Source organism: Myotis daubentonii, chromosome 2, assembly GCF_963259705.1.
Source record: "Myotis daubentonii chromosome 2, mMyoDau2.1, whole genome shotgun sequence".
NCBI classification, from domain to species: domain Eukaryota; kingdom Metazoa; phylum Chordata; class Mammalia; order Chiroptera; family Vespertilionidae; genus Myotis; species Myotis daubentonii.
Window position 1 is genome coordinate 178,452,306 of NC_081841.1, and position 487,587 is coordinate 178,939,892.

The following is a 487,587-nucleotide window of genomic DNA, read 5'->3' on the forward strand; positions in this document are numbered from 1 at the left end:
GGACTCAAGGGTCTGGGTTTGATTCCGGTCAAGGGCCCATGCCCGGGTTGTGGGCTCAATCCCCAGTAGGGGGCGTGCAGGAGGCAGCCAATCAATCAATGATTTTTTCTCATCATTGGTGTTTCTCTCTCTCTCCCCCTCCCTTCCTCTCTGAAATTAATATATATAAAACAAAAAAACAAGAAAGAGAAGTGGTGCTGTGCCAGGCATGACTCATGAACTTTCTTGTCCTTCCTCTTCTTCATAACAAATAAATCATTAAGCTGATAACCTGAAACTTTGCCCCTCAAGCAACTTCCCATTCTCTTTAATAAGATTAATCAGTGTGGCATGTTGACCGGGGAGAGGGGAGCAAAACCCAGCCTTCAGCAATTTGGGGTTTCTCCTGGGGAACGAGAACCTCATCTTGGCAATATTTTCTCCAGCAGTGTTGTTGACAGTGTTGCTGACAGATGGGGAGAGAGAAGGGGAAAAAGAGAGAGAGAGAGAGAGAGAGAGAGAGAGAGAGAGAGAGAGAGAGAGAGAGATACATTTCAGGGGCTTTATGAACTGGCTATGGATAAATCAGTTTGATGGATTAGGCTTTCATTTCCCTTTTATACAAAATGAGAATTAATAGAGATAACTGAGTTTAAGTCTTCGGTGTACATCAAGTCTCACTGGTGGTTCCCATCAACAAATACAATATAGTCTTGAGTTTCTACCATGTTCTAGGCCCCCAGTGAGAACTGTGTGCTTAGTGAGTTCAGGGTGCTGTGCTTGGTGCTGAACGGTATCATTCCATTTATTTCCTATCAAAAGATCTATCCATGCCTGGCTGGCGTGGCTCAGTGGTTGAGCGTAGACCAGGAAGTCATGGTTTGATTCCTGGTCAGGGCACATGCCCGGTTGTAGGCTGGATCTCCAGTGTGAGGCATGCAGGATCAATGATTCTCTTTCATCATTGATGTTTCTATCTCTCTCTTTTTTTCCGTTCCTCTCTGAAATAATAATTAAAAAAAAAAACAACCCTACCCTGAGCAAGTCCTCTTACTTCCTCTAAATAGGAAAGCTAAAGAGTATAGGGCTGGGAAGGAGGTAGAGCTGGGACTGGAAAGTAAGCTATTCAACCCCGAAGTCTATGTTCTTAACCACTACTCTACATGACCTCTCTGTTCTCAGCCTTTACTCACTTCCTTGGATTCATCATCATGTTCACCTTCCTTCTCAGAGTCACCACCCCTCCACCTGACCTACCTGCAGCCAACACAAGTTTGCAGACCAGCCTGTCTCTGAGGCAGCCACAGTGTCTTACGGGTGCAGGGTGCCATCTCGTGGCCAAATTAGGCATTGGTAGGGGTAACATGACATTTGGGACACACCAGTGCTTTATGTTGGATGACAACAGAGCTCTCTTGTTTTGTTTGGTTTGCTTTTGTTTAAACAGAGTAACATTCATTCACATCTGCTTAAATAAGTTCATGTTTCTATTTTAACTGACTAGTGGCAGGAACAAGACGTGCACAAGTCAATGTCAATAGAAATAGAAAAGGGAAGGATCGCAGGAACAGGAAGGAATTGCGAGGAGAATTTTATTTATTCATTTTTTAAAAATATTTTTATTGATTTTAGAGAGGAAGGGAGAGGGAGAGATATAGAAACATCAGTGATGAGGGAGGATCATTGATTGGCTGCCTTTTGCACACCGACGCTCAACCACTGAGCCACACTGGCTGGGCACAAGGAGCATATATTATTAATGTAGCACAGATGTCTCTTTTTCAGTATTATTCAAGACACAGAAGTACAACCATGCGTGAATGAAGTATTGTGATTGCAGCACTTTTCAGAAGTATATAGCATTATGAAAACAGACCTCCTGATTTAATTGATTTAATTCAATCAATAAATGTCAAATGTAATGTCAAAACCTACTTACATATTGCTCATCCTTACTTGCACATCTGATAGTGTTCCGTGACTCCTCAGTGGTAGTTATGATTGACACTCCTGCCTGGGATGAATTCAGGACAATACGAAGGCCCTTTTTTCTCCCCAAACCTCTGCTGCCTGATTGTGAATGCTGGGAATTTCTTTGATGGAGACCAAAGCCTGCCTGTCGAGTATTATAATGCATGCTTGCTGCATCATTTGGCAATAGTCAATTTTGCTAAGAAGACAAGAAAAACAAGCAGGATGCATGCGACTCATAAGTGCTCTCGTGTGCTCTGCCCAAGGAAAGGGAGAGAAAGCACAGAGTTGCTCAGCAGGCTCCTGGCAAGCTGCAGCTGTGACCAGGTGTTCATGACCCTGTGTCTCACTGATAGAACAGGTGGTGTGCTTGCCTGTTGTTGGTTCCCCCTCGCTTGAATTGCAACACTGGTCCATACATCGTGCTGCCAGGAGGCTGATAAGGGAGAGAGACAGAGAACTTCTCATGATTCAGGCAGTGTGGTCCTTCTATTCTCCTTACACCCTGTCCTATGTCTGTGTACCTTTTGGATCTTGAGTCTTCATGTTCCACAGCCCCTAGGGTCTCTTGCCTCAGCGATGCTCTTAGAGGCTAACAGCACACCCTATTTTTTACACAAGTACCTAAGGCTAAGTTATTGGGGCACCAGAATTTCTATGTAGGATGGACTAAGAGACAATTTGTTGGAAAAGATGCTAGGGGGCTATCTTGAAGCTGCATTTACTTAGCAAAACACTTTTAAGTGATGGAGGTAAGTGGGCTGCAGCTTTAAACCTGTAGTCCCTGAGCTGAAAAACATTCATCCCTGAGAGGTGCACGCACAGACCTAAATCCTACTAACCTGCAGATGAGAGCAGCCCCCTCTTGGGCTTGGGGGGAAGGAGAGAAGGGAGTTGGGGAGGAGCCACCTACAGGAAGAAAAGGGTAAGGAAAAGGCCATAGTTAGGTTGCAAACCCAGAAAAGTAAAAAATCACAACCTAGCCTGGCTGGTGTGGCTCAGTGGTGGAGAGTCGACCTGTGAACCAGGAGGTTATGGTTCCATTCCTGGTCAGGGCACATGCCCGGTTTTCAGGCTCGATCCCCAGTGTGGAGCATGCAGGAAGCAGCCAATCAATGATGCTGTCTCATCATTGATGTCTTTATCTCTCTCTCCCTCTTCCTTCCTCTCTGAAATCAATTAAAAAAATCACAGCCTGGGCTTATATGGGTCCTGCTTCTCATCTGGCAAGTTTTATAAAAGAAAAATGTTCTGGGCTTCCGAGGTAGCAGTTTAATATATATTTTATTGATTTTTTACAGAGAGGAAGGGAGAGAGATAGAGAGTTAGAAACATCGATGAGAGAGAAACCGATCAGCCGCCTCCTGCACACCTCCTACTGGGGATGTGCCTGAAACCAAAGTACATGCCCTTGACCAGAATCGAACCTGGGACCCTTCGGTCCACAGGCCGATGCTCTATCCACTGAGCCAAACCGGTTATGACCCGAGGTAGCAGTTTAAAAATCACAATGTCTCCCAGGCCGTAATAGACATCCTACCCAGTTGTTGGCGGGCAGCACCTGTTCCCCTGGTACATTTCACAGTTCCTGGGGGTGCCTGCAGCGCTCACCCTGGACTCGCTGTGTGCCAGGTGCCCAGCCAACACAGGAGCCTCACCAGTTAAATATCCAGCGCTTCTCGGCTCAGCCATCCGTGTGGGGAGTCCAGAAAGCTGTTAGGTGGTTTTTGAAAGAGAGCGGTTGAGCTTTCTATCACTACAAAGTAATTTTTAAAAAGGCAGTTCCAGCACCAAAGGATGACATGGTTACGAAATTATCATCAAAAATCCCGTCTAGTATTTACTGAAATCCATATTAATACAGAAAGATATGTGGAGAGAGGATGAGGTTTCTGACAAGTAATCCAGAGATAGGCTTCCTTTCAGTAGGAGCTGTTGAGTGTGGTATGAAATATTGAACTCGCGTAAACATGTGCTTTGAAAGATCTGTAATCTTCCTAAAGAAGTCAGCCAGTTTCTCAAGGAAAACAAGGGTGGTTATCTGTGAGCTGTCAACCTGACACCAATGTGCACCATAACTCACATCGTCTCTCCACCTGCACAGGTAGATGTAGACACCACATATGGTTCTGGAGTCATCTCTCTAGGCTTCTGTCCTATTGGGGTGAGTTGGGGAGTCGGCCTGAAAGAAATAAGGTCCAATGATGTGCTAACCAATGAGAGTAAAGAAGGAAAAAGGTCTGAAGTGTGCTTGAAAAAAAAGTTGATCCCACGCCCATATAGAGAATCAAGGAGGCAGACACCTGGGCCAGATAACGGATGTCCATGAAAAAGGACAATTTGGAAATAGACTTGGAGTTAGGAGGCAAATGCTAAATACAAATGGTCAGGCCATTAACGAGGTTTAGAGCAAAGTAGTTCTGTGAGGACAGCCGGCGTTCCCTCGTAAGCATGTTCCCCACTCACAGTTCTGTGGTATGTTATGCTTTAGGCACCCTCCTGTGTGTGCTGTATTTCACAATAAGAAGGAACCGTGCATGGCATGAGCACAAGGACCAGGTTGGAGTGTTTATGGTTGTTTTATGTACTCCTCCCCGCTGTGTTTGATCCTGTCCGTGTGGCAGCTCAGTTAGGAGCTGAAGATGAGGCTGGTTGCTGTGTAAGGGTCTGCCTCCCCTGCAGTTGAGGGTGATTATGTTAATGCTCCAGGTTGGGGATGGAAGTCTGAAGTGTCAGCTTAGCTCCAGACTCCCATCCACCCTCCTGGGGATGCTTGGGAGGAGTGTACTCCAAGGGTCTCTGTACTGAGTTTCAGGGCAGATTTGGGCAACATCAAACATCAAGAGAACCAGCACAGCTCACACTTACCTGGACCTAATGAAGGCTCTTGCCTGACTTTATGGCAAACTCCTAATTTTGTTTGCTCATAAGTGGAAAGACATGAATCTTCCATTCTGGGTAAAAGTCAAATCAAGCAATTTGATTCACTACTCATGGTGGCAACTGGCCAATTTCAAAGTAGGTGTAAGAACTGGGTGTACACAATGGCTTTCTGGAAAATCCAGTCCAAATCATAAATCTGAACTTTTTCTATGTGCGTAGTATCATGCATCATATTATTTGTTGAATAAGTGACAAGTAAGCCAACAGCATTTTTTAAAAATCCCACTACAATCCTGGATTGGGTTGCTTTGTTAATTTTTCCCAGCACTGATTGCTTTAGGAGACCTCTATTCAATTTACTGCCTATAACGAGTTCATTATATTTGCTTTGAAAGCCACTTTAAAATGAGTGTGCCAAAGTGAAAACACATTTGGCAAGGCAATCCATTTTATAATTTCCTGCAGTAAAACTGTAATCATGGCTGTAGTTACATTAGTATAATATCAGAGAAATAGACGTGGGATAGCAATACCTCCTCCTGTGTTTAGATAACTTTCCGTGACACTGAATAAGTAATATCGTATCATTAATGCCTATTTTCCCTAAGGGAGTTGTAGGAACATGGAAAATACCTCTTTACCCGCCTCATTTATCCAGTGTCAACAACTCACTGTTCTCAGTCAGACTTTGCGTGGGGTGATGGGCGCAGATGCAGCGTGCAGGTGTTTTATCGAGTTGTACACTTGAAAGCTGTATGGTTTTGTGAACCAATGTTACCCAATAAATTCAATTAAAAAAGAATATTTGATGTCTGTGATTCCTTACCAAAAAGGGTTTAAGAGATTAATTTTTACCTAAGTCTGATTATAATCAAGAGAATAATTTAAAAATATTTTTATTGATTGCAGAAAGGAAGGGAGAGGGAGAGAGAGATAGAAACATCAATGATGAGAGAGAATCATTGATCAGCTGCCTCCTGTACGCCCCCTACTGGGGATGGAGCCGGCAACCCAGGCATGTGCCCTTGACTGGAATCAAACCCAGGACCCTTCAGTCCGTAGGCTGAATCTCTATCCACTGAGCCAAACCAGCTAGGGCAAGAGAATAATTTTTAAAGGTAATTCAAGACTTATAAATGAAAGCCTATGTCTAGAGATTTACTTTCTTTCCATTTGCATAGTCTCCTTTCTTTATCTCATGGATGCCTAAAAACACTAAAATTTTATTATACTATGATGTGAAGAATTGATAAACTTACTCTAAAACAAGCATGTCAAACTCAAAGGTTAACACGGGCCAAATGAACAAGATTGGAATGTATGTGGGCCACAAAAAGACAAAAGCTTCAATTTTCATAGAAACGTAGGTTTATTTCGATAGAGACATGCTGAATACAAAGGGCTGAAATAAGTAATTGTTAACATAAAATAATAGGACATTTTAATAAAAATTAATATTTTTTCTCGAACATTAATGTACCAGACACTAAATAACTGCACAAATTAATAAGCATAACACAAATAAACCTATTTTTCTTGTATTCCAAAAGTGAAATATTTCCTGTTGTGCACACCAAACAAGTCAGTCCAAGACTAATGATGTGGCACTCGGCTGCTAAAATATTCACTGCTAGTATTAGTGGAGAGAAATGGTGTGCCTTTGTGTAAGGTGTTTAAGGTAAATGAATGCAACATGATTATAGTAATCAGTCATTAGTGAACGTTGTAGTTCGTTATTAATAACTAGAGGCCCGGTGCATGAATTCGTGTATGGGTGAGGTCCCTCAGCCTGGCCAGTGATCGGGGCTGATTGGGGCTGATCTGGTCCAGCTAGCTCGGGGGAGGGACCGCAGGAGGTTGGCCGGCTGCAGGAGGTTGGTTGTGGAAGCGCACTGATGGACCAGGGGGCAGATCCTGCATTGAGCATCTGCCCACTGGTGGTCAGTGCATTGTCATAGCAACCGGTTGTCTGGTCGTTTGGTCGACTGGTCATAATGGTTGCTTACGCTTTTATATATGTAGATTATGTATAACAGAATATTGTAAAAATTAGCTTATGAAATTTTTATTAAAACACTTCTTACCTACCATTATATTGGCTGGGCTGCAAAAATATTCGTTGTGGGCTACATGTGGCCCACAGGCTGCGAGTTTGACATGCTTATTCTAAAATGTATGTAGGGAAATAAAGGTCCATTCAAGGTTGAGTCAAACTTTATACAGATTTAAAGGCTTTCTTGGAGAAATTAAAAAATTGGTGTGAAAGTAACTATTTATTTAAAATGAGAAAAGAAATCACAACAAAATAGAGATCGGGGTCCTTCCTTGTGAGATCTCTTTATGCAGTTTACCAGATGTGCTACTTAGAAATGCTAGCTGACGGCAGCCTGCCTTTCTTTCCCTGACTCAAACATGCTGGGACTCCTGGCTGGCAATCCTCAGGAACCCGCGAGTGTGTGCAAATGCAAGGCTTTGATGCTTAAGCTTCTTGTGCCTCATGACAAATCCACCTCTGGTCCACGAATAGCAAAATCAACTTTTTAAAAGGAGGACAGGGACATTTGGGCCACCAAGGAGCACTGTGGGGATATTGAACTTGAGGTTCTTCACTGTGACGATTACTGGCTTTCACAATTGTGGAAAGGGATTACGAATTGTAAAAAAAATAAAATCATGTATATATATATATATATATATATATATATATATATATATATATATATATATATATATAGACACCTTGGTGTTCCTACAGTAATGAAAGATTTCTTAAACAGAACTTGAAAAGCACAGAACATTGGGGGATTTGATTACATTAAAATTAAATATGTTGGTTTCACAAAGAACACCCTAAACAAACCAACAGATGCCAGGTTGGGAGAAGATATTTGAAATGCCTAAAACTGACAAGGGGCTAATATCTAGAATATGCAAGGAATGCCTGAAAATCAATAAGGAATTCCAAATGAAAAATGAGCAAATTTATTTATTGTTTAATTGAACTTATTGGAATGTCATTAGTTAATAAAATTATAGTTTTCAGTATACAATTCTACAATACATCATCTGTATACTGTATTGTGTGTTTGCCACCCCAAGTCAAATCTCCTTCCATCGCCAAAAAATGGCCTAAGTTAGAAGAAGAAAAACTAAAAGGTTAAAAAGCATGTGAAGAGATGCTCCAATTCAAAATCTCAGATAAATACAAATTAAAGCAATGATATGACTTTACACTTATTAGTCTGCTGAAGATTTGGAAGTTGCGTGATGCTCAGTGTTGGCAGGGCTGCCAGGATGGGTAGAAATCCCTGTGCTGGGTTGGGGGAGCATAGGTCAGTGCTGCCACTGTCAGGAGCAATATGGCAGCACTTTGGCAAACTGAGCACTGGGCGTGCGGAACCTATGACCCAGTAACTCTTTTCCTGGGTGTGCACGCAAAGGAATTCTCACAAGTCCATATGACAGCAAACACTGGCTATTCATGGAGTGTTGCTGGGCTGGGGGAGTGGGAGGCACACCCACCCACGGACATTGTAGTGGCTGCTCACCATGAGCTGCTCTGTGACTGCTAGAAGCAATGAATTAGAATTATTAGATGTGCCCTGAGCAACACAGAAGAGTCTTAAAAATGTAGCGTCGTCCAGCTGGCATAGCTCAAGAGGTCACAGTTTGATTCCGGTCAGGGCACATGCCCGGGTTGCAGCCTCAGTCCCTGGGGGGCGTGCAGGAGGCAGCCGATCAATGATTCTCTCTCATCACTGATGTTTCTATCCCTCTCTCCCTCTCCCTTCCTCTCTGAAAAAAATAAAAATATATTTTAAAAAGCGTAAGGTCAAGAAAAAGCAGCAGTGAGATGTATTACCAGGACAATCTATATTATACATAATTTTTATAACCTGCACAGCAAATGAACACGTACAGTTTTTAAAAGAATACAGAACAAAAGAAGGCACCACTGTGTTTGTTTATGGAAGAGAGGAAAACATAAATGGAGAATAGGGGTAAAAAAATAAATTAAACAGGAGAGCAGCTTCACACAGTGCAAAGAGGATGTTACATCATGAACTGAAGTGTATAATTAACCCAACCTGCACCTAAAATCAGAAATGGAAGCAAGAAAAGGACAGGGAGGTAAAGATGGAAGGGAGGAAAGAGACAGAAAGAGAGAGGGAGGCAGTGAGAAGAAAAGGGACACACACATCTTAGCTTGAAAGAGCAATGTCTAAAGCTTCAAGGGAGGCAGAAACTAAGTGGCTCAGGGGAGGGAAATTTGCATACAGACTGTGAGCAGGGTGACTTGGAGTGTGCCCTCTGCTGGTAACTGCTGAGTGGTGCAGAAACACCAAGTGCAAATCATGCCAGACCCAGCCCTCTTCAGGGCAATGTGCACACTTGTCTCCAGTGTGCAGGCAGGTGGGAGGATGAGGGGAAGTTAGGGTAGAAACAGGAAACTTGCTGGGCCTGTGACAGGAGATTATCGTTTGATTATGAAAAGTAGGAATCCAGCCACTTTTCTCTACCATCCCCCATGCAACAAAAGCTAAAAACTTGGAATATTTTTTTTCCCTGTGGTGAGGGAATTCACAGGAGCAGGGCATTTAATGTTAAAACCTAGACAATTGGGGTAAACCAAAAGGACTGGTCACCCTAATGCCAGATCTGCATTTTTCTAGGAATAATAATAATAGCAATATTTGAAAAAAGTATTTTTGGCTTTCAATTGAATTTCTTGGGGTGACATTGTTTTATAAAATTATATAGGTTTTTTTTTTGTTAAAATTATATAGGTTTGAGGCATACAACTCACCCAATGTCCATTGCAGAATTATTTACAACTAGTAGCCCATCGCACGCAGTAGGTCGCCTACTGCTTCCGCAGGAGCTGCCGGGAGCCGCGCTGCTTCCATGGGAGCTGTGCAGCTTCTGTGGAATGTGGAAGCGAGCCACCGGAGCCCACGGGAGCCGGGAAGGACGGGTGCCGATTCCGTGGGAGGCGGGAGGGAGCCGTGCTGCTTCCACGGGAGAAGGGCCCACGGTCTCCTCTCCGGGCTTGTGCTCGGCCAAGGAGGCTGTGGGCCGGCCCCCTTGTCCCTGTCCCTGTTCGTCTCCGCTTGGGGCCTCACCTGTGTGTGCAACCTCCTCCTGTAGTCATGACCCATTAAGGCGTCCAGGCCTAATTTGCATATTTCCTCTTTATATAGATAGATAGATAGCCAAGATTTGGAAGCAGCCCAAGTGCCCATTAATAGATGAGTAAATAAAAAAGCTGTGGTACATTTATTTACACAATGGAATACTACTTAGCTGTAAAAAAGAAGGAAATCTTACTTTTTGTGACAGCCTGGATGGACCTGGAGAGCATTATGCTAAGTGATATAAGCCAATCAGAGGAAGACAAGTACCATATGATTTCACTTACATGTGGAATCTAATGAACAAAATAAACAAAGTGGAGACAGACTCATGGATACAGAGAACAGACTGACAGCTGCCAGAGGGGAGGGAGTTGGGGGCTGGGTGAGAAGGGTGAAGGGATTACCAAAGAAAAACTGGAAAAAAAAATTTAAGTGTATACCCAAGCTGGTAAGAAAGTAAAGAAATCTTTTGAGGCTCAAAAGGAGAAAGCACAAGCATAGAACGGTAAGCCAGCTCGGATGCCAGTGACGCCCTGAAGGATCCCGGGTCATGTAGAGTTTAATTCTCAGTGGGCCATGGGCAGATTTTAGGCTGGATCACAGAATCATGCAAAAAAGTAGTTGCCATCTCAAATCAACGATTGCCCTGGGAAAAATTAAAAAGTGCTGCTTCACCACCTCCACCATCATCACTATGCTCCTGGGTAATGGTAAAGACATGTTTCGTCCTAACCTTGGGTTTTAGTAGAAGGACAAAAGGAAGTCACTGAGAATTCCTAATCTCAAACTGACATCGATTCAGGTGTAGGGGCAGAATTCATATGAACTGTATGTCTAGAAAAGGCTGAGAGTTTAGTTTAAACATTTCCTGGGTTGATAGCTCTCTTAAACAACAGGCAGAAGCAAATATAAACTCAACCCAGGCCACAAAACATTTTCACAAAGAAAGTTTCAAGGAACATGAGCGCGTAACCACGTTTTAACAACCCTCCCCCCTCCCCCCCGAGTGAAAGTCAGTGGGGAAAAAAAGAACAATCCAACCTGCAAATGCTACAGATCAGAGAATAATGAGATACAGAACACAAAACTAAACAAACAAAAACAAAACAACAACAACAACAAAAAACCTTAAATAAAACAGGCTGCCCTGGCAGGTGTGGTTCAGTTGGTTGAGTGTTCATGAACCAGGAGATCAGGTTTGATTCCCTGTCAAGGGCACATGCCTGGGTTGCTGGCTCGATCCCCAGTAGGGGGCATGGAGGAGACAGCCGATTAATGATTCTCTCTCATCATTGATGTAGCTCTCTATTCTCTCTCCCTTCCTCTCTGAAATCAGTAAAAACATATTAAAAAAAAATAAAATGGGCATTTGAGTTATGCCTAATGAACAAAAGATTAGAAAAAAAGAAGAAAGCAGATTTGAAAAGAATAAAATGTCACCTATAGAAATTAAAAAGGATAGTAATAGAAATAGGAAACTCTGGATGGGTTAACAGCAGACTGCACATAACTGGGGAGAAAATTAATAAATGTAGCCTACAGCTGAAAAAATTCCAACAATGCAGCACGGAGAGATTAAGAGATAAAAAATAGTAAGGAGAGATTGAGACATAGGACCAACTAAAAATTGATCTCATCAGAGTTACAGGAGATAAAGAAAGGATAGGGACAGAGGTAATATATGGAAAGGAGGGAACTAATAAGTTTCTTGAAAGTGATGATAGCTATGAATCATCCATTTTAAGAACTCTAGTAAATAAAAAAAAAAAGTAAAAATAAATACAAAAATACACATTTAGAAAAGCACAGTGAAATTGCCAAACCAGGGACAAAAAAGAATCTTAAAACCAGCCAAAGAGAAAACACAGATTAATCTAAAAAGAAATGGCAAATCAGACTCTTGATTTCTCAGTGGCAACGAAGGAAGTCAGATGAAAATTAAATTATACAGGAAAAGTAATTGTTTACTTATAACTGTATACCTACCAAAATTATCCACCAAAAGCAAGCACAGAATAAATATATTATCTGAAAAACAAAAATGAAGAGAGATAACTACCATCAGTCCCTCACTTAAGAAACTTCTGGCCCTCACCGATTTGGCTCAGTGGATAGAGCATCGGCCTGCGGACTGAAGGGTCCCAGGTTCGATTCCAGTCAAGGGTATGTACCTTAGTTTCGGGCACATCCCCAGTAGGGGGTGTGCAGGAGGCAGCTGATTGATGTGTCTCTCTCATCGATGTTTCTAACTCTCTATCCCTCTCCCTTTCTCTCCGTAAAAAATCAATAAAATAAAAAAATTTATAAACAAGAAACTTCTGTATCTGGCTGGGTGGCTCAGTTGGTTGAGTATCATCCAGTATACCAAAAGGTACCGGGTTCAATTTCCGGTCAGGGCATAAACCTATGTTTTGGGTTGGACCCTGGGTCAGGGCACATACAGGTAACCAACTGATATTTCTTTCACACATTGATGTTTCTCTCTCTCCCCCCTCCCTTTCTCTCTCTCTCAAATCAATAAAAATGTCATTGGGTGAGGATTTTTTTGTAAAAGAAACTTTTCAAGGATAGATTTTAAGAAGAAAAAATACTCACAAGGAAGGCTTGAGACACAAAATGGAAAAGCAAAACAAAAAAAGTAAACAATTACATTGTAGAGTAATAATAATAAGTGTGGGGCTAACATTTGTGGAGCTAAAAATCCAATTTGTGGGCTAAAAAAATCAAACAACAGAAATAACATAATAACATAGAAGAAGAGTTATTAATGTTAAAATGCCTTAAGGTTCTTGTATTATTTAGGGGAGTAAAGACAATGATTAATTTATGTAAGTCAAATATACATTAAAAATTTTAGAACAACCATTAAGCAATACAAATAATGTATAACTTCCAATTTAACAGAGTGAAAAATTGGAATGTGAAAAATACTCAACTCAGAGAAATTTAAGAATAGAAAAACTACATATAAGAAAAATGAGGGAAATGATATGTTAGATAAAATAGATGTTAGAATAAGTCTTCTATTTAAGAATAAATCTAACAAAAATGTAACAAGACCGTTATGTATTAAAGTATATAACTTTAGTGGAAAACATTAAAAATTGTTAAATAATGAAGAGATATATGATTCTCATGAACAAGAAGACTTAATTTTATAGTTATTCACTTTCCCCAAATTGATCACTAGATACAATTCCAACATCCCAATAAATATGCTTGTGTGTAACTTGATAAGCTTATCCTATATAATAAAAGCCTAATATGCTAAGTGTCCGACCTTTTGTTCAACCATTTGACCAGTCACTATTATGCACACTGACCAACAGGGGGCAGATGCTCCAACCAGTAGGTTAGCTTGTTTTTGGGGTCTGGCTGATCAGAACTGGGCAAGATAGGCCGGACATTTCCTGGAGCCCTCTCCTGTCCCTCCTTGGCCCCGATGGTGCACCGGTTGGGTACCTCAGCCTGGCCTGCGGGTATTGAGCCAAAACTGACTCTCCAACATCCCCTGAGGAGTCCTGGATTGCGAGAGGGTGCAGGCCAGGCCGAGGGACCCCACCACTGTACGATCCATGCACCGGGACTCTAGTTCTAAAATACATAAAGAGCAGCAAATAGCTTTAAGAAATTTTCCAGACACTTTTGAAAAAAAAAAAAGAACATGGTAAGAGACACCAACAAGATCTCAAGATATATTTATAAAATTAGAGTAATTAAGAAGTTTGTATTGGCGTGAGAACAGAGAAGCAGGTAGATAGAGCAGAGGATAGAATCCAAAAACAGACCATGCAAATATTTATACCTGATATGACAGAGGTAACATTGCAGATTAATAGGGAGACAAGGGATACTCAGTAATGATTTTAAAAATTGGGTTTCCATATTAAAAAATGAAATAGATACCAAATCATAAAACACACAAAAAATAATCCTGGATGATTTATAACTTAAGCTAAAACTTTGAAATAGGAGTAAAGGGCAATCTATTTTCTTTTTAAGAGTTATTTCCACCTTTTTTTTTTTTTGCAATGTATTTTTTATATCTGAGGGAGAATTTCTTAATCTAGATCCCAAAAGCACAAATTATGTAGTAAAAGCTTGATAAATTTGACTACATTAAAACTAAGACACTTTATCAAATGGCTACATAAAGACAAACCACAAGCTAGGGGAAAATGTTTGCAACACATATAATCAACAAATGATTACTCTCAAGAATGCATAGATGACTCATCAACACTAATAAAAGAGAAAAATGGTAATTGGCGTACGACGATACCCTTTTCATTGGCTAATCAGGGCTATATGCAAATTAACTGCCAACTAAGATTGGCAGTTAACTGCCAACAAGATGGCGGTTAATTTGCATATGTAGGCACAATGCAGGGAGGCGAAAGGGAAAGCAGGAAGAAGCCCCCTGCCACTGACAGTGATCGGAAACCCAGGGGGGAGCTAAGAGCTGGGGGGCAGGGCAAAGGCGCCTTTGCCCTGCCCCCCAGCCATGATTAGAGAATCAGGTGCCTTTTCCGCCCTGGCCAGTGATAGCAGGAAGTAGGGGTGGAGCCAGCGATGGGAGCTGGACACGGTCGAAGCTGGCAGTCCCGGGAGCTAGGGGTCCCTTGCCTGGGCCTAAAGTGGAGCCCACGATCGCGGGGCCGCTGCAGCTGGGGGTCCCCTGCCCAGGCCTGACACCTCTGCCGGAGGCCTCAGGCCTGGTCAAGGGGCCGATCCGGTGATTGGTGATCGGAGGGTGATGAGGGTCAACTCCTCTGGCCTGGGCCAGAGGCATCAGGCCTGGGTGGGGGGTGGAGCCGGGGATTGGGGGGATATGATGGTCCCCTTGCCCAGGCCTGAAGCAAGGGACTGATCAGGCGATCGGTGGGTGATGGGGGTCTACGCCTCTGGCCGAGGCATCAGGCCTGGGCAAGGGGCAGAGCCAGCAATTGTAGGAGTCTGGGGGTCCCCTGCCCAGGCCTGACGCCTGAGCCAGAGACATCAGGCCTGGGCTGGGGGCAGAACCAGTGATGGGGGGAAATGAGGGTCCCCTGCCCAGGCCTGACGCCTCTGTCAGAGGCGTCAGGCCTGGGCAAGGGGCCGATCCTGAGATTGGAGGATGATGGGGGTCAACGCCTGAGGGCTCCCAGCATGTGAGAGGGGGCAGGCTGGGCTGAGGGACACTCTCCCCCCCCTCCCACGCACACCCAGTGCACGAATTTCGTGCACCAGGCCCCTAGTCTAATCTAATAAAAGACAAAAAGGGTAATTGACCGTACCTTCGCTTCCCATTGGCTAATCAGGGTGATATGCAAATTAACTGCCAAGAAAGATGGCGGTTAATTTGCATATGTAGGCACAATGATTGGAGGCGAAAGGGGAAGGACAGTGATTAGAAACCCAGGCTGCAGGCAAGCGCTGGGAGGGAGGGCAAAGGCGGTCCTGCCCCCCGGCCCTGGATCGGTGAACCGGGCTGCCTTTGATTGGTGATCAGAGAAGCCACAAGGACCCCACAGCAGGCAAGGGCGGCCTGTAGCCAACCCCCGTGTGCGCCTGCCCCTGGGTTGCCTCGGCGATCCCACAGCAGGAAAGGGTGGCCCCACCCTGGCCACAGCTCAAGGGAGAGTACAACATGCAGTGGAGGCCAGGAGCCTGAGAGATCAACAGAGAGGGACTCCTGCTCCAAGCTTCCACGGTGTGGCTGGGGGCAGGCCCCCAGCAGTCACACACACACACACACACACACACACACACACACACACACAGCAACTGCTCTGAGCCTATGTGGCATGGCTGGGGACAGGCCCCAGCAGACACATACACACACACACACACACACACACACACACACACACACACGGGATGCCTGCTCCGAGCCTCTGCTGACAGACTGTGGCCGTCAGTAGGACACCCACTGAGGGCTCCTGGACTGAGGGGCAGGCTGGGCTGAGGGAACCCCACCCCCCAGTGCACAAATTTCGTGCACCAGGCCTCTAGTTCAAATTATAAAAAGTAAAGCAACTCAATGGATAAAATGAGCAAACGCTTCAAATGTCTTTGTAGGCAAAAACACAATGAGCCAATAAACACATGAAAAAATGCTCAACCTCATTAATCATCAGAAAAATACAAATCAATAATCATATGAGATACTTTTATGATAAGAGTGGACAAAAGAAAAAAAAATTCTGATGACACCACAGCACCAAGTACTATGGCATAGGGAAATGAGGACTCACCCACTGATAGTGGGAGGTAAACTCCTATGACTACTTAGTAAATCAGTTTAGGATGATCTATAAAGTTGAAGGTATTTCTTACATCCTAGCAATTCTGTTTCTAGGACATACCTTAGAGGAACTCTTGTACATATACACAAGGAGAAACTTATGAGAATGTTTATAGCTGTATCAATTGCTGGGGGGGGGGGGCGCAACATAAAGGTTCATCTCCAGGAAAATGGATAAATTGTAATAGATTCACTTAGTAAGATACTATATGCGGCTATTATACTAGTATTTAATGACCAATAGTTATATTCCCAAACAGAGATAAGTCGCACAAACATGATATTGTATGGAAAAGATAGGTTCCAGGAGCATACCCACAATGATTCCATTTACATAAAGATTCAGAAGCATATAAGACTACAGCAGTTGGTCAAAAAAGGCTTAACTGTTACTGTATAATTTGTACTTTGTAATATCTGGTAGTTGCATGGTTCGTTAAGCTTCAGGATAACAGAAAATTAAGCATTAACTATGGTGCCAGGAAATAAAAATCTGTGAAATCAAAACCTTTAAAATCTATCTACAAAATCTTAGTAAAATATCCATGTAGCAAATTAGAAAGATCATCTTAAGGCTATCTTTAAAGTGCCATCAGTACATCAGACTTTATCCTAAATTCTGGTACTTGCTCGGGCCACCCAAGTATGACATACGGTGGTAGGTTTCTGTTACTAACTTGCTGTAACACTTGTCGCAGTGCTTTCTGTCTGCTGCATGCCTAGACCACCAGCGTTCTGTCTGGACAGTGTCACCGGAGAAGCCTGAGCGACATGTTCAGGGCACAGATCTCGGCTCTGGTATGTGGTGTTGGTGGGTTTGGAGCTCTCGTTGCTGCCACCACGTCCAATGAGTGGAGAGTAACCACCCGAGCATCATCGGTGATAACCGCCACTTGGGTTTACCAGGGGCTGTGGATGAACTGCGCAGGTAACGCGTTGGGTTCTTTCCAGTGCCGGCCGCACTTTACTATCTTCCAAGTACAAGGTAAATATAATAACGTTGTCTGCGGTTGAAGTACGATGTCACTTTTCTCTTCACTATACTGAACTAGCTGTGTACAGTCAGCTGTTAACTCTGTACAGACTGAGGGCTTCATTAAAGTGACATGATTTGCCCAAGACGGATGGGGTATATGAATGCTGGCTGAAAGAATTAAATCATGCATTGTATATGGCAAAGAAAAGTTAAGAATGACTTTCTGGATCTTTTAGAAATACCTAGTGCAAAGGATAAACTCATAGGAAAGGGTGAAGTGACTGGCTTGTTTTAAAAGCTAGTTTCAATGTGTCTTGTGGAGGAATCATTCATATAATAAATCGTATTTATCCTATGCTTTCTCGGGCCACCTGAACATGAAAATACATACATACGTATGTATATGCACATATATATTCAACATGATAGAAGCATATGACAAGACTAACAGTGTGAAGTGAGTAAGGAATTGTTTTCAGAGGGTTTTCCACGTTTAGTGATAAAATAGCAGAACAAGAAGAATTTAAAAGTAGCTAAGTGAAGGACAAGGCCCATGAGCTTTATCTTTTTGTTACTTGGTTTTATTTTTAAAATATGTAGGCAAGTTTTCATGGCTATGCATATTAGAAACTCTAATACAAGTGTATGTATTTTAAAGAGGGAACTTAAAAAAAAAAGCACTTTATATCTCAGGGAAACAGCTATTTGCTTTTATGTCATTATAAGAACTATTACCTTCCTCTGTTTTCTGCCCATTTGATAACGTTTACAAATCTCCCACAAGTTGTGGGTGTATTATTATGTTAAAAATTGCCCCTGATATTTTATAAAATATAGACTTTTCACAACCCAATGTCAAAACTGTACCTTGGCCCCAGCAGATAAAATGAAATAAAAATTTAACTAGGAAGTTACTAGAGCATAATGTTTTATGGGGATTTTTGTGTCAAGTATTCAGGTCATTAGTCCACAGTATGTGCCAAAGGATACAGAGAGAAGCTTAGTGAAAGCCAGGAGATTTCTGGTGACAGTCAATGAAAATGTTCGAGCTTGGACACCAGTTAAGCTGTCAAAACACATGGACTTTCCTAAGCACCCATTTTAGGATTCAATGATGTCTCTCTTGTCCCAATGTCTAAACTTACTTTGGGATATTTCACAATCGGTACAAGGGTAATTTTAAAAGGAGAACAGTGTGTGGAGACACTGTTGTCATTCTGTAAACCTCCTGTGATGGCTCTTTCTCCATGGTCCCCTCATGGCTCATTCCCACCCTGGCCAGCGGGTCAAACATATGTTATGTGGGTAAGCTTTTATCTTTGTTCTTTACTGGGTTCACCTTTTTAAAAAAAGAAAGAAAGTGTTTTGCCTTATTACCCTTCATTTTTATTCCCTATCAAAAACCAGGTATTGTGAAAAATAGACATCCAACCTTAGCTCCAAAGTGGGCTAAAGGACATGGTAGATTTCTGTGTCACTTCAACAGCTACTTCCCCAAATACATGTTAGAAAACATGGAGTTAGAAATTTTGTTACTATGTAGTGGTCCACATAATCTTCCGCTCTTAAAATTTTATCCCCCTAATTTTGCTTCTTGATAGTAAAAATAACGTATTCTATACCTGCTGTGTACCCTGCACGTAAGAGATAAATTGAAAAATCTCATCCACTGACAAAGCTTTGATTAGAATATGCTAAATTTTACTTGACATAATCTCTCCACTATCTTCACCCTGGATTGAAATCTTTATAAAAGATAGTTACTACAGAAATCTATTTTCAGCATCAGGAACACTGAATCATATTTCCAAAGGAAATGGGAACTCACAAATTTGGATTTCCTATTCACAGAGAATCATTGCTGACAGGGCTGGTTGGTTGCATTTCCTTTATTCCTATTTGAAAACATAGCAATGGGGGTGTTGGGAAAACTTTTTATGCCAACAGGCTGTCAAACATCATAATGATTCCAAATTGAGAAAAGATCTCAGAAGCCAATGAGGCATGCAAACAGTTCTATCACCTCATAAAATAATGAGCGATTTAATCCTCCTTTGTCAATTTGAGATGAACCTTCTTAAACTTAGGTCAGATTAAGTCTCCTCTAAACTGCTAGGTTTATGGAGTGGTGTGTGTGTGTGTGTGTGTGTGTGTGTGTGTGTGTGTGTGTGTGTGTGTTTTTCCTTTGGTGGTTACATAAATTCATTACCAGCTTCATATCTTCTTTTTGCTAAACCTCTTAGGTACCCTGTTATAACCACAGTTTTTTAGGGACTCATTTAGGTTAATATTGACTACACCCTTTAAACTTTAAAGATTTGATGTAAGCCAGCACCTCTTTGGACAAGGGGCATTCACAGTAATTGCGAAAAACACAGGCCCCCTCCAACTGCAGTTCTGTGGAATCAAATTCAGGAAAGCACTGTAGGGAGACTTGAAATTCAGTCCTCACTGCAGCTAGGAAGCTTCTCTTTTTTGCGGGTGGGGGTGGGGGGGTGGGGGGGATGGAGCTTCTTGACTCAATTTCAAAAGCACTTCACTCTCTTTAGATGCAATATCCATTCTAGGCTGTGTTAAAGAACAAAATTCAATTGAGGAAATTTGAAGATGTAATTGACTATACTGAGTGGGTCATGAATCAGGTAGCATCCCATCCAGCAAGTAAAGAGCCCTGAAAATTTGTACAATATGGAAAGTTTTTATAGGCAGAAACTGGGCGAGACAAAATAGTTATTAGCAAAAGAAAAGCAAGGATTATTTCAGGCAAGGTTACCTTTTTTTGAGGTGGGATCTTGTCAGGCAGACTGCCTCAGTTTCTTTTGGAAGGGATAGAGAGGCTCCATGTGATGGATTGCTTCATTGGTACTGACCATAGAATTCCAGACTGAACCATTAATACCGCATTCCTGGAGAAGGTTATGCAATTAGTTAGGTATTAAGTCTAGGTTTGCTGTCATGGGCTTTGGCAGAAGTGACTCCATTTTGGGCCTGTGGTTTTCTCTTTAACAGCTGCATCTCTCATTTTGTTGTGTGTGTGTGTGTGTGTGTGTTTAAATCCTCGCCTGAGGATATTTTTCCATTGATTTAGAGCAGTGGTTCTCAACCTTCCTAATGCCACGACCCTTTCATACAGTTCCTCATGTTGTGGTGACCCCCAATTTCATTGTTACAAATTGAACACAATTAAAGCATAGTGATTAATCACAAAAACAATATGTAATTATATATGTGTTTTCTGATGGTCTTAGGCGACCCCTGTGAAAGGGTCATTCGACCCTCAAAGGGGTCGTGGCCCACAGGTTGAGAACCGCTGATTTAGAAAGTGGAAGGAAGAGGGAGGGACAGAGAGAGAGAAACATTGATCTGAGAGAAACACATCCATTGGTTGCCTTCTGCAGGTGCCCTAACTAGGGTCAGAGATTGAGCCTGCAACTGAGGTACATCTCTTAACCAGAATCGAACCCAGGACCCTTCAGTCCCAGGGCCGATGCTCTATCCACTGAGCCAAACCGGCTAGGGCTTGTTGTGTTTTTTCTCTCATGTCATTGTTAATAGGCATGTTTTCATGGACATGAGAGTAAAGCATTTCTCATAGGGAGAGAAGCAGTGATTTCTGGCAGGGAACGCTGGATCCAGAAGGCATTGCTATAATTAGAAATTAAAGCTCAGTTGTGGTCACCTGGAGGACAGGGGCCTGGTCTGTTGTGCTCTCCTTGTGCTCCTGGCGCATAGAGCTCTGGATTATATTTGAAACATTACTAAGAGAACAAAATCAGGAGTCAGACAGATAGTTCATCATGAGGGCAAAATTGCGTTCCTGGAGGAAGGCTGGAGTGTCATGAATTGAGGAGTAATTTAGGACATGTATTCAGGCGACAAAAAGGAAGATCACTGGGGTGCAATTCAGCAGGTGGCGCTTCAGGTTCTGACTCTTTCATTTAACTAGCTGTGAGACCTTGACTCTGGCAATGAAACTCTCTGCATCTCATTCATAAATTTCCTCCTCCATAAATTGAGAGAGCTGGACTCCAAGAGTTCCTTAAAGTATCTTTCAACCTAAAGTTCAATTCAAGAGCATCACAGTGCCTCACCACCTGGCAGTAGAAGTTCACCAAAGAATTATAGCTCTAAAAGGCTCTTCTAAGGTAATTGCTCATAAGATTAGTCTCTTTTCTCCCCTTATCTATTATCTTGGCTGGCTGGCTTCCTGTGTTCCCGACTGTTTAGAATCTTACCCGTATCTGGGTGGAGATAGGTTTAAATGACCTTAAATGACTCTATGACCCAAGTAAAGGTGCCAGGATTTCAGTGGAATGAAACCAAATGCTATTCTGGAAGCGGACATTCAAATGATGCTGGCTGCCTATAGGATAAACCTTCTCTCCTGGCCTGGCAACTCTTTCACCTCTCCCCATCCCCTTATCCGTCATGCCATAAGAATGGGGTTAAAAAGAATGGCATTTGCTAGAGAAAAGGGGGTTCTCTGTGGGTATTTATTGACATACAGGGAATGGCTAGGAGCCATCTGATACCATGATTTCAGATTTCTTGCTAGTTGAAATGTGTGCCTTAGTTCATGATTAACTAACAGTCATAAATTTCAAACAACAGTAATGAATAAATGAAAACGATGGTGTCAATGAGGGAAATTACCTTTAGTAATTTGGTAGCTTCAAAAATATTTCAAAACTAATACCTTTAATACATCGCTACATCTTTGGAAGACATTTACCTTTAATCTCAGGAGAGGCTTCTATTTGCTAAGATTCTGACTCTGCTTTCTGAAACTTGATTTCAATAACTAAGCCTAAAATGAATTTTAATTTTAGATTTATTCTCCTGTTGTGTTCCAGATGCATGCAGTTATTTAAAAGCATGTAGAGAAAAGAAAAGAAAAAAAATAAAATAAAAGCATGTAGAAAACCTCAAGTTTGCCTTTGGCATTATCACCCCAAAAATGAGCCTAAGGAACATCAACATGTTCTTGTCCCAACCAAAAACGGCATAGTTTTATATGTTTACTGACACACTCAATGACGCAGTAGAATCTGGACAGGGTGAGCCTTTAAAATAGTCTTTGTGCCAAGGGATTGGCATGCACAATGCTGAAATGTGCCCATGCCTTGTGGCGGTGACGGTGGTGCTGGAACCAAAACTGCCTGTGAGTGGACTTGGAATCCTGTCAGTGTGCTGCACGGAGGTTCTTTTGTGGAAGATCAGAGATATTCAGGACAGCTTGGCTCCATTAACAGCTCCCTCTTAAAGACCAGGACCTCATCTATCCTGTATCCTTGGGACCCACCACTGTGGCAGACTCCTAGTAGGCACTCAATAAAGGCTTCTGGATTGAACAAAAGGAAGAAGAAATTGTTCACTGAGTTACATCATAGTATTTTTTATATATATAGTAATCCCTTCTCTCTCCCCCCCCCCCCGCACCCCCCCCCCCCCTTACACACACACTTACCTGCGGAAGTTGCAGTTACCTCTGGTCAACTGTGTTCAAAAAATATTAACTGGGAAATTCCAGAAATAAACTCATAAGTTTTAAATCGCACGTCCTTCTGGGTAACATGATGAAATCTCACGAGTACACTCTCTCCAGCCCAGACGTGCATCATGCCTCTGTCCAGCGTCTCCAAGCTGTAGACGCTCTGCGCCTGTTAGTCACTTAGTCGCCCTCTTGGTTACCAGACGGACTGTCAAGGTATCATAGTGCTTGAGTTCAAGTGACCCTTATTCTACTTACTAATGACCCCAAAGTGCAAGAGTAGTGATGCTGGCAATTCAGATATGCCAAAGAGGAGCTGTAAAGTGCTTTCTTTAAGGGAAAAGGTGAAAGTTCTCCACTTAATAAGGACAGGAAAAAAAAAATCCCGTGGTGAGGTTGCTAAGATCTACAGTACCAACAAATCTACCTGTGAAATTGTGAAGAAGGATAAAGAAATTCGTGCTAGTTTTGATTCTCCTTCTGACATACTGTCCGGTCAGTAGTAGCCTAAGACTATGTCATTCACATTTCATTTCACGTCAGCATTGTATCATCTCACATCATCACAAGAAAAAGATATTTTGAGAGAGACCACATTCACATAACTTTATTACAGTATAATGTTATAATTATTCTATTTTATTATTAGTTATTGTTGTTCATCTCATACTGTGTCTAATTTGTAACTTAAACTTTATCATAGGTATGTATGTATAGGAAAAACACAGTTTGGTTCTATCTGCAGCTTTAGGCATCCACTTGGAATTGATCCCCAGCCATAAGGGGAACACTGTACATTTGGTGTTTAGTCCTGGTCTTCTTGGGCATGGATTCCATCTTTGTGGGTCTCTAGCATCAAACTGGATAAACCCAGGACCAGGAACTACTGCAGAGAAAAGCATGGGCAAGATACTTTATTGTGCTTTTCATGGGAAGGAATGAGAAAGGCAGGGTTACCAGCCTAAGCAGGTTTGGATTGGCTACTTTGTTTTTGGGTGGGTTTTTTGTTTTGTTTTTTGTTTTTAATGTATATTTTTATTGATTTCAGAGAGGAAGGGAGAGGGAGAGATAGAAACATCAATGACGAGAGAGAATCATTGATCAGCTGCCTCCTGCATGTCCCCTACTGGGGATTGAGCCTGCCCTTGACTGGAATTGAACCCGGGACCCTTCAGTCCACAGGCTGGCACTCTATCCACTGATCCAAACTGGCTGCGGTGGGATTGGCTACTTTGAATAATGTCAGCAGGCTCTGGGTGCAGGAGCTGTGTCAAGTTGTCTAGTACCTAGGCCTGGTCTGAGTAGGGCAGAGGAATATTGAAGATGCATGAAAGCTTGACAAAAGAAGTAGCTGGGGGTGTGGGCTTTGAATTTGTTGCTTTGCTCATGAAAAGTGCACTTTTTTGTTATCTCTAAGAATTGGCTCCCCTTGGCAGGGCAGTTTTCCCTCCTGTCATCATGGAGGTCCTAGATGCCAGAGCACTGAGGATGCAGAAAATAAGAAAGTATGTTTGTCCAGTGTGGGTACTAGATCCTTTAGTGTTGTTGGCATTGGTGGGTCAGCAGGGCAGGCACTTCGCTATTGCCCCTTCTCTTCAGGGTTCCACGTGCTTCTCTGATCTTCAGTATTTGCTTCCTCCTGGTGAACATTTTGTGGGGAAAAGGTTCTGATTTTCCCCACAGGGTTCAGTGCTTCTCTCTCTGCGTGTTGCCCATCTGACCGCATATGCAACAAGCAGGCTTCACCGACTCTCCTCTGCACAGATTCCATTACTCACTCTTAGACTAACTCCCAACCTAAAGCAGCTAGAAACTCAAAGGACATCTTCTGACCAAACAGAATGTTGGGGTTAGCAATTTAAAAAGTCCTGCCCCTGTGCGTCTTTAGATAATTAGAGAGCACTTCAGAAAGCTATACTGCTCTTCAGTGAACTCGAGATAATTGAGCTGATATTTAGGAGATGGCTGGTCTACAGTTTCGCTTTGGCCAGATTTCAGTATGCATTGCAGGGAAAATTGATTATTTGGAAATTTGCTCTAATGCCATATTATAACTGCCAAGGAAATCTGTAAGTAGTTTATTCCCTTATTCACTAATGAGTCCCTTCATCAAAGCATTCATTAGATTCCTGGCACACAATATAGGTTCTGGGGTGAGGAGCGGGACCGTGCCTACCCTCAGTGGATGTGCTGCTTGGAGGAAGACAATCAGTTAGCTAATAACTAGCCCAGAATGAGAAGTGCTTTCTGCTGGCTAAGTTCAATGGGTAGGCAGACTTCCCAGAGGAACTAGTGCTGGAAGCGTCTTGAAAGATGGGTAGAAGTTTGCCAAGGAGAAAGGGAGGGCGTTTCAGGCTATGAGACTCATCCAGCTGTACAACTTATTAACTCATGACTGTGGGCAAAATGTTTAATATATGAGCCCCCTACCCCCATAAATGGGAATAATATTATCTATTTCAGAGGGTGGTGGTGAGGATTAAGTTAATCAATTTGTGTAGAGCATTTAGAGCGATGTCTGGCCTACAAGCAATGGCCTCAAAGCAGAAGGGAGCCAAGTGGATCAGGGAACCGCAACATATTAAAATAACTGAAACATAAAATGTATAGGAGGGTGTTAAAAATCGAGCTGCATGCCCTGGCTGGGTGGCTCAGTTGGTTGGGATGTCATCCCTTACACCAAAAGGTTGCGGGTTTGACTCCCAGTCAGGGCACATAACTAAGTTATGGGTTTGATTCCCAGTTGGGGTGTGTACAGGAGGCAACCAATTTCTCTCTCTCTCTCTCTCTCTCTCTCTCTCTCTCTCTCTCTCTCTGTCAAATTAATTTAAAAAAATATATCCTCAGATGAGGCTAAAAAAACATTTTAAAAAAATTGAGCCATAGATAATATAGAAAAAGGGAACTTGCAAGGAGACCATTAAGCTCTATCGAGGGGACCTGCTGGTTGAAAAGCAGGTCCCAACAGAAGTTCCAGTCCCTCCTCCTAGTACAATATTTTCCAATAGATATCACAATTTCAGGTGATCGGATTCTAAACTTAATGTTTGACTTAAAAAAAAATCAGCTATATAGAGTGAGAGGGCATGGTTTGATTGAATTTACTTTTTAAATAAATGTGCTTTTTAGATGTTTAATAAAAGCCAAGGGAAAATGTAGCAGTTATAAAGATTATTAATGCAATCTTAAGTGCCATTAATAGTGTTAGAACATCAGAATTAGAGGATAATAGCCACCCCTGTCCTTGCCACACTCTGTAGTCAGATTGCATAGTGCTAGTGTTGGGTGCCTCATTTTAAGGGACAGGGACATAGACCACATCTACTGATTCTAGAAGTGGATAACTAGAAGGATTTGAAATAACTTCACATGGGAAATTGTTTCACCTGGAAAAGAGGAGAAAAATATGGTGGCAGGGACAGGGGCAGAGGAAAGAAGACAAGTAGGAACACTGGTAAATGTTACTAGGCAATCAGATTTAGAGGCGCTGTGAATAAGAAATTTCTATTAGCGTTGCCCAACAATGGAACAGACTGTCTCACAAAGACCTGGCTAGAAGCACCCAGAGGAGGCTGATGACCCTGCTAAAAGGTGGTAGAAATTAGTCCTGCGTTGGCTGGGAAGACAGACTAGCTAATCTCTAAAGCCACTTCCAATTTGAGAGATCTGAGATTCTGTGAACATGTGAAAACAAAGAGAAATATTTAAAAATTGAAACTCCTGATTTGAATATTGGCTTAAATATTTTTAAAATATATTTTAATTTATTTCAGAGATGAAGGGGGAAGGAGAGAAAGATAGAAACATCAATGATGAGAGAATCATTGATTGGCTACCTCTTGCAGGCCCCTTACTGGGATCCAGTCCCCAACCTGGGCATGTGCCCTTGACCAGAATCTAACCTGGGACTCTTCAGTCCTCAGGCCAACGCCCTATCCACTGAGCCAAACCAGCTAGGGCATCTTAAATATTTTTGACAACTGCTAGGCACTTGGGAACATGGCAACAAAAGACCTGTCTCTGCCCTGGAGATGTGCACAGCTCAGAAGGAAACATGAGTTTAGGTAGTAAATGTTATAATACATGTGTTATATTAGTGCTATTTTATTTAAAACAATATTTTACCATATGTTAGAATTTATATAATAAATATATAATTCTCAATCTGATATTTCAAAGGGTCCTAAGCAAACCCAAGGGGTCTGACACCTAACCCTTGCTGGGGGAAGGAATGATTCTTTCTAAATCCAAGCTCAGAGCTGAGTGATGGGGGCTAGGGGCATACAAGAAGACAAGTCCTGTCTTTAACGGAATTTCTTTGGATCAATGTTTTTATTTATATGCACCAATATAGTGCATGCATAATAATCAGACCAGTCATCCTATTGGAACACTGATTTTCTCTGGAACACAAACTGTGGACTTTGGGCAAGGTGGGCAGGGGGAAGTGGAGAGCTATTTTCTCCCTATCTTACTACAGCCAAAGGTTCTCATTTACTTTCATCGGCTTCCTCTGGAGATTTGAACCGGTTATATCTGGGGATTTCGTCTAATCCATAAGACTCCTGGAAATGTCCCCACTAGACTGATTCTCTCTGTGGTAGCGGTTGAGATCCTTCTTGGGCCTGTGCACGGCGCTGTGCTCTTCCCACAGTGTTCAGCCTCCCACTTCCTGGAGATCAGCTGATGCCTGCTCTCCTGGACCTCAGACCTGTCACTTTGTTCTGGCAACTGATGTCTGGGTTCCAGGCAGTCGCTCTGCTTTATGACTGGCCTACCACCTAATCCCAGCCTGCCTGGCTGCTCAGTCCTGACCCAATTGCCCGTTTTGACTCTCAGCTTGGCTAAGCCATTTCCTCTGCCTCCCTAGCTCTCTCCCTCACCAGAACAGGCTCTTCTCCCACCCTGGGCCTTGGGAAGAGCTGTTGGGGCATGTCTCCAAGCTGTGACAATTTGGAGGGGAAAAAAAGGGGGGTGGGAAGGGTGAAGCAGAAATCACATCCACTGCCTAGTTGACAAATAGAAATGAAGTCAGTCATGGGCCTGGTTAGGAGATGGAGCTACACAGATTGAGCCAGTAGATACTATTATAGAATGATCTGAAATCCATTTGTATCATCTGGGAAAATACCCATGTTATCCTAATTACTCTCTAGCCCAGATTCAAGTCAGTACTGGGCTGGTTTTGGGAGGGAGAGAAGATAGACCCTGCGGGAAGGAACTTCCTATTCCAGCTGCAGCACCAACGCTGTCTTGTAGGGGGCCCTCGCGGGTCCTGGGGGGATGCAATACTACAGCCTCTCCTTTGTCAAACTCTTTATGCTTCTGCTTCCTGGGCTTTCAGTAATCCTTATTGGGAGCGATGGAGGTAGCCTACCTTTTTCCAGGGTGGTGAGCCATTCAGATTTTTCTCTAATTCCATCTAGAATTATAAAACAAATTTACACTAGAGTGCTCATACCACATGGGCACACACACACACACAAACACACACATGACTCAAATTCACCGTGCAGGCTGCACATATACATACATACAACCACTTGCCAAACAACCACACATACATACACACACATACACAGAAGCAGACTCACATTTGTCATATAGGCACCACATACATTGACACCCAAAGACCCATCCATACACAACCATGTAGGCTCCAAACCTAAACACACACACACTTACCATGCAGACACCTTACACATATCACACACGATAGTTATTAGAGTCCAAAGACAGACTTAGAGACCAAGGCTTTCACAGACAGAATTGTAGAATCACTGAACAGAAACAGTTAAAGATTGTTGCTCGCCAGAACCATAGTAAGAAGTAACTCAACCGGGGCAAGGGTCAGCAAAGAAATTTTAGCTTCTGGATTCATCCTCAAATGCCTCTTATAGGCCGTGGAGTGCCTAGAAATAACCTTCCATTACCCCATCATCTTTTCCTACTAAGACACACTTTAAATCATCTTACCTCCGTCCAGATCTTCCAGCTTCCAAAGTATTTCCTTGGGTGAATCTGTCACATTGTGTATATGCTATGATGATCAGTTGCCTTCTCTCATCCATCCCACCCCTCTCCCTCCCTCTTTTCCTTTCTTCCTTCTTTCGAGAGCACAGACCTTGAAGCCCCACTTCCTATTTAAATCCCACGTTTACAATTACTAGCTGTGTGACCTTGGTATAGTTACTTAAACTCTCTGTGTTTCAGTTTCCTCATCTGTAAAATGAGAATAATAATAGTATCTTCCTTATAGAAAATGTTAAATGAGTTAATATATGAGTAAGCTATTATTGTGGTTGTTTGCTCCAACCCACAATTCTAACTTTTCAAGACTGCTGTGAATCCTGACATGGCCATCTTTGTATAGCTAATCTCCTAGTTTAGCATCATCTAAACTTCAGCATATGCCCTGGGGCATCTGTGGAATTCTTCCTAGAGAGGTGAAGACATCCCCTACCCAGGCCCACACTTGCTCCCAGATTCCCAAGTCTAGGAGGATGTCAGCACATATTTCTCCTCCTTGCTTTTTCCACACTGCTGACCCCACACCTGGTCTACTTCCAAATCCTGTAGCATCTGCCTGCCCCACTTTCCCATCCTCCTTGCCAGGAAGTTTGCATTGTTTCTGGCTCAGCCTCCAGGCTCTTCCTGCTGATCTAAGTTGGGGTCAAATATTAGAAAGAGATTTTCTGCACTTTGACTTGTTCTAATCGAGGCTATCCAACACTGCTAGATAAAACTTGCAAAGGCAAAGCTTCACCCAGTTTAACTCTGGGCTTTACTTAGCGGCATTTAGAGAGCATTTACTCTGTGCCAGTTCCCACTTGACATTGTCTCATTTAACCTACAGAGTGACCCTCTGAGGTACGCACTACAATCATGCCCATTTCAGATTATAGTTGCTTAGGCAACTAGAACTTGGAGAAGTCCACAACACGCCCAATTTCATGGCTAAAGTGGTGGCCATGGCAAGACTCTGGGACTCTTGAACCAAACGCACGATCACCTGCTCATCAAGGACTCCCCCTGGCTAATCCTCAGCAAGAGGAATATGTCACAACAGTCCTGACTTTCCTTTCTAGTCTCCCTGCTTCAATCAAACTGGACTAGGTGCTTAACCTTTTCTCTAGTCTGTGCCCCTGCTCAGGCCATTCGGGGCAAATGTCTTTCTTCATCATTTCCATCTCTCTCTTCCTTCAAACTCTACCTCAAATGCCATCTCCCATGCGAAGCCTCTTAACTTCTAACTGGAAGAAACCTTTATCTTCATCTATCCTGTATGGCACTTGGTGCTTTTCTAATTGTGATTTTGTCGCTCTGGCTTGTGTTGCGGTTATTTGTGTATTTGTCCTTTCCCACGAGTAGATGAGAAGCCCCTTGATGACAGGGTTTGAGCAATTTCTTTCTATTCCTTGCCAAGAAGAGTGCCCTGCCTAAAATCTATGCTCTATCGTTGTATGTTGAGCCTGTGAATGTTGAATTGAATGAATAGGAGGCAGGACAGGACCACAGGACATGGGCACCTTTTACAGGTTTACCATCCTTGGTGCCATTACTGAGTCTATCCAGATGGTTGCCAGGCTCATGTTTCTCTCTCTCCTGGCTAACAGCATAGTGTAATAGAAATTGAAAAGCATCCTAGTAAACTCATCAAAAGAGAAAGTGTGTGAGGTGGCATTTCTTGCTCTTAGTGGATCGTGCTGGCTCTTATCGTGAGCTTCTTTCTTTACGATGAGCTCTAAAACCATCTCTTTAATGATCTAATCTAGAATTTACCAGGGGTCTGCTACCAAGCTTACCAATGGCGAGTTCTGAAATGAACCCTTTTGAAATTTGAGACATTCCCGTGACCTTTTTCCAGGTCTTGTCTGTCTTCATTCCAAGATCACATCTGATCTGTTCATTCAGATGTTAACATTATGAAAAGTCTCAAGCATCATTCACAACATTCCCTTTGGGTCGTAGGAGACAGCCTGTATTTAAAAGGAGCAGCGGAGAAGTCAGGATGTAATAAAAGTGGCCCTGATTGTTCTGATTGTCCAAACAGACTCGCTCTCTGTGGATTTTTTCCTCTGAGTGGTTCTGTGCCAAGTCCTTCTCTTGGTAGTTAATGACTCTGAGATATGGCTGTGGCTGTTGGTCTTGTCCATAAATCATCCAGCCATGCATGACCACAGTCAGCAGAAAAACCAACCCCTCAGCTCCTCATCTGCTGGATTCTGAAAAGTGGCTGGACTACGTGGCCACGTCTGTGAGGAAGCAAGTTTCTGCATGTTATGAGCAACTCGGCAAAAAGTGCAAGGTAAACACAAAGTACCATTCACTGAAAGCCGACTAAATTACGAACCATCACCTTCTCGAGATAGCCTGCTCCCGTTGGGGTTATCTATATTACAAAACATGTCTGAGGGTGCTGGCTTTGGAAATAGTTGTTCTTTCATGCTTCTTACTTTATTTTAACTCAAATGGTTGAGATAAGGAGTGGAAGTCATTTTCTAACAATAAGTTATTTCCTTCTTAAATTTTTTCCCTGTCAGGATTTTCTCATTGTCACCCTATTCCCTGACCACACAGACCCCACAACTCAACTGTACTTTCTTAGCTTCTTAAAGTATTTGTATTTACCTCTTATTATGAACATAATTGGCAGGTCTTCGCTTCCTGTTCATAAATCTTGATTCTTCCCTTAATCAACATATTTTTTAGCCCCTCGTATATCTCATACTTTTTTATTTTTTTTCCATGTGTAAAAATTATGCTTTACCCTACACCAGCCGATGAGAACAAATGCTTGCTTTTAAAAATATATATATACATATTTATTGATTTCAGAGAGGAAGAAAGAGGGAGAGAGAGATAGAAACATCAACGATGAGAGAATCATTGATTGGCTGCCTTCTGCACGCCCCCTCCTGGGGATCGAGCCCACAACCCAGCATGTGCCCTTGACTGGAATGGAACCTGGGATTCTTCAGTCCACAGGCCGATGCTCTATCCCCTGAGCCAAACCAGCAGGGGCAACAAATGCTTTTATCTTTACATTTATGGCACAATTTAAAGAGAGTACAGGCAGGACTTGAGACTTTTCTTGGGCCCCTGCCCTAAATATCTCTGAATTTCTAATGATCTCTTACCTACTATTATCTTCAGGGGAAACTCAGACTCTTCTCTACAGGGCTATGTATTGGCTCAAGTCCCACCACCAGCACCACTCCACCTTCAAACTCCATCAGCCTTCCCTCTAAATAAACAAACAAGAAGAGTAAAACTATGTTTTCTATGCAAATATAGCTTCTAAAAAAGGCAGGCATAGCTCTCCCAACAGTATTGCTATGCCTAAGTTCTTCCTACTTAGAATTGTCATCCCCAATAAATTTAATTTAAAAAAGGGAAAACAAAAAGAACTTCAGTGCCATCATTTCTCCCTCAAGGTCATATTCCACCATTGGACACCCCTGGCCTCTGACATCCTGCATCCACCCTGTCTCCTCCTCTCCCTCCCTCCCTATGTTAACTGCAGATGGACTTGTTCCAAGGGTCCCTAGAATTTTAATTCATCTATGGTAGATGCTTTCCTCAAAATATACCAGGATATCCAAGTCAGGATGCATATAAAGTTGATGTCACATTGATCCAGGGTTAGAGAAGGGAAATACTGAGGCTAGGTTGCAAAATCAATCCTTTTATGGGAGAGGGAGAGAGAGATAGAAACATCAATGATGAGAGAGAAGCATTGCTCAGCTGCCTTCTGCACGCCCCCTCCTGGGGATCGAGCCCACAACCCGGCATGTGCCCTTGACTGGAATGGAACCTGGGACTCTTCAGTCCACAGGCCGACGCTCTATTCCCTGAGCCAAACCAGCTAGGGCAACAAATGCTTTTATCTTTACATTTATGCCACAATTTAAAGAAAATACAGGCAGGACATGTATTTTATGGGATTGATTTCAGGGTGGGAAGGAAAGTGTTGTCCTTTCTACACTTTGACCTCATCTTAGAGGTTCAGTGGAGATGGTACTAGACAGGGGTGGCATGTGAGTACATGAGGTTAAAGAAAGAAGTGTGGGGGGTGTTGTCAGAGTCCTAGTTGCTTTCAGAAAACTTGACTCCTATGAAAATTTGTGAATCTTCAAAATATGAGCACAAAGGTGCTGTCCAGCTCCATATGCAATGTGTGATTTTTAAATGCCAAAGTTATTTTGGGGCCTGATTCTATTTCCCATTCCCAAGCCAGCAAGTTCAGTTAAAAAAAAAAAAGTGTTCTTTTACAGAAGTCCCTGACTAGTTGACTTTTTATGCTAGTGCGACTTTCCCGTTCTCTCTATAGTTTGCTCTACACTGCCTAGAGAGGGAGCCTCAGAAGTTGAATATTCCTGTTTCTAGAAGCTTTGGTGAGTCCTGAGCTCATTCCATCTCCTTACACATCCTTTTGTGGTTCTCAGAGCTTGTGTCCCATTTTGGTTTCCAGGAAATGGACCACAGTGACAGCCTCAGGCGGGCAGTGTCCTCCTTGTTAGGAAGGCACCTCCCTTCTCCTCCCAGGGATGAGTTGGATGGCAATGTGAAAGGCCTCCAAGGAAATGGGTACCTTGATTTCTTCTGCCTCCACTGGTTCTCATCTCCTCTGTCAAGCATATGGTAGCTCTCCCCACTTCCTAGGGAACCTGCTTTCATAACCCCATGCAACTCTCTTATGGCATTTATTACTTTCCATCCTGTTTTTTAGTTTTGGATAGTGATGTATTGGTGAAATCTAACAACTAGTGCCTTAAAAGAATTGTGTGTATAAATATAAAGATAGAGATACATATATATATATATATATATATATATATATATATATATATATATATATATATATATTAGAGGCCCGGTGCACAGGATTCATGCACTAGTGGGGGCGTGGCCTGTGGTGATCAGTCCGCTGTGGGAGCGCCACTCATCCTGTCAGCCGAGCAGCACTCCTACTATGGGAGCGCACTGACCACCAAGGGGTAGCTCCTGTGTTGAGTGTCTGCCCCCTGGTGGTAAGTGCATGTCATAGTGACTGGTCAACCAGTTGTTCTGGTCATTCCACTGTTCGGTCCGTGGGCTTTTATTATATAGGACAGGACCGTAGTTGGCAAACTGCGGCTCGTGAGCCACATGCGGCTCTTTGGCCCCTTGAGTGTGGCTCTTCATAAGCTTTAGGAGTACCCTAATTAAGTTAATAACAATGTACCTACCTATATAGTTTAAGTTTAAAAAATTTGGCTCTCAAAAGAAATTTTAATCGTTGTATTGTTGATATTTGGCTCTTAACTAATGAGTTTGCCGACCACTAGGATAGGATATGTATACACATGTAAATACATTTATAATAAATTTTACTGAATAAAGACTTCATAGCACATAATTTACAAATAATAATAAAATGTACAATATTCCTTATAAATTTCATGTAATCAATTGATTCTCACAGAATGTTTTTTATTAACTTTTGCTGAATTTTTGCATCCCTAGCCAACCACTAGTTGCAATTAGTCAACAAGTGTAATTCCCACATGATTGTTAAATATATAACTATATTTGATATATTGCAAGTCATGTGAAAGCATGTTGGTATATCACTTGGTAGTAAAAAACATGAGTAACTTCTTGCTGTATTGGAGAATTGTTTTGAATATTGGAGGGATATTTTCTCAATATTTTTTTTTTTTTGCTACCTACAATGTAATGGCTTCAGACATGACACACTTTTAGGTTTAATCTGCATTTTTAACATTTATACATAATTTTCTTAAATGTAGGAAATAAAAAGCAACAACTATGTCTTTATTTGTAGCATTTGCACATTTCTGTGGTATAAATGTTGTAAATACTTCAACCGTGGCAATTTCAAGCAACCAACATGATGTCACTGATGAGCATTTAAGAAGCTAAACAAGTACATAGCACACAATTATACAGATGTAGTAGACCTAAAAACCTCAAGAGCATAGGAAGTAAGTAGGAAGTGATGAGTTTGCGTACTTATTACCTTTGTTTTCAATATAATTTATTTCAATTGTCAATTTACATACTTTTTTACAAACTGACTTGCAGAATTCCTGAAAATTAAGCAATGGGCTCTTGAGAGTTGGTATGAGCCAGGCCAAGTCAGCCTCAGCACACCACTGGTTATGGATGACTATGGTCTATCTCCCCTGCTACACCATAGGTCTCGGAGGACAGACTCCAACCCCTATTGCCTTTGTTTTCCCCATAGCATCTTATACATATAAGATATGATATGACAAAGTGGAAGGGAGAGAAAACATGTGTCTTCCTTTGCATACACTTCATAGGTTATCAGACTTTTTTTTTTATGGCTCCTTCCTCACACTATTTTGTGTCTTACTGTCACCTACACATTTTTTTCATCTTCCCTGTTACATATTAGCATCTTATAGCTTCGACCTCAGTCTTACTCATGGTCCTGGACTCCTGGAAGTGAGGGTATGTAATTAGACCTCTGTATTTTTCTGTGACATACAGTTTACCTGTGTTCAGTCACAATTAACCTAACTTACTATTGTTTTCCATAATTCCTCTCTATCCAGAACCCATGCTAGTTCTATTTTTCACATTTGGGATGCATCAGTTCCTTTCTCTTCTTACCTCAGAATCCTCTTAGAACTAAGATTGCATGCTCTTTATGAGCTCATTCCTTATCTTTTCCATCTTTATAATTCCAATATGTAGCAGAGTACCAGGAAAACACAAGTTTCTGGATGGATGGATGGATGGATTAATGGATGGAGTATATTACAGGAAAGTCAGGTATTACAAGAATCACTGATGATGCAAGGAAGTTCTCTTTCTTTGGTCTTTAGCAGTGGATTCAACATTTCCTTTATACAGTGCAGGAGAAGCATTCATTTATTAATTTTTTTGTTCTACGGATTATAATGGAGCCCCTACTATATATTGTTCATTTTAGGCACTGGAGACACAGCAGAAAACAAGGAAAACAAAGTCCTCATGGAGCTTGGGTTCTAGAGGGAACAGGAGGAAATGAGGGGGAGTATGATGGACTGAATGTTTGTGTCCCTCCCCAAATTTATATGTTGAAACCCTAAGCTCCAATGTGATGGCATTAGAGGTGGGGCCTTTGGGAGGTGATGAGTGTCTTTATAAAAGAAACCCCAGCCCTAGCCAGTTTGGCTCAGTGGATAGAGTGTTGGCCTGTGGACTGAAGGGTCCAGGGTTCAATTCTGGTCAAGGGCACATACTGGTTGCAGGTTTGATTCCCCAGCCCTGGTCAGGGCGCATGCAGGACACAACCAATCAATGTGTCTCTTTCATATCAATGTTTCTCTCTATCTCTCCCCCTCCTTTCCATTCTCTTAAAAAAAATCAATGGAAAAATATTGGTATAGATTAACAATAACAACAACAACAAAAAAAGGAAGGAAGGAAGGAAGGAAGGAAGGAAGGAAGGAAGGAAGGAAGGAAGGAAGGAAGGAAGGAAGAAGGAAGGAAGGAAGGAAAAAAAAGAAACCCCAGAGAGCTCCCAGAGAGCTCTCTTGCTCTCTCCACTGTGTGGGGATACAATGAGAAGTCTGCAACCCAGAAGAGGGTCCTCACCAGAACCCGACCATGCTGGCACCCTGATCTCAGTCTTCAGCATTCAGAACTGTAAGAAACACATTTCTGTTGTTTATAAGCCACCCAGTCTGTGGTACCTTGTAATAGCAGTCCAAACTAAGACACAGGAGCAGGGGGGAACAGCCCTCAAATGCTATATGTGTAATAACCATCCTTTCTGTTCATCTTCCTCATCTTCATAATCTTTTTAGTAGCACTCCATCATGGCATTTCTGACTCTTTCCATACTCTGTTTCATTGAAGAATGAAGAACTACAGTTTGACAAACAAAGGAGCCAAGGTTGGGGTATAGATGGATTAAATGAAAATTTTCTCAGTATGTTTCAGAGCTAGTCAACACTTGGTTCTACTTGACAAATTGTTTTTGCTAAAGAGAATTTCCTCTAAAGCTACATAGGATCATGACAATGCTCAGAGAAACAAAGTCAACCTGATATATTGTACCCGGGATTATTTCCTTCAGCCCCTAATGGAAAAATATGTTTTAAAATTTCTCTTCCTGTAGCCTGCTGGCCAGTGGCCACGGGATTCAACCCAACCAAAACAAGCATATCCTATCCAGTGGAGCAGTGGGGTCTGGTTAGGCTTTTTCCGCACAGAATGTTCAACATCTTTTTAAAGATGCAAGGAAATATTTCATGGTCATTTGTTTGCGAAGTTTTTTTTTTTATTAAAGTGCCAATATAATTTAATTTCATTTGTCCAGCAGTGACTTTTTAATAAAAAAGTAAAATTCTAAACTTCTGGAGAACAGAAGCAGCGGCTTACTTACAATTTTCTCCATATTGCACAGTACTTACCTAGCTCAGTGCATGCTACAAACAAGGACTCTGTAAGTTCATTTGTTGGATGAATGCACTTATTTATTCATGAATAAATTCTTTATTCATGAATGAACTTATTTATTCACTCATTACCTTTCTTCCTTTCCTTGCATTTTATCTGCAATTTTCTTTATTCTTTTGACTCAGTAATACTTTTCATATTATTTTTAATATAAGCGTTGAATAAATGCATATTGACCTGAATTGAAAAGAGAAATGGAAACGGACAGAAAATCTTTAGAAAAGTGGACCAAAAATCTCCCAGTAAGTTGCAAATTAACCCAGTGAAATGTTCCGGATGTTTTGGATGAGGGAATTCTATTCCAGACTGTCACACTCTCTTACTGACCTCGGATATGGTTGAAGGAAGATTCCTCTAATCCAAAACATCCTGTGATTTTAATTTAATTACAAAACAGCATGTCGTGCAAGTCAAGTTAGACTTCAGGATGACTTAGCAAAAGTCTCTGAATGGTAACGAAAGCAAATGCTATCTCACACAAGAAAAATAACTACATTAGGCCAATAGAGACAAGTACACACAAACTGGAAGAGACTTTCACTTAATGTGAAGTCAGGAGCAATAAAATTGCATGTCACTTGGGGTTAAACTTTAATTTCATATCCTTTAAATGTAAAACTACATTTGCTATCTGTACACCAAGTAGATCATCTAGCCATCTCAACCCTCATTCCTTGCTTTCCAAAATGCAACTTATTTTTAGCTTCTGCCAGTTCTTCTTTCTTATCTTTTATATGTCTGTTTGTTGTCTCCACAAATCTTGCAACCCATTTCCAATCTCTGCTCTTCTATACTTTGCTCTAAGGAATTCCAAGAAGCAAAGGTAAAATCTCTGCTCAAAGGCATTTGATTATGCATCCACCCACCATCCACCCATCCATCCATCCATCCATCCATCCATCCATCCATCCATCCATCCATCTATCCATCCATCCATCCATCCATCCATCCAACACATATTCATTGAGTATCTTCTATGTGTAAGATATTGTTAAGAAATATTTGTTGAGTTAAATTAAATCCTTACAGGTTCACAAACCTATAAAATCTTCTTCTAATTAAACAACCATCTTCTACATTGCAGGGTTAGGTTTAGATAAAAATGGAGCCTCTTTGTTTAAGAAGTCAGGTGTGTAGCTCAGGAAAACCAAAACAAAGGCTCCTGGGCTCTGTGCTAGGCACATTCTTGATAACTGGCAGGAGTCTTGGTTTTCTGTTTGACTTTTACTTGGTGAATCACATACTGGTATAGGGGGATTTCCTACAATGGATCTGTTTGTTCCATTCTATTTCTAAAATTTTTTTAAAATTGATTTCAGAGAGGAAGGGAGAGGTAAAGATAGAAACATTAGTGATGAGAGAGAATCACTGATTTGCTGCCTCTTGCAGCCCACACTGGGGATCGAGCCTGCAACCCGGGCATGTGCCCCTGACCAGGAATGGAACCGAGACCTCCTGGTTCGTAGGTCAATGCTCAACCACTGAGCCACACTCCGGACTGTTTGTTCCTTTCTTTAGTCCTCCACAGTAGTTTCAAATACTCTGCAGGTAGATATTACCTTGGTTCTTCCCTGTTATCAGACATAAGTTTTAGTCCTCAGTTTCCTTGGGGATGCCACTAGGGTAGTATTTGAATGGCTAACGAATAAGAATTCCTTCCAAACAGAAAGGCAACTCAGATTTGTGGTTATGGTCTCTGACCCTTTTTTTCTCCTAGTGACCCCGTAGAAAGCTTAAACTCCAAACCAGAATCAGCTGTTAAGCAGGGGTATCCACAGAGATCTCTCATCTCAGAAGTGTCTGATGAAAATGGATTGGCATATGAGTTAGCCATTGTCAGAAAAATTGCTGTGTAACAATAACTTCATTTCTCACACCCATGAAGCTTAGCCAATCTAGTCTGGGTTAAGTTGGGTAGCTCTGCTGATCTCAGCTAGGGATCTCTCTGATGCATCTGGGGATCTAATGGGAGTTGGCTCAGCTCAGGTGGGATTGGCTAGAATAATTCTTCTCTACCTGCTCACCTCTTCAAATCCATAGGCTAGCATAGACATATTATTTTCATGGCAGAAATAGAGCCAAACAAACCTAATCACATCTTTTGACATTCCTTTGGCCAAAGTAAGTCATTCATATGGCTGGACTCAGTGTCATGGGATAGGGAAATACATTCCTCATTTTGATGGGAGGAACTGCAAAGTCAGGTGGCAAAGGGATTTTTAAAATTAATCTTTATTGTTGAAAGTATTACATATGCAAAGGGATTTTTTATAAGAAGTAAATAATTGGGGCTATCAAAACAATATATCATCGTTAGAACACTTACGCAGTGGCCTCCATTCAATTATACTCTCCTTTCTTGATATTTTGCATTCTCTTCTCTTTTCAAGTAACAATATGACCTTGAGTGAAGAAATTCAGTTAAAAAACTCTAGTATGTCTATTTCTCACCATTCCACAAGTCTGTGATTTCTATCCCTCATAATGGACTTATAGGAAGGACAGACAGACACTTCTCAAAGCCTTGATTTATGCTAAAAATCACTTTATTTTTTACTTCATTATTGATCCCATTTACTTTCATCCCCAAATTATTTTATTTCTATTGTTTTATGGTCAGATCTCCAGAATTCTACCTCACTCAATGTTCTTTCCACTCTCCTACACTGTCATTATCATTAGTAGTCTATTTCCCTGGACTGTTAATGGCTCGTGAAGCCCAGAGTTACCTTGGAGATCTAAATTATTCCAGGGGGGGAAAAGGAACTTGAAAATAAAACAGCTTCAGTTTCCCAAACCAAATTCTTGAAGATTAATCTGCTTTTTAAATAAAAAATAACCATCCCTGCCACAATGCAAATGCTTGAATTCAGTGTGCTTCTGTGAGATTCAGAACCCATACTTATAAGACACTTTACAAGCAGTAATTAAACTCTATTACTAAGTTGGGCCTTTTTTCTTCACATCTTTGTTAAATGGTTACAAGCTTTCCAACATTTTCACATAGTCCATAACATATATGGGAAACATTTACCCAAGCCTAGGGTTTCTTGTGATTTGAGGGAAGAAGCAAGGGATAGGGATTGAGATGAGATGGAGAGACATTAATAAAATGATTACAACTGATGGGATAAGTCTTTTCTCTTGTGAAAGCTGCTGAAAGGTCAAAAGAGTTCACAGAATATTTTTTTAGTGCAATGCTGATTATGACCCTTTGCTGGATTGTTTTATCCAATAGAGGTGAACACCTTTGTCTCTCATTAGGTATTTTACAAGTCTGTTAAGGTGGAAGTTAACTTGTAGAAAACTGATAGGGGTACAAGTGATTCCTGTTCATAGCAGTGAAAATGATTCCTGCTCATGGCAATGGAGAAGAATTTTATAGTCTCAGGGGAAAAATATAAAAACCAGTTTTACTATCTTACTGATGCCATCATGAATTAATAATAATAACAATAAATAAATAAATAAATAAGCATATCATATGAATTAAGGATGGTAATTTTATATTTGTACTAGAGGCCTGGTGCACAAAATTCATGCACTGGGGGGGGGGGTGTCGCTCAACCCAGCCTGCACCCTCTCCAATCTGGGACCCCTTGGGGGGATGTCCGACTGCTGGTTTAGGCCCGATCCCTGTGGGCCTACTCACAATCTGAGACTGCTGGCTCCTAACAATTCACCTGCCTGCCTGCCTGATCACCCCCCTGCCAGCCTGATTGACGCCTAACTGCTCCCCTGCCGCCCTGATCGCTCCCAACTGCCCTCCCCTGCCAACCAGATCGCCCCCAACTGCCTTCCCCTGCCAGCCCAATTGCTCCCAACTGCCCTCCCCTGTGGCCCAATGGCCCCCAACTGCCCTCCCCTGCTGGCCTGGTCACCCCCAACTGCCCTCCCCTGAAGTCTTGGTCCCCATAACTGCCCTCTTCTGCAGGCCTGGTACCTCCCCTTCTGCCCTCCCCTGCTGGCCTGATCGCCCACAACTGCCCTACCCTGCCGGCTATCTTGTGGTAGCCATCTTGTGATGACATGGGGAGGCCATCTTGTGATGACGTGGGGGTGGCCATCTTGTGATGACGTGAGGGTGCAAGGGCCCAAGGGCCACTGAGGCTTTTATTAGTATAGATAAGAGCATGATTTTACCTTTCTTAAAATGACTGTGTAATACTACATGACTGAGTTATTTTCAGATTACAATCTCTATACTTACACTCGTTTTGTTCTTTCATCCTGTAAATACATTTACATTTATTAACACCATAATTGATTTTCTTTGATTATTCTCTAGATATTTTTTAGAAGTAAATAACTTTCATAAAGGCAAAGGCTTTTCTTTCAGAGGAAACAAAGAGGTCCAGAATGAGCATACCAGTAGCACCAAGGGCCGGACATGGTTCTATCATACCCGCCCCTTTGCAGAGGTGGTTGGGAGCCACTCGGAAGATGGAAACAAGGTGTGGGGGTAGGGGGCGGGGAGGGAGGATCAGGGCCTGGTGATTGTTTGGCAGAGGACTCAGCTTTTAAGCCAGAACACACCAAAGTGTTTGAAGCATTAAATGCTCAGAAATAAAGAAAAAAAAATGGTGGTCAAAAACTATTTTATTCTAAATAGTAGTTGAGTTTTAGAAGAGAGAGAGAGAGAGAGAGAGAGAGAGAGAGAGAGAGAGAGAGAGAGAAGAAATTGTCAAGATCTGGAAGCAACCAGAAATGGGGAACAGATAAGCAACTCTAAATATTCTGTGAGGTTGCGCTTCAAAGCTTTTAGTAGTTTAGTTCCTGCAAGGTATTTTTCTGATTGGAAGGAAAAAGACAGTCTCAATCTACGGGTTCAGGGATACAAAGGAGGAATACCTAATTTATGCTTGTTTCATTAATCGGAGATAGTAAGCTGCTTTCTAGGACTGAGGCCTTTGCCACCTTTCTGTTTGGCTAGTTAGTGCTTCCGAAACATTTTGAATGTAAATGCTTTTTGACAGGGCATGCTCCAATGACAGGCCCCCTTCTCTCTGTAATAACCCATGTGGACTTCTCCCTCAGTTGTTTTGCCTGCGAAAGCTTTTGTGTTTGTACACTTGACTCATAATTATATCTTTAAGTAGTTTTTGAAGTCATTGACACAGATTTAATGATATGCCATTAGTTATAGCAGTTAGCCAGAACTGAAGTAAGTTCAAACACTGCCCCTATATGAACACAATCACCCTTTGGCCATGACCCCAAAATACAGCACAATGACTTGCCCTGCAAAACCCTCTTTTTTGGTAACATCCAGCCAATGCTGTCTCTTTTTTTCTTAATCCTCATACGAGGATATTTTTCCCTTTGATTTTTAGAGAGATGGAAGGGAGAGAAGAGAGGGGGGGGCGGAACACATCAACTTGAGAGAGACACGTTGATTGGTTGCCTCCCACACCCTGACTGGATCAAACCTGCAACTGAGGTACCTGCCTTTGACTGGGAATTGAACCTACAACCCTTTGGTCCAAGGGTCAATGCTCTCACCACTGAGAAAACTGGTCAGGGCAACAGTGCTGTCTTTTCTTTGTGCCACTTCTGTGTTTACTTTAAATGCACAATTGCTGAAGTTGTCTGAATTAAATTTTCATTCTCTGACCAAATTTTTCTTCAGTATTCAAGGTTATTAAAGCAACCATTCTAGTCCTTAAACAAGAATATTGTTTTACTTGGTATGGTGAAGTCCTATAGCCTAACATCTGTCTAACTTAGTGACAAACATAATAGTCCCAATACAGACCCATGTGTGACAGTCTTGCATGGTGTTCATGATGATGAATACTTCCATGGCCCAGGCATTGAATTATCTTTTAAAATTCTCATCTTATGGTGTTGAAATCTTTATTTTAGAGATAAAACAAAACAAACAAAAGTAAATGTTAAATAATTTGTCTATGATCATGCCACTAATGTAAGTCTAAGTCTAGAGCACTTGCCCTAAACCTCCAAGACATTCAAAGGCTTTTTAATTATAGTACAAAAATACTTATTGACCACTTAGCAGATGAAAAATTATACCTTGTAGCAAAGAAGAAATACACACACTTCTGAATCCTTAAGATTTTGCACTCTATACTCCTCTTAGATCTTGGATAAGTTATTGATGCTGCCATTGTTCATGATCAAGGGAAATTCAAGACTATTTTTCCCAGTAGATACAAGAAAACATTTTTTTCCAGCGCCAATCCCTGAGATCCATCCATCATCTAGTTGTAGGCTCTTTCTTCTTTATTGTTTGTCATCTCCTTATGTGGAGCGATACTTTAGAACCGGCATTCTTAATCTGAGGTCTATGAGCTTGGGTTGTTGTCAAATGCTTTTTTTGCATCTACTGAGATGATCATGTGATTTTTGTTTTCATTCTATTGATCTAATATATTACATTAATTTATTTACCAATGCTAAACCAACCTTACATCCCTGAGATAAATCCCACTTGGTCATGATATATAATTCTTTTCATTTATTTATTTTAATAGTATTTTTATTGTGGTAACAATAGATATCACATAAGATTGGCCATTTTAACTATTTTTTTATTGTCTAAAATTTTATATATGTCTCCTTTTTCTCCTAATTGACCCCACCCCCACCCCAGCCATTCCCACCCTGGGCAAGCCCCCACCGCCCCAGTGTCTGTGTCCATTGGTTATGCTAATGTGCATGCATACAAGTCCCTTTGGTTACTCTTTACTCCCCTCCCCCACATCCCCTGCCATTTGTCTCTGGATCTATTTTTGTTCATCAGTTTATGTTGATCATTATATCCCACATATGAGTGAGATCATGTAATATTTGTCTTTCTCCAACTGGCTACTTCACTTAGCATAATGCTCTCCAGTTCCACCCATGCTGTTGCAAATCATAAAAGTTCCTTCTTTTTTATAGTGGCGTAGTATTCCATTGTGTGGATGTACCACAGATTTTTAATCCACTCATCTGCTGATGGGCACTTATGTTGTTTCCAAATCTTAGCTATTGTGGATTGTGCTGCTATGAACATAGGGGTGTATATGTCCATTCTGATTGGTGTTTCTGGTTTCTTGGGATATATTCCTAGAAGTGGGATTACTGGGTCAATGGGAGTTCCATTTTTAACTTTTTGAGGAAACTCCATATTGTCTTCCATAGTGGCTGCACCAATCTGCATTCCCACCAGCAGTGCATGAGTGTTCCTTTTTCTCCACATCCTCACCAGCATCTATCATTTGTTGATTTGTTGATAGCCATTCTGACAGGTGTGACATGGTATCTCATTATTGTTTTGATTTGCATCTCTCGAATGATTAGTGACTTTGAGCATCAACACTAATAAAAGAGAAAAATGGTAATTGGCGTACGAGCTACCCTTTTCATTGGCTAATCAGGGCTATATGCAAATTAACTGCCAACTAAGATTGGCAGTTAACTGCCAACAAGATGGTGGTTAATTTGCATATGTAGGCACAATGCAGGGAGGCGAAAGGGAAAGCAGGAAGAAGCCCCCTGCCACTGACAGTGATCGGAAACCCAGGGGGGAGCTAAGAGCTGGGGGGCAGGGCAAAGCCATGATCGGAGAATCAGGTGCCTTTTCCTCCCTGGCCAGTGATAGCAGGAAGTAGGGGTGGAGCCAGCGATGGGAGCTGGACACGGTCGAAGCTGGCAGTCCCGGGAGCTAGGGGTCCCTTGCCTGGGCCTAAAGCGGAGCCCACGATCGCGGGGTCGCTGCAGATGCGGGTCCCTGCTGCCCGGGCTGGACGCCTCAGCCAGAGGCGTTAGGCCTGGGCAGGGGCGGAGCCTGCAACCGCGGGGAGCTGGGGGTCCCCTGCCCAGGCCTGACACCTCTGCCGGAGGCCTCAGGCCTGGTCAAGGGGCTGATCCGGTGATTGGTGATCGGAGGGTGATGAGGGTCAACTCCTCTGGCCGAGGCATCAGGCCTGGGTGGGGGGCGGAGCCAGGGATTGGGGGGATATGATGGTCCCCTTGCCCAGGCCTGAAGCCTGGGTCAGAGGCGTCAGGCTTGGGCGGGGGGTGGAGCAAGCGATCAGAGGGAGATGGGGGTCCCCTGCCCAGGCATGATTCCTGGGCCAGAGGCCTCAGGCCTGGGCGGGGGCCAGAGCCAGTGATCAGGGGGAGATGGGGGTCCCCTGTCCAAGCCTGACACCTCTGGTGGAGGCGTCAGGCCTGGGCAAGGGGCCGATCAGGCGATCGGAGGGTGATGGGGGTCTACGCCTCTGGCCGAGGCATCAGGCCTGGGCAAGGGGCAGAGCCAGCAATCGGAGGGGTCTGGGGGTCCCCTGCCCAGGCCTGATGCCTGGGCCAGAGGCATCAGGCCTGGGCTAGGGGCAGAACCAGTGATGGGGGGAAATGAGGGTCCCCTGCCCAGGCCTGACACCTCTGTCAGAGGCATCAGACCTGGGCAAGGGGCCGATCCTGCGATTGGAGGGTGATGGGGGTCAACGCCTGAGGGCTCCCAGTATGTGAGAGGGGGCAGGCTGGGCTGAGGGACACTCCCCCGCCGCACACACACCCAGTGCACGAATTTCATGCACCGGGCCCCTAGTGTTTTCATATGTCTCTCGGCCTTCTGTATGTCCTCTTTCGAAAAGTGTCCATTTAGGTCCTTTGCCCATTTTATGATTGGATCGTGTATCTTCCTTTCATTAAGTTGTATGAGTTCTCTGTACATTTTGGAGTTTAAAACCTTATCGGATGTCACATTGGCAAATATGTTCTCCCATGCAGTGGGCTTTCTTGTTGTTTTGTTGATGGTTTCTTTTGCTGTGCAGAAGCTTTTTATTTTGGTGTAGTCCCATTTGTTTATTTTCTCCTTAGTCTCCGTTGTCCTAGGAGCTGTGTCAGTAAAGATATTGCTACGACATATGTCTGCTCATTTTAACTATTTTTAAGTGTATAATTCTTTTTTATAAGTTTCTAAATTCAGTTTGTGGGTATTTTGCTGAGGATTTTTGTGTCCATTGAACATGGATACTGATCTGTAGTTTCTTTTGTGTGTGATGTCATTGTCTGCTTTTGGGATCAGGGTACTACTGGCCTTATAAAATGGGTTGGGAAGTGATCCCTCTGTTTTGCTTTGTTTTTAAGAGTCTGTCTAACATGTAGAGTGGAGCTTGATTATGGTGATCTTTGATGGTCAAAGTAGCCGATACCTGCATTTTATCCCAAGGCAATGAGAAATAATTGGAGCTCTTACTGTAAAATATGCATTTCAATAATTTTTAAAAAATCACTATAGGTAAGTAAATATGACAAAATGAATGGGAACATTCTTCATGAGATAGAGGAGGAAAGTTAAAATCATGGAGTATAGGAAGCAAATGAAAATATGTTTGTAACACAAAAAAGAAAAAGATTTTGATTGGTGCCTTAAAAATATAAGTCCAATGTAAAGATTGGTATTTGAAAAAAGGGATTTACTTATAAAAAATGTATATAAGTAGTATGAAAAAAGTAAACAGTGTAATGAACCCCCATATTCTGATCCTCTATTCTTTCACAATTACCAACACTTTGACTACTTTTGTTTCCTCTATACCAGTGGTTTTCAACCTTCCTAATGACGCAACCCTTTAATACAGTTCCTCATGTTGTGGTGACCCCCAACCATAAAATTATTTTCGTTGCTACTTCATAACTGTAATTTTGCTACTGTTATGAATCGTAATGTAAATATCTGACATGCAGGATGTATTTAGGCGACTCCTGTGAAAGGGTCGTTCGACCCCCAAAGGGGTCGCGACCCACAGGTTGACAACCTCTGCTCTGTACCCTCTCCACTCCTCAGCCCTACTCCCACCCTTGCTGAGTTATTTTGAAGCAAGTCCCAGGTATCAAAATTATTTTATCCATAAATATTTTAGTATATATCTTGAAAATAAGAACTTTTAAAAGCATAGCCACATAATTATTGTACCCCAAAATATCAACAATATTTCTATACCTTATCCAATATCTAAGCAAATATCCTTGATTATCTCACTTTTTTAAATAGTTGGTTTGTTCAAATCAGGATCCAAATAAGTCCCCTACATTGCATTTTGCTGATAAGTCTCTTAAATCTTTTTTAAAAAATATATTTTTATTGATTTTAGGGCAGGAAGGGAGAGGGAGAGATAGTTAGAAACATCAATGATGGGAGAGAATCATTGATTGCTGCCTCCTGCACACCCCCTACTGGGGATCAAGCCCACAACCCGGGCATGTGGCCTTAACTGGAATCGAACCTGGGACCCTTCAGTCCACAGGCTGACACTCTATCCACTGAGCCAAACCAGCTAGGGCTCTTAAATTTTTTAAAATCTATAGGTTATCCCTCTTTCTTTCTTTTTAAATGCAGTTTGTTGAAGAACAATAACTTCTGTAAACCTGTAGAATGTCCCATAGTCTGTTTTATTGATCATATCCCTATGGGGATATAGTTCCTATTAGCTGATATTTACATCTAGAGGCTTATTTGATGACATTCAGGTTTAATTTTGTTGTTGTCGTTGTTGCAGGAATACTGCATAGGCAGTGTTGTGTGCTCTCATTGCATCACAACACAGCCTGGTTGTCTTTTTGTTCCATATTAAGAATCACTGGTGGGCTCAGGTGTCACAGCATGGTTCATTCATCATAAAATTCCCTTTCAGTGTTTCACCTAATCCTTTAGCAGCCACGGAAAACCATTTGCTTTGATTCATTATTTCATTAGAGGTTACAAAATAATGATATTCTAATTATATTACTGCTTCTACATTTATTAGCTCAAATTTTTCTAAAAGAAGAAATTTACTTCATAAATTATTTGGTTACCCTTCAAAGACTTCTGAATAGCTCTGCAGAAGAAATAATTGAACAATTATTTTGCCTTTCTCTTTATTTCCCAATTTTCAGAATAATGAAAGCTAGGTTGGATTCCTAGCTTCCTTCAGAGAGATGTGTGCTTTATAAATGTATGAGCTCATATATTTTTACAGTTATACTTTTTCTTGCTTTACAGTTATACTTTTTGTTGCTGAAATCATGTAATATATGGCCCATGGGTTCTTCAACTTGGTTCCTAAGTCTTTTGGATATGACCTTGTGGTCTTTGATAGATTCCTTGCTTGCTGGTATAACAAGATGTTCCAGGCTCATCCCTGACCTTGAATCAACCACTTCTCTAAGAAGCTCTGTTCCTTTTAGTGGGAAATATCATTTAGAACACAAAGTCTGGGTGCCAGGGGTGCTCATTGCCATGAGTGAGTCAGGTATCTAGGCCTTTTCAATAGATATAGCTGGAAAGAATTTTTTTTTATAGAACACACATTATGTATTCTTACTAATATTTCTAATTCAAACTTAGGATACCGTTTTCTATTTAACCTCTTTGATTTGATATTTATATCTTCTTTTTTTATTGCACTAAAAAATTGGTTCCTAATAAAAATATATACTTAACTTCCTTTGGTACTAAATATATTACCCTATATAATAAAAGCCTAATATGCTAAGTGTCCAGTTGTTATGGTTGGCCATTCAACCAATCAAAGTGTAATATGCTAATGATATGCTAAGGCCACTCAACTGCTTGCTATGACATGCATTGACCACCAGGGGGAAGACGCTCCAAATGGTAGGTGAGCTTGCTGCTGGCATCTGGCCGATCAGGACTGAGCGAAATGGGCCAGACATACCCTGGAGTCCTCCTGTGGTCCCTTCCCAGCTGACCAACCTCCCGTGTTCCTCCCCGGCCTCAATTGTGCACCGGTGAGGTCCCTTGGCTTGGCCTGTGCCCTCTCACAATCTGGGACCCCTCAGAGGATGTTGGAGAGCTGGTTTCAGCCTGAGCCCAATGGCCAGGCCAAGGGACCCCACTGGTGCACGAATTCGTGCACTGGGCCTCTAGTTATTTTATAATAACTGTATTTTACTGTCAGAAAATATTATAATATCAATCTAAAAATCATGCTAATAATTTCAGTAATTTACTGAAAACCATTTGAGATTTCTTTGCAGTTTTTGGATTGTTTTGGCTTATTTTCTTTGTTTTCTAGGTATAAACCCCACTAGGACTCTACAGTCCAATTACTGTGGTTTAAAAATAGAAGCATTTAAAAAGTCCAGATTCAGCTGACCCCAGGGAGTTTTAGCCAACTTTGAAGGTAGAAATGATGGAGGGATTATGATCTGAGTGCCATAGCCACCTATTTATCAACTCAAGTTTCTGCTGGTTTAGGGGAGGATATGTATGTAGATTTACAATAATCGCTTTAACATAATTATCCACATTTAGTAGGAGTGACCCTTGCTAATGATCAATTACCCAACTGCCTGAGGGTTAATTTCACTCATGAGGCTTTAGTCTTTAGGAGGAAAGTGCAAAGTTCTAGAACCACAGAGGGTTAGAGTGCTGCTGAACCTTACAGGTCACCTGGTTTAATCAACTCAGTTTACAGAGGAGGAACCTTCGATGCAGCAGAGTCTAATGACTTGCCTAACATCACACAGGTAGTTAGTAGCAGGGCAGAACTGGAAAAGAACCTGCTATCTCCCTTCCATTACACTGCGCCCTGCTCCCTTGCTCTCCTGTGGGAATGCGGACGGGGACTGTCATTTTTGCAATGAGCACAGGAGGCCCCATCCGAAAGTTTGATCTCAAGATTCAAGATACTCAATAAATGTTTATGAGAATTTCTCAGTCATTTGGTAAATATTTGGTAATTGGCTCTGATTATATATCAAGAAAGAATTTATTGCTTACTGTTATTTTTTTTTACTTATCCAGGTAATAAAGATGGCAGAGAACATGTATCTGGTACAATGTGAAGGCTAGAGACTCTATTTCAAACATTTAAGACAAATTCCCACAATCTTTTATCAAAAAAACAGCACGACATAACTTTGAAATAATGTCTACTGTCCTAATTGTAAATGTTTCTGTGTTTGTTTATCTAATTCAATAATCCACTTCCACACACAAGGCACGGAGCTAAAGGGAATTTTCCAGCAATTAGAACTCTGCAAATACGGAATCGGCTGCCTTGTTAGTTAGTGAAGTGGGGAACTGAGGGCCAGTGAGTTCTTATCAGATGTCTGAAGAGGGGATCCTGCAGAAGTCAAAGGATGGGACTTGGTGACATCCAATGTCCCTTCTAATCCTAAAATTGGATGAAAGATTTTAATTCTGTGACTTGTGCGATGTCCCAATTAAAGTGGCTCGTTTAGGTTGCAGCCGTGGGCAAACTACGGCCCGCGGGCCGGATCCGGCCCGTTTGAAATGAATAAAACTAAAAAAAAAAAAAAAAAAAAAAAGACCGTACCCTTTTATGTAATGATTTTTACTTTGAATTTATATTAGTTCACACAAACACTCCATCCATGCTTTTGTTCCGGCCCTCCGGTCCAGTTTAAGAACCCATTGTGGCCCTCGAGTCAAAAAGTTTGCCCACCCCTGGTACAGAGTAGCAACCATTTATACAGAGACATGACATGTGTTTCCCTTCTGGTTTTCTTCCAAGTTCAGTTTCTACTTACAGCCTAGCCCACAGAAACTCCACATATCAGAGACAATATTCCTTCACAGATGAAAGGGTCAGGTTTTGGTGGAATTGTGTCAACTTCCTGTTGGCCAAGCACTTCCTGAACTGCCAAGTTCTTTTCTTCCTTCTCTCTCTAAATGTGTTCTGTTTAAATCATGTACACTTGTCTCTTTTTCTGGGACCTCCTCCTACCCCCAGTTTATTATCAGCTATATTCTAGTTAAAGGATAAAAAAAAGAAATATACAAATTTGGGAGTTATTCACCTAATGCCTGTGTACTTTCAAAGTCATCCAAAAATACGTGATCCCATACTGTGTGTCAGACTCCGAGATAGGTGCTGGGGGTACATGAAGGAGACACAGTTGTTGCTCTTTGAGGCTAAAGGGGGAAGGGAGATGAGAAAGGGTCAGATACAGCAAAGTTGATGAGTGTGAGGAAAGACAAGGATAAGTTTTTAATCTCATGGAGGAAATGGAGGAGTCTTGCTGGTCAAAGTAATATTTCACTTTTGACCTCAAGAAGGAGTAAGAATTAGTTAATAAAAGAGGGAAGGAGAGTTTCCAGGTAATGGAAAGACAGGTCCAATGGTCCAAAATAAATGATAATTTGGTGAATTCAAGGAATAAAAGAGGTCAAGACATGGTAGAGCATAGATTGGAGAGAGACAAGGTCAAGATGAAGCAAGAAAGAAATGCAGGGATCAAATGGTGAGGGGCTTGTCACAGCACCCCCTCAAAGTGCTCACAGTAATTTCCAGTTTGACCTATGGATAGTCTTTAGTCCTAAGGAGTGCTTTCAAGCTTCTTAAGGCCTATCAGAGTTTTTTTCATTGTATATTCAAAAACCAACATTTTTTTGAGCACCAACTAGGGGTCTGGCATGGTGGTAGGCCATGGGAGAAAAACATTAGTAATAAACAGCCCTCCCATTAAGAAGTTCATAAAGTAATATTTTGTGTTTCTTTCTAAAGCACCAAATATCAACACAACAAATATATCCAAGAACCAAAAGACAAAAAGTTAAAGGTAAAAGGAATACATCATCAACTCCTTTAAAATAAGTTTTAAACGAGAGTGGGATACTTATTACCACAGATAAAATGGAAACTCTAAGGCAATAGGGCTCTGATTCCCTTGACAAAAAAATGTTTTTAAATTGATATATAACTGATATAACATTATGTTAGTTTTCAGGTGTATGAAATAATGATTCAATATTTGTATATATTGCAAAACGATCACCACAACAAGTCTAGTTAACATCACCACACATAGTTACACTATTTTTGGTATGTAATAATAACTTATAAGATCTACTCTCTTAGCAACTTTCAAATGTATGTTACAGTATTATTAACTACTAGTGACCCGGTGCATGGATTCATGCACATTGAAAAGAAGTTAATTAGGTGGCTGGTGGGGCAGGACTGGGCGAGATGGGCCAGACATGCCCTGGAGCCAACCTCCCTTGGGCCCTCCCTGGCTGGTCGCACCTGGCTCCGCGCCTGGGGTGGTGCCGTGGCTCAAAGGACATCTGCGGAATGAGCGGGATCCCTCTGGCAGGTGGGGTCCGTCAGCCTGGCCTGCGGGGATCTGGCCAAAACCGGCTCTCCAATATCCCGTGAAGGGTCCCGGAGTGCAAGAGGGCATTCTGCAAAGTTGCTGTTGTACAGGGTGTGGAACACAAACACAAGTGTGCAGTAAACCACATTCTGGGCTGACAGTGCCCCAGCAACAACATAACCCATGGCTGAAGGTGGAATTGCGTGGCCCTGTGAGGAATCGGGCTCCCTCCTCTCTGGTTCTGGGACATGTCACCCAAGAACTGCCACTGCCAAGTCACTGCAGCTCTGCAGCTCCTGCATTGAGCGTCTGCCCCCTGGTGGTCAGTGCGTGTCATAGCAACCAGTTGGACGGTCGGACACTTAGCATATTAGCCTTTTATATACAGTCAGTCCTCAGGTTACATCAGACTCGATGTACGTCATTTTGTGATTACGTTGCCATCTCCCATTTATTTATTTAAAAAGTTCTATCATTTTGACATATGTATATATGTGCTTTATGTTTTTTATTATTTACTGTATTTACCACAAGTAAAGGTCAGAAATTGTTATCTTTCTTTTAAATTTTTTTTACTGTTTCACTTCATTACTGCTGTGCATGTGCTCCATGTGAGTGACATAGGTGCTTGTGTAGGTGGGTTCTAACTTACGGCAAAAATCTCGTTACATTGCACCATAGGAACAGGTCTCCGACGTAACCCGAGGACCTACTGTATATAGACTAGAGGCTTGGTGCACAAAATTCGTGCACAGGGTGGGGGTTGTCCCTCAGCCCGCCTGCATCCTCTCCAATCTGGGATCCCTCTTGCAATCTAGAACCACTGGCTCCTAACCACTCCCCTCCCAGCCCGATCGCCCCTAACTGCCTAACTGCTTCCTCCTCCTGGCCTGATGCCCCTAACTGTCTAACTGCTACCTTCTCCCATGGCGCCGGCCTTCTCCCTTCTGCCTTCTCCTGTGTTGCCTTCTCCCATGGCCTCTGCAAAAGGGGCCATGGCGCTGGACCGGCCCTCACAGCCACCGCGGCTGCTGGCCCTCAACCCTTGCAGCTGCTGTGGCTTTGTCTGGAAGGATATCTGGGAGGACATCCAGAAGACGTCTGGTCTAATTAGCATATTATTCTTTTATTAGTAAAGATAGTCACCATGCTGGACATTACATCCTCATGAATATTTATTTGATAACTGGGAGTTTCCCCTCAGCTTTGACCACCATTAAACTGTTCTCTGTATCTATGAGTTTTGTTTTGTTTTTGTCAAAGTGATTTTAAGTTAAGAGTGCAGGATGAGAAACCTGGCACCATGACCACACAGTTGAGCCTGATTGTACCAACCATGGCACTTAGAATCCAGGGTTTCTTCTCAGGATACTCCTAAGAACTTCATGTATATTAACAACACCCTCGGGAAGGGATGCAATATAACATGACAACATACCAAGGGCTGAGGAAGTTATGAGCAACAGGCACCCCAGGCAGTCATAATGCCCATTGATTCCTAGTGAGGGTGACCAGTCACCATCCCTCTGGTGATTCAGTCTAGGCTGAAAAATAATAGCAAATTCCATTCACATCCTATTTCATTGAGTTCTCATTGGTTTAATCCAGCTGATCTCAGATTTGAGCATTCATCAAAATCACCTGGAGGGTTTGTGAAACCTGGGCCCCAGAGTTTCAGAGTCAGCAGGTCTTGGGGGTGGATTTGCATTTGTAACAAGGACCACATTTTGAAAATTAGTGGTGAACTCATTCCACAGAAATCTGGTCAAGGGCCTGCTCTGTGCCAGGCTGTTAAGCTCTGGAGGACACAAATATCTGCCATCGAGGGGCTCGCCCACGAGTGGAGGAAACAGAAATGAAAAGAAAGTATTATATCACAATGCAAAATCGCAAGGTTCTAATGGAGGATAGAAGAGGTTTTGATGAGTGCAGAGAAGGGGAATGGCCCACATGAGTCTGGGGTAGGTGAGAACAGGTTACCCACTGCTTCCAGCAGGTAGGGGAGTGGGTGTAAGACCAGGAAGAAGGAGCCTCATGTTCAGAAAGGCAGGAGGCCCACAGGCAATGGCTCGGGGGTGGTATCAACCTGCTCTTCTTAGGGCTGCCATAAGTACCACAAGCTGAGTGGCTTCAACCATAGCAATTTATTCTCTCACTGTTCTGGAGTCCAGACGTCTGAAATCAAGTTGTGGGCAGGGTCGGCTCCTCTTCTAAGGGCTGTGAGGACAATCTCTTCTGTGCCTCTCATCCTAGTTTCTGGCGGTTTGTTGACAGTCTTTGGTGTTCCTTGGATTGTAGACACAGCACCACATTCATTTCCGTCATCTTCATATGGTATTCTCCCTGTGACCAAATTTCCCCTTTTTATAATGGCAACAGTCACCCTAATGACCTCATCTTAACTAATTGCATCTGCAATCACTCAAGTACTGAGGATTAGGAATTCAACATATAAATTGCATGGATGGACCTGGAGAACATGATGCTAAGTGAAGTAAGCCAGTCAGAGAAAGACATATACCACATGATTTCACTCATATGTGGATTTTAATGAACAAACTGAACTAACAAGTAAAATAGAGGGACTCATAGATAGAAAGCAGGCAGACAGCTCTGATGGGATGAGGGTGTTGGGGGGTGGGTGGAGGGATTGAGCAAAAAAGAAAAAAGAGAAAGAGAACTCACGGACATGGACACAGTGTGGTGATAGGAAGTGGGGATGAAAGAGGGTATAAGGAGGATAAACGGTGATAGAAAAACAAAAACCTACAAATTTGGGGGTGGGAGACATACTTCAACCCATAACAGGAACGATCAAATCTGCTGACCCAGCTCTCTGTTGAGTTACTAAAAGTTGGGAGGAGATGAGCCTCCATGGCCCCTATCAGAGCCTCCAGCCACTCTCTGGGGATGAGTGTGCCAGAGCCTGTGCACCATCTCTGCTCCCCCTGCTGAGTACTGTGACCTCTGGGCATCCGTACTCCTCGCCTAGGCCGAGAGTGGCCAGCAGGGTTTTGAAGAGTTTGGGTGCTCTCTTCCCAGGGGGTCTCATGAAGAGATTGTGCCCCTTCACTGTAGGACAGGGGTGCCCAGATTGGAGCTCTAGAAGGTGTCTTCTTTCCCACCTCATGCTCTCCAGCTCCATTTCTGTGGGTAGGGTCTCAGCTAAACCCTCCTGGGTTGGTTATTCTTTTATGGTCCCACAATCCCAAGCTCACTTGTACAGATCAAAGCCCCTTGAATTTTATTTTAATTTTTTGCTCATTGGGACTGGACTGTCATAACCCTTCTGTGATTTGACTTATACTAGTAATTGATGGCTGCAACCTTGAGGGTGCTGGGTGGTCTTCTGTGCTCATCCCAATTTTCCTACCCCTGCCACCCATCTTAGATCACCTCTTCCCTCTCCACGTGCAACTCCTTCTGGGAGTTAATGGTGATGGGATATATGACAGAAGGAAGTGTTTGGGAGATGCAAAGAAATACAGACTTGATTTTTGATGTGTTAAATATGACATACTAGGGGCCCGGTGCACGAAATTCGTGCACTGGGTGTGGGGCGGGGGGGAGTGTCCCTTAGCCCAGCCTGCCCCCTCTCACATACTGGGAGCCCTCAGGCATTGACCCCCATCACCCTCCAATCGCAGGATCGGACCCTTGCCCGAGCAGCGGGAACCTGCAGTGGCAGCGGGGGGGCACCACAATCGCGCGGGCTCCGCCCCTGCTCCTGCAGGATGCCTCTGACTGAGGCGTCGGCCCGGGCAGCGGGGACCCACAGCTGCAGCGGCCCCGCGATCCTGGGCTTCGCTTTAGGCCCAGGCAAGGGACCCCTAGCTCCCGGGACTGCCAGCTTCGACCGTGCCCAGCTCCCATCGCTGGCTCCACCCCTACTTCCTGCTATCACTGGCCAGGGCGGAAAAGGCACCTGATTTTCCGATCATGGCTGGGGGGCAGGGCAAAGGCGGCCCCAGGGCCGCCTTTGCCCTGCCCCCCAGCTCTTAGCTCCCCCCTGGGTTTCCAATCACTGTCAGTGGCAGGGGGCTTCTTCCTGCTTTCCCTTTTGCCTCCCTGCATTGTGCCTACATATGCAAATTAACCGCCATCTTGTTGGCAGTTAACTGCCAATCTTAGTTGGCAGTTAATTTGCATATAGCCCTGATTAGCCAATGAAAAGGGTATCGCCGTACGCCAATTACCATTTTTCTCTTTTATTAGTGTAGATGGTCAACAAGATGGAGAAGTACTGTAGGAATTTGGTTAGGCATATGGAACTCAAGAGGAAAGTCTGAGTTGGGGATGGAGACGTGGAGCCTTGGGAATAGATAGGACCTCCCAGGGAGTGTGTGAAGGGCAAGACTGGACTCCTGGGAAATGGTGACAAGTAAGAGAGAGAAAGGAGATGCAAAGGAGCTCCAACAAAATTGTTTCATTTGATCCTCACAATAAGATTATGAAATAAGTTAACCAGGTGAAGTAAATGTGTTTCAGAGAGGTCATCACTTGGTGAAATCTCATAGCTTGTAGGTGGCAAAGCCAGGTTTCATACTCCAAGTTTAGAACTTTTCTCACTACATGTATTTATTTCTTCACTCAGCAGTCATTGAATCTGTGTACAGGATCTCATGTTCACATAATGGAAAAAGCAGTGGGGACCTGAGTGGAAATGGGATGAGAGGCAGGATACAAAAGAGTTGGAAAGCAACCACTCTTCCCATTGTAGCAGAGAAGGCAGAAAAGTAGCATGGAACACCTAACAGTGGTTCTCAACCTTGGCTGCACATTAAAATCACCTGGGAATCTTTTTAAAATCCTGATTTCTGGGCCTCATCCTCCAGAAATTCTGTTTCTTTGTTATGGGGTGGGGCCACAACATTAATAACAAAGAAACAGAATTTCTGGAGGATGAGGCCCAGAAATCAGGATTTTAAAAAGATTCCCCGGTGATTCTAATGTGCAGCCAAGGTTGAGAAGCACTGCTCTAGAAGAATCACAAAGGCGCATGTGCAGAAACAGAGAATGCTATCAACCCTGCCAGGTGTGGCCCCATGGACCAGCAGTGAGGCAGCACCTGGGAGCCTAGTAGAAATGCAGAACCTCAGCCCACCTGGACCGACTGAGTCTGAATCTGCACATTAGCAATATTCTCAGGTGATCCTTATACAGATTCAAATATGAAAAGCACTGGCACCAACTTTAGACAGACCCATGAACAGATGGGGGAGAAGAATGTGTGATTAGTTAGGGAGGCTTCTTGGGGGAGGCCTCTAGCAATGAAAGCCAGCTGCCATTTGGGAAGAAATGGGATCTTTTACCTACAAGTGTTTCTCAAATTTGGCTGCAAGTTGGAATCACCTGTTGTGTTTTAGAAACTGTTGATGCCTTCCCATCCCAGAGATTCTAATTGAATTGAGATAAGTCTTTGGCACTGGGATCTTACAGAGTTTCCCATATGATTCATATTTGCAGCTAAGTTTGTAAACCACTGACCTTTGCAATATTTAAGACATAATGAAAGAGATGAACCAAAACACTTATATGCATATATGCATAGTCCATGGACACAGACAATAGTGTGGTGAAGGCCTGGGGTTGGGTGGGGCTGGGTGGAGGAGGGCAAAGCGTGGGAGAAATGGGGGACATCTGTAATACTGGCAACAACAACAAATAAATTTTAAAAAGACATAATGGCCCTGGCCGATTTGGCTCACCGGATATAGCATCAGCCTGCGGGCCAAAGGGTCCTGGGTTCAATTCCGGTCAAGGGCACATACCTTGGTTGCAGGCTCCTCGGGCTCTGGCCCTGGTCAGGGCTCGTGCAGGAAGCAACAAATCAATGTGTTTCTCTCACATCTATGTTTCTCTTTGTCTTTCCTTCTCCCTTCCACTCTCCGTAAAAATCAATGGAAAAAGATAATCCTCGGGTGAGGATTAACAACAACAAAAAATCTAATGAACAGTCTTCCTGCCACGGAGTCAATGAAATAGATTCTTTAAAAATAAAAAAATAACATAAATAAATAATAATAAAAAGTCATAATGGAGTGTACCTCTAACAGGAAACAGAGGAAACAGCAATCAGATAATTCAAGTGCAGGGCCAAGAGTGTGATTATGTGTATGGAGTGTGGGGTGAACCTTGGGGTGAGGCTAGGACCTGCTATTCCTCTCGCCCCCAATGTAGCTTTCCTAGCTTGGTGTTTCTCAGCCTTTCCACTCGCAGCACAGGGACGCTTGGTTTCTGCTTCCCCCTAGTGATGGCTTTCAGTATGGCCCAGCTATGACGAGGTTTCACAGAGGCCAGCCTATATCTCAAACCTATGAGGAGAGTAAGTTCCAAGGTGTGGTCTTGATGGGTGGGATATCCTAGGAATTAAACACAATGAGCAGCTTGGCAGTGTCTTCAGGAGTTGCTCCTTCACGGAGAGGCTCAGGGAGTTCAAGGTCATTGGCCAAGCACTGATCTGGCACAATAACTGGCTTCCTGTGCTTGGGGTTTGAGGAAATTTGTCTTATCAACCAGTGGCAAGTGCCTATGACAGCAAGCATCAGGAAGTGCAGGGGAATAAGGTAACACACTTAGGATAAACAGGAGCCACCCCTTATTCAGCTGTGTGGCAAGGATGTGTTTTTACTTATCACATCTAATTCTATTGGGGATTCCCATCTTACAGACAAGGAAACAAACCTACAAAGCTTAAGTAAATTGCTCCAGGTCATACAATTCTTTTTTTTTCCGACTCATTTTTTAAATTACAGTTGACATAAAATATTATATTAGTATTAGTTTCAGGTGAACAGCCCAGTGATTAGACATTAGAAAACTTAAGTAATCATCCTGAAAAAACCACATACCCATCTGACACCATATATAGTTATTACAATATCATTGATTATATTTCCTATTTGTACTTTAGACCCCTATGACTAAACTGTAACTACTAATTTGTACTCCTAAATCCCTTCACCTTTTTTGCTCATCCCCCTAACCACCCCTCTCATCTGGCAACCATCAAAATGCCTCTGTATCTGTGAGTCTGTTTATATTCTGCTTGTTCATTTATTCTGATTTTTAGATTCAGTTGTTGATAGATATGTATTTACTAGAGGCCCAGTACACGATTAAATCACGCGTGTGTAGGGTCCCGTAGGCCTAGCCTGCCATCAGGGCCATGTCTGCTGCCCCGCGACGCCTTGCACGCTCTGCGGATGCTGCCGGTGCCCTGCCCTGCCCACTGCTAGAGCCGCTGCTCATTTGGTCATGACGCCGTTACGGTGTCACGGCCACAGGCCTTTTATGATATAGATTGCCATTTTATTGTTCATATTTTTTATCTTTTTTTTCCTTCTTCTTCTTAAAGAAGACCCTTGAACATTTCATGAACTCCTTTAGCTTTTCCTTGTCTGAGAAGCTCTTTACCTGACCTTCAATTCCAAATAATAGCTTTGCTGGACAGAGTAGTCTTAGTTGTAGGTCCTTGCTATTCATCACTGAATATTTCTTGCCCCTCCCTTCAGGCCTGCAAAGTTTCTGTTGAGAAATGAGCTGACAGTCCTATGGGCATTCCCTTGTAGGTAACTAACTGCTTTTCTTTTGCTGCTTTTGAGATTCTATCTTTGTCTTTAACCCTTGGCATTTTAATTATGATGTGTCTTGGTGTGGGCCTCTTCGGGTTCCTCTTGTTTGGGACTCTCTGTGCTTCCCAGATTTGTACATCTATTTCTTTCACCAGGTAAGGGAAGTTTTCTGTCATTATTTTTTCAAATAGGTTTTCAATTTCTTGCTCCTTCTCTTCTCCTTCTAGCATCCCCATGATGCAAAAGTTGGTACGCTTGAAGTTGTCTTAGAGGCTCCTTACACTATCTTCATTTTTTGGATTCTTTTTGCTGTTCTGATTGGTTATTATTTTTTTGTTTCCTAATATTCCAAATCGATGGTTTGATTCTTCGCTTCACCCACTTTATTGTTGATTCCTGTAAACTGTTCTTTATTTCGAGATAGTGTATCCTTCATTAATGACTGGCTCTCACTAAGTTCCTTGAACAATCCACTGGTTTTTACAGCCTGAAGTTTCAGGAACGTCTCTTTCTGGAACTGGAACCCTGGGCTGGGGGGCCTGGTGTGGAGCTGGGACCACTCCTCAGGGAAACCTTCACAGCCAAGTTATCCCTCCCAATTTTAAAGAGCCACATGTGGGTTCCGTGATTATGACCCACATCTCTGCCCTTTCTATCAGTCTCGATGTGTTTCTTCTTTAATTCCCTAGTTGTAGGATTTCCATTCATCTAGATTTAAGGTGGTTCTCCATGATGTTTGTTTTGTATTTTAGTTGTAATTTGATGTGGTTGTTGGCAGTGGCAAGTACTGTGTTTACCTATGTCACCATCTTGACCAAACCTGGTCATATAATTCTTCTAAAAAAAAAAAGTTTTGATTGATTTCAGAGCGGAAGAGAGAGGGAGAGATATAGAAACATTAACGACGAGAGAGAATCATCGATCAGCTGCCTTCTGCATACCCCCTACTGGGGATCAAGCCCACAACCCCGGGCATGTGCCCTGACCTCCTGGCTCATGGGTTGACATTTAACCACTGAGCAACACTGTCTAGGCTGGTCATACGATTAAGAGACAGACACAGAATCTGAACCTAGGCCAGTGGGACAGCATGGCCTGGCCCACTCCTCCTATTTCCCCTGTAGGACCCAGGAAGTCTCACCTACCCAAACATTTGCACCTTGGCTTCGGCATGAATCCCCGGTTGAGTCCCTCCTGTTGCCCACAGATCCTTTTGCTCCCTATTGTGCATTGAGTCAGATACTTCATTCTTCAGGGCAGCCCTACATTTGGTAAGAGACTCCCTTGCCCCATTCTGACAGAAAGCTCATCTCAGCAGTCAACTCCCAGAGGTGGGTTCAGGCCAGATTATGAAGAATACTAATGAGAAAAGCAGGAAGCATCTTAAGATCGTTGTCAGCATCCTCCTCTGCCCTGGCTACCTCCCTCCCTTCTCCCCTGGTTAGCGTGGAGATTCCTAGACTCCATCCTCAAAGATTTTGATTTAAGGGTTGCAAGTGGGACCTAGGAATTTGTATTTTTAACAAACATCCTGTAAGAATTCTGATGCAGAAGGTCTTTGGGGGACACACTTTGAGAAGCATTCAATAGACCCCACCATGAACATTTGTGGGCCCCGGTTCAAGAATATAAATGAAGGCTCATCTATTTATATAAAGAGCCAGGGTCCATAACGACCAAAGGCTTGACCAAGTGGGCAGGGACTGGTGAGCCGGCTGAACTCTGAGAGGTTCCTGGTGGCTGAGGGTGCAGAGTGGGAGTGAGGGCATGTGGGTGTGTGCATGAGCGTGGACCCGAGCGACACACTCACACGCCTGCACCCACACAGGGCCCTCAGCCCTGCCACCCACGCCTCCCTGGACTTCACCCTCCAGGTCCTCCTGGTCCAGCCTCCCGTCGGTGCGGGTGGGAGTCAGCCTGGGGAAACTTTCTCAGACTTGCTTGGTGCTGGGACTGGATGCATCCGAGCTCACGGCAGGCTCCACAGAGGTTCCTGGTGGCCGAGTGTGCAGAGCAGGAGTGAGGGTGTGTGGGTGTGTGCATGAGCGTGGAGCCGAGCGACACACACTCACACGCCCGCACCCACACAGGGCCCTCGACCGCACCACCCGCGCTTCCCTGGGCTTCACCCTCCAGCCCAGGTCCTCCAGGTCCTGCGCCCCGGGGTTGCTCAAGTTCAGCAAGAGTTTGCAATTTGCCCAAGGCGCGTTGAACAGTTTACTCTTAACCCGTTTGTGGGAGTGTAATCTGATTTAAAACCAATGGACTAAACAAACAGAAGCACTTCCAGAAAGTCAATTTAGAAATGTGGATCAAAATTTAAGTGAATTAGATTTGTGCCAGGAGTTCCATGTCTGTGAATGTGTCCTAAGTAAACAGTCAAATAAGCAATTATGTTTACTGTAGTTGTTGATGCCAGAGGAAATCGGAAACAACCTGCCCCACAGTAAGGGGTTAGTGAAGTAAACCATAGTAATGTCAAAAAGTCAGGGATAACACTGTAGCCATTAAAAGTTATGTCTGTACTTCCAATTCGTTGACATGAAAAGAAGGCCATACATAGCCAAATATTAAATAGAGGGCAGGGGAAGCTCAGAAGAGGGCATGTATATTTATATGTATTATATTTTATATGTCAGGGAAATGATAGTTTTAAGACCAGTGATTCTTCCTGAGCTCTGCAATTGTAAATGTTAGCAAATTGTGTTTCAGGTGTGACAGGTGTCCTTTGGTGTCCCATACACACAGGCATTCTTGCCTGTGGGACAGCCTGAACCTTTGCCGCACCTGCCCCTCTCTGCTGTGGCAGCAGCCCAATCAGACACTCTCTTTTATTGGGCTGGTTTCCTTTTCTCCTTTGCCCAAACCATGCCTTTCCAACAAAAGAATATTAACCAAGCAATCCTAACAAGTTTTGTTGCCGACTGCAACTTATGCCCTTTTATGCAAATGTTGTTGTTTTCAAGCCTACCAGGTTGTATTTTAAAACTTTTCTTTTTCTGCAACTTGACCATTTTTTATTCACTTAAAATATTCTGGAGTATTTTAAATACATATAGAAAATTAGAGAATAATATGACAAATACTTATCTATACTAATAAAAGGGTAATAGGCTAATTAGACCAGACATCTTCTGGACATCCTTCTGGATATCCTTCTGGAAAAAGCCATGGTGGCGGGGGCTGAGGCAGAGGTTGTTAGGGGTGACCAGGCTGGCAGGGGAGGGCAGTTAGGAGCGACCAGGCCTGCAGAGGAGGGCAGCTGGGGGCAACCAGGCAGGCAGATAGGTGAGTGGTTAGGAGCCAGCAATCCCAGACATCCCCTGAGGGGTCCCAGAATGGAGAGGGTACAGGCTGGGCTGAGGGACCCCACCCCATGCACGAATTTCGTGCACCGTGCCTCTAGTCTATATATATAAAGGCCCAGCAACTAGAACGGCAGAATGACCAGAATGACCGGTGGCTATGATGCGCACTGCAACAGCCAACCAGCCTGATCTGAGCCCCTATCGGCCCCCCTCCCAGCCGGCCTGGCCCCCAATCAGACCCCAACACCCCGATCAGGGTGGGGCCAACCAACCAACCACCATGGCCCCTATCTGTGGCTGACCCCACCCCAGATCACACCCCCGAATTGGGGGTGGGGTCGGCTGGCCAACAGCCTGTGGCCCCTCCCCCCAAGCCAGCCTGCCAACTGCCTGTTGGGGGGCCTCTCCTCCCCCACCAGCCCGGCCAATGGGTTCCCATCAGAGCAGGCTGGCCAGACCCCACCCATGCATGAGTTCATGCACTGGGCCTTTAGTTTTAACATAACCATAATACCAACATCACCCCTAAAAATCCCAGATAATAAAAGCCTAATATGCTACATGTCCAGTCATCCAGTTGGCTGTTCAACCAATCAAAGCGTAATATGCTAATCATATACTAAGGCTGCTCAACTGCTCGCTATGACGTACACTGACCATCAGGAGGCAGGCAGTCGACTGGTCGACCAGTCGCTATGATGTGCACTGACCACCTGAGGGCAGACGCTCCAACTGGTAGGTTAGCTTTCTGCTGGGGTCTGGCTGATCAGGAGTCAGCAAGATGGGCCGGACATGCCCTGGAGCACTCCTGTGGTCCCTCCCAGGCTGGCCAACCTCCCATGTCCCTCCCCGGCCCTGATCGTGCACCGGTGAGGTCCTTCAGCCTGGCCTGTGCCCTCTCACAATCTGGAACCCCTTGGCGGATGTCAGAGAGCCAGTTTCGGCCCAACGGCGGAACGACCAGTAACTATGACGTGCACTGACAACCAGGGGGCAGACGCTTAACACAGGAGCTGCCCCCTGATGGTCAGTGTGCTCCCACAGGGAGGGTGCCACTCAGCCAGAAGCCGGGCTCACAGCTGGTGAGCATAGCAGTGATGGTGGGAGCCTCTCTTGCCTCCACGGCAGTGCTAAGGATGTCCGACTGCCAGCTTAGGCCTGCTCCCTAAGCTGGCAGTTGGACATCCCCCAAGGGCTCCCAGACTGTGAGAGGGTGCAGGCCCAGCTGAGGGACTCCTCCCCACACACACTGAGTGCTTAAATTTCATGCATTGGGCCTCTAGTAATTAATAATTAGCAATAACTCTTTCATATGATAAAATACCCTTTCAGTGTTTGAATTTCTATTTGTCTCATAAAATTAGATTTATTGCAATTCTTAAATACAGAATCCCTATCTAATTTGTTCTTTTACTCACTTCTCTGTCCCCACAGTAGCTCAGTGTCTTGTGCCCAGTAAAGGTCTCATACTACATTTAACCAATAGATGGCACTAAACTAACATTTTCTAACTCCATTAGGCATTTACTCAAAAGAAAACATCATGTGTGTGCAGCTTGCAATTACAGGTGAATATATGAACACAAATATTGAAAATAGCCTGTTTGCTCTGTGTAATATGCATAAAACTTCAATGTATTCCAATTCCAAAGAAAATTGCTAATTTTAAACAAATTTTAATTTGATTTAAATAAAAAGATGGACAGCCCATTTCTCTATTATTGAGGGTTACCTCTTCTATGTCAACATTTTCAGTGTTAAATGATTGAGGAAACTTATGTTTTTATATTCTTTGGCCTAAGAAATAAAGCAAATTGAATCTATTTGCACAATTGATCTATGTGTTAAATACCCATCACAAATGTACTGAATTGTATTGTGTCTACATCTGAATTAAAATTTCTTTTCCAAGCTTCCTCTAGCATGCTATGAAGAATGAGGAATTAGGAAGAATGAGATCTGAATGGAATTTCTAAGGTCCTCAGCTGAAGCAGACATGAAATCTCATTATGCAATGACATAGTAATCTGATGGTTTTCTGTGTATATTTGCCATCTCCCCTTCTCTCCCTACCCTACAACCCACCCCTACCTTACAACAAGAATAAACTATTAAAATGATAACTACTGAATAATAATTAATATTTCATTTTAAAGACACAAAACCCAAATTGTGTAATTAATCCCCCTTCCTGTTCTTTCAATATATTCAGCAAACATTTATTGGGTGCTGCTAGGACCAAACAAGATCATCTTGCTCTCTCGCTCAGTTGGGCTTTTTATCCGAATTCATGTTTTGTAATTCTCTAGAAAGAAATTAAGACATTTAGGAAATCAGCCTGTATAAATTTCTGATGAGCAGCATATATGGCTCTGTCCAGCAGATGATAATAATTCTGAGAGTCATTTGTTATCTTATCAAATTAACACTTAATACCAGAACATCCTTTCTTTTCTTAACATCAAATTCTCCATCCAGGGCAGCCCCTAAACTTTGCTCTTAAAAGTTCTCACCAGATTTACCCCAAGAACAACTTCCTTATACAATGTAGATCTTCCCCCTTATCTTCCCACACATTCTGGAATCTCTGGTCTCTTCTTTTTCCTGCAGTGCCACTTGCCATGCTCTTGGATGCTGCCCTCTGCTCTGCCATTCTCAGGGTCTCCCTTCGTTGCTCCCTCCTCTTGTCTCACCTACCCAACCTTCCACTACAGAAGCTTCTGACCTCACTGGGCCATTACATCCACCTGGAAAACAAGCACGCAGTCATACCTGAGGCGTTTACTCACTCTAAGTGTGTTCCGTGAAGTATTCGTAAGTGAGGAATGTTTCATAGTCAAAGAAGCATCTGCTTAACCAAATTTAAACAGCCTTCTCTACTGCAGAACTTTGCAGAGCCTTTAATTTCCTAGTAGACGTGGTGAGTTCTTTACGATAGGGAGCAAGTATAGCACAAAATGCAAGTTGATTTGATTAAAGAACAGCCCTCCCCCTGTCTTAGTTAGCTTGGGCTATTATAAAATACTGTAGACTAACAGCATAAACAATGGACATTTACTTCCCACAATTCTGGAGGCTGAGAAGTACCAAATCAGGCTGCTGGCAGTTTTGGTTCTTGGTGAGGGCCCACTTCCTGGCTTGTAGACAGTCACTTTCTTGCTGTGTCCTCACAAGACACAGAGAAGGAGCAAGCCTCATCTAAACCTAATTCCCTCCCAAAGGTCCCATCTCCCAATACCATCTCACTGGGGGCTAGAACTTCAGCATATGAATTTTGAGTCCATAACATTCAGTCCATAACATGCCCTTTCATTTTTCTCATTGCATCGTCTGTAGTGTGTTGTGCAGAATGAATCTTGGGACACATACTCCAGTGTGGGCTCTGGAGTCAGATTGCCTGGCTTGGAAAACAGACCACCCAAATTCAATCCTAGCTCCACCGCGTTCTCAGTGTGGGAATTTGAACTCGTTTCTTGCTCTCTCCTTGCCCCAGTTTTCTCATCTGATATAATAGGGATAATAATGGTACCTACTTCTTAGGGTTGTTGTGAGAATTAAATGAGTTAATACAGAGCAATAGAATACAACACAGAGTAAGCACTCAAAAAAAGTTAGCGACACTCGTGAATGTTATTATTGACAGTGAATTGCATACTTGAACAATTCATTTTATCAACTATTAATAAACATATTGATAATAACACTCATTATAAGGCAATATTTAATTTCTGTTTAGGCTGAGTATTGAATTTTACCATTGGGTCAGCGTTAAGTCTCTATTTTAGCTTTCAGGCTCCTGGAGGACAATGTAGCACTGAGAGAAAGAGCAAAAGGAGATGTGGCAAACATGTGCCAGGAATCTGAAGTGCTGTTGCTAGGTTTAAGGGAGTAGGGGCCGCTGACCTTAGTGCCAGGATGCTGTGCCAACCACCACAGACTGGGCAGAAAACAGAGCATGATTCTGTAAAGGACAGACCAGTCACAATGAGGGCAGCAAGCCTGTCTAACACCCTGTGCTCCATGCAGACACATTAGTACTCAAGGTAAATAATACCACCGTTCATATCCCCTTTAAACACACATAGCCATAACACATCCATATCTACCTTAACCAATAATGTTAGGACACAAATGTTCCCCTTCCAGGATGTGCAGAGTCCCTTTATGTAACAAGGCAAGGGATTATTGCCAGCCGGGAAATCCAAGTGTTTAAAACCTGTTCAGGCCCTAGCTGGTTTGGCTCAGTGGATAGAGTGTTGGCCTGTGGACTGAAGGGTCCCAAGTTTGATTTTGGTCAAGGGCACATGCCCGGGTTGCAGGCTCTATCCCCAGTATGGGGCATGCAGGAGGCAGCCGATCAATGATTCTTTCTCATCATTGATGTTTCTATCTCTCTCTCCTTCTCTGATATCAATAAAAATATTTTTTAAATAAAATAAAATAAAACCTGTTCAGCATTTCTGCAGCCAAAGAGTAAGTTGCCAAACATTTTTCTCTCAAAAGAAAGTGGGCTACTGAGTGAATGCTAGCTGGAGAAATTCTGGAAAAAAAATCAAAGAAGAGAAGGAAAGTCTTAAGAAAATTAAAATGATGTTGAACTTTAATTGAAATGGTATTGAACTTGAGAATATTCAAAAACCACACAAACAGAGAAATAGAATACAAATTGATTTTTAAAAGCCAACCAAGAGAAAATTTTTACAATCCATCAACTTCTGGATATCTATGTATATAAAAGGCTAATATGCAAAGTGTCCCCTCGGGAGTTCGACCGGGAGACCGGGAGTTTGATCACTTGCTATGACGTGCGCTGACCACCAGGGGGCAGTGCGGAATGAAGGAGGCCCCTGGCTGGCAGCCAGCAGCCAGAAGGAAGGCTCTGATCAGGCCTGATCATCGGCCAGGCCTTGGGACCCTACCCATGCATGAATTTCATGCACCGGGCCTCCAGTAATACAATAAAAACAGAGCTTCTTTGTTAGAGATCCTTAGAGTCCTCTAAGAGTTATGAAGTGAGGATCACCCTGAGAAATGATCTAAAAGGTCAAAGTTATGGTCTGAGGCAAGTACTCCTTGGGAACTCACAATCCAGCTCTCATCTCCTAGCATCATTAGCATCCCCCGCCTCCACCCCAGGGCACAATGCCAAACTCCAGATCCTTCCTTTAGATATTCCGCAAGTAGAACCAGAGTAGAAAATATTCTGAAGAGAATTTCAGTTTCCAGTATAAGTACACACACAATTATGTGTATGAGTGATATATTTTCCCCTAAAAAATTAATTGTAGTAAAACATACATAAAATTTACCACCTTCACCATTTTTTAAAACTGTGGTAAAAAACACATAATATATACCATCATTTTTATTTTATTTTTTATTGATTTCAGAGAGGAAGGGAGAGGGAGAGAGAGATAGAAACATTAAGATGATTGAGAATCATTGATTGGCTGCTTCCTGCATGCCCCACATTGGGATGGAGCTCACAACCCAGGCATGTGCCCTGACTGGGAATCAAACCAGGACCTCCTGATTCATAGGTCAATGCTCAACCACTGAGCACACTTCCTGGGCTATCCAATTGTTTAGATGTATAAATCACCACTGAATATTATTACATTGAAAATTTTCACTAATTTCAAGGCATTAAAAATCTAAAATCAGGTCTTCTGGTTCTATTTCTTTGGAAATTTAGTAGCACACAGGAGTTTGAAAAGGTAGGCATTGTTGTAACCACATGGTTTGTTCATTGTTCACCTGCAGAGAGTCATATGCAAGGACTATCTTGCAATGAGCCCAGTGAGGTCTTGGTTGGTGACTGACTCACTTTTTTCAGTGCACAGTTATTAGCTCTCATTAGTGTAAATACTATGGTCTTGGAAAGTTGATTTTGAGTCCAATCCATGCCAACAGTCTCTTTGTGGCTTATCTGAAGGATATTTTTGACTTCCTGTTGGCAGCAGGAGAAGCAAGTACAATTCAAAAGCTCTCATCTATTTGTTGGATTACTGCCACAACATATTAAATGCACTGCTGAGGTGGACAAAGAAGATGTTTGCAAAGTAAGGCTGACCTGAACTAATGCTCAAATGAAATAAAATAGACACATTTGTAACTTTGCTTGTGCCTAGACCCTTCCTTTAAAACCCTATTTTAAAAAGGGGATTAATTAATCCTGGGTAGGGTAGGGTAGGCTAGGGAATTCAGCCTCACTGCCTAGTGTCCCAGGGGGTCTTCTCTGCTGCCAATCAGCCTGATGGGAGGGGGGCAGGGTTCTTTGCAGCTGCCCACGGGGGGCACGGGGGGCTAGTGGGGAGATGCCACTTAGCTATGTCTCCTCTAGAGCCCTGCAAAATGATAAAAGGGAAGCTTCTGTCCTTCTTCCAAGTGTCTCCTGCCACATCCACCTTCCCTTTCCAAACACACAATGAACTAGATGATGTTTTCTTCAGAAGAGCCAGGCAGATCTCAGAGAGCAATCCACCCAGTCAGTGTAGGAAGATCAGAAGGTGGAACATCAGCTGATTACATGTGGGTGGTGAGGGAGAGAGATAAATCAGGGATGATGCCCAAATTTTTAATCTGTGTAACTTAGATGGTGATAGGCAAGACTTGGGATGTGGGAGAAGAGGCAAGTGTGAGGGGAGTGATCATGAATGCGGTGTTGGATGTGCTAGATCTGTTCAACAATGACAAATATATGTGACCAGTCAAATATGGAGCTATATCCCCTACAAGGAATTAGGTCAGCGGGACAGAGCTGATATTCTTCCATGAAAATTGGGTGTAATGAGATCATCACTACATTAATTCAGAGGTGAGCAGCAGGTGTATTTGCAGGCAGGGCCAAAATTCTTTAAGAATTGTTCTGGAGGAGAACCAAGATGGCGGCATAGGTAAACACCTGTACTTGCTGCTTCCCACAACCACATCAAAATTACATAACAGCTACCATCCAGAACCATGGGAAAGCTGGCTGAGTGGAAGTACTACAACTAGAGAGGATTTATAACTCCAGAAAAATATGTTATGGTTATATGAAATTTATTATAAATACATCTCACACAACAATACACTTTAAAAAAATGTATACACATGGACCATGTAAGATACACTCCAGTAGAACTCTGTTGCCTTGATTACATAATGATATATCTCAGAACTCAATCCACTTCTCCAAAATCTCTGCAGAGATGTTGTATCACTTTGCCATAATTTATTTAACTGATTTAATATTGTTTAAGTTGTTTGAAATTTTTGCTGTTACAATCGGAATGAACATACTTGGCCTTTTTTGTTTGTGCAACCTAAAGTAAATGTTTGAAAGTGGAAAAAAAAAAAATTGTTCTGGATCTGCCCAATGAACAGAGAAAGAAGTGTCCAGGCCATATAGCAAAGTCACAATAATTTTAGTTTCATAAAAATGTTCGGAGTGGGGTAAAATATAACAATATTTTTTAAAAACCTCCATTTATCACTCATACAATACAAAGCTCTAAGCTACTTTACTTTCCCCGAAACATATAAAGGAAGTGATGCCTCTCCCCTTTAGACACATCTCTTTCCAGTTGGTGCCCAAGCTTTTCACTCACTCTTCTTCTCCTTTTTAAAATATGTTTTTATTGATTTCAGAGAGGAAGGGAGAGGGAGAGAGAGAGATAGAAACATCAGTGATGAGAGAGAATTGTTGATTGGCTGCCTCCTGCCCGGCCCACACTGGGGATCCAGCCCACAACCTGGGCATGTGCCCTGAAATTGAACCTGGGACCCTTTAGTCCGCAGGCCTATGCTCTACATCCACTGAGCCAAACCATCTAGGGCTCACTCACTCTTCTTGAAGGTCATTGGTGGTTTCCTGCCACCCTTGTCTTTGTTGCTTCACCTATGACTCCTTACTTATTTGTTTCTGCCCTCTCCAGTCAATCTCCTTTCTCTTCCTCACACACATAATTCCCCAACTATAAACCCCCTATCTCACAGGTGTGCTGGTAAATGCTTAACACCTGGTACGCGGGGTGGGCATGGGGAGCTGATTTGTTCAATTCACCATCTCATTTCTGTGGTGCACATACTCCCACCTTGGCAGATGGCAAACTATAGACATGCTGTCAATGGCCTCTCAAAATTCCTAAAATTTAACAATGGGGAAGCTCTCCTAAGCCTTTGCAAGTGGGTTCCAGCACAGCACTGCTTCTGAACTGGAGATAAGTCACACTCAACATGGTTGTGTTCCTTGCCCTCCCCCTGGAGGGGAAAACTGGAATGAAATGGATAGTCTGGTTTACAAGGGAGGGCCTTTCTCAAAGATTAAAATTTGGAAATTTCTACCTTTGAGTTTTTGCTTAGGCCAATCTTCCCCTTCCCTGTCATTGCACATATTCACTGTCCTCCTTTCAGAAGCCTTCTGTGATTTTTCTGATTCCTTTGTGAACACTTGATATTTATGAATCATTTCCTACTTTGCCATTTTGTAGACCTTTGATTTTGCACAAAGTCACTAGTTCTTTGTGCTAGGATCAAGTAGAGAATGCTTGTTCTTTGTTTTCCCAGGTTGATAGTAAGTTTCTTAGGGTAAGGATATGATCTCTATGCACAATTGATTCTTGAACATTTGATTGCCTTCCCTCCCCTGATTTGCGTTACCCTAATCTTTATTAGGGCCAGGAGTTTAGAAATCATTTTTTATGGTGAGTATATAATCTATTATATACACTAAGTGGCCAGATTATTATGACCATCCCATCAGTACTTCATTGACACTTCCAAAAATACTGAATATTGAAAACTTCCTAAGCAAATACTCTCAAGGTTTTTTGTTTTGTTTTGTTTTGTTTTTGTTTTTGTTTTTGTTTTCAAGGTTTTATTATTATTATTATTTGCACTAGAGGCCTGGTGCACAAAAATTTGTGCACTCGGGCAGTGCCCTCAGCCCGGCCTATGCCCTCTTGCGGTCTGGGACCTCTCGGAGGATGTCCACCTGCTGGCTTAGGCCTGCTCCCTGGGGGATCGGGCCCACGCTGGCAGTCAGACATCCCTCTGGCAACCCGGCAGCCCTTGGGGGATGTCCACTTGCCAGCGGGGAGCAGGCCTAAGCTGCAGTCGAACATCCATAGCACTGCTGAGGAGGCAGGAGAGGCTCCCACCACCACCGCTGTACTGGCAGCCATCAGCCTGGCTTGTGGCTAAGCAGAGCTCCCCCTGTGGGAGCTCACTGACCACCAGGGGGCAGCTCCTGCATTGAGCATCTTCCCCCTGGTGGTCAGTGTGTGTCATAGTGACCAGTCATTCCCAGTCGTTCTGCTGTTAGGGTCAATTTGTATATTACCCTTTTATTATATAGGATAGAGGCCTGGTGCATGGGTGGGTGCCAGCTGGTTTGCCCTGAAGGGTGTTCCGGATCAGGGTGGGGGGGTCCCCACTGGGGTGCCTGGCCAGTCTGGGTGAGGGGCTGAGGGCCGTTTTCAGGCTGGCCAAGCCCCCCGGCAACAGAAGCTCCCAACCTCTTCTTTTTTTCTTTTTCTTTTTTATTCTGAGATTTATTTACCTTCTATAATTGAAACTTTGTAGCCTTGAGAGGAGCTCAGAGCCGGCCAGGGCAGGCGGGAGGGAAGCCTCCTGCTCGCTCCAGCTCTGCGGCCACAGCCAGCTGAAAACAGGAATCTGGGGTTTATTTATCTTCTATAATTGAAACTTTGTTGCTTTGAGTGGAGCTCAGAGCCAGGCTGCGGCAAGCAGGAAGCTTGGCTTCCTCCATCATTGGGGCAATGAAGCCTCCTGCTTGCTCCAGCTCTGTGGCTGCCAGCCACCATCTTGGTTGGGTTAATTTGTATATAGTCGCTCTGATTGGCTGGTGGGCATGCCTTAAGGTGTAGCGAAGGTACAGTCAATTTGCATGTTTGTCTTTTATTAGTGTAGATAACTAATTCACTTCATTTTACTGATGTGGTGGTCATAATAATCTGGCCGGTCATAATAATCTGGCCACTCAGTGTATAATGAAAATTTAATTATTTTGTAATCACATAAAATATCTTTGCACAGTAAAGAAATCTTTCAATATTGGTAAATTCATAAATTATGTTGCCAGGAAATTAAAGTGATAAGATTCAGTGGTTCATTGGAGACTTACCTCTATTACTGGCTACATTGCTATCTGAGGCAAGTATAAAACAAGTATCCGGACTCCAAGCATAAAACAAGGGTAATAAGAAAGCTTTCATAGTGTTAGAAAGATGGTATCAGCCAAATGTAAATGTAGTTGAACTCAAATGGGACAAAGAGCAGTTGAACTCTAATTTATAGGGTACTAACCCTATAAATATGATGTATTTGTCAAGCATAAGAATTTTATTTTATTTTATTTTATTTTAAATATATTTTATTGATTTTTTACAGAGAAGAAGGGAGAGAGATAGAGAGTTAGAAACATCGATGAGAGAGAAACATCGATCAGCTGCCTCCTGCACAACTCCTACTGGGGATGTGCCCGCAACCCAGGTACATGCCCTTGACCGGAATCGAACCTGGGACCTTTCAGTCCGCAGGCCGACGCTCTATCCACTGAGCCAAACCAGTTTTGGCAAGCATAAGAATTTTATAGAAAATTTTGCACTGCAGATTTTTTTTTAAACTCAAAGATTCTTGGAATAGCTACAAAATTTTGGACTTGACAACCAGTTTTGTGAGAACCTTACCCAATCTTTCCATACATCCAAAAGTCAGTCAGCTGTAAGAACCAAAACCAGAATTAAGTAAAGTGAGATGCTATAAAAACAGATTAGTATCACTTGTCCAAGCCACTGTGGGATTTCCTTTAGGTGAGGAAAAAAAGCAAACCTTATGATAGAATGTCAGAGAACAAAAAGGAAAGAGAGAACAAAATGTCTGAAAACAAGGAGACCTTTCAAATCTATGACTGTTTATTAACAGAAACAAGTGTTGAGAAACTTGGGTGATGGGAAGGAACTGGTTTCACAGAAAAGCATTCCTTTGTACAAGAGTTTACTTCTGTCATGGGTGAGAAAAAGAAATGAGGATTCTTTTTGGTTGGTGTTTCGGACCCAGGCAAATGGTATAACTAGGAAAAACCATTTAATATAAAAATTCACTCTCCCTTCCCTTCTTTCCCCACTTCCTTTCCTCCCTTCCTTCCTTCCTTCCTTCCTTCCTTCCTTCCTTCCTTCCTTCCTTCCTTCCTTCCTTTCCTCCCTCTCTCTTTCTTTCTCTCTTTCTTTCTTTCTTTCTTTCTTTCTTTCTTTCTTTCTTCCTTCCTTCCTTCCTTCCTTCCTTCCTTCCTTCCTTCCTTCCTTCCTTTCTTTCTTTCTTTCTTTCTTTCTTTCTTTCTTTCTTTCTTTCTTTCTTTCTTTCTTTCTTATAAATGGGAACAATGTGTTTGGCCCGCCCATGACAAGACTTGGAAGGGCGAGATGGATGAATACAGGCACGGGGAATGTTTGAACTCCCTTTGAAGTAGGAGATCGCACCTAAGAAAATAGCTTAGTTTCTGCCACACAGAATGCTGTCTTGTGAATTTCTCAGGGCACAGGGCCACCTGTACCACCTGTGCTTCCAGGAGAGCTGGGTGGTGGTGCTACTGTGCCTGGACTTCATGTCCCTCCAGGCTTGCTTAAGAGAACCAGAACGCAGACACCCCAGCTTTCCATACACAGAAAGCACCTACAGGTCTTTACTAATACCTGCTACATACTCAATAAATGTTCTATTCACTTGAATTTGGAATTTTCCTACCATTGTAGCATAGCCCTTACACTCCAAAGTCAAGAGCTTCTGTGTTTCTCAACAAATGTTTGAATACCCACCATCGGTTCAGCACTGTGCTAGGCAGTGGACTCACAGTGGCAAAGGAAAGCATTCACATTTCCTATAAACCAAGGGCAGGACAGGCTCTACCCTGAAGATAGGCTTGTCTCCTTCTTCTTTTTTTGTTTTGTTAATCCTCAGCCAAGGATATTTTTTCCACTCATTTTCAGAGAGAGTGGGAGGGAGGAGAGAGGGAAAGAGAGAAAGAAACATCAATGTGAGAGAGACACCTCGATGGATTGCCTCCTGCACCCACTCGCCTGGGTCAGGGATCGAACCTGTAACCCAGGTAACTGCCCTCGATGGTGAATTGAACCTGAGACCCTCCACTATGAGGGGTCCATGCTCTAACCACTGAGTCACGCAGGCCAGGGCAGATTGTCTTCTAATGAACATAAAGATAATAAATTGTTTCACTTGAGGGGTTTAAACTAATTTCACTTCATACACCCTTATGACACCCTTCTAACTCATGTTATACTTTCAGCCTTTCCCCTTCCTGGTCTTCTGGATTTTAAAAGCAATAAATAGAGGGTTTTCCCCCTGAAAAAAGAAAATATATATTTATTAAATTTAGGACAGGTTAAGTAAAGGAAAAGGCTGTGGAAGAGAAAACCCTTGTGTGTAGAGTTAGCTCTTAACATTCATACATAAATATTTATTGAAAACTTACATTGATAAGAATTGGGCTAGGGAAGGAACCAAGATGGCGGCATAGGTTAACGCCGGAGTTTGCTGCTTTGAACAACTACTTCAAAAGTGAAACCAAAAAACGGAAGGGATATCACCCAGAACCACAGGGGCGCTGGCTGAGTGGAAGTCCTACAACTAGGAGGAAAGAGAAACGCATACGGACACTCAGAGGAGGCGCAGTGCTGAAGTCAAATTCTGAGGTGCGGAGTGCGCGGAGCGGGCTGGCGGCGGAGGGCGCGGTTGTTGTTTTCAATCGGGAGGGAGTCGCAGACTCTGAGCTCCAGATCCGGGCGAGTCTTTAGGGACCCAGACTCAGGCGGAAGAAGCGGGACTGTCTGGCTTTGGTCAGAGCGAGTGCAGCTTTCTCTCCGAGCTTTGCAGCGGGTGCTGGGACTCAGAGAGGCAGAGCCCCTTGGGTCAGGACTGAGAGCCACCATAACTGCTCTCTCCGGCCCACACTGTTGATCCTGTTCGACCCGCCCTGCCCAAGCCCTGCACAGAGGCATTTGCCGGATAGCCTCAGGCAAAGGCTAGATTAGCACCTCCCTAGAGGACAGAAGTTCTCTCACCTCTGACACAGCTGAATCTCATAGCCACTTGGCCTGGAGGTCAAACCCTCCCTGGAATTAGCTACAGCAATCAAGATTTATCTATGAGACTGCGAACAAAGACCACTAGGGGGTGCACCAAGGAAGCATAACAAAATGCGGAGACAAAGAAACAGGACAAAATTGTCAATGGAAGAAATAGAGTTCAGAACCACACTTTTAAGGTCTCTCAAGAACTGTTTAGAAGCTGCCGATAAACTTAATGAGCTCTACACGAAAACTAATAAGACCCTCGATCTTATATTGGGGAACCAACTAGAAATTAAGCACACACGGACTGAAATAACGAATATTATACAGACGCCCGACAGCAGACCAGAGGAGCGCAAGAATCAAGTCAATGATTTGAAATGCGAGGAAGCAAAAAACATCCAACCGGAAAAGCAAAATGAAAAAAGAATCCAAAAATGCGAGGATAGTGTAAGGAGCCTCTGGGACAGCTTCAAGCGTACCAACATCAGAATTATAGGGGTGCCAGAAGATGAGAGAGAGCAAGATATTGAAAACCTATTTGAAGAAATAATGACAGAAAACTTCCCCCACCTGGTGAAAGAAATGGACTTACAGGTCCAAGAAGCGCGGAGAACCCCAAACAAAAGGAATCCAAAGAGGACCACACCAAGACACATCATAATTAAAATGCCAAGAGCAAAAGATAAAGAGAGAATCTTAAAAACAGCAAGAGAAAGAAACTCAGTTACCTACAAGGGAATACCCATACGACTGTCAGCTGATTTCTCAACAGAAACTTTGCAGGCCAGAAGGGAGTGGCAAGAAATATTCAAAGTGATGAATACCAAGAACCTACAACCAAGATTACTTTATCCAGCAAAGCTATCATTCAGAATTGAAGGTCAGATAAAGAGCTTCACAGATAAGGAAAAGCTAAAGGAGTTCACCACCACCAAACCAGGATTATATGAAATGCTGAAAGGTATCCTTTAAGAAGAGGAAGAGGAAGAAAAAGGTAAAGATACCAATTATGAACAACAAATATGCATCTATCAACAAGTGAATCTAAGAATCAAGTGAATAAATAATCTGATGAACAGAATAAACTGTTGATTATAATAGAATCAGGGACATAGAAAGGGAATGGACTGACTATTCTTGGGGGGGAAAGGGGTGTGGGAGATGTGGGAAGAGACTGGACAAAAATCGTGCACCTATGGATGAGGACAGTGGGTGGGGAGTGAGGGCGGAGGGTAGGGCGGGAACTGGGAGGAGGGGAGTTATGGGGGGGAAAAAAAAGGAACAAATGTAATAATATGAACAATAAAGATTTAATTAAAAAAAAAAAAAAAAGAATTGGGCTAGGACTGAGATAGACCCCACATTTATAATCTCTCTCATGCCAAGCCGGCATGGCTTAGTGGTTGAGCGTTGATCTATGCCTGGGGTTGCAGGTAGCTGATCAATGATTCTTTCTTATAATTGATGTTTCTATCTCTCTCTCTCCCTCCCTTCCTGTCTGAAATCAATAAAAATAAATAACCTCTGTTTATAAACTTTAGGAACCAACAACAACAAAAAATAAGTTTACAAACAAATATTTTTATTTATCACAGCTTTTCATGGGTGCCTTAAATGAAATAGGCTGTCACGTGAGTTAGAGAACAATGCAGTGGTGTGTGGAGCCAGCTCGCATCGGCCCACAGAGCTGACTACTACATTTCAGAAATGTTGCCAACTCATGGATGTCACATGGGTAGCTTGAACTTAGCTATGGTAGTAGTATTTATACCACAGAAATAAGCAGACACTGGCAGCCAGGGGTTCTCTCTCTTCCCCATACAACCTCACACCTGAGGTACTGCAATGGCCTCCGCGCTTGCCCCATCACCTTAAAGTCCATTCCCCACACAGCAGCCAGAGGGAGTCTCTTAACAAAAATCAAATCATGTCAGCCCAGTTGGCTGGCGCAGTGGTTGAGTGTTGATCTATGAAACAGGAGGTCATGGTTCAATTCCTGGTCATCATCAATGTTTCTATCTCTCTCTCCCTCTTCCTTCCTCTCTGAAATCAATAAAAAAATATATTTACCTGCTTAAAACTTTAAAGCAGTGGTTCTCAACCTTCCTAATGCCGCGACCCTTTAATACAGTTCCTCATGTTGTGGTGACCCCCAATTTCATTGTTACAAACCTAACATAAAGCATAGTGATTAATCACAAAAACAATATATAATTATATATGTGTTTCCTGATGGTCTTAGGCGACCCTTGTGAAAGGGTTGTTCGACCCCCAAAGGGGTTGCGACCCACAGGTTGAGAACCACTGCTTTAAAGGGTTTCCATTTCTCTTGAAAGGACACCTAAATGCTTTGCCTTGACTTACAGAGCCCCATCTTATCTGACCCATGGCGCACCTTGGCCTCTATCCCCCTCACTCACTGCTCTCTGTCCACCCTCATCAGCTTAGTTCCCTGATGGCAGCTTGTCCAGCTCTGGCCCAGAGGGAGGAGCGCCCCCTGCTGAAACCTTGGACCTTGACTGGCATGAGAACAGTGAGTTTCTTTCTAGTCCTCTGCTGAACGTGTGGCTATTTGGTTCCAAATTGGCTTAAAAGCTTACTTTTCCACTTTTCTGAGAGAAACTCGGTTATTTTTATTCTTTGAAATGTGAGCACTTAAAGTAGGTGCTATAAACGCCCCACACTGAGCACATTGACTTAGGAAAATAGTGTGAAGTTCTTTGCTCCAATAACCAAACTTATTTATTTGACAATTTAACTCTTGTGGTCTTTGGTGGCCACAATGCAGACAAAGCACCCAATACTGCTTTTTGACACTTATAAAAACATTCGACACACCAGAGGAAAAATGTGTGAAGGAGGCCCTAGAGTTTATTGTTTGTTTGTGCATTTGTTTGTATCGGCAAGGAGAGTTTGATAGGATATTTTGGAGAAGATTTTGTAGTAGTGGTGCTTTTTTTTGTTTGTTTGTTTTTTAATATATATTTTATTGAATTTTTTTACAGAGAGGAAGGGAAAGGATAGAGAGCTAGAAGCATCGATGAGAGAGAAACACCGATCAGCTGCCTCCTGAACACCCCCCACTGGGGATGTGCCCGCAACCAAGGTACATGCTTTTGACCGGGATCGAACCCAGGACCCTTCAGTCCGCAGGCCAACACTCTCTCCTCTGAGCCAAACCGGTCAGGGCAGTAGTGGTGTTTTTATAAGGCTTTTTCTTTCAGGAATAATAGGGACTTTTCTGTCAGATAAGTGTGTTCTTAGTAATTATCAAATGGGGGAAAATGGCAGCTATCCCAGGCCAGCTTACTTTTTAAAGGTTTTAAAACATGAAAATGTTTTATGATTTCAAAATGATATGTTAAAATATTGTTATACCAACCAAACAGTAGCAGAAAACTAGAACTCCACAGTAATAGGATACTTCTCATCTGTATCAGTTGGCCCATAGCCATGATATCTGTACAGTAACATTATATTCTAAATCTTCAGACATATGAAACAATATTATCCTATATAATAAAAGGCTAATATGCAAATATACCAAATGGCGGAACAACCGGTCTCTATGACGTGAGCTGACCACCAGGGGGCATGTGCGGAACATGGTGGCAGTAGGCCACGGTGGGATGGTGGAGCAGGTGAGTGGGGGTGCCAGACGAAGGCTCTGCACCTTCAGTGGGTGCGAGCGGGGCCAGCATCATCAGCGCATGGGAGTGGTGGTGGGAGCACGACTGCCAGCAGACAGGAAACTGGGGGCCGAGGCAGGAGGGTCTGGGTAGGGTTGCAGAGGATGGGCCGAGACCCGCCCCTGTGTCTACTGCAGCCTGCAGCCCACAGTTCCTCTCAAGGTGCATGAATTCGTGCACTGGCCCCTAGTAAAATATAAAAGACAACATCCAAGTCCCAACCCTCTGGGAACTTTGAAGATCATAGCTTCAGGCAGAAAGGACTCACAGAGAAGGAGCAGTAAACTTAAGGTCTGTGTTGACTGGAGGATTTGGATTCACATTACTTTGTGAATGCTTTCAAACTTTTCCTTTTTTAAAAACTTCCTTGAAATCCAAGAGCATAATGTTTTTTACCAAAAATATTTACAAGGAAATGAAAAACTTACGTGATTCCCAAAGAAGACCAAATGCTAAAAACCTTTAAGCACCCCTATTGTTGGACAAATACTATACAGATGTCCTCGTCCCTCTGCCATTATCAAGAACTTCTTTGGGGCAGCAAGGAAACTGCGAGGCCACTAAGGAAATGACTTTGGATCTCTGTGCATGCATAGAATAGCACCAGGGGGAATTCCATCTTCTGAAGGTCTTCATACTTACATTATGAATCCTTTACTATATAAATCCTTTACTATAGAAAATTAATCAGGCTCTGCCTGCTGCGGCTCAGTGGTTGGACCATCGGCCAACCGAAGGGTTGAGGGTTAGATTCTGGGTCAAGGGCATGGACCTGGGTTACAGGTTTGATCCCCAGCCCTGGTTTGGTGCCTACAGGAGGACACAACCAATCCATGTGTCTCTCTCAAGTTGATGTCTCTCTCTCTCTCTCTCTCTCTCTCTCTCTCTCTCTCTCTCTCTCTCTCTCTCTCTCTCTCTCTCTGTTGTCACTCTTCCTCTTTCCCCCTCCCTTCCGATCTTTCTAAAAATCAATGGGAAAAATAACCTCGGGTAAGATTAACAAAACAAAAAAGAGACAGAAATTAATCAGAACTTATGATGGGGGAGAGGTCTCTTCTTGCCAGATATATGACTAACCACATTCACTAACCATAGGCAATATTTACCTGTAGCATCACTTGTGATGAAGCCATTCTCTACAGATTTTCTTCCTTTCCTACCTCTCTTCTTCCTTCCTTCCTTCCTTCCTTCCTTCCTTCCTTCCTTCCTTCCTTCCTTCCTTCCTTCCTTCCTTCCTTCCTTCCTTCCTTCCTCCCTCCCTTCCTTCCTTCCTACTTTCCTCCCTCCCTCCCTCCCTCCCTTCCTTCCAGTGGGGCCTTGACTTACGAGTGTCCCGACTAACGAATTTTTTGAGATACCAGCTGTCTCTCCCCGGATTTTTTGCATTGAGTTGACAGAGTAATTTGAGTTAATGAGCTCCTTAACGAGCTCCTTAACGAGCTCGGTCTCGGAATGAATTAAACTCATAAGTCAAGGTCCCACTGTATATGAATAGTTGAAGTAAGAAATTTAAGAAGAAAATAATATTAGAACAGGAAATAAAACTGCCAGCATGTCATAGGTCTTTTACAGTAAACGGAAGTGTCCAGTAGACATGTTGCCAAACCTCCTTCTTACCATATGGGACACATAGTCAGATACAATGATCACAGTGTTGATAGCATCAAGCCAGAATTCCTTCCACAGATATTCCTCAAGTGGAGTGGCATGCAGTCTGCTGGTTTTGCTGCCCAGCGTCCATACTAGTACTCCAATAACTAAACATCATTTTCCTCTGGGAGTCATCCTCTGTTCACCCATGATCCATGTACATCTTGTGGACTTAGCTCCACATCCCCCTCACCCCATCAGGGGTTCAATATGTGACTCAGACAACACCATTGAATGCATTGTCTTCCCCTCACCACAGGATTGGTTCAAAGATAAGCACACGACCCAATCAGTTTTAATCAGACCACTTGGACTTCTGGGAAAGAGCTTCTGGACTTGCACATGAGTGGGCATGAGTGTTGGAGCTGCTGTTGCTGCTCAGAGACCTCAAGAACAGCACTTGTCTGAAAATTTGGTCAAGATAAAGAGAGATGGAATGAGAAAAAGTAAATCCTGTTGACATTATTTGAGCATGGATCAAGCTGTCCTTGAAGCACATCCAACTTTTCAGTTCCTTGACCCAATCACTTCCAGTTTTGCTTTAATTTGTGCTGGATTTTTTTGTCCTTCACCCATATAATGGTGGAGCAAAAAACACTTCCACCAAGATCATTACAGTAAACACAGAAGTTTTGTAAAATAATCTTGTACCATCCCCCAAAGCAGATCAATTTCAAAATGCCAAAGTACAGTAAAGTCAATTCTAAAGGGAATCAAAACAATGTATTTCCAAATGATGATGCTGACTTGAACCAAGAATATAGATACACTTCATATTCTTCAGAAAATTCTCAATGAATATTCTATTTTTATACCACACTTTTAAAACATGCAGTGAGTCTTCTGAGGAGACTCTGAAGTGTAGCTTTCATGTTACTAATTAGGATATGGAGAATATGCATTGATAATTAATGAATACTCTCTCATTAGACAGGGCATATTCCTGGAGCCAGCCTTCCAGGATTCAAATTCCTTTTATGTCACTTATTAGCAGTTAAGAAGTTTGGGACAAGTAACTTTTCTTGGCCTTGGTTTCCTCACCGGAAAATGAAGATTATTATATTGCCTTCCACAAAGTTGTTGTGAGAACATAATGAGTGAATGCATGTAAAGTGATTAGAATCATATCTAACATATACTTAGTGCTTAATAAATGTTTAGAAACCATTATTTTTTATCATCACCCTCCCTCAGAGAGAATCTTTGAGGGCAGGGCCAAGAACTGGGTCTGTCCACTCTAACATCCCCCCAAAATTGATGATCTAAGTCACGAAGTTCTGTCATTGATCATATCCATAATTGTTTGCATGGATACATTTGCAAAATCTGATCTTACCAATGGCAACTACTAAGAGAAAATATTCCATACATAGAATGTCTGATTTTGAAGTTGCAACTTCCTGATTCCTGCTCTAAGATAGCGTGGACACCAGACAACTCAATGATGTTGATGTGACCATAACTACAAAATTGTTGGCAGATGTTGATCACAAAATTTTTTGTTTTGTTTTAAGGTGTGATCTTGTATTTCTGACAATAATTAAATAAATGAATCAATGGCAGAGGCACCGTGAATACATGACAGCCATCAATAAAGCCATGTGACTTTGTGTAAACTGCTTAATCTCTCTATACCTCAGTCTCCTGTAGAAGGGCTATCCTGGGGATTAAAGAGCATATTACATGGCAGGTGCTTAACACAGTGGCAGGCACATAATACAAGCTCATTAGAGGTTAGTGTGTCAGGGAGAGATTGAGGTTACTTGCACATAACAGAAACAGGTCATGGTGACTTAAATATTGGGGTTTATTTTTCTCTCACAAAACAAGAAAGCCTCAGGACTTGGTCCAGAGTCTTGAGAAGGCAGAAGGAAGGTCTCTGTGACAATGTGGGCCTTTCTGTTATGTCTGGTCACAAGACAGCTTCTGCAGCCATCACCTCCAGGCTTTGTGCATTAGCCAGGCATATCAAAATCTGGGGTCTGTTAGTTTTTTTAAAAGAGAGAGAATTAATATGGCAGTCTTTGCTACAGTTAGCTATTAATTATGCAGCAGTTTATCACACCAAATCTTCATGGTAGCCCCGGAGGTAGACATGAGAGGTATTATCCCCATTTTGCAGATGTGGGAACTGAGCCTAGCAAGGTGAAAAAAATTGCCCAAAGCCAAAGAGTACTAACAGGCAGAAATAGGATTCTAATTCAGGTTACCCTTCTTCTAGCTCTTAGCTCATAACTCTTTCTGCCACACCGAACTGCCACAAGGAACAATACTTTGTTGAGGGTACATAGATGAGTTTTAAGGCAACAAATAAAGAGATTCATGGAAGGTAGTATAATCAATATAAATTAAAATAATGTGTTGTAAAATGGTCTGAGCATCTCAGGGTCTACTCAGGGTGAAGAGAAAAGGGAGGGGCAGAACTTAAAGATTAACATGGGAAATGAATGAGAATCATATATGAAAATTATCTATGGAAATCGTAATATGGAAATCAGGTATGAAAGGCATATGAAAATCTAAAGTGCAAAAAAAAATAGTTGCTCTTACAATTATGACTTTGTGTTTTCCCTCAAAATGTAGTTTTAGGAATACAGTGTATGTGTGTGCATGTAGATGAACATGCATGTGTGTACATAAATGAGTACATCCACGTGCCTGATAATAGATACCATCATGTTAAAATCAGAAATAATACTGGATTAAGCTTTCTAGATTAATAAAAACTTTCAGCCCAGGTAGATTGATTTTATGCAAAATATTCTATATTAAAATAGATTTTCTGAATGGTATATTACATTTGAGGTGACTAAGCAGTTTTTAATATTTAAATATATATTTTATGTTAAATGATGGCACAGTAACAAGATTCATTTTGTGTATTCTTTTATTAATTAAATCTTTATTGTTCAGATTATTAAAGTTGTTCCTCTTTTTTCCCCCATAGCTCCCCTCCACCCATTCCCACCCCACCCTTTGCCCTTACCCCCCTCCTCACTGTCCTCATCCATAGGTGTATGATCTTTTTCCAGTCTCTTCCCGCACCCCCCACAGAGAATTGTCAGTCCACTCCCGTTCTATGCCCCTGATTCTATTATAGTCACCAGTTTATTCTGTTCATCAGATTATTTATTCACTTGATTTTTAGATTCACTTGTTGATAGATATGTATTTGTTGTTCATAATTTTTAATCTTTACCTTTTTCTTCTTCTTTCTCTTCGTAAAGAATACCTTTCAGCCCTGACCGGTTTGGCTCAGTGGATAGAGCGTAGGCCTGCGGACTGAGGGTCCTGGGTGAGATTCCGGCCAAGGGCATGTACCTTGGTTGCGAGCACATCCCCAGTTTGGGGTATGCAAGAGGCAGCTGATCGATGTTTCTCTCTCATCTATGTTTCTAACTCTCTATCCCTCTCCCTTCCTCTCTGTAAAAAATCAATGAAATACATATTTTAAAAAAATTATTTTTTAAAAAAAGAATACCTTTCAGCATTTCATATAATACTGATTTGGTGGTGATGAACTCCTTTAGCTTTTTCTTATCTGTGAAGCTCTTTATCTGACCTTCAATTCTGAATGATAGCCTTGCTGGGTAAAGTAATCTTGGTTGTAGATTCTTGCTATTCATCAAGTTGAATATTTCTTGCCCCTCCCTTCTGGCCTGCATAGTTTCTGTTGAGAAATCAGCTGACAATCCTATGGGTACTCCCTTGTAGGTAACTGGGTTTCTTTCTCTTGCTGCTTTTAAGATTCTCTCTTTGTCTTTTGCTCTTGGCATTTTAATAATGATGTGTCTTGGTGTGGTCCTCTTTGGATTCCTTTTGTTTGGGGTGCTCTGTGCTTCCTGGAAAGAAATAAGTCTATTTCTTTCGCCAGGTAGGGGAAGTTTTCTGTCATTATTTCTTCAAATAGGCTTTCAATATCTTGCTTTCTCTCTTCTTCTGGCACCCCCATAATTCGGATGTTGGTTCGCTTGAAGCTGTCCCAGAGGCTCCTTACACTACCTTCATATTTTTGGATTCTTTTTTCTCTTTGTTTTTCTGGTTGGGTGTTTTTTGCTTCTTCGTATTTCAAATCTTTGACTTGATTCTTGGGATCCTCTTGTCTGCTGTTGGATCTCTGTATAATATTATTTATTTCAGTCAGTGTATGCTTAATTTCTAGTTGGTCCTTTTTCATATCCTCGAGGGTCTCACTAGATTGATTGAGGGTCTCACTAAATTTATCGGCAGTTTCTAGAAAATTCTTGAAAAACCTTATAACTGTGGTTTTGAACTCTATATCCAGTAGTTTGCTTTCCTCCATTTCTGTCATTTGTGACCTGTTTCTTTGTCTCTGCATTTTTTGTGCTTCCCTGTGTTGATAGAGTGTCTTTCTGTGCTAGGTGTCCTATAGGGCCCAGTGGCTCATCCTCCCCATTTACCTGAGGTGGACACTCTTGGTGCACCCCTTTGTGGGCTTTGTGCACAGTCTTGTTGTAGTTAAGCCTTAATTGTTGTAGGTATCACTGGGAGGAATTGACCTCCAAGCCAATTGGCTGTGACAATCAGCTGTGTCTACAGTGGGAGAATTTCTGTGCTGGAGACACCCTTATGGGGCAGGACTGGCTTCAGTCGGGCTTTGGTGCTCACTGAGTCTGCCCCCTGAGTGTGTCCCTTATGGATCTGAGGAGTTGTAATCTGGATGGTCCCACTCTGACCACTGGTACACTGGCTCTTGGATCTCTAAGGAGGTGCTAATTTAGCCTCTGCCTAAGGCTACCCAGCAGGAGCTATGGAGAGATCTGCAGATTCCTCTTCCTTGTTTGGTGTTTGGAGGTGCCCAGATGAGGCCAAGCTGTGAAGCAATGCAAGCTGCTGTGGGGCCTTGGGACTTCTTTTGGATATTCTGGGTCTCTCTGACCCAGCTGCAGTTTGTTAGGTAATTTTAGATTGCAAAGGGCCAGGCCATTCATATACAAAAGCCTATGTGCACAACTTGGGTGGGGCGGGGTCTCAGGGAATCAATAGGGCAGAGCAAACAGCTATGGCTGATCCTCAGCCCTGCCCCAAGAGGCCCTGTGTCTCAGTATCCCATGGTAATCACTGCAAGCACCTCTGAGAGAAAGCAGCCCTCAAGTTCCGCCCGATGCCAAACAGTCCAGTTTCTCCCAGTATGAGTCTGGTTCCCCAGAGATTCGCCCAGAACTGGAGTTCAGAGCAGTTGGGAGCTTATGCCTCCCTCCCGATTGAAAAAGACAACCATGTCCTCAGTTGCCAGCCCTTTCCACACTCCTCCGTACCTCTGCACTTTGCTTCCGCACCTCCTTTGAGTCTCAGTGTGCCTTTCTCTTTCCTTCTAATTGTAGAATTTCCACTCAGCCAGCCTTCCTGTGGTTCCGGATGATGTCCGTTTTGTCTTTTAGTTGTATTTTTGAAGTGGTCATGCAAGGCAGCAATTTCCGGTGTTTACCTATGCCACCATCTTGGTTTCTCTCTCATTTTGTGTATTCTAAAATATGTTTAAAAAATCACCACAGTTAGCAAACATCATATAAATGAATCATTTATTCAATTACAAAAACAACTAGAATGATAGAAGAAATTGTGGATCTAGTAATAAAGAGAACTTCCTGAGTCAAAATTATGGTTCTACTCTTTAATTCCTCTCAGTTTATTCATCTGTAAAATGTGGATGATATTCACCTCATAGGATGGTTTTAATAATTAAATTTGATAATGCACATAAAGTGCTTAGCACAGTGCCTGACATACAGAAAACATCTAATATTAGTAAATTTCCTCATTTTGGTAAATGGGTTTTCATTTTTCTTATCTCTATTCAATTGGCAGAAAGTTTTCTAATGTTGGCATTAGAATTCTTATTTAATTTATTTATTTTTTAAATATATTTTTATTGTTTTCAGAGAGGAAGGGAGAAGGAGTGAGAGATAGAAACATCAACAATGAGAGAGAATCATTGATTGGATGCCTCCTGCATGAACCCTACTGGGGATCGACCCTGCAACCCTGGCACATGCCCTTGGCTGGAATCAAACAGGGGACCCTTCAGTCCGCAGGCTGACACTCTATCCACTAAGCCAAACCAGCTAGGGCTAGAATTCTTTTTTGTTTTTATTTATTTATTTTTTTATATATTTTATTGATTTTTTACAGAAAGGAAGGGAGAGAGATAGAGAGTTAGAAACATCGATGATGAGAGAAACATCGATCAGCTGCCTCCTGCACATCTCCTACTGGGGATGTGCCCGCAATCCAGAATCGAACCTGGGACCCTTCAGTCCGCAGACCGACGCTCTATCCACTGAGCCAAACCGGTTTTGGCGGGCTAGAATTCTTATTTTAAAGCATTAAAGTTTTTATTAAGGTTAAAATTCCCAAAGGTATACCTTCTTACTTAATCATATGGCTACTAAAAGAACGATAGACAAATGATAGGTGGTTGGAGTGGGGTCCCGTATATCAAAAGGGTTCAGGTTTGATTCCACGTCAGGGTACATACCTAGGTTGTGGGTTCAACCCTTTTTAGGGTGTGTACAGGAGGCAACCAATCAATGTTTCTCTCTGACATCGACGTTTCTCTCTCTTTCTCCCTCTCAAAATCAATAAAAAACATATTCTAGGTGAGGATTAAAAAAAAGAATGATAGTCATAAAAATTATTTCATGGTCATAGCTTGTAAAATTAAAATACTGCATTAACTTCTCTAAATTTCAAAATATACTTCTGTTAAGCTACAAAATGGCCTTAGAAATTAAACTCCACTGTCAATTTTTATAAGGTAAGAAACCTAGAATCATTCACATCATGGAATCTTAACAAACTATCCCTGCCTTAGTTGGTTATATCCCAGTATTTCCTTCTGCTTAAATCCAATAGACCACCACAATTTGTTCTTCCTTAAGGATATCTTAACTATTTTGAACTTTTGTATTACTATGTAAATTTTACAATCAACTTGTCAGGTTCCATAAACAATCTGTTGGAATTTATTTGAGGGTAGCATTGAATTTATAAGATAGTTGGAAAGAATTGCCATCTTTATAATATCGAGTCTTCCAATTAATGAACATGACATATAAATAAATATAATCCTCAGACTCTAGTAAGTGAGGTCCTGTCCTGGACCACAATTTCAGGTCCTATTCAGATTGTGGAGTGCAGAGTTCAATAGGTCAATGGGATGTGTCACTCACAGCCACCACTCCCTCCTTCTAGCTGAAATCTGGGGGTCAGGAATTTGAACTTTTCTGTCCAAATGGCCTCAAATCCACTTCTAAGAATTGCACAGGCCTCTTCCCTGGGCTTATCCTCCCACAGGCAGATAATTCGTCAGTGTACACCCTTAGACTTGAGTATTGGTTAAGGGATGGTAAGGTGATGGTCAAAGATACACATACTGTGGATGGAGCTTGGAAAAGTGGATTGGTGTGTCCACGTATGCACATGAAAGTCCCCTCCTGGTACAGTGTAAAATGGAACCAAGGTGGAAAGAGAAGTGGGGATTAGGGAAAGCACACAGGATGTGAGCCAGGGCCTACATTTCAGCACAGAATTCTGAGGAGTCCAAATTTCAAAATTCAAACCTGGCTTTCCAGGTAGTTATGAAGATATATTTGTCAGTGTAGGAAAACAGATTATATTTTGTTCAATCATTTGTTGGCTATATTTATAACTTTTAAATATTTAGACATATGACATGCAGGCATCCATTTGTGTTCTTGCCCTAGGCCCTACATAAAGTCAGAGCAGGACTGATGATATATTGTTTTATTTTAATATTGAATTTCATTGAATAATATTAAGGCTCCTTGCATAAAGAACTTGAACATCTCTCTTAAATTTCATTTCTAGTTATTTGATTCTTAATTCTATTTTTTAAGGGCAAAAATTCATTTCTAAACTGTTGGCCACATTTACATAGAAATTCATTAATTTTTTTAATGTTGACTTTGGAACCAATGAACTTGTTAAACTCGCCTTATTAATAACTTTATTGTAGATTTTCTTGAATTTTCCATATAGACAATAATATAAAATCTGTAAATAACAATTTCATTTTTTTCCAGTTTCCCAATATCACATTTGACAATTAATTTGATCCATTCATCAGCTGATGAAAATTTAGGTTGTTTCTACCATTTGACTAATGGTATTATGAATAATGCTGCTAAGAGCACTCATAACCCTTCCCCACCTGTTCATCTACTCAACAACAGGCATCAGGACCTTTTGTATTAGTCAGGGAAGGCTGGGTTATGCTGCGGTAACAAGCACAACAAAATCTCAGTAACTTAATGAAATTAAGGTTTACTTTTAGAAGTGCAAGATCCAATGCAGTTGCTATGCTTATGAGCAGCTCTCTTCCAAACAATCACTCAGAGATCTGGGCTTCTTCCATCATGTGGCTCTTCTGTCACGTAGTTCTTCACTTCCAGACAGGCAGAGAAAAATGAGAGAGTATAAGGTCAGGCAGGATGCTTTAAGGCCAGACTGGAAGTGTTATGCCTCACTTCCACTTTGTATATCATCAGCCACCCTTCAGCCACATTGGCTCATCCAGATGCTCGGGGACTAGGACATGTAGTTTAACTGTGTGCCCATGAAGGAGAGCCAGATATTGGTGGAGATACAGCAAGCTCTAAACACGCACTTCTTGGTGTTCTTATAGGCCCATGGTTAATGGAAGCCACTGTTCATTAACTTGATGTAATAAAGCTTGTCCACCAGCTACTAGTAAGTCATTTTTCTATTGTCTATTGATAGAGACTGTCTCCCAGAGCCTTCCATTTTCAGTGGTAAGGCAATGTGCTCTTGTTTGACTCTTGTGGAGTTCATAATGAGCAGATAACAGTGGAAAGAGTTCAGATATAGGTCACTGGAATCTGTAGTCAAGTCCTTGTTTGGAAGAGACATTGCTCAATAAATGGCCTATTGGATGGCAAAAAATAGCATTTGTGTACAGGTTTTTGTGTGACTATATATTTTCAGTTCTGGGTATATTCATAAGAGGGGAACTTCTGGGTCATATAGTAATTCTATGTTTAACTTTCTGAAGAACTGTGTTTCACAGTGGTTGCTTCATTTTACATTCTCACCAGCAATGTGTAGGTTTATAATTTTTCCACATTCTTGCCAACACTTGTTATTTTCAATTTTTTTTATTGAAGTCATCTTTAGTAGGTATGAAAGGGTATCTCATTGTGATTTTGATTTGCATTTTCCTAATGACTAATGATGTTGAGCATCATTTAATGCATTTATTGGTCATTTATATATCTTCTTTGGAGAAATATCTATTTAAATCCTTTGTACATTTCTAAGTTGGATTATTTGTTTTTTATTATTGAGTTGTAAGAGCTCAGGATATATTCTGGATACTAGACCTTTGTCAGATTTGCAAATGTTTTCTCTGATTCTGTGGGTTTTCTATGGATCCAAAGTGACATGTAATGTGAACAAGAAATACACCTTTATTGTTGAAAGCCACTGAGATTCTTGGGTTGTTGCTGACTACAGAATAATTTAATGATGATTGGCTAAAGAACTTGCATCTATTTTTATGCACTGGTGCTATCCTATACTTCATTTGCATTTGCCCCATTGAGCAGGATTAAGTAGGCAATCTGAGGCTCAACCTTCTCAGTCAACTTTCAACCACTTCTCCTGTTTTTAGCACCTCCTTTGTCTCTTTCTTCCAAAGATGCCTGAAACTTTCTAATTATGTTAGTTCTATAATTTAATTTGGGTTTTTTCTTGGCTTTCCTTATTGCCAACTTAGGATTCAACCTTTCAGTTATGTTAGGCAGCTTACAATTTGTGAACTTATTTACAAACTAGAGGTCTGAATTTGTGCACGGGTGGGGTCCGTAGGCCTGGCCAGCGATCAGGGCCGATCGGGGCCTTCTGGCTGCCAGCCGGGGCCTCCCTTCCCTGGCTGCTGGATGCTGGCCAGGGCCTCCCTTCGTTCCGTGCCATCCTCTGGTGGTCAGCACACATCATAGCAGGCAATTGAACTCCTGATCTCCCGGTTGAACTCCCAAGGGGACACTTTACATATTAGCCTTTTATATATACAGATACAAAAATTTTATGTTATTTTATTTGCTACCTCTTTCATATTGATGGTTTTATACAATATATTTTTAAAGATGTAATTACTGTCTTTTTTTAGTGGAGTTTTAGGAGGAAACAAATGTAAATATGTATATCTGCCATTTTACCAAGATGTCTACCTTTTCTCTTTAAACTTCTGACCTATAAAAAACAAACAAACAAACAAGCAAACAAAAAAAAAACAGTCTGTGGTTAATGTGTACCATTCTATGGTCATGTGCAATTCTGTGTATCCAAAGGCAAAGCACATTTTCACCCACTTCCAGCTACAGCCATTCACTCTAAGAGGAATGTAGCACTTGTCGAAGAAAGATTTTTGCTCATCAACTGCTCTAGGGGAATTAGATATATGCTGAACTACTGGCCTCTAAGACCAGTGACAACCTGGAGATTTTGACTCTATGACTGGATACTATGATCTGCATGTGTGTTTTGGGGTTATATAAAGTACTCACTTGCATGCTTTGCTTAAAATATTTTTATTACACTGTGTCTTTGTAATGCCACCATATGCAAGTGAATCATATATTCTGTGAATCAAATATTTCTTGGTTTTGGGTGGGCCTGGAGAACATTATGGTGTGTGTGTGTGTGTGTGTGTTTTTCCTGACTGGCTTATTATTAAGTGAAATAAGCCAGTCAGAGAAAGACAAATACCAGATGATTTCACTTATATGTGGGATTTAATGAACAAAATAAACTAATAAACAAAGTGGAGACAGACCTATGGATACACTGAACAGATTGACAGCTGTCAGAGGGGAGGGGATTGAAGGCTGGGTGAGAAGGGTAAAGGGATTAAGAAAAGAAAAAGAAAGACTCATGGACACAGACAACAGTGTGGTGATAGCCAGAGGGAAGTGGGGGTAGGGCAAAGTAGAAGACGGTAAAGGGGAGATAAGTGGTGATGGAAGGAGACTTGACTTGGTGTGCTAACCACACAATACAATATACAGATAATGTATTGTAGAATTGTATACCTGAAACCTGTATAATTTTATTAACCAATGCCACCCCAATAAATTCAATAAAAATAAAATAAAAGCAAAGAAATTTATAAAAATGAAATTAGGCTATTATCTCTCTCACACACAGAAAACATTTCTTGGTTTACACACACAGTACAGCAAAAAAAGATACCAATTAAAGGACACGAAGAGATCAGTGAATGATCCAACCACCTGCCAAAACTTAAATTCAAATAAGGCATTCCTGACAAGTAAGAGCAAGTAAAAATAAATGCAATGATTTTTTTTCTTGGAGTAATAGCCAAACTGATGAAGCCAATTAAGGAAAGGGAGCATGTCCCCATCAGTCACGTGTGGAGTGCGTGCAGTGGAATGGAGTACCACCCCAGAGCAAAACCAGCCAATGATATTTGACTGCATTAAGGCCCATTTTATTAAATGGGTAGTTGGCAAGAACAAAAACAACGTTTATTCAATAACTTGGTAACACTAAGTTAAAGAGAGGAATTAGCTAGGTCGTTACGTCTCCACACAGACTGATTGAGCTTGAACGTAGCATGAATTGATTGTCTACAGAGAATTAGAAAAGGTGCTAACATACACGACCGACCGACTGATGGCCAAAAGGGGATGTTTTGTTTCTTTTGAAAACAAAGCTGGAAACAAAATTTTTTTTTTTTAAATGCCGAACTGGTTGGATTGGTGAGATATTACTGCCCACACCAAGTTTTTTCCTAATATTTTTGTGTGCGTATGATTATAAGAACACATGCTAGTACCTATAAATTTCTAAAGTAAAAAAACAAAGTCTCCAAAGTAATCAGGAGAAGCAAATTCAACAGATGCTATGAAACTCACTTCTTGCTTTGCTTGAGGTTTTATTTCTTCAACCAGTAAGTTAGTGGTGCTTTCTTTTCCCATGACTGGGAATGTTTTCGTCGGATCTCATGAAATATTTCTTCCACAATGAGTGAGATTTCCAACTAATTGAAGTGAGTAAACACGCTTCTTTCTAAAGAATGTGCCATGTTACATAGAAAACAGGGCTTGAAAGGAATTGTTAAGTACCATTAGGCTTATTAATATGTTATCTTTTGGTACTGTCAAGGGCACTGGGAACTCCAGCCCTTCGCAGTAGAATTCTCAGCTTCCTAGGTGAGCCTGCCTCCAGGCTGGAATAATTTAGTCACCTGACTTTCCTGTAACTCATTATTTTTGGCTTCATGAGGCAGCATTCATGCACAAGGAGTCCTTTTCCATTCCCCAAAAGTCTTTTAGGACACTAATCATCTTCTAGCTCCCTAGTTCTCCACATAAAATGTGCAGAAATCCCTGGTCATACTCAGGGCTCATTATAAATAATAGATACAATTAGGATTTTTATTTTGTTATCATTTGTTCCAACTAGTTTGGGGTTTAACTTTGCAATTTCTTAGTTTAGCAAGACATAGCTCTCACTTGAAACTAGCTTATTCAACCTGAGTATTTGGTGCTGTTTTTAATACTTATGGTGAGAAAGACATTATAAATTATCCTAGAGTCAATCCCCATGTAATTATTATGGAAAGTCACTTTCGTTGTCAAATAAAACACTGAGTTTGTTATGCTTCAATTAAAAAAATATTTTAAGAGTGCATCCATCTTGCATACTGAAACATCAGGCCAGCCCCCAAAAGTGATTTTTAATGTCCACCAACACCAACAAGAAAGTGTGTTATTAGGTTCACATTTCCCAGCACTTATATTTGTTTGTTCTTGAAAACTGGAGGAAGGGGAGAGTTACTGAAAGTTTTCACCGTGAATTATTTAAATCCATTTCCTGTGAAATGAAAGCCCTATGACATTTTCAGAGCTGTTGTTTATTTTGGGATGTGAAGGATGTTAGAATTCTTTGTGTCAAAAGCCACAACATTTATGAATGGCATGAGACTAAGACTCAGGGCAGGCTGTAAGTGGTCAGGCAATCTCTACCGGAAGGAAAGAGGGTATTGAATTACCTGAGTCAAGAGCAGGCAAATCCACCTGGTTTGGCAGGCTTAGTGTCGGCTAAGAAAGACGGACATCCTCTGTTCCTTCTCACCAGCTTGAGTCTATTCAATCTAAAGAAACAGTGTGTTTCCACCTTCACTAGTGCAAAGAGAACAAACTCCAACTGATACAAAGGAGAAAGTTAATACACTATTACACGCTCTTACCTGATATATAGATGTCCAATGAAAACACCTTGTTTTTATGAACTATTTCATGCCACTTATTTTTTTACTGTTTTATCCATATGTTTCTCTAAAGTATTTTCTGGAAACTCACTGGTCTGTAATTACAGTACCCTATTGTAATAGGAACAGTCTAAGAATTACTTTTTTTCTTTTTTCTTTCTTTCTTTTATTGAGGCATAATTGACATATAATATTATATTAGTTTTAGGTGTTACAACATTATGAATCAATATTTGTATTTATTGCAAAATGATCACCAAAATAAGTCTATTTAACATGTGTCCCCACACACAGTTTTATTTTCTTTCATACTTTTCTTTCTTTACAAATAAAAAATGAAGGAAGTCAGTTATCTAAGTTTATATAGTAAATTCATAAAAACACCCCTTGCTATTCAACCACATGAGATTCCAATAAGAGGAAACTGGTCATCTTTATTAAATAATAAAATATGGTGAACTTTAAAATAGGATATACTAGCAGTAACATAGTTTTGGGTTTTTTGGGTGGGTTTTTTTGTTGTTGTTGTTTTTGTGTTGGTTTTTTTTTTTTTGCATTTTTAAAACCCCTTTTCTTCAAATAATGGTTCCAATATATTTAATTATCCATGTGAATATGAAATCCCTGAAAGAGAGAAAAGCCAACTCATGCTTTAAAGATACAGGGTTCCAATTTTTCTAATAGGCTATTAGAAGTCAGTATATCCCTCTAATGAAATTCTTATCCAGATTATGGTGTGTAAAGGTGACATGAAGAGATGATCTTTAAGACAAAACTGCTGGATGTTGATTGCTCAGTATTTACATTTTTACAAAGATAGATAAGTATACCGTCACTTACACAAGCATTTATTTGATTTCCAACAAAGGTGCCAAAGTAACCCAGAGGGAATTTTTAAAAAGGTGCTGATATAGTTAGAAACTCATATGGAAAATGAACCTTGACCCCAATTCACACCAAATACAGCAACATTAGAGGTGATCATAGGCTTAAATAGAAAAGTTAATACCATAAAGTTTTAGAGAAAAATATAGGAGCACATCTTCATGACTTTGAGGTAGGCAAAATTATTTCAAAGAGGTCAGAAAAAGTAATACCCTTAAGAAAAACAGGGGGAAATATATAAATTATATATGTTATCTGTAACATATAAATATTATATATTAGACTTCATCAAAATTTAAAATTTCTGCTAATGAAAAAATAACTTTAAGAAAATACACAAGCTGTGTACACTAAAAGTGAACACTTACTGAATATATATCTGATAAAGGACTGCTATCTAGACTTCATTTTAAAAATTCCTACATTAAAAAAGAAATAACCCAACAAAAAATGAACATTAATAAAGAAATAACCCCAAAAAATGAAAAAATGATTTTTCACAGACACTTCACTAAGTATTTTGAAAGGGTAATAAGACAAAGACATGCTCAATATCATTAGTTATCAAGGAAATGAAAATTAAAACCACAATGAAATACCACTGCACACCCATTAAAATAGCTAAAATAAAAATTAACATCAAATGTTGGCAAAGATGTAGAGCAGCCAGAATTCCCATACATTGTTAGTGGAAATGTGAAATAGTACAATACTTTGGAAAAGAGTTAGGAAATTTCTTACAAAACTAAACATACACTGACAGTATAACCCAGCAATTCTGAGCCTATATATTTATTCATGATCACATATATTCACAGAAAGACATTTGCAAGAAGTGTAAGAATGTTTATAGCAGCTTTATTTGTAATAACTCAAATCTGGAAACAGCTCAAATGTTCATCTAAAAAATAAAAAAAAAGAAACTGTGATACATCCAGATAATATAATACTGCTCAGGAGATAGGAAAGAAGGGAGGAGTAAGGGAAAGAAAGGAAGAAAGAAAGAAAGAAAGAAAGAAAGAAAGAAAGAAAGAAAGAAAGAAAGAAAGAAAGAAAGAAAGAAAGAAAGAAAGGAGATAGAGAAAAGAAATAAGCTACTCATATATGTAAAACATGGAGGAATCTTAACAATATGCTGAATAAAAGAAGCCTTATACAAAAGAGTACATACTAGTTGATTTAGATAAAGTTCTAGAATAGATCAAATTAATCTACTGTGGAAAAAAAATAAGAAGAATGGTTGGGATGGGAATTGACTAGGAAGAGGTATGAAGGAAGTTTCTGGAGAGATGATAACATTCTGTGTCATGATATGGGTTTGTTTTGTTTACAAAGATGTATACATTGCCAAAAATAAATAAATGTACACTTTAGATGTGTGCATTTCATTATATACAAATTTTATGTCTAAGAAAAACTATTAATCTCTAGCTAATGATATGCATGCTGAAGTATTTAGAAGAAAATATATTGAAGCCTATAATTCATTCTAAAAGGCTTCAAAAAAATTAGACTTAAGGATGGATAAAGGGAGAGAAGGAGGGGATGAGAGATAGAGATTGAGAGAGAAAGGAAAGCAAGTAAAATATTAATAGTAGAATCGAGGTGATGTACTAGTATATGAATTATAGGTATATTAGTCAGCTTGGGCTGCCATAACAAAATACCATAGACTGGTGGCTTACACAATCAACACTTATTTTCTCACAGTTCTAGAGACTAGAAGTCCTACATCAGGTGCCTGCATGATTATTCTCTGGTGAGAACTCTATCCTTGGGTTGCTGACCTCTGATTTCTCACTGTGTCCTCACATGACAGAGAGAGAGAGATTGCTTTTTTTTTCTTTTTTATAAGGCCATCAATTCTATCAGATTAAGGCCCACCTTTATGACCTCATTTAACTTCAATCTAAAAGTTCTATCTCCAAATACAGTCACATTAAGGGTTAGGGTTTCAACATATAAGTTTGGGGGGTGGGGACAACACAATTTAATCCATAACAATGGGTGCTCACTGAAAAATTCTTTCAACGTTGCTATATGTTTATACATTTTCATAAGAAAATGTTGAGAAAAAAAGAAGGTCCATTTTTAAGAGAAATAACTGGTCTTTCAGTGATCTTTAGGTGACCACCTTCCAAATACTATTTTGCAGAACTGCTTTCTGATGAGACTATTTGGCTATAAATAATAGACTAATTTATTTATTAATCCAATGGAAAGATAGATCAGGTTGGTATTTTTCAGCGCCTTCCAGTAATTGTAGAGGCATAAGATGGAAGGGAAAACCCTTCGGTCAATACATTAAGAAGTATTCATTGAGCATTAACTACCTGCATACCCTGTGGGACACAGAGAGTGGAAGACCTAGATCTTCCCTGCAGGCGATGCAGGTGAAGGATAAATACTCAAACCTCAGCAGAGCCTTCAAGGTCAGCTAGACCCAGCACAATTCCTTCCTGCACACTGATCTTCTCCGACTTCCTCCCACCTCAGGTGCCTACACCGACTGTTGGCTCTGTCTGCAAGTCTCTTCTCCTGCACCAGGCCTGAGTACTCCACCTCATTCATCAAGCCTCAGACCCAGCCCATTTCCTCAGGGACATTCTCCCTGACCCATAGCACAGATCAGTTCCTTGTTTCAGTTCCAGAGTACAGTGATCCTTTATTCTAGAGGATTTGATTCAGTACATAATTACATGATCACCGGAGAGATCATTTGAGTAATGTGTGTCTCCTCTGCTAGAATTCAAACTTAATGACAAATAAACAGTATTTTCTTTTAAATTCCAATCATATCTCCAGCAATTAGTAACATCTGTTACATAGATACTTACATAGGAAAACACATAGAAAATTTGGGTTCTTTTTTTCCCCCTCTCAGTGGGAAAGAAAAAACCCCCACATTGTTATAACCATATGAATCTACTGCCAGGATAGCTTCTTAATCAAATAAATTCAAGAAAATGTTTTTTTTTAAGTCAGAAGAAGGAAAATGTGTATAGAATTCTAGAATCTTAAGTTGGCAGGGACCTTGCGGGTCATCTGGTCCAGCTATGTTTCACTATATTTCTGTCAAAGCTATGAATGTCCTTAGTAATTTTTTAAAAAAAGCTATTTACTAGTATATCAAACTGTTAAAGAATTAAAACCAAATCAATTCTTAATATTTCAGAAACTGATCATTATATAAAGCATGTACAATGCTTGATTCACAATAATAGTTATAATAATTATCATTAGTAATAGCAATATTATCAGAAAATCTCTAAGTTGTTGTGTATTATTTTGAAAAGAGCACAGGTTTTGGACCATAAAACCCCAGGATTAAATCACAGTTCTGCCACTAACCGAGCATATAACTTTGAACAGTTCACTTAATATCTCCAAACCTCTGTGCTTTTTCTCCTGGCATTCAGAAATGTAGCCAGTATGATTATAGCATAACAACCACAATGAGAATAAGTAAGAATCTGTGTTTACTCTTAGATAGCACACACTTTAGCAGAAAAATAGATGTAAACTCAAATTCTGTCTAGTAGATGCAACAACAGAAGGATGCAAGGGGAGTGGGAGATTAACTCTCAGACCTGGCCTGCTGGACGAGGAAAAAGTTTTGTTTAAAAAGTGGATGAAAAGAAATACTCCAGGCTGATTTAAGGAAAAACTCTGGGCAGAGAAACACTGTGAAGTGTTTTTGGTATGACCCCAGCAGAGTGTTGCAAAGTTGGGTGTGGCTGGAGAGGGCAGTAGATTCTGGGGTAGCTTGTACCTTATGATAAAATACATGGACTTCACACTATAAGTGAAGAAAACCAGTAAAGGACTTTAAAAAAGGAAGGGACACAACCAGACTTATCTTCTAGGAAAATAACCTGGGAAGTCATATGGTGTATGGTAAGAAAGCGTCAGGTTAGAGGCAGGGAGGCCAGTCAAGAGGCCATTGTGACCGTTGATGGAAGAGGAGTTGAGGACCTGAATCAAGAAGAGTGGTGTGGGCATAGAGGTGAGAATGACTCAGGAGGTAGTTCAGGAATAGAATCAACCAGAGGGGGTGAGACGGAGTATAGAGGGAAGTGAGAGGTCCGAGAAGACTCACGATGGAATCATGACTTGCTTGAGGGTGTAAGTGGGTTGACAGATCAGTGCAGAGATTACAGAAGGAAAAAGGGGAGAGGTGGAAATCGGAGGGAAGCAGAGGTGAGGATGAGAGGTTTGCTTGTAGACATAATTGAGTTTGCAGTATCTATGAGCCATCAAGAGAAGGAGATGACCTTTAGGGACTAAAAGCAGAAGGGCTGGGTCAGGAAATCCCATTTCGGGGCCACCACTTTGCCCAAGGAACCAGTGTAATGTGAAAAATGACAAGTGCCAAACACAGAATGCTGGGGGTTGCAGCCCATAAAGAGGAGACAGAAAAGAACAATGAAATAGGCAGAGAAATAGAAGTGAGAATAGGGTCATGGGAACCACAGGAAGAAAGTATTTTACAAAGGAGGAACTGGGCAACTGTGTCAAAAGCACAAAGGTTAAACAAGGTAAGGAATAGGAAATGCCCAATAAGTCAGATAGCACGAATCCACTTACCACCCTTGCCTGGGGTGTGCCAGTGGAGAGAGACTAGACTGCAGTGGCTTGAGAAGTGGATGGGATGGTGGAAAGAGATTGTGGTAATAGACAACTCTTTCAAGATACTTGGCTGAAAAAGAAAAATTTCAAAATGCCCCCCAAGATCCTTGAGACCTGCTTCATCCAGGCAGAAAGATCACCCATGGGATAATTTGTCCCGACCCATGCAAAAATTATAGTCTCAAGAGGAAGATAAGTGCTTACCAACTGTTTTCTAGAGAATATTGGCCCTAAGAAACAGTACTTTGTAATTTAACATTGAGCAAAATTTCCCAACACAATTGTGATTAAAAGACAACTATGGATTCCTAATTCTGGGTCCTTCTTATGGCCATTATTGTCTTGCAGTCTCAAATCTTTGCGTTGCAGCCCTGTTAGCCCTGTCTTTGTAATGTCCCTTCCATCTGTTCTGTCTCCTCCCTTCCCATGGTCTTTCAAACAAACCTGGGGTTATTTTGAAGCCATTGACTGCATTTTAAAGTTCACATTTAAATGTCTTAACAATTTTTATCCAAAAGAGGGCGCAAATTTCCCATGAAATATAAAACAATTCTATACTTCACAAATTCTCTTGCTCCTAGTAGTATTTAAACGTCACAGCTGCTGTAATTTAATGCAGGAATGTCATTCCAGTGGCATGTGCATATGAATTAAATCCTGCTGTATGAGTGTTAATTAAGAGCCTTTTGCTTCTTTAGGGTATTTTCAAAGAAAGCCCAGAGTATTGCTAACATACAAAAATAAGACAAAGCTAACATTTTTCTATTTTGTAGAGTCAAATCAAATTAACATAGGAATTTTAAAATTAGACATTAAATGGATTTTTTAAAAGAGCCAGTTTATTTACAGCCCTCTAATTTTAGAGTGTATTTCCTTTCCACCATGGTGTAAAGAACGATTAATAGTTAACCATTGGTTTATTTTGGTTTGTTTTTACCATGGGTAAAATTGTTCATATTTCAGATACCCAGTCTACATATGGCTCTTCTCACATACAAGAGGCAGTGTGACTGGGGCATAGAGGGGATGACATGAATTCCAATCTCAGCTATTGCTTTAGGTTGAGCCTCTCCATGATTGGCATACATTTTCTTTGGGGAATGATGTACCAAAGATGTCCTACATGATGGTGGGCTTCCTACATGCAAGTTATCAAAATGGAAGGAAAATGCAAAGAAGTCATTTTCTCAATGGTAGTGATGTACTGTAGGTATCCCTTACTTAACAGAGAAATCCATTAAACAAATTCTGTACTTCAAAATGTATAGATTAAGGCACAACCTCACTCCACAAATGGCACTTCCAAATTTGCAGGACCAATGCATTTATTAGTTTATTATTGCTTCTGTAACAGGCTTGCATTCCGAATTCCAGCTTCTCTATCATACGTAATTGCCTGGTAATTTGCTGGTGGGTGGTAACAATGAACACTTACCCCGGAGGAAAAAAACACCATTTTGTTTGACTTCTAGCCTAAAAATGTAACCAACCATGAGTTGAGAATCACTGAAACTTTATTAGCTAATTGATTAGCCATATCCTCCAGCGGCAACATACAAATAGCAGTAAGTGATGGCAAAAGCTAAATTCATAGTCCCTCTAATGCACCAGTCTGAAACGACGTCAAAATCCGCATACGTTTTTGATAGGGAACTAGCATGACAACAATAACTGAGCATTATTTTCGGTTTTCATTTCATGACAGTCTATAATCCATTGCTAAATTATTTCTAAGAATTTCAAAGAAGTTCATACTTCCCCTGCTTATGTGGTTGACAAACTGCCTGTGACTAAAACTTCCCTTCGCCAAGCACCCCATCCAACTGCAGTTCAATGTGTATGTTCACCTTGGAATTCTCTCACTGCATCTTGTCCAGCTTCCTCCTCTCCTGACTGTAAGATTTTATCTCTAGAGCATAGTCTGGATCACATTTTCTTTTCTAGATTTTGGGGGCCCATGACTCCTCTTCCTCTGCCCCCTGCCATGGCTAATGCCTTTGTTCTGCTGTCCCCCTTAATGGCAGCACTTTAACCCCCTCAGATTCCATTTCTGTAGACTTCACAAAGAAGGTGGCTTTTAAATGCTCAACTTGTTTGATGATGTCGAACTTTGTTACATTTCTGAACCTTTCCATTGCTCTCCAACAATAGAGATCCGGGCCATCTGCCACCAAAAATGTTTGAGGACAGCTGTGTGACAGTGGAGGGTTTCAAGGAAGTCAAAGACACACTACAGAAGAAAGACTGAGGAGGCTGGTGATCGGATTGAATTTTGAATCTGTCTTCCGACTTTGTATCTATATCGAGACATTTGGAAATAGAGCATTCTTCGATATATTTTATCTGAAATGGCCCTTTTCCAGTTGGTACACATTCAGGGGTGTAAAACTCAGATTCTGAAATCAATTTGTTTAGGAAATGAATCTGACTTTATAATAAAGGTAAAAGGAAAGATCCAGTTAGAACTGTACAGCTGGAAGAAAGCTGATGCCTTATTTAAGAGCATTAATAATATAGAAAGGTAAATGGGCAATAAGCGCTAATTACCAAGTGGCTTTATTTGTCACTGAAGCTATATTTACTACCTTTCCAGCATGTTGTCCTGAGGACACTAGCACATTCCTTTTTGTTTGTTTGTTGTTTTTAGAAAAACTGGGGAACTTAGGAGATACTCCTCATTTTGAGCTCAAATAAATGTGATTCTTTGGGGTCTTATCCAGCTTTGAAAGAATAATGTTGATCCTTTAATAAATGTTTACCTTTAAGAACTGTTTTGAACTGAAATGCAGCAGAATATATATTAAATGATAAAACACTACCTTTTCATTGCTAGTCTGAATTAGATAAGAAACAAATGGCATATAGGAATTCTTTGAAAATATCAGAAAAAAAATAAAACAAAAATCAGATGCTGGCTAATGGCTCTGATTAAGAAACTATATAAATTATTAAAGTGGCTTCCTTTGTTACCTGCAAAAATATGATCAAACCTCTAACTTAAGAGCCTGAGTAGTTGATTACAGCCTCATGTTTGTTGGAACATTGTTGTTTTTCACTGACACCGATAATACCAGTTTAGTATTACAACAATTTTTTGTTTAGAGCTGAAAGAGATACGTAGTGTTGTTAAAGTTTCAAGATTTGGGCATTTAGGTTTTTTGGACATGTCCTGCTTAATAAAGCTCGCCCGCAACAGTGGGCATAGGAAGTTCCTTGCCATTGACAAGTGTGTGATTTGGAACAGCGTGTGGAACAGCCACGTGGCCCTGTGGCCCGGGGCCCACACTGAGAAATCAGCAGCTGTGCATGCTAAGTCTGGCTCGTCATTAACCTGCCGTGGGACCTTCTACAAATTGCTTCATTCCAGCCAGGAAAGTAAACATAGGCAGCAATGCCCTGGGATAGAGCTTGGGGAATTAGGACGTACACGCTTGGAGCTGAAACTCTCTCTGCCTTTCCTTTCTAATGCTGGTTGGGGACGGGAGGGATTTGAGATGCCCAGGCTGAGGTGGCTGTTCTGTGCTTCCAGTGGAAAGAGGCGAGTATAAGCAAGTGGACAGAACCGGGAGGGAGTGGACAGCGGAGGTAAGGATGGGTGAAATGGAGAACTGAAGGGTAGATCTCGGGAGTGGTGAGAAAGATTTCTGGATGATTCTAACTCTCCTGCTGGTTCCATATGAGCACAATGACTCCCCCATCACATGCTTAACACTTTCGCTCTGTGTGCAGACCTTCCTTTCACTCCTATTTCTCTTTGCCTCTGTCTCCACATTCCTTCTTGTTTTTCCTCTGTCAGCCCTGTCTGAAGGGGAGAAGGAAACAATATTCTCCTACTGAACTTTTTATTTCCTCCCTCTGTTGTTAGAGCTAGGCAGAATTTTAGACTCTCTTCAACATTCACTTTTCAGATGGGAAAAATGGGCCCAAGTAATTATAAATGAACAAAGTAGTGACAGCACCAGTACTAGATGCTAGGTCCTTTATTTGTTTGCTTATTTGCATATTTTACTAAATTTATTGGGGTGATATCTATATATATAAAAAGCCAGCAACCAGAACGCTTTCACGACCAGAACAACCGGTCACTATGACGCCCACTGCGGCCAGTGAACTGGCCCGATTGGGGGTGGGGGATGGGGCCTGTGGCCAACCTCCCGCAGCCCCTCCTCCCAGTCAGCCCCGCCCCTGATTGCCCCCTTCTACCCCAATAGGGGACAGGGCTGGCCAGCCAACCTCCTGCAGCCCCTTCCCACTGTCAGCCCCATCCTCAATCAGCCCCCACCACCCTGATTGGCCTGTGGCCCCTCCCCCTAGCCAGCTCTGTCCCCATCGGCCCCCCCCACACCAATCGTAGGTGGGACTGGATGGCCAACTGCCCATGGCCCCTTTCCCCTGCCCCATTTGGGGGTGGGGCCAGCCAGCCCACTGCCCACAGCCCCTCCCCACGGCTGGCCCTGCCCCCAAACAGGGGCAGGACCCGCCGGCCAACCTCCCACCATCTCCTCCACAGACCCAATCCACCGATTGGGGAAGGACTGGCTGGACCCCACCCATGCATGAATTTGTGCACTGGGCCTCTACTTTTGGTTAATAAAATTGGTTAATAAAATCACATAGGCTTTAAGTGTACAATTCTGTAATACATCAACAGTATATTTTGTTATGTATTCACCACACAAAGTCAAATCTTCTCTGTCAACAAATGTTTGACCCTCTTTATCCTTTACTACCCTCCTCCCCACCTAACTTTCCCAATGGTAACCACCATGTTGTTATCTGTGTCTATGAGTGTTTGTTTGTTCATTTGTTGCTTTCAGTTCTATAGTCCCACATATGAGTGAAATCATATGGCTCTTGACTTTTTCTGTTGTACTTAGCAAGATATTCTCAAGATTCACCCATCTTGTCACAAATGGCAGTATTTCACCTTTTTTATGGTTAAATAGTATTCCATTGTATAGATATACTAGAGGCCTGGTAGGGTCCCTAGGCCTGGCCGGCAATCAGGGCCAATCAGGGCCTTCCAGGTGCTGGCCGGGGCCTTGCTTTGTTCTGCGCCACCCCCTGGTGGTCAGCGCACGTCATAGCAAGCGATAGAACTCCAGGTCTCGCAGTCAAACTCCCACAGGGACACTGCATATTAGCCTTTTATATGTATAGATATACACCACATCTTCCATATACAATCATCTAATGAAGGACACTTCTGTTGTTTCCATGTCTTGGCCACTGTGATCAGTGCTCCAATGAACATAGGGGTAATGTATCTTTACAAATAAATGCTTTCAAAGTTTCAGGTAGATACCCAGAAGAGGGGTTGCTGGGTTATATGGTAACTCTATTTTTAATACTTTGAGGAGCCTCCGTATTGTTTTCCATAGTGGCTGTACCAGTTAACAGTCCCACTAGCAGTGACTGAGGGTCCCCTTTTCTCCACAACATCTGCAACATTTGTTATTACTTGTCTTGTTGATAATAGCCCTTCTAATAGATATGAGGTGGTATCTCATTGTGGTTTTGATTTTCATTTTCCTAATTGCCAGTGAGGTTCAGCACCTTTCCATGTATCTGTTGCCAGGTCCTTTAAATGGCAGTGCAGTGCTACTTCTTTACATTGCACTCAAGGGTAACAATAAAAAAAACACACACACCTTCCAATGCTGTATTGACCTTATATTTTCATATTTTAAAATGGCATGCTATGTTTATTACTTTAGAACAATAGGAATTAGGGCAGGGTGGCTTTTGAACTCCATTATTTTGTGTTTAATAAAGATTATTTTATTCAGAATATGAATGTATGTACTTCAAAAGTCAATGTGATTTTGAAATGTAGTCACAGATGTGGTTCCTCTTTGGCTCTATTTACCAGAAATAAAACATTGCATTGGAAATGTGTATGCTACATTCAGTAAATAAAGAAATAAATGTTCTAGTTAAAGTCAGAGTCACAGTCATAACCATAATTAAAACAGAAGTCATAATCAGTAAGGAGCCACATTCACATTTGCCCATTGATTAGGTTAAGTGAACATTAGTATATATGGGGGAGTCTAAAATCCACCCTTTTGAGAAGTATTGTGTCCTGAGTTTGAGAGTCAACCAGAGCTTTTGAGGTGGTGAGGAAAAAAGAGAGGTGCTATTTTAAGTAGGTAGGCTTGAGGCGGTGCATACTACTTAGAACTGAGCTTGGTTTTTCTTAAATCAGTGAAATACAAGCATCTTGAAAGTCAAAAGTAATTCATTGTTAGGAAAAAGGATACAAGAAACTAGTGATCCTAATCTGTGATCAAATTTACCATGTATCTATTCCTGGTAGATTATCGGTACAGGCATACACCAGAAATATCGCAGGTTTGGTTTCAGACCACGGCAATAAAGTAAACCATATAATCTTTGCTGGTGGAGGATCTTGCCTTCAATTCGTAAAGAACACAACATCTGTGAAACTCAGTATTGCTAAATGCAATAAAAGTGCATTACTATACTAGTAGTCAACTCTGTTTACAAACAGAGCAAAATAAGCAAATGAAAAAACATATTGCATTTTCCTAAATTCGCATTGTGTGATTGCAAACCATCTGTAGAAAAATTCTTTAGTGATAAATATATTATTTATAATGTATAATATAGTGGGTTGTCAAAGACCAAAGGAGTAATTATTTGAGGATTAATTTGATTATTTGAACTATAAAATAAGGCCCCATATTTGTTGCAAAATTATAACTTGAAAATATATGACTTTTCTTCATTTAAAAAGGTTATTTATTTGGAAGAGTAACTAAAACTTAGATATTTACAGATGGACTTTGAGAGTTTATGCTTAATATTCCATTCAATATTTTATCATTTATCCTTTTTGATTAATACAATTAAATCCAAAAACTACTTATCAATGCTCATAATATATTCAGTTTTGTAACATCTATGCTTTAATTCATTTCATATTTGGAAATTAACATAAAATAATGACTTTTATTTGCTTTTCTCCTTTCCAGTATATAAACTCTAAAAACTAACAAACAGAAAATCATTCAGTTTGCTTAACCAAATTTTATTGGCTACTTCATTTACCATGTCAAAAAAATAAAATATGATCTTCATATCATGTTTTGATTGGAAAACAAAACATTGCATAACTCTGTAGGATTACATATGTGGGTGAATTGTATGTTGGGGAAGTAGTTGACTTAGGGCATATTTGTTTGTCAGAAAGCTTTATGTTCCAAATCCTAGAGGTGTGGCAGTTACAATAATCACAGGCAAAATATGACATCAACTTTGTTTTTTAGGTCTTTTCATTAATTCATTCTACAAACCCTAAATCAAACATAGAAACAGCAATTGCTTTGAACCACAAAAAGAGGTGTGCCTGTTATCTGTCTGCCCTATTATCAGCAAACATTATTTCCTTTCTTTTGATGTTACTATTCAAAAGCCATTTATACAGATGACTCTGCATTTACCTGAAGCAAAAACCTCCTAGAAATATACTTATTAATATTTCATTGGAAAAAATATAGCATTGAGGAGAACCTGTATGAAAGTGATAATTTTCATTTTTAAATATTCAAAGCTTGCTTATAATTCAAAGTTTTCTTTAGCACTCAACTTGAAGAATTTTTCAAATTCATACACTTTTGAAGAATAACATACACAAAATGTTATTCCAATTGGTATAATACTTCAACACACACTTAGTAAATTAATATACATTAAGAAGTCACTTGAGGCCTGGCCTGCATGGCTCAGTGGTTGAGCGTTGACCTATGAACCAGGAGGTCATGGTTCAATTCCCGGTCAAGGCACGTGCCTGGGTTGTGGGTTCGATCCCGGGGGGTGGGAGCGGGGGGGGGGCATGTAGGAGGCAGCCGATGAATGATTTTCTCTCATCATTGATGTTTCTATCTCTCTCTCCCTTTCCCTTCCTCTCTGAAATCAATTAAAATATATATATATTTTTTAAAAAAAGAAGTCACTTGTGGATTCCAGTTTCCTCCTCTGTAAAATGATGAATTAAATAATTTTAAAAGTCTTTCTAACTCTAATATTCTAGAACTATAAAACAGGTGTGCCATATTGTTTTTAAACAGCATCAAACTAAGTGTATCTATTTCAGTAAAAGTCAAATAGACATAAACATAGATGGAAAAGCTGCATCTGAACTATTTCCTTAAAGATTTTAACCACATGATGAAACAGTGGGGAAGACAGTGATGATGAAGTAGTTTCGGGGCTTGGCTGCCTATGGCAGGGGCTCCTGTGCCCACACTTTGCTGTCCAAACTGGGGGGTTGCAGCCACACATATGACGGGGCACCTTTCTTGAATTGACTCAAAGGCACCTAAAATGTGATTACTCTCTCATCTTAGTGTATATTGTATGATACACTAAATCTTTTTCTTACCTTGTTCTTGTCTCCATCAGTAGAATGTAAGCTGTATCAGGGCAGAGATTCTGTTTGTTTTGTTTGCCATATCCACAATGTGTGGAAGGATGCCTGCAGCATGATAGGCACCCAATAAATGTATTTTGAATTGTAATAAAATGAATAATGCTGATCTTGAAATGGGAGGGAAAACTGAGTAAACTAAATGGGATTTTTTAGCATCTCATGGCAATAAATCCAACCATCTTACACTGGCTTCCCCAATCTCTTTGAAATCCCGGAAATAAAAACCACAGCCTGGCTGAAGTTTTTTCAGATCACTATTCTCATAATAATTGGTCATTCTTCCTAGTTTCAGGGATGTTCAATAGTCTCTGATCAACTCTGTTTTCTCAATCATTTCCTTAAAGTCATCCCCATCAAGTTCCATAACAGCTGAGGCTGCCTTTAAGGATACGGTAAAGGAAATGGAGACAAAAATCAGTGGGCAAGAAAGCTTGCCTTTTTGGCACACCTAGCAATTATCACATAATATTTGGTGATGAGGAGATTCTGTCACAAACTTCTTTTCCAACACTTGAGCAATTTAGCTTTAAAGTAAAAAAGCAAAGAAGAGATTGGTCGTGCTGATATGACCTTCATGCTTAATTCAGTCATTATATTCTGCCTTTTCCTCATCTCCCCAAACACAGGACTAATTATGGCTCTTTAGATGTATTAAATCTCCAGTGCTCAGATGTTTATAGTTATAGTTATCAGATATCTATCTATCTATCTATCTATCTATCTATCTATCTATCTATCTATCTATCTATCTATCATCTATCTATCTATCTAGATGGCTAAAGCAACCCAATGAAGCAGAAGTTGGTCAATGTCCTGCCTCCCCCCCTTACTCCACACATACACACAAGCTCATATTAAAAATCCCCTTCGTCATCGCCTACCCTTATCACATTCACTTCCAATCAATGTTTTAACAGTTAGAGAAAACATTCTCTTTCATTATATGTCACTCTTATTCTCCCTTTGTTTTTTATCTCTTAGCCTCTATTCCTTTGCCCTTGGTGTGTGTGTCATAATCAGGTAAGAGGAGGTAGACAAAGAACAACAAACAGTAATGGACCCCAAAATGTTTGGATAATGACCTTTTAACTTTGGATACAGTAACATCTGAAACTTTGGAGAATTTGCATTTTTTATCTTTAAAAACATATTTTGAATGTCTTCAAAACATGGATGACTAGGATATCATTTAAACATAAGGAGATGAACTTTGGAAATGGACAAATTTGGGTTTAAAGTAGCAATATGACAATTATATAGTCAGATAAAAACAAGTGTTTGTGAGGATATGAAAAAACAAGAATCATCTAGCACTGCTGTGGATATGCCAGATAGTATGGTCATTCCAGAAACAATCAGGCATTGCATTTTAACACATGAATGGACACTTTTCCTTTGTTTTATTGTAGCATACATTTTGTCAGCGAATATGGGTCAAACTTCATCAGAAAACAAAATAATCATAAGAAAGACAGGCCTAGCACAGTAAACAACACAGACTACAGAACACCCCCAATTCAGGATAATCAAGTAGAAGGGTGGGTGCTCATTATTTTCTAACTGGGTGAGAGTATGGAAAAGACAGAGTTAACAACGTACTCTAATAAACTGTGTACTAATATAATGTGTGTATATGTGTATATACATACATGTAATAGTACATATACGTACATACATCTACACAAACACACGCACATTTTAAGATAAATGTTCTAAACACAAACTGTGATTTAATGAATCAGCCTTGCCCAGAACATTGTTAAACAGAATATTACTGAACTTCAATTCACCTATTACAAGATCTAAACAAACAATGAAATTAAATAAGGAAATTAGGTACCCTGTTCAAATCTGATTATAAAAGCCATGTTCCTGCATTATAAAGATAAATACAAATGATCTGGAATTGTTTCAATTCATTTGTGTGTGTGTGTGTGTGTGTGTGTGTGTGTGTGTGTGTATGTTCATATACTCAGTGGATATTAACTGAATACTCTACACAAACTACAGAGTTGTCTTGGTCGGAAGCAATTTATTACAAAGGCGTGTAGACTCTGGTCTAGAACTAAGGGGGCAACATTGTTAAACCCCACCTCCTTCTAGAGCAAGTTATTCCATCTCTCTGTGGTTTGGCTGTACAGATGAGAATCTACACAAAGGGAATGAAAATACCACCTACTTTGTATGGCTGTTATTAAATGAGTTAAGTACTTGGAATGGGACTGGTATCCAAAAGGTACAGTATACGTTTTTATTAGATTAAAAAAAAAATAGAAGAAAGCCTACCTTTGGAAAAAAACAAAAAACACCAAAACAACCTCACAAGTATTTGCTTATGGGTATGTTTCTGTAAGAACTTGCATTCTTGACCCATAAAGAATTCATTTTAAACTTCCAATAATTTTTCCCATGAAGTGAGCCAAATGGTAAACATGGGACTTCTGAGTACTTTTAAATAAATAAACCTCTCACTAGCTCTATTCTGAGGACCAGGGAGAGGGGAAAGTCTCTTCATTTGTAACAGGCACTAGAAAGTGTTGTTTTCCCCCTTTACCCACAGTAATGTAGAAAGGTGAGGGCTGTGAAAACAATCCTCCACTTTCCTCAGTGCCCACCCATCTTCTTTTCTCAGTGCCACCTTACTCCTCCCCTCCACTGTTTAGCAGGTTCCTGCCCCCTTCCCATCTCTTTCTTTTAAAATCCTTTTCTTTGTCCTCGCATTTTTCCATTACCCTTATTCTATCTTGTAGTTGTCCACCCCCTTTTACATTACCTGCCTTCTAGTTTTCTCACTTTTGCCACACTTCCCTTTGGACTGGTCTTCTCTCTCTCTCTCTCTCTCTCTCTCTCTCTCTCTCTCTCTCTCACACACACACACACACACACACACAGCTTGCTCTGACTCCCTGTTTTCTCACCCTCTGCTCTCATCACCTACCTCTTCTTTGTTGGCACTCTATAAACACTTTGTTTTTTAACTTTAAGATTTGAAATACAGCCTATCCTTTTTTACTTACTACATGTCGGTCTAACTCTGACTAATACCAGTTTTAGGGAAAATGTGATTTTATCACTTCAAATAGAGGCAAGAAAATGAAAGAGCATGAATGAACTGAATAATACCCATTTAAAAAATTGAATGTCTACCATGTTCCAGGTCCTTTTATATACATTGTCTCATTCTCACAATAACTTCGAAAGAAGCTATTATTTATTCCTGTTTTATAGTTGAAGAACATAGCTGAACAATTAGGTGTCCTGCCTAAGGCCATACAGAGCTAGAATTTTATCCATCTTATCAGTTGCCTCATATGCCCTCTCTCCCCTATGTCACCCTGCTTCCTAAGTGAATTGAACTTCCATGCTATATATGTCATGTTTCTGATAAAATTAACAATTGAAGATAACACTGTCAATAGAGATTGTAAGAACATTATCCTCATGCACTTCCCTCCTCCAAATGCCCCATCATCCACCCCCTTTAAGTATAGCTAGGGAGGTAATGTCAGGAAGTGGGGAGAAAGGAAAGTGGTGAGAACACCAAAAGAAAACTCTTGCCTCCCTTCTCTCCTTGTTGATTTAGTCTGTGATTGGGCGAGCTCATTAGGAATCATAGACTCAGATACTTTTAGAGTTCAAACTGTTCTTGGAGACCATCCAAAATAACTCCTTCATTTTAGAAATGAGGAAGCTGCAACTCAGATCAATAAAACTTGCCCAGGACACAGATTTATGTGCTGCCCAACCTGGCTAGGTTGAACTAATATGCATAAGATGTTTATTGACCAGCAAAATGTAACTAACGCATCTGCAAGCCCTGAAGGTCCCAGCATCTCAGAGTGAGAGTCATTCCAGGCTGGAAGGGTGTTCACCAAGATAACTCTGAGCTGCTGGAGCCATAACCTGACCTGTTCAGGGGCTCTGGGGGAATCTCGGAGGTCCTAAGACACCTCAGAATTGAGAATGAGTGTGTTTGAAATGGATGCATAAAAAACAAACCCACAAGATATATGGCACCCACTTGTAATAGGCCCATTGAAGTATTCCGATGCAGTACAGCCTCAAAGGGTACCAAGTAGCAAAATAAGGCACTGTTTGTTTTCTTATAATTTGCAAAAAAATGTACAGACAGACATATATGTATGATCAGTGATGCAACGATAAGCATGAGTGTTCATTCGCAGAACTACGCCCATCACTCTGGCTTTCATGCTAAGTAGATTACAAATATCATGGAATTAGTGTAGAGCATTAAGATAAACTAAGAGTGTTAGGGGAAATGGAAGGAAAAGGAACACAGATGTGCTATTTTACTATCTCAGTATCGGTATTAAAGTCTTCTCTGACGTGGTGTAACAATATTTGGCTCCTGGGAAGTTGTTTTTTTTTTAACTAATGCTGCATTTATCAGGACTTCAGTTTCTTCCCAGCTGACTAGATGCATGCTACTAGGAAGGAGCTAATGTATACTGAAACCAATTTTTATGCTTAGAAAATCCTTGAGTTGTTGAAAGGCACACCTGTTTGGCAAGTGAGTTGAATCCCAAGTAAAGAATTTCTGCAAATCTCCTGCTCAGTTGGCTAAACTGGTTTCACTCCTATTGAACATCCGCTGGGGTGGGGGTATCCTCAATTTTTCTTTAATAAGCATAATAACTCCAAAGAAATAACTTCCTGTGCTAATCCCAGTGGCTTAGGTCTCAAAGAAAGGCTCAGCATTTACTTTAGGATGTTAAATGTATTCATGTCAAATTTATTAATTTAGAGATATATTAGTTTTCATATAGGAAAAAATCTACAGGTGTTTTTATAAAGACCAAATTATTGTTAATTAAGGTGTTACTTTGAATAATTTGGAGAAGTAACTTTCTAGCTGCATTCACTTTTATATTGAAGTTAAGAATAGTTTGTTATGAATGGTTAAATAAAAAATTAATTGAACTGAATCCTAAAGAAAATAAAGAAGCATTTATCCGATGAAATGTACTTTGTAAATCAGTTTGCAGATTAACTGCAAAGGTTATTTGGAACTCTATAATCTTAAAGTGAAATGGGCCGTTTAGCCATTACTTCTTTTAAAAATCTTTATTTGATCCATTCATTTCCTGGAGATTCTTACATTAAATTATGCGGTAGTCTGTACTATCTTTAGGTTTCTTCTGACTAAACTGGTTTTGAAAAGCTCAAGATATAAGACATTGTAAATTAAATGGCTGATTCATTACATAATATTCTTTAGGTATTAGAGAAAGTTAATGTTTTTTGTCATTTGGTTAGGCACTTGTTGGGTCTAAAGTATAACTCTTTAAAATAAATATGCAGTACATGCCAGGGAAGAAAAAGTGTTGAGGGTTGTCCAGCCTCATAGAATGAACAAAGAATAAAGGTAGAAAATTAATCAAGTCCACAGCCATGACGACCCTAGTCTGTTTGAACTGGCAAAGGAACTAATCGTGCTGCCACCCAGGTCTTAAATTGATGGGTCGCTGGTGATATTTTCAACTCCTTTAAAGTTAAAACGGTGTATTACAATCTCTACAGCAAAAGAATATTTCTGTTTTTAAAGTATTCAACTAAGAGATTAATATTCCTTCTCTCTATAAAACACCCCATCTGTTTTACTAAGTTATACGTGTATCTCAAACAGTCAGAGCCGTGGTTCCCAACTTGGCTATAAACCAGAAACCTTGGGAAGATCACTACTAGAGCCACTGGTGGAGACTCTGGCTTAAAGGATTTGATCTGTGGGGAGGTCGGGGGAGGGATGTGAACTCAAGTTAGAATTCAGGGTTTGTTTCTTCTGGAAGCTATGTTGCAATGGTGAGCTGGGTTTGTGGATTTTTTAAGTACAACAGATAGAGCTACATTATCTGTTAAATAACTTTTGGGAACTTATCTAAAACACGAACCCACTCTTCATAGTTCCTTCTTTTAACAAATAATGTGCTTTTGGTACTAAACAATGAAATTTATGGAACTCTTGTGTGTTCAAGGTCACAATCTTATACTTTTTTGTGTGCCAAAAATAAGCCAGCCTTTTATCTTATAAAAACAAAAAGAATCAACGATTTTAGTGAGTAACTATCATGAGGAAGACACAAGCAAACAAAAAGACTGTCAGACAAGGCCAGGAAGTAAAGTATAAAACCAAAACTTGTAAAATTTTTAATTTTAGAAACTCTACAGGGAATGTCTTTGGTTCGTGACTTTTTGTGTTTTCTGCATAATAAAATAGATCAGAAAAAAAGGTAGCTTGTTTAGAAAGGAATACGGCATAGACATAATTGCGGAAATATGCTGGAGGGCAAGAAACCAGATGATAAAAGCACTTTAAAAAGGCAAATCATACGAAAGAGTAGAGGATGCTTTGTAGTCAGTACTCAAAGGTGGCTGCTTTGAATAGCAGGGAAGATGAGAAGAGTGAGGTTAGCTAGGTGCTTCCCAAACTGTAAGTCTGACCCTCTGGTGAACCTAACAGGAGACACTAAGGCAAGCTGGGACCAAGAGCAGTACAGTGGTGTGGCCAGTTCTCTGAAAACCACCTTCATCCTATTCCCACTTATTCAAGGCAAGCACACATGCACCTCCCGGCGGCTGCTGCACAGCCAGAGTTGGATTTACCCTGTGTTGTCTCCGTGGAGATTACGGCATTTAGGTGGAAATTAAGGAGAGATAGGTTTGGGCTCAATAGGAAGAAAAACTTTTTAAAAGGCTGTCAAAACCAAAGCAAACCACACGCTTTGCCACACACTGAACCCATGACTCTGAAGGTTAGAGCATGAACTAAGTATAATCTCTAGAAAAGGTAATTGTGTTCAGTGTGAGCTTGTCCTAGCGTCCTCAGTGGTCCTTTCAAAGCTGTTTTGATGGTTCTGTGGTCCAACCTCCTCTCTTCTCCATTATCATCTAATCACCTCAAATTTCATTCTGTATCCATTTGGTTAAAAAAATAAAAAGTGACAAAAGGGAATTGAGAAATTCTTCACAAAGAGCCAAAGTGTTCCTGCACAAAGATTGTGAAACAGAGGGTTAGCCACTAGCTTCATTATAGTGGACTTATTTATAGGTTTTAGACCTTTGGTTACTTTTGGCAAGAAGTGAATCCTGAGAGCTCATACCAAGAGCTTTAAATAGATAAATAATAACCCCATAGTAAAGCCAGTGTCTTTGTTCTCTCATTTATGCCCAGATTCGTGACTCCGGGAGCCGAAAGTACACCCTGATCTTTATGCATACCTTGAGACAGCAATGAAGGAATAAATTAAACTTTTCAATTAGGCATGAAAGATGGAGGTGGAAAAAACAAGATATAGAGCAGTTACCATTGTGACAGAACCATCAATTCATAGAATAGCCTCAGACCTGGGAGCTGGAGGGGTCCCCTAAGGAAAATGTCTTACATACATGTCCTGCGTGTCGTGAGCGCATTAGAATCAACAGGCCAGCATTGTGGCTGGAGCACTGAAGCTCGGGACTGAGGCAATCTTGAATTTAGGTCTGTGCCAAGCACCTCTTTACAATGGCTTTCCATATACACTACAGGGCCAAAAAGAACCGAAGAATTTTAGAGCAAGGCTGATTTCGAGCCCAGATCTGCCATAATAATCCCTTCCTGACAAGCAGAACAGGGTCACCCAACAAGTGTGACACGAAAACCTTTCGCGGCTGCGTTACCAGGCCCAGGGCTTGCAGGACACACAAAAGGCTTTTTCTGCTCTTTTACAAGGTACTCTGGAAGCCAAGCTGTTTGCCATGGGAAGGTCTGGGAAGCGGTGGGGGAAGGTGGGACGCAACAGGTTGTCCACATCCGGCTGCCAGTCTGTGCAACAGGAGAGCCATTCTCCGCGGTCCCTCGGCCCCCGAGGTGCGGGGGCGGCGGGAGGAAGGGGGCGCAGACCTGCGTTCCTCCCCACCCGGGGCGCCAAGCACCTGGCGGGAGACATGCTAGGCAGCCATCGGAAAAGCGCGGGGAGAGCGCTCTGCCTCCGAGGGCGCGTCCTCAGATCGCTGCGCGCCCCCGAGCCGCGGGACTCCGCGGGGCCCGGCGGGGCAGGGCGGGTCTCCGGGGGCGGGGCGGGGCGGGTGTCCTCGGGACGGGGCGGGGCGGGGTGGGGCGGGGCGGCTGTCCTCGGGGCGGGGCGGGGCGGGGCGGGGGGGTGGGGGGCGGAGCCCGGGTTCCTGCGCTCGGGGTCCAGCGCCGAGTGGAAGCGGAGCGCGAGCGAGCGCGGCTGCAGCGGGCGGCATGGCGAGCACCGCCTTGGAGATCATCGCGTTCACCGTGTCTATCTCGGGCTGGTTGCTGGTGTCTTCCACGGTGCCCACCGACTACTGGAAGGTATCCACCAACGACGGCACGGTCATCACCACCGCCACCTTTTGGGCCAACCTGTGGAAGACATGCGTTACCGACTCCACAGGGGTCTCCAACTGCAAGGACTTCCCCTCCATGCTGGCGCTGGACGGTCTGCATCCCGGGCCCCTGCCCCCGACCCTCCCTCTTGTCAGGCCAGCGGACGGGGCGCCCGCTCGGCTTCGCGACCCCCGCTGGGACCTGGGGGGCGGGGGGCGGGCAGACTCCTCTGAGATCGGTCCCTCTTTTCCCCTGGGGCCCCAGGGAGCTGGGGCGAGTCCCCCGTTCCGTCGTTCCTGCATGGGCGCCCCCTGGACGTCGGTCCTGCATGGGCGCCTATGGGAGCCCGGGTTGGGGGGGGGGGGCGTTGGGAGGGGGACCCGCAGACAGGCCTAAATGGGGCGGGTGACTTTCGGGGGTCGCGGGTGGAGGGGAGCAGTTTTGCTGTCCTGAGAGTAAAGGACACGGTTGTGGGACCCCCATCTCTTGCGGACGGGACGGCTAGGACACGGAGTCACGCAGAGGGGGCTTGTCTTCTGCGTCGCTCCCCAGAGGAGCTGGATTCTAAGGGTGTCGTGGACTCGTCCAAGCGAAATGGGCTTGCCTTGAACTCCCTTAGCCGTTTCGTGAATTTTTTTAAAAGTGGGCAGGAGAAAAGGAATCATATTATAGGAGGTGTCCCCCGCAAAAAAATTCTTCTACAGGCGTGCCAGCCCGGGCTTTAACGCTTCCTCCAAATGTTAGGAAAATAAATAGCCCTTGAGCCTCAGGGGGTAGAGTCCTGGCCGCTCAGCTCAGAATCTCCTGCGTGCGGGGGACTGACAGGTTCTGGGAGACTGACAGGTTCTGAGCCGGTGCCTCTCCGGGCCTCCCTCGTGGTGTCCTTCTGTAAATTGTTTTCTACATTGTTTTTTGTTAATTAGGCTTTATATCGCATTGCATTGTAGCAACAGGTAGATCGATGTTCGGGTAGAAAACTGGCTCTGTATTAGTTTCAAGAGAACCGTCGGTATGAACGTGGTCAGATCCGTGCTCACGCTCTAGGCCAGTGGTTCTCAACCTTGGCTGCACATTAGAATCACCTGGGGATCTTTTTAAAATCCTGATTTCTGGGCCTCATCATTTTAAAAAATTCCCCAGGTGATTCTGATGTGCAGCCAAGGTTGAGAACCACTGCTCTAGGCTCTGCCTCCAGGATTTGACAGCGCAGGACTGAATGGATCCCCGACGAAACTTAAGGAGAGTCACTTACATTATTTCTAGATTTGAGGTGTTCTCTTTTTCTTTTGTTACTGCCCTGCAAGTTTTTATTTGCATAGCTGAGTAAATAAAAGACAAGATTTAATTCCCCTAAGATGGTGCTTGCCACGGAAAGCAAATGTTTGTTGCTCAACGGTGGTATTTGATGGAACCTGCCCATAAGGGCCGACGTGTCTAGTTGTAGAGGGGTGACACCCTGCTGTGTCAAATTAGTAGCTGGCACACTGTGGGTCCCCTAGAATTGCCCTTGAATTTCCTGTGCTCTGCAGAGCACACATCCAGGTAGATGCTTTGAACAGACAGCCTCTTGTTTCTTTGTTTCTGTGGCTTACATTCAGGAATACAGGCTTAACAGTTACGGTTTTAAGCGCATTCTTCTGTTGTAACTGTATTGTTGTTACCTGAGATAGAGTGCCAGATAGGTATGGCTCCTTCTGTAGGACAGTTGGGGGACAAGAGAGAAGAGAGACAAACAAGAGCTCGCTGGATATTATTACATGCAGAATAATACGTCTGAGGTGAAAGTGGGCATGGTATCAAGATTTGGAGGCAGAAGGAAGGAGGGATAGCCCTCAATTATTAAGCTCTAGAATGGAGCAAATGGAAGAGGAGTGACATTTATATACAACCCAGTTTGCAAAATAGCCTTCCATGTGTCTAGAAAAGAACTTTTAAAAACATAACACCACACTACGCACTATTCTGCAGCATTCTAAAATTAATAACTTATCTTTCCCAGTCCGTACATATAGAAGTAATGATTGCGTAGTATTCATTCGTCTGGACAAACTGGTTTATATAACCATTTGCCCGTTGTAGGACATTGGACCCTTTCCAGCCTTTCATTCTTGTTAGCGCTTCACTGAAAATTGTTATATTTGCCTCTTTGTCTGTATGTGTGTTGTTATAGACTACATATTGAGAAATTGTATTGTCAGGGCAGTGGAATATTCATTTTAATATTCAATTTATACCGCCAAATTACATTCTACCAACAGTGTGTGAGACTACCTATTTCTCTACATTTTCACCACTAAGTTTTTCATCCAATATTATAGGTGACATTATCATATTATCACTTAACTTGGCATTTCCCTGATCTGATTAGCACTGATTTTGAACATCTTATCATATATTGATCTCCCCCTCCCCCACCTCTTTTGTGAATTGTTTGTTCATGTCTTATACCTGTGGTTGTGTAGTTTCCTCTTGGTTTAAATGATTTGTTTTCTTAAATTTGGATGTCAATCTTTGATTTGTCATAAATGTTGCACTCTCAGCCTATTGCTTGTCTTTTAAACTTATGAGGACTTTGAAATGTGTGCTATAATCAGATTAATCAGACTTCCTGCTGGCTCTGCCTTTTGTGGTTTAGGGAGGCATTGCCTACTCCAAAGCGACAGATTCACTTTTCTGTATCTCCCAGAATAACACACGGGGATTCAGTGGCACTGGGACAGTTTCATAGAGAAAGGCGTTGATTCCCCCATTTACCAGTAGAACTTTTCAAAGTGGCCCCTTAGTTGTCTCCGCCAAGTGGCTATTTTCATTCTTGCTAGTTTGAAATGGAAAATAAGGTACACATCATTTGGAAAACACTTAACTTTTTTCCTTAATCCTCACCTGAGGATATGTGTTTATTTTAAACTGACTTGAGAGAGAGAGGAAGGGCGAGAGAGAGAAAAAAAAAACAGCATCAATGTGGGAGAGAACATCAATCTCTGGCGTGTGTTCCCAGGGCAGCCGTATCTGTTGGGTGCTGGTCCGGAGGCAGGTCCTGCTGACAGCATGCTGCACATGGACTTCCTAACATTGCCTTTGCAGTGACGGGAGAAAGTTACGTTACCATGCGCTATGGGGGCCACAGGCCTGACCAGGCACGAGGTCTGGATTGAGAAGAAAAGCCAAGGAAGGAGAGAGAAAGCTCATGGTTCTCTCATCTAGTCTTAGATCAGCGGTTCTCAACCTGTGGGTCGCGATCCCTTTGGGGGTCGAACGACCCTTTCACAGGAGTCACCTAAGACCATCGGAAAACACATATATAATTCCATATTGTTTTTGTGATTAATCACTATGCTTTAATTATGTTCAATGTATAACAATGAAATTGGGGGTCACCACAACATGAAGAACTGTATTAAAGGGTCGCGGCATTAGGAAGGTTGAGAACCACTGTCTTTGATGGAGGAACAAACCTCTTGGAAGCAGATGATGGAGTCATTATTCTGAATTTCCTATGTGAGGTCAAAGCTCTGATTCCTCATCATCGGGTGGTATCATACCACCCCCGTTTTCTCTGTAAGGAAAATGAGGCTGAGGAACAGCTAAATGTCTCGAGTTAGTGTTATGCCATGTTAAGAGCCCAACCCCAATTTCTGCTTAGAATCAATATTAGTTTTATGGAAAGGAAGCTTCCATGAGTTTCTTACCCGCTCACCAGACACTTTGTTCATTTTATTCATCCTGTGAAGTAAAAGCTCTTGTCCTATTTTACAGATGAGAAAACAGAGGCTGAGAGATTAGCTAACATAATCAAGGCCACACAGTGGGTAAATAGAAGAACAAAGCTAAAATTCAAAGTTCATGCCTTCTCCCCATACCTATCTTCTTTCAAAGTATTTGCAAAAAATGCACAAAGCTACTAGCATAAGAAAAGCTCATTTTTTTTTTTTCTTCTCACTAGGAAATTGTCTCCACCAAGTGGCTATTTTCATTTTTGCTAGTTTGCAATGGAAAATAAGGTACACATCATTTGGAAAACACTTAACTTTTTTTCTTAATCCTTACCTGAGAATATGCATTTATTTTAAATTGACTTGAGAGAGAGAGAAAGAGGAAGGGAGGAGAGGAGAGAGAGAGAGAAAGAGAAAAACATCAGTCGGTTGAGAGAGAGAGAGAAAGAGAGATCAGTCGGTTACCTACAGTACTCCTCCTGGCTGGGAATTGAACCTGCAACTTTTTGGTGTATGGGCCAATGCTCCAACCAACTGAGCCACCTGGCCAGGGTGAAACATAACTTTTAAGGGACACCTTGAAGGTTTCCTTTAACAGAATTCATTAAGGCCACTACATTTTACTAATTAAACATTTCACAGTTGACTAAGCTAGTGATTTCTGTTTATTGCTAACCCATGTCCCTTTCAAAACACCACTTGAACTTTAGCTGAGAATAATTTTCAGCCAGGTTGTTTTTTTAGTATATGCCATCTATTTTTGTTAGTGGGAATGTTTGCCATTTCGTACAAGAGAATTAACTATAAATTATACTTCAGAGAACTTCTAAGTAAATATGTTCATGCTTCAGCACCTTAATGTGTTAATTAGCTATTAACGGTGTCAGTAAATTAGACCTGTCAAAAATAATGGCCTCCTTGACTAGTTTTTACCACCACTTCGCTTGATGGTTTTACTTATAAGTTTTGCCCCGAGGAACTGTTTGAAAGCAAGGTTGTAGAGGGCTGCCTTGCAAAAGATAAACTCTGAGTTGGTTGGCAGTCACCTCAGGCCTGAGTCTGTGGGTGTTTTAAGGCCTGGTAGCCCCTAATTCACAAAGCTCAGACTTACCAACAACTGGATTGCATTTACAGCTGGCAGGGGAGCTACCCCTAGGAACCCCAATCCCTGCTCTTTGCTCCCCGTTTTAGAAAATCTAGCCAATGATTGTGCTGGTGAAGTGCCTTTTTGGTGCATGCGACAAATTAGCAATTGATTTATTGGTACTGTTTTCCATCCAGAGAGAGGTGCCTTGCCCTCAAATCAGGGTGTTGAGTGGCACCGAGGGAGGACCTGACCACATCAGAACCTTGCTTTCCCATCTCTACTCCCACACATGTGCCAAGGGCTGAGATGGGAGAAGTGAGTGAGGAACTCAGAACAAAAGGGTATGCGTAGTGGTTAAATAAAGTTTAAAGGCTGCTATTGTTTTCCCAGTTCTATTGGGAACTGCATTCATCAGCATGGGATTCTAACCACTGTTTACCATCTGGGAAAACGTATTTTGTGGTCTAAAGGGTCGGACTGTAGGACTTAACCTTGTGCCAGGCTCCTGCATTTTCTATTCATAAAGCCTGTAAGGTTATTAAAGTAAATGCACATAAAGGTTCATGGTAAAGTTTTGTAGGATAGTTCTTTTTTTACACATATACTATTGAGGTTACATCATACACACGCTGTTTTGTCCGTTGAGTGATTTCAGTCAAGAGTCAGCTAAAACACCTCAAAACCATAGATTAAAATAAAGCTATGAAGAACCCACACACTGTCCCAGTAGCTCTGGGGATAAGTGATGAGGCAGTTGTGGTTCTGGGAGACTCTCCTTAACCTTGCAAGGAACTAACAGGTTTCTTCTCTCTATCTGGGCTTCTACCTGCTCCCTGGGTTCTGGTAGAGGGACTTGAGGATTGAAGTTTAAAATAGAGCTGGGTTAGTATTGGGCAGCACTCCCCCAGAGAGCCCTGCAGCGTGATCATTGCTACCAAAACTAAATGTTCCTGCTGCTGTTTTTGATGGTCTCACCATCAGCGAAATGATTTTGTTTGGGAGTAGTTCATGCTACAAAATAGAAGATGATTGTCATTGCCGTCTGAATTTATGGGGGCCTAAATTTGTTCAATTAAATAGAACATCTTCTGTGAACTCTTTAAAATAGATCGTAGGAATAGGATTAAAACTTAAAATTTTATTCTTTCCCAAAGAAACATGGAGACTGAAGGCTACCTGCCAGCATTATTTTCTGAGTTTATAATTATCATAGTCTTAGAAATATTATTCATTATAGCTTTTGTCTGAGGACACACAATAAGTAACTTTCAGTCTCTTGGCATTAACAAGGTTTTACAGATTGACAAATTTAATTCCAAATGTAAACCTGAAGTACATGTATGTTCATTTGCTTAACAAATATATACTTACACCTCGTATGGGCCATCACTGTTTCAGATTGAAATATGGCATTTTTTCAGGCTGAAATGAAAATGTCCATATGTGGACAAAGTTATTAGTTTAAATACTGTTAATTTAACATTTCTTAATGTCTGGATGAAAGCCAGGCTGAAGTTTATCATAACCATGGCTGTGCAAATAAAAATATGCGACTAAGGAAATACATGTTGTAGGAAGAATGATCCAAAAAACCAACAGAACAAGCTTTTAGGGTTGCTTTGAAAGCATCCACTTATATGTAATCAGTTAATTTAATAATTAGAAGCTATTCTTGCTGTAAATAGCCAATGCTTTTTTAAACCACATTTTATCATATGTGCCCTGGAAATAATACAAAGCCATTAAAATAATTCTTATTCTCATGGCTCATGATTATATTTTAGTTGCTCTCATTTATAAGCTTTCACTAATATTGGAAGATTTCACCCTTTGGGAGGTCTTGCTGCCCAATGATAAATTTTATAATGTCTGAACCATTAAAACATCTGTTTAAAAGTTCCAGTGTACGAAGGAGTAAGAGGCTCGAGATAGTGGCAGGTGATGTTTTGCACAGTGAAAGGCAGCGTCACCTGGATTGTACAGTCATATCGGTATGGAATCCATTCCTGCCTCTTACTAACTTATCTCTGGCATATCATCGACACTTTGCTTGCCTCGGTTTCCTCACATGTGAATAACAGCACTCAGCAAGCTAATCTGAAGATTATGCATAAACTGAACTTAAAAGTGTGTGACATACAACAGGCACTCCATGTAGGATAACTTGTTTTCCTTGCTTGTCTTGCCCCATGTTTTAACAGTTATGGTTATTTATTTACTTTTATTTTTTTGGAAAACAGAACAATCGTTCGGGAGGACAATGTAGAACGAGGATTTCTCCCTGGACAGCCACCTGTTTTATGTTAACATGTAAATGACCTACTCTAATTGCAGGTTATATCCAGGCATGTAGAGGACTTATGATTGCCGCTGTCAGCCTGGGCTTTTTTGGTTCCATAATTGCCCTGTTTGGAATGAAGTGTACCAAAGTCGGAGGCTCAGAGAAAGCCAAAGCTAAAATTGCTTGTTTGGCTGGGGTTGTATTCATACTGTCAGGTAAATAGTAACTTTCTCCCAAACAAGGTACTTTCACCGTGTTAATGAAATAGCACTCACTAACCACGGTCCTTTCCCTCTGATGCATTTTAGGGTTATGCTCAATGACCGGTTGTTCCTTGTATGCAAACAAAATCACAACGGAATTCTTTGATCCTCTCTTTATTGATCAAAAGTAAGTACTCACCTCAGTCTGTATGTTTCTAGTTCACAGGAAATGTACATAAAATCATATTCTAAATTAAGGTATGGAAATTTTCTCCATGGCTTATGAAAAGAAAGTGAGATATAAGGGGTAGATGGTATTTGATGACATCATTCAACAGTAAACATTTTAGGTGCTACGTTGGCAAATGATGCATTTAATTACTACATGAGTGTTACATGTTGTCTTGTTTCTAAATAGCTTAAGGTGTCGGATTTAGAAATCTAAACTTCATCCACCAGATATCATAAAATTGAAGCTAAATGGAGGGAAAGTGGAATAGAAGTGTAAGATGGGGGGGAAAGAATGATGAAGTGTGAGAACAGAAAATTGAAAGCTTGCCTCGGTTTTGTCCATCCAGAACAGTATTTGCCAGATGCTAAGCTCTAGGCCAATTTACATCTGAAACACTGAGATTAAAACAAAGGAAACTGTGCTTCTGAAGATTAGAAACATTCTAATATTTAAATGAAATATTATTTTTCATTTTTAATTAGCCTTTTAAATTGCTCTGTTAACTATGGCCTTAACATGCTCCACCTAATAAACCTTTATATGTAAAAAATCATTGTATGTGATGCAAGCATTTTTTTTAAATGCTCTGGGAGTGGCACAGACACTCAGATGTGACTGGTCTCAGTTGCAGGTGAATGCTTTGGCATTTACAGATCAGTTTGCTTGTTGTTGTTTTAACTATGGGCTGTTGCTTTTTATAGTTTCCTTGGGCTTATTTCTTTGCATTGGGAAAACCCCATGGGCACCAAATTAGAAATAATAACATATCAGATGTTTTGTCTTTCATGAGAGGATACCCACATAACTCTGTGGAGAGCCATGTGGGTATGCTGTCCACCAGGCTGGTGATTCTCTTTCAGTCTTTAGATAAAATGTTATAGAAATTTTAAAAAAAAAATCACTAAAATGGCTGGTCAGGTCTACATTACTTTTTTCCAGTGGATTTAGAAATCTTCAGAAAAATTGACTTTCTAGTTCTCTAGTATAGTTTATGCATAAATAGTAAGTGCTTATATAATGAAATGCTTATATAATGAAATGCTTATATAATGACATGTAATGAAAATAACAGCTAACACATTGAGTCCCTTCCATGTACGGCAGAGCACTGCAGAGATTCTTTATTTTATTCTTACAACAGTTTTATGAAGTAGGTTCTCTTGGTACTCCCTTTTTTAAAATTGAGGAAAGAGTTCAAGTGTCCACTGGGACTTGGACTAAACTAGAAGGCTGATAGAACTATGGCTCCAACCAGGTGGCCAAACTCTGGAATGCTCGCTGTAAATGCATGATTTATAATATTGGACTACTTTATCATTTTTGTTACAGTATGCTACAGATATTTTTCATTAAGAGAGTTTCTCTTGTACATTTAAAATGGCTTCTATTCTGAAATTTTATTAAATGGGGAACAAAAACAACTGTCTTAGTGTAATTTTTACTCTTCTGCCTATGTTAGAAAAATGTATTTAGTTATAAATTTTCGATAATGATATTTGCATAGATATACATGACATCAAACATTGAGCATTGAGATGAAAACTGAGATGACTCCTGAAGATTGGAAACATTTTAATGATATTTAAATGAAATGCTATTTTTCATTTCAATGATACATTTTTATTTCTGGGTTAGTATCATAAATATAGAGCAAAACTGTATTTCTCTTGGTTTATTGCATTAAGGACATTGCTGACTTTTCTGGATTATCTTTTCTACATCACTGTTTTAATTCCCTGACAATTATCAAGGATGTCAGAAACTTAAAAATAGTTTTAACCTTTCCTCAAAGGTCATGGCTAATTCATGTATGCACTGTAACGTACACATATTCTTTGTGTGGTTTTAGTCTGTGCTGCTCTATGCTCAGTCACCTTTTTCAGTTTAGTACAATAGAATTTCTTATTCTCCTTTCAGATTTTAGTGAAACTCAGTTCACTAATTATGGACTCTGAAAGGTTTCCCTCTTTTCCACATTCTTGGTGCTACATTGAACTATCCTGTTCCCACTCAGCCTCCCAGCATTTCTCTTTCCATCTATGCCTACTCACACCCTCTGTGTCTGCATTCTCATCTGCAAAATTAGGCGATTGCTAGTACCCCTCATGTAGAGTTGCTGTGAGAGTTAAGAGAGGTTGCTTATAGGGTGTCCCAAAAAATGTATTCTCACACTTTGAATAATTATAAAGGCAGTGTTTATTAAAGTACATTTCATTTTCAAAATTGAGCTGTCAGCTGTTAAACTGTGTATGCATTTTTTTGGGGATGCCCTGTATATATGCTCAGAACTGATTAGAAATGAGCAAACCCCTGTGTTAGCTATTACTGTATTGTATTGGCTATTATTATTAAGACTAGAGGCCCGGTGCATGACATTCATGCACTGGGGTGTTTGTGGGGGGGTGTCCCTCAGCCCGGCCTGTGCTCCCTCACAGCCCGGGACCCCTTGGGGGATGTCCAACTGCCAGCTTAGGGGAGCAGGCCTATGCCAGCAGTTAGACATCCCCCGGGGAATCCTTAGCACTGCCATGGAGGCAGGAGAGGCTCCTGCCACCACTGCTGCACTCGCCAGCTGTGAGCCCGGCTTCTGACCACCAGGGGGGCAGCTCCTGCACTGAGTATCTACCCCCTGGTGGTCAGTGAGCATCAGTTGTTCCGCTGTTCAGTAGATTTGCATATTAGAGTTTTATTATATAGGATTGCTTTTTGAAATGCATGTTGTATTTAAGATGTGACTTATCTTTATAGATGTCTTTATTAAACTCTTCTGTGGTGACTTAAAATATAACACCTACAATTTGCCAATTTACCTTAATGTAATTAAAAACCACAAGAGCTAGGGATTATGTAAAACAACACAATTTACAGATTGGTAGTATTTATAAGTCACAGGCCCTCCATACCAAGGCCTTATAGAAAATATAGACTTTTTTTTTTTTTTAAATCATGCTTATTGAAAACATATCAGCTCTTTGAGATAGGGACTATTTTTCTCACTCATCTTGCACAAAGAAAGGCTCTCTATAACTTACATAAAATCCCTCAGATCAAGGAGTTGTCAAGGCCTGAAAGTTGTAAATATGATCAGATTCTAACCACCTACAATGGTAGACTAGAGACATAAAAATGACATGTGACATCTAAAGAAATTCACAGACTTCCTTTAAAAAACAACTCACTTCTGTGCAAACCAGCAAGTCGACTAACTTGACTTCATCTGTTTTCCCTTTACCAACACCTCTCATAGAGGAGATGAAAATTGAGAAGATCGATAAGCTCCAAATTGTCTCTCAACATAAAGTAAACGGATTTCATGTCTTAAAATGTAATCTTTAAAGCAAGCTTTTCATTAGCTTATTGTAGGGGGATACACTTCCTTAGCTGGTATTGGCTAGAATGTAGTGATCTGTGCCTCTGATTTAGTTTGTACGTGAACTTAGACTATGTCAGGGAATCAAGGTCAAAGGAAGCCTCGGAGAGGATGGAATAGAGGGCACACGCAACTCTCCTCTTCCCATCCTTAGCGCATATTACTCTTCCTAACGCCAGCTACCACCAATTAACATCCATCCTTTCAGGCCTAGAAGGCAGGTGCGTGTCCAGGTGCTTAGGAAGGATAGTGAGAGCTGCTCTGCGCATGTGCTAGTTTAACTTTCTAGTGAGCATATACTTGCTCTCGCATACCTAAACCCTAAAATGCACTGGAAAATGGTTCAGGCCTCAGAATCTAGTTTTGTTATTGCCTTGCTTCTGCTGCTATTTTTTTTTTTTTTAAGATTTCTGTATTGAATGAACTGAATCTTCTTTGTAGATTTCCAGCACATGCTTATTATATAAGGCCCACCTTGGTTGCCTAAATTAGGAAAACACAGCTAAGGTCATTAAAAGGTTCCCACTACAATCCTACTATGTGCAAGGAACTCAGTAGGCACTTTGTTGAAAAAAAAAAAAAAAGAGTGGCTTCTAGGGTATAGTTGGACTAAAGATCATGGCAGTAACATTGCAAACATTATCACACTTATGTTCTATGGTTATTTATTTCTGAAACCCTTCCCTTCCCACCACTTACCAGGAAGACTTTTCTTCCAGGCTGCAATCATTTGACAGGATTGCGATCTAAAGAGTTTCTTCTGATTCTGGTTGTGTTCTACCATTTCCCCATTCTCCTTTGGTTTTGCTTCCTTGCTTTCATTCAAGTTACGATTATGTTTTGTGATTCCTGGATGGGCTCCTGCACAGCCTTAAAAACTATTTCTCAGTTCTTCCCTTTGGGCTGTTTCAAACTAAATTTCTTCTTTTTATTATAACAAAACCTACATAATCCCTCAAACCGCCCACTCTCCCCCCCCCCCGCCCCAATCTACTCTCCTGCAAGCCTATGGTAACAGACACCCCTTAGTAGTTCACCTTACTAGGGCGTTAAAATTTAATTACATTATTTCCACCTTTGTATTGTCGTCCAAACCACTAACTCCTGAATGTCTTGCTTTATTTTCTTAAATAAACTGTTCCAAGTAATATGTGATTGACATAAAGGAACTTGTTTTCAAAGCATGCAAAGTTAGAGCACTGAACCAGTTGTTCTAACTGAGCAAACAGGTGATCACAATCTTAGAGTTATTCTCCTTTAATATATGAGATTTATCATTTATGTTTTGGCTGTGATATCCTCATGTTTGGGTCTTATCTGCAGGGTTTCCTATTTTCAGAGTTTTTAAAACCATGGAGTTATTTATCTCTAGTACTCTTCATTCCTGGCAAATATTTAGTTTCTACTTTAGGATTTAAGCTTTTACGTAGATAAAATCTCTTCACCGTTATGGCTAGTTAGTAGTTAGAAATAAACAGATGCCTATTTCCCAGTAAATTCTCTCATTCTTGTTATCTGCCAAGTTAAGTGAACAATAGACAATTCAAGAAGTACATTTCTAGATTATACACATTTTCCCTGGTGAAGTTGAAATGAATATCAATCTTACTAGGTGACCTTGCCAAGACATTGAACTTCTTTCTTCTGTCCTTGTTATAATTTGATGAATTATGAAGGTTTGTTTATTCAGACTTACTCCATTCATGAGATTATTTGGAGAATGGGTTAATATTAGTAAACATCTCATAGATTCTTGGATAAGGGATTCTGTAGAAATGCCACATGAACAAAACAATGCAACTGTTAAATATTAAGGTGTTGTTCTGTGACTGTGTTTGGTGGTAGCCAGGCCACTTCAGACCAATTGATTTGATGCTTTTGTTATGCCAGCATGACTTGGAAATCAAGTGTTAGGCATCTGTGTTTTGTTCTTGCTGACCAGTAATGAAGTCCCCGTCCATGCCGGTATGCCATGCTTTCTGGTCTCTCAGCTTGTTACCACCCCCAGCCCTCCAGCCCTTTCCCTCTCCCCCCACGTCCTGGCTAATGCCTGCTTCTCCTGCAGGACTTGCATTCTGGGTGAGGGACCTCCTGGCTGCTGAGGTTGTACCTCGTGCTTCTATCATAATCTTCCTGGGAGATTAGCACTTGCTTAATGGTGCATCTCCCAAACCAGACCAGGAGCATCTCAAAGTAGAGGCCACGCCTTGCTGATTGTTGGAGTCTCTTGCAGCCAATCCATGCTCCATGACATTTATAGCAGGGATGGTCAAGCAGCAGTGCTGTGTGACTGTCTGTCTGTCTGCATCTCTCTTGGAGTAGAAAGACGTGAGCACGCTTGTGGCGATTTTGGTTAAGTGAGTGAGGAGAGGAGGCAGCATAATGTATTGTTTAAGAGTGAGGACCCGCATGTCCCACCACTTAGAAGAGCACCTGACACATAGCAGGCTCTCAAGAAATGTTAGTTGAATTAAAAACTTTTGTTTGAAGCCATGTTTAAAAATTATTGAGGTAGAAAATATGCTGGTGAGGACATAGAGCAACCAGAACTCTCATACATTGCTGGTGGGAGTGTAAATGGTACAGCCAAATTGAAAACCTGCGTGGCAGCATCTACTAAATCTGGACATATGACCCAAGAATTCCATTCCTAGGAATATACACAACACAAATGCATCCATATTTTTACAAAAATACACGTGCAGTGTTCATAGCAGCACTTTTTGTAATAGCCTAAAATGTCAACTACCCGCATGCCTATCAGCAGTAGAGTGAGTAAACAAATTGTTATATATTCACACAATGGGACACTAAAAGACATGAGAATGAACCATCTACAACCATTTGGATAAATCTCAAAATTAGTAATGAATGAAAGAAGCCAGACTCAAAAGAGTACATATAACATGGTTCCACTTATTTAACTACAAGGACAGGCAAAACTAACCTGAGCTGTGAGAAGTCAGAGAGAGGAGCAGTGGCTGAAAGGGGGCACAGTGCGGCTCTAGCGTACTGATTCCTGTGGCACATGCATGTTGAATTTGAGAAACTTGACCTGTGCATACTTGTGTATGTAAATTTATTAAAAGCTTTAAAAATTATTTTTAAGAAAAGGAGTAAGGACCCTGGATCCAGGCTACTTGGGAGTAAATCCTGCTCTGCCACTTATCAGTTGTGTATTTTGAAGAAATTACTTGTCCTTTCTGTGGTCTGTGTTCCTCATCTATAAAATGGGTAATAGGTACTCTGAGGTCATTGTGAGAATTAGATGAGGTAGCACCTTTCGGCTGTTTAGAAGTGTGCCTAGCACGTAATAAGCACTCGGTAAATGTTAGGTATTATTTTAAAGGGTACTGGCCCTTAAGCAGAGCACATTAATGTACCATTTTATTACCTTATACAGTATATTAAGGCTAGCCATTGAGAACTGTATATTGAAATGTTTGAGACCTAGTAGAAAGGATAATTGTAACATACTTGGCTCTCAAGTAGAAGGTAGGCTTGAAAGAGGTCTAGCCTGAAACTGTTGTAAAGAAACAAGGCTTGTCCAATTTCTTCTGTTTATTTCTCATCACCTCAGTCACAACATTGAGGTAGAGATATACAACACATTGAAAATTGTCAAATGGATAGCCTTGAGACCCTTCTAATAAGAACCCACTCTGCATACTTCTTCCCCAACACCTGGTTTAGTTCTGAAATGTTTTTGGGTAGGCTGCTGAGGATTCTGAACAAAATGCAGATATGCTTTTAATTGATCCAATGTTTTTTTTCTCCAAGTCCACCTGTGTGATTTTCTCTCAACACAAACAAATATGTACACCTGTCTCCACACAGATTCTTGACCTGTGCTCACCAGTGCTGGTCTTGCCCTAAAGTGTCTCGGAACAGTGTTGGTTGTCTTCGGAATTTGTAATCTTGAAGCACAGCCCCCTCTGCAGTCAGTTTACCCAGACTTCAGCGTTTGTGTGTAAACATGTTATTGTGCTACTTGGAGTATTATGCCGGCACATCATTTCTCACTGAAAATGCAGGCTCAGTAAACTCCCAGTTATCCACATGAATGGAGACCAATGGCATGGATATTGCTAAACAACTGATTTGTTTTTGAACTATGTAATTTTGGGGACATGAAATGTTCTTTGGCTAATGTATTGTTATACTGTGGATGGGTTCTTAAGTTCCCATGAATAATTGGCAAAAATCTGAACTCCTGTAAAGATACCTACTGAGCACTTTACAAGAGAGAAGGAGGCAGAGAGATTAAGAGGCAGGTTTTAGAGTCAGACCTCTGCTCAGACCTGGGCTAGCTGACAGAGCTAGCACCTCCTGCTTGTGAAGTTAAGGATGAAAGTAAATAACGTATAAAACACCCACCACAGCGGCACATGTTATGTGATCAATAAGTGTTAGAGTGTACCTGTATTAATATATAGAATGTGTAGAATTCTGAACTACCCTAATGATAAATCATAATACATGGAAAGATAATACATGAATGTCTGCCATAAACTAGCACTGAAAAGCAATTTAGAATCGGCACCCCCCCCCCCCAGAAAATCAGTCTTTATTTGGGGTTTCCTAAATTTGATAATTCTCCATGAAGTTTCCATATATAAGTAGACATTATTATTTAAATTATCCCATTCTACTTTATTTTTTAAAATAAATCTGTATTGTTCAGATTATTACAGTTGTTCTCTTCCCCCCCCCCCCAATAGCTGCCCTCCACCCGGTTCCCACCCCACCTCTGTCCTTACCCCTCCCACTGTCCTCATCCATAGGTGTATGATTTTTGTCAAGTCTCTTCCCACCCCCCACACCCCTTTACCCCCCAAGAATTGTCCGTCCACTCCCTTTCTATGTCTCTGATTCTATTATCTTCACCAGTCTACTCTGTTCATCAGATTTTTTATTCACTTGATTTTTAGATTCACTTGTTGATAGATATGTACTTGTTGTTCATAATATGTATCTTTACCTTTTTCTTCTTCTTCCTCTTCTTAAAGAATACCTTTCAGCATTTCATATAATACTGGTTTGGTGGTGATGAGCTCCTTTAGCTTTTTCTTATCAGTGAAGCTCTTTATCTGACCTTCAATTCTGAATGATAGCTTTGCTGGATAAAGTGATCTTGGTTGTAGGTTCTTGGTATTCATCACTTTGAATATTTCTTGCCACTCCCTTCTCGCCTGCATAGTATCTGTTGAGAAATCAGCTGACAATCCTATGGGTACTTCCTTGTAGGTAACTAACTGTTTTTCTCTTGCTGCTTTTAAGATTCTCTCTTTGTCTTTTGCTCTTGGCATTTTAATTATGATGTGTCTTGGTGTGGTCCTCTTTGGATTCCTTTTGTTTGGGGTTCTCTGTGCTTCCTGGACTTGTAAGTCTGTTTCTTTCACTAGGTAGGGGAAGAAGTTTTCTGTCATTATTTCTTTAAATAGGTTTTCAATATCTTGCTCTCTCTCTTCTTCTTCTGGCACCCCTATAATTTGGATGTTGGTACGATTGAAGTTGCCCCAGAGGCTCCTTACACTATCTTCATATTTTTGGATTCTTTTTTCTTTTTTCTTTTCTGATTGGGTATTTTTTGCTTCTTTGTATTTCAAATCTTTGACTTGATTCTTGGGATCCTCTTGTCTGCTGTTGGATCTCTGTATATTATTCTTTATTTCAGTCAGTGTATGCTTAATTTCTAGTTGGTCCTTTTTCATATCCTCGAGGGTCACACCAAATTTATCGGCGGTTTCTAGAAAATTCTTGAAAAACATTATAACCGTGGTTTTGAACTCTATATCCAGTAGTTTGCTTTCCTCCATTTCTGTCATTTGTGACCTGTTTCTTTGTCTCCACATTTTTGTGCTTCCCTGTGTTGATAGAGTGGCTTTCTGTGCTAGGTGTCCTATAGGGCCCAATGGCTCAGCCTCCCCAATTACCTGAGGTGGACACTCTTGGGGCACCCCTTTGTGGGCTTTGTGCAGTCTTGTTGTAGTTAAGCCTTGATTGTTGTAGGTATCACTGGGAGGAATTGACCTCCAAGCCAATTGGCTGTGAGAATCAGCTGTGTCTACAATGGGAGAACTTCTGAAGACATCCTTATGGGGCAAGACTTGCTTCAGTGGGGCTTTGGTGCTCACTGAGTCTGCCCCTGAGTGTGTCCCTTATGGGTCTGAGGAGTTGTAATCTGGATGGTCCCAATCTGACCACTGGGTACACGGGCTCTTGGGTCTCTAAGGAGGTGATACTATAGCTTCTGTCTGAGGCTACCCAGCAGGAGGTACGGAGAGATCTGCAGATTCCTCTTCCTTGTTTGGTGTTTGGAGGTGCCCAGATGAGGCCCAGCTGTGAAGCAATGCAAGCTGCTGTGGGGCCTTGGGCTTTCTTTTGGATGTTCTGGGTCTCTCTGACCCAGCTGCAGTTTGTTAGATAATTTTAGATCTCAAAGGGCCAGGCCTTTCATATGCAAAAGCCTCTGTGCACAGCTTGGGTGGGGCAGGGTCTCAGGGAATCAACAGGGTGGAGCAAACAGCTATGGCTGATCCTCAGCCCTGCCCTAAGAGGCCCCGCGTCTCAGTGTCCCATTTCAGTGTCCCGCGGTAATCGCTGCAAGCACCTCTGAGAGAAAGCCGCCCTCGAGTTCCGCCCACTGCCAGACAATCCAGTTTCTCCCACTATGAGTTTGGGTCCCCAGAGACTCGCCCGGAACTGGAGTTCAGAGCAGTCCGGAGCTTGAGACTCCCTCCCGATTAAAAAAGACACCGGCGTCCTCCATCCTCCGTTGCTAGCCCTTTCCGCGTGCGCCTTTGTACCTCTGCACTTTACTTCCGCACCTCCTCTGAGTCTCGGGGTGCTTTTCTCTTTCCCTCTAGTTGTAGAATTTCCACTCAGGATGATGTCTGTTTTGTCTTTTAGTTGTATTTTTGAAGTGGTTGTGCAAGGCAGCAATTTCAGGTGTTTACCTATGCCGCCATCTTGGTTTCTAAAAGCAACCCATTCTACTTTAGTCACCATTGGGGAGGCACCTGCCACTTTTTAGCAGTCTCGTGGGAAATCTTGGGGCATCTTTCAGGCAGCATGAGAGAACTGTTCAATGACATGAATTCATAAGTGAGACTATACTGCGACAGTCTCAGGGAGATACACAGGCACTAAACACGCTGCTTCTAGAATGTAGAGTACTTTGGGGGAAATGTTTGTTTGTAGATAATGCCATTCGAGTACTTATTTAATACTAGAGGCCCAGTGCATGAAATTCGTGCACGAGTGGGGTCCCTAGGCCTGGCCTGCAATCGGGGCCGATCAGGTTCCCCGCCTCCCCGCCTCCCTGCCTCCTCCTTCCTGCGCTGCCTGCCCACACACCTACCCCTCGTTACCCATCCCAGCCCGGGACCTGCCAACTGCAGGGAAGGGACCAGGAGGTTGGCCACTGGCCCCAAGGAGGGAGCCAGCCCTTGCCCCCCTCCCCCCCATGAAACAGCCACATCCACCACCACCCACTCCTGGTTCCCATCGCCTGCCAGATGGGAGGAGAAACCAGGAGGTTGGCTGGCAGGCCCCATCAGCGATTAGGGCCTGTGGGCTGGGGGAAGCTCCTGCATTGAGCGTCTGCCCCCTGGTGGTCAGTGTGCATCATAGCGACAGGTTGTTCCACCGTTGGGTCAATTTGCTTATTAGCTTTTTATTATATAGGATAAAATCCATCCATGCAGTTATATAGATCTTGGATTTTATAAGCCTCTGAGTAAAGGTTATTTTAGATGGTAATATTTAAAAGAAGGCAAACTGCCCTGGCCTGTGTAGCTCAGTTGGTTGGAGCATTGTCCCTTACAACAAAAGGTTGCAGGTCAGATTCCTGGTCAGGGCACATACCTAGGTTGTGGGTTCGATCCCCATTTGGGGCGCGTACAGGAGGCAACCGATCCATGTTTCTCTTTCCCTCTACCTTCATCTATCTTTAAAATCAATAAAAACATATCCTTAGGTGAGGATTTAAAGAAATAAAAGAAGGCAAACCAATGGAATTTAATTTTAAAATGTTAACATTGATACTATATAAGTGTATTTTCTAAACTTCAAATATTTTTTATACGTACTTAGTTGTTTTAAGGTAATTGGAATATTTATTTTGGCTCCTGCCATTCATTTATTTATTTTCACAAATAGGATTTTTTACTTGTCATCATTAAATGTCTGAATTTTAAACAGATTCTTGGACTGGAGGCTCATATCCATCAGCTCATTCAGCTTTAGTACCTGTCTCATCCCCAGTAGCTTTTCCAGAACCTCTACCTTCACCATGAAGCTCCATGAGTTTTCCCAATTCAAACTTGGGCTTCGTCAGCATTTTGATTTTTCTAACAAAGACATCATGGAGCGGATAAATAGATTGGCAAGCCTATCTGTCTTTTCCAATGCTGTCTGGAATCAACTTATTGACCACTTCTTTCAAGTCATTTGTCTACACCTCTCAGGTCATGATTTCCATCATCATCTTCCAGATTTGGTGGACCTGCTGATGCTGAGCATAAGAGATCTTCCAAATCTGATTGTTGCTCTTGTTAGTAAAACCAACACAGAATAGACAAAGCAAATAGCCATTGGTAGTCTTGACATTGACAATGGCTTCAGTCATGGTCTGCCACTTCTTGACCATGGAGCACATTTTGTCATGGGTAAGATCCACATCATGGAAATTAGGAAGTTTTTGCCCTGAACATCCTCAGTAATTAGCTTGAATTTTCTAAACACAACTTCATCATTCTGTAGATCAGCTAGGCTCACTTCAAAAACGTAACCCTTGAGACCATCAGATGCAATTTTGGTTCCTTGAGTTCCCATGACTAGTGTTTTCCCAACATTTCTTATACAGTGGGGCCTTGACTTACGAGTTTAATTCATTCTGTGATGGAGCTCGTAACTCAAATTACTCGTATGTCAAATCAAAAAGTGAACGAGTGAGACACGTGATGCTGGGCTGATGTTGTGGCGTTCACTGTGACGTTCGCTGCGCCAACTAGCAGTGGGGTATCTGAAGCTGGCTCGTAACCCGAATTTTAGCTCGCAACTCAAAGCAAAAAATCGGCCGAGAGACGGCTCATGTCTCGAAAAACTCGTTAGTCGGGACACTCGTAAGTCAAGGCCCCACTGTATTGACCATAGCTGGTGCTTTCACATCATACCAATCTTTCTTAGAAAATGGATCAACCACTTTCTTCTCGGCTCCCTTTTTGCAGCCTTTCGTAAGGCGCTTGTTCTTGCCCGCAGCCATGGTGCTGCTCAGAGAGCCAAAAGGCTGGCTCCTGCCACTCTTGATTAAAATGAGGAGTAGGACAATGTGTTTTTTAGTGGGGGAAACCCCACTATCCTGATGGTCAAAGACCTGGCTCCTAGTTCCGTGACTTTCAGCAAGGTCACTTCACTTCTTTGGGATCTTAAAAGGATGTGGTCATTTTCATTCACCAAACAGTTTTTGTTTTGCTTTTAGAGGAGCTGATTTTCTCTTTTTCAAGTCCAGCATGTCCTGATTTAATTACTGCACTCACCTTTTCTTGTGCTGGGTGAAAAGATAGCCTGAGGGAATTTAGAAAAATTCCATACCCCCGAGCTCTGAGCCACTGAGAACATAATGAGCCAGGAAGAGAGAACACACACAGCTTTTGAAATCACTGAAACCAGTGCACTGATCGCATTTTTTATATTAATGAAGTCTTTTACTTGGTTGAGGTGTGCATAAAAGGAAGGAGTGATGGCTAAGAGCTCAGGGTTTGGATCACAGTTATGGGTTTTAAGTCCTGGTTCTACCTGCCATTTACTTAGCTGAGATATGGGTCAAGTAATTTAATCTCCCTGAGTTTCAGTTTCCTCATTTGTAAAACCCATATCTCAGAATTGCAATGAAGGTTGAATATGGAATATGTATAAAAATATCTTGGCACATAAAAAAGTTCCAGTACCATGCGCTGACAATAATAGTCACTTTTGTCACCTTGGACATTTACTTGAACCACATCCAAATGGATTTGAGAGAACAGGTAATGTTTACTTTGGAAAAAAAAATGCTCTTCTGATTCTAATGTTATGTTTCATCACACTTTACTATAATTGTTTGCTTAATGTCTGACTATTCCCGCTAGACTGTAAGATCCTTGAGAAAGGAGCAATGTCTCTCTCATCTACCCTGAAACACATGAATTAGCACGAGGTTTAGCCTGTTGTTTCTGTGGTGGCAACCAGGGTATGCTCCCCAGCTCTCCATGGATGGCAGATCAAGTGGTGGCAGGGGTTTGGATGCAAGGAAGGCAAACATAGGAGGTGAAAATAAATAACAGGTGTTCCTCAGTCCATTCCCTCAGGATTACTGTGAAGTTTACGGGCTGAAATAGGAATTGAAGTATGAAAGGCATCAGAATTAAGGCCATCAGAGGGGTTCTAGTTCTGGTTCTCTCAACGTGGAATGAGAGATCTGAGCACAGCCAGGCGGATGGGAATAACTTCATCCAATAGCTTAGAGGCTATTTCAACGCCTTTGATCTTTATGGTTCTTTTTGGGGAAAATTTTAAGTGCATAATCTGTGTTTTAATGTCTCTGTATTCAAGTATAATTTCCCCTTTTACTCATTTACTACATTTGCATTCAGTTACGTACATGAATTAAAGTCCTATAGGCAGCTTTGGATTAGTCCTATTAACTGAGTAGAATATCTGGGAGAGGCTCCAAAAACAACATTCTGATCTGTCAAACGAGGTTCTGTCTTCAACCTGCTGATCATGGACCCCTCTGCGGTTAAGCAGTTTTTTAGCCTTTTAGAATAATGAAGGTACTAGGTCAGTGGTTCTCAACCTTCTGGCCCTTTAAATACAGTTCCTCATGTTGTGACCCAACCATAAAATTATTTTCTTTTTCTTTTTTTTAATATATTTTTTATTGATTAAGATATTACATATGTGTCCTTATCCCCACGTTACCCCCTTCCTCTCCCCCCCTCCCCCCCGCTCATGCCCTCCCCCCCCCCCCCCCCCCGTTGTCCGTGTCCATTGGTTAGGCCTATATGCTTGCATATAAGTCCTTCGGTTGATCTTTCCCCCTTACCCCCACCCTCCCCTACCTTCCCTCCAAGGCCCGACAGTCCAATCAATGCCTCTCCGTCTCTGGATCAGTCCTTGTTCATCAGTTTATGTTGTTCATTATATTCCACAAATGAGTGAGATCATGTGGTATTTATCCGCTCTCCAGTTCCATCCATGCTGTTGCAAATGGTAAGCGTTCCTTTTTCTTCTTCCTCTTCTTAAAGAATACCTTTCAGCATTTCATATAATGCTGGTTTGGTGGTAATGAACTCCTTTAGCTTTTTCTTATCTGTGAAGCTCTTTATCTGACCTTCTATTCTGAATGATAGCTTTGCTGGATAAAGTAATCTTGGTTGTAGATTCTTGGTATTCATCACTTTGAATATTTCTTACCACTCTCTTCTGGCCTGCATGGTTTCTGTTGAGAAATCAGCTGACAGTCATATGGGTACTCCCTTGTAGGTAACTGACTGTCTTTCTCTTGCTGCTTTTAAGATTCTCTCTTTGTCTTTTGCTCTTGGCATTTTAATTATGATGTGTCTTGGTGTGGTCCTCTTTGGGTTCCTTTTGTTTGGGGTTCTCTGCGCTTCCTGGACTTGTAAGTCTATTTCTTTCACCAGGTAGGGGAAGTTTTCTGTCATTATTTCTTCAAATAGGTTTTCAATATCTTGCTCTCTCTCTCTTCTTCTGGTATCCCTATAATTCTGATGTTGGTATGCTTGAAGTTGTCCCAGAGGCTCCTTACACTATCTTCACATTTTTGGAATCTTTTTTCTTTTTTCTTTTTCGGTTGGGTATTTTTTGTTTCTTTGTATTTCAAATCTTTGACTTGATTCTTGGGATCCTCTTGTCTGCTGTTGGATCTCTGTATATTATTCTTTATTTCAGTCAGTGTATGCTTAATTTCTAGTTGGTCCTTTTTCATATCCTCGAGGGTCTCACTAGATTTCTTGAGGGTCCCACTAAATTTATCGGCGGTTTCCATAAAATTCTTGAAAAACCTTATAAACGTGGTTTTGAACTCTATATCCAGTCGTTTGCTTTCCTCCATTTCTGTCATTTGTGACCTGTTTCTTTGTCTCCGCATTTTTTTTATGCTTCCCTGTGTTGGTAGAGTGGTTTTGTGTGCTAGGTGTCCTGTAGGGCCCAGTGGCTCAGCCTCCCCTGTTACCTGAGGTGGACACTCTTGGTGCACCCCTTTGTGGGCTTTGTGCACAGTCTTGTTGTAGTTATGCCTTGATTGTTGTAGGATCACTGGGAGGAATTGACCTCCAGGCCAATTGGCAGTGAGAATCAGCTGTGTCTGCAGTGGGAGAACTTCTGTGCTGAAGACACCCTTCTGGGGCAAGACTTGCTTCAGTGGGGCTTTGGTGCTCACTGAGTCTGCCCCCTGGGTGTGTCCCTTATGGATCTGAGGAGTTGTAATCCGGATGGTCCCCCTCTGACCACTGGGTACACTGGCTCTTGGAGGTTACCCAGCAGGAGCTATGAAGAGAACTGCAGATTCCCCTTCCTTTTTTGGAGTTTGGAGGTGCCCTGATGAGGCCCAGCTGTGAAGCAATGCAAGCTGCTGTGGGGCCTTGGGCCTTCTCTTGGAAGTTCTGGGTCTGTGGCCCAGCTGCAGTTTGTTAGGTAATTTTCAGGTTGCAAAGAGCCAGGGCATTCATATGCAAAAGCCTCTGCTGCAGCCTGGGTGGGGTGGGGTCTCAGGGAATCAAAGGGTGGAGCAAGGAACTATGGCGGATTCTCAGTCCTGTCCTAAGGGGCCGAGCGCGTGCGTGCGTCTCAGTGTCCTGATAATTTAATTGCTGCAAGCACCTCTGGGGGAAAGCCGCCCTCGAGTTCCGAGTTCTGCCTGCTGCCAGACAGTCCAGTTTCTCCCCGTATGAGTCCTGGGTCCCCAGAGACTTCTCGAAACAGGAGTTCAGAGCAGTCGGGAGCTTGTGACTCCCTCCCGATTAAAAAAGACAGCCGCATCCTCAGGTACCAGCCCCTTTCCACGCACTCTCGAGCCTCCGTACCTTTGCACTTTACTTCTGCAGCTCCTGACCCTCAATGTGCTTTTCTCTTTCCTTCTAGTTGTAGAATTTCCACTCCGCCAGCCTTCCTGTAAGTTCTGGATGATGTCCATTTTGTCTTTTTATTGTGTTTTGAAGTTGTTGTAGGAGGCAGCAATTTCGGTGTTTCCCTATGCCGCCATCTTAGTTTCTCCCATAAAATTATTTTCGTTGCTACTTCATAACTGTAATGTTGCTACTGTTATGAATCGTAATGTAAATATCTGATATGCAGGATGGTCTTAGGCGACCCCTGTGAAAGGGTAGTTTGACCACCAAAGGGGTCGAGACCCACAGGTTGAGAACCACTGTACTAGGTGATTGTAACAGCTCAATAAAGAGAACACACAATGAGAGGGAAAGCTGGTCTAGGGCCAGGAGGGTATTGTTAACAAAAGAAAGACCTGCAACTGGATCACCTGAAATTTGGATAGTCTTCTAAGGTGTTGAAGCCAGCTTCTTAGCCTCACCAAAAGGAAGAAAGAGTTCCAAGCAGAGATAGTTTCCCAATCAGTGTCAAGGAGGTGTCCTCATGGCAAATCTGAGTGGATAGCAGATTGCTCTCCTCAATCCTGACTTTCAATAATGGAAGTCCATTTTTGCCAGATCATGCACACTGATAGGTATGAATTCAAGTAACTGTTGAGTAAGTCTGCTAAACATGTCTTTTACAGAATGAAGGAGGAAAAGTCTCTGAAAGAGAAAGCACCAAGTCACAAAAGCCCTCACATCCGAATTGTTAAAAATTATTCGTATAGACATGGAGTCTCTTAAAAACTTCAACTCAAAACTGGTACTACCACTCATTAAGTGTTTGTCTCCAACAAAAATCACAAGGAATTCAAATGAAAATGATATTTTCCTTGTACTGGAGTCTATATTCAGTGACCTTAAGAAAATTAACATATATTTTAAAAAGGAATAAGTGAACCAATTTTTAGTATAAGCCAAACTCTTGATTCTTAAATCCCTTCAGAACGTTTCAAGATGCTTAAATAAATATAAAGACAATTGCAGACATTTGAGCTGCCTGGGTAATGTATCCTCTGATTTGTCACAACACTGCACACATTTACATGTTCTTTTGAATCCATAGCACCGAGCTCTGGTGGTCAATTAGAGATTTATTTTTAACCAACCATGGTACCTGGCACTGTCATCCTATTTTAGAAAGCTAAGTAGTTTAAGAAAAATCTCAGACTTTTTCTTCCAGAGTTATTTACACTAAGTTATACTAACACATAGTTTCAGGAGAGAAGACAGCATAAACTCTGGGGGAGGGGGGTGTTGCATGGGGGCGGGGGGATAGATAAAAGTGGAAAGTATCATTAAATTGTAATCTTATAACAATGCCCTTCAAATAGAAAATTTCAATATGCCATTTCTTTAGTTGTCTCTGCAGTAAGAGGAAGAGAATGGATGGCTATGACGCCAGCTTACTATAGGACTTTTAGATGTTTTAAGGTCAAATGATATGCACCTACAGCTTGGCACTGTGCTTGTTTTATTTGCATAGTCTTGTTAAAACACCTTAAAAGCAGGGCTGATGTGGGAATTCCAGGACCTCCCTTTTAGATGTATAACATATTTAATGAAGGCATCCTATCTAATAAAAGGGTAATATGCAAACTAACGATCACTCCATCACAAAGATGGTGGTGCCCATAGCCACAAGGTGGCAGCACCCAGTCCCCTCAGCCTTGCCGAAGTCTCCCAGTCCTGGGGGGGCTGCCGCGGAGATCGGGCAGTGTGAGTGGCCTGGTGGAATGCTTGTTTCATCACCGTGGCGACGGAGGGCCTCTGGGCAGTGGGCGTGGAGTGACTGAGGCGGGATGCTTGCTTCTTCGCTGTGGCAACACCCCGGGCTTCAGAGGGCCTCTAGGGGACGGGGGGGGGGGGGGGGGGCAGCCCACCTCCGCAGCAGAGCGCAGGCCCAGAGAGGAGACTGCAGGCCTGCTTCCCACAGAAGCAGCTTGGCTCCCTCCCGCCTCCCGTGGGCGGCTCGCTTCCACCTCCCGAGGAAGCTACACGGCTCCCGTGGAAGCAGCGCGGCTCCCGGGGGCACACTGCGGTTCCCACCGGCTCCTGCAGAAGCAGCGAGCACCTTACTGCATGCAATATCGCTCGATGGGCTACTAGTCTTTTATAAAACTGCCAATTCAACACCCTTGGCCAGCTCGCTTCTTACCTGTGCACGTCTCTCTCCAGTCCTCTTTTGGACTGTTCATTTCGTGCAGACTGAGATGTTTTTCTCTACTTAACCTCCAACCTTCTGTTTCTGCCATTGCCTCTGATGCTACCAGTCGAAGTTTCTAGGTTCCCAGAGCCTAATCAGGGCTCCAGGGCAGGATGAAGTGCTTCTGCTATCACCTTGGTTTCCAAGGAAAGGCAACACAAGAGTGAGGAAAGGAGGGATCACAGGGCAGAATGAATTGTGTGCTTGTCTCCCTCCCAATTGTAATACAGGCCATGAAATTGCCTCGGTAGTCACATCTGAAAATAGGCAAGTGGACCATTAGTCATTTTGTAAATGTTGCTTCCTACTTGCGCCAGATGTTGGCCAGGGCCATGCTGTTCCACTACCCATCACTGCTGTGACTCAAACCACCCAGAAGACCTGCCCAGCCTGATGGTGACACAGCTCATAGAAAGAGATGAAACAAATTCAGGACAGGCACCGGCCAGCTGCTATCAACATCATGGTGTGACCTTGATACCACACTCTGGTCCTGGCCCTGCACCTGGTTCGGGGGTTGGGCTGGGGAGGGAGTTAATTTTGGCACGTCTTTCTTACCCTCACTTCTTACTTTCCTTTCTTAGTTCCTCTGTGGATTCTGTATCGTCAGACCTTCCTACTGTGACTTCACTTTACAAAGAAAAGCACCCTTAGGTAGGGAATGGCAACCATCATTTTTTCCCCTTGCAATGGCAGACTATGAGCCAAAAAGTTTGAGAACCACTTCGTTATTAAAAAAACAACAAAAACATTGTTCTTCAAGAATGGGATATAGACAAACATGAGAAACACATAGTCCCTGAGATTTGGGTATACTCTTATTCTTTGTTTACTTCTCGGGGATAGATAATCAAGTGATGTCTATAAAACACTTTGAGAAAAGTTTGAAGCATTATATGGATACAAGGTGTTATTACTTCCTGTACAAGCTCTAATAGCAAAAATTATAATTAGCATTCAGTAAATGCTAGCTAGTAGTGTTACTGTGTAACACCCCTCTCCCCTTAATAAGTAAGCCGTAATACTTGTGTAATCCTTCCTCCTCACAGGTATGAATTAGGAGCCGCTCTGTTTATTGGATGGTCAGGAGCCTCACTCTGCATAATTGGTGGCATCATATTTTGCTTTTCAATATATGACAACAACAAAACACCCAGGTATGAAAAAGAAACAAAATGACCTGTTAAAAAGTACTATCCTATTCCAAATCACTACATGTGAGACAAGTTATAGATAGTTCATGCTTCTTAGAAACTTCAAAAACCCAGAATTGGGAAAGGATAGGAATATAGTGTAAATATATTAAACATAGTAAATATTATATTGAATAGAATATAGTTAATTATAGTTCTTTTTTTTTTAAGCTCGTCATTCTTACATCCCAAAGCTAGTTCTGGAAGTAGAACTATGGGTCTGACTATGGGGGCATTCTTCACTTTAGCCTCATCATAATGTTCACATAGAAATTGCTGATGAAGGTCACTGTGGTCTCCGAGGTTCACCGGAAGAGAAGTTTTAAATAATGGTTTTAAAGGATAATCACTGAACAAATGAAAAAGCCATGAGCTTCTTCTGCAGAGATTGTCACACCAGCAGTTCAGAATTGACTTTGAAACATTTCTTGGGAAGAAAGCTAACTGAAAGCAATCAGGGAGACTTGGGCTGAGCTATGACAGAAGCAGGGGGAGAGTGGATTCTTCCCATTTTTGTTTGCCCTACCGTGTAAAACAGAATCTACAGAACTGTGTTTTGCCTTTCAGAATGGGCTACGCATACAATGGGGCCACATCTGTCATGTCTTCTCGGGCAAAGTATCACGGTGGAGAAAATGTCAAAACCGCAAACCCCTCCAAACAGTTTGATAAAAATGCTTACGTCTAAAGAGCACTGCTGCAAGCTGTGTCTTGGGTTTGTTATAAAGGTGAACCGTTCACACAATGATCCCATTGGGGCTCTCCTATAATTAACACTCAAACTATTTTTAAAATATGAATTTTTGAAGTTGTTGATTGTATGGATGTAAATGTTCTTACATAGTTATAGACTAATCATTTTCTGTTATGGCTTTCTATAAAAAAATAAACAGGTTATTTACAGGATGTGTATATATTTTATCCCTTTGTAGCAGTAAAGGGGGTCAGGAGGTATTTTGTAAAGCAGTCTTAATCAGATGTTGCAGTCTTTGTCCCCATTCCGTATGATTCTTTCTTCATATATTTAACAGAAAGCGTATAACGAGTGCTGTCTTGTAAACAGTAAGTCGTCTCGGGGGGCAGTCTGAGACTATTCCTCAAAAGAGGTTCGGGTTGAGTTGACATATTCTGGCTGCATGGAGTGACTTCTAGTTTCTTGCACCTGTCTGCCCACTGTCATTCACAGTGACTGCTCAAGGAAGGGCTAAGGGGCCAAGATGTTATGGCCCATTACCTGGCTAGTCTGCCTTAAATAACTGCGTAGGCTCCTCTGATTCAGAAAGCAGTCTCTGGGGTGGAGCATCAGCAAGAGCTGAGCTGGAAGCGCTGGCCATGGCTGCCTTTGAAGCCAACAAAGGAAGTCCTGAAGCCTGCGTGGTACCCGCCTCCCACAGAAGCGACGGGCCAAGTTCTGACTTCTCTTAGGTCCTGTGTGTGGAACTAATCGGGTAAGCGGGAGACCATTATTCAAATATGGAAATTGCTCCAGTGATTTTTGAACAAAGACAATGAGTTATTCCCCAAACCAGCCTTTTACCACATGCCCAGCACCATTCTGAACACTTTACATGCCCTAACTCACCTCAGCCTCACAACTGCCCTCTTAGTAAAGTACTGTTAGGATCCTGATTTGACAGAGGAGGAAATGAAAGCGTTTAAGTAACTTGCCACAGTCAGTGACAAATCAAGGACTCTGAACTGAGGCAGTCAAGGGTAAAATATATAGTTTCAAGCTTTGCATAAGAGTTGGTATCTCTGTTATCTGTGAGCAAGACACTTTCCGATACTAATCACAGCATGGGTGAAAATAACGTGTTTTTTTTTCTGAAGCATGAAAGACTTAACAGGAAAATCGCATTGTTTGGAAGTTCTCAGTGAAAAGAAAAGTAAATGAACATGTTTGTTACCCCCCCAAAATTGTGTGTGTGTGTGTGTGTGTGTGTGTGTGTGTGTATTCAACCATTTCAACCATGATAATACTTGAAATATTTTTTCCAGGGATATAAATGAACTGGAAGCAATAAAGGGAAATCAGGTGCCATGGCTGTATAAGGGCAGGGTTTTCTTAAGTGTGTTTAAAACAAATTTCAACATTTCAGAGTTGTGCTAGTAGAGATAATGTACTGAACTGTTATCTATATATATAAAAGCCTAATATGCTAAGTGTCCAACCAAGTGGTCGACCGACCAGTCGCTATGATTGTGCACTGACCACCAGGGGGTAGATGCTCCGACCAGTAGGTTAGCTTGCTGCTGGGGTCTGGCCAATCGGGACTGGGTGAGATGGAGCCGGACATGCCCTAGAGCCCTCCCATGGCCCCTCCCCGGCCCCGAACTGCCCCGATCAGCACTGGGCAAGATGGCCCTGATAGGCCCCAATCGCTGGCCAGGAGAAGGGACCCCACCCATGCACAAATTTCGTGCACTGGGCCTCTAGTAGGATAGTAAGAAGCTAGGAAAATTCCAAGGCAGGAGGAATAGGGAAACTGAGACAAAAAATTAAAATAAGGCCTAACAGTTTGGCCACCTGTAGCCAGATTGTAAATAGCAAACCCTTATCTTCCCCCAACCAAGAATGCTGGAGAGCAGATTCCAAAGACTGCAGGAGAGGAAGGGAAAGAAAAGGGGGAGAGTGGGAGGAATTTTAATGCAACTAGAGAATACATACCTTAAATCACCCTGGAACTACTGAAAGACCGCAAAGAGGATGGAAGAGGGGGAAGGAAAAGTGCAGTCTTATCTCATCCCACTATTTAAACAGAGAAGCCAGCAGCCGCAGAACTTAATTGCCAGGTGCTTCTCATAAATTCTGGGAAAGCCATAACAAAGTAGAGGGAGAGAGCCCTTCAGAGCTAACCTGTACCAGGATATCTAGCAAAGGAATTTTAAAAGCTAGAGATAGAAGGGTATATAACCACTTGAACCCTCACCAGACTCAGATGTAGTTTAGTAGATTTGTTTGCCTTGCTTCTTTAATACATTCACTTACTTTAATTTTTTTTAATAAGTTGGCTTCATCACAATGCAATTATCTGGAGTCACTCGTTTGAATTCATTCCTACGAGCATGACAAGAATCGAGGCGGGGACAGCCCTCTCCCTCTGACTCAGGGGGCTGTCTGGTAACACCTCTCTGGTGTCTGAGAGAGGTGCCTATCACAGGACTATTCTAGCTCCTGTGGAACTTAGAGAGAAGAGGGAGTACAAGTATGGAAAAGCTCTGCCAATAACCAGAGCTGTGCCTCTGTGAAGGGAAATGTAAGGTGATGGTCCAAAGAAAAATGAACACACCAGATCTAGCAGACAAAATGATAGGCCTAAACAGATAAGTTAAAGCATTGGGTTTTACAACACAGATGTAGCGACTAAATTTAACCCTTTGAGTGCCAACCAACATCCTAGGAACTATGCTAAAATTGCCAAGGCATTTTTGCTGATTTTACAGCAGTTTAGGAAAAAAATTATGAATCGCCAACAAATGAAGTTACATATTCAAAAACTTAAGGAAAGCTTTACTACATTGACTGGACGCCATTTGCCATTTCGAAGCTTTGATAGCGCTCCCTGCACTTTTGGCGAAAGACAGGAGGAGGGCGATCTCGCTCCCCGGCACTCTAGGGGTTAAATGTTGGGTGTACTTAGCAGAAGTTCATCAATTTCCCCAACACTTTCTCTGGTAGACACAGAACATCTTTAGGGTGAGGATTATCCCAATAACTATGTCTCAAAGTTTATCTAATTAAGTGAACTACTAATGCATGAAAACAACAACAACACAAGCCCAAGTAGTTTAAGATCTCATGACTGAATGAATGAACAACTGAGTGAATGAACGCAGTGGCTCCTGTGCCTGTGTGCCTTCTTAGGCACGGTGTGTTTTTGTAGGTTGCTTATCTCTGTCCCACTGCATCAAAATTTTATTCAGCTTTTATTAAAAGTTTTAGAAACTTCCATATAAAGTGTGTACATTTACATAAAATGTTCCCTGTGGGAAGTTTGTAAAAGGATGATAGTGGACTACAAGTAAAAAGACAGGGGGAAGGGGACAGAAATAGGTAAATTGTTCGAACTTTAGATCAGGATGTTATATGGCATAACCAACAAGGCAAGCTTAAATCCCCTAACAAGATTAAGTTTAACTCAAAAATCATCTCTAGTAACTCAGCCACAGTCACAATGATGTAATGGAGGTCTTTACTTAAAAGGATGACAAAATGAAGAGACCCAAAACCCAACAAACCATATAGTTAAAATGTTACTTTTGGGAAAGAGTACAGATAGAATCACAAAGTATGAAAAATGCAAAAACACTTTATATGAACTTTCTGACCATTGACAATGCCATTGTTAAGAATAGAACTAAATTAGTTTTGAGGCATTTTGTAACATGGGTTGGGCATTTTTAAAAAGTGGAACGAAAACTACATACACATGAATTCAGTGATGACAATCTTTTCTATTCATATTTTGATAAATTAATTGACACTTAAAACAGCTTTTTTCTTTTCTTTTTTGGAGCATGTAAAAGTTTATTGATGGAGAAGTCCTAGCTCTAGAAGATGGGAAAACTAATTATCAAATCCTTCTTAAGAGAGTCTGGAATCCAGGCATCTATTGTTCCTAAGGGAAGGGAGGAGGGGCAAGGCAAGGGGTGGGTGCTGGTATAGACAGGTAAGCCTCAAAAGGGAACCAAGGAAAAGTGGGAAATTTCTCAATCTCTTTGTTCCCAGTTGGTCCACTGATGCCCACTGGTCTGAGTCCAGTTATGGCGACTCCTGTGAATCTTTGAAAAGCAGTCATTACTTTGTGCATGTTTCCCTACCTCTTTGCTGACAAGGGAGTTGGCGGGGGGGGGGGGGGGGCAGGGGGAGGAGGGGGGAGCTGCTGCTGCTCAAGCCTCAAGCAGGATTCTGCTAGTTAACATATCTGTAGCATATTTCTCTGAAGGCTATCAGAGAGAAGAATGTCATTGTTACAATTCCCCCCATTCTGTTCATTCTTCAATCTTGAGGGAAATAGAGCAACTGGGCCCAGGTTCAACACCAAGGGAGGATTAGCTAGCAGTAAGATTTGTCTGCCCATGGGTGCCCCTCTTCTGGCCCTTATAATCTCACACGCCCGCCTGAGCCCTAGTGGAGGCATTTTGGGTGCACAGTTTACAAGCAGAGACCACAGCAATGGTGAAAGAAACAGTAGGCCAGGATACATGTACCCTAAGTAAGGATCAAAGCAAACCATAAGCCAGTCTCTGAGTCTGTAAGGCTGTCAGTCTAGAAGACCCCCCCAGATGAAAGGCTCAGAGCTTCATTTTTGTGGGAATGAAGGCAGGCAGTGAAATTCGACAGATTGCACTGATCTGCAGTCCGAACATCAGCTGTCTCTGTGGCTTACACAGCATCCATCACCTAAACCATCAAATGTGAGCTGTTGTGAAGATTTCTCCGAAGTTTACATTATATCATCTAACTACAGTCTGCATATGCAAGGCTCAGAATAAAGTTTTAGTTCTCAATAACTCCAGGGCAAAGGAAGGGAGAAAAGTAAAACACTAGTTAAGAGGGCTGCAGCCAAACATTTTTGCTAGAAAAATTCAGGACCCAGTCCTGTCCACAGGTGAAAAAAATAAAATTTTGAGGACAGTTAACCAAGCTATAACCTAATATCCACAATTGTACATTATGGTTTCAATTGAAACAATTTCTCTCTTGAAAATCACCCTCATTTTATCAAAGATAGCCAAGTGAAGACTAATCCATTGCATAAGTCTAGTTTCAGTAAATTTGGTCTGTGATTTGCATAAGTACGACAAGAACAGCAATTGATTATATATCTGCTTTGCTGGAATTTCATAAGGAATCTCCAGATTAGCCTCATGGCTGAGAAGCCAAGCCACATAGTTGCCATCAGCATTTGCCTATAATACCTATAGATTGGAGTGAATTCCTCAGGTTCTCGAGGTCCCCCAAAATGTCCTCAGGGTCTTCCTTTGCCACCTCCCAGGAAAGCAACCTGGAAAGACTGCCACGAACCATGTAAGAAAGGTACCAGGCTGTTTTTCCAAGGGGCTCTGATCAGCCTCAGAAGTCAACCTCAATTCCTTAGAGCTTTCTGGGGAGATCCAGAGTCTGTGCACGTCTCCTTCAAACATGACGTTTCAGTCAAAGCCTCATCAAGGGTTTCTAATCTGTGTCCTATTATAGAGAAAACAGATTCCTATAGAATGTTATGCAAACAACCATGTTGCCGTGAAAATAATAATAATCATTCAAAGTCTCCAAACTTCTTGAGGGATTAGGCAGGGAGAAAAATATAAATGTTAAATGCTTCAAAATTGCTTACAAAGGTATCATTTACCAAACTGCTGGGGGCGGGGGGCGGGGGGGGGGGAGGGGGAAGGTTGCTTATATCACACAGACAATTGACCAAAGTCCAAAGATGTTTCCTTACTCCAAATATGACAAGTGCAGGAGAGGGTAAGGTGGGGGGGGGGGTGCAGCACCATATAGGCGGTCAGCACAGTGGGGGCCAATCCACTAGGAACTCTAGCTCCTGGCTGGCTCGTGTGCCAATGCTTCAAAAGAAAGGCCAATACTCAATAATCAGGGTTTGGAGCAAAGAAAGGTTTATTGGTGGAGAAGGTCTAGCTAGAGAAGATGAGAGAACTAATTCTTGAATCCATCTTGAAAATAGTAACATTTTATTCATAAAATATCCAAGCTAAACATTATGCTGCAGAAATGGTAAAGTTAGAAAATAATTGTTTTTTAACAACATGCTTACAATGGATCAAAGTTGAACGTGGTAAAGGTACTTCTGGGAAATGTATTTAACATGGGCCTAGCTATATTTTTATAGTTCTAAACTTCTATAAGAAAAAATAATCAATCTACCCTTAAGATTTCACTGACTCCACTAATTCAGTTTTAAGGATACGAACAGAATTTTATAATAAAACACTTCCAATGTGATAACATACATAAGAAAGACATAAAGTTTTAAGTCAAACCAAAGCCTGCTGTAATTAAAAAGTTCTCCCTTAAAAATTAGTTGGAAAAAAATACACTGAAACGCTATTGTACCGTTCTGAAGAAAAACCTTTTTATGACTTCAACGACACGCCATTTTTAAGCAGAAGTCTTAAACACTTTATATGCTTCAAAATCTGTTGACACTTTGTTTTTCAATACTGTATTAGGTGCCATTAAAGAGACTCTTGTTCTCTGAAGCAGCTTCCTATTTATTGTGGAACATGCTCTAAGGCAGGAGCATTAGTATCATGTTGGCAAGTTATTGACATACGGCGATGCCGACACACTGTTGGCACCTGGATCTTCTGACCTGTGGAGCTACACAGGTAGCTATACATCTGAACAGTCACTCCAGTCAGTCACAGTTACTAAGCTGCTTTTCAGAGTGCTTGATTCATCTTGAAGGCCTGTGGAGGGAGAGAGAAGGAGGAAGAGGAGACCCCGATGATTAAACAAGCGCATTGTCCAGCCTGGAAAATCCATACCTTCCTACCGCAGTTTATCACTCAGTGTCTAGGTCTGCTCACCAGTCCCCACGCCCAGCTCGCACAGCTGTGCAGGAGCCACAGTCAGTGCAACCGCGCCAGGGCCCCATCTCCAGGGCATTCGGGACCCTGTGCGGAAGCTCCTTCCCTGCATTCAGCAGGTGGCCTGGATGTTGGCAGCACTCACTTCGCTTTTGTTGTTTTTGTTATTAACTCTGAGTGAGTAGGTGGTAAAGAAAGAAGAACAAAATAGGAAAGCTCAATAGGGTTTAAGTGGTAAACACGGATTTTCTAGGGTAGATGAGCTTAAATATAAAGTTTATTAAAAACTGTCTTGAGTCATTGAACAGTTAGTGAGTTCCACTTGAGTTTGATTCTAGATGGTTTTCTTTTTGAGGTGCCTGGGGTCATGGCACTGGGAGAAGACAAAGGAAATGGACTAAGAGAGTCCTCTCTGCCCTGGGAACTTGGAGTCACTGTACCGTAAACATGGCCTTTTGGTTTTTCAACTATTAGAATCGATTTTCAGGCGCAGCACAGGGAACTTAATGACAGTTCCAGATCAGAGGTCGGTGTTATGACTTGACAATGTGAGAGTAAAGGCCCAGCTGACACATTAGTGGAGGGAAAAGGTGAAGTGAAGGGTAGAGGTAGCAATGGTTCATTTTACAAAGCGGGGTGGCTGAGCGATAGTGCTGCAAGTGGCCAGAGCAAATGCTGGTATTAACGTGTTAATTTAAAATTACAAACATGGGTTCAAAAATACCAACGAGAGGTGTGAGTGGAGAAAATGAGCCAAGTCTTCATCTGTTTGATAGGACATTGACAGTTATTATCTCAAGTTGATAAGTCTAGAACAGCGGTTCTCAACCTGTGGGTCGCAAGCAATGAAAATACATCCTGCATATCAGATATTTACATTACGATTCATAACAGTAGCAAAATTACAGGTATGAAGTAGCAACGAAAATAATTTTATGGTTGGGGGTCACCACAACATGAGGAACTGTATTAAAGGGTCACGGCATTAGGAAGGTTGAGAACCACTGGTCTAGAAGCAGAGGCACTTATAGCAGATTGATGGGGCACTACAGGTGGGGAAGCGCTCCTGTACTACTTGACTTTCACCGTGTGCAAGTTTTACTCTGATAAAAAACATAAATTACATTTTCTAATTTTAAAAAATTAATGCATCAAGAGTTAAGTCTCTGGTCTTATGCAGACTCCAGGACTTAACCAGGAACAGTTTCTACTAATGGTTTCATTGTCATTTATCCCATTGGCTATAACGCCACAAGAAAAATCTTCCTTCAAAGACAATAAAAATACTTAATATGTGAACAGAATAACACAGGAAGACTGCCAGAAGAATGGCCTCATCCAAGTGCATGATCAGAAATTTTAATTTTTATGGGGCACCTGCATGAAGAGTATATTTATATGGGCATTTTCAAAAACAATGTAAATATTTAAATACTAAAGATTAGTTCTAAAAGTAAATAAAAACAATTAGTAAATATACACAAATCAGTAAGTTGCGCATATCCAGTCCTTATTAAAATAACATAAAGCATCGAGGTCTTTGTTATGCCAACAGTGTTTCTGTCTGAGGATATATTTGCATAGTTTAATTAGATATTTATAAAGATGAAACGCAGTAATTGGAAAATGGACCGAGCTTCTGCAAGACACCAAAGTAGCACACCTTCTCTCTTTGGCCCTCTAGGAGTTGGTGCACCCCAGGCAGTTGGCACTTGAGCCAAATGTGACTCATGCTTCACAGGCGGAGGTTCTCTCTGCTCTTTCCCGGTTATTTTCCCCAGAGACTTTTCTTCTATTAAGGATGATATGTCCCAGTCGTCATCATCCACATCTGAGCACTAAAAGAAATACATGGAGAATAATGTTTCCTAAAGAAGTGGCACATGTCACTTTGTTGGCCAGACGAGCTGCTGACGCAGAGTGATATGAAGCTGGGAACCTCAGAGGATCCATGCTCTGGTCATTTCTGGAAATGGATTTAGAAATCCGTGTTGGAAGAAAAAAAACCCTTTTTTGTTTCTTGCCATGGAAACGTATGTTTTCTACTCTACCAATCATAAATATGGAAAACTCCAGAAACACTTGCATTTTAGAAATGAAGTTAGGATGCTCCCCAAAGTAGGAGCTAGGGCAGCTCTGGAGCTCTTACCTGCGATCGCGACATTTAATCCGCACGTGAAAGGACTTGCCTATCTACCACAGCCTTTCTAAGGGAGGCACGTGCGCCCTGCCTGGAAATACGTACATGGCTTTTTGTCGTATTTGGCTGGTGTAAAATAAATAGCACTAACTAATAAAAGTAGTTTGACAGAATGCTCTGGATTCCATAGATGAACAGGAAAAGAATTCATCTAAGTAAAAAGTGAAGCAAAGAACGACTACTACTAGAAGGCCCTGTTGACACGTCTGAGCTGTGCCAGAAATACAAAGGGAGATCTTCCTCCACAGAAACACCGGTGTCCTGGGTGTTGGAACTGCTCGGAACGTGTAAGGGCCTCTCCTCTGCTCAGGCTCTGCCCTCCTCTCGGTTCACCACCAACTACTAAAGGATTTCTCCACCAACTACTGAATTGGACTAAACCCTGAAAAGTCCCTATTTTACTTCCAGGTCACACCATGGCAGCAGAAGAGTCCCTGGATTCAGATCTAGAGGCCCCAGATTCTAGGCTGAAACAAGTTTCTGAGGACAAACCATCTAATATCTGCAAGCATCAACACACAGGACAGGATTCTGAAAAGCTGTAGTTTGATAAGCAGAAGACATTGTTACCAGTTATCATTCCAATATCTTTGATTCTCTATGGAATGGGAAGAAAGGCAATACTGAAAACAAGAAAAGGTAAAAATCTCAACTTCTATACTACCAAAAATAAAATTACGATGAAATTCTCTATAGTTAGCAAGTAAAAATGATTTCACCTTTAGTTCTTCTTTAAATTCTCTTTTGATGAATGCTTCAGCAACATTAATCCCACCAACTGGCTTACTCACATTTCTTTGATTTGAAACCGTCTTTTCAACTTTTTCAGTTAATGTTTTAATGGAGGTTCCTATATGACCAACAGAAAATAGGAAAAGTTTAAAAAACTTGTATATATCTTCAATTCCAAAATAACTTAACAAGCAATTTTGAGTTTAAGCTTTGCAAATAAGTATGTACTATTAAACTCAATTGATGTATTTTGGGGTTTAAAATGCTACATTAAATACTTATAATTTCCTTTAAAAATAATGGCTCTCTAGACTAGGAGCAGTAAAATTTTTTATCTTATTTATCTTTTATTTATTAAATTTATTGGGGTGACATTGGTCAACATGAACATATAGGTTTCAGGTATGTGGGTTTCTATGCTACAAGATCTGTATATGCACTATGCGCCCACCAAAAATTTTCATTTTATTTTTTTTATTTTTTTTAAATATATTTTTATTGATTTTTTACAGAGAGGAAGGAAGAGAGATAGAGAGTTAGAAACATCGATGAAAGAGAAACATCGATCAGCTGCCTTCTGCACATCTCCTACTGGGGATGTGCCCGCAACCGAGGTACATGCCCTTGACTGGAATCGAACCTGGGACCCTTCAGTCCGCAGGCCGACGCTCTATCCACTGAGCCAAACCGGTTTCGGCCAAAAATTTTCATTTTAAATCAAAGAAGGATGGTCTCATTCAAGTTCTGATCAGAAACATTAATTTGGGTGAGGTAACCTACATGAATAAAATAATCATATGGGTATTTTCAAAAACAGTATTAATTATTTTAAATGAATTAGTTATATTTTAGACAATTATACAAATATATGTGTATACAATACCAAAACTAACTTACATCTGATATGGTTAAAATATATTTTAAAAATTATATTAAACAGAATTTTTTTTTTAAGTGAACCTAGAGTACCATTTCTCTTCAGCAAATTAACAATAGTTACAGACTTGGACCTTCTGTTCCTTTAGACTTGCCCCATCTCCGAAAGCAGAATGTATTAGAATAGCCATTCTTATAGTCACCCAATTTTATTAGTTGACTGTGTCTCTCTAAATTCATATGTTGAAGTCCTAACCCCAATACCTCAGAATGTGACCTTATTTAGAGACCGGGCCTTTTAAGAGATAATGAAGCGAAAGTGAGTTCATTTGGGTGAGCCCAAATCCAGGATGACTGGTACCCTTACAAACATGGGGAATCTGGACACAGGCACTCATGGAGGGAGGCCCATGTGATGATAGGGAGACGGACAACTACAGGCCGAGAAGAGAAAGATGAGAGATCCCTGCGGCCCCAGTAGGAACTAACTCGGCCTCCTTGATTTTGGCCCTCCAGCCTCCGAACTATGAGACAACACATTCATTTGTTTAAGCCCCCCAGTATCTGGTTCGTGGTTATAGCAGCCCAAGGAGACTAATAGACCCAGGCATTCCCGAAACCTTCCTCTCCTTCCATGTGACTATCATTTGTGGTTAAGCCCTGTCCGTTTTCCTGAGGCAGCGGTAGCTTTTGGATAAGCCCTGTCCTTTCCTCAAGCACATTTCCAGCTCAGACTGCCTGTGCTGGCTGCCCCGGGGTGAGAACCACTGCCCTAAACAAAATTTCCAAAAGGACTTTTAATGATAAAAGCTCACCCATGGGCTTGGGAGAAATATCAGAGTCATCAATTTCACTGCCTTCGGTCCAGTCAGTGTCACTCTTGACAGTTTTCCTTCCAAAGCTACTCTTGTTGTTTTTAGACGGGGGCACAAGAGGTAACTCTGGGGATGTGTATGCCTGGACGAGGTCGCCAGCATCCAAGTCTTCCTCAGAACTAAAGGGAGGCGACCTAAACAAATCAAACAGAGGGTGCTGTTTTCACAAGTTCCAGGATTTACAAATGATAATGCCTCTTAAAGTGGTGGGAACTTTCTCAGGCAACTCCCAGGAGCTTAAAAAACAAAGGGTGTGGCAGAGAAGAGATGGCGGCAAGGCCAGGACTTCTGCAAAAGGCTGGAGAGTCATTTCAAATCCAGACCTGACAACCATTTGGCATAAATACCAAAATGGACTGAAGCTATGACACTCTTCCTCTAAATCCAAACTTGTATATTCTTAACATTCTTGGTTTTTACATACCTCAGAAAAATATTTCTCAGTGGGAAAAAATATTTTTGGCAATAAAACTACTTCACCTTTAAAAATAGTGTCATTATTTATAAATTACCTTTACACTGTATCTTACAAAGCACTTTTATAATCTCGTTTGCATAACCACATGAATTGTCACCCCATTTTAAAGGGAAATGAAAGTTCAGAGCAGTGTTCATTCATTTAAAAAATATTCACTGAACAGTTAGATTTCAGACATTGTTTAGTTATACTATATCCATGAAATAAAGCTCTTCTCATGAGATTATGTACATGAAAAGAGCTTTTGAAGGCTAAGGCATTATTTATATTGTCTCTACTATATTATATTTCTACTATCTATATATATTTATATATGTACATAAGGCATCAATGTACAGATTTATAGTATCTATATCTCTAGAATAAGGCAATGATAATGAAATTCAATTATAAAATTAGTTTTCCTTATAATTAATAACAGTAATATACCTATAATTTATTGAGTACCCACAAGTGCCAAGCACTGAGGCCAAGCCCTTTTCATATATTCTTATTAAGTTATATAACTATGCTGTGGAAAAGGCAGTATCATCCCATATTACAGATAAGAAAACTGAGACTTAACCCTGACCAGTGTAGCTCAGTGAATTGGGTGTTGTCCCATGTACTAAAAGGTTGCCAGTTTAATTCCTGGTCAGGGCACATGTCCGGATTACAGACTCAATCCCTAGTAGGAGGCGTGCAGGAGGCAGATGATAGATGTCTCACTCTCATGTTGATGTTACCCTCTCCCTCTCCTTTTCCCTTCCTTTCTCTCTTAAAAAAAAAAGAAAAGAAAAGAAAAAAAATCTTTTTAAAAAACACTGAATTTAAAACTGGGACTCAATTGAATCAATGGCACACAGTTAATGACTGACTGAGCTAGGATTCTTAGTACCCTAAGAGAGCCTTAGAATGCTAAAATATCATCTGGCCACACCAGCCATGAAAAGTCCACATCATTCCTTCAATTTATCAAGCTTATTGAAAGTTACTAGACACTGTGGGGTGGGGGGAGGGGGAGGGTGATAATGGAAGTGACTCAGGGTGGTTCCACTTCTTTTTTTTCTTTTTTTAAAATATATTTCATTGATTTTTTACAGAAAGGAAGGGAGAGGGATATAGAGTTAGAAACATCGATGAGAGAGAAACATCGATCAGCTGCCTCCTGCACACCCTCTACTGGGGATGTGCCCGCAACCAAGGTACATGCCCTTGACTGGAATTGAACCTGGGACCCTTCAGTCTGCAGGCCAACGCTCTATCCACTGAGCCAAACCAGTTAGGGTTGGTTCCACTTCTTAATGGGAGCCACAATGTGATAAGCACTATTATATTGTATAAAAACTAATAAAGAAACAAATAAACGCCAAAAAGGAATAACAAATTAATTATGACATTTAATAATTAAGGCTTTAGTTAACCACAATGAGCATACTAATTTACAATGAAAGGGATGTTCAGTGGAAACAATTTTTTAAATAACCTCTCCCCAACCCAAGTACTCTACTCACGTAATATTTGAAGACTTTCTGGGAAAATGATCTTCTGTGATATTTTTCTTAATTCTAAAAACAAAACAAAACAAAAGAAAACTATTTCTAAACAGCATGAGTGAATAATGTAATTTAACATACATTTCTATGGAATTGGTGATTTTTGCTTTTAACGTATATTAAAGAGGGTGAGCAATAAGAGTCTCCCAGTACCAATGAGAGATGGTTAGAAATTGCAATTATGATTCTCTGTTGGGTTAAACATTGCTGTGAGCTGAATGTTTGTGTCCCCCTAAAATAATGTTGAAGCCCTAACCCCCAACAAAGTGATGGTAGCTAGAGAAAGGGCCTTTGAGAGGTAATTAGGTCTGAGGTCATGAGGGTGGGGGTCTCATGAGGGGATTCGTATCCTTGTAAGAAGAGGAAGAAAGACCAGAGCACGTGAGGATACGGCCAGAAGGCAGCCAACCATCTGCACGTCTAGGAAGAGAACCCTCACTGGCTAGCTGGCATCCTGATCTTGGACATCCAGCCTCCAGAAGTGTCAGAACACAAACCTCCGTTGTTTCAGCCGCCTGGCCTATGATATTTTGTTATGGAAGCCCAAGCTAAGACAAGCATTCATGTAAAAATTTTAGGGTTGGAAAATACTCACTTTGGGACAGATGTTCTATCAGTGAAAACAGGTCTTTGTTTAATCAACTGTCTGCTTTTGGGAGGAAGTTGTACTGCTTTGGGTATTTCTCCAGTTGAAAGGGTTTCCCCTTGAGAACCACTGTACCTGTCTGGAATAGTAGTGTTATTCATGAGTCTTCAGTGCATGAAAAGCAGAAGAAAAGACGGTAATACTGTCTATGCTGGCACTGAAATGAACAAGCCCATCTCTAGGGTCTAGAGCCCGCATTAAAGGATTTCTCTTAAATGTAAAAACAAAATACAAAAACCAACACTTAATGGTTCGGACAACAATAAAGTCGCAAATTAAGTGCCAAAGTTTGTGAACCATTTAAAGTTATGAAAAGGTTGTTCAATTTCACTTCCATCTGCAGAAATGAAATGGCGGTTAGTAACAGCCTTACCTGAAGTCAGTACTATTCTCTCCTCAATTTTAGAGCTGACCTGACGTTCAAGGGATTCTCGAATTTGCTGAATGTTAGGCATCTGTCTTTCTTGATTATGTCTTTTTGATTCCATGGTTCTTAGCACTCTATTCAATTGATCGCTTGGAATACCACGTGTATCCTGAAGGAATAAAATATTAAGTTAGTCAATTATCCCAGGATGAGATAAGGAATGGTCAAACCCCACCTGAATAAAAGAGCATATGGAAATTTAAAAGACTGACAACACTAAGAGTTGGTGAAAGAGCAACTGAAACTCTCATGCACTGATAGGGATAGTGTACATTGGTACAAACACTGAAAAACTATTTGGCTATACCGATTAAAACGAAACTCAGAAATTTCATTCCCAGATAGATATCCAAGAGAAAAGAATGCCTATGTCCATCAAAAGACATGTGTAAGAATGTAGTGGTCAAAAAGAGCCGCAAATTAGAAGTCCACATGTCCATCAATAGGAAGTAAAGTGTAGCATATTCAGGCAGTAAAATGCATATTATACTACAAACCACTGCGAAATGAAACAACAGATATGAATCTTATACACAAAATCATAAGCATAAGAACTCATATATAAAATGCTACATGATGTGTGATTTCATTCACATGAGGTTCAAGAACAAGCAAAATTAAGTCAGAATAACCATTACCTGTTGTTACAGAAAAAGGGGTGATATTGACTAAGGAATGGGTTTTGAAAATGATCAATGTCTTGATCTGGGTGGTAGGTACAGATCACACACACACACACACACACACACACACACACTCACTCAGAGACATATACACACAAATTCATATACACACATGATTATATGCATACATACAGGAACACATATGTACACACATGCATATCTATATATACATGCACATGTCTACACATAGATACATATGTGTATATACAGATCTATTTACACAAACACTATACACATCCATATGTAAATACATATATGTAGGTACATAAATTCAAGTTGTTCACTTAAGATTTATATATTTTATGTATATCAATAAAAATGTAAAAAGCAAATAATATATATGACATTTTGTACCGGAATAATTCAATCTGGTAAAAACATGAAATATAATTCATTTACCCATTCATTTGACAAGTAATTGCTTAAGTGTTGATTTTGTAACAGGCAACAATTTGAAGTTAATAGCAGAATGTAAGCAGCACGGCAACGGCCGAGATACAAACCCTAGCTCCTTCATTACTAGCTGTGTGACCTGAAGCAAGTTACTTAACCTCTCTTAAAATGGAGATACTATTGTCACTTACCTCAGAGATTTGTTTCTATGTTTAAATGATTTAATATTCATGAAGCTCTTGGAAAGGTGCATTAACCTCTAGTCTCCTAATGTGGAGAGAACTGACATGTCTTCTTCTCATCTCTGATTCTTTCTTATTGAGAAAATAAACCAGCAAATGCTCAAAAAATGAGTAAACTTACTGCATTAATCCCCAAGCTTTCCAATTTCCCCAACAAATTCTGCTCCAAGATTGATCTTATTTTCTTAGTGAGAGAGGGGTTAGTCTTCCAAGCTTTCCTGACATGGTTCTTGCTGTTTTTAAATTTCTGTTCATTTTCCCTTCCTGAAATAAAGTTTCAAAAAATGCTTTAAAAAAGCAATTAAACAAATACATTAAATCTCTAAGTAGAAAAGGATAAAATACAACTTTTAAACAGCAAGTAAGCATTTGTAATCTTTTAAGTTTGGGGATATTTTAGTCATTCAACACAATGTATAATGCTTAAGTACTGTAGCTTTTAAAACTTTAAGTCAGCTTCAAAACTTCAAATGTCTTTAAAGACTCTTTCTTGATCCCTTAACTGAATTATATCTAGGTAAATAATGCAAGAAGTTTGTCTCTAAAGAAGCACAATGGGGGAAAAAAAACACATTTAGAAGTTTAACTAAGTTTTATTCTAAAATTATTTTACTATTTCCTGAATGATTCATTTTTCCTAAATCCAGTTAGAATTTATTTATCAGTTTACAAAGAAAAAGCTCAATTTATTTTAAATAACTAAGTTTTTATATAGTAAACTTAATAGAAATTAAGTTCATATGAAATTTCAAAATGTAAAATTATCCCTCTTAAAATATTTACCAAAATAAAAAAGAGGTTAACAGAAGTCTTGGGGAAAGCATGTTTTGCTTAAAACAACCTATAATTTAAAATAAAGGAAAAATAACAGGCCAGGTTCTTCTAACGTTTCCTTCCCTATTCCTCTTTTATTGCCCCCACTAAAAAATGTATACTTAAAGAGAATTTGGAGAAGGGGTGTGTGACCTTGAAGAACTGAGTCCTTCATTAAAAAAAAAAAATGGAAAGCTTGATGAAAGAGACCCAATGTTGGGCAGCTCTGACACTTAGAGAAGGTGCAAAGAAAGATCTGGGAGAATACAACAGTATTATCATGTTGGAGTCTAATCTCCTAGTCTCCAAACGGGGGAGTCTCACCAAATACCACTGCCGGGATCTGGGGTTACAGGAGGGCCCCCACAGACACTCCATTTTCCCTGTTCCATCCATTTCAGTAGATGGGATTTTTAGTTGCCCAAGGCACTTAGATGTGTAGATCTTAAACAAAATGCCTTTGGTTGAGATGTTTTCTAAACACTAGCTCAGTTCCTGTAGTAAAGAATATTGTCTGTTCATTAATAAATGGGTTTGCTGACAGCAAAATTAGTCAAATTACTATTTGTACATTAAATAGGAGGGGAAACCTTGCATGATGATGCTTTTATATACTTTGCTAGTGCGGCTTTCTAAATCAAATGATAAAACTGTATATGATTAAAAATCAGAAGTAATCTTACATTTTATATTCTCAGCACGTATGCTGCTCTTTTCACTGCTCTTCCCAACCATTGTTTTCCAGTATTCTGAAACCACCCTAAAAAAGGTACTTCTATCCTAGAAACTGACAATGCATTTTAATCTAGAGGGTTTAGCTGCAGCCATGCTGTGTCACTGATTTGGGCTGCCAGTTGGCCACCGACTCTACAACTATAGGTATAGCTAAAAATAAAAAGAGGTACCAAGAGACAGTCTGGAAGTGCTGGAGCTAACACTGGAATACAAGCACCTCCTGTGCTGATTATGCAGAGATGATGTTTTTGGCTGGCATCTGGGATATAAAAGGAACTGCACAGAAGCACAGTCTGAAGAAAAGTCTGGGCCCCTGTCTGCCCCGGGGCGCAAGGGGACATGCAAGGGTCAAACGAAGCCAAGAATGGCTGGGTTACAGTTTAGAAGAGTCATAAGGTCTTTGATAGTAGTCGCTGAATTCATTTGGTTGATTGATCCGGGTTCACCCTCACCCATGATGACAAGTTCCTTTTGGTGACTTAGTTTCCCCAATGACCACAGGTTAAACGTTTCCTCTGTCCTCAGATTCACTTTATATGTTGGCACTGGTTTTGGAAAGCCATTTATGAAAAATCAGAAAAACCCTTGGTTGGAAAGACTCTTAGAAGGTTGGAGCTGGACTTCGGAAGCAAGAGAAAGGATGTAGAGTGGACAGGGAAATGATAATCACATTTTTGGGAAAAGAGAATTAATCACTTGAAAACCAACAACAGCTGAAGATTTTAATTCAGGCATGTATTGCTCACCAAGATCAACAAAGCAAAACTTTCTACATATCAGCACTTCCTCTAATTACAAATGTGAAAGCTTATGAAAGCAGATGAGCAATGAGCAATAGCCCACACCTGTGATGGGTCCATCTGACGTACAACATAGCATTTATGGTATTCAAATAATTGTAGCAAACAAAGCAAGCAGTAAAAAACAAAAGCAGAGTTTTTGAGTTGGAAGGGACTTTATCATCTGGTAAAGAGCCTCCTCATTTTTCACAGAAGGACACCAAAACCAGAGAGGTGAAGAGACTTCCCCCAAGGCCGCGCAGCATTGTCACTAATCAAACTCAATGACTCGGAGCAAGCTCCTGATCCTGGTTTCAAGGTTCTGAATTTAAAAAATTCACTCTAACACCACCTCCTGGTCCTCACATTCTAACACCCTATAAACAGCAAGATCAAGTACGCCTCTACACAACTGTCAATTAGTAAGGAAGAGTCCTCCTGATGAGTTACTTCTTGGTAATAGCCAGTGTTTTGCAAACCACTGCCTAGGCCCTAGGGCATTTGTTGCACAGGCATTATCTGCAAAATGTTAGCACAAGCTGAGGAACTTATTGATGGCAATTAATCTGCTGCCAGCGTGCTAGCTCCGTAGAGGCACTGGAAGGATGTGGTCACTGCTTCTGTAACTGACAATGCATTTTGCCGGAATCAAACCTGCAACCTGAGTATGTGCCCTGGCTGGGAATTTAACCCAGGACCTTTTGGTATGAAGGACAATATTCAACTAACTGAGCTATACCGGCTAGGGGTCTGGGGTGTTTTTGATGGTCCTCAGTACACCTCCCACCAGAGCTGTGTATGAACCCAAGGATGGTGGCGAAGATTTTCTTTCCCAATCTGATTCCCCAAATGTGGCAACAATCAATGATGGTGTTTGCCGTCAATGGTCCTAAACTCACGCCTCACGTTTTCTGGGTAGAAGAACTCTAAAAGAAACATGGGCAGAATGATGCAATGGGTAGAAACTAGAACCGAAGTGCTGATGGTGGACAAATCAGGATTCCTCTTGGAACCTAGCTGACTCATTTTTAAAATGAGTGTGAACGATTTGACCTGAGGCTCCAGTTTCAAAACTTTGGGCCTTTTTAATGAACCTCCTGATACATTTCATGGCTTCTTCAGAGAATAAGATATTTTGTGTTCCAGACACCAATAAATGACATGTAAGAAAGAAAAAGCATGCTACTTGAAAGTTAAATGACAATATACATCATATAGATATTATGGATATGCCTGATTTAGTCATTTCTCAATTTGCAGCCTTGTTAAAAATTTTTGGGAAAAAGTCTAGAGAATACTGAAGCTATAACAAATATTAAGACTCTGTGTATTAGGATATATAATTTTACTTCTCTTCCTAACAAAAATGACAAAACCAGAGGCCATATAAATATTAACAATTTTTCTTCTCTGAAAGAAGTGATATATGGTAAAATATTATCATTACTAAGGAGAAAATTATGATAAACGGATTCAAATATAATTGTCCTAGAAACTACAAGTCTAGCATTAGAAAATACTCTTTAAAAAAAATTTTTATTGTTGAGAGTATTACAGATGTCCCCTTGCCTGCCCCCATTGCTCCCCCTCCCATTGGTTTCCAACCCGCCCCAGGCCTTCACCACCCTACTGTCTGTGTTCTTAAGATCTTTGGTTACTCTCTTCCCGCGCCCCCCATCCCCTTCCCTCTGAGATTCGTCAGTTTGTTCCATGTTTCCATGCCTCTAATTCTATTTTATTCACCAGTTTATTTTGTTCATTAGATTTCTTGCTCATTTATTTTTATTTTTAGATTCAATTGTTAATAGATATATATTTATTGTCATTTTATTGTTCATATTTTTTATCCTTTTATTGTTCTTCTTCTTCCTCTTCTAATGGAATACCCTTCAACATTTCATGTAATACTGGTTTGGTGGAAAATACTCTTAATAATGTAAAATAATTTTCATAAGCTTCAAACATTAATTTCTAGAGAATAGCTTTTAGAACTGCCAAATAAATTGAGTAGGCAGTAATATTTTAATTAGCTCCTTGAACCTGTCATAGCTCTCAAATTCCACCAAAAACATTATTCTGTGCATACATATTCCACATTCAGAGCTTGAATGTTATGCTTCCCTTTCTATCGAAAATAATTTTTGAAGTGGGCACTTCACATGCACATTTCACAGATTCAGGGTATGAGAAATAACTACTGTGATACAAATATTTTCATATCAACTGGCGCCCAACACGTGTCGACTTGTCATGTGATCAGAAAATATCTGCATTGACATAAAGGCTTAATTTTTTCCAAATTAACTTATTCAGATGCTATGAATACAATAAATCAGGGTGGAAACATAACCGCATATTAGGGGAGTAAGATGACAAAATACTACGTACAGGTTGAACATATAATCCAAACATAAACGTCTGCCCTAATTCTGACACAGTGCGCTAAGAACCACTGGGTCATGTTTTCCAGGCTTGGTGTGGGCATCTGAGCATAGCCTACGCCGCTGTAGACCCTGGGCAGGACCTTCATTACCTTTTTCTTCCTCTGAGAGTTCTTCTATTGGCTCCAGTATGTGCGATGGGAATGCCTGCTCTATTAATGAGGAAAAATAAGAACAGTACAAACAGGACAACAGCAAAGCAAAATTAGCTTACTTTCAAACAGTATTGAAAGCTATAGTCCCATAGTATTTTAATCGTGTTGAACAGAGCAAGAATTTACTGGGGGAAAATATTGAGGCAGTCAGCTACAGCTGCTCACTTTCTCCTGGTATCTTCTCTTTCTACATATTTCCCCTTAACTCCATTCTCAGGGTATTACATTTTTAAATAATTAAGTCAACGTTTCACATTCATCAACCTCATGCCTGATATTCTTCTTTAAATGCACAAGGATACTACTAGACCAGGTGGCTAAATAGAAAAATTATTGAAAATATTTCAATTTCCAAAGACAAAAAATTTCTAGGGCCCTAGGACTCCCACTTCTCACGAGCCTTAAAGTGGTAGGACCAGGATGATAAAAGGTAAGAACAGGTGGCCCTAGAGTCAGCAGCTGGACTAAGACCCTTTCTTGAATACCTCCCTGTCCCGAAACCACATTTCAAGTCCCAGTTCTGCTCGAGAGGCACCAGGGCGGCAAATGACAGATGAAGATCTGTCATTTCCCAGTCCCACCCCAGGACAGTGGTGGGGAAGACAAGGCCTCAGGGCGACTTCCCCAGGAAAGGTTACTGTGCAGACACAAGGAAGCCCGCAGCCAGCATGGATAAAGCTAAACCCCATTCTATCAACAAAGGCTAAGTTCCTTCATGGGGAAGGTCGGTTTTGGCCGAAGTTCTAACCATGGCAGTCAGGCAGACAAGGAATGAAATGTAACCAGGGAGTCTTATTTAGTCTAGGAGGAGGATACATGGTTCACTCATCGTCACCTTGCAGATTGAGATAGGGCCCCTCCCCAGGGAGCTCCCCACCTGTACCGATAGGGCAGAGTTCATTTCATTCTACCACCAAACCACAGAGTACATGACAGGTGAGAATAATAATGGCCAGCAATTGCTGAGAGCTCACCAGATTGCCAGGCATGGATCTCAGTGTTTTGCATATATTAGCTCAGATTTAATACCTCCTACATTAAAGGCTGGGATTTTAATTTATTAAAGGGTATTTCTGGTACTCTATTTTAAGCATATACAAATACACACACATGCACACATATATACATAGGTATATACAATTGAGTATATATATGTTATATTTAGGTATATGTAAATAGGCTCTTACAGCTTGGTCGGCAACCACAGTCAACATATCTAACACTGGCAATATGGGAGAAATGCATTTTAAAGTACTTCTTAAAATTAAATTTATTGGGGTGACATTGGTTAATAGGGTTACATAGGTTGCAAATGTACTTTCAAGTGAAATTTTGGAACACAGACTATTAGTAAGCAGGAGTCCACTTCAATTTTAAAAAGGAGCACAGCTCTGCCAAGGAGCATTTAAGTCCATCCATGTACCACAGCTGCTGAACACCAAAACATGTGATTTCAAATTTCTTATTCAGCATCGAGACTTAAAGATCTACAAATAGACTATTTTACTAGTTTGAACTGCTGAAAATAGAAATTTTAGGAGGACAATCACAGGTTTTTACTATCACATGGTATATATTTTATTATACTTCATGAAAGCAACAAAAGTAAGGTTATGAGGAAAGTTCTATAAAATCTCAAAAAAAGTGCATATTTATTATCATTTTATTACAGGGATAATTCTGTGACTTATTTCTCTCGAGTCAGGGTGAACTGTCAAAGTTCTGCCTTTTCCTGCTGTGGTATGTAGGGCAAGGTCCTGGGGGAGAAGGCGATCCCTGAACCTGAGCTCCTACTATAGAGGCTGAGGACGTGAGGTCAACCAGACACCAGCTCCCAAAAGAAGCAGGCTAGTGTCCCGAGGGGGGAGGGTCTAGACTCCCAAAGTCCCAGTTTCTGTCCTGAGCTCCAGGATGAGAGCTGAAACACCCTGAGGATTGAGTCTCCCCTCTGAACTTGCTGGATGCTTCCAGAAAAATACTCCTACCAGTTACCTACCATTACCTCCAGAAGAAAAACTGTACTCAGTCCTTTCTCCCACTGCTGGCTCTGTTGGGTTTCATCATCCCGACACTCAAGCTAACACTGAGCCAGTGCCTGTTCAGTGGCTCCTGCTCCAAAGGCCCTGCCTCATTTGGCCCTTTCCACAGCCCACTGAAGAGCCATGACTGTTCTCCCCATTTGGCAGGCAAGGAAACCTAAGCCTATTGTTTTATGAGCCAACTGGCGCTCATAGGGTTTGTCTTCCGGATTCACTAAACAGCACCACCATCCACCCAGTATCTGAGCTCATCATGTTCTGCTCCTGTCCTCACCCTTGCCCCCCAATCATTTGTCCAGTCTTTCCACCAATTCCACTGCACAGCTGTTATGTCAACTCCCTCTGGTTTCATCACCATACCTAGATTCCTAGATGAGGAATCTCCCACAGACTATTGCCAACATCCCCAACTAGTCTCCCCAACTCTGATTCTATGAATATACTCTGGTCTGGCTAAGCTTCCTGAAGCCCAGCTCTCCAATCCAGCCTTGTCCAGCTGCAGAACACCTAGTGGTTACACAATGCCACAGGAACAGCCCTGAACAGACACAGTCAACTCAGTGGTAACTATGAACAGTTTCAACCCACTTTCTTTCCTTCAAATCTCTTCTGCAAACTCTATGCTCAGCCAGATAATTCATGTGCACCATTAATTCACATCTAGTGCTTTCCTGCTACCTTTTGCTTCTACTTTTTGCTTCGTCTCAGCTGAAGGGAGCAGCCGCCCCCAAACACACACCATTTCCTGGGACAACTCACATCCGATACTGTCACCTCAATCCAGGAAAGTTTGGAAGTGCCATCCCAGCTCTAAAGCTCCTGGTAGGATCTGCCGAGGGCTCCACTGCAGCTCCACCTCTCAGTCCCGCGACTCTCGCGGGTGCTGTCTGAGAGCACTGCCTGCTAAACCTCCCCCTCAGAGTCTGTTTCTCAAGGAACCCAACCTAAGACAACGAGTAATCATGACATTATTTATGGAGAGGAACCTCACCAAGCTTTGAGATGGAACAAAAGGAAAGACAGAAGTAATTAGGCTAATGAATGTTATGCAATACATGACTAACCCTCTCCCGCCCGAACCTCTAACACAGGTGGGTTGGGGTAGATCAGTGAGCCCCAGCCAAGCCTCTGCCTTGCTTCTGCCCATCGAGATGCTCACAAATCAGCTTTGATCCCAATCCAAGGTTTGCAGGCCCTGTGCCAAGCCTGGCTGGCATTTCAAACTAGCATTTCAATCCCAGCAGATGCCAGCAAGAGGGCATGGTTGATTCCTGTGGCCCTGGCCCAATCAGGGCAGGTCCACATGGAACACATTGCTTTAGAACCAACAGATCTGTCAGGACCCTTGAACTAGCCCCAGGTAGCTTAGCAAGCGTCCTTTAGCAGGCACCAAAGAGATGACACAAAGAAAATGTGGACCTTATGTGATGTTATAACCATAAAAAGGTAGAAAAAAAGAGAAAAGAAAACCAAACACTGTTGAAGTACAAAAGAGAAGTGGCCAGCAATTGCTTTATAAAAATCAACCCTACAAAAGGAGGCGACAGAGAAATTTTAGACCTGATATAAAATAATATGAATAGAGAATGATGCCAGAGAAAATTGTATGGAATTTCAATATTTAAGTAAATTTATATAAATCCAACATACATTTTATGTAGTACTGGTCCAAAGGAAGAAAAAAAAACCCTGCATATTCTAAGCACGTGAGTAATAACATCTAATGTGTGGAGAATTTGCATTACATATTGTGAACACATGCTCAAGGGAACTGGTCCATCTGAAATAATCTTAGGAAAAAAATAAGGGGCAATAAATACTTCACGCGCTACTCAGTGGATGAAAGGGACAATTACGAAGTCCATCAAATGCAGACCACAATATTTACGAAGACAAAAAGTTCAGCTTGATTGATCATGGATTTAAGTCTAATTAAAAGGCTACAAACAAATGTGGAGTGAAGTAATCATTAGGTAAAATAGGAAAAAGATAGTCCCCCTCTTGTCTTATTCATTTCTAATTTACAGCAGACCATAGGAAAATAGCACATTTAAAGACATACTACAACAAACTGTATGCTCCTAACTATACAAAAGGAAAATATGGCTACAAATATTCACCCTATCTATTGGGTGATGTTAATAGCAATTATCAACCCCGTGGTCTGGTCCAACTGAATCCTGGCAGCGATTTCACCCAGTGGGTCCTATTTTTTTCTTTGGTTTCCATCACATGTCCTTTTTAGATTTTTCCCAACCAATCGCTGAAACTGTTTATTTAAAAAGTTGACATGCTGCCACACTGAAAGTTATAAAAACAGTCACATATGGCCTGTGGCATGTACTGGTTGGCTGGTCTAGAAAGTCACCCTCTCGCCCAATACCTACTACTTTCCATCCAAAACCGTAAATGGTGAAAGTACTAGTCAGTTAAAAACCTCTACTTGTAGACCCAGCAATGTATACATTTTATGCTTTATGGCTTTGGTGGGTCTGTTCAGTCTGTGACATGAAATAGGAATGTTGAAGGGGTATGAACTGTTTTTGCATTCACTAAAATGTTTTCTGTTTTGCATAATTACCCCCACAGAAAAGCACTTTCAGTTAATAAGTAATCTAACTCAGGGTGGAAACTGTACATAAAACGCCCAGACTTTGCTGAAACTTACCATGTGCCATTGTTAGACTTGACTTAGCATCCAAAGCCTGTGGGGCTGGGGCACTCACTGAAACAGCATAAAAAAGTCTCTAATTAAAGCATCAGCAACTGAACATGATGGAAACCAAATACTACTCAAATTAGTCAAGACATATACAGATCGTAAGGGACAAATGTTTCCAATTAATCTAAACCAATTGTTAATAATAGTTTTATTGAAATAGAATTCACTCTTTTAAAATACACAATTCCATGGGTTTTAGGATATTCACAGAGTTGTGTGAAGGGGAGTAGCGTTTGCCACCCCAAAATATGCCTCTTTGGGATACTGATTATATTAGGCTGGTTAATTTTCACCAGTAAAAGTTACTGGGTTTGGAAAACTAAAGTCCCTGGGACATATCAGCCTGCCAGCTGTTTTTATAAAGTTTTATCGGAACGCACTACTGTTCCAATATTATGCCAAGTATAATGAAAGTATGGACAATAATAACCAAGTGCCTTTTAACCTTTCATCCTTCTATGAACTGTATTGTTTTCTTTATTTCATAAAATACATGTCCAGCTTCTGCTCTCCCCTCGGCCCTACTCTTGGCATTTAAACTGCCATCTCCTCTTCAGCACCTCTCAACCTCTTCAGATTCCAAAAGCAACATCAAAAAGTCCTCAAGAAGCATCTCAGAGGAATGAGTGGTTAAAACCAGTAGCATTTTCCAGCCAATAGTGCCAAATTCCCAATCACATTCATCAATGTTCTTTCCTTTTTACACAGCGCTGGGCCCACCTACTAGTAAAAGGCAGCCACTCGGTGCCCCGCCTCAGCACAGGCCTGCCCTCTATTTACATCCCTGTTCACTCACACATCCTCTCTCTCCCAGGATCACCTGCTCCCGTACTTCCTCCACCCTTACCCTTTCCTGAATGAAAACAAAAACATCTCAAATTAAGAAACAATCTGTCCGATTCTAAACAGTACAGGTTATGTCTTTTTGGATTATAACCAAATCCTGATTGCTCCAGGAGACAGCTGTGCTGAGCTGAACTTGACTGAGTGACAGAGGGAACATCACTTTAAAGCCTGCGGCACCGAGAGTCCCAGGGAGGCCAACATTGGTGGCTGACACACAATCGCTTCTTCACAGTGTGTCACCTTGGGAAACCCAAAAGTATGAACTGGAGTGATGCTAAAGAATTTGTAGTCATCCCGTTATTAGGTGAACTACAAAATAATTGGAATGGCTAACCAACATAACCACAAAGACATGGGAATATGTACAATCTTGGTTTTAGAAGTAGGTGAAAGCCAGGAATTAAAACATATTATCATGTAATCTGCAAACAGGGATTTTCAAAGAAAAGTCTCTAGAAATAAGTAGAAGTTATGTATTGGTTTAGCACTTTAGAAGATTTCTTTAGAATCCTGAGCTTACGATGGAAACTTACTAGGTACAGCTTGGGCAGGTGGCTTAGATTCAACAGTTTGCCAGATTAAAGAATTCCCTGAAATAACAAAAAAATAAATAAATAAATTGATAACAAAAATCACAAGCTATGGTATATAAATATATATATATTTGCCAGCATTTACCCTAATCTTTTCCCCCCACAAAACAATAAATGACATTTACCAACATATAGTGACTCACCCAATAGAGATGTTTAACAGAAATCCTTAAAAGCTAACTTTTCCTAAAAATACTTTTCAGAAAAATATTTATGCTATTTAAGTAATTATACAGGTATTCCTCACTATCTGAACTCTCACTATTCAAAGAGAAGTTATAGGGAACCACGGCCCTTCCCAAACCTCTCTCTCAAAACAAGAAGGAAACCAGTGTGTAGGTCAATGTCTTTCCGGAGGGCCCCCGAAACAGAGAGAAAACCCAGCTCACACGCCCATTTCCAATCCCAGTTAATCTCTTGAGTAGACAAGGTGCCTTAACAACCTGAGACGTCCAGGAAACAAGACTGGGATCACTTGGAAGGAGGCCAGCAGAAGGCAAGCTTTGTGTTTTATCGTGAGACCCTGTGCTTCTGGCTGCCAGTCTCCCATCTAGACACTCCCTTGAATGACACAGACATGGGCGCTCTCATTGCTACAGTTAGGAGTAGGTTGTATATGCCCTCACTGTGCTTAGGACAAACCTGTAACCCCAAACAACTGCAACGGAGAATAATGCAGTTAGCCTCTCCAGTACTTAAAAATAATTAATTTTACTATCAATAACAATAGCTAACACTAATGAATGTTTAATAGGCGTACTTTTCACATGTCCTCCCTGTAACAACCCTAAGATATAGTTAGTATTAATATTCCAACTTTAGAACTGGGGAAACTGAGGTAGAGACTCACAAAGCTACTAAGTGCCAGAGATGGGAGTTGAGCCAGCCTGTCTCCAGACCCTTTTAATCATAACTCCATCGACTGCACATGTGTACAGAGGAAAACGGTTACTGAGCATAACAATATTCTGATGAAAAATATAGGAGACCATTCAATAATCATTTACGTCTTTAAAATTCTTCAACTTTCTAGGTTGTGATAAAGGATCTCTCAAATTAAAATAACAGGAGGAATGCCATCTTAGCACCCATAAAACATCCGGCCCCACATTCTACTGATGCCCAGCGAATGGCGAGGGACCCTGCCTTGCCTCCAGCATTGGGATCCTGGACCACTTACCTTTGGGTTCAATGACACTGTTTACTGGTTTACTGGTAAATTCTTTTATCTGCAAAGAAAAACAGTCTTCTAGGGATACATGTTTGGAATCAGATAGGGACATACCGGATAATGGACAGATACTGGACTTAGTAAATTAATCTTCTCATGAAATCCTCCAAAGACAAGGGAGGACATGTGGACTTTAAAGACAAGGAGACAAAAGTTGTATGAAAGCAGCATCTGGACTCAGCTGCTTCTCAAAGTAATCACTAAAGGAAATTCTTATCAACCTTCAAATGTGTTCCTAATTCTAATTGAATAAATCTGCTCTACAGTATTTTTAAATAACTCTTAAGAATTATTCGACTGAATTTACTTTTACAAACAACTACAGGAAAAAATATTCCATCTTTGCCCAACTTACAAATGTTCTAAAATAAAACACGTTCTTAGATAAACTGCACTGCTTAAAGAAACCAGTGCCCATAGATAGCCAAAAATACCTGTGGTCTCTGAATGGTAATTGGTTCGTTCTGTTCCTGGGGTCTCTGCCCTTGCTCTTCCATCCTTTTCTTGTAGAAAACATTGTTTGCATTTAGACTGTCTATCATTAAATTTTGAAGTTTCTCTATATGTGACAGGAGCTGGAAAAAGAATTAAGAAAGGCATCAGTTTGCACATTGCATGTAAACTGTCTTCTGCAGTTTATATGTGCACTAGAAGCCCAGTGCAAGAAATTCATGCACGGCTAGGGTCCCTAAGCCTGGCCGGGGATCAGGGCTGATCTGTGGGGTGACCGGTGGGATGATTGGGGGCGAGGGGGCGCTGGCACTCGCCTTGGCTGGCTTGGGGCCTGCGGGCTGGGGGCAGCTCCTGCATTGAGCGTCTGCCCCCTGGTGGTCAGTGTGCGTCATAGCAACCGGTCGTTCCGCCGTTCAGTCAATTTGCATTTTAGGCTTTTATTATATAGGATACCTGGCCTTATGTTATCTGTGCATATTAAGTCATGGAGTAAATCTTTGATCACTGGGTACCAAGGCCCTGGCTGAACAAGGGGCTTCATTTCTGTTCCCAGGAAGCTGACAGGCATCACTGATAATGTGAACAGCTGAGTGAACTTGAGCACATTACATGAAATAACAGGGATGATCAATGATAAAGGGTCAAGGCTTCTCCACAGAGCGGCTGCGACCACAAGCAGTCCTGTCCTTCCCACATCCACATGTGCTGTCCTGGCGTGAAAGTGCACTCCTTGGGCGGGAAAGCCCATTTTGATTATGTTTACCTGTCCAGCCACTAGCACAATCTCTGGCTCTGCAGGTTCTCATTAAATACTTATTGAGAAAAGGAAGGTGGAGGGAGGAGGGGAGAGAAAAAAAGAGAAGGAAGAAGAGAGGAAGGAAGGAGTGGCTGAAAGAAAGGGAGAGATGCAAGGGACAGAGAGATCCAAAGATTCATAGATAGATTCATCTTTTTTTAAAATATATTTTATTGATTTTTTTTTTTTACAGAGAGGAAGGGAGAGGGATAGAGAGTTAGAAACATCGATCAGCTGCCTCCTGCACACTCCCTACTGGGGATGTGCCCGCAACCAAGGTACATGCCCTTGACCGGAATCGAACCCGGGACCCTTGAGTCCGCAGACCGACGCTCTATCCACTGAGCCAAACCGGTTAGGGCAGATAGATTCATCTTTAGAGTTAGTGTCAGGGGGAATCATATATTGAATGAAAAGAATTCAAGAATAATTTGTTTTGCCCTAACTGGTTTGGCTCAGTGGATAGAACATTGGTCTGCGGACTCAAGGGTCCCGGGTTCGATTCCGGTCAGGGGCATGTACCTTGGTTGCGGGCACATACCCAGTAGGGAGTGTGCAGGAGGCAGCTGATCAATATTTCTCTCTCATTGATGTTTCTAACTCTCTATCCCTCTCCCTTCCTCTCTGTAAAAAATTAATAAAATATATTTTTTTAAAAGAATAATTTGTTTTTAGTCATTTAGGGAAAGATTGTTTGTTTGTTTGTTAATCCTTACCTGAGGATATTTTTTCTATTGATTTTTTAGAGAGTGTGGAAAGGAGGGGAAAAGACAGAAACATCGGGATAGAGCCTGCAACAGAATTGAATGTGCTCTTGATCGGAATTGAACCCGAGACCCTTCAATCCTCAGGCCAACGCTCTATCCACTGAGCCAAACTGGCTAGGGCTAGGAAAAGATTCTTAAAGCTCTTTGAGTAGTTGCTTAAACATAAGGAGTGGTTGGGAGAGAAACTTGGTAACTGGAGCTAAGGACATTCCAAGCCCACAGTGTGGGAATGGAGACAGGGATGTACAGATCAAATAAAGCTGTGGGGGAAAGGCTGCTGGTCCAGACTCAGACAGCTAGGCGGGGAAGAGCCCAGACTTGAACTTCCATGCCTGGCTTCAAAGTGAACACTCCCAAGTGCAGTGTCTATGTCATGAAAGATATTAATAAATAATACTTGCACGCAATCAAGCAGCCCCCAGGAACTCGTGCAAAATGATACAGCCACTTTACAAAACAGTTTGGCAGTTTCTTATAAAACTACACATATTCTTACCATACAATCCAGCATTCGTGCCCCTTGGTATTTACCCAAAGGAGCTGAAAACTCATGTACACACAGAAACCTGCACACAGATGTATGTATATGGCAGCTTTATGCAACATTGGCAAAATTTGGAAGCAACCAAAATGCCCTTCACTAGGTGCATGGGTAAATAAACAGTGGTCCACCCAGACAGTAGAATATTATTCTGCATTAAAAAGCTATCAAGCCATGAAAAGACTTGGAGGAACTTTAAATGCATATTACTGAGTGGAAGAAACCAATCTGAAAAGGTTATATCCTGTATGGATCCAACTATATGACATTCTGGAAAAGGGAAAAGTACAGAAATAGTAAAAAGATCAGGGATTAGGGGGAAGGGAGGGATGAATAGGCAGAGCGCAGAGGACTTTTAGGGCAGTAAAAGTATTCTGTATGAAACTGTAATGGTAGATGCATGTCACTTAACCAAACTTACAGAACACAGAATACCAAGACTGAACCCTAAAGTAAACCTTGAACTTTGGATGATAATGATGTGTCAATGTACGTTGGTTGATTGTAACAAATGTACCACTCTGGTATGGAATGTTGACAGTGGGGGTGGCTGTGCTTACCAGGTATGGGGGCAGGAGTATTTACAAATTCTCTGTACTTTCTGCTCAGTTTCTTGTGAAGCTAACACTGCTCAATCACATTAAAAAAACAACAACAACAAAAAGTGAATGCTCTCAATCAATACACTGCAGGGTCCCCCATCTGAGGCGCTCTGTGCTTGCATGAGGTTGGACAAACACTGGGTTAAACCAAGTTAAAAAGGTTACCTGAGTGAGGACTGAAAATAACCTTTCATATCCTAGTGGATGCTAAGAATTTCCCCCAAGGAGGACATTGTCAAGAATCTTCTCCACATTTTTACAAATAACTGGAAGAGTGCCCCCAAAAGCAGTTTGGGAAACACTGAGCTGGAAAATAGAAGCAAAAGCCAGTAAAGATGTCTGGGGTTCTGGGTAGAGGTTTAGGATCAATAATATGGGGAGTTGTTCCAGGCCCCAAGAAGAAAGAGGACATAGGAAAACCTAGGGGATGATACCACTTTGATATTAGAATTGGAAAATGACCACAAAATTACATAAAAGTTCACTGAGAGAGGAATGAAGGATAGCCAGATATTACTTCAACAAACCTGTAGCTCTTGAGCCCATCTGTTATGACCTTCTACCACTTCAAGTCTTTGCTTTTTTTTCTATCAGTCCACATCATGCCATCCCCCGTTCCTGACCATTCTACAATTTCCCAATTGGGTCAAAAGGGTATACCATCATTTATCTGTGACTCCCTTTGAACTCCTACCAATGTTATTTAAAAATAAAAATAAAACGACTGCCAAAAATCTAGGTAAAGCAATAAAAAGCTGGCAAATGCAACTTCCCTTAAACAGAGAAATACAATATGTGCATTGTAGGAACAGTAGGCACCAATCATGTGGAATAATTAATAGTTAGGTCGCAGGCAGAGATTACTAAACTGATTGAATTCACCCCTCTGTTAGGGTTTAAGGGAAATGAAGGCAGAAGTCAGCAGCTTCTGGACAAACAAAACCAACAGACGAGGAAGCAGCATAGCCTAGCAGCACAAACACTCCACACTCCCAATCAGTGAAATGAGGCGCCTCACTCAGAACTAACAGTTGGTCCTCTCTATCATGACTTGCAGTGGCAAGTGTAAAACTGTAACGTGCATTCTGTTCTGCCAGAAGGCCACTGACTTCCCCATAGCTGCCTGGAATACAAGGGGCTTTCCATAGAAGACCAAGGACTAAAACTGACCCCTATTAATCAGGAAGACCCTAATCCTGTCCCTAGACACCAGTGCTTTAAGATGCCTTGAATAATAAGAGTAGGAACTTCAAGTAATCTAAGAGCAGTGGTTCAAAAGATGGATCCAAGACAGAACTGTCCAGGTTTGGGTTTTGGTGTCTCTCCCCTTTCTCCCCAACCAAATATGCCTGTCCCAGACTCGCCTACGGAAGGGGAATCTCATGCTGTACAGTGGCACATGTGTATTTTGGAAAAGAGCCTCGGGTCGCTCTGAAGGGCAACCCTCTTTAGGAACTACCACCTTTGAGCATCTCAAAAGAAAGCTAGAACATTCTTACAGAAAAGCTGGCTAAGTTGCCCCTGTCTATTCCCCTCCCCATCTGGCTTAGTGCCCAACACCTGAGAAGTAGGCAAGGCAGTGAGGCACACAAGTAGGGCCGGTAAGAGGGCGTGGGTTCAAATACCATGCTCATACGGACAGACAACTCTTTCATCCCTGTTCTTCTGACCCCTACAATTAGCATTTCTCCATCTTCAGAAACATGGTTGAATGATCCCTTTTTTGGAGATCTAGCAACCTTCCCTACTCATTCAGCAAATAGTTAATGAGTTTCAATCACTTTTTAGGCACATTATTGAATGTTGGGATTATAATGGAGAACTATAAAATAGAACCTCTTCCTTGTAGGGGTAGGGATCTGGTTGGAGAAGCAGAAATTAAACAAGTAAACAAATAAGCAAAAAATGGTTTAAAATAGTGATCAGAGCTACACTCATGAAGTGGTGGTGAGAATAATAAAGGGAGGGGACTCCCTACTTAGATTAAGCGGTTGCTGATGACATGTAAAGCCAGGCCAGAGGAGGGTGTGAGAGGCAGAAATCTAAAATGGCTCAAGTCTGCACCCCCAGACCACAAGTCCTGTTTAATCCCTTTCCCTTGGCCTTATAGACTTGATGTTTGTGTTCCCCAAAATCCATGTTGAAGCTCCAACCCCCAATGTGATGGTATTAGGAGATGGGGCCTTTGGAAGGTCACTAGGTTCAGATGAAGTTTTAACCTTAAAGGTAGGGTCCTCATGCTGGGATGGAATTAGTGCCCTTATAATAAAAGACCTGAGCTTTCTCTCCCTCTCTTTCTTCTCTCCCCCCACCCTACCCACACCCTCTCTGCCATGTGAGAACACAGTGGCCTTCTGCAAGAGGGCTCTCATGAGGAATTGAATTGATTAACACCCAGAATTCCAATCTCTAGAACATGTTTTAGACAAACATAGACACAGAGGATCCAAAAGGCTACAAAATATAATTTAAAGTGAAAAAATAAACAATTTTTGCACTAGTGTAAAATCATTTTGACTATTAAATTTCTATACACTCAGCTGAAAGGGAATCAGTGTTATAATTAAAATTTGCTTCCATAAAAATCGTTTTAATCTGAACAATCCTTGCCTTTATTTAAAAATTATTTAGACTGCCACTCTGTATGAAAAAATTAGAAACGTATTCAATAATAAAGAATTTATTAAGTAACAGTAGCAGTGGTTATCTTTGGTATTGAAATTATAAATAATTTTAATTTTTGCTATACATTTCTTCACAAACTATAGGTAAAAAAAATACTATCATAATTATAAAGAAAAGCAAATATTCTTTGCAAAAATGACCAACTTATAGGTCATTGGTTTATTTTTTGTTTTTTGTTTCCAGATACAGTTGACATACAAAATTATATTACTTGCAGGTGTACAACATAGTGATTTGACCTTTATATAACTTAGGAAGTGATCCTCTGATAATTCTAGTACCCATCTGACACCATACATAGTTATTATAATACTAGAAGCCCGATGCACGGAATTCGTGCACTGGTGGGGGCGTGGCCTGCCAGCCCACTGTGGGAGCACTGCTCATCCTGGTCAGTCCAGCGGCACTCCCACTGTGGGAGTGCACTGACCACCAGGGGGCAGCTCCTGCATTGAGCGTCTGCCCCCTGGTGGTCAGTGTGCATCATAGCAACTGGTCAACTGGTCGTTCTGGTCATTCCACCGTTCGGTCGCTGGGCTTTTATTATATAGGATTATTGACTATATTCCCTATGCTGTACTTTACATCCCCACAACTATTTTATAACTGCCCATTTGTGCTTCTTAATCCCTTCACCTTTTTCACTCATCCTCCAACCCCCCTCCCATCTAGCAACTATCAATTTGTTCTCTTTATCTATGAGTTTCTTTGTTTTACTTGTTTGTTTATTTCATTTTTTAGATTCTACACATGAAATTATATGATATTTACCTTTTTCTGCCTGATTTATTTCACTTAGCATAATGCACTCTGGGTCCATCCATGTTGTCACAAATGGCAAGATTTCATTCTTTTTTTTTTATAGCTGGTTAATATTTCATTGTGATACGTACTAAATGTTCTTTATCCACTTGTCTATTGATGGACAGTTAGGTTGCTTGCACATCTTGGCTACTGTAAATAATGCTGCAATGAACTTAGGGGTGGTATCTTAATCTTACCTGATCCTTCTCTTTTTCATGTTCATGATGAAGAGCTTGAACTCGAGCTGTCCACTTGTTTTCCTAGGAAACAGTAAGACAAGAGTAATGTATGTGCAACTGTAACAATGAAATCTATTCAAAATGGAAGCTTCCTTTTTAGTGGGTACCTGGGAAGCCCAACTATTTGGTAAAATGTTAGCAGGCATTTTTAGAATATATACAGTCAAAATGGTTAAACACATCTGTACCTTTTAAATTTATTTTTTAATTACTGACAGTATTACAGATGTCCCCCATTTGCCCTCCCCCCTTGGCTCCTCTCCACCCAGCCCCTGCCCACCCCCATTTGAAGGCAGGTAACAGCAAACATTTCCTGTGAAGGAATTAATAGTAAATACAGGGGTGGGAAAAGTAGGTTTACAGTACGTTCATTTGAGTTAATGAAGCTATTGTAATAATCATAATCTGCATGTCTTTTTCCATTTGAACAACTGTAGGCCTACTTTTGCCCATCCCTGTATTTTAGGTTCTTGGAGCCAGATGACTGGGTCACGACTTCTAGTGACAGCAGAACAGCCATAGATAAAAGCCTAAATGAATGGGTATGGCTGTGTTCCAATGAAATTTTGTTTTAAAATATATTGGTGCTAACTGGCCAACCTAAGAAACTAAAAGGAGCCCTAACCAGTTTGGCTCAGTGGATAGAGTGTCGGCCTGCGGACTGAAGGGTCCCAGATTTGATTCCGGTCAAGGGCATGTACCTTGGTTGAGGGCACATCCCCAGTAGGGGGTGTGCAAGAGGCAGCTGAATCAATGTTTCTCTCTCATCGATGTTTCTAACTCTCTATCCCTCGCCCTCTCCCCTCCTCTCCATAAAAAATCAATAAAATATATTTTTTAAAAAGAAAGAAAGAAACTAAAAGGAAACACTAAGTTTTCTAAGTCCATGGGTTCTGAATTGACAACACAGTTCACAGGAAGGAAACATTAGATATTTAGGTGGGACCTTAGGATTTTATAATTGGGTCTTTTAATTCATGACAGACCAGCCTGCTGGGAGCAACTGTCAACAGCTGGTCCCCTACCACATACCAGACACCTTGCTTGGCAGGATAGAGAAGAAGGCCCTTCCCTGTATAGGAGGGAGGTGGACCTAACGATAGAGTTCCCACATAATGCGCATGTGACCAGGTCCTGCTGGGGGAACTACTCCAGGAGAACTCTCTGAACTCTCTGAAGAGGTGCTGTCCCAGCTGAAGCAGTAAACTGCAGGTCCTGAAACTGGGAGCTGCCTGACAGAGAAAGCCACAAGAGCACAAGCAGAAACCCGCATGCCACGGGGACCCACGGCTGTTTGGTGCCGCTGGGAGCGTCACGGGAAAGCCAAGAAAGGTGGCAGATGACGCTGGGTCCAGATCCTCAGGGACTTGGAGTGCTGGCTAAAGGATTCGAGACTGTGTTCTGTGAAAAATAGGGAGTCATTGAAAAATTCTAGACGGGACAGTGACATGGTCATCCTGGCTGTAACGTGGACCGTAGATTTGTGGGAGGGAAGCAAGATGTGAGAGGCAAAGCAAGCTGCAGTGACTGTTGTTCATATTTCAAAAACATGCTTATTTTTTAAATGATGTATTATTACTTTTTAAAAAAATTTTATTGTTGAAAGTATTACAGATGTCCCCTTTGTTTGTTTTTTCCCCCATTGACCCCCTCTACCTCGCACCCATCCCTCCCAGGCCTTCACCATTTTATTATCTGTGTCCATGGGCTATGCATATATGCATTAAAGTTCCTTGTTTAGTCACTCCCTCCCACTCCCCTCACCCCTGCCTTCTCTCTGAAATTAGTTAGAAGCTTCTGTGGTATGATTGCTTTTTAAAATAATCCTAAAGTTGTAAACTTTAATCTCTATTTGTTTCCTGGTAATACACAATGTCCCCCTAAACCAGTATGACCAAATTACCAGTGTGAACATTGTGCTGATTATGGAGGTTTGCTCCCAAATGACTGCAATTATACTATATAATAAAGAGCTAATATGCTAATTAGACCGAACAGCAGAATGACTGTCGGGTGTCCAGACAAAGCCAGGGCTGCAAGGGCTGGCCGGGGCTGTGAGGGCCGGCCAAGCCTCTTGCATGAATTTCGTGCATCAGGACTCTAGTCTATATAATAAAAGCCTAAGCGACCATTACAGTGGAACTACCAGAACAACCAGTTGCTATGATGTGCACTGACCACCAGGGGGCAGATACTCAACGCAGGAGCTGCCCCCTGGTGGTCAGCATGCTCCCACAGGGTGAGCGCCACTCAGCCAGAAGCCAGACTCATGGCTGTTGAGCGCAGCGGTGGTGGCGCTAAGGAGCAGGGAGCTGAGCAGTAAGGAGCAGCGAGCAGGCAGCAAGTAAGGAGTGAGGGGTCTCAGACTGCGAGAAGGCGCATGCCAGGCTGAGGGACCCCCTTCCAATGCACAAATTTCGTGCACCGGGCCTCTAGTGTTTGATAAATGTAAAAGGTCATCAGTTCACCAATGCAGTTTGTGTATTTTAGCTCTAAAAATAAAGTTAGTGCTTCCATATGCCTTTCCATGCCTTTTGAAACTGAGACCTACATCTGAATAGACACTGAGACAATGTTAACCAATTCAAATTAGATATTATTTTAAGGGAAAATGAAGGAATTTTGCCAACTGTTTTGTATCCACATCTGTTAGTCAATCAACAAGCAGCTAGTGAACACCTATTCTATATTATGCATGTATTGGAAGACAAGAAAATAGAATTAGCTGCCTTCATGGTCACTGAAAGACACAAATACTTTTTCTGTAGAAGATGCTTGCTGTAAATTACTTCACTAAGAAAAGTTAGGCCTCAGCCACAGTTATTGCCCGCTTTTACATACCTGACTATCAAGAAATTGCATCACATTTTGGAAATCCTGGGCATACTGAGGACGCTCTTCCTTGAACTCATGGGCATCTCTTAACGTGCCCAAGTTGGACTTGATCTGCATATTAGACTTCTGGATTTCTGACAATTGCTATAAAATGAAATACAAAAATCACTGATAGAAATGTTTATATTTTTGTAAGACTGAAACAGAAAATCAAGTTAGGGAGCATGTACCATGCTTTAAATCTGACTATCCTATTGGATGCTCGTTGTAATTCTCTTACTTCTCCTTCCCAGTGGTTTTCTTCTTTTGTTTCTTCCAACAAAGGAACATGCACAGGATTAAAAAGGGAAAGGAAAACCTAACTTTCTAGTCTTAGGCAATGTGTCTTAAAATTTTTTATTTGCATGTAACAGTTGCCAGAAACAGAGGAACTGGACGCAGCTAGTTCTCAAGATACTAGTAATTTAGTGACGAGGCCAGCTTCATCCAGGACCCCATCTGTGAATCCATTAGGGACATAACATTTTAATTTTACCCTTTGTTTGTATGTTAGTCCCAAAATTACTAGCAGTAAGCACAGAAGGTAATACTGTATGTTAACTTCAAAAACAAATAGTTCCCTGCTATTTTAGTCTGGGCTGCATATAGAGGCTTCTTTGAAAAGAGTGAACAGTATGAAATAAGGGGAGATTACTTTTCAATGGAGAAGTCTGACAAACACAACCTCAGCCAGGTGGTCAAGGTCAACATCAACACCATAAATCATTTAGATTGTGTATACCCTTGATGTGATATAATGAAAATTGCACTTTAACTCTGAGGTCTTCTTCCCCAGACCCTGTAAGCCCAGCCTGACCATGAGAAGAATATCAAATCAATTCTAACAGAGGCGCATCCTACAATATACATTGTCCAGGTCATCAGAAACAAACCTGACTGTCACAGACAGGAGGAGCCTTAGCAGACATGACAACTAAATGTACCGTGGTGTCTAGATAAGATCCTCAAGCAGAGAAAGGACTTTAGGTAAAAGTCAAAGAAATCAGAAAGAAGTATGAACTTTAATTAATACAAGTGCATCAATATTGGTTCATTAATTGTAACAAATCCACCAATTTAAGATGTCAGGATATGGAAAAAATGCACAAGGTAGGAGAGGGGGGCTTATATAGAAATTTCTGAACTATCTGCTCAATTTTTCTGTAAACCGAACTCTATGCTAAAAAAAATGCCCTATTTTTAATCATTTAAAATCTGTTGACAACCAAAAAGGGCAAACATCACAAATTCCATCAACTGATGCATACACAAATAAAATATGGTATATCCATACAATGGAATATCATTCAGCAATAAAATATAAAAATACTGATCAATATTAAAAGATGGATGAATTTTGAAAACATTATCCCAGTGAAAGATGCCACTCAAAAAAGGTCACATATTGTAATGATTCAATTTATATGAAACTAGGGGCCCGGTGCACGAAATTCGTGCACTGGGTGTGTGTGGGGGGAGAGTGTCCCTCAACCCAGCCTGCCCCCTCTCACATACTGGGAGCCCTCAGGCATTGACCCCCATCACCCTCCAATCGCAGGATCGGCCCCTTGCCCAGGCCTGACGCCTCTGACAGAGGTGTCAGGCCTGGGCAGGGGACCCTCATTTCCCCCCATCACTGGTTCTGCCCCCAGCCCAGGCCTGATGCCTCTGGCCCAGGCATCAGGCCTGGGCAGGGGACCCCCAGACCCCTCCGATTGCTGGCTCTGCCCCTTGCCCAGGCCTGAGGCCTCGGCCAGAGGCGTAGACCCCCATCACCCTCTGATCACTTGATCGGCCCCTTGCCCAGGCCTGACGCCTCCGCCAGAGGTGTCAGGCTTGGACAGGGGACCCCCATCTCCCCCCGATCACTGGCTTTGGCCCCCGCCCAGGCCTGAGGCCTCTGGCCCAGGAATCATGCCTGGGCAGGGGACCCCCATCTCCCTCTGATCGCTTGCTCCAACCCCGCCCAAGCCTGACGCCTCTGACCCAGGCTTCAGGCCTGGGCAAGGGGACCATCGTATCCCCCCAATCCCCGGCTCAGCACCCCGCCCAGGCCTGATGCCTCGGCCAGAGGAGTTGACCCTCATCACCCTCCGATCACCAATCACCGGATTGGCCCCTTGACCAGGCCTGAGGCCTCCGGCAGAGGTGTCAGGCCTGGGCAGGGGACCCCCAGCTCCCCGCGGTTGCAGGCTCTGCCCCTGCCCATGCCTAACGCCTCTGGCTGAGGCGTTCAGCTCGGGCAGCGGGGACCCGCAGCTGCAGCGGCTCCGTGATCGTGGGCTCCGCTTTAGGCCCAGGCAAGGGACCCCTAGCTCCCGGGACTGCCAGCTTCGACCGTGCCCAGCTCCCATCGCTGGCTCCACCCCTACTTCCTGCTATCACTGGCCAGGGCGGCAAAGGCGCCTGATTCTCCAATCATGGCTGGGGGGCAGGGCAAAGGCAACCCCAGGGCTGCCTTTGCCCTGCCCCCCAGCTCTTAGCTCCCCCCTGGGTTTCTGATCACTGTCAGTGGCAGGGGGCTTCTTCCTGCTTTCCCTTTTGCCTCCCTGCATTGTGCCTACATATGCAAATTAACCGCCATCTTGTTGGCAGTTAACTGCCAATCTTAGTTGGCAGTTAACTGCCAATCTTAGTTGGCAGTTAATTTGCATATAGCCCTGATTAGCCAATGAAAAGGGTATCATCGTACGCCAATTACCATTTTTCTCTTTTATTAGTGTAGATGTCCAGAATAGGCAGATTCATGGGGACAGAAAGTAGATCCGTGGTTGCCACGGGTTGGGGGTGAGGAGTGGTATGGGAAGAGTGCCAATGGGTTAGGAGGTTTCTTCTTAGGGTAATAAAATGTTCTATAATGACCATGATGATGGTTGCATAAGTATGTGGACACTAAAAACCACTGAATTGTACACTTTAAGTGGGTGAACTGTATGGTATGTGAACTATATCTCAATAAAGGGTTTTGTTTTTTAAGCTGTGGGGAAAATTCCTATTCCACAATTACCTTAGGGGCAGGGAACAGGGGACAGGCCCATGGAGGGAATCTCAGGCAAAATAATGGTAATTTGCAGTGGCTTTCATGGGGGAGACATAAGAAGTCAGTCTTAAACTGGTTAGTATCAAAAGCCACTCCTGTGGGTAATATGGTGCCCTTTTGAGAAGGAGCCACAGATATGAGTTTTGGAGAGGGCCCTGGGTGGTAGGGGAAATCATGGATAGAGACAGAACTACTGCCTGTAGGTGCTGATGCTTAGGAAGAAGAGCAGCAACCAAGGGAAGAGAATATGGGGCTAACTGAACCCACAGGAAGTTTCCTGAAGGAATCCCTACAGAAAGGACACAGAGCGCCATCCGATATTATTTCCCCCCAACTTTTTTTGAGATTACAACTTTGAAAGGTGGACGAACAGTACCATAAACATCCATTTCACCTCCACCAATTGTTACTCTTCTGCCTATAAAGGTATGACAGCGGCTGTCATCCTCTTCCTGTAAAGAGCCAGATAGCAAACATGTCTGGTTTTGCTAGACGCATAGGGTCTTGGTCATGACCACTCAACTCTGGGGCCCAGCACTAGAGCACCATAGACAAAGTGTAAAGGAATGAGCGTGGTTGTGTTCTCAAAAAATGTAATTGTGGACACTGAAATGGGAACTTTATATAATTTCCCTATGTCATGAAATATTCTTCTTTTGACTTTTTCAACCATTTAAAAATGTAAAAACCTTTGTGAGCTCAAGAGCCATACAAAAACAGGGGTGGGTCAGATCTAGTTCACAGGTGGTTTGCCTACCCTTATGTGAGAGTTCAGGGTGCATTTTAGAGAAGGATCTTAGCAGTATCCCCAAAATATCTCTCTGTTTTCCTTTATACAATGTGTTGGCCCCTAGAGGGAGCTCCAAGATCTTCCCTTGTGTCCTTGTTTCTTTTTCCCCGAAGGATCACTTAGCACTGAGCTGTCCAGCAAGCTCAGATTATTCTTAGCTGGATGACAGAGGCTGCCATGTGTAGAGATGCTCACAGGAGATGACGGTCCCAGCCCAGCGAGGCGTGTCTCTGTCATCCATGCATGTAACCAGGGCAAGGCCACTCCCACAGGGGAGAGGGGCTCAGGTAGCCACATTCTGCCCGCTCCAGGCCAGCCAGGCCTGGCAAAGGTTCTCCCTCTGTCTTTCTGAATTGGCTTCCTTGCCCTCCCACATTGGTGATGTGTGTCAGCCTTTCCTGGAAAGTTCCAAAACTCAGGGAATGGTTTATGGTTTCAGCTTTTGTAAACTTAACTGGCTAACGAAAGAGGGACCCTGTTCTATCATCCAATCAAATGAACAAAGCTCCTACTTTTCTGACTTGCTATGTCTTCTGTATGTTTCGAGCTCCCTCGAGACTCTCAGGGGCGAGGGGTGCCTGGGCCTGGGCACAATTAAGGATCTTTTGGATCGGGTAGTCATAATGCCGCTCTAACACCACCTTTCAAGGCAACAATTCTACCAGGACTATAAGGACTTCTCAGGTTAATACTTACATATTCTAATGCTGAATTCTTGGAAGTTAATTCTTTAAACTCCTTCTTACACATTTCCTTGAATTTTTCCATTTCATCAGCAAATTTCTCCTTTTCTTCTTCTTTCCACCTATGAAATAACTTCAGGAATTCTTCCTCTTTTGTTTTCTGAATTTCATATTCCTGAAATTATTTTAAAACATGGTTTTAAAAGTTCCGATGTAAAGCAAATATGTACAATCTTAAATCAGTTAGCACAGCTTCACCTCAAATGTGTCAGCTAGGATTGCATATTTCAGTAAGGCTTGCAATAACACTTCATATAACGGCAGGTCTGTACACAACAATTTTTACAAACCAAAGGCAACATACATCCTTACATCCTTAAAATACAAATGCCCAAAGAATCAAGAGTTCTGTGATCTGTGAACTTGTAGCATAGACATGCAATAATATATAAAGTGTAAATATACTTTAAAAGAACAAGTCTATTGGGGCTTTCTTGATTCCGTATCAATTTGGGTATCTCACCCTCCAAAACACAAATTCATATTTACATAAGGTAAATTCAAATCAGCCTTTGATTTCTCAATGATCTTCAGGGTTTTTTTAACCTAAATGGGGACTTGAACAAACTATATACAAACATGACCTAACAAACATATACAGAAAGAACACTGCACCCAACAATAGCAGAATATGCAGTCTTGGTAAATGCACATAGGAGATTCAGCAGAAGAGACCATGTGTTAGGCCACAAAATGAGTCTCAATAAATTGTAAAAGATTGAAATCATGCAAACTATATTCTTCAACCACAATGGATTAAAGTCAGAAATCAATAATAGAAGAAAAACTGAAAAATAAAAATATGTGAAGATTGAATGATATACTCTTAAACTCACTAAATTAGAAAATATTTTAAGATGAAAGAAAATTAAAGCACAACACACCAAAAAAGGGAAGCAGCCAATCAGTGCCCAGAGGGAAATTTAGAGCTGTAAATGCCTACATTAAAAAGAAATCTCAAGAAACAAAGAAGGTCATTCTATAATGATAAAGGGGTGAATTCATCATGAAGATATAAGAATTATAAATATGTATACATCCAACATTGGAGCACCTAAATATATAAAGCAAATAGAACAAAAAGGGGAAATAAACAGCAATACAATCATAGAGGATTTTAATACCCTGCTCTCAACAATAGATAGATCATCCAGATAGAAAATCAATGAAGAAAAACAGGATTTGAACAACACTATAGATCAGCAATTTTCAACCTTTTTCATCTCATGGCACATATAAACTGATTACTAAAATTCTGTGGCACACCAAAAAATATATGTTTTTCCCGATCTAACAGAAAAAAAAGGTATAATTTTAATTCATTCACACCAGATGGCTATTGTTGTATTGGCTGTTGTCATTTTTTTTTTTTAATTTGACAATCTAAGGGAAAAGAGGTCAGTGCCCCTGACTAAATAGCTAGGTATTGCATATTGCATGTTTTAAAAATTCTTGCAGCACACTGTTTGAAAATTGCTGCTATAGATCAAATGAACCTAACAGACATATACAGAATATAAAGCAGCAGACACACATTCTTAGTGCACATGGAACATTCTCTAGGATAGATCACAAAACAAGTATTAACAAATTCAAGAAGACTGAAATTATATCAAGCATCTTTTTAAATTTTTTAATTAATTTTAGGGAGAGAGAAGAAGGGAGAGAAAGAGAGAAACATCGATTGGTTGTTCCACTTATTTATGCATTTATTGGTTGATTCTTGTATGTGCCCTGACCAGGGATTGAACCTGCAACCTTGGCATATCATGACGATGCTCTAACGAGCTTAGCTACCCAGCCAGGGCTCAAGCATCTTTTCTGACCACAGTGGTATGACACTAGAAATTAGTAATAGGAGGAAAATTGGAAAATTCACAAATATGTGAAAATTAAACAACACACTTCTGAACAAACAATAAATCAAAGAATACACAAAAAAGGAAATAAAAATATCTTGAGCCCTCACTGGTTTGGTTCAGTGGACTGAAGGGTCCGGTCCACTCATCGGCCTATGGACTGAAGGGTCCCAGGTTGGATTCTGATCAAGGGCACAAGCCTGGGTGTGGGCTCAATCCCCAGTAGGGGGCACGCAGGAGGCAGCCAATCAATGATTCTCATCATAGATGTTTCTATCTCTCTCTCTCCCTTCCTCTCTGAAATCAATAAAAATATCTTTTAAAAAAATATCTTGAGAGGAAAGAAAATGGAAATAACATACTAAAACTTATGGGATGCAACAAAAGCAGTTCTAAGAAACTTTAATAGCTAAAAACAACTATATTAAAAAAGAAATCACAAATAAACAGCCTAATATTACACCTCAAATAATTAAAAAAAAAAAAAACTAAGCCCGAAGTTACCAGAGGGATGGAAATAATAAAGATTAGAGCAGAAATCAATATAATAGAAAATAGGAAAACAACAGAAAAGATCAACAAAACTAAGAACTGTTTTTTTGGAAAAATAAAAATTGAGAACCCGTTAGCTAGACTAACCAAGACAGAGAGAGGACTCAAATAAAATTATAAATGAAAGAGGGGACATTACAACTGATAGCACAGAATTACAAAGGATAATAAGAAACTACCAGGAACAATTATATGCCAACAAATTGGACAATCTAGAAGAAATGGGTAAAATCCTTCAAACATGCATACCTACACCAAGACTGAATCGTGAAGAAAGAGGAAATCTGAACAGAGCAATAAGGAGTAAGAAAATTGAATCAGTAACCAAAAACCTCCCAACAGCCTAGTTGGCATGGCTCAGTGTTTGAGCGACGACCCAGGAACCAGCGGTCAGGGCACATGCCTGGGTCGTGGGCTCAATCCCCCCAGTAGGGGGCATACAGGAGAGAGCCAATTGGTGATTCTCTCTCATCGTTGATGTTTCTGTCTCTCTCTCTCCTCTCCATTCCTCTCTGAACACAATAAAAATATATTTTTTAAAAAATGTAAAAAAACACCCTAAAACAAACAAACAAACAAAACTTCCAATAAAGAAAAGCCCAGGACGAGATGGCTTCATTGGTGAATTCTACAAAACATTTAAAAGGAATTACTGCCAATCCTTCCCCACAGACCATTGTTTGGAAATTTGGTCGCATACCTCAGAGAATCTGACTGCGTGGGCGTGCTGGGAAGCCTCTAACTGAGACTTGGTGAGCTGCAGCTGCTCCTTCAACATGTCCACCTCATTCTGGAGCTTGTGGGTCAGTTCCTTTTTCTTATACTCTGTTGCAACAGAAACATCTTGTTAAACTATGAAACCTATGTATATGAAACCTATCTGAAATCTATGGGGTAGAGTTCTATTGATAAGACAAAGGAAAGTGCTCTTACTTGGGAGATTACTTTTCCTATGCCACATGAGCCAATTTTTGCTACTTAGCGTTTATTTGCAGTCCTTTGGATTATTGGGCACTGAGTTGTTTTTAGCAGATTCTTCCAGCCACCCTGTGGAGGTTGGATTATCCCACAGAGACAGTATGAGCGCCCATTCAGGGAGCATTAATGGTGACAAGGAATAACCCTGGGCCCTTCTTCGAGGTCCCTGTCTCAATCAGAGAAGGGGAGTGATGGCTTTCCCTGCAGGTACCACCATAGTGAAATCTCTGAGGTCGCCATCCTTCTGCTCCCACCGAACTCCCCTGAGGACCCCTGTAGTGCTAAAACTAGAAGAGGCTGGCAAACTCGGGCCATAACCTGTCGACGGGGCAAAAGCGAGGTACTGAAAAGTTGTAAAAGGAAGCAACAAGTGAAAGGAGGAATATTTATGTACATGTACTTACATGCAGATGTACACATGACTGAATGGATATACATGTGTCTGTGAGAGTAGACATGAAAGGTATGGAAACCAAAGTAGAAAGTCAGAATCTCAAAGATGACCTGAAGAAATAATACTCATTTCAGAGTGTGAAGTGCTCTCTGAAACGAGTATGAGATAGAATAAGATACTGAAACAGAAGAGAAAGAAAGTCAGTTTCACACTGAAGAATGGTAGATTAATTAAAATATTTAATCTTTCCAATTTCTCCAATATATTGCTAAATTCTATTAGTAGACCATGGTTTATAAATGGAATGTTATACTGTTCATATTGTTTACATAAAGCTTAGCTAATTCCTAAATAAATCTATTTACCTAAAAAAGGCAGAAATGGGAACAGATTGGCCCAAAAGGGAAAGGAAAGTAGGCACTGAGCAACAAGCTAGAAGTACACATATCTAGATACTAAAAATATGTAAGATTATAACAAGAATTTCTGTGGATTCCGGTAGCAGTTTACAGAATGCTTTGATCTGCTTGAGGACACTTAGATGTTGCATTCCTTACTTTAGAGAACATTTAAGTACCAGGAAATCTGGTTCCTTGATAAACCACAGAACCCTTTCCCTCTCCTGCTTCTTTAGTTTCCCTTTCTACACACTGGTTAACTCACATCTGAATCCAAACACATCTGAGTATCTCCCACATCAAACAAAACCAACATTTCCCCTCGATCCCACATTTCCCTCCAGGTAATGCCTCATGCCTCTGCTCTCCTTCCCAGAAAACACTATGGACATAAATGTCTGTAATCCACATGACCATGTCCTCGCCTGACTCAGCTCAGCTCACTCCATTCAGAATTTTGTCCCCACCCATCCACCCAAGCTACTATGTCAAAGTTCCCCAATAGCCATAGTGATAACAACAATCAATTCTCAGCCTTCATCTTACTCTGTGTCTCAGGAACATTGGCTACAACTGACTAGTGTCTCCTTTTTGAAGCACTTATTTCCCTTGGTTTCCATGATCACACACTCCATGAGTTTCTCTCCTGCCTCCATAACTGCTATTTCTAACTCTCCTCAGCTGTTCCTCCTGAGCTCCCAAAATGCAAACTCGGGCCATAACCTGTTGACAGGGCTAGAAACTACTGGGAGAGCCTTGGAGCTGGCCCTTAGCTACCCTCTCTTCTCTGCCTAGGTGACCTCACCCAACCGAGCTCTGCTAACAACTCCCATGTTTCCATCCCCAGCCTGGGCTCCACCTTGACCTCCAGACCTCCAGCATCTTCACTTGTATGGCAATCGTATGTGTGACTAAAGTTTACCCATGGCCAACATGGACTCTCCATTCTCCTTCCTCCCTCAACCTGCTGCCTGCCCCTAGGTTTCCCCTCTTGGAAAACATCATTGCCATTCACCCATACAGGCAAAAACCCAGGATCGACTTTGCTTCATCCCTGTGGGCTGTACCTCAAATATACCCTCTCTATCTTTACTTCTTCCATCTTCCCTGGCACCATCGTGGTCCAGGTGCCATCTTCTCTCACCTCGGCTACTCTTGCAGCCTCCTCACTCTTCTACCTGCTTCCACCACTGCCCCTACAGTTTATGCTCCACCAGCAACTAGAGGGGTCATTCTCAGGTACAAATTAGATTGTGTCTCCCCCATACTTAAAATCCTCCCATGGCTTCCCATTATGTTTATAAAAACACCCACATTCCTGCTCAGGGCATTCAAGGGACTTGGCCTCTTCCTCTCAACGTCACCACATATCACTGCCTTGCTCACTCTACTCTACCAACCTTCTGTCTGGTCCTCAAACACACTGTCCTACCTCCCCCTCATATCTCTCACCTTCAGAGTTCCCCTGGCCTAGAACATTCATTTGTCAGATTCTCCCCAGACTGGGACCTACTCATCATTGTGGTTTCTGATCAAATATTACCTCCTCAGGGAAGCCTTTGCTGATTACCCAAGAGTCATTCTCCATCCCATCCTCATGACTTATTTTCTTCATTGCACTTGCCACCATTTTAAAAGAATCACTCATTCATTTAAGTGTGTTTCCTCTGTCCCTCCCATTAGAATGCAGGAGTGAGTCTGTTTCACTTGGGGCTGTATCCCCACCCCTAGTACAGTGCCTGGCACATAGAAGGGGCTCAATATTTACTTCATGAATGGACAAGGACAGCGATACTTTCTTTTAAAAGGATTGAGAAATGCACTGGAAAAAGAAAAAAATTACCAGAAAGAAAACAGCTCATTAAAGTTGAGCTCATTACTTACCAAGGTGAGAATCTTCAGGGTGACGGCGCTGAATATGACTTTGTAGAAAGGCTTGGTTCATAAAGGCCTTGTCACAAAAATGGCACTGAAAAGGAGACAGTAACAAATCAACGTGGCCTTAACGAGTGTCCTTCACCTACTGTCTATTAAAATCCAGGCACCTGGAGCACTACCTCTTGGGGGCTTTCCCCCCAAAGATCTCATCCTGGCAAGGGATACTGAAAGTATGACTAAAAAGACAAATATAAAACAAGGGCGTCTGGAAACTATCACTGAACAGTTAAAGTAGCCCATCCTGGTGCTTTCTGGAACCCCTAGCACTGCCCCCGTTAGACTGGTGGTGCCTAGCCTGTCACCACCACCTTGTGGGGACACTCCAGCAATGCTAGTCTTTGTTCGTCCCTCAAGAGGACCAACCTCAGAGCCTTTGCATGGGCTGGTTCCCTGCCTGAACCTCTCCTTGATCCTCCCCTGACTGACCCCTACTTGACATTCCGGATGTCGTTTATGGAGCATTTTCCACACTGGGGATGAGTGGCACGTCCTCAACAAGATCTTCGAGGATGGTTCTTCTGCCAGTCACTGTCCCATCTCATTGTCTTATTTTCATCATTGGGCATCTCACTAGTTAACATTTTCACATTTATTCACTTGTTTATTGTCTCCTGCCTAATCCCTCTGGGTTCCTAAGAGCACTGACTCTTGTCTGTATTATTCACAGCTTTGTCCCTGGAGCCCAGCATTAATAAATAATTAAACAAATGCTGTAGAAATATTTGGCCTCCTAAAATGAATTTACTGGGGGAAAATCAATTCTACCAGATCTCTATTTTCCATTTAAACACTGATTCAAAATTTAAGCAAAAATTCAACTTGTTTTATTTATATCCTCACCCCTGGATTACTTTGAAATAAATCCTGGATATTACATATTTCATTTGTCAATATTTCAGAATTTATCTCTAAAAGGACTTCCTTGTTTTGTTTTGTTTTTTGGGGGAGTTGTTTTTGTTGTTGCTGTTAATCCTCACCTGAGGATATTTTTTCCATTGCTTTTCAGAGAGCGTGGAAGGGAGGGAGGGGAAGAGAGAGAGAGAGAGAAACATTGATGTGAGAGAGACACATCGACTGGTTGCCTCCTGCATTCCCCCCGCCCCGACCTTCCCCCCCCATACACCCCTACACACACACTGGGGCAGGGAGAGAACCTGCGACCCAGGTATGTGCCCTTGACTGGGAATCAAACCTGTGACCCTTTGGTACCCAGGCCTACCCTTAAACCACTTAGCCACACTGGTCATGGCATAAAAGGACTTTCTTTTAATACAATCATAATATCATTATTCTACCTTTTAAAACATGAATATTAATTCCTTTATATTCAACAAATATCCAACCGTTTGTTTATTTTCCCCAATATTTCACACATTGTCTTAGAAAAGATTTTTAGTTTGTTTTAAATCAGGACCCAAATAAAGCTATATTTTGCAATTGATTGTTACATCCCTTAATTCTCTTTTAGTCTATAGATTGCTGCTCCATCTTTTTTCCTTGCAATTCTTCTGCTGAAGAAACTGAACATTTGTCCTGCAGATTTTCTCAGTTTGGATTCCACTGTTTCATCTCCATTGTGCTATTTACATGTTCTTCTATTCCTGTACTGCCTTACTCTTAGTATGGCTGCATCACAACGTCAGGTTCTAGTGTTCCAGAAAACTAGTGTTATGGAATATTTCTCAGCATTTCATTTCAGAGAATCTTCAAAGAATCTTTTCAGCCTTTTCTGCTTATGATGAATGCTCTAGTTGTCTCACAGTATTTTAGAGACTTCCCACATTGACTCAGGTGTAAGTGTGAACTCTGGGGCTATGCGCAGCACTGGCGGCGGGGGTGGGAGGGTGAGGGGTGGGGGGGAAGGGATGAGAAATCGTAGAACAGTGGTTCTCAACTTTCTGGCCCTTTAAATACAGTTCCTCATGTAGTGACCCAACCATGAAATTATTTTCGTGGCTACTTCATAACTGTAATGTTGCTACTGTTATGAATCATAATGTAAATATCTGATATGCAGGATGGTCTTAGGCGACCCCTGTGAAAGGGTCGCTGGACCGCCAAAGGGGTTGCGACCCACAGGTGGAGAACCACTGTCCTAGAAGTAACTTTTAATTTCCAAAAATGAAAATAATATTTTAACTATTTTAATAACACACAACAGTCATGAGCTCAGAAGGGATTCCTATTCCAAACAGAGAAGACTGACATTTTGACTACTGTATGATGAAACTTCTGTATGACAAAAAACAACAACAAGACAAATCTAAGAGGTTTACAGTTTCTGGATGGGCAGGTAGGGAGCTTGAAAATCACCACTCCATCCTAACAACAAGTAAAAAGCTGAACAGACTGAAAAATCAACTCTTCTGGGATCTGTAACAGAAGGGAGAACACAGGGCAAACCACTGCCCAAGCTTGGAGAGACCTGGAGTCACAGTTTACCAGAGCAGAGACTCAGCGGCAAAAAGCCCCAGAGGAACCAGTGCAGGGTAAGAAAACCTAAATTGTAATTGACAAACTGCTTGAGGATGAGAGTGGATGTTTTGAGAGTTAAAAATTCCAGGGGAGAGAGGAACTTTCAACTTAATAAAGACTATCTACAAAAACCTATAGCTAACATCATACTTAATGGTGAGAAACTCAAAGCTTCCCAACTAAGATCAGGTACAAGGCAAGGATATCCCCTCTCTACTACTTTATACAATGTAATAAGACAAGAAAATGAAATAAAAGATATACAGACTGATAAGGAAGACACAGAAATGTCTTTGTTTGCAGACAACATGTCCATGTAGAAAGTCCAAAAGAATTGACCAAAAACTAATAACCAGGTATTTTAAAGTTGCAGAATATAAGGTTAATATACTAAAGTCAACTGTTTTTTCTATATTTTAACAATTGTAAGTGAAATTTGAAATTAAAAACACAATGCCATTGGAGAGAAACCAAGATGGCGGCATAGGCAAACACCTGAAATTGCTGCCTCGCACAACCACTTCAAAAATACAACTAAAAGACAAAACAGACATCATCCAGAACCACGGGAAGGCTGGCTGAGTGGAAATTCTACAACTAGAAGGAAAGAGAAAAGCACACTGAGACTCAGAGGAGGTGCGGAAGTAAAGTGCAGAGGTACAGAGGCACACGTGGAAAGGGCTGGCAACTGAGGACGCGATTGTCTTTTTCAATTGGGAGGGAGTCTCAAGCTCCCTACTGAACTGAACTCCAGTTCCAGGGGGGACTCTGGGGGCCCAGAATCATACGGGGAGAAACTGGACTGTCTGGCATCGGTCGGAACTCGAGGCCGGCTTTCTCTCAGAGGTGCTTACAGTGATTATCACAGGACACTGAGCCGTGGGGCCTCTTAGGGTAGGACTGAGGATCAGCCATAGCTGTTTGCTCCACCCTGTTGATTCCCTGAGACCCCGCCCCACCCAAGCTGTGCACAGAGGCTTTTGCATATGAAAGGCCTGGCCCTTTGCAATCTGAAAATTACCTAACAAACTGCAGCTGGGTCAGAGAGACCCAGAATATCCAAAAGAAGGCCCGAGGCCCCACAGCAGCTTGCATTGCTTCACAGTTGGGCCTCATCTGGGCACCTCCAAATCCCAAACAAAGAAGAGGAATCTGCAGATCTCCATAACTCCTGCTGGGTAGCCTCAGGCAGAGGCTATATTAGCACCTCCTTAAAGATCCAAGAACCAGTGTACCCAGTGGTCAGAGTGGGGCCATCCAGATTACAACGCCTCAGATCCATAAGGGACACACTCAGGGGGCAGACTCAAGGAGCACCAAAACCCACTCAAGCAAGTCTTGCCCTGTAGGGGTGTCTCCAGCACAGAAGTTCTCCCACCATAGACACGGCTGATTCTCACAGCCAATTGGCTTGGAGGTCAATTCCTCCCAGTGATACCTACAACAATCAAGGCTTAACTACAACAAGACTGTGCACACAGCCCACAAAGGGGTGCACCAAGAGTGTCCACCTCAGGTAATTGGGGAGGCTGAGCCACTGGGCCCTATAGGACACCTAGCACAGAAAGCCACTCTATCAACACAGGGAAGCATAAAAAATACAGAGACAAAAAAACAGGTCACAAATGACAGAAATGGAGGAAAGCAAACTACTGGATATAGAGTTCAAAACCACAGTTATAAGGTTTTTCAAGAATATTCTAGAAACCGCCAATAAATTTAGTGAGACCTTCAATAAATCTAGTGAGACCCTCGAGGATATGAAAAAGGACCAACTAGAAATTAAGCATACACTGACTGAAATAAAGAATATTATACAGAGTTCCAACAGCAGACTAGAGGATCGCAAGAATCAAGTCAAAGATTTGAAATACGAAGAAGCAAAAAACATCCAACTGGAAAAACAAAATGAAAAAAGAATCTAAAAATATGAAGATAGTGTAAGGAGCCTCTGGGAAAACTTCAAGCGCACCAACATCCGAATTATGGGGGTGCCAGAAGAAGAGAGAGAGCAAGATATTGAAAACCTATTTGAAGAAATAATGACAGAAAACTTCCCCTACCTGGTGAAAGAAATAGGCTTACAAGTCCAGGAAGTGCAGAGAACCCCAAATAAAAGGAATCCAAAGAGGACCACATCAAGACACATCATAATTAAAATGCCAAGAGCGAAAGACAAAGAGAGAATCTTAAAAGCAGCAAGAGAAAAAAAGTCAGTTACCTACAAGGGAGTACCCATACGACTGTCAGCTGATTTCTCAACAGAAACTATGCAGGCCAGAAGGGAGGGGCAAGAAATATTCAACTTGATGAACAGCAAGAACCTACAACCAAGATTACTTTATCCAGCAAAGCTATCATTCAGAATAGAAGGTCAGGTAAAGAGCTTCACAGATAAGGAAAAGCTAAAGGAGTTCATCACCACCAAACCAGTATTATATGAAATGCTGAAAGGTATCCTTTAAGAAGAGGAAGAAGAAGAAAAAGGTAAAGATAAAAATTATGAACAACAAATACACATCTATCAACAAATGAATCTAAAAATCAAGTGAATAAATAATCTGATGAACAGAATAAACTGGTGATTATAATAGAATCAGGGGCATAGAAAGGGAGTGGACTGACTATTCTCGGTGTGGGAAGGGGTTTGGGGGGGTGCAGGAAGAGACTGGACAAAAATCGTACACCTATGGATGAGGACAGTGTGGGGGGTAAGGGCAGAGGGTGGGGTGGGAACCGGGTGGAGCGGAGCTATGGGGGAAAAAAAGAGGAACAACTAATAATTTGAACAATAAAGATTTAATTTAAAAAAAAACACAATGCCATTTACATCAGCACTCCCCAAGAATTAAATATTTAGGTATAAATCTAACAAAATATGTACAAGATCTAAATAAGGAAAGTTTCAAAATTCTGATGAACAAAATCAAAGAACTAATTAAATGAATATCCATGTTAATGGATAAGAAGACTCAAAATGGGAAGGTGCCAGTTCTTCCCAATTTGATCTATAGATTCAGTGCAATCCCAATCAAAATCCCAGCAAGTTATTTTGTGAATATTAATAAACTGATTCTAAACTTTATAGGAAGAAGCAAAAGAACCAGAATAGTCAACACAATATTGACAAAGTTGGAAGACTGATACTACCCAATTTTAAGACTTGCTATATAGAGTTATAGTAATCAAAACACTGTGGTATTGGCTAAAGAATAGACAAATAAATCAATGGAACAGAATAGAGTGCCCAGATATAAACCTATATAAATATAGTCTTCTGCTCTTTGACAAAGAAGCAAAAGCAATACAGGGGAACAAAGATAGTCTCTTCAACAATGGTGCTGGAACAAATGGACATCTATATATAAAGGAAAAAATGGATCTAGACACAGAACTGATATACTGATACCCTATGCAAATCTAACTCAAATCTAACTCAAATCTATCACAGACCTAAATGTAAAATGCAAAACTATAAAATTCCTAGAAAATAACATAGGAGAAAACCTAGATGACCTTAGGTATGGTGATGCCTTCTTAGATACAACGCCAAATACACATCCATGGAAAAATAATTGATAAGTAGAACTTCATTAAAATTAAAAACTACTACTCTGCAAAAGACAATGTCAAGAGAATGAGAAGGCAAAATACAGACTGGGAGAAAATACTTGCAAAACACACAACTGATAAAGAAGTGTTATACAAACTATACAAAGAACTCTTAAAACTCAACCAGAAGAAAACAAATAACCCAACTAAAAATGGGCCAAAGATCTTAGAAGACACCTCACCAGAGAAAAGATATAGATGGCAAACAAGCATATGAAATGATGTTTCACATAATATGCCATCAAGGAAATGCAAATTTAAGCAATGAGATGCCACCACACACCTATTAGAATGGCCAAAATATTGACCACTGACAAAATGGTGATGAGAATGTAGAGCAGACAGAGCTCTCATTCACTGCTGACGGAAATGCAGCATGGTAGAGCCACTTTGGCAGTTTCATACAACACTAAACACAGTCTTACCGTACAACCCAGCAATCACGTTCCTTGTCATTTACCCAAAGGAGTTAAAAATTTATGGCCACACAAAAACCTTCATAAAGATGTTTATAGAAACTTTCTTAATAATTGCCCAAGCATGGAAGCAATCACGGTGTTCTTCAGTAGGTGAATGAATACACTATGGTCCATCTAGATAACAGAATATTACTCAACACTAAAAAGAAATGAGCCAGCAAACCTTGAAACAACATGGAAGAACCTGAAATGGCCTGGCTGGTATTGCTCAGTTGGTTGAGCATCGATCATGTACCAAGAGGTCCTGGGTTTGATTCCCGGTCAGAGAACATGCCCCGGATCCTCAGTAGGGGGCATGCAGGAGGTAGCTGATTGATGTTTCTCTCTCATTGATGTTTCTATCTCTCCCACTCCCTTCCTCTCTAAAATCAATACAAACATATTTTTTAAAAAACCTGAAATGCATATTACTAAGTATAAGAAGCCAATGTGAAAATGATATATCCTGTATGAGTCCAACTATAGGACATTTTATAGTTGCCAGGTTTGGAGGGCAAGGAGGATGAATAGGCAGAGCACAGAGGATTTTTAGGGCAATGAGAATACTCCATATGCTACCAAACGATGAATATAGGTTATTAAACATTTGTCAAAACCCACAGAATATACAACACAAGAGTAAACCATAAGTATACTATAAACTTTGGGTGATAATGATGTGTCAATATAGGCTCATCAATTGCAATAAATTTCCACTATGGTGGAGGATATTGATAATGGAGGAAGCTATGCATGTGTGGCGGCAAGGGAGTACATGGGAACTTTCTGTCCCTTCCCCTCAATTTTGCTGTGAACTTAAATTTCTACAGAAAACACACACACACAAGTTCATATAAAAACCTGCATGTGACTGTTCATATCAGAATTATTCATAATAGCCAAACACTGGAACCAGGCAAAACATTATTTGAAGGTTAACAAACTTTGATACATGTACACAATGGAATACTAGCCAGTTAAAAAATAAATTATTGATACACATCAACAACTTGGTCTGTCAGGCCCCAAAGCCAACACTATCTGATCTACCATCACTGTGCTTTATAACAGATCTTACAGTAATTAGAAACTTAATAAAAGCCAGATCATGCTTTTCAATGAGAAGTAGCAAGAGGTTTAGGAATCCTATTTCTTGCACAAAGACTGCCTTAGAAATAAGATTAACAACAGAAAAGAAACATTTTTTTATCTTTAAAATACTCTTGTTATATTAGTGAGTTTTCTTGTTCCTGGGAAATATACACATTGAAATATGTAGGAGTCTGCAACTTACTGTCAAATGGTTCGATAATATGTATAGAAGCAAAGGAAATAAGCAAATGTTAATAACTGATGAATTTGGTTGAAGGTTATATGGAAGTTCTTTGCACTATTATTGCAACTTTTCTGTAAATGTGAAAAGATTTTGGAAAAAAAAATGAGAAAAATCCACAAATGTAATAATTCCAGATCTTGGGGGGCCGATCTCAGTTGCAGTTTGTACATGGTTAATTTTTCATTACTCGGATTAGGAAAAGGAAACAGCTTCTTAAATAACCAGCATGTACCTGGCTTAAATAAAGCACTGCAGACCACGTTACTTGTTTAATCATTAATCCTATGGTACTCTAGAAGAAAATAATGAACCATGTCATCTGTTAGTTAACATTACTGTTTTGGTTCATTTAAATATGCTGTTTTTCTAATGTACAGTACAAATGTTTAAAAAAAAAACAAAACAAAACAAAGCAAACAACAAAAAGGTGATAGAAAGGGCTATCAATATCCCAGCTAGTGGGAACTGAGGTTTTGGGGGGTTATGAATTATAATCACAACACACCTGGTAATAGCTGGCTTTGGCCTCCATCATCATCTGCTGGGTGGCGATCATCTTCTTCCTGCGCTTGCACTCTTCCTTGAGGAACTTGATCTCGCCGGCCTGCTTGCTGAGGAGCTCCTTGCTCTGCTCGCAGTTGGCCAGGCTCAGGTGCAGCCGCTCCTCCACGGCGTGCAGCTGCGAGGTGAGGAACTCCTGCGAGTGCATCAGGTACTCGATGGACAGCTGCGCCAGGCGGATGAGCTTCAGCAGCACGGGGTCCACCCCCGACTGGCAGTGCGGGCACTTCTCGTCCTCCAGCTTGCAGAAGGTGATGTTCATGATGTTCTCCTGCAGCGTGAGCACGTCCACAGCCCCCGCCACCTTGTCCACGTCGATGGCGCTCAGCCGCCGCCAGTCCACACTCTCCAGCCGCGGCCGGAACTGGAAGAAGGGCAGGGAACCCGTCGCCGCGCTGGGAGGGAAACAGGCCATGGCGGCCGCGCCCGCCGCGGCCCCTCCGGAGGCTTCAGAACCCTCGAGACCGTTGGTGAGTGGGTAGTAGACCTGCTTGTGGAAGGGCTGTGGGAGGGAGACACAGCGGGAGTGGCAGGGGAGCTGCGCCCCGCGGCCCCGCCTCCCGCGGCCGCCCCTAGCCCGGCGTCCAGGCCTCCAGCTCTTACCATGCTTGCCGCAAATTGGCCACCTCTGCTGGCATCGGAGGACAGGGTGCACACGGCTACTGGGCCCGGGCCGCCCCCCGGACCGCCGCCGCCCGGCTCCTCACGATCAGGAGAAAGCCAGCTCTCAGGAGGCGGCGGCGGTGGAGGCAGCGGCCTAAGCTCTGAGCGTCTCCGCCGTTGCTATGGCAGCGTCCCCGGCCCCGGGGACTGGGAGCAAAGGGCGCGCCGGCCCCCCCTCGTGGTCAGCGAGCGCCCAGGGACCTGTGGGGCCAGAGAAGAACTCCTGGACGAGCCTGAGTGGATACACGCGTCCACCCAGAGAGGGCACCTCCTGAGCGTCCGCTCCCCGGGGTACCACCCTCCCTGGCCTTTGGGCAGGACGTGCCATGTCCCTAAAGCCCAGGGATGCACATCGCAGGGCCCTGTGGGTCCCAGTTGCCATACTCAGGTTATTCACTGCTATTTTCGCTTTAGGTTTTGCGATCAGAAATAGCTACTCATCCTTATTTTTTTACACATCATTTAGAAAACATTAAGCAACGAAACTGTAAAATTAACTGGGATAGAGGGGGACTGCCTGCCAAAGGGCACAAAGACACTTTGGAGTATAATAAACAATATTCTATATTTTGATTGTTTTGTTAATTCCCCAGGCATGTACATTTGACAAGATTCATCAAATGTATTCACCGAAAATAAGGGTGCGTTTTGTATAGAATACCTCAATAAATCAGTGGTGTAGTTAATTGTATTTGATGATACACTTTCTACATTTCTTACATTAAAGATACTTTTTAAAATGGACTCTTTCTTCTTCTATGGGTTGGCCACCTAAGTTAACATTCTGATAGAAGTACAAACCAAAAAACTTCCCCAAATATTTAATACTTTGTGTTTCCAAAAGGATGTATTTTTCAAAATGTGAAGGTAAAAAAAAAAAATTACATGGAGGGGAACTTTGACCATCAGCTTTACCATCAAGTTTTACAGGGCTCCGGTATCTACCTTACAAACTTGTGTGGCAGCTGCATTCTGTTTTTTGGAGAGGCTAAAAAATTTCTAGCAGCAACTTGTAGACCTCGGGCCTCTCATTCTTGGGGTCTTCTGAGGGCTGCCTGTGGCTACCACAGAGATCAATGAGCTGAGGAAAAGCCAGACATTCCTCAATCCACCAGGGAGCCCTGGCTTGGACCAACCATCAGGAAAACTTTTGTCTTTCCTAACAGCCAAAGAACAGAGGAAAGAAAAATACAATTCAGAGTAACCAGAAGCATAGCTGTAACATCCAATATTTTTACCACTTTCCAGATATTGTCACTACAAATAAGCCGACATAAAAGCATCCAGGAAACAAGCATACGCTTCATATGACTTCATAGAAATCATACATCCAAATAACATTTAATGGAACCGGAGGGCGGGGGAGGGGGGGGTAGCTATTACGGATTGACTGCACCCAGCATAAAAGTCTTAAAGATCTAGGTTCAAAGTTTGAGTCTTCCATTTACTTGCTGCCTGGCCTAGAACAAGTTATGTCAGCACTACTAGGCCTCAGTTCAAAGGGGATCAGGATACCGACCTGGCAGGTCTGTAGGCTGTGGACTCCATCCACTGGGCTGCAGGATCAGCGGGAACAAGGGCCGAGGTCTCTCTTGCTCACCGTTATATTCCCAGCACCTAGCATAGGACAGGCAGGCAGGCAGAGACGTTAAGAATTCGCCGAAGGAACGCGTGGATAAAGAAGGACCATATGAATTAGGTTCTTAAAGTAAATGTCAGCTTCCACCCCCATCCCTGTATTTTCTGCCGCTCTCTAGGACCAAGCCCTTGGAGCTGAACGTGGGAGACTGTCCACAGGCCCCCACTGCAGCCTAGGGAGGAGGCACGCGGGCCAGAGACACCCATTTCTTTTCGCCGCCGCCACTCTGGTCCCACTCTGGCGCCACGGGGCTGGCCATCCTCGCTCCTTGATTGAATGTGGTCCGCAAGATGGCCGGACCAGGAATGAAGGGGGCACGCTTTCCCGTTCTCTCTGTCCCCCATCCCCCAGCAGGGCCGCCAGCGGGGCAAGCTCCCGAACCCGCAAAGACAAAGGTCGGGAGACGCTGGCTCCCCTGGGGCCTTGGTGTCTCCCCTTTGAAGGCTAATGGGAACGGGGGCTGCGGCAGCCATGCTAGCGGGGTCTGCAGCGCCTCTGCTCACAGCCTGGGGAGCGGGAAGTGGACCCGGCCGCACGGACACCCAGATGCCCCATCTGCCGCGGACTCCCCGGAGCGCCTGGCGCATCCCAGGCCTCGGCTCACCCCAGCTGCGCGCTCCTGGGCGGGCGCCGGGCGCTGCCAGCGGACGGGGGCGATGCTGGGGACCCAGACCCCAGGTGCGCTGCTAGCGCGGGCAGGTCCACACTGGCCCGGGAGCAGCTAAGCGGGAAGCGGCGAGCCGGCTCCTTGCAAGATGTAGGCTGAAGCCTGTCTGGTCTGGGCAAGCTGTGGCAAGGCAGCCGCCAGGCTCTGCTCCGGGCCCTCCCAGATTCCAGGCCGCTGACGCCTCTGGGTCCCCCACCCCCCTCCCGCCCCCCTCCCCTCCGCGATCTTTCTCTGGCCTCTTCTCTCCGCTTCCCAGCTCTTCTGGCAGCTGGGCGGGACCTTGCATGTCTAGACTGCAGCGATAAAACGCGCTCGGCCAATCCCGCTGTTGGTGCAGACACGTGGTGCCGGGCCCACTCGGATGCGGGTGTGGGATGCTCTCTCTAAGGAGATTTTTCAAACAAAAACCAGATTCACTCTAACCCTGCAGTTGGCCTGGCCTTCAGCTAGCTAATGTCATATATGGGCTTTACGTGAATTCACTCCCAAGAAGAGACTCTTTTTAATCGCAGAAATGTGCAAATGCAAGGGACCTTGAAGAGGCAGCGTAATGCAGCCCTGCATTTGAGTGACGTGTGACGTGGAAAACGGATTAGGCAACTTTGCAAGTGAAGCACACTAGGTCTCGGCGTCTCTCACTTATGCCCACTTTAGGAGGAGAGGCATAGGTCTCTGTTTGTTGAAAGTTCCACGGTGTGGGGAGAAGGGAGTTGTGGGTTAAGAGTAGTGTGACCATTTATTTAACCTACTAGTAAAGTTGGAACATATGGTCCGACAATGGGGCAGAATTCACTATTTTAAAATAACGAGTAATCCAAAAAGTATGCATTTTTAACAATCCTTTTAACAACCATGAGGTTGACTCAGATTGAGAAATTTGATGCATCTTTTGCAAAATCTTAGTGTCTGCTATAACAAAAGAAAATTATTCTTCAATTTAAAAAAGAGTAACTACAGAATTTTTTCTGTACAACAAGTTACTTGTGCTTTGTCCTGACTGAATCAACTTTGTACCATACTTTATTTAGCAAAATTCTTCCAACGTGGTAATACAGCACTAAGTATTTATGTTGAATTCCATGCTTTCGTTTTTACTGGAAATCTTAAGGCCTAGGACAGCTTTGGTGGGATTTTAAAATTTGTCTAGTTTTAAAGTGCTTAAATTTGAAAGAGAATACAAGATCCGTCTAAAAATCCTCCATAGTGGTATAGCAAATATTTCTAGATAGAAATTTCAGGTACTATAAGGTAAATAAAGCCAATATCCTTTGAGGTAGGTGTGTGTGTGTGTGTGTGTATGTGTGTGTGTGTGTGTGTGTGTGTGTGTAGGATGATTGCTTAATTAGCATTGTTTGATGATACACCATTTGAGTTCCTTGCATTCCCCATTCCCCATTGTCAATATATTATCCCACATATGCAGAGTTGGAAGAAAGAAGATAAACCATGGCATAGCAGCAACCATACATTCTTCATCCTTTTAAACCCTTTATACCAGTTATCACAGCTGATTGGGGAGTGACTGTGATAATCAATTAAAATTTTTAATTATTTGGGTATCTTTCTTCTCCACCAGACTGAGATCCTCAAGTGTTTAGCACATTGAGCACACTTAGTATGTGCTCAAATAAATATTTGGTTTTGTGGACAGACATGATCCTTAAAAAGGGGAAATATTGATGAATATTGATTATACTTATGGGAAGCAAATAAAAATGTAGCTGAATTTATTTCAATTTTTTGTTCCTATTTCTCTTGTTTGAAAATAGCAAGTATGAGAAAATTTCTAGTCACAACTTTCAATGTGTCAAGTGGCTGTTGAGATAGCAGTGGCTACACTGGCTTTTTTATCAGAGGATCAAAGTCCTGAACTTAACAGTTCCAATGGCTACACTCACCACCCCACACTCCTTTAACTCCTTCAATGATTTGCAAGCATCTAAGTGGGTGCAATTACCTTTTTGCTTGAACTACCTTTAATGGCGTTGGCATCTACACTAAAGGCACACTGTTAGCCCATACCAGTCTATATTTTTTATTACTAAAATAAAAGTTCGTATTAAATATGTGAGGAGGTGCCTGGACTAGATGAGCATAATCTATCCAAACCTTTATTCCCCATTTCCTGAAATTTTTTTAATTCCTTCTTTTATACTTGTTAAGGGATTTCTGCCTTTTGTTATGTAATTTGTTGGGGGACAAAGTTCAGCACACGTTTACATTGAACAATCTTTCCCTAGCTTGTTACACACTGAATACACAATCACTGGTAAGTGCTCACAATTATACTTTTCTTAAAAAAAGATATTTTTATTGATTTCAGAGAGGGAGGAAGAGGAAGAGAGAGGTAGAAACAACCTGGACATGTGCCCTGACCAGGAATCAGACCATGACCTCCTAGTTCATAAATCGACACTTTTTTGTTGTTGTTGTTTTTTTTTTAGAGAGAGGAAAGGAGAGGGAGAGAGAGACAGATACATCAGTGATAAGGGAGAGTCATTGATCGGCTGCCTCCTGCACTCCCCACACTGGGGTTTGAGCCCACAACCCCGGCATGTGCCCTGACCAGGTTCATAGGTCAGACATGTGATCTCCTGGTTCATAGGTCAACAGTCAACCACTGAGCCACACCAGCCAGGCCACAACTATACATTTTACCTTATCCAAAATAAGGACCATGCTCCTTGACTGAGCAACCTCAAAATCTATTCCCACAAACATTCTTCCAATTTTGCAGGTGATGTAAATTAACAAATTTCTACAACTTCTAGATTTCTAACTTTTCTGTACCAATATCCAAGATTGCCTCACCTCCACACTCTTATCCCCAAGGCCATGCTAAATTTGTACTCTGGTTCCCATAGCAACAATTTGGCTTGGCTCCTGCTAGGAAAATTGTTAGTTCTCAAGTGCAAAAGTGACAAAACTTTCTCAGCTAAGAATGCAGAGTGAGGAATTAATTCAGGATGGTTTGAGGACTTCAAATCCTTTACCTCAACTGCTCTCAAACTTTCTTCAGGGTTCCCTTGAAGACTTGTTAAAACACAGATAGCTGTGCTCACCCCTACTGGGGATGTGCCCGCAACCAAGGTACATGCCCTTGACCGGAATCGAACCTGGGACCCTTGAGTCTGCAGGCTGACGCTCTATCCACTGAGCCAAACCAGTTCGGGCATAAATTCTTTTGCCTTATATTAGCCAAATAACTAATCTCAAAACCCAACATTTCCCCAAGGGTGCCCATTTCAAGCAATAATTTCCATATTAGTTAAGTTTTTTTGCTTGTCAACAATAGAAACCGATTCTGTGAACTTAAAGGGGTGGGGTTCCTGAAAGGCTATTGGATAGCTTACAATATCAAAGGGGAAATTGAACAACCAGGCCTCATGAAAGGTAGTAACCAGGTGAGCTACAGATTTGGGATAGTTCCCAAAGGAGGCGATTCCAACTGCTACAAAGGTAATTCAGTTCCATATACCTTCTTTAGCCCTTTGAAATGCTGCTCAAGATTCAAGTTCTTATGAAAGAGAGTGTGATGGACCTAGTGTGGGTCATGTTTCTGATGGGCCCCTATCGTGGTGGTAGTGCTATCAGAGACTTGCGTGGGTGGAATTTCTCCAATGCTAGTGGGAGTGGTGTTCCTATGATATGCTGAGGGAAAAAAAATTTCTAAGTCTCACACAGGAGAATGAGTGATTTTTATTCATGTGAAATTTCCTCCCTCAGTTTCCAAAGCCCCATTTCCCTTAAACTAGTCTTGGAAAAGGTGCAGCTGGGGATTCAACAGAGCTAGAAGCAGAGGAGTCAGTGTCTAGAGTTTTCGTTCCATGGTGGAGTTAACTCCAGCAGAGCACCAGGCTAATTGTTATCCATTGGTCCAATGTGTGGGGTCCACATGGCTGTGAGCCATGTGGACCCCACACATTGGACCAATGGAGAATGCAGGGAAGTGTGCTCCCTGCAACAGGAGTCCTAAGAGAGCAAGAGGGCCAAGAAAGAGAACTCCCTTTGTTTAGGAGCTTATGTATCTCAGATTTCGAACCCTTGCAATGACCACGCCTATTCTGGCCAATGCCCTGTTTCCAGGTGGGACTGACAGGTAGTCACATTTTCCCACATTGCCTAGATTTTACTGGTCTTGCATCTATTCTTCCTTTGTCCAGTCCCTTCCTCCAGGATCTGTGGGAAACAGATCTGGAGAATGTTAAACTGCAGCTTTTTGGCAAAACTGTACAAATGGCATACCTATATTATCTGGCTTTTCCTTTCCTTTTCTGTTAATTAATAACCAGGTTATTTTTTTAAAATATATTTCTTTATTGATTTCAGAGAGAAAGGAAGAGGGAGAGATAGAAACATCAATGATGAGAGAGAATCATTGATTGGCTGTCTCCTGCACGCCCCGTAGTGGGGATCGAGCCTCAACCCGTATATGTGCCCTTGGCTGGAATCGATCCCGGGACCACTCCGTCAGCAGGCCAACGCTCTATCCACTGAGCCAAACCAGCTAGGGCAATAACCAGCTTATTATAATGGTATGGGTAGCAGCAAAATGGGCTGTGATGGAGATACCCGTCAATGGTACAGCACCCAACAAAACTGCATGCAAGGAGTGATAGTTCCCAAAGGAGGATATTCTGACCAGATGAGTAACAGATGTCAAGTCTGAACAGCATCAACTTTCCCCCTTTACCACCCATTCGATGGCCTGGCCTTTGAGAAAGGTATCCTGCTGCTTTTCTTCAAGATTTGAAGATAAAGACAAGGCAGAGGAAAGGATAGCACCTTTATATCCCTTTGAGTAGTCTGAATTTCTTTCTCTTAGGGATATTCTTTTCCCTATCGCCTATAGCTTCTCTATCTAGAGTCTGGGATCTTAGCATCCTTCATCCAGATTTTAGGATCCTACCAGCTCCACAAGGCAAGACAGTCACTGTTGTTTAGAAAAGGAGTTAAATTCTTTTTCTTTTATAGATAAACTAGAGGCCCGGTGCATGAAATTCATGCATGGGGTGTGGGGGTGTCCCTCAGCCCAACCTGCACCCTCTCCAATCTGAGACATCCCTCTCACAATCTGGGACTGCTGGCTCCCAACCGCTTGCCTGCCTGCCTGCCTGATTGCCCCTAACCGCTTCTGCCTGCCAGCCTGATCACCCCTAACCACTCCCCTGCCAGTCTGATCAACACCTAACTGCTCCCCTGCCAGCCTGATCACCCCCAACTGTCCTCCCCTGCCAGACTGGTCACCCCTAACTGCCCTCCCCTGCTGGCCTGGTTCCCCCACAACTGCCCTCCCCTGCAGGCCATCTTGTGGTGGCCATCTTTGACCACATGGTGGTGGCCATCTTGTGTGTTGGAGTGATGGTCAATTTGCATATCACCTCTTTATTAGATAGGATGCCATTGCTCAGTTTTTCCTTCTCTCTTATTCCCCTGCCTCCTAATTTTATCCTCACTTAGAATTATAAGGGGAGGCAGGGTTCAAGAATCGTTCCTAATCCCCCCCCCCCCTTTCTCTCTCTCTCTTTCTCTCTCCCATCAAGTCTTTATTCCAACTGGGCAAGATGGATTTCAGGAACTCATATACAATGGCTGATAAGCAGAAATGGTATTACTTGGTTTATAGTAGATCATGCTGAGGTAACAAACAGTTCCCCAAATTTTTGTATTTATGATAGAAAGGTCTATTGCTTATGCTATAAAGCAGTTGTTATATGTTTGTTGTGACTTCACTCCATGTGGTCTCCTTACAGAACCCGGATAAAAGTAACAGCCCCTATCTGGGACATGCTTTTCTTTTGGCAGAATGGTTACATCATTAACGTCGTCTCTTGATATCTCTGCTGGGAAGTACATTACTTCTAATCACATTCAATTAGCCAAAGCAAATCACGTGATAAAATCCAAATGTGAATAGAGAAAGGAAGTATACTCTCAAGTCACTGAAACTCACAGGGGTACAGCCGGGAATGTAAATCCTTTTATAAGAAAGGAAATAATGTGGAACAATAATAAAATCTACTACAGAACTATAAGATAGATCAGAGATGGTAAGAACTACTTAGGATCTACAAAGGAGAATAAGATTTAACTTGAAACTACCTCAGACTAAAAATTTGAACAGTTTAATGTGGCAGTTCACCCAGATAGCACTAAGGCAAAGAGAGGAGACTGCAGTTGTTTTATGAGTAACTTCCAACATCCAAACCAATCTATGGCTAGATTTTAGTTATGCAAGAATAAGGAAACTGCTCAAAATAGTTCAGCATGTCAAGGTTTATGTATTTTCTTTCTTTGGGGTATAAATGTTTTGCTCTGCCCCCGTTTTCCAGGAAAAAACCTTTATAACAAATTCATCATTATTTTTAAGCTGAGTGGACCAAGGCATATAGGCATATTAGGCTGCCCTTTGAGATTAATCATAGAGGTGACAGCAATAGAGCTAATAGAACAACAGGAGAAGATCTGGTAACAACAAAACACCCTGGGAAATGCCAAAGATAGCTTGGGGCAAGACAATATCACCTGAACTGCTGTTAGGACATGGAATGAGTCCCCTAAGAAGGCATTCTGTGCTTGCTGAACTGAAAGACACTAGGAACTAAATGTACCCCAAGGTGTTAAAATATCCTTTTAAATTCATTGAGAAAATGAAAATATTCATTTTTAATGGAAGATTAAATACCACCACCCCCCCCCAAAAAATTGCAATGTGATTTGCAAACCCAAATTCACAGACATTTTCAACATAACTGGCCTAGACTCATCAAAATGTCAAGGTCATGAAAGACAAGGTAAGACTGAGATATTGTTCCAAATGAAGGGAATTTAAGAAACATGACACCTGAATACAACTCAGGCAGATGGCAAAATTTTAATAAAATCTGATGCCAAGAGTATTGAGTATTGTATCAATATTATTTTCCCAATTTTGATGGTTGTATTGTGGTATTTTAAGAGAATATTTGTTTTTACACTGAAGTATTTAGGAATACAGGGCAACTTCCAAATAAATGAGAAAAGAACGAACGATAAAGCAAACATAACAATATAGCAAGTTGGGGACTGGATGAAGGGTCTCAGAAGATATTTTGTGCTAGCTTTGTGACTTTTTTCTTACAAGGGCATATAAATATGTCCCATTTAAAGGCAGGCCAGCCCCATCCAATGGTTAGAGATCCAGCCCTCGAACTGGAGTTTGATTCGGGCCAAGGGCACAGACCTCAGTTGCACGCGGATCCGTGTGAGAGGGAACCAATGCTATTCTGTCTCTATCTCTCCCTTTAACTCTCTCTAAAAATGAGTTGAAAAGTCCGGTAAAGGTGAACAAAACGAACAAAAACAACAAAAATAAATAAATAAGGAAGGCCGGAAGGAGGCAGTGTGGGTCTGTAAGGCAGCTTCACGTTATTTGGCGCCCGGGCGTCTTCCCGCCCTGTGTAATAACCTTAGATGAGTCCTGCCTCCTCACGGTAGAAAACCAGTGCTGCAGTTTCTACAATATCCTCAATGCAGGCAACTGCCTGGAGAATATCCTTGTGACATTTACGTGTAAAATTATGTTAAAACGAAAAGGTAGGAAAAACAAGTGATATGTGTAAAGATATCAGCTAAATATTATAATTGTGGCTCTGACCGTAATGAATCCAACCCGATCTGGTGGAAGACTGGAAATTTAGGATGGTGATAAAGAGGGTGGGAAAGAATCTACTCTTAAATGAAACACCATGAGATTATTTCTCTTAGAGGCAAATATAATATATGAATACAAAAAAAATTATTTAGGAATGACTCATAGGAACAATATCCAGGTGGTCTCTCATATCCAAAATTGCTGATCTGAGGCCTTTATTTTGTTTTTCTTTTTGTGATGTGGATTTTATTTTATTTATTTTTTATTTCTCACCCGAGGATATTTTCCCATTGATTTTAGAGAGAGTAGAAGGGAGGGGAAAATATCGATGTGAGAGAAACGCATCGACTGGTTGCCTCCTGCATGTGCCCTGACAAGGGCCCAGGCCTGGGAGGAGCCTGTAACCTAGGTAACTTGCCCTTGACCAGAATCAAACCTGGGACCCTTTGGTCCACAGGCTGACACTCTATCCACTGAGCCAAACCAGCTACTGATGGCCTTTATTCTTAAATAAGTTTTGCTCAATTGTCTTATAGTGTTGAATGTTTAGAAATGACTGACCCATCCTAAATTTATTTCCTCTTATAAATGATTTGAACTTTTTGTCTGGCTGTCCATAGTATTATTTCTTTTTCTTTAGGATTTAGAAAAAATTAATTTTACCTGGATATGTTTCAAGATTTGACAGTTTTAGAATTTTTTCTGGTATAAAAAGTGTTCTTTTAATGTACAGATTCAAGTCCTCCTTTTTTCTTGGAAATTTTTCTTACGCTATATTTTGATACATTTATTCACTTGTTTCCATTTTCTCCTTTGGAAACTCTGAAATGTATAATTGGAAATTGTTTGCCTATCTTTCACATCAACTCTTTTTCTGTCAATCCTTATTTTAATAAACATTTTTATTTAAAGTATGTTAGACATATAGAAAACCACACAAATAGTAAATGTATAGCTCAGTTGAATTCTCACAAGTTAACACACCCAGGTAGCCACCACTCAAATTTAAATCTTTTTAACATTTTACTTAATTTCATTTTGCTTACTTTTCTTATTCCTATATCCTATTTCTCTTACTAGGTGTTAGGAGGATTTTCATTTCCAACTTGACCTTCATTGTTATAACTTTTGTTTCTTCCACATCTTTCCTGAGTTTTGTCAGTTTTCAATTAATCCTATTTTTATTTCTCCATTTCTTTTCTAGGCTCTTTATCTCTGCTTTGTTCTTTTGATATATTATACATATATAGGAAAGTGCTAAATATTAGGTGTACACACACACACACACACACACGTATATGTTTCACAGTATATGTACCACTGAAATATATAATGATCTGTGATCCATCACCTAGATTGAAATATAGAATAATTTCAATATGAAAGCTGCCTTATTTGCTTTACAGATAATACTCCCAATTCATAACTAATTTCTATTCTCAATTCTGTCACTATAGATTAGTGTTAGCTCTTCTTGAAATTCTTTATGTAAATAAGTTATACAGTACATAATTTTATTATTTTTTAAGGTTGTGATAAAATATACATAAAATGACTCCATTTTAGCCACTCTTAAGTGTATAGTTCACTATTGTTAACTATATTCGCGTTATTGTTACATTACATAGTGTTGTGTTTGCATTTTTAAAAAGGCCAAAGATTTATGTGATTTGAAGAGAATCCAGAGTATGTGTTTGCATTTTAAAAATTATTGTATGGGTGAATTTATCAAAGTTTGTAGAGAATGAAGCATTTTCCATTTGTGACTATTACACAGAAAGTTGCTCTGTAAACTATTGTACAGGCCTTTAGTGAACATGTGTTTTCATTTCTTTAAGATCAATACCTCAGAGTGGAATTTCTAGGTCATTGAGTAAATAAAGATTTAACTTTGAGCACATTATCAAACAGTTTCCCAAAGTGGTTGTACCATATCACACTCCCATCAATGTTTGAGAGTTACAGTTGTTCCAAATGCTTGCAACACTTGATATTGTCAATCATTTTTCATTGTAAGCCGTCCTAGAGGGTATGTGGTGGTATCTCATTATTATTTCAATTTTCATTTTCCTGGTGAAAAATCAGGTTGAGTAATTTTTCATGTGCTATTGGCCATTCAATTTTGTCATTTTAAATTACTTATCTTTGAATAAGGAAAATTTTTCCTAAAACTACATTTGTAGGAAGTTTGTATAGAGGAAGAAATCGGGCTGTGTTCCACACCAGCTATAATTTCCGTTTTGATCTATTTTTTTCTATGAATTAGTCTAGCTTTTTATTTCTCCAGAAAAGGGAGACAGGCTGTTCATCACATATTTCTCTTCTCTTCTTTTGCTTCTTGGAACCAATCGAAGAAGCTTCTGTCACCAACCAGTGCATGCCATTCTCCTTGTTGCAAACAAGGAATTTAGGTTTTTCACTACAGGATATGCCTCTAACCCTGGAGAAGTATCTTTTTATTTTTTTAAAATAGACTTTTATTGATTTCAGAGAGGAAGGGAGAGGGAGATAGAAACGTCAAGGATGAGAGAGAATCATTGATCGGCTGCCTTCTGCACGCCCCTCACTAGGGATTGAGCCCGCAACCTGGGCATGTGTTCTTGACTGGAATCAAACCCAGGACCCTTCAGTCCACAGGCCGACGCTCTATCCACTGAACCAAACCGGCTAGGGCCCTGGAGAAGTATCTTGTTGAATTTTTCTGAAATGTGCACTAGCAAGCATCCTTTTTTAGATTCCTGTATTGATTGGCATCCCTCCTACTTTGGGGATTCGAGTTTTAACAGTTCCTGCATCTTGCTGAGTTTGTACTTTGCTTTTCTCTTAGTTATCATTTTGGCTTTGGGTGATTTCCAAGAAGGAGAGAAGGAGATACTGATTTGACACTACTATCCTCAAAATAGAAATTCTGAAAAATACCAGTAATTACTGACTTAAAGCAGTTTGTTTTCATTTTTCTCTGAGATTTTTTCTTTTAAACACTAATGAGCACTGTATTTTATCTAAAGTGTGAATCCGTTGAAATGATTTTTCATCTGTGTGTTAATTTTATGTATTTCATTAAAAGATGTTTTGAGCCCTGGTTGGTGTGGCTCAATTGGTTGAACATCATCCCATGCACTGAGAGCCATTGGTTCTATTTTCAGTCATAGCACTTAAGGCTACGAATTTCCCTCTAAATACTTGCTTTAGCAGCATTCCACAAATTATAATATAGCATATTCGTTATCATATAGTTTTGCATAATTTGGAATTTTTGTGATGATTTTGCCCTTACTGTGACTAATTAAGAGACATACTCCCCTCCCCCCCTGCCAAGCACATGAAAATCTGTGCTTTGTTCACTTTCAATTTAATTGCACTGTGTTCAGAGAACATGAAATATGTGATAACAATTCTTAGGAATTGGTAAAATTTCCTCTGTGAACTATTATTTGGTAGATTTTGTAAATGTTCCATGCATCTGAAAAAATTTCCTATTGGTAAGCAGATCATTATCTCTCTCTTTATATAGAGCTGTTAGATAAAGTGCTAGACAAAAACTTGTTAAAATTTTGCTCATATTTTCTAAGGGTTTCTAATCATAACTAAGATTTTTGTGTGTGCTTAGTCTAAGAGTTTTTTTATAATAATGTTTTAAAATGTCTTAATTCTTTCACTTCGTGTTCTAGATCTTATTCTACCCATTAGGGGTGTGTGTGTGTGTGTGTGTGTGTGTGTGTGTGTGTGTGTGTGTGGTGTAGTAGGGTGTGTTTTTAATTTTTAATTTCAGGGGCTAGTTGTGTTTTTTTAATTTTTAAGATTATTTATTCATTATTGTGGTGGGTTAATGCTCCTTACCTCAAATTTCATGTCCACTCAGAGTCTCAGAATGTGACTTTATTTGGAAATAGTCTTTGCAGATGTAATTAGGTAAGAAGCAATGGAGAGAACATACCAAAGAATACATGCAAAGGTGAAGGCAGAGGCTAGAATAATGCAGCTATAAGCTAAGCAATACCAAAGATTGCTGGGAGCTGCCAGAAATGAGGTAAAAGCACCAAGAATAGGAGACTGTCTTTGCATTACTTTTGATCTAGATCTTTCTAGATCTAGAAAGGGACCTTGACTTCTGCTTACACATGACTTTGTTGTGGTTTTCCCCACGCCCCACCTCCCATTTCTAGCCCATGGAAATATTTATTTTGGCTTAGGCTCCAGCTAGGTCTTTTTGTTTGCTTATTTTTTTTTCATTTTAGTTTCCACACCTTGCTATGAATTTGTAATAGAAGTCCAATAAGTGAATCTTTCATATTTTATGTACTCTTGCCAGTTGGTTTTTCCAGAACCTAATTAGTATAAAAATACTTTAGGCTACACTTTTGTATTGCAATTAAAGAGTAATTAACTGAATAAAGGTAACCTGATAAGTCACTTGGTCCTACTCCCATCAATCCCATTTATTAGCACCAAAATACATGCCACATTTGTCTGCTTCTCTGCATCTCCATCTCTGCAGTTACCACATAGTTCAAGCTTCCATCATCTTTCACCTGACCTACTGCAATAGCCTCCTAACTGGGCACACTGCTGCTCCCTCTACAACAAACATGTCAAACTCGTGGCCTGTGGGCCACATGCGGCCCACAGTGAATATTTTTTGCTGCCCAGACAATATAATGGTATGTAAAAAACGTTTAATAAAAATTTCATAACTTAATTTTATAATATCCTATTATACATAATCTATGTATATAAAAGCCTAAGCAACCGAACGACTGAACAATTGGTCAACTGGTCGCTATGACGCGCACTGACCACCAGGGGGCAGACATTCAACACAGGAGTTGCCCTCTGGTGGTCAGTGGCTTCCACAGAGGGAGCTGCAGTGACACGAGCCTCTCCCGCCCTGCGGCAGTACTACCGAGGGGCTGTGGCAGGTGCAGTGGGGCCGGGATGAGTGGGAGCTGCCGGGAGCCGGTCCATCCTTGCTGTTTCAAGGGACCTGGCATATATGGCATACGGTTCTTAATATTTTTGCTCACCTTCTTGGCACTGTGTTTTAACCAAGGTCACCTCTCCAAGAAAGGTTGAATCCCCAGGTAGGGATTTTCCCCTGAAGTTAGGGAGGGAATAAAACCCCTCAACTAAGTGCCAGGCGGGTAATTAATCACTTTAACTACGAACAATCATGCTTAAGCTACATAATCTTTACTCCCTGGAATGGAGATAAGAAACGCCCTAACCTTTGGAATAGAGATTGATAGGATTGAATCAACTGGTATAAATACAGATGTAACAAGACAGAAAGAGACAGAACTCAGAACACAGAACTTAGGACACAGGGCTTGGAAGACAGGACCAAGAGAGACAGAATTCAGAAGACAGAACCTACATGGAGCCTGGAGACAGAAGAACTTCGCTAGAGAGAACATGGCAATAGATCCTGGACTGAACCTGACTATAGAACATGGCAAGAGAACCTGACTAGAACCTGGTGACTGAACCTGGCTGGAGATCTGAAGCAGAACCTCTCTGGAGATCCAGACCAGAACTTGGCTGGAGATCCTGGCTAGAGATCCTGGCTAGGCTGCTGATCAACTGAACGCTGTCTCCGTGTCATTCCTTCTTCGCCGACTCCGTCCACACCTTTGGGGACCCCTGGACCCGCTGGGGCTGGACCCCGGCAGGGAGCGGCGTGATGCCCATCCTGGGCTCGGGCTCCTCCCTGGCCGCCTGCTGCTTCGTGCACTACTACATCCCCCGAGTGGTCCCGGATTATGAGAGAGCACAGGCCAGGCTGAGGGACCCCACTGGTGCATGAATCCGTGCACCAGGCCTCTAGTTATTAATAACGAACTACAACGGTCGCTAATGACTGATTACTATAATCGTATTGCATTCATTTCCCTTATGCACCTTATGCACAGGCACCATTTCTCTCCACTAATACTAGCAGCAAATTGCCATGTCATTAGTCTTGGACTGACTTGTTTGATGTGCGCAACAGGAAATATTCCGCTTTTGGAGAACAAGAAAAATAGGTTTATTTGCATTACGCTTATTAATTTGTGCAGTTATTCAGTGTCTGGTAAGTTAATGTTCAAGAAAAAATATTAATTTTTATTAAAATGTTCTATTATTTTATGTTAATAATTATTTATTTCAGCCCTTTGTATTCAGCATGTCTCTGATGAAATAAACTTACATTTATTTGAAGCTTTTGTTGTTTTTTTTGTTTTTTTAAATATTTTTATTGATTTCAGAGAGGAAGGAAGAGGGAGAGAGATAGAAACAGATGAGAATCATTGATTGGCTGCCTCCTGCACGCCTCCTACTGGGGATTGAGCCCATAACCCAGGCATGTGCCCTTGACTGGAATCAAACCTGGGACCCTTCAGTCTGCAGGCTGATGCTCTATCCACTGAGCCAAACCAGTCAGGGCATGAAGCTTTTGTTTTTTTTTGCGGCCTATGTAAACTTAAACCTTGTTTATTTGGCCATGTTAGCCTTTGAGCTTGACATGCTTGCTCTACAATCTGTTTTAAATTTAAATTCAATAATGACAGATTTCTGTATAAAAACCTCTGGCGACTTCCTGGTTTTTAAAGAATAAGTTTAGGGGGAAATATCTGTAATACTATCAATAATAAAAATATATATTTTAAAATAAAAAAATAATAAGTTTAAAACTCCCTTTCAATAGCCTAGTTTCATTCTTAGAACTTTTCTTTTTTTAAAAATTGATTTCAGGGAGAGGAAGGAAGAGGGAGAGAGAAACATCAGTGATGAGAGAGAATCATTGATTGGCTGCATGCCCCTTACTGGGGATCAAGCTGGCAACCCAGGCATGTGCCCTTGATCAGAATCAAACTTGGGACCTTTCAGTCTGCAGGCCATCACTCTATCCATTAAGAAAACCAGCTAGGGCCATTCTTAGAACTTCTTTAGCTCTGCTTTTATTATTCTTCTTCATTGTTTTTGTTAATCCTCACCAGGGGATATTTTTTCATTGATTTTTGTGCCATGCCAGCACAGCCAAGGGTTCATTGAGCCTGGGGCGAGGGGGTCGGGGGTGGGGGGTGGGGTGGGGGGGGAGGGCAGGTGGCAAAGGACTAAAGAAAAGACAGACAAAGAGAATATAGCTGGGGCTCGGTGGGTCTCCTGTGCTTGGACGAGGCCACAGAGAAGGATCCAGCCAGCAAGCTGAGGCTTTATTTTATAGTCAGAGAAAAGCAAGGTAGTGGTCAACATAGTTACAATGTTCATGTGAGTTTCATTTGTTTTGGCAGCATTTGCTGCACCTCCCACAGCCCATTAATTACCCAGGAAGGATCTAGTGGGCGGCCATAAAGTCAAGCTTAATTGTGCTAAAAGGGCTCTGCCCTTTAAGCTGGGACTTGTTTGTGGCTCTGCCACAGGTCAATCTGAGGCTTAACTCTAGAGCTGTTCCCTACAGATTTTTAGACAGGGGAAGGGATGGGGAAGAGACAGAGAGAAACAATGATGTGAGAGACACATGGGTTGGTTGCCTCTCACACCCACCTCAACTAGGACCTGGGATCCAGCCTGCAACTGAAGTACATGCTCTTGACGGGAATCAAACCGTGAACCCTTCAGTCCATGGCTATCCACTGAGCCAAACCAGCTAGGGCTATTTCTGCTTTTATTCTTAAGACCAGAATCACAGACAGTATTCTGGTGATGATTCATGATCTAAAGTCAGCATTTTGTTGGCTGTCTTGACCACAGTACATAATTTAGATGTTGTATTCACTAACTTGTAGACATTAAAATCATCTGCCATTTTTGTCACTAACACTACCTTGTGATGTCAGAAGGAAAAGGGCAAACCAAATGTATGTATATGTATAGTCCAAGGAAATTCCATAGAGGAATTTCTTCATTATTCTGTCAGAAATATGAGTAACATTTGTCTAATGCTTTATAATTTACAAGAACCTTTACACTTCATGAGACCTCAAAACAAACCTTTTTTTAAAAAAAATATTTTTATTGATTTCAGAGAGGAGGGAAGAGGAAGAGAGAGATAGAAATATCAATGATGAGACAGAATCATTGATCAGCTGCCTCTTGCACAACCCCTACTAGGGGTGGAGCCCACAACACATGCATGTGCCCTGGCTGGAAATCGAATGGTGACCTCCTGGTTCATTGATCAGTGCTCAACAACTGAGCCATGCCAACTGGGCTCAAAACAAATCTTTGAAGTAATCAGGATCATACCCACTTTACAGATGAAGCTAAGTTAGATAATAGCCATGGTTTGAGGTTACATTTCTTGGATCTGAATCCTATGCACTTCACATCTATCTATATATATAAAAGGCTAATATGCAAAGTGTCCCCGGAAGTTCGATTGCTTGCTATGATGTGTGCTGACCACCAGGGGGTGGTGTGGAATGAAGGAAGGCCCCGGCTGGTAGCCGGAAGGCCCCAATTGGGCCTGATTGCTGGCCAGGCCTAGGGACCATACCCATGCACGAATTTTGTGCACAGGGCCTGTAGTCTATAATAATAAAAGTGCAATATGCTACTTAGACCAGATGTCCTTCCATCCTTCCAGACAAAGCCAGGCTGCGAGGGAAGCCCGGGTCCCGGGTGCCTGTCAGTGGCCGGAGGGAAGCCGGGCCCCGGGTGCTGGAGGGAAGCCCGGGTCCCAGGTGCCAGAGGGAAGCCGGTGCTGGCAGCCGGGGGAAGGAAGGCCTACTCCTGCATGAATTTTGTGCATCAGGCCCCTAGTATATATATATAGAGAGAGAGCTAATATGCTAAGTGTCCGTCTGGGTAATGACGTCACATAGCAACACCCGGCTTCCTCTCCCTAGGGACTAGTCTCCTTGTTGTTTCTTCAGCCCAGGAACACAACTTGCTTTATAGCCAGGTGGAAACATTTTACACTGTAACCAAATGTCTGTGAAGTGTTTCCCCATGCCTCATCTCATTTGATCCTCACAGAAGTCCTGGAGTAGGTAGATGGGAGACTTGGTAGAATCCTATTTTCTTTTCATTAGCTGGAAAACAAAGACTTAGAAAGCTTAGAAATTTGACCTGACTGTAAAGAAGAAATGGTGGGCCTTGAAAATGACTTCAGGTTTTCTCACTGCACAGAATATAGTCAAACACTGCTGCAGTTAAATATTTTACCGTTTGTTCTCCCTGCGTGATCTAAAATAATAATAATCTGCTTCATGTTGATATTTACTGCTGTGTTGCTGACAATTACCTGAAAGAGAAGTTGACGTGCTTCACTGAGGCTGGAAAAAGTTTAGCTAAATCAGAAAGCAGGTCTAATTAAGAAAGTTTATTCTATATCTATAAAATGCTAAGTTGACTCATGCATGCTCGATACATATGAAGCTCTTGCTGGTGCCAATCACATGCGTGTGTTTCCATCTGTCATTGTTGATCGTGAATTTGTTTGACACTTCTAGTATAGAGAAAGGGCGAACAAGCAATATTACTGGTAAAATATTTCTTCTAATTAATTTGTTTTCAATGTGCACAAATTCATGCACTGGGCCACTAGTTATATTATATACATACTACTTTTCACCACAACTAAACAGAGACTTGGGTTTTGTTTCTTTCCTCAAAACCATTTCCTTTGCACTAGTTTCCTTTGGAATAGAAGCCTTTCTGCTTTTACTTCAAGTTCTTCTAAAAGTGTAAAGTAGCACAGAAGTAGCAAATACATACCCTATATAATAAAACCCTAATATGCAAATCGACTCAACTGCAGAAAGACCAGCTGCTATGACATGCACTGACCACCAGGGAGCAGACATTCAACGCAGGAGCTGCCCCCCTGGGGGTCAGTGCATTCCCACAGGGGTAGCACTGCTCATCCAGGGGGCTCAGTGCAGCATGTAAGGACTGAGAGAGGGTGCAGGCTGGGCTGCGGGAACGCCTCCCCTCCGCACCACTGCCACCACAGTGCATGAATCTCGCGCACCCAGCCTCTAGTTCATTGATAAAGGTACAGTGGGGCCTTGACTTACGAGTTTAATTCGTTCTGTGACGGAGCTCGTAACTCAAATTACTCATATGTCAAATCAAAAAGTGAACGAGTGAGACACATGATGCTGGGCTGAATGTTGTGGTGTTCACTGTGACGTTGGCTGCGCCAACTAGCGGTGGGGTATCTGAAGCTGGCTCGTAACCTGAATTTTAGCTCGCAACTCAAAGCAAAAAATCGGCGAAGAGACAGCTCGTATCTCGAAAAACTCATTAGTCGGGACACTCGTAAGTCAAGGCCCCACTGTATACATTTTCACTTAACAATGCTTAACACAGAAAAGCATTACTGTTTTACCTCAAGTAAAACACCACTGGGTATAGCGTGCGTGTTGGAGACGTCAGAGTAAATGACTGCGAACAAACAAAATGCCAAATTAAGTAACTTGGACTTTATCTTGTTCAAGATCTTATCTCTTCCGTTGAGTCTCCTCTGATGAGCAGAAGATGCAAGATCCCGTTTAACAGGTGTTTTTTCCCTTAGAGCTGACCTTGGCCGCACTCTCAAGAGCCCCTTGCTGTCTCAGCTGCTGCAGCTCCCTGGTTTCTTCTTCACAGACCCCTCCAGGATTCTGCTCTCTTTCTGGACACGCTGGCCCACTGGACAGTCGGGGTGTGGGGGAAGGTCCCCAAACTTCCAAGCCATCCTCAATAGGTGGCTTAGGTCAGTAATGTGCACTTCTTTCTGGTTTTCCCTGGAATGCTTTGGCCTCCATCAGCTCATCCAGCTACTCCTGACCGTTTCTCTGGAGCTTTTTTTTTCTTCTCCAGTTCAGTCTGTTATTTGTCCGGAGATGCTCAGGGGCAGGGAGTGGACTCTGACTCATCGTGGTAAACAGCCCATTCTAGGAGCTTTAAAGCTCCCTTCTTGGGAGGTTTTGCCTTCTTATCTCGAAGCCGGGGGGGGGGGCTTCACATTCCTCTCCAAACAGCACCACGGAAGAACGTCGCCTGGCCTGGCTGACATCCTCCTCCTCCTCGCTAACGCAGCACGCCGGCCCGATCCAAAAGCCTTTCGCCCCTGCGCATGCGGACTCAGCGGCTGCCAGTCAGACTCCCGCCGCCTTCCCCCAGCGGCCGGTCGGAGCGCTCTGACAGCTCCGCAACCGGCGGACGCAGCCTCCTCTCGTGCTTCCACGTTACCCTATCAGAGATGGGGCGGGGCGATGGCCTCCGTAGCCTATCAGCGCGAACCACGACCGGGCGAGCCCAGTAGAAGAGCGGATAGGCAGAAGGCGATTGGACAGCGGCGGCGCGGGGGGGCGGAGCGTAGCCCGGGCCCCGCCCACCGCTGTCTTCCTCGGGTGGGCTCCAGCTGTCGCCTAGGCCTGAGAGCCGTCGGCGGGCGGGCGCAGCTGCTGCGGAGCGCCAGCGGGGACGGGTGGGCCCCGCACTCTGGTCTCTTTTCCCCGCCGCGCCCTCGGACATGGTGGCCCCCGGCTCCGTGACTAGCCGCCTGGGCTCGGTGTTCCCCTTCCTGCTCGTCCTGGTGGACCTGCAGTACGAAGGTAAGTCCTGCCCTGCCCTGCCCCGGCGGGAGGAGCGGGCTCTGGGGTCAGTCCCCCCGGCACTTCCTCGCCATGGCCCGGGCGCGAGTCTCCGGGCGGCGCAGCCGGGGCTGCGCGGCTCGGCCAGGCCCGGAGCCCGCCCCTGGGTGGGGGCCGGCGCCTGGTTCCGGGTTCGTTTGGGGAAGAGGTGCCGGGGCCGGCAGGCGCGGGGCGGGAGCTGGGGGTTTGGAGTGGAGCCGGGCCGAAGGGGTCCGAGGCGGCGGGGAGAGCGGGGCCCGGGGAGCGACCTCGGGAGCGTCGCGGGGCGCTGGGGCGCGGGAACGCGAGCAGCCCTCGCGGGGACCCTCGCCCGGCGGCTGGCGACACTGTGGGTCCGCGGTGCTGGGGGAGGCGGGGAAGGCGGGGAAGGCGGCCGGAGGGGAGCCTGCTTTCGCTTTGGAGCCCGGGGCGGCGGGAGGAGTGCGTCCCGCGGAGGGAGGTGAAGGGGCCGTGTGACGGGTGAAGTGGGAACCTCCGCGGTGTTTGTTCTGTCTGGAGTAGCAGGCGGCTGCGCGGCGGAGCCGGTGCTGCAGTTCGGGCGCTCGGAGAGCCAGGCGCCGAGTTGGTGGTTGTACAACTCCTAGCGTGGTGTCCTTCAACTTAGGGCTGGCCTTCCTTTCCCGAGTTTACTGGGGGAGTGGGTCCCCTTAAAACGGTATGAACGTTTAAAGTTCACGCAAGTCCTACAGCTGGGGGTGTTGGCTGCTGGAACAGAATGTCAAAAACAGGGCTGTCCGCCCCGTCTCAGATACCAGCGGGAGGCGGAAGAATGACAGCCCTGGCTTTGGATCCTGCGCGGAATAATCGAGTACAATCACGTATCCAATGCACCGATCTATTTTCACCTAAAGGCTCGTAGGTATGGAGTTAAACATTTTAATGTGAGACTTTAGATTAGACAGAGGGAGTGAGGAGCTGAAACCAGGACTTGTTTCTGGTAAAATCCCGTCAAAATTCTAAACTTAAAAAATAAAAAAGTAATGCTTTCTAGTTTTTAAGTCTCATGTATGGCAGCGATTTATTTTTATTTGCATTTTGGGGTGGTTGTTATTGTTTTGGTGCCCCTAGTGACTATTTTTTTGAACCAAAAATCAGAACATGTATGGGGACAAGATTGAGATAATTTGACAGTGATGCTGCCCCAGAAAATCTAGGGAATTCGAATTTGAATGCCCGAACCACATTAATATGGGTCATGTATTCCAAATCTCTTGAATGTTCTAATGCTAACCCCCTCCTCCCCAAATGTAGCATTTATGTCCAGTTACCATTGATTTATTTCGGCCACCTAAGAAAAGTGTTTTCTTTAATGTCAATCATTTTAAGTTGCAAAAGATGCACGCTTTTGTATCATTTGCTTTTCCCACTAGCTCTTGGATTACTTTTTTAGAATTGCTGTTCTGTATATGATTCTGTAGGATTCTTTCACTTCATTTACATCCTGTGGTACTTTTCATAAGAAAAAACCTCATTGGAGAATTTTTCTGTATAGGGAGACCTTGGTGCCATTTCTCCAAGGAGTGCCAGAGTGCTATCTTCTTTAGGAGCATTACCTATGTAAAGTAGCAGGGACTTGGTACAGGCGGTAGGGCAGAAAGGAAAAAGATCTTACATTTATTGAAGGTCTGCTGAGTGCCAGGCACCTTTCTGTAAGCGATCTCTTATTCATGGAGGTATGTGATACTGTTCTTACTTTACTGACGAGAGAACTGAGTCTCTGAGTTCAAAGGATATGTATTAGGTCACATATTTAAATTAACTCTAAGATCTTTAAATTGAACTCTAAAGTTTATCTCTGTACACTGTGTACAGGCTGGAGACAAGTTAAATGGTTGATAGCATCACGTGGGCCCAATCATTTGTAAGTGGTGGCAGCTGAGAAAAATCAATTTTTTTTTGCTTGTTTGCTATCAGTAGTAGTGAACAAGAAGGTGATTTCCTGGCATGTTTATTACAGCAGTTCTCAACTCTTTTTTTTTTTTTAAGATCTGTTTTCATAATTTATTTATTTATTATTTTTTTATTGCTTAAAGTATTACAAAGAGTATTTATTACATATGTCTCCTTTCCCCCCCCCCCGCCCTTGACAATCCCCTGGCCTCCCCTACCCCCCAGTGTCTTATGTCCATTGGTTATGCTTATATGCATGCATACAAGTCCTTTGGTTGATCTCTTACCCCCCTACCTCCTGCCCTCCCACCCTCCCCGGCCTTCCTGCTGTAGTTTGACAGTCTGTTCGAGGCAGCTCTGCCTCTGTATCTATTTTTGTTCATAAGTTTATAATGGTCTTTATTATCCAGAAATGAGTGACATCATGTGGTATTTTTCCTTCATTGACTGGCTTATTTCACTTAGCATAATGCTCTCCAGTTCCATCCATGCTGTTGCAAATGGTAAGAGTTCCTTCTTTTTTATAGCAGCATAGTATTCCATCGTGTAGATATACCACAGTTTTCTAATCCATTCATCTACAGATGGGCACTTAGGCTGTTTCCAGATCTTAGCTATGGTGAATTGTGCTGCTGTGAACATAGGGGTGCTTATATCCTTTCTGATTGGTGTTTCTGGTTTCCTGGGATATATTCCTAGAAGTGGGATCACAGGGTCAAATGGGAGTTCCATTTGTAGTTTTTTGAGGAAACTCCATACTGTCTTCCATAGTGGCTGCACCAGTCTGCATTCCCACCAGCAGTGCACAAGTGTTCCTTCTTCTCCACATCCTCTCCAGCACTTGTCGTTTGTTGATTTGTTGATGATAGCCAGTCTGACAGGTGTGAGATGGTACCTCATTGTTGTTTTGATTTGCATCTCTCGGATGATTAGTGGCTTTGAGCATGTTTTGATATGTCTCTTGGCTTTCTGAATGTCCTCTTTTGAAAGGTGTCTATTTAGATCCTTTGCCCATTTTTTGATTGGATTGTTTATCTTCTTTTTGTTAAGTTGTATGAGTTCCCTATAAATTTTGGAGATTAGGCCCTTATCAGTTATGACATTGGCAAATATGTTTTCCCACGCAGTGGGTTTTCTTGTTGTTTTGTTGATGGTTTCTTTTGCTGTGCAGAAGCTTTTTATTTTGATGTAGTCCCATTTGTTTATTTTCTCTTTGGTTTCCAATGCCCTAGGAGCTGTATCGGTGAAGAAATTGCTTCGGCATATGTCTGAGATTTTGTTGCCCTTGGATTCTTCTAGTATTTGTATGGTTTCCCGTTGTTAAATCTCACCCTAGGATATTTTTCTATTGATTTTTAGAGAGAGTGGAAGGGAGGGAGAGAGACAGAGACAGAGAAATATTGATTTGAGAGAGACACATTGATTGGCACCTCGACCTGGGATCAAGCCTGCAACTAAGCAAGGTACATGCCCTTAAGCAGAATTGAACCCGGGACACTTCAGTCCGAGGGCTTATGCTCTATCCCTCTGAGCCAAACCGTTTGGGGCCAGTTCTCAACTTTGAGTGTGCATCAGGATCTCACCCTGGAGGGCTTTTAAAAACAGAGTTCAGGTTCCCTCTCTAAGAGTTTCTGATTCAGTAGGTCTGGGTGGGAGCTGACATTATGCATTTCTAAAAAGAAATCACTGATAAGACTCGTGGGTATAATAAATTACATAGAACAGTTAAATTAGGTGTCTTCTGTGTACTAGACACTCAGTTTGGTAATGGGCCTCAAAAAGAATCTCTGCCTTGGGTTAGCAGACTGTTGGCTCCTGTTTTCCCACATAAGATCTTTGTCTGGTACAGGTAGTAGGAAAGAAAGGAAAAAGATCTTAAGTTCATTGAAGGTAGGCTGGGTTCAGTAACATCAAATTCCTGGAGGCATGCAGAGCTGCATGATTCCACTAGTATGCCTGAGGCTTTGGAGAAAAAAGAAATAAAGGAGAATGGGTTTGAGAAGAGTGAATGTGAAACAGAGTTGCATACTAGTAGGATGGAGAGTGTCACCAATAAATAAGTAGGTTAGTTGGCCTAGTTTTTTCTGATTTAAAAACATTGAACTCCCCCCACCCCCCGTTCATTGTAACTGTGGATGAAAAGGGCCACATACTAAACCTGACAAGCTCAGGTAAGGCCTGTGTGGCAGCCTTACAAACGCAAGAGACCTAAAGTAACCACAAAGGATCTGAAATTAAAACTTTTTAACTAAAAGCAGATTATTGCAGGTTGTCATGTTCTAAGGCAGTATTTTTCCCTAACAAAAGTCCATCTGTACCTTAATTGAGCCTGTCTATTATTTATTTATTTTATTTTTTGCATATACAATAACATGTAGAATGTCAAAGTAATTTTCTTTTTCCAGACCCTTCAGAGGCATAGCTCTGGGAAGACCACAGACTCTTCTCATTGCTATTGTAATGTTAATTGTTGACTATTAACTAACATGTATTCACCTGTGTAAAAGAAGTGTCTATCATTTTGCTTTCTTTTTTTAAAAAAAATATTTTTATTGATTTCAGAGAGGAAGAGAGAGAGAGCGAGAGCGAGAGCGAGAGAGAGAGAGAGAGAGAGAGAGAGAGAGAGAGAGAAACATCAGTGATGAAAGAATCATTGATCAGCTGCCTCCTGCACATCCCCTACCAGTCCACAACCCAGGCATGTGCCCTGACCAGGAATCGAACCATGACCTCTTGGTTCATGGGGTCCATGCTTACTCACTGAGCAACACCGGCAGGGCTGTCATTTTACTTTCTATCCAATCCATAATCTGTCACCAATGAATTTCATATAATCCATTTAGGTCTTCTTCTCTTTTGATTGTAATGTATAAAATAAGGTTCATAACTACCATTCTCTGGAGCATCTTCTCAATCTGTTAAGATTTTGCTTCCTGGCAATTGTCGACAATTGAGTTGTCAAATAAACTCACAAAAGTTTTCTACAGGTTTGAATGTTCCATGAGTTGACATGACTCAGAGAAAGAAAATATGTAATATTTTTATGAATTGAAAGTTTTAGCATACCATTTCAAAAAGACCTTTGAAAGAGGGTAGTCTAAAAAACTAGATTAGGAATAGAATTTTTGTGGCAGAGAGAAAACTTTAGTAGAATATACTTTAGTATTCTCATGTTACAGATAAGGAAGCTATTTTAATTCTTTGCTAATGTTTTGTTCTGTTTGGTGCCTTCAGTAGGAACACAGCCTGGGAATCAAATCTTCTTTTATCTCTTTTTCTTCCTAAACATGCTACCTGGACCCAGTATCTAGACCCAGTTTTCTTTTCATTTCCTTCCCTTTCTTTTTCCTTTTTCTTTCCCCTGTCCTTTCCTCTTTCTTTTTTTTTTTTTTTTTTTTTTAAGCTTCATCTGAGGATATGTTTTATTGATTTTAGAGGAAGGGAGAGAAAGAGAAACATCCATGTGTAAGAGAAACCTAGATCAGGTGCTCCTGCCCTCCCACAACTCACCTAACTAAACCATGTATTTGGCCATAGGGAAAAGAATAGTTTAAAATGAATAAGTATAAAAGATGGTGATTTTTATATAAACATACCTACTAAAAGTATGTTTTGTCTTCTCTAGGGTTTTCTTGACATTATTTAATATGGGAAGAATAAATGTAATAGGGGAAATGAATGACTTTCAATAATTTATATAAACTAAGTATTCTAGCAGATGGCCAGGTAACTTCTAGAATTAATTTAAATTCTTTTAATGAGATAGGCTGTAGTTAGCAGTAGTGCCAAAGTTCCAATTCATTTGACAGGTTAGCATTGCTGAGTTAGTGCCTATAAATGATGTAATTTTAATTCTGTAGGTCAGGGTGAGTTGTTCTAAGATAGGATGCCTTGAAGTAATTAGGCTTTATTTCCCCATATGAAGTGAATTAATTGTGGCTAAGTTTACTTTCTGTTGCTATAGTTTTCCTTTGATTAATGTCCAGCAATTAATCTTTGTTTATATGGAACTATCATGGGAATCCAGTCATCTGCTCTTTAGAACTAACACATTTCAACTACAGATTTATTTTTATTTTGAGATCTTTAGAAAGCTGCTTAAAAAAAAGTCTGATGAGCCAAAACGGGTTTGGCTCAGTGGATGGAGCATCGGCCTGCGGACTGGAAGGTCCCAGGTTCGAATCCGGTCAAGGGCATGTACCTGGGTTGCGGGCACATCCCCAGTAGGAGATGTGCAGGAGGCAGCTGATCGATGTTTCTCTCTCATCGATGTTTCTAACTCTCTATCTCTCTCCCTTTCTCTCTGTACAAAATCAATAAAATATATTAAAAAAATAAAATAAATGTCATGTGATATAATTATAAAAAAAAAAGTCTGATGAGTTTCTGTCATTTGGAAATTTGAATATGGGGAATACTCATTTAATTAGCATAGGCTTAAACTGTAGTGCTCTTTGGTGAGGTATACATAGTATAGAACTCATAGTTTTGTTTTTGTTTTTTTAAATATATTTTATTGATTTTTTACAGAGAATAAGGGAGAGGGATGGAGAGTTAGAAACATCGATGAGAGAGAAACATCGATTAGCTGCCTCCTGCACACCTCCTATTTGGGATGTGCCCGCAACCCAGGTACATGCCCCTTGACCAGAATCGAACCTGGGACCCTTCAGCCCGCAGGCCAACGCTCTATCCACTAAGCCAAACCGGTTAGGGCAGAACTCACAGTTTTTGTTGTTGAGTTTACAGACCACTTGGGGGTATAAGACATGCTTTGTGAAGCATCCATGCCTTGCTTACTTTCTCAGTATAGATTTAGTGGTTCTGTCTTGTAGTTACTCCATTGCAAGCACCCTTTAATTTCCTTGCCCCTCTGTATGTTTTGTTTTATTCACTTGGCAGAATTTGAAACTGATTAAATCCAACTTGGCCACCAACTTTGTTGTACCTCAGAGCTGAACATGGGGGGAGGAAAATGGAGATAACTTGCCTACTGGTCTCATTTCAAGCATATAATCTCAATTTCAAATGCACACTTAATACTGCCGACATACGTACAATTCTCATTATGTCTGTTTTGAATACCAGTATTTCAAACCTTTTCCTCTTTCCTTAAATCTCCAATTTAAACCACCCTTTCCTTTCTTCCTTTACCCCATTCTTTTAGATCTTGCCTTTATTGAGAAAATGAAAGATATCACAGGGCAGTTTTCTTCCTATGACTAAATTCACTAGCCTACCTGTATCTGTTCCTACTCTGCTACTTTTCTTTTTTTCTTTTATTTTCCTGTCACCATTTATCCCCTTTACTTTTCTTACATCAAAATGGATAAAGTATCTCTTTTCCCCTGGAAAAATCCAATTTATTTATTAAAAATATGTTTTTATTGATTTTAGAGAGGGGGGGAGGAGGAGAAGGAGGGAGAGAAACATTGATATGAGAGAGAAACTCCACTGGTTGTCTCCCATCAGCACCCCAACTAGGGATTGAATCTGCAACTTGGGCATGTGCCCTGACCTGAAATTGAACCTGAGACCTTTTGATGCACAGGATGATGCTCCAACCAACAGCCACACTGGCCAGGGTGGCAATAAATAATTTTTAATTGGATGAATAAAGTTGACTATTTGAGCTGTTTTAGCATGGACTCTTCTAAACTTATTGTCCAAGTTGAAATTCCTAGAGTAAGGTATCTCATTACAATATTTATGCCTTCACAGTTCATTAAAGCAAAGACAGGTAATATCTATTGAAGTTGATTAAACCTGATTACAATACATTTTATTTTCCTAGTTTACATAGGAAGATTTTAATGCATTGTTCAGATATCATTGTTCAGATGCACATAACTACCCAGCCTTTTCTTTCTTTTACTTTGGCTTTGTAGACTAAACCACTTTTTAGATCTGGGTGATTGGAAAGAGGTGCTTAAGGTTTCCAGATCCGTGTATTTTTTTTTAAACTGGTCATTGGTCCTCACTTATCTGTGGAATTGCTAAGATAATGAACTTCCTGCTCTTTCTGTGGCCAGATTCTACTGTTTTCTGTGTTTCTGCTATCTTGCCATCTTGCTTGACCTTTTATACATAGTACTTTGTCATTTTTGCCCATGTTTCTTTCTAGAATGATCTTAACATTCCTCATATTCTGAGTGCTCCAACCTGAATAAGCATCCCTGGGCTTGCTCTCACCTGTCACCTGGCTTCAGCTTGAAACTTAGTATTTCTGACCACCAGTTCTTGCCTTTTTCAGCCTGTTCTCATAGTATTGATTGTGACTCTTACCACATCATACTTTTAACCCCTTAATTTAAAATTCTTTATTTTTTGCTCTTCAAAATATGACAGATTCTAATAACTAACTTCAGTGAAAGACCTAGCTACTCCATCACTTTTTCCAACCCTTTCTGTATATTTTGCTGACCTATGGTTATGCTTGTCTAAGGAGAAGCCTATTATTTAATGCTGATTAGAAAATGGCATGCTATTTGGTAGCTTTATCTCTCAGAAAATAGGAGACACCTGTCATTGTCACTGTCTCCCAGGATGTGGCAGAGGAATAAATATTATCCATGGCTCAAAATAGAGTTGAGACATTGCAAAAATAGCCACAATTTATATATTAGTGTCTTTATTATTTGATTTTATAATTATTATATATCTTAGACTGTAATTCTGATGAATTATATAATTAAGAAGAAAAGTAGTTACATTCATTCAATAAATATTGAGTTTACTTTGTTCAAGATACTGGAACTAGGTGATGTAACGAAGAAAAGATAGATTCTCACACTTGGTTTTGGTCTGAGAGTTGAGGGGTTGAGGGCCTGGGCAGTGTGAGAGGCAGGCAAACTGTAAAGATCAATATATTGTGACAGTGGTATTGCAAAGTGAAGTCATGTACTTGTGAGTGTGGGGATGCAAAGTATAGTAGGAACATAGAAGGGACTTTTTCTCACCATCTCACTAAAGCAGTTTGGGAAGGTTTCACAAAAGAGTCAGCATTTGAGGGCAGGATCCTGATGGAGAAGTAGAAATTTTCCTGGTGGGCAAGTGGGAACCTTTTCATGAAACTCCCAAGTGCAGAGGGATGTGGCATGAGCATATAGTGTGTTCACAGAACTACAACCAGTTCATTATGGTATGGAAATATAAAGTAAGAGGTGGAGGAATGAGAGATTATCAGGTTGAACCTACATCATGGGATCTGATTATGAAGGGTCTTGTTTGCCTTTAGATCTGAAGGGATTTAGTTTAAACCTAGCAAGTGATTTGAAAATACTGAAGAATTTTTATTAGGAGTGTATTTTGGAAGGATTGGCAGCAGTGTTGGGGCTAGATTTGGAGGAAGGTGAGGGAAGATCCCTGTGGGAGCACACTGCGTTAAGCGTCTGCCTCTGGTGGTCAGTGTGCGTCATAACGACCCCTCGTTCCACAGTTGGGTCAATTTGCATATTAGCCTTTTATTATATAGGATACTGTTTACGGATATTCTTTAAGAATTTTCAATTGCAAGTGATTATTTAATCGGCAACATATTTAACAAAACACATTCCTCAGTCTACTTTGTTAAATTTTTATTATATTAGTAGTGCATGAATACATTCTTAATGGAAAAAGTTGGACAGTACAGAAATACATATTGTATCTTCTTTTAAAAGCATAAATGAAATCAGAATATATATATACTATAATGCAACTTGCTATCCTTATCTTAGTTCACACCACTACAGTTTTTTCCATTCTTGCCTGCCTCCAATATCTTTTCCACACTACCCCTAAAGTGACCTTTTTAAAAAAAAAAAAAAAAATATATATATATATATATATATATATATATATAATCTCCATTGATTTCAGAGAGGGAGGAAGGGAGAAGGAGAGAGAGACAGAAACATCAGTGATGAGAGAGAATAACTGATTGGCAAACCCCCTACTGGGGACTGAGCCTGCACCCTGGACATGCACCCCGACCCAGAGTCAAACCAGGACCTCCTGGTTGAAGCCTCCTTCATAGGTTGACACTCAATCACTGAGCCACACCGGCCAGGCCTAAAGTGATCTTTTTAAAATGTAAATCAGGTAGTCAGTTCCTGGCTAAATGACTTCCATTCTAATGACTTCTCTTTGCACTTAGAAATAAAATAGAAATTTCTTACTGTGGCCTTCAAGGCTCATTGTGATCTGTCTTGCCTACATCCTTTATTCTTCTTCACATGCTGAAGCCTACTTTGGATTGGTTGAAGTGGAGCTTGGTCCTACTTAAGCCCTTTGCATTTGTTTTGTACTCCTTGGGAGCCTAGTAATGTTTTGGCATCTGGAAGCTTCTTGTCATTCAAAATCCCCCTACTCCCCTATGTTTTAACACAAACACTATCTTCTCAGGGGTTATATAACCCCTTTGTCTATTTTAAGGACTCTTCCCCTTTTCTTCTGGCAGTTTATCATGGCTTTTAGAAATTATCTTGTTTATCTTTTACTCCATTGGTAGAGCAGCCAGTGCATAAATACTTGGTTCTGTGTTGTTGTTTTTTTTCCTTTTAATGAATGTTGCACCCTTTTAACTCTGTAAGAATGTCAATTATATTCATTTTTAGAATTTTTTTCTATTTGCTCCACTAATTCCCCCCCCTTATTTTCCTTATTTAGTGTTAGTTTTCTTTAATTGATTTTCTAGAGAGAGAAGAAGGGAGAGGGGTAGAGAGAGAAACATCAATGTGAGAGGGGTTGGCTGCCTCCTGCACAACCCCTACTGGGGATGGAGCCCACAGCCCAGGCAATATGCCCTAAGAATTGAACCTGCAACCTTTTGATGAACCATATCAACTAGGGCTGGTGTTAGTTTTTGAAGGTTGATTTAATCTATATATTTCAGAACTAGAGGCCTGGTGCATGAAATTCGTGCAAGGGGTGGGGGTCCCCTCAGCCCAGCCTGCACCCTTTCCAATCCGGGACATCCTTCTCACAATCCTGGATTCGCTGGCTCCTAATCGCTCTCCTGCCGGCCTGATCGCCCCCCACTGCCTCTGGGTGCTGGCCTGATCACCCCTAACTGTCCCCCCTGCTGGCCTGGTCGCCCCTAATTGCCCCCCGCTTCTGGCCAGGTCGCCCCCAACTGCCCCCCCCCCGCCGGCCTGGTCACCCCTTACTGCCCCCCCTGCTGGCCTGGTCACCCCCAACTGCCCCCCTCTGCCAGCCTGGTCGCCCCATGCAGCCTGCTGTTCAGTCGTTTGGTCATCCCTCACTACCCCCCCTGCCAGCCTGGTTGCCCCACGCAGCCTGCTTGTTCAGTCGTTTGGTTGTTCCTCACTAACCCCCCTGCCGGCCTGGTTGTAGGCAGCCATCTTGCGATGGTGTGAGGTTTAATTTGCATATTACTTCTTTATTATATATGATTGCTCACTGCCAGTCTTTGCTGATTGTGGCAGAAGGTTGATTGCCAGGCTGGAAGCTGGGACATACCCAGGGTCCCTTCCTTTTTCTTGTATCAGAGTTTGCGCACTTAAAGAACTGCAGCCACCTCCATGGCCTGCTTTCCCTGGTAAGGGTTCTTGGATGTGGTTTGCCCACCAGTTCAATCCTGTCCTTTTTATGTTTTTTTTTTTTAATTTTTAAAATCTCCTAACTGCCCCCCTGCTGGCCTGGTCACCCCTTACTGTCCCCCTGCTGGCCTGGTTACCCCCAACTGCCCCCCTCCCCACCGATCTGGTTGCCCCCAACTGCACCTCCCCCTCCCCTGCCAGCCTGGTCGCCCCTAACTGCCCCCCCCCCACACACACACACTTTGAGAGGATTACAGATGTTCCCCTTTTTTCTCCAATGTAATGCTAGAAAGCAGAATCTCTCTCTCCAGGGTCAATTAAGAGACCCCTGCAGGCTGGGGAGTTCTCATAAATGGCTAAAGCCTTTGGAATTCTCTTCATTGCCTCTTTGGAAGAGACTAACCTATTCTCTCTTCCTATGGCCACAGTTTTACATACAGTGGGGCCTTGACTTACGAGTTTAATTCGTTCCAAGACCGAGCTCGTTAAGGAGCTCATTAAGGAGCTCGTTAACTCAAATTACTCTATCAACTCAATGCAAAAAATCGGCCAAGAGACAGCTGGTATCTCAAAAAACTTGTTAGTCAGGATACTCGTAAGTCAAGGCCCCACTCTATTAGTATGTATTTAGTAACATTTGTTAAATGAAGCACATTAATTTCTATAATCTTAATTATGAAAAGCAGGTTATATTTCTGGATATGGTATGGAGTTGGGTGGAACTACAGGTGACTTTCACTCTATGAATATAATCAGTTTCTAAATTTATATTGTATAGTGAATTTTCACAGAGTAGGAGCCTATATCCTCCTTTTAAATGAGAAAGAGAATGCTTTCCCAGCTCATTGAAAACACCCAACTAATTTCTCCATATGTTACTCATATTCTTAAATATCCTAGCTCTCTTTACATTGTTGCCCAAAACCAATAGGGCTCTGCAGAACCCTAACTTTTTGAGGCCATCAAGCTAAGGTTTCCTCTTTCCTTCCCTCCTTCCCCCACTCCCCCCGCCCCCCTTTTCCTTTGGAGGGAGGTCCAAAAGGTAGCCAAGGTAATAAGACACTACACAGAAACTTCAGACTAGGAATACTAAAAGCCAAAAGAGCTACTTTGTTTAGCAGGGCATATAGCAAGATACAGTGAATTTTATTCAGCTTTTTGCTTGTATTAGATGAAATAAGAGTTCAGTTACTTTTGATGACTAGAATGGCAAGCAGCTGCTCAAATAGTTGCCCTGAGTATCCTCCTGGACTCATGCTCTTTCTTCACTTGACCTCCATATCCAGTCAATTCAAGCCAGGTGGTCTTCTTTCTGTGTCTGACATTTCTTTAAACAGTCTATTTTTCTGTTTCCACCACTACTACACAGTCAAGTCACCATAATGTCATTTGGATTATTGTAACAGATACTTTATTGGTTTCTGCCTTCTCTATTGGCTATTTACTGTAATCACCCAGCACTTAAAATGACCCACTCCAGAATAATTAAATTATGATGGAGAGGAGAGCTATTGCAATACTTGGTTTTAATTTCTATGAAAACCTCAATTTTTTGACTACTGGGCATTTACATATGATGTTCTTTGCATTTGGAATGTTGATTTCCCTCTTCAGCCTTTTCACATAGAGATATTCTTCCCATTTTTCCTTCAGGTTTCAGGTGAGACCTCAGGAAAACTCCTGCCACCTTGGAAGCACTGCCCGAGAAGTTTCTGTGATAATGGGAAATGTTCTGAATCACCTGCACTGATCCATGTACTAGCCATTGGCTATGCAGTACTTAAACTGTGACTGATGTGACTGAGACATTGAATTTTAAATTGTATTTAATTTTGGCTATAGATGTTTGGTACCTTAACTTGTGTCCTCATAGCACCCTGTGTGTGTTTCCCCCATCATAACACTGATTTTATTGTATATTTTCCCAACATTTTATTACTAAACATTTTGCAAGCTGAAAGAATTTTATAGTATACTAGGGGCCCGGTGCACGAAATTCGTGCACTGGGTGTGTGTGTGTGGGGGGGGGGGGAGTGTCCCTCAGCCCAGCCTGCCCCCTCTCACATGCTGGGAGCCCTCAGGCGTTGACCCCCATCACCCTCCAATTGCAGGATTGGCCCCCCGCCCAGGCCTGATGCCTCGGCCAGAGGAGTTGACCCTCATCACCCTCCGATCACCAATCACCGGATCGGCCCCTTGACCAGGCCTGAGGCCTCCAGCAGAGGTGTCAGGCCTGGGCAGGGGACCCCAGCTCCCCGTGGTTGCAGGCTCCGCCCCTGCCCAGGCCTAATGCCTCTGGCCTAGGCGTCCGGCCCGGGCAGCGGGGACCTGCAGTGGCAGCGGGGGGGGGCGCCGTGATCGCGCGGGCTCCGCCCCTGCCCCTGCAGGATGCCTCTGGCTGAGGCGTCCGGCCCGGGCAGCGGGAACCCGCAGCTGCAGCGGCCCCGCGATCATGGGCTTCACTTTAGGCCCAGGCAAGGGACCCCTAGCTCCCGGGACTGCCAGCTTCGACCGTGCCCAGCTCCCATCGCTGGCTCCACCCCTACTTCCTGCTATCACTGGCCAGGGCGGCAAAGGCGCCTGATTCTCCGATCATGGCTGGGGGGCAGGGCAAAGGCGGCCCCAGGGCCGCCTTTGCCCTGCCCCCCAGCTCTTAGCTCCCCCCTGGGTTTCCGATCACTGTCAGTGGCAGGGGGCTTCTTCCTGCTTTCCCTTTCGCCTCCCTGCATTGTGCCTACATATTCAAATTAACCACCATCTTGTTGGCAGTTAACTGCCAATCTTAGTTGGCAGTTAATTTGCATATAGCCCTGATTAGCCAATGAAAAGGGTAGCGTCGTACGCCAATTACCATTTTTCTCTTTTATTAGTGTAGATACTCCTGTATTCATTTCCTAGATTCTACCATTAACATAATTACTATAATAGACTTTAACACATATCCATCTAGGTATTTCTCTATCCATCCATTATTCTTTCTAAAAAACTACATTTACAAATGACATCAGTACACATGTCCCTAATTACTTTAACATACATATCATAAACAGCTGTTTTGGGTGTAAAATTTATATACATAATAAAATGTTCTTTTTTTTTTTTTAGTTAATCCTCACCCAAGGATCTTTTTTTCCACTGATTTTTAGAGAGAGTGGAAGGGAGGCAGGAAGGGGGAGAGACTCAGAGAGGGACAGAGAGAGAGAGAGTAAGAGAAACATCAGTGTAAGAGAGGCACATTGATTCCCAGTCAAGGGCACATACCTGGATTGCAGGGAGGCCACCCAGGTATGTGCCCTTGACTGGGAATCAAACTCATGACCCTTTGGTGTGCCGGGCTGATGCACTAACCTCTCAGCAACACTGGCTAGGGCAATGTCCATATTTTAAGTTGCATTTGCTGAATTTTGATAACTACATATACCTGTGTAACACAAACCTCTATCAAGATCAGAACATTATTGAACCCCCAGAAAGTTCTCTTCTGCCCCTTCCCAGTCTATCCTTTCTTCTACTTTCCCAAGTGGTTACCGCTCTGATTTTTTCCCCCCTACAATGTCCCTTTATCATCATAGCTTTCATCCTGTTCATTGTAAAAGAGAGATATTCTGGCTACTGAGTTTTCATATGCACCCTTCTACACACATTTCGACTCCACTACACTAAAACAACTGTATTTCCTACCTAGCAAGATACAACTATTCTTATAAGTGAAGAAATTCCCACCTGTACCCCAATTGAAAAGACACAGTTCTAACTCATTGTGTCCATTACTGGCTATATAAATTACTATTATTTTATTACTATCCCACTTAGCATTCAGTTACATAAAGACTAAATTGTAAAGTTAATTTCAACAATTGTATATAAAGTAAAAATGCAAACTAGAGAAAATATGGTCAATGCAGTTGATTCTGTATAGTTATTGTGGTAGTTAGGTTCTGTGAAGTCATTACTACACTGGATAGTATTCTGTAAGACTCAGGTCACTACATTTTTGTCAACAGATCAAAACATAACCTTGTTTTATGTGTGTTTTTGTTTTAAAATAGTTAATATATATCGTTGATTTATCAACATTGAATTCATGGCCAACAGCATTATCATTCATGTCTGAATGAAGCTTTTCTAGCACATATTTTCTATGGAAGAGAACATCACAACTTCTTTCACTTAGAAACACTAGACAGCACTATACTTGGGGGCCGTTTAAACAGTGAACAAAAAGTACAAAAATGTGAAAAACCACTATCCTAAATATACCATAGAAAGGTCAGTTATTTATAACTCAGAACTGAAAGAAGGCAATGTATCGCCTTGCTTGACTTGGGAATTTGTACTACAAGTAACTCAAGTTTTTCATCATTCTGCACATGCACATGTCCGTGAATGACTGCCATGGTGCCCCAAGTATTAATTTTGGGGTTATAATTAAATTTTGGGGGGTTACAAATTAATGTTATTATTGGGCACATTCACAAGTACAGAATCTGTGAATTGTGAGGATTGACTATATTTGCAAATACATACGTGTACAACAAGCAAAGAGAAAATATACAAAACTACTGTAGTCTTTGTGTCTGGTAATGAGGTTGTTGATATGTATAGCTTTCTTTTTCACTGCTGTTCCATACTTCTGCTCTCAGCTATTCTGGCTTCTTTACTTGATGGTGTGACCATTAGGAAAACTTTTATCCTGAAAGATCATAGTGCTTAGTTGTTCCGTTTTCTGTAGTTTTCTTTAACCTTTGGTATTAGAAGTACTTAAGACCCTAGAGAATCCTCTGGGTAACCACCACTGTGTAGCGGCAAGAAAGGTCTTTAGTAATCGACATTTAAATTTTTTTTTTTCCCCTGTTGGTTTTAGTGCCATAATGAGTACAAAATGGCAAGGTGGTATTCTAATTTTCCAATCACTGGAACCATTGTATATTCTCTTGTGGAAGCATTTACCTTTTGGGGAATAAGAACTCCAAAGCATCAGAGCTCATGTTGCCAGGACTGGAAGCAAACATTTTACAAGTGGATTATTAGGAGTAATAATAAAAGGAGCCACCCCCACTTCTGCTTCTTGATTCCTGTATTCTGGCTATGGGGGAGATAGCACCATCTGATGGTCTGTCACTGAAAGTGTAACCTGTAGCCTTCTACATAGTTTTTTTAGGTTTCTCTCTCCCAACTAGTGCTGCCATTCCTCTTTCAAAAGGGCATGCTGCTTCTGGGTGAAGGGTATGTTGTAAGACCAATTCTATGGGCATGAACAAATTGCTGTACTTTCTTTGCTGGGAAATGAGTAAATGTGTTTATTGATTAGATACAAAGCTATATGGAATGCCATGATGAGTCTATCAATGGTGGTGCTGGCAGAAGTGTTACAGGAAAATCCATATGCTGAATATGTGAAGGTGATCCATATGGAAGAGAGCCAGTATAATCAATCTGCTACCGGGTGGCTAGCTTGTCCCCCCATCTTCACCCCTATGGTGCTGTATTGAGAACTCAAGTTTGTTCTCTAGTGTTGTCAAATTAGGTATTCAGTCAGCCAGATTAGCTTTGGTAAAGAGTAGCTGTGTTTTTTGAGTCCGTTCATATCCTCTATCCCTGCTGCCATGGCCACTTTGTTCATGGGTCTGTTGCATAGGCACCGGTATCATGGGGAAGGAAGTTGACTGATATCCACAAATAAAATAATTTATACCTGATTGTTAAGATTCTCCTCTGTAGCTGATGCATTTATAGTTGTGCTCACCTGGTCTGTGGTGGTGAAGGGGTGCTACTTAAGCTTCAGCTACTCCAGGATTCCATCATCCCCATTGAAATCAGAAAGCCAATCTCAATGGTAGCATCCCCTGTACTCATACCTGTCCTACAAAAGAGAGTGACCACAGAGCTTTGAAAAGGTTGCAGGTGGTATACTAATATATTTCTGAACACATTAGCAAATGGAGTGTCTGCTGGACCCTGTTTGGAACATAAGTGGGAGGTTGGTGTGTAAATGATAAATCCAGTCTAATTTTCCTATCTCGTAAAGGTTTAGAATTCCTCCTTATTGTGCTAGGAAACTCTCTGGAATCTTAGTTTTATTAAAACATAAGTCATTGTTGGGTCCAATTTGAGTCAGCCAACCAAGTAAGTTTTAGAGCTACCTTCATCTGCGTAAGCTAATACAATTAAGTCTGGGATTTCCAGTATAGGAGTCAGCAAACCTTTTCTGTAAAGGGTCAGATAGTAAATATTCTGGTTTTTATGGGCCTAATGGTTTTTGTCAAAATTCCTCAACTTTGCCATTATAGCATGAAAGCCATAGAAAATGTGGGATGAAAGGGCATGGCTGTGTTCCAATAAAATTTTATTTACAGTAACAGTTTGCTGACCTCTGCTATAGTATGTGGGCACATATCAGTGAATTAGACCAGATATCGTGTTATTTTTCACCCTGCTTGGTCTAACACCTTTAGAATCCACTTCCACACATGTTCCAAGGGTTTCTGTTAGTTTGTCATTAAAGTCCTACAGTTCTTTTGCTGTATAATCTATTTCCTTTGGTCATAGTGTATACCTGTTTAGTGACATTGGGAGTGGTTATGGTAGGCTTTAATGAAAATGGACATCCCCTTTCATGGTATTTGTCCTAGGTGAGGTTATTTTAGGAATTTTAAGCCGTGGAAGGCTAGTCTTCTCTGATATGGGAGGGCGAGCTACTTCTGGTAAGGGAGGCTCAGAAGGGACTTAAGTTGGTTAGTTTCATCTGGGTCAAACTAAATGTCTTCATTATAAGTTTTAGAATTCCATTGTTTACTAATGCATGCCCTAAATTTCAGAGGAGAAACTGGGTGATACTGTGAATTCAACTATTGTTTTAACAACCCTCAAAAGTAAACTTTTTTTATTTTCAGCTGAGTTAGCTGTGTGGCTTCAAAAAATAAGAGATTGTTTTAGAGCTGCTATGGCGCTCTTAGAGAATTGAGCTGAGAGTTAGACCTGAGCTTGTTTTTTCCCCCCTAAGTGATCTAGTGTACTCAGAAGAATCTCCCCCACATCACAATTCTTTATGGTCTAGAGCAGCAGCCATTTGGGTTTTCAAGGCATGTGCCTCAGTTGGCACTTGCTCACTGCAAACCACAGTGATATCTTGGTTAATTTTTATTCCAAGACCTGCAATGGATTGCTAATAATGTTTCTCATTGTCAAGGAGCTCAGGACTGCACTTACGAGTAAGCTCAGAGCATGACCAAACCAATTGTCAAATTCCATCTTTGTGAGTCTGTCTCCTGGGACCACTCCCATTACCAGTGTGTATAAGTCTGTGTTGTCTCAGGAGACAGAAACCACATAGTAATTTAAAAGGGAAGTTTAATATAAAGAAATGCTAAGTTGTGAAAGGAGAGTAACTATAAATATGTAAGGGGAACTCTAAAGGATATTCTTACAATTGGCTGGGATTCAGACCTCATCGAAGAAAATATAGCTGCAACCTGAGTTTGCTGGTAGAAAAGTTTGCTGAGTTGCTGGGGCAAGAGCTGGTCCACAGTATCTAGGCAAGCAGGAAACAACCCTCTCAAGTATACTAGTAGGTGAGCCCAGGTTGGTTATCTGTATACAGGGGGAGTCAGGGTGCTGTTGTGGGTATGAAGCCTCGAGTGCATGGTGTCCTTGTAGGGAGGTGGTGTCCGGCCAAGGCTGCCAGATTGCTGAGGGACTGGATCCCTGGGCATATAGCCATATGACAGTGTACCACTGGATGTCCTTCCCATGCATACCATGAAGCAGGAGCCAGAAAAAAGTAAAGGCAGTAAGGGGAACCAGAAGGTGTCCTTCTTGCAGTGCCCCTTCAGTGCCATTAGTGTAACATTGTGCTGTATAAAGAAATGCTAAAAAAATCAATTTTTTTACAGCCAAGTACTAAAAGATGAATTCAAAGCAGAGAGGCAGCACATTAATAATTGGATTGGCCAGGCAGATCATATTATTCTACTCACAATTCCTCAGTAGCTCCCTGTTTTACTCAGAGTGAAACCAAAGCCAGACATAGACCCTCTACTTTGACTTCATGTTATACTCTGTTCTCCCCTGTTGGCTCTGTGGTAGCCATTCTGGCCTTCCTGCTGTTTCTGGCACATGACCTGGTTCTTCTTGAAAAGCTCTTTTCCGCCGAAACCGGTTTGGCTCAGTGGATAGAGCGTCGGCCTGCGGACTGAAAGGTCCCAGGTTCGATTCCGGTCAAGGGCATGTACCTGGGTTGCGGGCACTTCCCCAGTGGAGGATGTGCAGGAGGCAGCTGATCGATGTTTCTCTCTCATCGATGTTTCTAACTCTCTATCTCTCTCCCTTCCTCTCTGTAAAAAATCAATAAAATATATTAAAAAAAAAAAAGAAAGAAAGAAAGAAAAGCTCTTTTCCTAGATGCTTGCATGTTGACTTCCTCACTTCGTTCAATTAAATCTTTGCTCAAATGTCAGCTTCTCAATGAAGCACACCACTCACCACCTTATTTAAAACTGGAAGCCCAGCACTGCTGACCCCCATCACACAGTTGTGCTTTTCCCATAGTACTTTTGCATAATGTGCTATGTAATTTACCTATTTCTTATGTCTGTTTCCTCCTTTAATGCCAGGCACTGTGACTGGTGTAGGTTTTTGTTTGCTTTTCACTTATCCCAAATACTTAGAATAGTGCCTGGTACATTGTAGGTGCTCACCAAGTACTTGAATATTATAGTGGTCTTGATAATATTCATTAAATTGAGAGTCTAGTTTAAGAAAGCAGTTCTAATTTTGTTGTTCAACATAGTTTTACTACTACTGTGTTGTATAGTTTCCCTTATATTTTGTAGACTGGTTACATTCTTTTCATTGACTAGGTTAATATGGTATATTTTTGGGTTGCTTATCCTATCTAATAAAAGAGAAACATGGTAATTAGCATACGACCGCTACCCTTCCCATTGGCTAATCAGGGTGATATGCAAATTAACTGCCAGCCAAGATGGCGGCCGGCAGCCAGACAGCTGGAAGCTAACATGAGGCTTGCTTGCTTCAGTGATGGAGGACTGCAATGTTCCCCGCCTGCCTTGCCGGCCTCTGAGCCTGCAGTTTGAAACATAGTTACAAATATAGAAGCTAAACAAAACCCCAGAAACCAGCTTTCAGCGAGCTGGGATCTCAGAGCTGGAGTTGATACAGAGTTTCGATTATAGAACCTAAACAAACCAGATACCTTCTTTCAGCAGCAGAGGCCTCAGAGCTGGAGCCAGGCTAAAGCTGGCCCAGAATAAAAAAAGAAAAAGAAAAAAGGAGCGGTTGGGAGCTTCAGTCCCAGCCTGAAAACAGCCCTCAGCCCCTCACCCAGACTGGCCAGGCACCCCAGTGGGGACCTCCACCCTGAAGGGTGTGTGACCAGCTGCAAACAGGCATCATCCCCTCATCCAGGCTGGCCAGGCACCCCAGTGAGGACCCCCACCCTGATCCAGGACACCCTTCAGGGCAAACCAGCCAGCCCCACCCATGCACCAGGCCTCTATCCTATATAGTAAAAGGGTAATATGCCTCCCAGCACCAGGATCAGTGGAGCCGCAAGGCCTCCCAGCACTGGGATCAGCGGAGCCGAGAGGCCTCCCGGCATTGGGATCAGCATGACAGGGGGCAGCACCCAAACCCCCTGATCGCCCTGCAGCTCTGTGTGTGATAGGAGGCGGGGCCACAACCTCCCTGTCGGCCCTGCTCTGTTCCTGACAGGGGAAGGCGCCCCAACCCCCTGATCGGCCCTGCTCTGTGCCTGATAGGGAGGAGCTCCCCAACCCCCTGATCGCCCTGCGGCTCTGTGTGTGCCAGGGTGCGGCGCCCCAACCCCCCCACCCCACGGGCCCTGCTCTGTGTGTGACGGGGTAGAGCCATAACCTCCCCATTGGCCCTGCCCTCAGTGTGAGAGTGGCGGCGCCCCAACCCCCTGATCGACCCTGCTCTGTGGGTGACAGGGGGCGGTGCCCCAACTCCCCCTTCGGCCCTACTCTGTGAGTGACGGGGGGAGCTCCTCAACCCCCTGATGGGCCCTGCTCTGTGCGTGACAGGGGGCAGTGCCCCAACCCCCTGATTGGTCCTGCTCTGTGCGTGACGGGGTGGCGCCGCAACCTCTCCATCGACCCTGCCTTGAGTGTGACAGGGAGCCGTGCCCTAACCCCCCAATCGGCCCTACCCTGAGCGTGACTGAGGGTGGCATCGCAACCTCCCAATCGCCCTGCTCTGTGCATGACAGGGGGCGGTGCCCCAACTCCCCAATCGGCCCTGCTCTGAGCCCGACCAGGGGCTGCACCTAGGGATTTGGCCTGCCCTCTGCCACCCGGGAGCAGGCCTAAGCCAGCAGGTCGTTATCTCCCGAGGGGTCCCAGACTGCGAGAGGGCACAGGCCGGGCTGAGGGACCTCCCGCCTCCCCCCCTGAGTGCACAAATTTTTGTGCACCGGGCCTCTAGTACTCTATAAAATGAAGCATGCTTGTGCCTTATTGTTACTTTCTCTAGGTCACTTTTCAGCTCCTTTTACTTTTCTCATCTGATAAATTTCTGAGACAGATAATTATAGTGTTAACATTTTATTCTTTAGAATTAAATCTTGGTCCATGGACAATTAACTTATTTTTTAATTTGTTTTTAGGTGCCGAATGTGGAGTGAATGCAGATGTTGAGAAACATCTTGAATTGGGGAAGAAACTGCTTGCTGCTGGACAGCTAGCTGATGCGTTATCACAGTTTCATGCTGCAGTAGGTTTGTATCTTGGAAGTAAAATACTTAGTGGCCATCTTAGTAAATTTTAATTAATAGCTGTTCTTTAGAATAACATTTAAATTAAACATTATTTAATGCTTAAATACAACATTTAAAAATATTTGCAGGATTCTCAGTGAAATAGATTAGTAAAATAAGTGCATAATACTTGAATGCATGTGTATTTAGCATGAGAGAACGTTCCAGGTAGTAACTGAGATTTGCTACTACAAATACCAAGAATAATTCAAGATAATTTTGACAGAAAACCTTTTTCAATGCATTACACAATTTTCTGCCTCTTAAAAGATTTTACTAAATACATTTTAATTTTCTTGATGACTTGAGATAATCTAGTAGTTACTTTTCTGGTAACTATTAGAACTGTCTTAAGTGCTGCAGCATGGTAATTAAAAAATATTCAGTTATTGTCTTAGATAAAGCATGTCTTAAAAATACTGATTCTTCCTACAACCACAGAAAGTTATGCTTTCTACCTATTTTATACTTTACGATTTGCATTCTTTTTTATTTTTTTAATCCTCACCTGAGGATATTTTTCCATTGATTTTTAGAGAGAGTGGAAGAGAGAGGGAAAGACAGAGAAATATTGATGAGAGAGAAACATATTGATTGGTTGCCTCCTGCATGCACCCTGACCAGGGCCTGGGCCGGGGAGGAGCATGTAACCGAGGTATGTGCCCCTGACTAGAATCAAACCCAGGATCCTTTGGTCTGCAGGCTGATGCTTTATCCACTGAGCCAAACAGGCTAGGGCTATTATTTGCATTCTTTAATCCCACAATTAATGGAAACATTATGCGCCTTGGTATATTGTTAAAATAATTTAAAATGACTCCCTAGTTTTCTTTAGCGTCACTACCATTCAAGAATCCTTGAGCTGGCTCTTCCCCAAAATACCCAATAAAATATTATTGTCTACACTGAAAGATGTAAACTTATAAAGCTAAAGTAATTTTTTGTGTGAAATTCAGTAAAGAGAAAAAGTGAAACACTGGTTGCATCCAGAATTCGAATAGCTATGTCACTTGGTTCATAATTTGGTGAGTAGCAATGATTTTCAAATGGTACAAATATCATAATTTCTGAGGAAGATCTGTGTGATTTGAGACATTCATCATTTTAGTTTATGTAAAACACTTGTTCATAACTAACTATAGAAAGTAAAGGTTAAATTATACATGATGACAATATATAGCAGATAGTGATGGGGTGATGTGGTGTCATGGCTTACTGAATCTCTTAGGAGATATGTTTATCAGAAAAGAAGTGTAGATCCTCTTGGCAGTTGTCTCATTTACCAAACATAACATTTAGTATGGCCACATTGGCTGCTTCAGGTAACCTAGTGATTTGGTGAGAGCCTTTAGCTAACAGTGAATTGTTCTAGACTTAGAAGTTATACACAAGTTATTGCTGCAGATCATAGGGCTGTGCTACTTCAAAATGAATGCTAATCTTTTCTGTTAAAATGTCATCTATGTGCTAATACATTGCTTTAAACTAATTATATAAAAAGTTTGTTAAATGTTTATTTATTCATAAAAGTGTTTATACCTCCCAACGTCTAAATTTTGTAATGTACTTTATTTCTTTAACTTCAGCTTTGATTAGAAATTGATGTTACTTTTTTTTTATTAAGGTATTACATATGTGTCCTTATCCCTTCTTTCCCCCTCACCGTTCATGCCTTCACCCCCCCTGGTGTCTGTGTCCATTGGTTAGGCTTATATGCATGCATATAAGTCCTTTGGTTGATCTCTCCCCCTTACTGCCACCCTCCCCTACCTTACCTCTGAGGTTTGAGCATCTGATCGATGCTTCTCTGTCTCTGGATCTGTTTTTGTTCATCAGTTTATATTGTTCATTATAATCCACAAATGAGTGAGATCATGTGAAATTTATCTTTCTCTGACTTATTTTGCTTAGCATAATGCTCTCCAGCTCCACCCATGCTGTTGCAAATGGTAGGAGTTCCTTCCTTTTTATAGCAGCGTAGTATTCCATTGTGTCAATGTACAACAGTTTTTTACTCCACTCATCTGCTGATGGGCACTTAGGCTGTTTACCAATCTTAGCTATTGTAAACTGTGCTGCTATGAACATAGGGGTGCATATATTCTTTCTGATTGGTGTTTCTAGTTTTTTGGGATATATTCCTAGAAGTGGAATCACTGGGTCGAATGGGAATTCCATTCTTAGTTTTTTGATGAAACTCCATACTGTTCTCCACAGTGGCTGCACCAGTCTGCATTCCCACCAGCAGTGCATGAGGGCTCTCTTTTCTCCGCATCCTCGCCAGCACTTGTTGATTTTTTGATGATAGCCATTCTGACAGGTGTGAGATGGTACCTCATTGTTGTTTTGATTTGCATCTCTTGAATGATTAGTTTTTTTTTTTAGCATGTTTTCATATGTCTCTTGGCCTTCCTTATGTCCTCTTTCGAAAAGTATCTATTTAGATCTGTTGCCCATTTTTTGATTGGGTTGTTTATCTTCCTTTTGTTAAGTTGTATGAATTCCCCGTAAATGCTGGAGATTAAACCCTTATCGGAGATAACATTGACAAATATGTTCTCCCATGCAGTGGGTTTTCTTGTTGTTTTACTGATGGTTTCTTTTGCTGTGCAGAAGCTTTTTATTTTTATGTAGTTCCATTTGTTTATTTTCTCTTTAGTTTCCATTGCCCTAGGACAGGGGTGGGCAACCTTTTTGTGAGTGTGTGCCAAAACCAGCAAAATCTCTGACTCAAAATTCTTCTGTGTGCCAACCCTAATTTTTTGAGAACATGTTACACCTACTTGATATCTCTTAAGGTGTACGTATGTGAAGAACCTTGAAGAAATGATAAAATTCATTCGAGCGACAAAAACACTGTATATGATGATGAAAAATACATTTATTTTCAATGTATACATGTACACTGATAGTCTGACAGAAAACTTTATGACTCCGTGAAGCAGGGGGTCCCGCGGGGGTGAGGCCGACGGAGTCCTAACGAAGCATGCCTAACTCCGGAGACTAGGTTCAGTGGCGCAGATCTAAGTTTATTGTGTAAGTGCAGCAACATATATAACATTCCAGACCAATCAGAAATTTACACCATCCTTAGGGCAACCAATGGTAGGAAAGATCAGGGTACTATGTAGGGGCTCTAGGGGGCTTACTCCGGTGGGCGCTGTCACTTCCCGGTGTGCCGAGGAAGCTTGTATAGGCGGAGTGTGCTCACGCCATTGCATCCGCCACTGCCCTGAGATAAATCTCCTGAGCTCTTCCCACAACTCCGTTTGATATTATCAGTGGGACTTTTGCTGCTGCATCACCAATGACAGAGATTTTACATCAGGTTTATATTTTGTGACCTTCAGAGATATGCACGAGCTACTACTTTCATCCTCCAGGCTACTCCTATTGTGAGACTTAACAAAATTCATCACTGAAAACAAAGATTCACAAGCGTATGTGGATGAAACCAAAACACTGGTCGGATCTCGGAAGGCAGGGAGAGTTAAGGCAGAAGCATAGAAATTGCTCTTCCCCTCTCTCGTCAATCCATGTCTATGTGCTTTAAGATAACTTGTTATGTAAAATTATTTATTTATCTAAGATGCACCTACACTGAATTTATCTGAAAAATAAAAAAAAGTCAATATTAAAAAAATTGTAAATGGAAGATTATAAGAGAGGGTTTCGCATGCCAGCAAAAGTTACTGGCGTGCCATGTTTGGCATGCGTGCCAGGGGTTGCCCACCCCTGCCCTAGGAGCTGTATCGGTGAAGATATTGCTTCGGCATATGTCTGAGATTTTGCTGCCTGTGGATTCCTCTAAGATTTTTATGGTTTCCCGTCTTACGTTTAACTCCTTTATCCATTTTGAGTTTATTTTTGTCTATGGTGTAAGTTGGTGGTCTAGTTTCATTTTTTTGCATGTATCTGTCCAATTTTCCCAACACCATTTATTGAAGAGACTGTCTTGACTCCATTGCATGGTCTTGCCTCCTGTGTCAAAAATTAATTGAGCTTAGTGGTTTGGGAAGATTTCTGGATTCTCTATTCTATTCCATTGGTCTATATGTCTGTTCTTATGCCAGTACCAGGCAGTTTTGAGAGCAGTGACTTTGTAATATAGCTTGATATCTGGTATTGAGATCCCTCCTACTTTGTTTTTCTTTTTCAGGATTGCTGCAGCTATTCTGGGTCTTTTTTTATTCCAGATGAACTTTTGGAGAGTTCGTTCTTGGTCTGTGAAATATGCTGTTGGTATTTTAATGGGGAGTGCATTGAATCTATAGATTGCTTTGGATAGTATGGACATTTTGATGATGATGTTAAAGTTTTTAATAGAATTTGGCCAGCAGCATGTTGTGTATCAACAAATCATTTTTTATAATGTTGCAGACATTATTTATGGTTGTGATACCCTTCCATTTTTATTTTTGAAAAGTTACTTTGAATGTTTTGATAATTACTTGGGCATGGTATGTTTTATGATTACATTTTTACACAATAAAAGGTTTATGTGTTGAAACTGCATAGTAACACAAGTAATTGTTTCTACCTTGTGGCACAGATCTGTCAGTGATTTAGTTTTGAAATATTTTTGAATCTGTCATATAAATATTTTTTGGCAGGGGTTTTAAGATTTAGAACTGATTGGGAAATAGTCTTGATCTGTTGGAAACATTTTTGATTTAAGAAAGAGTGTAGTTTATCACTTTTCAAATAGTCTTCTGAAACAGTTGCAACCATTTTAATGTGATGAAGGAGTTTTATTTAGAGATTTATCATTAGAGAAAACCACAGTGCAGGTGTGAAGATGGCCCCACCTCTCATTCCCACATCATGTCTTATGTTCTGTGTGTCTGAAATGTATTCTAGGGTGTGAAATCATTTTTTTGATAGACCTTACATAGTGTCTTCTTCCTGTTTGGCAGGAATGAGTGTCTGAAGTAGATTCAATGGTGGGCATGTCTGAAATGATAGGTTTCTCCATTTGCTTGGTAAAAAACCCCCCAGTATTACATTTATGTAGTTTTGCCAAATTAAAAAACACCCCAAGTCTACTTTTATTTGTCACTTAAGCATATGGTGCTTTCTCATGACATTTGAACATCACTTGTGAAATGGGAATGAGCATTCCTGTTCACATTTAGACAGAAGGAAACAGAGAATGCTCTGGTGACCTTCCAAAGGTCACATTCCAGGTCAAAAGATTGTGAACTTCTTAAGGATAGGTACTACTTTTTCTTACTGTTGTCATTTTTTAATTTTAACACCTGATTGGTGCCCAGTTAAAGTTTGAAGTGAATGAAGGAGGTAGAGTTGGATTAGCTGGCAGCCAGAATAAAAAATAATTTTTGTACCCAGGCAAGGGTGGTGTTCTTCTGCTTCCTGCTACCACTGTTTACAACATCATTTGTAATTGACTTCCTGATGTATTTTCTCCAGATAGTAGTTGTATATTCTTTATTAGGGCTAATTTTCTCATATTTGAATTGTTTGATAGTTTTAGGATTAAATCTTAAATTCATCCCTCATGTTCAAATTTCTAATCAACGAGTGTAACAATTTGAATGACATGTTTTAAAATGAACGCACGTATTTATATGCAGGCTTGCAAGTAATTTAAACAATGAATTGTATATTGAGTGGATAATAGGAAAAGTGATTTTTTTGAGGTTATCAAATCTTGTATTTATCAAGATAATGGTGTGTGGTTTAAATGCCAAATTTAAAGCATGAATTTCTTAAACTAATCCTTGTTTAGTTGCTACTTTATACACAATGATATAGGAAGGGACACTAGTTCTAAGAACTGTTGGTATTTTAAGGTGAAGAGCCAGGCTATTCTATTTTGCCATTCAAGTGACTCTATACCACTAAGCAAATTGGTACATGATTCATGTATTGAGCCATTGTCATTTGATTCCTTATTTTTGTGGATTTAGTGTTATACATTGAAATGGGGTCCCAACTCCATTTCATGTCTTAAAAATACCTAAAAACTGAATAGTAAAATACCTAAAAATTGCATAGTAAAATAAATGAAAGTGAATGCCCCAGAAATATTTTATACAGACATTTTAAATATGTGTATAATCAAATACTTAATACAAAAGTTATGTCATACATAATCCTCTTTGGAGATTTTCCTGCACAGACTGAAATTGTCAATTTTTTCTTTTTTATAATTCTTTATTGTTGAAAGTATTACATGTGTCCCTCTATCTCCCCAATTGACCCCCTCCAGTCCACCACAGGCCTTCAGGACCCTATTGTCTGTGTCCATGGGTTATGTATATATGCATACAAGGTCTTTGGTTGATTACCTCCCACCCTCCCCCGCCTTTCCTCTGAGATTCCACACTCTGTTCCATGCTTCCATGTCTCTGGATCCACTCCGTTCATCAGTTTATTTTGTTACTTAGATTCCACATATGAGTGCGATCATGTGATACTCGTCTTTCTCTGACTGACTTATTTCACTTAGCATGATACTCTTCAGGTTCCTCCATGCTGTCTCAAAGGGCAAGAAATTCTTTTTTTTACTGCTGCATAGTATTCATGGTATAAATGTACCACAGCTTTTTTATCCAATCATCTACTCATGGATATTTGGGCTGTTTCCAGATCTTAGCTATTGTAAATTGGGCTGCTATGAACATAGGGGTGCATACATTCTTTCTTATTAGTGCTTTGGGTTTCTTAGGTTATATTCCTAGAAGTGGGATCACTGGGTCAAATGGCAGATCCATATTTAATTTTTTGAGGAAACTCCATACTGTTTTTCATAATAGTTGTACCAGTCTGCTTTCCCACCAGCAGTGCCCTGGGGTTCCCTTTTCTCCACATCCTTGCCAGCACTTGTCATTTGTTGGTTTAACAGTAGCCATTCTGACAAGTATGAGTTGATACCTCATTGTTGTTTTAATTTGCATCTCTCTGGTGATCAGTGACTTTAGCATTTTTTCATATGTTTCTTGGCCATCTCTATGTCCTCTTCAGAGAAGTGTCTATTTAGGTCCTTTACCCATTTTTAAATTGGATTGTTTTAACTTGCAGTTTGTGGATTGGATTTGGCTGAGAGGCCAGTTTGCTGACCCTTGTTCTGGATTTATTTGCAGTGATCTTGCTAGGCAACACGATTCATTATTGATGAAGAAATTCTTTTCTTAATTAACCTTTCTTAATAGAATTGCAAATTCTAATATTGTTTAGGTGACTTGGTTTTTTAAAATAAATTACTGAGCGCTAATATTTATTATTTTAATTTTCAGATGGAGACCCAGATAACTATGTTGCTTACTATAGAAGAGCTACTGCCTTTTTAGCTATGGGAAAATCAAAAGCAGCACTTCCTGATTTAACTAAAGTGATTGAATTGAAGATGGATTTCACTGCAGTAAGTGCATCTAAACTTTCTTTAAGGTTTAATTTAAGGGAACGTGGAAGAGGGAATTTGTTAAGGTGAGGACTGGCATGCTGGGTAGGCATGGCTGGAGGATATAGAAAGCCACTATGATGTAGTGGACTGGGCAGTTAAGAACCCTCTAAAGTCCCTGACATCAAAGGTCTGTGAAAGAGGGACAGTGGGTACATTAGATAATTTTTAGAAGCATGGCAGTGAAGTTTATTCTGTCATTTAGGAAGACCTCTGTGTGGAGGATGGAGTGCAGGGCGCAAGAAGTGAGGCTGAGAAATGAGTTGATGAAGAGCCTGTTAAATTAAGAGGCTGTCAGGTTACTAATGACAGTTTCAATTAGTCAGTAGCAGGAACAATAAAGAAAAGGAGATAACTAAGCAGTGGTTTGTGGTGAATTAGACAGTATTCTCCCCTGGAACCAACACACAGACTTCAGAAGTGGAGGTATTTACAACCTAATGGGATATTTTGACAATTGGTAGCTCAGTGTAATGGCTTAAAATAATAGGGCCAATTAGATGGTTTCAAAATTAATTTGATAACTCATTTATTGTTTATAACCTGCCATATTCCAAACAGAATTTGAGATAATTAGATATGGGTGAATGTTTGGTTTGAAACGTTACTATTATTTTAAGATGGAATTCCCAAGTATCTAATTTTCTTCAATCTGCTTGGAAGAAATAAGGCGAGTCCCAAATTCAGGGGTCCTGGTAGAACACAAAACATACTCGGGAGCCAGGCAGCAAGGCAAACATCTTTACTTCTATGTAGAAGGGTACTCAGCACATGGTCTGGAGCGCTCGCACACCTAGCAGGCTTTTTAATCCCTGGCACACATGACCTGTCCCTCACTTTTGATTGGAGCTCAGGCGCACAGTCTTGCTCAATTGGCTAATTCAAAAGGAGGAGTTGGCCTTTGCTGTTTCAAGATGGCAGCCCCCAGGGAGCTGCAAGTCATGTGGCCAACATGGCGGCTGCCTAAACTGTTTATTGACAGAAAAGATGAGTTGTTTATTCTCACATATTACTTTATCTAGCTAAGCACAACCTTTCACAAAGGTTAAGTAGCTCATTATCCTAATACTATAGTAGCTATTAGCTAATTGAAGAAGCTTTAATATTGCTTTTTATGTGTGTTAATGCACTTAACAGGGAATTGGGGAAATTTTATGTATCATAAAAGTAACATAAAAGTTTTAGTGGAATATGTATGTAGTTTCTCTCTTTTAAAATTTAATTTTAACTTTTCAATTACAGTTGACATACAATATTAGTTTCAGGTATATAACATAGTGATTAGACATTTATATACTTTACAAAGGATTCATAAAAATATTGCTAAGAGCCATGTCAAAGTACCTATGTGACACCATACACAGTTATTAGACTACTAGAGGCCTGATGGACGAAATTCATGCAAGGGGCTCGGCCCTTGCAGCTGCGGCGGCTGCTTCAGCCCTCGAAGCCCCAGCTTCATCCAGAAGATTGTCCAGAAGGTCGCTCGGCTGTCTGGTCTAATTAGCATATTACACTTTTATTATTATAGATTATTGACTCTATTCCCTATGCTATACTTTACATCCCCATGATTTTTTTTTAATATATTTTATTGATTTTTTACAGAGAGGAAGGGAGAGAGATAGAGAGTTAGAAACATCGATGAGAGAGAAACATCGATCAGCTGCCTCCTGCACATCTCTCACTGGGGATATGCCCGCAACCAAGGTACATGCCCTTGACCGGAATCGAACTCGGGACCCTTCAGTCCGCAGGCCGATGCTCTATCCACTGAGCCAAACCAGTTTCGGCCATCCCCATGATTTTTATACTTCTTAATTTTGTACTTCTTAATTCCTTTCACCTTGTTCACCCTTCCCCCTCAACCATCTTCCCATCTGGCAACCATGGATTTGTTCTCTATATCTGTGAGTTTTTTTATTTGTTTGTTTATTTTGTTTTTTTAAATTCCACATATAAGTGAAATCAAATGTTATTTTTCTTTCACTTTTTTCACTTAGCATAATACCCTCTAGGTCCATTCATGTTGTCACTGATGGCAATATTTCGTTCTTTTTCATGGCTGAGTAAAACTCCAATGTATATATAAATAAATGCCAAATCTTTTTTGTCTATTCGTCTGTTGGTAGACATTTACTCTGCTTCCATATCTTGGCTACTGTAAATAATGCTGCAGTGAACATCGGGGTGCACATGTTTTCAAAATAGTGTTTTGGGTTTCTTCATATCAATACCAAAAGTGGAATTGGTAGTTGTATTTATATTGTTTTCCATAGTGGCTGTACCAATTCACCATACCACCAATAGTACATGAGGGTTCCCTTTTCTCTACATCTCACCAACACTTGCTAGTTGATTTCTGGATGATGGCCATTCTGACAGGTGTGAGGTAACATCTCATTGTGATTTTGATTTGTGTTTCCCTGATGATCAGTAACGTTGAGCATCTTTTAATATGTCTTTTGGCTGTCTGTATATGCTCTTTGGAGAAATGTTTATTCAGAGCCTCTGCTCATTTTTAAAAATCAGATTCTTTGTTTTTTGGTTTTTTTTTTTGGTGTTAAGTAGTTTGAGTTCCTTACATAATTTGGATATTAACTCCTTATCAGATGTATCATTGGTGACTCTCCCATTCAGATGGTTTCCTTTGCTGTGCAAAAACTTTTTAGTTTGATGTGGTTCCATTTGTTTATTTATTTTTTGTTTCCCTTGCTTGAGGAGATATATCCAAAAGAATATTATTAAGAGCGATGTCAAAGAGTTCACTGCCTATATTTTCTTCTAGGAGTTTTATGGTTTCAGACCTTATATGTAAGTCTTAAATCCCTTTTTATTTCATTTTTGTATATGGTATAGGAAAGTGGTCTAGTTGCATTTTTTTTTTGCATGTATTTGTCCAGTTTTCCCAGCACCATGTACTGAAGAAACTATTGTTACCCCATTGTATATTCTTGCTTCCATTGTCAGAGATTAGTTGAGTATATAGGTGTGGATTTATTTTTGGGCTCTCTGTTCTGTCCATTGATCTATAATCTCTTTTTGTGCCAGTACCATGCTGTTTTGATTATATAGCCTTGTAGTATAGTTTGATATCAGGTAGCATGATATTTCTAATTTTATTCTTCTTCCTTCAGATAGCTTTGGCTATTCGGTGACTTCTTTGGTTCCATATACATTTTCGGATAATTTGTTCTAGTTCTGTGAAAAACGCCATTGGTATTTTTAATGGGGTTTGCATTGAATCTATAGATTGCTTTGGATAGTATGGACATTTTAACAATGTTAATTGTTTCTGTTCAAGAGCATTGTATATCCTTCCATTTTGTGTGTCTTCTTTAGTGTCTTATAGTTTTCCAAGGTCTTTTAGTTCCTTCTTAACTTTCTTCGTAGATATTTTATTTTTTTTGATGCAATTGTAAATAGTATTATTTTCTTAATTTCTCTCTTTGGTAGTCATTATTGCTGTATAGAAATAGAATTTATTTCTGAATATTAATTGTGCGTCCTGCTTAGTGAATTCACTTATTAATTGTAATTGTTTTTTGGTGGAATCTTCAGTGTTCTCTATATATAGCATGTCATCTACAAATAATGACAGTTGTGCTTCTTCTTTCCAATTTGGATGCCTTTTTCTTTCTTTTTCTTGTCTGATTGCTATGGCTAGGACTTGCAATAATATGTTGAATTAAGGTGGTGAAAGTAGACATTCTTACCCTGTTTCTGATCTTAAAGAAAAAGTTTGAGTAAGATGCTAGCTGTGGGTTTGTCATATATGGCCTTCATTATGTTGAGGTATATTCCTTCTGTCCCCACTTTGCTGAGAGTTTTTATCATAAATGGATGCTAGATTTTGTCAAATGCTTTTTCTGCACCTATTAAATGATCATATGATCTTTATTCTTGAGTTGGTTTTATGTGGTGTATCATGTTAATAGATGTGTGAATATTGAACCAAACTTGCATTTCAGGAATATATTCCACTTGATCCATGGTGTATGATTTTTTTTTTTAATATGTGCTTATTGATTTCAGAGAAAGGGAGAAGAGAGAGAGAGAAACATCGATGAAAGAGAAACATCGATCAGCTGCCTCCTGCACACTCCCTGTTGGGAATTGAGCCTGCAACTCAGGCATGTGTCCTGACCGGGAATTGAACCTGCAAACTTTCTGGTGTACAGGATGATGTTCCAACCAACTGAGCCACCTGGCCAGGGCCTTCATAGTGTTTTTAAAATAATCCTTTATATTTCTGTGATGTCTATTGATACTTCTTTTTCATTTCTGATTTTATTTATTTGGGCTCTCTCTTTTTCTTCATGAATTAGGCTAAAGGTCCTTAAATTTTGTTTATCTTTTCACAGAACTAATTCTTAGTTTCAGTGATCTTTTCTGTTGTTTTTTTAAGTCTCTTTCATTTCCACTCTGACCTTTATTATTTCCTTCTTTCTAATCACTTTGTTTTTCTTTTTCTAATGCTCCCATATGTAAACTTAGATTGTTTATTTGAAATTTTTCTTGTCTCTTGGCATAGGCCTACATTGGTATGAATTTCCCTTTTAGAATTGCTTTGGCTGTGTCCCATTGATTTTTTCAGTGGTTGTGTTTTCATTTTCTTTTGTCTCTCAGTATATGTTGATTTTCTTCTTGATCTTGTTGTTAACCCATTAATTGTTTAGTAGCATGTTATTTAGCCTCCACATGTTTGTGTTTTTCAGTTTTATTCTTGTGATTGATTTCTAATTTCATACCATTGTGATTGGAGAAGATGCTTGATATAATTTCAGTCTTACTAAATTTACTGAGACTTGTTTTGTTTCCAGTAGGTTATATATCCTGGAAAATGTTCCATGTACACTTGAACAGAATGTATGATCTGTTGCATTTGGGTGAAATGTTCTAAAAATATCAACTTAATCCCTTCAATCTGATGTGTCACTTAAGGCCAGTTTCCTTGTTGATTTTCTGTCTGGGTGATCCATCAATTGATTCCAGTGGGGTGTTAAAGCCCCCTACTGTATTGTATTACTACTGATCTTTCCCTTTATGTTTGTCAAAGTTTGCTTTATATATTGGGTTCTCCTGTGTTGGTGTGGATATATTTTTAAGAGTTACACATTCTTGTATTAATCCCCTTATCATTATGAAATACCCTTCCTTATCCTTTGTCATGGCTTTTTTTCTTTAAAAAAATGTTTTTATTGATTTTTAGAGGAAGGGAGAGGGATAGAGAGAGAGAAACATCAATGATGAGAGATAGAAACATCAGTGATGATTATCAATTGGTTGCCTCCTGTATACCCCCTACTGGTGATTGAGCCTGCAACCTGGGCATGTACTCTGACTGGAAATCGAACTGGTGACCTCCTAGTTCATGGGTTGATGTTCAACCTCTGAGCCGCACCAGGCCTTTTTCTTAAAGTCTGTTTTGTCTGATATAAATATTGTTACCCCAACCTTTTTATTTTTTCATTTTTACTAGCATGAAATATCTTTTTCCAACCCTTTATTTTCAGTCAGTGTGCATCTTTTGATCTGAGGTGGGTCTCTTATAGGCAATATATGTACGCCTTGTTTTTTAATCAATTCAGCCACCTCATGTTTTTTGATTGGAGCATGTAGTCCATTTACATTTAAAGAAATTATTGATAGGTTTTTAGTGATTGCTGTTTTATTAATTGTTTTCTGATTGTTTTTATGGTTCTCTGTTCTTATTCTCTTGGCTCTTCCCTTGTATGTTGATGACTTTCTGTAGTGTTATGTTTGGGTTCCTTTCTCTTTATTTCTTGTATATTTCTTGTAAATGTTTGGTTATGGTTACCATGTGCTTTATATATACCAAGTTATGTATAAAGTAGTCTATTTTAAGTTAATGGTCACTTAGGTTTGAACATATTCTAAAACCAGTACAATTTTTACTCATCTCCTCCATGTTTATATTTTTGGCATTGTTTTTTACTTATTTTATGTGTGTTTATGTGTATTCCTGAATTTATTGTTGTAATTACACATGATCTTCTTTTAACCTTTGTACTAGCTTTATAATTTACTAGAGGCCCGGTGCATGAGATTTGTGCACTGGGGGTGGGGGTTCCTCAGCCTGGCTTGTGCCCTCTCACAGTCCAGGACCCCCTAAGCTGGCAGTCAGACATACATCTCGCAGTCTGGGGCTCTCGCAGTCTGGAACCCCTCACTCCTTACCGCCCTACTGCAGCAAAGGCTTCTACCATTGCCACTGTGCTCGCCAGCTGTGATCCTGGCTTCTGGCTGAGTGGCGCTCCCCCTCTGGGAGCGCACTGACCACCAGGGGCAGCTCCTGCGTTGAGCGTCTGCCCCCTGGTGGTCAGTGCATGTCATAGCAACCAGTAATTCTGCCTTTGGTCAATTTGCATATTAGGCTTTTATTATATAGGATTGATCCACTGCTTTTATTAAGGATTTGCCTTTGTTAGTGAGATTTTTTTCTTTTCTAAATTATTCACATGTTTGGTCCTTTTACTTAAAGAAGTCCCTTTTACATATTTTGTATACTGGTTTGGTGGTGATGAACTTCTTTAGCTTTTTCTTGTCTGGGAAATTCTTTATCTCAGATTTTAAATGATAAACCTGGCTGGGTAGAGGAATCTAGGTTGTAAATCCTTGCTTTTCATTATTTTGACTATTTAATATCAGTTCCTTCTGGCCTCCAAAATTTCTGTTGACAAATTCACCAATAGTCTTATGGGAATTCCCTTGTACTTAACTATCTGCTTTTCTCTTTCTACTTTCAAGATTCTCTCTTTGTCTTTAACTTTTGACATTTTAATTATGACGTGTCTTTTTGTGGCCTTCTTGAGTTCATCTTGTTTGGGACTCTCTGCACTTCCTGGACTTCTATGTTGATTTCCTTTGACAGGTTAGGGAAGTTTTCAGTCATTATTTCTTCAAATAGGTTTTTAACTCCTTTCTTCAAATAGGCTTTTTTTTAATCCTAAGATATGAATGTTGGTATGCTTGATGTTTTCCTAGAGGTTCCTTAAACTATCCTAATTTTTTAAAACTTTTTTATTTTTGCTGTTCCAATTGGGCTTTTTCACTACCTTCTCTTTCAGATTGCTGATTTGATTATCTGCTTCATCTAATCTGTTGTTGATACCCTCTACTGTTCTCTTCATTTTAGTTATTGTATTCTTTAATTCTGATAGGTTTTTTTTAATGTTTTCTATATCCTTTTAAAAAAATGTTCTCTATCTTTTTGTTGAACTTCTCACAGAGTTCATCTTTTCTTCTCCCAAGTTCATTGAGCATCCTTTAAATCAGTATTTTGACTCTTTTATCTGGTAGAGTGCTCCATTTCATTTAGTCCTTTTTCTGGAGTTTTGTTTTGTTCTTGAATTTTTTACATGTTTCTTTGTTTCCTCACTTTGTTTGTTTCTATGTGTTAGGTAAATCTGCTATGTCTCCCAGTCTTGACAGAGTGGCCTTATGTAAAAGGTGTCCTATGGGTCTAAGTGGCACAGTCTCACTGGCCATCTGAGCCAGGTTCTCCAGGGATGTCCCCAGTTTGGGTTATATGTGCCTTCCTTTTGTAGTTGGGCCTTAATTGCTGCTAGCACACCTGTGGGTGAATCTGACCCTCAGGCTGATTATTTAAAGTCAAACCATCATAAGTTGGGCACTGCCCATATATCCATAAGGTTATGCTAGTGTTACCACTGTCTAGTTTCAGAACATTTTTATCATCTCAAAAAGAAACCCTGTAGCCTGGCCAGTGTGGCTCAGTGGTTGAGCATCGACTTATGAACCAGGAGATCATAGTTCAATTCCAACTCAGGGCACATGTCCAGGTGGGGGCTGTAAAAGAGGCTGCTGATCAGTGATTCTCTCTCATCTTTGATGTTTCTACCCCTCTTCCCCTTTCCCTTCCTCACTGATGTGTACGTGTGTACGTGTGTGTGTGTGTGTGTGTATTTATTTAAAAAAGAAATCCTGTACTCATTAATAGTAATTTTCATATCTTCCCTAGCCCCTGGCAACCACTTATTTTTCTGTCTCTATGGAATTTGGATATTTTACATAAATGAAATCTTACTATTATATAGCCCTTTATGTCTGACTTCTTTTCACTTAGCATAAAGTTTTCAAGGTTCTTATACTTTATTCCTTTTTATAGCTGAATAATAATTCCATTGTATGGATTTTATCACATTTGCTTATTGATTTATTAGTTGATGGGAATGTGGGTTGTTTTCCACTTTTTGGCTGTTGCTGTGAACATTCATGTACAAGATTTTGTATGGACAAATGTTTTCAACATTTTGGGTATAGCAGAAAGTATTTTTAAGGAAGCATACTTTATCAAAAATTGAACATATTTGTTGGTTCCAGGAAATATTCTTAGAGTGCCAAATCAAATAGGCATTGGAAAATAATTACTTCATTAATACTTCATTAGCTTATTTAATTTTATTCTTTGTGTTTAAAGAACATTTAGAAATGCATAGTACTCAGAACACCTTTCTATTATTTTTTTCTAGGCAAGATTACAGAGAGGCCACTTATTACTCAAACAAGGAAAACTTGATGAAGCAGAAGATGATTTTAAAAAAGTGGTAAGTTAAATTTGTGTTTGGCTCTTTGAACATGTTATTCTGAGTGAATATATTCGATATATATTTTATAGGAAGACATAATTTTATATATAAAAGGGAAAATATTTCATTTGTGTATATAAGAATCACAGTTCTTGAATTAATACTTGGTGGCTGACATCAAAGAATCACTTTAATAGATGGTAGGTAAAGTCTGAGGAATAAATATATAATCCTGACTCAGTTTTTGTAGCTCACATGCTCTGTTTTGTCTTCTGTGAGAATCTAGAGACGTCAGCTGAACTATTCTAAGTCCTCTACGGAACTTGGGAACCCCTTTAATTTGATTTGAAAGGAGTAATGACACAAATTCTCTTTGTATGTTAATCCTCACTGGAAGTTATTTTCCCATTGATTTTTTTTTAGAGAGAGTAGAAGGGAGTGATGGAGAGAGAGAAAGGTCGGGGGGGGGGGGTGGAGAGAGAAGGAGGGAGAGAAACATCGATGTGAGAGAGACACATTGATTGGTTGTCTCCCGTATGCCCCCCTTCCTGCCCTATGACCATGGAACAAACCTGAAATGAGGTATGTGCCCTTGACTGAGAATCAAACCCATGACCCTTCAGTGGGGAGGGTTGATGCTCTACCACTGAGCAACACTGGCCAGGGCCATGAAACAGATTCTTAAAAGGGATTTTCTCAGTTTCCCATATGGCTACTTTACGCAGCGTAAAGTGTTGAGGATTTCATTCAAGAGGGCAGAGTAGCGCCCAGAGTCTCTATGACAAACTGACCTTTTACTTGCTAATGCTGGCAGCCTTTCATAACGCTTTGTTGTATTATTATACTAAAAGAACCTGTACCAGGCAGAGATGAAAAGTTATGAAACTGGGTGGAGAAAACAGAGAACTCTGTATTCCCACTTCATTTGTTCATTTAACAAACCTTTATTTTGCTAGGCAGTATAATGTTAAATGTCTGATTTCTGTCCAAAAAAGTGTAAAGCATTTTGGATTTGTTGGGGGAATGTAAGATAATATGTAATTGAAAGGGGTATATCCTGAAAAATGATTTAGAGAGAGATAGCTAGCCCAATATCTTTATGCCTTCCTTGGGCTTGTTTTAAGGCCTGCATTTTTGTTCTACATGGATTTGTTTCTGGAATGGTTTAGAAAAGCCATATATTAGAGTCCATTATTCATTATTTGCATTTTTGTGGTTTATCAGAATGCTTAGGTACTATGATGATATCCACTCTGACAATAAAACTAAAATTTCTAACATTTTCATAACCATGCCACAATGCTCAGTTGTATGCAGAAAAATCTAGAAAACAATAGTTTTGAATCAGAATCTTGCCTCATGATCTCAGTAATATTGGATGTAATTTTCTGTTGATCTAATCTTCCTTGCTACTTGAGAGCAGGCTGAAGGATGAGTGGTGGAGACACAAATGTGCTGGGAGCATAACTTTCTCTAGCTCAGTCCTTTGTATATAGCAAGTGTTGTATAAAAATCTGTTGAGTGGATAAATAAATGATAATAAAAAGGATGTGTTTTTTTTCTTTTTAACAAATATTGGAATATATTGCTTAGAGTTGTTTTTTTTCCAATCACACATTAATAATACTACTATTTTTTGTTGTTAATCCTCAGCTGAGGATATTTTTTAGAGAGAGTGGAAGGGAGAGGGAGAGACAGAGAGGCACATTGGCTGCCTCCTGCACACACCCTGACCAGGGTTGGGGAACCTGCAACCAAGGTACCTGCCTTTGACCAGAATCGAACCCAGGACCCTTCAGTCTGCAGGCCAACGCTCTATCCACTGAGCCAAACCAGCTAGGGCGAAATAGCACAGTCTTATACTATTAAAAGGGTAATATGCTAATTAGACTGGGAGACCTTCCGGACGTCCTTCCGGACAAAGCCGTGGTGGCGTGGCCGAGGCAGAGGTGGTTAGGGGTGATCAGGCCAGGAGGGGGATGGCAGTTGCGGGTGGTCAGACTGGTGTGGGGGAGGCAATTGGGGGCGAGCAGGCTGGCAGGGGGGGCCAGTTGGGGGTGAGCAGGCCAGCAGGTAGGGAGCAGTTGGGGGTGAGAAGGCCGGCAGGCAGAGTTGTTAGGGGCGATCAGGCAGGCAGGCAGGTGAGCGGTTAGGAGCCAGTGGTCCCGGATTGCGAGGGGGGATGTCTGACTGCCGGTTTAGGCCCGATCCTACAGGGGTCCCAGATTGGAGAGGGTGCAGGCTGGGCTGAGGGATACCCTGCACCCCCGTGCATGAATTTCATGCACCAGGTCACTAATTTAGAATAAAGCTTTAGCATAAATTAATCCTTAATGGGCATTGAATGTATCTTTTTGGAAAAGTGAGTGTTTGCAACTTTGGGTATGTGTTGGGTTAATTAATGTGTTTTCTGTGATCAATATGAAAACCTTCCAGAAGCAAGAAGGGAAACTTTGATGTCACTTTTCACTTTTAGATTGTCCTCTGACAGTCATGCTTCTACTGGTGTGTTCTTAACACTATCCTTGCTGTTATTGTTATAGGATTCTTCCATGAGAATGCGCATCAGTACTGAATATTTAATTTTTAATTGAAAGTTTTGAGATAATCATAGATTCCCATGAATTAACACAAAGATTCTTTGTACCTTTTACCCAATCCCCAGTCTCCCCAAATGATAGCATCTTATAAAACTACTCGAGGCCTGGTGCACGAAAATTCGTGTACTAGAGGGGGGGCCCTCAACCCAGCCTTCCCCCTCTCACAGTCCACAGGGAGTGGGCCTAAACCACAATCTAGCCTCCCTCTGTGAGAGGTGACTAGGCCGATCAGGGGAAGGCGCCGCCCCCATCACCCGTTGCTGCTGCCACTGCAGGCTGCTGTAGCTGTCTGCCCTCAGCCCTCGCAGCTGCTGCGGCTTTGTTCGGAAGGATGTTCACAAGATCTCTTGTCTATCTGATCTAATAAGCATATTACCCTTTTCTTAGTATAGATACTTCAATACTACAACCAGGATATTGACATTGATACAATCTACCAGTCCATTTAGGTTCTCACAGTTTTACTAGTGTTCATTTGTGTGTATTAACTCTACACTTTTTTTATATCTATCACCACAGTCAAGGTACTGAACAGTTTATTGCCAGAATGATATCCCTCCTGTTGATCCCTGCTGTTGCCCATTAATTACCACACCTACTTCTCTTCCATAATTCTTCAGCCCATAACTACAAGCAAACACTAATTCGTTACTCATTTCTTAAATTTTGATATTTCAAAAGTTTTGTGTACATGGACTCAAATGTATGTCACCTTTTGGAAATGACTCCCCCCCCCCCCCCACCTCAGGATAATACCCTGGAGAGTCATCCAGATTGTTGCCTATATCACTTAGCTTATTCCTTTTAATTGCTGAGTATTTCATGGTATGTGTAGGACACATTTTATTTATCCATTCATTAATTGATAGACATTTGCATTGTTTTCACTTTTTGGCTATTATGAATAAAACTACTCTGAACATTTTCATATAGGTTGTAGTATAAACGTAAATTTTCATTTTGCTGGGATAAATAAGTACCCAGGAGTGCAGTTTCTGGGTTGTAATTGCATGTTTAGTTTTATATATAAGAAACCACCAACTTGCTTTCCAAAGTGACTGAGCCATTTTACGTTTCTTGGCATCCTTGCCCGTATTTGGTATTGTTACTATTTTTTATTTTACCCATTCTGAGAGGTGTGTAGTGGTAGTGCAATGTTGTTTTAATTCACATTTCTCTAATGACTAGTGATATTTTCATGTGTTTATTTGCTATTTGTAAGTCCTTTTTGGTGTAATGGCTGTTCATGTCTTTTGCCTATGTTTTAATTGGATTGTTTGCTTTTTCACTATTGTGTTTTTGGAGTTCTTTATATATTTTAGGTACATTTTAGATACTTTATCACATATGTGGTTTGCAAATATTTTCTACCAGTCTCTCTTCTCAACATTTTACCTGAGCTTTCAGAGAACAAAAGTTTTTAAGATTTTTTATGAAGTCTAATTTATTAATTTTTTTTCCTGTGAGTAGTGTTTTGGTATTATGCCTAAGACTTATTCACCAAGCCTTGGGTTTCAGAGATTTTTTTCTGTCTCCCTTCCTCTCTAAAATCAGTAAAAATATATTTAAAAAAATAAAAATTTCTGTAACAGTTTTGTGTGTAAGAATAATCGTAATTAGATTGGATTTGGTTTAGAGAAAAATACAAGTACAGAATTCACACATTTTAAAGTATTTAAAAATTAAAAAAATTCTTACCCGAGGGTATGTTTTTCATTGATTTGAGAGGGGGGGGGGGGAAGACAACATCAATGTGAGAGAGAAACATTGATCAGTTGCCTCCCGTACATGTCCCGACTGGGGATTGAACCTGAAACCTAGGTAGTATATGCCCTGACCAGGAATCAAACCTGCTGCCATCTTTCGGTATACCAGATGATCCTCCAACCAACTGAGCCACACTGGCCAGGGCTTATGTTACGTTTTATTTGGAGTATGTCTGGGTTATCTGGAATACCCGGATTTAGAATTCAGATTAATAATTAGAAAATCTCAAATTCATATCCTTTTTCTAGGTAGAAGTACAGCGTCCAGGGTATACCAGTAGATGGCAGAGGAGGAGACGGGATCATAAAATGGGAATATTGAGAAGAGCTTAGCAGTTAACATATATTAAATTGATTAAATTTCAAGCATTTAGAACAGCCGTGGGCAAACTATGGCCCGTGGGCCAGATCCGGCCCGTTTGAAATGAATAAAACTAAAAAAAAAAAAAAAAAAAAGACCGTACCCTTTTATGTAATGATGTTTACTTTGAATTTATATTAGTTCACAAACACTCCATCCATGCTTTTGTTCCGGCCCTCTGGTCCAGTTTAAGAACCCATTGTGGCCCTCGAGTCAAAAAGTTTGCCCACCCCTGATTTAGAACCTACATTCTTCTGGACAAGTGACAAATGAATGTTATCAGGTGAACAGCACAGAGGTACAAATTCAAAACCAATACCTCCAATAATTAGTCTTTCTAAGTGAGGAGATAAACATTGAAACTATTTAGAGGGACACTGTCTGTTACATTAAGCAAAAATAAACAAATAATATAGAGCCTAAGGTTGATGGAATTTGAGGGAAATGTTTCTAGTCATATATAATACTGTGAACATTGCAAATATAAACAGAACTTTTGCAGAAAAATCTGTATTATGAAAGAAAAATACTTTCTCAAAGATTGTAAAGAATATTCATTAACAAGAAATACACACACACACACACACACAGACACACACACACACTAGAGGCCTGGTGCATGAAAATTCGTGCACTGGGGTGGGGGGTCCCTCAGCCCTGCCTGCCCCCCTCTCACAGTCCGGGAGCCCTCAGGGGATGTCTGACTGACGCAGTCTGGCCTCCCTCTCACCGGCTGATCAGGGGAAGGCGATTCCCCTATCACACCTCTGCTGCTGCCACTGCCAGCCATCGTGGCTACCTGAGCCTCGGGCCCTTGCAAAGGCAGCTGCTATCCATGGCTTGCCTGAGCCCCAGGCAGCCGCTGTGGCTTTGTCCAGAAGGCTCAAATGTCCGCCCTAATTAGCATATTACTCTTTTATTAGTATAAATGGTGTTGCTTTATAAACCTAGTTGTGGAAAATAAAGTTAGTTAAATGGCAAAATAAAAATGTTGTCTAAATGTTATTACTACAGAAAACATTTGTGTGTGCTAGATTGGTATAAGTGGCAATTATTTAAAGCTTATAGCTTGCCTTGTCCACTGACTTTCCCCTCTCTCACCTTCCAACAACAACAAAAATTGTGTGGAAGAGACTAGACTGTTAAGATTAGGAGAGGAGCCGAAACCGGTTTGGCTCAGTGGATAGAGCGTCAGCCTGCAGACTCAAGGGTCCCAGGTTCGATTCCGGTCAAGGGCATGTACCTGGGTTGTGGGCACATCCCCAATAGGAGATGTGCAGGAGGCAGCTGATCGATGTTTCTCTCTCATCGATGTTTCTAGCTCTCTATCTCTCTCCCTTCCTCTCTGTAAAAAATCAATAAAATATATTTAAAAAAAAAAAAAAGATTAGGAGAGGAAAGAAGCACATTCCATCCAGAAGAGGCACTCTGTAATACATTCCAATACAATCTATCCAAAAGGGAGCAGTGGTGAACATATAGAAAACAAGTTATCAATAAACTTCTACCGAGAGCAAAGAGACAGCACACACACACACATTTGTACTCCTTCCAATGTGGTCTATCACAAGTATTCAAGACCACCCCAAGGATGATAAGACAGGCATAGACAATCATTCCATGGCCGTAATGCAACTCACCTTCAGCTGGATAATTCAGTCATGCAGTGACAGTCCCCCACAAGCCAGAGCAAGCTGAGGTGACCAATTTCTTCCTAATTACCTATGACTACTTGGAGTACTGTCTATTCCTTCAAAAGCCAGAGGTTATACAGACGAAATAGAATACCTAAAGTATCCTAAAAACAAGTGGAGAAATATAGAGCCTCTATCAAGTGATGATAATCTTAATGCTTCTCCTTTGGAGTATTTTCTCCTACCAGGTGGTTCTGGGGGTATTTTTACAAAATAAATCCACTAGAAGGGGAAACAATATGATTGGTCAATTGAAGAAGAGACATTTTTAGAAATCAACTATTGTCTTCACCGCATCCAAAATTGGAACCTAGCAACTACAATTCTCATCTTAATAAGAATATTAGATTTCAGGAATTATTACAGAACTAATCTTAAAGAAAAAAGTTCCCAAAAAAGTCAGTAGCTTTTTAAAAAAAATTAAAATTCTTTATTGTTTAAAGTATCACATATGTCTCCTTTACCCCCATTGACCTCTCCCTGGCCATTCCCACCCCCAGCACATGTCCTCACCCCCTGTACTATCTGTGTCCATGGGTTATGCTTATATGCATGCATACAAGTCCTTTGGTTGATCTCTTATCATCCCTTCCCCTGCTTTTCCTCTGAGGTTGGATGGTCTGTTTGATGCTTCTGTGTCTCTGAATCTATTTTTGTTCATCAATTTATGTTGTTAAAAGTCAGTAGCTTTTTAATGTCGCACCTAATTTTTCTGAGCCATTAAGCTTAATGTTTTCCATCTGGAGGAAGTAATTATTAAGAGTCATTGTGTATGAGACCATGCTGGGAGCAGGGATGAACTGTAAACAGACAGAAAGGATCTTATTGGGGTGACATAAATGGTCTAAAAATGTGGAGATGATTGCATACATGGTTAATTTATTAAAAATCATAGAATTACCCAAAATTAGTGAATTTTTGATATATAAATTATACATGGATAATGTTGTTAAAAAAGAGACAAAGGCCCTAGTTGGTGTGGTTCAGTTGGTTGGGTATCATCATGTGCATCAAAAGGTTGCCAGTTTGATTCCTGGTCAGGCCACATGCCCGATTGCAGGCTCGATCCCTGGTAGCGGATATGCAGGAGGCAGCTGATCCAATCAATGTTCTGCTCTCACATTAATGTGTCTGTCTGTCTGTCTCTCTCTCTCTCTCTCTTTCTTTCTCTCTTTCTCTCTCCTCGTCTCCCTTCCTCTCTCTTTCAAAATCAATAAAAATATCTATCTATATAAAAGCTTAAGCATTCGACCAGTTGCTATGATGTTCACTGACCACCAGGGGCCAGATGCTGAATGCAGGAGCAGCCCCCTGATGATCACTGTGCTCCCACAGCGGAGTGCTGCTCAGCTGACTGACAGGCTCCTGCAGCGGTGTGAGCCTCTCACGTGGACATTCCTCCTGCTTGCCCCTCCCCCATCTGGACAGTGACTGGGATCGGGACTGGCATCAGGACTGACTGGGCTGCTTCTTGGCCATGGGCGTGCTGGTATCGCCCTGGGACTGGTGCGTGGAGACTGCAGCAGAGCGGCAGTGAGCTTACCTAGCGGCAGGTGGGCACAGTGGGGCTGGGATGAGTGGGAGCGGTGCAGCGCCCAGCCGGGCTCGGGCTCCTCTCAGCTGCCTGCCACTTCGCACACTACTACATCCCTCTGGGGATGTTGGACTACCGGTTTCAGCCCTATCCCACAGGGCCGAGGGACCTTACTGGTGCACGAATCCATGCACTGGGCCTCCTGTTTAAAATAAAAGAGACAAAGTGTAAACCTCTTAAAACCACATCATAAGCCTTTTAAATAAGGTATTACTAATACTCTTATTTTTCCTTGTATATTCTTTCTTATTATATCTTAGCCCCTTTGGCATCAAATGCTTTTCTGTCTTATAAGCTCTAAAAAGTGCCCTCTCTGTCTCTCTTTCCCTGTGTTTTTTTTTATTATTTTGGTAAAATTATTTTATACTTAAAAATACTTAGGAAGTATAACTAGAAAGCAAAATACATAAAACTCATTATTTTCTCTAGAGCTATACATAAGAAAGTGGGAGTGTTGCTTTCCTTTATTCTTCATTCTTCTCTACCCTCTCATGTTCCTAAATATATTTGCTTCCTGTGTCTGGGGCTCCAGGTCTTTGACCCTCGCTCCACTGCTTGCTCATGTGCACCACACTGGTGGGAGGTGCCTTTGCGGTTGCTTTCCATGGTGGTCAGCACCAGGAGCACGTCAGTGGACAAGACAAGCCAGTTCTGCTTGTGTGTCATTCCTTTCTCCCCAGTGAACTTAATTAGGAACGGTTAGATTATTGCGTATGCTATGGGTTTTAGACTTAAGAGATGGAAACCCTGTTTAATTTGATTTATTATTCTTATAGCTCAAATCTAATCCAAGTGAAAATGAAGAAAAGGAAGCCCAATCCCAACTTATAAAATCTGATGAAATGCAGCGTTTGCGTTCACAGGCCCTTGATGCTTTTGAAAACTCAGATTATATTGGTGCTATCACCTCCCTTGACAAGATTTTAGAGGTAAGTTTCTTAAGTAGTGAAGCTGATAAGCCTAATACTGCTTTTTACAATAAGGCATCTTTATTATACTTTGATGTAATGTACCACAGAAAACCTAAATAGTATAAAATCAGACTGTCCTTGGGCTTTTGGCTCTTAAGAGAAACATGGTCTTTATAGAGAACAAAATTTGGAACTGAAGTTTTCAGTAAATGTAATGAATGTGCTATGAAATAGGAGTTACATATTTTTACACATTGCTTGTTTTGCTATTTTTACTTGACTTTTTTTGGGGGGGGAGTGGGGAAGAAAATTCTAGAGGTTAAATAATGGAGTACAAGATGAAAGAGTTGGTTAAGAAAAAGGAAAAATAATGTTTGGAAAGAAAGAGGAGTGAGAAGTTGCTAGGGAAGAAGGCAGATGAAGGAGTTGATAGGATCCAGACAGTTCTAGATTGGGAAAACAAAGTCTATAGTTTCGTTGCCTCTGAAGGACTTACGAAAGACAAGTGGTTTCAGAAGGAAGTTTACTAAAATATTCATATGAAAGCAATCATAATTCATATTTATCATTTTTATAGGACTTTCATATATAGTTTCATTTCATCTTGGCAGTAAACTTATATGTAGAATGTGCACTTTGACAATTTTATAGAGGAAATTGTGATGTGATCCAGTAGAATTCATGTTTTGCTAAATCATTTTGTAAATGTTTTATTAAGGAAAAATACAGTTACAATTTTTACCTTCCAGTATTTAAACTGTCTATTTTGACATAACTTATTGTTCATATTTAATTGATGTCCAATGTTGTCTTTGATAACTCAATATATGTGAGAAGTTGACATGACTTTAGCATAACTTTTAAGAAATGTGTACAGACACTTCCACAGACCTTATTGGTAAGCTTTTGGGTTTACATTTTGAAGAGTACCAGTGCATTTACTACACATGGTAAACTGTTCAATAAAATGGAAATGAAGCCTCCACCTTCTCACATTGTTTTTCTTTTTTTCTCTTTTTCTGATATGAGGACTTAATTTCAAGATGACATTTTACAAAAGAGAATTTTACTTAGTTATTAGTAGAATAAAAATATTTTGCAAATTTAGAACCTAGATTTTTATTTTTTACTAGAAATTAGAATTGTTGGTTACAAAAATCCAATTACAGAATACCCTCTTCAAAATCAAATGTTTCATTGGGAACAACCTTCTACTGGTAAATGCCATGCGTTCTTATTTTCAAAGTTTTACAATTATGCCATTGAAGGATGTAGGAAAAGAGCCTTGTCAGTGTATGTATATCCTTCCCCTGTTACAATTTATTTACGATATTCTTAGAGAAATTATTACATTTACTAATTTTTGTCACATCTAAATTGTATCAGATTTTTAACTACTATATACCATATAGAAGTTACCACATTAATTGAGGATGTTTTATATTGATAAATATGTAGGTAAAATATGTGGGGTGTAAGTATAAATGTGCATAATTTCTTGTTTCTTTCTTAAAGTCTAGTTCTTTTGTTTCTCAAGGTTTGTGTTTGGGATGCTGATCTACGGGAACTTCGAGCTGAGTGTTTTATAAAAGAAGGGGAACCTAGGAAAGCAATAAGTGACTTAAAAGCTGCATCAAAATTGAAGAATGACAATACTGAGGCTTTTTATAAAATCAGCACACTGTACTACCAACTAGGAGATCATGAACTATCCCTCAGGTCCGTTCTTCTGGCTCACACGCCTCATCATCCTTTTGTTGTTGGCAGTAACATAATACTATTTTCTTTTTAATTTTAAATTAATAAAATTGTGATTAAGGCTGTTTTTATTTTCTGTTGTCTGTTTATATATTTTGTGTTTATATTCTATTATCTAGTTATACATTTCAAGTTATTCTACTTCGACATAGTTTATTTTCATGAACTATGCTTATTAAAATAAATAGGGATGTTATTTGTAGAAACAAAATGGGAGTATTTAATGTATAACCCTACTTAAGTCATTTTAATTTGAATTAATAAATGTGTGCATGTTCCAATACCATACATACAAATATGTGGTAAATTATTAAGCCAGTATGTTTTAATTGTTACACACAACAAAATACCTTTTATTGTAATTTCTATATTTGTAAATGTTTTATTAAGGAATAATACTCATTAGTTATTTTGACTTGGAATATTTTCTTCTTTTTAATACATGAGCAGTGAAGTTCGTGAATGCCTTAAACTTGACCAGGATCATAAAAGATGTTTTGCACACTATAAACAAGTAAAGAAACTTAATAAGCTGATTGAGTCAGCTGAGGAACTCATCAGAGATGGCAGGTAAGCATATGCTGTCTAGACTCTCCAGCATTCCCTCATGTGTCCTTTGTAGGCACAAAAGAACCATTGAACTGCTTGCTTTTTTACCCCTTAGCAATCAAGGATGGAGTTATCTTAACACTGGGCTTTAACAAAAACTGTACATTAAAAAAAATAAGGCAGAATATAAATAATAGTAACTGCATAGTATTCTTACCAGATTTATTTACATTTCACCAAATACTTATTGAGTATCTCCTGTATCAAGCCCTGACTATGTCCTGGGGTTGCAGAAATGCATATGACTAGTTTTTTATTTTAAGAAGCTTTTGGTATAGTTAGGGAGACAGACATATAAATTACTAGAAGGTAATGTAGTCTCTAAAGTGATAGAGATATATACAGAGATTCTCCCTCCCCCCTCTTGCCCCTCATGGTATAGGAATCTCGGTTATAACAGTTCCTTTGTTACAGTACCTGAAAAATATTGTACCACTTTTTTCTGGCCTCCATGATTCCTGATGAGAAACCCATCGTCATTTTAATTGCTTTTTTCTCCTAAAGATAAGGTATCATTTTCCTCTAACTTCTTATAAGATTTTTTTACGCTTGTTTTTAGTATTCATGAGTTTAATTATGATGTGCCTCAGTGTGCATTTCCTATGTTTATCCTTTTTGGAGTCTTATTTCATTGCTAGAATATATAGGTTTACATCTTATCAGATTTGGTAAGTTCCCAGCTAATATTTTTTGGAGTGCTATTGAGCCCTTCCCTCTCTATCCTTTGCTTCTTAGACTCTGATTGACTAAAGGTTAATAACTCTTTTGTTATAGCCCCACAGGTTCCTGGGCTCTGTTCATTTTTTCCCCCCATTTATTTTCTCTCTGTTAAGATTTGGTAATTTCTGTTGTTCTAATTCACTGATTCTTTCCTTTCTCCTTCAATCAGCTGTTAAACACATTCAGTGGCCCTTTTATTTCAGTTTTTCAATTCTAAAAATTATTCTTTTATATCTTCTGTTTCTTTGTTGAGGCAAAAATTCAATTTGGTTATTCTTTTATATCTTTTGTTTCTTTGTTGAGGCACTTTTTTAAAAAAAATGTTTTTATTTCAGATTGAGGGAGAGGGAGAGAGAGACAGAAACATCAATAATGAGAGAAAATCGTCGATTGGCTGCCTCCTGCACGAGCCTGCAACCTGGGCATGTGCCCTGAGGGGAATTGAACTTCGACCTCCTGGTTCATGGGTCGACATTTAACCACTGAGCTATGCTGGGTGGGCCATTCTGTTGTTTTTTTTCCTTCCCATTTGCTTTAAGCATGTTTATCATTGTTGCCTTTTTCATGGCTGCTTTAAAGTTTTTGTCAGATAATTCAAACATGTCTGTCCTGTTAGTGTTTGAATTTATTGTCTTTTTCAGTTTGAGATCTGTTACTTGGTATGGGAGTGGTTTTTAATTGAAACCTGGACATATAAGACTGTTTTTTCCGTTTTGGCTGGGTTTTTCTGACATTGTTCCAGCAAAGTGGGGGTGGGCAGTGGAGGTAGAAGTTTCCCACTCAGCCTTCATCGATACTTGAGGTGTGGGGGCTTCTTGCTACTACTTGGTGCAGGTGAGAGTTTAGGGGGGACTCATTTTCAGCATGGATGAAAGTCCTGGCTCTTCACCTGGCCTTCTCTGACAGCACCTTGGTATGGGTGTGGGCACAGCTCATTAGTCTAACCATGGAAGAAGGCTGGGCGCTCTCCACACGACCTGCTGGCGTTGATGGAGGGGTGGGGGGTGTGCCATAATTTTCTCTGGTGTTTGGCTGGCATAGAGCCATTATTCTGTCTTGTTAAGCTTCTCTTTCCAGGTCTTTTGGCTTGGGGCAACAGGTTTTTGCTTTTTGTTTGTTTTATGTATGTGTGTGTATTTGTACCAATTAGCATTTCTGGGTTGCTGGCTTCCTCAGCTCCAAGTCTGGGGTCTATGAAGCAAAAGAGAAACCCAAGAACTTACCACATTGCTTTCCCTCAGGTCTAGAGGTCCCTAGCTGGTCTACCATCTTTCTCTTTCTTAGTCTTTTAATATTTTAAAAACTGTCTAATGTCTAGGGTATTCATTTGTACCTAGGTAGACAAATTGGGGAAAGTACATTTATTCCACCTTCCCGAAAGATAGCTATTTTTTTTTAAGTGAAGTGTAGTATTTTCTAATTGAGCTTTTTATTTTGAGCTAATTGTAGCTTCACATGTAGGTGTAAAAAGTAAAGCAAGGTCTCGTGTACTCTGTGCAATTTCCTACAGTTGTTTTATCATTATGAAAAACTTTAGAACTATATCCCTACTAAGATTTTGATATAGATAGCTAGCTTCTGTTTTAAATATTACATTTAAAGCTGTGTTTTAATTCATCTGCATTTAAAGGTGAAGAGTGTAGCACTTTGAGAATAATGTGCCATATTATATATCTTTTAGTTTGCCATTACTGAGGAAAATAGCTTAGAATGTGTAACGTGACTAGTACTTTTCAACAGTTTTAAAAATGCCAAAATAGCTTTTATTGTTCTTAGAAAGCTAGTAAAGTTAGCAATTTAAACAGGTTCCTTCTGTAAGGATGTACATGTGTACTTAGTTGTGAATATTAACATTCATTATATAAAATAAATAGCATGTATGTAATGGGTTCCATGATTTCATGAAAGTTAGAGTGACCAAAAAATAAAACCTTATCTCTGCTTTGCTGTAAGTGCTCTATAAAGTCAGAATTTAACAAGGTATTTTATTCAGTTTCAAAATCATGAGCATTTCATCAGGTGTTTGATGAAATGCTCTGAGTTACCATTTTCTGTGGTCATGTGTTTTATATCTTAACTCTTTATTGCAGGTAGTGCATTCCTTACTACTGTAGATTAGTAAGTAAAAGCAGTATTTGAAGGCATGTGCTCATTCAGGTAAACGGATTAAGCAACACATAGTGAAGAGTAGAGGTTTTTTCTGTGGCTCTGGAAATAGAATTTATTGCTCATCATGATTTGCTCATTTAATAGATACACAGATGCGACCAGCAAGTATGAATCTGTCATGAAGACAGAGCCTAGTGTTTCTGAATATACAATTCGTTCAAAAGAGAGGATTTGCCACTGCTTTTCTAAGGTAACAGTGGACCCATTCCCAGAAATGCAGGAACTTAACATATGAGTAGAAACCATAAATCATTTTCTCACATTTACTTTTAGGATGAGAAGCCTGTTGAAGCTATTCGAGTGTGTTCTGAGGTTTTACAGATGGAACCTGACAATGTGAATGCTCTGAAAGACCGAGCAGAGGCCTATTTAATAGAAGAAATGTATGACGAAGGTAAATCTATAAGGAATTGGATTTTCAGAATCTAAAAATTGGTACATATAAAAATTAGCATGTGTTTAACATCCTATGTTTAGAACAAGTTTACTAGAGTACCAGGAAATGTTGACCATTTAGGAAAGTGGCAGAGAGCTTCAAAATTATTCTTCCTTAGTAGAACTTGGAAAGGTATACCATATAAAGAAAAAGTTCTGCTGTTGAAACCAGTTCAGTGGAGCCTAAAAAAAAATGTAGCCTTTCTTTTAGATAAGTTAGAAAAGATAAATAACAAAATAGAAAATTTGAATTATAGGTTTTATATCATCAAGAGGTAATCACTGTTCATTTTGAAATTATCTCTTTCAGACTTTTTCCTATACATAGTCTATATTCTATACATGTTAGAATATACATCTTCTATGCATATATAGTATACATATACATGCAGCATATGTTTTTATGTCATATGGTCCTAAGTAGACAGTGATCTTTTATGACCCCTAAGCTATTTAATAACATTAGGATAGCTGCTTACCCAGTTTTGTTCAGTTTGAAGTAACAGAGTTTTCTCCGTTGTAAGGACCTTGAATAAAGGCAGTGGCCTATTTTTGGAAGATAACTAAGGCATATATACTAATATACATTTCTTGAAAACTAGACTATTTTTATGTGACAGTATGCTATGAACATTTAAATGAGATGGTTTTTAAAGGAAGTAAGCCTTTTTGCCCTTACTGCAAAGTTTTCATTTCAAATCAGGTAAATCATTTTAAATTGAAAACAGTATTTTTCTGGTGAAATTTAGTTGTGGTACTCTGTTTATTTAATAAAAGAGTATGGATATTAAAATAATATTAATTTTAATGTAATGAAAAAATAGTCATAAGTGGTAATTGTGGATAAAATTTTAAGTGCAATAAGAATGCATCACAACTATGATAAAACCTATCCTAAGAAGGCGATAACTACACTTCTAATTAAGAAAGATTTATGGTACTCTCTTTTTAAGGCAAAGTAATCATTCAGTTTTTCTGCTTTCTATAATTTGGAAAGAATTTTTCTCTGAAGTGGTTTCCTGGGAGTGATGACAACTCTGGTTACTGCTTTTTGTGGGACATATTTATAGTATAGTTTTGAATTCTGATTGAAGCTTGAAATGTATGCAGTCAGTATAAGTTTTAATATTCAAAAGAGCACTTCAGTAAGGCAGGTAATCTGTATGGAAGAATCCATTAACATAATTGTTCTTTTCACTTTTGAGCTATTGTGTCTACTCAGTACTCTAGAATTTTCATTCCAGTCAGTTTTTGAAATGTTTCATCAAAGGAACTTTTGTTATCTATATTTAAATGCTCAGCTCTAATTGTGAAATTAGAGAAGCTGCAGAATATAAAAAACTTGACTGTAAAAAAAGGTTAAATCTTGCAGGCTGCTAAATATAATTTGAAAGGTGCCTTTGTATATGTCAAACTGACTTTTTTTAGGGAAATGACAACTTAAAAAAAATTAATTGGGGTGACATTGGTTAATAGGATCATATAGATTTCAGAACAGCTTAATTCTTGAAGAAAAAGATATTTAATACTAATTTAATAGAACAAATATCTTTAAAGTCTGTTTTTTCCTTTAAAAAATTCTTGTAAATAGGAGTTTATTCTTTGTCTTGGGGGGAGGGCTTAGATTATATGCTGGTACCTTTCTGAATTATTGTCTTACAAGAGTAATATTGTTTGTGTCTCAGGTATGGAAATTTAGTCAACCTCCTGGAGATTACTAGGTCTCTAAATTTGGGGCGGGATGGTGAGGAGGCCTGTTTAGTTGAAACTAAAAGGTATTATTTGACTTGTTGAGATTTAAATCAGAGGTTTAGTAAATAATGTAAATGGCTAATAACCTTATTCAACTAGGCGAAATAATAATATGTCGAAACCCTCAGTTAAAATATGAAGGCCTTCAATATTTCTAATACCTTTTTAAAAGTAAACCAGCAATTTAAAATGATAGTAGGTATCTAATCTAATAAAAGAGAAACATGCAAATTGATGATACCTTTGATACGCCTTAAGCTATGCCCACCAGCCAATCAGAGCGGCTATATGCAAATTAACCCAACCAAGATGGTGGGCCGGCAGCCACAGAGCTGGAGCAAGAAGGAGGCTTGGTTGCCCTGACGATGGAGGAAGCCAAGCTTCCTGGCTGCCCTGGTTGGCTGTGGCCTCCGCTCAAGGCAACAAAGTTTCAATTATAGAAGATAAATAAATCCCAGATACCTGCTTCCAGCCAGCCTCCACTGGGACCTTGGGTAGCTGGGGTCTGTGGCCAGCCTGCAAACATCCATCAGCCCCTCACCCTGACTGGCCAGGAGCCCCAGCAGGACCCCCCACCCTGAAGGGGGTGTGGCCAGCCTTCAGACGGCCCTCAGCCCCTCACCCAGGATGGCCAGGCACCCCAGTGGGGACCCCCACCCTGAAGGGGCTGTGGCCAGCCTGCAAACAGCCATCAGCCCCTCACTCAGGCTGGCCAGGCACCCCAGGGGAGACCCCCACCCTGAAAGGGGTATGGCCAGCCTGAAAACGACCCTCAGCCCCTCACCCAGACTGGCCAGGCACCCCAGCGGGACCCCCACCCTGATCCAGGACACCCTTCAGGGCAAACCAGCCAGCCCCCACCCATGTACCAGGCATATAATAAAAGGGTAATATGCAAATTGACCCTAACAGCAGAAAGACTGGGAATGACTGGTCACTATGGTATACACTGACCACCAGGGGCCAGACGCTCAATGCAGGAGCGTCCCACAGGGGGAGCTCTGCTCAGCCACAGCCAGGCTGATGGCTGCCAGCACAGCACTGATGGCGGGAACCAATCCCGCCTCCTCAGCAGCGCTAAGGATGTCTGACTGCAGCTTAGGTCTGGTCCCCGCTGGCAAGTGGACATCCCCCTAGAGCTCCTGGGCTGCCAGAGGGATGTCTGGCTGCCAGCTTAGGCCCGGTCCCCCGGGGAGTGGGCCTAAGCCAGTAGGTGGACATCCCCCGAGGGGTCCCAGACTGCGAGAGAGCACAGGCTGGGCTGAGGGACACCCCCGAGTGCACAAATTTTTGTGCGCCGGGCCTCTAGTATAATGAATAAAGAAAAAAATAGGTTTAGATTAGTGGAAAATGGAATATGGAGATTAATTAATTTGGGGCTTACAATAGAATTATCAGGTAAGAGTACTGTATTCCACTCCTTAGGAAGCTAGTAAGGTAAATTGTTGTTTGAGGATGCCTCTGAGACCATGAAAAAGGAAGGGGGCTCTTTGTCTTTCTATGACTGATTCTTTTAATAGTTTTTGATAGGAACAATTTGACATTGAAGCAATACTGAGTGGTTGGCAAATTTCCTTTGAATATAGGGTGATTTATGTGTCCTTATGAGATAAGCAATTATACTCGCTTGAACTTAAGCTACCTGTGTCTTTTTTATTAACTGGTACTTGTGCCTGGCACACAGGGCAGGTACTCATATATTTGCTGAATGAATAAATGTAGTTAAACAATAAGGTCAAAGTGAAAAGATTGTGGAATTTAGAATTAGTCCTGATTTTGAGTCTCGCTTTACCATTTTACTTACTTACTTACTTACTTTCTTTCTTTCTTTATTTTTTTGTTGTTAATTCTTTTTTTTTTTTTTTTTATTAGTTTAGGTATTACAAATGTGTCCTCATCCCCCCCTTGTTGTTAATTCTTATCCGAGGAAATTTTTTCCATTGGCGGGGAACCTTGGCTTCCTTCATCACTGGAGCAAGCAAGCCTCCTGCTCGCTTCAGCTCCGTGGCTGTCGGCCGCCATCTTGGTTGGCAGTTAATTTGCATATCCCGCTGATTAGCCAATGGGAGGTGTAGTGAAGGTATGGTCAGTTACCATGTTTGTCTATTATTAGGTAAGATTTGAGGGCCATACAAAATTATGAACTTAAAAAGTTGTGTGCTATATTTGGTCAAACATTTAATTAACTCACCCCAATGCCTTGGCAGAGCCAGACCAAATGATTTCAGGGCCTTATATGGCCCTCAGGCCAGATGTTCCCCACCCTTCACCTCCTTGCAAACATTTGGTGTTGTCAGACTTTTATACATTTATACATGTTGTCAGAATTTTATACATTTTAGTATCTCATTGTGGCTTTAATCTGTGGCATTTTTAAATTTAAATTTTATTTTATTGACCTTAGAGAGAGGATGGGAGAGAGAGAGAAAAACATTCATCAGTTGCCTCCCATACGTGCCCTGACGGATGATCGAATCTGCAACCTAGGTGTGTGCCCTGACTGGAAATTGAACCTGCCACCTATTGGTTATATGGGACAATGTTCCAACCAACTAAGCTTCATCAGTCAGGGCTTAATCTGTGTTTTTGATGACTAGGGTTGTTGAATACTTCATATGTTGCCTGTATATTCAAATATATTTTTTGTGTGATATGTTCAAATATTTATTTACCCACTTTACTAAATGTGGTGTGGCTTATTTGGTTGTGCATCATCCCATGCACCAAAGGGTTCCCAGTTTGATTCCCAGTCAGGGCACATACCCAGGTTGTGGATTTGATTGATAGGGTCAGAGCTCCTAATTGATGTTTCTGTCTCTCCCTCTCTAACAACAACAAAAAAGTGTTTAAGTGTTGTTTGTTTTGTTACTGAGTTATAGAATTTATGTATATTTTTGTATTTTTCTCCTTCATTTTATTAATGTGATAAATTAACACTGATTTTTAAAGTTAAATCAACCTTGAGATATTGGATTAAACCCTTCTTGGACGTGGTGTCTTATCTATCATCTTTAGATATTGCTGGATTTGATTTGCTAATATTTTAAGTGTGCATCTGTATGTTTACAAGGGATATTGCTCTGTAACTTCTTTTTTAAATATCTTTGTCAGATTTTAGTGTTAAGGCTGTGCTAAATTTAGTTATAAATTGTTCCTTTCTCTGAAAAGATTGATGTTTTCTTCTTTAAAGTTTGAGAGAATTCACCAGTGAAACCATTTTGTTCCTGGAGTTTTCTTAGTAGGAAGATTTTTTTGATTATGTTGTTTCATTAATCGGTATAGGGCTATTTACAATTTTCATTAGATCTTGTGTTAATTTTGTAAGTTATCACTTTCATGGAATTTGTTCATCCATTTTGCTGAATTTGTTGGCATGAAGTTTATATCATCTTTTTTTTTTTCTTATTGTCTATAATACCTGAAGTGATTATTTCTCTTTCATTTCTAATAGTGATAATTTGTGTTTTATTTTTTTCCTCTTGGTCAGTGTAGCTAGAGTTTGGTCACATTTGTTGGTCTTAAAAGAACCTATTTATGTATTTGTTAATATTTTCTATGATTTTCCTTTTTTTTTAATTAAATCTTTATTGTTCAGATTATTACATTTGTTCCTCTTTCCCCCCCCCCCCATAACTCCCCTCCTCCCAGTTCCCGCCCCACCCTCCGCCCTCACTCCCCACCCACTGTCCTCATCCATAGGTGCATGATTTTTGTCCAGTCTCTTCCCACATCTCCCACACCCCTTTCCCCCCCAAGAATAGTCAGTCCATTCCCTTTCTATATCCCTGATTCTATTATAATCAACAGTTCATTCTGTTCATCAGATTATTTATTCACTTGATTCTTAGATTCACTTGTTGATAGATGCATATTTGTTGTTCATAATTTGTATCTTTACCTTTGTCTTCCTCTTCCTCTTCTTAAAGGATACCTTTCAGCATTTCATATAATCCTGGTTTGGTGGTGATGAACTCCTTTAGCTTTTCCTTATCTGTGAAGCTCTTTATCTGACCTTCAATTCTGAATGATAGCTTTGCTGGATAAAGTAATCTTGGTTGTAGGTTCTTGGTATTCATCACTTTGAATATTTCTTGCCACTCCCTTCTGGCCTGCAAAGTTTCTGTTGAGAAATCAGCTGACAGTCGTATGGGTATTCCCTTGTAGGTAACTGAGTTTCTTTCTCTTGCTGTTTTTAAGATTCTCTCTTTATCTTTTGCTCTTGGCATTTTAATTATGATGTGTCTTGGTGTGGTCCTCTTTGGATTCCTTTTGTTTGGGGTTCTCCGCGCTTCTTGGACCTGTAAGGCCATTTCTTTCACCAGGTGGGGGAAGTTTTCTGTCATTATTTCTTCAAATAGGTTTTCAATATCTTGCTCTCTCTCATCTTCTGGCACCCCTATAATTCTGATGTTGGTACGCTTGAAGCTTTCCCAGAGGCTCCTTACACTATCCTCGCATTTTTGGATTCTTTTTTCATTTTGCTTTTCCGGTTGGATGTTTTTTGCTTCCTCGCATTTCAAATCATTGACTTGATTCTTGCGCTCCTCTGGTCTGCTGTCGGGCGTCTGTATAATATTCGTTATTTCAGTCCGTGTATGCTTAATTTCTCGTTGGTTCCCCAATATAAGATTGAGGGTCTTATTAGTTTTCGTGTAGATCTCATTAAGTTTATCGGCAGCTTCTAAACAGTTCTTGAGAGACCTTAAAAGTGTGGTTCTGAACTCTATATCTTCCATTGACAATTTGTCCTGTTTCTTTGTCTCCGCATTTTGTTATGCTTCCTTGGTGCACCCCCTAGTGGTCTTTGTTCGCAGTCTTATAGTTAAATCTTGATTGTTGTAGCTACTTCCAGGGAGGGTTTGACCTCCAGGCCAAGTGGCTATGAGAATCAGCTGTGTCAGCAGTGAGAGAACTTCTGTCCTCTAGGGAGGTGCTAATCTAGCCTTTGCCTGAGGCTATCCGGCAAATGCCTCTGTGCAGGGCTTGGGCGGGGCGGGTCGCACAGGATCAACAGGGTGGGCCGGAGAGAGCAGTTATGGGGGCTCTCAGTCCTGTCCCCAGGGGCTCTGCCTCTCTGAGTCCCAGCACCCGCTGCAAAGCTCGGAGAGAAAGCTGCACTCGCTCTGACCGAAGCCAGACAGTCCCGCTTCTCCAGTTTGAGTCTGGGTCCCTAAAGACTCGCCTGGATCTGGTGCTCAGAGTCTGCGACTCCCTCCCGATTGAAAACGCCAACCGCGCCCTCGGCCGCCAGCCCGCTCCGCGCACTCCGCACCTCAGAATTTGACTTCAGCACTGTGCCTCCTCTGAGTGTCCGTGTGCGTTTCTCTTTCCTCCTAGTTGTAGGACTTCCACTCAGCCAGCGTTCCTGTTGTTCTGGGTGATGTCCCTTCCGTTTTTTGGTTTCACTTTTGAAGTAGTTGTTCAAAGCAGCAAACTCCGGCGTTAACCTATGCCGCCATCTTGGTTCTCCTGATTTTTCTTTATTATTATTTTTTGTCTACCTTCCTCTGACTTTGGGTTTACTTTGTGCTTTTCCAGCTTCTTAAGGTGGAATTATCATTGCTTTTAGTCTTCTTTTTATTTGTAATACTAGAGGCCTGGTGCACAAAATTTGTGCACTTGGGGAGGGGGGATGGTGTCCCTCAGCCTGGATTGCAATTTATAACTGAACAATTTATAACTGAGTTTAGCATAGCCTTAACACTAAAATCTGACAAAGATATTTAAAAAAGAAGTTACAGAGCAATATCCCTTGTGAACATATAGATGCACACTTAAAATATTAGCAAATCAAATCCAGTAAGAAGGGTGCAGGCCAGGCTGAGGGACCCCACCAGTGCATGATGGGGGCTGGGGAAGGACACAGGAGGTTGGCCAGCTGGGGAGGAATGGTGGGAGGGCTCCAGGGTGTGTCTGGCCCATCTGGCTCAGTCCCAATCAGCCAGACACCAGCAGCAAGCTAACTGGTTGGAGCATCTGCCCCCTGGTGGTCAGTGCACATCATAGTGAGCAGTTGAGCAGCCTTAGCATGTCATTAGCATATTACCCTTTGATTGGTTGAATGGCCAACCAGACACGTAGCATATTAGGCTTTTATTATATAGGACTAGAGGCCCGGTGCACAAAAATTTGTGCACTCGGGGGGGTCCCTTAGCCCGGCCCGTGCCTTCTCGCAGTCTGGGACCCCTTGGGGGATGTCCACCTGCTGGCTTAGGCCTGCTCCCTGGGGGGATTGGGCCTAAGCTGGCAGTCAGACATCCCTCTGGCAGCCCGGGAGCCCTCGGGGGATGTCCACTTGCCAGCGGGGAGCAGGCCTAAGCTGCAGTCGGACATCCTTAGCACTGCTGAGGAGGCGGGAGAGGCTCCCGCCACCACCGCTGTACTGGCAGCCATCAGCCTGGCTTGTGGCTGAGCAGAGCTCCCCCTGTGGGAGCGCACTGACCACCAGGGGGCAGCTCCTGCATTGAGCTTCTGGCCCCTGGTGGTCAGTGTGTACCATAGTGACCAGTCATTCCCAGTCTTTCTGCTGTTAGGGTCAATTTGTATATTACCCTTTTATTATATAGGATAGGATAGAGGCCTGGTGCATGGGTGGGGGCCAGCTGGTTTGCCCTGAAGGGTGTCCTGGATAAGGGTGGGGGTCCCACTGGGGTGCCTGGCCAACCTGGGTGAGGGGCTGATGGCTGTTTGCAGGCTGGCCACAGCCCCATCAGGGTGGGGGTCCCACTGGGGTGCCTGGCCAGCCTGGGTGAGGGGCTGATGGCTGTTTGCAGGTTGGCCACAGCCCCTTCAGGGTAGGGGTCCCAGCTGGGGTGCCTGGCCAGTCTGGGTGAGGGGCTGATGGCTGTTTGCAGGCTGGCCACAGCCCCCAGCCACCCAAGCTCCCAGTGGAGGCTGGCTGGAAGCAGGTATCTGGGATTTATTTATCTTCTATAATTGAAACTTTGTTGCCTTGAGCGGAGCCCATAGCTGGCCAGGGCAGGCGGGAAGCTTGGTTTCCTCCATCGCAGAGGCAACCAAGCCTCCTGCTTGCTCCAGCTCCATGGCTGCCGGCCACCATCTTGGTTGGGTTAATTTGCATATAGTCACTCTGATTGGCTGGTGGGCGTGGCTTGTGAGTGTAGTGAAAGTACAAACAATTTGCAATTTTCTCTTTTATTAGATAAGCATTTAAAGCTGTACTTCTCTATTGTTTTAATTTCATTATCATTTGGTTTGAAATGTATTCTAATTTTCCTTCTGACTTTTTCGTTAGATGCAGTTTAATTTTCAAATATAGGGTAGGGCAAATTAGTTATTGTATTCAAAAGTGGTTACAACTGTAATCCTACTTTTGCCCCACCCTGTATTTGATGGTTCCCTAGGAACCTGATTATTTTTTAAGATATATTTTTATTGATTTCAGAGAGGAAGAGGGAGAGAGAGAAGCATCAATGATGAGAGAAAATCATTGATTGGCTGCCTCCTTCACACCTCCTACTGGGGACCAAGCCCACAACCCGTGTATGTGCCCTGACTGGGAATCAAACTGTGACCTTCTGATTCATAGGTCAGTGCTCAACCACTGAGCAACATCAGCTGGGCCTGATTATTAGTTTCTTTCTTTTTTTTTTTTAAATATATTTTATTGATTTTTTACAGAGAGGAAGGGAGAGAGATAGAGTTAGAAACATCGATGAGAGAGAAACATCGAGCAGCTGCCTCCTGCACATCTCCTACTGGGGATATGCCCGCAACCCAGGTACATGCCCTTGACCGGAATCGAACCTGGGACCTTTCAGTCCGCAGGCCGACGCTCTATCCACTGAGCCAAACCGGTTTCGGCATTAGTTTCTAATTTAATTCCAGAGAACATACTCTGTGTGATTTCCTTTCTTTTAAATTCATTTAGATTTGTTTCCTTTAAAACTTACATAGATGTGTGTTGTAGTCCAGCATAATATCTTGCTGAATGTCCTATGTGCGCTTGAAAATAATATGTATTCTGCAATTGTAAGGTGTAATGTTTTCTGTTAGTTTTCCCAGCAGTTGCTGAAAGTTGTTAAAATCTTTAATTACCTTTTGTGGAAAATACAAACTTTCCTATCTTCCCTTTAAGTGTCCAGTTTTTGTTTATACATTTTGAAGCTCTGATATTAGCAACCCAAACATTTAAGACTTAAATTCCTGATTAACTTTTCTCCCACTCCCTCCCCTGAAGGGAGTATTGCAATACACTCAAAAAATTCTGAGGAAAAATAATTTTTAACCCAGACTTTGATGTATAACAGACTATTAATTAGGGTGGTTTTAAATAATTATTTGTAATTTTTTTTTTAAGTTATGGTATCTCCATGGAAAGCCTGCTGCTTAATTGGGAGATGGCTATTTTTATGACAATTGTTCTGTTTCAATTTTTTCTCTCTTTTGCATTGAGTTACTTTCTGGAGTTTTCAAATTTATTTGTACAGAATTTAGCAAAGTCTCATTTTAATTTCTTCCATGATTATTTCTCATTTATTTGAGCTTTCTTTTCTTAATTAGAGCTATATACAGATATTTCTGAATAAATAAGCTTTTGACTTTTCAGTCCTATTTTTGTTTCATTAGTTCTGGTTTTTTGTCCTATAATTCACCTTGTTTTCTAATTTTGAATCATGATTACTTAGTTCATTTTTTTCTTGTAATTCTTATTGAACCACTAAGGTTATAAATTATCCTGTTAACACTTCGTGAGATGTCTTATGGTTCTGAACAGTAGTGTTTTCATCATTATTACTTTTTAGCTATTTTTCAGGTTTTATTTTTATATTTTTTCTTTAAGAGTTGGTGAGTTAAAAAATTTTTAGGCGTGAAACTCCTTTTATTTTTTTACATTAGTTTCTAGTGTTACAATGTTGTGATCGGAGAATACTTTTAGTACTCCTGTCGTAATTTATTACTGGTTTCTTTGTTTTTAATCTAAAATGGCTGATTTCATGAGTTATAGAGATTTGGAAAGAGGTGAACACTCGTTTCTGAGGCAGTTAGACTTATCACTCAAATCTACGTTATAGTGTAGTCTTTCTTTTCTTGCCTTTTGTCCACTAGCTCTGTTATGAACAGAGAAGTCTCCCTCTACGAGTTGTCTGTCCTAGTATCTTATTTCTGCTTTATAAATGTTGCTGTTATTTTATTTTATGCACAGATATTCTGTATGTGTCTCATTATGATGTTTAGCCCTTAGCTTTATAAAACTCCCCCCCCTTTGTAATGTTTTTTTTTTTAACCTAAATTCTAATTATCTGATGTTAAGATTGTGAACCAAACTTATTTGCATTTGTGTGGTGAAACTTTGACCACACTTTTATTTTCAACATTTTGGAATCACTTTGTTTCAGGTATGTCTCTTGCATAGAGTTGTGTTTTGATTTGTGATCCCATATGAAATTCTTTTAAATAGGCGAGTTAAACACATTTACACTTACTGATGTGACAGACATGTTTGGTCTGAATTCTGGCATTCTGTTTTGCTGAGAAATTTTGCTTTTTGGCCTGTATCGTTTTGTGTAATACTTTGATATCGAGGAAGGTTTGTATTTTTCTTCTTAAGTTATTTTTATAGTTTTGTTAACTTTGCCCTCTTCCTCTGGGCAGTATTTATTAGCTTCCTACAATGAGGAAGAATATTAGCATGCTTCTTCCTCCTCTTCCCTTTTCTTCTACCATAATACTTGTTAATGAATTTCTCTCTAGTATTTGCCTTTGACTTATCAGTGAGTGGTGTTTTCTGATTCATGAATTCTCCCATGTTCTGTTAGCTGTATCCCTCCTGCCGTGTCAGGGCATGCATTCTTCTCTAGCACTGAACTTCTTTCTGTTTTGTTTCAGTCTCGGTTCTATATTAAATATATTTAATGTGTGCCATCCCTCCTTGGCTATGATTTCTCTAGACTCTTCTTGCTGAGTTCATCCCATAGTAGTTTCCTTGAGGGGCTCCTGGGAAATTTTTTCCTAATTTCTTCTATGTTCAAAGCTGTTTGTACCTTTTGTACTTGAAGGATGGCTTGGCTAGATAAGAAAATTTTTGGTTCACAAATTTTCTGTATGTTCTAGTTAATATTACATTCTTTCTGGGCACTGAATATTGCTATGGAAAATCTGGGGCCAGGATTTTGGTTTTGGTCTGGCCACCCAAAAAGCCCTTATCTTTCGAGTGTGTTACTTATTCTAGGATATTATCTTAATGTTGATCATTCTCATCCTGTTTGCCCTGGTACCTAGTATGCCCTTTGAATTATATAGGTTTATCTTTCATTTTAGAAAAGTTGTCTTAAATTTGATCTGAATTTTGTTCTATTAGTTTTCTGCTTCAAAGATTACTCTTTGCTTGTTATCTGTAGCTACATTTTTTCTCTCTAGTCTTTTTGAACTCATTATTTCCATTTCATTTTGTTGGATCCTTAGTTTTTCCTCATATGCTTCTCCCTTGTGCTCCTTCTCATTTTGTCTTCACTTCTCTGAGAGTTTTTATTGTATTTATTTTTCTTGAGTGTTGACTACTCATATTTTTATTTCCCCCTTGTCTCATTCTCTCTTACTGAGCTCCTATTCTGCTTAGTGATTTAATTATCCTTATTAGGGGTGATTGAATTAAAATTTAAATATTCATGTCAATATTTGCTCAGAATTTTCATGTATTCTTTGGCTGTTGTCCTGATGTGTGTTCATCAGGTAAGTTTCAGTATTCTTTTCCTGTTTTAATTTAAAAATTAAGTATCTGTGAATTGATGCTAAAAAAAATATTACCCATCACAAAATGAGTTACATTGCCCTTTTCTATCTATCTGTGGGAAAGTCCTTTGGGGGTATGTGTGTAAGGGGGTGTTGGGGACAGGGCAGCCTTCTGTACTTAATTGCAATACTCTCTGCTTCACTGTTTCCACAGACATTCTGCTTCCTGCTAAAATGGCCTTTCTGTTAGCCATGCCCTCTCTGCTTCTCTGAACCAAACCGTGTCCAGGAGGTCGTCTGCTGCCAGTCCTGCTGCCCCTCTGCCCACTTCCTTTGCTACATCAAAGGGGCATATCTTTTGCACTTCAGGGTGAGCCCCTCACCTTCAGAGAGCACATAGTTGTTGAGTTTCCTGACATGTGCTGCCCAGGGCTATCTGCTATTCTCCCTCATTGCAGTTCCTTCTTTCCCCATCTTCTCCCTAGTAAGACCTCTGCTTTATCTTCACTCAGTCTGCTTTCGATTTCATGGTTCTTGTAATATGCAAGGATACACGTTGTCACTCAGGGTGAGCCCATACTCAGAAAAAGTGTACTTTGCTGGCTTTTTCTGTTGTCTCTTGCCATTGGGCCTTTCTCACTATTTGCTTCCCCCTCTCATTATAGATTTATGGCTGATATTAGCTAATATTTGTAGCCCTTGTACAGTGTGAATTGTTTTGCTGAAAGTGCAGCTCTCCCCTGTACCCCTACCTTGTTTGTTTTGTTCGATACCCAGGGTGAGAAGGTTGGTGTTCCATGGGGCCTATTTATATTGGAGGTGTGATATAATCTTGAGTGTAGACTTTGAGGGGAAATAGGGAGGGAAGCTGAGGAGAGCTGTTATGAAGCTGTTACAGCTATTCCGGTGTGTTAATGATGGACTTCTTCACAGTGGTAACTTGGAAATGGTGAGTAGTAGTAACATTCTGTTGGAAAGGAAGCTGATCGAGGATTTGCTAATGGATTGGTGAAGTGAAAGAGGGAAGTCATTTGCAACTGTGCATGTTTGTTTTTCAAGTGCTTCTCTCTATTGGGGAGTCATTGCAGACTGCAAGCAGGCAGAACCTGCTCACAGGAAGACCCCTGCAGTGCTTGCCATCTTGCCCTTATCAGGTGGAGTCCTTTGGTATATTTAAATTCTGGAGGGAACGACTTTTCTTTTGTTTGTTCTAGGTTTGCTGTGGAGGTCTCAAGTGCCTGCAGGCTCAGTTCTGCATCTATTCCTGGTCCCAGCAGCCAACACAGGGGTCCTCCAGATGCACACCCTCCATTCTGCTTAGAGGCTGGGTCTTGGGCCCCTGGTAGGGTTAACGCTGTATCTGCTCCACATAAAAAGGGAACATCTGCTCTTGCTTGCTAAACTGAGGATCCTTGGCCAAATAGAACGGCCTCCAAATTTGATAGAATCTTTCAATGTGTATTTTTTCTACTTAGATTAAATCACTATTAATATCCCATTTGCTTTCCCTCTTCCAGAAACAGATAAACATTTCTACTGTTTTCAGTGCTGCCATGGTTATGCTGTTTTTTAAAAACCTTTTAAATTTTAGTCAATTTGGTGGGATAGTGGAATAGAGGACAGGCAAACTCCTTTGCTTACTGTCTGCCATCTTGATCTGGTGGTTTGCATTGTTCCTTAAGAATTGAGGAGAATATGGAAGAAAAAAAACTTGGGAGGATAAGATTTTTTTATATTCAGAGGTTAGAAACTGAATTGGCTAATATGTAATATACTAGAGGCCCGGTGCACAGACTCGTGCACTGGTAGGGTCCCTTGGCCTGGCCCGTGGGGATGGGGCTGAAACAGGCTCTCCGATATCCCCCGAGGTGTCCTGGATTGCGAGAGGGCACAGGCCAGGCCGAGGGACCCCACTGGTGCACGATTGGGGCCAGAGAGGGATCGCAAGAGTACTCCAGGGCGTGTTGGGCCCATCTAGCCCAGTCCCAATTGGAGCTGGTTGGCCAGGGAGGGACTGCGGGAGGTTGCAGCCGGGGAGGGACCACAGGAAAGTTCCAGGGCATGTCTGGCCCGTCTCGCCCAGTCTTGATCGGCCAGACCCCAGCAGCAAGCTAACCTACTGGTCAGAGTGTATGCCCTCTGGTGGTCAGTGCATGTCATAGCAACTGGTTAAATGGTCGGAACCTTAGCATATCAGACTTTTATTATATAGAATATTATATAGAATACTAGAGGCCCGGTGCACAAAAATTTGTGCACTCGGGAGGGGGGGGTCCCCTCAGCCCGGCCTGTGCCCTCTCGCAGTCTGGGACCCCTCAGGGGATGGCCACCTGCTGGCTTAGGCCCGCTCCCTGGGGGATTGGGCCTAATAGCAATCAGACATCCCTCTGGCAGCCCGGCAGCCCTCGGGGGATGTCCACCTGCCAGCGGGGAGCAGGCCTAAACTGCAGTCGGACATCCTTAGCACTGCTGAGGAGGCGGGAGAGGCTCCCACCACCACCGCTGTACTGGCAGCCATCAGCCTGGCTTGTGGCTGAGCAGAGCTCCTCCCATGTGAGAGCGCCCTGACCACCAGAGGGCAGCTTCTGCATTGAGCGTCTGCCCCCTGGTGGTCAGTGTGTGTCATAGTGATCAGTCATTCCCAGTCTTTCTGCTGTTAGGGTCAATTTGCATATTACCCGTTTACTATATAGGATAGAGGCCTGGTGCATGGGTGGGGACCGGCTGGTTTGCCCTGAAGGGTGTCCTGGATCAGGGTGGGGGTCCCTGCTGAGGTGCCTGGCCAGCCTGGATGACGGGCTGATGGCTGTTTGCAGCTGGTCACACCCCCTTCAGGGTGGGAGTCCCCACTGGGGTGCTTGGCCAGCCTGGATGATGGGCTGATGGCTGTTTGCAGCTGGTCACACCCCCTTCAGGGTGGGGGTCCCCACTGGGGTGCCTGGCCAGTCTGGGTGAGGGGCTGAGGGCTGTTTTTAGGCTGGTGGGCGACTGGAGCTCCCAGCCGCTCCTTTTTTTTTTTTCATTCTGGGATTTATTTACCTTCTATAGCTGTCACTAGAGCTGAGAGCTGGCTCCAGCTCTGAGGCCGTTGTCAGCTGAAAGCATGTATCTCGGTTTCTTTAGATTCTATAATTGAAACTCTGTTGCCAACCCTGGCCGCTTTAAGCTCTGAGGCTAAGCTGGCCTTAAGCAGGTACCTGGGGTTTGTTTAGGTTCTATAATTGCAACATTGTTGCATCTGGAGCTCAGAGCTGGGCTGCGGCAGGCGGGGAACCTTGGCTTCCTTCATCACTGGAGCAAGCAAGCCTCATGTTTGCTTCAGCTGCCTGGCTGCCAGCTGCCATCTTGGCTGGCAGTTAATTTGCATATCTCGCTGAGTAGCCAATGGGAAGGGTAGCGAAGTTACGGTTAATTACCATGTTTCTCTATAATTAGATAGGATTGTTCATTTGGGGCCTTAGTATTTCTGGCTTACTCTATTTTTCACAGCTGCTCAGTGTATGGCATATACCTAACTAGATGGCAATTAGTATTTTTTTAGGATTCCCTCAGAGAGTAGAATTTGAAATATAACTAAAAATTACCTAGTTTATACCCATGTAAAGTCTTACATCATCCATATTAAGATAGAATGTAGAAGACTACTTTGGGGAGATATTATGAACACTTAAGAATGCAAACATGTTTTAAGTGTAGAGTTTGTATAAGTAGCAAAATTGCATATATTGAGACATTTCCCCTTGTATTAAATTCCTTCAAAGTAATTTTCTTACTAGGTTCTGATATCAAATGCTGTGGGTATTAATTGCAAAGTTAAACCTTGCTACTATTTATGACGGATTTTTGTACTAAATTGGAAAGATAATTTAGGATGTCACTGTGGATTGGGTGACTGATATTTAGTGTTTCATTAATATTTAATATTAATATGTTGAGGCAGAATTAGGAGAAAAGCTTAAAGCAGCCCCCCTTTGCTCATGGGCGGGGGGGAGTGGCGGGGGGAACAGATGTAGTGTTGGTTATTTTTCTATGTAGTTCAGGCTTATAAATTTGAATATCTTTCTCATTTTAACCTTGCCCAAGGTTAACCCCTTCCAGGATTATCTATCCTGGCAAGTTATCCAGAGAGTTGTCTTTTTTCACAATGAAAGGTATTTCCATAAAAACTAGAATTTGAAACCAACAATCTATTATTTGAGGTGTCTGTCCAGGGAGAACACGGAAAAATTTGTGTTGGAGCTTCCCAAGACCACCCCCAGATTTGATGATTCAGGAGGAGGACACATGGGACTCAGCATGTAGTTGTACTGAGGACCAAGATTTAGTCCAGTGACAGGATACTAAGTAAGACCAGGGAAAGGCTCATGGGGCAAAATTCAGAGGGAACCAGGTGAAAGATTCCAAGCGTCTCTCTGTGAAATCATACAGCACCAGCTAATTCCTCAACAAGTGTGAAGTGCTGTCTTCCAGGGGGCTGCCTAGTTCATACCCAAATTCTAGCCTTCCAGAAGGAAATAAGACGTTTCGTATAAATCACAGTTGTTTATACAAATAGTTTCGGCATGGTGAGCCAGTCTTACCAGGGAATGTTGGGAACACTCCTGAAATCCAACTTTCCAGATGCTGCCAGGGGCCAACCGTTCTAAAGATACTCCTTTCTGCATGACATTAGGTATCCAGATAAATGCCTGTTTTTAAAAATATTTTAAATCGAAAAGAAAGGATACAATATGGATTATCAGACCTCCCATACAAGGTCTGTATGTGGGTTTCTATTTTGATTTATACTTTAAAAAAAAATCAGGTTGTAATAGTTTATGTTGAAATCTGTGGGTGACAGTAATTCTGATTGCTGATGGTTCCTCTTGCTCACTTTCTAAGCCTCTAATTCTTCTGTACTGTGGACCCAGTAGCTGACCAAGCAGATTTTCTTTGCCACTGTCTTGTTTTCCTGTGTAACAATCACTTTAATCTTACTGATAGTAAGATTGCTGTGTTTAAAGTGCTGATGTTAAAATATCTACAAGGCTAAAAGGTATGGATAAGATAATGTGGGAGGGAAAGTATACAAACAGCAGTGAATTTTATTGACTGGGAGTAATAAGCTACTAAATTATTCCTTAATTATGTCTTTTGTAAGTTTGTGAACAAAATTACTAAGGTTACCACTTCTTAGGCTCTTAGCAGTAATGGCAAAAGAGTGAAAAGATTGGGGCAGGGGGGAGATGGTGACTTCAGTGTCAATTTTGCAGGATAAGTAAAGGTGTTATAAATTGTAATTCCTCTTAACAGCATTATCTTAAACATATTTTGACAGCTATTCAGGATTATGAAACTGCTCAGGAACACAATGAAAATGACCAGCAGATTCGGGAAGGTCTAGAGAAAGCACAAAGACTATTGAAACAGTCACAGAAAAGAGATTATTATAAAATCTTGGGAGTAAAAAGGTGAATTATTAATTTAAAATTTGCATTTTTATTTTTATTCAACTGTTTTAAAGCTAATCATTGCTCCTCTTTCTCGGATTCCTTTCCTTTCCTAATAGCCTAACATCATAAAACTATTTTGAATATATATTACAGTTTTCTTAGATGATGGAGACTAGTAATGCAATAATGGAGAATTAGTAGTTGGTGACAAAGATATGATGCTGTAGCATGAATAGACCCTAGGCCTAGATTTCCTTTTAAAAAAAACCACATATTTTTAAATTTGATTTAAGAGAGGAAGGGAGAGAGGGGGAAAGAGAAATATCAATGAGAATCATTGATCAGCTGCCTCTTGCACGCCCCACACTTGGGATCAAGCCCGCAACTTGAGCATGTGCCCTGACCAGGAATTAAACTGTGACCTCCTGGTTCATAGGTTGATGCTAAACCACAGAGCCACACTGGCTAGGCTAAGCCTATATTTCTTAAAGGTAATGAGTTAGGAGTGAGATTTTTTTTTTTTTTTTTTTGGTGGGGATAGGAGGGAGAGAGGGGATTGGGGAAAAGAAAACGTATCTAGGCCTTTAAATAAAGTGGTATTTGAACAATCAACTTGTAGGTACTAAGATATTTAATTTACTCAATATGTACTTTTGAATAAGAAAACCTTCCTTGAACAAACATCATTTTTTTAGGTAATTGTTCTTATTAAGTAAACTAATCCAGAAGTGTTGGGTATTTCTTAACTAATGATTATTAATAAATTTTAATACCCCTCAGAAATGCCAAAAAGCAAGAAATCATTAAAGCATACCGAAAATTAGCAATGCAGTGGCACCCAGATAACTTCCAGAATGAAGAAGAAAAGAAAAAAGCTGAGAAAAAATTCATCGACATTGCAGCTGCTAAAGAAGTCCTCTCTGATCCAGGTAGCACCTGACTTTAACATTTTCTATTCTCTTGAAATGGCTCAATTGGTGATTTTGCCTCCCTCTTCCATTGCCTGTCATAGAGGTGATGTCAGAATGGATGGGAGGCAGCTCTGGGCTCACTTTAAGGGCTGGTGACTAGTGTGGGCTTGCAGCTTCAGAAGTCCAGTTTTATGCCTGCCCCGTCAGACTCAGGGACCCACATATTCTTGGTGCAGGGGAATGAAAAAGCCTGAATTTGACATTCCTGGTTTTTTTTCACCTGTGATATGGAAGTACAACAGTGAGGGGGATCTCTTAGGTTTCGCCCAGTTTCATAGCTCAGGGATGAATTCTTCATACCAAACTGACAGAAGCTTGATAAGGAAACCAGGCTGGACTGTGCAGTGGTGGAAGAGAAGCTGCCTGCCAGTGTGTGCTCTCCAGGAATCTTGGCCTTAATCAGATGTTCATTTGATTTACTGGCTGCTATAAGTGTTCTTTAACACACGCCAAAATGGCCTGGGAAATAAGAGTGAAAGAAGAATTTAGGTATTTTTGAACAACACTGACATTTCCAAGGGGAACGTAATGTTAAGCTAGTATCTACTGATTCTTGTGCCTTTCCGTGTCAGTGGGAGCAGAAGCTATGGCTTGAGCTAGACAAATTAAGGAAAAAATAGAAGGAAATCAAGTTGTATGCCCATTTGACAAATCTTTCTTGAACACCTCACTTACACTATACACCTGAAGTGAAACAATTTGTTGTTCTTAAGTAATTTATCATCAAGCCCAGGAGACAGAGTGTATTAATGCGTGGTTCTGTTCCACAGAGGAGGGTCTACCACCTCCCTGGAGTGGCTCTGTCCCTGGCTTGCACAGTGCACAGGTGGGGGGCTCTGCAGCTGAGCTCCACGGGAGCTGGGCTGGCAGTCACAGAGGTGCCCATGGAGAAAAAGCTGCATTTTTAATTACTATGAGTTCCTTTTTTTTTTTTTTTCTTGGTTTCCTTTTCTTAACCCCCATTCTTATTTTAAGGATGAAATGGCTTTTTCTAATCTCTGAGGATGAGCTTGCTCTCTGGCCACCTGCAGTGTTCCTTTCTCCCATTTGCCTGCACTGGTCTCTGGCTCATCAGGGACTTTCCTCGGGACAGGCACAGCTGTGGAGGTGGCCTCGTTCCCCTCATTTCTGAAGAAATTCACATTATTTAATAGTGAGGCTTTAGACAGCTTGTGCCAGGCTGACTTCCTTGTTGGGCTCAGGATGGTGACAGGGCTGTTCTGGAGGCCGCTTTCTCTGCAGTTACTAATTTTTTCCAGAGAAGCATCTCCTTGGGTGGCTTCTTGTGAGGAGAGATTTAGGAGGTCTGATTTTCAATGGTATCATTTTCAACCCTGGCCCCCACCCCTTCTCTGTGACTGGTGTTTCTCTTGTCTGTTTTCCTGAGACCAAACCTCTGATCTAGGAGAGCCTACTTTTGAGTGTCAGGCATACCTATTGTAATAACTGAAAAGTAAGTAGTCCCTCAGTCCACCCCCTCCTCCACATCTTAGTCCATACCTGAGTCTTACTCTGCTGGTTTCTTTTCTAGAAATGAGGAAGAAGTTTGATGATGGAGAAGACCCCCTGGATGCAGAGAGCCAACAAGGAGGTGGTGGCAACCCTTTCCACAGAAGCTGGAACTCATGGCAAGGGTTCAATCCCTTCAGCTCAGGCGGACCTTTTAGATTTAAGTTCCACTTCAATTAAACCAGCTGTTTTTTTTTCTCTCTCTCTCTCTTATTCCTTACATTTTTTTAAAGATTAAAAACAAACCTTGTTCCAGGATCCTAAAGAAAGAAAAAAAAATTCAAATATTTTAGTTTGTCCATGACCAAAGCGTTGTTTTAATAAGAAAAATCTGTTCTTCTCCATTTTAGACTTGAGGTGGATGGGTTTGTTATGGCCGGAAGCTGAGGAATGTCTGGGGAAGTGGTTGGAGGCAGGCTCACCTGGTCTGTGTTTTTCTATGCTGCACCATGTAGAAATGATTTTCTTCACAGCCTTGCATAGTATGTCAGTGCCTATGTGTATAAGAAGGAGCTGTACGTAACCTTCATGAGAATGGGTTATATTTCAGTATTCTTAAAGAGAATATTAACATTTTGAGCTATTCTTAGGGACAATTTTGTTTAGATTTTGGTCAATACAGTCACTTGCAAATATTGTTAAATTACAGAGCCTCCTTTAATCCGCATGCATTTCCATCCTCCACCAGCATGAACACGGCTGACACTGGGGGGAGGAAGGGACTCGAGCTCATGAATTAGAGAACCTGCTACCCAATGGTAGTCAATGTAGCCAGGATTATACTTTGGATTGATGGTAAGCATATACTTTGTATTTTGTTGTTGAGTATCTCTGCAAGAGAATACTAAAAACCACTGACATATAATTAATTGTAAAACCTATGGGCCTTTTGTTTAACATGAAACATCACATATTAACTTAAAAGTTATGCATAAAATAGGTTCAGATAAGATAGCAGTGGTATTATGTAAAATAAATTTGCTGAGATGCAGAGTGAACTACTTCAACAACTGAAATTGAGAGTTAAACTGTTTCCTATAACAGGATTGTCGTAGAAATGTAAAGTTGCTCAGTTAACATCAACAGACAACCTTTAATCCATACAGTGGGGCAGGTTCTCTTACCTCCTGGCAGACCTGCTTGGACTGTAGTAACGCCCACATGGGGCCTGTTTCAAGTGGGCATGAAACAGCAGACCTGCCCCTTCACCAGACCTGGATGCCGCTACATGGTCTCCTGCCTGCAGGCTTACAAATGTAGTCAGCTCTGGCTATATTTCCACTATCAAGATGGCATCTCTTCTTGGGATTCTTTCTTCTTACTTTTGAAGAAATGAACTATTCAATCTTTGTTTATTTGATTTTTTCCCCCTAAAAAATGAGTGTTACTTTAATCAAGAATATTAAATATTTATGGAACTATTGATATTGCATTTGAAATCTAAGAGAATTACTTTAGATAAGAATTAGTACCTTTACTCTGGAAAGGTTTTTCTATTTGCCTCAAAGCATGTTGAAGCATTTTAAGCAATACGAGTCTGATAATGTTTTTATGAAATCAAGCATTTTAATTTTAGTTCTAGAAGGCATCCTGACCAGTAATGTCCACAACAGCCAAGCACAAATCATTTTCTTCCACAGTCATCCTGAAACATATGTGGAAAAAATTTTCTTAACTACGAGACAAAAATCACATAGTTGAGTTGGGTAAAACACGTAAGTGCTTTTTGCATCTATTTTGAAGTCTATTTCTTACCAATAAACTTAACAATGCATTTTGAAAACTAGTGAACATCTTGCAGCTTTCATTTTGTTTTAATGTCTCAAATTTCAAGCTAATATGAAAATAATTCCCAAAGGAAATTCCTTGTTTATTTAATTTCAGTAATCACATTACTTAATTATATCAGATTTTTTTCAATCTGGTTCTTTCGTACATGATGTCACTGTGACCTCTTTGAAATCTAGCAATGGCCTCTATTTACTTTCAAGAAGAAGATTTTTGTACACAATGAGAACAAAGGAAATAACAAATGACTTGCCCTTCTATTGAGAGGGGAGGATGAAAAGTCAGGAGGGTTGAGAGCTGGGCCACATGGGAAATGCATCTGGGACATAGGTTACCTTGCTGCCTGCCAATTGCTGCCCATCGGGTTGTTTACATTATTTTTTCTCCACTTGTAATAACCATCATTCCTGTTTATAAAGTCTTACCATGGACTTACTTTAGTCATCATACTGAAATGTGCAGAGTTATTTGCCTGTTTTCAGTGAAGAGTAAAATCTATGATGCCAAGTGCCAACGCCACTGAGAGAAATTAATTCTTTGGAATTTGTTTTGCTGATTAATGAAGAAAACAATGACCTTTACGTTCCAGCCTGGATGGGCATCAGCAGTCTTCTGGTATCCACCTGAAGGGAAAGACGGTCACTCGATGTTCCCTTACATGATTGAGGACATGTGTGTAGAGGACAGTGAGTCTCCTTGCCGGCCTGAAGATCGCAATGGAAGGCGACGACTGAGGAAGCATTCGACTGGTTTGGGGGCTACTTGCACTTACCACTCTCGAGTCTATTTGGAGACTACAGTGTCCGGTAACCTTCATGGCTCTTTCTGGGAAAGTGAATGCAGAGGGGCCCGTCACCTCACCTGTATTATATTCCCTTCTTAAGGCCTCCCTTTTGGAGAGCTCCACAAGTGAAGTATTTCTGGTCTGTACACTGTGGATCTTTTCCACAGCAGCAAGTATTAAACACATCAGCCTATAAATGTGAAAAAGTTCTGAAAATTAATTTATTGCCCACTTCTGAAAGTTCATGCTTTCTTACTGGATAAATGAAAACTTGAGAACAACTTGAATAGTTTACTGATGTGAATTGGATATAACTACTAATTTTAAAATGTCTTTCTCTTTAATCAGTATTAAAAGTTTATTCTAAATATCAATATGGAAACAGAACTTCTTTGGAACTTTGATAATAGAATGCAAATGATCCACAAAATTTTAAAGAGAAAAATACTGATAACTGAGTAGGAACAAAGTTAACAGAATCAAAATTTAAAATTGGCATTTACTATTCATGGTGGAAAAATGAAAGATTCACCTTTAAAGGCATGAAGTTGGTCAAAGATTGTGAGGTTTACCATGAAAAAAATGCATGAGATGCCTAAGTTAAAAATGGTTCCTCAGGTATTTGTTAGAGCCAACTGCCTTAAGGGTACAGGGCACTGGTAACAGGCCTTGCAAAGATTTTTTGTTGAGTAAACATCAATAGTATAACCTAGAGAGAGCCATGCAACTTCGTTGAATGTAATTTACTTTTCCATATTTAGAAAGGAAGGAAGAAGGCAAATGCTAACTTGTCAATGCATAATATCCTTATTCTAAATCAGATTATTCCTTTTGAAGTAGCAGAGGTTATTCTGTAATTGCAAATTATGTTAATAGACGGGGCTACTTTTTTTTTTTTATGAATGATCTCATTTGTTGAATGATTTAAGAGTAAAATTAGCCACTGCGTGGCTTGTGTATAGTTGACAGGTTTTGTTGCAATCATCTGTGGTTGAACCTCTTACCTGCAGTGGAAAGCAGAGTGTGGAGAGTGTAAAAACTGGAGATGTTTGGGGAGTTAAGATAGTACTCCTGTACGACTGTATAGTTGGTTTTGAATGAGAAAACTAAGTAACTTAATCCATCTCAGTTTAGTGTTTTAATAAAGAAACTGAAAATTAATTGAAATGGGTCTCAGACATGTCTACACATATGGGTACTATTTTTATGCCCTTGTATTTTCACATTTAATAAAAATATTTATGGTCAAAATCAGTACATTTTTGCTTTCGATTAATTTTTAGTCTTTTGGAGAAGTCTATTTTCTCACTTTATTTCACACATAATCAGTGATTACAACGGCTCCTGTACACAAGCTAAGGAAGATCAGAGCACCAAATGCAGAAATGGCTAAAATCTCTTAATTTCCAAAAGTCTTAGGGACAGCTAGGCGTTCAAGTAGATGGTTCTTTAACTTCAATACAATTAAAATCTCTTCAATTGGCTTTGTTTGAAGACTTTCCCTTTTATACTATAACTAGAGGCCCAATGTACAAAATTGGTGCAAGAGTAGGCCTTCCTTCCCCTGGCTGCTGGCACTGGCTTCCCTCTGGCACCTGGGACCTGGGCTTCCCTCGCAGCCACGGCTTCGTCCAGGACATCCAGTCTAATTAGCATATTATGCTTTTATTACTATAGATTTGTACATTTCTGTTAAAGTCTTTAAAGGGGGGGGGGGGACACACTGTTATCTCAATCAAATTTCTAAACAAAAGAAGCTTTCTTCTCTATATTCTGCATATCCTAAAACTAAGGGACAGCTAGAATGCTTATATAGACCTTTCCCAGAAAGCTCAAAGTTTGCAAATTCTTAATCATATCTTTGCAATATATGAACAACTGGCCTTAGTCTGAAGACAATAAGGGCTTACAGGAGAACAAAGAGGAAGCTTCCTATAGAATATTTATAAATTGAATATTTATAAATCTAGATTTTCAGATAGAAGGTATCAGTCATGTGGAAATGAGACATGTAAATTTAGCCACTCAAATGACAAGCTGGGAAGGGAGTGATCAAGACATACTATTCTGCAATTTCAGCTTCCGCTCTATGAAATACAGAATCTAGCAAATTGGACGTGATAGTAATAAGCATGGGAATCAGGTGTCTGCCTAGTCCATCCTTTCTGCAGGATTCTTACAAAAGTGGAAAACAGGCTGACAATAAAGGGGAAAAAAGTACCATCTTGCAGTTGGGGCTTCTGTGCAGAACACTAAACCATGAACTCAGAATTTCTTACCTCTCATCAAGCTCAGATGTTACTCCTGACTCCACAGGAATGAGGCAGAGAGTACATGGAGTTGGTCACCTCAGGCCAAGTTACCCATGAGGCCTTTGATAGCATCCCTTTGGATCCCTGGAAACCACAGGAACATTCTAGTTCCATCAGGTAGGCCATATCTGGAACACTCCATTTTATCATAGACAAATACAAACACATAACAAAGGGAGGGTGGCCAGGAGAGGGAGAGGTCTTGTGATCTCTTATTAGCAATGAACGAAGCTACTGGGAACAGAGAACTTCTATGCAAATACTCTGGGCTGGGCTGTCAAATAGAGAAGAACTAGACTTGTTTAGAAGAGCTCAAAGGAGCAAGAGCAGAAACTGCCAATAGACAGCTCTGGCTCACTGGGCACCTAACTATACAGAATTGTCCAGAGATGGACTACCCTGTATCTACTGGCCTGGAGGGTTCAGAGATGGCCTGAGGCTCTACTTGACAGGGCCTTGTAAGGGGGGCTGGTACACTGGCTTGGGGCTAAACCAGCTGTGGGCAGACTACGGCCTGCGAGCCGGATCCGGCCCGTTTGAAATGAATAAAACTAAAAAAAAAAAAAAAGACCCTACCCTTTTATGTAATGATGTTTACTTTGAATTTATATTAGTTCACACAAACACTCCATCCATGCTTTTGTTCCGGCCCTCCGGTCCAGTTTAAGAACCCATTGTGGCCCTTGAGTCAAAAAGTTTGCCCACCCCCGTAAACTCTACTCGCAGTGGTTCTCAACCTTCTGGCCCTTTAAATACAGTTCCTCATGTTGTGACTCAACCATAAAATTATTTTCGCTACTTCATAACTGTAATGTTGCTACTGTTATGAATCGTCATGTAAATATTTGATATGCAGGATGGTCTTAGACGACCCCTGTGAAAGGGTCGTTCAACTGCCAAAGGGGTCGCGACCCACAGCTTGAGAACCGCTGCTTACTGGCTGTTCCCCAGATGTCACTTATCAACAGAATCATCTGGGGAGCTTTTTAAAATAATCATCATTCCCCATGTTCACCTGCCCTGTTACATTAGTCACTTCAGGGGGTGGGGTTCTGATGACACTGGACTCTCTTCCAGCCCCAGATGCCATGATTCTAGAATAGCTGGATATTTTTTGAACACTGACTATACCTATTCTCCTATTAATACAGGAAAACAAAGTTTACATTCTTAAGTTTCTATGAAAGTAGACAGTTCTTTTAAAAAAAAATGCACATACCCCATAAGCCTATAAATGTTTTATGAAATAAAAATTAGAAATATTAAAAATACAAATAGAGCATAAGATTAAAACATAATTTAAGATAAAGTAGCATTATAGTGCAACACTACCTTCCATTTTACAACAGATAAGGTATAAATGGGATTACTTTTTTAGAAATTTCAGAGACAAGCATGCATCCCTTTCCTTTCTCTAATTTTATTTAATTTATTTTTTTTCCTTTCTCTAATTTTAAATGCATTTGGTGAATAAGAAAATATAAATGCACACAGAGCTGAAATACATAAAAATGTAGATGGTTTGGTAAATCCCCACTAGTCAGACATGTTTTTTACTGGGTCACCTGGCAAAATACCACTTTGGTAAAATCAGTCTTTTAAGCAATTAGGAAAAAGGAATAAACTTAGTTTTAAATACTCAGTGGTCATTTCTTATATAACTTAAATTTATTCAAGAATTAAAGTACATGTGTTTTTAAATAATATTTTTAAAATTGAGGAATATGTCACTGATCTTTAATGAAACTTCCAAAAGTCTTAGCAGTAGCTCAACACTTGCCCAGCAGGTGGCAGATTTCTTGTCACACTTTCATCTTCTTTCTCATAAAAGCCAGTGCTAGAGTTCATCATGTGTCAAAACTGTAGGGGAGGAAAGTTTCTTTCTTGAAATCTTAAATATCAAATTAGCTTAAACCTTTAAACCTCACTGATGTCTGAGATATAGAAAAAACACAGGTGCTGACTGAGGGTCCTTTTGTTTGTTAATTTAGTACTATCTATTTGGTTCAATTATGTGACAAAAGAATAGCTCTGTACATTATGGTATCGGTTAGATTGTACCATATCATGACTACTTACCTTTGTCTCCTCCTAGAAGTGATCTCCCATTAGTCTTGGAGGACAAGAACCATGCCTTATTTATCTGTTATCTCTAGGCCCTAACACCCAGCCTGGCCAGGAAGCCATGAAATATACTAGTAGATTACTCACCTGCACAAAGTATTAGTGTAATGGAACAACAAAGAGCAAAAGACATACATGGTATTCTATGATGGGAGGAGAGCATTTAAACAGACACAGGTATTATACAAATGTGAGAATAACAGTGAAGACTCTTAGAGGCAAAAAATGGGTTCTTTTCTTTCTGCATCACTGAACTGTTACATCCTAATTGATTTAAGAACGCTGAGAATTTGAAATATTTTCAGGTAGAAATTAAAATACAAATTAAAGTATTCTATACCACAATTCAAGATGGAAGACTGTTTATATCTTTTAATTTTTTATTTTTTTGTAAAACATATTTGTATTGATTTCAGAGAGATGGGAGAGGGAGGGAGGGAGGGAGGGAGGGAGGGAGGGAGGGAGGGAGGGAGGGACAGAGAGAGAGAGAGAGAGAGAGAAGAGAGAGAGAAACATCAATTATGAGAGAGAATCACTGATCAGCTGCCTCCTGCACATCCCCTACTGGGGATCGAGCCTACAACCCGGGCATGTGCCCTTGACTAGAATGGAACCCGGGACCCTTTAGTCCACAGGCTGACTATCCCCTGAGGCAAACCAGCTAGGGCCACTAAATTCCGCTTTAAAGATAATAAAAAAATATAAAAGGGAATGTGGGAAGTGGTTATGAAACATCATTGGAGCAGAATTATCAATGAATTACTAAAAATGGAAAAGAGAATATGCAGCTGAATACATAGCACACAGCTGAGATGTGGTGGTGTTCCTGACAGTGGAAACCCGGGTGAGCCTCCTAACAGAAAAGCTGGTGGGGACTGAGTCAGACAGAAGCAATTAACTGAAGGACTAGTCTGCAGTATCTGTGCTGGCCGCTCCCCTCCCATCCTACTGCATACCAGAGGAAATCTGACAGTCTGCTTATCCCAAGATATAAAGTAGAAGACTTTTTTGTTATTAATTCTTACCCAAGGATATTTTTCCCAGTGAGAATGGAAGGGAGGGAAGACAGAGGAGGGAGGGAGGGAGGAAGAGGGAGAAAGGAAGAGAGAGAGAAATCAATGTGAGAAAGACACATTAATTTGTTGCTCCCACAGATGCCCCAATTGGGGCCGGGGATTGAACCTGCAACCCAGATATATGTCCTGGACTGGGAATCAAATCCTCGGCGCATGGCCAAGGCTCTAACCACTGAACACCACCAACCAGGGCCAGAAAGACTATTTTTGAAAACAAATTGAATAATCTATTAAGGAGGGGAGGGGAAGGAGAGAGAAGAGAGACAGACAGGTAGATATTTTTGTGGGATGGGCTTTGATCTAGTCCCATGGTCGGCAAACTGCGGCTCTCGAGCCACATGCGGCTCTTTGGCCCCTTGAGCGTGGCTCTTCCTAAGCCTTAGGAGTACCCTAATTAAGTTAATAACAATGCATCTACCTATATAGTTTAAGTTTAAAAAATTTGGCTCTCAAAAGAAACTTCAATCATTGTACTGTTGATATTTGGCTCTGTTGACTAATGAGTTTGCCGACCACTGGGCTAGTCCATGCACATACAGAGGGAAGTCTGCCAGTTCCACAGCATGCTGATATACCTAGAGCTATAAACCAACCCTCCCATTCAGAGAAGAAGCCTCTTGGAGAAACAGCCACACTTATACCAAGGCGAGGGAAGCTTATGCCAAAGCCTTAAAAATAGTTGCCTCTTTAAGTATAAAAAGACTTCCAATTTTATTCCCTATCTTCCATGTTGTTTTAATGTTCATAATGAACAGCGATTACGTTTACAAATCAAGTAAAGAAACCAGTAATCTCTTTTGTAAAACTTCTTTTATACACATAACCATATACTAATACAGACAGGTATGCAATTTTTCTTTAAGATGGGGTCAATCATATTTATACATATTCTATAACCTATTTTTCTAACTTGAAAATATGGTATCAGCACAAATACATTTATCTCTATTCTCTTGGAAGGCTACACTATATTTGTATGTATCAATGTTTATAGAATCAATCCTCTATGGACAGGCTATTTCTATTTCATTATTAAAAACAATGCTAAAACAAACATGTATCATGTATCATTTTTCTTTTAAATATAAGTTTCTTAAAGTGAACTGCTGGGTCATAGGGTATACATATTGTAAGTTTTTATACAGCTACTACATGTATGTGTAAATGAGTGTTCATCTGTCAACATCCTCCTTAATGCTGGGTACTTTGATCCTTTAATTCTTTCCAGTTTGATAAGAGAAACATTTAATTCAGTTTTGTGCACTTGTAATTATGTAAATTTTCCTTTCTTCCTTCCTTTTATTGCTTACTTTCCTTCTCTTCTACTTTGCTCTGACTTATTTATCTTTCTCTCTCTTTAAAAAGTTATACCACTTACAGAATAATACTACTTCTGAACTTAAATATATTAGATTAAAAATACATGGGTATGTTTTAAATATGGAACACCTCAGACAACACATTGGTTTTGTTAAGGAAAACACAAAGTCAAGATGAAACAATTTAATGCTTATTTGAGGAAATTTATATATAAACATTTTAGCTTCTCTAAAAAATAGAGGTGAGGAAAAGAAAAATTATATTTTAAACTACTAGGAAGAATTATTGTGAGGGTAAAAAATATAGCCCATGAAAGTCTCTTAACATACTGACTGAACAAGCTCAGTGCTTTTCTTCCTTTTAATCCTCACCCAAGGATATGTTTTTATGGATTTCAGAGAGGAAGGGAGGGAGAAACACTGAGGTGAAACATCAATTGGTTGCATTCTACATGTGACCTGACTGGGAATTGAACCCGCAACCTTTTGGGTGTACGGGACAATGCTCTGAACAACTGAGCCACCGGGCCAGGGCCTTAGTGCTGTTTTTAAAAAGGAGTAAAGAACAAAGGGGAGACAGACACTGGAAAGGAAAGGGAATTATGAGGCCTGAAAGAATATTCAGCACACATCTGTTGAAGGTTTATGTAGATGATTAAATGCTAAGGTAACCACAGTTTTTTAAATCTAAGAAATGGAAGCAGATCTAATTCAAGTCACCCTCCAGCCAAAACAAGGCTACTAGAATCAGGAACACGTGGAGAAACCTCTATTTTCTATGAGATTAAACATGGGAGAGAGAAGATAATATTCTTAGTTAGTTATGTAAGGCTTTTATTAAACTTCAGAGCTTGGACTTTCATATTTGGGAAATTCAGTGTGATCTTAAACATAAACATTTTTTTAAAACTTTTACGTTTACCTCTATCTTGGGTCAGGCGGTGACAACTATACTACACATCTATGTGGTATAGATTATATGAATTGAAGCTATATCCATGGGGGAATAGATTCTCTATCCATATATTTTTTTAAAAATATGTTTTTATTGATTTTAGAGAGTGAAGAAAGGAAAAGGAGCAAGGGAGAAATATTGATGAGAGAGAAACATTGACCAAACATTGACCAGCTGCCTCCTGCACAACCCCCACTGGGGATCGAGCCTGCATCCCAGGCATGTGTCCTGACCGGGAATAGAACCAGTGACCTCCTGGTGGATTGGATGTCACTCAACCAATGAGTCACACTGGCCAGGCTCTATCCATATTTTAAATTTGTGAGCTTAGTCCACATAAAAATATTCTTAATTATGTCATAGGCTTTCTTAAAGAAATTCTGACCTAATCACTTGATAACTTCACTATGAAATAAGTATATAATCTATTCTAGTTCCATTTAATGCAACATGTGGTTCAGACGCCACCACAGAATGATTACTTACTTGCATTTTCCTTCTTGTTTTCAAGGTGATCTAGCAGTTGTCGTATCTCAGTATCATACTCCACCCACTCTGGGACAATCCTGGCAGCAGCTTTCAGTTTGGGTTCTTTTGTTTTGGGATTATTGCACTGAAAGTTTAAATAAAGTTTTGTTAATAAAAAACCACGTTCCAGAAACAGGAAGGAAATACTTGAGGACTCTGCTGTGTCACTGGAGCAAACAAATGCATTTTGTAACGGTAGAGTCCTAAGTCTTACGTCCTTGAAATACGGGAATTCATTAAATAGAGACAGGAACAAGTGAAATGACAGATCTTAGTTTCTGGAAGCAGTAAGTGTTCAATGCAAATACTTCAATCAGAAATTAAGAAAAAACTGTTTAAAGACACTTTCATGTTTCATAAGAAGTTTTTCAAACAATTCAGTAAAGTATTTTGTTTGACAAGAGGTCTAAATACATGAACACTCTGACAAAAAGCATAGCAGACTGAGAGAAACCAAGATGGCGGCATAGGTAAACACCGGAAATTGCTGCCTCCCACAACCACTTCAAAAATACAACTAAAAGACAAAACAGACATCATCCAGAACCACAGGAAGGCTGGCTGAGTGGAAATTCTACAACTAGAAGGAAAGAGAAAAGCATACTGAGACTCAGAAGAGGTGCGGAAGTAAAGTGCAGAGGTACGGAGGCGCATGCGGAAAGGGCTGGCAACTGAGGACACGGTTGTCTTTTTCAATCGGGAGGAAGACACATCCCGACATCTCTGAACTCCAGTTCTGGGTGAATCTCTGGGGACCCAGACTCATACAGGGAGAAACTGGACCGTCTGGCAGCAGGCAGTACTTGAGGGCAGCTTCCTCTCAGAGGTGCTTGCAGTGATTACCATGGGACACTGACCTGGGGCCTCTTAGGGTAGGACTGAGGATCAGCCATAGCTGTTTGCTCCAACCTGTTGATTCCCTGAGACCCCGCCCACCCAAGCTGTGCACAGAGGTTTTTGCATATGAATGACCTGGCCCTTTGTAATCTGAAATTACCTAACAAACTGCAGCTGGGTCAGAGACCCAGAACTTCCAAAAGAAGGCCCAAGACCCCACAGCAGCTTGCATTGCTTCACAGCTGGGCCTCATCTGGGCACCTCTAAACACCAAACAAAGAAGAGGAATCTGAAGATCTCTCTGTAGCTCCTGCTGGGTAGCCTCAGGCAGAGTCTAAATTAGTACCTCCTTAGAGATCCAAGAGCCAGTGTACCCAGTGGTCAGATTGGGACCATCCAGATTACAACTCCTCAGATCCATAAGGGACACACTCAGGGGGTAGACTCAGTGAGCACCAAAGCCCCACTGAAGCAGTCTTGCCCCAGAAGGGTGTCTCCAGCACAGAAGTTCTCCCACCATAGACACAGCTGATTCTCACAGCCAATTGGCCTGGAGGTCAATTCCTCCCAGTGATACCTACAACAATCAAGGCTTAACTACAATAAGACTGTGCACAAAACCCACAAAGGGGTGCACCAAGAGTGTCCACCTCAGGTAATTGGGGAGGATGAGCCACTGGGCCCTATAGGACACCTAGCACAGAAAACCACTCTATCAACACAGGGAAGCAGCCAAAATGCAGGGACAAAGAAACAGGTTCCAAATGACAGAAATGGAGGAAAGCAAACTATAGGATATAGAGTTCAAAACCACAGTTATAAGGTTTTTCAAGAATTTTCTAGAAACTGCCAATAAATTTAGTGAGACCCTCAATCAATCTAGTGAGACCCTCGATGATATAAAAAAAGGACCAACTAGAAATTAAGCATACACTGACTGAAATAAAGAATATTATACAGAGATCCAACAGCAGACTAGAGGATCGCAAGAATTAAGTCAAAGATTTGAAATACGAAGAAGCAAAAAACACCCAACTGGGAGAACCAAGATGACGGCATAGGTTAACGCCGGAGTTTGCTGCTTTGAACAACTACTTCAAAAGTGAAACTAAAAGACGGAACGGACATCACCCAGAACCACAGGAACGCTGGCTGAGTGGAAGTCCTACAACTAGGAGGAAAAAGAAACGCATACGGACACTCAGAGGAGGCGCAGTGCTGAAGTCAAATTCTGAGGTGCCAAGTGCGCGGAGCGGGCTGGCGGCAGAGGGCGCAGTTGTTGTTTTCAATCGGGAGGGAGTCGTAGACTCTGAGCTCCAGATACAGGCGAGTCTTTAGGGACCCATACTCAAACGGGAGAAGCAGGACTGTCTGGCTTCGGTCAGAGCGAGTGCAGCTTTCTCTCCGAGCTTTGCAGTGGGTGCTGGGACTCAGAGAGGCAGAGCCCCTGGGGACAGGACTGAGAGCCGCCATAACTGCTCTCTCCGGCCCACCCTGTTGATCCTGTTCAACCCGCCCCGCCCAAGCCCTGCACAGAGGCATTTGCCGGATAGCCTCAGGCAAAGGCTAGATTAGCACCTCCCTAGAGGACAGAAGTTCTCTCACTGCTGACACAGCTGATTCTCATAGCCACTTGGCCTGGAGATCAAACCCTCCCTGGTATTAGCTACAACAATCAAGGTTTAACTATAAGACTGCGCACAAAGACCACTAGGGGGTGCACCAAGGAAGCATAACAAAATGCGGAGACAAAGAAACAGGACAAAATTGTCAATGGAAGATACAAAGTTCAGAACCACACTTTTAAGGTCTCTCAAGAACTGTTTAGAAGCCGCCGATAAACTTAATGAGATCTACAAGAAAACTAATGAGACCCTCGATGTTATATTGGGGAACCAACTAGAAATTAAGCATACACTGACTGAAATAACGAATATTATACAGACTCCCAACAGCAGACCAGAGGAGCGCAAGAATCAAGTCAATGATTTGAAATGCGAGGAAGCAAAAAACACCCAACCGGAAAAGCAAAATGAAAAAAGAATCCAAAAATGCGAGGATAGTGTAAGGAGCCTCTGGGACAGCTTCAAGCGTACCAACATCAGAATTATAGGGGTGCCAGAAGATGAGAGAGAGCAAGATATTGAAAACCTATTTGAAGAAATAATGACAGAAAACTTCCCCCACCTGGTGAAAGAAATGGACTTACAGGTCCAAGAAGCGCGGAGAACTCCAAACAAAAGGAATCCAAAGAGGACCACACCAAGACACATCATCATTAAAATGCCAAGAGCGAAAGATAAAGAGAGAATCTTAAAAACAGCAAGAGAAAGAAACTCAGTTACCTACAAGGGAATACCCACACGACTGTCAGCTGATTTCTCAATAGAAACTATGCAGGCCAGAAGGGAGTGGCAAGAAATATTCAAAGTGATGAATACCAAGAACCTACAACCAAGATTACTTTATCCAGCAAAGCTATCATTCAGAATTGAAGGTCAGATAAAGAGCTTCACAGATAAGGAAAAGCTAAAGGAGTTCATCACCACCAAACCAGGATTATATGAAATGCTGAAAGGTATTCTTTAAGAAGAGGAAGAAGAAAAAAAGGTAAAGATACAAATTATGAACAACAAATATGCATCTATCAACAAGTGAATCTAAGAATCAAGTGAATAAATAATCTAATGAACAGAATGAATTGGTGATTATAATAGAATCAGGGACATAGAAAGGGAATGGACTGACTATTCTTGGGGGGGAAAGGGGTGTGGGAGATGCAGGAAGAGACTGGACAAAAATCGTGCACCTATGGATGAGGACAGTGGGTGGGGAGTGAGGGGGGAGGGTGGGGCGGGAACCGGGTGGAGGGGAGCTATGGGGGAAAAAAGAGGAACAACTGTAATAATCTGAATAAAGATTTAATTAAAAATAACATAGTGGACTATATTAATAAATATTTTCTTACCTTTTCTTTGGACTAAAAATTTGGTTTAATATACTTTACATTTTCCACAGACAAAACCATTTGTCAGCCTTTAGAAAAGTCGTGAGTTTCTTTAGCAAAAGCATTCATTCCCTTTCTTATGCCTCTGTTCTAATCAGCAATTCGGGCCATATTAAAAATCAGTTAACCAGAACTCATTTGTCCAAATAGTAATAGTTGTGAAATTCAGAGTAGTCCATAAATCCCAGTCCACATGGTCCAACTTACTGGCAGAGTAAGACCCATACATGTTACTTAACTTTGTGTGTATGTGTGTGTGTGATCTTAGTTTCTTCATCTATGGAAGAGGAAATTAAAAAGATCATCTCCAAGGATCCACTAATATAGGGTCAATTTAAACTACGTAACAACTGACTCTACTATAGAGTTTCTTGGGAAAGTAAAGTTTAAAAGGTGGAAGGGCCCGGCCAGTGTGGTTAAGTGGTTGAGTGTTGACCTACAAACCAGGAGATCACGGTTCAATTCCTGGTCAGGGCACATGCCCAGGTTGCGGGCTCGATCCATAGTGTGAGGAGTGCAGGAGGCAGCCAATCAATAATTCTCTCTCATCACTGATGTTTCTCTCTCCCTTCCTCTTTGAAATCAATAAAAAGATTTTTTTTAAAGGTGGAAGGTATAGGAGGCAGTTGAGAGGATCTGATTTTGAATGTAGTGAAGGTTCAGCTGACAAGAGTTGCTGATGGGCTGAATGTGAGATGCATCAAAGATGACCCCAGTGTCTTTGGCTTGAGCTCAGTAAAGAATGGAAATGCACTTGACTGAGACAGGAAAGACAATGAGAGGAGCATAGACTTCACAAAGTTAGACATCTATTTCCTCATTACAAAGCATTAACAGAAAATGTGTCCTGAGGCTTACTTCTTCGTGACATATTCTTATGGTTGCTTCAATTTGCTCACCCCCATGCCTTATGGGAAAGCTATTAATTATGAGCTATGAACCTGTCATCTTAATCCTTTCCTCACCAGATAGTTGCAGTTCATTCCACTGTGGACTTTTCTTTCTATAGTAATAGATTTCTGAAGTAGTGGAAATAGGATTTTCTTTGCAGAAATTAACTTTACAGGCAAAAGATTCTATAATGTGAAGATGAAACTATTTTCCCTCTTTTTGTGTCAGAAACTATTAAAATAAAAACACTATGTTTTTCTTTTTTGTGTGTAATACAATTTCCCCCCCCTACAATCTACATCTGTGGTGCTTAATTGGGCTTATCATGCCCCTTAGGGGAACTGTGGCAAGGTCTGAAGACAGTTGTTTGTCGTGCCTGCAGTTGGTGGGGTGTTGCTGCCATCTAGTGGGTAAAGGTCAGGGATACTGCTAAACATCCTAACAAAGAATTATCTGGTCCCAAATGTCAATAATGCCCAGACTGAGAAATCTTTACTGAAACAGAGTCTCACTTCAGTTCCATTATGCATCCTTTTCCTTCCCCTTATGCCATTTCCTTGGAATTTTCGGTATTCCCTTAACATTTTTCCCAAGAAGCTAGCTCAAAATAGCATGTTCTCTCATTTTTATTCTAAGTGTTCTGTGGGAGAGCTGGCTAAGCTGTCCACCAAAATTTATGCCACTGTCCTTTTCCTGCGCAGACCGATTGCCAGGACATAGCTAGCCACCCAGGAATGACATGTATCAGTTCCTCTTACATCTACATGTGACCACATGAGCAAGTCCTACAAGGGGTTAAGGCCGTTAAGAGTCAGGGTGCATTCTCCACATTCCCTTTTTCCTTTACTCCAGATCATACTATCCAACAGAAAAATTATGGAAACTTCACATGGAATTTAAAAATTTCTAGTAGCCACATGTAAAAATGTAAAAGGAACAAGTGAAATAAATTTTAATACTGCATTTAACTATGTCTAAAATGTTATCAATCAATATGTAATCAATATAAAAATCAGTAATGAGATATTTTTACATTATTTTTATTGCACTGAGTTCTCCTAATCTGGTATTTTACATCTCATGGCACATCTAAGTTCAGACTCCCAACATTTTAGGTGCTTGCTGGCCATATGTGGCACACTACTGCCATACTGGAGAGAATGCATACAGGTGATGATGACCCTAGGCCAGGGGTGGGCAACCCCTGGCACGCGTGCCAAACATGGCATGCCAGTAACTTTTGCTGGCATGCGAAACCCTCTCTTATAATCTTCCATTTACAATTTTTTTCTTAATATCAACTTTTTATTTTTCAGATAAATTCAGTGTAGGTGCATCTTAGATAAATAAATAATTTTACATAACAAGTTATCTTAAAGACCATAGACATGGATTGACGAGAGAGGGGAAGAGCAATTTCTATGCCTCTGCCTTAACTCTCCCTGCCTTCCTAGATCTGACCAGTGTTTTGGTTTCATCCACGTACGCTTGTGAATCTTTGTTCTCAGTGATGAATTTTGTTACGTCTCGTAATAGGAGTAGCCTGACGGATGAAAGTAGTAGCTCGTGCATATCTCTGAAGGTCACAAAATATAAACCTGATGTAAAATCTCTGTCATCAGTGATGCAGCAGCAAAAGTCCCACTGATAATATCAAACGGAGTCATAAAGTTTTCTGTCGGACTATAATGTGTACATGTATACATTAAAAAATAAATGTATTTCTCATTATCATATACTGTGTTTTTGTTGCTCGAATGAATTTTATTATTTCTTCAAGGTTCTTCACATACGTACACCTTAAGAGATATCAAGTAGGCATAACATGTTCTCAAAAAATTAGGGTTGGCACACAGAAGAATTTTGAGTCAGAGATTTTGCTAGTTTTGGCACGCACTCACGAAAAGGTTGCCCACCCCTGCCCTAGGCAGTGGTTCTCAACCTTCTGGCCCTTTAAATACAGTTCCTCATGTTGTGACCCAACCATAAAATTATTTTCGTTGCTACTTCATAGCTGTAATGTTGCTACTGATATGAATCGTAATGTAAATATCTGATATGCAGGATGGTCTTAGGCGACCCCTGTGAAAGGGTTGTTCGACCGCCAAAGGGGTAGCGACCCACAGGTTGAGAACCGCTGCCCTAGAGGATGAATAAGCCACAAGCTGGATAGAGACTATTCCCTGAGTTATGATCCACAGGGAAGCTACTCACAGACACGACACACACTTAGATCTGTACTTGGGAGAGTGTGAAACCACTAACATTAGGGGGTTTGCTACAGTAGCTCAAGTTAACCTAAGTGCTCCTAAAGACCCCAAGGCTATCTCATGTCACTAAGGTATGAGTCACAACCTCTTATGTTACAACACAACCTTAAACGATACATTAGCTATTGTAAATAACACTGCTATGAACATAGGAGTACATATACTCTTTCTGATTGGTGTTTCAGGCTTCTTACGACATATTCCTAGGAGTAGGGTCAATGGGTCAAATGGCAGTTCAATTTTTAATTTTTTGAGGGAACTCCACACTTTTTCATAATGGCTGCACCAGTCTGCATTCCCACCAGCAATGTACTAGGGTTCCTTTTTCTCCACAGACTCACCAGCACTTGTTGTTTGTTGATTTATTGATAGTAGCCATTCTAGCAGGTGTGGTGGTACCTCATTGTCATTTTAATTTGCATCTCTCTGATAATTAATGACGTTGAGCATTTTTTCATATGTCTCCTGGTCATCTGTATGTCCTCTTTGGAGAAGTGTCTATTAGGTCCTCTGCCAGTTTTTTTAATTGGGTTGTTTTCCTTTTGTTGAGTTTATGAGGACTTTATGTATTTTGGAAATTAACCCCTTATCAGATGTCTCATTGGCAAATATGTTCTCACATACAGTGGGCTCCCTTTTCATTTTGATGCTCATTTCTTGTGCTGTGCAGAAGCTTTGTATTTTGATGTAGTCTCATTTATTTATTTTTTTCCTTTGTTTCTCTTGCCATATGCATTATATCAGTCAAATTTCTGCTATGTGAGACCTTGCTTCTTTCTTAATATCATCTAATTTGTTTTGTGTGTGTGTGTGTGTGTGTGTGTGTGTGTGTGTTTTGGGGGGTTAATCCTCACCTGAGGACATTTTTTCCATTAATTTTTAGAGAGAGTGGAAGGGAAAGAGAGAGACACAGAGAGGGAAATATCGATGTGAGAGAAAGGACTGGTTGACGGGGCTGGGGATTTGAGCCTATAACTGAGGTACATGCCCTTGACCGAAACTGAATGGACAACCATTCAGTCCACAGGGCTGGAGCTCTAACCACTGAGAAAACCAGCCAGGGCATGCCATCTTGTTTGTTTTTGCTACCTTTTATCATCTACAATTGCATTCCAACATGTTGGCATGCTATTTTTTTCTATACAATTCTACACATATCTAGAAAAACATCCCTATTTTTTATTATTCTGTCTTATTTTGTTCAAATTCAAAAACTGTATGAATTTTCAGATTTAGACAGTTTAGTCTTCAATGATGATCTTATACACAAATATTTTATACTTAAATTAGTACACAGAAACAATATGATCAGAAAAAGAATGATGATATCTTGTAACTGTTAGAGACAATGAATAATTTTGAAATGTTTCATGTCTAGGAGAATTAAACTGTGTAGCATAGTTAAAGTGCTTAAAAGAAAAATGTAATTAAAAATTCTTCTCAAAAATAAGAAAAGACATGTATTGAATAATTTGAGTGGAACAATTATTTTGGTTATGTGTACCTGGGAGAAATATTGGCAGGAGAATTAAACTGATGATAGGCTAAGATGATAGCTAACTCATGAACATGTCAGCCCACGGCCTTTCTTTCCAAAGCCCTTGTGCAGAAAGAGTTAAACAAGCAGGCCTGAGATTGCTATTCTTTTTTTTTTTTAATTCTTTATTGCTGAAAGTATTAGAGACTGCTATTCTTAGAAAGGCCTGCTTGCAAGGCTGGCCCGTGGCTTGTGTCTGGAACTTGCATTTCAGGAGTGCTCCCACCATTCCCTGGTAAGAACGGCTCACTGTGCCTAATCTGTGCAAACAACATGGTTTATGCTGTACACCTACCTTCCTTCTGGATGTTAGGAATTTTGGTATGTGCCAGGCAGAGGAGGTGCTGATGTGACCAACCCCCAATAAGAATCCTGGGCACTAGGTTTCCAATAGCTTCCCTGGTCAATATTTCATATGCGTTACAAAAATTTTCGTAGCTTAAGGAATTAAGCTTGTCCCATGTGACTTCACAGGCTGAGGGTTCTTGGAGGCATGGTTTTCTCTGGACTTCACCCCATGTACCTTTTCCCTTTGCTGTGTATCCTTTCACTAGAATAAATCATAGTCATGAGCATGACTATATTCTTTTTTAAAAATATTTTTTATTGATTTCAGAGAGGAAGGAAGAGGGAGAGAGAGATAGAAACACCAATAATGAGAGAGAGTCATTGTTTGGCTGCCTCCTGCATGCCCCGCACTGGTGATCGAGCCTGCAACCCGAGTATATGTCCTGACCGGGAATCCAACTGTGACTTCCTGGTTCATAGGTTGGCACTCAACCATTGAGCCATGCTGGCTGGGCAGCATGACTATGTTCTCAATCCTGTGAGTCCTTGTCACTAAACTAAGAAGAGAAATCATCAAACCTCGTGTTGACTCAGGGACCCCCTGACACAGCCCTATACTTGCCAAGCTAAGTAAATACCATAGTAAATACTAGACTGAGCAGCAGTATGCCAGGTGTGTGCCATTCCATTTGTAAAACAAAATATTTCTATTGAACATTATCATATTTGCTCATACACAAATGAAAATAACCACAGACACTCACCAGATCAATTGTTTTGGCTCTTTGTTTGGATTCATCATCACACCAGGTTTCACACCACAGCCAATCTTGAGGAAGAGACTTAATAGCGACTTGGTAAATCATATTATTGGGAAGATCCTACAGAGAAAAAAAGATTTAAACAGAGGTATAGAGATTGGAGTCATAGCAAAAGAAGTTGAAGATGTGATTTAGAGCAGCGGTTGCCAACCTTTCAAGGGACCTCACGGACCACCAGTGGTCCATGGACCACCAGTTGGCGACTACTGATTTAGAGTATAAATAGTTCCTTAAAAACATGTACAACTGAGATCTCTCTATTTTTAAACTTTACTTAATTTGACCCAATCATCTTGTGTCATGAATAAACCCATGCAAGGGAACTAAGTCCACACCTGCCCTGGACTGGACCCCTAGCTCAAGGCTGAAGAAGGCCTAGAAACCCACCATTCCACATTCCCCAAACAGACTACCTCTACCTGCCTTGACACCCCAGGATCACTCACTCACACTGTGCTTGCTATTACTGTCTATGTCAGTCACTACCACATTCTCCAGATTCTGAGGGGATCTTTCATTTTCCTGTTAGAAAACAATGACCCATGAACATTTTCACATTTCTGCCTGCTCAGGGCTTTCTAAGCAAAGATGGCTGGAATCTGAGTGAAAGGATGTTTAAATGGCAAATGAGCACAGTAATCTAACAATAGTGACCTCTGGAGAGATTCAGAGACATTTTCCCCAGAGATATTTATTCATATACCAGGGGATGTAGAGTCCTTCCTTACTCTCCCCAGACAATGTTGGTTTACATTCCAGAGCAAAGGGCATGCTTCCTCTCTCTCTATCCCAGAGGACACAAGGGGTACCTGTGTTAGCAGACCCATCTAAGCTCCAAGATTGACAATTTTAAGGTTCTTCTCTCAACACTCCTATTAAACATCAATACTGAAAATATTAGCTAATGCAACAAGACAAGAAAAATAAATAAAAGCCCTAACCGGTTTGGCTCAGTGAATAGAGCGTCGGCCTGCAGACTGAAGGGTCCCAGGTTCGATTCCGGTCAAGGGCATGTACCTTGGTTGCAGGCACATCCCCAGTAGCGGGTGTGTAGTAGGCAGCTGATCGATGTTTCTCTCATCAATGTTTCTAACTCTCTGTCCCTCTCCCTTCCTCTCTGTAAGAAATCAATAAAATATTTTTTTAAAAAAGAAAAAGAAATAAAAGATAAACAAATTGGAAAGGAAGCAATAAAACTGTCTTTGTTCATAGATGCCAGGATTGTTTATGCAGAAAGTCCCAAGAATCAATAAAAAAACCCTCCTGGATCTAATAAGTAACTATAGCAAGGTTTTAGGATACAAAATTAATATATAGAAGTTAATTGTGCCCTGGCCCAGGTGGCTCAGTTGGTTGGGTGTCATCCCATGTACCGAAAAGTTGCAGATTAGATTCCCAGTCAGGACATAGGCCCAGGTTGTGGGCTTAATCCCCAGTAAGGGGTGTGCAGGAGGCAGCTGATTGATGTTTCCCTCTCACATTGACGTTTTTCTCTCTCTCCCACCCTCTTCTTTCCTCTTTCTCTAAAAATCAATTTCAAAAGTATTAAAACAAAAAAAGTAATTAGCTATATACCAGCAATGAACAATTGGAATTTGAAATAAAAAATACATTACCATGACATTAGTACCCAAACCAAACAAACCAAAAAAGACAAAAAATAAACCCAGGTAAAAATCTAACAATATATGTTCCTCTATATGAGGAAAGAAAACTATAAAATTCTGATTAAAGAAATCTGGAAAGATCTAAATAAATGGACAGTCCATGTTCATGAATAGGAAGGCTCAATATTGATGTTAATTATTCCCAACTTGATCTATAGATTCAATGCAATGCCAATAAAAGTTCCAGCAAATTATTTTGTGGATATTGACCAACCTGATAGTAAAGTTTATATGGAAAGGCAAAACTGAAGAACAACAACAAAGTCAGAGGACTTATACTACTGAACTTGTAGTCTTGCTATAAAAATCTATAGTAATTAAGAAAATGTGGCATTGGGAAAAGAACAAACAGACCAATGGAATAGAATAGAGAGCCCATAAATATAGGAATTCTTTGTACTTTGTGCTTAATATTTTTCTGTAAACCTAACACTGCTATACAAAAGGAAAATCTATTCAATAATAATAATAATAATAATAAAAGCTACATTGTTCCTTCCAAAACCCTTTTCCTTGGAATCCATTCCTTAAATAATCTGGTCTGTCATCTTATCCCAGCCACTTTTTCACTTGGTCATGTCCTAGCCAAGTCCTCTTCAATTTCAAATTCATAATCCCACTCTCTGACCAACTCTTGAATTTCAGCTCACTCATCTAGTATTCAGATATCAAAATCCTTTTATCACCATTTGAACCTCCAATCAACTGATCCTATTTCATTATCATCACCCCTTGATATCTTTGCTCCCTTCCTTTCATAACTTAATTTCCATAGTTAATCATTATAATTAATTCCTTGAATATACTCTCGATTGTCTTACCCTTGATTCACTTAGTTGTATTCACTTGGCAAAATTATAGTCCTGGTTAAATCCAAACCTCTGCACTTTCACCCATGCAACTAAACATGGCTTGCAAAACATATGGACACACACACAAACCATGCTGTTTTCATTTTAACCTCATGAACATCACTCTTAAGGGGGACCTTAATACTGTCGAACAATTATATATGTGCCTATTCATGTACAAATCTTTGTGTAGATAATATGTTGTAGGGTGGGAAAGTGAAGATAAAATACTATTATTTTTAAAAATGTTGAGCTTGAAGTTAAAAAATTTATATGTCAGTCTAGATTTTCAATAGAGAATTCTATAAAAAGAAAAGGCTGAAAATATAAAACTTTGAAGTCTACAAACCTGGAATTGGAGCAGTCTATATCTATATACTGATAATTATTCTATGAACACTTTACTTACCTGATCTAGGTTTGAAAGACTGTTTGGATCTTGACTGAGAGCTTGGTACTGGCCTCGGAGCCTGTCACCTGCTGCAATTCTCCTAAATCTCTTGAGATCCACTACGTATAAGGCACTGCAAAAAATGAGTACTCCTTGATAGCCTATGTTATTTATAGATTTCTATTTCACCCCAGTGTTTGTCTACTTAATATTAACCTTAGATATCCTTGGACCTAATAATAATAAATCCTTTTATAAATTTGCTCCCAACATCTAATACTGTTTCCAAGGGGTTTGAAGTTTGTTATACTGTTAGGATCCATATCCTCTTAGGGTCACCTCAAATTTTTCCAAGATCTCATGAAACTCGTGGCCCTACAAAACAATAACAGATTTGAGGATAGTATCTTGATTTTGTAAACCAAATTTAAATCTTCTGTGGTAGTTAGGAGCGTATTACTTGAGCCATATCACATGGGTTTAACTCGGTCTAGTTATGTAAGCCTGGGCAAGTTACATTAAGTGCTATGTGCCTCAGTTTCCACATCTATAAAATGGGGATAATAACAATATCTCAAAAGGTTGTCATAGAGGTTTTATGACTTAAATTATGTAAAATCTTGTAAGAGTGACTGGCATGTAAAAGCACTAGGTAATTGGTTGCCATTGTTGTATAATTTCTAGGAGAACTGAATATTGGTGATTCAATCATTAATTTATTTACTAAAGAGTAAGAGTACAAATTTTCTTACCTGATATGGTATTTCCTCCTTAAAAGATGTGATGCCCAATATCCTTTCTTCCAGAAACGATATCCATCCATGTCAGTGCGGCTATCACAAAATGGAGTATACCCATAAGGAGCTCCACCCAGATCGAAATCTCGAAGTTCTTTCAGGTCGTGTCTCACAATCTAAATAATTAAAATAATTTTTCTGATGAAGACTATAAAATAAAATCATTATGTAAATCTCAAATCATTAGCTTATTGTAGAAATATAGAGACTATATTTTCTTCCAGTTCTTCCATTTAATGAGTTTACAAAGTTTCTATTTTTTTCTCTTGTCCTCACAAATTAAAAAAAACTAAAATTTATATACCTAGTCAACATGACTCATTAATAATAATTATTACATCATTTTTATCAAGATATTTTATTTATTGATATATTTTTATTGATTTCAGAGAGGAAGGGAGAGGAAGAGAGATAGAAACATCAATGATGACAGAGAATCATTGATCAGGTGCCTCCTCACACCCTGTATTGGGGATTGAACCTACGACCATGTGCCCTTGACTGGAATCAAACCTGGGACCCTTCAGTCCTTAGGCCAACGCTCTATCCACTAAGCCAAACCAGCTAGGGCTCATCAATATATTTTAAACAAAATATATTTTGGGAAGGAACCAAATATTAGACAAGTGCATACACTAAGTTTCTCAAGGTATGGATTAATGATTCAAAATCATTTTTATGATAAATCTCCATTATTATATATTGGCAAACATTAGTTTGAATCATAAAGAAAAATCTCTTGATTACCTTCAATAGCTTTAATGCAATAATGTTTGTATGTTTCATTTTTTAATAGACTGCAGCCTGCTGGAGAAATATCACTGTATATGTTGTGTGCAGGTAGGAGAAATAAATGTTTTTAGACAGTAGGATTGGAAATGCTTAGATCATCACCTGCATTTGCCTGCTTTCTTAGTTTTTAATTATAATGATTCACATTTATCAATTTGGAAAATAATACAAAAAATAAGAGTTAAGATATAAGTAAAATCTAATATAGAATTTGAAAATATACTTTTTGTCCTAAATATTAATACTACCTTGTACATTTAATTCATATAACATTAATATTTACATGCTACTGTTATTTTTTAAAATTTGTGTATTTTTTTTTTTTTTTTTTTGGCCATTAATGATTACAAAGGTATGCAAGGAGGAAAGGGGAAAAGTCATAATTTATGGATAAATAAATTTTGAAAGCTGAGAGCCACAATTGTTTTGGGGCCAACTTTGGTACTCCCCCCTGGCCCCCGCCCCCGTTAAATGATAGGATGATGAGGATTTGGTTTCTGGCTTAATGCCAAAGAATACTATTGCAAGTGGAAGAGTGAGAGTTGTGTGTAATTGCTAAGTTTTCCGGCAAGAACAGCTCATTATACAACTATCAGCTCATATTCATAGGAACTCATATAACTTTTATTATGACTAGTACAAGTATTTTATTTTTAATACCAAAATTAAAAAACTATTACTTCAGAGAGAAAACTGCCATGTCCTAAATAATAAATGGTCTTCCTTGCAATACCTTTAATTTTCCCCTGAAATTCTCAGTTTTTTTAAAAAGATGCTTTGCCTTTGTATCACAATCACATCTTATTTGTTTATGTAGCATGGCAACAAAGATAACGATAAATACCAGCAACATAAATTGAGTCCCTATACTAAATAGACATGTTAAAAAGAGTTTAAGTACTAATAAAAACAACAGTTTATCTATTTACCTGGTCAGCATCAACAAAAATGATTTTGTCCACTGCTAGAGGAAAAAGGACATCAAGGAAAAGAATTTTGTAGCCCCAAATAATCCTTTGTTTTTCTGTCTGTTGGTGAAGCCAGCGAGGCCACTTATATTGGACTAGTTCATATTGGAATCCATATTCCTTAGCCATGTAAGGAATTACCTCCTAAAAAATACACATACACACATCAAAGAATATGTTCAAGGAAGAAAGCAGTTTTAGTTTTAGAGAAAAAGTTATCATTTAAAGGTAGAGTTTAATATATATATAATACATAGACACAGATAACAGTACAGTAGGTCCTCGGGTTGCTTCTGAGATCGGTTCCTACGGCACGACGTAATGCGATTTTTTTCTAAGTCAGAACCCACCTACGTCATTCACATGGAGCACATACACAGCAGTAATGAAGTGAGACAGTAAAAAAAATTTCAAAGAAAAATAACAATTTTTAACCTTTACTTGTGGTAAATAATAAAAAACAGAAAGCACATATGGACATATGTCAAAATAACAGAACTTTTTTTTTGTTATAAATAAATGGGAGATGGCAACATACTAACGAAAAGACGTACATCGAGTCTGACATAACCTGAGGGACTGTCTGTATGGTGATAGAGGGAAAGGGGTAAGGACTAGGTGGGGGTGGGAACTTGGTGGAGATGGGCAAAGGGGAGGAAATGGGGATGAAAAGAGACTGCTTAGGGTGATGGGCACAGGATGCAGTGTGCAGATGATGTTTTATTGAGTTGTACACTTGCAACCTGTATGGTTTTGTGAACCAATGTCACCCCAATAAATCTGTATATATAAAAGGCTATTGTGCAAAGTGTCCCCTTGGTAGTTCAACCGGGAGACCAGGAGTTCGATCGCTTATGATGTGCGCTGACCACCAGGTGGCAGTGTGGAACATGGCAGGCAACCAGCAGCAGCAGGGCACTGAGGGAGCAAGGGAAGGAGGAGGCAGGGAGATGGGGAGACAGGGGGAACCTTGCGGTGGCAGCGCATGGGTTGCAAGGGAAGGAGGCGGGGAACCTGATCGGCCCTGATCGCTGGCCAGGCCTAGGGACCCTACCTGTGCACGAATTTCATGCACCGGGCCTCTAGTTAAAAAATAAAATAAAAGGTAGCATTTACTATAAAATGGTTTACAAGTTGATAAATGTCTAAATACTACTTCTCCAACTTATACCTATTAATGAGAAATATGAAAATGCTGGCAAATATAAAGAGACAAGTATACATACAACCAATAATTAAATGACATTAAAAATAGGTATATTCTATTAATTAGCAAGCTTATTAACTAAGATAAATGTTCCCATATTTTTACAACTAACGTTAGACTTGAGAACACCTGACTATAGAAGAAAAAGCCTCTGGATCTTGGAACACCTATGCATCAAACAGTTTATATCCAGGGTAGGGCAAAAGGTTTACAGTTGTTCATATGGAAAATAATACAATAATAAATAATAATATAAGAATAAACTCTGTGCTTTGCATACTCACAAATGTAAACCTAGTTTTGCCCCATCCTGTATACCAGTATACCAACATGTTTGTTCATCAGAGAGATAAAAAGATGAAGAGGATGTACAAAAAACATAAAATGAGTCATAAATTGATAAATTAGATTCTCTAACCTGAGTTTCATGTTTGAGATTTATGACTAATTTATTTTTTTTATTTTTTTTAAATATATATATATTTTATTGATATTTTTACAGACAGGAAGGGAGAGGGATAGAAAGTCAGAAACATTGATGAGAGGGAAACATCAATCAGCTGCCTCCTGCACACCCCCCACTGGGGATGTGCCCGCAACCAAGGTACATGCCCTTGACGGGAATCGAACCTGGGACCCATGAGTCCGCAGGCTGATGCTCTATCCACTGAGCCAAAGCGGGTAGGGCAATGACTAATTTAATGATTAAAAATACAAGATAGTTATTGTGGTCTAAACATTTTATATTTGATTTAGTGTTTTACAGGGTTAGAGTATTTTATTCTGCTTAAAGCAGAGCAGTTAATGAAATAGTGTTGGTTAAGTTTATTAAGATCCCAAAACCTGAGAGGGAGGATGATAAAGGAGTGGGGTGAGATGGGTTAGCAAACATGGAATTTGCATTCATCTCCTCAGTTCTCATCTGTGGCTAGTTTCTGATTATAGACTTACTTTAATTTTCTTCATTTTTTTGTAAGAACACTGTAGATTTAAATTATGTTCTTTACTATACACATCAGTGAACTGAAATGTTGAAATTAGAGCTAGACCAGTTTCTGGGAATCATTGCTTTGGTTTCAAAATTTTAAAAATATTAGATGAAATTTAAAAAAACCTTTTTTATTCAGCAAATATATATTTAAAAATATTCACCAAGCATGTATTACATGCAAGGCACTATTCTAGGCCAAGGACACAGTAGTAAACAAAACAGATACAAATCATGGCCCTTACAAACTTTCATTTTAGAGGTAATGGACAGAACATAAAGTTAGTATATTGAAGATAGTTATAGAAAAAAATAAAAAGAGAAAGAAAATAGAGTGATAAATCAAAAGGGATTGTAATTTACATAGTGTGGTCAGGAAAGAATTATTCCCTAAGTAGATATAATTTAGCAAATATTTAAAGGAAAAGAGTAGGCATTTTAAAAAATATATTTTTTATTGTTGACAGTATTACAGATGTGTCCATTTCCCCCCCTTTACCCCCTCCTCTTAACCCTCCCCCCTTCCCCCTAGGTCTTCACACCCTATTACCCATGTCCATGGGCTATGCATAAAAGTATATAAGTTATTTGATTTATTTCTTCTTGCCCCCCGCCCCCCGCCCCAACCCTGAGGTATTTCTTTTAATTGAAGGAAAATTTTCATAATTTCTGTTTCTGGCTGGTGGACACAGAGATGTAGACACAGGTGTTTTAAGTTTGTAAAAATTCATCAAACTGCAAACTTATGATTTGTACACAGTATAATTCACCAAAAAGTTGTAAAAGATTAAAATTTTGAGGGAAAGAAACAAAATTACAAAAAAAGGAAAATATTACTTCAGATAGGGTATTATTACTTTTGACCATGTAATACAAGACTTTTAATCCAGATGTAGCACTGTATTTCTAGTAAATATCATTTCCCACTAAGAGACTCTATCATCTCAGTTTATTTAGTGTTGCATCCCCACTTACCTAGTAGAATAACATGTTAAAAGTTTAGTGAAACCTAGTGTAACTTCTTGGTTATGTCTATGGGTTTTTTTTGCAGTTTTTGTCTACTGTTGAATGATCACATGAGTGTTAAGCACCTGGGCTTTGAGGTCAGAATGCTAGAGTTCAAATCTCAGCTATGTTCCTAATTAGCTGTTTGATCTTGGGTCTGTGCTATAAAGGACAAATCTTGCTTAAAAAAAGGTTGGGATCTTTGCCCCTGCCTCCTAGGAGGTAACCTGTATCCTTGGAATGTGCTGCCTAATAAAAATGCCTTGATTGACCTGGGCACCTTAGGCCATGCCAATCTTTCCAAAGATGTGATTTACAGCAGGGACCTCGGGCCACTAGGTATTAGCTCAACCTCTAGACTGGAGGCTAAGGTCGGCCACTGTGGCCATCAGGTGGGACTATGTAGCCAACCCCAATAAAAACTCTGCAAACCTCTAGTTGGCAATACCCCATATGTACTGTCACACATTTCTGCTGGGAGAAATAAGCTCTGTCCACATGACTCCACTGGGAGAGGACAACTGGAAACTCTGGGTCTGGTCTTCCATGGACCTTGTCCTATCCATCTCTTTGCTTTGCTGATTTTAATCTTTATTCTGTAGCTGTAATAAACTAAAACTGTGAGTATGATTGCTTTTCTGAGTTTTGTGAGTCCGGCTGGTGAATTATTGGACATCAGAGTGCTCTTGGATACCTGACGATATAGGCCAGTTATACAATTTCTGAGTCTTGGTTTTCTGGTCAAGGACTTTATGAACCACAACTGAATAATGTAAGTAAGTTAGCAATGCGCCTTAATGTGCAATATTAAGGAATAAAAGCATGGTTGGCTATTTTTATGTCTGCCTTTACCACTGGTTTTGGTTTATAAAAAGTGAACTCCTTTGAACTGTTGCTAAATGAGACTCTAACTTCATGGAATCTAATTAATTTGTAGGGAGGATAGAAAAGAACAGGGCATACTTTGCAGCAGGATTGTAGGGGTGAGTAAAGGGGAACATATGTTGGCCATCTGAAAACTTCTAAATACAAAATGCCTCAGACTTCTAAATATAGTGTCTATACTACCACAGCAATAAATGCACTGCCCAAAGATAAAGGAGCTTGTTCCTGGTACTGTCAGGCTATTTTCTATGGTACAATGCTCATTTAATATTACTGTTCCTGCCTATCTTCGTAAAAAGAATCTAATTCTTTTTGTTGGCCATCTGTACATATTTTTCATTGCTAAATGTTACTAAATTATCATTATCATGAAAAACCACTAATCCCTCTGATTTTGAGTTTACTTAAAAATAAGCCATCTCTTGCTGTCCTTTTAAACACTTCCTTAAATAAAAATGGCATAGAAAATTTCTTAAGCTAGATAAAAAATGATGAATACCAAAGTTTTAAAATTGATTTAAAAACAGAAATTTGAGTAAATATACATTGAGTAAATATACATAGATTACTCTACCCTCCAAAGCTATCATTTAGAATCAAAGGACAGATAAAGAGCTTCCCAGACAAGAAAAAGCTAAAGGAGTTCATCACCACCAAACAAGTATTACATGAAACTAGAGTCCTGGTGCATGAAATTTGTGTATGGGGGTTGGGGGTTGGGGAGGGAGTCCCTCAGCCCAGTCTTCACCCTCTCCAATACGAGACCCCTTGGGGGATGTCTATCTGTCTCACAATTCGGGACCGCTGGCTCCTAACCGCACACCTGCCTGCCTGCCTGCCTGATCACCCCTAACCACCTCTGCCTGCCTGCCTGATCACCCCTAACCACCTCTGCCTGCTGGCCTGATTGCCCCCTAACTGCTCCTCTGTTTACCTGATCACCCCCTAACTACTCTCCCCTGCCGGCCTGGTGGCCCCCTAACTGCTCTCCCCTGCCAGCCTGATCACGCCCTAACTTCTCTCCCTGCTGGCCTGGTGGCCCCCTAACTGCTCTCCCCTGCGGGCCTGATCGCCCCCTAACTGCTCTCCCCTGCTGGCCTGATCGCCCCCTAACTGCCTCTGCCTCGGCCCCTGCCACCGTGGCTTTGTCTGGAAGGATGATCGGAAGATGTCCACTCTAATTAACATATTACCCTGTTATTAATATAGATGTTAAAGGGTCTCTACTTGAGAAGATCAAAAATATAAACAATAAAATGGCAATAAATATATACATATCAACAATTGAATCTATAAACAAATTGAACAAGCAGAACAAAAACATATTCATAGATAGAGAACTTTTTGTTGGTTGCCAGATGGTAGGGGAATTGTGGTGGGTGGGCACAAAAAAAGGTGAAGGGAATAAGAAGTACAAATTGGTTGTTACAGAACAGTTATGGGGATGTAAAGTACAGCTTAGGGTAGCGGTTCTCAACCTGTGGGTCACGACCCCTTTGGTGGTCGAACGACCCTTTCACAGGGGTCACCTAAGACCATCCTGCATATTAGATATTTACATTACGATTCATAACAGTAGCAACATTACAGTTATGAAGTAGCAACGAAAATAATTTTATGGTTGGGTCACAACATGAGGAACTGTATTTAAAGGGCCAGAAGGTTGAGAACCACTGGTTTAGGGAATATAGCCAATAATATTCTAATAACTAGATGTGGTGCTGATGGGTGCAAGATTTATTGGGATGATCAAGTATTAACATGTAATGTCTGGTCACTGGGGTGTACAAAAAATTTAAAAAAATATAAAAAATTAATAAAGATAGAAATTTGAGTAAATATACATTTCAAAACTCATTCTGAAAAAAAAAAGTTATATGAACTTACAATGACATAAAGAATTTACTATTTAAACATTAACCATTCTATAATAAAAAGATGAATGTACTTACTTTAAATGTTGGTGACAGATAATTTTTTAGGAACCAAAATTTCACTGGTGTTTTGGTGTTACGTAAAACAGAAAGCATCATAATTCTGTAAAAAAGAGCATTAAACCAACCAAGTTAATATCAATAGTTTATCCTACTTTGCATAAGGCTTTTAAATATTTAAAGGTATTATTAGAAGTTTTTCACTATGTATTATAAAGAAATAGGCTAAAGGACCTTCAAATATTATGGTTGTTCATCAAGTATGCAATGTGTAAGTCTATATGTTTACCGAGGGTTCCTGATCTATGATGGTTTGATTTATGAATTTCCAACTTTAAAATGGTATGAAAGCGATACACATTCAGTAGAAACTGTGCTTCAAATTTTTAATTTTGATTTTCTCTTGGGCTAGTGATATGTGATTTAGTGCTCTTTCAGGATTCTGGGCAATGGCATGACATGTTTCTGTCTAATTGTATGTATGCTAATGTAAGTGTTCTAAGCACATTTAAGGTAGGATAGGGTAAGCTATGATGTTCAGTAGGTTTGGTGTATTAAATGCATTTTTTAATTATGAGGGATGGGGAACCTTTTTTCTGTCAGACCCCTTTGGATAGTTATAACATCATTCGAAGGCCATACAAAATTATCAACTTAAAAATTAGCCTGCTATATTTGGTCAAACATTTAATTAACTCACTCCTAATGCCTTGGCAGGGCCAGACCAAATGATTTCCTGGGCCTTATATAGCCTACGGCTGGACATTCCCCGCCCCCTCCTCCTACCCCCGCCTGGTTTATTGAGACATAATCCTATTATAAATCAAGGAGCATCTGTATACATATATTTGTTATACATGAAATTGCTTGCTTTTTGACTGTTTCAGCTTGCAAACAAAAAAGTTAATCTGAAATAGTCTTGATGAGCTGAACTACAGTCCAATATTGGCTCTTCTACTGTGTCAATAACATCAGGTGTGAAAAACGTGAAGAGCTGAATGATCTGTCTATATTGATAAATTCAATGGACAGGGCACTTGTTTTGTTCTAATCCTCTGACCGGAGAAGGTATCTAAAGTTCCATCTTAAAATATAAACACATATTCAAACATTTCTGAGGCATTCTCTGAGATTCTTCATTATAAACAGTTAAAACAACAACAGTGCTTTGTAGTTTGTAAATATGCTTTTCTCCTCTGACTTCCCCTCCTCCTTTTATGTAAAACAAGACATTTCTTCATTGGAAAAGGGAAATTTACAGTATATACTTTTTATTAATTATATTGTTATAAAATAAGTCCATTTTCTAGTCTTAAATACTATCAGTATTCCAAATCAGTCAAATTCATGAAATTTATTATATTTTAAAAATATACCTCCCTCATAATTTTAGGTGAAAAAAAGCAAGGTGCAGAACAGTGTATAAACATTGTTACTATTTGGGTAAAAATAAATTTATAAAATAAAAAATATATATATTTACTTGTCTACACATCTTTGGTAGGACATAAAAATAATATTGGTTACCTGTGGGAAAGGGAACTGGGCATCAAGAAAAGGGAAGAGGAAGATTCTTTTTACTATATATAATTTTATTCTTTTGAACTTTAGAAATTCTTTTTGAATCAAGTAAATGTACTAGGTTTAAAAACATTAGATAAAAAGTATACCTACCTTAAAAAGCGTTCATATAAATGGCCAGAAGCAACTGAGAAAATGTTCAGAACGTCTGTTTCCTTTTTGTCTTTTTCTTTATGCAAACTTCTTGTGAAACTTGGAATAAAAAAAGTAGTGATTGACGGTTTCAAAAATATATCTGCAAACTTTATATACCTAAATACTAAATTTGGTAAGTAATAAAAACAGGACTACCTTTCAAAGTAATTTCACTGAAACCAGTTCTAAATATTATGAATTATTAATATTAAAACATATGACATTATAACAAAGTTTTTATGATTACAAAATTTAAAACACAGAATGTAATTATATTGTCTCTAGGTTAATTAGGTAATATCTTTGAATCTTTCTGAGTTACAAATGTTTTTTGAGAACAAAGAATGAGTTATAGCATGCTATGGCCATATAAAATCATATTTATTTATTTAATCCTTACCTGAGGATATTTTTCCATTGATTTTTAGAAAGAGTGGAAGGGAGGGGAAGAGACACAGAGAGTGAAACATTGATGTGAAAGAGACACATCAACTGGTTGCCTCCCACAGGCACTCGGGCCAGTACTGGCGATTGAGCCTGCAACCGAGGTACATGCCCTTCACCTGAATCAAACCCAGGACTCTTCAGTCTGTGGGCCAACTCTATCCACTGAGCCAAACCGTTAGGTCTGAACTGACATTTTAAATAGGCCAATAGTGAGGGAAGAAACAGACTGTACAAGTGTGTAACTACAGCACAGTTAGACTTTTTCTATGTGGTAATAGTAAGTTCTGAGTGCTGGTGACATGGCTCCCCTAGGATAAAATGTTATAAATAAAAGCTGCCTACAATTTAGAGTTCTTCTGGCCAGTTATAGTCACCATTCCACACAGGCTATACTCTGGGTGTGTCTCCACGAGGAGCAAGAGACAATGGGAGCCACATCCACTCACTGGCTTCCTCTGGGCCCAGCTCTCATTTACACCACTTTCAGGACTTAAATCAGCCTTTTATATGTCCCATCTCATGTTCAAAAGTGACTGCATTTTTTATTTCAGGTATTCATAATGAATTGATTTCTTCTTTTTCCTTCCATTTAAAATTATTTAATTAAAAATTTCATTTTTATATGCACAGATATTTAAAATGACTAAAATTTGGAAAGCTAAACAACTTACAATCATCATGGATTATATTTTGCCAAATAGGAATTGTTATGACAAAAGCATTTTTCAAATATTTTTTATGGTAATCTCCCAAATAAGAAAAACACAAGTTGATTCAGTGAGAAAAAAATCACTCTAAGTTAGGATAAAACTAAGATAAGCAAAGTAAAAGCAGTATACGAAACACTTACATACTTGGAGGAGTTGCCATCTCTGTAACAAAGCATCATTTTGCTTTTGGTACCCTTTGGTTAAGTAAGTTGCTATGCTATACTTGAACAGTTATCTTTATTCATTCAGTCTACCTTCTGGCTTTAATGGAAGCTCATGCACAGATACTCTTAATGCTCAGATAATAATGTTTCATTATCCCGTCAAATATACCTACTCTTCAAATCATCTCAAAATGTGAGTTTGAGCCTTACTAGCACAATAACATGATTCTTCTTATCAAACAAGGAGTCAACTATCAAAAAAGAGACCTCAACTGGGCAAAATCCAAGATGGGAGTGCTTTGATCAGTATAATAAAATCTGCTTAGGTTGATGAATCTATTTGGCCTAAAGTTTCTATTTCTTAGCCTTGACCAAAATAATCTTGTTCTCCATCACAATCAAATTAAGTTCAAATCTCTAAGTTCTCTACAGTGTGGATCTACAGCAGCTTTTGTTTCTGTCTACTTAATACCCTTTACATTTCAATAACAATAACCTGGTATTTTGAGGGGAAGGCATTCTTCCTCCAATTTCATTCTATAAAGTTTAAGTGAGACAGTTCTTCTCATTGGCTCTAGAGATAGGCATATGACCCAAGTCATAGTGATCAGCTCAGTTTGGGACACATGGCTATAGCTGGACTAATGAGTCAGCCTTGGAACTTGTATTGGTACTATGTGGAAAGAGGCAATCTCCTCCCACAGGAGATGGCAAACTTTTCCTTGTAAAACTTAACTGAAAATGAAGGAGGCACAGATAACAGAACTAAGAAAAGAAGAGTTTCCAGACTATATCACCTGGATGCCTAAAGTCAGCTCTACTCCTGGATTCTGTAGATAAGGTGAGTCAATATATTAATTTTTTGAAGAACTAATAATAAAGGTCTCAACCTAATTTATAGATTCCCTATCATATTCACTGTACCAGCTAACTGGGGCTACTTTCTGTTCCTTGAGTAACATACCCAATCTTCACATAACCAGGCACCTCACTCCATCTTCAACTTTTGAAAACCTGCTAATCCTTTAGGACAGCGGTTCCCAATCTGTGGGTCGCAACACCTTTGGGGGTCGAACGACCCTTTCACAGGGGTTGCCTAAGACCATCCTGCATATCAGATATTTACATTACGATTCATAACAGTAGCAACATTACAGTTATGAAGTAGCAACAAAAATAATTTTATGGTTGGGGGTCACCACAACATGAGGAACTGTATTAAAGGGTCGCAGCATTAGGAAGGTTGAGAACCACTGCTTTAGGACAGCAGTCACCAACCTTTCGGATCGTCCGCGGACCACCGGTTGGCGACCGCTGCTTTAGAACACATCTGAGCCACACACTTCTCCATGGACTCTTTTCTGAGTTTCCTCCTAACTGGATATAGCCCTTTTCTCCCTTGGTTTGTATAGCACTTTATTTTCAGCTGTCTTACAGCTCCAGTTTCCTATCTTGTATTATTAAAACTTATGTATCTATCTTATTCCTCTTAGAGGAGAGGATCTGTGCTGTACTTAAAATGTTGACCATCTGTAGGGTTTCCATATACTAGATTCCCAATGGATCAATAGTTACGTGTTAACATATTCATTAGTAATTACCTTTTAATGGAATCCCACATTCCTTTTTTTTCTTCATCAGTAAGGATATCTTCCTTAATTTTGTCTGGCTTTTTTTGCACCTAGATAGCATGGTGAAGAAAAATCTTAGAATTCTTTAGCTTTAAATATTATGCTGCATGGTTAGAAAGTGAAACTTACTTATCAGGGTGACCCTTGTAAATCTAAGACAGTGGCAGTAAATGAAGCCAGAAAATATCTTAGTACAACATTATAGACACAATCTGGTTTCAATGACCAGTTCAAGCCCTTGTTTTCAGTTCTTTGGTGGTTAGCTCCATACTGCTAAATAGTGTGTTTATATTTTTACTTACTGATTTATCAACTTTAAACATACCTGGATATACATAGTATATCTGGATTCAAGGATTATATATTATTCATTCATGATGAAAGAAGAGTAGCTCACTTATATCATCCTCCCCCTTTTGTCTGGAAGTTTTGATAGTAATACCTTCATCATTACTTCTTCTACCACTATTTTTTAACTTCTACCACTATTTTTTAATATTTAAATCTCTATATTCTATTCTAGCAACTTCAACAGTTCCTGTTTCATACTGTTTATAAGGATACTAATATCTCTACCTTTTCCCTCCACCTTCCAACTTACATTAGCTAAACACCCTTACTTTACTTTAAATGTAAATATAGTTATTTTCATTTAGTCCAGTAAATATATCTTTTCCACTATGCTGTTTATTCTTCATCTTAAGAATCAGTAAATAGTGCTTATTGTGACAATGTAAATATTATTCACTGAAAAGTCTGAAAGGCTGCTACAATTATATTTCCTCTGTGGAGGTACAATAACATGACCACTGTGCCTCTTGTAGGAGACTTGCTAGTTTAAATTGATTCTGCTTTTTTACATTCCATCATAGAGAAATTTTTTTTTTTTGGAATTTTATTGTACTTATTTTTTCTGGTGGTGAGCTATATTTCTTCTTTACCACATACCCAATATTTTCCAGTTTATTATTCATGTTAGCTAAAATTCCTGTCTTCTTGAAGACATTTTTTCTTGGAGCTCAACAATTAACTGCCTGCTTATTTCTAGGTCTTCTTTGCTTTAACTTTCAGATTAATGTCACCATTTCTCAAAATACTTATCTTCTTCTTTCTTGGTTTTCATCTTCACTGTGCTGGCAAATAACTTCAAAAAGAGATGTGAAAAGTAATGTTTCTAAATCTTCACACTTTAGAAAACAACCTTACTTTGTCTTCAAATTTAAGAGTTCAGCTAAGAATCCTAGGTTCAAAACAATTTTCCTCAAAACATTAAATACTTTGTTTTGCTGTCTTGTAACATACATTTTGAAAACGACAAATCTGATGCTAGTGCTTGAGTTATTCAATTGCAGTTACCCGACTTTTCCCCTTGGTAGTTACTGTGATTTTATTTGGGCCATTTTTCTTTCTTTTTTTTTTTTTTAAATCCTCACTCCAGGATATTTTCCCACTGATTTTTAGAGAGAGTGGAAGCGAGAAAGAAAGAGAGAAATATTGATGTGAGAGAAACGTATTGATTGGTTGCCTCCTGCACGTGCCCTGACCAGGGCCTGGGCTGGGGAGGAACCTGCAACAAATGTACGTGTCCTTGACTGGAATCGAACCCGGGACCCTTTGGTCTGCAGGCTGACGCTCTAAGCACTGAGTCAAACGGGCTAGGGCTAGGCCATTTTTCTCTTTCTTTTTGGAGGAACATTTTTCATTCATCCTAGTTTGTGGACCATTTTGACACATTTTAATCTCTTTATCTGTGGGATACTTTCCCTCCTCCATTTTCTCTTTTTCTTCTTTCTGGAATTTCTACTAGTGGGCTACTGAAGTTCATGGGCTAATCCTCAATGCTGCTTATCTTTTCTCCTTCCTTTTTTTTCTGTCTTTTTGTGTAATACTGAGAGATTGATGGTGAGGGAATAAAACTGTACTAAAAAACAAGTAGATGGCTAGGCTATAGAATGGTTAACCCTCAAAGATTTGATGGCTATGGTGAAAGACTTAGATTTGCTCTCTACTATGGGCCAACAGGTCAAATTACAACCAATACACACAGTGCAAAATTCAGATAAAAAAAAAGAAAAGAAAACTTAAACCATTTTTCATGGTCAAAGATGAAACTGTACTTCCCACCCTTACACCAAATAAATTTTCTCTCCTGTTTGTAGGGCTAGGATAAAACTAGCTGAAATGTTGGTCCTAAAGGGCTTGAGCTAAGTCAGTATCTTAAGCAGCTGGTCTGGGTTTTATGGGTTTTCATCTGGAATGGCCAAAAGGAAATGTATTCAAAGAGAGACTGTAAGTTATTATTGAAAAAGAAAGTGGAAGATCAGAGAAGAGTATTAAAGATGAGTGTGAGCAACATGTATAACATCACAGGATAAAGAACACAGGTGAATAGGAATAGATTATGATATGGGATGCAAACTACAGTTTAAAATCAAGGCAATATATAAAGGTGAGAGCTTTGATAACCTGTTATTGGACTGTACAGATTCTAACCATATGGGTATTTCTTAGTTATCACTAATATTGGTTTCTACTCTATTGCATTGTAGACAGAGGACATACTCACTCTATTCTCTACCTTTTATGCTCTGTGCCATATATCTATATTTATCTATCTATGTATCTATATCTATCTATCTATCTATCTATCTATCTATCTATCTATCTATCTATCTATATTAATATCCCTGTTTATCTGTGATACTTAATTCTCTCTTCAGGCTTGTTAAAGTCATCCACTAAATTCTTAATTTTGGTAATTGCATTGCTCAGTTTTAGAGGTTCTACTAAAAAAAAAATCAGACATGAACTTTTTATAGTTTCCTGTTCCATGCAATTGTTTTCAAGCTTGTCTTTTACTTCTTTAAACATTATAAGCATAGTTGTTTCAGAGTCTGTATCAATAATTCTAATATATGGAGTATTTGTGTATCTGTTTTCTGTTGTTGCTTTTGCTGGTTTTCCTTGTGTATTTGGATATAGTAATCTTATTCCAGAGATATGCAGATGTTTCTGCTAGATATCTGTAGGGCCTTATCAATCAATGTTGACCTATTACAGTGCAAATTCAAGGCTCAGAGTTCCCTGGACTATTAGATGATATGAATTTGGGCTAAAAGACTGTGTGGAATAATCTACTATGGTTAATACTTACCTGAAGGTATAGCCAGCTTATTGTAAAGAGTGTCTTCTAATAGATTACCCAATTTATATGGGTCCAGAATTTTAATTTCTGTTCCCATCACCCTCAAATTAAAACAAAATGATAGTTCAAGTGTACCAGGATGGGCGAATATTCTCAGGGTAATAGCTTTCTCAGGACAAGAGAAGTTTCTATGCTTACTTACTTCACTAAGGCTCTTATTTTCCCTTTAACTTTGTATTTCCTTATTATTTCATTATTGTCAGCTCCTCATTGCTATTAGGATGGAAAAAAAAAATAGTTACCCAATATTTTTACTAGTTATAAGTAGGTGGGATGGTCTAAAAAACCCAAACCTGCCATCACTAAAAACTCATTCTCTCTCTCTTTGAAAGAAATGTGTTTTTTTTTCAGGGCTAGTTTTTTGACCTGTGTTCCTGATATCATCTCTAGGGCCTAATTTGTAACATTATCTGGCTACAGATACAGTAGATATAGTAGACACATCATAACTTAAAAAAAAAAATCATTCCTTTTTTTCTATCTTCAAGCTCTCTGCTTTCCTTTACGAATTTAATCCTTTCCTTCCTTTCATTACCATAATTCCAATATGACACTTTAGGTAGTAAAATTATAAAAATTAGTTGTAAAATAAAAATTAATCAATTAATTAAAAACAAGAGATAAAATTTAATATTAAGAACAAAGCCTATAAGTAGCTTCTGCCTCACATACTTGTATTTCCAGTATTTTGCTTTTGAAGCTGTTTAATACAACAATGACATCTCCTAGGTCTGATTGAGAGTCAGTTCCTTCATGCCTAAAAGTAGAAAACGTAAATATCTATCATCAGTTCATGAAAAGACATATATGAAATAAATGTATTCTACAATAATACAAATTTAATACCACTTGTGTACATATATTTTATATTTCTATAGTCAATTAAGATGTGCTATAATACAATTTCCAAAACTGTCTAATCAATTAACTTAGTACAAATTAACACAATATAAAAGTACCTCTCTAAATTTAATATTGCCTAATCACTAGAAAGCTCAAATTATTGTTCATTTTTTCTGTTGTATACCAAGATTATCACAAAAATCAAATCTTTCATATCTCTGATATTTTCAACGATAATTAAAATATAAAACTTTTCTTAGACTTTACATTATTTAAAAATCATAATCAAAGGAATCCCACACTGTCTAACAATTTTTCAGTATCTATCAGCCATTTTCAAATACTAAAATTTGAAGTGTATTGTTAAACTCATAAGACTGAAAATGCCTATGATGTCCATCTACATCACTTGAATGTTTCTATTTTATATTATACTAGATGTTTCTACCTTATATTATACTAGAGGCTGGGGGTGAGGGGGGCAGTCCCTCAGCCCAGCCTGCGTCCTCTCCTAGTCCGGGAGTCCTCAGGGGATGTCCGAACGACAGCTTAGGCCCGCTCCCCGTGAGCCCAACTTCTGGCTGAGCAGCATGCCCCCTGTGGGAGTGCACTGACCACCAGGGGGCAGCCCTGCATTGAGCGTCTGCCCCATAGTGGTCAGTGCATGTGATAGCGACCGGTCATTCCACTGTTCAGTCTATTTGCATATTAGCCTTTTATTAAATGAGATTTCATTGTCTAAATTTCAAAACTGAGTAAATCAACAGCTTTACTCAATAATTATGCTTTGAAAACTATACTATGTACTGAAAAATGCTACTGTAAGAACATTTATAATAAAATTAAATTTTTCAGAGGGAAAGCAATCAGATGTCAAATTAGTAGAGACTTTATTTTATTATTATTTAGTAGATACTTTAAGTTCAGTCAGATTTATACACTTGAACATTTTTTTCTAAAATAAAAACCTGGGGGGGGGGGTTCCTAGCACTACTAGTATGTTGAATAAGACATGCCTTTGACTCCCACATATTCCCAATTCACCAGATGAGGTGGTTAAACCAATGTACAAGGCACTGCCCTGCCCAGCAATTACCACTAGAAAATAGGAAGTATCTCAATTTATGTAGTAGAAATGCCAAGTTTTATAAAAACTTTTAAGAGCTTCCGGTTCCAAACAGTACTCAAGGGCATCAGCAACTTCAGCCATTGAGTCCACCATCCCCTGAGACCAGAGTAGAGCCAGGAAGCACAACACTGCAGCTAAACTCAAACAACATCTAAAGCAATTACCTCCTTGCCACCAAGCGGCAGCAGTAGTAGTGATGAAGACTTACTCCCTTCAGGCACTATTTCAAGCACTCTAGTTACAATCATCATTTAAGGAAGGTACAATGATCATGGATCCAAACAGCCCAGGCATTTCGGCTCCGCACTGCTGCACTATTAGATCTCTGTAGTAAATCTAGGCAACTAAACTTCACTGGATACGTGAGGACAGTAAGTAGCTTAAGCAAAAGAAACAAGCTAAGCATTCAGAGAAAATGGACTTTATTGATAAAGAAATTAAAGCAGGAAAAGAGGGAGCATTCAAATAGTTTATATTCTCAATGAGACTTGAGAATATTGTATCTCAGTAAAAGCCATTTAGTTAAAAATGAAAGGATATATGACATATCAGGTAGCAATATTATTTTAAAAAAATTCATATTTTTCCTAGAATTCTACATATAAACATCATTCAAATTTTGTAGAGGTAAAGTAAATCACACTGCCTCTCATTTCTTATTCAAAACACTAAATAGTAAAAGATAATGATGAAGGCTTGTTTCAAATATTCTAAGGAAAATTAAAATGCTATTATCAATATTTATGAAAAGCAAAAGAAGTTTTAGGCTGTCAGGATCTGAAAAAAGGATTTGTAGACATCCGTCCTCCCGCCGCCGGAGTTGGGAGAAGGAAGGCGGGGGGGTGTGGAAAAATAAAGGAAAAGCCCTCTACCATGTAGACCAGTGCCCCCCACCCCAGCACCGGCCGGGACCCTCCGTCTGCGGCCATGAACGCGACCAGCGAGGGCGAGAGCTTCCCCGGCTCCGTGCAAATTCCTGGGGGCACAACGGTGCTGGTCGAGCTGACCCCTGACATCCATATCTGTGGCATCTGCAAGCAGCAGTTTAACAACTTGGACGCCTTTGTAGCTCACAAGCAGAGTGGCTGCCAGCTGACCAGCACGACCGGGGCGGCGCCCAGCACCATCCAGTTTGTTTCCGAGGAAACGGTGCCTGCCACCCAGACACAGACCACCACCAGGACCATCACCTCGGAGACCCAGACCATCACAGGTGAGGAAACCGAGACTCAAGAAGATAAGACTTAGGAGCCCAAGCCCTTGAACAAACCCTTTCCCGTCCAGGAGACATCTGTTTGGGGTGACTCACATGTTATGTGTGAGCAGCCCTGCCTCTGAAATGATCCCTGCAGTTGGGTGCCTGGCCCTTTGCTTCCTGCCGTCTCCCCCACACAACAAAGGCAGAATGGACAAATGGGGCTGCATCAAACTTCTGCGCATCAAAGGCAACAGCAGCCTGGAAAGGCAGCCTACTGAATGGGAGAAAGTATTTGCAAGCCACACCTCTGCGACCTGGTTAATATCCACATTCCTCCCGCGAGCCCCCTCTGCTGTGACTTGCCATGAAATCCTGGGGCGCTGAGGCTCACAGGAGAGGGGCCGGCGGGAGGTCAGGAGCCGAAGCCCCGCCCATCTCCCGGGAGTCACGCTCAGCTCAGAGGACAGGGGCCCTGCATTCACCTCCTGGGAGAACTGAGGGACTCCTTGAGCTGGCCTGTGGGGGACCTGGCCACTCCCACAACCCTCCCTCCACCCACCACACACACCTGCCAGCCTTCTTTTTGTACAGAAAGCTGTGGAGCAGAAAGCTAGGAGGTCATGTGAATATGACCAGCCATCCTAGTTAGCACCACAAACCCTATGTCCTGGGTGACCCTCACCCTCCGGCAAACAGAGATGTTGGTCTCCCTGGGTCTTGGTCAAACTCCCCTTGAGAATCTGTGCCATTGCCCAGTTCTGTTCACCTGTAGACTCGAGCATGGCCACATCCTGGCTTCTGCTTCTCTCGTTAACCTTTGCAACAACCTTATGAGGTGGGCGCAGTGACTATCTCTGCTTACAAGGGAGGAGAAACTGAGGCTCACACAGCTGGCCTGAGGTCTCCCACAGTAAACAGCTGGACCTGGACACATCAGCCAAAGCTACAGTGTAAGATCCCCTGCAGGGAGGTGCACCTTAGAATTAACGAGATTGCTGTCGGCCGACAGGCAGTCCCAAACGAGGTGCTCTCTGGACCCGTGAACTAACTTGAGCCTATGCGCAGGGGTGGGCAAACTTTTTACTCTAGGGCCACAATGGGTTCTTAAACTGGACCGGAGGGCCGGAACAAAAGCATGGATGGAGTGTTTGTGTGAACTAATATAAATTCAAAGTAAACATCATTACATAAAAAAAAGAAAAAAAAAGAAAAAAGGATTTGTAGAAATATAGTGCATATTATGACATTGTTGGCAACACCCATTCCACCTTTTTGCACATACTGTAGAAGCTAGAAAACTTAAAACTCTTTTTGTTGTTCTTGTTCCTAGATTTTTTTATGGTCCTGGTTTAGATTCTGCTAAACAGAGAGACACATTTGCCTGTGATTTGGAATTTAGAAGTGAGGTAGGGGAAATGCTTGGCTAAGTTTCTTTGAGCAAGCAAAGTCATGAAGACAGAAGTTTTCTACATTAATGTTTAAGTGTGCAATCTCTTAGCTTTCTGGGTATGAAGAACCAGTTGACATCCTGTAAGTAGCAGCTTGGTGCTTCCTCACTTTCCTAATCCTGGAAGAGGTATCAGCTCTTTCTGGTTGGTCAGTTCCTCAGTTCCTTGGCTTTGTTCCGTTATCCATTCCTGGAAGCTAGCTCTCCTGGAGGGCTTGCTCCTCCACTCCTTCTTATTACAGTCAACAATCCATTTCCCTGTGTTTAATCCTTCCCTGGGAGCTGTTGACAGACTACACCTCATGGGGGAATATTGCCTTCTAATATTAAACTTAGTCAGATAGATGCTTTAAAATGAAAGCACTTTGCAATGAATTTTTTTAAAGTTGGGAGACACAGAAGTCTGGCTCCTGTATGGAAACATTAAAATGGACCATGGGCTAGACAGGGGTGGGCAAACTTTTTGACTCGAGGGCCACAATGGGTTCTTAAACTGGACCGGAAGGCCGGAACAAAAGCATGGATGGAGTGTTTGTGTGAACTAATATAAATTCAAAGTAAATATCATTACATAAAAGGGTGCGGTCTTTTTTTCTTTTTTAGTTTTATTCATTTCAAACGGCGCAGGCCGTAGTTTGCCCACGTCTGGGCTAGAATCTGGCGTTTGAGAACTTACTTATTGCTTTAACCAGTAGAGTGCTGCCACCTTTGAGACTGGCCTGAACTCCTGGGCAAGTGATGTGTAAGTATTTCCCATGTTTCAGACATGGCCAAGCAGGGCAGAGATTATGTTTTGTTATTTATTACTGTGGTGTAGTCTTGCTTCTGCCAATATGGCAACCTGGAGACATGAAGAGACTTCAACAAAAATAGGCGGTGGGTATACATAGGATGACTGATGTTGGAAGATGTTAGAGAAGCCGCTAGAACAGATGTGCCAACAGAGATCAAGGAATCAAAGGAAAGTGAGGTACAGCCACAGAGACCTTCTCAGAGCCCACAAAAGTACTCCACAAACTGAGCTATAGCCACTGCCAGGTCAGAGAGTGTAAACTAGCTTACAAAGGAACCAGCTCAAGGAACTGTAAAGAAAGTAAAGTGTTTGAAATCTCTTCTGTATCCTATAGTAAGCATAAGAGAAGGAGTTCACTCCCACAGGTTATCAAACTAAAATTATGTACAAACAGTAACTTGGCAATAGGTATTACTGAAGATTTCAAGTGAAAAGTCTACCCTAATAATTTTGTACACTGAAAGCCACAGATATGTGTACAGTATATGATATTTTCTATAATTTAATTAGGGAAATCTAAGAAGCATTTATCTCATTTTAATAGAATTTTGAAGATTTTATTTTCTAGGAGAGAATAATTTTGAGTATTTTTGTATTCAAGGTAAATGACAATCGACACTGAGTCAGGGTAGGTAGCCTATAGTTAAAGATTACAATAAGATGGACAGAAATAAAGAGTAAACATGTGAGGATTATGCCTAACAAACAGAAAGTCAAATTTTCAATTAACAAAATAGTTAGCCATTGTTTTAAAATCTGGACTTAGAAACTCATACCAATATTATTTTACCTAGCTTTTGGGCATATTTCAAGAACATTTTTCCTAAATGTAATAACAATTAGAATGACATCATCAATTGGAATAAACAGATTTTCCATTTTTGTCATATTTTATATTGACCTACTTTTCATTATTGATATTTTTTTTCATTATTGATATTTTAATTTCAAATAAATTTTATTACAGACTAGCATTATTTATATTTTTTCCATTCTGGATATTTAGTGACATTAATCATATTTAAAATTAAGTAAATTATGACTAAGAAAAGTTTATGGCTTTATTGTTTATAAGTAATACAAATTTGAAATTATTTCTATCCCTAAAAGCTGTCTGTGAAGGAGAAAAAGTAGTTTATCACTAATATATTAGTGGTACTTAATGACACCAAGGGCGATTTTCTCCCTAAATGATCCATTTATAGGTTATGTATGATCCTATATAATAAAAGGCTAATATGCAAATCAGCCAAACAGTGGGATGACCCATTGCTATGACGCACACTGACCACCAGGGGGCAAACACTCAATGCAGGAGCTGCCCTCTGGTGGTCAGTGTGGGCGGTGGTGGGAGCCTCTCCTGCCTCCACAGCAGCGTTAAGGATGTCTAACCGCTGGCTTAGTCCCGCTCCTGCCTAAGCCATCAGTTAGACATCCCCTGAGGGCTCCTGGACAGTGAGAGGGCACAGGCCAGGCTGACGGACCCCCAGTGAGTGCACAAATTTTGTGTACCAGCCTCTAGTAGCAAATAATGGTAAAGAAGATAAAATAGAACCCAAAATAATGTCTAGTTTTGCATAATATATATTATATACATTATGTAAGATAGGTATTGTATATATATTACACAACATACATATACATAATATACAATAATATATGTAATTTCAATTTGTGAAATAATAAGGAATGAGTGGGGGAGAAAATGAACATTCACTCAATGTGAGCCACTGCATTCTATGATGATTATCTCATTTAGTCCTTACCAAGACTACACAAAGTAGGTAGGATTATTCCCTCTTGTGATGAGGAAAGAAAGACTCCAGGTGGTAAAGAAACTCAGACACGGTTGTACAGATAGCTGGGGTAGAAAAGGGGTTTGAATCACAGTTTATTCAATTCCAAAGGGCTTTCCCTTTGCAAAAAGCAATGGTGAAACAGGTAGTGACAGCTTTAGAAACACTAAGTTTCTGGCAGTACAAGATCAATGAAGTTGGAGCAAAGCACAGAACAGTTCTTGAAATTATATCTTGAAACTATGGTTTTTACAAGGATCAGTATAAATGTTAAGTGTATTTTGCTTTATTTTCTGTACCACCATAGCACTCTTTTACAGTACTTATAATGTATTAACTGTCACTCTGGGAAATGTTGTGGAAGGCTAGGATCTGTGTTTTCTTCTCCTATTTATCTCCAATATGTCCCGCTGCTTTTACCTGTCTTCCCCATTCCCTCCAAGCAATCAGTGATCTGATTTCTGTTTCTACAGTTAGTATTACCTAATGGTTTATAATACATAAAAGAAATCATACAGCATGTGCTTTTTTTTTTTTGCCACACTTCTTTAACTCAGTGTAATTATTTTGAGATTCATCTATGTCACTGTATTACCAATTGTTCATCCGTTATACTGCTGGGTAGTATTCCATTGTATGGATGTACCACATTTTGATTATTCCTTCACTTGTTAACCTTTTTTGTTTTTTGTTTTTTTTTTTAAATATATTTTATTGATTTTTTACAGAGAGGAAGGGAGAGAGATAGAGAGTTAGAAACATGGATGAGAGAAACATCGATCAGCTGCCTCCTGCACACCTCCTACTGGGGATATGCCCGCAACCCAGGTACATGCCCTTGACCGGAATCGAACCTGGGACCTTTCAGTCCACAGGCCGACGCTCTATCCACTGAGCCAAACCGGTTTCGGCATTAACCTTTGAGTTGTTTTCAGTGTCTGGCAATTAAAAATAAAGCTGCTATGAATATTATTGTATGTCTTTGTATAAACATATATTTCCTTTTGTTTTAGGTAAATATCTATGAGTGCAATGCCTAGATCAGTGATGGAGAACATTTTGAGCTCAGTGTGTCAGCATTTTGAAAAACCCTAACTTAACTCTGGTGCCGTGTTACATATAGAAATTTTTTGATATTTGCAACCATAGTAAAACAAAGATTTATATTTTTGACATTTATTTTATATACTTAAATGCCATTTAACAAAGAAAAATCAACCAAAAAAATAAGTTTGCATGTCACCTCTGACACGCGTGTCATAGGTTCGCCATCACTGGCCTAGATCATATGGGTTAAGTGTGTATTTAAATTTTTAAGGTCCTGCCAAACTGTTCTAAAGTGGTTGTACTATTTTACATTCCCACTAATAGTGTATGACAGTTCCTGTTGCTTCATATCCTTACCAGCACTTGGTAGTGTCAGTCTTTTTAAAGTTAGCCATTCCAATAGATGAGTGGCCGTATCTCATTGTGAATTTAAGGTGCATTTTCCTAATAACTCATGATGTTGAGCACCTTTTTCATGTGCTTATTTGCTATCCATGCCTCCTTTGGTGAAGTGTCTATTCAAGTCTTCTGCATATTTTTCAGGTTGTTTTCTTACTGTTGATAGTTCTCTATATATTCTATATATAAATTCTTTGTCGGATGTATGCTTTGCAGAGATTTTTCTCTCAGTCTGTGGCTTGTTTTTATTTTTTTCTTATAGTCATTATATATCCTTTTAATGTAAATATTCATACATTTTGCAACATAAATGTTTGTTTAATGAAGTGCTCTCTTAGATACTGCCTGATGTTGCATAATATATGTGTACTTTATTAATTTTCTAAAATCTGAAAAATTCTAATTCTAAAACACATATAGCCCTAAGAGTTTTAGATGAAAGATATGTAACCCCTTCCTGTTCCTGGAATGCTTTGTCTGTAGTATGACTAGCAGTAAGTTACTATAATTCCTCAAAACTGTTTTGAGGTACTATCTCATTCCTAATGTCAAACAAACTTATCCCAACTGTCCTCCCTATTCATAAATTATTAAGCATATTCGTTGAATGATACTATGTGCTAGGCACAGTATAAGGAAAGGGGGAAAGGCAGTGAAAAAAAGTATAATAAACTTAACTCCCATATTATCTTTGTTGAGCACAGTTCTTGGTATAATAATAGTGCTCAATAAATACAGGTTTGGGCAAAAGTATGTTTACAGTTGCTCGTATGGAAAAAGACATGCAGGTTATAATTTTTATAACAGCTTTATTAATTCCGTGTTTTGTGTATTCACAACTGTATATCTTCTCTAAATATTTTCTGTTGGCTCCTACAGAGAAAGTTTGATAATTCCTGCTTTATACACTATGCTCACTGATAAGCAGGTAAGTTACTATGAAAGTAACCAATTATTAAAATGAAAAATTGAACATAATCCACGGATAATGGCTAAGTTATAACACACATTATGTTGTCATGATAAATATATTAATTATGCAAACACACAAAAAAGTGTATAGAAAACAGTTAAGTAAAGGAGATAGAATAAAGAACAAGATATACACATTAGGCCTACCTTTTATATTTTTTGAAATAAAACAAACAAAAATTTGGGAACAAATGCCAGGTTTTTGTTGTTGTTGTTTTATAGTGATGGTACTTGTGAACATTTTAGTTGTTTTGATGATCTTGGTTATATCACACTAAAAACTTATTTACACATAAAAATGTAAAAGTGGTTTATATAACTCACCCAACTATTTGATAGATATCTTCAGATTTTCCTTGGCGTAATTTCAGTATCCAAGCACCTGGGTTTGCTTTTAATTGAAAATATCCCTTTTAAGCAAGAAAAATATGATCATAGTTATATGACTAAACACACATACAACTGTTTAAGAAAGTTTATACATGAATCATCTAAGAAAGTGTTTATTAACTGTGGGGTGAATGAATTCTACAAATGAATTCCAAGGAAGGAGATTTTGGAATAACCTGTAAATGCACATTCTGAAAATATGATTCTCTTCATCTGTTTTATTTAATTACCTTATTCAATGTTTCAATTTTATTTTTTAGGAAGCTGTTCAGCAACAGCAGGATAAAAATTATTTTATCTTATTATTAGAAAAACAGAGGATTTTACCAAAACATCTAATTTTAATGATTTTACCAAAACACTTAATTATAATACCATCAATTAAGTCTTTATAGAACTTACAAGATTGGCCATCACTATTGTATCAACTGCAACAGGTTGACTTTTTGTGCCGAGTGTAAACTGCAGACCTCGAGGAGGTTGTTCTGTTGTTCTGTCAAAGCAATGTCCTTCAAGTAGTAGGTACTCTAGTTCATATTCTGCTATAACAGTTCTCTCAATCTGTGGAGGAAACACGCCAAAAATATGTAATGCCCCTAATATAAATATTGTAATAATTAAATGAGATTCTTTTAATATTAGCCAATGAATTTTGGGTGGGCAACTTCAAGTCTTTCTCTTACATGGGTGAACTTAACAGTTGAACCAATTTCTTAAAAACCAAAGCTCATGATAAATTTTCTTCCTTTCCCATGGTATCAGCTCTACTCCAGCCTCATGATATATGTGCCCATATCACAAGCAGGAGGGATGTCGCAGAGTTGTAGCATTCAAAAATCCCTTCCAGACAGATTTACATGGAAAACTCCTTAAAGAATCTGTTTTGTTGCTTGCTCTTGCCCTAGAGCTCCCTCTCGAGACTTGGCAAGAAAGCCAAATTATCACCATCTTTTGTCTTTCTTGTAACTTAAAAATATTAATGTATGTTTTGCACTAAAAATAACTTATGTTCAAAAAGAAAATTTAGCAAATATAAGCAAGTGGAAAAGAGAAAAAAGTAGAAATCACGTACAGACTAAACATTCATAAACACTTCAATCATTGATTTCTATTTCTTTTTTGCATAAACTTTTCCTAAGAAAGTGTAACCTGCTTTTTCATGAAATACTAGAGGCCCAATGCACGAAATTCGTGCAAAGAGCTCAGCCCCCGCTGCCACGTGGCTGCTTCGGCCCCTGCCACCACGGCGGCCGATGACCTCTGCCTCGGCCTCCACCACCATGGCTTCGTCCGGAAGGATGTCCAGTCTAATTAGCATATTATGCTTTTATTATTATAGTTTTCTAGGAACATATCCCTGTTTCTATAAACATCATTTAAGTGCTGGTCATTCCAATTATTTCCAGATTTTCCTCTATTGCAAATGCTACAATAAATATTGTAGGACCAAAGCTTTTTCTCTACTTCAAATGAAAAAATATCCAAGCATGAAAATAAAATGGTGATTTTTATATAGTTTAGCAATTTTGTGGAGCAGATAAGACTCTGATGCATTTATATTTTATTTCACAATATGAATTTTTCAACACTGTGTTTAGGATACAGAGTATTTGAAAATATTCTCTATCACATTTGTTTTTCTTTGCCTGTAATTACCACAGAAAATAATTATAGTACTTGTGTACAACATTTCTTTCTTGAGTCCAGCCCTTATAATTTTATTGTTTTTAAGAACAAGAAATAAGTGACTTATTTGAAAACAGTATTTGTTTCAAAAACCTTAGTTGGGTTCTTTTAATTTTTATTATTACTATTTTTTAAATTATTATTTTTAAATATTTTATTAATTTCAGAGAGGTAGTGAGAGCAAGAGACAGAAAAATCAATGAGAGAGAATTATTGATTGGTTGCCTCCTGCACAACCCCTGCTGGGGATGAGCCCGCAACCCTGGGCATGAGCCCTGACTGGGAATCAAACTATGACCTCCTAATTCATAAGCTGAAACTCAAACCACTGAGCAACACTGGGCCAGGCTTAGTTGAGTTCTTTTTAAAAAAATTTTTTTATTGATTTTTAGAGAGAGAGGAAGGAGAGGGATAGATAGAAACAACGAGAGAGAAACATCACTGATTGGCTACCTCCTGTAAGCCCCCCACTGGAGATCGAGCTTTGAGTGGGAATTAAACCGTGACTTCTTGGTTCCTGGGTCGATGATGCTCAACCACCGAGCCACACTGGCTGGCCCTTACTTGGGTTCTGAATTAGTGGTTGACTCAATATTATTCTAAGTGATGAACTTCATATACTTTATTAACCTGTGTCCACAGCTCTTATAGCATTCATTTAGTCTATATGGAAAGATTTTCATGGGATAGTCTCAGACTATGAGAATATTGTAGAGATCATCTAGTTCAACTCTTAATTTCACAGACAAGAAAAATGTGGCCCAAAGTGATTATGAAGGAAAGCTTTTTTTTTTTAAATATATTTTATTGATTTTTTACAGACAGGAAGGGAGAGAGATAGAGAACTAGAAACATCGATGAGAGAGAAACATCGATCAGCTGCCTTCTGCACATCTCCTACTGGGGATGTGTCCGCAACCCTGGTACATGCCCTTGACCGGAATCGAACCCGGGACCCTTCAGTCCGCAGGCCGACCTCTATCCACTGGGCCAAACCGGTTTCGGCATGAAGGAAAGCTTTTTTAAAAAATGTATTTTAATTGATTTCAGAGAGGAAGGGAGAGGGAGAGAGAGATAGAAACATCAATGATCAGAGAGAATCATTAATCAGCTACCTCCATTGCATGTCCCACACTGGGGATTGAGCCTGCAACCTGGGCATGTGCCCTGACCTGAAATAGAACCATTAGGTTGATGCTCAACCACTGAGCCATGCTGGCTGGGCTTTTTTTTTCAGTATGAATTAAACATTAGGGCAAAGTCCAAATATATTCTATCAATCTGTGACTAATAGTATTTTCTATTTATAATATATATTAGAGGCCCAGTGCATGAAATTCACGCATGGGTAGGGTCCCTAGCGGCTGCCAGCAGGGGCCTCCCTTCCCCCGGCTGCCAGCTGCTGTCCGGGGCCTTCCTTCATCCCATGCTGCTTCCTGGTGGTCAGCTGGTCAGAGCATGTCATAGTGAGTGGTTGAACTCACGGTTGGTCGAACTCCTGAGGGGACAATTTGCATATTAGCCTTTTACTATATAGGATATTAATGTGAAAATGTCTCTTATCTCTATATATTTGTATAACAGATAACAATTCTTTTGACTTATTAAAAACCCTAACATCAAAAACAGCCAATTTATTTTCAAAGAGGTTTCTTAGTAGCTATCTTAAGTTTCCTAATAATTGCATAAAGGTGATTTAAGTTAAATTAAGTTAAATTAGTTCCTATTATCAAGAATTGAAAGCATAATAAAAGCCTTATATGAATTTTTTTTTTTTTACTTCTTGCCAAGCTCATTTCTCAGTTTTCCCTCATGAATTTTACTACTTACCTGTCCTTCAATTCTTTCCCTAGATTTGAAGGACTGACTTCAGATAATTGCTATGACTGAGTTCAGGTTCTTCTCTGGGCAGGTAAAATTGGGGGTATTGGTGAATACATGTTCCAGGGAAGTAACTTAGGTTCCCACAGAATCTATTCATGAGTGGATCAGAAGAAATTTGCCTAAAGGAAAATCTTTAGGCAAAGGACAACACACAAGAAGCATGAGCAGTAAATCTGATGGACAATCATAACCAAATTATAAGAGGTTGAATGTTTATGCCTAGGTCAAAGCAATGGCTACATTCTAAGGACCTGTTGGAAACAGGTCAGAGGTGTGCAGAACCAGGCAAGAGGATAATCAGAAAGAAGTATTTTCTCTCCAGTTTCTGGATACCTGTTCTCTATGTAAACTCCCCTGAATGTTTCTGCTTTTGTAGTGTCTGAATCCCTTTCCCATTTTGAATGGAATGTTTGAAAGGCTCAGTGTTTTTTTTAAACCGTCTTCTCACTTTTTGTGTGCTGTGGGCTAAACGACAACAGGAAGGGAAAAGAAGTCTGGTCACTTACTGGACAAGGATCACACTAAAGGTGATAAGAAGCAATGCACACAGCCTACGGTACATGAGGCTTTTTACTCTTATCTCATTAGCACTGCCTTCTCTAGCTATGATCTGTGGGGCAAAAAGGGTTTCAGATGAAACTTCCTTTCTGAGTTAAACACAAAACCTGGCCCTGGTCAGTGTGGCTCAATTCCCAGTCAGGACACAACCCAGGTTGTAGGTTTGATCCCCAGTAGGGGTGCATATGGAAGGCAACGTGTTAACGTTTCTCTCTCTCTTTTGTCTCTCTCTCTTCCCCTCTCCCCCTCCTTTTCTGAGAACATATTTTATTAAAAATATAAAATAAAATAAAAATAAAAACAAAACCCGAAGGGCAAATAGGGACATAGTGGTATTGTCCTATGTTGTCCTGCTTCCATCTCCGTATTTTCTACATTGCTCATCTTAGAACAGCATTGTGTACCAGGAGTCTGAAGCAACTAACATGGTGAAAACAACTAGAAACCCAGAAGACCACAGAGGCAGAATTTGGAAGTTAGGGAAACTAAAATATCCAAGGGAAGACTGGGTCAGGACCTAGAATCATAAAAACATTTTGGTGAGCAACCAGTGTATGATCACTCACTTGCTACACTTAGTAGCTGATAAGAATTTATCTTTTTCCTCTTTATATAAGTTTACATGATAACTTACGTCCTTTAAGTGGATATTATCAAGGTCACAGTTGCTGTGTACTGTTTCAACCAGCCAGCCTTCAGGAGTAATCATGTTGAGGGTTAGAAGGGGTGATTCAGGGATATCCAAGAATTTTGCTACTGGTTCAATAAGGTCATTAGTCACCAATGTCAGTTCTGGTTCCAGAACAAATCGGTAAAAACTGTCGATAGAACATAAAAAAATAAAACAACATACTTTGACCCAAATTGAGATTTCCTCTAGCTAAAATATTTTAAAACTGAAAATGGTTTAAAAATATGACAAGAAAACCTTAAATTAAAAAGACTAAAACCACACTATATTTCAGAAGAGATAATGCTTGTAAATGGTAATTATTTTGTTTACACTAATACCTTTTGTAAGATTGTATGTATGTATACACACTCACAGACACACACACACCCTTGTTAATTATTTCTTAATGAACATTTCTTAAGATATTGATTTATGCAGGTTCTAGAAGTTAATGACCTGTATTCACTCACTGATCCTTCTTCAAATTTGACCATGGTCTATTTTTCAGTCATTATATTAGCTCTTAGTACCATTAATAATATGAAGAGCAATAACCAGAAACTAAGTAAAATTCAAGCGGAAACCCTGGTAACCAATTATAATATTTCAATTAAAAACAAACAGGATTGAGATGAAAGCAGTTGCTTATTAACAGACTTAGAGTCTTAATGTATTTTGGCCTTATCCCCCAATATCACACATAATAAAAATTAGTTATATTACTAAGAATAGTGACTTCCACTATTTTGGACTGGAGTCAAGGTGTCAGCTATGCTGTAGTTATCTCAAGGCTTGAAGGGGGAAGGATCCACCTCCAGGCTCTGGCGGTCCCTCAAAACCGCTGGAATGAGGGCTGCAGTGCCTCACTAGCGGTTGGCTGGAGACCGCCCTCAGTTCCTTCCACAAGGTCATCTCCAGCATCTTCGTCAGAGAAGCACACAAGAACAAGAGAGAATGCCAGCAGGACAAAAGTCAGTCTTGTACAACCTAATTGCAGACGGCACATTTCATCCCTTTCACCATATTCGGCTTGTTAGAAGCGAATCATTTGGTGCGGTCCTCTCTCAAGGAGAATCTACAGAGTGGGGATCCCAGGAGGTAGTGGTCCCTGGCAGCCATGTCTGAAGCTGCTTACTGCAGGAAGGCAGAGTCAGAAAAGGAGAGGGGGAGAGCAGACACGGGAGAGACAGTCATGAAGCAGAGGGACAAAACAAGTGCTTGCTACTGTCAAATGCAGCAGAAATGTCATCAAGTAAAAAGTATCCTGTGGATAATGCAAATAGCAATTTCTTTGTGATTAAATAAAAGGAAGTAAAAGCCAAACTGCAGTGGGAGGTACAGTGAATGAGAGATGAAGAAAGGGGGGTGACCACTCTTCAAAGAAGCTGAGATTCAGAAAAGAGTGGAGAAGGGAGGAAAAGCCAGAACTCTAGAGGAGAGGAAGTGAAGGGGGCAGTTTGTGTTTTTGAAACCGAGTAACTCTCTGGACTGAAAAAGGCTAGTAGAGAGGTTAAAGATACAAAACCAAGGGACTATGCGATAAAGCAAGGATCTCGAACAAATGGGAAAGCAGGGATCAAAACAGAGAGGGAGTATTTAACCAGAGGAGAGAGAGCACATTCTTCCCCCACCACACAGGAAGGCCATGGTGCAGGAGGGAATTCCTGCCCATGACCTCCATCATCTCTGAGAAGGATGAGACACTATTGACTCTACAAGTAAAGAGCTGGGAATTTCACTACTTTTCTTGATATATGCTACTGAGTAAATAAGACTCTGTCTAACTCATAGTTGTGTGAATATGCTCAGTTTTCATAATTCTCATTTATCTTTTGTATTTCAAATTAATTTCATCATGTCTTTCTACATATGAACAAATGCTTTCATCTTATTTTAGCCACTAACTGAGAAGTCTATTAGCTTCATGAGTACAGAATTTTTATCCACCAGCACAGTATTAATGAGAAATATTTGCATGTAATAAACTGCCGGGAGCCGGTCCATCCTTGCTGTTTCAAAGGACCTGGCATATATGGCATACTGTTCTTAATATGTTTGCTCACCTTCTTGGCACTATGTGTTTTAACCAAGGTCTCTGAGAAAGGTTGTTTCCCCAGGTAGGGATTTTCCCCTGAAGTTAGGGAGGGAATAAAACCTCTCAACTAAGTGCCAGGCGGGTAATTAATCACTTTAACTACGAACAATCATGCTTAAGCTACATAATCTTTACTCCCAGGAATGGAGATAAGAAACGCCCTAACCTTTGTAATAGAGATTGATAGGACTGAATCAACTGGTATAAACACAGATGTAACAAGACAGAAAGAGACAGAACTTAGAACACAGAACTTAGAGAGACAGAACCTAGGCACAGAACCTACAAAGAACGTTCTCTAGAGACAGAAGAACTTCGCTGGAGAGAACATGGCAAAAGATCCTGGACTGAACCTGACTACAGAAATTGGCAAGAGAACCTGACTAGAACCTGGTGACTGAACCTGGCTGGAGAACATGGATACAGAACCTGGCTGGAGATCCGAAACAGAACTTTGCTGGAGATCCAGACCAGAACTTGGCTGGAGATCCTGGCTAGAGATCCTGGCTAGGCTGCTGATTAACTGAACGCTGTCTCCATGTCATTCCTTCTTCGCCGACTCCGTCCACACCTTTGGGAACCCCTGGACCTGCTGGGGTTGGACCCCGGCAATAAACAACCTTTTCTGTATCATTCAAAAATTACTTGGAACTAGTTATACCTAAATACCCCCAAATAATAATTATGATGTTATAATAAAGATCATTTTGATAATTTAGCTCAAAGTACTAAAAGTATAGGTAAACAAAAAATGGTGTAATTCAACCTACTTCCCACTTGTTATTTCCTACTTATTTCTAAATAGGTATCTCTAAATAACATTTTCAAAAATACCCATGGATAAACAAAAATCTGTAGTTAGACTGTAAATTCTGCACTAGATTGGTTCAATTTTACTGGTTATTTTAATTTTATATCATTTAAAGTTAATAAATTATGTCTGATCTTCTGACCTATTGCAATTAACCATCCTGTGAAGAAAAATAAAACAGGTATAAAACAAAACAAATAAAACAAGTTCAGTAATAATGGTCCTTTTTTCATTTTAGTCTTTTCAAATCTTTTGAAATGAAATTATGTTCGCTTAGATCAGCCATGGGCAAACTACGGCCGGGGGCCGGATCCGGTCCGTTTGAAATGAATAAAACTAAAAAAAAAAAAAGACCGTACCCTTTTATGTAATGATGTCTACTTTGAATTTATATTAGTTCACACAAACACTCCATCCATGCTTTTGTTCCGGCCCTCCGATCCAGTTTAAGAACCCATTGTGGCCCTCGAGTCAAAAAGTTTGCCCACCCCTGGCTTAGACTCACCTCTTTAAAGGGGCTTCTGAAAGCTTATCCCTACAGTTCATGAACAACTTTAACTTCATGTTGATAATCTTTCCAAGTACCTGTTAGAAAAAAATCCCCATATTTGATAAATTAGTATTAATAACTAACATTGATTGAGCATTTACTATGTACCAAGCACTACATTAACACTTCATATTCATTATTTCATCTACTCCCCAGAACATCCTTCAGAGGTAACTAATTTTATAGTTGAGGCACAGGGATATATAGTAATTTGCCTAAGACCACACAGTAAGTCATGGTAGAGGTCTAAACCACTGATTTCATTGCCTAAGACAGTGGTTCTCAACCTTCTGGCCCTTTAAATAAAGTTCCTCATGTTGTGACCCAACCATAAAATTATTTTCATTGCTACTTCATAACTGCAATGTTGCTACTGTTATGAATCGTAATGTAAATATCTGATATGCAGGATGGTCTTAGGCGACCCCTATGAAAGGGTTGTTCATCTGCCAAAGGGGTCGCGACCCACAGGTTGAGAACTGCTGGCCTAAGTGTTATGCTGCCTACCTTGTGCCAAACATGACTTTCTTTCATGGTATCTGAATTTCCTTAGTACTAAAGAACAAGTAACTAATTATAAATATCTAGACCTGTAATACAAAGTGGTGGCCTTACAAGAATGATGGGGGTCCTGAGCCTTTGTTATTTCAACTACATTATAAGAGATGTAGGTAGTTCTTGGCTACATATGGATCAAATACTTTCTTTTCATTTCCCTGGAGCATAGAAGTAAGAGAATTATTAATCTTGATAGTTACCACCTCTAGATAGGCAATACGTCAGTGAAAATTTTTAAGACTGTAGAAAACAAAGGATGAAGTTAAAGAGAGAAGAAAAAAACAGGTATATGGAACAGAAAGAATGCAGGTTTGTTAGGGCAAACTAATTTCTGAGAGAAATTGCATTTTTAAGTTTCAATAGACTATACACCAGTATGACCCAGCTTGATCACTTACATCTTTCAACAGACTTAATATCGAATTACTTTTGCCTATCTCCAAAAGTGAAGCCAACTGTTAAAGGACAAATAGTTTCCACTTCCAATAATTTTTTTCAATGTGTCTTTTAAAAATGCACTGAGTAATTTTACATAGGAGTCCCCCAAAATTCTGAACATCCCAAGAAAAAAAATAGCCTGACAATGGAACTACTTTATTGAAATTTACTGAAACCTTAATCAAAATCTGAACCTTAAAATTGTTCAAATGATAAGCCTATAATGTCCTTTCAGAGTCTGCTAGTGGTCTCCTAATATTCACTACCGCCTACTTCCTTAGTGAAAGAATTTTAGATGGATGCAGAGTCCCCACCCTCCCTTTTGAATAGGTGTACCCAGAGGACGGCTGCCTATATTCTGGTCAGTGAAATGTGACTGGATGGAATATGGCCAACTTTGGGGTTGTGTCCTTATTCTCCCCTCCTGCTGGCAGAAATACAGAGATGATGTTAGGAACTTCACTTTAGACTTCTAGATAGAAGCTGCTTCATGTAGACGACTGAAAAACCAGTCAGTATGTGCCTGAGTCCCTCGACTATGGAGCTGCCTTAGCAACTTAAGAGGCTTATACTTGGACTGTGAGATGAGAGAATTAAAATTCAGTCCTGAAGGTACTGTTACAGTGGCCAAACCTACTGAATACAACCTTCACATTCCCTCTTCCCTTAGCATCACCTGTTTGGTAATGTTACTATACTTTAACTTCACCTAATCAAGCTTAGGCATCAGCTTCTTCAGAAGCCAATCTTCACACTTGAAGACAGGAAGTTAGCTCGGCTGCCATAACAAAATACCATACACTGGGTGGCCTAACAGCAGGTATTTATTTTAGAGTAAGGTGCTGGACAGTGTGGTTTGTGGTGAGAGCTTTCTTCCTGGCTTGTAGGCTGCTGCCATGTTGCATTATGCTCACATGGACTCTTCTTTTCGCCAGTGAGGAGACAGAGATCTCTTCTTATGAGGCTATCAATCCTAGTATATTAGGGCCCAGCCTATAAGACCTCATTTAACCTCAACTGCCTCTAAGGCCCTATTTCAAAATACAGTCACATTGTGGGTTAGGGTTTCAACACCTGAAATTTTTTTTTTTTTGGGGGGGGGGGTGTTCAACAATTAAGTCCAGAGCAACACCTAACTATGGTACTGCCATAATACCCCATATACAGCTCTATCATTTCATTTTTTAAAAAAAATATATTTTATTGATTTTTTTTACAGAGAGGAAGGGAGAGGGATAGAGAGTTAGAAACATCGATGAGAGAGCAACATCAATCAGCTGCCTCCTGCACACCCCCTATTGGGGATGTGCCCGCAACCAAGGTACATGCCCTTGACTGGAATCAAACCGGGGACCTTTCAGTCTGCAGGCTGACGCTGTATCCACTGAGCCAAACCGGTCAGGGCATATCATTTCATTTTATACATTTAAATAAGACAACCTATTTAAAATGTTGTATAGAATAGAATCAAGAGCACAAATATTTAATTATAGCTGAAAACAGACTTAAAAAGATTAATTATATAATTTTAAAAAATACTATGTAATATGGTATATGTAAATGTATAACAAAAACGATATCTTACAATCAATAACTGTGCCATCATCTGTCCTTTTCTTGTCAATGGATCAACAATAGCAATAACATCAAAGAACATATCATTCTCTTGAGGATTGATCTTTATAATGCTAGGAAAACAAAACATAAAAGGTAAATGATGATCAGTTAAATGTATTCCACTACCAATTAACCTTAATTTAAGCTATCTACATTGTTATAAATTGCTTTCTGTCTCACTAGATTTTAAAAATCCTGGTTGTTTCACAGAAGAAAATGCAAATGTAAAACGCTAATGTTTGTGTTAGCAAGTTAGAAAACTGCAAAGAATTAGAAAAAATGAAAGTAAGCTTTTATGAATGAGTGATTTTAAAAACTCTTCAAAGGACAATACTGTTATAGTGAAAACTGATCATTTTAAGCCCCCCAAATTCTCCTGGATCACAAGATATAAAAATAAAACCAAGATGCTTTTTTTGTTAGTTGAACATACTTTCTCAGATTTGAGAATAACATTAACTATAAAGCACTTTTATTAAATTTAGTATTTAAAAAAACCCAACATATTATAACAAAAAGTTCAGGAGAACTTCCTCCCCCAGATTTATCATACGTTATTTTTACCTGTCATACTCTCCGTACCTCCTCCCCTCTGTCCTCTCCATTTTGTCTTTCATTGATCTAAGTTATAAATTAGAATATGAACTAATCTTTAAAAGTTAATGTTACAAAATGAAAAAAGAATCCATAAATACGAAGGGAGCGTAAGGAGCTTCTGGGACAGCTTCAAGTGTACCAACATCCGAATTATAGGGGTGCCAGAAGAAGAGAGCAAGATATTGAAAACCTATTTGAAGAAATAATGACAGAAAACTTCCCCTCCCTGGTGATAGAAATAGACTTACAAGTCCAGGAAGCGCAGAGAACCCCAAACAAAAGGAATCCAAAGAGGACCACACCAAGACACATCATAATTCAAATGCCAAGAGCAAAAGACAAAGAGAGAATCTTAAAAAGCAGCAAGAGAAAGATAGTCAGTTACCTATAAGGGAGTACCCATACGCCTGTCAGCTGATTTCTCAACAGAAACCTTGCAGGCCAGAAGGGAGTGGCAAGAAATATTCAAAGTGATGAATGCCAAGAACCTACAACCAAGATTACTCTATCCAGCAAAGCTATCATTCAGAATTGTAGGTCAGATAAAGAGCTTCACAGATAAGAAAAAGCTAAAGGAGTTCATCACCACCAAACCAGTATTATATGAAATGCTGAAAGGTATTCTTTAAGAAGAGGAAGAAGAAGAAAAAGGTAAAGATACAAATTATGAACAACAAATACGCATCTATCAACAAGTGAAACTAAAAATCAAGTGAATAAATAATCTGATGAACATAATAAACGTGATTATAATAGAATCAGGGGCATAGAAAGGGAGTGGACTGACTATTCTTGGGGGGAAAAGGGGTGTGGGGGATGCAGGAAGAGACTGGACAAAAATCGTGCACCTATGGATGAGGACAGTGGGGGGGGGGTAAGGGCAGCGGGGGTGGGGTGGGGTGGGAACCAGGTGGAGGGGAGCAATGGGGGGAAAAAAGAGGAACAACTGTAATAATCTGAACAATAAAGATTTAATTTAAAAAAATATAAAAGTTAATGTAAAGGAAATTAAAAGCACAGAAAAGGCCAATGGGAGATGGTCAGTTATATATTTAATGTAATTGAAAGTTAAAAGTATATATTTAATTAAAAGTACAGATTATTTCAGGCAAATGACCATTTTAACACTATAATAATATGAAAATCCATTTCTTTTTGAGATGTCTAAATTAAATATTTTACATATTACAAAAATAAAAACATTCCAACATAAAATGTATACATGTAAAATTACAGGGAGATAGGTCTTCTTTCGTATAGAAAGATTATAAGTAATCTAGACTTTTTGCAGTGAAATATTTAATTTATTAGCAATTAAATTAAAGGTAATGTAAACTTCACTTGAAACATGGGTCCTCCAACATAGGGAAATAAAAGACATTTTATTTTATATGCAGTTGATATGATTTAATGTTAAAATAAGAATGGCAGAGCTAGACAACAGATCCTGCTGGATAATTTTACTGCTAAAAATTAAGGGCGATATAGATGTTTTAAATTAAAGAGACCATCTACAATGGTTAATTCCTTTAGTTATCTTTTTAAAAAATATATTTTTTTAATGATTTCAGAGAAGAAGGGAGAGGAAGAAAGAGATAGAAACATCAATAATGAGAGAGAAATCATTGATCGACTGTCTCCTGCACACCCCACACTGGGCATTGAGCCAACAACCTGGGTATGTGCCCCAACTGGGAAGCGAACTGTGACCTCCTGGTTCATAGGTCAATGCTCAACCACTTAGCCACACCAGCTGAGCAAGTTACCTTGATGAAAATTTTATAAATTTGCCGGTCACTTTCTGTAAGCTTTGTAAGATGTTATGGCTAAAGTAGGCATCTGTGTACTGCTCCTTTAAGTTTTCCCCCTCAAACTACTACCAATTCTGTGAGGTTGTATGAATCAGAATTCCAATCCCCAGAAATAAGCAGAAAAAAACTGGGCAATTGTAAACCACTGTCCCAAAGTCACACTATGTCCATCCTTCTACATAAAATAGGGCAGTAGGCCAAAAGCAGCAGGACACTGATACATGTGAAAAATAGAGAAAGGAGAGACTATAGCAACAATCCCATATAATAAAACCCTAATAGGCAAATAGACTGAACAGCGGATCGACCGGCAGAACTGATCGCTATAATGCACACTGACCACTAGAGGGGCAGACGCTCAATGCAGGAGCTGTCTCCTGGTGGTCAGTGCACTCTCACAGGAAGGAGCGCGGTTCAGCCAGAAGCCAGGCTCACAGCTGGTGAGTGCAGCGGTGGTGGTGGGAGCCTTTCCCATCCCCACTGCAGCGCTAAGGAGCAGCGAGCAGGTGGGCAATAAGGAACGAGGGGTCCGGGACTACAAGAGGGATCCCGGACTGCGAGAGGGTGCAGACCAGGCTAAGGGACCCCCCATCCCAGTGCACGAATTTCATACACCAGGCCTCTAGTAAACTATAAAAGATCAATGTGTCATACATTTAACATGAGTAAATAGTCCCAAACATATAAAAACTCCTAAGTATAATATAACTTAACTAGAGGCCCAGTGCACAAAAATCTGTGCACTCGGGTGGGTCCCTCAGCCTGGCCTGTGCCCTCTCACAGTCTGGGACCCCTTGGGAGTTGACCACCTGCTGGTTTAGGCCTGCTTCCCAGGGGATCGGGCCTAAGGTGGCAGTCACACATCACTCTAGCAGTCTGTGAGCCCTCGGGAGATGTCCACTTGCCAGTGGGGGGCAGGCCTAAGCTGCAGTAAGACATCCTTAGTGCTGCTGAAGAGGCAGGAGAGGCTCCTGCCACCACTTCTGTACTGGCAGCCAGCTGCCTGGCTTGTGGCTGAGCAGAGCTCCCCCTGTGGGAGCTCACTGACCACCAGGGGGCAGCTCCTGCATTGAGCGTCTGGCCCCTGGTGGTCAGTGTTTGTCATAGTGACCAGTCATTCCCAGTCTTTCTGCTGTTAGGGTCAGTTTACATATTACCCTTTTATTATATAGGATAAAGGCCTGGTGCATGGGTGGGGGCCGGCTGGTTTGCCCTGAAGGGTGTCTCGGATCAGGGTGGGGTCCCGCTGGGGTGCCTGGCCAGCCTGGGTGAGGGGCTGATGGCTGTTTTCAGGCTGGCCATACCCCCTTTAGGGTGGGGGATCCCCACTGGGGTGCCTGGCCAGTCTGGGTGAGGGGCTGAGGGCCGTTTTTAGGCTGGCCAAGCCCCTGGCGATGGAAGCTCCCAGCCTCTCCTTTTTATTTTAATTCTGGGATTTATTTACCTTCTATAATTGAAACTTTGTTGCCTTCTGTGGAACTCAGAGCCGGCTCCTGCTCGCTCCAGCTCGGTGGCCACAGCCGGCTGAAAGCAGGTATCTGGGGTTTATTTACCTTCTATAATTGAAACTTTGTTGCTTTGAGTGGAGCTCAGAGCCAGCCAGGAAGCTTGGCTTCCTTCATCACTGGAGCAACCAAGCCTCATGTTCACTTCAACTCCGTGGCTGCCGGTAGTCATCTTGATTGGGTTAATTTGCATATAGTTGCTCTGATTGGCTGGTGGGCGTGGCTTAAGGTGTAGTGAAGGTACAATCAATTTGCATGTTTGTCTTTTATTAGTGTAGATGGGAATAGTATATTAACTAACATTTACAATGTTAGTTTTAATAATTTGTGTTGAATTATTTCAGCACAGAGTATTTAAGAAATAAAAGAGTTTGTAAAAAGAATTCCATTGGATGTGTTTAAAATACCTAAAAGTATTGAATCTCAGTAATCTGAAAAAAAATAAAAACCTCACTCCTGATAGTGCCAGATAATTTCTCTTTAGAAAGAAATTTTCCCTGAGAATAATACTATACATGTGTGCACCTGAAACCTGTATAATTTTATTAATCAGTGTCATCCCAATAAATGCAATAAAAAGGAAAAAATACTATACATATGTGAACACATTTGAAAGGACAGACTTTTAGAGCTAAAGCACATTTTATCTTCTAATAGTAAATATAAGCAACATAAGATTGCATCTACCATAAGATCAGAAAACTTGGTGTCAGCCATTTTCAGTTTATGATAAAGTAATTTGAAATACTATCTCATCCTTTATTTATCAAAATATAGACTTAACAGGAATTTCTTTTCCTAATCTTGTCAAACACATTTATTTTCTAACATAGAACTTTTAATTCTTCTTTAATTTTTCCATATTGTGAATACAAATGGAAACCATAATTAAACAGAGGATTCAGTGACAGAGAACAGCACTATTATATTCTTACCTGTGATTCTCTTTTAAAAATTTGACATTATGACGGGATTCACGTGTAGGCAAAGAGGAAACAAGGGCATCAACTTTCATAACAAGGTCACTCTTTCTAGATAAACAAGATAAACAATGTATAAGTTTTTCAGAAAGAGAAATATTCATATTTTGTGCCATAATTAATGTTCTGAGAAAGGGGAATTAAAAATGCTTCCAAAGGATAAACTTCATATAAATGATTTTTCTTTCAGACCTGCTAGTAAGTAGAGTTTGTCAGTTTAAAGTAAGATGACTTGCTTTTAAAATCCTTACTTTTTCTTATCATTGATATGATCTTTAAACACTTACTAAGTAGTGTTTTCAACAGAGTCTATAAGAATATGGTGAATCATTCAAGTCACTATTTGCTGAGTTCTGGTTATGTGTCCAAACATTGGGGCTCGAAAAGCAGAGAAAGAAGAGCAGATAGAACAAAACATAAATAATAGGGTATCTACTTTCGAAGAATTTTTAATTTAGTTAAGAAGTCAAGATTTCTATGGTTTTTAATTAGTTTGAAAACTAAGAAGGCACAAAATAAATAACTAGATTAAATATAACCAAATTTGAAAATCTGTGATAGAGAAAATGTATATGTTCAAATAATATGTTGGGATAGAATGTGTTGGCTACAATGTACAGAAGGCTTTCGGAGAGAGAGAGAGAGAGAGAGAGAGAGAGAGAGAGAGAGAGAGAGAGAGAGAGAGAGAGAGAGAAAGAAAGGCTGGTCAAGAATCTTATCAATTGGAGAACCAAGATGGTGGCATAGATAAATGCCTGTACTCGCCGCCTCCCACAACCACATCAAAATTACGACTAAAATACAGAACAACCATCATTCAGAACTGCCTGAAAGCTGGCTGAATGGAAGTCTTACAACTAGAGAAGTAAAGATGAAAGTACATTGTGACTGGTGGGAGGGGCCCAGGCGAAAATGGGCTAGTCTAACATCCACATTTGGCATTTTTTAAACTGGGAGGGATATCTTGGCTGCGGAGGCCTCCCATGAGGAGTAAGAATCAGAAATTTAGTTCTGGAAAGATAATCACCCCCAACACCCAGCCATATGTTTTAAGATGCATGGATACAATGAAAATAAAGAATAAAAAAAGATGTAACTGAAAAATATTATCCAAAATGAATATTGGCATGGCTTAAGTATAGACTTTCAGACTAGGAAAGGAGTAATTTATATAACGATGAAAGGAATAAAATACTTCACTCGAAAGATAATAATTCTGAAACAGGGAATACATAACAAAATATAGCTCAAAATATTTAAAACAAGAGTACAAGAATTAAATAAGTACACAATACTAATGGCAGTGTTTAACAAAGTTCTTTTAGTAACTAACAGATAAAGAAAAATCCAGTATTTTGATGATGGGAATAAAAAAGTTCAACTTAATAGACATATAAAATCTTCCACACAGAGAAAATCTTATTAAAAAATCAAGTATGGCCCTAGCCAGTTTGGCTCAGTGGATAGAGCTTCGGCCTGTGAGCCAAAGGGTCCTGGGTTTGATTCCAGTCAAGAGCATGTACCTTGGTTGCAGGTTCCTCCCTGGCAACCAAACTCATTGATTGGTTGCCTCTTGTAAAAGGCAACCAATCAATGAGTTTCTCTCACATCAATGTTTCTGTCTTTCCCTCTCTCTCCCACTCTCCCTAAAAATCACTGGAAAAATATCCACGGGTGAGGATCAACAACAAAAATAAATAAAGTATGAAACAATTACAAAAATTAACTTTGCCTCAACAAAATTAGGAGAAATAAATTCCAAATAATTGATATCACAAACCATGTTTTCTAATCACAGTTCAAAGCAAACTGGAAATCAATTCTACACTGTGCTATTTAAAACAAGTTAAAACATACTTTATTCATTATTAATTCAATAAGTATTTACTTGATACCTAATAAGATCTAGGCACAACTCTATGCACAAGAGATAGAAAAACAATGAAATAGGCAAAAAACTTGCCTTCATGAATACAACATTCTATTTCCAAATATTTTTAAAATAAAAATTTTAAAACTCAAAATAACTTGAAAATATTTAGCATTGAATCATAAAATATCTACTATCAAAACTTATGTAATATAGCTAATAAGTGTTTAAAGAGAAATTTCAAGTGTGTAATTTAAGGATATGTAAAGAAAAAAATCTGACATTTATAGCTAAGAATCAACTTCAGAGGTTTATAAAAAATAGATTAAAAACATATAATAAAGAATATAAATTAAGAGCTTGTCATGCCTTAGATCTACATATGTAAAAAGACCAGTAAAATAGATATATCCCTCATTAAACTGAGCAAACTAAAATAAGAGAAAGGCCAACATAAATAAGATATTTAAAAACTGTAAATTAAGGAACAAAGCTCTTAAAATTCGCAAATGACATGAGTTCTAATACTAGACAAAATGTTATAAAAAAGAACAGTCCAGAAAGGAAGATGAATATAGAAGTTTAATACTGTTTCTGTAAATTAGTGAAATAATAATTTAAAAATGTAATCTAAAATACACCATTTACAATCTGAGCTAAAACTGAAAAACTGGGGAAAATAATTTAAAAATAGTAAGATTTCATGAAAAAAAATTGAAGGTTCACTGAAGAATCCTTAAAAAAAAACAAAAAAAAAACCACCCCACACCAAATAAGTGTCTATCTATCTACATACACACATATATACTTATATATAAATTACACACCTCATATAGCTGTATTTTATTTATATTATAAGTACATATGTATATTTGTATAGGTACATATAATATATATATATGTATTTTTAATAAGTGGGATAACTCAATATTATATAAAGATGACAATTCCTTAATCTAATCTATTAATTCAAATAAATTCCCATAAAAATTCCAGGAATGTTTTTGGTAGAACTGCTTATGCTGGTTCTAATCATATTTACACTGAAAAGCAACTAACAAAAAATAGTAAAAAAAAAATAGTCAAGAAAATTTTGAAACGAAGCAAAGGGGGAGTTTTCCTATATACTAACAAAATTTATTATAAAGTTGTGATAACTGGAGTGTGGGATTGGCATGAGGCAACAGACCAGTGGAACAATAGAAAAGTCCAAGAATTAAAGATATAAATCAGGGAGAAACTAAGATGGCAGCATAGATAAACACCGGGAAATTCCTGCCTCCCACAACAATTGAAAATTACATCAAAAACACAAAACGGACATCATCCAGAACTTCAGGAAGGCTGGCTGAGTGTAAATTCTACAACTAGAAGGAAAGAAAAGCACACTGAGAGCCAGAGGAGCTGCGGAGGTGGAGTGCAGAGGTACGGGGGCCCGTGCGCAGAAAGGGTCTGGCACCTGAGGACGCGGCTGTCTTTTTGAATCCCAAGGGAGACACAAGCTCCCGACGGCTCTGAAATCCGGTTCCGAGAAGTCTCTGGGGACCCAGGACTCATACGGGGAGAAACTGGTCTGTCTGGCAGCGGGCGAGCTTGAGGGCGGCTTAACCTCAGAGGTGCTTGCAGCCATTGCCGGGACACTGGGACTCGCGACTCCTTAGGGCGGGGCTGAGGCTCCACCATAGCTGCTTGCTCCGCCCTTTGATTCCTTGAGACCCCGCCCCGCCCAGGCTGCGGCAGAGGCTTTTGCATATGAATGCCCTGGCCATTTGCAACCTGTAATTACCTAACTGCAGCCAGGCCAGATAGACCCAGAGCTTCCAAGAGAAGGCCCAAGGCCCCACAGTGGCTTGCATTGCTACACAGCTGAGCAGCATCAGGGCACTTCCAAACTCAAAAAAAAAGGAAGGGGAATCTGCAGTTCTCTTCGTAGTTCCTGCTGTGTAACCTCAGGCAGAGGCTAAATTAGCACCTCCTTAGATCCAAGAGCCACTGTACCCAGTGGTCAGAGGGGGACCATCCAGATCACAACTCCTCAGATCCATAAGGGACACACTCAGGGTGCAGTCTCAGTGAGCACCAAAGCCCCACTGAAGCAAGTCTTGCCCCAGAAGGGTGTCTCCAGCACAGAAGTTCTCCCACTGCAGACACAGCTGATTCTCACTGCCAATTGGCCTGGAGGTCAATTCCTCCCAGTGATCCTACAACAACCAAGGCATAGCTACAACAAGACTGTGCACAAAGTCCACAAAGGGGTGCACCAAGAGTGTCCACCTCAGGTAACTGGGGAGGCTGAGCCACTGGGCCCTACAGGACACCTGGCGCGCAGGGCCACTCTATCAACACAGGGAAGCAGCCAAAATGCGGAGACAAAGAAACAGGTCACAAATGGCAGAAACGGAGGAAAGCAAACGACTGGATATAGAGTTCAAGGCCACGTTTACAAGGTTTTTCAAGAATTTTATGGAAACCGCCGATAAATTTAATAAATCCCTCAATAAGTATAGTGAGACCATAGAGGACATGAAAAAGGACCAACTAGAAATTAAGCATACACTGACTGAAATAAAGAATAATTTACAGAGATCCAACAGCAGACAAGAGGATCCCACGAATCAAGTCAAAGATCTGAAATACAAAGAAACAAAAAATACCCAACTGAAAAAGAAAAAAGAAAAGAGATTCCAAAAATATGAAGATAGTGTAAGCAGCCTCTGGGACAACTTCAAGCGTACCAACATCAGAATTATAGGGGTACCAGAAGAAGAGAGAGGGCAAGATATTGAAAACCTATTTGAAGAAATAATGACAGAAAACTTCCCACACCTGGTGAAAGAAATAGACTTACAAGTCCAGGAAGCGCAGAGAACCCCAAACAAAAGGAATCCAAAGAGGACCACACCAAGACACATCATAATTAAAATGCCAAGAGCAAAAGACAAAGAGAGAATCTTACAAGCGGCAAGAGAAAGACAGTCAGTTACCTACAAGGGAGTACCCATACGACTGTCAGCTGATTTCTCAACAGAAACCATGCAGGCCAGAAGAGAGTGGCAAGAAATATTCAAAGTGATGAATAGCAAGAACCTGCAACCAAGATTACTCTATCCAGCAAAGTTATCATTCAGAATAGAAGGTCAGATAAAGAGCTTCACAGATAAGAAAAAGCTAAAGGAGTTCATCACCACCAAACCAGCATTATATGAAATGCTGAAAGGGATTCTTTAAGAAGAGGAAGAAGAAAAAGGAACTCTTAGCATTTGCCACACCATGGATGGAACTGGAGAGCGGATAAATACCACATGATCTCACTCATTTGTGGAATATAATGAACAACATAAACTGATGAACAAGGACTGATCCAGAGACGGAGAGGCATTGATTGGACTGTCGGGCTTTGGAGGGAGGGTAGGGGAGGGTGGGGGTAAGGGGGAAAGATCAACCAAAGGACTTACATGCAGGCATATAGGCCTAACCAATGGACACGGACAACGGGGGAGGTGAGGGCATGAGGGGGGGGGGGTAGAGGGTAACATGGGGACAAGGACACATATGTAATATTTTAATCAATAAAAAATATATTAATTAAAAAAAAGATATAAATCAGAAAGAAAAGCAAAACTGTAAAATTTTTAGAAGACAATAAAAGAGCATATCTTTATGAACTCAGACTAAGGAAAATTCTTACACATCCTTCTCTCGCAGATCATAAACAAACTATGAATGAAAACCCCTGATAATATTTTTTCATAAAATAAAAAACATCTACATATGTGGTAACATTCTATATAATAAACGTGTAGTATGAAAATTGTTCCCTTGACTGGGAGTTTGACCAGGGGGATGATGGGCTGGCTGGGGGAAGGGAAGGAGGCCCTAGCCAGTGGCAGCAGCAGGCAACAGGGGTGGGGGGCTGGGGGGGGAAGAGGGAGGGAGGCCCCGGCCGGTAGCTGGCAGCTGCTAGGGACCCTACCAGTGTGCACTGGGCCTCTAGTTTTAAAATAAAAAAGTAAATAGTCAAGCCACAAAATGAAATATTGTACTTGCAGAACACATAATTAACAGATTAATATACAGAATCATAAACAATATGTTTACAAATCACTAACAGGAGAAAATAACCCAACAGATAACTAAGTAATATATATGAACAGGTATTTTACAAGAGAACAAGCATGAATGAAGATAGTCATACGAGAAGATACTCATCTATGCTAGAGCTCAAAGAAATGCGAATTAAAATAAGATATAATTTAACATCCATTAGATGGGAATAATTTACAAGTCAGATAACACCAAGTATAGGTGAGGACTTGGGGAAACAGGAACTCATACATTTGTGGTGGGAGTATTGATTGTTCCGACTACTTTAAAAGATGAAATTTAACAATATCTGCTAAAGCTGAAGATAAGCATACCCTACCACCCAACAAACACACACCTCTAAACTCTAAACTCACACACTGCATGAGGAGACATTAAAGTAGGTTCATTATAGCACTACTGTAATAGTAAAAAGCTAAAGCCAAGTTCACTGTACCTCAGTAATGGATTGTATAAATAAGCTTCAATCTATATATATAAACGGCTAAGTGACTGTACATCTGTCTGACCATCCAACTGGCCAGTATATATGATGCGCACTGACAATTTAAAAATAAACTCGTGCATGGGCGATACATAAAAACCTCTTGCTGGTGCCAATCACACTTGTGTGTTTCGGTCTGTCACTGTCGATCGTGAACTTGGCTGTTTTTGGTGACATTCTGAAGCTGAAGGAAAGCAGCGTCGTTGACAGAATATGTCTGAAGACCAACTATTGGCAAAACGTACTTTTGACAATGCTATTATAGAGAAAGTGTGGACAGCAATATTAAAATATTTCTTCTAATTAATTTCCTTTCAATGTGCACGAATCCGTGCACCGGGCCATTAGTATATTCATAAAATAAAATACTAAAAAGGAGTTAAAATGAATAAGCAAGCTCTGTATCAATGAATGTGGATAAAGCTTCTATGGAAGTAGATAGCAAAAGGAGTCTTCGGTATAATAGCATTTCTCTAAAGAAGTCAAAGCATTCAACACAATCAAAACTTATAGTGCATATTTACATATAAAGCAAAAGTAAAAGAAAACAAATACGGGAGTCAGGTACACAACCTCTAGGAAAGTGGTTACCTCTTGGGAAAGGAGGAGATTGAGGGAAACAGAGAAACAGTAAGACCATGGCAAAGAAAACACAATATTAACATCTATGGTTTGGTGATAGTGAGTAAATGGATGTCTTTTATTATTTCTTTATATTCTCTATGAGATGGAAAATACCAAACCTGAAAATGAATTGCTCTTATAATCTTAAATACTTACTTCTTTGAGTTGATTGCCATATTTTCAACAATGCCTTTAATTTTCTCTGATAAATTAGTAAATGTTATCTTTTCCAATAAGGAGAAATCTTCTGCACAGAAATTTTCATTCAAAGGTCCTAAGAACTAAAAAAAGGCAATCATTGTATATCTTCTAAAAGATTATTTCATGAAATATATTCTCATGAAATAGATATTTAAGCAAAAATTGATTACAGATTAAACAAATAGTGGCCCTCACTCAATCCCACCATTTATTAAGCCCACTGGGATAAAATAGAAGAGGAAAATATTTTCTCACTTTCATATTACAAATAACATTTGCATAAACACAAAAGTCAAAGTAACAAAAAATAGCAAATTGTTTTCATCTGAAAGTTTTACTTTGAAATATAATGCTTCCAAAAACCTAAGACTCAAATTTTATTTTCTGTTTATTTATAAATGGTAGACCATATGAGTAGACATGAATTTAAATATATGTAAAAGCCTAAGCAACCAAACGACTGGTCAACCGATTGCTATGACTCACACTGACCACCAGGGGGCAGACGCTCAATGCAGGAGCTGCCCCCTGGTGGTCAGCGCACTCCCACAGGGGGAGCACTGCTCAGCTAGTAGCTAGGTTCACGGGCTCATGGCTGGCGAGTTCAGTGGCAGTGGAAGGAGCTTCTCCTGCCTCCGCAGCAGCACTAAGGAGCAGCGAGCCAAGCAGTAAGGAGCAGCAAGCAGGTGGACTGTAAGGAGCAAGGGATCCCGGACTGCAGGAGGGATATCTGCCAAGGGCTCCCAGACTGTGAGAGGGTTCAGGCTGAGCTGAGGGACCGCCCCCCGCCCCACCCCATTGCAGGAATTTCATGCACCAGGTATCTAGTTAATATATATGCAAGGCATAAAAGAGCAAAAACCAAGAGACAAATCACATAATTGCTTAATAATACCAACCAATCTTCATCTGACATTGTGTAATGGTTTGGAGCTCAGCAAGGTCATGTAGGTTAGCTTTAAACCAGTAAATACAGAGGGGGTCAACTGTCAAACTACCACGTACCTAATTTCTCAGGATGGCTATTCCATCACAACTACCACAAATGCTACTACCATTAGCACTTTCTGAGGAAATTAATACAAGAAATCATCATACTATTATGAACACATACCCTGATGTAGAAGGTGGGCCTGAGATAGTCTCATGCATTAAACAGCTGTACTTAATGACAACCAGAAAATATGTCAAGCAGAATATTCTTTTTTCTTAGTAAAAAGGCCAGAATGAAATGGTTGCATATTTTCTCACTTCCCCTTCACCTGGTTCTGCAGTTAATAATTTCGAAAAATTAATGAAGTATAGTTCTTGAATCTTTCTTATTTGCTCATGTCATAGGTGATATCATGTTTCACCTTAAACATAAAACCTGGCTCTTAAAAAAAAAATGGGCACTATAAAACTAAAAGTACACATATAAACATTTCTTACCTTAAGATTTGATATCATTTTAAGGTGACTTTTAAAGTACTTTTAACATTATATATTTTGGACTATGAATAGGAAAGGCCTGAAAAATAGTTTAAATTTTATCTATAGCACCCATAGTGACTCAAACAGTTTTGTTAATAGCTCAGAATAAGAAAATAAAATCTCAATTATTTTTTTAGGAATTAAAAAGATGGCTATTTTAACTGATTAAATTAACCAGAAAACCAACTCTATTTCACTATGTAAGACCAGCATCAAATAGCTAGGAGGATCTTGCTTCTTCTATTTAAAGTTAAATATGATAATTGTGAAACAAAGTAACTTAAATAGTATAAAATCCCATCATATCCATGTTGGGAAAAGGAGCGTTAAATTTGAAAATCATGTATTGATAGAATAAGACCTATTTGGTGCTTAATCTTCTTTACAACATTTTAGAAATGTTATTTCTTTAGTTATACAGAACTAGAGGCCCGGTGCATGGATTCGTGCACTGGTAGAGTCCCTTGGCCTGCCTTGCGGGGATCGAGCCGAAACCAGCTTATCCCCCGAGGGGTCCCAGATTGCGAGAGGGCACAGGCCAGGCCGAGGGACTGCACCAGTGCATGATCGGAAACCACAGGAGGGTTCCAGGGCATGTCCGGCCTATCCCGCTCAGTCCCGATTGGAGCCGATCGGGGCCATGTTGCCCAGTACCGATTGGGGCAGGATGGCTGGGGAGGGACCATGGGAAGGCTCCCAGGGTGTTTCCGGCCCATCTCGCCCAGTCTCAATCGGCCGGAAGCATCTGCTAACTTACCAGAGCATCTGCTCCCTGGTGGTCAGTGTGTGTCATGGCGACTGGTCGAACGATTGGACACTTAGCATATTAGGCTTTTATTATATAGGATAACTGCTGTAATAGAAATTCATTAACTCCTTTGACAGCTTATTAAAATTCTAGAAAACTCTGAGAGCATTCATCCACGTACTGCGCTAAAAATCTCTCTCTACTCGTGGAAGTTTGAATAGCTGGCCTTAATTCTATATTGATTCTCATCCAGTAAAACATAAATCAATCTACAAATGTAACTATGGTGCCCCATGACAGCCTTCAAATATTTAAAGAGAAAATAGGAGTGAATATTGACTGAAAATTTACTCAGTGGCTGGTGCTGTTTTATGTGCCTTATATATAAAACTATATTTTAAAAGAAGATAAAATATTATATTTAATCTGACAACTCCATAAACCATACTATTATCATTCCCATTGTACAAATGAAAAAAGCAAGTCTCACAGAGGTGATATAATTAATGGTGAAACTGTATTTGGAATCCAGATTTCTGTAGCTTAAGAAAAAAAGGCCTTGCTTGTTTCCCTATTTTCTATTACCCCATGTCATTCAGCAATGTGTAAATGTGTAGTGTGATAAAAGTAAATTATAATTATAGCAACAACATTATTTGGGTTTTATTTGATAATAAAATATATAAAATTTTAATTCTTCAGCATGCAGTAAGAAAGTGTCATTGTTGGTTGCTAGATGGGAGGAGGCTGGGGGACTGGGTGAAAATGGTGAAGGAAATGAGAAGTACAAATTGGCAGTTACACAATAGTAACAGGTATGTAAAGTACAACATAGAGAATATAGTTAATAATCTATATATATAAAACCCTAATATGCAAATAGACTGAGTGGCGGAACAACCAAAAAACTGGTCACTATGACATGCTCTGACCAGGGGGCGCGCGTGGAACATGGCGGGCATCGGCAGCAGGTGGCAGAGCGCAGAACATGGCGCGCATTGGCCACAGAGAGATAGTGGACATGAGTGGGAGCGCCAGACCAAGGCAGGACGCCGGTCGCTGTCATCGGGGAGAGCCTCTAGGTTACTGAAAATTCTTTGCTCCCGTGTGCCATGGTTCTGCCTGGCGCTTGCACCTGCTGCTGTCTCCCCCAATCACACCCGCTGCCAGTGCCCAGCACCGGCCCCGATCACTCAGCACTGTCAGCAGTGCGAGCGGTGGCTGCCGGCCCCGATTGCCCCTGAGGGTTCCTCCACCTGCCCATGCTCCTGAGAGGCAATTGGGGCAGCAGCCTCTGCTTGCACCCGCTGATGGCGCTGGCCCACTTGCACCCACCGCTGGCACTGGCCCCAATTGCTCCGTGCTGTCAGCGGGTGTGAGCGAGGCCAGTGCTGTCAGTGTGTGGGAGCAGCAGCAGCAGCAGGAGCGGGGCTGCGGCAGGAGGGGCTGGACTCGGGCTGAGACCTGCCCCTATGTCCACTGCAGCCTCGTGGCCCACAGTTCCTTTCAAGGTGCACAAATTCATGCACTGGGCCCCTTGTATATTAAGATGTATAGTATAAGGTGGGTACTAGACTGATTGCAGAGATCACTTCATAAGTTATATAAATATCAAACCACTATGCTGTACATGTGAAACTAATATAATATTGAATGTCAACTATAATCTATCCTATATAATAAAGAGCTAATATGCTAATGGTCGTGACGCCCGCACGCCGTAATGACGATTCACCAGGAGGCTGTGTGCATGATGGTGTGGAGCTGCCGCATTGCTCCAGAGACGGGGCGGAAGCAGCGATGCGCCCAGAGGAGGCAGGACCAGCCCGAGGTGACTCGCAGGACCGAGGGTGGGGTTTGAAGTGGCCAGAGAAGGCATGCTCAAGCTCTGGATGGAGAGGTTGGGGTGTCAAAGGGGGCAGCGCGCAGGTGGGCGGGGTGCTCGCAGGTAGGTGGGGCCGCGCGATTTCGCACGCTGGGCCTCTAGTGTGTGTGTGTGTGTATATATATATGGCTAATATGCAAAGTGTCCCCTTGGGAATTTGACCAGGAGACCAGGAGTTTGATCGCTCGCTATGACATGTGCTGACCACCAGGGGGCGGTGTGGAATGCAGGCCCCAGCCAGCAGCCGGCAGCCAGGGAAGGGAGGCCCAAGCCAGCAGCTGGGGAATAGGGCCCCAGCCGGCAGCCAGAAAGCCCCAATCGATCCCAATCGGCATGATCGCCAGCCAGGCCTAGGGGCCCTACCCATGCACAAATTTTGTGCACCGGGCCTCTAGTTGAAAAATAAAAATAAAATTTAAAAAAGTATCACTGGTACCTAGTTTTGGTCATTCCTAATTTTAAGTCTGAATATGTTCCAATTCTAAGGCAACATTTGGACAGGTTCAGACTGAAGATTAATTCTAAAATGTCAGAGTTATTTCAAACATTCAACTATTTGATTCAGAATGATAGCTATCTGCCATAATTGCTGTAATTATTGTACTTTATTACTGAGAGTAATAAGCTAAGTATTACATTATAGTTCACAAACCACAGAACTTATTTTCAGATATATCTTTTCTATTTAAACCAAAGTAGTATAAATAAAAGAATAACCAAAATTATAATTTTCTATAAATTGACATAAAAAGTCAACATAATTTAATATAATTCTATCTCTAGCCCCAACCTCTCCCCTGAATTCAGGTCATAAGTTCAACTGCCTACTCAACAAGCCAATTTGGAGATCCAGAACAGAACTCTGAATTCTCTATCTTTTCCTTTCCACTCCTCCTGAACAACTCCCCCTCTTCCTGCAGTCTTTCTCACCTGAATACACAGCAACTCCATACTGCCAGTTATGTAGTTCCACACCATACATCATGCCTCAGCAAATCCTGTTCACCCTTCCTCCAAAATGTATCCAACCTCCAGTTTTCACTACTTCCACTATAGCCATTCTGGCACAAGCCATCACCACTTCTCACTTGGACTACTGCAATACCTTCTACCAGGTTTCCTGACTCCCTGTAGCAGTGGTTCTCAACCTTCCTAATGTCACGACCCTTTAATACAGTTCCTCATGTTGTGGTGACCCCAAACCATAAAATTATTTTCATTGCTACTTCATAACTGTAATTTTGCTACTGTTATGAATCGTAATGTAAATATCTGATATGCAGGATGTATTTTCATTGTTAAAAATTGAACATAATTAAAGCATAATGATTAATCACAAAAACAGTATGTAATTATATATGTGTTTTTCCGATGGTCTTAGGCGACCCCTGTGAAAGGGTCATTTGACCCCCAAAGGGGTCGTGACCCACAGGTTGAGAACCGCTGCCCGATAGTCTATTCTCAATGTACAGTCTCTAGAGATCCAAATAAAACATACTAGTAGGTCAGATCATGTCACCCCCCTCCGCCCCATCCAGAACTATGAACTTCACAACTCATTCAGAGTAAAGCAGGAATCCTAAACTGACTGTAAAACCATACTGATCTGGTCCCCAGAAACTTCTCTGAGCTTGTCTTCGGAGTCCTCTCACTATAACTGCTATTCCTAAAACACACAGTCATGATCTCATCTTGGGACCTTTTTTCTCACTATTACCTCTACCTAGAGCACTCCTCTTCCAGACATGGTTTTCTCCCTCACCTCTTCTGGTTCTCTGTCCAAATGACACCTTATAAGTAAGAATGCTATTTGTTATCTGTCTCTGCCCACCAAAATGTAAATCTATGAAAACATGTTTGTTCACTACTGTACTCTGAGAACCCTAAATAATGGTTTACAGCAAGTGAAACATTAATATATGAATATTTTGTCAATTAAAAAAAAGAAGAAACAAGTTCTAGGAGAAATCAGTTTAACATAACTATAACTAATATTTATAATCACTAATTTTGATAACAATACATGAGATATATTAAACAATGTCAAAGAAAATATAGGGCACATTTTCTATCCTATCCTATATAATAAAAACCTAATATGCAAATTGACCGAATGGTGGAACAACTGGTGGAACGACCGGTAGCAATGATGCACACTGACCACCAGGGCACAGACGCTCAACGCAGGAGCTGCTCCCAGCCCACAGGCCCCAGTCCAGCCAAGGCGGGTGCCAGTGGGGGGCCCCCAATTGCCCCACAGAGGGAGGCGATCAGCAGTGGCGGCAGGGGGCTGGGCTGGCTGGTGAGTGGGCTGGTGCTGCCCCCTGATCACCCTGCCAGTTGCCTCCTGCAGAGGGAGGTGACCAGCAGCAGCGGCAAGGCAATCGGGGGGTTGGGGCTGGCACGTGGGCGTTGCCAGGCTAGCCAAGGTGGGTGACAGCAGGGGCCCCCCGATCGCCCCGCCAGTCACCCCACAGATTGGTCCTAATTGCTGGCCAGGCCTAGTGACCCTACCTGTGCACTAATTTCATGCATCAGGTCTCTAGTAATGTATAATTAAAAGGCAAGGTACTAGATATAGCAAGTCTAATTTCTTTTCCTTTTTATTTCGGAAAATGACTGACAAAGCCAAAGGTAGTCAAATACTTTAAAACTGTTCTAAAAAACTGTATTTCCTTACAGAGTAATTGTTAGAGAATAAGTAATATCATCTTGGGGCTTCCACATAACTCACTATCAAAATTTACTAATACAGGCAGTCCTCGGGTTACATGAGACTCAACGTACATTGTTTCGTGGTTACATCGCTATCTCCCATTTATAAAAAAAAAAGTTCTGTCTTTTCAACGTATGTACATACGTGCTTTATGTTTTTTATTATTTATTTACCACAAGGTCAGGAATTGTTATCTTTCTTTTAAATTTTTTTTACTGTTTCACTTCATTACTGCTGTGTATGTGCTCCATGTGAGTGACGTAGGTGCTTATGTAGGTGGGTTCCGACTTACGGCAAAAATCATGTAACTTCGCACCATAGGAATGGGATCTCGGATGTAACCCGAGGACCTACTGTACAGGGTGGGGCAAAAGTAGGTTTACAGTTGTGAAACAGTTTATTCTTGTATTTTTTATTAACTACTGCATTATTTTCCATATGAACAACTGTAAACCTACATTAGTCCCACCCTGTACCTTATATTTCTGTAATAATAAATGACAACCAGTGTCTTCAATTTATAAAGTAGCACTGTACACAGATGAACCTGAGCCTAACTGCTTTTAGGAGCTAATGCAATTAGTCAGCTTAAACACCATTACACTGAAGCAGATATATTTTATCTGTGGAAGCTTGGGAAAATGGGCCTCTCATTCATCTCCAATTCTTATTATTTATAGATTCAGATAAGAAAGAATAAATAAGCATAATTTTAAGGGGATAGTGATTTGGGAATAAAACGCAGGTGAAGAGTTCATGAAAATGTAGAAAAGAAAGAAAACAGGAGCATAGAGCTTTGAAGATGATTTAGGAATATATAATTTGATAGTTCAAGCAGAGGTCTGTCAAGCACATTGGATTAGTTTATTTCTTAATAAATCAAAGCACCAGATTCAATTTTTTAAAACTAAATTCCTGAGAAATAAAATCAGACTATCATATTCAAAATATATTAATAAGTAGCTAGTATACACTAACTGTGTGTCTATAAAGATGCTCTAATCAGAAAAATGTTTGTGATATACTAAGAGAAAAAAGTGTGATATAAATTTATATATATAAAATTACAATGATGTACTTCATGAAAACCAGAAATAACTCTGTAGGGTCAGAAAAAGGGTTAGAAGGTAATACAGTAATTTTCAATAATATAGTTTTTTAGGATGGTGGGAGCAAGTAACTTTTTTCTATAGATTTTTAAAGGTTATGTTGATAAATACTATTTTATACTTCAATAGAAAACATTGTACTGTTGTTATTAAACAATTGTAAGAAAGCTACAACAAGAGTAAGATTTCACAATGTACTTTCTACACTTACTATAACAGTGGTTCTCAATCACAATGTTGTAAAGTGTACTAAATTGTTTATTCTAGTATTTTTAATAAGACAAAATAAAAGTTATCCCCACAAGAACATTCTCTCTTCCCTGCAATCAATGTTCTTACCAATGGGGGAAGGGATGAAGTAATAGGTACTGTGCCATAAATTAACCCTCTCAGCACCATTTACTTCTGCTGAGATCTGTCTCATGTGTCTGGCATATGAACACCATCCTCTCTGTGTGTTTCATAGCATGGACTGTGACAGAAAAATGTTTTGAGACCCCTGTACCACAGTGTCACTGAGAAAAGTGAGCAACTGTTTTTCTACTTACTTTCCCATTGCTGACAATACCCATTTCTCCGGGACCCAACTTAAGTACGTCTTGACAGAACAACTGGTGAGTTCGAAAAATATTCACCCCAATGGTATTATATTTTTTCTCAAAAGCATTCTTATCCATCTCCTAAAGCAAGAAAATATAAAATGAATAAGAGAACAGTAAATACATTAAATTATTTTCTTAACAAAGCTTATTTAATATATATTAGTGTAAAATTTAAATTATACTAAGTTGTGACAAAAAGTACTATTTTCTCCTGAAATCATTTAAAAAAAATGAAATCTTTCTCTGCCAATTCAATTACAATATTTGTATATCTTTTTACAAGTAGATAGTTTGCTATTCATTCTTTGAGAATTCCAGTTGGATTACTGATTGGTAAAATGCTAGGGAACATCAATTTAAATAAAATTTAACATTCCAGAAAAGATATAAACCCAGTTAGTAATAGTGTATTTAACTTCAGAAATACAAAAGTATTTATTGTCAGAGTCATAAAATATATGGATATTCACAGAAAATTAATCACAAATAAATTCCTTACATCTTCATACTAACACACTTCTTCATATCAATATTTATCAAATTTTTATGTGCATTCAAATCACCTTGGTGCCTTGTTAAAATGAAGTTTCTCCTTCAGTAGATCAGGGTGGAGCCTTACATTTTGAACTTCTAACAAGAGCAGATGTTAGAAATGTTTCCCCTTTGCTGTCCAATATGGTAGCCACAGCCACAAATGGTTACTGAGTCCTGGAAATGCGGCTGGTGTGACTGAGGAGCTGATTTTAAAGCTCAATTTAATTTTAAATTTAAAATAGCTCCATGTAGCTAGTGACTACAGTATTGGACAGTGCAGCCCTAGATCTCCTTACTTCCAAAATCTCTATCTCAGTTATCCCCTCTCTCACCACAAGCTCCTGACCTTCCAGCTCACTCATTGTTACTAACCATTACACTTTCAATCCACCGACCCTACCACTTATTTATTGTCCATCATACTTCCCATATAATAATTTCCCTCCCACCCAAGTTACACCCCGGAATCCTTTACTGTAACATCAACCTTCCATGCTCAGCTCCCTGGAATGCTTCCCTCAGTTACATTCACCTTGCAAAACCCCAACTCTGGTTAAATACAACTCTGCTTCCTCTGCAACTGGACCCAAACAGTGTTAAAGCTGAAAAAAACATGCAACCAAGACTGATCTCACTTTCAATTTGTGGTCATTAATCTCAGTGGGCCCTCAGAAATCTTTCCACACTAATGTATTGAATTCACTTTCTCATTCTCTGAGTAACAGAAATATATTTGACATTTTCTTCTCTTTCCTCAAACCTCTAATAGCACCTACTAACACTCTAATACTTAACTAATGACCCGAATTTCTTCTAAAAAAGGAAAGTAATCAGAAGAGAGGTACTTATCTTGTTACCACCAAATAAATCTACCCTTCTGCATCTGAACCCACACAGTCTGCCTTTCTTCTGGTTAAAATGGATGAACAATTCCTGTTCTTAAACCAACACTTAACACTGTCCATTGGATCTCAGCACCACTTAACCTCTCAAGAATTTTGCTCCCCTCAAACTATATGATACTTTTCTTATTGTTCGATAGATTGTTTCCATTAGCATACAGAAAAGTGACATCTCCCAAATTTAGAATTATTTCCTTAACCTCAAGTCCCATTCTGGCTACGGAATACTTCTCCCTTCAGTGTACAAGAAACTTCTTTAAAAAGCTACACTTGCTATCTCTATTTCCTGATTTTTTATTTTCTCTTCAATCTAGTGCACTTTTATGCTTTTCATTCCACTAAAGCTGTTCTTATCAAAATCACCAAGAACCACCTTAATCAATAAAATGGTCAGTTAGGAAGATGGATTTCAGAAACATCTGGCATAGGTGATCATTTCAGAAACATCTGGCATAGGTGATCATTTCCTCCTTGAAATATATTCTCCATTTGGCTTCCAGGATACCATACTCTCCTGGTCACCTTCCTAATTCATTGGCTGTTCAATCTCCTTTATAGGATCATCCTTTTCTTGTGTTCCTCCACATTTTAGAATGTTCCAGGGCTTAGCTTTCAACCACTCTGTTCTCCACCCAGCCTCACTTCTGAGGTTTCCCATCTAGTTTCTTACCTTGGAATTATATATAATGTTGATAATCCTCAAATTGACTCTCAAAAAAAAAAAAGAAAGACAACTCCTCAGTGATTTCTACACTCATTTACTCAATTGTCAACATTTCCACTTGAATGTCCAACAGGCTTCTCCAACTTAACATGTACAAAACTTAGCTCTAGATCCAGGCCCTATGTGTCCAAATCTTCTCTTCAATCTAGACTTCTCCAAAAAAGGATACCACCATTAAGTCTAGCTGTTCAAGACAAAATCCTAGCCTATTATTTTCACAGGTCATATACAACTGAGCAACTAATCCTATTTACCATAATATAACAATTATTTATCAACCATTTTACCATCTCCACCACTCCTATCTAGTTCAATATACCATTATTTCTTGCCTAGATTATAGGCAAGAAATGCAATAGCATTCTAAATGTTCATCCTATTTCCAGTCTTGTCTACCTACTATCAAATCTTCACATGGTACCCAGAGTCATCTTTTTAACGGTTGCCATTATACTCAGGAAAAATTTCAATCCCTTAGGTATGGCCTATAAATGCTTTAAATATCTGGGATTATATTTCTGACCTCATATGCTAGTACTCTGCACATCTAGCTCTTTTGGTCATAATGATTTTCTGCCTATACCTCAAGTCTGGCAAGACTGTCTCTGTGTCAAGCCTTTAGACTTGCTATGTTCTTGAACCTGGTACAGTATTCTCACAGACTTTCCATGGTTTGATATTTCATGTTATTCAGAGTGCTGCCCAAATGTAAGCTCTGAAGAAATACCTTTCCTGACCACTCCAGCTAAAAGAGCATCCCTCAAACCATCTACCCTCTTATGTATTTTCCAATACCACTTACTTTGTCTTTCCCACTACCATGTAAGCTCCACAAGAGCAGGGACTCTATCTGTCTTGTTCACAAGTATATCTCCATCTAGTACAGTGGTTCTCAACCTTCCTAATGCCGCGACCCTTTAATACAGTTCCTCATGTTGTGGTGACCTCCAATTTCATTGTTACAAATTGAACATAATTAAAGCATAGTGATTAATCACAAAAACAATATGTAATTATATATGTGTTTTCCGATGGTCTTAGGCAACCCCTGGTGAAAGGGTCGTTTGACCCCCAAAGGGGTCGCGACCCACAGGTTGAGAACCACTGATCTAGTAGATAATATATAAATCTGATTTGTTAAATGCCTCTATGCAAAGTCATATTATTTAACATTTATCTTTTCCCATTTAAAGAAATATTTATTATCCCTAAATGATTATACTTAACTAATGTTTTTCAGTAACATATTATCTCCACGTATACAGATTTATTCTTTTGAAATATTCAATACATACTTATTATTTCAAACAAAGTTACTGACCTCAGTAAGGAATGTTTTAATTTTATCTCCAGAGTAAATAGCTGTAGCAGTTTCTTCCCTTGCCAGTTTCCTGAGAACGTTTCTCAAAAAGCTGTTTTTCTGTGTAAGAAAAGCTGCCAAAATTCCTCTAGAAATAGCTGTGTTCTCTTCATTTATTTTTGATGTAGGATTATAAATAACGCCCAACCGACTATGAAAACTTTTTTTCTGAAAAAAAAAATAAAAAATTTATAGGTGAAAAAAAAATCTGTTATCTTACATACCTTTTTACAGTTGAACTTTTTTCTTTCCAATCAAGTTTATGCTTTACCATACATCTTTCACTGTTAAATTCTATGTTGACTACTGAAGATGACCTATCATTGAAAAGCCTAAAAACAATAATTTTAGTAACTCCAACTGCTTTACCTCTTTGCATAATGATTATTTTATAATGCAATACTTTGTTTGACCTCTTCTTGTGTATGTATGTCTATGAAATAACAAGATTACAAAACAAAAATGCAGATTAACCCATAAAACAACCACCCAGGTCAAGAAATAGAGCACTGTCAAAGATATTTCTCAAGAGTAATTAAAAAGGTAAATTCTAAGATACTATTTACATGGGTGAATGTGAGGCAAAATCATAACATTTCGGAACTGTGAAAGTAGTCTCTAAATCAGTCATACGTATCCAAGAGTGAAGATGAAAATCTAACTGGCTATGGGGACTTAAGCACAATCTTTTACCAGTTAAGCGGCTTGTGCTCAGCCAGAGATATTCCCCAGGAAACCAAGATAAAAGACAAAAACAAGGGGAAAAAACCAGAGCAAGAATATCAGAGATGTATAATGAGAGGGCAATAGACTTTACAGAATTAGTTCATTCACATCACTAACAATAGATAAATCAATAAATTATCCAACAAACAACAAGTAGCCCAGCGAAGGGGGCAGGGGAGGGTGTTGTTACCAGTATCCAAATATGCTACAGTGTATTATCTAAAATGTTTTGTTTTCAATAAAAAAAATTATGAGACATGCAATGTAACAAGAGAGTGTGATTCATATAAAGGTGAAAAAAAACAAACACAAACCCACAGCATGAGAAACTGTCTTTGAGGGGCTTAGCTGTTGGACTTAACAGATGTGATATATTCAAAGAACTAAAGAAAACCATGTCTAAAGAATTAAAGAAAGGTATTTTAATAATATTTCACAGATAATAATAATGAAGAGATAGAAATTATAAAAAAGAACCAAAGGAAATTCTGGAGTTATAAATTCAGTAACTAAAATGGAAAATGCTCTAGAAAGGTTCAATAGATATGAGTTGGCAGAAAAATCAGTGAATCAATAAAGATGATACAACCTGAAAAAAATTGTAAAAAGAATGAATAGATCCTCAGAGAAATGTGGAACATCATTAAACATACCAATATATGCATAATGGAAGGGCCATATACATGTAACTAGTGGGGGAAGGACAGCTTGTGAGCCTCTCAACAAACATGCTCCCAGAAATTCTTGAGAAGAAAGAGAAGGCAGAAGTGACTGTTTTTGAAATGTGCTTGTCTGCAGGCAACTGAGGAAAGCCAGAATTTGTTCTGAGATTATCTAATATGATGTGAAAATCTCCTAGCAGATGTTATTTTCATTTTAAATGTATTAATTATTCTTAATGTGGTAGCAGGGCTCCAAGATGGCCCCCAATGATCCCCACCTCCTGGTCCTCAGACTTACAGTTCCTTCTCATCCTGAATAGAAGTGATCTGCATAACAAACAGAATAGCGTGGAAATATAGTATGTGACTTCAGAGACTAGATCATAAAAGACATTGTGACTTGTGGTTTCCATCTATAACTCTTTGTCACTCATTCTGTGGAAAGCCAGCTGTTCCCCAGGACACTTAAGCAACACTTAAATAGTGGTCTACGTGGCAATAGGAAGAAGCATTCTGTCACGGCCAGTGAGGAACTGAGGTCTCCTGCTAATAGCCATGCAAGTGAGCCATCTTAGAAGCTGATCCTCCAGCTCCAGTAAAGCCTTCAGGTGGCAGCAGCCAAAATCCTGACTGTTTCCTCATGAGAAACCCCAAGCCACAACCACTCAGCTAAGTCACTCCTGAATTCTTAAACCCCAGAAACTGTGAGAAAATAAAGGTTTACTGCTTTAAACCACTAAGTTATAGGGTAATTTGTTATACATCAATAAATTTACACTTAGTTAATACAAAGCAATTTCATAAAATATTTTGGTTTATGTTTCTTGGGTGCTTTTATCTAGGTAAACTTACTCACCATGTGCTTTAATGCATTCAAAAGCAGTTTTCTCCCAGATGGTTTGTCAAAATCAGCAATAATCCAGAGAGTAATGGAAGAAATTACATCTTCATCTGAAAGTTTCAAATGGTTTAGTTAAAATAATTCTTTTTAAAACAAAACTAAAAGCAGTTAACAAAATTAAAAAACAACAATGAATAGTAAAATTAGTCTTTTGGAAAAGAAGCAAATGTTAAAAATTATACACGCACAGTGACATAAAATGCTAGAAATGTAATTCATAATATAAGCTCTATATAAACTCAGGTACCAAGAAGAAAGAACAGACCCTAAAGGACACACCTGTGGGATACTTCTATGAGTAGAGAAAGTTGTATTATGCTTATCATGGTTCCAGTGTTGACAAGCAAAACTGCCTTCTAGCTATATTTGTAAAAAAATAAATTAAGGAAGAAACCAAGATGGCATGATATGTAAACACCGGAGATTGCTGCCTCGCACAACCACTTCAAAAATACAACTAAAAGATGGAACGGACGTCACCCAGAACCACAGGAAGGCTGGCTGAGTGGAAATTCTACAACTAGAAGGAAAGAGAAAAGCATACCGAGACTCAGAGGAGGTGCGGTGCGGAAGTAAAATACTAAGGTGCGGAGGTGCATGTGGAGCGGGCTGGCGGCTGAGGGTGCGGTTGTCTTTTTCAATCAGGAGGCAGTCTCAAGCTCTGAGCTCCAGTTCCAGGCGAGTCTCAGGGGACCCGGACTCATACGAGAAGAGACTGGACTGTCTGGCATCGGTTGGAACTCGAGGGCAGCTTTCTCTGGGAGGCGCTCGCAGCAATTGCCAGGGCCTCTGAGGGCAGGACTGAGAGCAGCCATACTGCTCGCTCTGCCCACCCTGTTGATCCCCTGGGACCCCACCCGCCCAAGCTGTGCACGGAGGCTTTTGCATATGAAAGGCCCGGCCCTTTGTAATCTGAGAATTACTTAACAAACTGCAGCTGCCCCAAGGCCCCAGGGCAACTTGCATTGCTTTACAGCTGGCTTCTGCTGGGTAGCCTCAGGCAGAGGCTAGATTAGCACCTCCTTAGATCCAAGAGCCAGTGTACCCAGTGGTCAGAGTGGGACCATCCAATTACAACTCCTCAGATCCATAAGGAACACACTCAGGGGGCAGACTCAGTGAGCACCAAAACCCACTGAAGCAACTCTTGCCCCATAAAGGTGTTTTCAGCACAGAAGTTCTCCCACCGTAGACACAGCTGATTCTCACAGCCAATTGGCCTGGCAGTCAATTCCTCCCAGTGTTACCTACAACAATCAAGGCTTAACTACAACAAGGCTGTGCACAAAGCCCACAAGGGAGTGCACCAAGAGTGTCTACCTCAGGTAATTGGGGAGGCTGAGCCACTGGGCCCTAAAGGACACTTAGCACAGAAAGCCACTCTATCGACACAGCGAAGCATAAAAAAATGTGGAGACAAAGAAACAGGACACAAATGACAGAAATGGAGGAAAGCAAACTACTGGATATAGAGTTCAAAACCACACTTTTAAGGTTTTTCAAGAATTTTCTAGGAACTGCCGGTAAACTTAATGAGACCCTCAAGAAATCTAGTGAGACCCTCAATGTTATGATAAAGGACCAACTAGAAATTAAGCATACACTGACTGAAATAAAGAATATTATACAGACTCCCAACAGCAGACGAGAGGATCGCAAGAATCAAGTCAAAGATTTGAAATACGAAGAAGCAAAACACACCCAAAAGAAAAGCAAAATGAAAAAAGAATCCAAAAATATGAAGATAGTGTAAGGAGCCTCTGGGACAACTTCAAGCGAACCAACATCCGAATTATAGGGGTGCCAGAAGAAGAGAGAGAGCAAGATATTAAAAACCTATTTGGCCAAAACCGGTTTGGCTCAGTGGATAGAGCGTCGGCCTGCGGACTGAAGGGTCCCAGGTTCGATTCCGGTCAAGGGCATGTACCTGGGTTGCGGGCACATCCCCAGTGGGAGATGTGCAGGAGGCAGCTGATCGATGTTTCTCTCTCATCGATGTTTCTAACTTTCTATCTCTCTCCCTTCCTCTCTGTGAAAAATCAATAAAATATATTTAAAAAAAAAAAAAACTATTTGAAGAAATAATGACAGAAAACTTCCCCCACCTGGTGAAAGAAATAGACTTACAAGTCCAGGAAGCGCAGAGAACCCCAAACAAAAGGAATCCAAAGGGGACGACACCAAGACACATCATAATTAAAATGCCAAGAGCAAAAGACAAAGAGAGAATCTTAAAAGCAGCAAGAGAAAGACAGTCAGTTACCTACAAGGGAATACCCATACAACTGTCAGCTGATTTCTCAACAGAAACTTTGCAGGACAGAAGGGAGTGGCAAGAAATATTCAAAGTGATGAATGCCAAGAACCTACAACCAAGATTACTTTATCCAGCAAAGTTATCATTCAGAATTGAAGATCAGATAAAGAGCTTCACAGATAAGGAAAAGCTAAAGGGGTTCATCACCACTAAACCAGTATTATATGAAATGCTGAAAGGTATCTTTTAAGAAGAGGAAGAAGAAAAAGGTAAAGATACAAATTATGAACAACAAATACACATCTATCAACAAGTGAATCTAAAAATCAAGTGAATAAATAATCTGATGATCAGAATAAACTGGTGATTATAATAGAATCAGGGGCATAGAAAGGGAGTGGACTGACTATTCTTGGGGGGTGGGGAAGGGGTGTGGGGGATGCGGGAAGAGACTGGACAAAAATCGTGCACCTATGAATGAGGGGGGTGAGGACGGAGAGTGGGAGGAGAACCGGATGGAGGGGAGCTATGGGGGGAAAAAAGAGGAACAACTGTAATAATCTGAACAATAAAGATTTAATTTAATAAATAAATAAATATATAAATAAATAAATTAATTAAGAAACTAATATATATAGATCCCCATATATAGAAAAAAACCCCGGTACAATAAGGTTTATTAGTAGATACTATAAACAGCAATATCTTATTAGCTTATGATTCATTAATTCAAAATGTCTGGCTTTTATTAACTTGGTCTAATTCATATCATCTCGTGCCATCAATATCAATACAACTCTTTTTCTGAAAAATTTGAAAATTTGGATGCCACAGAAAGAAACCATTTTAATTCTGATGTCATAGTTAAATGCATTTATTTCATCCAGCTTCAGAATATAACATTTGAAATGATAGTTATCTGGTCACCATTAAAATCTATAGAAAAATTATTCTTTCAGATCACATGACCCACTTAAAACAGTTATAAAAACTTTGCTGTTCTGTAGATCAGCAAATAGCACATTCTTTTAAAAGAATAAAGGTAAAGAATTCTGGTGCCCTCTCAATGTCAGCCCTTTCACCATACAGTAGTAAATGGAGAAATGTTTCAAATGTGCTAAGTAAATTATAATTTTTTATTTCTTTACACATTTACATAACTGCAAATAAGAGGAACTTACGATGCTTCTCTGTTAATAAAGTATTCCTTTAAGCTGCACGAAATTTAAAGGCTAACTTACTCTGATGCCCAGAAATACACCCCAGAACCTGACAAATATTTATCCTTTTATTTCCTATTTCGAACTCCTTTTCTTCCCCGTCATTTTTACACATTAGCCTACCATAAAGTGTAACTTTTATTTTACATTTCATTATTTGTTGTGTTTTGTGTAGACAGATCATTTTGTGAACATAAAATCATGAATCAATTAGAAAGTAATTTGGGGGCCATCTGGTCCAAAGTTGGATGCACTCCTTACCACTCTCAAAAAACTGGTTGTGTAGCCTCTGCTTAAATCTCTCTCTGATAAAAATTTACCCCTACTACATAGTTTATTCCATCTTTAGATCACTCTCATTGTTAGAAAGTTACTGCTCTAATACTGAGATACAAATAAGCCGTCTTGTATGTATTGGCTCTCATTTTTCTCCCTACAGCTAAGCAGGTCAAATAAAATAAAGCAAGACAAAAACCAACCAAACTTTAATGAGCTCATCTATGTTATAATTACCTATCTTATCTTATCTATCTGATAAGATTAAAAAATGTATGGCTCCACTGCAGACTTCCCTATCTAGGCTAAATTCTTATTTCCAAATATGTTCCTGTCTTGGTCTCCCTTCCTTTGGTTTGACACCCCAAACCTAGGCAAAACATCCACATATTTTTTTTATTTTAGTATGTTTTTATTGCTTTTTTAGAGAGAGAGGAAGGGGGAGACAGAGAAACATCGATGTGAGAAACATTTATCAGCTGTGTCCTGCACGCCCCCGACTGGGGATTGAAGCTGAAACATGGGCATGTGTCCTGACAAGGAATGAAACTGGCAATCTTTTGGTGCATAGGGCAAGGCTCAACCAACTGAATCACTGCAGTGGGGATCCAAATGTTATAGCTTGCTTTAAAAATAGGCAAAAAAAGTAAGATGAACCCTTCTGCATTTATAATTAGCTAGGATAGAAGGCATTATTTTCTTATGTCAATCCTTATATACTAAGACAGTGGTCGGCAAACTCATTAGTGAACAGAACCAAATATCAACAGTACAACGATTGAAATTTCTTTTGAGAGCCAAATTTTTTAAACTTAAACTATATACGTAGGTACACTGTTATTAACTTAATTAGGGTACTACTAAGCTGGTCTTTGCTCAAAACGTCCTCAATCTGATTGAGGTACGTCCGCTGAGGTCAACCCCTTCCAACTCTCCCATCCACACTCGTCTTGTATACTTGTTTCATCTATCTCCTTTCCGAAAACAGACTTCTGCGCATGGGCCACGAAGTTTCAATCTCACTGTACGTCCGTGCCCGCACGTGGTATTTTGTGGAAGAGCAACACTCAAGGGGCCAAAGAGCAGCATGTGGCTCAAGAGCCGCGGTTTGCTGACCACTGTCCTAACAAATCACAAGCTCTCAAATTGAAAACCAGGCCTCTAGTCAAATATCAATATATAAACATGTATTATGGCCCTAGCTGGTTTGGCTCCATTGTTACAGCGTCATCCCACAGACTGAAGGATCTTGGGTTCGATTTGGGTCAAGGGAATGTACCTCGGTTGCAGGCTCGATCCCCTACTCTGGTCAGGGCACCTGTGGGAGGCAACCAATTGCTGTGTCTCGTTCGCATCCATGTTTCTCTCTCACTCTCTCACCCCCCCCCCCCTTCCTCCCTTCCACTCTGCCTGAGAATCAATGGGAAAAATATCCTTGGGTGGAGATTTTTTAAAAAAAGTATTATGCAAACACCTTACCAAAATTATAACATTTTGCTACTTTAAGAATAAATTTAGGAAAATAAAATATGCTTATTACCTTCATGGGTTAAATAATACATGTTCTCTGCAATTACAGCACTCTTATCTTGTGAGTCCAAGAAAAAGAAAGTAGAGAAATCTTCAACATCTGTAGTTACTGAAAATTTTCATATTAAATAATGAATTAATAAAACATTCACAATTCAATAAGCATTTGTAGAAAAGAAAACAGAAGAATTATTTTACCTGATGTAGATATTAAATTAAGGTACTGCCCTTCACTGTACAAAATCAAAGGATTTATACGAGGTACAACATTATTTTTATCCATAAGGAAATCAATTGCATTTGTTCGATCATTTAATGTGCCCTAAAATAACAAAAATATTATTTAGGTAATAGAGGCAATTTATATGCATATGTTTTAAAGTTATGCAGAGATTACATTTAAAGGTACTCAGTATAAAGTAAATCAATAAATAATATGTGATTTAGGATTCTCATAATAAATTTTCATGTAAAACTTTGAATTATCTTTCCAATTAAGGAATTTTTAGATGTAATTATGCACAAATAAAGTTAATTATTAATTTAAAAATCATTACTAAATGATCAGGATGAAAATTTTTACAAAATTAACTTTTGCTATTAAAATATTTCTTAATACAAAAATTCATTTATAAATATCATTCATCATATATTTTCTCATAAATGCTTACCTACCATAAAAACTTCCCTTTGTAAATATATGGTCATATCCATCATTTTTTGAAGAAGAGCTCTTTCTAGTTTTTGAATATTTAACTCCTCATGGTTAAAGGATTCGCCATTATAAAGAGCTTGAGGCAAAGGACCCAGGCCAGTCATCTTATAAAAGCTTGCTCCTGCCTATTTAGTTAAAAAAATATCAGAGTTAAACAGAATATGGTTTTCTAAAAAAGAAATACATAAGAAAAAGAAGGGACACTGCCACATCTTTATATGCCAGAGAAAAAATGTTAATTTTGATAATTTTACCCAGCCTTTTAAAAGATTGTTTAAAGGAAAATTTACATAGAGCAAGAGTCAGGGAACTTTCTGTGCAGGGCCAGATACCAGTAATACATATTTTAGGCTTTGTGAGCTATCAGGTTTGTCTGTCACATTTACTCAACTCTGATGTTATAGTGTAGAAGCAGTGATATACAACACAGGAACAAACATGGCCATGTCCCCCAAAACTATGAAAACAGGCAGTGGGAGGGCTAGATTTGGCCTAGGGGCTGTAGTTTGCTGACCCTTGATATGAACTACGATACTTACTTTTTAAAAAATACTATTCCCCAGGATCAGAGATTCATTTATCCCTATATTTACTTGTTTAATAAGCTTTTATCCAATTCATGCTACCAGCATCCAGACCCTTTGAATACAGAACTGAAAGTTTTCCCTTAAGTGGTTCATATATTTACAAACAAAATGCAGGCATGTACAAGGATCTATGGGAGCCCAGAAAAGAAGCATCTAACCATTTTGTGATGGATAGGAAGGGAACAGAGAAGGACTCTGCGAGGGGCTAACACCAAAAAATCAAAGGATGAGCAACATTTGCTAGGGAGATGAAGTAGAAAAAGACATTCCAAGTGAAAAGACAGCCAAGCAAGCGGGGGGAGGGAGAGAGAATAAGGCATATTTAGGCAATTGCAAGTAATTTGCTGTGTTTACAGTGGGGAGAGTGCTATATGGGGAGAGCTGTCAGATATGGGTCAGAGGAGATAGGCAGAGGCCAGATCATGAAGGTCTTCAACATCAGGATTTTTGTCTTCTGAGTGATAAAGCATCACTGCACACTTCATTCATTTGCTATTCTGTACCATGTATTATTATAATTATTATACCCAGCACTCTCACAATTACTTGATGAAGCTAAGTATTCTGATTACATCCATTTTACAGGTGATGAAACAGATATAAAAACATAAAGTCACTTCCAATGTCACATAGCTACTACATTTTGGAAACAGAATTTGTATTTAGATCTAACCAAGAGTCTGAATTGAACTCTTAACCACTGGACTATATTATATGTGCATTGATTGAGCACTTACTACATGTTAGACTATGAATGCATATAAATGATACTCAAACTCCTTCCTAAGAAAACGTATTTTAACAGAGGGAGAGATGGATACATTAAAAATAGGTGTGATTATAGTATACAGAGGTGCAAAGAGCATATAATCAATTCTATCTAGGAAGAGGATTCATGACAATATGATCAGATGTTCTTATTTTAAAAAGAACACAGTATCAACAATGGAAGAAGGTGGGAGAGCATGCACTGGGCATGATGGGATGGGGGCTACTGCAATAGCATGGGAAAGAAAAAGCAAGGGCCAGAACAAAAATCAGTGGTAACGGGCCAGGTGAGAATTGAGGCAGTTTCTAAAATATTTAGTGGGAAGAACTTGATCTACTGTTTCAGAGAGTATGAGGGGAAATAAGTAGTTTAGAATGGCATAGGTGTCCTGGGAGAATGATGATTCCACCCTCTAGATAAGGCAAAAAAGAAAAAGGTTTGGGGTAACAAAGAAGATCATGGGCTTGGTTATAGGTTATTGTGATTTAAGATGCTTATGGGCACTAGGCAGTTGCCTACCTGGGTATGGACCTCAAGAAAGATGTCCCTGCTAGAAATACAGGCTCTCTTCTGATTTACTCTATCATTTCCAATTAAGCAAGCTGTTCATTACAAAAGTTTTAACTACCAAAAATAAGCCAATGACACTAAATTTTAAACTTTTAACCCACACCTCTTTCCTGAGCTATAGACACATGTATCTAATCATTTATTTCATTTTACTCTGGAAATCTCACAGGCACCTTAATTTCAATATGTGAAAAACAGTATTTCTGACCTTATTTCCCATTTGGTTTTCCCTCCACTTTGGCAATGGCATCACAACCCTCCTATAGTTAGTTGCTCAACTGAACCCTAGGAGTAGACCTTGACAATTTCTCCTCTCTCCTTTACCTACTCAATCCAGCAGCAGGTCTGGGGTTGTACTTCCTAACTCAACTGTGTCCATTTTTCTCTGCCTCTACTTCCAAAAGTCTCAAGTTCATCTCTCATTTTGAACTCCTACCTACATGTTTCCTAATCTGTCTCACCACATATAATTTTACTCCCCAATGATCCATTCTCAACAATGGAGAATGTTTTGTTGTTGCTGTTGTTGTTTTAAAAAAGCATTATCACTGTCACTTAATATCTTTTCAGGTTTTTCAGTTTCCAAGATCTTGTACTGTTGAGTCCAAATTAAATATTGTTCCCAAGGCCCTTTGCAATCAGGACCCCAGCTTACTTCTCCAGCCTTATCTTAGGAACTTTCCTCCACAGTGCCTACATCACACAAATTTGCTATCTGTACAGCAGCAACACCAATTTCTCTTAGTTTCTTCACAACTCAGGATCTCCTAACATTTCCTCCTGAATGTTCATCTACTATCACTTCCTGTTTTCTTTCATCCAACTCTTCGTCCTACTTCAGGACTCATCGTAAATGCCACTGCTTCAGAGAAGGATTCCAATTCCCATTCCAGAGCCCTCCTCTTTCATTCTGCTGTGTACCTATGGGCCTCTTCCAATGAAGACTCATGCCCATCAATTCAGGGAATTTCTTTATGCTATTTCTCTGAGGCTTTCCATTCCTTTGTTTTGTTTGTTCTTTCTGACTCTTCTAAATTGAGTCTCTAATTGTTTACCTTTCATTCTTGTTTTTCACTTTTTTTGTCTTTGTACTATTACATTTTTATTTTATTTTAAATTTTCAAGAGATCTTTGTTGTACTCTATTCTTTAACCTCTGTGCCTAGAACATTATAAGTACTCAATAAATACTGTCAAAAATACAGATAAAGTTTGGATTGGATAGAGAGAGAAAATTACACAAATATATGAGTTTATGGAATAAAGGCCAAAACTTATTTATTTGCTTTGTGATATAGGAGTCAGAATGATTTCCTAGGCATGTAAAGTGGAAAAGGGTTTGATGGGACTGATAACTACTTAGAATAATTTTGGGATAGTATTCACAAAACCAGAGGTCCTATGAAGGGGAGCAGCAAAGGCACAAGTTCAGTTTAGAGAAAGAGGCAGGAACGACTACAGAAGGGCATTCTTGGGGCTGATGTATGCAAGGGAAGGTGTTGGTTTGTTAATTGCTATGTTTGCAAGAATTCTGAATAGGTTATTTGATCAATCTATGAGAGTGAGTGAAAATGTGGAGTAATTCTTTAAGAAAAAAAAAGTTTAAGAAATGAAAAGACAATCATAGTATTTGACTTACTAACAAGGAACACTTAAAAAGTCTCACACACTCTAAATATTCACTTAACCAAAATGTGTTAACAACAGATCTCTTCACCAGCTGGTATGCACTGCACAGGCCTATGAATTCCTAATGGACTGAAGTGCTTCTGTACTAGTGGCATAGGGTTTCCCCCATGAGAACAATCTGACCTCTTTTCCAGACCCTCCCTGTCCACATGTATCAGCCACTACAGGGTAACTGGCTCAGCACAGGGCCTCCTACATCAGCCCTGGTTGATTCTTTCTGATTGGTTTCATTTGATCTTGAAGCTACAACAGTTTTTAGATATTTTAAGTAATACCAATGGACGAAGGGGAGACTAAGTAAAGGCAGGGAGGTAGAAAAGATCTCAATCCTCAATTATGATAAAAAAAAAACTCAGCAAATAATATCTAAAACTCAAGATATGCTATACAACTTGAGGAATACAAAAGAATAAGAAGACAAGATTCCTTTTCTTGAAGTACCTACAGTCTAGCTGGAAGTTAAATGTATATCCACATAGGACATGGTAATATTGGTTTGTGAATACCAATATGTAAGGATAACATTGTGTTACTTAGATATTTTTATGGCAACCCATAAGTAGTATATTTTGGCTATGTAATATTATCTCAGCTTAAATGCATTAATATCACAGCATATACTGTCTAGAACAGCCGTGGGCAAACTACGGCCCAAGGGCCGGATCCGGCCCGTTTGAAATGAATAAAATTCAAAGTAAACATCATTACATAAAGGGTACGGTCTTTTTTTTTTTTTGTTTTATTCATTTCAAATGGGCCAGATCCAGCCCGCGGGCTGTAGTTTGCCCACGGCTGGTTTAGCTTCTATATTTGTAACAATGTTTCAAACTGCAAGTTCAGAGGCCAGCAAGGCAGGCAGGGAACGTTGCATTCCTCCGTCACTGAAGCAAGCAAGCCTCATGTTCGCTTCAAGCTGCCTGGGTGCCGGCCACCATCTTGGCTGGCAGTTAATTTGCATATCGCCCTGATTAGCCAATGGGAAGGGTAGCGGAGGTATGGCTAATTACCATGTTTCTCTTTTATTAGACAGGATGACACAGGAGTGTAAGGTACTATTTTAGCATATAATGGAGCAACTTAATCTGATTTCAAGGGTTTAAAAACACCTCCCCAAAGTTTTCCCCATAAGTGTTACTTTTCCCCTCATGTAATATTAAAACCAAGAGCTAATATGAGCTGGAGAAGAGGGAGGGAGTATCTGCAAACATGGAGAAAACATGGTGCAATCCCTCTGATGAGAAGGAGGTGACCCATTCTTGATATAATCAACTTGAAATAATGCCAGCGTGGTTGAAACAGAAAAAGCAAGAAAGAGAGTAGGAAATGAGACTGAAAAATTATAAGAAGGGGTCAAATTTGGCAGGACTTCTACAATGACTTCTAGTGATTCTGTACTTTACCATTACTATTGAAGAATTTTACATATAAGAGTGTCAAGATTAGATCTTTTTTTTTAAAAAAACTTATAAAATACAAAAATCCATGGAGAAATCTTGAGAACCATATGAGCATTAGAAATACAACCCAATGATGCTGCTTTTCCTAAGTCTGATTCTTATCCTAACACTTATCTAAAAAGCCAGCTTTATTTTTTCCTAAGAAAGCACAAATTATATCCTTTAAAATTCTACGCTTAAGTTTTCTCCCCTGTAAATCCTGAGAATTATCCTTTTTGGGGCACTTTTCAAAAAGTCAATTTTGGAAATGTAAATCCTGTACACAACATTGTGTCATTCAAAGGTCTAAAATTTACCATCTTTTTGAGGGACTAAAATGCAAATTGTGAGTTATTTATATTAAGATAATTTATTCATAAGATTATAATAAAAGGGTCTTGGATCATATTTTTGAAAACCAAATTACCTTTCTTTTATTATCATATCTAGAATCAATTCCCAAAATATCCAAAATATTAGCATGAGGAAATTTATCTTGGAGAACACTCTTCACATTATCCGCCGTGAGTATATTTTGATTCTTTACTTTTTGGTACATCTGTGGAAATAAAGATATTATAATTCATTTTCATCTTACAGCAGTTATTTTATTTCCCTTAGCATGCAGAAACATTTATATATTAAATATATTTAACATTTTATAAGTTCTAAATATACTATATACATATGAATACACACCTATGCATATAGGTAAGTTAATCATTCTAAGTATACAATATATCATCTTGTAATATAAACGGTTTTGTGAAATTCTATAGCTTTCACAAATACCATAACAAGTTTGTTATATTCTATTTTGACCACTGAGTATTAATAAAATGGTTATCTTATTTAAAAAGATTAAGTATAAAATATTTTAGATGACTAGTTTCAGAAATGCTTTCTTTTCATTTCTAATTGCTCTGCAGCAAATACTATGATTAGATTTTCTCTGCACTTTCATTCTCCCCACAGTCTCAAACATCTAAATGCACTTGTGTAATGTAACCTGTTACTTCTTTATTATTATTATTTTTTGTTTCATTTCTCTCTTCATTATAGATCTTCTACTATGACCAGACACTGTTCTAGGAATGGGGCAAAGGATGGGCATCAAGAGAGACGTCATCTCTGAGCAGATGACTTAGCCAAGACATACTAGTAAATATGAACAGTGAGCTAACAAGACATTCTGGGGAATACACAATACAATATACAGATGATGTATTACAGAATTGCACTTGGAACCTATATAATTTTATTAACCAATGTTATCCCAATAAATTCAATAATTTTTTTTTCCAAAAAGACATTCTGGGGAAAGAAACTTCTAAGCAGAAGGAGCTAGTAAGTACAAATAACATTAGGTAGCATTTTGATAGATCAATTAAGAACATTCTTTTTAGTCCCAACTCAAATACTGCCAGAGACAATCTCACATTATGGCTGACAGAATCCCCATATTATTCCTCATAATGAAGAATTAGCATTCTTACTTGTTTTCCTTTTATCACTGTAAACTTTGTAACCTATTCCTTTTGGAAGCACAGGTCTGTACTTAGATCACAGTTTAGTTGTCTGAGCATCTCAATTTATGGGTATTTTCTCCTCATATCAAAGCAGAACATACTATAATTCTAATAACTAACCCCCCCCCCCCCCCGCAAAAAAAGGTGAAAAGTTCAGGCTTCAGAGTAAACATAAATAGGAATTAAAAAATAAGATTTTTGAATGAAGCGAAAATTACACATGAAAAGTCTTTGAGACTAATCATTTTTACTAATCAGTTATTTAAAAATATTAGATATTCCTAAGTATCTAAGGTAACCAGAATGCCTTGCATAAGCTACTTAGATACATAACAAGTCAATCTTCTTATATATTTTAAAAAAATTCAAAACTGTCATGTAACTTGGTAAGCAAAATAAAAGTATATATATTATGAGGCATAAATAATAAAATGGACAATCCCCATAACCCAGGAAATGGAACATCATCAGTGCTGGTAAAGCACATCTTCCCTCCCAATCCCATCTTGCTCTGCTCCCCAGATGCAAGCATCTTCTAATTTGTATTCACCATTTCCTTACCTTTTAAGTGCTAGATTTTTACCTGAATGTATTCCCATGAACTATAGTTTTGTTTGCTTTTGAACTTGAAAGGGTATGGCAATATGTTAGCCTTCTATAATGTCATTATGCTACTAACAAATGTGCTGTTGCATATCATATTCCATTATCTGAAGAAACCAAATTTTACCCAACTGTTTTACTACTGATACATATCTGTACACACACACACACACACACACACACACACACACACAGACATAGATACGTATACAAAAATGTATATATACATATATTTTTCCTGTTTGTTACTATTGCGGATGATTCTGCTAAGAATACTTTCCTATGGCACAGACAAAAGAATTTACCGTGTGTGTGTGTGTGTGTGTGTGTGTGTGTGTGTGTGTCCAAAGAGCATGCAAATGTAATTTCAAATTTTGAAGTACTAACAGATTGTTTTTCGATGTGGTTGGGCCAATTCATACTGTTACAAGCAGTGTAACAGAGTAAAGGCATTCTCACTGCTCTACATTTTCAACATAAATTACGGGCTTTCTTAATTACCTCCAAATTAAAAGGTATAAAATAATATCTCAGGGTAGTCTTTCTCTTATTTCTGAAATAATTATCTTGTTTACTTACCCTTAATTGTAATAAATATTTACTTACTGCTTTGATTTCAATAAATTTTAATTTATCATTAAGGTATCCTCTTGTATTTTAAATAATCTTTTATGTATTTCTTCTCTTGGGTTCTTTTGTCTTTTCCTTTTTTTTTTTTTTTTTTTTTTTTTGCCTTTTCTATATTTTATTTGTATCTGTTGTTAAATTCCCATCCTTATTTAGGTCCTCATTTGATTCATCCTGGACTATTTCACAATCACTTAACTCTAGTTTCTCTTTTTTCCTTTACACTTATAGTTTTCTTTTTAAACAATTAATTAAATATAATTCGCTTACATGCAGGCATGTTAGACACATGACCCTCTACTCCACAGTGCTTCTTGTTGAAATCCTGAAACAATGAAGATGCTGGAGAAGCATTTTTTTTAAAAATATTAGAAACATCGATGAGAGAGAAACATCGATTAGCTGCCTCCTGCACACCCTCTTCTGCGGATATGCCTGCAACCAAGGTACATGCCCGTGACTGGAATTGAACCTGGGACCCTTCAATCCGCAGGCCGACGCTCTATCCACTGAGCCAAACTGGTTAGGGCTGGAGAAGCATTTATTTAAAATACATATATATACATATACATATACACATACATATATATATGTATATGTGTGTGTGTGTATATATATATATATATATATATATATATATATATATATATATTGATGTTTTACAGAGAGGAAGGGAGAGGGATAGAGAGTTAGAAACATCGATGAGAGAGAAACATCGATGAGCTGCCTCCTGCACACCTCCTATCGGGGATGTGCCCGCAACCAAGGTACATGCCCTTGACTGGAATCAAACTTGGGACCCTTCAGTCCACAGGCTGATGCTCTTTCCACTGAGCCAAATCAGCCAGGGCTGGAGAAGCATTTTTAATCCCAATTCTTCTTTTCATTCTTACTAGAAGTTGGGGACAGCTTCATTTAAACTCAGAATTATGAAAAAGCTGTAACTTGGTTAAAACAGAGACTTCTTTTTCTTTTGTCAGAAAGTTAGGTAGAGAAGCAGGTCTTTGAAAATTCTACATTTTACTAAATCCAAAAAGGTTAAGCTGGTAAAGTAAACTTTTCATACTATCAGTTTTAAATATTCTGAAAAGGCCTTTCTTTCCAAAACGTCTTTGTTAATGAGTTCTTTATTAATCACTATAGAAAGTCCATCCTCATCCCACCACATAGACGTCAACTGAACACTTTCAAATATTTTCCAGTTTTCTGGGAAAGGTCATAGAAAGAAAATCATTATCTTCATCTGGCTCAGAAGCACAAAATGTGTAACATGGTCTTTTTATCAAGGCTATTTCACACAAAACCTGATAGGTGTTTTCTTCAATCATACTCAACTCCAAGTCCCCAGGGCATGGGTGATCACATACTGTCTATCTAATGGAGGTTTCTGAATCATTTCATCCATCTTTAGTAGAAACAATTTAAATTTCTGAAGAAACATGGGCCATCTCAAATAAACTTTTCTTCAGCTGCCTTCCACACACATATGCATAATTTTGAACACTGCAGCTTCAAACCTGTCTTGGCAGGCCTACGCAGATAAATTCTTCACACCATCACAGTGATCCTCAATCTGAGTTGCTGCAACATCACAAAATAACTGGTCCTCTAGCAATTAAATGTAACATACAGCCAGTGTTTCCTTCTCACTCTATAAATGTTATTCAGTTAGAATAAAATATAGGCCAGTTATTTATGCAGTCACCAAAAAATGAAAACTGCAAAACTGTATTGCTATAAATAAAATATGTATATAATAATCTATTTGGTCCCTGAAATAAAACTAATTTCCTCCATTCTTCATACAAACCCTTACTAAATTGGTGCCAATGATAGAAGACTGGTAAATGAACAATTAAAAAATGAGTTAAATAGCCCTGGCAGGTATGGCTCAGTTGGTTGGGCCACAAATAAAGGTTGCTGGTTTGATTCTAGGTGAGGGCATATGCCCGGGTTGTAGACTTGATCCCTGGGGGGGGGGGGGGGGGGGGGAGGGGGGCGTGCAAGAAGCAGTGAGCAAATTTTGTTCTCAGATCAATGTTTCTTTCTCTGTCTCCCTCTCCATTCCTCTCTCTCTTGGGCTCTAGTGGAGTGGCAAGAACTGTGTGAGGAGAGTCGGGGGTTGGATGCTCCTCAGAGACAGCGCAGAGAAGACAACCTTCAGTATCCAAGTGCTGAGTCATTCCCCGTATTTTTCTTTTTGATTTGTAGAAAATCTTTATATCATGGGATATAAATCTTTTATTGATTATATATATTACAAATACTTCTTTTGCTTGGAACTTATTTCCCCTTACTTTATGATATCATTTGATAAATGTTGGTATGCACTTATAATACAGCTAAATTTATCAATATTTTCCTTCAGACTCATGACTTTTTAAGTGTAATCCAGGAAACTCTGACCTCCCTTGGGGTCCTAATTTATTCTAAAAGTTTTTAATACTTTGTTTTTCACACTAAACTTTTAAGCTGAAATAATTTTTATATAAGGTGTGAGATTTTTATGTTTGTATTGTTTTAATCAATTGTCCAGACACCAGCAGTTGAAAGTCCACTCCGACTTACTGTAACATCACTTCTGTATTTTTCAGTTTTGGAGGCCCCTTTGGTCTATATATCTTTCCCTTGAACCAATACCACATTGTCTTAATATAACTTTATGGATATTACCTGGTACAGCCAGACACATTTTATTCTTCCTCAAGAGGTTCTCAGCAATTCTGTGCCTTTACTCTTCCATATAAGTTATATTTATTTTTCTATTTTATTTTACTTTTTTAGCTTTATTGAAGTATAACTGACAAATAAAATAATAATATATTTAAGGTGTACAACATAATTTGATAAAGTCATATGAAATGATTCCTACCATCGAATTAATTAAAACAGCCATTTACTTATTTTCCTTTTTGGTAAGAACACTTAAATTCTACTCTCTTAGTAAATTTCAATTATGTAATACAGTATTTTCAAACACAGCCACTGCCGGGAGCCGGTCCATCCTTGCTGTTTCAAGGGACCTGGCATATATGGCATACGGTTCTAAATATGTTTGCTCACCTTCTTGGCGCTGTGTTTTAACCAAGGTCACCTTTCCGAGAAAGGTTGAATCCCCAGGTAGGGATTTTCCCCTGAAGTTAGGGAGGGAATAAAACCCCTCAACTAAGTGCCAGGAGGGTAATTAATCACTTTAACTATGAACAATCATGCTTAAGCTACATAATCTTTACTCCCTGGAATTGAGATAAGAAACACCCTAACCTTTGTAATAGAGATTGATAGAATTGAATCAACTGGTATAAATACAGATGTAACCAGACAGAAACACACAGAACTTAGAACACAGAATTCAGAAGACAGAACTCAGAACACAGAACTAAGGACACAGGGCTTGGAAGACAGGACCAAGAGAGACAGAGCCTAGGCACAGAACCTACACAGAACGTTCTCTAGGGACAGAAGAACTTCGCTGGCGAGAGCATGCCGGAGGATCCTGGACAGGGACTGGCCTTGGAGCCTGGAGGCGGAGCCTGGCGAGAGAACATGGCAGGGGATCCTGGACTGAACCTGACTGCGGAGATTGGCAGGAGAGCCTGACTAGAACCTGGTGACTGGACCTGCCTGGAGAACCTAGCGAGGGAACATGGCCACAGAACCTGGCTGGAGATCTGAAGCAGAACCTCTCTGGAGATCCTGAACAGAACTTGGCTGGAGATCCGGGCTAGAGATCCTGGCTAGGCTGCTGATCAACTGAATGCTGTCTCCGTGTCATTCCTTCTTCACCAACTCCGTCCACATCTTTGGGGACCCCTGGACCTGCTGGGGCTGGACCCCGGCATATGGCGCCTGAACAGGGACCCCCTAGGTAAGCGCCCCGCACTCGGGACGGATAGGACTCCACCATAGGAAGAGGGTGGATAGTCTTGGCCGACTCCGTCCACACCTTTGGGAAGCCCTGGAACAGGATTCCCCTGGGTAAGCCCCCCCCAATGAGAACCCACACACTCGGGACGGATAGGACTCCACCAGGGTGCTACAGACCCCCCTATAGAGGATAAGTAGGGTAAGAAGGTGGATAGTACAGAACTTAGATTGAGAAGATGTGCCATACTGAGTCCAAAGAAAGAAGACTCTGTATTGATCCTTAGATTGAGAAGATGTGCCATACTGAGTCCAAAGAAAGAAGACTCTGTATTGATCTTTAGATTAAGAAGATGTGCCATACTGAGTCTAAAGAAAAAAGACTCTGTATTGATCTTTAGATTAAGAAGATATGCCATACTGAGTCTAAAGAAAAAAGACTCTGTATTGATCTTTTAACATATATGCTTGCTAGCAGAGGAATTAAGGTTACTCCCAGTCAGACAGAACGTTTTATACAAGAAGTATGTCCATGCTTTTCTGAGGAAGGAAAGGTAAATGTAATGGCATGGGAGAAGGTAGGCCCAAGGAGCCTTATCCTTAACCCCACTGCAGCCTTTCTACCCTGGGAAAGTGCAGGATTGGCAAGCTCTCCCTGGGATGATAGATCAGGACTCAGGTAATAGCGGAAAACGCCAATCCTACTCTTAAAATGGATATAAGAGAGCATTTGAGGTTTTTCTTTTTAATGCCTGCTTTTAAAAAATAAAAAAGGGGGAATTTGCCGGGAGCTGGTCCATCCTTGCTGTTTCAAGGGACCTGGCATATATGGCATACGGTTCTAAATATGTTTGCTCACCTTCTTGGCGCTGTGTTTTAACCAAAGTCACCTTTCCGAGAAAGGTTGAATCCCCAGGTAGGGATTTTCCCCTGAAGTTAGGGAGGGAATAAAACCCCTCAACTAAGTGCCAGGCGGGTAATTAATCACTTTAACTATGAACAATCATGCTTAAGCTACATAATCTTTACTCCCTGGAATTGAGATAAGAAACACCCTAACCTTTGTAATAGAGATTGATAGGATTGAATCAACTGGTATAAATACAGATGTAACCAGACAGAGAGAGACAGAACTCATGAGATAGAATTCAGAAGACAGAACCTACACGGAGCCTGGAGACAGAAGAACTTCGCCGGAGAGAACATGGCAATAGATCCTGGACTGAACCTGACTGTGGAAATTGGCAGGAGAGCCTGACTAGAACCTGGTGACTGAACCTGACTGGAGAGCCTGAGCAGAACCTCTCTGGAGATCGAGACCAGAACTTGGCTGGAGATCCTGGCTAGGCTGCTGATCAACTGAACGCTGTCTCCTTGTCATTCCTTCTTCGCCGACTCCGTCTACACCTTTGGGGACCCCTGGACCCGCTGGGGCTGGACCCCGGCAAGCCACCATGCTGTACATCAGATCCCCAGAATTTATACCTCTCATAACTGAAAAGTTTGTACCCTTTGCCCAACATCTACTCATTTCACTCATCTTTTGGCAGCTACTTTTCTACTGTTTCCATGAGTTCAGCTTTTTTAGATTTAACATATAAGTGATATTATTTAGTATTTATCTTTACTCTACTTCATCTAGCATAATGTCCTTCAGGTTCTTCCATGTTGTTGCAAATGGCAGGATTTCCATCTTTAAGGCTGAATAATATTCTGTTGTGTGTATGTACATACATTTTCTATTTCCACTTATCCATTGATGAACACTTAGGTTGTTTCCATACCTTGACAATTGTAAATAATGCTGCAATGAAGATGGAAGTGCAGTAATCTCCTTGAGATACTGATTTCATTTCCTTTGAATATATACCAGAAGTGGGATTGCTGAATCATATTGTAATCCTATCTTAATTTCTTGAGGAACCACCAGACTGTTTTTCATAGAGGCTCTACTAAAAATTTAGTGATCATCCATGCATGGGTTCTTGATTTTCTGTTCCATTGATCTATGTGTCTGTTTTTATGCCAGTTCCATACTGTTTTGATTACTATAACTTTGTAATATTAATTAAAATTTGGAAATGTGATGCTTCCAGTTTTGTTTTTCTTTCACAAGATTTGCTTTGGCTATTCAGGGTCTTTTGTGATTCCATATGAATTTTAGGATTGTTTTATCTATTTCTGTGAAAAATGCTACTGAAATTTTAATAGAGATTGCATTAAATCTGTAGATCACTTGGGTAGTATGGGCAATTTAACAATATTAATTCTCCAATCCATGAACATGGAATACATTTCCAATTATTAGTCTCTTCTTCAATTTTTTTCATAAATGTCTTATAATTTTCAGTAAAACGATCTTTCACCTCCTTGGTTAAATTTATTCCTAAGTATTTTATTATTTTTCAATGCTACTGTAATTGGGATTATATATTTAACTAGAGGCCTGGTGCACGAAATTCATGCACTCAGGTGGGGGGAGGTCCCTCAGCCCAGATTGACAGAAGGCGCAGGCCAGGCCAAGGAACCCCACTGATGCACAATCAGAGCTGGGGAGGGAGGCAGGAGGTTGGCCAGCTGGGGAGGGACCACAGGAGGGCTCCAGGGTGTATCTGGCCCAACTTGCTCAGTCCCAATCGGCCACACCCCAGCAGTAAGCTAACCTGCTGGTCAGAGCATCTGCCTCCTGGTGGTCAGTGCACATTATAGGGACTGGTCGACCAGTCAACTGTCTTCCTCCTGGTGGTCAGTGCATGTCATAGCGAGTGGTTGAGTGGCCTTAGCATATCATTAGCATATTATGCTTTGATTGGTTGAATGGAAGACCGGATGACTGGACACTTAGCATATTAGGCTTTTATTATATAGGGTAGAAAATTTACAGTGCTTTGGTAATTTTCTTCTCAGTCTGAAGAAGAAGCACTCCTTGTTTACAGTAAAGGTTGATAAGCTAAAGACCAATGAATTTAAAAATACAAGTTACTTTTTAAAGTTATAACCTGACTTTCTTAATAATCATTTAAAAGTACATTTACATTTTTTCATGATGGATTATAATAGTTTCAAAACCTTAATTATGAAATAATCCTCCTGTCTCGTATGCTTCCTTAATTGAGTTCTTACTAGTTTCTGACTTTTCTTATACAATATCTGTCAGACTCAATATCAATCTTACCTTTTCCACATTAATTTACTATTATAAAGTGATCTCCTTCTCCTTTGAAATTCCCTAGAAAGTATCTATATACTTTGTCATTTAGAATATTTTACTTTGCAATAATTTTTTTCTATTCATGATTTTACTCAAGATCTACTAAAGAATTCTTCCCTAACTAATCATATTCTTTAAACTTAATATATACAATGTAAATTCCTTTACTGGCTGGGTAAGCCTAAGTAAGTTCATATATTTTGGTAGAGCCTAGTTGCATAATTTTTAAATTAGGGACAACATTATGCACCTCAGTTGGGAGTGGCAAGAATAAAATCCATCATATGTATTAATCCTCACAATAGTTTTTTATACACTTTGAAATATTAATATAATAATAATTATAGTAATACAAGAAACACACTATAAATTCCAAATAAATTATGCTAGTACATAAACTTACATGTGTTACGGAAATAAATGCTTGTACTACATCATGTTCTTTTGCAATATAGTTGAAAGTCCGCCAAAGAGCAACTCCAGCATCATTTGTTCCATCAACTTCATCATCTGTATTTACAATGAACACAAAACCAATTCTGGAAAAAAAGATGAATAAGGAATGTCACAACTATCCCTTAAACAACAATAAACTATGATTTTAAAACAACATTAGACTATAAAATCCAATTGGAGAGAATGTGTTAATATATGGGGGCAAAGGGAAATATTATTTGAAAGATTTGATTTGTAATGCCTGTTCACCAAAATCTTCATATCTGATGGATTCTTCCAAAATGTATATTCTCTGGTGCTGGCATTATCAAATGCCTGCTTTTCTGGTGTACTCTTAAAACCACAGAGAAATGGACCCATCTTTAAGTTTCCAAAGTGATCAGATCATTCTCTTGGGAAGATAGACAAGATTACCAAGCAGCTTTGATTAACAGAGTCTATCATAAAGGTATATGATACTTCATAACACACAGCTATATTGTGTCAGGCACTAGAAATAAGCCGTTGCTTTGAATCACACATTAATACTCTATATAATACAAAATGAAAATCACTGGCTTTCCATCATTAATTGAAAATTACCTAAGAGGAATTTTATGATAATATAAAAGTTCAGCAAGTTTGATAAAATCCAAGGTATATTCTTGAGCAGGATCAATAAACAGAACCTAAAAGAAAGTAGACAATCTATCATCATTATTTTGTTTAAACACTTTTAAGATTTTTATAAAATTAACGTTTAATCTAATTTAAGCAGTTAAAAGCATACAATTTCAAAGTTTTTAAAAAGAAATTTCTAGCAATTCTAAAGAATTCTGAAATGTCAATATAAGAATTTCAATTTATGAAGGGTTTTAATAATATAATAATAAATGGAATTTAATAACATATTCATTCTCTTATTGAAACACAGAATAAAGTAAATATTTTTTACAAGAAGTGAAATATCTTATTTTAATGTTCACTGGATTTTTTGTAATAAATTTTTAGAAAAAGGAAATAGTAATTGAATTTTGACCAAAAAACCCCTGAAAGCATTAATATCACTGATTGCTCCAGGTTGATGTAGGAAATAAGATATTCACTTCCTATGCTAAAAACAAAACAAAACCCTGGGTGTTTCTCCACAATTTAAAGTTCATAAGGTTGTTTATGTTCTAATAATGAATTTATATGCTATATAACATGCTAGTCGTGTATTTTTCCCTGAAATGTATGAAACTTTAATCATTAGATATAAGAATGATTAGTTATTTAATCTTTATAATATAGAAGAAAAGTCCTATCATAAATTCCTTTCAGGAAATGTAAAATTTGACCATTAGCTTAATATTGGTATTATTAAAGTACAGGAAGGCTAACTAACAAGAGGCAGATTAGCAAGAGACATTGCTAGCTTCTGATGCCTGCTCAGCGATGCCACTCAAGCTTGTTGCATCAAGCAAATATTTCCTTCCTTATTACTCAGATGCCTATTTACCAAGAGCAGGAAAATCCAAAAAGAATGCTGATATCTTTATAAAAAATGTATACAATATGTCAAAATATGAAACTCACCAAATTATGAAAATTACGCCTTATGGAAGGTATTTTTCCAGGGAATACTGATTTCAGAAGTTCCTGGCAACTTGCAGGCCATGTAACATACAAATCATCATTTTCTAAGTCATTAATCCACTAGAAAAGAATATAGAAATCTGTTAGTTATATTAAGACAATACTCAAATCATTTTCAAAGGCAGATTTCACTAATCAGAAGAACATGAAAATATATGCATATTTATCTATATTAGACTGGTTAAATATAGGAAGTCAGTTAAATATTTTTAAATTAAGGAACATATAATAAGCAACAATTTTATATTACTACTAGAGGCCTGGTGCACAAAATTCGTGCACACAGTGTGTGTGTGTGGGGGGGGGGGGGGTCCATCAGCCCAGACTGCACCCGTTCCAATCTGGGACCCTTCGGGGAATGTCCGACTGCCGGTTTAGGCCCGATCCACTGTGGGATCGGGCCTAAACCGGCAGTCGGACATCCCTCTTGCAATCCAGGATTTCTGGCTCCTAACTACTCACCTGCCTGCCTGCCTGACCACCCCTAACTGCCTCTGCCTGCCTATCTCATCGCCCTTAACCGCTCTCCCCTGTCGGCCTAATCACCCCTAACGGCTGCTACCTTGGCCCCCGCCACCATGGCTTTGTCCAGAAGGACGTCCAGAATGACATCCGGAAGGTCGTTTGGCTGTCCAGTCTAATTAGCATATTATGCTTTTATTAGTATAGATGGCCATTTATCTGAAGCCTTATACCCAAAACACTGACTCCTTTACTAGAATGTTTTTTATATTAAAAAATAAAATTATATAAAAATTACTCTCTGGAAACTATTTAAGAGAGATAAATATTTACCTTAATTATCAGTATAGAAGGCAATGAGGTCCTCTACTTCCCCTCTCAAATTTAAAGGCTTGGACATAAGACAAATAAAATGCCTTTGAAAAGTTATAGAACATATACTAATCAAATCACACAGAAAAAAAATAATACAAAATCAAAACAAAGTGTAAGAGATGAGCAACACAGGCAAAAAGTCTAGTATACATGTAGCTAAAAGTCCTAGAGAAAGGAAAGAATGGGACAAAGCAATATCTATATATATAAAAACCTAAGCAACCGTCTGACTATTCGCCTGGTAGCTATGATGTGCAATGACCACCAGGGGGCAGATGCTCCGACCAGTAGAGTAGGGAGCCCAATTCCTCAAGGAATCGGCCATGGGTTAGGTTGCTGCTGGGGCACTGTCGGCCCCAAATCTGCTTCACCCACACCCTGGACCCAGAGAGGAAGGAGCCCGATTCTGGGGTGCGTCACCTGAAAACCGCCCTCTCGCAATCTGGGATCGGGGGATGTCAGAGAGCCGGTTTCGGCCCGATCCCTGCAGGCCAGGCCGAGGGACTCCACTGGTGCATGAATCTGTGCACCGGGCCTCTAGTTTGAAATAAAATGAAGAGGTTTTGAAGTTATAAAGACATGAGTTTTTGGAGGGCTTAACAAAGAGGCAGTGCTTTTAGAGAGAAGATAGAACTAAGATATACACACAAAGAGGGATGGGAAAAGCTGACTTCCAGGGAAGAGGACAGGAAAGTGAAGAGGGAGTTAATGTCTATATGACACTGAAGGAGGGATAAAAGTTGACAGCTGGGAAAATTTCTTCCATACTTATTTTAATAAGTATGATGCGGATGTGCAGTCAGTTCACTGCCACTACAATTTGTCCTGGTAGTGCTGAGATGAAAGGAAGAAATTTGGTCTCTGTGGATAAGTCAGTAGTAGAGTGTCTTGTTTATTTTTCTGATGTAATTCTTGCTAAGATGTGAAGGTAATGGGAACAGTTCTAAAGATAATCACAACCTGGTAGGAATCCCCTGTGAATTGGAAATCTCTGTAGACTCACTCAGCAGTGTCTAGTTTAGTTAATTGTTCTATGGGAATCCTAGGCCAGAGGAGGAAGAAGGCACCATGCAGAGGGTGTAAATATCTGGTCCTCTATTTAGTTTAAAGTGAGAAATTGGCCTTATGCTTTATGTATCAGTCTCACTAAACTTGATAATGATTGTGGGTAGAGTCGCTGTTAATGTGGATCAAAATATTTGGAGGTATTTGTAAGGTTGGAGTCGCTCAAGGATACAGCGGACGCAGTGAGCAAGAGGGGAGTTTATTAGAGGGAATGGGGATGGAGTCACAACTGGGGACGGTTAGGACTCAGTTTCCACTGTCCTTGGGATTGAATTTTATGTGCAAAAACAGCAAGGGGAGGAGGCTAGGGGATGTAAGTGTTCTAGTCTGATTAGATGGAGTTCGTTGCCTTTCAGACGGATTAGTGCTGGTTGTTGAGGCTGTGGTCATCATTAACCTGCTGTCTTGCTCTCGGTGTGGCTGCTCCTGTTGTGGCTGCTCCTGTTGTGCTTGACAGGGTGACCATTGGCTATTCCACAAAATGAGGCTGGGGCCACTTTTTCATTCAGGACTTTCTAGTCCACCTGAGCCAAAGTCCTCTGTTGGCCTGTCATTATTTATTTAAAATGCACACTCCTTGGCTCCACCTCAGAACTGCTAAATCAGAAACTTAGAAGAGGCCCTGATTTAAAACAAGTGCCTGAGGTGATTCTTATCTCAAGTACTAAAGTTAGAAAACTACAGCAATGGACAAATTTAAAGCATGAGTGTTAGGTAGATAAATTGAGGTGATATCCTGATCCATTTTGGAGAACTACTGCAACAATACTGGAAATCACCTGGAATAGGCCCAGAGCAACATAACTGGAAGAGTGGCCTCACAAAGTTGCATGCAGAATAGGCACTGATACTTAATGACCTACCTCCATTAGTTCTGTTCGTTATAATTCTTACCTTTATATCTACTGGGCTACCAGGATATTGAATGAAAGATATTATCATTCATAGATTAGAACCTATAAGAATCTCTTTGATACTTAAGGAGCTACATAGGTCAACAGATAAACTCAAAATGGGTCATCTGATCTGTGTAAATCAACATATTAAGAACTATGAAAACTAATCCGAAGCTTCCAGCAGCCTTGTGAATGCTTATTCAAGAAAGATGGCTGAATCTCACTAAGAACAGTGAGATTTGTGGTTTTATAACTTACCCTAGTTCCATCGCCTTTTCCCAAGCTTTGAAAACTATAGCTCACATCCCAGTACCAATATTTGAGGGAGTAGAACACACCTCATTCTGAAAGAATTGCAATTTTTCGTTTGAACTGTCTGATAATCTGCTGGAAAGCCTGGTCTTTATCCTGCCTAACATAACTTGTCTAGTGACAAAATTGCTACCCCAACTTGTGGCATTTACAGGTAAAAGTTTTAGTCATTCCTGCTTGAGGTAATAAAAAACATCTGGGACAAACAACAGAGTAATAAAAACCTTAGGAAGGAAAGACTGGGGGATGAGTTGTTTTGGAAAATGAGGTTTTGAGAAGTTCTGATATAATCCTGGAAATCTAAAAGACTATGGATATGCACATGCTCAGAACAGACCTGAGAAGGCCCGAAGTTCTCACCTGTAATTGACTTTGAAGTTCTGTGCTAGTAAGAAGTGAAGGTGGGAGAGGAACCAGGATGGCGGTGTAGGTAAACATGGTACTCATATCCTCCCACAACCACATCAAAATTACAACTAAAATATAGAACAACCATCATTCAGAACTGCCTGAAATCTGGCTAAAATGGAAGTCCTACAACAAGAGAAATAAAGAAGAAAGCATGTTAACCTCCTTCACTGCTGGTGGGAATGCAGACTGGTGCAGCCACTGTGGAAAAAAGTATTGCATTTCTTCAAAAATGTAAAAATAGAACTGCCATTTGACCCAGTAATACCACTTCTAGAAATATATCCCAAGAAAACAGAAACACCAATCAGAAAGGATATATGCACCCCTATGTTCATAGCAGCACAATTTACAATAGCTAAGATTTGGAAACAGCCTAAGTGCCCATCAGATGAATGGATTAGAAAACTGTGGTACATCTACACAATGGAATACTATGCTGCTGTAAAAATGAAGGAATTCTTACCATTTGCAACAGCATGGATAACTGGAGAGCATTATGCTAAGTGATATAAGACAGTCAGTGAAAGATAAATACCACATGGTCTCACTCATTTGTGGAATATACAGAACATTACAAACTGTTGAACAAAAATAGATAGAGGCAAAGAAGCATCGAACAGACTGTCAAACTACAGCAGGAAGGTAGGGGAGGGTTGGGGGACTAAGAGATCAACCGAAGGACTTGTATGCATGCATATAAACACAACCAACAGAGGTAAGACACTGGGAGTGGGGTTATGGGGGCAAGTGCTGGGGGGTAGGGGAGGCCAGGGGGAGGTCAATGGGGGGAAAAAGGGAGAGATATTTACTATTATTTGTAATACCTTAAACAATAAAATTAAATTAAAAAGAAGAAAGCATACTGAGACAGGTAGGAGGAGCAAAGGTGACGAAGGGCTGTCTGACACCCATGTGTGCCATTTTTTAAGGCAGGGGGATCATCTCTGCAGAGGCCACCCATGAAGAGCAAGGGGTCCTGGCCCCACACTGGACCCTGCAGCCCAGGGTTCCAGCGCTAGGAAGAAAGTTTCCATAATGCTGGGCTATAAAAACCAGCAGTAATTGTGGCTGAATGACACAGAGGCTGCTGGAGACCCAGATAGTTTCTATTAAGGGCTGGCACATGGACTTACTTGGACCCACACCCTCTGATCTACAGCACTGAGGCAACAGTAAGGATCCAGGGACATATGGGGAGGAACTAAATTGTCTGGCATCAGGGCAAGAACTTGGTGCAGCTTTCTCCTTGAAAAAAGTGCTCACAGAGGTCATTGTTCCTATTTTTTCTTTAATATATATTTTATTGATTTTTTACAGAGAGGAAGGGAGAGGGATAGAGTTAGAAACATCGATGAGAGAGAAACATCAATTAGCTGCCTCCTGCACACCCCTCACTGGGGATGTGCCCACAACCAAGGTACATGCCCTTGACCGGAATTGAACCTGGGACCCTTCAGTCTGCAGGCCGATGCTCTATCCACTGAGCCAAACCGGTTAGGGCTCATTGCTCCTATTCTGAAACATTCCCTGCCACACCTGTAGGCTCCATATCTGAGTCTCCATCACCCTGGCTCCCACTGTTCGCCCCACCCTGGTGATTTCCACCCATTTTGCAGCCTCATCCACACTATTTGCAAGGGCTTTTCCATATGAATGGCCTGTCCTGGCTCAGGCTTCAGACTTTCTTAAAATCTCTCAAACAAGTAGCAGCTGAACTCAGCGTGCCCCAAACCTCTCGATAAGTGGCCCCAGGCAGGCCTGGCACTAGCAGCAACCTGCCTTGGTACACTACTTGGCCAGTCCTGGGCACCTCCAAGCCCAACACTAGTAGCAGCCATCTGCAGATTGCTCTGTCACTTGTGACAAGTGGCCCCAGACAGGGCACAGGCAGTGGCTGATTTTAAATCTTCTTGGAGGCTCCAGACCCAGTGCACCCAGGGCACAGCTTCAGACCATGCCAGATTACAACTATACACATACACGAGCAACCTACTCAAGGGGCAGACTCAGTGAGTATCAAAGCTCCACTGAAGCAAGTCCTGCTCCATAGGGATGTTTCCTGCATGGCAGCTCTTCTGCTGTAGTTGCAACTGGTCCTCACAGCCAATTGGCCAGGGGGTCAATTCTGCCCAGTGATGCCAACAGCAATCAAGGTTCACATACAACAAGAATGAGCACACAGCCCCCACAGGGGTGCACCTAGAGTGCCCAGCTCAGGTGATGGGGAGGCTGAGACACTGGGCTCTATGGGACACCTTCTACACTCCACTAATTCCATGAGAAATAGCAACTCTGCCTAATACATAGAAACAAAGACAGAGAAGCAGCAAACAAAGACAAAGAAACATGTCACAAATGAAAGAACAGGAGAAATCTTCAGAAAAAGAACTAAATGAAATGGAAGCAAGCAAACTACCAGATAGAGAGTTTAAAAAAATGGTTATAAGGATGCTCAAGGAACTTAATGAGTGCTTTAAGGGACTTAGTGATAATTGGAAGGATCTTAGTGAGAACATCAAAGACATGAAAAAGGACCAGTCAGAAATTAAGCATACACTAACTGAAATGAAGAATAATTTTCAGGAAATCAACAGTAGAGTAGAGGATTCTAAGAATCAAATCCGTGATTTGGCATATTAGGAAACAAAAAAACACCCAATCAAAAGAGCAAATGGTCAAAAGAATCGAAATATATGAAAATAGTATAATGAGCCTCTGAAACAACTTCAAGCATACCAACATTCATATCATGGGGGTACCAGAAGCAGAAGAGAGAGAGAGCAAGATACTGAAAATCTATTTGAAGAAATAATGACAGAAAACTCCCCCTACCTGGTGAAAGAAATAGACATACAAGTCCAGGAAGCACAGAGAGTCCCAAACAACATAAATGCAAAGATGACCACAACAAGACATCATAATTAAAATGCCAAAAGTTAAAGACAAAGAGAGAATCTTAAAAGCAGCAAGAGAAAAGCAGTTAGTTACTTACAAGGGAGTGGCCATAGGACTGTCAGCTGATTTCTCAACAAAAACTTTGTAGGCCAGAAGGGAGTGGCAAGAAATATTCAAAGTGATGAAAACCAAGGACCTACAAATAAGATTACTCTACCAGCAGCGCTATAATTTAGAATTGAACATTTGATAAAGTTTCACAGACAAGAAAAAGCTAAAGGAGTTCATCACCACCAAACTGGTATTACATGAAATGTTGAAGGGTCTTCTTTAAGAAGAAGGAGGAAAGTAAAAAAGATAAAATGGCAATATATATCTATCAACATTTCAATCTAAAAATCAAAATAAATGAACAAGGAATCTAATGAACAAAATAAACTAATGAATAACATAGAATCAGAGGCATGGAAACATGAAACAGACTGAAGAATCTCAGAGGGAAGAAGGGAGGGGGGTGGAAAGACATTAACCAAAGAACTTCTATGTATATATGCATTACCAATGGACACAGATAATAGGGTGGTGAAGGCCTGGGGCGGGGGCAGGAAAAGTGAAGGCTAAGGCAGAGATGCAAACTGCCTGGCTGGGTGTTCAAGATGTGCTGCTCCTCATCCCTTCATCTGCCACATATTCAGAGCCCTCTGCAAAGACTGGGAGACATTTTGGTTCCAGGCATTTAATTAAATCTCTGTCCAATGTTTTATAGATGACTAGGCTAACATAATATAGACTGCTGTGGCCACACATGAAAAAGAATATAGATTTTTCAAAATTAGTTCAGAGAAGCCACTGAACAAATAAAAACAACAGCAAACAGCAATAACAATAAAACTAGCTGACTTCCAGAAGTGCTGCACTATAATACTCAAAATGCCCAGTTTTCAACAAAAATTAAGAGGCAATGAAAAATCCTAAAATAAACAGAATAATTCCACTTACAATAGCATTAACAAAGGTAAAATACTTAGAAATAAATTTAATGAGTATCAGATTTTTAACTGAAAACTATAAAACATCATTGAAAAAAATGAAAGATGATCTAAATAAATAGAAAGGCATTCCTGTTCATGAATCAGAAGACTTAATATTTTTAATAGCAACACTCCCCAAACTGATCTACAAATTCAACAAAAATCTCAATAAAAAATTCCAACTTCATTTTATTTGCAGAAATAGACAAGCTAACTCATAATCTAATGATTTTTAACCAGTGCGCTGTGAAAAATTTTAAAACATGCAATACCTGACTATTTAGTCAGGGGGCACTGACTTTTTTTTCTTTAAATTGTCAATAAAAAATGACAACAGTTGCCGAAACCGGTTTGGCTCAGTGGATAGAGCGTCAGCCTGCGGACTGAGAGGTCCCAGGTTCGATTCCGGTTAAGGGCATGTTCCTGGGTTGCGGGCACATCCCCAGTAGGAGATGTGCAGGAGGCAGCTGATCGATGTTTCTCTCTCATCGATGTTTCTGGCTCTCTATCTCTCTCCTTTCCTCTCTGTAAAAAATCAATAAAATATATTTTAAAAAAAATGACAACAGTCAATGCAACAATAGCCATCTGGTGTGCATGACTTGTCTTGAACTATAAATATATATAATAGAATTGCATCTTATTGGTCATGTCGCATGATAAGATTGTGTCTGATTGGTTAATTCTTGGTACCAGAAATTCTTATATACAAGTAGAGGCACTTCTTTTTAAAGTTACTTTGAAGCAAAAAGGGTAGGTAATTACTACTATTATTATTATTGGTATAATCAAAATTATACCAATTTTTTTGGTCAGATCAGCAACAATATATTTTTGGTGTGCCACAAAATTTTAGTAATTAGTTTGTGTGTGTAATTACATGACAAAGGTTGAAAATGCTGCTATAGTCCTATATAATAAAGAACTAATATGCTAATTAGACTGAAGAGCTGAACGAACATCTGGACGACCTTCCGGACGACCTTGTGTATGAAGCCGGGGCTGTGAGGGCCGAGGCAGCTGGGGCTGTAAAGGCCAAGCCCCTTGCATGAATTTTGTGCATTGGGCCTCTAGTCCTTATATAATAAAAGGCAAGGGTCCCAGGATTGCCAAGACAATCTTGAAAAAGAAGAACAAAATGGGAGGACTTATATTCCCAATTTTGAAACTTACTACAAAGCTATAAGAATCAAACAGTGTGCTGGCGTACAGATAAGAGACTGATAATAGAATCAAACTGAGAGTCCATAAGCACACATATCTATGGTCAAATGATTTATGACATCATTATGGGACTTGGGGAAACTTGCATAACACTCTGGGACTCATTGTGGATAACAAGTTACATTCATAGATATATACTAGAGGCCTGGTGCACTCGGGGGGGTCGGGGGGGAAGGTCCCTCAGCCTGGCCTGCGCCCTCTCTCGCAGTCCAGGACCCCTTGGGGGATGTCCGCCCCGGGATCAGGCCTAAGCTGGCAGTCAGACATCCCTCTCACAGTCCGGGGCTCTTGCAGTCCGGGACCCCTCACTCCTTACCACCCGTCTGCAGCGGAGGCAGGAGAGGCTCCTACCACCATGCTGTGCTCACCAGCCGTGAGTCCAGTTTCTGGCTGAGCAGCGCTTCCCCTGTGGGAGTACATTGATCACCAGGGGGCAGCTCCTGCGTTGAGTGTCTGCCCCCTGGTGGTCAGTGCACATCATAGAGAAGGGTCATTCTGCTGTTCGATTCATATATTAGGGTTTTATTATATAGGATTATACATATATTTGTATATATATATATATATACACACACACACACACTAGAGGCCCAGTGCATGAAAATTCATGCACTGGAGGAGGGGGTCCCTCAGACTGGCCTGCCCCCTCTCACAGTCTGGGAGCCCTCAGGGGCGGGAGGCAATGCAGCAATCAGGGGAAGGCGACGCCCCCATCACACCTCTGCTGCTGCAACTGCCGGCAGCGCAAGTCTCAGCCGGCCCTGGTTACCTGAGCCTCGGGCGGCCCTGGGCGGCTGGGCAGCCGCCATCCAAGGCTTGCCTGTGCCTTGGGCTGGCCCTGGGCAGCTGGGGGGCTGAGGGGACTGGGCACCGCCATCTTGTAGCTGTGGGTGCCGCCATCTTTGAGGGCATGGCAGTCAATTAGCATATTCCCTCCTTATTGGCTGTGGGTGCCGCCATCTTTGCGACAGTGTGAGAGTTAATTAGCATATCCCCTCTTTATTAGATTGGAGATATATGTATTTGATTTTAGAGAGAGGAAAAGGGAGGGGAGAGGGAAGGAGATCAGCTGCCTCCTGCATGCACTCTGACCGAAACCGAATCTACTACGTAGGCATGTGCCCTTACCGGAATTGACTGGTGACCTTTTGGTGCACAGGAAGACATTCAAGCAACTTAGCCACGCCAGCCAGGGCATAAGTTACATTCTTACATTCTTAACCTGGTTAAATAACTCATATCATCTGCCTATGTCTACAGGTGCTTTTGTAAAAAATGGTATCACTATCATCTAGGTCAGTGGTCGGCAAACTCATTAGTCAACAGAGCCAAATATCAACAGTACAACAATTTAAATTTCTTTTGAGAGCCAAATTTTTTAAACTTAAACTATATAGGTAGGTACATTGTTATTAACTTAATTAGGGTACTCCTAAACTGGCCTTTGCTAAAAACGCCCATAATCTGATTGAGGTGCGTTCGATGAGTGCCAGGAGCCGGTCCATCCTTGCTGTTTCAAGGGACCTGGCATATATAGCATACTGTTCTTAATATGTTTGCTCCCCTTAGCGCTGTGTGTTTTAACCAAGGTCACCTCTCCGAGAAAGGTTGTTTCCCCAGGTGGGGATTTTTCCCTGAAGTTAGGGAGGGAATAAAACCCCTCAACTAAGTGCCAGGTGGGTAATTAATCACTTTAACTATGAACAATCATGCTTAAGCTACATAATCTTTACTCCCTGGAATGGAGATAAGAAACGCCCTAACCTTTGTAATAGAGATTGATAGGATTGAATCAACTGGTATAAATACAGATGTAACAAGACAGAAAGAGACGGAACTTAGATGAAGATCCGAGAGACAGAACTAAGAAGACAGAACCTACACAGAACCTAGAGACAGAAGAACTTCGCTGGAGAGAACATGGCAAAAGATCCTGGACTGAACCTGACTATAGAAATTGGCAAGAGAACCTGGCTAGAACCTGGTGACTGAACCTGGCTGGAGAACCTGGACAGAACCTGGCTGGAGAACCTAGCGATGGAACATGGCTACAGAACCTGGCTGGAGATCCGAAGCAGAACCTCTCTGGAGATCCAGACCAGAACTTGGCTGGAGATCCTGGCTAAAGATCCTGGCTAGGCTGCTGATCAACTGAACGCTGTCTCCGTGTCATTCCTTCTTCGCCGACTCCGTCCACACCTTTGGGGACCCCTGGACCCGCTGGGGTTGGACCCCGGCAGCTGAGGTCGACCCCTTCCAACACTCCTATCCACACGCATCTTGTATACTTGTTTCGTCTCCTTTCCGAAAACCGACTTCTGCGCATGGGCCACGAAGTTTCAATGGCAGTGTACGTGCGTGCCCGCACGTGGTATTTTGTGGAAGAGTCACACTCAAGGGGCCAAAGCGCTGCATGTGGCTCGCGAGCCGCGGTTTGCTGACCACTGATCTAGGTGACAGTAATTAAAATTTCAAATTGTTCTAATATAATGACAAATGGCCAGCGTGGCTTTGGAACATTAAAGAGGACATTAAAAAAATGATAAGAACCCCAGGAATATGTCTACATCATCAACATACTAGGATAGAAAATAGTTGCTGCTTGGGGTAAGGGTAGTTTTGGTAGAATATTAACAAAGTCTACTTTACTTTGAGTGGTCTGGCACAGTGGACTGAAAAGGAATTACAATCCAACAGAGCCAAACATTCCATCATATGGTGGTTTTTGTTGACTCTTGACAAAATGCTAGTGATATCTGAAGTATTATAGCAAAGGTGGAAACAAACAGCTAAACTAGATAAAATTTAAATTACGACTCCTGATGTTTTGGACAGGGAAACCTGGAATGGTAAACCAGGGATGGAAGAATACGTTCTTATTCACTGTCATATAGCAACTTTAAGAAAGAAACTGCCAAAGTTTGTTTGTGGAAGATGTTTACAGAGGTCTGAAGTGATGTAACTGAGTTACTCAACTTTTTCTGTGAAGATAAAAAGTAGGGATACAGATGCAGGGGGAAAAAGAATTAAAAGCAATGTATTGCTTTAATTCATGAATAACTGTTTTGACCTTAAGATATTCAACAAATTTTCTGAGTGCTTCCAATGTGACAGGATCTGATGTTTGTGTTGGTTTTTATGGGGCTTACATTCCACTGGAAGATTATAAATAAACAAATAAATGTATACTATATTGGGTGATAGCAAATGCTATGAAGCAAAAATAAAGCTTATGTGGGTTGATTTTGCTGCTTTCACAGACCAAGTTGAAAAGAGTGCTGAGACCACAGAGCTCTGCATTTTGTGCCAGTTAATTTTTTTTAAAGGTATCTAAAGAATGAAGTCTCAGAAATAACTTTTTGCTCAAAGTGAAAAATAAAAGCATTTAATTGAGACATAAAACTTCCCTTAACAATATGTAAAATAAGATATTTAAAAAATTAAACTATTATTCAGCCTTAAACGGGAATGAAATTCTGACATGGATAAACCTTGAAAACATTATGCAAAGTGAAATTAGCCAGGTATAAATAGACAAATAATGTATAAGTCCACTTACAAAGTACTTAGGCTAGCCAAATTCATACAGACAGAAAGAATAGAGGTTACCAGAGAAGGAAAGAGAGACTGTTTAATGAGAAGAGTTTTTGTTTGGAGTGATGAAAAAGTTCTGGAAATGGATAATGGTGATTGTTGTACAACACTGTGACTGTACTTAATGACACTGAATGTCATACCTAAAATCATTAAAAGAGCCTATCTTATGTTTTTTATATTTTACTTCAGTAAAAAATTCCTTTGTGATACTTTCAGATAGCTCCTAGAAAAGAATGCCTCCTGAAGGTATCGAGCGTTGGGCAAGTAGGAGACTTTATAGCAGTATAGTAGAAAATTTTATCCAAGGGAAATGTGACTCTGCAGAGAGCAGGGGCAATGGGAACAGCAGCAAGGCTGCCCTCCCCAAGAGGAGTGACTGGCCTCTACTGCCACCCCCAGAGGACCAGGATGTTATTTTATAAATGGAGCTGAAAGTTCCTTTATTGATCTATTTCTTATTGTCCAGAATAGCCTTGAAAATTTCTACTCTCATTTTCTCAGTGTTATTCACACTCCCAGCATTCTTCTAAAAACGTTAAAAATCATAAATGCTTAAAATAAAAGGCATAAAGTATTAAGATTTTAACATGGTCATTCCTTTCTCTGATAAAACATTTTCAGAAAAAAAAATCTATTATTGAGCTTAAAAATATCCAAATAAAAGTAGACTCTAGCCAATGAAAGAATATAGTCTAAAGAGTAGTAAAAAGAGCTACAATAAACTTTGATAACAAGTCACTTAGTATTCTAGAAAATATGAATAATAACTAATTAATAACTTAACTGACTTTTCCTGAGTCTGAGGGCTTTGATGTTCATGGTGCTGCTATTATTATATGATTCTTAGATGGTGTACTAAATTTATAAGTGGGAAGGCTACTCAGGTAGGACAAAAATAACTGTAAAAATCAGAGCAAAACCCTTTGATTTAAAAAATTTTTAAATATATATATATTTTATTGATTTTTTACAGAGAAGAAGGGAGATGGAAAAGAGAGGGATAGAGAGTTAGAAACATCGATGAGAGAGAAACATCCATCAGCTGCCTCCTGCACACTCCCTACTGGGTATGTGCCCTCAACTAAGGTACATGCCCTTGACCGGAATCGAACCTGGGACCCTTGAGTCTGCAGGCCAACGCTCTATCCACTGAGCAAAACCAGTTAGGGCAAAACCCTTTGAGTTTTATATCAAACAACTAGTAAGACATTGAGAGGTTATGTTTTTTCTCTTAAAAACATGTTTTCTGATCAGATAGGGGTAGGCAAAAGTAGGTTTACAATTTTAAGTACATGAAAGTTTATTCTTGTATTATTTAAATTACTCCATTTATTTGTATTACAACTCTAAACCTACTTTTGCTTACCCCTGTATAATACATATTCACAGGTAAAAACTTGCAATCTGCAGAAAAGAATGAAAAAAAATCCCAAACTACGCATTAAATCACATCACCCATTAATAACTTAGCTTCTTATCCTGTGTCCATCTTTTCACATGATGACCTCATATGTCCATATTTTTTATTTAACATGAGAATATAGTCATTGCCCCTGATTAAAACATATTTAAAACATAATATTAATGTCTGAATAATAACTCAATATTGGGGATATATAATTGACAATACTTGTTTTATATATAACTCGTTTCTACTTTGCTTTAAAAATATGCAATGCTGATCATATCTTTGGGTATAAAGACTTTTCTCTATTTCCAACAATTTCTTTATGATCATTTCTAGTTCAGAGTATATGAACACTGAAAGGGCATTGCAGTCAGAATTTTTAAAAAGGCTATGTCATTTAGCCCTCTCTTTCCACAAGTCCTTTTATCCTCCTTTCCTATCGCAAGTTTCAGTTTTTATTATTAATCTTAAGATAATCTTATTGCATAGTAGTTATTAAGATAGTATTAGGAATTTAAAATTTTGTTGTTATAAATCATTTTGTCATCCAAATGGCTTTTTGGTAAAAGGCTTTTACCTGTTTACTGTCACTTCAAAACCCATTTTTACTAATGACTCATTAATTATAACTAGAGGCCTGGTGCACGAAATTTTGCACTGGGGGGCGGGAGGGGGTACCTCAGCCCAGCCTGCACCCTCTCCAATCTGGGACCCCTAGAGTGATGTCCGACTGCCCGGTGGGATCGGGCCTAAACGGGCAGTTGGACATCCCTCTCATAATCTGGGACTGCTGGCTCCCAACCGCTCACCTGCCTGCCTGCCTGATTGCCCCTAACCGCTTCTGCCTGCCAGCCTGATCATCCCCTAACCACTCCCTGCCAGCCTGACTGATGCCTAACTTCTCCCCTGCCAGCCTGGTAACCCCTAACTGCCCTCCCTCCCCTCCAGGCCTGGTCCCCCCCAACTGCCTTCCCCTGCCAGTCATCTTTTTTATAAAAAAATATATTTTATTGATTTTTTTACAGAGAGGAAGGGAGAGGGAAGGAGTGTTTGAAACATCAATGAGAGAGAAACATTGATGAGAGAGAAACATCGATCAGCTGCTTCCTACACACCCCCTACTGGGGATGTGCCCGCAACCAAGGTACATGCCCTTGACAGAATTGAACCTGGGACCCTTCAGTTCGCAGGCCGATGCTCTATCCACTAAGCCAAACCGGTTAGGGCCCCTGCCAGCCATCTTGTGGCCACATGGAGGTGGCCATCTTGTGTGTTGGAGTGATGATCAATTTGCATATGGGTTGTGACTAATTAGCATATCAGGGCTAATTAGCATATTCCTCTTATTATTGTGTTAGAGTGATGGTCAATTTGCATACTGGTCATGACTAGCATATCCGGTCATGACTACTTAGCATATTCGTTTGTGACTAATTAGCATATGTGGGCTAATTAGCATATCCCTCTCTTATTATATAGGATGGCTTTCCTTGGGGAGTTTTAGTTATGTAATCTTATGTCATGTAATACTTTTATTTTCTCATTCTAGTAGTTATTTTTTTATGATAATATTAAATCATAATGCTGATAAGAACATTCTTATATTGAGTATGTTATAATTACAATGATCCCAGAGTTTCATTATTAAATATTATGTTTTATAATAAGATAAATATTTAACTAGCCACTGAAGAAATATTTCTATTTACTGAGTACCTACCCATATCAGGGATATATTGGTGAGAGAAAAAAAATGGATAAAGTTCATACCTTCACGAAGTTTAGATAGTCTAGGAAAAAGCAAAGACATCAACGAATCTCAGACTAAATAAAAAATTATAATTGTGCTACGTATTAAGAGACTGTACTTCTATAACATAATAATCCTAGCTAATAGAGGGAATATGCTAATTGACCCTCACACCATCACAAAGATGGTGGCACCCACAGGCAATAAGGAGGGAATATGCTAATTGACTGCCCTGCCCTCAAAGATGGCAGCACCCATAGCCAATAAGGAGGGAATATGCTAATTGACTGCCCTGCCCTCAAAGATGGCGGCGCCCACAGCCAATAAGGAGGGAATATGCTAATTGACTGCCCTGCCCTCAAAGATGGCGGCGCCCACAACCACACGATGGTGGCGCCCAGTCCCCTCAGCTCCGCTGGGGTGTTAGGCATTCGGCAAGGCCAGGCCCGCCCCAGGCAGGCCCAGCTGCTTCGCGTGCCTGCCTCCAGAGTCCCCCAGTTCCCTTAGCCCCCCAGCCGCCCAGGGCCAGCCCAAGGCACAGGCAAGCCTCTGATGGCGGCTGTCCAGCCTCCCAGGGCTGCCCGAGGCTCAGGTAACCAGGGCCAACCAAGGCTTGAGCTACCAACAGTGGCAACAGCAGAGGTGTGATGGGGGCGTCTCCTTTCCCAATCACCGGGGTCGCCTCCCCACTGAGGTCTCCCAGACTATGAGAGGGGGCAGGCCAGGCTGAAGGACTCCCCCCTCCAGTGCATGAATTTTCATGTACCAGGCATCTAGTTATGAATATATACACTGAGTGGCCAGATTATTATGACCACCTGATGTTTGTAGGCAAATTAGCTATAATTTCGCATTGATGTTGCTAGAGGGTCAGACCATTATAAGTAGGGAAGCAGGCTGTTTACCACAACAGAAGTGATTTTTTTCTGAAGATATGGGTAAACAATGTGATTTAACAGCCTTTGAACATGGGATGGATGGATATATATATATAGAGAGAGAGTGTCCAGATTATTATGACCACCCCATCAGTACTTCGTTGGGCCACCTTTTGCCTTCAATACTGCGGCGATTCTTCTTGGCATTGACTCCACCACATGTTGAAAGGTGATGCAAGGAATCTGACACCATGCCTGATGAATAGCACTGTCCAGTTCTGTGAGATGTGATGGTTGTGGAACCAGCTGCCTGATGGCTCTTTTGACTTCGTCCAACAAATGCTCAATTGGACTGAGATCTGGTGATTGTGGGGGCCACCTAAGCAAGGTAAAGTCTCCCTCATGTTCTTGAAACCACTCCTGCACAATATGAGCACCATGGCATGGTGCATTGTCTTGTTGGAAGAAGCCATCTCCATTGGGATACGCCATCAACATGATAGGATGAACTTGATCAGCAACAATACTTAGTATGTTGTGCTATTCAGACGTTGTTCCACACGAATTGAAGGGCCCAAATCATGTCAGGAAAACATGCCCCAAACCATAACACTGCCCCCACCAGCTTGAAGGGTTGTACTCATGCATGTGGGGTGCATGCTTTCATGTTGTTTCTGCCAAATTCTCACTCTGCCATCTGCATGATGCAACTGGAAACATGACTCATCAGACCACATGACTTTTTTCCAATGCTTGACTGTCCAATCCTTGTGTTCCTGTGCGAATTGGAGACGTTTTATCTTGGTAACTGCAGACAGCAAAGGTGTTCAAACAGGCCTTCGGCTTCCATATCCCATACGATGCAGTGTGCGGCTAATGTGCCTACAAACGTCAGGTGGTCATAATAATCTGGCCACTCACGTTCAAATATATTCCACATTCAAAGGCTGTTAAATCACGTTGTTTACCCATATCTTCAGGAAAAAAATCACTTTTACTGTCGTTGTAAACAACAAGCTTCCCTATTTATAATGGTCTGGCCCTCTAGCAACTTCACGAAATTATAGCTAATTTGCCTACAAACGTCAGGTGGTCATAATAATCTGGCCACCCAGTGTATACATGAAAGAAAGAGTAAGAGAGAGAGCGAGCACACACACACCAGTTAGCTGATTCAGCAGGCCTGGGTTGCTCATACCTTGTACATTTCCAAGAAAGGCCTGTTTTTGTGATTAAGGTTCTCTAGGTGGCTTCTGGGAATTGAGCTCTGGGGATATTCTACTGATAAGAGTTTTCTGCATGCTTAGGGCCTTGCTGTATGCTTGATATATAATATATGATCAATACCTACTTTTCCTTTGAGTTTCAGTGGCTAAGATCGATCACATAGCCATTCTATGCCTATATAAGATACTCCTTTTCAAAACTCTGAACTCCCAGACTCAAGTGAGCTTCCTTAGTAAGTAGCACTTTGCATGTACTGTCACACATTGATTTAAGCATGTCCTGTACAGCTACACAAGGAGCAGATTCCTGGAAGCTTGCACCTGGTTTCCTCTGGACTCCACCCCATGTCCTCTCTCCCTCTGCTGATAATACGTTGTACTCTTTTGCTCTAATAAATCATAACCAAGAGTATAATGATTTCTAGGCTTTTTGAATCTTTTTAGAAGATTACCATACTTGATGGTACTCTCAGACTCCTTGGTACAACGTGTATAGTAAAAAATTATCTAGGATAGCTAAGGAAAGCTTCTCTCAGGAAGTACTGCTTGGAGTTGAAGTCTGGGGGGAAAATAAAAAAAAGAGTTGACTGGATAGAGAGGGAAATTTGCTTTCCAAGCATGACAGAAGGGATAGCGGTGAAAAGAATATTTCATAGTTTTAGAAATTAAAGGAAGTAGACCATTTATAGCCTCATAGGCCATACTAAGGACTTTTTTTATGCTTTAAGCAAAGAAGAGCGATGTGATCAGATTTCAAAAACTTCATCAGCTATATTACACAGACCAGAATTTAGGAGCGCATTGAAAATTGTCTAGGTAAGATTTTCATTATATTTAGGTAGCAATCTTATGTTCCTCAGATGTTAACTGTTATTTTACTGTTGCTATTGTTCATGTGGTAAATTTGTTGTTCTTGTTTGTTTTGTTTTTACCTTTAAAGATGGAAAGGATACTGAACTAGTGAGCAGGTGCTCTTGTGAGGAAATGCAGAGAATATGGGGAAGGGGAAAGAAGATACGAGAGTGAGAGGGGATGAATCAGTATTTTTACTTCTGAGTTCTGCTACATAACCTCTTTCAAACAGCTTAAACTTATTCTAATGCCTGACAAGATTTGGCTTTATACTAAGTCTTAAATCTACTAAAGTTTTAAACAGGAATTACATGAGCACTTACCATTATTGAAGAATGCCTAATATCTAATACATAGTTATTGTCCCAAACATGTGAATTTAATTTTAAAAATTCACTCATATCTTCTCCGTTTATCCCAAGCTTGTGAAGGCCATTCATCATTTTTCCTTCTAGCTTCAGCATATCCAAAATACTTCACATTTAAATAAAAGAGATAAGTTTTATTTTGATTTTCCAATATTTAAAATAATCCTATCAAGTTTATAGCTTTCTCAAGCACTAGAAACAAGTTTCACTGGTATTTTTATTAAGAGCAGGAAAATATATATTTAAATTAAACTCATTAACAAATAAGGCAAATAGTTCTAATTAGTTATCCAGATTAAAGTTATGTTGAGGTTCCTGTTTTTGTTTTTATTGGATAACAAAATCTAATTAAAAGATAAGACAAGGAACAAGGTATGTTGATTATATTCCTTACCAAAGAAGCAAGAATATGCTCATCCCTGAGCAAGTCCAAAATAAATGGAAAAATATACTGTTACTCTTTTGACAAATCTACTACAAAAACAAGATCAAACATAACCTAAAATATAAAATTTTGGTATAGAAAAAAAATATATTGCTTTGATAATAACATCTGGTCAAACCAATCAGGATCATAATAAAAATAGAGTATGTCAAGATTTGCTCTGTTATATGGTACTAGTAAAACAGTTGTAGAAAGATTGTTCTACTATGCAGCAAATTTTAAAGCAAAAATAAAACCAAATTATCAAAAAAATTAAAGCATGGAAGTTCACATCTGTTTAGAATACATATTAAAATTTCTAATTACAGATATAATTTGACAGCTCTTAAACATGATGAAGTATTACTGCTAAAAATAACATCAATAAATAACCATATTGACTTCTCCTTTCAGAAATGAATGGAATCAGAATAAAGCACTAAATGAATTTTAGAATATAGTTTTCAGGGAGAACTATATATATATATCCACATTTTAAAAAGTAGAGATCTAATATCTAAACTCCTAAAAAAGCTATTTTACAAGCTGTTCTGAAGCTGATCTGTATAATTTTAGCTCTGCATGTCTATCTCCTGATAGTTCTGACCACTGCTTTACAAAGGAAACTTTTTACCCACAAAATAAAATCTATTAGGAGACAAGTGTGATCAAAAGAGCACTAGTTTGTATATCACAAATTACCAATCTAAAAATAAGATTTAGTCTCGGCTGAAACACTACTTCAGGTATGGCTTCTCGAAGTTCTTAATTTCTTTAGTCTAAATTTTCTCACTTATAAAATAAAAAAAATTTGAATTGCATTCCCAATGTTCTCTCCATATTAAAAGTTTTATGATGCTTACTGATCAGATACTTTTTTACATAATAGAATTTAAATATTACCCATGGATTTTGCATCTATCATATTTGTTACCTCATCCTAGTTTCCAAGGAAAAGCATTAATAGAAAATTAGATAGTTATAAGGTACACTGGAAAAACCATGAGATTTTGAATCCTGGTACTATTTTCTAACTGAGTTCCTATCTTTGTATGAGATCTCTCTGAGTCTTTGTTTTCCCATCTATATAGAGAGAATAGTCATAATCACTTTACAGGGTATTAGTATTACATTAATTTACTGCTGGGCATACTGTTGCCCTCAACAGGCATTTGTTTCCTCCTTGCTCTTCCTACATCATGAATTCTGTATATTGATTTGAAAAAAACAAAACACCCACACAGGTTCTTTAAATATGCTAGATTTACTTATCAGTAAAACTCTCGATTTCTAAATAATTTATCATGCTTCTCTTTTAAATACTTAGTGACTATCTTTAGAATACTTAGAACCCTTCACTGGCTTCTGAGGCCAAAATTTGAAACTTGGTTCCACATCTGATCTTTACCCACCTAAGTGAGCTCAGTTTCCTCCATCTCCTCTTCACTCCAGTCTGTCCATATTAGATTTTCCATTTTCTCAAAAATACCATGCTTGCAGAATCTCCACTCCACATTTGCCTGATTCATCCTTTAAGTCTTAGCTTAAATATCACTTTCATGAAGAAATCTGATACCTACTATCTAAATGTTCCATCAAGAACAAATTAAATCTCTGGAGTTATAGACTCCCAAAGCACTGCACTTCATCTTTTATGAACCTTATCACACTATAATTATTTATTATCGGTTATTCCTCTAGACCAGTGGTTCTTAACCTGTGGGTCGCCAACCTGTTGGTTGCGACCCTTTGGGGGTCGAATGACCCTTTCACAGGGGTCGCACGACCCTTTCACAGGGGTCGCCTAAGACCATCGGAAAACACATATATAATTACATATTGTTTTTGTGATTAATCACTATGCTTTAATTATGTTCAATTTGTAACAATGAAAATACATCCTGCATATCAGATATTTACATTACGATTCATAACAGTAGCAAAATTACAGTTATGAAGTAGCAACGAAAATAATTTTATGGTTGGGGGTCACCTCAACATGAGGAACTGTATTAAAGGGTCGCGGCATTAGGAAGGTTGAGAACCACTGCTCTAGACTGTGAATTTGACTTAGGCAAGACTTTTATCTTGTTCACCAAATATCAACCTGTTTCTATAGAAAAGTAGGCACTCAGATACTGAGTTGAATTTTAAAATTGAATTGATTTTATAATACTGAATCTTAATGTTGCTTGCATTAAAATACATATTTACCAAGAAGCAAAAAGAATTCTGAGCCAGAAAACTTCATTAAGATACAGAAAAATTTACACAAGTGGGGATATCAAGACACCTTTGTTACTTCCTTCTTTCAGGATCAGAGGAAGAAGGGGTAGGCCATGGGGCATAGTGTCAGTTCTCCACAACCCAAAAAGACTATGAGAAAGAGGAGGTAGGAAGGAAGTGCAAAATAATTACTTACTCCTCCCCCTTTTTTTTTTTACTCCAAATGGACCTCTCTCTAGATCCAGGATATAACTTCAGTAATATGACATTTTTCTTCCTCTCCTCTTTCCTGTATCATTTTCTCCCATTCATTAACCTCTTCACACTGATTTTACCTACAGGTTCTGATCTTTTTCTGGATAACCTCTTTAATTATTTATTTTGAAATAAGAATGTCAGAAGATAAAAATATCCTCACATATTTTCTTTTCCTCTAAGGATCACTTTTCCTCTAAGGATCACTAGTGATCACTTCAATGAGAAACAAAAATGTACCACTCACCCTGCAGCTCACTAATTACCATGTGGAGGAGCCAAGGGGTTGTATTTGTTGAATAACCTATGCCAGGGGTGGGCAACCCCTGGCACGCATGCCAAACATGGCACGTCAGTAACTTTTGCTGGCACGCGAAACCCACTCTTATAATCTTCCATTTACAATTTTTTTCTTAATATTGACTTTTTTATTTTTCAGATAAATTCAGTGTAGGTGCATCTTAGATAAATAAATAATTTTAAATAACAAGTTATCTTAAAGCCCATAGACATGGATTGACAAGAGAGGGGAAGAGCAATTTCTATGCCTCTGGCCTTAACTCTCCCTGCCTTCCTAGATCCAACCAGTGTTTTGGTTTCATCCACATACGCTTGTGAATCTTTGTTCTAGTGATGAATTTTGTTAAGTCTCGTAATAGGAGTAGCCTGACAGATGAAAGTAGTAGCTCGTGCATATCTCTGAAGGTCACAAAATATAAACCTGATGTAAAATCTGTCATCAGTGATGCAGCAGCAAAAGTTCCACTGATAATATCAAACGGAGTCATAAAGTTTTCTGTCGGACTATCAGTGTACATGTATACATTAAAAAATAAATGTATTTTTCATCATTATATACTGTGTTTTTGTCGCCCGAATGAATTTTATTATTTCTTCAAGGTTCTTCACATACGTACACGTTAAGAGATATCAAGTAGGCGTAACATGTTCTCAAAAAATTAGGGTTGGCACGCAGAAGAATTTTGAGTCTGAGATTTTGCTGGTTTTGGCATGCACTCACAAAAAGGTTGCCCAACCCTGACCTATGCCTTTCTAAATGACACATCAAAATGCTCCGGCTATGAAAATTTCCCCATACATTGACATGGAAAACTTTCCACAATCTATGTACCACTTCCCTGCTTTTATAAACCTGTTTTCACTGTGCTGAGCACAGATGTACCTTTTGTCCCCCTGAAGTTTATAGGCCAGGAGCTAACAATTGCTCTATTTTTTTTATGTATCTTAAATTATCATTTTCCCAATATTAGGCCTAAGGATTCAACTAAATAAAGAGAAAAGCACCATTTGAACTACCTACTCTACTTCTCAGTTTTTCCTATATTTTCCTATATATTTACAAACTGGTAAGAAAATATAATAAATATTTAATTAATTTAAGTTCAATAAAATATATTTGACTGAATTAAAACTGAATGTCTGAACTAAAGTATTATGCTTGCAAGATTTATTTTATATTCTAAATGTTAATTCTTAAAGTACTTTTATTCTTCTCTTTAAAAATAAAATAAATTCAATGATTTCTCTTCTTTTGGCCCATGACTGATTTATGGGCCAGTGGCCATGAAGAATAAAAGACTATCTAATTCTGCCCTAGAGCATTTTTTGAAGAATTTTTTTTTTTTAACCTAAAGGAAAAGATAGCACCCTGAATTCTATAATTTCAAATTTTCTTCCTGACAGATAAAAGTACAGTTTTCTCAAAAATTGTCTCCAAGTTCTCTCCCAGTTCTAACATTCTAAGACACTTAAGAGAGTATTCTACAAAAATAACAGGTGTTTCATACAATTAAAAACATGTATTTGTTTTACTCTAAAGTGATTATTTGAATTTTGACAAATACTAAATTCAGGACAACATTTACCTTTATATAAACCGTAGTTATCGTTTGTATCTATAATTCAATACTTACCTAAAGGGATCAAGAGCATCCATGTCAACATGAAGTCCATTTATATACAGATGAGCATCACCTGGCTGAATTTCAAATCTATTATGAAGATCCTTGAAATAGAGCAGAATAATAAATAGCTAACCCAGGGACATAATAATATTAATCTATGTCAGGAGTCTGCAAACAGATGGTAAATGTTTTAGACTCTGCAGGCCGTACTATCTCTGATGCAACCACTCAACTCTGTCCTTGTAGCATGAAAGCAGCCAAAGACAATATATGAAAAAAGGGCCATGGCTATGTTCCAATAAAATTTTATTTATAAAAACGATTGGCAGGTTAGAATTGACTTACAGGTTGGTAGCAGTTTGCCCCCTGATCTAGTAATGGGCATCTGATGACAGATTTGAGATACAGATACCTGAATATTTTGATTTTTCAGTATGTGATATTAAAGTTCTAATGCTGCAATGATTCCTTGACTCCCACTTTTTATATTGTGAGTGTGTGTATGTGCGCTCACACACTTAAATTTGTTAGTTGGCACATTCCTATTCTTTAATATACCAGGACTCAAAACGTAGGTGTATATGTAAATATTTGGAGATCACTCTAAATTCATAAAGGTTTCCACTAAAGCAGTGTTTTAATGTTCACTGTCTTTTCTTTTCACTCAATAAATATTTCTCAGGGGCCTACTGCAGGCACTAAGGTAATAATAAAAGTAAAAAAGTTATTGTCCTTGCCAGTACAGAATAGTTATTAAGATCAAGGTGAGGTAGTCAGATCTACTTTAAATCTTAGTCTTGCTACTTACTAGTGGTAAAATTTGTGCAAAGGTACTTAGTTTCCGTAAGTCTCATCTGTAAAATGGAGTATTTACATCTGTCTCACTGGTTTGTTATAAGGTTTAAAGGTAATCTATACCTGTGTCCAGTCACATGTACAGTCCTCACAAATAAAGCCTTTATTACTATTGTCAGTGTAGGTAAATTGGTCTAGGAGAAAAAACAATTGTAAAACAGTGCATTTTAAAGAGATTGCATGATAAGTGACCTAATGGAGATTTGTATTCATTATTCTAGAAAGACAGATAATGAAATTAACTTGAAGAGATTCAGAGAAGGTTTGACAGAGGTAAATTTTTCTGTAAGTTTATCACTCACCATGACAGGTGAGTTACACAGAGAGAAGAGAGGAGGAGCTAGATTTATAACAGGAGAGAAAATATTTCCACTGGATTTATGCAGAATACTGCCAAGGGATTAAACCCTAACATGTGAAGGTTCATAGGTAAAATATTAATTAGTTTTAGCTCTGTCTTGAACTCTCCAAGGACTTCATTTGGTTTAGGCAACTCAATTATAAGTGGACAGTACACAAAAGCACACAATCTACCCAACATTGCTAATTCCCTCAGGAATATTTAAGCCAAGCACAGTGCCTTGAACAAAGAAGATGCTCAAAAAGGGTAATAAACCGAACTTAATTGCTGAAATATTGTCAGTCTCTTGGAGACTGGTACAGACAAATCCTTTCTCCTTCCCTTCAGAGAGGTAGCCTAAATCCTGTCAAATTACCCTGAGTGAATGACTTCAGGAAGCCTTTCTCAAATCAAGGGGTAAGAATTCAGTTTCCAGCAATATGTTGAACCAGAGATCCCGAAATCCTCCTTTTAAAAGGAAATATAAAAAATGCTACATTAAAATATTAATAATGTCCTCTAAATGAATGGTTCAGCTTTTAAAGTAAAGATTTCACCTATGGGCAAAAAAGTAGTAGAAACACAAGTTCAAGAATGTGAACAGTTTTGGGTCCCTAAAGCTTGGGTTTCTAAAGTCTAGCCTCAAAAGGACAGAAAGCAAACCCTTGGGCTCACTGAGCGCAGACTGTAGGGTTAGAGACAACCTTGTGCACACAAAGAAGTGCTACTCACAGTGAAAAGGTGACCTAGAAAACAAAATGCCCTGCAGAAACAGCACAGAAACTTGTTTTCCTCACCTTGGTTGCTAGGAAGAACAAGTCTTCCATAAGAATTCATTGCTTCTGGTTTACCTTCATATGGACTTGAGGCTAGATTTCTCACTATTTTTAAGGTCCAAAAAAATATACACGGACTTTTTATTTAATGTGGGATGAAGTTGAGCGTGCTCTTAGCCTTTGAGCAGAAACAAATGTAAATTTCCATGGAAAAATATGACTTCATTTTTTTAAAAAGAGGAAACAATGGTATTATAACATATCTCTTTAACAACCAATGGAGCTGGGCTATTACCTGAAACTAAAAATTTCCAATTTGTTTGGATCTCAGATGACTGGTTGAGCTTTATAATGGTAAATTGGTTTATAAACGATTCTGGAGGACCCCACACAGAAACTGTATGCATTCTAAATTTAAAATGTGAGGTCAAATCGGATATAAATCTTCATATAGGAAGGTGGTGTTTTGTTTTTTTTCAGGATATGAAAAAAAACAGATTCTCTAAAAGAATGTTTTACAGAGGAATTTCTGGAGAAGTTATTCAAATCAAGGGAATTTTTTCTAGAACTGTAAAATTCTCATACATTCTAAGTAATCAGTTGACATAATTAGAAGAGGTGTGAACTTCTTTTTGGAATAGGTATACTCCTTTATTTAGGTTCTGTATTTAAGTATCTCATCTGTTGTTTTTTTATGTAACTATGTAATTAAAACAATGTTTCAAACTGCTAAAGCAAAATTAAAAAGTTACCAAACTACCTGACCATTTTTTCCCTTCCTTCCAAATAAAAAATGTCATGGGACATAACAGCTCTTACAATAAATAAAACACACACATTGGATTAACATTTATTTTTAAATCACCAAAAGCTGAACTCTAAGCAAAATAATAAGAATCATTAACTTCATAGGGAAATTTGCTGTACTTTGGAGTTAATGCTGTTTTCTCCTGAATAAAACCAAACCAACATTCATTTACACAACCTCAGCAGTCATAGTTCCTCAATAATCTTTGCATGAGTGCCAAGTCAAACTATATAAAAACCTATACACAAAGAAACACAAACCAAAACTATACACAAAGAATTCTTATGCCCATTTTAGGACTTTCTACCCTGTTCTCCAGCCCCTATCCATGGCCTACAGGACTATCTGTTTTACTTCCCGCCCCCCACCCCCCAAGGTTTTTGTTCATCCTTTTCTAGTGTCCTTTTATGCAAATACGAACACATACAAATATATATCTTGTTTTCCCTGCTGTCTTACACACACAAAAGATAGACTTACCAACAGACTTCACTATCAGCCTTTGCATACTGTAAATCTGGTATCTCAATATAACTCTGATCTGTATTTCTCTTATTATGAGTGAAGACAGATAATCTTTTTCCATATTCAAAGACCAGTATGATTTCTTTTTTGTGTGTAAACTCTCTGATTACATGTTTTGCAGCAGTTATGTTTTACAGGAATTGTAGTATTGCTGTATATGGATGAGATGTAATAGTGACATACTTCCAGGGATGATGTGTATGGTTCCTAGCACCCATGCCCAACGAACTAAGCATCTACTTCTTTACATTGTAGTTGTCACCATCAGAACAGCTGACATTTATTGAGAGCTGACTGTCTCAGTGTGGCAGGCACTGTTGGCTGGCTCATCTAGCACCATCCCTAACCCACTCCTCCTCTGCTTGCTTCAATTACTAGAAAAGTAAAAACTGACTTTTCTACCCTCCCTTGCAGCTAGGGAGAGGCACATTACAGCATTTTGGCCAATGAGATGAAAGTCAAACTTGGCTTATATGCTTCAGGAAGGCCTTAGTGAGGATGCCTCCTCTGCTTAGAATTCATGTAAGAAGTCTGGAGCTCTGGCAGCCATTTTTGCAACCAGATAAGGAAAAAACTCTGCCTGTGGCCACATACGTAAGACTTCTTTTATCTGAGAAGGTTAAACTACTTTTTGGGGCCCTGTGCATCTGGTATTATGTCACTTAAAACCAAACGAGTCTTCTGTAATAAAACCAGACAATGTTCTAAGCACTTCGCAAGTATTAACACAATTAGGATCAGTTGGGGTCTTAAGGTAATTTAAGAAACTATTTGGAAGAATCTTACCAAATTACCAATCATGTCCTGCACACTATAGGATCACAGCAATGTTCCAGTGGTCTAAACTTGACTTGCTCCTCAAATTTTTAACTAATTTGGGAAATAATAATGAACTCATATTCTTTATCCTATTAAGAAAACCATACTACATGGACAAAAGATTTGAAGTATAAGGTGAATACGCAGGTAAGTAAAATATATGTCAGGAACTACTGGCTAGAATTAGTAGACAGTATAAAAATGGAAAAACTTGAATTGTTTTAATAATCGAAAGTACAAATGAACATTTTCTTTTTTGTATGAAAACTGAAAATCCAAAGTCTGAAACAATGATATAACTATAGTAAATTTTTTAAAAAATAAATTCAAACCTGTTGATTTTTCTGTATTTCCTTCTTCATATGTTGATTTATAGAAATTCTGCTCAGAGATCTGGGAAAATAAATACTGTTGTAACTCATTCCTCCTTAAATGTTTAGGACTAATCTATAATTCAAGGTAATATAATACTTTGTGTAAGAAACAAACAACTCTAAAGGCTTCATGACATTTCTATATAGCCTATTAACAAGTGGTACGATGGCTTTCATTTAACAAGGGTATGTGATTCAGATGGAACAGAGACTGTCAAAAGTTCATGTGCACTAACTGAATGCATTAGGTATTGTCAGACTTGCTTAATTCTAGATACTTATTTTTCAAAAATACTTGATTAAAAATGCTATTTGTGTTGTTTTTTTCACACAGAGAAATTTTGCATGAAATTATCAATGCCATCATGTGTATCAATACAAACAGGTAATTTTCAGAATATTTGCACACAAACAATTTCGATTAATCTGGGATCTTTACCATAAAACATAACTTAAAAAATGCTGACAATACTGACTTCACATATTCACTCCTGAATAGCTTATAAAAAAATTTTTTTTAAGTAGGGCTATTATTTGACTTAACTCCTAAGAATGCTTAGTTATATATCTATCAATTTTATGCACAGAAGAAAATGATTTAAAATTTAAAAGATAGTAAACACAAAGTTCTGCTTTAGGTACAACTCAAACAGAAAAGTTTAATTTAAAACAATCCACAATAAGTGTGCATTATCTCCTAAAAGTTAGTAGCATTTGAGAGAAATTACATAAATTTGATAATGCAAGTTTTTCATTAATTTAGCAAATATTTTATTTCAATAAACATTTACCAATTGTTCACCAAGTGTTTTAGAGTTATGCTCAAGCTTACAATGTAGCCATTAAGCAGTGTTAGCATAGTTTGTAAATATTTTTTAACAGCCAACTATGAATTAAAACTAGAGTGTAGCAGCTGAACCCCACAATAGTGGTACTTACTATCAAAAAACGAATCAACTGTCTTCTTAAAACTAAAATTATTTTAACTTTATTTGTATTTAATCGAGTAATTTCAAAAGCTACACTTAATTAGGAGCAATGTGGCTAAACATAATACTTATACACACATACATATTTTATGTTTCATAATACTGACTTCTCAAATTTTTGACTGTTTAAATTAAAATTGAGTCATAGCAATATATTCATTCTTAATGTGCAAATAAAGTGACAAACCTGTGTATTTTCAGGGTACCATGAAAAGGTTCTTAGTATCTTGTGGACAACTATGTACTCTTTATTTATCTTACCAAGGTAAAGAATATCTAGATAACATTCAGTAAAATGTACTGTGGATAAATGCAGAAAAGAGTGTTTAAGACAGATAGAAGCCTAGTAAGCATCCAATGCTTAAGAAGGGATGCTGAGAGCCCAAGGATTCCTCTATTGTCTCACTTGTCACATGTTGTATGCATTCAATATAAGCTAACTTTATATTTTACCGGTTGCCTGTAATTTTATATTCTGTCATTCCAGATCCAAATACAAATGAATCAAAGTCCTGTGATTTTGTCAATCCTTACAATACCTGGAAACCTGAATTATCTATATTGTTTACCTATTGGCAAAAAGTATTCCATAAGCTATTCCATAAAATTAAGACCTTACTACTTATTTGGAATCTGAAATGGCAAGAAGATTTGGCTATACTTTGGGCATAGATTTATTTAGAGTAATACTTTTCAACATCCTCCATGGTGAACAGAAAAAAAAATGCCCTTTTTATTTACTGCTTAAACAAACTTTTTCTTGGATTGTCATGTCTCGCTGCTTATATTTAAGTATATGTATGTCTAATGAATTTTTTTTCCTTTCTATTTGGCTCTAATTCAAGAGTTCTATTTTGCAGTACATACACACATGCATATACAAGCCAATATTCTGCTCCGGTAAAAAACAACAACATACATAATACAGAAAGGTCCTGATTTCATAAACACTATTTATACTAGAATTAACTGACATTATGTTAAATGAAACCAGCTATTTTCATAAATTTTGTTTAATGGAAAGAATTCTGGTCATTATCAAACTAATAAACTTTACTATACCTGGCTTTTATGGGGAAGTTCTGTGAAATGTCTTTCATTAACTTTAAGGCATCATAAACTGGAGTGGCCATTATTTGAGAAGCTGCTTGAAAACTAAGATCTAGAAGGGAAAAGGAACGTTAAAAAATCTAGCATAATGCCATACCTTTATAGACATTTCCATGTAATGTAAGTAATTTACTCAACCCTTCTGACCATATATTCTTATATAGACATTAGAAGCCCAGTGCATGAAATTCGTGCACGGGTGTGTGTGTGTGTGTGTGTGTGTGTGTGTGTGTGTATGTGTGAATGTGTGTGTGAGTATGTGTATGTGTGTGTCCCTCAGCCCAGCCTGCACCCTCTCCCATCTGGGACCCACAGGGATTGGGCCTAAACTGGCAGCCAGACATCCCTCTCACAATCTGGGACCACTGGCTCCTAACCACTTCTGCCTGCCTGATCACCCCCTAACCACTCCCCTGACAGCCTGATCGACACCTAACTGTTCCCCTGCCAGCCGATTGCCCCTAACTGCCCTCCCCTGCTGGCCTGGTCGCCCCTAACTGCCCTCCCCTGCTGGCCTGGTCACTCCCAATTGCCCTCCCCTGCAGGCCTGGTCACCCCAACTGCCCTCCCCTGCAGGCCTGGTCACCCCCAACTGCCCTCCCCTGCAGGCCTGGTTCCCCCCAACTGCCCTCCCCTGCAGGCCTTGTCCCCCCAATTGCCCTCCTCTACAGGCCTTGTCCCCCCCAACTGCCCTCCCTTGCAGGCCTGATCGCCCACAGCTGCCCTCCCCTGCAGGCCATCTTGTGTCCACATGGGGGCAGCCATCTTGTGTGTTGGAGCGACGGTCAATTTGCATATCATCTCTTTATTAGATAGGATGAAGACACCATTATATTTAGCATTTTTCAAAACTTTTAAATGGAAAGGTATCACTTATTTCCTATTAAGGTAAACTTTACACTTTAATAAATCAGTAATTATCATTTAATACTTAATATTTGTTTTCCACAAATTATAGTATAACTTCAAAAAGATATATGAAAAGAAATGTGGATGCAAAGCAATTTTTTTCTATATTTAGGTTAAATAGGCAAGAAAAGGCTTTGATAAAAAAGAGTAACAAGAGGAAGGGAAAAAAAGTTTAAAGAACCAATTCTGAAAAGAACTTTTAGAAGGACTCAATGTTTTTAACTCAGTAATTATGAAAACTTTCAGAAGGACCCAATGTATTTAACTCAGGAAATACTCTTTCAGTATTGTCCTACTTTTATACTACAATAAAAATAAAATACTAAACTTAGCATTATTGTACTTGAAATGACAGTTCTATGTAAGAAAAAAATGTTTGTGGCTTACTATAGGCAGTCTCCAATATGCCAGAAGCAAAGTAGAATTTAAATATTTTCACACAAAAAAAGTACCTTATAGATAAGTACTCCACAAAAACTGATGAATGAATGAGTAAATGAACAGTAAAATAATAAATAAGACCATTTATGTTATGTCTTTTATTATTCTATTACTATTAAAGGCATTTATAAGCAACATAATTTTTAACTGGTATGCATACATTTAGGAATATATGCTTTTTTAGTGAGAAACCTTAAGAGTCATTACTTACATGATTGATATAATATAACAACTAATAGAAGAGTATTTCTTTTGAGGGAAATATATGATCAATGATGTTGCCTAACAGCATTTGGCTACACAATGTTATACTAAAAAACAGTACAATATAGTGGTAAAGGAAGAATTTAGGCTCTAAAATGAGATAGACCTGCTTGTTTTAGGTATTTTTGATATGTGCTTAATTATTTTGTGTGTCCATTTCTTGAAGTTTCCTCATCTGGGAGAGTGGGTATCTATATTATATGAATTTTAAAAAATTAGGATAATGCATATAAAGAGCCCATTACTATGCCAAACACATAGTATTGGCTAATATTTTTATCATCATCAATCACCATCATTAAATACTATGAGCATGGACAACTATCTTTTACTCAGGTTGATAGCATAACTAGTCTTCTAAAACTTCTTATAACATGAGTGTAATTCCCTTTCACATGATCAATTTTCTACATGTAATTTATTTGAAAGCCCCTGAAAATTCACTTATATAATCAGAGTGCAAATAACAAGAAATTAAATAACAGATTCTATTTACATTTTTGCTTTTGTCTAAATTGTTCCATACCTAGATGATTCATAAATTGCTATTTAACACCTACACTTTGACTCTAAAATCCAGACCCCTATTTTAAATACCTTATTGGTTTTACCACTTGGAAATTTCAACAGCAGCATGTTGAAATTGTGATAGTCCCGCTTCATCTTTGCCCAAACCTGGTACTCTTTAGTCTTCTTCTATTTTCAGCAAATACCATCACAAAATTGTCCCTCCAGTTGGGCAAACCATGAATATAGCTGTTGTTCCTGATATTTCCTTCTCCCTCCCATTTCACATCCAACCTCTCACAAAGATCTTTTGTATTTTCTCTAAATAACCCACCCTCAAATTTATTCCAAACCCTCCTCAAATTTCAATTCAATCATCACTCTGGAGAAAGCCTCCCCTTTCGGTTCCCCCTTCCCTAGCCCCACCACACCAATTCAGATCTTCTTGGCATATGCGCTTCATAATCTATGTATCTTGACTTGGCAGCACTTAAAATGGTACTTTCTATATTGGTTTTTGAAATTATTTCTGTTTATCTAGGATCCTCTGAAGAAAACATGGTTATCTGTTTTAACTCTTCATTTTATCTTCAGAATTTAGTATGTTTCAAAATGTCAGCTGGAACCCATGAGTTAACAGTGAAGTCAGGTTAATGAGTAATGTGAATTTTTTTTCTAATGAAATATGGTAGAAGAAAAGGAAGTTTTGTTGGAGTAGATAAAATGTAGTAAACATACATACTATATGCTTAAGATTTTTTTTTTTTTTTGGTTTTGAGCATACTTATGTATTCAGACATTATACAATTTTGTATGCGTATCAATGTAAAATATATTCACTACTATGTAGGTCTCAGCTCAAAATTATGAAACCATGGATGTAGGGACATGGCTGAAACCTAGCAGACACTCAATAATTTGTGTTAAATCAATCCAAAAAAAGAAAGAAAGAAAAAGAAAAGGTACTGATCACTCTTTCTTTCTTGAACATGTGTTTCCTTAGCGTCTATAATGAACTCTTCCATTTCTCATCCTCCCGCCATGTCTTCCTCATGGGACCCACTGTCCACACGGAGACGAGCACCACAGCCCCCTTCCTTGTGCATTGATTTGGTCACTCCCCACTTTCAGTTAGCACCCCCTCCTTTTAAACAACTTGATGCTATGATTTTCAACTTTTAAAATCCTCTCCTTTTAGCTTAAGGACTTTATATTCACCCCACAGCTAGCCCTTGTCATCTGGATATGTCACAATCCCTTTTAAGTCCATCATTGTAATGCCAGTCTCATTATTTCTGGGCCCTATATTCAACACACAAACCTGCTCCCATGCTTTATATTCTCAGCTGGATATATTAATGCCATTTTTAACTCCTTTATCTCCTAAATATTTGCCAAATCCAGCTCTCCTTTCTATGCCTCTACCATAGTCATAGTTCAACCCCTCATTACACTACTTCAGTGATGTCTTAATTAGGTTTTTTGTTCTTAGTCCATTCAAATCCCTTACACAGACACTACGAAGGTTAATTAAAAGTAAGCTGACTATGCATATTCTCTGTTTACAAGCCTTCAAAAGCACTCTGTCAGCTATAATTTCTAAATTATGGGTCCCTTGGAGTACATTTTGAAGGAAAAGAAAGTAGACTGGGGCTTGCCTATAGCTGGAGGAATTGGGAGAAATGAGGGTGACTGTTAACATGTACACTACAGGCAGTCCTAGGGTTACTTCAGACTCAACATACGTCGTTTCGTGGTTACGTCGCCATCTCCCATTTATTTATTAAAAAAAAAAAAGTTCCGTCATTTCGACGTATGTACATATGTGATTTATGTTTTTTTATTATTTATTTACCACAAGTAAAAGTCAGGAGTTATTATCTTTAAATTTATTTTTACTGTTTCACTTTATTACTGCTCTGTATGTGCTCCATGTGAGTGATGTAGGTGCTTATGTAGGTGGGTTCTGACTTAGGGCTAAAATCGCGTTACATCGCGCTGCGCCGTAGGAACGGATCTCCGATGTAACCCGAGGACCTACTGTACTTTCTCTTTGGAGTGATGAAAATATTCTAAATTAACTGTGGTGACAGTTTAAAATTCTGAAAATATACTAAAACCCATTGAATGATATACTTTAAATAGATAACCTGCATAGCATGTCAGTTGTATCTCAATAAGCTGTTATAAAGTTTTAAAAGTTGATGACACATGTGATGAAAGTTATGGATCACACAAAAAAACATGACCCCATGACCTACTAAAAATTACAAGTAATTAAAAAAGTACAAGCTGAAAGGAGTTATTGTTCAATCCAAAGTAATTTTGGCCATAAAATATCTGCTTATGGGATGTCAGCACAGAAGCTGTTCTAAGCGAATAGTGAAACATGCAATAGTCAGTCTATTAAGATCCAAATTTTAAATAGAAGAAAACTAAAGGTTAGATGTGATTTCTCCTGACCTACTAGTTAGGATTTTTAATCAATGTTATAGATTCCATGAAATGTGATTTAATATAGATAAATCAGTGTACACTTTAAAAATGATTAGATAATACCAAATAACTACACTTCATATAATTTTAAGTCTTACAGACATAAAAAATATAATTTGGTTGATGGATACATTTTTATTAAATATTTATTTTCACAAGAAGTAATGTAATAATTTATATTTACATCACAGTAATTATTACTTTCTATAAAATAATTTATATCATGTTATATAAAAGCTTCTTTAATAAAACAGAGATCATTTACCAAACTGCTATGTTAAAGTAGAATACTATACCTTGTAGTTCCCAGACTTTCAAAGGCATCATTTCTTTGCTACTCTCAATCAGGTATTTCTGGAATGCTGTCAGATTATCTCTGAGATCTGAGTATCTTTCTCTGCATTAAAGTAGTAAGTAATGTTAATTATCACCACCTACTATAAATCACTATTTAAGCAGTATGCTTTTGAAATTAACTCTTCCAAATTAGTTATAAACTAATTGTTCATCATTAAAAGAATAAGTCATGATGCCACTATATCCACAGAACTTAAACATAAATGAGGGAGACATATGTCTATTTTTTTTCAACATATAAACAAAACAAAACCTCTCTCAATTGTTAACATGCTAACATTACCTATAAGGGTCCCAAGGGAGAGGGCTGAATTATTAGTTTTTATGTTATATACTTTTTATTTTAACATTTTATAAATTAAAAGTATTGCTTTTACAGTTTAAAGTAAAAAATATTTTATAAGGAAAAACATAAATGCTCCCTATACAATCTTAGAGCTTACACTATTTCTGAAAAGTTCCATGTATAAAATGTATAAAAAACATAAGATAATTTTGCCTAATATTAAATACATCTAGGTATTTTTAGAGAATGCCAAATAATAATGTAGTAGAATGACATTTTACTATACATACAATCTAAAGTATAATCTTCTATATCTCATGAAATCAAGACACAGTGCCATTTCAGATTTAAATAGAATTCCTTTAAAAAAATATTTTAGCTACCATCACACCTTATAAAATAATTTCAGGAGAAAAGAGAAATGAAGATATTAAAAAGTGAAATGAGAATAAATACATAGAACATATATTCAGAAATGCATTAATCTTACAGATAACAACAAATAAATATACTACAGTGTCAATATTTTGCAATTTGATTAAAATGTAGGACCACATATTGAAAATGAATCAAGATTGACTATAACTGGTCTCATAATGAAAAAGCAACAAAATTTCAGAAAAAATCACCACAAATTACATTAACCCCTCATTTCTCAAAATTTCAAGTAATGGAGTAATATTAAGTTTATAAGAGATATATTGTTCTTCATATTTAATCATAATCAATAATTTTCAATGCTAAATTTATTTATGTAACTCAGGTCAAAATACATTATTCATATAATACCTTAAAGAAAAAAAATTACTTTTCCCTAAATCAGTTGAGTAATGGTATAAGAACTAACTTTGAGTATATCCTCTTAAAAAACTAATATCCCAGGATTCCAAAGGCTTTTTGGAGGATGCACAATTTATTCCCATAAAAAGTTATGTTTAGAAAAGAACAGAACTATGGATTCTGAGATGTTGAGACACAGCTGAAAATGAAATAAAAATGTTTTGTTATCTACCAAATAAATACCTTAATTAGAATAAGTCCATTTTGCAAGATGCATTAACTTTTTAAGGCCCCTAGTATACCACTTGGCCAATACAGTTTAGAGTTGTAACTCAGTCATCTGTATAAATTAGCATAGACTCCAAAAATGTTCCCCTCACTCTATATAGTTATCTACTCAGCAGAGTAGATAAGTGTCCTAAGTGTCCTTTATGTAATACTAAACATGAACTAAAGATATTAATAAAATCACTTTTTGTTTTCATTAATTTTGCCTTTATATTGGAATCATAAACTTTCCCTTCTTGGAAATAAGAGAGAATATAAAGCTACAATGATCCCCATTCATGAATATTCAGAGAGTACTCACCATCCTATTCCTTGTCTTCAATCAGTAATGCAGGAAAAAAAGGGGGACACAATTTTAATTGTTCAAAGTTTACTTAAACATGGATATGAAATTAAGATGAGACATTAAAAGCTTTTTAATATGGGAATCTGCAGCACAGAAATTTAGGGAAATAAATTTTCTCTTCTTTTGAGGAGTAAAAATTATGATTTTTTTCATGCTAAATGTGTATGTGTGTGTCCTCACCCGAGGATATTGTTCCATTGGTTTTTAGAGAGTGGCAGGGAGAGGAAGAGACAAAGAGAAATATCGCTGTGAGAGAAACACATCGATAGGTTGCCTCCTGCACGAGTCCTGACCAAGGCCTGGGCTGGGGAGGAGCTTGCAACCAAGGTACGTGACCTTGACTAGAATCGAACCCGGGACCCTTTGGTCCACAGGCCGACGCTCTACCCACTGAGCCAAACCGGCTAGGGCTCATGCTAAATATTAACCACGATTTTTGTAACCTATTATATCTATAAAATATTCTGTAAGTTTTTATTTAGATTTTTTGCCAGAGATAACTTTGATCATTTTCAATTCCTATTGTCTAATCATACTTACAATCTTGAATTAGTGATTACTTTTCAATTTAGTGCTTTTTTTGTATTAACTGTGTATTACTTTTATAATAAATAAAAACAATTATATGTGTATTTTTAAAATGTGAAACATAAGCTAACAGAGCATATTGAATTAATTCCCATAAAAAGCACATGTAAGAGTATATTAATATAATTTTACTTCATTTCAGACTTACTTTAGTTTCCCAAAGAAAAATCCTTGAACTTCATTTGTTTCAATCTCACCTTCTATGGTGGTATTAGTCACAGCTATATTTGGGAAACAAAACCAAAATAAAATAAAAACACTCTCAGAATGGAAAAACAGTATGTAATCAAATATCAGGAGACTTCAAAATGAAATTGAATGACATCTGTTTTACTTTGTTTCCTTCATGGATCAGCTTAATGATACCTGCACGTGCACATGCTTGCATTCCTGACTGTGCACTCTCTTTTTATTTATTGTTTTTAAATTGAATTTATTGGGGTGACATTGGTTCACAAAACCATGCAGGTTTAAAAAAATAAAATAAAAAAACCATACAGGTTTCAAATGTACAATTCCACAAAACCGCATCTGCACACTGTATCCTGTACCCATCGCCCAAAGCAATCTCTTTCTGTCCCTATTTATCCCTACTTTGCCTACCTCCACCCACTCCCACCCCCTTCCCCTCTGGCTATCATCACACTATGGTCTGATGTGTGATGAAATCAAGACACAGTGCCATTTCAGATTTAAATAGAATTTTTTCTATTTAAAATAGAATTTTTTTTCTATTTGTTATATATGTGTTTTTTTGCTTCATCTCTTCACCGTCTTTCATCCATCCTCCAACTCTTCTCCCCTGACAGCTCTCAGTCTGTTCCATGCATCCATGGCTCTATTTCTATTTTGTTCACTAGTATTTGTTCATTAGATTCCACACATAAGATTTTTGCTTAATCCTTTCACCTTTTCACCCAGCCCCAAACCCCTCCCCTCTGACATCTGTCAGCCTATTGTCTGTTATCAATGAGTCTGTTACTATTTTATTTGTTAGTTTCTTTGATTTATTAGAGTCTACATATAAGTGAAATCATAAAGTACTGTCTATTTTCTGGCTGGCTTATTTCACTTACATCAGGTCCTTCCATGCTGGTTTTCAGATTCTTTGTCTTTAATTTTTGCCATTTAAATTATTATGTGTCTTGGGGTGGGCCTCTTTGGGTCTATCTTGTTTGGGACTCCCTGCACCTCCCGGACTTGTGTCTTTTTCCTTCACCAGTTTAGAGAAGTTTTCAGCCATTATTTCTTCAAATAGGTTTTTGATCCCTTGTTCTCTTTCTTCTTCTTCTGGTATCTCTACGATGCAAATGTTACGCTTCATGTTGTACCAAAGGTCCCTTAAACTATCCTCATTTCTAAAAATTATTTTCCCTTTATTGTTGCTCTGACTGGGTGTTTGTTTCTCCTTGTCTTCCAAATTGCTGATTTGGTCCTCTGCTTCATGTAACCTACTATTTATTTCTTCTAGTGTATTCTTCATTTCAGATATTGTATTCTTCATTTCTAACTGGTTCTTTTTTATGGTTTCTATGTTCTTTTTCATGCTGTTAAGTTCCCACTAAATTCTTTGAGCATACCTATAACCATTTTTTTGGAACTCCATATCTGGTAAATTGCTTGCCTCCAAATCATATAGTTTTTTTTTGTGGAGATTTCTCCAGCTCTTTCATTTGGGGCATGTTTCTTTGTCTCCCCATTTTTGTTGCCTCTTTGTGTTTGTCCCTATGTATTAAGTCAATCTGCTATGTCTCTGTAGGGTGGCTTTAAGTAGTAGGTGTCCTGTAGGACCAATGGCGCACTCGCCTTGATCACATGAGCTGGGTGCTCCAGGAATGTCCCTTGTGCAGGGTATGTGAGCCTTCTGTTGTAATTGAATCTTGATTGCTGTTGGTCTGTTCATGTGTGGGAAAGACCCTCAGGCTGGCTGATTTTGAGGATTGACTCCAACCACAGTGTATGAGCTGCTGTGTAGGTGTTGATCACACAAAGCAGATTTTGCCTCAGTGTGGTCTGATGCCTCCTGAGATCTCCCTTTAGACATACCACTTGTGGGGCCAACCAGAGCCTGTTCAGATGTCGTCTGGGTGTATATCTGTTCCTGGGCCTCTTGGTAGGGAGCTGGTGTAGGTCAATGCCAGACGTTGCCTGTGAGTGGCCCTGGGCATCCTGTTTGAAGTTACAAAGCCATCCACAGTTTGTGGTTGCCTCTGCTGGGCTTTGGTGTGCATGAAAATGACCAAACTTCACACCAAGGCTGGCTTCCACCAGCACCAAGCCCAGGGACTGGTCAACAAAAGGCCCAAGGTCCCCTAGATCCGCCTCTGGTGCTACTCAAGTTACATGAGGAGGTTCTCAGTGAATCACCAGGTAGGCGTGAGTGGTTATGAGGCCACTCAGCCAAAGTCCTAGGGTATAACAAGTCTAGCTGTCCCCCTGATGGATGCCCACAAACCTATGTGGTGGGATGGGGTCACAGGGAGTTGTCAGGTGAGGCCAGCAGAGTTTGTCAGTCCCAAACAAACTAAAAGAAGGCTCTGCACCAGTCTGGTGTGGGAGAAAAAAAATGGTCCAGGTCTTCGAACCACACAACTCAGCCTATTGCACATTTTGCCTGGAGCCTGAGCTTAGCAGGGTAGGGCCCCAGTGGGAGTCAGGCGGGTGGGGCCACCAGGAGCCCAGAAGGGGGAGCTAGCAGATCTCCCATGCTAGGGAGGCCACCAAGCTCAGGTTCACAGGAAAGTGGGGGGCATGGCACTGGCTCCAAAGCCATACAACTCAGTCACTAATACCCCCTAAGTCTGCCTGGACCACTACACTCTGGCATGGGCAGTTGAATCTTCAGCAGGGTGCAAGCTCCAAAGGATGGGGCCACTGGGAGTCTAATGGGTGGGGCTATTGCATTTCCCCAGGCTGATGCCATAAAGAAGAGAGTGCTGCACCCAAGAAAGATAGCATCCGCTATGTGGGTGAAGGACTCCACCAGAGTCCAGAATGAGATTTTGTGCACTCTCTTTTTAAATGGACTTGATTTATTAAATAGTTAAGCATTAAAAAATGTTCTGTTTTATAACCAGAATGATAAACCAAAGGGCCTGCAACAAATCTTGAGTTGAGATCTTAAACCAGGAAAGAGATCCAAGCCCTAACAAATATAGTTCTTGCATATTTCTCATGCCTTTAAAAATAATCAAGAAATCTTTAGAAAAAAGTCATGGTCTCAAAATATAAAGATGTACTGTTTTATATTCCTATCCCTTACCCTCACTTCTTCTTTACTTACCAATAACTGCAGTATACAGTGTGGTGAGTGGTATATATATAAGGCATTTGGGATTATAAGAATTTGTGACTTCTTACAGCATAGGGTTGCTCTCTATCAGAGTCTGTCAGGGCTCATCAACTAAACTTCTCCTTTCTTACTCTTATGAAGGTCTGAATCTCTAGAACTACAACTAAAAACCTTTGGTGCTTTGATGTAGTCTTCCTTTCCCTCCTTTTCATTCATTCATTCATCAAGCAAATATATTGACTGGCTACTATGATGCCTAATGCCTGCTGGGATAGACCCCAGAAATGGAGACACAAACTCCACTTGGTGGAAAAGGAGAGAGACAAATAAACAATTTTAATAGAGTGTGTGAATCTTTTCTGAAAGAAAGCACAGGCCCTATGGAATATAGGGAAGGAAAAACCTCTGACAAAACAGGAAGATAGGCAACCATCTCAGAGTTACTGACTGGCATATGTCTGAAGAGATGAGTAGGCCTTAGATGTAATGAAAGAGGTGGGAGAACAGAGGAAGGTGTCAGCAGAAGGAACGGCATATGCAAAGAGATGAAAGTACTCTGTGGAGGCCATAAAGGCTTGGCATGGAGTCACACATGGATGTATCTAGGGAACATGAAGTTATTCTGTATAGTTTAGTGTTGCAGGATCAGGTGATATAAATGAGAGAAGGCCGAGGGAGAGTGATAAGGCAGAAAGAAGCCAGTGTGTGAACAGCTTTCTTTGCTATGCTACCATGCTTAAATTCAGGAGGGAGGTTACAGGGAGCCACTAAGTGATTTTAACCAGTGAAGTCACAAAGTCAGATTTCCATGACAAGAAATCCAATGTGAAAGCACTGTGGAGACTAAACTGATTAATTTATTTTGGAGGTTGGGGGTTGAGGGTACTGAAGACCAAAGATCAGAGAGAAGGTCAGTTAGAAGCTGATACATGTACACAGAGGAAAAAAAGAACTGAACTAAAGGAGTGGCAACTAGAATGGAGAGACAATTTATTCCAAATCCTATATAATAAAAGCCTAATATGCTAAGTGTCTGACCATTTGTTCAACCATTTGACCAGTCGCTATGATGCGCACTGAGCAGCAGGGGGCAAATGCTCCCACCGATAGGTTAGCTTGTTGCTTCGGTCTGGCCGATTGGGACTTGGCAAGACAGGCCAGACATGTCCTGGAACCCTCCTTCAGTCCCTCCCCAGCCAGCCAACCTCCTGCGGTCCCTCCCTAGCCAGCCAGCCCTGATCAGGACTGGGTAAGATAGGCCGGACACACCCTGGAGCTCTCCCGTGGTCCCTCCCTGGCCCCAATCGTGCACCAGTGGGTTCCCTCAGCCTGGCCTGTGCCTTCTTGCAATCCAGGACCCCTTAGGGGATGTCAGAGAGCTGGTTTCAGGCCAATCCCCACAGGCCAGGCCAAGGGACCCCACTGGTGCACAAATCCGTGCACCAGGCCTCTAGTATATATATAAAAGCGTGATGACAGAATTTAGTATGTAATTTGTAATATAGATAGTACATGTAATATAGATAATACATGTGATCACCTCACTTTTCATTATTTATTATGTTTTTATTGTGTATGTTTTTAGAGAGAGAAGAAGGGAGAGGGAGAGACAAACAGTGATGAGAGAGAAACATTGATCAGTTGCCTCCTGCACGCCCCCTATTGGGGATTGAGCTCAAAAGCCCAGCATGTGCCCTGACCAGGAATCAAACCTTGCCTCCTGGTGCACGGGACAATGCTCAATCCACTGACCCACACCAGCCTGACATCACCTCACTTTTTAAAGAAAATTCTACAAGCTCAAGGACAGGTTGAAAATGCCTTATGTTACTATACTAGTATATGTTACATGTCTTAAAAAAGGAGTAGGCATTAAATAAAATGACTTAAATAAGATATTAAATTATAAAGCATTATAAAACTATATGTAACTATATAGAAATGTATAAAATCTGAATATTATTTCTACTATACTTTTCCAGCAACTCTTTAACTAACAAGACTTAAATCACAGTAATACAGATCTTTATTGGAAACACATTCAGTAGGATCAGCCAGAGCTAAGTCTACAATCAGGGCAGGGTTTGCAGGACCAGATCCTGAACAGAAAAACAAAGTTGAAGCAGAAGCCACATCTGAGAGCATATAAAAGAATTTAAAACTCTTAACCAAGAATCAGATATAAATTTCTGATGAATCAGGTAATAAAACATTTTCATAAGTATATGAAACTTCTTTGGTCTCCAGAGTCCTTCGTCTAGAGCAGCGGTTCTCAACTTATGGGTCGCGACCCCTTTGGGGGTCGAACGAACCTTTCACAGGGGTCGCCTAAGACCATCTATGAAAACACATATATAATTACATATTGTTTTTGTAATTAATCACTATGCTTTAATTATGTTCAATTGGTAACAATGCAAATACATCCTGCATATCAGATATTTATATTACGATTCATAACAGTAGCAAAATTACAGTTATGAAGTAGCAACGAAAATAATTTTATGGTTGGGGGTCACCTCAACATGAGGAACTGTATTAAAGGGTTGCGGCATTAGGAAGGTTGAGAACCACTGGTCTAAAGCATTCATTTAGTACCCAGGACTACAAGCAGATTAGTTTGTAGGTCAAAAATCTAACCAAGCTACTTCATCTAAACAAACATCCCCCACCCCACTTCAAGAAAGAAAATAAAAATGCCATCAACCTAACTTCATTATAAATAAACTAGAGGCCTGGAGCATGAAATTCATGCATGGGTGTGGTCCCTAGGCCTGACCAGTGATCAAAGTGCAAGCATCTGGTGTGGAAGGGCAGGTCCCAGCTGACCTCTGGGCCCCTGGGTCCCCAGGCAGCCCCCTCTGCCTAAGTCATGGCACCTGAGTCCCTATGTGGAGATACGGTGAGTACAGCTAGAAACTGCGAACCGGGGTGCAGCGTGGGCCTCTGGGCACTTAGTGGCACTGCACAGAAGCCAGGCGGGCAGTGAGTGCGCTCTCTCCTGACCGGCCTTGCAGACCGGCTTCTGCATGAACCCACAGGGAGCCTCACCAGCCCCTGTGGTCCCGGTGGCTGCGGCCTGGCTCACCTAGAAGAGGCCGCACGGGGTGCAGGGTGGGCTCCTCACGGGCTCCCAGAACCTGAGCACGGGGGCTTCCCCGGCACACGAGCCCTGGCATCCCTGGGGAGGGTAGCAGGGGGAGTGAGAGCGAGCTTGGCGGACACCCCGCATTCTCACTGCACCTCCATCCCCATCACCCCTGCCCCCAGGTAGCCTGCGAGTGGCACAGTGCATAGCCAACGCCCACCATATTCTGTGCCACCCTCTGGTAGTCAGCACACGTCATAGCGAGCGGTCGAACTCCCAGTCGAGGGGACAATTTGCACATTAGGCTTTTGTTATATAGAATACTTCAGACAAACACTCCTAAGGCAAATGAATTACCGATGAGTTTCAGATTTACTGAGCTATTGATCGCCTTTGATCTCTTAGACCCCTTACCCTCACCCTGGTGGGTGGCTGGGCACATCAGGCCAGGCAGAGCTCCTGGGCCAGTCACCTGGAGCCATAAGCATTTCTGTCTAATGCCTCAGTGTACCTTATATTCTCATTTTGAAATATGTTTCTAAAAATGGTTGGTAATCCCTAAACAGTTTGGCTCAGTGGATAGAGCGCTGGCCTGCGGACTCAAGGGTCCCGGGTTCAATTCTGGTCAAGGGCATGTTCCTTGGTTGCAGGCACATCCCCAGTGGGAGGTGTGCAGGAGGCAGCTGATCGATGTTTCTCTCTTATCGATGTTTCTAACTCTCTATCCCTCTCTGTAAAAAATCAATAAAAATATATTTTAAAAAATTAAAAATAAAAATAAAAATGGTTGGTAAGCCATCGGGTATAAGCAAAACTTCAAACTCAAAAAAATATGTCTATCCCGTCAACAGCCTCTTTTAACATGAGTAGAATTTTAGTTATGAAAATTTTTTAAAAACAAAAGGGTATAAGCCTCCAAATTTTCATTCTACTCAAATACAGAGAGAAAACTTACTTTTAACTTGAGTATCATCCAGTGTTTTGTATTCTGTACTCTTAATTGCTAACTCCACACCATATCCAGATAAGTACATTTTCCGTGAGGTTGGTTTCTGTTCAAACACATTGATTTAAAAAAAAAAAAAAAGAGAGAGAGAAAATACTTACTCAAATATCTTCTTTTCATTTCAGTATAACTGTGTATTAGGATATTAGGATAAATTACTAATAAAAAAGTATTTAAATCTCTGTAAAATTACTTGGGAGATATTTACACTCTCTCTAACCAGTCTATCAAGGAACAAAAATTTGGTTGATGACAACTTCTTTACTTTCTAAAAACTTTGTCATGACTCTACTGTTTTAATTTCTCTTTTATGATGAAAATATATCTTATATTTTCTTATTTTACCCTGGTACCTTTCCCATCTCTCCCATGAGTTAATTAACAAGGATCTAATACAATCAAGTTTCAATAAAACTGTCCTGCTTTTGGGAACCACACAAGATTTGCTAAATCAGCAAATGGCATTCATCTGCTAGTTTTCTAGATGTAGAACAACTAAAGCAGTGGTTCTCAACCTTCCTAATGCCACGACCCTTTAATACAGTTCCTCATGTTGAGGTGACCCCCAACCATAAAATTATTTTCGTTGCTACTTCATAATTGTAATTTTGCTACTGTTATGAATCGTAATATAAATATCTGATATGCAGGATGTATTTGCATTGTTACCAATTGAACATAATTAAAGCATAGTGATTAATTACAAAAACAATATGTAATTATATATGTGTTTTCCGATGGTCTTAGGCGACCCCTGTGAAAGGTTCGTTCGACCCCCAAAGGGGTCGCGACCCACAGGTTGAGAATCGCTGAACTAGAGTGTTGCCAAAAGCAAATATTGGAAAGTAGAGACAAAGGAGACAAAAAAACTCAGTGCCTTGAACAGCCTGATTAAATTTTTCCCCATTGTTTTTCAATGACTAAAATGTACCAAATGTCACAAATTTATATCTATTCTTGCAATAAAGGGTAACAATTGCCTAAAACTGAGTTATCTGAAGAATTTATAGTCAGAATTTTGGTATCTCATATCCCCCTTCCAGTAAAGGACAAATATTAAATGTACTTTATCAAGGAAGAGAAGTCACCATCTTTTGTCTAAAGGTAAGCAAGCTGAATGAATATATATAATATTGTTGAAGATGTCTAAGTTTCTTTATAGCTTCCGGACTGAAATTCTTATCATTTGTGCTACAATCATTATAATTTGGCATATTCTTTCAAAGGTTAGGAAACCATTTTAACCTAGCACTCAGTAAAGTTCCTTGAAAATGCTCTGTCTTTGCTTAATTCAGGTTTGCATAGGGGTAATTTGCAACCCTAAACATGACAGAGGAAGAGGCAGAAATCAGAGGGAAGGAGAATCTTAAGAGCATACTACTATTCTTTTCATTCTCTTCTTTCCCCTCTAAACTTCTTCCCCAGTTTTAAAAATAGTAAATATATTACCAGAGTGACTATTCCTGGACTTTTCTCTTTCAAAATAAGATGATATAAGAATTAGTTTCAGATATGCAGACAAGTATCTAATACTGCTGCCCACACTAAAATTTTATTTGCTAATTTTTCAGGCATATGCTATAATGAAAGATAGCATGAGAAAACTAGGTTATTTATAATTATAGTAATCTGACAAAGTTGAAAATCTTTTAAAGTCTTTTCAATTTTACACAGCTCAATTTAAAAATACATTGTGACTATCCACTCACAAAGACAATCAGTAGGTAGCTAAGTGAACCAAAGCTCTAAGTCCACATATTTTGTTATAGTTCATAAAAGAAATGTAATTGCACATAACCAATTTCCACTATCAGTTCTGGAGTATTATTAGTTCCTCAGTTATAAAGATAAATGTTCATTAAATCCATATTTACTTTCTCCATATGAAAATGTATTAATATAAAATTTGAATTGTAGTTTAATAAATTCAGATTTTGCAAACCAAAAATGCTCATAGGCTAAATCAACTGGTGAAAAAAAAAAATCTGTATTCTTCTATTTCTTCTTTCCCCACAAAAAGGTATCTGTTCAGAAAGTATCATAGGTCTATTTTTATTAAAATTACAGGTTGATTAGATTGACAATATAACTATTTTGATTGCACAATATGTCACTCATTAAATAGAAGGCTATAATTTGATGTTACCAAGTGCCCAGAGAGTTCCAGTATGATAAAGTAGCCAGTATGATTTTGCAGAAGTATACTTAATAGTCATATTCTCCAAAGAATAACTAGGCACACTGATTCTCAATAGATGAGTATACCTTCTGGGGCCATATTAGAATCACTTGGGAGACATTGTTTTAAAAAGATAAATATGTTTATCTTTTTCAATCTCCTAATTTCATTCCTATCCTGATATAATTGACATATAACACTATCTGAGTAAGTTATACAACATAATGTTTTGATATATGTATATGTATATTATGAAATGATCACCACATTAAGTTTAGTTAACATCCATCCCCACATACAGTTTTTCTTTATTGTGATGAGAACTTTTAAGATCTACTCTCTTAGCAACTTTCCAACATACAATATATTATTGTTAACTATAGTCACCATGCTGTACATTGCATTCCCAGAATTTGTTTCCCTTATAACTGGCAATTACTTGGATTTGACACAAAAAAATAAAGGCAATAAAAGCAAAAGTACACAAGGGGAACCACATCAAACTAAAAATCCTTTGCAGAGCAAAGGAAACTTACAAAATAAGGCAACCTATGCAATAGGGACAAATATTTGTAAATCACATATCTGATAAGGGGTTAATATCCAAAATATATAAGGAACTCATGCAACTCAATAGCAAAACAAACAAAAACCCCAGTCCAATTCAGACAAAGGACCTAAATAGAAATTTTTCTAAAGGAAATACGCAAATAGCTAACAGGTACATGAAAAAATGCTCAATAACACTAGTTATCAGGAAAATGCAAATCAAAACTACAATGAGATATCACAATAGCTGTTCGAATGGTTGTTATTAAAAAAAGAGATAAGTTTTGGTGAGGATGTGGAGCAAAGGGAACCCTTGTGCACTGTTGGGAATAGAAATTGCTGTTGGCAGTATAGAAAAGAGTATAATGGCTCCTCAAACAATTAAAAATAGAGCTAAATAGAACTCTCATATACTCCAGCAATTCTACTTGTGAGTATATATCACAAGGAAGTGAAAGCATTAGCTAGGAAAGATATACTATGCAACCCCATGTTTATTGCAGCATTACTTAAAATAGCCAAATATGTGAACAATCTATTTATCCATCAATGGATGAATGTATAAAGAAAATGTAGTGTGTGTATAAAATGGAATATTATTCAGCCTTAAAAAAGAATGAAATCTTACATTTGGGACAACTGGAATGGACAGTGAGGGTATTGCACTAGTGTGATAGTTGAATTAGTTTTAAAAATCTTTAAATTACATTCCTAATGGGAATTATTATGTAAAATCTAGTAAGACCATGAAATGTATTTTTATACCCAAAATAATCTTAAATAAAACAAACATGTACCTGAATATAATGACGAAGAACATACAAAATTTCTCCATTTTGAGCTTTTTCAGACAATACTGTGTGAAATTTACTAAATGATCTGGTACCCATTTCTGCATAGAGAATAATCACTGGTAAGTTCTCTTTATTTGTAGGAAATTTATGATCCCCTTCAAAAAGATAAGGTCTGGGCCTGAAATGGAGAAAAAAAACAAAAAAGCAAAAAAAAACCACACAAACTTTTAAAAGAACTGAAAGTAAAGAGCATATGAGAAATATATTATGACACTTTATAACAGGCGTCCTCAAACTACGGCCCACGGGCCACATGCAGCCCGCCGAAAACATTTATCCAGCCTGCCGGGTGTTTTTGCCGCCACTGCCTGTCCTGCTTAGCAGCCGACTCATCCCGGGCCCGCAGTGCGCATGTGTGGAATGTCCGAGGGACAGTGAACTGGCCCCCTGTTTAAAAAGTTTGAGGACCTCTGCTTTATAATTTACTAGAGGTCCGATGCATGAAATTCGTGCAAGAGTAGGCCTTCTTTCCCCTGGCTGCCAGCCCTGGCTTCCCCCTGACACCCAGGACCCAGGTTTCTCTTGCGGCACCAGCTTCGTCTGGGAGGTCATCCGGTCTAATTAGCATATTATGCTTTTATTATTGTAGATAGGAAAAAATATATTTGCACACATTTATTATCACAGAAAAAGAATTTAAATTTCCTGTGGCACTTCGTGCACATAACTTCTAAGTCACAGAAAAAAAAGAAATTTGGTTAACCCAAAATTGAATATGAGTATTTTCTTTTCCAACAAGGTTCAGTGTCTTTAATCACTAACATATAATAGCAATATAATTTTCAATTAAATAAAATTTGTATTTTCTTCAATTAAGATATAATTTTTATTATAGCTTACATTTCATTTTCAACTATTTAAAAAACAAAACAAAAGCACTATATCATACAAAGATTATTAGTACTTAATATAGGGTGGGATAAAAGTAGGTTTACAGTTGTAAGTACTTAAAACAGGGTTGATTCTTGTATTATTAATTATTGTATTATTTTTCACACAAACATATAAGTAACAATTCATTAAATCCTCAAGTGTAATCAAAGAAACATTAAAAAAGTGAAAAAGAGCCCTGGCCAGTGTGACTCAGTTGGTTGAGCATTGTCCCCATGTTCTGAAAGGTCACAGGTTTGATTCCCAGTCAGGGCATATGCCCAGGTTGGGAGCTGAATCCCTAGTCAGGATGCATGCAGGAGGCAGCCAATAGATGTTTTCCACCTCAGATCAACGTCTGTCTGTCTGTCTGTCTCTCTCCCCCTTTCCCTTCTTCTCTCCCTAAAAAAAGAAAAAAATCAATAATATTATATTTTTAAAAAATTTAAGAAGTGAAAAAGAGCCCTGGCTGGTGTGGCTCAGTTGGTTAGTGTGTCGCCCTGATATGCCAAGGTTGCAGGTTTGATTCCCGGTCAGAGCACATGCCCAAGCTGTGGGTTCATTCCCCGGTAGGGTAGCATATGGGAAGCAACTGATCGATGTTTCTCTCCCACATCAATGTTTCTCCCTCCCTCTCCCTCTTCCTTCTTTTCTCTCTAAAATCAATAAAAACATGTCCTCAGATTTAAAAAAAAAAAAGTGAAAAAGAATCTTAAACTAGATGAAATTATTAAAATCTTTCTCTTGCCCTAGCTGGTTTGGCTTGTGGCTAGAGCATTGGCCTGTGGACCAAAGGGTTCCGGGTTCGATTCTGGTCAAGGGCATGCACCTTGGTTGAAGACTCCTCCCCTGCCCAGGCCCTGGTCGAGGCTTGTGCAAGAAGCAGCCAATCGATGTGTTTCTCTCACATCAATGTTTCTCTCTGTCTTTCCCTCTCTCTTCCACTCTCCCTAAAAATCAACTGAAAAATGTCCTCGGGTGAGGATTAACTAACAAACAAACAAACAAACAAAATCTTTCTTATTAATTTCAACTGATAAGTTTGAACTCAAATGAGACAAAGTTAAATGGCTTATCATTAAAATTTTGATTTTTATCAAATCAGTACTGTAGAAGTACATTTAGTAATTTTTTTTAAAAAATTATTGGTTTTAGAGAGAAAGAGGGAGGAAGGGAGATGGGGAGAGAGAGACAGACAGACATTGATTTGTTGTTACACTTAGTTATGCATTTATTGGTTGCTTCTTATATATGCCCTGACCAGGGATCAAACCTACAACCTCAGCCTATCAGTGTGACACTCTAACCAATTGAGCTACCTGGCCAGGGCACATTTAGTAATCTATATAGGGTATCTTACATTTTGAAATTAGTACAAAAGAATGTTTTCAAATAATTTACTATTGGTAACTGGAAAGGCTGCTAATAAAACAATGCTAGTAAATCAATCTTGAATATAAAAGAAAAAATTAGTTCATATACCAACTGTTCACGAATCATTACAGAAAAGTGCCTTCGTATACACATATACACATACCTTCCAAAGTCTGTTTCTATGAATAATTCAGAAACTGCTTGGATATATCACAAGTTAAAAAAAAATTAATCTACAGCTATAGAGAATTACTGGGTAAGAGGGAAAATAGTCTTTTTAAAAAAAATGTTTTTATTGATTTTTTTAGAGAGAGAGAGTCAGAAACATTGATGAGAATGATCAACTGGCTGCCTCCTGCACGCCCCCACTGGGCACTGAGGATCGAGCCCACAGCCTGGGCATGTGCCACAACCAGGAATCGAACTGGCTACCTCCTGGTGCACAGGATGATGTCCAACCAACTGAGCCACACTGGTTGGGCAAAAATAGTCATTAAATCTGAAGAGATTACATTTAAAAATATAAATTTTCATTTATTAAATTCACTAAGATTATAAAGAGAATAATACAAATTAGCAGTGGCAAAAATGTTAGAAATGTATTGCCTAAGATTCACAGAAAAAAGGTATGAATCTAATACTATATATGGCTTCTGTCAGGCTAAGGAATTCATTTCATTCTAATTTACAAGCTAACAAGTTTGCCTTTTATTGTTTCATGGATACCGGGCAAAAGACCTGAGACTTCTAGTTCAGAAACAAAGAGCTTTACTACTCATGGCACACAAGCAGCGTGAGTTTGTTTGCATCAGTTCCCTGTGGTCCTTACATTCTATGGGGGTGAAAATGGACCCACAAGAATGCTACACATGCTACTTCCCATAGTCATTTGTATGAAATACTTGGAAGAAATTAAAAAAAAGTTTTGAATAACATATTTAAAAAAATGTCTATGTAATTGCTTTTATTATTAACTAGAGACTCAATGCACGAAATTCATGCATGGTAGAGTCCCTAAGCCTGGCTGGCGATCAGGGTCAATCTGCAGGGCAATGGGGGGGGGGGGGCGGTCTCTGCTGGCACCTGCCTTGGCTGGCCTGGGGCCTGCAGGCTGGGGGCAGTTCCTGTGTTGAGCATCTGCCCCCTAGTGGTCAGTGTGCCTCATAGCGACTAGTTGTTCCACTGGTCATTCTGCCATTTGGTTGATTTGCATATTAGTCTTTTATTATATAGGATTTTCTGTTTCTAAGGTACACATTCAGTTTATATTTAAAGAGATATAGTCCATATAAATCCATAGGTTCCATAAGTTTATTGTTTATATAAAACATACCTATATTTTATGGCATTCTGGTATAATTTATACTCTAAAGTCAAAAGCTAATTTAGACAAAATACTGAAAGTAGTTATATATTTTAGAAAAGGACTCAGACTCCCAGCCCATATATATTCAGTTTTTCAATATATAGCATATTCTTTAAAATATAATATCTTAGAATATTAAAATTTTGTATTATAAGAAATTTAGGCTATTTTGACCCTCAACTCTTTTCATAAAGCACTTCTTTCACTAAAGGCTTTCATTAATTTACCTTGAAGTAGCCTTCTTCAGCAGCTTTTTAATCTCATTAATTTTACAGGTGTGTTTCTTATGGATAACCACAAATGCATCACAACCATCTGGTGGTGGCTCATCAGCTGCAATCTAAGATTTCAAAGATTATATTTAGCTACAGTAATTCATAATTACAATATGATTTTAAAAACTCACATTACTTTGATTATAATAACTCATCAACTACTATTAAGTTATTGCTCTAATTAAAGTAAGAAATATCTATATGCAGGCAGAATTAAATATTTTAACAAAATCAACTTTATAGTAGAAATATGTGCTTCGAAGTAGTTGGAAAGTTTCATCAAATTAAAATTTTCTATATAGTTCATTTTAATGGTGACTTGTCCTCATACTACCCTTATCCCAAATAACTATAAAATTATATATCAATTATATTATAGTTAATGATAGCAATAATATAATCAATAATAAGCTATGGAACCAGATATGATAAGTGTGTAGATCCTTTTGAATGGAAGATATTCACCCTAAGACAGATTCATGTACATTGTTAGCATGCTTCTTTGTCATAGACAGCTTGGGAATTTTTACATACCTGTTGAAACATCTGAATAGTTGGAGAGTATGCTCTTATAGAGAAAGCAAACTTTAAGAGATTGATATGTAAATTGTCTAAGAATTGTCCAGCTTTCTTCAGGATTAAGTTGTAATAAGAATAACCTGACTCTATAAAAACAATGCAAAAGAAAAGAATGTTAATATTTTTGTATTCAGCACATTGGCACATCTCTCTCACTGTGATGCTAAATTAATATCAAATAATCATATCTTTTTTATTGTTTAAAGTATTACATATGTCTCTTTTTCCCTCTATTAACACCCCCCAGCCACTCCCACCCCAAGGGCAGGCCCCCACCACCCCAGTGTCTGTGTCCATTGGTTATGCTAATATGCATGCATCCCTTTGGTTGATCTCTAACCCTCCCTCCCCCTGTTCCCTGTCTCTTGTCTCTGGATCTATTTTTGTTCATCAGTTAATCCTATCTTTTTAAATATTTTTTATTTTTTTTTATTGTTGATAATATTATAGATGTCTTCCATTGCCCCCCTCCTTCTGTCCAGCACCTTCTCAACCCCTCAGGTCTTCACAACCATATTGCCCATGTCCATGGGCTATGCATATCTATATCTCTCTATCTATCTCTCTATCTATCTCTCTCTCTCTCTCTCTCTCTCTCTCTCTCTCTATATATATATATATATATATATATATATATATACACACACACACACACACACACACATTAAAGTCCAGCAAACGGAACAGCAGAACGATCAGAACAACCAGAACGACCAGTGGATATGACGTGCACTGTGGGAGCCAACCAGCCTGATCCGGTCCCCAATCAGCCCCTAACACCCGGATCGGGGGTGGGGCCAGCCAGCCAATCAACTGCAGCCCCTCCCCCACTAGCCCAGCCCGATGGGCCCCCATTGGGGCAGGCCAGCCGGACCCCACCCGTGCACAAATTCATGCACCAGGCCTCTAGTAAGTATATAAGTTCTTTGGTTTATCTCTTATCTCTCCACCCCTACATGGAGATAAGTCAGTTTCTTCAATGCCTCCATGCTTTGGATTAATCATATCTTAAGTTTGGTTATGGATGGTGTTAGAGAAAATATCTCTATTTTAGTATGAACTTCATATGAATCTTCCAGTAAAGTCCAATAAATCAATATAAGTCCAGGTGAAAATAAACTTGCCATTGAGTATTATGCTAAGTGATGTCAGCCACACAGAGAAAGACAAGTTTCACATGATCTCACTCATATGTGGGATCTAATCAACAATATAAACTGATAAACAAAATAGATCCAGAGACACAGAAGCAGACTGATGGAACAGACTGAGGAATCTCAGAGGGAATGCAGGGGGAGGTAGGGGTGGGAAGAGATTAATCAAATAACTTATATGCATATATGCATAGCCCATGGACACAGATAATAGTGTAGCAAAGGCATGGGGGGGGGGCAGGTGCAAGGTGGAGGGAGTCAATGTGGGGAAAAAGAGGACATCTGTAATACTTTCAATAATAAGGATGAATTTTTAAAAATCTATTTGGAAGATGCTAGTGTATCAGACCAATTCTAAGAATAGCACAAAAAATTAAAGAATATGACTGTTAGTAGATCTTAAATTACATGTATGAATAGATTCAACTGATATTTAGTATACACAACAGTATAATTAGTGTGTCCAGAACACTGTAGGAGACTGAACTTGAACCAGACCTTAAAGAATAAGAGAAATGTCTTCTTGTCTGGAACAAACTAACTTGATAAACTGATTCTCTCTTTTAAACTCACTCCAAAGATTTCAAAGGCAAAAAGGAGAAGGATGAATCCTACAATTTAATTAAAAAACTCTTGAACACTCCTGGGATGATAGAGATCATCTGAATAGGAGAGGGCAGAAGTGAATGGCAGCCTAGAATTGAAGAGAGCCTGGTGGCACTAATAGGAATAGCAGGAATAATACTATCGATTTTCACCCTTTTCTCTACACTGCCCTGGGTATAATCATCATCTGCAGTATTGCCATTGTGTCAGAAAACTGCAGTACCGTTCCACTGCCAGCAAGAGGTGGTAAGGTAACAAGAGAGCAGCTCTAGAGTCAAGCTGGTACAGATATGTATAGGTTTGCCCATGGACACTCCTTGGTCATTTTTTCTCTCCTGAATTCCTTGGCACTGGGTTACCAACTCATGGAAACTTCTCATACAAAAGAGCACAGTTGGGGTAGATCCAGAGCAGCTACCTATAGGATGTGAAAAGGGAGGACAAAAGGGAATATAGCACAGACACTCTACATCTGAGAAGAGGATGAGAATGCTGACTGGAAGAATATACTTTAGTCAGTGGTTCTCAACCTACTGGCCCTTTAAATACAGTTCCTCATGTTGTGACCCAACCATAAAATTATTTTCGTTGCTACTTCGTAACTGTAATGTTGCTACTGTTATGAATTGTAATGTAAATATCTGATATGCAGGATGGTCTTAGGTGACCCCTGTGAAAGGGTCGTTCGACCGCCAAAGGGGTCGCGACCCACAGGTTGAGAACCGCTGCTTTAGGTAAAGCAAAAGATTGGATTATTTGTTGCTATGTTTATTACTTGTTCAAAAGGTGCTGAACTCTTGATTCTCGGTTCCTCTTCTTCCCACAACCCATTCAGGATGCAGGTGTCTGGCCTTCTATGTTGCCCCATGAGAATTGGAGCTCAGAAAATCAGCACAAATATATGGACACTGGTTACTGATTTTGCTTTGAATAGTAAAGTCTTTTGTCTCTGATCCAGGAGTCTTATGTCTTCTGTCAGCATCCATGAAACTAATCTGTTAGCTTGCAAGTAAGGTAAAACTCAGACCCTTTATACCATTTGACAGATTTGACAACAAAGATGGAATGTTAAGAGACATGGATTTTAGAGGAGAAAAGATCCATCCCATGGGCCAATTAACAGAATTTGAGGGAAATCCTTGTAAACTGATAGTGGACATGTTGACAAAATTGTATGGCCATCAGGAAATAAATGGTCCTCCAATTTGTTGCCTATTAGTGAAATGAAAATAAGGAGGAGGTTACAGGCCAAGAACTAGGCAGCAGATTCAAAGGCATTTGCTCAAATGATGTCTTAGTTGTTAACTCTCCTCCATGCAAGTGGACTTCTTTACCAATTGTTCTGTCAGTTTAAAGTACACACTACTGTGACGACAAGTACAAAGGCCTGTCTTGGGTTAGAGAAGGTTCTTCAAACAACAGAGATGCATAGTTACACTGGGTGAGAAAGGAAGGAAATTTGTGAGCACTGTAGTCAGAAGGATTCAAAATCATTAAAACTTTAGATTGCTAGGCAGATGAGGGATGAAGTACAAAACTTAGAATTACAACCACCTTATGATTCAACAACTCCTACAGTCTAACATACCAATCTTAGATCCTTTCTAAGATGATAGTAAAAAGTCTGGGAGTTATTGCAATGGATCCTGGCTGATAAAAAGCATCTACAGCATACTCAGGAGATTTCTCTTGGTAAGTTATAAAGTCTTTCAGCTCTGATCCAGGAGTCTCATGTCTCATAACTTATAACTGTCTGATGCTTGAAACTGTGGGAAGCTAAGTAGGGTAAGTAGGGTAAAAATCTTGGCCTCTTTATAGTTTTTGAGAAAAAGTTCAGAAATGAGATGACTAAAACAGGAAGCTATAAAAATTGTTCTGAAAGAACTGAGGAAAGAACAAGAAAAAATACTAGAAAATAGAGGCTAAATTAGAAGCAACACAAGAGTAATAAGATGTCATGGAAGACAGTAAAAGAAACAGAGAAAAAGGGGAAATGTGAAGAAAAATAAATAGAAATAGAAAAAGAGCAGGAAACAGAAAACTCTCCAGAATTAAAAGGAGTAATGAAACTACATATCTAAGAACAAAGACTCAATGGTCAGCATGCAACATTGTTGGTAAAACTCTAAAGTTAAAAATCTAAAGTACTAGTATATTTATTTACCCTTTGGGACAGCATGGATGGACCTGGAAAATATTATGCTAAGTGAAATAAGCCAATCTGAGAAAGACAAATAGCATACAATCTCACTTATTTGTGGAATCTAATGAACAAAATGAATTGACCAACAAAGTGAGACCTAAAGCATGGAGGCATGGAACATACCTTGATGTGGGGTTGGGGGGACAAGAAGAGACAAACTCAAGAGCTTACATACTTATATGCATAGCCCATGGACACGGGCAATAGGGTAGTGAAGACCTGGGAGGATGAGTAGGGGTTGGGAGGAGGGAAGTAAAGGGGGTGGAAATGGGAGATATCTGTAATACTATCAATAATAAAAAATATATTTTTTTAAAAATCTAAAGTATAAAATTCACACATACACAGTTATGTATGTGAATAGCTCAATGCCATTATTCCCAGGAGTTATTTTTTTAAAATATATTTTTATTGATTTCAGAGAGGAGGGGGGAGGAAGGGAAAGAGAAACATCAATGATGAGAGAGAATCATTATTCTGCACACTCTACACTGGGGATCGATCCTGCAACTTGGACATGTGCCCTGACTGGGAATTGAACCGTGACCTCCTGGTTCATAGGTCAACGCTCAACCACTGAGCAACTCTGGCTGGACCACAGGAGTTATTTATGAGGCATCAACTAGAAAGCAAATTGTATATAATTAAGAAATAACTTCAAAATAAGCCTAGTTAAGATTTACAGAAGACTATGTAAAATGTTGTATGCTCTGGCAAAGTAGAACAATGTACCACCAACAAAAATGCAAGAAAGGGAAAACTAAGGGGAAAGTAAAGTAAGCTCAGTTATTTCTATAAATATTAACTGGGAATAAAAGGATGTCACTGAAGTCAACAAATCAAGTAGTAGAAGCTAACATATACTTAAGAATACAAAGACAGAGACTAAGAATATTTGTGAACAAAATCAGATGTGGTGAGGGGAACACTAGCTATTTCACTACTACTTGTATGGTACTAAGACAATACCTAAAGAAAGTGCAGGTTAACAACTCAGGGGCTTCACACATTATCCCTTTGGCATGAAATGCAGGAGGGTAAAGGGTGCATGTTTGGCTAACTCCTATTCAGCAAACCTTAGTTTAAATATATGAAGCCCTATGTTCATAGCAGCGCAATTTATAATAGCTAAGATTTGAAAAGTGCCCATCAGATGAGTAGATAAAAAAGATGTGGTACATCTACACAATGGAATACTATGCGGCTGTAAAGAAGGAACTCTTACCATTTGCAACAGCATGGATGGACCTGGAGAGTATTATGCTAAGCAAACTAAGCCAGTCAGAGAAAGATTATCACATGTTCTCACTCATGTATTAAAATTAATGAACAAAATAAACTGATAAACAAAATAAACGCAGAGACAAAGAACCATGGAACAGACTGATGAATTTCAGAGGGAAGGCGGGAGTGGGGATGGGGGAGAGATTAACAGGGGAACTTATATGCATATATGCATAGCCCATGGACACAGACAATTATGTGGTGAAGGCCTGGGAGGGGCGAGTGCCAGGTGGAGGGGGTCAATGGAAAAAAAAATGCAAAAGGGACATCTGTAATACTTTTAATAATAAAGATATTTCTTTTTTAAAAAAAGTCATTTGCTTTGGAAGAGTTTCCCAAGTCTAGATCCTATTACATACTCTGACAGAACTCTACATCAAGCATGTCAAACTCGCGGTCAGCGGGCCCCATGCCTTGGCCTGCCGGCTGCTAGTTTGACATGCTTGCTCTACACTATCTCTGGTTCAAATCTCAAAAGTGTAATTGAAAATTAATTGTATAATTATTTGTTTAATGCTGTTCTTCCCATTAAGCTATAAACTATGAAAACAAATTATTTTCTAGACTTTCAATTGTACCTTTTTTATTCCAGCATATAAAACAGGCAGTCAATACATTTCTAGAATTAATATTTAAGAAATGAATAGGTCTCTTCATTGTAGGCAATAATACATTGCTAATCCAGTAATTTTATTTTATTAATTTTTACAAGCAAAAGCTCACTCATATGTGAAATCTAATGAACAAAATAAACTAACAAACAGAATAGAAACAGACTCATAGAGAACAGACTGACAACAGTATAACTAGCTAGTTATTAAATAGTAATAGTAATAGTAATAGTAATAGTAATAGTAATAGTAATAGTAATAACAGGAAGAAAGCAAAGACCATTATAAGCATGGTCTTCACCAGGAGCTGCAACTTCACATTCCCCAGGGAACCACAGGTCCATTCCTTGCAGATCACTGGGGAAAGGGATCAAACAAAAGGGAAGATGGGCACATGCACAGTGAAGTCGGGGTAACATAGGGGAAGTGCTTGCCTGTCTAGCCCGGGGAACAAAGCTTATTGGCTAGAAGGGCAGAGCCACTGCAAGCATGCGAAATCCTGAAATGTTAAGTGTTAAGCTCCTAGTTATAACCCCGAGACAAAGAGTTCTCACTCTCTTGTTCCTCCTGCTTTGCTCCTGCTTCCTTGCACTCATTTGCTCCATGACCCACAATAGCCTGCCATGTGGCTCTAGAGCAGTGGTTCTCAACCTTGGCTGCACATTAGAATCACCTGGGAATCTTTTTAAAATCCTGATTTCTGGGCCTCATCCTCCGGAAATTCTGTTTCTTTGTTATGGGGTGGGGCCACAACATTAGTAACAAAGAAACAGAATTTCCGGAGGATGAGGCCCAGAAATCAGTATTTTAAAAAGATTCTCAGGTGATTCTAATGTGCAGCCAAGGTTGAGAATCACTGCTCTAGAAGCACATGCAATGGACTGCAGCTGGGAACACAAGCTACGCTAGCCAGATGCTGGATTGGACTGTGCTTTAATATGGAGCAACGGCTCTGGGCAATGGCTTTGATATTAGCTCTGCTGAAGACACTGCAGGACTTCTTCCATGGTGAAATGGAGACGGGAACTCTGGAGGGAAACCCTCTTAATGGTACATCATCAATAGAGCTTTCTCCACCATACCTCATCCTCCCGTGGGGGCCTCATGAAATTCTTATTCCCTTGGCATCCCAAGAGCTCACCAGTAACAGGTAGGGACACAGAGGACACACCAAAGATAACAAGAGGGAAGGGGGGTTCATGGCTGGGAGAAAAAGGTTAAGGGATTAAGCAAAAATAAAAACAAAAACCCAAATCCTCATAAACAAAGACAACAATGTGGTGATTACCAAAGGGAAAAGGGGTTAGGGGGAGGTATAAGAGGGTACAGGGGATAAAAATGGAGATGGAAGGAGACTTGACTTGGGGTGGTGAATACATAATATAATATACAGATGATGTATTATAGAACTGTACAACCTATATAATTTATTAACCAATATAATTTATTAACCTATATAATTTATTAACCTATATAATTTATTAACCAATGTCACCCCAATAAATTCAATTTAAAAAACTTATATTTAGAAAGTCACAGAGGTAGAAGAAGTGAGCCATAGACGAAATGGGCTCAGGAAACAAGTTACAGAGGCAAAAAAGGACCCTTAGAGCTCAGAAGAAAGAGAAGTCAAGGAAAACATGCCAGGGGAAGAGGAAGAGACTCAGGAATGCCAGGTGTGTACTGAAAATATTGGGGGAATACTTTGAAAAGTATATGACTATTTAATGACTATACTGTACACCTGAAACGAATATAAAATACTGAGTGTAAACTGTACTTGGAAATTAAAAATTGAAATGATCTTTACAAAGACAGAATAGCTATAGAACCAACAAGAAAATAGCCAAAATTAATGAATAATATCCTATCTAATAAAAGAGAAACATGGTAATTGGCGTACGACCGCTACCCTTCCCATTGGCTAATCAGGGTGATATGCAAATTAACTGTCAGCCAAGATGGCGGCTGGCAGCCATGCAGCTTGAAACTAACATGAGGCTTGCTTGCTTCAGTGACGGAGGACTCCAATGTTCCCTGCCTGCCTTGCCGGCCTCTGAGCCTGCAGTTTGAAACATAGTTACAAAAATAGAAGCTAAACAAAACCCCAGAAACCAGCTTTCAGCTAGCCAGGATCTCAGACCTGGAGTTGATACAGAGTCGATTGTAGAACCGAAACAAACCAGATACCTGCTTTCAGGAGCGGACGCCTAAGAGCTGGAGCATCAGAGCTAAAGCTGGCTCAGAATTAAAAAAAAAGAAAAAGAAAAAAAGGAGCAGTTGGGACCTTCAGTCCCAGCCTGAAAACAGCCCTCAGCCCCTCACCCAGACTGGCCAGGCACCTCAGTGGGGACTCCCACCCTGAAGGGTGTGTGACCAGCTGCAAACAGCCATCATCCCCTCACCCAGGCTGGCCAGGCACCCCAGTGGGGACCTCCACCCTGATCCAGGACACCCTTCAGGGCAAACCAGCCAGCCCCCACCCATGCACCAGGCCTCTATTCTATATAGTAAAAGGGTAATATGCCTCCCAGCACCGGGATCAGCGGAGTCGCGAGGTCTCCCGGCACTGGGATCAGCATGACAGGGGGCAGTGCCCAAACCCCCTGATCGCCCTGTGGCTCTGTGTGTGACAGGGGGCGGGGCCACAACCTCCCTATCGGCCCTGCTCTGTTCCTGATAGGGGGGAGCTCCCCAACCTCCTGATCGCCCTGCGGCTCTGTGTGTGACAGGGTGCGGCGCCCCAACCCCCCCACCCCATGGGCCCTGCTCTGTGTGTGACGGGGTAGAGCCATAACCTCCCAATCGGCCCTGCCCTAAGTGTGAGAGTGGCGGCGCCCCAACCCCCTGATTGGCCCTGCTCTGTGGGTGTTAGAGGGCGGTGCCCCAACCCCCCGACCCCACGGGCCCTGCTCTGTGTGTGATGGGGTAGAGCCATAACCTCCCCATCGGCCCTGCCCTGAGTGTGACAGTGGCGGCACCCCAACCCCCTGATTGGCCCTGCTCTGTGGGTGATAGAGGGCGGCACCCCAACCCCCTGATCCGCCCTGCTCTGTGCGTGACAGGGGGGAGCTCCCCAACCGCCTGATGGGCCCTGCTCTGTGCATGACAGGGTGGAGCTCCCCAACCCCCTCATCGGCCCTGTTCTGTGCGTGACAGGGGGGGAGCTCCCCAACCCCCTGATTGACGCTGCTCTGTGCATGACAGGGGGAGCTCCCCAATCCCCTGATTGACCCTGCTCTGTGCGTGACAGGGGGCAGCGCCCCAACCCCCTGATTGGCCCTGCTCTGTGCGTGACCGGGTGGCGCCGCAACCTCCCCATCGACCCTGCCTTGAGTGTGACAGGGGGCAGTGCCCCAACCCCCCAATCGGCCCTACCCTGAGCATGACTGAAGGTGGCATCACAACCTCCCAATCCGCCCTGCTCTGTGCATGACAGGGGGCGGCGCCCCAATTCCCCAATCGGCCCTGCTCTGAGCCCAACCAGGGGCTGCACCTAGGGATTAGGCCTGCCCTCTGCCACCAGGGAGCAGGCCTAAGCCAGCAGGTCGTTATCTCCCGAGGGGTCCCAGACTGCGGGAGGGCACAGGCCGGGCTGAGGGACCCCCCCTTCCCCCCGAGTGCACAAATTTTTGTGCCCCGGGCCTCTAGTAACTTAAATAAGACTACATCAGTCAAAAGGGTTTTAGTCACCCATGAAAACAGAGAAGAGTCAACAAAAATAAATTTAAGTAGTGCCTGAAAACAGACATCAAATTCTGTCAAGGTCACTGGTAAGGTTGTCTCTAATATAGTGATAGATGTAGGACTCAGCTGTTTAGAAAAAATAAACACTAATTTAGGCTTAACTTACAAGTTCATCTCAATCAAGAGATGGATGCATTGGACTATTTCAGCTGATGTTTTAAAATAACTAAATCCTTGCTCACCAACAAACCTGTTAATAATTTTACCCTTTCAATAGCCTTGCTTTATCCACAACTTCACCTTTTACCTGAATTTGGCCAATTGGCAATACACATACATCACACTCATCTTAAAAAAAAAAAAAAAAAAAAAAAAAAAAAGCAGCAGCCTCACAGTCAACTTCTGATTCATCTTATTCACTTCATACTTGATCCTGAAAGACTGAACAATGCCTATTTCTACATACTCACCTCTACTCACTCCTCAATTTACTGTAGTTTTTTTTTATTTTAAACAATATATTTTTATTGATTTCAGAGTGGAAGGGAGAGGACAAGATATAGAAACATCAATGATGAGAGAGAATCATTGATTGGCTGCCTCCTGCATGCCCCCAACTGGGGATGGAGCCTGCAACTTTGGGGCATGTGCCCTGACCAGGAATTAAACAGTGACCACCTGGTTCATAGAGCAATGCTCAACCACTGAACCACACTGGCTGGGCAACCTACTGTAGTTTTGATTATTATAACAGTGAAATTGCTCTCACCAACGTCACCAAAATTTTTCTGTTAAAGCTTAATATTCATATTACTTGATCTGTCTATAGCATTTGATAACATCTATCATTTACCATCTAATATTCTCTTGGCTTTCATGACATCACATTTTCTAAGTTTTCACCTACTCCCACGGGTATTCCTTAGACCAGAGGTTCTCAACCTTCCTAATGCCGCGACCCTTTAATACAGTTCCTCATGTTGTGGTGACCCCCAACCATAAAATTATTTTCATTGCTACTTCATAACTGTAATTTTGCTAGTTATGAATCGTAATGTAAATATCTGATATGCAGGATGTATTTGCATTGTTACAAATTGAACATAATTAAAGCATAGTGATTAATCACAAAAACAATATGTAATTATATATATGTGTTTTCCTATGATCTTAGGCGACCCCTGTGAAAGGGTTATTCGACCCCCAAAGGGGTCGCGACCCACAGGTTGAGAACCGCTGCCTTAGACTCTATTGGGTGTTCGTCCTATGGTTCAACATTGGTGTTATTCAGGATTCTGCCCTGGGGACATATTTTTTCTCATTCTATACCTTCTCTCTATAACTTCAATTACTCTCTTGACATTGATAACTCCCAAATTCTACACTTTAGCCGAGTTTTTTTTTCTAATTTTTGTTTAGCTAAATTAGACTAGATTGTTTACTCATATATCAGCTTACTGGATATTTTCACTTGGATATTCCACAGGCATTTCAAATGTAATACATCCAAACTGGAATCATCGTCTTATCCCAAACCTGATTCTCAGTTACAAGTAACTGAGTTAGGAATATCATAACAAAATAGTATCATAAAATCTTTTCCAATAAAATATAAAAGCAACTTTAGTATAGACACTATTAAAATATTCAAGGACTTTAAGAATGAGAACCTTATATGCTGAACACATGAAGAAATAAAAATAAATAAGGACTTTGGAGTCAAGTAAACCTTCACTGACATTCCCAACTCACCATACAAAACTACATAGGTTAGCTAACTGATGCCACTTTAATCTTCAGGCATAAATATAAAACTCTGTGGCAGAACTATGTGAAATGTTTTTAAAAACAGGCAAGTCAATGATTAAAAAGTCTTAATTTACTGGCACATAATGTAAAGTGTTCTCATTAAATGGCATGAAACTAGCACCTACACTCAAAGTGTTAAAATGTTCAGTATTTATAACTTGTTTAATCAAGGAGATTATCAGAATTATTCTTCAGTAAAGAGTATTTAGAGGGTCTCATGAAGATTCAACAACCTAAAAAATTACAAGTAATCAAGGATTTGAAATATTTCATCTAGAATAACATCTTGAAGACAAATCTGGTAAAACCTGATAGTTGTTAACATACTTCATTCCTCATATATACCATTCTTTCCCACACCTAACAACGTCGAAATAATGCAACATACCTATTTCACTCTCACCATTATAAATAAGTTCAACAGAGTCATATTTTCAGTGTAATTCTTATTTAATACAATTCATTTTAAGTTCAACCCTCACATATACATGCCTCCTACAATATAAGCTGGAAGCAGAACTTAGGTATTCCTGAGCTTGTATGCCAACTTTTTTTTTTAAACTATATTTTGTTGATTTTTTACAGAGAGGAAGGGAGAGGGATAGAGAGTTAGAAACATCGATGAGAGAAACATCGATCAGCTGCCTCCTGCACACTCCCCACTGGGGATGTGCCCGTAACCAAGGTACATGCCCTTGACCGGAATTGAACCCGGGACCCTTGATTCCCCAGGCTGATGCTCTATCCACTGAGCCAAATCGGCTAGGGCTGTATGCCAACTTTTTAATGATCTGCCACCAGATTGTCCAGGTATTTCGTTTCATTTAGCTATAAAATATGCTGATATATCTAAGCAACTTGAAATAATAGTTCAATATTTACAAGAATAATTTTCAAGATCGCTTCTTTAATGAAAAATGGTGCTGAATAAGGCATAAAGTATGCAGTGAGAACAATAGATTTGGGATAGATATACTGTGAATTTTAAATGAGTGTCTGGGAGTGGTGTTAGATTTTTTAACTATCATGAAAACTTGTCAAATTATTTTAGCCTTTTTTTTTACCTCAATTCGCAAAACTAAAATTACCAGAACAAATACAAAGTCAACAATTTCCCAATCATTTGAAAATAGACTTCTAAGTGGTCACAGTTCCTCTGTGCATACCACTCCTGCCACTTTTCTCCCTTCTTCACCACCAGGCTAAATCCTATCACCCAAATTCAATTCCTGCATTCACCATGCTGTCCGGGTATCTCAGAAATATTGACTAGGTACCTTTTTTTATACATTATCATGTATCCCTCCTAAAGCTCTTATCACCTCATAGAATACTTAGCTGTTTTGCTGTCTTCTGCATTGTATTATGGCGGTTCAAATAACATGTCACATTTATTCATCTTTATATTCCCTGTATCTAAAGCAATACCTAGCTTCTCTTGACTCAAATGATTATTAAATAATGAATTGAAGTAAACATTTTTTGAGAGTGCAAATTACTTGTTTTTGGAAAGATTTCAGTTTAAGAGATCATCAAAGGCATGTCTGCTCTATTTTTGAAACCTAGCTCATGAAATCATAAAATTGTTGAACTTCACCATCACATGAGCCAAATAGTCTCCAGTAAATGAAAACACTCAACACATTTTAAACTGTTCTTTACCTTACATTTATTCAGGAATAAAATAATAAACTATTTAATTACTGTAGTAAGATTCTTTCTCTAAGTCTAAAAGGCTAAAGAATTCCCTCCTAAGTGATTCCATGTTAATATCATTATATTCTTTGTAGAGACAGGAAAATAACCATCTTTATAATAATAAGTAACCTTTTAGCCTCTGCTGCTAAAACCTAAAGTCAGTTTATTAAATCTACTGACCTTCCCTAAGAAATACATTAATAAACACTTGTTCATTCTAAAGATAAAAGTATATATAGATATATAATCTCATATATATTTAAAAAGTAGAAATGCCTAACTCCATTTTCTAGACAATGAAATGAAAGCATACTAGTTCCCTGATTTTTTATGGTAAGTATTGAAAATCTCTTGAAAAGTTTGAGTATTTTGGCAAAAAAAATCAATATTACTACATGCAAAACTAATACTATTTCAAATAAATCTACGTAAAAAGCAAAACAACTAAAAAATTTCTGTTTCTTCTTGATTATAATGAATTATGCAAACATTGCTAATTATATATATTTTTTAAATCCTCACCTGAGGATTTTTTTAATTGGTTTTTAGAGAAAGAGAGAGAAGAAGGGAGGAAGGGGAAAAGGGAGAGAGAGACATCGATGTGTGAGAGAAACATCGATCAGTTGCTCTTGTACATGCCCAACCGGGGATCGAACCCTAAACCTAAGATGTGCCCTGATCAGAAATCGAACCTACAACCTTTTGGTATATAGGATAATGCTCTAACCAACTGATCTATCTGGCCAGGGCTGAGCTTTCTTATATTAAAGAATTAAAGGTTTATATTTTTGGAAATGGATGCTTAAAACAGTTTTCATTAAAACACCTTTCAAACTTAATATTCACATTTATTAACCCCATTAAGCATTTACACTTAACCTTTATCATTAAATATATCCAAAGTGTGCACATAAATACAAATCTTACCAGTTAAAACATGCACATGACATACCTCTTTGCTTATAAATTGCTAATTCTTTTACGGTGTCCAAAAACTGCCAAAATTTTTCATTACTTTCTTCTGCCATAAATTCACTATTAAAAAATAAAAGTAATCAGTTAATAAATGAAAATTAAAAAAGTAGTTTAGATACTATAAAGTATACTTTAGAACCAAATTATAACTTATGGTAAAAACAAACAAAATTAATGTCAAGTTGCTGATTTCTATTTATCATAATGCAGAAAGAGAGCAAATTGATGATGCTTACCTGAGATATCATTCTCAACTACAGGTACATACTCATGACCCGAACAGATTGCATAAAAAATTATTTTTGGTTTTTCCTCATTATTAGCTACAACTAAAATATGGATTATTTATTTTGTTTCTCCATGTGAAATAGTACTAAGAAGTATAATTTTAAAGTAATGAAAAAAGTATTTAAAAAAAAAAAAAGAAAAAAAATGCCTGTTTTGCACAAAAACTGGTTTTATGAATACTTTTAAAATCATGTATAATTTTTAATTAGCTACTTATTTGTGCAGACAATTTTTTATTATTTAAAACAGATAATATCTTCATAAAAAATTAATAGGAAGTTGATGTATTGCATTGGGTATTTGGCCTTGAAGCCTAAAGAAACTTCCATTTTTATACAGACGGTAGGTTTTTTTTTTTAAAAAAAAAAGGCCAAAGCCAATAAAACCTTTTGGAAATAATGAAATAAGTGAAAGGCTATTCACTCCTATTTAGAACAAAGCACAAAAAACCTGAAACAAATAGATTTAACTATTTAAACTAGAAAGGAAATAGTCACCAAACAGATGGTAAAGAATCTTTGTTAGTAGTTCTCTCTCTCTCTCTCTCTCTCCCTCCCTCCCTCCCCCCCCCCTTAGTAAACTTAAACTAGCATGTAATATAAATGGAAAGTATTTAAGGCATCAAACACACATGCAGAGGAACTAATTCTTGTGAATCTGAGATGGTCACTAAATGGAGAAAAGGAGGTCGATAAAACTGATTAATCCATCAACATAAACATGGCAAGCATATAAAATTCTTTTTCATTTTATATATTTACTAGAGGCCCGGTGCACAAAAATTTGTGTACTCGGGTGGGTCCCTCAGCCTGGCCTGTGCCCTCTCGCAATCTGGGGCCCCTTGGGGGCCCCTTCCCCTGGCTGCTGGCACCAGTTTTCCTCCGGCACCTGGAACCCAGGCCTTCGCTCTTCGCCGGGAGGGGCCCGCACAGTGGGCGAGGAGCTTAGCTCTTTTGAAAATACTTCTGAATGTCTGGTAAATAACCCTGTAGGAATCTACTTTCTGAAACATATTGGTTGTTAAGGGCTGCTTTGGGTAATCAACAAAATGTATGTTAAAATCCTAATCCCCAGAACCTCAGAATGTACCTGTATATAGAGATAAGATCTTAAAAGAGGGGATTACATTAAATTGAGGCAGTTCCAGTGGGACCCTTAGCCCATCTCACTGAAGTCCTTATAAGAAGAGGAATGTTGGGGTCCTGCCTCAGCAGGTCCAGGGGTTCCCAAAGGTGTGGACGGAGTCGGCGAAGAAGGAATGGCACAGAGGCAGCGTTCAGGTGATCATCATAGCCCGGTTCTCTTTTTATTGTCCTGTTACATCTATATTTATACTATTTGATCCTATAAGCATGCCTCTATAAGTTGGTTTTTTTTTTGCCAAGGAGAGCATGAGGTCCGTTTATTGGGGGGTCAGTCAAAGGGGGAGCTGGCTAGGGTGGGGTAGGGCAGCTACTTGTCTGGCCCCGGAGAAACCCAACTTGAGTCCAGAGCCTCGACAGCTTTGAAGCCAAAGTCTTCCTCCACCTTTATCTGCATGGGGGCAAGCTCCGGAGTCAGTGGGACTCCCAACCAGCCCCCTTCTGGTGGCACTAGCCGCCTCTTCCAACCGCTGGGCCCTCGCCAGGGGCCAGGCTGCTGGCTTCTGTGGGCGCTGGCGTCCTCCTGGGTGGGGACAGCCCCTCTTTCTCTGGAGGCTCATTCTCAGCGTTTTCTGGGGTGGGGGCGTCTGTGCCCTGGCTGCCCTCGTCCTCCAGTAAGATGGTGAACTGGCTGGCCCGGTAGTTCGCCGTAGGAGTCCAGCACCTTCATGAGTAACCTCTGCTCCTGCTGGAGTCCCCGTGTTATCCTCTATATCTGATGGAGCCTGTTCAGGACCCGCTCCTTCGCCTGCTCGATCTCCCTGCAGCACCGATGCAGCGCCTGGTACTTCCTGCAATTGAGTTCCAGTTGGCGCCGCCGTTGCCGGCCTCAGGCTGCCTCCTCCTCTTCGTCTTGCTCCTGGAGGCAGGAGCTGCCCAGACCCCCAGACAGGAACTCCACTTCGGTCTCAAGCTCGCTCTCCAGGATGTGACCACCTTCAGCAGAAGCAGCGCCAGCTCCCAGCCAGGAGGTGCTGAGAACTCCTCAAAGCCCACCGCTGCCATGGACCCCTCTCTCTGCTCCAGCTCCATTTCTCCCTGGCTCCCGAATCAGAACTTAAGCCTCTAGTTTACTGTGGCTTGCAAAACTACAGCCCATCCGATTTCTCAGCCAGGCACCCAGGCCCGGCTGCTAAGCCTCCTTGGGAGTTGTAGTTCTCTATTTTGGGCTTGCCACCCTCGCCCCACCCCCACCCCAGTCCCAACTGAAAGGCCCTGCTGGCTGGTCTAACCCTGTGGCCAGGCATCTGAGTCACCTCGGGTCTTTATTCCTGTCCAGACACCACGCCATCTGACCATGGAGACTCTCCTCTTGGGAGGCCCCTGGGTCTCCTTCTGGGTCTTCTCAGCCCAGGCACTGGATCGTGTGCCCCAGCGGCAACGCAGCCCCTGCGCCTGGGTCTCCTTCTGGGGCCTGGCTGAGTCGCCCCTGGGGACCCGATCGAGTGCCCCAGCTGCAACTCAGCCCTGGGCACTGGGTCACCTTCTGGGACCTGGCTGCGTCACCCCGGGGACCGGATTGTGTGCCCCAGCGGCGACGCAGCGCCAGCGCCTGGGTCTCCTTCTGGGTCTCCTGCTGGGGCCTGGCTGCGTCACCCCCGGGGACTGGATTGCTGCCCCAGCGGCGTCGCAGCCCCAGCGCCTGGGTCTCCTTCTGGGTCTCCTGGAGCCTGGCTGCTTCGCCCCTGGGGTCCAGATGGTGTCCACAGGCATCAATACAGCCTGGCCTCTAGCCCCGCCTCTGGGTGTTCTCCCATCACTGGTGATCAGTGATCTGAGAAGCCAGGCAGTGCAGGGAAGAGGCAGACATCCGCCTCTTCCCTGCCCCACCCGGCTTCTCCAATTACTGGCCCATAGCCGGCAAAGGCAGCCAGGTTCTCCTATCACAGAAGCCTGCAAAGGCTGCCTGGCTTCTCCGAGCAAAGGCAGCTCAATTCTCTGGCTCTTGGCTGCCACCTGGGTTTCCGATTGCAGTCAGCGGCAGGTGGCTTCTTCCCTCCTTCCCCTTTAGCCTCCCAGCATTGGCCTACATATGCAAATTAACCGCCATCTTGGCTGGCAGTTAATTTGCATATCGCCCTAATTAGCCAATGGGAAGGGTAGCGGATGTACAGCTAATTACCATGTTTCTCTTTTATTAGATAGGATTAAATTGATTGGGGTGACACCGGTCAACATGAAGCATAGAAGTTTAAAGCATTAAGTAACTTCAAAACAACTCTTGTTATTAATGGTGTCCAACTCACAATGGCATAAAAAAAAAGAAGATAAAAGCAGAGGAAACAACTGGAACACTAAACAGAATATACCTGAAAAGGGCAGGGATGCTACAAAACCGAAAGTAAAGTGAGGAGCAACACTTAATACCTAAATGACTTGACCAAACAACTGCAGACATGCTCATACTGTGCAATCATAGGAAAAAGATTTCTTCCATATGCCAGAATTTGTACATCTAAGCATGAACCTTCAAAGTGATTACCTTAAGAAAATAGTCACTTACACTCATTTATTCAATATATATCACTGCTCTAAGCACTTTTGGAACTATTCTAGAATTACTTTCAGGAGCAAACTGCCAGTAACTCATCATTAATCTCAGAGAAGTAAATATCCTTGAGAGCCCTCTAAATCAGCTCCTCACCTTCCGAAAGATATTACCTTTGGTCAAAGTTTTAAAAAGAGAATAACCAAAGTAATCTTGAGAAAGAAGAACAAAGCTAGAGATATCATGCTGCCTGATTTCAAACTATATTACAAAGTTATAATAATCAAAACAGTATGATATTGGCATAAAAACAGACAAACAGATCAATGGACCAGAACTGAGAGCCCAGAAATAAGCCCAGGCATATACAGGGGTAGGCAAAAGTAGATTTACAGTTGTGAGTATGCTAAACAGAGTTTATTCTTATATTATTATTAATTATTATATTATTTATATTACAACTGTAAACCTACTTTTGCCAACCCTTGTATGGTAAGCTAACTTATGACAAAGGAGCCAACCAAAGGGAAAAGAACAGTTTATTCAATTAGTGATGTTGGGACAACTGAACAGCCACTCACAAAAGAATGAAACTGGATCACTGTTTTACCTCATACACAGAAATTGACTCAAATGGATTAAAGACTTGAACATAAAACATGAAACCATAAAACTTCTAGAAAAAAAACCCCATGAGCTGTAAGCTCCTTACCATTGGTCTTGGTGATTTTTTCGGATTTGATACTAAAAGCAAAGGCAACAAAAGCGAAAATAAACACATGGGACTACATCAAACTAAAAAGCTTCTGAACAACAAAGGAAATCATCAACAAAATGAAAAAGCAATCTACTAAATGGGAGACAATATTTGCAAGTCATGTATCTGATAAGGGATTAATACCTTAAATATACTAATAATTCATACAACTCCACATAAAAAACAACAAGCAAGCCAATTAAAAAAATGGTCAGAGGATCTGATAGACATTTTTTCCAAAGACATACAGGTGGCCAACGGGGACGTGAAAAGGTGCTTAACTTCATTAATCACCAGGAAAATGCAAATCAAAACCACAATGAGATACCACCTCACACCTGTTATACAATAGCTATCATTAAAAAGACAAGAGGAGGGGGCATGCGTGCCTGCAACCAGGCACTGCCTGCTTCTCAGTGTCCTCCTGCCCCGTGGCAGAGCTGGGCCCTGCACTGAGGCCAAGTGACCCCATCAAGGGTGCCACGAATGGATCCATGGGGTCAAGCACGCAGGCTCCACTCTATTTGAAATAGCATGAGTGGAGAGAAGCCAAGATGGCGGCATAGGTAAACATTGGAGATTGCCGCCTCGCACAACCACTTCAAAAATACAACTAAAAGATGGAACGGATATCACCCAGAAACACAGGAAGGCTGGCTGAGTGGAAATTCCACAACTAGAAGGAAAGAGAAAAGCATACCAAGACTCAGAGGAGGCGCAGTGCGGAAGTGAAATACTAAGGTGCGGAGGTGCACACGGAGCGGGCTGAGGGCACGGTTGTCTGTTTCAATTGGGAGGGGGTCTCAGGCTCTGAGCTCCAGTTCCAGGCGGGCGAGTCTCTAGGGACCCAGACTCAAATGGGAGAAGCAGGACTGTCTGGCATCAGTCAGAGCTCGAGGGCAGCTTTCTCTCCGAGGTTTGCAGCGGTTGCTGGGACACTGAGAGGTAGAGCCTCTGGGGACGGGACTGAGAGCAATCATAACTGCTCGCTCTGCCCGCCCTGTTGATCCCCTGGGACCCGCCCTGCCCAAGCCTTGCACAGAGGCATTTGCCGGATAGCCTCAGGCAAAGGCTAATTAGCACCTCCCTAGAGGACAGAAGTTCTCCCACTGCAGACACAGCTGATTCTCACAACCAGTTGGCCTGGAGGTCAAATCCCCCCCAGTATTACCTACAACAATCAAGGCTTAACTACAACAAGACTGCACACATAGACCACTAGGGGGTGCACCAAGAAAGCATAAAAAATGCAGAGACAAAGAAACAGGACACAAATGTCAGAAATGAAGGCTATAGAGTTCAAAACCACACTTTTAAGGTCTCTCAAGAACTGTCTAGAAGCTGCTGATAAATTTTTTTTTTTAATATATCTTATTGATTCTTTACAGAGAGGAAGGGAGAGAGATAGAGAGCCAGAAACATCGATGAGAGAGAAACATCGACCAGCCGCCTCCTGCACATCTCCCACTGGGGATGTGCCCGCAACCCAGGTACATGCCCTTGACCGGAATCGAACCTGGGACCCTTCAGTCCGCAGGCTGACGCTCTATCTACTGAGGCAAACCGGTTTCAGCAAAGCCGCTGATAAATTTAGTAAGGCCCTTGAAAAGACTGGTGAGACCGCCTATAAATATAGTGAGATCCTCAAGAAATCTAATGAGACCCTCGATGTTGTGATAAAGAACCAACTAGAAATTAAGCATACACTGACTGAAATAAAGAATATTATACAGACTCCCAACAGCAGACCAGAGGAGCGCAAGAATCAAGTCAAAGATTTGAAATGCGAAGAAGCAAAAAACACCCAACCGAAAAAGCAAAATGAAAAAAGAATCCAAAAATATGAAGATAATGTAAGGAGCCTCTGGGACAGCTTCAAGCGTATCAACATCCGAATTATAGGGGTGCCAGAAGATGAGAGAGAGCAAGATATTAAAAACCTATTTGAAGAAATAATGACAGAAAACTTCCCCTACCTGGTGAAAGAAATAGGCTTACAAGTCCAGGAAGCGCAGAGAACCCCAAACAAAAGGAATCCAAAGAGGACCACACCAAGACACATCATAATTAAAATGCCAAGAGCAAAAGACAAAGAGAGAATCTTTTTTTTTTTTTTAAATATATTTTATTGATTTTTTACAGTGAGGAAGGGAGAGAGATAGAGAGTCAGAAACATCGATGAGAGAGAAACATCGATCAGCCGCCTCCCGCACATCCCCTACTGGGGATGTGCCCGCAACCCAGATACATGCCCTTGACCGGAATCGAACCCAGGACCCCTCAGTCCGCAGGCCGACGCTCTAGCCACTGAGCCAAACCGGTTTCGGCCAAAGAGAGAATCTTAAAAGCAGCAAGAGAAAGACAGTCAGTTACCTACAAGGGAATACCCATACGACTGTCAGCTGATTTCTCAACAGAAACTTTGCAGGCCAGAAGGGAGTGGCAAGAAATATTCAAAGTGATGAATACCAAGAACCTACAACCAAGATTACTTTATCCAGCAAAGCTATCATTCAGAATTGAAGGCCAGATAAAGAGCTTCACAGATAAGGAAAAGCTAAAGGAGTTCATCATCACCAAACCAGTATTATATGAAATGCTGAAAGGTATCCTTTAAGAAGAGGAAGAAGAAAAAGGTAAAGATACAAATTATGAACAACAAATATGCATCTATCAACAAGTGAATCTACGAATCAAGTGAATAAATAATCTGATGAACAGAATGAACTGGTGATTATAATAGAATCAGGGACATAGAAAGGGAATGGACTGACTATTCTTGGGGGGGAAAGGGGTGTGGGAGATGCAGGAAGAGACTGGACAAAAATTGTGCACCTGTGGATGAGGACAGTGGGTGGGGAGTGAGGGCAGAGGGTGGGGTGGGAACTGGGAGGGGGGAGTTACGGGGGGTAAAAAGAGGAACAAATGTAATAATCTGAACAATAAAGATTTAATTAAAAAAATAAATAAATAAATAAAAAGACAAGAGATAAATGTTGGCAAGGACATGGAGAAAAAAGAACCCGTGTACAAGGTTGGTGGGAATGTAAATCAGTGCAGCCACTATGGAAAAGAGCATGGAGGTTGCTCAAAAAATGAAAACTAGAACTACCATGAGATCCAGCATGTCCACTTTTGGGTATCCAAAGGAAACAAAAACACTAACTCAAATAGATATATGCACCCCTATATTCATTGCAGCATTATTTACAATAGCCAGTTGTCCACAGATGGATGAATGGATGAAGAAATTGTGGTATATATGTGCAATGAAAAATTATTCAGCAATAAAAAAAAGAAGCCCAGCAGGTGTTGCTCAGCGGTTGGGTGTCCACCCATGAACCAGGTCAAGGTTCAGTTCCTGATCAGGGCACATACCCAGGTTGCCCACTCGATCTCCAGGAGGGGGTGTGCAGAAGGCAGCCATATCAATGATTCTCTCTCATCTTAGATATTTCTATTCTCTCCCTCTCCCTTTCTCTCTCTGAATATCATTAAAAAACATAAAAAGGAATTCTACTGCCCTGGCCGTTTGGCTCAATGGATAGTCAGCCTGCAGACTGAAAGGTCCCAGGTTGGAATCTGGTCAAGGGCACATGCCCAGGTTGCAGGCTGATCCCCAGTAGGGGGCGTGCAGGTGGCATCAATCAATGATTCTCATCATTGATGTTTCTATCTCTCTCTCCCTCTCCCTTCCTCTCTGAAATCAATAAAAAAAAAATACTTAAAAAAAAAGAAAGAAATTCTTCTATTTGGTACAACATGGCTGGACCGTTAGGGCACTATGCTAAATTAAATCAGACAGAGCAAGACAAATATTGTATCACTTCATTTATGTGTGAAATTCCCCCTCCCCCAAATAGAGAACAGATGGGGGGGGGGAGTGCTGGTGAGTGAAATGGGTGAAGTTGGTCAAAAGATATAAATTTTCAGTTATAATTCAAGGGACGTAATGTACAGCATGGTGACTCTAGTGCTACTACTGAACTTCATATTGAAAACCGCTGAGAGAACTTAAAAAGGTCTCACCACAAAAAAAAAAAAAAATGTTGTTAACTATGGTGACATGTTAACGAGACTCATTGTGGTGATCACAATACATACAAATAGCAAATCATTATGCTGCACATCGGAAACTAATGGAATGCTAAATGTCAATTATAAAAGAACTGGTTTCATTTCTCACATAGGCATTGTGATGTGGGGTGATGGACTCTCTTTTCAGGACCATAACCTCTTGCCTTGGTGAAACGACGAAAGTCATCGGCATTAAAACTTCATGCTGCCTAAAGAACCTTCAAATTCTCTTTACTGGAATACTAAGGGCAAAACTGAATAGCAACAAGTGTTGTGTCTGCACAGTAGACGACACCGTAGGAGCCGACTCCAGGGGAGGAGATCCGGGAAGAAGAACGCGGGACGCCCACCTGGGGCTTCAGGTCGGCTTCATGGAAAGACCTGCCCGCGTTCACTGAAGGGCTGGCAGCGAACGCTCCACGCCACCATCCATTCTTCTTCTCTTCTCCCCTTTCGAAAATGTTAAGAAATCCCAAACGCATTAGCAGAAATCCGACGTTTTAAAATTCGCGGGCGAGGCAAAGTCTCAACTGCGGGTGGGGGGTAGGGGTGAGGGAAGGAATTGCAAACGAGCGCTGCGCGGGGTGGCGGGGAGGAGGCGATGCTCCGAGGGCCCGGCACGAGGGCGCTCGAAGCGGCGGGGCGAGGGCGGCTCCGGGCAGCCGTCAGGCCCCGGCGCCCCCGGCCCCGCCGGTCCGCCCTCCGCGCGGGTCCAGCCGCACCCACCTGGCTTCCAGCAGCAGCGGGGTCTCGGGCCACTTGGCGGCCAAGTGAGCCGTCACCTCCTTGGACGCGGAGGCCGTCCCGGAGCGGAGCAGCGGGAGCCACAGCAGCGCGTAGCCCAGGAGCAGCGGCGCCGCATCGGCCGCCTTCCCCATGACGCGGAGAGGGACGTGCGAGCCGCTCGAACCCGGAGCCGAAATCCCGCAGCCGCCACGCGACGGCCGGCTCCTCCCGGCGCGCCGGCGCCCACTTCCGGTGGGGGGAGCTCGCGTCCGTTACTCGGGCCGGGCCTGGCGGGTGCAGGGCGCATGCGCGGCCGGGGATCCCGGGCGGGCTGCCTCGGAGGGACCCGAGCGACGTAGAGGCTGGCGGGCGGGGCTGGAATGCGGAGCCGCTTGGCTGGTGCTCGGGCGGGGCCGTGACGGGTCCCCCGACAGAAGACAGACCGGCTGTGGGACACGAGGCGAGGAGACGGGCTCCCCGAGACCGAACTGGGATGCTGGCCAACTCAGGCTGGCTGGAAATGCCAGAATCTGGAGCCAGCGTGGATATTATCCACATTCACACATGCGGAAAATCAGGCCTATCGAAATCCAAGCACCTACCTCGCGGCTTTGCAAATTTTATTGCAGATGAGAGTAATCTGGTAGAGGTTTTAGAAGGCTGCAAACCCAGAGCACACCACGCACTATTTATTGCAAGTGATTCTCTGGGACTGAGATTTGAGCATCAACAGTATTTAGCACTCCCCCGCCCCTCAGCCAGTGACTGGGGTGTCGTAATCATGTTGGAAAACCAGTGACATAACTGAGAGGGCTTGTTGAAACACAGGGTGCTGGGCCTCTTTTCAGTGTTTCTGATTCAGTAGGTCTGGTGTGGGGGTCCCAGAATTTGCATTCCACGTCTAATGAGTTCCCAGGAGGTGCTGATACTGATGACCTGGGTCCATGCTTCTAGCCTTGGTACTCAAAAGTGGTCCACAGACCAGCAGCATCAGCATCACCCGAACCTCATCAGAAATGCAGAGTCTCAGGTCCCACCCCAGACCTCCTGAATCTGAATCCCCAGATGAACAGGAACCCCAGGTGAGATTTGTGCACATTAAAGTTTGAGAAGAGGGATAGACAAAACGCATAGAAAACGGATAGTTGCTTTTGTTACTATCAGCCCAAATTACACATACTGTGATTAAGTCTTTTTTTAAAAAAATATTTTTATTGATTTCAGAGAGGACTGGAGGAGAGAGAGAGATGGAAACATCAATGATGAGAGAGAATCATGGATCGGCTGCCTCCTGCACGCCCCACGCTGGGGATCAAGCCCACAACCCAGGCATGTGCCCTGACCGGAATGCAACCGTGACCTCCTGGTTCAGAAGTTGATGCTCAACCACTGAGCCACTCCCGGGGGGACTGTGATTAAGTCTTGATTTCAATCGAGGACTGGCTGACCTCAAAGCTCATGCATTTTACTACATCAGGTTCAAAGACAAAACTTGTAACAGAGTTAACTTGTTTTCCAGTACGTATGATTCATCAAGCAAAGTACTTAAGGTTTTTCGTTTCGTTTTATTTATTTATTTATTTATTTATTTGTTTGTTTGTTTGTTTGTTTGTTTGTTTATTTTTAATAATATATCTTTATTGATTTCAGAGAGGCAGGGAGAGGGAAAGAGATAGAAACATCAATGATGAGAGAGAATCTTTGATTGGCTGCCTCCTGCACATCTCCTATAGGGGATCAAGCCCACAACCCAGGCATGTGCCCTTGACCGGAATCAAACCTGGAACTCTTCAGTCCGCAGGCTGATGCTCTATCCACTGAGCCAAAGCAGCTAGGGTTTGTTTTTCTTCACCGAGTGGAGGTGAAGCCTCAAGATTCTGGCTCCTAGTCAGGAATGATTCTTTTCCTATTCAGAAGATAGTAAACTTAATATAAATATTAAAATATATGGTAAAGAGAAGCAGCAGCTGGGAAAAATAGTTTAGGGGGTGTACCGATTCATTCCCCCCTCCACCCCGGTATTTCCCTGCCCCATAGGAGATCGATCTCTCGAAGCTGCCAAAACCTTTGCACTTCACCTTTACATTTCCTCCGATGTGCTTAGAATATACCTTTCCTTAGAAGACCTGGCTCTGTGGATTCTAGTCAGGTCTCACTTCCCAAGCTTAGGCTTCATTTTCTGGCCTCTCCTACTTGATATGATCCATCCCTCCTTTAAATTCTCATAAGCTCTTTATTTTAACTGTCAACTACCACTTATAATTCTCACTTTAGAATTTGAATACAGTACTTATTTACTTCTCTGACTAGAGATGGTGTATTCCCCAAGGGCTCATACCTTATTCATTTTTAGCATCCTTTGCAGAACCTAGCACAGTACATGTTACTGGGGCTCAATAAATATTGAAGAGTCCTTGTTTTATGGATAGGTAGGCAGAAAGCTGAAGCAGATGAGAAAGGAGTTTCATTTCTATCCATAGAGCATAACAGAGAAATGTATTATGAATTTTTCACAAATATTTGCTTCAATTAATTCCTTATTTCCACTTATTTTTGGACTGAATATTTCACTGAAATTTTGGGATGAAGGACCCAAATTATTGACAGTGAATATAAATGTTAGCATTTATCTGATGCGTTGCAACTCTTTAAGAAATAACTTTCCTATCAAATGTCACACAAATATCCCTGGCTGGTGTGGCTTAGTTGGTTGGAGCATCATCCTGTCTACCCAAGGATCATGGGTTCAATGCCCAGTCAGGGCACATACCCAGGTTGCTGGCTCAGTACCCAGTCAGGGTATCTGGGAAGCAACCCATTGATGTTTCTCTCTCACATCAATGTTTCTCTTTCTCTCACACATCTATGTTTCTTCCTCCCTCTTCCTCTCTTTCTGAATTGGTGAAAGCATATTCTTGGGTATGGATTACAAAAGCAAAAACAAAACTAAAAACAAAGATGTCACACAAATGCACTATTTTTTTTTTAAATGAAGCATCCGTATTCATTTTAAAATCTACATATTTTTGTTAATCCTCACTTGAGGATATTTTTC

The 487,587-nt window shown here is 40.3% G+C and overlaps 4 protein-coding genes, 1 long non-coding RNA gene and 2 pseudogenes across 12 annotated transcripts; 2 read left to right on the forward strand and 5 right to left on the reverse strand.

Moving 5' to 3' along the window:
- Nucleotides 1-16,905: 16,905 nt before the first annotated feature.
- On the forward strand, nucleotides 16,906-145,556 carry CLDN10 (claudin 10). 3 transcript variants are annotated; one of them, XR_009451356.1, is made up of 7 exons: nucleotides 117,030-117,326; nucleotides 124,349-124,510; nucleotides 124,604-124,685; nucleotides 143,778-143,928; nucleotides 144,045-144,114; nucleotides 144,510-144,617; nucleotides 145,221-145,261. XR_009451356.1 is itself a non-coding variant. In XM_059684965.1 (5 exons), exons 1-5 carry the CDS (start codon nucleotides 17,026-17,028, stop codon nucleotides 145,339-145,341), a joined length of 687 nt encoding a protein of 228 aa, XP_059540948.1. In that variant the 5' UTR covers nucleotides 16,906-17,025; the 3' UTR covers nucleotides 145,342-145,556. The 3 variants fall into 3 exon arrangements, 2 of the variants coding, with proteins under 2 accessions (XP_059540948.1, XP_059540947.1); XM_059684965.1 differs by lacking the exons at nucleotides 117,030-117,326; nucleotides 143,778-143,928; nucleotides 144,045-144,114 and adding an exon at nucleotides 16,906-17,239 and having other exon boundaries at nucleotides 145,221-145,556; XM_059684964.1 differs by lacking the exons at nucleotides 143,778-143,928; nucleotides 144,045-144,114 and having other exon boundaries at nucleotides 117,038-117,326; nucleotides 145,221-145,556.
- LOC132228486 (small ribosomal subunit protein eS1-like) lies at nucleotides 136,280-137,386 on the reverse strand (annotated as a pseudogene).
- A 5,695-nt stretch (nucleotides 145,557-151,251) lies between the features above and the next one.
- DZIP1 (DAZ interacting zinc finger protein 1) lies at nucleotides 151,252-205,717 on the reverse strand. 5 transcript variants are annotated; one of them, XM_059684969.1, is made up of 23 exons: nucleotides 205,450-205,716; nucleotides 204,726-204,823; nucleotides 204,152-204,365; nucleotides 203,147-203,407; nucleotides 202,488-203,045; nucleotides 194,048-194,132; nucleotides 191,094-191,218; nucleotides 187,936-188,097; nucleotides 183,377-183,514; nucleotides 180,494-180,556; nucleotides 174,083-174,223; nucleotides 173,598-173,646; nucleotides 172,358-172,414; nucleotides 170,925-170,981; nucleotides 166,155-166,214; nucleotides 161,416-161,558; nucleotides 159,923-160,085; nucleotides 159,499-159,628; nucleotides 158,862-158,915; nucleotides 156,831-157,024; nucleotides 155,127-155,257; nucleotides 153,871-154,045; nucleotides 151,252-152,087 (listed from the first exon to the last, which is right to left on the reverse strand). In XM_059684969.1, exons 4-23 carry the CDS (start codon nucleotides 203,147-203,149, stop codon nucleotides 152,011-152,013), a joined length of 2,565 nt encoding a protein of 854 aa, XP_059540952.1. In that variant the 5' UTR covers nucleotides 203,150-203,407; nucleotides 204,152-204,365; nucleotides 204,726-204,823; nucleotides 205,450-205,716; the 3' UTR covers nucleotides 151,252-152,010. The 5 variants fall into 5 exon arrangements, with proteins under 5 accessions (XP_059540952.1, XP_059540957.1, XP_059540953.1 ...); XM_059684974.1 differs by lacking the exon at nucleotides 183,377-183,514 and having other exon boundaries at nucleotides 205,450-205,717; XM_059684970.1 differs by lacking the exon at nucleotides 204,152-204,365.
- Nucleotides 205,718-221,117: 15,400 nt separating this feature from the next.
- Nucleotides 221,118-224,351, reverse strand: LOC132228492 (uncharacterized). Its single transcript, XR_009451357.1, has 2 exons — nucleotides 223,461-224,351; nucleotides 221,118-222,159 (listed from the first exon to the last, which is right to left on the reverse strand). It is a non-coding gene; the product is annotated as an uncharacterized LOC132228492 (long non-coding RNA).
- Nucleotides 224,352-224,453: 102 nt separating this feature from the next.
- Nucleotides 224,454-301,731, forward strand: DNAJC3 (DnaJ heat shock protein family (Hsp40) member C3). Of its 2 annotated transcripts, XM_059684975.1 has the most exons (12): nucleotides 224,454-224,670; nucleotides 246,787-246,897; nucleotides 254,196-254,320; nucleotides 262,876-262,950; nucleotides 271,724-271,876; nucleotides 273,396-273,577; nucleotides 274,067-274,186; nucleotides 277,199-277,304; nucleotides 277,388-277,508; nucleotides 295,311-295,443; nucleotides 296,206-296,354; nucleotides 297,928-301,731. In XM_059684975.1, exons 1-12 carry the CDS (start codon nucleotides 224,589-224,591, stop codon nucleotides 298,083-298,085), a joined length of 1,515 nt encoding a protein of 504 aa, XP_059540958.1. In that variant the 5' UTR covers nucleotides 224,454-224,588; the 3' UTR covers nucleotides 298,086-301,731. The 2 variants fall into 2 exon arrangements, with proteins under 2 accessions (XP_059540958.1, XP_059540959.1); XM_059684976.1 differs by lacking the exon at nucleotides 224,454-224,670 and having other exon boundaries at nucleotides 246,787-246,893.
- A 2,704-nt stretch (nucleotides 301,732-304,435) lies between these two features.
- Nucleotides 304,436-484,766, reverse strand: UGGT2 (UDP-glucose glycoprotein glucosyltransferase 2). Its single transcript, XM_059684977.1, has 39 exons — nucleotides 484,533-484,766; nucleotides 475,032-475,114; nucleotides 460,983-461,113; nucleotides 460,401-460,513; nucleotides 456,507-456,681; nucleotides 452,931-453,027; nucleotides 445,744-445,816; nucleotides 443,247-443,347; nucleotides 438,286-438,385; nucleotides 436,193-436,253; nucleotides 431,747-431,838; nucleotides 426,863-427,013; nucleotides 408,098-408,217; nucleotides 407,123-407,208; nucleotides 406,488-406,623; nucleotides 396,678-396,809; nucleotides 391,161-391,325; nucleotides 390,684-390,807; nucleotides 390,496-390,594; nucleotides 385,158-385,252; nucleotides 382,875-383,081; nucleotides 379,340-379,471; nucleotides 370,816-370,940; nucleotides 363,533-363,628; nucleotides 358,653-358,755; nucleotides 356,027-356,106; nucleotides 352,577-352,760; nucleotides 348,217-348,375; nucleotides 347,749-347,834; nucleotides 338,473-338,557; nucleotides 334,566-334,645; nucleotides 331,602-331,700; nucleotides 329,946-330,030; nucleotides 323,870-324,052; nucleotides 322,104-322,264; nucleotides 321,370-321,484; nucleotides 318,386-318,502; nucleotides 308,750-308,876; nucleotides 304,436-304,649 (listed from the first exon to the last, which is right to left on the reverse strand). The coding sequence occupies exons 1-39, from the start codon at nucleotides 484,682-484,684 to the stop codon at nucleotides 304,627-304,629; spliced, it is 4,533 nt and encodes a 1,510-aa protein (XP_059540960.1). The 5' UTR covers nucleotides 484,685-484,766; the 3' UTR covers nucleotides 304,436-304,626.
- On the reverse strand, nucleotides 399,257-400,457 carry LOC132225916 (heat shock transcription factor, Y-linked-like; annotated as a pseudogene).
- Nucleotides 484,767-487,587: the final 2,821 nt, after the last annotated feature.

What these genes read in the sequence shown, in the direction of transcription:
- CLDN10 (XM_059684964.1), top strand. Translation starts at nt 117,107, where the DNA reads ATGGCGAGCACCGCCTTGGAGATCATCGCGTTCACCGTGTCTATCTCG. An exon ending in GGTTGTATTCATACTGTCAG is followed by an intron (nt 124,511 to 124,603) that starts GTAAATAGTAAC and finishes GATGCATTTTAG; the next exon opens with GGTTATGCTCAATGACCGGT. An exon ending in GACAACAACAAAACACCCAG is followed by an intron (nt 144,618 to 145,220) that starts GTATGAAAAAGA and finishes TTTGCCTTTCAG; the next exon opens with AATGGGCTACGCATACAATG.
- DZIP1 (XM_059684970.1), bottom strand. An exon ending in ACTCTCAGAGGAAGAAAAAG is followed by an intron (nt 161,559 to 166,154) that starts GTAATGAAGGTC and finishes ACTTTATTTCAG; the next exon opens with GAAGGGAAAATGAACAGAAA. An exon ending in AGAAAGTCTTCAAATATTAC is followed by an intron (nt 157,025 to 158,861) that starts GTGAGTAGAGTA and finishes TGATTTGTTTAG; the next exon opens with GTCGCCTCCCTTTAGTTCTG.
- DNAJC3 (XM_059684975.1), top strand. Translation starts at nt 224,589, where the DNA reads ATGGTGGCCCCCGGCTCCGTGACTAGCCGCCTGGGCTCGGTGTTCCCC. An exon ending in GGTGGACCTGCAGTACGAAG is followed by an intron (nt 224,671 to 246,786) that starts GTAAGTCCTGCC and finishes ATTTGTTTTTAG; the next exon opens with GTGCCGAATGTGGAGTGAAT. An exon ending in CCCTTGACAAGATTTTAGAG is followed by an intron (nt 271,877 to 273,395) that starts GTAAGTTTCTTA and finishes TTGTTTCTCAAG; the next exon opens with GTTTGTGTTTGGGATGCTGA.
- UGGT2 (XM_059684977.1), bottom strand. Translation starts at nt 484,684, where the DNA reads ATGGGGAAGGCGGCCGATGCGGCGCCGCTGCTCCTGGGCTACGCGCTG. An exon ending in AGCAATTTATAAGCAAAGAG is followed by an intron (nt 461,114 to 475,031) that starts GTATGTCATGTG and finishes TTGTTTTTATAG; the next exon opens with AGTCAGGTTATTCTTATTAC. An exon ending in TTAGGCATTCTTCAATAATG is followed by an intron (nt 408,218 to 426,862) that starts GTAAGTGCTCAT and finishes ATTCTTTTCTAG; the next exon opens with TGGATTAATGACTTAGAAAA.